Source organism: Bos javanicus, chromosome 2 (assembly GCF_032452875.1).
Source record: "Bos javanicus breed banteng chromosome 2, ARS-OSU_banteng_1.0, whole genome shotgun sequence".
NCBI classification, from domain to species: Eukaryota; Metazoa; Chordata; class Mammalia; order Artiodactyla; family Bovidae; genus Bos; species Bos javanicus.
The window spans coordinates 39729928-40306643 of NC_083869.1; the positions used below are offsets into that span (position 1 = coordinate 39729928).

The window sequence follows — 576716 nt, forward strand, 5'->3', positions numbered from 1 at the left end:
CTCACACAGGCCTTTGAGCACGCAAAACCAAGAGGCAGCGCTTCTAAACCACAAATGGAGACAATGCTCCATATACATGTGTAAATTAAAACCTATAAAATAACATAGGCATTATAAAATTTGTGTTAAAACTGATAACAGCTTTACTGATTTACTGACAATGAAAATATATAGCATTTTTTCTGTCAGAGCATTTATCAACACTTGGCAACCCTACACTAACTTGACATGTAAGATGATCAAAATGGATTATGTAATCTTTCCCATTCATTTCTATTGATTTTGGTTATGATAAAATTCATCAGTGTGCCTGGGAATGCTCAGGCTAAAAGGCTCTGGTTGACAAAAGGAAAAAAAAAGAAAGGAAAAAAAGAATTCAACAGACCTAACAGGATGCATGTAATTTTAGAATAGGATTGCACAAATACAGAAGTCGTGCCCTAAAGGTTCCAGCAACAAATTAATACAAATAAATCTGGCAGTCTCATAAAATTACATCAGTCTATGCAGGGATTTACTTTTGAGATAAAATTACAAAATTGCAAGCAAAAAGTATTAATGTGTGAATGCAATTAAAAATACAGTTTGTGAAAATATTTCCAAACTTTTTTTTAAACTACAAGTCATCAAAGTTATTTCTCTGACTTCAAGGTACATCAACATGCCAGTAAATGGACCATTTTAATCAGCTTTATTGATTCATGCTTTCAGTTCTTATTCAGTTAAAAACAAGGCACATTAAATACATCCTCTTATTGCTCTATAAATGCATGCAGCTCATTCTGTATATCAAAAGTAATAAATAATGGCGATAAAACACCAAGACAGTTATAAAAATGACAACCCAGCCTCAAACATAGCATTTAACAGTCCAATCTAGAACAATAACCCAACACAATACATAAAAAATGCCATATATGAAAACATGCAGTGTGTATATCGACTCCAGAACTGGGCTTATACTTGATATTCTTTCAAAGCACAGTAGGGCTTTTTTACCCCATATAAAGGGTAGACATAATGCAAAACAGTGCAAGGTATTAGTGTCACTGACTTCAATGTTATTACATTCATATGCCAAAAATCTTTACAAATACATAAAAAAGGGAAATAAGATCAATGATCATTCTTACAGTTCAGTAAAAGAATGAAATTTTGTTGTTGTATAAAAGAGCAAACTATATACTTTGAAAAAAGACAATACAAAGCTAGAAACTAAAGCAGAATAGGGAGCATGCATTTAGTAGTGGAAATCCTAAAGTTAAACTGATTGAAAGCAAGAATATTGCAAACAGCATGACGGCAATGAGGCAGACAACCTTGGCTTAACAAATAATCTGGCATTTCCACTCTTGTTATAACTGTGCGAAGGGCTACTGAAGGGAGCATTCAGCTCTCCACCACAGATGGGGGTACCTTCACCTGAATCCCATTAAAGGCTCTTTAAACAAATCACTTGATGACAAAAGACAGTCTTCCACACACCCCACACCCAGCCCAACAGAATCAGCTAATACCATATTTATACAAAAAAGAAAAAAAATTCTTTTGGCGCTTGGAATAGATTTTGAATCACACTTACACCCCACCCCCCATTTCTTCTCTCCTTTTCTGAAATCAGGTAAAGAAGCTGCACAGGTTTAATTAAGAACTTTATACAAAATGCGGGGGTGCTTTATTCACAGTAAAGACTTGGAACCAGCTCATTTCCAAGACGAGACTCTGGGATTGGTGAAGGAGCGTATGTTTTAGAATTAGCAGGTTTTAAGCAAAGGCAGATACGCTCAAAGGAAGAAAAGTGTGCTTTTCTTTGTCCTTAAAGGAACTTCACTCAAAGCAAAGCGTGCACAAACAAGGCCTCTTTTCAAATACAGTTCTGCCCAGGCCACTCAGGTCATAAGCCCGATCCCTACTGTAATGGATTCAGGGGGGATACAAGCCATCGTTATCTTGATTTAACTAGAAATGAAGAGAAAGAGAGAGAGCACAAATGTATAATACTGTGGTACATCATCTCTGATGTTTTAAAGGACAGCTCTTCTATTAAGGGTCGCTGGGCTCTAAACAGTGAAATTACTATCTTGATAGAAAAACAAAACTACAAAACCACATGCGTCTATTATTTAAAAAAAAAAAAAAAAAGGAAATGAAACCAGTGCAAAAAAAAAAAAAAAATCACACCTTAAAAAGAAAAAGTTCACAGTGATACTTGGGAGCCTCACTTGCTCTGTTTTAGGTTTTCCTTAAGGAAATGGCAAGTCTAAACTTCATTTTAAAAGCAAAATGAGTTACCGTGCTACCTTATCTGTTTCCGAGGTGAGGGTGGGGGCTTAGGTGAGCTAACCTCCAATGTGTATATTATGACAGACAGGCTCATGCCCAACTCGAATGAGACATAAAGATATTCTACAATGTTGACATATATAGAAATAACAGCACAAAAGTGTTTTATGTACCAGTTTGAAAAATTAAGTCTGCACAATGAAAACCTGACATTAAAAAAGGGTCACGTTTCCTATTTTATACACAACGTGCTCTTAAAAATCAAAAGAAGCAGGTAGTTAACTTCACAAGAGGAAGCATGAAGAAGACAAATTTAGACAACTGGCTAAAATGCCACCAAAGTATTACAAAAGCATGCCAAATGGGCCCTTTAAATTCAGTATATTATGTATTTACTAAATTCTGAGCAGATTGATCTTTTTGTTTCGTCTTTCTGTGACTGTGTATGTGTGTGATGGTGGACATGTGTGAGTGTGAGTCGAGTATGGTTTTCTTTTTTTCTTTTTCTTTTTGGTTGAGAACTTTTCCATTTAGTACAGAAGGAGAAAGGCTTTAAGCAATTAAAATGACCATGAACATTGTAATTGTGTGCCTTTTTACAAATAATTATAATTAAAGTTAACTAATAGGCTATTTCTATTCTCTTTTACTATCTGTTTATAAATATTCCCTCCAACTGATACAGTAACCTAAGCAAAATAGGCCATGTTCGATGGTATCACATGCTCCAACTCCTAGGATTTGAGAATTGAAAACTGTGCTATATATGTGGCTATATGAACACAGGTTTTTTAATCCTTCAATTTATTACAACTGTAAAAATTTGAGAAATCTAGTCCCATCCCACTGTATCCAACTTGCCACTTAAATCCTGGTTTTAAAATAAGAAAAGCAGGGATCTTCCTGGCAACTGTAATAGTCAAAAGAAAAACTAGCAGTGACTGGGGGGGAAATTGAACCGCTGAGATGAAACTATCACTGTAACTCCCAGCAAAGGTCAATGCTATCCTTATATCTCGTACCTGTGATTCTGGAAGCTTTCAGAGATTCTCTTTGAGACTTGCTCTTATAACCAGATCTAAACTTTTTTTCCCTCTCCAGTTTTACCAGTCATGCTTAGATATAAAGTCTGGATAAAGAAAGCAGACAAGCTGGAGGAAGAAGGGGGCTGAGAGGTCTCCAGAAATGCTATTGTTTTAATAGGTCCCACTCCATTTCTTTTAAGAACAAATACTATCAACAAGCTTAATGTCCAGAGGTTTGTGCATCTCACAAAATGCTTCCAGCTTCTCGTTTCAATTTTTGCCAAAATATTCTCTCAAATTGACTTAGAATAAATGAATAAACAAAAAGGGAGTATGTCCAGTCTAACAGATCACAAAATGAAAGCAAAACATTAAATCTGTGTGCACTGAAAATGAGAAAAGATGATAAAATACACTTTTAAGAAGCTAGACTGAATGGCAAATACCAATAAAGGGTCTACATCGACATCCTAAAGCTTTGGAATGTCTCCCAGTGTTACAACAAGGCAGCTATCCGTGTCTACTGTTTTGGAGTGGTGTCGGTCCTCTCTGGTTTGTTACATGATGATTTGTTGTTCCTATGTTTGTCGGCTGTGGATTCACTGCTCAGACTCACAATCCTCCACAACTTCGGTCCACAGGGATGGGAACTCTTCTATCGAGATTTTCTTCGGCAGTTTTCATGAGTATAGCGAGCCGGCTTCCAGACACCCTTCCTTTTTGAATAGCACTCATCAGCTTAAAGAGAAAATAGGTAACAGATTCAAAAGGCGGACCAGCTTACTCCTGGTCTTCACAGCATTTTAATAGTAACCCTTGCAGCAGGTGAGAATAATTAAGTGCCCCCATCAAAACCATGCAGGTACTACAGTTCACAGAAGAAACTATGATTTTCAAACATTTCAAAAAGGGGTAAAGGGGCAGGTATTTTGCCAAGGCTGCAAAAACTAACACCTATCTAGCAAATCAGTCTGCCTTTAAAATGCAGATTGAATACATTACATTTTGCCCCTTAATGAGCTCAGCACATATACATTTTTTTGAGCAACTCAAATATCGAATCTTTAATTCCATTTTAAAATCTTAAAAAGGAATCTCAGGGATTGAACAAAGACAAACCATGACATATTTAACTACTCTTTTTTAGTGTTATTGTACTTGACAACTTCAAGTCCCCCAAATCCAAATTCCTTAAAGACTTTTTAAAATCATTTACTTTTAAGTCCTTGAAAATGGACCCAGAGATCTACCTTAAGAAGTAAAAGCACTCCACAGCCCAGATTTTAGCTAATTCATTTTTATCCAGTGGATAAAATCAGAATTAGTCTTGAAATTACATGCAGTCGGCGGGCAAAGGCCTTTAATCTGGAAGGCACTGTGCAATTATGAGCGTGGGGATTGTTTTTTTTCCTTTTCAAGTTGATGTGGTTTTAACTATTTGCTTTTCTTGATCTCACTTCTTCAATATTTTTTATCTATTTTTTAAAGAACTGATTTAGTCATTCATCAGGAGTATGTGTGTGTGTGTGTGTGTGTGTGTGTGTGTGTGTGTGTGTATATATATGTAAATCCTCAAAATATTTTTAGGGTTATAGTTCCTAGTCTAAAGAGATACATTTCTTAAAAATGACTCTGAATAAGGGTCAGAGGCATCTGCCAAGGGGCTGGATCAGAATTTCATGACCTTATTAAAAGCTGTTTCACAAGCTACTGTTTATTAGAGATGGACTCCTACATGCAGAAGTCATTAGAGTCCAAACCTAAAAATAAAGTCATATAATGATGCAGAATCTACAGAGATCTTCCATGAGGATTATTTTAAAATATCTATATTCAAAACTGTCTAATGGGATACACACGGACTCTTAATCTTCAGAATGGGAAACTATTTTAATAAAAATGAAACAAAACCCTGAAAAGATACTCTCCATCTATGAATGGTATAACAAAGAATGTGGACATCTAAAGACAGCAATGTCTTGTTTGCTGTTTTGTCTGATTCAATGAATACCTTCAAAGTTTATCAGCACTAACAGAACTGAGAGAGCTGGAGTTTTGTTTTTTTTTTTTCCTTTATCCATATAGGTTGTGTGATGTATCAACTTTTAACAAATCAAAGTTTTCTTCAAACATTACATATATCTTAAAACCATATTACGAGAAAAAATAACATTTGGGTGTGAATATATTTCATAAGAAATATAATCAGCATTTTTAAGTTGAAAATGATACCATGTATGCACTTAGTAAAGCATCACTAGTCCCTTTTACTTAGAATTGGACAATAAATAATCATTAAAAAGACTATAAGAAAACTTGCAAGTGGTTTAAATTATTTTCTATGGGTTTAGCTCTACTGCACTCATTACTTAACACCCAAAATCCATATCCATAACATTAGACTCTTATTGTTTCTAAGACGTCAGGTCTTTGAACCCTAAATGCTGCTGTCTATTTACAACCTATATGAAATGAAGCATTAGCTATTTATTTGAAGAAAAGTTTTCTAAAGTCCTGAGACAGACAAATTTCTCAAGGAAAACAACCAGACAAAAAATGTATGAAATGGTTTCTAATTTCCAAGCATACATTTTAAACTCAATTTCAAATGTCCACCTAGTTAAACAGTAAGCTAAAGAAGTAACATTCTTTTTTGTAATGCTGGACACAACCCGTGAAAATTTTCTGCATTTAGATTCAACAATGCTCTTATCTGCTGCTCATCTCCAGAGAGACAATTACCATTTCCTTTGCCTTGATCTTGTTTGTTTAACTTGACACAGTGAAGAAAGGGCTGACATTGACCAAAATCCCCAGCATTAATTTATTTCATGTTCAGCATTCATCATTGCCATGGTGCAAGCAAGACCTGGCATTCATTTGAAATACCTGCCCAAGAAGCACTACAGAAAAAACCTGGCCTGTCTGGAAACCAATACATTCTTCGTAAGAGCAGAGTTCTATGGACAGTTACAAATAACGTATGAGGTGGTTGAGTTTCTTTCTTTTAATGAACTTTTAAGGATTCATGTGTAGCATCCATTTTGAAGTAACAACATTTACTTTCTTTCCAGTTATTATTAAACAACTGAACCTTGAATAAGTGGAAAATTAGAAATAAAGATGCTTGGATTACATGGTCTTGACCCTAGAATATAGCTTTCCTTTCTCTTGCTTTTCAGGTTTGTTGTAACGTAAGAATATAACCATTTCATTTTGGGTTCTCAAGTGAATATGATTCTCAAATGAACACAACTTTGATTTCTTTAAACTTCCTCTATTAAAAATAAACTTTGTACTTTAGAAGTAAAGAAGTGTCCAGCAGTGGTCTCCCACAGCATATTTCTTTATAAAGCACATTTCTGATTTATCCCTTTAAGCCATAATTAACCTAGATTTAATCTAAATTGCCCAATACAACATAATGTATCTTATAAAAAGCAAAAGAACACACACCATGCAAAGTCATATCCTTTAAGACATATCAACCTTCGCTGGCTTCAAGCTTTCTTCTTTTTCAGAATGAGGTGACAACTGTACTGACTTTGAAATCCATTCCTGAGTATCTATTGATGACGAATAGATAAAAAGCAAATACACTTGTTTCCTTTCACCACAACTCACCTGCAAAAATTCATTGAGTTCAACCTGTCCATTTTTATTCAAATCTACTTCATTCAAAATTTCATGTAGCGTATTTTCATCCATTTGGACGCCGATACTCTAAGTAAAAGGAAAGCACAAAATAATGAAGTTTCACTAAAAATTATGTATTTCCTTTTATTAACATTACTAGCCTTTCAAAAATTCAGAGAGAAATAGTATTTATAGATAGCACTAGATGAGAAAAAAATTATCTAGGAAAATCTTTACATTCCTCTGCTATCAAAGATACTGAACCATAAAAAATACCTCTAATACACGTTGAACATCAACAATGGTAATAAAGCCTTTCTGGTCTGCATCGAATTTATGAAATCTCTTCTTGTACCTGGAACACAATGTTAAATAATGGAAAAATATACTTAGGTAAGTGAAGACAAAAAGAGAGAGAGAGGGGGAGACAGAAACTTATTAGAAGTACCTGTCAATGTCTGAAGGCAGTAGGCTAATTTCAGAGCGATCTGTTAACTGTTCTGATCGAGATTTATAGCCCATTTCATAATATAGAAACTTCCTGGCTGTTTCAAGTTCTTCCTAAAACACAGACACACACAAAGTTCAAAGATTTATGGAAAGAATTATTGATTTTTTTTCTCCTTTTTTTCCACTTGGTTTTCTAAACAGAAAGTTCATCCTCATTTTTCTGGCCAGGACAATTTTTTATTTCCTCTAGTTTTACTGAAGTATAATTTTATTCAATAAAATTCACCAACTTTAGGTACACAGTCTGTTTATATGCTACCACGAACAAGATAAAGAGCATTTCTATCCCCTAAAAAGCTTCCTCATTCCTATTCCAATTGCTTCCTTCCCTTGACCTCTACCCCTAGGCAACCACTGATCTGATTTTGTCACCAGAGTTTTGTCTTTTCTAGAATTTCATATTAAAGGGTTCATATAGTATGTAGTCTTCGGTGTTTGACTACTTTCACATAGCATAACGATTCTGAGAGTCATTCATGTTGTTGCATGCTTTAATACTGTTTGTTTTTATTGCTGAATATTCCCCCACAGTATTGACTAGCAAAATCTACAGGACCAAATCTTTGTGGTTTGATGACCAAAGAGCAATTAAAAGTAAATAACTATTGTAATGTGGCATGCTGTATCAAGACAGACATCATGGGTTAACCAATTCTAACATTTTGTCACTTGGATGCTGCTGCTAAGCTGCTAAGTCACTTCAGTTGTGTCCGACTCTGTGCGACCCCATAGACAGCAGCCCACCAGGCTCCCCGTCCCTGGGATTCTCCAGGCAAGAACACTGGAGTGGGTTGCCATTTCCTTCTCCAATGCTTGGGTGCTGCTAGTTGGATGGAAATGACAGAGCTTTGGGGAAAAAAAAAAAAAAAAACACGCTAGTCTATTGAATAGTTACTTTTCTTGTTTTCAATGATCCCAGCCTCAACTGATACTACCTATTGCTGTGAACACTGCAATTCCACCAGTTTGTTTGGGATTAGTGAAACTTTCTGAGAGTAATTTTTTTTAAGTCAAAAGATTTTTTTCCTGTATCACAGCACAACAAATATTGAGTTGGCAAAAAAGTTCGTTCTGGTTTTTCCTAAGCTGTATCAGTAAAACCCAAACAAGCTTTTTGACCAAACCAATAGAGCTTTCCTTTTAAGAGTTTTTTTACTCTCCTGTATAACACATGATTTTAAATCCCTTCACCATGATGGATAATTTCTCCCAAACCACAGCTAGTCTGTCATGTAATAAAATGGTCAGAACACAACACAATACTCCAACAGAGATCTGGCAAGTACCTAGAAAGAAGTAACTATCAGCATCATTAGTCTAGATATATGATTTCTTTAGGAAGCTTAAGATTGTAATTGCACTTGGGGGCAGCCATGATCCACTGTTACCTGCTATGCATTTACAGTTAACAAAAAATATATTTCTTTTTTGCATATGCTACTGTTAAGTCTTGTCAAATCTATCATGAATGGATGGTGTTGTTTTTCTACCTAATACAAGGTCTGCCATTTGTCTCTATTAAATTATACCTAATGTAATTGCAATTTCACCCATTGCTTCAATCTATCACCAAGCATTCACCCTTCCTCCAGTTTCTTACGAGTACACCAAAGATGATCATTTGACTAGTTACAAATCCACCATTTTAAAAAGACATCACAGGGGGCTTCATAAAATGCTTTATGGAGGCCGGGGGGGTGGGAGCGGGGGGAGCGCAGAAAAAAAAATGCTTTATGGAATCCAAATATATTATGTCTATAACATATCCTCAATCTAACAATCATGTGCTTTTCCTGAAAAGCTATATCTGAAGTGATTTTTTCTAAGTGATTAATTATTACCTTCCAGAGATCACTACTTCTTGCTAAATACTGATAAAACAAACTTAAATGCCATAACCTACAAAACAGCCCAAGACCAATGCCAAGACCACCGGCTTATAGGTTATAAACTTTATTTCTCCACTTTTGTTAGTTACTCAGGACCCAAGCAGCCAACTTAAGAATGTGGTACTACATTTGCCCACCTTCTGTCTTCTGATTCTGTTCCTATTTGCCATAATATTTTAAACCTCGACAGTAGTTAAATAAACCCCATCTGCAAATTCTCTGAGTACCCTGAGGTATATAAAATTTCTGAGTTGGCATAAAAACGCATTTAGAGCAGTCTCCTATTTAAATGCCTATTTCCTCTTATCAATATTTATTTTGCTTTTCTCACAATGAAAATCATTCTCCTTGACAAATAGGAGAAAAAGAAAAAATAAATTGGAATTAAACTATGAGTTGAAAGGTTCCCTCCCTTCTCTGGCAATCAAAAATCTGGTGCTAGCTACCTCTGAGCAAGGATCTAGGTTAGACTTTCTTTGTACTCTTTTCTAGTTTTAAAAGCTACTTTTAATGTTTTTAGGATTTTTGCCAGTTGCTGACACTATTCATATACATTCTGATTGTCCTGGGTACTCTTCCGCTGCTGAGCACCCATCTTCCCTCTGTTTGATATTTGGTGCTTATCAGTTTGCTCTGTCCATGGTCACTCCATTTCTTCACTTGCTTCCTCTTTATTCTTCTTGTTGGAATCAATTTTGAAATAATTTCCCTTTGGGAGATGCCCTCAATCTACTTAAGTGGTCTTCTTTTTAAAGTCTCTCAATGAAATGCATGTTTTCTCTGCAGGTTATAAAGTCTACATTACCAAGTATTACTGCAGCATGTCCCAAAATACATCCTAAAGCAATACTAGTTTCCCTTTCCACCAGCCCTTCCAACATGTGAGAGTTGGATCTGTCCCCAAATAAGCTGCCTTTGGGAAACTGACAATGCACATAAGCACTTTAAAGGCACCAAATTATCTGCACTAGGGAAAATGGTTTCATTTGCTTAACTCAGATTTTCCCAAACTCTTTTGACCATATAGTCATCTTTTCACTGTTATTAATTTAGACACTGATTATTTATTTATAATTATGTATTGTTTTTACATAGAGCTTCCCAGGTGGCTCAAGTGGCAAAGAATCTGCTTGCCAAAGCAGGAGCCACAGGAGATGAGAGTTTGATCCCTGGGTCTGGAAGATCCTCTGGAGGAGGAAATGGCAACTCATTCCAGTGTTCTTGCCTGAAGAATCCCATAGAATCCCACAGAGGAGCCTAGCAGGCTATAGTCCAAGGGGTCGCAGAGTCAGACATGACTAAGCACGCACACACACATATTAACATATATATTTAATTGTGTAAAACACAATTTGGCAGTGTTGCATTCCTAAATATCTTTACCACCTCCTCTATCAATCCCCAACTCCCCTAGATAATGCCTTCCTCCTTAATCAGTTCTAAGTTGGCTGCCTTTGGTCTTAAATAACGGTTCTCCAAATCATCTTATAAATTTTGGAAAATACACACACATTCCTGAGGTGTATATATGTGTGTGTGTGTGTGTGTGTGTGTGTGTGTTGTAACCACTCGATTAAATCTGAAGATCCTTGAAACTATGAGCTATTTATTATTCCCCTAAATATTTAGTATAATGCTCAGGATACAAGTCACTCAGTTAAGTATTGACTGGTAAAAACAACCACAATTCATCTACAAAGAGTTATTTATCACCCTGCTCCTCTTTCACTTTTGCAGGTTACATAATCCCAGTGCTTTTAACCTTTTCTTAGCAGTCCGGTAATCTTTAATTCTTTCTCCCCTCTCCTTTGTTCTCTCTAGACTATCTACTGTTCTCATGAATACTCCTATATCTCAGATACTGAGCAATAACTTCAGGTCTCTTATTTCTGTTATTTTGTTTGTTTAGGGGGTTGGGAGAATATTTCTGAGTACATAAATCTGCTCATAAAACCTAAACCCATGTAAATCTAGTTTCCTCGGGAGAGCTGAACACAGCCAGTTCACAGAGTTTTCTTCCTTCTTCCTACCTCCTACAGCCTGCATTCCTGGCACAAAGCACCTTCCTGCATATTCAAATCACTCCAACCATAATTTTTACAGGAACACATTATCCCCAGTCCTTCTACATGGTAGAAATGATTGGCAGTAGCACAGGAGTAAGTTTCACTCTAGTGCTGCCTCACTATATAGCTTTAAAACTGGCCAAACCCAAACTCAAAACCAGAAGAGCTATATAAACCAGTCCCGCCAATGCAGAGGCAACAGGGCTGGGTGGGAAAAGGGCGTCCAGGATCTGGACACCTGGCTTCAATCCCAGTTCCACAATCTACTGGTTGTATGAACTCTCACCAAGACTTACTCCCTGAGTCTGTTTTCTCATCTATAAAATGAGGGTAAAGGTTATGCCTGACAGCACTGTGACCAGGATTAAGGAGTTCTTTTCAGTGATTTCTACCATCAGTACACTACATATGTGGCATGAAAATGACCAATGGAGAAGATTTTAAATGTAGGGCTATGGCTTCACCCCTGAAGACTGATTCTAACAGTCTAAGCGTTAGTCGCTCAGTCATGTCTGACTCTTTGCAACCTCATGGACTGTAGCCCACCCGGCTCCTCTGCCCATGGAATTCTCCAGGCAAGAATACTGGAGTGGGTTGCATTTCCTTCTCCAGGGGGTCTTTCCAACCCAGTGATAAAACCCGGGTCTCTTGCATCGCCTACGTCGGCAGGAGGATTCTTTGCCACTAGTGCCACCTGGGATACACTACATGGACTGAGCTGTATCCCCCAAATCCATATGCTGACAGCCTAACCTGCAATATGACAGGATTTGGAAATGGGACTCTGGGGAGGTAACTAATTTTAGATAAACCTTGTTGGGATTAGCACACTCAACGGAACAGACCAGACAGTGCCCCCTACCTGCATCTCCTCCTGAAAGTACCTGTCTGAAAGCCAGGAGGAAGGCTCTCACCAGAACCCAACCATCTCACCCTGGCACCCCGATCTCAGATTTCCAGCCTCCAGAACTGTGAGAAATACATTTATGTTGTGTAAGCCATTCAGTCTGTGGTATCCTGTCAGAGCAGCCTGAATAGACTAAGACAGGTGGTGTATAGGAAAGAGGGAGGAATCAACTATAGGAAGGCCACTAACTGGCTGACTAAAAGGATGACGAGAGCCAAGAACATGGAGCAACGTGGAGGAGACTGGAAAGTGTGACCAGAGCCACTAACAGCAAAGTGGCCGTGAAGGAGCCTAAATGGAATAGGTTCAAGAAAGACTAGGGGAAAGGAACTAAACCAATTAACACAGGGAATAGTTTCTGAATAAATACAAGAAAATGCCTCTGCCTGAAACTTTGGTTTAATTAAAAATCATGACGATCTGTTTATTACAAGAGGCCCTGGGCTGTATATGTGGACATCTGAGCATCAGTGGCTTTCTTTTTTTAAATTTGGATATAAAGTTTCAAATGACACAAATCAATAAGCATTTGTGGTCAGGCCATAAAACAACGATTTCCTACCAAAGGCAAACTTGCAGGAGTGTGAATTTCACTGAAGAATACATTCTAAGAATGTTTTCAATGAAAACCAGAAAAGGTTCTACCCACAATCGTTATTATCTTACTTTTTCAGGAATTATGACCACAAATTTTAGAACATTTTTCTATAAGGGATTTTCCAAAAACAACCAAGAAGAATATTTGGTTACAAGGATATTTGTTACCAGAATTTGTTATGATGACATATTTGTTACAAGAATATCTTTCCAGTTTCCTAAGGCCTAGTAGTATTAAATACACACAGAAATTGGCAGGAATTATAAAGTCACCATCAAAAACTATGCTAGCCTCTGAACCTATTTGCTGGGCAGGAAAAAAGACACAGATGTACAGAACAGATATATGGACATGAGAGGGCAGAGGGGTAACGGGGAGGGTAAATTGGAAGATTAGGTTTGACATATATACACTACCATGTGTAAAACAGATAGCCAGTGGGAACCTGCTGAACCGCACAGGGAGCTCAGCTCAGTGATCTGCGATGACCTAGAGGGGTGGGGTGGAGTAGGGGCTGGGGAGCAGATCCAAGAGGGAAGGGATACATGTATACACAGAGCCGATTCGCTTTGTTGTACAGCAGAAACTAACACAACATTGTAAAGCCACTGCCCCCCAATCAAAAAAAGAGAAAATAACTGTTAGCCTCTCCTAACAGATTAAGACATTCCATGTCTGTAATGGAAAATGTGGTTTTAGAGACTTCTATATAATACCTCTTTTTTAGAATCATCCCAATTCAATTCTCGGCCCATCAATTCAACAATCCTAGGTAGGGCCTCCTCTGCCGCCTGCACATTTAGGAAGGCCAGGCGAGTACGACGTGAAATCATATCCACAGCGGTACAAGCATACTCCTTAATCCCGTATTTCACCTAGGTTTGAAGTAAAATGATTAATTTAAGCCTTTTTTAAAAGGAGGGAAATAAAGCTTCACTTAAAATCCATGCTTAGGTACACGACATTTTTCTTTATATACTCTGGTTCCCTCTAGCAGGCATGAAGCAAATAGTGACATCACACAAGTTCCCCATTTTCTGCCTGCCAAAGGAGATTTGGAAATTGGAACAATTTGGATAAGAGTTAATGTCTTCTCCTTGAATAGAAACTGCCCCAAACATGTAAACTGAATCACTTCTCAGTTACCATCCACAGTAATCACTTCTTTTGTTTATGACAATACACATAGCTGAATAGGCAAAGAACAAGTTTAAAGTTAAAATTAAAAAGTTACAGTCTCATCTCTGAAGGCTGTCTACAGTTTTATGTCTGAGAGTAATCAGATGACAGAAGTCTTGCATTCAATCAACAACAAAATGCTTACTGGACACCCGTGTTTAAGATGTAGTGAATTATAAATGTCAAGTCAAGACATATCATCAGGGACTTTCCTGGCAGTCCACCGGTTAAGACTCTGCCTTCCAATGCAGAGGGTGTGGGTTTGATCCCTGGTCAGGGAGTTAAGATACCAAATGCCTCGTGGCCACAAAACCAAAACATAAAACAGAAGCAACACTGACAAATTCAATAAAGACTTGAAAAATGGTTCATGTCAAAAAAAAAAAAAATGTCATCAGGCAGAACGTAAGTGGTACAAACTTGAGGAGCTCCAAACTCTCAAAAGGGGCAAACTACTGAGTCAATAAGACTTGGGATAGCTCTGTGGAGCAGAAAGAAATCCATATTTTCTGTGATTATTGTTATCACTATCAATATAACTTCAGAGATGAAATTAAAATTATGTAAATGAAACAATTTACATATTTGTTTACAATTTACAAATGTGCTGGGCAGACATTTTGCTCCAGCTTATAGCTGATATTTCTGCATTAAAACTTAGCTATGTATAATTTCTTAAGAGGACGAAGAGTGAACAGATGAAAAGTATCCCAGGGCAGGTGGGAAACTTCCACAGGGCCGTTCACATACCTCTGCTTCAATGTATGGAAATTCCGACACAAGACGCACCCCAACAATGGGCCACCGCTTTCCCGTCACACTTGCCATCTTGGCCACCTCAAAAGCCTTATCACCATAGGTGGCGGCAAGATGCTGGGCCACCTAAAGAAATGAAACTGCATCAGGCAGGTCCTTTGAAGTATCAATAGCTTCTGGATACAAAGCAAAAAACTGTACCTGCTTATCTCGTCAGGTTTTCTTTTTTTTTTTTTAACAGCCTGTAACTAATAATCCTTGGAGAGCATTTGATTTTGATTTCGTGGGAGGAAACCACATAGGCTCCGAATGCTTAGGCCAGCACAAAGTCTACTACACATGTATCACTGTACCAGTGACTGATGAAGCTTCAGCTTCACTGTGCTCCTGATATCACTTCCGAAGAACAGCCTTCCTTATGCTCAAGAGAGAAAGAATTCGGGAGGTCCTGTCTGCTAGGAACAAGCCATACAAACCCTAGATTCTAAAACAGAAACCAAAACATGCATTGCTTTTTAGCAACTAGAGCAAAATATTTTTTCCCATTAGTTCACTCCCACAGTACACTGTCAGAAGCAAACTGAGCTATAGGAAACTCGGAGTCATGGAGGCCCCGTGGTTGCCGATCCTGTTACTGGCAACAGTGAGATTAAGTCAAGAGGAAGATGATGCGGCAACGCACACCCACCTCACTTTCAAGTCCATAGTCCTGGACGAGCCTGATGTAGAGTGTGGGGCTCCAGTCTTTGCCCCCCTGAAGGAAAAGCCCAACTGTTCTACTTGGTCCTGCTTTCAAATTGTGTGCCTTGACTGCGGCATTTATGGTATCTTCTGCCATAGATCGATAGGTTGTCCACTTTCCACCTAAAAATACATTGATAAGTCATTCATCAGGTTACTACCCATTTTTCTTACAGTTAACCATTTCTCAACTTATTAATAAGAAAATTCACCTGTTGTTTATATCAAATGTGGTGAAGCCATGGGTAAGATGTTACTCAGAATCATTAAAAAAAAAAAAAAAAACCTGTTCATTAGCATTAAATGAGATTTTGATGTGAGAATTTAACTCAAGTTGCTATCCAAAGCACATCCAACAACAAGGTAGCATCCTGTACCTGCTATAGTGATAAGGCCACTCTCGCTGATGTCCACGACATGGTTTCGGGAGATGGACTTCGTGTCTGCAGACTTGGGATCTGTCACAAGGGGGCGAATACCGCTCCACGCAGCCAGGACATCCCCTCTTCTCACTGGGAAGGATCAATGCCAAGAGTTAAAAAGGATGATTCAAAGACACCTCAACAAAACCATGAAATAATTAATAAGCAGAAAATAGTTCAGTAAAAGGAACACATAATATGTACTTTAAAAGGGAGGAAAAGCCCTTAAATATAAGAGCTAGATGAGTGGTAAGTTACAATGGGGATGGTGACATCCCCGGCAGTTCAGTAGTTAGGCCCTTGGTTAGGTCCAGGGGTTAGGTCCGTGATTCCATTGCAAGGGGCACGGGTTTGATCTCTGGTAGGGGAACTAAGATCCTGCATGCTGTGCAGAGCAGCCAGAAAAATGGTAAAGGAGGTGAAAAAAAAGCAAAAATCTGGAAAAATCACTGATATGGGTTCTCAAAAAGGAAACAAAATAAATGTTAGCAGCCCTCAGCTGGGACAATCTGCAGTAGTTACAAAGAACAACAACAGTAAAGCAGACACAAAAACCAACCAAGCAAACCAAAAGACTTATGAGTTGTCATATCTCCTCCAAGAATATATCCTGCTATCTCTTCCCAGAAAAGACAAAAATACTTATTAGGAGAAGAGGGCAATCTGGATTTCAGATCCCATTCACATCTGAATTGTGTGTTCTTATATAGTGAACCTTCTATATATTTAGACAAAGCAGACTTTGAAAAATATTTAAATATACATCTAGCAAATTCTTGTGTAAAGAATCACAAAGACTTTGAAATGACTAAATATTAGACCAGTCCAAAAAAAGAGCACATAACCAAGTACAGGGAAAAGACCCTAAAAAGTTATACTGGCTGACAGACAATCTCTCCATCTTGATCTCAAACGAAAGATAGATGTCTGGTAAAGATAACTTCATCTAAGGCTAAGGTAATCTGACATATTTTGGCATAGCTCGTTAAGGGCCACACTCATAATATGACTACAATCTGAAAGAAAGAGGTACCCATACATCTCTACAGGGGTGTTTAATCAAACCCATATTCCAACACTGAATCTAAACAAAGGGAGAATAAAACTCATACGCTAGTGAGGAAAACCTAAGGCTTCCAGTCTTGTTAACTGCTGACCATGAGGGCATCTTGATGCTGGGATACCATCCCTAGATTTGCTCCCTTAGGGGGGGATCTTCTTCAACAGATTTAATCCTGATGGTTTCCATGGAATGGGGGTTAATTCTCACTCCACACAATTCCACAAAAGTCTTGTAAAACCGCAACACAAATCATGCAATATTTTAATCTTTACAAAAAGCTTAACTAGGAAATTACCACTATTTTCCATTAGGGTTCAAACTGCCCTCTGAGTCAAAAATAAAACTTAGCCAACCACTTAGAACGTCATTGTGGTCACTGCAAAGTCTCAAAGTGTGTCTCTGAAATTCCTTAGGCAGCCACACTGATCAGGAATTTGGTTTCAATTCTCACAGCCTTCTGACTGATCTTAAAATTATTTGGTAGAAAACTAAACTTTCTAAAGTAAATTTAAAGCACATCCAAATAATCCTTGTGACAAATGCTTTACCTTTTCTGGTATAACAGGCAGAAAAACACATCTATGAATCTGTACTATCTGAAACAAAAAGACCAACCTAAAACATTTGAGTTTTTCATTCAGGGAGGAAAACTAAATGAAGCACAATATATACTGATATGATTTTTAATCCTTATTTTTGAAATTGATACTCAAAAAAAGGAAGAGAAAACATTATCAGGAAGACTTCATAACAGGTCAAGAACCTTAATTTATTTTGCTTGATATCTTAGCATTCAGTTTTTTAGTCTGAGAATTATATCAGATGAATACTGAGATAAAATTTACTTAAAAAGATACACTTAGGATAATCAAATTTTAGATCACATTTAAAGTAAGAATCAGGTTTTATGGCCTACAGCATTGTTATATTATTACATTAGAGCGTGGCTGGATCAGGGGATCTACTGTCTATCAGTTTTCTCCCAACCTTGAGATTTAATGACTTGTATGGATTATTCAAAATGCCGTTTTGCAGGGGGTGGGGGGATGTGACGAAGAATAAAGCACTTTTTACCTCTCTACCATCTAAATTAAATGGTGACCAGTCAGGGCTGTGGGTATAATCTAGGCCCACAGGGAGCAGCATAGCTAAACACATGAAACATGAAATCTAACTTCTTGTAGAAAAGACAGCAGCAAACTGAACTAACAGGTTTCTCTCTTTATTACCTACTCACCCACAATGGAAACCTTGCACACTGTTACACTCTAATTAAAGTTCTCTTTGGTAAAAGATTCACGAGCAGTGGACAGATAGCACAGAGGACCTTCCAATCCTGCTAGGAACTTCTGCAGCCATATTGTAACAAAATGGGAAACAACTGCGGGGCAAAGCAACCTGGAGGGTGGGGGAGTGAAAAGCAGTAAGGGTCCTGCACTGAAGGTTTTGCTCAATCACGAAATCAATCACCTCCTGAGACTTCTTATATCTGGAGATCTTCTTTTACAAGATACTGCATTCTTTATTTTATACCAACAAAAAATACAAATTCAACGATTCTAATAAATTGAGTATTTGCTTCTAAACGGTCTATGTAAGTACCTTTAGCTTACGTAGAGTTGTTTCATAGACTTTTCTGCAGTGATGGAACTGTTTTGTACCTACACTGTCTAATTCAACAGCCACTAGCTGCATGAGCTTATGAAGCACTTGAAATGTGGTCCATGCAACTGAGAAACTGAAATTCAAACTTTCTCTCATTTTAACTAATTTAAATTTAAATAAGCACATGATATTCACACATATAGGCTATAATTTTGCATAATGCAGTTCTAGAACAAAACTGTCAAGTGGTACATCTCAGACTTGTCCTGGTAAATTTTCAAACTGGGTAACTCCCCCATGGCCACCTTGCTCATGTCTCCAATGGAGAAACCATTCAGTGAAATCTGACAGTGAGAATATAATCTGCTGTAATAGAATGTGACTCTCTCCAAAATACTTTACTATCACAGCATGCTCCATACTTAACATTTCAAAGTATCCTTCTCTCCTACTAATCTCATCAATTCAAATAAATGAAAATATTTTTACTAAATTAAGTACTCCTACCCTCAAGTTCTTACCCAGAAATTGACCCTACCATTCCAGCTGTAGCCAAGAACATCATCTTGGCTGTAGTCAAGAACTCACCATGGTATAATACGTGAGGAAAAACCTCAACTCTAGCTTGTATGCTTCAGAACTCAAAGATTCTATTCACCTTGATTTTCCTGGTCCTCATACTGTCGAGATAGCTAAGCAAGATGGCATTACTGTTGCATCTTTCTCACCATGTTGAAAGTCTTTGGCAGTATCAATTCTAGTATTTCTCAGGACCTCAAATACTGTATCAAGTAGAAGTCATGAATACTGATCAATATATATGAAATAGCATATTAGAACATTCTCTGAAGTTTTTATATCAAACAAGAGCTGACATTACAAAATCAAAAGCAATAACATTTTGGCCTCTGAGCCAATATGCTACACTTTAGGTTTCTAATGATTACATATTTAAATAACTGGATATCCTCTTTTAGAATAACTGAAAACTTTAATAAATAAAGTAAATAAAAAGCACCAGGGCTTCCCTGATGGCTCAGACTGTAAAGAATACACCTGCAATGCAGGAGACCAAAGTTCTATCCCTGGGTCACGAAGATCCCCTGGAGAAGGGAATGGCAACCCACTCCAGTATTCTTGCCTGGAGAATTCCATGGACAGAGGAGCCTGGAGACCTACAGTCCATGGTATCGCAAAGAGTCAGACATGACTGAGTGATTAACACTTGCACTTAATAAAACAAGATGAGAGGAAACAACACTACTATTAAAAATGAAAAAAAATTCTTGGTAAACACCACTTATGAGAGTAGCTCACCCCAGATGGCACCTAGTTGATTTTTAAGTGCCAACTGCGAGTACTTCTGGAGTGTATAAAGGTTCTTGTCAATATTTTCAGAAGGATAGTGAGGAAATAACATAGTCCTCCTAACCACCATGGTTAAGAATTCTTTTTATTATATTATTTTTATTGTAAATAACTCATTCAAGTTTTAGTGTATAAATTATATAATGACTAAAATATAAATAGTAAAGTTGAATAGACATTTTTCACAGCTGGTTGAAAAGACTAAGTGCTGTATAATTGTTTCCAATTATAATTAGTATTTTTATTCTTAAAAACTTGGCAAGAGAAGCGTTGGTTTTAAAAGTTAATAGAAAAGGCAGCCCACAGGAAATGATAATTAAGAGCTAAATGTGCTGTTTTGCTTCACATCAGTTATTTAGCCATACATTTTGGGGTGCTCTTTCTCATGTTTGCCACTTTCAAAAAAATCAATAAAAAGCATGTGAAAATATCTAAACGAACACAGGGGAAACAGCATCAGAAATCAATACTTCTCTACCAGCATGTTTAACCTGCGGAAATGAAGTGTTAATCACAGAAATAAGATACCATATTACATTTATAAACTAATGAAACTAGAAAAAGCAAAGCGCGTGACACTATAATTAAACAGCTGGAAAACATCCAAGCCTGTGTAAGTTGATAACCCTGGTACAATCTCTGGCAGTGAAAAGGCAGGTCTGCAGTGAGTTGATACGGCCAGCTCCGTTGTTAATTGAATAACAGGCAATCTATAAACACTACTAATTGCATATGTGAAAACCTGTGTACAACTAGAGAAGCTGCTTAGAGAAGCACTCCAGAAAAACTCCACGGATAAAGCACTCTGCAGATCTTCTGTCCCCCTCCACCCCTTTAAGTCACAGCTTGGTTCACCACTGCATCCTCCTGATTAACCTCTACACAGCAGACTTAATGATACATTTTTCAAAAGATTATTTTTCCTCCTAATCCAATACACACCGCACAACTATCAATTACCCATTTCAGAAAAGAACAAACAAGTAATCTAGAAAATTCAGCCTGTGAATGGTGAGCTTTCTAAATTGTGAAAGAAGACATGGTCTCCTTCCCAACAGACAAAATGCTTTTCAGAATTGTTCTGACGCATTTTGCAGAAGTGTGGCAGCTGCTGTGAACAGCATGGAGTGTTAAGATTTGACACTTTTTTTTTTTTCTTAAGGATATAGCCATTTGGGGAGGCTCAGAAACTGTTGTCAGAATTTTACTTATCCATCTAATAAATCGTTTTTAAATGATTATTTCAATCCTGGTGAATACTAACCATTTCAAAAACATGGCTCTGGGATCTATACAAAGTTTCTAATTTTTTAAATCTGTAGAGAAGACTGCTTGGCCCAAGGGACTGGTTATGAGAAATGAAACCTCTACTTTAACAGTCACATCCAAATAAGGCCAGTCACTTGAGAGCAAACGTCACCATCATTCCGAAGGTGTCTACCAGCTTCCATGAAATGAACTGAGAGAAGTAATCCACTCCCTAGTGGATATGATATCACATCATGCAACAAACCCAGGACTAGCAACTGGAATATGCACAATATTTAGAAGCATAAATATTAGGGCTAGACTGACATACATAATACCAGGCTCCAACATGAATGACCTATGGGAAAGAAAGTCACTGGGCCTCAGTTTCTTCACCTATAAAATGGAAATTACAAAATAAAACTAATAAGGTTGTTATGAGGAATCAGATAATATAAGCAATAGACTTAGCAGAGTGTCTTGCATAAAAAGCAATCCATGATAGTAGAGTTTTTAAAAATAAAGCACTCATTACCTGCTGAGGAAAAATAAGATTAAAATATGTGCAGCAACAGCATGTAGTCAAAAAGACTGAATGGGGCCTGAAGCTGAGTTTCACTTTCACATTTATTTCACTATATTTCACAGTATAGAAGAGAATATCAGGTTTCACCAAAATTCCTTGGAAAAAATACAAATGAGAATGCCTTTACTTTGGAAATAGACATACTTTAGCTAACTAGGACTCTACCAAGACTGAGGGTACTTCCTCATATACTCTGAGGACTTCAGTTCAATAAATAAGAATAAAAGAAACCATGAAGAATCATTGTGGCTGAATTGCTTTTAAAAGGATAAGCTGATAAGGAGGAAAGGTGTGATAGATGGTGAGCATGGGGAAATAAATGAAGTACAAGCAAGAGCTGTCACTTCTGCTTTTATCCTGGATGTTTGCTACCTAGAGAATTCTTAATCTCAAGATTCCTGAGACCACCAGTGGAAAGGCAATTTGCAGTGTCCGCATGTTACAATTTACAGTATCCACATATTAATTTCAATCGATTTTTACAAAAAAATCAAAGTTGACAAAAATTCCTCATTAGTTTCACCAATTAACCTGATTACCAAAAGGTATGTTAACTGAAAAGCTCTCTACAGACCAAGGAGGTCCTAGCTGGTATTACCAAGTCCTCTATGTATTAATAAGCAGAATAAAAGTGAGCGGTATAGGCTTGGTGTCTGTTCTAGCCCAAGGCTCATTTCACTAGTGGAAATCCCTACCCATGATATGGGCACAGCAGCTTCTTGGAACCTATACCTGTTTCCAGCACATCCAGTCTCTGGGCACATATAAGCAGTTAGATTTCTCATTCGTGCATCTGAACTTTAAGAATTTGGAACCTGTCAACTATAGCTCTCTGCTCTTGAATTAATTTTGTTTCTTGCTCTAGCAATCTAAACTTCCTGCTCTTGGAATCCAATATAAACCCACTTTTAAAAAATATATCCAGGTAAATGTGAAATGAAGCAGGATTCAGTAACAATAATCAGTTCATTAAAGTACAGTCATACCCAGATAAAGCTCCTTCTATCTCACAAAATGAGGGGAAAAAGTATCAAGCTGAAATTGCAATGGATATTAAACTGGGCATAACTGTTTCTTAAATAACTGTGTGTGAGTATGTGTGTGTGTGAAAGAGTATAAATTTGGCCACATAGATTTCAATTACATGTACTTAATATATTTATACTATTATTACAGATATCCAAAGAAACTCTACTCAAAATGAAATTACAACCATTATTTGAAATTAGAAGAAACTAAAACTATATAATATGGATCAATCAATCAAACTAGGAGAATCCGCTAAACCACTTTGTAAAGCAGTTTGTTTTGTTTGATTGTAAATGTGTGATCACATAATGAAAAGAATTCCTTAGGGAAAAAGGATTCATAAATGCTAGTGAGTCACATTAAGACAAAAACTGTGTCCTTGCATGGCCTCCATTGAAGCCAACATTATAGGAGATTCCTGATATAAACAGATGATGACTATTTTTCAAAAATCTTAAATTTTGTACTTTCATATAAAAAGATTTTCATATTGCTACTAGCATCAAAAACCTTGAAAGCACCTAATTCGTTTTGATTTAAAATAATTATAAGTAGCATACCAGATATATATAACAAGCTTTGAAACTGAATAAAGAATACTTACCCTTAAGGAGCTCCAAGTGAGAATATATCTTACATTATTACCTGTTATACACTGCTGTGATATACTAGCTCAGTGATCTTAAGGGACTACAAAAGATAGGCGGCTTCTGAAGTATAAATAATATTTTGCCAAAATGAAAACTTGGGGGAAAGACTATCCAAGAGCAAGACTTCGACCTACATAAACAAGGCATGAAGATTTAAAAGTGCATGACCTGATTTGGAAATAATAAGTCATGCAATATAATTAAATGATTGAATGCACAGAGGTGGAATAGCTGAATGCAAACCTGCCAAGACAAGTCATGAAAAGCCTTAGATTCTGTATGAGATAGTTTAATAACTTTGCTAAAGTTAATGATGAGACATCAAAGGGATATTTTTGTGCAGGGATGTGATGATAGAATTGTGTTTTACAGAGTTCTGATGGAAGGACCAGACCAGGTGAGGACACAGACCTGATGCACGAAAGCTAGTTAGGGGGTCAGTGCAACTGTTTAAGTGAAATATGACCCAGGCTTGAACCAGGGCAATGGAAGCGAGAGGGGATTTACATGATACTTCGGAGTAAGCAGAGATGGGAACTGGACTGGATGTAGAAAGAGAAGGATCAACAAAGATAAGCATGCCATTCCAGCCTGGGTGACTAGATGGATGGTGAGGTTATTAAGTGAGATAGGAAATAATGTTGGAAAACTTTTGAAACTACTGTGAATTTTAAAAAATGCATTATACCGTATATATCCACTGGAGAAAATACTATGACATCCAAGTTAAAAGAAGGCATGTTCAATCAAGTTAGCACTGGAAAGAAGTGAAGTTTATCTTTTTCAATTAAAACAGCATACTTATTAGCTAAAACCATAGTTAATATTCCAGTTTCTACATAGTAACAGCTCACTAAATTTCTTAGAATACATTCCTCTATCCTCTCATTTTTCTAACTAATTCTTTCCTATGGGTATCCTAGATTTGTCAATCATACCTTCTCAAGCTCTAGAAATTAGTGATGCAAACATTTCATACTCTCCTAGAAAAGCATGGGTGTTTAGAGCCCTGCCGGACTGGCATTCCAATCTTGCTATTAGAAATGACCAGAAGAGGACGGTATGCATTTCATGTGGATATAGAAAGTGGAGGGGGAAAAAGGCAACTTCTTCCTATTGTGTTATGCCTCGGCCTTCATAAGGCTTCTAGAAGAAGTGGTCAGTACCTAAGAGTCAGAGCCAGCCAGCTGTGAAGATGAGTCAGTGGGGGCGCATGGGAGTTATCTAGTGAAAGCTGGGATGGTGTGGGAGATATAAAAAAGGGAGAGTAAACTTAAAGGAATGCATGTTACCTTCAACATCACAACTCAAGTAGTTACGCACTTCATTCAAAATGAAGTTGATATCTTCTTCGGAAGGAATGGGATGGTGTGTAACATCAGTTGGAGTGTCGGTAGTGCCAGCTATAGTCATCTTTTGCCAGGGCAAGAAGAAAATAACTCTCCCATCACTGGTCGCTGGGTCAAGAAGTCCCATGCTCTCTGGGCTGGGGTGAAAAGAAAGGGTCACATATTTCTGAAGTCAGCCAGAGTTTAATCTTAATCTGCATTCTAAAACATTTTATTCACTAATTCTTATATAAGCAAATTAGGAACACACGAACTATTACTTTGCCGCTAACCTAATCTAGAAATTCCTAAAAGAAAAAAAATGGTAATACAAAAGGAATCAAGCAAATGTTTTTATAATAATATTCTACAGCAAAACCAGCAATGCAAGGTGAGTTAAGTAGGTGGACTTCAATTCCGATTGTTTGGGTTTTTAGATCCCTTGCACCATTCACATCAGATAATGTCAGCAGGATAAATGCCTATAATTCCTTTCATGATGGTCACTTAAGTTCTTCAACCTTTTTTCAAGCCCATGGAAAGTATTTTCTTGGAACATTTGACATTTGATACATCTTTCAGTATAAGGTCTGAGAAGTCTGTGAGAAAAGTGAAGGGTCTAACTTTCTACAAACTAAAATATAATCAAAAAGTTCTTTACTCTCTTTTGCCTGAATAAGCTTATACCACTTCACCAAATATGAGATTTCTTACTTTATTTCAATTTTACTGAAATCTCAAGAAATGTATCCATGAGAAAAGGGCTCAGTTTTCTATTATTACCTAGATAACAGTGTACTGGGATAAGATCAAAAAGGAGAGAAATAGTTTAGCAATGAAAATCTTTAAATAGGCAGAAGATGCCAGTGTATTATACTACTAAATTAAGCTTTAAGGACGCCTCTTCTGCCAGACCAAAATCTTCAAAAATATTAAGAATTTTTCTAATACCTACTTAATATTCTAAAATCAAATTGTAAAACACACTTGCAAGAAGAGGCAACTGAAAATAAACACTGATAAAACCTGCCCGGTTGTGTTATTGAATCATTAGTAACTGTTGTTTTAATGGATTCATTAACCATTCTAAAATTTTGGAGACATTGTTAAAATGGCAGGAGGAATTTCAAAGTGTCATTTTCAAATAGTTGAACACTACAAACCTTCAGATAGCTGAATTTGACTGAATTCTCATAAGGAACCAATGTTAAAGGTATTTTCTGTAAATATATTTTCAGCTTCTATTAATAATATTTCTTAAATAGGAAACATAATTCTATTTGGTTTCAATAAATTCCAAAAATCCCTGTTATGCTCACACATTTTAAAAGACATACAGTCAACTATTCATAGTTGCTGCTGCTGCTGCTGCTAAGTTGCTTCAGTCGTGTCTGACTCTGTGCAACCCCATAGACGGCAGCCCACCAGGCTTCCCGTCCCTGGGATTCTCCAGGCAGGAACACTAGAGTGGGTTGCCATTTCCTTCTCCAATGCATGAAAGTGAAAAGTGAAAGTGAAGTCACTCAGTCGTGTCCTACTCTTAGCGACCCCATGGACCACAGGCTACCAGGCGCCTCCATCCATGGGATTTTCCAGGCAGAAGTACTGGAGTGGGTCTTTCTCTTAAAATTAAAAAAACAAGAAACTCAAGATTCAAATGTGTAAGGATGAGAGTCTGAATACATTTAAAAGCAAACCAAAAATGACTTTTTTATGAAAAGGAATCCATAGTCAGTTTAGTTAATGCATCTTCTTCATTGAAACTACAAGGAGTAATAATACTTCTTTGCAAAGACTCGTCAGCCCCATGAAATGCCTGCCATGTCCATACAGCCTTTGTAGAAAGAAATCACTATCTGTAGTCTACATGAGACACAGGAGAGAGTAGGCTTCAATTCTTCTATTTAGCACATGCAAAAATCACCCCAAAGTGTGTCAATCATTTAAACCTTCAGTGAGGATCTCATCTTCACTCAGGGTTACTTAAAGTAATTTTACTTTCAAAAAATATACTGAAAGCTATAAATATCGAGTATTTTCAGTCTCTGTGTGTCTACAGTTTTCCTTTGTACTTGCCATAAAACTTGCTAAAGATCTTAAAAGAAACTAGTTAAAATATGGTTTGTAAGCACCTAATTTGATCCTGGGTTGATATGCCCTTATATTAAACATGTCACTTTGTGATAGAAATTAGCTCATGAGTTCAACTTTCAATTTGGTAAATAGTCCTATATTGAAACAAAAGGATAAATTCTACATTCTAAAATTTAAGGAACAAATTACATGTTGGTATAATATATATATGACCATTTTATGGGCTAGATACTATGTGATGTATCTAAGCAACTCAATAAACTTGATCAACTTCAGCATAAAATTATAATATTCAGCAACTGAGACATGAAATGCTGTTGGAAAAGCACAACTACTGAATCTTTTAAAACCTCTCAGTGCAATAAAAGCAGTTTAAAGGGTGAATGTGATAGTTACCAACACACACATAACTGGAACCTGTAGAGAATCAACTGCTTAAGTGAAGACATATGTGTCAAACATAAAATTAACAAGCACAGAGGGAAGACAAAGCTATTAATGAATGGTATAAAAATTTAAGAATCCACTTGGAAATACTTCTCATCAGTTCTAAATTACCTAATTCATAACTCACCCTTAGGGAAAAGTTTGTTTTCTTACGAAGAATTAATTCTGCAAGGTCGCACAAAAGTTTGAAAATGGCTGTCAACTATAGGGATGGTATATACAACGCGGTGAGGCATAGGTCTTTTCTCAATATGCATAAGTCACTTGACATCAGCAGAAGAAGCTTGCTGCTAATTTATGTGTGTGTCTAGGATTAGATGTAATGAAAATTTTTCTCATGCAGACCATTGCCATCCTGAAGTACCCTTATTTAAACTGAAATCAATTTATTACTAACTACTCAGCAATCAGTGTTGGAGCCAGCAGTATGCACACATATTATGGGAAAAAAAAAACTGACCTCTCACCAGTAGTAAAAAGCATCTGTAGGCTAAAAGGAGGAGACAACTATTTTCATGTATTTCAGTTATTTGATGTATTGTAGTTTTTTGGTTTTTTTTAAATTTTTATTTTATTTTTAAACTTTACATAATTGTATTAGTTTTGCCAAATATCACAATGAATCCGCCACTGGTATACATGTGTTCCCCATCCTGAACCCTCCTCCCTCCTCCCTCCCCATACCATCCCTCTGGGTCATCCCAGTGCACTAGCCCCAAGCATCCAGTATCGTGCATCGAACCTGGATTGGCAACTCGTTTCTTACATGATATTTTACATGTTTCAATGCCATTCTCCCAAATCTTTCCACCCTCTCCCTCTCCCACAGAGTCCATAAGACTGTTCTATACATCAGTGTCTCTTTTGCTGTCTCGTACACTGGGTTATTGTTACCATCTTTCTAAATTCCATATATATGCATTAGTATACTATATTGGTGTTTTTCCTTCTGGCTTACTTCACTCTGTATAATAGGCTCCAGTTTCATCCACCTCATTAGAACTGATTCAAATGTATTCTTTTTAATGGCTGAGTAATACTCCATTGTGTATATGTACCACAGCTTTCAATCCATTTTGTAAGATCATCTACCCACAACTCTGATGAAAATTCCAGATTTTTTAATTGGAGGATAATTGCTTTATCGTGTTGTGTTGGTCTCTGCCATACAACAATGTGAATTAGTCATAAGTATACATATGTTCCCTCCTTCTTGAACCTCCTTCCCACCCCTCTAGGTTGTCATATAGCACCAGGTTGAGCTCCCTGGGTTATACAGCAACTTCTCAGTTCTTAATGTAAAGAGTGCCTTCAAAAGTAAATGATTTCTGTGTGTTGAGTTTTCTGAAAATTAAAATAATCTAGAGAAAGAGAGAAAGCTGCTACGATGGCACAAGATAATTCTACATGTGGAATGTTAGGGTCATAATAAGCTTAATAAATGCCATAAAGAAACTCTGAAAATAGCCCAACAGGGTAGACTGCATATGGAGTCCTTATTCCCCGTTTAGCTGCCTACACTCAATAAACCAGTGGCTCTTGAAGTCATTGTATTGTCAAACTGATCAGCTTCTAGTTGAAATGCTAGGCCTTAAGTTATTGCTGCTGCTGCTAAGTCGCTTCAGTCATGTCCGACTCTGTGCGACCCCATAGACGGCAGCCCACCAGGCTCCCCCGTCCCTGGGATTCTCCAGGCAAGAACACTGGAGTGGGTTGCCATTTCCTTCTCCAATGCATGAAAGTGAAAAGTGAAAGTGAAGCCTTAAATTATTATCAGCTGGTTATAAGGGCAGCACCATAAGGTCTTACTCATCTCTGAGGACCTAGTAGAACCCTTGAGTTACAGCTGTTGAGTGAAGACTGACTGAGAAATCCAGAGAGCTATTTCAGTCTGAGATCTCTGGACCTCACCCACCCAAGAGAACAATTTGATATGGAGAGAAAAACCGTCCCTTGGATACCAGCGATATAGCTGCTCAAAGTCAGTACTGAAAGAGGGACCAAACACTTAACCCAGACTGTAATCCCAAACCAAGGGACTCATCTGCAAACAGAAACTGAACAGGAACTGGGCTGTCAGGCCACTCCTCCAAGGTTCTCCACAGGATGTTTAGTGGCTGTGGTTCGAGGTGCTAAAAACGGAGATATTAATTTCTCCCAAAGTAGAACGAGATCACTTACTGCATCTTAAACAGACCCAGCTGTGACTAACACTTTTACAACTTACAGGCATGGGTCTGAAACTAATGCCTAATTTTTAGGATTAAGAGAGACTTTCTGTTTTGAAAGTATTACATGCAGGTGATATATATTTATATTTCTTAAAAACCACCTATCTGCTCTGTTGTTAGCATATTATAAAGCATAGTAGAGAACATATATATAGCATGAGTTCCTTCATGAAAAAAAGTTTAAAAGGATATACATTTGTGCAAGCATAAACATAAAATTTTATGGGAGAAATCAGAAAGAAGCATTATCGAAAACTGAAGCTGGGGACGTGAGGAAAAGAGGGAGACTTTCACTTTTCATTCTATATCTTTCTATTTTTCTATAGCAATTACTTTTGTTTATTTTTGTCTACAGGAGTTATCTGGGCAGTAAAAATAAAAATCATATTTTGTTTTATATTTTAATATCTATATATTTAAAATTCCCTTATAGGTATTAGATTAAAATTTTAATTAGAAAAAGGAACAATCTCAGTTTGAGCAAGTTAACACAAAAAGTTAGTAGAACTCATCAAAAATTTACCAGTCATTATTATGTACCAGATAATCTACCAGGAGCTGCAGATGTAGTAGTCATGAAAATAAAGAAAAAATAAACAAAGGAATATTGTCAAAATGTACACAAATTAGGAACTATCATGAGATAAGAAACCAGAAGCTGAAAATGAGCAGCTTCCCAAAGTTGCACAGTTAACAAGGGGTAAAGCGATGAACAAACCAGGAAGTTCTTTACCCAGGTATCACCTTATCTTACTCTTCATACTGTCTTTGTCTGTATACTTCAAAGAGTAGAATGTCTTCACATTTTAACGACAGACAAACTAAGGTTTACAGAATAAAATGGCTTGTCCGAAACAGTGTCATTATGAAGTGGCAGAAATAACGTAGGGAATAATACCGAATACTAACGTGTCCTCTGATATCATGGGACAATAGTAAAGACATGAAACACAACGCACAAGCAAGATCTAAGCAACTGTAAGGACTGGGGTGATGCGTGTGTGTCTACGCTTTAGGTACGACATCTGTACTCCAACAGATGTTAAAAAAAATGCTTCCAAAGACTTACAAACTAGCTGACCTTGCAAATTTTTATCCAACACAAAATAAATGCATATAATTGTGTCTGAAACTATTTTTGAAAACCTCTATATACAAGAAACATTTGCAACATGTACATATATTTACTTCTCGCCTTTTCATTTGAACTAAACTTCTGCTTAACAGTTTTTAAGACTCTATTAAGCACCACTGCATAAGTTTTTATTATTGAGATTGGAAGCACCATGGTCTCTACAGTTCTAAGTGAAAACACTGATGACTGTCTATTAATTATATGTAGAGATTTAGAAAAGGACAAAGAAACTTTGGAAGCTGGTGGACATGAAATTTCGTTAATATTCTTCTTGGTAGAAGTGTGATATCTTTCTCATTAGAAGTGTGCTTGGTACAATATCTTGGACTCTCTTCAAGAAGACTTAGTGGAAAACTAACTAACAAGGCAGCAGCATCCATTACATAGTGGGATGGCATTCTAGAAGAATGCAGATATTAAATGAAATGTCACGGATCTGTATATCTGTTTTATCAAATATTAAAAATACGTCTTTTATGGAAAATTATTAGAATATAGAAGTGATAACTCCCATTCTAACCATGTTACCTAGAAATGATAACCTTTTACTCATAATCACATCACCTAGAGGCAATCACCATTGGTATTTAAAATACTTCTTTTCATCTTTTTCTAGATACTTATATAATGTTTGCTCATGTTACACATACAGTCTTCTATCCTCCACTCTAAATTAACACTGTATCTCTAGGGTTTTCCTAGGACACTAAAATTATTCAGAATTTTTAATGGCCATATAATATTCCCTTGTGCAAATACACCATAATTTACTTATCCATCCTCCTAAGGTTAGAAACTGATGTGGTTTTTAATATTTCTCAACTACAAATGATGTCTTAATGAATACCTTGAGCATAAATCATGATTTCACAGAATTATGTACTAGTTTGCCTATTAGATTTCCACATATGGAAATAAAAATGTTCCATATTCATCATGGATGCATGAACTTTTCCCCAGATATTTTTGAAATGTACATTAGGGGTAATCATTATCAGTTTCTTGGGATCATACATGTTTGTTTTCAAATTTATTAAAAATAAAAAATACTAAAAATTCAAATGCACATTAAAAATTGCAGTTTCATGTGCATCACCCCACTTAAAGGATTTTCAATTAATAGCTGTTCTTATTTCATCTCTATCCCTGCCCATTTCTCTACCTCTGATTATCTTTGCCAAAATGATAAATCAGAAATTATAAATTATTTTTCAAAATATATTTCAAAAATTATAAGAATATTTGGTCCTCATTTTCAGATTCTTCATAAGCAAGTCTGGGTATTTTATAAAACAAACTTTTTAGTGTTTTCATGTAAATGTCTTTTATGGACATTTTTGCAAAATTAATTTTAGGGTTTCCATGAAAATTAAAATTCAGAAATACTAAGACTTAGCCTCTGATGATGAGTACACTGAAAAAAAGTACAAAAACAGATTCCAAATCACTAACTCATAGAAAGGAGTATTGCCATAAAAACTATGAAATTCTCAAGCCTGGTTTGCGATTTGTGTTTTGGAAGAGCTTTTTTTTTCAGTCATTTCTCCTCATTTTGAACAGTGAGCTAGACCATCTATTATGAAGAAAGGTATGCTATAAGAATACGTGTAGACAATTTCTTGCGGCCCTTCTTTGATGATGACGCATGAGTGGGAACACGGGTACCTGTAGTAACCAGGCATCACGATGTGGACGCCAGCACTCGGCTGGCAGATAGCTGTGGTGTCCTTATCATCCATTTTGCGCACGGTGTCTGTGAAAGGTCCCGTGGCATTGATAACACACTTGGCTCTCACATCAAATTCCTCCCCTGTGAAAGAAAGCAGTGTCAGTCACACACCCCATTTGTTTCTCTGCTCACTGATGCTTTAGATTATTAATTCATCTATTAACTTATGGTGGAGTATACATTATCACTTGAGTGATACAGGCAACCAGAGTCATTGAGAAGCCACACAACAGGCCTGCATGTGAGTACATTTAACCAAAAACAAGTCCAAACTGCAGGAAAAAAAGCACGCTGCTTTTTCATTTCAGCTCTCATTCTAGTTTGCAAAATGCCTGACATTAAAGTGTCAAATAAGAAGAAAGTGAGTAAATGAGCTGCTTTCTCCTTAAAACTCAAAAGTGTGAGCAGTGGTTTTGAAGGAAACGACGTAATTCTGAAACTTCGCCCACCTGGCCACAAAACTGGACAGGCAAGCAAATCTCACCAAAGTTAAAGTGATTGACTTGAATGGCACGTAAACACACTGCTTCTGTCCCCTAAAGGATACTTTTTGAAGCTAGCCACATTTATTGACTTTTCTTAATAACATGTTTTTGTAAAGAAAGCATAATGCATTCATTATGTGGGAATTTTGCAGACATTATTATCATGATCATCATTAATGTTTAACACAAAGAGGAAAAAAAATGGCCAGGTTCCACAAAGGAAAATTTTCATGTGAAACCAGTTGTTGTTGACAATAAGGAATATAGGTAATAGGACTCTGAAATCTGGCTTCAATAAAAGAGAAGTGACAGAGAAATTATCATTCAGTCATTGTACAGACAAAGCAAGATGCTAAGAAATCTGCCCTGCTGGAGCCTTTGCATACCTGTCAGCACATCCTTACACCGTGCTCCGCTCACACGCTCTTTCCCTGTCTGGGGGTCTGTCTTCTTGAGCAAACTCATGACCTCCATGTAATTGGCCGTGGCAGCCCCATACCTGGCAGCGGTGAGAGCAATGGCAAGGTTCATCCGTGCGTCGTTGTGTTGTCCTGCAGCGGGAGAAAGCATCAGAGGAGGGACAGGAGTCACCTCAAGCCACAGACTGGTAGTACAGAAGTGTGTCACAACAGATATGTCACATCTGTCCCTGTCACGTGGAATATACTTGATGGCTGGTCAGCTCTACAGGGCATGATTTGGAAATACATGGTCATTCTCTGTCAGGCATTTACCTGCCACTTCCGCAATTGCACTTTGTGTACTACAAAAGGATGCAAAGTCTCCCTTTCCTACAGAGCTCACATCAATTATCTGCAAGTTAAGATATAAGTAATTATTCTATCCGTTTGGGAACATATGCATATGTCAGGCTTTTCCTAATACAGACAACCCGTACACATGAAAGTGAAGTAATTCAAAACTTCAGAATATTTGACACCCCAACTGGTGTTGATTAACAATTTTAATGAATACGTGCTCTATCTAATATTCAAAATCAAGAGCTTAATCTTCCACAGAGAATCTCTCAGTATTCTATAAAGGAGTTTTCTGGGTTTGCATTTCGATCAGAGCTCCTTAAAATGTTAACTTTTTGTTTTTTGTCATACATAAAAGGTAAGAAATTAAGCAGGGCAAAATTTAATTACAGAACAATTCCTACCTGTATTGTTAAAGATTTATTGCTGAAAAATCTTAGTTAAAGAAAACTGAGGGGGAGGCGAAGCGGGGAAAGATGATTAATCACTTTAAAATACTGGCATCACTAGAGACTTTTTCTATTTATTATTGCCAGTGGAGTTAACGCTGACCAGGAAGAATTACTCTACATCGCAGGGGCCAGGTTCTCTGTGCCCTGAATAATTAATTACACAGGACTAGATGTATTGAAGCAGAGTTCAAATTCCCACACATTGGGATCAGTTCTATCAAGATAATACTGATAAAGGGATGAATTTATAATGGATATTGTTGTTGATTTATGTTGCCGGCATACCAAGCATTTAGTATAAATGGTTTATGTAAAGTTTCTTCCTTGTGATTCAGTCTGTGCCGGGTCAGAAGCACCACAGGTAATCGGCTGCTGCTAAAAGGGCACAGTTATAAAGAGAGAATCAATGACAGGACTCTGCCGCCCCTCCCCACAGACATCTTATTCTAGAACTGCTAAACTAATGCAATCAGCCAAGAACCTTCCCTCAAAATTAAAGTCTCTATCAAGTTAAGAACATACATTAAACCTCGACATGCAAAATAAGGAGTTATTTTATCCAAAGATGAATAGAATGAAAATAGAAGAAAGGAAACAACAGCAGCGGCAGCTGAACTTTAAGTCGAAACAGAAGAGGGGCAGCATTTCTATCAATTTCACCTAGCATGACCCTAATGGTGCAATTAAAATAGTAGATACATTTAAAATTAAGTTGAAGAAACTGACTTTTATTAATGTGGCCATTTAAAATTGGAAAATATGATCCATAAAGTTAAAAGCATGAAAACAGATTATACATCTAAATTTTTAAAAATACCCATCCCACCAAATCTTTCTATCTAGTACATAACAATGAAACCTTTAAGGGGTAGGTAGTCCAAGAAATCCAAGTCATGTTCCTATGGTAGGAAAACTCTCACCAATGCAAGTGTGCCTCGACTTAGACACAGGGTGAGAAAGCCACATGTAAATCAATTATTTTATATCCTATATGACATCACTCTTCTTAGGAACCAGGCAGAAATTCATTTATTAAATGACAGCTCCCTTTGTAAAGTGATATATTGTTGTTACTGTTTAGTCGCTAAGTAGTATCCTACTCTTTGCAACCCCATGGACTGTAGCCCAGCAGTCTCCTCTGTTCATGGGATTCTCCAGGCAAGAACACTGGAGTGGGGTGCCATTTCCTTCTCCAGAGGATGTTTCCACACCAGGGACTGAACCCACATCTTCTGCATTGAAGTGGATTCTTTAGCACTGAGCCTCCAGAGAAGCCCTTGTAAAGTGATATATTGTATATCTATTTAACAATCATCCAGTAATGAAACTAACTTTTGAAAATACACAAGCTTTCTTTTAATATATTTTCCAATTATAGAATCTCATTGGAACAGTATTTGTATAGTTCATCAGGCTCTACTGTTTCTATACTAAGATATACCTCCTATACTAAGATACACCTCCTGAATTAGCTTCCAAATGCCAATACTTTTGAGGGTAAATAAGATGAACCTCAGTTCAAAATGTGAGGTGGAAACAAGTCTCTTGGCTCTTTATTTTGCACTCTTACTCTGATACCCAGCAGCATGCCTTGACTCGAATCAGAAATGTCACTTATTTATGAAAGCTCTCCCTGCAATCTTCTACTCCCTTTATTCTTGAAAAAAATTATTTACAACTTCTTGAACGTCCATGTCATTTCATACCTCCTTGCCTTTGTCCACATGAATTCTTTTGGCTGGAAAACCATTCTGGAAGCTCTAGACAACTCCTATTTCTCTCCCATGAGCTGATTCAAATATCTCCCTGTAAAGACTTTCATTATCTGTATTGAACCCCTCCAAGGCCAAGTTGTTCATCCCATCTTCTGAATCCATATTGTACCTTGTACATGCCATTTCCACAGTCTTTATGAAACTAGTCATCCGTGTATCCATCAACTTGAGAAAATGATAAGCCTTAGTTACGAGTCAGGCACTGTGACAAATGCAAGGAACCTAATGGTGAGAAAGATACAGGGATACTTCTGTTCTCCTGGAAGTAACATTCCACTGTAATTACTGCGTGATTTCCACATTTCCTCGGCCTTGTCATGGGAAGGCAGAAGTCCTACTTTTCATCTTTTCTCTTTCTCATTAGTACCAAACACAGAACAGGTATTCAGGAAGTGTTAAATTTAGCCAAATTCCATTCAATGTGTTAAATAAACAGGTTTATTTATAGTCTTAGATTTTTACAGTCTTCCAGATTTATATAAATCTTATAGCCTTTATAGATTTATAGTATTATCTCTAACTATAAAACAGAATGCTTTGTCTAAAGTTTAAAAAAAAATCAGTTTATCAATAAGTTGGTGGCAATAAACTTAAGGGAAGCAGGGAAACCCCAGAAGTGTTAAATCTGAACTTAAACCCAAACTAGCCCAAGAATGAGAAATGGATATGAATGATTCCCTCTAGACTTAACCCACAAGTTGCCCCGTGCTTCACTGGGAAATGCAAACACAGTTATTATAAAAACTGAGGAATTAAGTAACCTGACTTTCTTCTGGGCCTAGGAGTTCACACCTCTACCCAGGAGTCCCCTTCTTTGCAGTCATTAAGCTTAATTCAAGTACCTGCTTTGATTCAAGGCTGACCTCCACTCCTCGACCCGCATTAAATTCCCCCTTTACCCTGAGATGCCCAGAGCTCACAGTGTATGCTTCCCGTGGTAAGTGGTATATGTTCATTATTCTTAACTAAATTCCCCCCAACTCCTTTTCCTGACATTCTGAAAGGTATATGTCTCCTGTAATTTTACTGCTGAAAAAAAAGTTTTTGATAACACTGCATGTTATTGGAATGCAAAACAATAATATCAACTCCCCCACCCAATTGATCTGCTTATTAAGTTTGGGTTTTCAAATCCTTTTCTTCAGAGCCAGGCAACATGAGACTATTCACTGATCACTGAATCGCTTTACGTTGGCACTTACGCAAGGACCAGACTGGGACTGCGAAAATCTGTTTCCTACTCTGTTCTCCTTTTGCACTTGAAATCTTACATATGTGCATGTACTGAACTCACAACTCAGATGCGAGGAAGCACATAAGAGGTGGGACTATAACTGCTTTTCCTTGTTTAGGAAACAAAATGTAAAATCTACACACGAAAGAGAATGAAGGTCAGTAGTAACAGAGAAGGATTTTGCCTTAGTCCACAATGGCCTTGCACCCAGGATCGTGAGAGCTATTTTAAAGTGAAAAACATTTTTAAGATGTAATTCTCTAGTATAAGACAGGCCTCAAATATAAATATTTTGGAGACAGAGCAATACAATATTGTTCTCCTTAGAGGGTTTCAAAGCTTGGCAACTGAGTTAACATGCAAAATAGCTGGTAAAAAAAAAAAAAAAAGGGCGGGGTGCAGAGAGAGAGAGAAACAAGCATTGAATGTGTAAAGAGTATGAAGAATGTATAAATATGAGAAAACCCCAAGAAATTATCTGGCATTTTCCTGATCCTTCAGATCTAAAATTCCATGATGCCCTGAAATTCTACATACAATCTTCTTTTACAGCCTACTGTTAAATGGTCATTTACATAGATAGTCACTATCCATGGACCCAGAAAGTCTAATTGTTAGCAAAAAAACCCTGATTACTTAAAATAATTAAATATTTATTAAAACAATGTGATCATAACTTTATCAATTAAAAAAAAATGTGCTGAGAGTATTTCTTTCCACCTCCCTGTGCCCTGACCTGGGTGTTATGCATTCACGTGACGTAGTGCAGCAGAGGGAAAAAGGATGCAGGAGGAAAAAGAATACCTCCCTGAGGCTTAATCTCATTTCTAACAAAATCCACAGGGCATATGCTTCATTGTCTCAAACTGACAGTGACACAATGACCTCTCTCAGGAAGCTTCTTAACAGTCCAGCAAAGGTAATTAAAGGCTAAGGTACCAAACTCATACTGATTTAATAGAATCATTATATTTAAAATATCCCTTTCTCATGGGAAGAGTGAAGTAGAGGCAGAGCAAAATAGGTGTGTGTGTGTATCTGTGTGAAAAGCGATTACTAAATTCTGGTTTAAGTACGTAGGATGAGTAAGCTTGCAAAGAAAAAGTCAAATGAGAACGTACTTTTCAGGTAAATTATAACAACAATGCAATTTCCCCCCAAAAGTAAATTATTTATAAAAATGGTTATTTGTGTGGGGAGTGGAGGGGGTCAGAGAGACACATGAAGCAGTTTAGGAAGAATATACCTTACAAGACACAGCAGAGAGCCTTCCCTGGTGGCTGAGAGGATAAGAATTCATCTGCCAATGCAGGGCACATGGGTTCGATCCCTGATCTGGGAAGATCCCACATGCTAGGGAGCAACTAAGTCCATTTGCCACCACTATTGAGCCTGTGCTCTAGAGCCTGGGAGCCACAACTACTGAACCCACACACCGCAGCTAGAGAGCAGCCCCTGCTCTCTGCGACTAGAGAAAAAGCCCAGGCAGCAATGAAGACCCAGCACAGCCAAAAATAAATAAACAAATAAAATTATTTTAAAAAAGAAAAGATACAGCAGAGAATGGCTCTGGATTGGGATACTGGGCTAACAAGTTTTGAGTGAATCACTAACCTGGCTGGGGGAATGCAGGTAGTGCACTGCATTCCTCTGGGTTTCAGCATCCTATAAACAAAGAGGAGCTAGGTGGGTACCTCTGAAATTACACAATGCATGCATTGCATTGGCCAGAAAGTTTGTTCAAGTTTTTCTGTGACATGCTATGGAAAAACCTGAATGAACTTTTGAGCCAACCAGGTAATAGCTACTCTTCAATTAAAAAAATAAATAAATAAATAAATAAAATTAAAAAAAAAAACACTTCAATTTTATCCTCATTTGTGATTTCTCTGACTTTGCTTTTTAAAAGCATAGGATTAAAAAAGACCAAAAGATAAGTATTTTATAAAGACACCAGAAAAATAAAGTGAAAAATCATATTCTTCTATTGGATATAGAATTAGAAGGAAATCTTGATTTGATTAGCTTTTATGAGCCACATACTATATTGCAAAAGTTCTCCCAATTCTTCACCCCTCCTGTATTCATGCCCGTTGTCAAAAAGTCTTCACAGTGTTGATTCCCACTCTGACTCTGGACCCAGACACGTGAAACTGTTTTGGTCAAGGCAATGTTAGCAGATGTGATTTTGGAGTGTTTATCTAGGTGGCTCTTGCCTGGGGTTGGGTAAGTGATTCTTCTGGTCTCTTCTCCTATCAGCTGGTGACTGCAAAAAGATGAAACCAGTCCATCCTAAAGGAAATCAGTCCTGAATATTCATTGGAAGGACTGATGCTGAAGCTGAAACTGCAATACTCTGGCCACCTGATGCAAACAACTGACTCTTCGGAAAAGACCCTGATGCTGGGAAAGATTGAAGGCATGAAGAGAAGGGGACGACAGAGGATGAGATGGTTGGATGGAATCACTGACTCGATGTACATGAGTCTGAGCAAGCTCCGGGAGTTGGTGATGGACAGGGAAGCCTGGTGTGCTGCAGTCCATGGGGTCGAAAAGAGCTGGACATGACTGAGCAACTGAACTCAACTGAACTATGCTCATTTGCTCAGTAGTGTCTGATTCTTTGCAGCCCCATGGACTGTAGCCTACCAAGCTCCTCTGTCCATGGAATTTTCTAGGCAAGTATACTGAGTGGGTAGCCATTCTTCCTGACCCAGGGATTGAACCTGCATATCCAATCTCTTGCATGGGTAGGCGGATTCTTCACCATTGAATCATCTGCGAAGCCCAAATAAAGTGGTCATCCTTGAATAAAACTTTGCTCTTTCACACCTCTGACTTTTCACTCATGGTATTCCTACTCCATGGAACATCTTGCCTTACCTTGTAAACTATTTAAACATCTGCCTGATGATAGGCATTAGGGATCCACTGAGTAAGGAAAATAATCTAACACTGGTCTCTGATCCATAGAACCACGTTCTAAGAGGGAGGACAGGTAAAATCAAGTGAAACAAATTACTAAGACAATTACAAACTGCAAAAATGGCCACAGAAGGGAACACAGTGGGCAGGGAGAGCAACTCCCTGGGGAGTTAGGGAAAGTGGGCAGTTAGGGAAAATGGTCAAGATAAGCAAGAAGTAGAGAAAATGCAGAGACCATCACCTGTAAACTTTAATCCCTGCTAATGTGCAATTATATCCGAAGCTATATGAAGCATAAGCTATCAGAAATGTGACTGTGGTATTAGGACCACCACATTTAATTAATCTCTGCAAAGTGATTTTTTTCATTATACTTTATTCATATTTCATATATACTTATCAGGAATTAGGTTTAAAAATCTTCCTAGGCTGATATACATTTTTGCAGGAAATATCTTCTAGTATAGACTGGTGAAATTCAAAACAAAAGCATTAAATTCAAAGTTTATGAATTGGAATAATTTGCTGTCACTTATCCATACTACAGTTCTCAGCAAATGACACCTGTTAGCCCTAAGCATGTAATCATTGTTATTATTAAATACAAAGGTACAATTAAATACAGGCACAGAATGTGACCTACATCATAATTCTACCCAGCCTTTCTCATTGCAATATCCTTTTCATTATCGTGGGCCTTTTGTTCCTTCATCTTTCTTTTGTCTCACCCTAGGTTCTCAAATAAGCTATTTACAATCTGAATAATTAGCAATCAGCATGGATCTGTGGTCTCTGGCCCCATGTAAACGAAACACTGTGAAGTGCCTTCACATGACATATTTAAGTACATAAAGTTTCTATACACTCAGGGCTTTCCTTTATTGAAAAAGTTTTACATGAATTTAATGAAGAGTAAGTTTTGTACTTTTCAGATACTTAGGAATCTAGCTGGATTTGAATGAAAATAAACCACTTTTAAACTGCAAACAACAGCTCTCATCTGTACAAAAGTCTATACATCTGTTTATGCTGGAGAAGCCCCTCACTTCCCATGCCTATCCAGACCAATTAATTCTCTCTCTAGCACAAGTCAAAAATAAGTTTTTATACTTGTAAGGAAGAAAAAGGAAAATGTGACAAAAATTAGTTGAAATGCAGTTGAAAAGTCAGGAAGCACGACACTCTGGAGACTCTTTGACAGACCACATAATCATGTGGTACAGTTAAATGTGGTCACAGGTCATCCTCCTTGGTTGTTTGTGACATGCACCAAAGCCACTGATAAGCACCAAAGTCACTGATAAGTAAAGAAAGATAAGGGTCTTTCTTTACTGAGAGTAGCAGTGTGGCATGCACGGCATCCTAACCCAAAGTAACTGACTTGAGGATGCTTGAGATTTATTTCTTTGGCAAATATTTATTAAACACCTTATTATGCACCAGGCAATGAGCTAAGTATCATTGTGAGGAGCAGATTGAAATGGATTGGCCCGAGACTGCCCCAAGACTCTGAGAACAAGAGCAAGTTTACAGTCTAACTTGGAAAGGCTGCAAGTTCCAAAAATTCTCTCCATTTCTTAGCATTTTCCCTTTCTCTTTCCTCTGCAGTTTTCCTACAATATCACCCAGCATAGTGCTCCAGACACACCTCCTTTCCTCTCTTTATGTTACAGGAAGATTCACAAAGCTTCCCTCATAGGAGTGGGCTTAAGTTCAAGCCTCATCTCTACCAACCGTGAAACCTCATGCTAGTTGCTTCATCCAAGGTTCAGGTCACTATATGTATGGGGCAGATAACAGTGGGATTGACAGAGGGTGAGCAGTGAGATACAATGTATGTTATGACATCATGTGCTCAGTCACTCAGTCATGTCTGGCTCTTGGTGACCCCACAGACCATAGCCTGCCAGGCTCATCTGTCAATGGAATTTTCCAGGGAAGAATATGGGAGTAGGTTGCCATTTCCTACTCCACATGACATCACAGTTCTCAATAAATATTAACTATTATTATTAAAAGGTTAAAATATGTACTGAAAAGTCAAGACCATTTTGTACCTTAATTGAAATGTATTGCTACTGGTCAAAATTCTTAAAAAATAAGAACAAACAAAAAGCTCAGTATATTTTCTAGTTCTAAATAGTTTCTGCTCATCAATCTGGCAAACTTTTCCTGAAACGTATCAACTAATCTCTAATCTCTGCACTTCCTGAACAATGCTTTTTGTTTCTCTTTCTCTCTCTCTCTCTACATTTTACCACTAATAAGCAAGTATTTTATGGGTGCCACAAAGGACAGGAATTTAGGAGAATGGTTTTCAATCCAAAAGAAAAACTGCAAAAAAAAAAAAAAGAAAGAAAAGAAAAGAAAAACTGCATTGACAGGATAAGAGTGTTTCAAAGTATTAGAATCACCAAGTCTTCATCCAAAGGACTTCATTTTCCTTTAAAAATGAGCCTCTGCCAGTTTTTGCAAAGGAAGTCAACACTTGCTATAAAGTGAGAAAAGTCAAAAGGCCCAAGTTCTAATGCCTCAGAGAGTCACTAACTGGATGTGTTTCTGTAACAGATATTGTGTTTTGCTTGTTTTTGCTTTCCTACATCCACCCATCACCCATTACATAGGCCTTGTAAGAGGCAGAGTCTATACCTCCACCCAGGGTCACAGACCTCTAACCCCGTTCCACCAATCAGATGCTCTCCACACAGATTTCAATCTAGAGCTAGTGACCCAGAGAACTGGACACGGAGCATCCAATCTGATGGTGGAGGCAAAATAACAGCAGCACCATCTTGTTCTAGGGGAAAAAGACAGAGATGTGAACAGTGATGGCAGACGCACTGCACGACAGGTAGTCATCAGCATGAACATCTTCAGTGCACCAGTTCTAGGGTAGGGTTTTTGCCTGTAGCTTTGATTGCTGCAATTATTTATGTCTTCAGCAGCTTTCCCAGGATTTCTGCCTCTTGTTTAAGGTCCTCTCAAAAAGTTCTTTTCTCCTTAAGTCAGCCCAATTTCTTTTTCTTTTGATGGGTTAGTTGCTAAGTTGTGTCCCAACTCTTGCGACCCCACAGACTATAGCCTGCCAGACTCCTCTGTCTGTGGGATTTCCCAGGCAAGAACACTGGAGCGGGTTGCCATTTCCTCCTCCTCCAGGGGAATCTTCCTAATCCAGGAATCAAACCCGGGTCTCCTGCATTGCAGGCAGATTCTTTACCGATTGAGTCTTTTGCTTGTAACTAAAAACCTGGGCCTAGTACCAAGCCCTGTGCCTCAGTTTCCTTACTGCTCGAACCACAGAGTTGGCACTTCAGGATCTCTCTGGTTCCTTCCAGCTCTACCAATTTTATAAGCTGCCACCACAAAATGTCAAACAAGCCAACTGAGAACCAAATTCTGTAAGGAAGGAAAGGAAAGGCTTCAAGGGGGAATAATCGACCTCTCATAAAAGGACTGGCCAAAGTGAGTAAACAAATCCTTTCACTTACCCAGAACCACCTCCCAGGCTCTGTTTCCTCATTCATGTGTGAGCACATGCACACAACTTTTCACAAACCCGCTGAAATGGCTCCACCTGCCCCAGGGGTGATTTCGAGTGTGAGCTACATAATAAATACATGAACCGTGTCCTAAGGACCAGCTGGGGAATTCTAACTGGAAGCAGTCTTTTGAGAAGCTTTATCTGTTGCAAGTGAGTAGTGTATCTTATCGGATTTCTCCCTCTAATCACAGGAAGATTCCACACCTTATCAAGTTGTTATCAAATCAGTCTGACCAGGGCACACAACGTCCTGATTGAAAAGAATGTGCACTCCCACATGAGCATGAAAAGCAGGCTAACTCTCAGCCCAGGCAGAACACGGCGTGGAGATCCAGAACGCCCAAGTCCAGCACATACCGCCTCACAGACCCCCGTGATCGCTGGGCACATCTCAGAGTTAACACCAACTTCTTTGCCACTTACCCTGAAATGATCAGGTTAGAGCATGGTTTAGTTGCTAAGTCATGTCTGATTCTTGTGACCCCATGTAGCCCTCCAGGCTCCTCTGTCCCTGGGATTTCCCAGCCAAGAGAACTGGAAAGTGAAAGAAAGTGAAGTCGCTCAGTTGTGCCCGACTCTTTACGATCCCATGGATAGTAGTAGCCTGCACCAAGCTCCTCCGTTCATGGGATTTTCAAGGCAAGAGTACTGCAGTGGGTTGCCATTTCCTTCTCCAGGGAATCTTCCCAACCCAGGGATCAAACCCAGGTCTCTCACATTGTAGACAGACGCTTTACTATCTGAGCCACCAGGGAAGTCCAAGAGTACCGAAGTGGGTTGCTATTCCCTTCTCCAGGGTATCTTCCCAACCCAGGGATTGAACGCTGGTCTCCTGTATTGCAGGCATGGTCCTGCTGCTGTTGCTGCTAAGTCGCTTCAGTTGTGTCCGACTCTGTGCGACCCCATAGACGGCAGCCCACCAGGCTCCCCTGTCCCTGGGATTCTCCAGGCAAGAACACTGGAGTGGGTTGCCATTTCCTTCTCCAATGCATGAAAGTGAAAAGTGAAAGAGAAGTCTCTCAGTCGTGTCCAACCCTCAGCGACCCCATGGACCGCAGCCTTTCATGGGATTTTCCAGACAAGAGTATTGGAGTGGGGTGCCATTGCCTTCCTAGTGCCAATCAATATAGCAGAGCCTTACCACTCTGAGAGAAGCGAAAAAACAGATACTGTGAATCTTTACAGCCAAGATCACGTGCTGAGGCAGAAGACTAAGGTACAAATACTGTGAGAAACAGCTTAACAGGGCTCTTCTTTTAATGTCATTACCTACTCCCTAACAGCTAGTAGAATATCTGACATCTCGCAGATTTTTTAAAAAACCCAAAAAACAGGAAGTTTATACACAATGTATTAATAGTCATCAATGAAATTATGTCAATTTTGCAACTGCATACATCAAATACTATGCCAGATGCTCAGCCATATTTTTAAAGCCAACAGATTTGCTCTTCTGGAAAGATGAACACAAGGAGATAAAAAAAAAAGACTAGACACTAAGAAAAAGAAGATCTACTTTCAGAAAGTAACTTGAGTTGTAACTGATGATTCAGGATGAGTGTTCATACTGTTCAGAAGACTATAAAATAAATTAGATAACTGCATTCTATTATCTAATTTGAAAATGTTCACTTTAAGCAAAAGACAACAATCCACTTCCCGACACATGCATAGAAAAGTTTTGTTTCATTGCTCTAACCTTCAACTTCTAGCTGGCCAACCTACATCTCATACAAAATGTGAATTTGGACAGTGGATTAGATGATATTAAAAAAAAACTGTCTTTAAATTAGTTGGATATATCAATAATAATGGGACAGCAGCTTTAAACTGTTTTTAAAAATAAAGAATAATTGTTGTCTGTTAAATATGCTTTAAATCTTCTAGGTATGGGGATGGCATACTTTTCCTATATAGGCCATTCATTCTCTATTGTCCTCCTCAACTCTGCTGTTGGCAACACATAAATGAATTAGCGAGGCTGTATCCCAATAAAGTTCTATTTTATGGATGCTTAAATTTAAATTTTTTATAATTCCATGCCACAAAATTTAACCATTTAAAAATGTGAAAACAATTCTCAGCATACAAAATGAGAGGCAGGTAGGAACTTAACCTCTGCTCTAGGAGGAAAAGCAAAAGGAGAGAGGGGAGGGAGAGAGAAAAAGAGGGAGAGAGGGAATAGATAAAGTAAGAATACCCTTGAGTTGATAACTGTTATAGCTAGAGATGTACATATCAGCTCAAAACCCTACTTTTCTTTGTGTACGGTTGCATGTTTTGATAATAAAGAGTTAAAATTTATAAATCAATGAAGGGACTCCTTTCACAATGTATATCAATCATCACATTGTATATTTTTAAATATCTTAACCATTTTATTTGTCAAGTATACCTACATAAGGGCTTCCCTAGTAGCTCAAAGGGTAAAGACTCCGCCTGCCAATGCAGAAGACCCATGTTTGATCCCTGGGTCAGAAAGATCCCCTGGAGAAGGAAATGGCAACCCACTCCAGTATTCTTGCCTGGGAAATCTCGTGGATGGAGGAGGCTGGCAGGCTACAGTCCATGGGGTTGCAAAGAATCGGACATAACTGACCGACTAAACAACAACAGATACTTAAATAAAGGTTGGGAATGAATTAAAGTTTTTAATGGAAAAGAGAAAGGAGGAAAAGAAGAAGGAAGAAGCAAGGAGGAATGAAGGAGGGAAGGAAAGGAAGATTTGATTTTTGCCGCCACCATCACGCTGACTGAGCTCCCAGTGACAAAGCTACAGTTAATTTGGTTCATGCGAAGTTTCCTTTACCCTGCCACATGTTATCAAACTTGCCACACCAATAAAACATTGTTTAGAACATTCGGTTGTTCTAAACATTGTTTGGTTGTTTAGAATGCCCTCTCTGGGGGAAAGAACAAACTGACTATAGATTTAATCAAGTACAAAAAGACATTTCCAATATTCTACACAGTTTGATTCATACCTGCACTCAATAAATATTTAAAAGCTTAAACAAGATTCAATAAATAGGCTATAGCCTCATTTCTGATAAACTCTTACATAAGTTAAAATTAAAGAGTACCATTAAAACAATTTTTTTCAAAAAGGTTTCAATGAATATCAAAAAATTTTCCCTTGCTTTCTGAAATTCTGGAGCATGGTAACATGAAGCAAGACTCATGTTAAAAAAAAAAAAAAAAAAACTAACTAAAAACAAATAACCACACCCTCACATCTCTAATCATTTCCTATAATATAAAAAAAATAAAGTTACATATTATACAATACCACACTGAATTGAAAATATATTTATTAGTTTTACTCTTAACTTTTAGATACAGGGCTGAGACATACCATAACTGTCACTAATATTTTCACTTTCATTTTAAAATGGAAATTAAAAAGAATACCATGCTCCAGTGAGTAGAGTTTCTTGCCCATATTCCTAGCAGTTCTCAAAGTCTTCCCGGAAAAGCTAGCCAGTGGTTACTGTCAAAGAAAGCTCATACTAGTTTCCATCTGAGATGGTCAAGTTACCCTCACTCAGCTATGATCACTACAACCTTGTAGATCAACTTGCAGGCTCAACCCTAAGCAGTCCCTGAGTTAATCCTGATAGTACTTGCCAATATATGCAGAGTTCCAGTCCTCCAAGAATTAGACTCTGCCCTCAAACTGTTATTTGCCTACCAGGAATCCCTAGACAATGGAATTATGGTGTTTTCCAGGCTGTAGTCTCTTACGCCACATACAGTAAACACAAGAGTTATGGCCCAGTATCTGACTTGGACCTTACATTCCTACTTGGACTAGACCTCTGCATTCATCTCAGCTTGCTTCCCTGGAGTTCTGACACTGTGCCTAGCCCTTCTTTCAAGAACTCACTTTTCTCCCTCTATTTTGAGAAGATGCCTAGTGTCCTCCATAGATACCCATTCTCCCAAAGAATCCCCAGAATGCACTTGACTTTATGGAGCATCACTTTCCTGAGAAAACTGCTTCCCTGCTCAGACTCACCATCAGTCTCCTGCACACTGATGAGGACCAGGATTTCTGGGGTTGCCAAATCCGCTGAGACAGATGGTTAGGACTATGAGCACTCCCCTCAGAAGAATGCTCACGGACAGGCTAGACTTTGAGCCTGCCTGTTCCTGGTTCACTTCTCTGCTCCTACCAACCTGGCCCTGCCCGCGAGTTACTGAAGGGTATCCATTGTTTGAGGGTAAAAAACAGTTTAGCAGATCTAGCCAAGGTTTAGTGCTGCCACATAAAACTATCTCTAAGAGTAGATTCTTCTTACTGCCCATAGAGAATAAGGAAAAGTCACTCATCCACCCTTTATCAATACCATAGTTCAGGATGCAAATTCAAAGTCAATCTTACTTTACGGGCTTTACGTTCACCTGGTCACAAATAAAAACTTTAAATGTTAAAAATATTCAATTCTAGTTAAAAACCTAAGCCTAAGAATCAAAGACCCAAACAGACTCTTTACCTTAAGGAGAGGTCAAATTATAATATATTACTCCATTAAAATACAACTTAACATGCAGCATATTAGGCTTCAACTTAACATACGTCTCAAAACTTCTGAGGAGCACTGCACAGAGACGCTTTTGTAAAACAACCTTTACAGCACTTTGACGTGACCGTATGTTCATTAAAAGAAGTATTACTACGTACATACATAAGGTACATAATGAATTCAGTATGTGTCTAGAGTTGGCTAATACCATTAAAGCACACGCCAAAAGCACAGACTATAAATCAAAATGCGATTTGTCAAAGTAAGATCTTAATATGATACAGGTTAGAAATAAATAAGTAAACCACCGATGTTCTGACATGGAATTAGTGAGGCAAACTAAGCCCAAACTGAGCCCAGGTTGCAGTTGACATCCCTTTGTTCTATCTATAGCGTTGGCTATTCCTCTCTCTTTTCCACCTGGGGAAGTACAAAATTAGCATGCAAGCACCAGGCATCCTTCACTCCCCCAAGGGTTTACATCTCTTACACTGATTTAAAGACTGATATTCTTTCCAAAATGTTGACATAAGCCAGTTGGACAATTACAGATTTTTTAAAGCCCACGTTACTTGAGTTTTTAAAACTCTAGATTTTTCTTAAAACAGAATTTGTAAAACACTTGACATTGGTTTATTAACTCACTTCCAAACTGGGGACAATTTAACAAAAGACCAGAAAGAGTTGGCACACAGTAAATAAAAAGGCCAAGCCACAAGACAACTATCAAAAATGTAAGAAAACCTAGTTGGTGAATACCGGAGTTATCCGGGAACTGTGAGCAAAGAGATGGATACTGCTACATGTATTATACCTTCTCTTTCCTATGCCTTCACCTCACTTTCAGCCTGGGTTCCTCCAAATTAGCCTAGCAGATTCTTTACCATCTGAGCCACGTGGAAGCCCCATTCAAGACTCTCCCACTAACCAAATACTGTCCCTAGAATCTGAGTTCCCTGCACCAAATGCTGTTTTCACTCACTAGATGCCCACTGCCCACACATTTCAAAGTTAACTCCTCAGCAGGGCATACCTGATCCCTCAGACCCTGGCGGTGTTTGTCACTCCACACCTCCACTCACCTGTGCTCACTCTCCCTTACAGTGGCTTCCTGTACTCCCGTGTGCGTTCTTGCCTTTCGCCACAATGTTCCTCTATATCCTTCCCCACTGGCCTCACCTAGCTATGCTGCTCTTTTAAAATTCAGAAAAGTATAGCTTCCTCATGGAAGTTTTTCTCAATCCCCATAACCATCTTAGGTATATGCCTCTTATAGAATTTCTCACGTATACTGCAAACCATTGACTTCACTGTCTGCATTCTCCACAGAGCTTTTGGAGGAAAAGAAACATTTTGTGTTATTCTGTATATCTCCAGGATCTATCAAATTGCCTGGTTTTTACATGGTGCTAATATATGGCTCTGGAGAAGGCGATGGCACCCCACTCCAGTACTCTTGCCTGGAAAATCCCATGGACGGAGGAGCCTGGTAGGCTGCAGTCCATGGGGTCGCTAAGAGTCAGACACGACTGAGCGACTTCACTTTCACTTTTCACTCTCATGCATTGGAGAAGGAAATGGCAACCCACTCCAGTGTTCTTGCCTGGAGAATCCCAGGGACGGGGGAGCCTGGTAGGCTGTCGTCTATGGGGTCGCACAGAGTCGGACACGACTGAAGTGACTTAGCAGCAGCAGCAGCAATATATGGCTCAGGGAAGCCCTGGTAGCTCAGTGATAAAGATTACACTTGCAAAGGACACCAGGTTCGATCCTTGGGTTGGGAAGATCCCCTGGAGAAGGAAATGGCTACCCACTCCAGTGTTCTTCCCTGGAAAATCCCATGGACAGAGGGGCAGGGCAGGCACGGGTTTGCAAAAGAGTCAGACATGACTTAGCAACTAAACAACAACAACAAAAAAATAGATATATAAATAAATAAAATTGCTAGTCGCAGAAAAAAAAATACTAAGAATACTATTCTAACTAGAAAGGTATGAATCAACACTTTATTTCAACTTGCTGTACAAATGCTTTTTTATCAGTCCTTCCAAATATCCGAAGACTAATAATACATTAAGGTCAATCCTGATGAAGAAAGTCAGAACTGAAGAAAAGAAAATCTTAGAAAGTGCGGATACACATTTTTACAGTCTACACAGACATGGCAATAACACAGCGTAGGCCTAGACCTATAACAGACACACTTCAATTCCAAAGTAACACATGTCAACATCCAGTCAACTTCTTTCCAAGAATCAGGAATTAGGAAGCTCACCAGTGTTTACATGGAAATTGTTTTCTGTTTTTTCACATCTTGGGACTTTTTACAAACTTCTGGGAAGAAGATTTATTAAAACCTACTAAGAGTGATAAAGTACAGACTGGAAGCCCTGCTGACGGAAGCAGATTCCTGGATGGACTCAAGGGTGTGAGGTGAAATGTAGGCTGGTCAATAAGCCCTGAAGTTTTGGGAGGCAAAGCTTCAGCAGAAGAAACATGAAGTGAAAATTCAACTACTGCTTTTTAAGCCATTTTCCAACATTTCTTCAGAAGCTCTCATAGCTCATGCATTGATGAGGGAAAACAAGGCTTTCCCCAGTTTCCTTTCATAGATTAATCAAATGTACATACAGAGACTACCCAGGTGGATCCAAGGGGTCCTCAGTGCTACAATGGTACAGAATTTTCTGGAGGACTCCTGTTTTATTTTGGACACAAGGATCCTGGACATAAGGAAACCTAAAAGCAATGGGAGTGGTCACAACCCACTGGGCAGGAGAGGCACTCAGTGCTTTAGTGGCCACTGCTTCCTCCTGCCCTTGCAAACGTCCCCTCCTATGGAGGCAGAGGATGGCTTTGAGGGTCTGGGGTAACTTAACCATCCCAAAGGCTGACTTCAGGCCTCACAGGCTGACAGAGATCTTCTCACACGGACTGAGTACCCTACACTAAGTGCTGTGTGTCTCCTGTGAATTAGGGAAACATTTATGACACCTTGCTTTAAAACATGCCTCTGCCCAATCCTAGCAAGGCACAATTTTTATATTAAATCAGATAGTAGAGGTGGAAAGTGGGGAATTTTTCTTCTCCCCAGCTCTCTGCTACTCAATAGCCTTCTATGCTCCTGTCACTTTGTTGGTTCTGCTTCAAATTCCTGTGACTTGGCTTCACCTTGTTTCCAGGCGGCCCTGCTCTCTGTTTTGTAACTGCTATTACAGCCAGAAGAATGATTCCAATAAGAGATGACGATACTGGACACTTGGGGCTAGTGCACTGGGACGACCCAGAGGGATGGTATGGGGAGGGAGGAGGGAGGAGGGTTCAGGATGGAGAACACATGTATACCTGTGGTGGATTCATTTTGATATTTGGCAAAACTAATACAATTATGTACAGTTTAAAATTAAATAAAATTAAAATAAATAAATAAATAAATAAAAAGACTGGGGGAAAAAAAAAAAGAGATGACAAGATCAAGCCGTTGTGGTGTCTCAGAAATTTCAAGTGCAGTATGTGTGAAATTCAAACAGAATTCAGAGGAGCAAATAGTTTGAGATTTGTAGCTCGGAAAGTATACATGGCGAGGTGTTGGGGGCCAGAGTGAGGTACTCCGCCCATGGCAAAGGTCATGAGGAAGGAGGCGGGATCGAGCCTCAGGAGTCCCCCTGGAAATCCTCAAGCATCTACCCCCATAACCAGAGCCTGCCTGCTTTACTACTTTGTGCTCACCTACACCTCTGACTGTCCCCCACCACCTCTTTCGGAGAAGGAGTTAACTTAGAGCTCCAGTTAATAATAATTCCTGGGCGTGATAAGAGTGTTTTAACCTACAAACTCCTCTGAAGGTTCTCTAGCCTGCCTGACAGGCTTGTCCGGCCACATGTGATTGCTCACAGCCTCCCAACTGTGAGAGGCACGAGATGCTTTAAACCTTCTAAAAACAGGTTCCTTAGAAAAGTTAGAAAACTATTAGTATAAGTATAATGGGCTGATTAGAAATTGTATTGGTGAAGGGTTTTTCATTTGTTGAGCCAATGTTTGTTGCTAAGACTCCACATCCCCTGCCCTTACACACATTAATGAATATATAGAAGAAATAAGTATTAACCTTTGATATTAATCACATTAGACCTTAGGGTAAGTAAATTCTTTCCTTAACTAAAACCCACTACACCCTCACCCTACAGGAATGTAACTTTATTTGGGTGGCGTCTGTTTTAAGAATAATCACCCCTGGAGAAATAAGTGTCCTGGTTGACTGACCATTGTCACAAGGAGAGGGTCGTAAATTGTCAGCAGGCCCCTCCTGGCCAGAAGATGATGTAACACCCCTAAGACCTCTGTATACATTCGTACGAAGCACCTGACTTTGATAAAAGTCAGGACTGCTGACCCCGCATGACTTTTGTATAACATCTCAATGTATAAAAACAGACTCTGGAAAATAAAGAATTGGGATCAGTTTCTCGAAATACTGGTCTCCCCATGTCGCTCTCTCTCTCACTCTGGTTGAGTCTCCATCTGGAGCGCGGAACCCGCCATGCTTACTAATTATGCCTGGGCTTCTAAGATCCGACCGGCGAGGCCTCAGTGTCTCCTCTCCTTCGGGAGAACGGAAGGACGCCTGCGGCCTACGTAAGTGGTGCAAACTTCTTGTCTTGAAGTTTTATTGGTCTCCCGCGTAAACCAAGCCACTCAGCCTCTTTTCTCCACTGAATTTTCCTACTGAGCTATCCTTATTCTATTACTCTTTATATCTTTAATTAATATCTAATTGAAGCTATTGTATCCTGACCCTCGCCGACGCCGTCCCCGCTTCGAATACCCTGGATCAGCCGGGGCTGGACCCCGGCAGCGAGGGAAGACCACGTCCTCAAAATCTGATAGTGGAGGAATCTGATAGTGGAGGACAACTGTAGGAGAGAGGGGTATGTGCCACCAAGCACACACAAGGCCTTCCCAGGAACGCCAAGGAACTCAGATGCAATCAAAGGCTTAAAGATACAAAAAGGGAGGAGGATAAGTTTCAGTGAGTGAGTGAAGTGAAAGTCGCTCGGTTGTGTCCAACTCTTTGTGACCCCGTGGACTGTAGCCTGCCAGGCTCCTCTGTCCATGGAATTCTCCAGGCAAGAATACTGGAGTGGGTTGCCATTCCCTTCTCCAGAGGATCTTCCCAACCCAGGGATCAAACCTGGTGTCTCTCACACTGCAGGCAGATTCTTTACCGTCTGAGCCACCAGGAAAGCCCTAAGTTTAAGACAAAAGTTTAAATCAAAATGTATGGATTGAATTAATTCTATTCACATTTGAGGAGGATGACAGAAGAAAAGAACCAAAGTTATATTAAACAGCAAAGGTAGCAAATTAAAATAATTAATCTTCAGCAAATGAAGTATTTAACTGCACCTAGGTACTTATATTGTGGGTTCGATCCCTGGGTCGGGAAGATCCCCTGGAGGAGGGCATGGCAACCCACTCATTTTTGCCCAGAGAATCCCATGGACAGAGGGGCCTGGAGGGCTACAGTCCATAGAGTTGCAAAGAGTTGAACATGACTGAAGCAACTTAGCACACACGCACGCATAGGTATTTATATACGTTAAACGTTACTCTAAACTGTATGCTTGTTTCATTGTGTTTGTATTAATCATGTTTACACTTGGCTCTTTTAAATACGATCTTTTGCTACTTAAAAAAATAGACATAATTGAATGGCTTTCCCTCTTTATTCATATTGAAGGATCATGAAGACATGAGTTTTACCCAAAAGAGATGAGAAAAGAAATATCCAAAGAGAAACTAGAGGGAAGAGATAAAAATATATATTAATCTTGCTCTACACAAAATATATTTCTTGTAACTCCCATGTACTCTTATTTTTTTTAATGTTTTTTGAAGAGGCAACTACTGAAAAAGATAATTTGGGTTTATATTATTTCCTCCAGTCCACCCTAAAGGAGACCAGTCCTGGGTGTTCATTGGAAGGACTGATGGTGAAACTTTCATACTTTGGCCACCTCATGTGAAGAGTTGACTCATTGGAAAAGACCCTGATGCTGCGAGCGTTTGGGGGGAGGAGGAGGCAGGGGACAACAGAGGATGAGATGGCTGGATGGCATCACCGACTCGATGGACATGAGTTTGGGTAAACTCTGGGAGTTGGTGATGGATAGGGAGGCCTGGCGTGCTGCGATTCATGGGGTCGAAAAGAGTTGGACAGGACTGAGTGACTGAAATGAACTGAACTGAAGGAAATGGGAGTAGTGAATTTGTCTGATTTGTAAATTCTGACTGTATTCAGATTACTTTTTAAAATAATAATGTATTTACACCCTTTCTTTTGCCAAAAATAGATCTGAATAAATACTGAGGTACAACACTTTGCACACAAAAGATTATTGAGAGAGAGGCAGACAGAACTCTCTGGAGCCTCTCCATGGCTATCTTTCAGTCAGTTTGTTCTCTGTAAAGAAAAGTAAAACGGCATGAATTCCTAAGCCCACTCATTATTTTATTTCTCAGGTTAAAAATGAGAAGAATTTAAAACACCTGGAAAATAGGAAGTTCCTGGTATACTAAGAGACTTCAGAGTTACCTGCTGCTACTGCTGCTGCTAAGTCGATTCAGTCGTGTCTGACTCTGTGTGACCCCATAGACGGCAGCCCATCAGGCTCCCCCGTCCCTGGGATTCTCCAGGCAAGAACACTGGAGTGGGTTACCATTTCCTTCTCCAATGCATGAGAGTAAAAAGTGAAAGTGAAGTCGCTCAGTCGTGTCCGACTCTTCACGACCCCATGGACTGCAGCCTACCAGGCTCCTCCATCCACGGGATTTTCCAGGCAAGAGTACTGGAGTGGGGTGCCATTGCCTTCTCCGTCAGAGTTACCTATCCCAAGTTAACTCAGCTATATATTAATTATCTTTGACATAAAGACATTACATACAAGTTATTTGATTTGTTCTTAACCTGAGAGTTGTTCATCTAACCCCTATGTTCTCTGACCATTTTCTCATCAAAGCCTTATTCTTCTGAATAGACAGTAAATTACCACACTGGTAATACTTTTTCAGTGAATGCAAGGCTATCTCTTAGGTTTTCAATAGTAGAGAAGCAGCAGTTATACAAACTGTGTGGGAAGTCAGTTGTGTGCGTGTGTGTGTGTGTGTGTGTGTGTGTGTGTGTATTTAATGTGCAAAGCTGAGTTGTTGTTTTTTTTTTTTAAGTAAATGGTTGTGTGGTTCATATTTTGGGTGGATGAATATAATGATCTAAGGAGCGTTTTACTAATATGAAGAATGACATGAGTAAGTATTAATAGTAATAATGAAACCAGTTTGAAATTCACATTCTAAAATAGTGGTCTATTTGGAGCCAGAGAATATAATCTACCAAGGTGTTAGTTTCATTTATAAGAATGACTTTTTTTCAGTTTTTCTATATTACATTAGCAAAGCTCGGTTGTAGAATTTGTAGTTGCAACTGCCACAGGGGCTTTTTAAGTGAAGCGACATTTTTATCAGTGCTACTTCTTGTGAGGGTAGACACCAGCCCGGCCTCCCACTACACTAAGAAAGCCACTGTGTGCTGTGTGAACAGCTAAATATTGATTTGACTCTTTTTTCTTTCTTCCTTCCTTTTCCTGAGCATTATCTGGGCAAAGACTCTTAATCTCCCCGAAAGAATTCTAGAAAACATGCTAGAGTGCATAGATCAGTGGACACCTGGGGACTCTGCCAATAGACAGTGCCAATAGACCTGTCATACAATAAAGTACTAAGAAAAAACAGTTCTAAAGATCAATTACTCCGGCTTTTTTTATTTCCTATTTATTTCTCCACATTCCAGTGGTAATTCTTTCTTTCCAAATATGATCTGCTGCTGCTGCTGCTAAGTCACTTCAGTCGTATCCGACTCTGTGCAACCCCATAGACGGCAGCCCACCAGGCTCCCCCATCCCTAAGAGACCGTATCCTTGAAGGAGAACTACTTTGAGACAAACGTACTGGGGGATAGTAACTTTAAGCTTCAGTATGTGGTACATTTAAACAGGGCTCCTATTTCTTGGGAGTGTGTTTTCCCAAGGTCTCTAAAACAGAAGCGGAAAATAAAAATTGAAAGTCTTAACCATAAACTACAATTAATTAGCTTCATGTCTAAAAATTTTAATTCTATTACTATAAAGAATATAAAATAAAATTTTACTAAGAAGTGTATAATTTCATGTATTAGGATAAAACAGATCCATCTATTTAAAAAGACTGTACTTAACATGAATATTTAGTCTGAAGATTGGCTTTAAACACAAGCAGATGATATGTACCAGGTTTTAGCAAATTTAAACAAATCAGAGGATGACAACAAAAGTATTTGAGACTCACAGCCTAATTTTCATCTCCCTATACAGATAAATATCAGAGAAGGCAATGGCACCCCACTCCAGTACTCTTTCCTGGAAAATCCCATGGATGGAGGAGCCTGGTAGGCTGCAGTCTATGGGATCGCTAAGAGTCGGATACGACTGAGCGACTTCCCTTTCACTTTTCCCTTTCATGCACTGGAGAAGGAAATGGCAACCCACTCCAGTGTTCTTGCCTGGAGAATCCCAGGGACGGGGGAGCCTGGTGGGCTGCCATCTATGGGGTCGCACAGAGTCGGACACGACTGAAATGACTTAGCAGCAGCATACAGATAAAAATAGTGGATGTGCCATTGTTTTGTGGTGTCCAAAGAAACAAAATTTCATTTTCATTTATAAAAATAAAAATAATTTGGGACTTCCCTGGTGGTCCAGTGGTTAAGGACGGGAACCTGCCTTTCATTGCAGGGGACTCTGGTTCTATCCCAGACTCTCTGGGATAGATCTGAGATAGATCTGGGATAGATCTCTGTACTCCACAATTAGAGAGAAGCCCATATGCAGCAGTTAAGCCACTGAAGCCAAATAAATAAATAAATTTTTTTTAAACAAAGAAAACTAACTTGAAAATATTGATGATGACTAAGGCTGTACGCACCAATGCATATATCTTGATCTAAGCAGTGAACATGACTATAATATTTAATTACATGAAATCTGGTTCCTAGATTCTTTTTAAATTCACCTTTTCAAAACTTTGGGGCTCCTTATACTACCATGGAATGAAATATTAATTATATTAGATGAAAAGAGAAAGGCATTACTATTATCTAAGGAATGGGAGGAGAAGCAAATGAAAGTGTACATAATATATACACATACGCATACACATGCACACAATGAGAGGATAAGCCAAAATCCTATTTTTTAAAATGTTATCTTTAAGGAAAATGAGGAAATGGTGAGAAGGGAGAGAGGCTAGCCTTATTTTGAATAGTTTTTGTGTCTACTTTGACTTTGAAGCCCTGTATCTTATATTTTTCTTTAAAAGCACACTTTTAAAAAGAGAAATCCTTAAAAATAGAAAGCAAAATTAAAATGATCTGTTGTATCAAGCTGATGGCTTAGCCACACTGATAGAAACTATGTAAAGTAACTTAAAAAGACAGTAATTCATATATTCCCATTGGCGTATACTCTAAGAACAACAAAAACAACAAAACTGCAACAACAAAAATCTTAAACTGGTTTCAATAATAAAATTTCTGGAGGTATGATTGATGAGATTAAATAAAGTCATGTACACATGAATTTAAGTATAATTAATTATGTCTAAGAGGGCTTCCCAGGTGGCACTAGTGGTAAAGAATCACCTGCCAATACAGGAGACATAAGAGAAGCGAGTTCGATCCTTGGGTTGGGAAGATCCCCTGAAGGAGGGCATGGCAACCCACTCCAGTATTCTTGCCTGGAGAATCCCATTGACAGAGAGGAGCCTGGTGGGCTACAGTCCATAGGTTTGCAAAGAGTCAGACACAACTGAAGCAACTTAGCATATATGTCTGAGAATTCATCATATTTTTCTTTTTTAAACAAAAATTTTTTCTTAACTCTGTCTATAGAAAAGCCTAGAAATGACCAAGTAGCAATGAATATCCCTAACAAATAGATTATGGTCCCTAATTATCATTTCCCACAGGAAGAAGTCAAAATTTATTGGAGAAACGAATGCTTTCAGATCTAGGTCAGAAAAGTTTATGAGATTAGCCTGGATTATTTTGTCATAGCAGATAACACAGTCATCATAGACCACTGACAGCTCATCAAAAGGGATCAGAAGCCAACTTTAAGAGGTGCCCATAAGTCAGAAAAAGGGTAGTTTGAACATCAGATCAGATCAGTCGCTCAGTCGTGTCTGACTCTTTGCGACCCCATGAATTGCAGCACGCCAGGCCTCCCTGTCCATCACCAACTCCCAGAGTTCACTCAGACTCACATCCATCGAGTCAGTGATGCCATCCAGCCATCTCATCCTCTGTCATCCCCTTCTCCTCCTGCCCCCAATCCCTTCCAGCATCAGGGTCTTTTCCAATGAGTCAACTCTTCGCATGAGGTGGCCAAAGTACTGGAGTTTCAGCTTTAGCATCATTCCTTCCAAAGAAATCCCAGGGCTGATCTCCTTCAGAATGGACTGGTTGGATCTCCTTGCAGTCCAAGGGACTCTCAAGAGTCTTCTCCAACACCACAGTTCAAAAGCATCAATTCTTCGGCACTCAGCCTTCTTCACAGTCCAACTCTCACATCCATACATGACCAGAGGAAAAACCATAGCCTTGACTAGACGGACCTTTGTTGGCAAAATAATGTCTCTGCTTTTCAATATACTATCTAGGTTGGACACAACTTTCCTTCCAAGGAGTAACCGTCTTAATTTCATGGCTGCAGTTACCATCTGCAGTGATTTTGGAGCCCAGAAAAATAAAGTCTGACACTGTTTCCACTGTTTCCCCATCTATTTCCCATGAAGTGATGGGACCAGATGCCATGATCTTCGTTTTCTGAATGTTGAGTTTTAAGCCAACTTTTTCACTCTCCACCTTCACTTTCATCAAGAGGCTTTTCAGTTCCTCTTCACTTTCTGCCATAAGGGTGGTGTCATCTGCATATCTGAAGTTATTGATATTTCTCCTGGCAATCTTGATTCCAGCTTGTGCTTCCTCCAGTCCAGTGTTTCTCATGATGTACTCTGCATATAAGTTAAATAAGCAGGGTGACAATATACAGCCTTGACGTACTCCTTTTCCTATTTGGAACCAGTCTGTTGTTCCATGGCCAGTTCTAACTGTTGCTTCCTGACCTGCATACAGATTTCTCAAGAGGCAGGTCAGGTGGTCTGGTAGACTGATACATTTCAAATATATTTAGAACCATGAGTTTAATTAATAATCTAAAAAAACTCATCACATTTGGAGTATACTAGAAAACTAACTCATTATTATTGAAAACTAGCATATAAATGAAAGAATCTAGCATTTATCCAGAAATTTTATACAAAAATGCATCACAAGGTAGCCAAAAAGTTAATACTGGGAAATTATAACTATTCTAATTAATGAATGAAGTTGGAATGGCAGAGTTAGAAAAGTGCCATTTTAACCCTCTAACCTCTAATGACATACTGAAATCAATCTAGAAAATAATCATGACAAAAAGGCAAGAAGACCAGTGATGGAAATTCGTACCACCACCTAAAAATTATTTATGACAAAACAATTTGATCCAGCCTCCTTGTAGCTAATCACTAAAGGTGTCTCACCTCCCCGCCTCCAATAAACCACACTTCCTATATTTTTTGCACTGTGGTGGCTCAGTAGTCAAGAATCCATCTGCCAAGCAGGAGACATGGGTTCGATCCCCGGGTTGGGAATATTCTCTGGAGAAGGAAATGGCAACCCACTCCAGTATTCTGACCTGGGAAATTCCATGGACAGAGGAGCCTGGTGGGCTACAGTCCATATGGCTGCAAAAGAGTTGGACACAACTTAGTGACTAAAAAACAACAACCAATCTCTTAAATCTGGGATGCCTCTGTGATTCACTTTAAGTAGAATATGGTAGAAGTGACACTGTGTGACTTCTAAGGCTAAGCAGTCTTGCATTTAAGACTCGGTCTCTTGGTTCTCACTGGGGTAAGCCAGCCACCACATAAGAAGTCTGACTATGCAGAAGTCCAACTCAGCCATGTGGAAAAGCCACGATGAGAGAAAGATGTGGGACCAGCCCCCAACTGGAGTAGTCTTCTCAGCCCAGGAGCCAGACATGTAGGTAAGAAAGCTTTCAGAAGACTCCAGCCTCAGCCAGCACCTCACTGCTTATAGGAGGGGTCCCAAATGAGAAACACCCAGGTGAGCCCATCCATCCTCAAAACTCAGAGAGAGTCCATTGATATTTTGAGTCACTAAGCTTGGGTGTTGTTTCTTTTGCAGCAACAGATTAATGGGACAGGCTTAAAACCACTGTACAGGAAACACAAGGGAACTGTTAAACAAAACCATGAGGAAGGAAACAAAGGGAGGGATGGGAAACTATTAGTTAAAAAGAATGAATTGGTACACAGAAACCTTAACTAGGATTTTGTTTATTTTATGGGTTTATTTTTTAATCGGGAGCCAATTAAAGTTATGATATTATAGGTGACGTAGGATCATGATCAGACATTTGATCTTAAGGAATTACTGTTAAACATTTTAAGTGTGGCTATATTTTAAAGAAAATTCTTAACTTTAAAGCTATAGACTGAAATATCCAAGGATGAATATTTGTTATCTGGGGGCAGCAAACAGGTGGATAGATGAAGCTGGGCCATGAGTTTATGTGTTGAAACTAGAAGTTCATTTTATTACTCTCATTATTTTGCATATGTCTGAAGTTTCCTTTAGTTAAAAATGCAACTATTTGGCTATGTTTTGTTAAAGCATATAACTGACTTAAAACCTAATATAGCTGAAAGAAGACATAATGTTATAACTTTTTGTAAAGTTCTTTATGTTTAACCAAGGAATAAAATTATTTTCACATCACTGCATGTCCAAAATATTGATCTAGCTATTTAACTCTGCTTCTGAACTTCTCCTGGAAAACAGGAATCATGATTTCCATTCCAGTATATGCTGAGTTTGATCAACTAAGACAATTTACGGGGAAAAAAATGTTTTGAAAACCATACTCTGCTACGCAAATGCAAAACATTATTGGTAGTGGAGACCACGTTTGGCCCGATATTTGGAATATATGCAGTGAGCCCTCTCAAAATCTGTAAGCTCAGAACTCTGTCCTTAATGCATTTGGATCTAATACTAGTCACAGTACTTAGAAAACAGAACCTTCAGAAAGATTTTTTGGATGAAAGAGTAAACTGGAGGAAAGAGGGCATGGAGATTTTTGATACACTTGCTTTATCTTTGATCCTGCATCTTTTTTAAAAGCTCAATTAAGCAACAGAGTGTGAGAGAGAAGTTATCATTCTGTGACCCCACCAGAAGTAGTTGTTCAAACAACATTTGCATACATATCCTTCTACTGGTGAATTTTAGCATTGTTTTTAAGCTTTTAGATGCAGAGTTATGAATTACTATCTCAAAATGAATTACTATCTCAGTATGCTATACCTGATCAAACCTACTTTTGTGTGCTTTTGATTTTCTTAAAAAAAAACTAATTATAAGAGAGTAAATTTAATATATGATGGTATTTAATACATGATGGTCAAGTGAGCAGTAAACAATTGCAAGCTTTCCTAGGGGCTATTTTGCTCTGTCTCACCATCAGGAAGCTAAAGCATATGTTGGATGTTAGCCTGGGTGGACACAAATGTGCCCTATTTACTCAAGGTTTCCTTTGAAGCCACAATTTATAAGTTTTGTTTCTTAGGGGTACATGTCAAACTTCATTTAGCATTAGTTGGTATCCAGATACACTGAATAGCAAAAAGGCAGCATTGCGGGGCAAAATATATGACTGCTATATGAGCAATAATGTCAGTTTCATTTATGTAACTCACAAAAAACAAGAAGAGAAATACAATGGAAAAGCTGACAGGACGAAATCAAGATAAAAATTATTCACTATATTTATTTAAGTGTAAAACTTCATATAGACAGGGAAAATATTAAAAGTAATAGGTTTTAAATCAACATCCAAGAAGTAGATAATTTTAGAGTAAGTTCTTTTAAAAAGTGTTCTTTAACCCTTAAATTTCTTTTTTTTTAACCCTTAAATTTCAAATAAATTTCAAACAATATATACTTATGTAAACATATGTGTGTGCACAATATTTTCCTTTTTCCTAAGAATGTTTTACAAATTTTCTGGAAGAATCTGCAAATTTTAAATATATATATATATAAATATAAATGGGGACATTTGTGGAATTGATGCTTTGCTTTAGAATATTTTTGTGAAAAGCTGAAATTTGATGGTTGATACAATATGCATAAAATTGACCCAAATAAAACAATTAAAATTAAAATAATTTTATACTTAAAAAATATTTTATATTTATATTTATTAATTTATTTGAGGCTCAAAACCCTTCATGAGCAACACATTATAAACTAAATTCATAGATGTGCAGCTCAAAACTCAATAAAGCTTGTAAACTTAAGCCATCTACTTTCATAGTATTGGCTGCTTCAGTTGCACTTCGTTGTTGTTTAGTCGCTCAGCTGTGTCTGACTCTCTGTGACCCAATGGACTTGTAGCCTGCCAAGCCCCTCTGTCCATAGGATTTCCCAGGCAAGGATACTGGAGTGGGTGGGTTGCCATTTCCTCCTCCAGGGGATCTTCTTGACTCAGGGATTGAACCCACGTCTCTTGCATTGGCAGGTGGGTTGCTTACCGCTGAGCCACCATGACAGTCTGGAAGGCATTTTTCAAGTATGATTGCTTACAAATGTAAGACAAGTTATCAAACCATCTTCAACATATATTTTCTAAGACTCATCCCTGTTGTTCAGCTCAGCTTAGTTCATTCACTTTCAATGCTCTATTTTACTCCATTATGTGAATACACGATAGGTTACTTATTCATTTGTCTCTTGCTAGATATTTGAATTATTTTGCTTTTTGAAGTTATTCCCAGTGCTGCAATAAACTTTTTGTCCATATCTCCTGGTTGCCACATGTAAGAGTTTCTCTGCAATTTATAAAGGATGACAAATTACTAACCCAGTGGTACAAAAAAGAAAAATCAAGTTGAGTATTCCAGAAGTAGAGTAAATGTCAACATATAACTCCAATATGGACATTTATTTATAAATTACATACTTGTACTATTGTACATATATATATATATAATAGCCATTTAAACCTTATGTAAAAAAAGACATTTCTAAGGAATTTGATAGAAACAGGTCTAAGTAAAAGTCCCAAAATACTCTTCCTTACCCCCAGTTGAGGTCCTGTGCAACCCAGGAGGTTCACACAACCACTTTAGGATCACCATAACAACCTCACAAGAACTGTATTAAGAAGCACAGAGACAAACTTGCATAGTGGCACAGCTATTTCATTTGTAAATCCATACTATTTGGTTGTTTATTGTATCTATTTCTGTTCTGAAGAAATCAATGTATCTGTCAGATTTAAAGTAGATAACACCCAATTATAGTTCAACAACTGTGTTTATAAAATGTAAATGAGGATTAAAGGCACCATCTTTAGGTTTGACTTATGCTCCAAAAACAAAATGAAACAAAAATGAAAACACAAGACCAAAAAAAAAAAAAAAAGATCACCTTTGTGTTACTGGGTAATTGATTTTTCTTTCCTTTTTTTAAAGCTTTCAAACTAGATAAAATCAACACCTTAAAAGACTTGTCTTTAACCCAGGCTTTCTTTTATTAAAGTATACAATTGTGGGTACATGCCTAGAGGAATAATAGTTTGTTCCTAACAAAAGAGTCTGGATTCCACGATATGCCTTTAGCCAGAGGCATCGTTCCCCAAAGCACACAGCTAACTGCATCTCCTGCTGTACCTGTAACAATTTAATTGTATAAGTCAGCCTAGTCAAGCATCTCCAGCTCATGACTGGGAGACATGAAATTCATTGTCATTATTGTCCCTGTCATTTTGGATCATTATATCCTGCTGCAGAATTTTCCTCACTTCAGTGCATTTTTACCTCCAGGAGCCAGGGATTATAGCTGAGGTTGGGGTGGGGGCAGGACCGTGAACTACATTTACCTCGGGGGAGCCAGAGATTAAATTGGCTTTGCTCTCTCACAAGCTGAATTCATCTATTTGTATGCTGTGAGTTTTAGGCTGGAATAAAAATGAATATTCTAGTGAAACTTGGGTTTCAATTCCCCCTTTGAAACATGGCTGTAACCAACTTTTATTTACATTAGGAAAGCCAATGTAATTTCTCGTAGGTTGCTATTTTCACATGTGCATAAGGAATACTTAAGGGCATCATTGAGTATGAAATAACAGATATCTCTCTCTGTCACTGACTGGACTCTCAGAAGGAAGGATTTAAAGCTGTAATTTTGTTCTCCAGTTGCATCTTCCAGAAGCTTAATGGGGGTATCTTATGGTTTTAAATATTTAATGATTTTTAATTATATCTCATTTTCTGTGTACTGGATTGGATGAGTGAAGTTCAACTAGAATGGCAGCAAAGATCTCTAGGATCAAGCAGAGTAAAGTTGACAGAGGAAGACAAGTAAGTTTCTGAGAAAACTGGCAAATCATCCATAGCTGGCTCAAGAACCTCACAGCCTGCCAAGTCACCTGAGCCTGTCGTGCCTTAAACACTTCTTGCTGATGTGGGAAGAGTTCCAACAGTCACCAACCTATACATGGAAACCCACGATCAGTGGTAATGGCCACAGACCGGTACAGCTGGTCACTCTCTGGTAGGACGGGAAGAGGGACAGAGTAAAAACACTGGACTAGTCTCAGGCAGAAAACCAGTAAGATGACTGTATCGTTTTCTCTAACATAATATAAAAAAGAAAATATAACCTGGTAACTCAGTTGCATCTGACACTTTGGATCCCATGGACTGTAGCCTACCAGGCTCCTCTGTCTATGGCAATTCTCCAGACAAGAACACTGGACTGGAGTGGGTTGCCATGCCCTCCTCCAGGGGATCTTCCCAACCTAGGGATCGACCCAGGTCTCCCGCATTGCAGGAAGATTCTTTACCATCTGAGCCATCAGGGAAGCCCAAGAACACAGGAGTGGGTAGCCTATCCCTTCTCCAGGGGATCTTCCCGATCCAGGAATTGAACTGGGGTCTCCTGCGTGGTTATGTTGTTGCTATTGTTAAGAAAGGTTTATCTTGTAAATTACAATGTTCAGAATTCAACTGCAATGGTATATGCTTAAGTATTTTTTCCTTTCTGAAGTACTTTGGTAGCAGGATAATAATGCTATTTTTCTGGTTAAAGAGTAAGTCATCCTTTCCTTTCTCTGGGCACACATTTATTACATTTAATTCCTTTCTATATACTCCTTTCTACCTTATTTCCATGTTGTTATTTAATTTGCTCATCACACCATTAGGTTTAACAAGAGTTGCCCTACCTGTGAATACAGCTGTGAAACTGTAGAACTACACTGTTTCACGTTGCTGTTTTGTCTTGCCTCAAGCATGACATAGTTGGACCTACATCATTTCAGAACAAGATTAAAAGAGAAACTATTTCCAGTGACTAGAATGATTTTTACTTTTTCAAGACTTGGGTTTCACAATCAATTTTCAAATATCAATTTGAAATTCTTTTAAAAAATAATTTTTAAACTTTTCAGTAATCTTTGCTAAACTCATAATTTTGCAATCTGTAACAAGCTATAAAAGCCAATTGTAGATTAAAGAAATTCTCCTTCCTTTGATTTTAATATGATAATGTTTCTCCTGCATTATGTGACATAGATTTCCCTTGGTTTCTCTATGTAATCAATAAGAATCTATAATTCATAACAATATCAAACCAACATAAGACAGGACACCACAAATTCAGATATGACATCCACTAATACTCCCCCTCAAGGAGATTCAGATATGCACAAGCTAAAAAATAAAAATAACAAATAAAAGTAGTTTGTGTTCAATAGATCATGTGGTAGAGAAAATGGCCAAGTACTTGAGAGAGTTTGCATGGGAGGGATTGAAATTAAGAGGCAAAGGGCACAAACATTTCCGTGGCAGGATGGACAGGGGTCCATTTGCAGAATGCCTTCTGATTCCTCCTGCACCAAAAACCTCTTTAATGTAATCACCCAACAAACTACAATGGATTAACGTTAAGGGTTTGAAGAAGGGAAAGAAAATTCACAGTTAAGATTGTCCTTTAACATGAGATTCAATCAGGGGCACCAAAAAAGTAGTTAAGTGCCCTCCTGTGGTGTTTAGATGCTGCAAGGCACTGTAAACTGCATTTTCTGGCTTTTAACGTTTGTCAAAGACCCTTAACATTTTTCTAACATTGTTGCTCCTAGCATACGTTCTTGAGTTTGTCCCCATTGCCCCATCTTCATGTATACATTTCACATTCATCCATGAAAGCCTGACAGATAGCTAAATTGATTCAGAAACCTAACGTTGAGGAGAAACAAAGGGGGTAGCCTAAAAGATATCCTGTATTATGAAGTATAAATATCAAAGTCTCCTGAAAAAAGAAAAAAAAGAAAATATTTCTTCATACTAAGAGTTTAGATATCTAACACTAAATACATAAGATCACATAGTGGGATTTTAAAAACTCACTGAGCTATGGGGCCTAAGCTATCCTTTGTGTCACAAAATTTCTAAGACTTTTTGAACGTGTACAGTTATCTGTGTCCAGCTATTTATTTATAAACAGAAATTCCTGGACTATTTTCCAATTCCATTCTCCCTTAAGAAACACAGTAAAATTTCACAAACAGCTTTTCCTGTGATGTTTTGTGTTGTATTGTGGTTCATCTGGAGCTATGTTAAGTGGTTAGTTCCTTCAAATAAAAGTGTACGAAACTGTACTTGTTAACACACACACAAACACAATGAATGAACACTGAACACCAGGCAAATGGGTACTAGATAATGTCACTGTTAGAAAATATCTGATAACAATAAAATAAGCATTCAAAACTGAGGGACTGAAGAAAAAAAAAAAAACAACAGACTAGTTTAACAGATGCAGTGTTCGTCTACCTTCATCACATAAATTATATGTTCAAGAATTGTGTCCTGTGCAAAATATGAATATGTCCATTTCAGCCCAGAGGCATTTTTCCCTAGGCTTATAACCCCTTGAAAATAGAGGTTTCATCTAGAAAACCTAACAGATCCTCAGCTGCTTTCAACATTATAATATATTCATAAGGCAAGCGTTCACTGGCAAACACATAACAAATTAAATGGCATGAAGGTGGGGCCCAAAATGCACAATGATGGAAAACGGACCAAACCAACCATGAGATTCAAAGTCGAAGGAATATTCAAGACCGAGTGATGTTAAAAGCAAAACATTGCTTGCAGAGTGCACATGTGTGTTTGTGTATTGTGTAAGATTAGCATTAATTAGTATGCAAAACTATCTCATTAAGAATACACTGTAAGGGTCATGAGTATCCTGAAAAAACAAAAATCACGTACCATCATAGTAGACAATTGCTCCCACCAGTTTGTCCTTCTGGAGCATTGGGAAATGCTCAAGGGCTCTTGATTTGCTGAGGACATAACTGCTTTTCAGGCAATTACTTCCAGCAACCAGATCATATAGCTTGATTCCTATCCAGTAGTATGGTAACTGCCACCACCTACAGCATAAAGAGGGGAAAGGTTTCTTTACAAACAGGGTATAGAATGTCACTTTATATGATACTTTTTATTAAGAAAAACAAAGTATATCTAGAAGTGTATTGCATAAGAAACAAGAGAAGTGCCTTCCTATTCTGAGACCAGCCCAGCTGAATTACATACATAAATGAATCATCTCAAAGGCAGTGGTTCTGGACCTGACTGCATATTAGACTTTCTAGGGAGCATCAAAAACAAACATAGCTGCCTGGATCTTGTGTTCCTAGAGATCAACTGAACTAGACGAGGGCAAAGACCAGAGTGACTCTAATGTACACCCAGGGTAGAGACTCATTGGCATGAGATATCTCAAACCATCTATGACAAAATATAGACAAAAATTATAAAATCTGTTTCTAGACCCCATAACACTCATGCAGCTAACAGAGCTACATAATCCTGTATTTCCTATTATCTGTCTTCCAGTTTAAGTCAACTTGATGGATAGCTCTAACAATCTTCAGAAAATTGGGTTTAATAATTTACGATTATCTGACACCTACAAACCAAATTTCAGGTTTGGTTAACTCAGAAATTTAAAATGACACAAAATGGCTTAGGGTTTGGAGTTGATATATGTCAGTTCAGATTTCGCAGCAGGATTCATTCTGGTTCTGCATTTTAGCCTGCAAATGACCCTCTTATGTTTCCCAGAGCAAATGCAGTTGTTCCTCTATATACTCTCAGAAACTGGAGTTTAAAACGACTAATTATAAAAGCAGAACACAAGCCACTTTGCCTTCAAGATCTAGCCCTCAGAGGTGAGTTGGCAGAGAGTAATTTAGAAAAAGTCACACTTTTTAAATACAACAAAGGAAAATATTTTAAAAGGATTAAAGATTAGGACCAATTACAACTTCTTTAAGAAATACACACTGAGGAACTTCTGCCATTAAAACTGGGTTGTTCTATTGGCCTCGGATAAGCAAAGAGTATATTGATGATACCAAAAGGCTTACTTGTAAATTGGAAGCATAATAGGCAATGGAGCTGATAAATGGGGAGCAATTTCCAGCAGGTTGGCACGCTCATGAAGGGCTTCTTTTACCATCCTGTACTGAAAAGCAAAACAGAGAAAATTAGTTTGGCAGTAACAGATCATAATATTTTCAGATGGCAAATAGACACCCTGCCAACTGATTGATACACAGAAACCTCTCTACCTCTGAGTGAGGATGGCTCCCTCCTAATCAAATTTCTAATAATACATCATGCTGTCAACCTGAAAGATTTTTTAGAAACCTTAACTGTATTTGCATAGGAGAAAAACATGCTGTCAGAGTTCCTAGGTGTAAGATATTTTCCTGACTTGAGTTACAAGATTATTGTAACAATTTATCTTGCATTGTCTGTATTGTCCCTTTTCTCAGCCCCCCATAATATTTTCTCATGTAAGAAATAACAGATTGTTCAAATTCATGTTAAACGTTTTCTTCTTGCCTCCACTAGCCCAAGCAGACATAGTACTTAGGAGTTGCATGGTATTTTAGAAATGATCATGAAAAAGCTTTTGTCTTTAGTTTTCATTATCCCTCTCTGAAGACCCAGCATTACTATCATAACACTAATGTTTACAAATGAGAAAACTGAGGCTCATAGAAATTGAATAAATAAGTTATAGCACATCACAAGTCATCTGATTCTAAACCCTACGCTCTTTTCTTTATGTCCATCAAGGTCCTAAACAGACATGTAAGAAAAGGGGACAGAGTCAAAATCGACAATGTCAAGTTAGTGCTGCTGTGTTTTTCATGGACGAAAAGCAGATAGGGAGTTCAGCTGTTTCTTTTTTTTTTTTACCCCCTCTGGGAAATGTCATCTTCCACACTGCCTTGGCAGTTTTCAAATGGTGGCAGACTGGACACAACCAAGTGTGACATAAAAAAAAAAAGCATGACTCAGATCATCTTTTCCTTCAGAATATGTCAGTGACAATATGCAGTGTGACTGCATTTGCAGCTAAGATCAATTTAATACTCCTTATGTATTACAACAGAGCTCCCCTGAACCTGCTTGGAAAGTAGCAATTTGGTGGCCATTGGTCAGAAAAACAAAACAAAAAACAATCACAACTGTTAAAACGTAACACATCCAAAAGTGATTTGGTAAATCTGCTACTTTGACATGTCTGTGTAGAAAAGGACCCTGGTTACTCATGAACCTGTTGCTACAGGAAAAAACAACAACAACTACAAAAAAAACCTGACACACGTCTCCTGAAAGACACTCCAGCAGAACACACTAAATAGGTATTTCCAGTAGGAAGAAATCTTAAAGGCCATTAAAAAAAAAAAAACACCCAAAAACTGATTTAATTGGGTAGAAAAAAAGCATAGTAACAATTTTTGTTTAACAACCAGCATACACAATTACCTGCTCAATATCCAACTTCATGATAGCCTTCTGAAGATATCTCACACCACCATGGATCAATTTAGTGCTTCTGCTGCTGGTCCCCGATGAGAAATCATCTCTTTCTACAAGGGCTGTTTTTAGTCCTGTGTAACCAGAAAACCAAATTAACTTCTTAAATTACACAATTTGTATGTAATTCATTAAAGGCACTTCTCCAGGGTAGAGACAATCACAAGAAAAATTACTCTGAACATGGATAAATTTGTATTCAAAGTGCAGTACACTGTCTATATTATAATGAAGAGATTTTAGTCTCTTCCTGGGGGAAAAGTCAAACCAGAACTAGAAGCATATTAAACTGTGAATGAATCACAACTAGAAAATATTACAGTGCAATTTCATGGCAGTAATATACTCTGGTGTGTTTAGAGGGTTGAAGGGAAGACTGGCACCCATCTTTACCCATGTAAAGTTAACTCAGTATTGTTACGATGCCTTCGGGAACTGACATTTAACTCCTCACTAAAAGGGTCCAGACATGTGCCAGCCTCTCAACTTCAGTCAACTCTAATGCACATGCATGTGTGGTCAGTCAGTCATGTCTGACCTTCTGTGACCCTGTGGACTGTAGCCCACCGGGTTCCTCTGTCCATGGGGTTCTCCAGGCAAGAACCCTGGAATGGATTGCCATTACCTTCCTCCAGGGGATCTTCCTGAGCCAGGGACCAAACCTGCGTCTCTGGCATTTCCTGCATTGCCAGGCAGATTCTTTACCACTAGCGCCACCTGGAAAGCCCCAACTCTAACGCATCACCATGAATCTAGACTAGCCGTCCACATGCATTTTCCTCTTGCCAGAGTGGTGTGAGAGTGGGTGTAAGACAGGAAAAGAGATCAAAGACATCAAAACAGAAGAAAAAAAGGAGAGGATACCCTCTGATGTTGAGTTTACAGTCTAATTGAAGACATGCAAGCACAACACTGTAGAATTACAAAGAAAAATACAGGCCAGAACAAATGAACCCAGTACAGAGTACCCATGAGCAAAGACAGTATTCTTGGGAAAGGTGAGGCTGAACAAGGACAAGTCATTCCAGCCTCCTTTCTCTTTGAGAGTTGCAATAACTCTCTTAGGAATGAAATAAGTTTTGTTTTCTTGCAGACACACCTCTGCCTCTTCAGGATTGGGAGGACCAACAGTACTATGAGTCCCATATGCTAGTTACAGATGAAATCCAAAACTTCAAAAGACCCAAAGTATACATCAACACGAAGCCAGGAGGAATGTTCATGGCTTGGCGTACTCTTGGGGGATGAGAGAATGTCATAGAGTCCAATTACAACGAGAATATGTAACTGGAGCAGTTTGGGCTCACAGAGCTCATATAAGAGAACCTGTGCATGCATTCAACTCAGAGCCATTTATTACATTTAATACCAAAGGGTCGTTTTTATAACTTTTTAACAGTTTAAATATCGTACCCAAATGTCATCATAAAATCAGGGCAATTCCCTTGACTCAAAAGGACAAAATATTTGGAAACTGTGGAGAGAAAAGTAGAGAACTTTGATTCAAGGGCAAAACTGCTAATGCTCTAATGAACTAGCAAAATAACACAGAAATTACAGGTATAGTAGATCCAGGTCACTCTTTTTAAGTATTTATGCCAGAAAAAGATCTGTAGAGTTCTAAACAATGAAAATGCTAGCAATATTTAGCTAATTTGGTACAGGATGTATTAAACACACTAAAATATTTCATGTTAGTACATATTTTTGAGAGCCTAAGTGCCGGCGAAAGTGCTAGTATTAGAAATGAAATAGACATGAACCAAGCTGTTTAGTAGTTCCCAACCAAGAGAGAGGCAAGTGAACAAAAGGAAGCAAAGTTTCATGGGTGTTTCATTTGAAAATGCAGTGGACTCTTATCTTAAAGGCGGTCAAAAATTAAACTCAGAATATAAATCCCAAATTGCTTAGTGGCGATTACATTTGCAATCTCTTTAGAATGCACTGTGTTGATGAGTTCTATCAACTTTACTTAGTAAATCCAACACAGACTTCTTCTTCCAGCACTAAAATATACCATTTTTTCTTCAGTTGAAGATCAGATGAGGGAGTTGACTTTCAAATGGCATTTAAGAGCCAGATTATTTAAAACACACCTCTCTTCCAGTCTTAGAAGCAGTCGTGGCATTAAGATGCCCACACCATGAGAGGCAGGGACCTTAGACTGAGAGAGGAGAAGCAGTCTTCCATGCAGCCCCTGGCTCCCACCTGCCCAAAGGTACCCACAGGCTGTGGGAGAAGATGCTTAGTCCCCAGTCAGCCTCATTTCCTAGTATGTAATCCCCCACCCTAGAGTGTGGACTGGACCTAGTGTCTTATTCTAATCAACAGAATACAGTCATGATGATGGCTGTCCACTTCCGAAGCAAGCTGTCTTGTTCTGAGTCAAGGAACCCATGGATCCCCCAGTCAATAGGTCACAAGGAATTGAGGCCTCAGTCCAATAACCTGTAAGGCTCTGAATCATGTCAACATTCATGTCAATTGCTACAAAGCACTGCAGCTTGTGAGAAACTGAGAGTCAGAGGGCCCAGGCAGATTCCTGACTCGCAGACACTGTGTAGGAAAAAAATATTCTTGTTTGAGGTCACAAAATTTGGGGGGTATTTTATGGATGGGGCTTCCTTGGTGGCTCAGATGGTAAAGACTCTGCCTGCAATGCAGGAGACCTAGGTTCGATCCCTGGGTTAGGAAGATGGTCTGGAGAAGGGAATGGCTGCCCAATCCAGTATTCTTGCCTGGAGAATTTCATGGAGACAGAGGAGCCTGGTGGGCTACAGTCCATGAGGCTCCAAAGAGTCAAACACAACTGAGTGACTAACACTTTCACTTTCTTTATGGATGACACAATTGTTGTGGTCCGGGCGCGGGTTGGAAAAGAATTTCCAGGCATGAGACAGAATGAGAGGGAAATAAAGTTTATTACAGTGGGAGACGCTGTTAGAACAGCGGGCCAGCTCAAGGGAGAATCAACATTGAACAAAGGTCCTTAGTCCACTTTTATACCCAGGGTACAAGGAGTGAGATAGGGGTCTTGTGGGTCATTTGCTGATTGGATAAGGCACGGATACTGGGTAGGGTAAGAGCAGGGCAAATAAATACCTTCTCCCTATGGGGTAGGAGGGGAGACAGGTTATACTGTCCCATTAATAGTTACAACACAGGGGAGGGAAGGACGATAAGGGTCTGGTTTTTCCATTCCTGCATTCCAAGACCCTCCTTGGTTCTATCTGCTCTTTTGTCCTTGGGTCACCACATTCCTCCCTCTCTTTATTTTTAGGGCCAATTCTTTGGCCCCTTTTGATACCCTGCTCATGTCTAACTATCTACTTATTTCCCTTCTCAGGCATTTGGGAACCCAGCCTCAAAGGGAAAGGGGCAATAAGTTCTCTGACTTCTTCAGGCTGTACAGGGGCGTCTGGGGCTCTGGGTTCCCTTGGCCTGGTCTCTGTCCAGGTGCATTTATGCAGACAGATGAGAGTCCATGGGATGATAAGGTGGACTTGTTTCAGCATTGTCTGGGTGTTGGTCAGGGAATATTCTTGTCGTACTACCACTTGGGGATTTGTTGTATTCTAGAAGAAACAAACTTAACAAGAAAGTTAAAGGTACGTGGCCCAAAGATGAATAGAAGTTGAAAGCTGCTCAGGGGCTAGCCAGGAGAACCAGGCCCAGACAGTGGGTCATGATGTTAGTGTTTCTCTGGGTACCTGAAGGTACAAGGATTTGGGCTCATAAAATCTTTACCTAAAACATCTGACTATCTGAAGGCCAGTTCTTCTGGTTTTATTCCAGAGCACAGAGTGCCTTATTTCTGATCTCCACCCTGAACTCCTTTCAGGGGGTGTTGAAGATCAGCAGCTTGCAGTGGTCACGATGTAATCTTTGTAGAGGCAGCTGGCAAGTGCCAACTTCCAGTCAGCAGGGTCCCTTCATAGCCACATATTTAACCATGTTTTGGGGGGATTTCATGGCCACTGTAATCTGCAGTGCTGGGCAGGCTTATTCCCAGGTCTAGGGAAGATTCCATTGATAGGGCACTCAGTGTGCTGTTATTGGAACAGGCCTTGCGAGTAGCAAAAGTCTCTGGACCATACCTGTCTTACTAGCCTCTTGGTCCAGGAAAATATTCCCTCTTGTTGCTTCTTCCCATATCTAGAGTTACATTATTACAATCATTGATCTCATATGGAACTGCATATCAACATTTTATCACAGGCTCAGTCAAACATTTAGTAATATAAGAAACAATCTTCTGAAACAAGTGACATAGAAAATAATATAGCTAGCAGTTATTAGTAACATCACAAGCAAGAATTTAAGTCAAGAACTTTCCTTAGGTGTAGGCCCAGTATACCCCAGGTCATCTGACTTAGTTAAATGATTATAGCCAGGTGTTAATCTCCTGGTTGTACGTCATGGAGCATCTGATCTTTATCTGATGATTGCTTATTGAGATAAGCTTTAGAAACAAACTTAGAGTGTCCTTTTTAATAACTTAAGTAAATCTTTTAGCAGTATACCATAACAACAAGGAACTATTTCAGAAGTGAGTGTTAGTAAACACTAGACATTAATTAACAAAACTAGAAACTTAGTTTAACAATTAACAAAACTTAGTATTTAGTGACATATAATTTTTTCATATTAACCTTGTAGCCAGGGAAGGCTTTAGCCCATCAAAAAATGACGTTTGTCAGGGACTGGGAAAAGTCAAGTAGTTGTCTTGGATCTCCCATAGCCCTGACTCTGATTTAACAGCTTCTGTTCACCCATTTTTAATTTTCCGATTTAGGAGTAGACTACTTTGACTGTGTGGATCACAATAAACTGTGGAAAATTCCGAAAGAGATGGGAATACCAGACCACCTGACCTGCCTCTTGAGAAACCTATATGCAGGTGAGGAAGCAACAGTTAGAATTGGACATGGAACAACAGACTGGTTCCAAATAGGAAAAGGAGTATGTCAAGGCTGTATATTGTCACCCTGCTTATTTAACTTATATGCAGAGTACATCATGAGAAATGCTAGATTGGATGAAGCACAAGCTGGAATCAAGATTGCCAGGAGAAATATCAATAACCTCAGATATGCAGATGACACCACCCTTATGACAGAAAGTGAAGAAGAACTAAAGAGCCTCTTGATGAAAGTGAAAGAGGAGAGTGAAAAGTTGACTTAAAGCTCAACATTCTGAAAACTAAGATCATGGCATCTGGTCCCATCACCTCATGGCAAATAGATGGGGCAACAGTAGGAACAGTGGCTGAATTTATTTTGGGGGCTCCAAAATCACTGCAGATGGTAACTGCAGCCATGAAATTAAAAGACGCTTGCTCCTTCTAAGAAAAGCTATGACCAACCTAGACAGCATATTAAAAAGCAGAGACATTACTTTGTCAACAAAGGTCCATCTAGTCGAGGCTATGGTTTTTCCAGTAGTCTTGTATGGATGTGAGAGTTGGACTATAAAGAAAGCTGAGCACCGAAGAATTGATGCTTTTGAACTGTGGTGTTGGAGAAGACTCTTGAGAGTCCCTAGGACTGCAAGGAGATCCAACCAGTCCATCCTAAAGGAGATCAGTCCTGGGTGTTCATTGGAAGGACTGATGTTGAAGCTGAAACTCCAATGCTTTGGCCACCTGATGCAAAGAACTGACTCATCTGAAAAGACCCTGATGCTGGGAAATATTGAAGGCGGGAGGAAAAGGGGACGACAGAGGATGAGATGGCTGGATGGCATCACCGACTCAATAGACGTGAGTTTGGGTAAACTCTGGGAGTTAGTGATGGACAGCGAGGCCTGGCGTGCTGCAGTTCATGGAGTCGCAAAGAGTCGAACACGACTGAGTGACTGAACTGAACTGATACTGACTGCCATGTTTTAAGGACATCAGGATAGCAAAAGTCTAACCACGAGAGCTTATTTTTTTGTAGAAGCAAAATGAGCTTTGTCTACGTGGACCATAATCTTAAATAATGTTTATTTACTTTACCAAAGTAACAAAAGATTTTAAAAACAAATATAAATCACTTAAAAGCAAAGAAATTCATTATGTGTTATCGAAAGCTGCATTCTAAGAAAACTTTGTTCTCTTAACACAGACAGTAGACTAAATTCCAGTCTGTTACCAGTTTACCAGATTAAAAAAATTGTTTATTGTTTAATCTTATAAGTCTTTTCCATAAATCTTGAAGTAGCAGTATTCTTGCAAAGGCATCAGAGTGAAACCATAGAAGGCATGTTTAAAATCTGATTAAATTGCAATTGGCAAGGTAGCCTGGTCATTGCTGTAATACTGAACACTTTAATATGATAACTAGAATTATAACTGACAACATTTTACCAGAACATATCAGATTTTCATGAATTTCAGATAATTTCTAGGATATCTGTATTAGTAACATCAACCATACAATATAATCTGAGAAGATACATCACTCCTCCAACAATACTTTCCATGTAATTTAACATGTCAAATGAACTCAGGTAGTTTAATATTTCTCTTTGGGATGTTTCAGGGGCCCTCTGAAGTATCCCAAAGTTAGTTAGAAGTCAAATGATTTAGGAAGTGTTTTCAATAAATATGAAAAAGGTTTGTAACACTCAGATAGGATTATATAGATCACTGTGAAACAATATATTCACTTAGCTAAAGTTAACAAAAGATTTCAAAGGTAAACACAGAACAGATCACCTCAGAGGTAAAGAAACTTGATATCCATTATCAAAGGCAGTTCAACATCTCAAGAAAACTTGTATTTATGCACAAAACTCTTCCTTTGGGGTCCATTATCTATAAAACCTTCTTATCACTCTCAGTACCCATTACTTTGTTCTTCCATCCTGAAACAGCCACCTGTCAGACCTACTTCCTTTTCCCCTCATAAAATGTAATTTAATTTCTCATACCTTCTTTACTGAAAACACACATCCCACTTTCCTTAAGCAACCAAGAACTGATCTTTACACTAGCATTCTATAGACTGGTGAACATAAACACCAGTGATAATTTCTAAAAAAAAATTTTTAGAGAACATCTCAGGATAGCATCAAACATTATTCATTAATAGTCCAAAATCTCTAGTTTCTCTGTAAGAGGAAGTTAGTGTTCAATAATTAATGTTTCAGAATCTTATTTTATTTGAAAATGACCTAGCTATTCAATAAACTTCCGTCACTTAGTTTAGCACAACCATAGAAATTCAGGTTACCAAAATCTAGAGACACTGTTTTAGACAGAAATTTCTAAAGTATAATTATTCTTAATAGAGTTTATCTAAACGCTCATCTCTCATTTATATATTTTTTGAAGTCTCTTCACTAGAGGTACTTTCCTTGCTGACAAACTTGTAACAGATATAATAATATAACAATATTTAACTTATAATAAACCAAGGTACAATGAAAATACTATGCTTAATGTTAATGACTCTTAGACATGTCTATATTAGATTAGCAAACAAACATTAATACTAGATATTTAATATTGACTATTTCCCAGTTCACGTGAATCTGAAATTCTTTTAGGTTAATTCTCTTGTATTTAGAATTGTCTGATTTCTAAGCACATACTTTTCTTTAGGCCAGTTAAATTAGAACTCCTTTACAACTTCAGCAATATTATTAAAAAAAAAAAAAAAAGACACACACTGAAACATACATAAATCCAGATAGACAGACAGACAGAGATCTCATAGTTTTCCGCTTGAGATTTAAAATGTCTCTGTGATCCCACTGTTTTTTTTTTTTCGAAGTTCTAATTTGCCCACAGAGGATGAGATGGTTGGATGGCATCACCGATGAGATGGACATGAGTTTGAGTGGGCTCCAGGAGTTGGTGATGGACAGGGAAACCTGGCGCCATGGGGTCGCAGAGTCGGACATGACTGAGCGACTTAACTGAACTGAACTGAATTTATCCAAGGCTGAGGTCTCAGGCAACAAGGACATGGAAAAGGTTAACTTCAAGCTTTTCCTTAGGCAGGCCTTTTAACAAGCTGCTGCTGCTGCTGCTAAGTCGCTTCAGTCATGTCCGACTCTGTGCAACCCCATAGATGGCAGCCCACCAGGCTCCCCCGTCCCTGGGATTCTCCAGGCAAGAACACTGGAGTGGGTTGCCATTTCCTTCTCCAATGCATGGAAGTGAAAAGTGAAAGTGAAGTCGCTCAGTCATGTCTGACGCCTAGCGACCCCATGGACTGCAGCCTACCAGGCTCCTCCGCCCATGTGATTTTCCATGCAAGAGTACTGGAGTGGGGTGAACAAGCTAGTTGTTTTTAATTGCATATGCAAAAAGAACTGGCTTTCCAGTTTCCAAGAAAAAAATTTTACTTTAACCAGTTTTCTGCAAAGTCTAAAGAGTATCATGGCCATCCTGTGTCAAAAAGTCATCTTTCCTTTCTGTATTCAGTTTTATAGCTAAAATACAGACCAAATAGTGCTCAAATTGACTCTGATATCAGGGGCAGATCAACTGATAAAAATCTTGGATTTTCCCTTTGGTGGAAAGTGAAATCTTTGTCCCATCAGAAGAATCTGAAGGGTTAAGGGAACTTGCAGGAGTGGGGGAAGCTTGGTCCTTCCCAACTCTGAGAAGTTAGAGTAGTTAGAAGGGAATTCTGTAGGATGTTCAGGAATCGGGGAAGCTTGGTTCCCTCCCCACCTGAGAGATAAACATAGTTAGAAGGGGATTGTTTAGAATGTTAGGAGAGTTTTTGATCCTTCAGGCTTTTGAATATAAGAGAAAGACCAGCACCAAAGAGAACCTCAGAATCCTTTCCTAGAGATCATGTGGCTATGAAAGGTCAAGTATGGGTTGTCTAGGAAATCTGATGGAGAGAGACAGAGGGGGACAGGAGGCAACAGAAAGACACATGTGGCATGAGTGGCCTGAGTTCCTCGTATCTGGATTCTGACTAAGGGCCACAAAGGACTGAATGTAAGGAAATTCTGAGTCCTTTCCCTGCTTTTGGCAAAAGCTAGTGTGCCTCTGCTCTTTCATCCTTGGGTCACCACAACAATTCCCAGTGTGAACAATAACTACAGCCAAGGTGGATTTTTTTTTTTTTTTTTTTAGTTGTGTCAGGGGAGGGATCTTGGAGAAAGACTGAGTCTAGAGGGGAGGACATGTTCAAATGGGTGGAGGGAGGTGGAAGGGAGTTATCATCAGCAGAGATCAGCTTAAGCAAAAGAGTGCAGATGACTGAAACAGCCCAGTTTATGTAGGGTCTGCTTCTCACTGAGGGGCTGGAGTGCAGGGGACCATCTAGAGGACCACACAGCAGGAGTAGGGCAATATAGAGTCCACCTCACAAGGCAGAAGATGGTAACTGGAGAGTAATGTGAAGAGAGAATTTTATGGGCTGTGTTATCAGGATGGATTTTTTTTTCTTTCCCAAACTGACACAGTGTGAGGCAGGGAACTACTCTAGAAATCAGCAAGCCATCTCAGGAGGATATTTCAGGATATTTTAAGTGACAGCTAACACTTAAAAGTCTCAAAACTGCTTTTGCAAGAATTGGACATTTAGAAAAGTTACTCACATGTACTTATGTGAGAAACCCTAGTGAATACCAACAAAAGTTAAAATGGGCTTCTCTGTCAAAATAGGCTGGTTTTATCTTATTCCATTATTTCCAGTGGCATATCATCAAACTACCTACCAGAATCTCTGAAGAGAAATGATAGTGCTCCTTCCAGAGCAAAAAAAAAAAAAAAAAAAACCAAAAATCTCCAAACATCAAAAAACAAAAAATTTAATATCTATGAAGTTACAGCCAAATTGATAAATATTAAAGCACCATGTAACCTGAAAGTATTACCAAAATTTTTCAGAACCTCAAAACCAAGGGGGAAAAAGAGACTCTAAGAAAACACTTCAACGTTTTCAACTGCTTTTATGCTAAATGTTCTGTATTTCTCGTTTTTGTTCCATGAGAACGATGGAATGAGGAAGGAGGAAAGTAATGCAAAATCAGGACATTATTAGTAGCTAGAACTGCTTCTTCCTTTGATTAGCTGATGGCAGCAAAGACAATGATCTTGCATGGTTCCACTACCTAAGGTGCTCCTTTTGTTTCACCTCTCAAAAATTCAAACTTTTTTTTCCCCACCAATCTGAAATAAAAAATTTAACTAGTTTTTTTCCCCCCAGTGTAAAGCAAGAAAGTGACGAGAGAATGCTGTTTTATCGTCTGAGAGAGAATGAACACTACTTATAAGCAACATTCAACGCTAACATTTTGGATCTTAGGTAAAGTAATTAAATTTGAAGAAGGTCAAAAATAATGCACCCAGGCTTCCGGTAACTGTGCCTGGCTGTGGATCTAAGGCACCAGGGAAGATCTTTTCTCCAAGTGGAAAGAATGAGCAGCAGTGAAGGGCTGGCCTCTGTACATTTACAATAATTTGCTAAACTTGTTCAAGATTTTATGAGGAATAGCTTTTTTTTGTCTCTTTCCAGAAGTTGCTTTTTATGGAAACCAATATATTCTATCACTGCTGAGATGAACCTGAACATTTGGGAGTGGTATAATTATTCAATTTTTTGTTTTTATAATTGATTGCTCTATGTAGGTATTCAAATGAATTTCATGGTAGTGGTAAAGTATTAATATTTGGAGTGAGATTATTCTGAAACTCTTATGCGGAATAACAAGCTTAGTTACAGCAGTAGAAAAAAGTGAACTTGAAATCTACCTTTCAGTCATCTTTACCCACCTCTGAAGTTAAAATTGTATCTTCAAGGTACAGCCAGGGATATGAATTAAACACAGCTCATTATAGATTTGCCTTTTCTACTCTGAGTGAGAATGTCTAGCTACTAGGCACCTCCAACTAAACCAACTCATGGATCAAGACAGTTGGATGAATTTAGAGGGATAATTACCATCTAAGGGGAAGAATGGTACGACATTTAACTTTCACAACATGAAACAGAACAGAAGTATATTTTAATACCTTTTACTGATTATCTTATTATACATGCAAACATGCTCAATATAATAAATGCAGAGAAGTAAAGAGAACAAAATAAAACTCTCCTGTAATCACACCATTCAGAGATAACCACAGTTGACATTTGGGTGTTTAAATGTTCACATTTTCTGTGCATGTATATAATCACATATGCACATTTTTATCAAAATAGGATTGTATAATACATTCCATTTTTTTCATTTAACATTGTTTATTGTAAACATCTCTCCATGTCAATATATATTTTTCTATAATTTCATTTCTAACATGTGAATAGTAATACATTAAATATTTACAATGATTTATTTGTTCAGTTCCCTATTTCTGAACATGTGGGTTATTTCCTACCTTCAATACCACAGTACTGCAAGATTATATTTTCATTTAAACTCTCTGAATCTTTATTTCATTATAGTAAGTTTTCAGATATGGCATTATTTAACTATTTTTATATAAAAAGGGCAGAGTAATAGCTATGAAATAAATATCAGAGGCACCCAGGTAATAACACACAAATCAAAAAGTACAGACACTCTGTACATTAGTACCATAAACATAGCTATTAAAGCCATATGCCCCATGAAGGAAAAAGGATGTCATTTAAGGAAAGGGAAGTTTATCTTTCTTTAGAAAAGCTTTGGGCACTTACTTTTGGATTTCAGAAAGCCACTGAAATTAGTAAGAAAAGTGACTAACCCAAAGGCTGCGTATTTTATACGAAGGATAAATTTCTCTATAAAATAACACTTCTGTAAAGCTGTAAAGCAATCCTGGCTTGTTAATCCTCATGATCAGGATTCTATGCTTTAAGCCTAGTGTTTTCTAACAGTAAATGCTAACATTATACAGAGCTATATAACATTGGATTCGTTATTATACCTATTTCTATTTTTATATTAGAAACAGATACACCATTAATGAAGATATTTGTTAAGTTAGAACATGTCATTAACATACTTTGTGCTCCTTACACACACACACACTTGATTATGGAGGCACAAGAATGTATTAAGCTATAACATTAATTATAGTTACACAGTTATACATAAATGGTTAGACAGCATCACTGACTCAATGGACATGAATTGGAGCAATCTCTGGGAGATAGTGGAGGACAGAGGAACCTGGCATGCTGCAGTCCACGGGGTCACAAAGAGACAAGACGTGACTTAGCAACTCAACAACAATAGCAATACAATTTCAGGGGAATAAGGAAGTTGCTGATGTTGCTTTCTCTTTTTACTATTTTATCATAAAACCAGCCAATGTTCAAAGAGAGAAGGACTATCCAAACAATATAAAATTATGAAAAGAGAGAATAACACACTGCTGGTTTCCTATTTACAAAATTCAGACATAACTAATTTTAACTATTAAAAACATACCATATATTCTACAAAAAACTTCCTATGCTTGTAAACCTGTGTACTTTTTTGCTTCAAAAACAAATACAATTAACAAACTCATTTTTCACAACTTGTTTTTCAATGTACAATACATTTTAGCCATTTTCCCTGTAAATACTTATAAACCTCTCTGGATAACTGAAGGGACCCAATTTATTAAACCAAACTACACTCATTTTGCTAATAAATACTCTATAAGTAAAATTTTGATCAATATGGCACTGTAAGTTGAGCTTTAAACTTTTCTCCAAACACAGAGAAAATTTTACATACATATATTTTTACATGTATGTGTATATATACATATATGTATGTACACACACAACACACACATATTTAAGTCATGGTTGCCTCAAAAATAAACTCCTCATGAGCCACAGATGTAGTGAAACTCAGAGAGGAGTAGTTAGATACAAGCCTCTGTCTTGGTGGAATTTGGGTCTAGAAACTGACACAAGTAACCCAGATTTCAGTTCCTGAAAGGCAAGAGGTAGGGAGAGGGGAAGAAGGCAGACCAGTGCTGGAAAGCCAGGACTGAAGAAGGGGCTGCTGACCACTGCCTGCTGCTGTGGACCATCTACTGTGACATGCGCAGGAGGCAGGAAGAGGGACCCAGCCTGGAGGGGAGACCTGGGCCAGGGCACCACCAGCTGTCTGGGAGTCGGTCTGCAGGATGTCCAAGATCATGACAGGGCAGAAGCCTTGATTTGGTTCTGAGAAAAATCTCTGGGGGGACTTGAAGGGGGCAGTAACTATATCTGCAGAGTTTAATGTATGGAAACAGAGTGATACAAAGCTGATTTAAAATGGAGAAGGAAAGAAGGAAATAAAAGGAAAACAAAACAAAAAAAAGCTGTAAGGTAAAAACACAAACTAAAAGCACATGGCATCCAAATCAACGGAGATGGACCAAACATGCCTACTGAAACACAGATTCTATCAAACACTAAAAAATAAAGAAAAGTCCTGCTATTTGTATTTTATCATAGACATACTAAAACAAAAGGATATAGAAAAGCTAAAAATAATATATAACAAATTCTGTTATGGTATTTTTCCAGTTTCTCAGGTGCTTATTATATTTATTATATATATAATATATTGCTGTGCTTAGTCACTCAGTCACGTCTGACTCTTTGCAACCCCATGGACTATAGCCTGCAGGGCTCCCCTGTCCATGGGATTCTCCAGGAAAGAATACTGGAATGGGTTGCCATGCCCTCCTCCAGGGGATCTTCCCAACCCAGAGTCTGAATCCAGATCTTCTGCATTGCAGGCAGATTCTTTACCATCTGAGCCACCAGGGAAGTATAAAAGTATTATATTACATTATTATTAAATATATTTACATTTAATATAATATATAAATTACATTTATATTAATATCATATATTACATTTAATATAACATATATATTATATTAAATTTATACAGATAAATTTTAACTTTTATGAAATCAAGTTTAAACAGGATTTTCCAAAAGAAAATGGTTTCACTGATGTCATGCTTAAAAACATTCTTTCTTACTCCATTTTTAAAAAATTTCTTCTAATAGGTTTGTGGTGTTTTACTATTAAATCTTTGGTTCACAGAGAGTATGATAAATAGAAGATAAATATACATAAATATATATGTAAATATAAGCATAAACTTGGGAAAGTGGACACTTCAACAACACATTAAATAACCAATAATTACAAATATGAAATGCTGCCTTTATCATATCCTAAATTTTATGTATTCAGATCTATTTCTAGCCTCTTACTTTTGTTCCACTGGTCTCTCTTGTCTCTTCTGCAAACTATTTTATTTAAAGTAGCTTTAAAATACACTTTCGGAGAAGGCAATGGCACCCCTCTCCAGTACTCTTGCCTGGAAAATCCCATGGACGGAGGAGCTTGGTAGACTGCAGTCCATGGGGTTGCAAACAGCTGGACACGACTGAGCGATTTCACTTTCACTTTTCACTTTCATGCATTGGAGAAGGAAATGGCAACCCACTCCAGTGTTCTTGCCTGGAGAATCCCAGGGACAGCAGGGCCTGGTGGGCTGCCATCTATGGGGTCACACAGGGTCGGACACGACTAAAGTGACTTAGCAGCAACAGCAGCAGAATACACTTTAATATTGACAGGCCTCTATCTCCTTTATCATTATTCTTCTTCAAAATTAATCTAGTAAGTCTCAAAGTCTAATTTTTCCAAATACCTCTGGCACAGTTTCTCTAATCCTCCCCACCCCACTCCTGACAAAGATAGTCACTCTAATGTAATCACTGAATTACATCAAATTTCCAGATTAGTAGCAATTGCAACCTAGTCTAATTAGCAATGTCCAGGAAATAGCAAACTTTGATCTGCTGCAATTCTACTATCCTAAAATAGGGCGGTGGTGGAAGAGGGTGGGGGGTGCAGGTTTGTAATTCCCAGAATGCATTATCTTCCATGGCTCTCCCTATTCTGCATCTTTTTTTAACTCAATGCTCATACCTCCTGCTTTTCACAAATCTTTATTTATGCAGAAGTGTTGTTATCCTCCATTATGTCTGAGAACCTTAAGGCTCTCCACAAGGTTAAGACACTTAACTGAAGTTCATGGAGCTGGTAAATGATGAAGCTGATTGATCCCACTCTGTTCTAATCTCATAGCCTTTGTCCTTACTCGCTATCCTATACTATCTTAGACTTGAAGGGGCTGCAGTGAGAATTCAGGAATTATTAGCCAGGTGCCATTCGTAAGCTAGAAGTATATATACATTTTTAAACAGGAGAACTACAATTAATGTTTTCTTCTAGCAAGAGGCAGTATTCTCTGGAATCTGAATTGAAGTCATAAAAGTTAAGTTTACAAACAAGATTAGAAACCAGAACGGGACTAGTTGATCCCTGATACATCCAGGTAGTCACATAAAAGAAAAGAGCTGAAAAAGAAACAGCGTGAAGCCCTCTGAGGGGGTGACTATATCAGATTCTCGTCATTCCAGCTCTCCTTTGGCAGCCTGTATCCCCAAGCTTCTAGGCTGTGCTCTTGTTCAGGGACTGGCCATGGAAGTGTTAAACAGAGAAGCAATTTTATCGATCCTAGAGACCTGCCCAAGAACGTGAGGAGAATTGTGCATATTATGTTTATCAAATAATATTACAAATGAAACAAATGAAAATTGATTCCCAAGAAAATGCAGATGGTAACAATGCAAATAAATGTTCATTATGAAAACCTCAAGACTTTTTCTCTTCCTTCTATGGTCTTTGTTTATTCATTAACAAAATCACATTTGGGCAGAATTTCATCAAAAAGCTTGTGCAAACATTTTTATACAAGCCCTTTCACATCTAGCAGTTCCCCCAAAAGTTTGATGTCCTGAAAAATCTAATTATTACTGGTAACTTTAAAAGATCACAGTAATTTATTTTTGTCAAATATGACTAAAGATTAATGGATACAATCAGGAATAATTTGGTAAAAACATATCAAATGCAGAGAAAGCAAAATTTGTTGTTAAGTGAAGCATCAAATATAATAAAAGAGCAAATTCCATGAATGAACAGCAACAATGCACAATTCATTAACCAAATGCCCACAATCATTTCACACTTCAGAGGGCTACTGATATGATCAGAAATTGTTGTAAAAGGATAAATATAGATTAACTTCAGCATCTCTATACATTTTAATTACAAATGCTACCCTCAGAGGGCTACCAGCATAATAAAGGAAATATAAACTATGGATTTGGGCTTCCCAGGTGGCAGTGTGGTAAAAAATATGCTTGCTGACGCAAGAGACGCAGGTTCGATTCCTGGGTCAGAAAGATCCCCTGGAGAAGGATATGGCAACCCACTCCAATATTATTGTTTGGAGAATCCCATGGACAGAGCAGCCTAGAGGGCTACAGTCCATGAGGTGGCAGAGTCAGACACGACTGACTGACTAAGCAACAGTTCAGTTCAGTTCAGTTCAGTTGCTCAGTCATGTCCAACTCTTTGCGACCCCATGAATCACAGCACACCAGGCCTCCCTGTCCATCACCAACTCCCAGAGTTTACACAAACTCATGTCCATCGAGTCGGTGATGCCATCCAGCCATCTCATCCTCTGTCGTTCCCTTCTCCTCCTGCCCCCAATCCCTCCCAGCATCAGGGTCTTTTCCAATGAGTCAACTCTTCACATGAGGTGGCCAAAGTACTGGAGTTTCAGCTTTAACATCAGTCCTTCCAATGAACACCCAGGACTGATTTCCTTTAGAATGGACAGGTTGGATCTCTTTGCAGTCCAAGGGATTCTCAAGAGTCTTCTCCAACACCACAGTTCAAAAGCATCAATTCTTCAGCGATCAGCTTTCTTCACAGTCCAACTCTCACATCCATACATGACCACTGGAAAAACCATAGCCTTGACTAGATGGACCTTTGTTGGCAAAGTAATGTCTATGCTTTTGAATATGCTGTCTAGATTGGTCATAACTTTCCTTCCAAGGAGTAAGCGCCTTTTAATTTCATGGCAGCAATCACCATCTGCAGTGACTTTGGAGCCCAAAAAAATAAAATCTGACACTGCTTCCACTGTTTCCCCATTTATTTCCCATGAAGTGATGGGACCAGATGCCATGATCTTCGTTTTCTGAATGTTGAGCTTTAAGCCAACCTTTTCACTCTCCTCTTTCACTTTCATCAAGAGGCTCTTTAGCTCTTCTTCACTTTCTGCCATAAGGCTGGTGTCATCTGCATATCTGAGGTTATTGATATTTCTCCCAGCAATCTTGATTCCAGCTTGTGCTTCTTTCAGTCCAGCGTTTCTCATGATATACTCTGCATATAAGTTAAATAAGCAGGGTGACAATATACAGCCTTGGCATACTCCTTTTCCTATTTGGAACCAGTCTGTTGTTCCATGGCCAGTTCTAACTGTTGCTTCCTGACCTGCATATAGGCTTCTCAAGAGGCAGGTCAGATGGTCTGGTATTCCCATCTTTTTCAGAATATTCCACAGTTTATTGTGATCCACACAGTCAAAGGCTTTGCCATAGTCAATAAAGCAGAAATAGATGTTTTTCTGGAACTCTCTTGCTTTTTCTATGATCCAGCGGATGTTGGCAATTTGATCTCTGGTTCCTCTGCCTTCTCTAAAAGCAGCTTGAACAACGGGAAGTTCACGGTTCATGTATTGCTGAAGCCTGGCTTGGAGAATTTTGAGCATTACTTTATTAGTGTGTGAGATGAGTGCAATTGTGCAGTAGTTTGAGCATTCTTTGGCATTGCCTTTCTATGGGATTGGAATGAAAACTGACCTTTTCCAGTCCTGTGGCCACTGCTGAGTTTTCCAAATTTGCTGGCATGTTGAGTGCAGCACTTTCACAGCATCATCTTTCAGGATTTGAAATAGCTCAACTGAAATTCCATCACCTCCTCTAGCTTTGTTCATAGTGATGCTTTCTAAGGCCCACTTGACTTCACATTTCAGGATGTCTGGCTCCCGATGAGTGATCACAGCATCATGATTATCTGGGTCGTGATCTTTTTTGTACAGTTCTTCTGTGTATTCTTGCCACCTCTTCTTAATATCTTCTGCTTCTGTTAGGTCCATACCATTTCTGTCCTTTATTGAGCCCATCTTTGCATGAAATGTCCCCTTGGTATCTCTAATTTTCTTGAAGAGATCTCTAGTCTTTCCCATTCTGTTGTTTTCCTCTATTTCTTTGCATTGATTGCTGAGGAAGGCTTTCTTATCTCTCCTTGCTATTCTTTGGAACTCTGCATTCAGATGCTTATATCTTCCTTTTTCTCCTTTGCTTTTCGCTTCTCTTCTTTTCACACACACACACAAACTATGATTTATCCATCACTTTTATAAATTGCAACTCCATACACATAAGACATTCAGTTGATTATTTAAAAAGACAGCAATTGATATGTTAGGAGGTATTAAATGACACCATTTTCTTAGCTGTTACTAACTATAAGTATTTTAAAAATCTTGTCAATATTCTGGCTCTAAAAATTCTTACCTTTTCAAAATCATCATCATCATCACTACCATCACCCACAATCAAATGCTAATGTACTAGTTAATATTCTTTACTGTCCAAAGGAAAAATGTTTGTTCAGCAAATATTAATAAACTCCTTGAGGGCAAAGCCACATGTTATTAGTTTTTATATTCCCAGAACTGGTTTAGTGGTTGACTCACTAGTAGTATTATTACCAATAGCAGAACAAAACACTGGAAATAACTTAAAGAATCAGTATAAAGAAATGAATACCATACACATACTTGAAAGTAACACACTGCAAAGTAATGACTATAGTATGATCATGTCTATGTTTTCTAAAAGATATAAATATAAAAATTTCACAAAAGCAAATATAGGTGAGACTTTTCAAAAGGAGGTATGGTACAAAATGGACTTAACTAGTAGCTGCCTTTTTACTACTGCACTCAAGATCCGCCAACCCCCCCTAATTCTTTGACAAGTTGACTTTACAACTTCCTTTCCTCCCTTTAGTTCCAGGTCTCCATTTAAACAAATTCTTGCCTTCGTAGTATCTTTTCTCATTTTCTTCTCATCATTGATACCCAGTCAGTTCTCAATTTGGGATTCTACCCTATCATGTACTTTCTCTGTCCCAACTCTGACACATAAGGGAGCACACACACACACACACACACACACATCCTTTTCTAACCAGAGCAGAGCAACCCCTATTCCTACCACGTTATCTTTCACTTTGTTTCTGTCTCTGAGAAATGCTTCTTACTGTCCTGCCAAAGCAAAGATACATCTTTCTTAGCCCATACCTTGTATTTTTCTAAGACCTTGTCCACATGCAGCCTTCTATTATTTGAATATCAAGGTTCCCTTCTGGATCTATAGAAATATTCAAATTGTGCCTGTCTTAAATGAGTGAAAGACAGAAAAAAACAATTCTTGCACATATTGCCTCCCTTATTCATATCCTATGACATCAGCAAGTTTCGCCCTTTGTCCTGTGTCTAGATCTCTTAAAAGTTTATACCCATGCATGCCTCTTCCTTATTGCCTATCCTCTCCTCAACACTAACGCTCTTCAGAGTCTCAGAGTGGCCTGTTGAGTAAAGTCCAAAGGCCTTTCCCTGGTAGGTCAGGCCCAGTCCTGCCTTTCCAGGATTCTCTCATGCCCTCCCCCACACAGCCTGGGTGGTCCCAATTGAAACGTCGGTTGTTCACACACACATTGTTCCTTTGCATGTTCCCTCAGATTGGCATACTTTGAGCAAGCAAGTTTGGCCTCTTAAAATTCTACCTGTGCTAAATAGCAGCTTGCTTTATCCAGATACAACAATGCCCCCCAAGCTTTTGCAAGGCACACAGGATAACTCAGTCTCCACCAAGAATTACAGAACTGGGAGCAACCTCAGTGTGCTGCCTGGATCAATCATCTTTGTATTCACATGTAGTACCTTGAATATTGCATGCATAATACTCAGCCAATATTTGTCTGAAATCAAAGAAAAAGAACTGCTATATATATCAGTACATAGCATGAATATAAGTGGTGACCTGAAGAAACATATTTTTCTGAATCCTACTGGGAAAATGACACCCCTGCACACAGAAAATTGTCATCTGGTAACTTCTAACCTCTGGGGTAGTCCCAGGACAATTGGGGCAGTCCCAAACAAGATCTCCCATGACAAGGGAATGCATCCTTTTTTCCACTCTTTCTCCCAGGCCTCCAGGGGAGAGAGTAGAATTCAGATCCTTTGAGAGATCTTCAACCATTCTTTCCCTCTGACATACTGTGCCCCAGGATAATCTAATTCAAATTATAAACCATGGATGGAGACAGAATTATACAAAAGTTAGGGTCTGCCAGGCAACAGAATAGGATCCAGGGCTTATATTGTGAATTTACCATTATCTGGAAGTGACAAAATGGACTTAGGCTATGATATCTACATGGATCAACTCTCAAGTGAGGGTCCTGAGCAATCCTAGTAGAATCTAGGGTATTTTTTTGCTTAGGTATGCCTAATCTCATGAAATTTATTTCATTTATGTAAGATTAAAATCTATCAGATATGCAAAGTAAGTCCAGAGTAGATGTGGTAGTAACTTCATCTAATAAAAATTATCCCATGTAACAAATTACCACCATTGAGTATGAAACTGCAATGAATATTGAACCTTACATAGTATCTAAAAAAAATAATCCAGAGTCAAAATTTCTTGCAGCAGTACCAGCCCAACATGCTGTATCTAAGAACACCACAGAGGATGATCTCTCCAGGATGACTGGTTCTAAAAGTCTTTTTGCCTTCATGTCATTACTGTCAGCTATCATACTGCCTACAATTTATTGTTTTTTGCTTTGTATGACAAGCCCTGTTTTAAATCTTCTTCATGATTATGCATTTAATCTTCAAAACAATCATCAACAGAAGGTATTTTTTTTCTTATCTGAAAGATGAAGAAACTTAGCGAAATTAAGTAACTCACTTAAGTGTGTGTGTGTGCATGTGTACACATACATGTATATTTCTGATAAAGCACCTGAGCCAGAATATGTACCCATATTTCTTTGATTCCAAACTCCACACTAATAACCATAGGCAACAGAACCAAATCATTAAATATATCATATGTAAGACCGCTGGTGTTCCCTACTAAAGTTTATTTCTTTATATATCCTGTTGCCATGTTGAAAGAGCTTCTCATAAAGTCTTTCCTAAAACTGACTAAAAGGGTGACAGAACTACAGGTTATAGGTCTTTTTCATTTTTTACACATAAACTAGAGTTTCGCAAACTGTGATCCATGTTTCACTGGAAGAGATGATTTTAATAGAGAAACAAAAAGAATTATTTTAATAGATTAATTCATTTTAACAAATCTTTTTATTAAAGATAAACCACTGACATAAATGTGATTTTAAATGATACACAGATATTTTTACTTCACATAAATGTACTTTATTATGTAAAAAAATACTAACCAAAACATCAAATCAATGAATTCACAGGAATATAGTTTTCTTTTTAGATAAACCCATATCAATGTGAAAGACAAGCTATATTTAATTTTAAAATTGTCTAAGTACCTATATTTTAAAAATGAGAAGGTGCTTCACAAAGAGTGGAAAATGAAGAAATGCAGTAGTAACGTGACTTTCCAGCACTGAGTGCACATTTGTGTCTACATCGGGAGGAAAGATGAAACCTCTACCTGCGTTACATGTGTCCACGCCAGGACTCACCTCTGGTGACTGCATCCAGGGCACAGCCACTTCCTGTCGCTCCTCCTCCGATGACAAGTACATCGAACTCAGATGTGTTTTTCAAAGTCAGTATCTGAGCTTCTCTGGAAGGAGGCTCCCTGTTAACAGGTTCTGAAATGCAGTCTGCTGCTTCAACAAAGGCCAGGTTCACCTAAGATAAAAGGAGACCATTTTCAGATGTTCATCTGGAACGCCAATTTAATAAATTTTACATTACACTAAAAAAAAAAAGAGAGAAACACTTGTAATGAAGATGATAACCAGAGCTAGACCAGAGTCCATAGTCCATATGGAATGATAGAATCAACTGCCTTGGAGGAAAAAAAAAGTTCTTAAAATTCTGTGGTTTTTTTCCCCATGAATCATAGCTATTTAACTATGGAACACCTGGTTTCAGATTTGCTATCTCAACTGATTGTTTTGATTCCATACCCAGCCAAGTTCAATTACTTTGCACAGGGTACAGCAGTTCCCAAATACCCTGTCTGAGACAATTTATAGGAGAACATAAGGAAATGTTTTACCTAGTAGCAGCCATTCATTCATATAACATTTAAAAGTGTAGAAAGGAGGAAGAAAAAACACTTTATGCCTTTCTGCAATTTCTTAAAGGTATATGTTCTTAACTTCCCTGACAAAAATACATTCTAGAGTTTGGGGATCTCTAAGTCAGTACAATTAAAACGAATCTGTTCAACAGAAGTTACTATCCAGCTTAATAATCAGCTATGGCCAATGGGAATAATATTATATAAAGATTTTAGTCAGTGGTTTCCCCATTAAATGCTTTAACATAAAATTATAGATTATATATTTAATACACACTATTTCAATTTGTGAAACCTTTAACAATAATATAATTAAAGCTGACCATAGTCCCCCTCCAGTACTCTTGCCTGGAAAATCCCATGGATGGAGGAGCCTGGTGGGCTGCAGTCCATGGGTCGCGAAGAGTCAGACACAACTGAGCGACTTCACTTTCACTTTTCCCTTTCATGCATTGGAGAAGGAAATGGCAACCCACTCCAGTGTTCTTGCCTGGAGAATCCCAGGGATGGGAGAGCCTGGTGGGCTGCCATCTATGGGGTCACACAGAGTCGGACACGACTGAAGCAACTTAGCAATAGCAGCAGCATAGTCCCCCTAAAGGATAATGACCTTCCTTATTTCTATTAATAGTTCTTTCATTAGACTATAACTTATCATCCTAAATCAAGAATGATGCTCAGTTCAGTTCAGTTGCTCAGTCATGTCCAACTCTTTGGAAACCTCATGGACTGCAGCACGCCAGGCGTCCCTGTCCATCCAGAGTTTACTCAAACTCATGTCTGTTGAGTCGGTGATGCCATCCAACCATCTCATCCCCCATCGTGCCCTTCTCCTCCTGCATTCCATCTTTCTCAGAATCAGTGTCTGTCTTTTCAAATCAGTCAGTTCTTCTCATCAGGTGGCCAAAGTATTAGAAGTTTCAGCCCCAGTTTTAGCATTAGTCCTTTCAATGAATATTCAGGGCTGATTTCCTTTAGGATGGACTGGTTGGATCTCCTTGCAGTCCAAGGGACTCTCAAGAGTCTTCTCCAACACCACAGTTCAAAAGCATCAATTCTTCAGTGCTCAGCTTTCTTCATAGTCCAACTCTCACATCCATACATGACCACTGGAAAAACCACAGCCTTGACTAGACGGACCTTTGTTGACATAGTAATGTCTCTGCTTTTGAATATGCTGTCTAGGTTGGTCGTAGCTTTTCTTCCAAGAAGCATCTTTTAATTTCATGGCTGCAGTCACCATCTGCAGTGATTTTGGAGCCCCCAAAAATAAAGTCTGTCACTGTTTCTACTGTTTCCCCATCTATTTGCCATGAAGTGATGGGACCAGATGCCATGATCTTCGTTTTCTGAATGTTAAGCCAACTTTTTTACTCTCCTCTTTCATTTTCATCAAGAGGCTCTTTAGTTCTTCTTCACTTTCTGCCAAAAGGGTGGTGTCATCTGCATATCTGAGGTTATTGATATTTCTCCTGGCAATCTTGATTCCAGCATGTGCTTCATCCAGCCCGGCATTTCTCATGATGTACTCTGCATATAAGTTAAATAAGCAGGGTGACAATATACAGCCTTGATGTACTCCTTTCCCAATCTGGAACCAGTCTGTTGTTCCATGTCCAATTCTAACGGTTGCCTCCTGACCTGCATACAGGTTTCTCAAAAGCAGGTCAGGTGGTCTGGTATTCCCATCTGTTTAAGAATTTTCCACAGTTTGCTCTCCACCATGACCTGTCTGTCTTGGGTGGCCCTACATGGCATGGCTCAAAGTTTCATTGAGTTAGACAAGGCTGTGGTCCATAAGAATGACGCTAGTCTTAAAAAAGTCGAAAGCTTAGAAAAACAGGTAAATATCGGTTTTTTCCTCCAAAATGCTGATACTAGGTTTATTCACTGTTTTGAACAGTGCTTGCCAGTATTGCTCTAACAGTTAGTTATCCACAGATACGTAACTCCTGTCCTCTTTTATTTAAATCATAGCAGCAGCACAATTCATTCTGCTGTAAGGGCTACATCTGAAGCTCTGAGCCACAAGCCAAGCTTCTTCCATAAAAGGTGATCTTAGCTCTGATCAAGAGATTGTTCTGATAAGTGACTTTTTAATTCATTTAAATAAAGCAGACCACATTGCTCCTTACAATTTTATTAAGTAATTATCAGGCCAATTGGATTTTTATAAAAATAAATCTAGAAGCCACAAAGTACATTGAAAGAAACCTGGATTAGAACTGGAGAGTCCTGCCTTTGGTCTTAGCACTTGTGTTTACTAGTAAAGGGACTTTTAACTAATTATCTCTCTGACCTTGGTTTTTCTCTTTGCAACATGGACTAAATCCCCTATGAAGTCTCTGTCTCTGTATCTCTGATTTACTCTCAGTCTGAATAATATTATGAAATGAAAGTAGTTGGTAAACTATTACACCAAAGAGGAGTTGGATTATTGCTAAATAGATTCCTTAGTAGCAGGAAACAAGAAACTTTCAAAACATATTTTACTAGGTATCATAAAAACAAAAGGTTATAATCAGGTTCCATAATTTTTCAGGTAACTAATTCAGATTCCAAGCCACAAAAATCTTCTGCTTCTTTACTTAACTCCTCCTAATTGTCTGCTAATACCCATTCCCCCATGTTCATGTTTCCTTGCATTTAAGGTAACAAGCTAAGGAAGTGTAACCAGCTAGGCTAGGTGCTGGGGAGAACACAACGCCCTTCAGTCATGGTCCCCATCTCCTTTCATCTAAGGAGAATAATATATACATACACATACACACAGTAAATACACAAGAACAAATGACAAAATAGAGAAGGCGGGGGGGTGGGGTGGGGAAGTACCATGCTATGACCATTCAGATTAGGGAGGGAGAGTCTTTCATTGGAGAGTTTCAACTGGGCCATGACAGATGGATAAGACTTGGACATGAGACTGACAAGTGACTAAACCGCCAGAGCATTTTCACACATCAAAAGAATTGTACTGACATTTGCTGCTTGGTAAGTTTCCTAGAACTAGCTGAAAAATAAATGTAAGGACCCTACTACAGTAGAGTTCATTAGAAAAGCCCCCACTCTACTCTGCTAACAGGTGAATATTAAAGTCAGCTGAACCTCTTTAGCAAGTATACTAGATCGGATGGACATTCCTTCTGCCCATCTCTCCACTGACTGTGCTGTTTCTCCTGGCCTCATCCCCTGTCTCATCCTTCTCAAGGGTACATTCTAACCTGTCTCATCTTAACAAACAGTAAAAAATGTCTTACATATGGTTCTATCACTTAGCCTAAAAATTCCTGAAATATCTGTATACCCTTGCTTTTTTTACCACCTCACCTTCTATTCAGGTTTCCCAGGTGGCATTAGTGATATAGAACCCTCCTGTCAATGTAGGAGACCTAAAAGGCATGGGTTTGATCCCTGGGTCTGGAAGATCCCCTGGAGGAGGGCATGACAACCCACTCTAATGTTTTTGCCTGAAGAATCCTGTAGACACACAAGCCTAGTGGGCTACAGCCCGTGGAAGCAACTTAGCACAGCACCTCCTATTCACTCCCCGTCTCCGTTTAACAGGGATTTTCAGGGGTACACCAGCACCACTGTCATGGCCTCCACCACCTACACTGACCAATATCTGTTATGCTGCAAAATCCAATGTGCATTTGTCACCCCTCACTTCAGCTGTCATCTCGGCACATTCACTCACCTCATCATCTGGAAGACAGTTACCTGAGATGAACCACCCTCTCCCACCCCCCCACCCCCAGCTCTTGAACCCACTCTCTCCTAGTTTCCTTTGAATGTCTGTCTTCGGTGCAACTTTAATCACTGAGGTTCCTCTTGGGTCTGCCTATTTCTTCTCGGTTCACTGATAACTCTATCTAGGGAATCTCATCTTTCTCCGTTATTGTCAGGTATGTTGTATACCACACTGACTCTCAACTGTGTTCCTCTATTCCAGAACCTGGATACCAAACTACGTAGATGGAACCTCTATTTCAGTGTCTCACATATATCTCAAAATTCTACTGATACAGTTTATCTCCCCAAACCTTTTTCCCTATCAGTTTTCCTCATCTTGGTAAAGGCATCATTATACATCCAGTTGCTTGTGCCACTTTCCTAAGTCTCATATCTGATCAATCACTGAGTTCTATAAATTCCAACTCCTAAAGAATTCTCACATCTAGTGATACCATCCTCACTGCCCTCTTGCAATCCAGGTACCTTCCCTTTCCTCTGTACTAAAATGATATTCTCCTACAGGTCTTCACACAGTTACCATTCTTCCCTCCAAATCATTCTCCATACTGCAGCTGGGGTAATCATTTAAAAACCCAAATCATGTCATTTCCATCATTTCCATGTGTAAAACCCTTCAAGAGCTTTCAACTCACTATGAGATTAAAGGTAAAGCATCTTCATGCTAGTTTCTAAGATCATTCATAGTTTTTCAGAGTAACTTAAAACAAACAAAGAAATGCACAATACTATGGGCTGGTGGTGATACAACACAACTGGAACTCTCGTATATTGCTGATGGAAATGCAAAATAATCTAGACATTTGGGAAACAATTTGAGAGTTTCTAAGGACTTTCCAGGTGGCACTAGTGGTAAAGAACCTGCCTGCCAATGTAGGAGACACAGGAGACACGGGTTCAATCCTTGGGTTGGGAAGATCCCCTGGAATAGGAAATGGCAACCTGCTCCAGTATTCTTTCCTGGAAAATTCCATGGACAGAGGAGCCTAGCAGGCTATAGCCCATGGGGTCGCAAAGAGTCAGATGAAACTGAGCACACACAATAAAGGTAAAAATACACTTACCATACAACCCCCCTGCCAAGGTGGTTTACTCAAGAGAAATCAAAATCTGTGCTGACACAAAATCCTGTAGGCAAATATTTACAGTGGCTTTATTTATAATTTCCAAAAATTAGTAAAAACATCCTTCAACTGGTGAACGACTAAACAAACTCTAGTGCATCTATGAATTGGAACTGGCAATAAAAAGAACACTTCTAATAGCTGCAACAACATGAATGGATCTTGAAAGCATTATGCTAAGTCACAGGCTGCCAAATTATGGTTTTCCACCCAAATGTGGCTACTACCTATTTTAATAAAGTTTTATTGGAACATGGCCACCCACAATCTTTCACGTGCAGTGCACGACTGCGATAGAATGGAATTTTTTGCAACAGAGACGGTAAGGCCTGCAAACCTAAAACATGGACTACCTGGCCCTTTACAGAAAAGTTTGCCAACCCCTGTGCCAAGTGAAAGAAGTGAGACTCAGAGGTTTATATAGGGCACGATCCATTTACATGACATTCTGTAAAAGCAGAATTATGGGGTCAGAAAACAGACCTGTGATTGTCAGGGTTTGGAAATGGTGGGGGGGGGTGGGGGGGATTGACAACAGAGTATGCTTTTGAGGATGATAGAAATGTTCTATATCTTCACAGTAGTGGTAGTTATATGACCATTTGCTCCTGTCAAAATTTACAGAACTGTGTATTATAAAGGGTGAATTTTACTGCATGTAAATTATGCCCTAAATGATACCTCAATGAACTTAAAAAATAAGTAACCATGTACACAGCAATTATGTGCCAGGCATTATTATAAAGGTTTTACTTTTTACTCATTTAACCCTCTCAATAACTCTTTGACTTAGGTACTACTAGGATCTCTATTGTACAGCAAAAGGACCCGAGACACAGTAGTTAAGTCCCTGGCCTGTGATTATACAGCTGGTACATGGTAGAGCTAGGAACTGAACTTACACAGCCTGGCGACAGAGACTAAGTTTTTACACTGCTGCAACATAGTGTGTGTGTGTGCGTGTGTGTGTGTGTGGGTGTGTGTGTGCACGTGCATTAGTCACTCAGTCATGTTCGACTCTTTGTGATCCCATGGACTGTAGCCACCAGGCTCCTCTGTCCATGGAATTCTCCAGGCAAGAATACTGGTGATTCTGCATATAATTTGAGAAAAAAATAAAGAAACAGACTAAATAGTTTTAATAGGATGAGATATTACCAGTTGCCAAAAACAGAAAGCTTGGGGGCTTTTTTTTTTTCAGTATGGTTCTGTTGTGGAGGTTCTGCTGCGTAGTCCTTCCAAAAATACTTAAAAAAAAAATATATGGCACTATTGAGGGTAATTTATTTAATTTCTGACACTACATTTAAAATAACATTTTATTTTTGTTTATTTTTCTTCATAAAAGCTGGAAAGTGTTGCAACTGAGAAGCTAAGCACCAAGTTTATTTTAGAGGCAGTAAACACAGCCTAAGGCCCTCCTTATAATTATGACAAGAGAAAGACTCATTTGGGCTTCATATGGCTTTGAGTCACAAAAACACATCTGCACTCTACCTTCCCTAGAAATATGTTGATTAAGGAGAAATAAGAGAAAATCAGCAGGAATAAAACAGTAGCGGTAAGTAACAACACGTTTTAAGAAAAGAGGCCTTTGGACTCCAAATTTTCCCAGACCTGCTAATAAAACTGCCTTGTTTAATCAAGACAGCTTGATTAAAAAGAAATCTGGGAGACAGACTCCATTAGAAGACTGATCCTGAGATTCTGGGAGAAGCCTTGTTAAAGCAATAAGCCCTAAGTCACCTGAGCAGACACCTTACTCACCACCATACTCCCTCATGCACTCAGAGTGTAGTGGATGCCCTCAAGGAGTCTAGAGATTAGAGGACAAAACAAAGAGAAAATTACACTACTGCTTAGTAGATTAAAGAGAGAGAAAACGCTATAAGAGCCATAGGAGGTATCGCCCCTGATACAGGCCTGAGAAGGCTTCATAGCTAAATCAGGTCAAGAAAGCTTCACAGGCATTAGCTATATGACAATACCAGATATGGAAGTAGACACAGCATGTGATAAAACCATAAGTCACTGTAGTGAATTGGTCAGCACACTACTTTCTTAAAAGCATGAGTTACAATCCAATATTTAAAAATTGTTCTCCATATCTATGAGCCTGTTTGTTTTGCTACATTTGTTCATGTTTTTTAGATTTCACATATAATTGAAAATATATATTATTTGTCCTTATCTAATTTCACTTAGGATAATACCCTCCAAGTCTTTAGGGCTTCCCTGGTAGCTCAGACAGTAAAGAATATGCCTGCATCGTGGGAGACCAGGGTTCAATCCCTGGGTCAGAAGATCCCCTGGAGAAGGGAACGGCTATCCACTCCAGTATTCTGGCCTAGAGAATTCCACAGACAGAGGAGCCTGGCGGGCTACAGTTCATGGAGTCACAAAGAGTTGGACACGACTGAGCGACTTCCACTTTCTTTCTCCAGGTCTACCCATGTTGTCACAAGTGGGAAGATTTCATTCTTTTTTTTATGGCTAATATTTCACTGTGTGTGTGTATGTATATATATATATACACCAGATCCTCTTTATTCATCTGTCAGTAGACCAGGTTGCTTCCATATCTTGGTTATTTTAAATAATGCATCAGTGAACACTGGAGTGCATATATCATTTTGAATTAGTGTTTTTGTTTCCTTCAGATAAATACCCAGGTCACCATAGTTCAGGTGGGAGTATAGTAGAAATAGGTGACGAGGATTAGGAGGTAAAAACTACGAGTTATAAAATAAATAAGTCACAGAGATGTAATGCACAACACAGGGAATATGGGCATACTATATATGACATACAATACTGTAACAATTTTGGCACATAACCTGTATGTTGGCATATATTGGTTATTTGGCACATAATCTACAATAAATCACTATGTTGTATACCTGAATCTAGTATAATATTGTGTCAGCTATACTTCAACTTAAAAATGATATAAATAACAAAATTTGTTATATTTCACGTAAACATTAAGATTTCTATCTGAGATCAACCTGCTGAAACTGAACAGTGGCTGCTGTCCTTAGGCAGGGCTCATGCACCCTTGTTAGCCCAGGATTCCCACTCACTGGCTTGACACTTGGATCCTACCAGTCTGATCCCTTTAGGCATATAGGCTTGCCAAGCCTGGCCTAAAGACAGGACAAGCCCAGCACCACTTCAGGATCTATTACCTAATTCAGCTCCTGATGTCTGAAGAAACGAGAGCCCAAGACACAAAGCAAACTGTCTTGTGCCTAGCCTAAGTCCAAGTGCAGCTCCCAAACAGAAAAAAAAAATCTTATCTTGGTACAATTAGGAGAATATCTAGTATTTAATATTACTTTGATGTTGTTATCTCTGATTATATTTAATTATAATGGGCTGTGGGGAAGTAGGTAGTTTGTTTTTTTTTTTAACTCGTAAGCAAAGATTCCTCTCCATGTTAAAAAGACAAAATTCCTCCAGCATTCTGATAGCAAACATATAGCTTTTGTCAAGAGACGGGCACATAAAACACTTATATAGAATTGAAAGCCAAGTTCATAATCTTTGAGAGTTTACATCTCAGAGAACAGAATGGGATTCAGAATGAGATCGATTTTACTATATCTGTACACAATTAGACTTTCAAATTAAAAAAAAATATATCCTAGACATTTGCAACTTCAGGTGAGACAGAAAACAAGATCTAATAATTAGTGTCTATTTCTGAAAGAAGTGCATATTTAAAGACCATAGGCAATTAACAGCCAGGTTGTCCTGTAATCATGTAGAGTAATAATTGGAGAATAAAGTAGGGTTTCATGCAAATCACTTCTTACGGCAACTCTCACTCTCACTCTCATATTTTGTGGTTCAGTTCTATCTTGATAATGGAACTGTTAGATTTAAGTGGAATTGCTTCATGTTTTATTGTCACTGAAAAATACTATATTTTTATATTCCTGAAAAGGAAATGCAATAAGCATCTCCTTAGAGTGACTCTCAAGATATCTTAATGACCTTTCACCTCCTGAATCACTTTGTGATTCTAAACAATGATGTTGCTCACATTTCTCAATGTAAACAAACTGGGTGAGGGATTCATGATTACTCCATAGGAAGAGTGGCTAATGGCTGGCCCCTCATCTCCACTGGGGACCACAAGAGAAAATAAGACAAGTCCATCTTTCAGGGGGTAGGGGAGCGGAGAAAAGAGCTCTGGCTCACCTTGAAGGTGCTATCTCGCCCTTAAGTGGCCGTGATTCCTTTGAGAAATCACAGAGAAGTTATTTTAATACCAGTCACAACCAGCCAAATCATTAAATTACAACACTTTTTTATAGCTGAAAAGCAAGGAAAATACCCTTTGGCTCTGTCTGAATCTACTTCAAATAAAATCACATCACTACATGATCTGAGGTCTGAGGGATATGTTTTACCAGTTAGGTACTTTAAAGACACAGAATATGTGTTCAGAGGTGTCCAAACTTGATATTGGGTTTCCCACGTGGCGCTAGTGATAAAGAACCTGCCTGTCAATGCAGGAGACTTAAGAGACATGGGTTTGATCCCTGAGTGGGGAAGATCCCCTGGAGGAAGGCATGACAACCCATTCCAGTATTCTTGCCTGAAGAATCTAATGGACAGAGAAGCCTGGTGGGCTATGGTCAACAGGGTACCAAAGAGTCAGACACAACTGAAGTGACTTAGCACGTGCGCACGCGCACACACACACACACATGCAAACTTGATATTGCTCTTCAGTTGCAATAGCGTACTGACGATAAAAGGATCTGGAGAGGGAGCCTGAGAGCAGGAAGGGAAGAAGAGCTGCTGCAAGCCCACATACTAGTAAGCCAGGTCCCTTTGGTCTCACCATGACACAGCAGGGCGCATCCTCTGACCAATGACGAAACTGATTTTTGTTATTCCTTGGGCAAGTAACTGACAGAATCAGAATCCAATCCCAGGTTGGACTCCAAATCATTTGTCTTCATCTCTGCTAAGTTATCTTTCCCTACATGTGTGAGGTACCAAGGGCCCTAGATCACCAGTCTCACTGGCACCAGCAACGCAGGGAGCTGTGGATGGCAGCCGGAGGAAACAGAAGTTCGAGGGAAGTTGCTTTACCCAGGGCCAGCCACACTGGGCAGTGACACCCAAGGATCCACCTAACAGCATTTTTCCTTAAGTGTTTCCCTGACACATACATTTGGAAATGGACACAGAATCAAAACGGACTCACTGTCCCCCATCCCTCTCAGGTGAATCAAACGCTGACCCAATGAGCCAAAGGACCGCCTCTAAGCTTCACAATCCAGATGGCCCTTGGCTGCATTTTAATTATATGTTCAAAATACTTTGGAGTATAATTTACGATGCACGCTTTCCATTTCTCTGTGAATTATTTCATCAGATATACACATATTTATAACTTTTCTAGTTTATACTCACAAGCATATAATTGGATCTCAGAACTCCTTTGTTGAAAAAAATCACACATTTTGAAATAAAGCAAGTAAAATTATTTTGCCTAACACTGCCTAATATCTTAAAGCATCTATGTTCTTAATTTGCAAACTCTACCAAAAGGAGGCCTACCTAGCATTAACACAATTTAACTGTTAAACTGGAAAATGGGAAGAGGGGAGCTAGTGGACTTTTCCCAAAGCATTTAAAGAAAGTTTCCTCAGTCCCACAATATTCCTAAAAAGTTTCTTAAAGAGGCCTTAAAATGGATAAATAGTTGAAAGTGAAATGCAAAGTCAAATCAAAATGAATGTCAGTGTCGCTCAGTGAGCAACAGCCTAGAAGCTCACCAGCTGTCAACGCTAATCATAGCTCAGTCGTTGACTCACTGTGTGACCTACCACAGTACAGTTCACCTCTCGGATTTTGTATGCCAGCAATAAAATAGCATCGCAAACTCCTCGAAGGCCTGATGTGAGTTGTAACTCAAAGATATCGCCATGGCCCCACTTTGGGAGCTGAGTGTTAAATAAAAACCAAAATTAAAAGGAAGATGATAGGATGCACTTCAGAGAACATTTCCAGCTCTGTCTGCATAATTTCAGTGCTTTAATGAAACATGCCTCTGAGAAACGGTTAACCATATAGAGTGAAGAATAGTTTCAACTGGCCTCCTGGAAAATGTAGTGTACTGAGAATCCTCATCAAACTTCAGATACATCAGACACAGCTCCAATATATTTGGTTGTGTTTTTAAGAGAAAAAGAGTCCGTCCAAGAATCTATGTACAGGATTCTAAACAAGAGAAGAAAACAGATGATACAGTCTTTGACATAAACTCTAAGGATAAAACTCTCACAAAAAGAAAAAGAAAAAAGAAAATCCCACAACTCATTTGTCAAACTAGATTAGAAATTAAAGTCAGGACACAGATTTAATGACTGGATGCTTACCAAAACTTTTCTCTTCTTCCTGAGAACACGACTGGACTACACTTCCCACCTTCCTTACAGTTGGCCAGAAATGATCTAGTGAGTCAAAAAGCTATACAACATGGCAAAACCACTAGAATAAAGGGATACAGGTCCCTGAATAACTGCAGGAAACAACTGTCCACCTATCCACTTTGAAGTGTAATGTGAGCAAGAAAGAAACTTTCACTGTGATAAGCCATTGAGCTTTGGGAGATGCTTAATATACCAGTTAGCTTAACACACAGATATAAGATACGTTTAGCACTGCAACTCAATATTTACAATTCCCATATATTGTCTGTTCAGAATCATCTTCTGACAGGTTAGGATCCACCATTTATAGAAAAATAACCCATAGAGATGTTGCTGTTGTTTAGTTGCTAAGTTGTGTCTGATTCTTTGCGACCCCATGCGCTGCAACATGCCAGGCTTCCCTGTACTTCAGCATCTCCTGGAGTTTGCTCAAATTCATGTCCACTGAGTGCATAGAGATAAATCTCTAAAAGAATTAGATAATCAAATGAAAGCCCAAGCAAACCGTGAAAGTGAAAGTTAGTCCCTCACTTGTGTCCAATTCTTTGCAACCCCATGGACTGCAGCCCGCCAGGTTCCTCTGTCCACGGAACTCTCCAAGCAAGAATACTGGAGTGGGTTGCCATTTCCTTCTCCAGGAGATCTTCCCAACCCAGGGATTGAACCCAGGTCTCCCACATTGCAGGCATACTCTTCACTGTCTGAGCCACCAGGGGAGCCACCAGGGGAGGACCAGGGAAGCCACCAGTGAACCCACCAGCAAACCCACCAGCAAACCAAGGTGCATGGTTGACATAATGCTGATGCTGATGGCTCTCTAAGCAGGTAGGTGAACCTTGAAGCCTATTCTTCAACTACTAGTCCTTTCTCCTCTTAAATATACAGTCTCCATATGGTGTCTAACACTACCTTCTCCATTCATAGAGAATTTCTCAGGCAAGAACACTGGATCCAGTTGCCATTTCCTACTCCAGGGGATCTTCCTGACCCCAGGGATCGAACTTGCATCCCTTGCGTCTCCTGCAGTGGCAGGGGGATTCTTTACCACTGCACCACCTGGGAAGTCCATCCAACACTACAGCTCCACCTAAACATTAAAATCAACAAAAATTAAGGCTGTTTAAGGACAGTTGCTGTTACAGCACTCTGTAAGATTTTTTAAAAAAAAGAAAGGCTGTTCATGAACCTATGAAGAATGCCTCTGGAGATGGAGGACTATTTACTCAGAACAAACAAGTCTGGTAGCCAGAATTGCCTCTGGTAAGCATAAAGCCAATGAATCATGTGATAATTGCAGCTGTATCAGTGCTCAGGAAGATTTAGACTGATTTCAAATCCACATACTCTTTAGCTTAGGAGACAGAAGTATGTTTACAACTGAGGTTAAATTCTTAAAGATATTAAGCACATGCAAAAAATAGTTATATTCAACCAAAGATACTATTGAAAAGTGACACTTAAGTAGAATCTTTGCAACTGACATTTTCTCAACTGACATCATGTCTTAGATGGTATGCTTATGATTTGAAGTATAATTTTTAAAAATTAGAGCACTTTCAGTTTTATAGAAAAATTGAGGGGACATTCCAGAGATTTCCTATATACGTCCTGCCCTCACATAGGCAGAGCCATGATCAACATCAATCACCAGAATGGCACAATTTTTACCAAAGATAAACCTGCACTGATACAGCATAATCACCCAAAGTTAACAGTTTACTTAAGGGTTCAGTCTTGGAGTTAAACATTCTATGGTTTTGGATAATATATTATGACATGTATTCATCATTGCCCTAAAAATCCTCTGTGATCAGCCTATTCACCTCCCTGCATACATCCATGGCAATCACTGATCTTTTTACTATCTCCACAGTTTCCCCTTTTCTGGAATGTCATATAGTTGGAGTCATACAGTATGCAGCCCTTTCAGATGGGCTTCTTTCACTGAATAATATGCATTAAGGTCCCTCCATGTCTCTTCATGGCTTAATAGCTCATTTCTTTTTTAGTGCTGAATAATGGAGAGTTGGACTGTGAAGAAGGCTGAGCGCCGAGGAATTCATGCTTTTGAACTGTGGTGTTGCAGAAGACTCTTGAGAGTCCCTTGGACTGCAAGGAGTTCCAACCAGTCCATTCTGAAGGAGATCAGCCCTGGGATTTCTTTGGAAGGAATAATGATAAAGCTGAAACTCCAATACTTTGGCCACCTCATGCGAAGAGTTGACTCATTGGAAGAGACTCTGATGCTGGGAGGGATTGGGGGCAGGAGGAGAAGGGGACGACAGAGGATGAGTTGGCTGCATGGCATCACTGACTCGATGGACGTGAGTCTGAGTGAATTCCGGGAGTTGGTATTGGACAGGGAGGCCTGGCGTGCTGTGATTCATGGGGTCGCAAAGAGTCAGACACGATTGAGCGACTGAACTGAACTGAACCGAATGTTTCACTGTCTGGATGGACCACGGCTCATTTATTCATTCACCTACTGTTGGCCATTTTAACTGTGTCTAAGTTTTGGCAATTAAGAATCTGTGCACATGTTTTTCTGTGGACATAAGCTTTCAGCTTCTTTAGGTAAATATCATGAGTGTGACTGCTGGATCATATGGTGAGAATATTGTTTACTTTTGTAAGAATTCATTGAACTGTGGTGTTACAAAGTGGCTGTGTCATTTTGCATTCCTACCAACAATAAATGAGAATTCTTTTTGCTCCACATTCTTACTAGTATTTGGTGTGCTTATGATTTTGACTGTGCTTATAATTTTGATTTCTTCTTGATTGATATTCATCTTAACTTCAACTTTCTCTAACCTCTACCAGTTTCTCCGGCCAGCAGTGAATATAAGCAGCATTATGCCAATCAAAAACTCAGCTATTTAAATAAACCTGGTGTTGTATCTTTCTTATTATTTCTAACAAGGCTAGGTCTGTCTATTTCAAAGCTTTTATGTCCTATATGGGAGAAAAGAAAGAAGTATAATGAACACTAAAGACCTGCTAACATGTTAGGTCCTGTGAAGACTGGCTTGTATATTTTTGAGTTGGTTAGTGCTTGGCATGGGAGTAAAGAGACATTATCCTTATCTTATAAAGAAACTAGAGTTTTGGAAACTTTCATATCCTGTACATAATAACACACTCATCAAAACTCAACCATACTTGTATAAAGACACATTCAGCGAATTAAGTATCTTTTCATTTGGGGAATCTATTAAGATAAAACCCAAAGTAGATCTTACTTCGGAGAAGGCAATGGCACCCCACTCCAGTACTCTTGCTTGTAAAATCCCATGGACGGAGGAGCCTGGTGGGCTGCAGTCCATGGGGTCGCTAAGGGTCGGACACGACTGAGTGACTTCACTTTCACTTTTCACTTTCATGCATTGGAGAAGGAAATGGCAACCCACTCTAGTGTTCTTACCTGGAGAATCCCAGGGACAGGGGGAGCCTGGTGGGCTGCCGTCCATGGGGTCACACAGAGTCAGACACGACTGAAGTGACTTAGCATAGCATAGCATAGATCTTACTTCGACTGGATATAATCTTTCCATTTTCTGCTGTTGCCCCAATCTTATCTTTTGAATTCTGAATCATTGGTATTAAAAGTCCAAGGATTGGTATATAGAATCTCTTACAAGTAATGTATTGAGAGGGCGAGACTGAGATTAAAAGTGTTCTCAAAGTTCCTATGGATTTTAACTATTGATACATTGCTTTGCCTATCATTAGCATAAGTATTTTTCCTTACAAAGGTAGTACAGGTTTACCTATAATTCAACTCACCTAATACTATCAGCTCACTAACATCACCACTATCATTTTTATCATGTCCCCTTAATTAACCACGCATAACAAAGTAAACTACAGCCTTTAGCAATTCACTTAACGTATAATGAATTGCTATTTCTTACAAAGTGAGAGGTTATTTTGCAAAGCATGAAGATCCTGTTATTAACCAATACTACTACATCACTGGGCTTCCCAGGTGGTGCTAGTAGTAAAGAATCCATCTGCCAGTGCAGGAGACAAGAGACTCAGGTTCCATCCCTGGGTCAGGAAGATCCCACTCCGGTGTTCTTGCCTGGAGAATCCTATGGACAGAGAAGCCTGGCGGGCTACAGTCCATGGGGTCACAAAGAGTCAGACGCAACTGAAGTGACTTAGCATACATACATGCACACACTACATCATTAGCTTTGGGAAAATATAAGTCCAATTGCATTCCCTTCTAGCTAAATTCTGATTTATTCCAAAAAATCTGATTCTCCCCCTACCAAAAAAAAACAGAGCTTTAAAAATTTTTCACTATAGAATAACAAATAGTGTTGTATTTTATATTCATCAATTTATCAAAAATATTATATTTGTGTAATTTTTTAGGAACACATCACCATATAAATCAAGTCTGCCGTAACTGACATAAGCTTACATACAAAAAAAAAAAAAAACAAACAAATGATGAGAACGTCACGGAATTTATTACTTATAACAGAAAGAGAGTTTAAGCCAATAATTGGGGTTGTCTACCTTGATATTGGCTCATATTCAGATCAGGAATCAAGGAAGAGAGAAAACAGAAGAGTGTTTGTGTGACTGTTTTCACCCATTCTACAAGCTCAGATCAAGGTCATGCCACTTGCTACTAAACCTCAAAGTCTTAACATGGTGTCCCTGAACCCAAGGGTCTCCAGTGATAAGAGCAACTTTCCTGCTAACTACAACCACACTTCAAATCACCTGGGAACAGCTAAAACTTTTGACAAGTTTACTGTATTCCAGGAACTCTCCCATGCTTTAATGGTCTTCCACAGTCCTATGAGGAAAGTACCACTGTTTTCCCCCATCTTGTAGATGTTGAGGGTTGGGGGGGATGGTGGTGGTTGGCCCAGAGAATTTAAGAAAATTGCCCATCGTCACTCAGTTCTTCAGGAGCAGAGCTGGCAGTCAGACTCAGACAGCCTGCAAAGACATTCCCAAGATTGTGTTCCTGTCCTTTCTGTTGCTGATGAACAGAACATCAATGAGAATCTCTCATTTCCTGGATTCTAATAATATCACTCCTTACACTGAAAAGAAACTCCCTGCCTATGCATAGTGCAAAAAAAAAAGTTCACATCCGGGCTTTGAGAAAGCTGTCTGTGGTTCTCAGGCTTCACCTCAGAGCTGGCTCAGGAAGCCCACACATCTCCAGAACGGGTAATGGAAGGAACACCCGAGCGTGGCCTACGTGAGAGGGCCACCCTCAGACCTAAATAGATCTTTGTTACATCAGCCACACTGCTGGGGCTAAAAAGAAGCCCACACTGTCACACCAGTTTCCAGCCAGGCCCTAGAAGGTATAAAAGAAATGTGGAGTTTAAATTTTTTTTAAGTTTCCAGAAAAAGACCCTCACTCTGTACTGCAAAGACAAAAGTCCAAGACAGCCCTCTGTGAAAACTCTGCATTCCTACCCTAGTTTTGCCCCCATTCTTCCCATTGCCCGAGGGAACCCTCCTGCAGCCCTGACTATAAGGCTCCCCATACTGCTCCTTAAGCTACCTCTTAGTTACCACCTCTTAATGCTCAAAATTCTCCAAGCCAGGCTTCAGCAATATGTGAACCATGAACTTCCTGATGTTCAAGCTGGTTTTAGAAAAGGCAGAGGAACCAGAAATCAAATTGCCAACATCCGCTGGATCATAGAAAAAGCAAGAGAGTTCCAGAAAAACATCTATTTCTGCTTTATTGACTATGCCAAAGCCTTTGACTGTGTGGATCACAATAAACTGTGGGAAATTCTGCAAGAGATGGGAATACCAGACCACCTGACCTGCCTCTTGAGAAATCTGTATGCAGGTCAGGAAGCAACAGTTAGAACTGGATATGGCACAACAGACTGGTTCCAAATAGGAAAAGGAGTATGTCAAGGCTGTATATTGTCACCCTGTTTATTTAACTTATATGCAGAGTACATCATGAGAAACACTGGACTGGAAGAAACACAAGCTGGAATCAAGATTGCCGGGAGAAATATCAATAACTTCAGATATGCAGATGACACCACCCTTATGGCAGAAAGTGAAGAGGAACTCAAAAGCTTCTTGATGAAAGTGAAGGTGGAGAGTGAAAAAGTTGGCTTAAAGCTCAACATTCAGAAAACGAAGATCATGGCATCCGGTCCCACCACTTCATGGGAAATAGATGGGGAAACAGTGGAAACAGTGGCTGACTTTTTCTGGGCTCCAAAATCACTGCAGATGGTGACTGCAGCCATGAAATTAAAAGACGCTTACTCCTTGGAAGGAAAGTTATGACCAACCAAGATAGCACATTCAAAAGCAGAGACATTACTTTGCCAACAAAGATCTGTCTAGTTAAGGCTATGGTTTTTCCAGTGGTCATGTATGGATGTGAGAGTTGGACTGCAAAGAAGGCTGAGTGCTGAAGAATTGATGCTTTTGAACTGTGGTGTTGGAGAAGACTCTTGAGAGTCCCTTGGACTGCAAGGAGATCCAACCAGTCCATTCTGAAGGAGATCAGCCCTGGGATTTCTTTGGAAGGAATGATGCTAAAGCTGAAACTCCAGTACTTTGGCCACCTCATGTGAAGAGTTGACTCATTGGAAAAGACTCTGATGCTGGGAGGGATTGGGGGCAGGAGGAGAAGGGGACGACAGAGGATGAGATGGCTAGATGGCATCACTGACTCGATGGACGTGAGTCTGAGTGAACTCCGGAGTTGGTGATGGACAGGGAGGCCTGGCATGCTGCGATTCATGGGGTCGCAAAGAGTCGGACACGACTGAGCGACTGATCTGATCTGAAGCTCATAACTTAAACTCCATTCTCCCTCCAGCTTGGAATTAGAAAAGGAAGCTGTCCCATGAAGTGACACTTAGCTTTCACTAGACAGCAAGGAAACCCTAGAAGAGCAAACTGTCCTGAGAAGAAGACTGGATGTCTTCCAGGTCCCTTCCAATTAAAGTTTATTATTAAACAGACCTATACTAAACTCCCTCAGTCATGTCCAACTCTTTGCAACACCATGAACTGAAGCCCCCCAGGCTCCTCTGTCCATGTAATTCTCCAGGTGAGAATACTGGAGTGGGTAGCCATTCCCTTCGCCAGGGGACCTTCCCTCCAGGGACTGAATCTGGGTCTCCTGGATTGCAGGCAGATTCTTTACCTTCTGAGCCACCAGGAAAGTCCCCTATACTAAACAACAAATGATAAATACCTTGCTCTGGAAAATCTGCACACCAGTGCAGGGGTGTTTGCTTGCTACATACTGGTGGGATTTAAGACAGTGCTGGGATGTTTATATCCCAATACTCAGCCTCCTGTTCCTTGGTATATGGCTAGTCTGGGGACAGAGAAACATCAAGAAGTTTTGTGGAAACTTGGTAACCTACATATGGGTGAGGAAATAAGAGGGGAAATGGAATGACTAAGCCTCTCTGCTACTGCTAAGTCGCTTCAGTCGTGTCCGACCCTGTGCGACCCCATAGACGGCAGCCCACCAGGTTCCCCTGTCCCTGGGATCCTCCAGGCAAGAACACTGGAGTGGGTTGCCATTTCCTTCTCCAATGCATGAAAGCGAAAAGTGAAAGTGAAGTTGCTCCGTCGTGTCCACTCTTAGCGACCCCATGGACTGCAGTCCACCAGGCTTATCCGTCCATGGGATTTTCCAGGCAAGAGTACTGGAGTGGGTTGCTATTTTCTTCTCCAAAACCTAAGACCACTCAAAAAAATCCTACAGACTTCCCTGGTGGTACAGTGAACAGGAATCTGCCTGCCAATGCAGAGGACATGGGTTCAATCGCTGGTCCGGGAAGATACCAAGTGCCAAGGAGCAACTGAGTCCACATGCCACAACCTCTGAAGCCCGTGTACCCTAGAGGCCATGCTCTGAAACAAAAGAAGCCCCTGCTCAGGGCAACTAGAGAAAAGCTCCTGTGCAGCAGCGATTACCCAGTGCAAACAAAAAATAAATAAATCACGGCTCTAACAGCCAATATTTAAAAAAAGAAGAAGAAGAAGAAAATCCTACATGCATCTCTGGAAGCAGCCTGGAGTATAGATGCCATTTGTGGCCACAAACCTCCTTCCCTGCAGGTGGACACAGTCAAAAGAGGCCAACATTCCATTCATCTTCTCTTCCCCCATCAGCTTTCTCACTGGAATTGAAGATTTAGTTTGCCAGCTCCAAAATATAATAACAACAACAACCACAGCTCTCTGCCTAGGCCATGATCTCCACCTTTTCCAAATGTGACCTTATTTATCTCAAAAGAAGAAAAAATTTCTCTTGACTTGAGTCAACAGTGGAGACTATTCACTCCTGAAAAACGTAAGTGTTAATAATATGCTTGCATGAAGAAAAGTCACACCACAAAGTAGGGTGGAACAAAAAAATCCTTACTATCACCTATAACCTCCAACCTGCCCCTGAAAATGCCAGTCTTCACAAATATCTGTATTTCCTCACCTACTGCAGCTTTTATTCAAGCAACTGAGTAAAAGGGAAGTGAATCACATTTTAGTGAATTTCACTGTGTTTTCCATTTAATTAATCAAAAAAAAAAGGTATATGTAATAGTTCTCCTTCTATTCTTTTCCTTGCAAATAGAAGCTAATTTCAAAGAATTTTGTGAGCTGACCTGGCACCAAAACACTTACAAAAGTATCCACCACCAAAGGTGCTGAAACAATTGACCACCTTTTAGAATCAGCCCGTTTGTATTTAGAATACAACCTCTGTCTGTATTTTAGGGAGGAAGTTTTGTACCAGGAATATCAAATAAGCACCAGCTTGGGGCCAGTGGAAGCAGTGCTTCAAGTGCAGGATTGCCAGCAAAATGTGCCTGAACTTAAAAGTCAACCGACTGCTTTCTCAAACATCAGTACCTTGGGCTTTCAACACTAACTTATCATTAAAGGAGGACGGTTTATTGGTTGGCATCATCTCATAAAAACTGGGGGGAAAAAACATAAGAAACACAAGCCAATACTTTTAAGCATTGCTCTCTAGAAAAATAAGAGCACACCTAGTCACATTTAAGGCCACAGCTTCTATAAAATGTAACCAAATAAGGGGCATCAAGGGACAGCTTTTTCTTGACTATTGAAGTCAGGAAAATTTCCTCCCCTAGAATGGCTCTGATTGGCAGATTCTCTCTGAAAGAGGACAGCTAAGGCCTGTGGTCATTTTATGTCAAAGGCTCAACTGAGCTGGTCCTCCCTCCACACATACCCCTTTCTCTTTTTCTGCCAATCCCTATGGCTAGATCCAAACCTGCTACCAAAAACATGCTCATGGCAGTGGCTTTAAGGGACAGGAATCAACACAGAAGACACATGCACTTGGGCGGGCGTCTCCTGCAACTCATTGACAGAATATGCCTATGGTGATTTTTCTCAAAAGAACTTGTCAGATTAAAATTATAAATGACTCAAAACTGCTGGTATCTGTTTCAACTGGCTATTAGGGTGGTCAGGATGTCTAACTTAGGAAGGAGAAAATGACAAAATATGCAGGAATCAACAGACCCTTGCTTGACTTGATGTTCTTGACTAAAATTAACTCCTAACTTGATGGACTGGAGGCAGTATCAACTGCTTATTCTATTGAGAAATAAAAGAGAAATCAAACAACAACAAAACATATTTCCGAAACAGTATTCCCTGGGTACAAAGTTAAGTTATAAATTCTGAAATAGAACATGCTTACTATGGTTAACAGACAGGAACCATGTACAAATTTAGCAACAACTCATCATATTAGATATCGGGACCTTTGGCACTGGCATTTTCCTGTATCGTTTCAGAGTGTACTGGTAAAGATGGCAGACGAAATCTAATCTGTTAAAGTCCATGCCCCAAACAGAACTGCACTTCTAAAATAGCCTCAGCAGAAACAACATCATCTTTTCACACTTATTTTTAAGGAACCAAGGAAACATTTTAAAAGAAATAGTATATCAAGTGTGTTCAGGAGTGAGAATGAGCTTCAATAGAAAGTCAGTAGTACCTGCAACATGTATACTTAGGGAAACCTTAAGAGCAATACACTCACAGGGAACTCTGTGCAGTGCTATGTGCCAGCCTGGATGGGAGCAGGCTTCAAGGGAGAATGGACACATGTATATGTATGGCTGAGTCCTTTCCCTGTTCACCTGAAACTATCACAACACTGTTAATCAGCTATGCCCCAATATAAAATAAAAAGTTCAAAGGAAAAAAACAAAAAACAAGAGTAATGTGCTCACAGTTAAGAATGGAAAGAAACACCACAACCTATATCCAATACTGTCCATCTTTTGGATCCAGCACTAAAACTTAGCTTCCTTTTTTTTGTTGTTTTAAATATACAAGCCAGCAAGTTGATTCTTCTTAATATGTGTTTTTTACATGGCAGTTCCCATTCAGGACATGAGACTCCAAGCAGTGTGACTGGCTCTACTACCCTGGAGCACACAGGAACAGAAACAAGAACAAGACAACCCAGGCAGGGCTGAAAGGTTCTCACAAAAATGTAGGATATGAGTAGTTCATAGCCCAACTGCAAATAGTTTCCCAAATTGCTTCACCTTCGTCTTTGAATCTGGGATGAACCAACCAGCTGGTATCACAAAAAGTCCTAATGACGTTGGGAAGAGGGGACAGGAGATTAATACTAATTACTGAGTTAGTATTTCAATCCTGAAAAGAACAAAACCAAAAGTTATTTCCTGGCATCAACTTGAACTATGGGAAAGCATAGTTGTAGTGCAAAGGGGAAAAAAAAGAAAAGAAACCAACACTCTGAATTATTTGGAAACTTCATGCCAATTCTATTTTCATAGCTTTCTCCCACTAAAAATTTTACCCAGTATAAATAATAATGCTACATAAGTAACTAAACCTTTCAGAAATAAACCCAAAATTTTGAGTTGGGTCTTTTGTGTAGGCTCTTTCTTTTCCCATTTCCTTTCTCAGCTGTCTGCCTGCTAATAAGACAAACTCTTGGCAGGAACATAGAAGGTATCCAGACATTTGGATGAATTAGACAAAGAAAGTCTAAGTGAATAAACCATGGCACTCGGAAATAAAGCAGTCTTTTAAAACCAAAGAGCCAAAACAGAGGCTAAGTAATATAATGCTTTCTGATAAAGAAATTTACTTTTTAAAAAATGAGATACACATAGTTCTCAATGATCATTAAGGCAATATTCTAAATTAGTGTTTTTCAGATCAAGCTGAGATAGTAATTTCTAAACAATACCATTACACTCATTTCATATACAGTACTTTAACAGACTTAAGTTTCATATTATAATCAATACATGGATAATTACTTACTTGCTTCCTTTTGTAATGAGCAAAATGAGAGAGGCCTAGAACAGTGGCAAGAGCACCTCCTCCAACAAGAATAGTCCCTTTCACTGCCTTTTGAAATGCCATTTCTTAGCCTAAAAGGCAAAAAAAAAAAAAAAAAGGAAACAAAAAAGTTGAGATTTTTATCACATAATAATCTAATAATAAAAATAAACTGTATAGATTATGAAATTATGTTAAACTAGAAACAAAAACAGACCATAAGGAATTTATTAACATACCAATTTGTACACCACAATTCAAAACCAACACACAAAAAACCCTAGGAAACTGACAACATAAAAGTTACTGTCCAACAGGAATTACAAAAAGGAAAATTCAGAGACAACTGAGGATATTTAAATAGTATAAAGTCAAGAGAGCTGTGAAAAGAAATGTCATTGTGTGTCTGACAAAATTGCAAGCTGTACTTGCGAATTTGTTCAACCACTAATCCCCTCCACAAAAAAGAACTAGTCGAAGTCTTCTGTCATTCAACATCACAATGAACCTGATGCCTGCTCCGCATTCTTTGGCAAGTGTTTAATTCCACCCTGGTACAACTCTCTTCCTGAGTTTTCCCCTTCCCAATAAACTTCTCACTAAAACTGAAAGCCAACACACTTACATTTCTAGCCCTGGAAGAGTCTACACTTTACCGATTAAAAAGTAAAGGAAAACCATGCTTTGACCCTTCTACAAAATGACAGATCCAACAGTGCTGTAATTTCTTTCATTAAGGGAACTTTTAAAAGAATGAAAAAGAAGGTTTCTTCTAGTCAGAGTTTGCATGGCACCACAATTTCAATGGGAAACCCTCTAGATCCAGCACTCCTTCATGCTCGCTGTATATTTCTAAATAAAGTCTTGCATTGAGTTAGCTATCGACTTTCTGTCTGCTCATTTGGATTGATGGAATTTCTTGATTTTTTTTTTTTTTTGTTTGTTTGTTTCAGGCCTTGTACAGTCTAACATTCTCCAGAAACCAAAAAAAAATTAAAATGAAAATTCCACTGAAAAACCTACTCCCTTTTATTATGCTAAACAAACAAAAAAGATAACACTGTGTGATCATTTAAAAACAATTCTAACTTAGAGTTAATATTGAGCAATTTGACCCCTCTAAGTCTTCCACTTACAACAGCGGCTGGCACATCAAAATCTTACAGTGGAGCCAGCACCCTACTGCTGGATGGGTGAAGTTCTGACCTATCTAGACTCACACCTTCTACTCTACAGATCTCATGACTCAAAGTATTTAATGTGAGGCCAGTTTTAACCTAGGATAGTAAAAAACATACACTGTCTCAATGTAAATTATGATACAATTAAAATGTTTGAGTTCATGTTGAATGAATAGAATATTAGCATTAACTATCTTAAATCAAAGAATTTCAGTACAGTTGGTAATGACTGTACAGTAAAATCCATTTTGGAATACTAGAATTATATATGGGAAAAAATTAGCATTTCTTAAAGTATTATTGTTTCTCTAATCTTCATTTTTTTTCCAGACAAACTCCTAAATTCTAAGACTTATCTTTATTTTTAAGATTATCACCAGAAAAATATTTTACATGCATATGTTCTCTGCAGTTGCAGGTCTTTTCTTTTCCACCGCTTCACTGCATCAACTGTCCCCTCTCTCCCAAGTTACGCAAAAGAGTTGCTATATACTGGCTGAGGCTTCCATTCAACATTCAGTCAACCCTAAGCAAAACCTAATGTCCACGATTTTCTGACAGTGAAAACCACAACTTGACCAATTTGGAAGGCACCTGTTTGTCACAGCTCAGCATCACCATTCCTAGTACGGCTATAAATGTTCAAATGGGTGTCAATCGATCGCACAATGAAACCCTAGCAGCCCAGAGATAGCATACGACCCCCTAATTGGACCAATTGGACTTCCCTAGCACTATGAACAAAGTTAGTGGAGGTGATGGAATTCCAGTTGAGCTATTTCAAATCCTGAAAGATGATGCTGTGAAAGTGCTGCACTCAATATGCCAGCAAATTTTGAAAACTCAGCAGTGGCCACAGGACTGAAAAAGGTCAGTTATCATTTCAATCCCAGAGAAAGGCAATGCCAAAGAATGCTCAAACTACCGCACAATTGCACTCATCTCACACGCTAGTAAAGTAATGTTCAAAATTCTCCAAGCCAGGCTTTAGCAATACATGAAACACATGTAATACATGAAATACATGAAACACATGAAATACATGAAATACATGAAATGTGAACTTCCAGATGTTCAAACTGGTTTTAGAAAAGGCAGAGGAACCAGAGATCAAATTGCCAACACCTGCTGGATCATGGAAAAAGCAAGAGAGTTCCAGAAAAATATCTATTTCTCCTTTATTGACTATGCAAAAGCCTGACTGTGTGGATCACAATAAACTGTGGAAAATTCTGCAAGAGACGGGAATACCAGACCACCTGACCTGCCTCTTGAGAAACTTGTATGCAGGTCAAGAAGCAACAGTTAGAACTGGCCATAGAACAGCAGACTGGTTCCAAATAGGAAAAGGAGTATGTCAAGGCTGTATATTGTCACCCTGCTTATTTGACTTCTATGCATAGTACATCATGAGAAACGCTAGACTGGAGGAAGGACAAGCTGGAATCAAGATTGCTGGGAGACATATCAATAACCTCAGATATGCAGATGACACCACCCTTATGGCAGAAAGTGAAGAAGAACTAAAAAGTCTTTTGAAGAAAGTGAAAGAGGAGAGTGAAAAGGTTGGCTTTAAGCTCAACATTCAGAAAACGAAGATCATGGCATCCGGTCCCATCACTTCATGGGAAATAGATGGGGAAACAGTGGAAACAGTGGCTGACTTTATTTTTGGGGGCTCCAAAATCACTGCAGATGGTGACTGCAGCCATGAAATTAAAAGACGCTTACTCCTTGGAAGGAAAGTTATGACCAACCTAGAGAGCATGTTCAAAAGCAGAGACATTACTTTATCAACAAAGGTTCATCTAGTCAAGGCTATGGTTTTTCCAGTGGTCATGTATGGATGTGAGAGTTGGACTATAAAGAAGGCTGAGTGCCAAAGAATTGATGCTTTTGAACTGTGGTGTTGGAGAAGACTCTTGAGAGTCCCTTGGACTGCAAGAAGATCTAACCAGTCCATCCTAAAGGAGATCAGTCCTGGGTGTTTTTTGGAAGGACTGATGTTGAAGCTGAAACTCCAATACTTTGGCCACCTGATGCGAAGAGTTGACTCACTAGAAAAGACCCTGATGCTGGGAAAGATTGAGGGCAGGAGGAGAAGGGGATGACAGAGGATGAGATGGTTGGATGGCATCACCGACTCAATAGACATGCGTTTGGGTGGAATCCGGGAGGTGATGATGGACAGGGAGGCCTGGCGTGCTGCAGTTCATGGAGTCGCAAAGAGTCAGACACGACTTAGCAACTGACTGAACTCAACTGAACAATTAGAAACACAGAATAGAGACCTAGTTCTATTTACCTGAAAAACGCCAGTGCCCATCCCATACAGATAACAGCCTGGCAGTTGCTTGGATATGAGTTTGATAGGTGGTTGACTTTAGCTCAGTATCACTGTTTCTGTCTTCTTGATAATGTCATTGATGACCTCACAAAGGACACCACACATCAAAACAGCCAACTAAGGGACGTTATACAACACAGTCATCAAGGGTCTCAGCAGAAGTCATTCAGTCAAGTCTGGGGTTAGCTTTTCCAATTGTGTAGGTCCTCACATTCCCTGCTCACCTTATTATATTGCTTCAATTTGATTTTCCTGAAACCAAAACTTGCTAAGGAGGATTATCTTCATGGATTTTCTCAGTGAGCCACAAATACTACAGGAAAACTGCTTTGACATTATTTTGCAGAATTAGTGATAATTGGCTATAATAAAAAGTTTCTTTTTTCAGTATTTTCATAAAATAACTATGCTGAAGTAACATTATTATTTCTATTGTGATCAAATGTATCCATAAGATAATCTAAGTAGTAGATTTAATTTGTAACAAATTAAGTCACTCTTAGAGATAATTCAAAAATAAAAACATAGAAGCAGTCAATTTTACCTGGCTCTCCTAAGATGATGATAATCATCACTGTCATTATCATCATTATTTATGTTATAATGACAATAGCTGCCATTTACCGACTTATTTGCTAGGTAATAGGTACCATGATTTTCATTCTTTACATAGATCAGCTTATATCACCCTCACAACATCCTACTTTAATAAAGAGGCACTTGCAGTTCAAAGGGAATAGGAGATTTGTACTAGGCTAGTCACAGTAAGTGACAAAACCACAACTTAATTTTTGTTCTTAATCATGAGGTGGTTCTGCCCTGGCTTTGCTCTGAAAAGGTAACTGCTCCCCAAGACTCACACCATATTTTGCTATTATTCCTCCAAGAAGATCCTATTCTCAAGCATTCACCCAAAGTGTACAGAGCCTCAACATTAGGGTTTCTCTAAGGCAATGAAGAAGACTCTGACAAAATACTACTAGTATTAGTACTACTAGTAACCTGCCAGATAAGGTAAAACTGTTTTAATGTTCAAAGAACAAAAAAAAAAAAAAAAAAGAAAAGTGAAAGTGAAGTCAAAAAAAAAAAATTAAAAAAAAAAAAAAACAAAGAAAGCAATGCAACACCAGATTAAAAACCATAAGCTGTGAACTACTTGTACCAATTTACATTCCATTATAAAAAAAAAGTTTTCACAGTGATTACAAAGAGGAAAAGATTACTGTCTTCTATATAAAAGCTGCAACCAGGAAGCTAGCAAAGACTGGGAACAAAAATGCCAATAACACCTATTGCAACTAAAAGTGTGAGGAAACCAGAGGTAAAAAAGAAAACCAGAGGTAGAAAAATCATCCAAAAATAAAATTATCTTAGTTATCAGAGCATGATGTCCAGGTTTAATAGCCTATGAATAAATCATATATATGTTGACTCAGGACTGGCTCCTGTATTTGCACAGATCAATGCCAGCCCTCTAATTCTTGCAAGGAGAACACTAGGCCAACTAAAAAAAAAAACCTAACTAAAGTTACTCAACTAAATATATCTGTGAGTTTATCAACTGCCCTCCAGGAACTTATAATGAATTTGAAAGCTTAAATAACAAAATCTGTCTTACTACTGTCTTATAACTAGTTGTGCTACACTAAATGTTATTCATACTCTGATAGACAAAAGACTCTGAATAGCCAAAGCAATCTTGAGAAAGAAGAACAAAGCTGAAAGCATCCCAATTTCTGATTTCAAGCTATATTACAAATCTATTATAATTAAAACAATATGGTACCGGCATAAAAAGAAATACATTGGTAAACAGAACAGAATACAGAGCCCAGAAATAAACCCATGCATACCTGGTGAATTAATTCAGAAGAGAAGATACTTGAACAGGCTCTTTAAGAAAAAAGGATTTGGAGGGGAGTGAGTATGGGCAGGTCTGGACTGAGAAAGATCTGGAAGAGAAAGAGGAACCTCATGGTAAAATTCAGGAGGCATGCAAGATGTTATCTGGTTTGCCTGGAGATGATGTTCATTTGGAAATGAGGTTTCCAAGAAAAGCTCACAGCAAGAGATAAGAAGACTCTGTACATGTGAATAAGGTATTTTTCTATGATATTCTGTTGATCATGAGCTGAGATTGCAGATGAGCGAAGCAAGCTGCTGCATTGCATGACTTATGAAGAATGTTCAAGTAGATTGTTGTGTTGAAGCATATGATGAAGACTGAGGGACCAAGTGGAAGGCAGTAATAGTTCCCACATGAGAAGATGAAAGTCTGGTTTAGGACAACATCAAAAAGTACACAGACAATGATACTTTGCACAAATCTGACAACATCAAAAAATACAAATGCAGACAATGATGCTTTGCAGAAATCTGACAAGGGATTGTGGAAGGAAACAGGAAGAGACTGAATGGCATAAGGGGCTTTAGCCTGGGTAACTGGGGACTTTTCCCAACATTACAACATTAAGAATCAGAAAGCGTAGCAAGTTTAAGGGAGAAGAGGAGCTCATTTGGAACCAAAGATATTTAAGATCTTGACAGAACACCTAACAGAGAGAAAACTGCAAACAGATAGGTGGGTCTCAAACTCAAATGAGTCTTCAGAGCTAAAGCTATGGTGTGGGGAATCTTCTGCCAAGAACCAACAGACAGACAAACCTGCTACAAAATAAAATGTACTTACTGCCAGCAAAACAAAAACTGGACTTGCTACTTCTCAAAGTTTGCTGACCCATGCTTTGAGCTAACCCTGCACCTTTTCTGGCACAGAATTCCTGGCTGTCCTTGTAGGACTCCCATTATAGACAGTTGAGTGACTTCAACAGTGAACTCAACCACTCGGATATTATCTTAGATAGCCTGAAAGCTCACCACTTCTGCCTCCTCCTATTCAAAGGTAAGGCTACTCTGCCAGTGAAATCATGCATTTAAATAACTTGACCACACACTTGAGATTTAAAAACAAGAAATAACCATCCAGTGAAAAAGGTTGAGGTTCCTCTCAGCAACTACTCACAAGAGAATTTATTCCAGAATGAAAGCACAGTTCCTGGCCCCTAAATTCTCAAAACAGAGTCTTCAAACTCCTTTCCCTGTTTTCCAGTCCTAGCTTCTCTCTTAATTTAGCATAAATAAAAATCTCTCCAAAGAGAGTCTTCCTCCTCTACGGAGGAAGTCCTGGGTCCCTTCACTTCTACAAAAACTCCTATCTTCCTTCCTAATCTCCAGGCTCTACATTAATTTAAGAAAAGCTGAGGCATCTTAGGGTTTTCACTTTTAGGCTAGCACAGATGCAAAAATACTTCTCTCCATCCCTTTTAAGAGTGATCAGTGTGGGCAGTGGGGAGTGGAGAGGATAGCTCAAAGATCATTTTCTTCAGAAGAGTCATTGCAACCACAAGCACTGTGATCCCTGGAACACGTGTTCTCTTGCAAGATATAAAGGTATTCCATGCACTTCTGATCACTGAACAGAGAACCTCAGGTGAACAAGGCATTTAAAACATAAAACAAAACTCCCAGCATGTAACCTAGATGTAGCATGTACTACTTCACCCACCCTTTACCTAAGCAGATGCAGGTCCAAAGGCAGCAAGAAGCTCCTGACACTTTAGTTGTGCAGCCACCACCCCACCTTGTAGCTGTGTGTGGAAAGCCTCCCCCTCATCTATTTTGAGCCATGACACTATGTCAAACCCACAGATGGCAAAAGTCAGAAAGCCAGGTCTCAAGGTCTACCTGCACACAAATTCAGTAACTTAAGGGAGAAAGGTGCATGATTCTTACTAAATAAGGCCTCATCAGAGGAACTCCTACACAGCAAGTCTAGAATCATAGCAGTTGACTGCAAGTCCACAGCAAAATGGAAGGAGAGGGAGTGAGCATAAAAGCACCTTCCCACCCAAGCAGTTTTAACTGTAAAAGTCAAGATTTGGAGGGTTGCTTTGAACTAGCCATGTTTCAACAAAGCAGATCCTTTACTCTTACAATTGATATGAGAGCAAATGTTGTGCATACTTTCCCATAAGAAAGAACATCATAGTTTAGGTACACCAAGCACAAGCTGATAAAGAACTTACACGCATACCAATCAAAGCACGTCATGTACTAGCACCTCTTTCCCCAAGGTTGACTTTCCAGAAAGGAGAATGATTAACACTCTGCCTACAAACAGATCCTCCCCAGCCAAGCAGAGAGGCACTTCTGTACACATACATCTCACAGAGCAGCCTGTGATCCCTCTAGAAACAGGCAGCCCTCAAGCGTCCTTGAAAGCTGTCAGACATAAATGAACAACACAGTCAACATCAGGGGCCCATCAACCTGTCCTCTGGAAACAAAGATGAGCCCAAGCCTATAAACTGAAAATGAACTGCTCTTTTTATGGTTGCTTTAAACGTTTTTGAAAAGGATTTAGGCCAAGTCTGGATAGAAAACGGACCCAAGGGTTATCCACAAAAGACTATCCCAAAGGAAATAAGTGAATGCATAAAATCCTGAAAAAATGGAATACTTAAGTGTCTTCACCTTCTTCTCTAGATTTGCCTTTATTTTGTGCATCAGTTCAGTTCAGTTCAGTTGCTCAGTCATGTCCGACTCTTTGCGACGCCATGAATCGCAGCACGCCAGGCCTCCCTGTCCATCACCAACTCCCAGAGTTTACTCAAACTCATGTCTATCGAGTCAGTGATGCCATCCAGCCATCTCATCCTCTGTCGTCCCCTTCTCCTCCTGCCCCCAATCCCTCCCAGCATCAGGGTCTTTTCCAATGAGTCAACTCTTCACATCAGGTGGCCAAAGTACTGGAGTTTCAGCTTCAACATCAGTCCTTCCAAAGAACACCCAGGACTGATCTCCTTTAGAATGGACTGGTTGGATCTCCTTGCAGTCCAAGGGATTCTCAAGAGTCTTCTCCAATACCACAGTTCAAAAGCATCAATTCTTCTGTGCTCAGCTTTCTTTATAGTCCAACTCTCACATCCATACATGACCACTGGAAAAACCATAGCCTTGACTAGACAGACCTTTGTTGGCAAAGTAATGTCTCTGCTTTTGAATATGCTCTCTAGCTTGGTCATAACTTTGCTTCCAAGTAGTAAGCGTCTTTTAATTTCATGGCTGAAATCACCATCTACAGTGATTTTGGAGCCCCCCAAAATAAAGTCAGCCACTGTTTTCACTGTTTCTCCATCTATTTCCTATGAAGTGATGGGACCAGATGCCATGATCTTCGTTTTCTGAATGTTGAGCTTTAAGCCAACTTTTTTACTCTCCTCTTTCACTTTCATCAAGAGGCTTTTTAGTTCCTCTTCACTTTCTGCCATAATAGTGGTGTCATCTGCATATCTGAGGTTATTGATATTTCTCCCGGCAATCTTGATTCCAGCTTGTCCTTCCTCCAGTCTAGCGTTTCTCATGATATACTCTGCATAGAAGTTAATTAAGCAGGGTGACAATATACAGCCTCGACGTATTCCTTTTCTCTGTTGTTCCATGGCCAGTTCTAACTGTTGCTTTCTGACCTGCATATAGCCTTCTCAAAAGGCAGGTCAGGTGGTCTGGTATTCCCATCTCTTTCAGAATTTTCCACAGTTTATTGTGATCCACACAGTCAAAGGCTTTGATATAGTCAATAAAGCAGAAATACATGTTTTTCTGGAACTCTCTTGCTTTTTCCATGATCTAGCGGATGTTGGCAATTTGATCTCTGGTTCCTCTGCCTTTCCTAAAACCAGCTTGAACATCTGGAAGTTCGCGGTTCATGTATTGCTGAAGCCTGGCTTGCAGAATTTGAGCATTACTTTACTAGCGTGTGAGATGAGTGCAGTTGTGCAGTAGTTTGAGCATTTCTTTGGGATTGGAATGATAACTGACCTTCTCCAGTCCTGTGGCCATTGCTGAGTTTTCCAAATTTGCTGGCATATTGAGTGCAGCACTTTCACAGCATCATCTTTTAGGATTTGGAATAGCTCAACTAGAATTCCATCACCTCCACTAGCTTTGTTTGTAGTGATGCTTTCTAAGGCCCACTTGCCTTCACATTCCAGGATGTCTGGCTCTAGGTGAGTGATCACACCATCGTGATTATCTGGGTCGTGAAGATCTTTTTTGTACAGTTCTTCTGTGTATTCTTGCCACCTCTTCTTAATATCTTCTGCTTCTGTTAGGCCCATACCATTTTGTCCTTTATTGAGCCCATCTTTGCATGAAATGTTAAGATATATTTTTTCCCATAAGCCAAAAAACAATAATAACAATGAAAAAACTATAGTTGTAAAAAATACACACACTGAATAGGATATCAAAGGACAAGCAAAAAGATTTTTCTGAAATCATTGAGAAAAGCATTCTCCTGGAAAATAAGATAAATGAAAGAACCATGTCAAAGTCAGCAGAAAACTTAGAAATAAAATGAATCCTCAGACTCTGGATGTCCAAAATTTTGGCTATGGTGGATGAGTAAGCTTAGGCAATGTTCACATGCCTAGCACAGCATCCAACCCTAGCTTGGCCCCTGTCTTTCACATCCTCTCTAAAAGTCAGAGTACTTTAGGGCAGGGCAGGTTCCATTTCCAATCAGTTTCCCCAGGAAATCCCTTGCCAGAGGGTCTAACCCAAAAAATGGGAAAAGAAAATGAAGGGAGAACATTTTAAGAAAGACCAAAGAGGGATTTCCCGGTGGTCCAGTGGTTAAGATTCTGCGCTTCCACTGCAAGGGGGTGCAGGTACCATCCCTGATCCCTGGTCAGGGAACTAAGCTCCCACATGCTGGGGAGATGGGAGGGATCAGGTAACAAAAGAGAAAATGAAAGAAGACAAACACTATAATATTTATATTGGTCCGCAGAGCTGCAAGAAGGTACTTTGGAAATGATTTCTACTAGTCTCTCTGGGGCACCTTTAGGTCAACTGTAACACTTTAGAACAAACACAACACACAGCTACAGATGACTCAGAAAGAGGTTAGCCTAGGACCACCCCTCCGGGTCAACGGAGGGCAGGCGCCTGGAAGCTTGACAGAAGGAATTGGCACAGAAAAGGGGTTGAGCTGGTTTCAGAGGTTCAAATCAGACTTTAAGAAATGTAAGCAAATGGCACCTCTCCCAAAAAGAGAGAGAAAATAAGGTCAACCATTTAAAATGAGCCAGTTAGAAACCTCTGTTTATAAAAATTAAACTCAAAACATTATCACATGAATTCTTTTGGTGTAATTTTTTTTAATTTAAAATGCAATGCCACAACCAATTAAAGCATTTACTTTACAAAGTCCTCTAAAACAAAAACATATCGAAAGGGAAGAGAACCCCAGAGGAACAGGACGATACATGCTCACACTCAAGCTGTCACTTATTATGTAAGACCTGACTTTAAAAAAAATAAATAGGGTTTCCAAGACAGCTTCCATATTGTGTATTTATGCCTTCTGCCATTTCTAAAATGCATACCAATATTACAGTCACAAATTTGACCCTTTTCTCTAATTTTCATAAGGTTCACTGTAGAATTACAAGAAATCAATGAAGCCCATCTCAGCTAACAATAGCATTACATTCATTAAATGCAAATGATCGTAGCTTAATTCATAATGGGATAATTTCTATTGTATCTGCTTCCCATAGAATTGCTATCAAAAATCATAAAAAACTACAGTTAGTTCATGTAGGTGAACTTGTTTTCCATTTTAAATTCAGTGTAAAACCAAGTAACATATATTTCTATCATCTTAGATATGTTAATGGATTTTTGTTTACTGCTGTAAAATCCTATCATTGATTTTCCATAAAAATATATGATTGCCTCTTTGTTTACCAAATATGTAATTTAAGGTAATCCTGAGAAAGTGAAGTTGCTCAGTCACGTCTGACTCTGTGCGACCCCGTGGACTGCCACCTACCAGGCTCCTCCGTCCATGGGATTTTCCAGGCAAGAGTACTGGAGTGGGGTGCCATTGCCTTCTCCGAAATCCTGAGAGGCCTTATATAAAATGTCCCTTATAAGAAAGTCTAAAGTGTTCCTTCCCCAAAATGCCCACCTCTTATAAAGACACAAGTCAGCTGAAGGAATTGGGCAGACAGGATGCCTACTATGAAATAACAATTTCGTTTTTATGTGTCAACTAAGAAATGCCTCACTTAAAAAAACTTTAATTCTATCTTGAGGAAGAACAAATGTTATCAGTCAATCACACACACACAAAAGTTCTTTAGGCAAACAGGCCACACTCATCCTGTGCTTCTTGCAAGCTTTCTGACCCTTTGTTGACTCTGTTGTTGGGTTAGGAAAACGATTCACATTTCTCTAGCAGTACAAACTGCCTTTTTTTTAGATTGTACATGTTGTTATAGAGTCTACTTAAGTAATTAAAACAAGAAAAAAATCCTTTACTTTGTTACAGAATAAACTGCAAATCAAACAACAGAGCTCAAAATGTCTTTACACTAAAATATATCATCAAGCCTCTCAACCAGATTTATTATAAACATGACCGTTTATGAAGTAATCACAATCATGGTTGTTGATTACACACCCTAAAACATTTCATAAGAAAACATCTATTTCACCATATAAATAAATGTACTTTATTAAAAATGTTTTAGATGTCCTAAAATAGTGCATAGGCACTGTGATTCAAATGAGGAGGTTTTTAACACACATAGGGCTTCCCTGATTGCTCAGTTGGTAAAGAATCCTCCTGCAATGCAGGAGACCTGGTTGGATTCCTGGGTCAGGAAGATCCGCTGGAGAAAGGATAGGCTACCCACTCCAGTATTCTAGGGCTTCCCTCGAGGCTCAGCTGTTAAAGAATATGCCTACAATGTGGGAGACTTGGGTTCAATCCCTGGGTTGGGAAGATCCCCTGGAGAAGGGAAACGTTACCCACTCCAGTATTCCGGCCCGGAGAATTCCATGGACTATATAGTCCATGGAGTCACAAAAAGTCAGACACAACTGAGCAACTTGCACTTTCACTTAACACATATAGGTGATAAAGAACTTTAATCAAAAGAAATATACCCTAAGAAAATTTCAGTTAATTTAGCATGTTCAGAAAAAGAGATGCTTACGACAATCAAGCTTGTATTTGCCTGGATCTTACTCAGAGATCTATTTCGTTGTTACCTAATATCAAATATTTTTAAGAAATATAGCATTATTAGTTAGAAAAAGCTATCTATTAAAAACAGGCATTTTTCTAAGACAAAAAAATCTTAAAGAAACTTAAGATCATTATTCCTAAGTCTCTCTTTTTTTTTAGTAGCACAGATGTAGAAGGTTTGAGCATCTGTCTTCAAATGTTATAAGCACAAACAAAACTTTGAAAAAATAGCTTTTTAACTTCAAAATGTTGATGCCAATTGAGTTAACTCAGCCTTATTCATTATTTTTGTCATCGAATACAAGGAAAATGTACCAATTCTTTCAAAAGCTATAGTAGCAATTGCATTGTATACGTCATTAAAAATGCATTTTAGGAAATACTTGTTGAAGATAATTTATGAAATCCTGAGCTCATAAAAAAATATGACATAAGTTTTATGATAATTAGTTATAGCACAATAATTTCAGCTAATTTAATTTACTTACATTGCAAAAAAAAAAGTTCTAAATTTAATTACAGCTCTATTACAGCTCTATCAATGCATAAGCCATGACTGAGAGTTAAAACAGAGACCAAAGAGTACACGGGGTGGGGAGACCAGTTATTCTGCTTTCTTGAACTGGAGAAGATCCCCAAAAAATAAAGCTAACCACTTTTTACATCCTGTAACCTTTTCTTCCACTACAGCCTGCTGAAACTTGCATTTAAAATTCACTCCCCTACATATCTAATAATCTATTACATGTATAAATCTAACTATCAACAAAGGGTCAAATTACACACAAAAAGAAGAGACGCAAAGAAAACCTAAGATGCACTACCTCGAAATAATCATATATTATATTATTTAGCTTACAATGACCCACTCCAGTGTTCTTGCCTGGAGAATCCCAGGGACGGGGAAGCCTGGTGGGCTGCCGTCTATGGGGTCGCACAGAGTCGGACACGACTGAAACGACTTAGCAGCAGCAGCAGCAGCAGCAGCAACAGCTTAGCAATGACACTCCTTAAAAATCTCACCCTTAAGGAAATAAGAATCAGACAACAGGAGAGATTGCACTAATTCATATTTCTAACCATTTCTTTCAAAAGTATGGAATGCAAATCATAGAACATTTTGTAAATGTTCTATCCCCTAACCCCTCAGAAAAGGAGAAGAAAAGATAGTAGAGCTTTCATCTATGCAGAAGTAATAAACAAAGCTTTATTTCCATCTCAGTCATCTTGGCCAAAACAGTCTTGGTCATAAGATTTTATTCTCCCCACTTGAATGAGGCATCCTCTGCAAGCCTCTCTTTTTTAGATTTTTCTTTTCTTCTTTAAAAGAACTGGCACATACCCGAAGTGGAAAGTTTTCAAGGACCAGATCATAAACAAGCCTAGTCATTAAGCATGAGATACTGTGTACCAACATTACACAGCTAATACCCTAGCATCTGACAGTCTAAATTTTAAACAGCATGCACAGAAGATCAAGGATTCTTACTCTTGCTAAAACTGTCACCCCCCCAAAAAAAAATGAACACACATTCCAAAAACCACTATATTCTTTTAATTCTTGAAATACCAAGCTAAAAAAGAAAATCACCAGTGGATATTCTAGAAGGAGAGATTAAGGAGACTTGCTGTGTAATTCTGTCTATACCATTAACTTGCTTTGTGATTTCAGGCAAATCATTTGAATTTGCTGATCTTAACTCCAGCTATAAATGAAGCATCTTCAGAAAATGTACAGATCTATTTTAACTTTAAATTTGTATTATTTTATGGTTTTTCTTCATTCAGTAGGCATGTGGGAAGGGGGTAGGGAGAGCGGGTAGAGACTTTCTGCATTCAAGTTGGTGCTATGTTAATGTTTTATTTTTTTTAGCATTGTGGGATGCTTAAGGCTTGCATTCATTCTTTCATCCAATTATTTGCTGATCATTTAACATGTACCAGGCACTGAACATACACCCGAGGACAAACATAACAAAATTCCGCCTTCCAAGAGCTCACATTTGAATGTGAGCTCACAGTTTTTTTTTTTTAATAAAATGTCTAAACTGTTTTGAATTTAAATATTTCAGAAATACAGATCACACTTTGTCTTCTTAGGAGTATTAATTAAGAATTCAATTACTGATGACTTGGAGCCATTCTTATGAACTATGTAGTCTATGCTCCTAAGGGCAATGTCCTCAGGAACAGTTGAATACTATTACTTTACTCAGTGGCTCCAAACCACAGACTGCTCCCATTTGAATTCTACTTGTATCTGCTTTATAAAGTTTTCCTATTTCTTCCAAACTTTCAAGCTGACGGTAATTCTCCCTTTTGATCTGTCAGCTCTCCAGCTTACTTCTAACTTGTTGCCACCATGGTCAGAAAAGCGACAGCCAAGTTAGCTAAACCCGTATTTAAAATACAAATGAGTAACTCTGAGCAAGGCAAAAGGAGCAACTTATTAGCATTCTAGTGCTTGGATTTTCAACATTCTGGCTCTATCTGTCTATTCAAGGGCTTTTTCCTGCTTCCTTCCTTTGGTCTAGCTCAGGGCATCTTACCAGATTAATGTCTGAAGTTTGGGGTACGCAGTGTGGATGATGAACCACACAAGTCTCTCATGAAGATTAAGAACCTCAAACCATATACAAATACATAGTCCAAGATAAGAAAAAGAAAACTCTTATTTCAATTCTGCCTCATCTGAACAAATTCACATTGCGTATATTGAAAAAAAAAATATGGCAAAACTGTGTGCTTCTGCTCTAGAAACAACTGGAATCTTTGTGCTCTCTTGGATTTAAAGAAAAGTTTACAGATAAATGGGCCAAAAAAGAAGCTATCTGCCACTCCTAAAAAACTTCAAAATTCGTTGATGGAAACTGGTTTATGAAAAACACACCTAACATTGGTATGGGAAAAATAAAAACTGTACACTCTAAGAAAATAACGAAAGCAAGAGTTCAACAAATCCTCAGGACAGTGTCACTGAAGGAATTGCCCAACTAAGGAAGGTGAAAAGAGAGGTGTTCATTCCCACAACATGGATTTGACTGGGACTGACTGAATGTCTGCTACATCCTCAGCACTGCTCTAAGGGCTGGAAATTGTTCTTCTCCCGTGGATTGGGAGAAACCTATAAACAAATCTAAAAACTGAGTATTTCGATAAGTGCTATGAAGAATATAATTAGGTCGGAGAGTGACTTGGGGATCTACATAATTTTTTTCAACTTCTTATTTTGTATTGGGGGATAGCCGATTAACAGTGCTGTGACAGTTTCAGGTGAACAGCAAAGGAAGAGACTCAGCCATATATATACATGTATCCATTCTCCCTTGAACTGCCCTCCTATCCAAGCTGCTATGTAACACTGAGAAGAGTTTCACATGCTATTCAATAGGTCCTTGTTGGTTATCCATTTAAAATATAGCAGTGTGTACACGTCCACTAACTTATCTTCAACAAGTATTTCCTAAAATGCATTTTTAATGACGTATATAATGCAATTGCTACTATAGCTTTTGAAAGAACTGGTACATTTTCCTTGTATTCGATGACAAAAATAATGAATAAGGCTGAGTTAACTCAATTGGCATCAACATTTTGAAGTTAAAAAGCTATTTTTTCCCTAACTATCCCTTTACCTCATCTTTCCCCCACAGCAACCATAAACGCATTCTCTAAGTCTGTGAGTAGGTGGGATCTACTTTAGACAGAATGTCCCTGCAGGTTATTTGACACAAATATAATCGAAGAGGAGGAGCTACTGCATAGAGCCCTAAGAGAAGGGCCTTCCACACAGAGGGGACAGACATGCAAAGACACACAGGGTGTGTAAGCTTGGCCTCTCTTGGACACTGAAGGCCACTGCGGGGGCAACGCAGTGAATGATCCGGGCAGTGGGTTCCAGATCAGGTCAGGGAGCCAGACAGAAGCCAAATCACATATGACTTCCTTCCAGCAAGGTGTTTCTTCTGACACGATAGAGACACAAAAATCAATGGAAGGTCCTAATTAATGCAATGATATGATGGAATTTATACAGACAGAGGAAGGAAAGAAGATGGATCCTAGCTACAGCATAGAGGATGCTCCCCAAGGAAATAAGAGTAACAGCAGTTGCTTTTTCTTGAGGACACCATTAGCCCTGTTCATAATAAGCAGGTTAAAGTACGAAAAAAGGATGTAATGGGGAGAGATGGGGGAAGAATTAATAAATCACATAAGAAAATAGTAAAAACTGTAAACCACAATCAAAAATAGGAAAACAAACACTTCAGTGATAATCTTGAATATAAATATCTGTTAAACTCAACACACTTGTAAGACTGTTCCAGCCCATTCAGTCTAACAAGGTGGTAACAAAGAACAGGGCATCAACTGAGAGAGCTCTCAAATGTCAATAGCAGAAGTCTTTTTTATACTTCTCTTCCCCCTAGGGCTAGGGTATGTTGCAGGTGACTTTCCCCCTCACAACTCATTATATCTTGAACTGATTTTGAACTCATATTGGAAAAGAAGCCCAGGTCACATCTCAACACGCCAAGGAACTTAGAATATTTCCCACCAACTGCACAGCAGGGCGTTAAGGAGCTGTGTGAAACTTACTGACACACTGAGTATAGACGTAATAGACAAGAGAGACTGCATATGATTAATTATGGTTATTTATATTTATGGGTATGAATCTTGATGCCTGGCCTCTCCCCATTTTATTTCATAATTTTCCCCCTGCTGGAAACTGAAGAGCAAAAGTCAATTGCCTGAGTGTCTGCATCATACTGGAAACTAAAGGGCCATGCATTTCAATTCCAGCTCAAGAAACACTCTGATTGAGCACATATAATTCACCAGACCCCAGTGGGCTAGGCTCGCACTGTTGTCAGTCAAAGCACACAACTGATGGAAATCAGCAGAGCACATTAGCAATTTATACTAAACAGCCTCTTCTCAACCGTAAGTTTTCAGATACTGTGAAGTGAAACCCCAAGTTAATCCAAAAAATTTAGCCCATAGTTTGAGCCTGTGATCTTAACCACGAGGCCGTCAGGACTTACAAAACTGACTTCCAAAATGGCATTTCGAATAGGTCTCCTGAAACTCCAGCCTCCCCAAACTCCAGCCTCCAACATCAACACAGCGACCTGCAGGCATGACCTCACCCACCGCACTTGCACCCATCTCCTTAGTCATTAGTTTGGCAGTGGCCAGAAGCATGGTTTGCTTCTCAGGCTGTCTCCTAAGGCTCTGCAGCATCACAGGACAGGCAGTCAGCAACCAGAGGCAGACCTCTACCCCGTGACAATATCAGCCTCAGCAAAGCCACCTGTCCTTTCAAAGTCCTCACATAAGAGATGGAGATCATCTGGACAGTTCCTTTTTCGAGTTATTGCTAGATCCCATAACCCTGGCCTTTTGCTCCCCAGAGCCTCCTGACATTTTTCCCATCTCAACTGGACCACAAGCATAGGACACTCACTGGGTCCAAATGACTGCAATCCTCTTAACCCATTCAGACTTGAAAAGCAACATTTTTATGCTGGTAATAATTATAAAGGTCTAGAAATTAGTGGACAGTCTTAAATAAGTTACACATTCTAAAATTTCTTGACTGCTTAGGAATTCATTCTTTTTGGGTTAATTATACTCTACATAGAGATGGGGTACCAGGCAACAGAAAATTAATCATGAAGAGAACAAAAGTAGATAAAATAGTATCTGTGTGTTTCTGTTTTAAAGCATATGTGTGTACACACACACACGCGTGCGAAGGCTAGAAAGACACACCCGAAAATGTTTAAAATCTCATCTTTGAATGAAGGGCTGAAAGTCATTTTTATTATCTTCTTTATGTGTATTATTTTTTAACTTTCTAAAATGAGCATGTGTTATTCTCGTAATAAGAAAAAAGAACCAATCTAGTGTGTGAATATGCAAGTGAGAGAAAAGTGGAAAAAAAAATAAGGACTCTGAAGAGCACAGTGCAGACAGATAGCTGACATTTGACTAAATCCCCTACAATCTGACCACTTACTTGAGTGATTTTACTGTTACACAACTTTTCTCACCTCTAATGAACTAGACAGAGTAAAAGACCCACACAAAGAAAGGAAAAGGATAGTTTGCCTGTAGAATTGATTACAAATCTTGGAATAAGAACTAGAAAATATCACAGAATTATCTACTTCATTCTGAAGTACAGTCTCTACCCTACCTAGGATGAATGTGCCTCAAGCATTGGACACAATTAACTATTTAAGCCTGAATTAAACTACCCCTGAACTAGTTATGTATATATGGTTAATTTCATATTATATTGTCTCGGGGATTTAAAGTTTAACACAAAATCCGAAATCCCAACAACTAATCAAACTAGTGACTGCAAAGCTGATCGAACTTACTGGAATTTAGAGTTCCCCAGGCTTCAACTCCATAAACACAGAAATGCTTCAGCCAACAATACACTCAGGGGGCCCCTCCACTGTGCCAGCCCTGAAGGAAGCCCACAGGTACATGGAGAAAGGACAGACCATCCGAGATGAAGGCCAACACTCTCTCCCTGTGCCTGTCGTGTGATAATTCAGTGCTTATACACAGGAACACAGCCCCTTCTCTAGGCACAGCTGGGACTGTTCTCATCACAAGGTGCTGTTCTTGGCAAATTCAGACACCACCACTGACCAGTCAACAGACCATTCCCTGTGGGAGGCAGGCAGTGTAGAGGTCATCAGAGACACCCCTGGACTGAATTCCAACTCAGTCACTTACTAGTGGTGTGACTGTGAGTTTCCATCCTCCATACATAAAATCTCATCTAGTTCACAACTTATATTGAGGATTTGAGATAATGTAAATAAGGTGTACCCCTAGAGAAGGAAATGGAAACCCACTCCAGTATTCCTGCTTGGGAAATCCCACGGATAAAGGAGCCTGGAGGGCTACAGTCCACAGGGTTGCAGAGAGCCGGACACAACTGAGTGACTGAGCAGGCACACAAATAAGATATAAAAATATATCTGCGGCAACAGCTCCCATTGCTCATACATAACTACAGTGGGCTCCCACAGAATGGATACTGTGATTTGTGGAGTGTTCTATCAAAAATAAAAATCCAGTAAAGCCCCTCCTCTAATACAGACCTCACTCTAGGCCACAGGTTACTTGTCCCAGAAGTCACAGGGAGACAGCAGACTCTTCACTTTAGGTCAGACTCTGATCACACAGGGTCAATTGTTCCTAGCCTGTCTCTAGTACCTCAATTAGTCAGCGGATTGGAAACAGTCCCCATGAGAGGCTTGATGTAAGGTTTGTGTCCTGAGTTAACCCAAGTCACTGTGACAACTTTGAGCCATAAGACTGTTGGGTTTTTTTTGTTTGTTTGTTTTTTGTCCTCTCTTCACAATATTTCCTGGTATTTATTTTTAGTTCAGATAGGGTGAGGAATGCATGCCAACCACTAGTCAGTAGTCTATTGTGTCCCCCAAACCACCTTTACCCATGTCCACACAATCCCCTCTGCTCCCCACAGATTCCTCCACCACCCCCAACCCATCCTCGCCCTCTCACTACCACTCCCAATCCACCGACAGCCAGGAGTGACTCACTCCTGCCACCTCATCTCACATTTGCTCTCCCCACCCTTCTCTGACCAGACTCTGATTGCTGATGTCATTCTTTATTAGGTATAATTAATCAGTTCATCCATGTAGGATCAAGGAAACCAAGGTCTGAAGAGACCTAAAAGGAAATGAGCATGTTAACACCAAGTCCACACACCAGTCCTGCAACTGTAAGTAGGACTTGCAAGCTGCCCACTCAAGCATACCTAACCAACACCAGTAACCCACATTTGTTTGATGTTTGTATTCCCTTGGGGGTATAACTGGAAAAGTTAATGATTACAACTCAACATAAAACAATGACAATGGTGAACAAAATAAACAAAAGTCACTTGTTAAAAAAAAAAGAACACAGGTCTAAGTCTGCCTCCCATACTAACTAACTACCTGGTTACCCATTTTCTTCTGCATCCTCTACCTCATCAAAAAATTTGCCTCCACTAGTAAAGAAAAAGAATGTGTACAAAATATAATTTATGTTTCATAACAGAAAGGCAATATGAAAACTTAAACATGTACTTGATTTTCATTTATTCAACATATTCATCCAGCACCTACGGTGTTAGACTGTGAGTAAACAAAGATGAATAGTTTCTGTTTAAGGAACTTATTACTTTGAGAAGAGGATTCTAAAACAAACGAGTGATCCAAGTAAAATTTGGAGTAGGGGCTAGGGGAGTAATTACATATGGGGTTAAGAGGAGGTAGGAAACATCATCAGGGCAGATTTGTAGAGAAAGCAATAATCAACTCGAATGTTGAAGGTTCAGCAGATCCAAGGGAATGTGAGGGAAGTCATGACTGTATGAATGAGTACTGCATTTTCAAGAACAAGGAGGCGTGAAACGTATGCCTAGAGAACAGGCTGGTATACAACGGTCATAAGTGAGGCAGTGAGGAGACTGAACAGGCAGGCAAGGAGATGTTACCTACAATTGCACAGGACTTTGCTCTTTGCCCAGTAAACAATATATCACCAGTGAAGGCTTTTAGGCATATTCTTGGCTGCATACTGTGTTGCAAGGACTGCGCTGGTTAGTTGATGCACATTATGTTAATCCTCACAATATTCCTAATAGGCAGGATAGAATCACATTTAAATTTAAAAGCCCATCCTCCCATTCCCAGAAGCAGTGCTAGGAGATAAACTAAAAGGACATGCATCTGGGAGATGGGAAATCAAGAGACTGATTGTAAACACCCTGACACAGACTTCTACAGGTCTGTACTAAGCCAGTGACAACGGAGCAGAGAGCAGAGTCTAAATACTCTGGACTATGACGGTGGTCCCCAGAAGCAGCACTCCTTAGCTTCTGCCAAATAGGAGAAAGTATCTTCCCCAGGGGTTGCACCATCATTCTGGCTGAGAACAGGCCCTCAGAGCACCTGATGCTTCTGGCCACTTAAGAGCAGTCCCCTAGGAGGGTTTTATACTCCAACTGGCCACCAAGCCAACAGGAGATGCCCTAGGGCTACAGACACTCCAAGGAGGCTTTTGTTCACCCTTAGCCACCACTTCAACAGGAGCTGCCAGAGGTCTGCACCAGGAGCTGCCAGAGGTCTGCATCAAGCTTCTTCTAGGACACCACTGGCACTGATCCCAGCATGTTCTTTAATCCCCTTTACCTCAGTCATCACCAGAAGCCCAGTCTGCCCCATCTCTCACCTCCTCAGCGCCCCCTCCTTCCCAGTTAAGCCCTCTAGAACTCAAAACTATCCTTTTCTTCTCCAGATGTTCCTTTTGCCAGGTAATATCCTGAAAACATGGAGAAAGCAAGATTTAATCTGAATTTTGAAGGCTGAAGCCTACTAACGCTGCTTTCACAGCATCCCTCAAGGGGAGGTTATTTATACTCACATATTTAAGTCTACTGTTCAGCCAGTATAAACAGGGATGGCTGTACTGCTGCTAAAATACCAAAACACCCCTGAACCAGGTGATAACTAGCCCCTTTCCTGGGAACTTCCTTTGATTAAGTGACTAAAAAGTTAATGTCCAGGTTCACAGAAGGCTCCCAGGACTCCTGCCCAGGCTAAAGATCTGTACCTGCAGTACCCATTCCATTTTAGTTGTAAATACTTTAAGTTAGACTCCTGCTTCCATTCTGCAAATCTCCCAGCCAGAAGATCTAGTGTCTCCCCATTTATCTTCCAATTTCTCCTCAATCCTCTCTCAAATCCTCTCTCGATTCTCTCTTACCTGTTTTGAAGTTCATGTCATTAGACTTACCACCCTTCATCCCTCCTTGCTGCCATCTACCCATCTACTGCTGTTTCTTTTCATTCGCTGATTACGTAAGCACCTGGCTCTTTCCCCTCCCAAGCTCCTGTCTTCATGTCTTCTGTCTCCCATATATACAAGGAGGTCCCAGTTCCTAAAGCTCTTCACCTCTGAGAGTGTTCTCTTTTACCTTGCCTCAGCCACCTGCTCTCATTGTCATAACCTTTCATTTTAGCATCATTATTACTTGCACCAGCTCTGAGACTTCAGCTTCCAGCATCTTACATGTGAACACCTCTTTTTCCAGCTTATCTACTCTGGTATTTCCATTCCAACATCTTCTTGGCATTACCTGGTTTTCCAATCCATTGGCAATTTCCACTACAAAGTTACATACTCTCTTCCTTTTCTGTCCAGCTTATGGTCAAGGTCCATCATTGTACACTTTCCCTTGAAAGTACCCTTAACTCCCTTGCTCCTCTCTTTCTGCTTCTAACTTACCAGGCAAATCCTCAAGTTGATTAAGCCCAACTATCTGCCTGCTCCACACCTCTACCCAAACAGCTAAAGAAACTGCCTGGAGAAAAAAACTTCATCTACAACTAGCTCAGTTACATTTGTGGCTACAGGTCTCTAATGGGCAATACATATTGACCAGCAATCCTATTATTTCATTTTCTAGGATGTTTCAAAATAGCCATTTCACATCAGCTCTTTTCCCACCACATCCTCATCACACATCATTGGGAAAGTGGAGCCCATGAGGTAAGAACTTCATCTTCCCACCACTCAAACAGACCTCTCGGCCTCTCTATGCATCCTCTCTGCAGAGCTTCCTTCCTTTCTTCATCCTTTCCTGAATGAAATGTCCCTGATCCTAGTGAAAACCAATCTCTTCACTTGTCCCTAAATCTCCCTTCCTGTCTCTTCAAGAATTATACTCCAGCAGGTATCCACTGCCTGCCTTCATTAGTATCACTCTCGCCTGCCTTCATTAGTTTTTCCTCTCTAGTTAATCATTCTATTAATATCATTGCCTCTCTACTTAAACTCATCCTATTACTCTCTGGTTCTAAGAAGCCCTGCCTTAGTCAGTAACTCCTTCCAGGAACTTTTCCATTGCTCTGCTTTTCTTCATGACACAATTACTTAAAAGAGTTGTCTCTATGCACTGTCTCTACTTTCACAACTCAATCCTATAAACTTTTGAAAAACATTTTAACCACTCCTTTTAAAAACACTTTGAACTTTTTTTTTGCTTTGGGACTTCCCTGTGGCACCAGACTCAGTAGTTGCGGGACATGGGCTTAGTCACCCTGCTGCATGTGGGATCTTAGTTCCCCGACCAGGGATGGAACCCACGTCCCCTGCATTGGGAGGTGGATTTTAACCTCTGTACCACCAGCAATGTCCTTAAGTTTAAGGATACCACACTCTCCTGGTTTCCCTCATATCCACTGGCAACTCCTTCTCTTTCACATAATACAGTATTCCAATGGCCCTCTTCTCTACCTGCACACTCTTCACAGGTAATTCCATCCAGCATCAAATACAGCCTATATGTAAATAACTTTTTGCTCCTCATCTTCAGCCAAAACCCCTCCTCCTACTACTACTACTAAGTCACTTCAGTCGTGTCCAACTCTGTGTGACCCCACAGATGGCAGCCCACCAGGCTCCGCCGTCCCTGGGATTCTCCAGGCAAACACACTGGAGTGGGTTGCCATTTCCTTCTCCAATGCATGAAAGTGAAAAGTGAAAGTGAAGTCGCTCAGTCGTGTCCGACTCTTCGAGACGCCAAGGGCTGCAGCCCACCAGGCTCCTCTGTCCATGGGATTTTCCAGGCAAGAGTACTGGAGTGGGGTGCCATTGCCTTCTCCAAACCCCTCCTAGAATCTCCAGATTCCATTTATCTGATTGTCTAACTGACATCTCCAGAGGAATGTCTAAGAAACATCTCAAATTTAACACAGCCAAAACAGAACATCTTACCGCTTCCTTCAAGTACACAAATTGCTTCTCTCCCAAATCTCCCCTTCTTGGTTTTATGGTCCAATAGCTCAGTTTAAAAATGTAAGCTTTTGTCTTGATTCCCGTTTCCTCTCTCCAGATAATTAATCTGTCAGAAAGTTCAGTCAACTAACTCAACTGCAAAGACAAGTCCTAAATCCATGCACTTCTTTCCATCTTTAACACATGCTTGTCTATACAACTGTAATCCCTTAGTTAGGCTACTAAAATAGTCTCTTAATTAGAGTACCGCTTCTAATCTTCCCTCTCCCACCTACCACAATCCAATCCACTTTGTGCACCCAGGTCAGTCTTGGATAGCACCCATGCTCAGTGGGAACAGTAACACCTACAAGAGACAAAGTTGGTTCTTGGGGGATTGGGGGAGGCAAAGAAAAGTCTTACATGAGTGTTGTCCTCCAAAGCTCAACTTTGACCAACAAAATCTTATTTTTTAATATTTAAGGAATATACTCTTGCTGGAGAAGGAATTGGCAACCCACTCCAGTACTCTTGACTCTTGCCTGGAGAATTCCGCAGACAGAGGAGCCTGGTGGGTTGCTGTCTATGGGGTTGCACAGAGTCGGACACTACTGAAGCGACTTTGCGGCAGCAGCAGCAGCAGAGAAAAATTAATTTAAAATTTTAATTAATTAACTTCAACTTAATTTTGCTTCTTGGAATGATATAATGGAAAAAAAAAAAGTTGAGAGACACTGTTTTATAGCAAAACCGTATTTCATTTACCAGCACATAATCCTCCAATGGGTTGTACAACCTTAGAACGAAATCTAAATATTTTATCTCGGCTTGTACAGCTCTATAAGATCTGACCCTTGCCTACTTTTTAAAGCTTCTCTTGGACACTATGGTAGGTTGAATTTGTTGTTGTTTAGTTGCTAAGTCATGTCCAACTCTCTTGTGACTCCATGGACCGTAGCCCACCAGGCTCCTCTGTCCATGGGATTTCCCAGGCAAGAATACTGGAGTGGGTTGCCATCTTCTTCTCCATGGGATCTTCCCAACCCAGGAATTGAACCTGCTTCTCCTGCATTGGCAGGGGAGCCACCAGAGAAGGCCCTATTGGCATGGAAAAGATGTCACATCCTAAATCCTGGTACCGATGAGTTATCTTACATAACAACAACAACAACAACAAAAAGACTATGCAAATGTGATTAAATAAAGGCTCTTAAGTGGGGAGATTATCCTGAATTATCAGAGTGGGCCCCAAATGCAATCCCATATATCCTTATAAGAGGGAAGCCGAGGGAGATTTGAAAGGCAGTATGACCACAGAGGTGAAGACAATGCTGGGAGCCACGAGCAGCTGAAAGAAGCAATGAACAGCTTCTCCCTTAGCACCTCAGAAGGGAGCATAGTAACTGGACTTCTGGCCTCTTGAACTATGACAGCACACATTTCTCTTGTTTTAAGCCACCAAGTTTGTGGTAATATGTTTAACAGCCACAGGAAACTAATACATATACTAATATGTATTAGTATATGTAACTAATAATAAACTAATACCTCTCCCTCTCACTAAGTTTTGGCTATATTTACCTTCTCCTGCCCATCAGATTCATCAAGAATACAATTAGGGTTTTGGCACCGGCTGTCTCCTCTGCCTGGAATGCTTAGCTCATCTCTATACAAGTCAGCTTCTGCTCACTCAGGGCCGGGCTCAAATGTCAGCTCCTCAGAGGCCTTCCCAAACCATCCAAATTCAAAATAATAATATAGCTTCCATCAGTTCATATGTCTCATCTTTATTTAATCATTATTATTTCTTTCCTCTACCCGCTAGAATGTTGTTGGGGCTCAGGACAGGCCATCCCCAGAACATATAAAATGGCATATCGATTATTTTGGATTCAAGTTACTTAAGAAATGGTGAATGCAAGAGGGACAGTCTAACTCTCCCTTTTGTCTCTCTAAAAAATAAATAAATAAATCTCATGAGGGATTTATTTCTTGCTTTCAGGAAAGGTACACTCCTTACATCTAGAGGGAGGACACCCTTTTGGACAGAGATAGGAATTCGGGCAGAAATTCCTATGTGAATAAACCTTGTTACTTCTTTAGTACTACCTCAGGCCCAAACGTTTAGGTTCCTGACTAATGGAGCATCAAAACCTAAATTTTTTGCCCTGCTGATTTCTCACAAATGTATTGTTTCTTTGTCTAAAAAGTATAAAAGCTGCCTGCTTTGGCCACTTCTTAGGTCCCATTTCATTGAGACCTCTGTATGCACAAATTAAAATTTATCTCCTGTTAATATCTTATGTCAATTTTATTATTAGTCCAGCCACAAGAACTCTAGAGATGCAAACTCTACCAGAGAAGAGACTGTATCTGTTTTGTATACCAGTATACTTTTAATTTGTAGAAAAATGCCTGGCACATGGTAGGTGACTGATAACGAATGAGTTAGTGATATAGATGGGAGAAAGGATAGTGGCGCTCTTCAATGAGAGGATAAATAGCATGAGAGAAGAGTGGTGAAGAGGAATTATCAATCTTGTCTGGACTGTGGGACATCCAAGTGAAATCTCTATAGTCTGAACCCAGGGAAGAGGTCTGGTTGGGGATGCTGACTTGAAATGATCGAAAGCAAATATACAGATGTACTCGATAGTACAGAGAAAATCTACAATAAGAAGACAGTGAACTAAGAACAGACCCTGGGAACTACAACATATCAAGCAGAAGGACCTGCAAAGAGACCCATAAGGACTAGTCCAAACAGAGAACCAAGTGTCATGGTAGCCTAGTGAAAGTTCTGTTTCACAAAAGAGGAAATCAGCAGAATCACAAATGTTTCAAACAATAAGATCCATGTATTTGCCAGTCAGGAAGACAACAGTAATTGTAAAAAGAACAGATTCCTCTGAGGTACAGCCAAATTTTCAATGGTTGTGGGGTGGATGGAAAATAAGGATATAGAAAAACAACATGAAACACTTTCAGGAAGCGTAGCTTGAAAGGAGAGAAAGAGCACAAGCAAGAGAGGAGGGCAGATCAGAGGAACGAATAAGTTGGGATTTTGGTCTTTTTACTACTGTGATGGGAGAATCCTGAACATTCTTGTAAATATTTAGAATGCAGGTAAGGGACTTCCCTGGAGGTCCAGTGGTCAAGACACTGTGCTGCCAGTGCAGAGACCATGGGTTCAATCCCTGGTCAGGGAACTAAGATCCTGCATGCTCCTCGGCATGGCCAAAATTAGAAAAAATAACAATAATAATAACAATACAAAATAAAATAAAAGGCAAGTGAACACAGAGAAATTTCACAGAGTAAGCTAGCTGAAGAAATGGGGGATCCAGAACATTGGGGAAAGCATAAACTCTGGAAAACTCTAAGTTGGTTGTTAATGATAGAATTAATGGATTCAGATACAGGGAGGATGTGGAAAGGAGGACAAAATTTTAAGAGTGGATGTGATATCTCTGCATTCTCAGTGTAACAGGAGGCAAGGACACTGTAATGGAGACAGCTAACTTTTTACCAAAAACCCACAGTCTCTTCCTCTCCTAGCCAGACTACACTTGCCAGTCTCTTTCGTTCGTAAGTGTGACTGTGCACCTAATTTCTGGCTGATGCTACGTGAGTGGAACTGTTATCTTCATTTCAAGACTAACTATTTAGAGAGTGAATAGGCTTCTTCTCTTTTAGAGAAGCTGAAGACAGTTGAAAACACAGCCCTAAGGGACAGCAGAATCACAAAATGAAAGGGTCCAGGGTGCCTGAGTCACCAATTAGAGGAAAGTCATCCACCAACCAAGAACATGACATGATTGAGAAATAAATGTCTGCTGTGTCTGTGCTTTTATCTATTTTCAGATCTGTCAGAACGGTTTAGTCTGTTCTAACCACTAACGATCATCTTCTGGTAAGGAAATGCACAGTGGGGTAACAGGCTTAAAGAAAATAGAAAATATGGGAAGTTTGGGAAAATTATGGGGGAAAACCATAAAAGGAGCTGTCTAGAAACAGGTAAAGATAAGAGAACTGCCCTGTGGCTAAAACTGGAGAACATTAATTTGTGGGTGCCTCCAGTTTGCACGACTGCGTTCATTTTCCTAAGAGCATTTTACAAGCCCAGGCGTACAAGCAGAAAAAGCAGACTGATATCAAGTTGCAGGTTGTTTCCACAGCCATTAAGACTAAAAAGTATTTTAATAATGTCCCTGATGCTGGGAAGGACTGAGCACAGGAGGAGAAGGGGACAACAGAGAATGCAATGCTTGGATGGCATCACCAATTCAATGGACACAAGTCTGAACAAACTCCAGGAGATAGTGAAGGATAGGGGAAGCCTGGTGTGCTGTGGTCCATGGGGTCGCAAAGAGTCAGACACAACTTAGGAACTGAACAACAACATCACGGTTCCCAGAAGACAAGTCAAAAGGAATATTGTCTCAGGAAGACATACTGTGCTATGCATTCAATGTCTGAACAAGTTTAGCATCGCTGGCGGAAACTGTTGAACCACAACATCAACTATTAGGAAGTACAAAAGGCAAAGTTCAATGAGTCGAGGAGGGGAATCCAAGGTAGCAAAAAAGCAGGAAATATATTACAGAAATGTAAGTGGGACTATCTCAAATCTATTATTTTCTTTACACAGTTTTCAAGGGAGTTTCTGTCCGATCAGAACTTTGCTGTGGCTTTGAGTGAGTCACTTAGGTTCTTTGGAACTCAGTTTCCTCATTGATGTAACAGAGTTCACTGCTGATGTATTAAATAATGTGTGCAAAGTGCTTAGCCTAGGGCCTAGAAAAGGGTGATTGCTCCAAATGATACTTAACATTACCATTACTACTTATTATCAGTAATAAAAAGACAGGGTTGGGTTAGATCTTTAACCCTCTTCCTATGTTAAAATTCTGTGAATCTATATTTTTTTAGATAAATATCACAGTTCCTTGGATAGAGGAAAGACTAAGACAATGAAAGAGAGAAGTGAAAAGATATCTATTTTAACAGATCCTATGCGCACAAGCCAGGAGGGAGATACAGGGAATGTAGTATCCTCCCACTATGAATGCTACATCTGAAAAGGCTGAAAGGACATTCCAAACTCCGGGAAGTAAGATGAACAGTTAAACCAGGTCCAGTGGAGAACAGAGCCCATGTGTTCTCCCCTTGGAAGACATGACAAGAGAAATAAAAATACCTCTCTCTTTTATGGTTTTAAATTCATATAGTTCTATCACCTTATTTTACAGAGGAAGATACTGACAGGAGCAGAGAACGACCAAAACCACAGGTAGGTGGCTATAATATGACTTCAGGGATGCAGAGAACTAAACACCACCACTCAAAACTCCTTCTACCTATCCTACATAAATGGTTTCAAAGTTTTGTTCCCTTAGAATCCAGAGACTTTGGAAATAGTGACAAGCAAATTTTTATCAATCGGCTTCCCTGGTAAAGTGGTAAAGAACCCGCCTGCCAATATAGAAGATGCAGGTTTGATCCCTGAGTTGGGAAGATCCCCTGGAGAAGGGAATGGCAACCCACTCCAGAATTCTCCCCTGGAGAACTCCCATGGACAGAGGAGCCTGGTAGGCTACAGTCCATGGGGTCACAAAGTCAGACATGACTTAGCAACTAGAAACATCAATTTTATCAATCTTCTTGTTATAAATTAAATTTCTGGACTCTTTCTTAAAAGAGACTGGATTAGTTGGGCAGGTGGAGAAGAAGGGAGAAGTTAGTGAAGAGAAAGGAGCCCTAAGGGCTCTGACAAAGGTGACTCTTCAGTGGTTAGTATATGACCTTCCCATTTGCAGATTCCTCCACTGATGTTCTTCACAGATTGCTTTTATAACTTTGGTTCAAATTCAGCAATTTCCCTTTCCTGCTCCTAAAACTAAAATCCTTTAGATACAAAAACTGTCAAAATGTGTAAAGAGGATGCCTGAGAAAAAGCTAAAGATTCCATTAAACTCATTAGCTGAAATGTATCTGCCTGTGTGTCACCTGCTGTCCAATCACACCCCACTCATATCTATCACTTACTCTTGGTAATTAAGGGATGAGTGAATTATGAGTCAATCACTAATTCAACAACTATTTACTAGGTGTCCCCCAGTAAAGGTGTCCCATTTCCAAATACACACAGGGACTTGGGTTGGGCACGTGAGGGCTATAAAATTGTGTAGGATCCAGCCCTTGCTCTGCAAGACCTTCTGCATGAAAGGAAGTGATGCATGTTTTCAAATAATCACCATACACAGGAGTAAAGGAGACATTTAAGAGTGGCATTAAAAGAGTAGTTGAAGGGGTTAGGACATGTACAAAGCACTTCTGGCTGGGGCAGGGAGGAAAAGCGTCACAAACTGGTAGCCTTTGGTTAGAACATTCAAGAACTGCTAGGATTTCAAACAGGTGAAGTGGAAGGAAGAGCAATAGCATTAGGGGCAGTACTAAGATTAAAACACATCTAGGGAATTCCGCATTGTTTCACAGAGAAGACAGGAGAACTTTAATAATGGGGCAAGACTGGAAAGGGCCATGAATTCAAAGACAAATATTTAGAATTGAATGCAGTAGAGCAAAGTGACCCACGGAAGTGTGGAGCAAGCAGTGACATGATCAAAGCAGTTTGGTTATTATCAGAGTGACACAAAACTTCCTTTCTTTCTTCAGTAGAAACAAAAGGAAAATAACTTTTGAGAACCTAGTACTCTGAGCCACACTGTTTTTATCACTTTCCAAATACATTTAGAAGTTTATTGTGTTTTATTGAAACTCATAAAATCCTAATGAAAAATTTCCTAAAATGTTTACCTTGAACATCAACTTCTGTTCCTATTGTGAATAACCAACCAGACTTAGCCATCACTGGTGCATATAAGGCAAAGTGATACTGCTTTCTAAGCATGTGTCACCCACACTCATACCCATAGGCCATGTCATTTGACAGTAGTAGCTTCCAGAAATCTCATTTTCAGAAACAGTTTATCTGTTATAATTCATGGGGTTTGAAGCATATAGGTGGATAATCAAATATGGAATTCCACAGAAGACATATCACTATTTAAAGAATATGAGGCTAGAAACATCTAAATGAAACAGTTGTTGCTCATCCATTAATAGTCTGACTGTTACAGAATAAAGTACATTAGTAATCACTTCATTTTGTCAGAAAAAAGTAAAAGATAGCCCCAAGTAATTAAGTTTTGTTAACATATTTTGCCATAATAAATTTTTACTTAGGAGAACAACAATTTAATTAATTTTTCCCAGTAATTTTAGCAAACTAACAGAACCAGAACTTGATCTAATTAAAATCAGAAACCATGTTTTGTCTGTTGCATGAATCAGAAATCTTATTTTGAAAGAATCAACATAAAATTTTCAACTGAAAAATGGAAAACAAGAATACAGAAATGATGTAGGAAGAAATATTTAACCCAAAGAACTAGTAAGAACTGCCAGCAAAAGAGGAAAATTTTGGAAAACAAGAAAAAAGAAACACATTCATGTCAGGACACAAAATTAGAGTTCTGGACAAACTCTGACCACAGTCATCTTTAGGTATTCAAACCATCTGCTCCTCATTCTTCCTTTTCCTAAAATGCTCCTGAGACCAATATCTGGTCAGGTAATACAGGAAGAGGTCTGAAGTTATTAGAGATTTCCTGGCTTTTAGCCATACTGGCCTTTGCCTCTCTCACTTGGAATTGAATCTGATCATCTCTCCCTCCTACATTTCTTTCTCCCATCATGTCAACAACTATAAAACAAGGAAATACACAACATGCCATTTATTACATTCTGCTTTCTCTATAAAACAACTTCCAAGTTTCCTTCTTAACTCTAGGTGATGAGCCCTGATGGAACTTCTGAGTATTTTAAAGAGTATCTAAACCCACTTTCATTACACCATCTTAGTTCCATTCCATCCCTCCTTATTTCCCAAAATAACAATCTAAAATCAGCCAGTGTGGGAGTCCCAAACTTAATGACTAATAATTTTCCCAAAAACTTCAGATGAAAATGATATCCTATTGTACACAACTGAATAGAGTAACAGAAAGGCCATTTGACACTTTTTTTTTTTTTTAAGCAAGCATGTTAGAAGTGGCAAGAATGAAGACTTCTAATTTTTAACTTGAATCCTGGGCTTTAAAACTTCAGAGACACGGTGAAAAGTATCATGTAGTTCACATACAGAATGTAGGTTTCCATATGCTTTTCCATAGAAAGTTTATTTTTGAAAGCATATATTGTGCTGGTTTTTTAATACACTGAAGTACAAAATAGCAAACATTCTTAAAACAAAGATGATCTGCTGTAACCTTCAAGAAACTCTAAGTCTCTTTGTTGCTGAAGTGACATTCTCTTCACCACAAAACTGTCTCCAACTACTTGAGCCCATGTCAGCCTCTCCCTCCATAACCGCAACAGTTACAGCCAACATTCTACCATGGGGTATGGACTAGGCAAGATCTTATGTTGGTCTCTAACTGTTCGGCGTTTGTATGTTTTACCTTGTTGAATGAGTTCTCACCTTCTCAAAATCAGGATGACCATACTTTTTCTTTACCTAGGACTTGTAATGCTACACAAAGCTACAGAAAATTTCATTTAAGAAGTCAAGCTTTACAGATATTCAATTTCTAATGCTCTTACTAAAATGCTATTTATGCACTTAGGACAACCTAGTGAGTCTGGCTGTTGACAAGAAGAAAGAATAAAGTTTTGGAAAACCTGAGCTGAAATTTTATCACATTAAAAATATAAAGAGGAGAAATTAGATAATAATCTGGAAACTGCTTCCCTTCTGTCATAACCATAGCTGCCATTAACCTCCCCTTCCCCCCACCTCTATCAGACACACCAAATTTATGCGGGAAAAGCCTAGATAATTCATTCACAACATTTAAGAGCTAAATTATCCAACTAACTGCATTTTTTACCCAAGTGATCCTCTTTTGAATATAAAAAAGTAAAATATGTAAGAAAGAAGAAAGCAGTATTTTGAAGTTTACTAACTAACAGGAATATCAGCAGTGATTTCACATATTCCTACATTTTGTCAGCGAGACAACTGAGGCTCAGTGAAGTTGAATAGTTTACCTAAGGCCAAAATGTCTGAGGTTTTTCTCCCCTACTATATCCAGCTAGAGTTTGTCCCACAGTTCAATCACTCAATGAGAAAATATTTATTGAGCCTTTATCATAAGCTAGTCATCACTCTAGGTATTAGAAATACAAAGGTGTGTGAGACAGACCAAGCCCTCTCATAGAACTTACATTCTAGTGATGAAAGCGGAAAACTTATACCCAAACAGGATAATCTGAGAATTATAATTGTTGATCTTTCTTATGTACAATAATAGTCAAATATTCTAAATACTTACAGGATTAAATAGTTACAAAAACAAAGGTGGGGGGGGGACACTGACCACTGGTAATACTGTGGCCCGCTCGTCAATTACTGAGCTAAACCACTGCATCTTTTAATAAATCAGGAGAGAGAAGGAAGCAGAGTATTTAAACTGCTCACAATGTCCTTTGAAAATAAAGTGACTCTGTGAGATATAAGAATGGGCAGCTCCAACAGTGCTGGTTCTCAAATCCCAAATTCCATCTTTATCCATTATTACTAAGGTACGGATGCATTATTTGAAGAGTTGATTTGGAAATATCAAGGGAGTGCTGTAATTTGACATAATCCCCCTATGAGAAACACAGGAGGGTTTCGACATCCTCATCATAAGACTCCCCATCACTATACATGATACCCCTTGAGCAATGACATCCAGCACTCAGTCCCAGTCCGTGGCCAGCAGAAACTGTGGCACTCATACACTATGGAATGGTCAGCAGTTCTCAGGAAGTGCCCAGCCCCAATGTGGTGGTTCCCCTTACCCTCCACCCTTCAAAACGAACTTCACTTCTATTAAATTTGGGAACATATGCAAAATTCTAAGTTTTGTTTTTAGCAATGAGAACTCAGTGGAACTCTCCCATCATCCACCTATTCATACAAGGATAAAAGTCGACCAAATTACTATTCCTATAGCTGCCCCTACCCCCTCCCATGATATTTATAGTGTTGTATAATGTGGATTGACCCCTGTCACTAAGATATAGTGAGAATTTGCGTTTGTAAATTACTTCGGAACTCCTGAGGACAGTTCCTGGAGCGAAGGCTCCTTTTCAGAAGGTGGAAGTCAGTCTAGAGACCAAGAGCTAAGATCAGCACTTCATTCACAGGGCTATACCTTCCTGCCAAAGCACCCTGCAAATCTGTTTTTACTCGCAAGTTACTACGTGGGGAGTGGGGGCTGTTTCAAGTTCATCAGTGTAAACCTGTTTCCTCCAAGAACTGTCACACACCAGCAGCTAAGATCTCAAAGTAGCCTCAGTTCCCTTCTAGAATCTCTACCTCTCTTGCTTGAGAGAGGAGCAACGGATCTTTTTATCAGACGAGCGGCATCCGCAAACTAAAAGTTTGCAGCAAACTTTCAATAAGATACCAACCCTCACCCAAAAGTCCTACCACTTGCCACCCTCCAAAATGTATATAGCTAAACCCCATAGGAACGAGCCCACGTTCTGTCGGTAGGGGAAAATTTTAAATCTTTCCCCAGATTCCGCCACCCACCCCAACACCGACTCCATCGGGTCAGAGAGGGACCACTCCCCGCTATAACCGGGGGCGGGGGTGGGAGTCGGGGGGGTCTCCCAGGAAGCACACACCTGAGATTGATCCTCTCGCACGAGGAAAGAGAGGGCAGGAGCAAGGGTTCCTCCGGCCGGGGCGGAGTCTCTGCCTCCCCCGAATCAGAGTCTCGGCCCAGGTACTCGCGGCGAGGCGCGCCGGGATGTCACCCCCGGGCAGGCAGGCCGAGTGTAACCCGACGCGCCCAGCGCCGCCGCGCCCCCGCCTCCCGAGCAACTTGCTCCTCCCGCTCCCCGCCCCGAGGGCCGCCCCGGCGCCTCGGCCGCCACATCCAACGGTAGACCTCACTGGGGCCCAGCAGGGAAATACGGAAGTGGAGGCGGGGGACCCTGCCGTGAAAGAGATGGGGTAGGGGGGGGAGGGGTACCGGGGGTGGGGAGCGGGGAAGCGTTGCGAACCAGCAGGCAGAGAACGATCAAGGTCTCCGCCTCCCAGTGAACGTGACTAGACCGGGACTCGGGGGACGCAGGGCCATCCAGATAGGGCCGCGGCGCGGCGGATCCCTGGCCCTGGCCCCAAGCTGCGGGTTCTACCCTACGTCCTCGCCTGGCCACACTCCAGACCTTCGGCCCAACCTCGGCTGGGCTAGGCCCGGAGAAGACGGTGGAGGTGTCCGATTTCCTCTGCCCTCCCCCTTGCGGGTCGCTCTCTCCACCTGCCTGGGAGACAGGAGACACTCGTCCGCCTGCACGCCGGCGGGGCTGGCATACCTGATTTCTTGTCTCCGGCCTGAAACTGGCTTCCCCTACTCGGCAGGCAGGCTTCCTTGGGCCTAGAGACGCATCTGGGAGGCTGTAGGACCCCTGGGAGCGGCCGACAGAGCCCAAAGCCTTGCCCCGGCTCCCCCCACCCCAACCCCCGACCCGGGTGCTCTGGAGGTGCGCCCGGCCTCCTGGCCCCTGCCTGAATGTCTGCGAGGAGACCTGCAGGGAAGACCAAGTCCAAGCATCGGGGGGTGGGATGCTGAGCACCCGCTCCTCTGGCCCAGCCTCCTACAGGTGGGGGGAGGGGAGAGCCCGGGCAGCAGAGCAGCAGGCTTCCCGGCTGCACCCCCAAACCCGACCTTGCCCACTGAGCATGCCCAGCTCACTTGCTGCAATTGCAAGGGCTAGACGAGGCCAAGGGGGCCCAAGGAAGGGGCAGATGGGATTCAAATTGACCCATTTCCTTAAGGTCTTTCCTCCGAAGATCTCTGGGAGCTTTACACATAACTTTTCTACCGTGGCATTGCAAAATACCCAGGGAACAGCTGGAAAGGCCTTTCCAAAAAAGGCAGCCAAATTAGTTTGAATCAAAATCGCAGGGGTGGGTTTTTTCAGTCAATTATTTATTAACTCCCTTACTAATTTCTTTAAATACCAAAGAATTATATTATAATTGACCCAGAGGAATATGTAGACTCACTGGGTCCCACACTTGTAGTAACAGGAAACCAGCCTACCCAATAGGTTGTCTTTCCAGTGGAACAGTGTTTCTCAGCCTTGGATACACATTGCAATGGGGGATGGGTGGTGGTGGTGGTGGTTTAGTCTTCTAAGTCGTGTCGGACTCTTGCGACCCCATGGACTGTAGCCCAACAGACTCCTCTGTCCACGGGATTTCCCAGGCAAGAATACTGGAGTGGGTTGCCATTTCCTTCCCCAGGGGATCTTCCCAATCCAGGGATGGAACTCTTTCTCTTGAGTTTCTTGGATTGCAGGTGGATTCTTTACTGCTGAGCCACCAGGGCAGCCCAGGGGCCGGTAGGGAGCTGTTAAATGATCAATGCCAGATTCCCATACCCACACCAGTTGAATCAGTCTGCTGATGGAACCTGGAAATTTCTATATTTTGAAACTGTTGGTCTCAGAGAGTAACTGGAGGAGCCATCATCTCCAGAGAATCTGCTTCTTAAACTCTGGGCCCAGGAACTGAGCTTTGAACAAAACCTTCAAGTGATCCAGATGCACACTACTGCTTGAGAACTATTGTTGAAAGCCACCCAACCTCCAGATGCTTCAGGTGTGCACCCACGCAGGGTTAAGAATCTCTATAATAGACCATTGTGCTCTCATTTTTTCAAATCCTAAACATTTGTCTAGAAGAGGAACATGATACACAGAAAAGGAAAAATCTGGTTGCATTGAGGTGCCATTCAGTTCAGTTTAGTCGCTCGGTTGTGTCTGACTCTTTTCGACCCCATGAATCGCAGCATGCCAGGCCTCCCTGTCCATCACCAATTCCAGGAGTTCACTCAGACTCACGTCCATTGAGTCAGTGATGCCATCCAGCCAACTCATCCTCTGTCATCCCCTTCTCCTCCTGCCCCCAATCCCTCCCAGCATCAGAGTCTTTTCCAATGAGTCAACTCTTCACATGAAGTGGCCAAAGTACTGGCCACTGGCCAAAGTTTCAGCTTTAGCATCATTCCTTCCAAAGAAATCCCAGGGCTGATTTCCTACTAATTCTCCCAGGATAGTTCACTGCTTGGAATATGAAGACTACCTACTATTATTCACTTTTGTACCTAGCACAGTGCCTATAATACAATAGATGTTTGATAACTGTTCACTGATATGAAATGAATGCTCAGGTGTTGTGAACCCTGTTACGTCTACTATTTATATTCCCCACAAGTCCTGGTCACCTTGCTAGCTAACAAGCCAGCAGGGATTCAGTTCTCATCAGTAACCCATGATTATCCATGATGGTCTGATCCAAGTCAGACCCTGATAGAATAGGATATGGGAGGAGGTAGACAATATTGGGGTTTCCCTGGTGGCTCAGTAGTAAAGCATCTTCCCGCAATGCAGGAGACCATCTGCAATGGTCTGGAAGATTCCCTTGGTGAAGGAAGTGGCAACCCACTCCAGTATTCTTGCCTGGGAAATCCCATGGACATAGGAGCCTGGTGGGCTACATCCACGGGGTGGCAAAGAGTTGGACATGACTTAGCAACTAAACCACCACCACCAGAGAATTTTGTGGTGAGAAAACTCAGAAGTCTCAGATATGTTTTCACTTGCCAAGGTTGGGGCCCAGAGCAATCAAAGGAAAGCAGGACCCTAGGCATCAGTGGAATTCAGGAAAGGCATCAGATGAAAAAGTGTGTATGGGAGCAGTTAGGAGAGGAGAGATAAAAAGGTAACATGATAAGCATTTGGCTTACTCTGGATCTTCTTTTTCTAAACAACCCACCTCAGCCCTCCTCTTCCCCATGCTCCATACACATCTAAACTCAGCAACAGCCTTGACAAAAAAATTAATTAGAAATTGTTGTGAAATAATTACTTCCAATTACTGCATCAAAACATAGCTGATTTGTAGTTTTTCAACATAAATTATGCATCCACTTTTATTCAGGGCGAAAGTGGTTTAAAAAAATTAATCCTTAAAGATAACACTGAAAGTGAAGTATTAGTCACTCAGAAATGTCCAACTCTTTGTGACCCAATGGACAGTAACCCACTAGGATCCTCTGTCCATGGGAACTCTCCAGGCAAGAATACTGGAGTGGGTTTGCCGTTCCCTTCTCCAGAAGACCTTCCTGACCTAGGGATTGAACCCTGGTCTCCTGCTTTGCAGGCAGATTCTTTACCTTCTGAGCCACATGCACTAGATAATTTCCAAATGCAGAGTTTTATGATCTTTCTGCTTTAAGACTGACAGACTTACAGAATCAAAAATTATTCCCTATTTACTCCATCAGTATCTTCTAGAAGGAATAAAGTATAAAAATAATTTTTTCCTTTTAGCCTTAAACATAATGCTTTAAAACTTAGGTTACTATTTATGAATACCTAAAGTAGCTTTCCACCTCTCTATCTCTGCCCTTGTGTCTTCTTTATTATGATAAGAATTCCACTGAAAGAATTTGGCTGCTGATGGTGGTATCTAATACAATGTAATTTCCCATATGCCTAAGCAATTTCTTTTCATTCTTAAGATAATTTTGTAGGGAGGAGGGCAATAATCATTCATTTACGAATTACTCTTCAGAATTAAGTATTAGGTTAGATACACAAACAATACTTAAAAACATCTTTCCTGCACACATACACTTGCTACAGCTTCTCAAGGAATTAAAACCAAACACACTGAGGGTTAAAAAGGGAGAAAACTGAGAATGTAAAGGGTGTGGCACTTAGAACTAAATTTAAAAACATGAAGTAATTATTTCAGCAGAAGGCAATCTACTGATCTGACCAGTACCTCGGGAGAATTAGAGTCTTAAGTGTTTCTCCTTGTCATCATAAACATGACTCAGCATTTGGAATGAAACCATGTTTACTGTCTTTCAGATTGAAGGTGTCAAGTAACTTTAGTGCCACCTCTTTCCTCCTGTGCCTGTGAAAACTTCAGGACTACCATAGGTTTTCAGGCTCACTTAGCTACCGAAATTTGAAAACCTTTTCCCTTTTCATTCCTTCCTATCCAAACAAAATCTAAATTTGCCTGCCATTAATTTATCTTGCTTTTATAGTGCTGTCAGTTAAATCTGGGTTATTCTCTATATTCTAGTATAACAATACAAGCAAGAAGTTCTTCCCTTCCTCTGTCGGCTGCTTAGACAACTTAAACCCAACTGTTAGGGATAACCTTTCTCTAGCATGGGGAACCTTCCATTGGTGATTCTGTTACACACTTTTTATGATCATTCATCACCTGCTCAGGGTCAACTCTTTTAGTCCTCGCCCATTTCTAGAGAGCAACACACTTTCTGCTAGTGTTCATTGATTATCAAAGCTCATAATAAAATTTATGGACTATAAGGATTGAATGGGGCCATTGTTGTTCAGTTGTTCAGTTGTTTCTGACTCTGTATGATCCCATGGACTGCAACATGCCAGGCTTCTCTGTCCTTTACTATCTCCCAGAGTTTGCTCAAACTCATGTCCATTGAGTCAATGATGCTATCTAATCACCTCATCCACTGTCACCCCTTCTCTTCCTTCCCTCAGTCTTTGCCAGCATCAGGGTCTTTTCCAGTGAGTTGGCTCTCCATATCAAGTGGCTGAAGGATTGGAGCTTCAGCTTCAGTACCTTGCCCATCTGATGCTTCCCAGGTGGCTCAGTGGTAAAGAATTCACCTGCCAATGCAGGAGACACCAGAGATGCAGATTTGATCCTTGGGTCAGGAAGATCCCCTGGAGTAGGAAATGGCTACCTACTCCAGTATTCTTGATGGGAAATCCCATGGACAGAGAAGCCTGGCAGGCTGCAGTCCACGAGGTCAAAAAGTCATACACCACTGAGCAACTGAGCACAGTACATAAGACAGCACATGAAAACAAACAGTTTCAGCACAGTATGTTAATAACTCTAAACAGGGACCTCAAAGCTCTGTGTTGGGATGGAGCATACAAGTATTCCGGACAGCATCTCTTGCAGAGGAAGTAGCAACTTACTTCTAAGACAAGAGGGAATATACGATTAAAGGCCTAGAAATATGAAAAGGCCTAGGGTTTTCTGGGAAATGCTGTCATATAAAATCTGAGGGAGAAGATATTGGCAGATGCAGTTAGATTGATAATCAGAACCTGGGTCATACAAAGTCATACAAAGGAAAGGGGCCATAAATACTATTAACTCTCAGATTTTTGTTTTAAAAATGATAAAACCAAGGCTCCGAGTTATTAAGTATTTTGCCTAAAGTTACAGAGTTGTTCAGTCATGTCCAACTCTTTGCGACCCCATGGACTTCCCTGTCCTTCACCATCTCCCGGAGCTTGCTCATGTCTGTTGAGTTGGTGATGCCGGAGTTAGCCTAACATTAATGCATGTAGTACATATGCCCTCCATCAAATCTGACTCTTTGTGACCCCATGGACTGTAGCCCACCAGGCTCCTCTGTCCATGTGATTTTCCAGGCAAGAATACTGGAGTGGGTTGCCATTTCCTTCTCCAGGGAATCTTCCCAATCCAGGGATTGAACCCACGTCTCTTGTGTTTCCTGCATCGGCAGACAGATTCTTTACCACTGTGCCACCTGGGAAGCCCCAGCCTAACATAGTGTTAAGACTAAAATGTGAAACTGTTTGGTGCAGAGAACAGTGTGGGAGCTTCAAATCTATCCTCCTCTAAGTTCTTTAACCTCTAACTTCCCAGAGCCTCTGTTTCCTCATCCAGGGAGGATGTTAATAGCGCACATTCAATACTAACTCTCTTTCAGGCACTAGTTTTAACCAAGTACTTGTGATCGCTAATCATCAGAATAACTATGAGTTTTTTGGTTTCTTGGCTTTGTTTTTACAAATGGGATAATTGAGGCATACAACTGCTAAGTAACATGCCCAACATACAGCTAGCAACAGCCACACTGGGATTGAATAGGATATTCAATGGGATATTCAATAGGCCATTCAATAGGATATTCAATGGGATAATATATGTAAAATGCCTGACTTATAGGCTGTCTATAAAACTATCACCAGTGTCGTTTCCCTTCCCTGAAGCCCACACATTCTGACTCGTGGTTCAATATTGGGCAAAGACACTTTTGTTCTGAGCTTTGAATGCTATGTATACTCACATCTTTTTTTTCCATTCTATTATTTTAGTAGTTTACATAATTTGGGAAGCACTATTAATATATTCACCTAATAATCTTAATCTAATCATCTTAATCGAATAATCTTAATCATTGTTAACAATAGTTACAAATTAAGAAGATAATCAAACATTGACCAAAGACTACAAGTTTACTACTTACAAAAGAAAAGAAAAAACTAATATAGAGTTTCTAGATTAGCAAACTCTGTCCAGAAAAATTAAACAAATTCTTCAAAATTAAAAAAATTAAAACAAATTCTTGATCTGGACTGGTCCAATACCTTTGAGGCTCAGAGATTAGACCAGGTCAATTATCATTTAGTTGGTCTCCACCTCCTTGTTACTTGAATTCTTAAAAGCAGAATTATAGACATCTAATACCCAACAGAAAATCTTCCCACATTAGTGATTTTCAAAGAGTTAGGATCAAGAATGAGGTAAAAATACAGGATATGATCTTCACCTTGAAAAGATGAAATGAAAATGCTAAGTATATTTTTAATGGGTACTTAAAGTTTTATCTCTGCTTTATAAGAATCTGGGGGCGGGGGGAGGGGGGCACTTCCTTGGCAGTCCAGTGGTTAAGACTTCACCTTTCATTGCAGAGGATAAGTGTTCAATCTCCGGTCAGGGAGCTAAGATCCAACATGCCTCACAACCAAAAAACATAAACAGAAGTAATATTGAAAGAAATTCAATAAAGACTTTAAAAATGGTCTATATAAAAAAAAAATTCTGGGAAAGAATCTTCTAAATAAAAATAAAATTTAGAAAAAATGACATCAATAAAAAGTGACACCAGGAAACTTATTTAGAATAAAGGTTTTGAGGGTAAAGGAAATTCGAACTCCTCCTTGGGCTGGCATCCATTCTGTTCCTAAGACAGCACTGAAAACAAGTGTTTGTGATGTAAACTGAGTAACATTGTCTCTGGAACAAAGCCTCCCATTTAATAGCAGGAGGAAGGTTGCCGGCAAGTGTTATGTCCTAAATAACTCATTCGGAGAACATGAATAAGTATTAGGTTCTGATGTGGGAGCTGAAACAAAATGGAGGATTGGACTCTTGAGAGCAACTCTGGTTATGATTCAGTTAAAGAGCTGACTGAGCCAAGAGTAAACAGCCCAGGAAACTGGAGATGTGTTCAGTTCCATGTCTAAGAACCTGTTACATAACCTGGAGATTATTTCAATCTCATCAGTAAACACTTAAAATAAACTTGACCACAGTTTGTAATATTTTGATGTGATTTTTTTTCTAAATGAATCTGAACAGCAAAAAATAGAGCAACAATAGCAAAGGACAGGGTTTATGCCTGTGCATGTTTAGCCTTTAAAATAAGAAGAATGCTGTGTCTTAATTCAGCAGCCTTGAAACACATGGGCATTGACCTAATTTCTGCCAAGCCAAGAGGGAGGCCCTCTACACACAAGGGTATAGGCCAGAGTGACAGGTGCTGTTCCCTCAATAAATAGCTTGGACTCAAAAGGGAATCTCCTGCATTCCTCCTCTATCAGTAAAAGCATCAAGCAAAGCCAAAAAATGAACCAGGGAAATGCAGAGATTCTTTGTTCTGTTATCTTTGAGTTACTTATTGAATAGCTCTTTTTTAAATAGCCTTTTAAAATACTTTTTTAAATAGCTGTTTTAGGGGTCATAAAACAAAAGAAGAGAATGGTATAATGTAAACTTTATCAAAGAGAATTTGAAATCTTAATGAAAAGTCTATTAACATTCTCTAGACCACACTGCAAATAGATAATCCTATTTCCTTTCCACCTAATTTTTAATCCTGGTCATTTCTGAGAACTGAGACAACTTGACCTGTGATTAAAAAAAAAAAGCTAGAAACTGGTGTCAGAGTATCTGAAAAAAAATATTTTTTTCCTAGTAAATTTAGAGTATATGTGTTCTAAAAATATCTTTCAATAGTCAAATGTAGAGGAAGGCACTTTTTCCTGAGCACATGCTCTTCAACCTGATCCTCTTGGGGGTTTGCAATAGAGAAGTCCAGTCCTCACAAAGAGGCCTTCCTACAGTGGGTCTCAAAGTGCAGTGGCGTGGAATTCTAGCTTTTCCGTATTTTCCTCACCCAGACACAATTTACATTCCTGCTTTGGGGCTATGTGAAAGCAAATCGTCCCTAGGCTTAATGAGGTAAGGTGAAGACCTATAAGCTGAATAGTGACCTCCCTGGAACCTCTGAATGTCACTTTACATGGCAGGTGTGGAGTATTAACAGGTATGATTTAACCAAGGATTCTGAGATGGAGAGTTTATCCTGAATTATCAGGGGGGACCCTAAATACAGTCACAGGTATCTGTCAATTTAAAAAATAGTTCACAATGTAGAAATTGAGAGCTATGTTTTATTTGGCGGGAATTTTTAGAACCACAAGCCCAGGAGACAGCATCTCAAATGACCCTGAGAGAACAGTTCTGAGGAGGCAGCGGGGAGGAACCAGGTTATATAGAAGTTTTCAGCAAGGGGCAGGTAGTCTCAACTAGGGGCAGGTAGTCAATAATAATTATTATTATTAACAATAATCAAAAAATTATTATTAAGGAAATCCAAATATCTCAACTTAAGGAATTTAGCACTTTGGCACCCCACTCCAGCACTTTTGCCTGGAAAATCCCATGGACGGAGGAGCCTGGTGGGCTGCAGTCCATGGGGTCGCGAAGAGTCGGACACGACTGAGCGACTTCCCTTTCACTTTTCACTTTCATGCATTGGAGAAGGAAATGGCAACCCACTCCAGTGTTCTTGCCTGGAGAATCCCAGGGACGGTGGAGCCTGGTGGGCTGCCATCTATGGGGTCGCACTGAGTCGGACACGACTGAAGTGACTTAGTAGCAGCAGCTACTATGTATAGGAAGATGCAAGAGTCTGGTCTAACTGAAATCATCCCTTTCATATGCATCTCAGCTAACTGGGGTCAGCATTCTGCTTCCTGATTTTTCACATCCTTAGTTCCTTGCTTATTGTAGGGAGCCCCAGCAGCTACTAGATTGCAAGCATTGTTCTCCCTCTTGGGCTCCCTCTGGGCTCAAAAATTAACTTCGAAGGCACAAAATCACCGTGACATCTTTGTTTATTGATGTGGCAGGAAACATTCCATTTCACATATCTATAGAAGAGAGCAGTAATAGGATTTATACAGACACTAGAGTAGAAGACAGTGCCATCATGGATGCAGGTTAGAGTAATATAGACACAAGCCAAGGAATGCCAGCAGCCACCAGAAGCTGGCAGAAGCAAGGAGTGAATTCTCCCAGATCTTCTGGACAGAGTTGGCTCTGCCAACCCCAATTTCAGTCCAGTGATAATAACGTTGGACTTCTGGCCTCCAGAAATGTTGTTGTTGTTCAGTCGTGTCTGACTCTTTGCAACCCCAAGGACTGCAGCACTCCAGGCTTCCCTGTCCTTCATTACCTCCTGGAGTTTGCTCAGACTCATGTCCTTTGAGTCGGTGATGCCATCCAGAACTATGGGAGACTGTATTTCTTGTTTTAAACTACGAACTTCTGGTAATTTGTTAAAGCAGCAATAGGAAACTGGTAACATTTCCTTCAGCACTTCCTTCATTTATTTTCCTTTGACACCAACACCAGTTGATCTTTGTAGAGCTAGCCCTTCAGTACATCACTGACATTTGTAACGTACTCTTAATTCACAATGACAAAGCAATTTACAGCAATGTAAATGGGCTCAATTTTCTGTCCTGTGGGACATTCAAGTGATACTAGAGACTTTAAAAATTTGAGAAATGCCTTGTTTGGTTTGTTTTAGCTTTCTAACAAGTGAAGAAATACCAAAACAAGGTTGAAAAAATTATTTCATAGTTTGAATGTTACAATTAGGCAACTAACGCTTAGCAGAAGGATGTCAGTAATTGCCCTTTTAGCTTCATTTAGAGGTAAGAGCAAAAATTTTAACATGAAGTCTGTACTAGATGGATTGCTGCACCACCCAGATCCTCCTTTAAGCAGATCTTCTTTCACCAGCTGCTGGAAGCATCTTCAGCTGGCAACTCCTCTATAATTTGCTTCTACTGCAAACAGCAGTCTCATTCAAAGCCATCCCTTTCCTGAACTGATCCTTACCATGAGATTGAGTGAAGCAGGAGTATAAAGGCCCAGCTAAATAATTGGGAGATAACACTAATGGACTGTGCAGACTCCAGAACTCCCTTAGGGGGTGAAGGAGGTTTTGTTGGCCTTGCATCACAATTCACATTTTCCTCTGCCCACTTCTGCTTCTGTGTTCTCCTTATCACAAGTGTCCCTAAAAATAACATCCATGTCAAGTTGAATCAGAGACCTTCATAAATAGGAAGCACAGGTAACCCAAACCCTTGAGTTCCACAGAATTTTTAATTCATTCCTTCTCCTTAATCAGATTTCTCCCCTGGGACTATACATTTCTACCCATCTCAAATAAAGAACCATTCCCCAGGAGCCTTTGTAATATGTTTCTACATATCTGCATATCCAAAGGCTATCCAAGGGTTTCCTTTCTGGCTCAGAGATAAAGAATCCTCCTGCAAAGCAGGAAATGTGGGTTCGATCCCAAGGTCAGAATGATCCCCTGAAGAAGGAGATGGCAACCCACTCCTATATTCTTGCCTGGGAAATCCCATGGACAGAGGAGCCTGGTGGACTGCACTCCAAGGGGTCGCAAAAAGAGTTGGACATGCCTCAGTGACTAGACGACATCTACACATTCAAGGGCACAAGGCTTCTCTGAACCACACAGAGTTTAGAAGTATGAGTTGCCCAACATCCCCCCAAACCATGCGTCCTTTCAAGTTTCTCTAATTTATTTGTTTCTAATTTTGTTGCAGGAAGGGGGACCCTTAACAGGCCCAAAAGAGGGCTCTTGTCTAACACTCAGAAATGAATTGTCCGAGGAGGCACACATGCTGACAAAGTATGAGAGTTCATTGGGAAGGGGGTGCCCAGGCAGAGAGCAGGAGGGTAAGGGAATCCAGGAGGACTGCTCTGCCATGTGCTCACAGTCTTGGGTTTAATGGTGATGGTTTTAGTTTCCAGGTTTTCACTGGCCAATCATTCTGCCTTCACCAGGGCCCTTCCTGGTGGCGCATGCATTGCTCAGCCAAGATGTATGCCAGCGAGGATTCTGGGGGGTGGTAGACATGTGACATCTCCTTTTGACCTTTCCCAAACTCTTCTGATTGGTGTGGCTTATTATTTTCATGATCCTTACTGGGACCTCCTGTGACAAAATTACTCACTAAATGGTTACTCTGGTATGTGGCCAAGATGCGCGGTTTCAGTCAGTGTGTTTCCCCAAGGAATTTTTGACAACCACTGGATATTTGTTGAGCGTCACCAGGCTATTGTTTAGGGATACAGGCAACACCCAGTTGTGTATGTGTCTGGTGGTGAAACTAAAGTCCAATGCTGTAAAGGATAATAATGCATAGAATCCTACAAATTAGGCCCATGAATCAAGGTAAATTGGAAGTGATCAAACAGGAGATTGCAAGAGTGAACATCGGCATCTTAGGAATCAGTGACCTAAAATGGACAGGAAAGAGCGATTTTAATTCAGATGACCATTATATCTACTACTATGGGCAAGAATTCTTAGAAGAAATGGAGTAGCCCTCATAGTCAACAAAAGAGTCTGAAATACAGTACTTGGGTGCAATCTCAAAAACAGAATGATCTTGGTTCGTTTCCAAGGCAAGCCATTCAATATGCCCCGACCAGTAATGCTGAAGAAGCTGAAGTTGAACAGTTCTGTAAAGACCTACAAGAGCTTCTAGAACTAACACCAAAAAAAGATGTCCTTTTCATCATAGGAGATTGGAATGAGAACACAGGAAGTCAAGAGGTACCTGGAATAATAGGAAAGTTTGGCTCCAGACTACAAAATGAGGGAGGGCAAAGGCTAACACAGTTTTGCCAAGCCACTGGTCATAGCAAACACCCTCTTCCAACAACACAAAAGATGACTCTGCACATGGACATCACCAGATGGTCAATACCAAAATCAGATTGATTATAGTCTTTGCAGCTGAAGATGGAGAAGCTCTATACAGTCAGCAAAAGCAAGACCGGGAGCTGACTATGGCTCAGATCATGAACTCTTTATTGCAAAATTCAGACTAAAATTGAAGCCTGTAGGGAAAACCACTAGGACATTCAGGTATGACCTAAATCAAATCCCTTATGATTACACAGTGGAGGTACAAATAGATTCAAGGGATTAGATCTGATAGAGTTTCTGAAGAACTATGGACATAGGTTTGTAACATTGTACAGGATACCATTTCTGAGGAAAACCATCTCCAAGGGAAAATGGTTGTCTGAGGTTGCCATTTTGCAGAAAGGCAAAATGGTTGAGAAGGCCTTACAAATAGCTGAGAAAAGAAGAGAAGCAAAAGGCAAAAGGAGAAAGCGAAACATATATACAGCTGAATGCAGAGTCCAGAGAATAGCAAGGAGAGATAAGAAAGCCTTCCTAAGTGATCAATGCAAAGAAACACAGGAAAACAATAGGATGGGAAAGACTGGAGATCTCTTCAGGAAAATTACAGATACCAAGGGAACATTTCATGCAAAGATGGGCACAACAAAGGACAGAAACAGTATAGACCTAATGGAAGCAGAAGATATAAAGAGGTGGCAAGAATACATAGAAGAACTATACAAAAAAAGGTCTTCATGACCCAGATAATCATGATGGTGTGATCACTCACCTAGAGCCAGACATCCTGGAGTGTGAAGTCAGGTGGGCCTTAGGAAACATCACTACCAGCAAAGTTAGTGGAGGTGATGGAGTTATAGCGGAGCTATTTCAAATCCTAAAAGATGATGCTGTGAAAGTGCTGCACTCAATATGCCAGCAAATTTGGAAAACTCAGCAATGGCCACAGGACTGGAAAAGGTCAATTTTCATTCCAATCCCAAAGAAAGGCAATGCCAAAGAATGTTCAAACTACTGCAAAAATGCACTCATTTCACATGCTAGCAAGTTAATGCTCAAAGTCCTTCAGGCTAGGCTTCAACAGCACGTGAACCGAGAACTTCCAGATGTTCAAGCTGGATTTAGAAAAAGCAGAGGAGCCAGAGATCAAATTGCCAACATCCACTGGATAATAGAAAAAGAGAATTCCTGAAAAACATTTACTTCTGTTTCATTGACTATGCTAAAGCCTTTGACTGTGTGGATCACAACAAACTGTGGAAAATTCTTAAAGAGATGGGAATACCAGACCACCTTACCTGCCTTCTGAGAAACCCATATGCAGATCAAGAAGCAACAATTAAAACCAAACATGAAACAACATACTGGTTCCAAATCAGGAAAGGAGTATGTCAAGGCTCTATATTGTCACTCTGCTTATTTAACTTATATGCAGAGTACATCATGTAGAATGCCTGGCTGGATGAAACACAAGCCAGAATCAAGATTGCAGGGAGAAATATCAATAACCTCAGATATGCAGATGACAACACCCTCATGGCAGAAATTGAAGAGGTACCAAAGAGGTACCTCTTGATGAAGGTGAAAGAGGAGAGTGAAAAAGCTAGCTTAAAGCTCAACATTCAGAAAACTAAGATTACGGCATCTGGTCCCATCACTTCATGGAAAATAGATGGGGAAACAATGGAAACAGTGACAGACTTTATTTTCTTGGGCTCCAGACTCACTGGAGATGGTGACTGCAGCCATGAAATTAAAAGACGCTTGTTCCTTCTAAGAAAAGCTGTGACCAACCTAGACAGCATATTAAAAAGCAGAGACATTATTTTGCCAACAAATATCTGTCTAGTCAAAGCTATGGTTTTTCCAGTAGTCATGTATGGATATGAGAGCGAGACAATAAAAAAGGCTGAGCCACAAAGAACTGATGCCTTTGAACTGTGGTGTTGGAGAAGACTCTTGAGAGTCCCTTGGACTGCAAGGAGATCCAACCAGTCCATCCTAAAGGAGATCAGTCCTGAATATTCATTGGAAGGACTGATATTGAAGCTGAAACTCCAATACTTTGTCCATCTGATGTGAAGAGCCAACTCATTGAAAAAGACCCTGATGCTGGGAAAGATTGAAGGCGAGAGGAGAAGGGGATGATAGAGGATGAGATGGTTGAATGGCATCATCAACTCAACGGACTGGATGTGAGTTTGAGCAGCCTCCGGGAGATGGTGAAGGACAGTCAAGCCTGGCGTGCTACAGTCCATGGAGTCTCAAAGAGCTGGACACGACTGAGTCACGGAACAATAACCAGTGTTGGTGCTCCTATCACACAGTTCAGATTATAGCACGTTATCGACTCTAAGTTGACCTTTCTTCCAGGCAAGGTAAAATGAATTAATTAGGCTAGATATAAAACAAGGAGTCATGGGTCTAGGGAAAATGGGAGAGAGCATAGCACATGCTAAAGAGATTACCTCTCTGCCTAGGCCTGGTGGTCAAACTTTGTGCTACCAGCTAGAACAACAGACATTATATCCTCCCTTCTGTGATACAATATGAAGTCTGTGTTATCATCTCAGAATTATTTTTGCCCCATGTCTTTAATCTAAATTAGTCAAGCCTTTAAATCTGGATCCTAGTCCATCAATAGATAACTGACCCTTTTAAGACAATGTCGTAGAAGAAAAGGGGGCTAGGGAGAGAGAGACTTATCTAGAATAAAGGTGACTTATGTGACATAACTAAGTGCAATAAGTATGCTTTAATTGGATTCTGGCTTGAAAAGAAAATGAATGTGAAAGAAACTTTGGGAATGATGGGGAAATTTGAATATGGCCTGAGTAAAGATGAAAAAGAGAAAGATGACCTTAGGGAGTTATGATTGATTTTTTCTTCAGCGTGATGATAATATTGCAGTTATGTGAAACTATCCTTGTTTTAGAAATACATGTTAATATATTTAAGGATGAAGTAATATAACCATGGGTTACCCTGGTAGCTTAGCTCATAAAGAATCCGCCTGCAATACAGGAGACCCCGGTTCTATCCTTGGGTTGGGAAGATGCCCTGGAGAAGGGATAGGCTACCCCCTCCAGTATTCATGTGCTTCCCTGGTGCTCAGATGGTAAAGAATCTGCCTACAATGCAGGAGATTTGGGTTCAATCCCTGTTGGGAAGAACCCTGGGAGGAGGGCATGGCAATTGACTCTAGTATTCTTGCCGGGAGAATCCCCATGGACAGAGGAGCCTGGCAGGCTATACAGTCCATGGGGTCACAAAGCGTCTGACACGACTGCACAATATAACCACTTTCAGGTGATTCAGCAAAAGTATAAATGTACAGATATAAGTATTTAATTTTATAACAAATATTGGAAAACATTAACAATTGTTGAATTTAGAAGTAGATGAACAGATATTTAATTGTATTTCTACTCTTCATCTAGCCTTAAGATTTTCATAGTCAAAATTTTGAGAAAAAATAAATGGGGCAGTTTTTACACAACTTTGGCCCACTGCTATCATGGAGGAATTAGGCCCAGCGTTACTAGATATTCTGAATTTTCAAAAGAAGCCTGAAATTTGGAATTTTTTGTGATGCTTCTCCCACTTAAGAAAATATCAGCAACCGATTTTAAAAACACATCAACAACAACAAAGCCTCTGTGCAGGCCTAATACAACATATTTGGATGCTGAAGCTCTAGGTTCTTATCACCGACTCTGATTCAGATCCTTTGCACCTTAATCCTTACAACTTGCCTCTGACCCTCTGCCTCCGATTTTCTTCTTTCTCAAAGTGGCATCCAGCTAACTCAGTCCTTTTCTCACCTTTGCTCTTTTTTTTTCCCCCAACTGGTCTCTACCACTTTGTAGTTTCATTGAGCAGTTAGTGGATAATGTGAGAATGAATCAACTTATGGATTTCTCTGGCATATCGGATGATTTAGCAAACTGGAGAATTGTTTAATAATTATCCTAGGGCATTAAACGTTATCCTAATGATCTAAAGTAGTTATTAAACCTTCCCACTTAAGGTTATTAAATTGTAACATCTGTCTTCAGGAAGCATTTCTAGTGCATGTAATATTCGTAAAACATTTACAACTGCTTTTAGTTATATCTCAGACCCTATGATAAGTTTACAGGTTCCCCCCGCCCCTTATTTAATGGCTAAAAATACTAGGCATGGAGTCCTAAAGGCAACTTGAGTCCTCTGTAGGAGAAGGTATTATATGCAGGCAAGCTTCCTGGATGACAGGCTGCTGTTTATCCAACTGCACCATGTTCTCTCCAGGCCTTGTTTGCTTTATTAGCTAATTACCAGGCTGCATATTCAACCCAGGTTCCAACTATATTAAGGGCTATTTACTAGCTAAAATCAATACTGTTTCGATTAGACACCTGGCGTGGCTTTTGGTAACTAAGCATTATTTGGGCTTCACTGCTTTTACTCCATCAGGGAGATGGGAAAGTGCTTTGTTTTGATTTTTTACACTTAGTGGCTACTGCTCTTAGCAGTAGGAGATAAAAGGGCAGTACAGAAGCTTTGTCACTGCCGAGACTAGGAAGAAATACGTAATATTTACAGCACCAGGAAAGGGGCAAAGAAAAATACAATGATGGACAGTGATTTTACTATTTTAAGGCTCTTTTTTCATTAGATAAATCTCTTTGGATATATGTCTGTATTACAGCACCAAGCACTGTATTACCCCTAAAATTAAAAAGATAAATAAAATACAGTCTCCAACCTTGTTAAGTTAGAAAGAAAATTGAAACAATAATAACTATTAAAGAGTGAAAACAGTAAATAGCAGATGTGGAACTGGGTTTGGATATAGCATAGGAAATGGAGTGATCTATTTTGTCTAGAAAGAAAAATTCCCCCAAAGGCTTTTTTGTTGGTGATATTGGTGCAGTGAACAAAAAAGTCCCTTTTTAATGTAGGTATTTTATTATGAAAGTACAGTAATTCCCTTTTATCAGCGAGGGAACATTCCAAGCTCCCCAGTGGATCCTGAAACTGCAGATATATTACCAAATCCTATATATACTATGTTTTTTCCTATGCATGCATACCTGCAATAAAGTTGAATTTGTAAATTAGGTACAGTAAGAGATTAACAAAAGTAACTAACAATAAAATAGAACAGTTATAAAAATATACTTAATAAAAGTTATGTGAATGTAGTCTCTTTCTCAAACTATCTTATGGTACAAATTTAATGCCTTTTTCATCTTAACTAAGTGCTTACCATACACTGTGGCTGTAACTTTTTCGGTGTGAGATGCAAAACCAACGTAAATTTCTTTTTCTCTCCTCATAAGCTCATATAGAAGATTCCTTCTTACTGCAGATCTTAGCAACCTCAGCTCATGATTTCTTTTTCTTTCTGTATTAGGTCCAGAACTTTCAACTTACTTTATGGCTTCTCTTTGATATGTCTAAATTGCAACCATCACTCTTGAGCTTTCAGACCAATATTAAGCAAAATAAGGGTTACTTGAGCACAAGCATGCAACAGCCTATCTAATCTGATAACCTATATAGCCACTAAATGACTACTAGGCAGACAGGATATACTGGGCAAAGGGATGATTCACACCTGGGGAAGGACTGAGAAGGATGGCTTGAGATTTCATCACATCACTCAGAACAGTGCACAACTTGAAACTTATGAATCGTTTATTTCTGGAATCTCCCATTTACTATTTAAGAACCTCAGAAAACAGCAAGTTACTAAACTGTGAGAAGCAAAACTAGATAAGAGGGACTACTACTGTAATCTATGGTCATTTTGTAAACATGAAAATATACACACAAAATAGAGAAAGAAATTCCTATGATCCCACTACTCAGATCACAACCTTTGGTAGTAGGCTGCTATAAACATATTATGAATTTTCTATTATATATATGTGCACAACTTTCTCAAACCCAAAAAACACGTGAAAATATAGGATTTGAGTCAGATGGTTCCAAACCAAGGTCTTGTAACTTATCACTGTTATAACTTTGGGCAATCTGCTTACTCTGTCTAAGAATTGGTTTTCTTATCTATAATAAACAGGTAACAATACCTACCTTGGTGGGTTGTTATAAAGATAAATGAGAAGGCAGAAAAAGTATAATTCTTAGAACTATAATCTCAGAGGCATATAAAGCACTCAACCTATTCATTCATCCAAAAAATATTTATTAAAACTCTCCATATACGCAGATGACACCACCCTTATGGCAGAAAGTGAAGAAGAACTAAAGGGCCTCTTGATGAAAGTGAAAGAGGAGAGTGAAAAAACTGGCTTAAAACTCAACATTCAAAAAACTAAGATCATGGTATCCGGTCTCATCACTTCATGGCAAATAGATGGGAAAAAAGTGGAAACAGTGGCTGACTTTATCTTTTTGGACTCCAAAATCACTGCAGATGGTGACTACAGCCATGAAATTAAAAGACACTTGCTCCTTGGAAGGAAAGCTATAACCAACCTACACAGCATATTAAAAAGGAGAGACATTACTTTGCCAACAAAGGTCCATCTAGTCAAAGATATGGTTTTTCCAGTAGTCATGTACAATGTGAGAGTTAGACTATAAAGAAAGCTGAGCACTGAAGAATTGATGCTTTTGAACTTTGGTGTTGGAGAAGACTCTTAAGAGTCCCTTGGACTGCAAGGAGATCAGTCCTGGGTATTCATTGGAAGGACTGATGCTGAAGCTGAAACTCCAACACTTTGGCCACCTGATACAAAGAGCTGACTCATTGGAAAAGACCCTGATGCTGGGAAAGATTGAAGACAGGAGGAGAAGGGGATGACAGAGGATGAGATAGTTGGATGGCATCACTGACTCAATGGAGGTGAGTTTGGGTAAACTCCAGGAGTTGGTGATGGACAGGGAGGCCTGGCGTGCTGCAGTCCATGGGGTCACAAAGAGCTGGACACAACTGAGCAACTGAACTGTACTGATATTAAGCACTTAGAACTAAGTTTAGTATTTAAGTATACTATTTTTTATAAATATTATAATTATATCCTGCAAATTCTCTTTCACTTAGCAACATATAGAGAACATCTTTTTATGAAAATAAATATATGCATGTAGATTCATATCATTCTTTTACTGGCTGTATAATATTCCAGTGGGATGAATCTATTCAGTCAATCACCTATTCAGGGACCTGCAGGGAATTCCCTGGGAGTCCAGTGGTTAGGACTTGGTTCTTTCTCTTCAGGGGCCGGGGTTTGATCCCTGGTCTGGGAACTAAGATCCTGCAAGCCACATGGTGTAGCCTGTAGAGGTGGCTTCCAATCTGTATTACAGAAAACATGCATATCTTTTTATTCATGCTTTGAATGTATTCATGTCCATATTTTTAAAATGGAATTATTGAGCCAAATTTGATGAACAAATAAAAATGTTTTAACACCTATGATTAGCTTGTACAAGGAAGGCTTTCAAGTAGAAGGGATATTAGAGCTGGTTGTTAAAGACTAGGTAGAAGAGATTAGGGAAGAAAAGTGAAAGAAAGATGTAGTAGCAATGAGCTCATTATCTTTCAGTTAATCTGAGGTCATACTCTAAACCAGGCATCTTTGGGTACTAAACAAATAATAAGGAATAGAAGTTTTAAAGAGTGACTAATGTAAGGTAAAATATATAAAGGACAAGTTTTTTTTTTTTTTTTTTCTTTCAACCCTCAAGAATATGCTGTTGTTGCTGCTGTAAGTTGCTTCAGTCGTGTCCCTGTGCGATCCCATAGACAGCAGCCCACCAGGCTCCCCCGTCCCTGGGATTCTCCAGGCAAGAACACTAGAGTGGGTTGCCATTTCCTTCTCCAATGCATGAAAGTGAAAAGTGAAAGTGAAGTCGCTCAGACAGTTGGATCACCTTCTGGAATGCTAATGTGAACATTTTCACGATCCACAACACCAGGCAGAATTTTCAAGGAAGGAAAACCATTGTTACCTCTTAGCCCACTCTTCCAATGCCCACTTAATCCTCTTTCTGCTCCCATCAAAAGTATAGAACTCCAGGGCTCCCTGATACAAAGTTGTTGGGTTTTTGTTTGCTCTTTTTTAAATTTAATGTATGCAAAATTAGGGCTTCTCTGGTGGCTCAGTGGTAAAGAACCTGCCTGCTAAGGCAGGAGACAAAGGTTTGATCCTTGGATTGAGAAGATCCCCTGGAGGAGGAAATGGCAAGCTACTCCAGTATTCTTGCCTGGGAAAACCCATGGACAAAAGGAGCCTGGCCAGCTACAGTCCATGGGGTCGAAAAAGAGTCGGACATGACTTAACGACTAAATGTAAAAATAAACTGGGCCACTTATTTGAAAATGCTTTTCTGTAGAAGTAAAAGATACCTACATAGATTTTTTTCTCTGTAAAAACAGGTTGAGGACTAAGGATTTGCATTCTAATGAGCACCCCAAGCTAATCTGGATTTAGGGAGTCCTCCAATTCCACCATGTTGAGCATCTCTGCTATAGTCCCTTGCCACTCAGAAGGCAGTTCCAGTATATACATATGCAAAAGCATTACCTGGGTGCTTGTTGTTGTTGTTGAGTCATTAAGTCATGTCTGGCTCTTTGCAATCCTATAGACTGCATCACACCAGACTTCTCTGTCCTTCACCATTTCCCGGAGTTTGCTCACTCATGTCCACTGAGTCAATGATGCAATTCAACCATCTCATCCTCTGTCAGCCCCTTCTCCTTTTGCCCTCAATCTTTCCCAAGATCAGGGTCTTTTCCAGTGAGCCAGCTCTTCACATCAGGTGGCCAAAGTATTGGAGCTTCAGTTTCATCATCAGTCCTTGCAATGAGTATTCAGGGTTGATTTCCTTTAGGATTGACTGGTTTGATCTCCTTGCTGTCCAAGAGACTCTCAAGAGTCTTCCCCAGCACCACAGTTGGAAAGCATCAATACTTTGGCCTTCAACCTCCTTTATGATCCAACTCTCACATCCATACATGTCTACTGGAAAAACCACAGCTTGGACTGTATGGACCTTTGTTGGCATAGAAATGCAGAATCTCAAGCCTCACTTGAGACCTACCAGACAGAATCTGCACTTCATATATTTTCCCGGATGATTTACGTGCACATTCAATTTTAATAAATCCTATTCTCTAGGTTAAGTGTCAATAAATAAACTGAGTAGATCCAACAAAGAAAAACTTTCCCATGAAAAGTTAGAAGACCCATCCATTTGGTTTTGTGGAAGACCTAAAATTCATATACTACTGAATACTGAGAATATGCATCAAGAAACCTTGTGTCTCACATTTTTTCCAGTGACTAATCTGGTGAAAAAAATCCCAGAAGGATAAATCAGTGAAACCAGTGGCATGTAAGAATCCAACACTAACATTTCAGGAAAAGTGATGAGGAAAAATGAGATCTAAATGATTTATTCATAGTTATCACCCTCTATGTGTGTATCAATTCTTAACTCTTTTCTAGGTATGAATGGCTTTATGAGGGAGTTGCAGCAAGAAAGATTTAAACAGCTCAAATTATCATCAATAGATGCAAAATGAAATAAAATTGATTTTGGTTTTATTTCTCTTGTCAGTTTCTACTGAAGAACTTTCCAAATTACAAAATTATGCAGCTGAAATCAGAAGCAAATAAAACAAATGTTGGAATTTTTATTTAGCATTGCTAATTGATATTTTAAGAGGTTCAAAATTGGTAGAAATGCATCTTGTTGAGTCACAAATGTCATTGTACAAATCTCTTATAGGGCTTCCCTGGTGGCTAAATAGATGGTAAAGAAACTGCCTGTAATGTGGGAGACTTGGGTTTGATCCCTGGGTCGGGAAGATCCCCTGGAGAAGAAAAAGGTTACCCACTCCAGTATTTTTACCTGGAAAACCCCAGAGACAGAGGAATCTGAAGGGCTACAATCCATGGGGTTGCATAGAGTTGGACACAACTGAGTGGCTAACACTATATAGGAATCTGGCTGGAGATAACCATCTTGTAACCAAATCTGAATATTTATTAGGATGTTGAAAGTTTCACTGAATAGTTAAGTAATTATTTCAGATAGATATTTCAGATAGGTAGGATTTGGAACAAATCCAAAAAGAAAAATATATGTTGGATCAAGTAACAATTTTGTATCCCCAAATTTCTTGTTTTTCAAATATACTTAGAAAAAAGCTTCAAAGTTTGCTAAACCTTAAAGATGCAAAGAAGTTTGGCTGTCCTTATCCTATAAGTTTATTTTAAATAAGGAAATGTTTGGTTTTAACCAAAAAAGAGAGGCAGACAGACACAATTAACCATAGAGCCATAGACCACTTATTTACAAGTTTTTGATTAGTACTCAAAAGCATATGTCTCAAGGCATGTTTCACTATAAAACTACTCAGCTAAAATTTCTCTTATGCAAATTCAACCACATTTTGTCTCTTCATACTTGTTCTTGTTGATGATAATGAGAAGGGTGATTTAAAAAAATAAAAGAGGTCAAGAAAAATAGAAAAGCAGAATGGAAGTGGGAGAAATACAGATGAAATCAGTCAGTAAGAAGGTTTTATATCACTCAGATATATAAATTTAAAGCCAACAGTAAGAAAAAGAAAAAAAGCTAAAAAAAAAGTGCTAGCTCTTTTCTCATTCAAGAAATGCTATTTTTCCTGAAACTAAGCTTTATTATCAGCTATAATACTTCACGGTCCATTTGACTAGTCTCTAGAAATTTCTTTGTTGTCACTTAATGGCTCACTGTATTATATTTCTCAAAGTTTTAGTATTTGTACATGTCCCTCACTATTTTACTTCCCTTGTTACATTTTTCTTCAATTTACTTTTTAAAAAGTTTAACTTCTTCCTAAGAAATAAATTTCATGAATTATATATTAATATAAACAAATTAAAAAATTTAAATATCCATATGCACCTAAAAGCATTTCATGAACCAAGAGCATCAGCAAATCCTGATGTAATAGGTACTCAATAAATATTTGGTAAGTTAAGGAACAATCTTATTATTAGTAGTTTGTTTATGAACTTGAATACATAAACAAATACAGATTCAAATAGAAACTCATTGCCCATTCATCAAGGTTTTGCTCCAAATCATCAAGTCAATCATAATTTTCATCTTTTGGCATTTGTTTAATTTTATACAAGCATTCACAGAGCTTACCTAATTACTGGTATTAATCAAATACTATTTTCTAACTTTTCAGTGTTCCTTTCTATTGATCATTCACCTTGAAAAGAATGAGATCTAAAGGGAAAAAAAGAAAAAGAAAGTGATCCTAAACCAAATTCTGAGTAAAATTGGTTGATTCATCCTTAAGTGAACACCTACAATGCGTGAGGCATTGTTCTAGTTTCTGAAAATGGAAAGATAAATAAGACTTAATCCTGAATTCAGATTGCTTAACATTTCATGAGAAAACAAGTCAGTTAAACAGATAAATGTCATTCAGTGCAATAAATGTTACAAGAGAGATATGCAGAGGAGTGAGTGACCAACAGTGCCTGAGGACAGCCAAGGTGAGGTTTCAGTGGAGTCAGGTATTAGATAAGCTCCAGTATCTGGCACCATACAAGACACTCACGAATCATTCAGAAAACTCATGAACAGTGAAGGAACAGAGTCAAATGTTGACCACTTGGATAAACAGGGGGAAAAAAAAATCAGTCCAGATCTAAGCTGTCCAGTATGCCAGGCAAATCAGTTTCACCTTTAGAATAAAGTGATATAAAATACGTGGAGACTTTGAAATATTCTCATTTAATTTTAAACAATGAATCCTAATACACGTAATCCCAATTACATTTAAGTAAGATTTTTCATTTTCCAATTTGATTTCAAAGGATGAGTTATTTAACTCTTATACAAGTGAGATTATTGGGAAAGTATAAAATGGAGTAGAAGAAGACCTGTGATCCAATGTCAGCTCTACAGGTTGACTAGTTCCTGTCTTAGTCAAACTACAGCTTCTCTGGGCCTGAATGCTTTTCAGCTTTGAAAGCATCTAACATTGAGTTGTAGTTGTAAAATACATTCAGTCTAACTACTGCTAACCATTGTCACTGCTATCATCTGTCCCAGCCTCCCTCATGTTTTGCATGGATTATTGAAATAATCTCTTACCTTGACTCCTTGCTATCTTTCTTGCCCCCATTTACCCTACTGTCAACTCAGCAGCCAGACTACTTCTGCTAAGTACTATTAAGTAAAACCATTCCTCTGCCGAAAACCTTCCATTGGCATTCCATATCATTCAGAGCAAAATCCAAATTCCTTGCCTAGCCACCACCTGCCCACCTGTCTCCCTAATCTCATTTTCCATCACTTTCATCCACCTTCATTTCATTCCAACCACAGGAACTCCTTGCTGCTTCCTTAAAAAATCACCTTCCACCTCAGGGTCTTGGAATTTACACTTTCTATTCTCTCTCAAAGAATACCCTTCCCCCTTGACACATCTTCCCTGGAATGTCACTTCCTCAGTGGGACCTTCCCTCATTACCTTATTTACAATTTTAGTCTCTTATCAACATTATGTTTTACCTTCCAGATGGCTCAGCAGGTAAAGAATCTGCCTGCAATGCAGTAGACACAGGAGATGAGTGTTTGATGCCTGAGTCAGGAAGATCCCCTAGAGGAGGAAATGACAACCCACACCAGTATTTTTGCCTGGAAAATCCCATGGATAGAGGAGCCTGACAGGCTATAATCTAAAGGGTCACAAAGAATCAGACACCACAGAGCACATACACACAAACATTATATAACCCCTTTCCCTGGTCTGTTTTTCCCACAGCTCTTAAAACTATTTATAGAACTATACACTGTCTTCTTATATTGCATCTTTTTTTCCCTAATCTTCCCATTTAGAATGTTAGTGCCAGGAGGGTAGGGATTTTTGTCTCTTTTATTCAAGAATGTATCCTCAGTGACTTGAAGAGTATCTGGCACATGATTTAAAAGCCTCAAAAAATATTTCATGAATGACTAATTAATGAAAAGTAAAGACTTTGAATTAGACTTTCTTCTTGTTCTATTCTTCCACAGTTAAATAATAGAATGTGTGTTCATTATACTGTCTAAGGAGCACATTAACTCATCATCATTATATCTAGATAGATATTATGTAATATCTTCATGTTCTTATTTAACAACATATATTAAATACCTACTGATCCTTTCTGGGACTGTCACTGTTATTTAGAATATATATGAAAAGACTGATGGCATCCCCTGTTTTAAAAAATGCAAATGTCATTGGAATTATAATCATTTGAAGAGTAAGTACTCATTAAAGTAATGCTGGTACTAAATAACCTAAGAAAAAGTTTTGAATATGTCATCCACTTTTGTTTTTTCTTTTGGCCATGCTGTGTAGTGTGCAGGGTCTTAGATGTTTGACCAAGAATCAAATTTGTGCTCCCGGCATTGGGAGTGCAGAGTCTTAACTGTTGGACAGCCTGGGGAGTCACAGATCTCATCCACTTTGAATGTAAAAGTTAATTTTTTAAAATTAAGTTTACCAATAATATGATGCCAATAAAGCCACAGAAATGTGACAGAGCTACAGAGCTAGAAACTAACTTGAGATCATTTGCTTCATACCCTTTCCATCAAGCATATGAATATCTACACCATTTGTGTGTGTGCTAAGTTGCTTCTGCTTTACTTCTGCTTTATTGACTATGCCAAAGCCTTTGACTGTGTGGATCACAACAAACTGTGGAAAATTCTGAAAGAGATGGGAATACCAGACCATCTGACCTGCCTCCTGAGAAACCTGTATGCAGTTCAAGAAGCAACAATTAGAACTGAACATGAGACAACAGGCTGGTTCCAAATTGGGAAAGGAGTATGTTAAGGCTGTATATTGTCATCCTGCTTATTTAACTTATATACAGGGTGCATCATGAGAAACCCTGGGCTGGATGAAGCACAAGCTGGAATCAAGATTGCTGGGAGAAATATCAATAACCTCAGATATGCAGATAACACCACCCTCATGGCAGAAATCGAAGAAGAACTAAATAGCCTCTTGATGAAAGTGAAAGAGGAGAGTGAAAAAGTTGGCTTAAAACTCAACATTCAGAAACCTAAGATCATGGCATCTGGTCCCATCACTTTGTGGAAAATAGATGGGGAAACAATGGAAACAGCAACAGACTTTATTTTCTTGGGCTCCAGACTCACTGGAGATGTTGACTGCAGCCATGAAATTAAAAGACACTTGTTCCTTCTAAGAAAAGCTATGACCAGCCTAGACAGCTTATTAAAAAGGAGAGACATTATTTTGCCAATAAAGGTCCGTCTAGTCAAAGCTATGGTTTTTCCAGTAGTCATGTATGATGTGAGAGTTGGACTATAAAGAAAGCTGAGCACCAAAGTATTGATGCTTTTGAACTGTGGTGTTGGAGAAGACTCTTGAGAGTCCCTTGGACTGCAAGGAGATCCAACCAGTCCATCCTAAAGGAGATCAGTCCTGAATATTCATTGGAAGGACTGATGTTGAAGCTGAAACTCTAATACTTTGGCCACCTAATGCGAAGAGCTGACTCACTGGAAAAGACCCTGATGCTGGGAAAGATTGAAGATGGGAGGAGAAGGGGACGACAGAGGATGAGATGGTTGGATGGCATCACTGACTCAATGGACATGAGTTTGAGTAAACTCCAGGAGTTGGTGATGGACAGGGAGGCCTGGCGTGCTGCAGTCTATGGGGTCACAAAGAGTCAGACACAACTGAGGGACTGAACTGAACTGAACTAAGTTGCTTCAGTCGTGTCTTACTCCTTGCGACCCTATGGACTGTAGCCCACAAGGCTGCTCTGTCCATGCGTATTCCCAAGCAAGAATACTGGAGTAGGTTGCCATTTCTTACTCCAGAGAATCTTCCGGACCTAGGGATCAAATAAATCCATGTCTCCTGAATCCGCAGGCGAGTTCTTTACCACTAGCGCCACCTGGGAAGCCCATTTAGACTATTTAGGATCCAAGTATTCCTTAGGATGGGGCTTCCCAGGTGGTACAGTAATAAAGAATCTGCCTGCCAATGCAGGAGAAGCAGGAAACACAGGTTTGATCCCTAGATTGGGAAGATCCTCTGGAGTAAGACATGGCAACCTACTAAGGTATTCTTGCCTGGAAAATTCCATGGACAGAGGAGCTTCATGGGCTACAGTCCATGGGGTTGCAAACAGTCGGACATGTCTGAGCACACACGCATTTCTTAGGATAGAAACACACTTATATATATCTATAAGAAGCATTATAAATACTTTCATATAATAGATCTATTCCATACGTTTTAAGGTGAATGTTTGACCTCACATGTTGACTGTCTGTACTTGTGCTTTAGCATCAATTATTACAGAACTGTTGAACTTAACTCAATTTATACACAATTTGAAGAATTAAAAACACAGGTAAGTAGTACGTTGTATGTTATTTATGTTTTAGTCTGCTTTAAAATGTCAGTTTTGAAAGCAATTTCACTTAAAATGTTAAAATGAAAGTAGATTAATGACAATGTTCTCTATATTTTTTATTACCATTTTAAAATTTGTGACAGCAAGACTGACATCAGGGGCTTCCCAGGAGGTAAAGAACCTGCCTGCCAAGGTAGGAAGCACTCACAAGAGACGAGTGCTTAATCCCTGGGTCGGGAAGATTCCCTGAAAGAGGAAATGGCAACCTGCTCTAGTATGCTTGCCTGGAAAATTCCATGGACAGAGCAGCCCCTGGTTCATGGGGCCATAAAGAGTTGAACACAATTGAAGGAATAAGCACACACAAGAATGACATCAAGACCCTATCCTTCAATTATAAGGAAAATCAATATTTGTCTCCAAGTAATTTGTGCATTTGCACCAAAACTTTTAAATTTAACACTGCAAATTATTTAAGTTGAAGTGACTGAATTTTTGAGGCAAACTAAATCCAACTGAATACTTCCTGCTGATTCACTAATTGTGTTAAATAGTTAAATCACTTAATCTACATTCTCCACACTCCCATGGAAGAAAATTCAGGAATTTAGAATGAAAAAACCTTCTGCCTCTTTAAAATGGTAGCTTTAATTTTTAAACCTTCAGTTTCTACACTACTAAAACAAGGAAATATTAGCTATCACGGAATTGTTGCAAAGCAAAATCACTGTGAAAGTGCTTCATGTCATAATTATACTATAAATATAAAAGGTCATGAAGATTAGTAGTTTTGACATTATCTCTACCAAAATAGCCACAAAAAGTATAAGCAAAGATTATGAAATTTTGACGAAATAAAGAACTGCTTTTTTTTGCTAACACAGCAAAAATATGTAGTTTTTGTAGTTTCTTCTCTACTACTATATAGTAGAGTAGTATGTAGTTTTTTCTCTTAGTTTTATATTTAATGGTCCCTATAACTATGTTGCTCATCTTTATACTGATTATAAGGATATTTTATAATTGTTTTTGTTGTTTGGTCGCTCAGCAGTGTCCAACTCTTTGTGACCCCACAAACTGCAGCATGCCAGACTTCCCTGTCCTTCACCATCTCCTGGAGCTTGCTCAAACTCATGTCCATTGAGTCAGTGATGCCATTCAACCATCTCTTCCTCTGTCATCTCCTTCTCCTCCTGTGTTCAATCTTTCCCAGCATCAGGGTCTTTTCTAATGGGTTGGCTCTTTGCATCAGGTGGCCAAAGTATTGGAGCCTCAGCTTCAGCATCAGTCCTTCCAATGAATATTCAGGGTTGATTTCCTTCAGGATTGGCTGGTTTGATCTCCCTGCTATCCAAGGGACTCTCTAGAGTCTTCTCCAGTACCATAGTTTGAAAGCATCAATTCTTTGGAGCTCAGCCTTCTTTATGGTCCAACTCTCACATCTATACATAACTACTGGAAAAACCATAGCTTTGACTAGACAGACATTTGTTGGCAAAATAATGTCTCTGCTTTTTAATATGCTGTCTAGTTTGGTCATAGCTTTCTTAGAAGGAACAAGCGTCTTTTAATTTCATGGCTGCAGTCACCATCTGCAGTGAGTCTGGAGCCCAAGAAAACAAAGTCTCCCACTGTTTCCATTGTTTCCCCATCTATTTGCCAGGAAGTGATGGGACCAATACTATATCTTCATTTTTTGAATGTTGAGTATTAAGCCAACTTTTTCACTCTCATCTTTCACTTTCATCAAGAGGCTCATTAGTTCCTCTTCACTTTCTGCCATAAGGGTGGTGTCATCTGAATATCTGAGGTTATAGATATTCCTCCCCACAATCTTGATTCCAGCCTGTGCTTCATCCAGCCTGGTATTTTGCATGATGTACACTGCATATAAGTTAAATAAGCAAGATGACAATATAGAGCCTTGATGTACTCCTTTTCCAATTTTAAACAACTTCATTGTTCCAGGTCTGGTTCTAACTGTTGCTTCGTGACCTGCATACAGGTTTCGCAGGAGGCAGGTAAGGTGGTCTGGTATTCTCATCTCTTTAAGAATTTTGTACAGTTTGTTGTGATCTTGACTTTCATTTCTTAGTATTAATAACTAACATTTATTAATCTAAGTCTATTATTTGCTAGATATTGTGGGAGAATTTTTGGAGAAGGCAATGGCAACCCACTCCAGTACTCTTGCCTGGAAAATCCCATGGATGGAGGAGCCTGGTAGGCTGCAGTCCATGGGGTCGCTAAGAGTCGGACACAACTGAGCGACTTCACTTTCACTTTTCACTTTCATGTACTGGAGGAGGAAATGGCAACCCACTCCAGTGTTCTTGCCTGGAGAATCCCAGGGACAGAGGGGCCTGGTGGGCTGCCGTCTATGGGGTCGCATAGAGTCGGACATGACTGAAGCGACTTACAGCAGCAGCAGCAGTGGGAGAATTTTATGTGTGTTGGCCCATTTACTTCTCACAAAAACCCTAAGAGGTAAGTACAACTGTGTGTGCATTTTACAAAGAAAAAAAAAAAATAAATGAGACAGAGAGGTTAATGCTTTGCCCAAGCTCAGAGAGCTAGAGATGCAAATGGGATTCAAATCTTGATAACCTGACCTGATTGTGAACTTTTAACTAATATATTATGTGACAAGTGTTCCAAACAACTGTCTAAAGGCTGATGGATAAAGCTTACCTCTTTGTTACTCAACACTGCTAGGAGAAGCTTTGGGTGTTCTGTTTTACCAGTGCTCTCAACTGACTTGGGCAAGCAGTTTCACTCAGGGGGGCAAACTGAGCCAAAGGAACTACCTAGTATCTGAGCAGACTTAGTTTTTCTGGTCAGGTATGCTGCTGCTGCTGCAGCTGCTAGGTCATGTCAGTCGTGTCCGACTCTGTACGACACCATAGACGGCAGCCCACCAGGCTCCCCCGTCCCTGGGATTCTCCAGGCAAGAACACTGGAGTGGGTTGTCATTTCCTTCTCCAATGCATGAAAGTGAAAAGTGAAAGTGAAGTCACTCAGTCATGTCCGACTCTTAGTGACCCCATGAACTGCAGCCTACTAGGCTCCTCCGTCCATGGGATTTTCCAGGCAAGAGTACTGGAGTGGGTCGCCAGTGCCTTCTCCACTGACTAGGTATAATATTCCTCAAAACCATGAAGGATTCTGTAGGAAGAATTCCTATCAGTGATCCAAACATTTGAATGTTAGTTTAAGAGTAGGTACTAGTTCTATAACAGGGGATCATTAACTCAGAATGTTATATTTTATAATATATACATTATATCAGAGTATTCCAGTTATATCTGGAATTCTTTACCCTTCTGAGGGACTTCAGGTTTAATGACCCTTAAGATCATAGTGGAAGCTACTTGGTGCTAAAGGAAAAACTGCTAGTAATATCCATTGATGCAATTATTTAATATATAGAACTTAACTGAAATTTATACAAATGAAATAGAAAGTAAATCTCTTGTGGGTCTGTTATAGACCAGTTGTCAAGCGTGTAAGTTCTAGGGTCTTCCCTGGTGGCTCAGTGGTAAAGAATTCTGCTGCCAATGCTGGAGACACTGTTCGATCCCTGATCTGGGAGGATCCCACGTACAACTAAGCCCATGTGCCACACTACTGAGTCTGTGCCCTAGAGTTCAGGAGCCACAACTACTGTGCCCACATGTCACAACTTCTGAAGACCATGCATCCTAGCTCCTGTGCTGCACAGTAAGAGAAGCCACCTCAGTGAGAAGCCTATATACCACAACTAGAGAAAGTCTGTGCACAGCAACGAAGATCTAGCATAGCCAAAAATAAATTAATTAAATTTAAAAAAAAAGATATTCTGGAAGGGAATCTCTTAGTTATTTATTTTTTTAAAGAGTGTAAGTTCTAGAGTCATATTTCCAATTCTCCACTTATTTTTTAAAGGATTTTAAGCAGTTACTTAAACCTTAATTTCTTCCATCTGTTAACTAAAAGTGTTCTAGTTTATGTAATTACTTTGCTGTTAGTTCAAGCTGAACAAAGACTAATTTCCGAAAAATACTGCATGCAGTTGTAGTTATTTTCACCTACCCTGTTATTTTTCTTCCACTGCATAAGGTTAGTGTTAAAAGTGTAAAAAAAAAAAAAATCACATTAAAATGGAAATAATTTGTCTGTTAGACATTCAGTTAATTGACCAAATCGAATACTCCTCTCACCAGTACAATACCCTTTTGGGGTAAACATTGTGTATACATAACAGAGGAAAGGGGAAGAGTGAAGAGGTCTCCAAGTAACTAATAGCAGTATTAACATTTTAAGCATAAACTCAAGATAAGATGGTTCATGAATGTTAAGGAACAAAACAAAGTCAAATGGTATATGACTTTGCAATACAGCCTCTTACAGTAAATGAAGGTAAAGAATAATAAGGAAAAATGTGTTAATGGTTCTCAGTGTTCAAAGTTAAATCTGTAAGTTTCTATTAAGATACCTTACTCACTTTCACAACTTCTGTGCTGAGATGATTCAATCTTTGATAGAAAAAGTTCAAGGTATTTACAAACAATTCAAAAAATGGATTTGTCTATTATATTAGGACACACAGGAAATTAAATTTGTACAAAATGCCGAGGAGACACAAAATTAAGGTATTGCTTTGGCCCTATTCTATAAGCCAATGACATCCAATTTGGGGCCTTAGGGACTTAGATTAACTGAGCCTTCTGAGTACTGACTTAAAGGAGGTAAATGCCCCAGAGAAATACCAGGAGGCAAGGAAGCTGGGAATCATTTCCAAGACCATGTCTGTGGGCCACAAGGACAAGGACACAATAGAATACACATCATCAAAAAACAAAGCCAGAGGGCTTTCTTGGTGGCTCAATGTAAGAATCTGCCTGCCATTGCAGGAGACACAAGAGACTCAGGTTCAATCCTTGGATTGGGAAGATCCCCTGGAGAAGGAAATGGCAATCCACTCCAATATTCTTGCCTGGGAAATCCCAAGGACAAAGGAGTCTGGCGGTCTACGGTCCATGGGGTGGTCACAGAAGAGGCCGACACAACTTAGTGACTAAACAACAACAATATATTATATATGTGTGTTTGTTGGATTGTGATGTTTAAAAAAAAACAGCTAGAATTTGAGAGCAGAGGCTCTGTGGTGTGTCAGCATTTGCAGGGTTTGGCATAGGATGTGCTAGTTCAAAAAAAGGAAAGTCGGATCTTTTTGTGAACCTACTGTACCTACTGTAATTTGTCATGAGTGTGCTCTAGTTTTGAACAAAGATGTTTGAAAGATAATTCACTCCCAGTCAGAGAGGCTTTCTTGCCCCTTAATGTTATTTTGCATATGTCGTATATTTTAAATGTAACCTAGAAGTGACAGTCTTAGCCCTTCTTATCCTTAGATGAGTTGCATAAAGCTAAAGTGTTCCTCCCTATTGCAAACTGAGTATCCCCAAGCAGAGACACACTTTTTTTTCTTTTATATATTAACAGCCTTGATAAAGTGACAGCTGGTTCTAGCGCTTCAGCTGCTTGCTTAGGAGATCATTTCTGCTGCATATAACATATTTTCCTTATGATTTAAATCCATTATATAGCCAGATATCTTTGTTCAAAACTAGAGAGAAGGTTACTTTCCACATGCAATTTTCAGTATCAGTCAGAATATCTGAACACTGATTTTACATACAACATTGCTTTAGGGACTACTGAAACGCAATCTGCAGCAGTGGCCACAGGACTGGAAAAGGTCAGTTGTCATGCAAACAGAACAACAGTATAAAACTTTCTCTGACCAAAAGTATAATGTTAGAGGAAATATTTTTTATTTTTAGTAAAAAATAAAATATTTTTGGTAAATATTTAAGAGGTAAATTTTGACAGGGACCAGAAGGAGCTCAGAAAAGGAGCTCCTTCAATACAAGGAGCTCAGAAAAGTAAAATACAATTGAGATTTGTTTATATACAAATAAGCTGAAAAATCAATCTAAAAATGAGAAACATTCTAGTAAACAGGGTCCATCAATAGAGGACTGATTACACTATGTTCTCTCTCCCTGTCTCTCTCTCTCCCAACCTCCACCACTCCCATGACTGTACTAGAATGGAGGAAAATTTTTACTTCCTACTTTGTATCTTTTTGTGTTTTTTGCATTTTTATAACATATATGCTTTGCTTTTTACTTTTTATGATTTTTTGAGCTGGGGAGAGCTCAGTAGTCTGGAGATGAGCTGCTCATACTTTCTGTTCACGATACGTTATTCTTATCGGACCACACCTCTTCATTGTTTTGTTCATGTACTTATTGACTTTTATCCCCATATCCTATTTAATTCCCTTTGCCTCCCCATAAACCATCACCATATTGTGCTTAATATACATCTTTTGTTTATATGTGACCTTACAAAGGATGTATTGTTTTGCTTACATTATTTTAAACTCATATAACATTGTCATCTTTGTAGCTTATATTTGTAGCCTGCCAGGCTCCTCTGTCCATGGAATTCTCCAGGCAAGAATACTGGAGTGAGTTGCAATTCCCTTCTCCAGGGGATCTTCCTAACCCAGGGATCGAACCTGGGTTGAAATCAAACCCAGGTTGGAATCAAAGGTGGGTCTCCCGCATTGCGGGCAGATTCTCTACCGACTGAGCCATCAGGGAAGCCCCTACATTCTTTACTATGTACTATGTTTTTGAGAGCATCCATGTTACTCTGTAATACATCTGACCCAATGCCTTCTACATGCTGCATACAAGCCATGGTATGTCCCATCACCATCCAAGTGAGAGGCTCTGGGCGACTACACAGGACACACTTCTATGAAGCTGGCCCTGAATCTAGCAAGGTTTAGAAAATGTGGTCACACCTGGGATCCACTGAGGTTGGTGAACAAAAGAGTAATGTAATGAAATTAGTGTTTTAAAAAATATAGACCTTTCTTGGGAGTAATTCTGCAATACGTATGGAAATTTTAAATGCACTTACCCTTTGGCTTAGCAGTTGCACCTCTAGGAATTTATCCTGCAACATGTCCTACACATGAGCAAAATGGCATTTGTTCAAGGATATTCACTGCAGTTTATTTCCACTAACAAAAGATCAGAGATAGTCTGTCCTCTGTTAATGACCTGGCTAAGGTAATGATGGCTCCTTTGTGTAGTGGACATTCTCATCATCTTCATGCATCTTAGCATTACAGCTTCAGTCTTCATTTCCCTGCCTTGACTTAATCCTTAGGAAACTTGGCCTTGGGGCACTATTTGTGATTGGGAGATGGAATAAATAAAATTTTAATTTCTAACCAGTAAAAGGCAGTTAAAAATGATAGAACTGTTAAAAAGAAAGAAGTATCTTCCCATGTACTTGGAAAGAAATTTTCCCGAGATCAATTTTTCTGAAAAAAAGAAAGAGAGAGAAAAGACAATGAGCACAATAGTGTGTATGGTAAGTACCATTTGTGCATAAACACATAAAATGCTATATGTGTATCTACATAGAATATCTGTGGAGGGAAACACAAGAAACGAATGACTGCAGGTTGCCTGTAGGAATGAGATCTGGAAACTGATTGCAGTGGGGTGAAGACTTACGTTTTTTTAAGACTTACTTTTTAATGCATATTCTTATACCTTTTGAATTTTCTTACCACATTCATGGGTTACTTCTAAAATATATATATATATATATTAAGAAACCAATTGACTTGAGAGGAGGAAGAGAACCCTTGAGAAAGGAAGAGAAAGCCATTTTTGCCATTAGATAGTAGGTGGCCAAGTGGCCCAGGTCAAGAATATATGAATAAATGCTGCTCCCAGAGATGGCTGTCAAAAGAAAAGGATAAAGAATTCCCACCCATAAACCTGAGGACTTTGTATGGATTTGAAATTAATTCAATTATTGAACCAGCAATAAAGGAACAATTTGATTTTCAAATATTAAGGAAATAAGAAACAGAGGGAGGAGGGGAAGGAGGGAGGGAGTAGGAGAAGGAGGGAGAAAATTCAACTGGTAACAGCATGAAGGATGGCCAAGGAAACCAGGGGTTTCCCAGGTAACCCAAGAAGTGTGCTGATAAGGGTCTGCATGAGGTAGGAGAGAGGGATGGGAGCAAGAATGAGTGCCATTTTAAAAGGGGGGAATCAGATGCGGTGACTGATTGGACATGCTGGAGGACTAGGCATGAGCATATCCCGAGCAGGAGGAGTTGGCAGTGACAGCTTTTTAGGAAAAATTGCTGCATTCTCAACATCTGCATGCATCTGAGAATTACACCTGGATTCTTCATTTCCATGCCTTGATTTTAATCCTTAGGAAAGTAGGCCTTGGGGTACTACTTGTGATTCTAAAATGGAGTAAGTAATGATTTAATTTCCAGCCAGTAAAGGGCAATCTAAATGACTGGCTCCACCATTTCCCCAGGGCTAGTTTGTAACCTGGGACAGAAATAAGCTGTGTGTATTAAATCAATACAATCACTCACAAGTTAAAAAAAAAAAAGTCATTGCTTTGGTGGCTATGCATCCTATGAACTATTTCTGTTTCTTAATGGTTTGCTTTCTTCAGCTTTAAGCTTGGCCAGATTTCCACAGTGAGCCAGCATCAACCAGGGACTAGGTGCCTTGAGCAAGTGTCCCAAGGTGCCATGATGCAAATTACAAGCTCCTGCCTGCCCCATGGGGCTGTCACAAAGATCAGGTTTCCTAAGAGACCTGATTGTGTAACCTTTCACGGCACTCCCTGCTTTCTTCCTCTCGGCCACCCTCACTGGGGCTTGCTCATCAGAGCTTGGGAGCATGGTAGACTAGGCAAAGTGTCAGGGTGTGCCATCTGGTGATTTTTCCATGCTTAACCATACCAAAAGGGAAATCACGGCCTGCCACAGCATCTCTGATGTGAAACAGGGTCAATATAGCGCGTATCTCTGAAACAAAGTAACTGTATTTGTCATGATGTGTCACTCACAACTGGCAAAGGAGGATTCTGCCTGCCTGATAAGCCATGTCTCCACAGATTCCAGACACTCCACTTCCTTGTCTCTCTTTGACCCCTCAATTCCTGCTGCTCCCTAACATAGACCTTCCCAAGGCTCTGCTCTCAACTCTGTGGGATTGCCTCCGTATCTACATTCTTACCTTCCACTCCTAAGCAGCTGAAGCCCAACTCACCTTGGAGCCTTGATTTCTTCAGATCTAGATGACAGCTACCTAGTAAGGTTCTCCCCTGAGTTATCTCAGTCAGTATTTCCAGAAGTGAACACTTGACTCCTCTCTTTAGTTCCCATCCTTTCTCCTTCTGACTTCCCTACACTACACCACTCCTCCCAGTCACTTAAATTACTTGTTCTTCCATAGGTTACTAAGATTGTAGTCTAGATTTCTTTATTCCTTAATCTCTCAGATTCATTTTCCTTCTTCTTCCTGCCTTGCCTCATGCTAGAGACCTCATCCTAATTCAAGACCTCATTGCTTTACTGCTCCCATTGTATTCACTTCCTGGGTGAATTCCCCTACTTACAGTTTCTCTTACTTCCACTTCTCTGACACATCGTTGCCAGATCATCTCTTCAGATGCTCTTGATCTTTTATCTACTCAAAAAAATCTTTGGTGGCTTCCCTTGCTACTGAATTAATACTAGTCCAACAAACTAAGGATGGGTCCTTCAAATTTTTCATATGGCTGTTATTGGTGATTCAACCACTGATGATGAATTTCTCTAAATTTTCCTTAAACTTTCATATTTGCATCTTATAGCACATTCTAGAGTAAAAAGTCCTCTAAATTTACTGTTTGGGGCTAAAATAGCTTCTCAATGTGTGTTTTTCATTTGCAAGCAAAATAACTACTACTTGAACTGATTTAAAAAATAAAAGGCAACTTATTACATAAGGACAACTTACTGACTCATATAAGTGCAAAATCCAGAATTTGTTCTAGTTAGGCATGACTGTCATACCAGAGTCGGCCTCTCTTTCTCTTTTGTACAATCAAGATAGCTATAACCAACAATACCAGCTATACATTCAACTTGCTTAACCCCCGCCCCCACCACCCCAAATAAAAGTCTCGGCTTATAACTCTGGAAAGAAAGTTCTGGTAAGGATTTGATTTCCCTTGCTATGGTTACATATTGTCTTTAATTCAGCACAATGGTGAGGGAAAACATTTGGGTAGACTTATCACTGTGAGAAAAGGAGATGAAGGGCCAAGTTGTCTTACTCAAATCTCAAGGTATTGGTTCTCTACAGTATAGAAGACTTGTACCAGAAAGGGTACAAACTGTTGGGAGACACACACACACACACACATCCTACATGCCCTTGGCTGCGTGTAACAAAATACCTAATTCAAAGGGGCTTAAACAGTAAAGGGCCTCATTTATTTTACCTAACCAAAAATCTGGGTGGAGAAAATTTCAGGATGGCACAGTGTCTCTTTTTCTTTCTGCTGGGTCATCCTCTGTCTCCCAGCAAGTCACTAGATGACTGGGGCAGCTCTAAGCATTATACCTCACAAGACGGTGTTACAAGCAGGAAAGAAAGGGCCAAAGAGACACCAGCTTTCCCAGAAGCCCCTGGCTGACCATTCTTTCTGTCACTGGCAGGAACTGTCACAAACCCATCCCAGCTCAATCCTTGGAAAGGGGAATGGAATAACTGGCTTAATGCACACAATTTGTCCCTGGAGCTAGGTAGACTTTCAGAAAGAAAAAAAGTAAACTAGTCATTGGTGGGTCACTAATAATGTTTGCCATTAGATCATACTTCTTATTTGATTCCTGCCACCTGTTTAAATTTTTAAATTTGTAGTGTTTCTCATGAAGTTTTAGATTGCCTTTTTATTTTGAATCATAACATTTCAGAGTTCAGATGAACTTACGTCATCCAGTTGAGGGCTTTTCAACGTTTTTTATTCCAGACTTGTAAGCCATCAAACAAATGCAAATAAACGGGAGAGGTTATAAATGAGCTGGTGAAGTGTGGAAGCCAGGTAAAGAAGGTGAGCTCCCCCCACTCCCCCAACATGCCCCATCCCCACCCCACCCCTCCTGTGCTGGCTAGTGGCCCTGAGACACTTCTGGAATGCAATTTTAAAACCTCATTTCTCCTCTAGTTCTCTTATTTTAAGGAACTGAGATCCTAAAAAGTAAAATGATTTTCACTTGCTCCCCCATATGTTACTAAGACTGTAGTCTAGATTTCTTTATTCCTTAATCTCTTTGTTATCTCTTACATCTTTATAATTCTGTATTGTATTTGTCTTCAAATTTTGCTTTGTATGCACCCACTTAAAAAAAATGCTTAAAAATAAATCTTGATGTAGAAGTCTCACCTTATTTCAGCAGTTTGTTATGTTCTTTCTTTAACCCCAGTCTTGATACACAATATTCCTGAGTTACACAGGAAATAATTCTGGTGTAACTACACAGTGTTTTATTCTGTTGTAGGCAGGAGAGTGGCTAAGCAACGAAATACTAAGCATGATACCACTTGTGTTCCCACCTTGACTCTGACAGCCTCACTTTTTCTCCTTTGCTAAGTTGAAGTAATGAGAACACCCACTTCACTGGGTTGAAGTTCACGTGTAATGTACTTACACGGCCCAGCACACAGCGACCGCTATGTGCTTACTGTTATTTCTCAGTCATCCCCTTCCCCCCAAATTCTTTTTGGCCTTCAAAGATCCTATAAATTGCTGGGAACTTCCCTCTCAGAGATAAAGGGGCAATAATGCCTAAGTCCAGAGTCTTCTATCTTATGTTTAGATTCATTTCCATGAATGCATTTCCTTCACTTTACTTTCTCCTCCTCATATAACTTCACTGTATGGTTTGCAATTTTACTTTCCGCGGAAACAAAGGGTAACTCATACTGTGGAGTATAAAAGAGTCCTGGAATCAAGTTTCTCACTATCAAAGAAAGGACATCTTACAGATTCTAGGTCACTTGTCAAGAATCACCAACGTTCCAAAGATGCCTGCTCACATCGCATAGTTCCAATATACTTGGATCTAAGCGCCAGTTCGCCTTCACTGCTCCGTCAATCCTACTCCCAACCCCTGACAAATACCCCATGTATTTGCCTGAATTAGCTAAGATAAGAAAAGTAAAACAGGAGTGGTTGTTTTAAAACATCTAAACATCTGAACACACAACTAAGTAATTATGTAATTTTGTGTCTACATATTAATAAAATTTTTATTTGCCTCATTCACCGAGGACAACTTCAGAAGACAGAACCTCCTCTCAAGGTTCAACAGAACTAGGTATAATGAGTTTTTTGGGTAAATGTTAATTCAATGTTTATAGTTATTTAATTAAAAAACTCCATTGCTTTTTCTGAAGTTGAATTAAGGACTTCACTCTGTAACAGAAAACTCACTGCACATTGATAAATCTACTCTAGTAAGGTGTGGGAAACAACTTATAGGAAGAGCATTGGTGGTTCAGTGGTAGAATTCTCGCCTGCCACGCGGGAGGCCCGGGTTCGATTCCCGGCCAATGCAATATGATGTTTTCCCTTTTGCCACACGTCTCAGCTCCTCAAAACGAGTTCATTAGTAAGTTAGGAATGGTCATTTTATGCAAATAAAGATGACGAGCATTATTTCCGGTTTGGGTTTCTCTTGGAGCAATTAAAACGGCTGATTTCCTGAGGCGCGCCATATTTTTCGAGACTTTCTTTTATATATTTTTGGGGCGTCTAGAGTACACATGTGAAATGTAATAGGACATACATTTACTATTATATGGATAAAAAAAAAAAAAAAAGCACCCTGGGCTGGTTGGAGATGCCGGGGATTGAACCCGGGACCTCACACATGCGAAGCGCGCGCTCTACCACTGAGCTACATCCCCCAGCCGAGGAATCCCTTTCTGTTATAGGCATTCATTCAGGCTAGCGCTAGACCGACGACTCTGGTTAAGTTTCAAGACTTTATTTTGGTGAGAGCTTCCGCGGCATCTTCTTTTCTACTTTTGCCACTTCCTTTAGAAACTGTTTCTGGGATGTATCAGAACTCCATGCAGTCAGCGTTGTGGGACGCTAACCTGACTGGCTCTCGAGCACTCCTGCCGGGCGCCTGGAGCCCGAACTGACACCCTGCACCCTGCCGAGCGGCGGGGCGGGACGTCCCAGCACAGAGCGCCAGCCCGAGCCCGAAGCCTCCGTCGGCTTACTGCGCAGGCGCTGCAGAACGCGGAGGTGGGGGTGCATCCGGCGCTTTGTTGCGGAGAAGAGCCCCTAGTACTGGGTACGAGGGAGCAGGCGGGAATCGCCGCAAGCGCTGTCCTGGCGCCAAAGGAGACCTGCTCCTGAAGCAGAGCGGTGGGGACCTTCTGTGCACAGCCGAAAATCTTTCGGATTTACCTGTACAGCCGCCCCTCCCCCACCAAAACAAACCCACATCTCAGGAAAACATGTTCACGCCAAATCCCCATAAACTGGCTTTGTAGGGGTTACAGCCAACTCTTGGAGGAGAAAATGACTTCACAGCATGCTTTTATGTGGGGTCCAAACTGAAAGAAAACGACACCAACATCCTCTTTGTAGCTTAATTTTACATAAATGATAAGGTCGATGGGAGATACCTCCTCATGATGCACTTTTCTCGCCGGTATTTACACCTTGGACCCATCTGACTGATACGCTGTGATAGAAACGTAAGTCTCTTAAGACTACTTCATTGTGTCCTCTGAACTCTTCCTAACCTCTTAGCCTACTCCCAGCCCCAAAGGAAGAAATGTACTCCAGTCGTGTTTCCTTGAAATAACCTCTCTCTCTCTGAAATATGAGTGCTGGGTAATACCTTGGACTAACTTACCTTATAATGAAATTATGTGTTTGATCCTTTCTAGTGCAGTTTAAACTGATACCACCCCAAAGAAGTGAAGGCTGAGTGGGAAAAGCCTCGGGTGCCCTGATGGGAAAGAACAGGGGAGCGATTTTGTGTCGGGGGAGCTGGGCTTTAGATGACCTGTAAGGCTGACCCAAAGGGCACACGGTGAGGGCCTAGAATTTCCAGTTTTCCGTTGCAGTAGAGCGCCCCTCGTAAACTGAAAAGTCAGCAGGCCAACAGCCAGAGCAGAAAAGCAGAAGTTTCAAAATAACTCTGGGTAAACCACAAGTTTCATAATCAAGTCCTAGATTAAAAATAAGTTACTGTGTTTGCTTACAGTAATTTCAACAAATAATGGCTCAAATTCATAATCAGATTTTGTTTTTAATGAGAACAAGTCAGAACAAGCCACATACTGATTTAATACAACTTCAATGCAGAATGTCTTTAAAAAAAGATAAAAGCCACATCACTGAACCGTCATTAAGGAGCTCTGCTCCAAACTGAAACATTTCCAAACCAACCCCTGCTTTCCATCCAGAGTCACTAGAACATGAACCTCTTCAGCTAACTGAGTCAAGAAACAGAGAACCATTTTTTACCAACCAGGGTTTTCACCAATGCAAATGGCAAGTGTAGTATTCAGTTAGTTGTAAAGGAAGCACGTTTGCCTTTGGTGACCGCACCTTGACATCCTTTTTAGGATCCCTTCCTCATATTAAGACTTACTTCTCCATCATCTGAGGCACTTCCTTTCTGGGACTTCATTCTTAGGCAAGAACCTTTGTTCTTAAGGTTCAGAGCTAAGCCTCAAGAAGGCTCTTTCTAAATTGTTCACTCCTATTTATTCTACCAGTCCAGGACATAACTTGGTGAATTGGGTAAAGAAAATGAAGTCAAGCTCTAAAGCCAAGAGAGGATGTGAAATCGATTTACTGGCCTGGCATAACCCAAGAGAAAGATGGCTTTTTCAGCCACTGTAGTGGATGGGAAAGATGAGAGATATGGCACACTTTAAATTAGGGACTACTTCTCGGATCCCATTTATTCTGTATGCAAATAAGACTGCCCCTGCTCTGCTTACAGATGAAGATAGGCTGAGCAAGTGTCCAAAATCATGCAGTATTAAAAAGACACTTCTATCTTCCACCTTCCCATTTCTCTTGGTTGGGGACAAATTTTCCTCATTTTCAGTCTCTCTGTCACACATCGTGCACACCCCCCTCCCATTCATAACAATCAACCTTACACCCCCACTTTGAGGCAGGTGACTTTTATCTCTGGTACGATTTCCATATTTCCTTTCACATTCTTGCTTCAGCTCCTGGCAATCTTTGTCCAGCAGGTATACAGCATCTTTCCCTCCAAGTTGACAACAAGTTAAGATGCTTGTTCCCAGTCCAAGCAGCAGTTCTTACTCCTATCCACACATTAGAATTACTTACAAGAGTCTTGGAAAAAATGCTGATACTTGCTCGAGCCCACTCCCAACCAATGAAGTCAGAATTGCTAGGAATGGATGTAAGCATCAGTACCTTTTTAAACTTTCAGGTTATTCCAAGGTGCAGCTAAGCCCTGGAGAAGGCGATGTCACCCCACTCCAGTACTCTTGCCTAGAAAATCCCATGGACGGAGGAGCCTGGTAGGCTGCAGTCCATGGGGTCGCTAAGAGTCGGACACGACTGAGCGACTTCCCTTTCCCTTTTCACTTTCATGCATTGGAGAAGGAAATGGCAACCCACTCCAGTGTTCTTGCCTGGAGAATCCCAGGGACGGGGGAGCTGGTGGGCTGCCATCTATGGGGTCGCACAGAGTCGGGCACGACTGAAGTGACTTAGCAGCAGCAGCAGCTAAGCCCAAGAGCTAGTACTTAAGGTCTATTTTTTCATGACAACAACAGATGTCTAGTGATGGTTTTAACTAACCTTACTGTGTTAGTCATCTCACAAGATATACATATATCAAATCATGTCATGCACTTGAATCTAGTACAATATTATATGTTAATTATATCTCAATAAAACCGGGGAAAAACCCAAGAGATGTCTGTGGCCAGTCCAGTGGTTCTCAAACTTGGCAGTAGATTGAAAGTACCTGGCAGGCTTTAAAAAAACTCTGACGCTTGAATTCCATTCCTAAATATACTTATTTAATTGGTTCGAGAGTGGTCTGGGCATAGGAATTTTAAAAGGTGATTCTAATATGCAGCCAAGGTAGAGAACCGTAGTGTTCAAGTACATGCTTTCTCAAGATCTTCACCCAATTATGTGAGCAGCCAAGCTTTCTAAAATTCTGACAGTAGAGGACTACTCACTGCCCAGGGACTCCCACATTGGGAAGCTGGCATTGCTAGAGGATGAAAGAAACTATCTCAGTCCAACTTCTCCTCCGTATTTTCCTTCATATAAAATAAAGCTGGTAGAGGCAGGTGTTCAAGTGCTAAAAACAAACATGCCTTACCCTTGCATATCCTGTCTCCTCTAACCACCCCCATATCACATGAATGAGTTCTTCCAACCAGCTGTCCCTGCTGATTTGCTGGCCATTAGAAGGGCTCAAGATGAGACTAAGAAAGAATAGGAGTGGAGAATCTACACCTGGCACCTGGGAATGCCCTGTGCTTGTGGCTTCCTGGATGAAAAAGGAGTGCTTTACTCAACACCTAAAGGAACAGGCAGCTCTTTGAAATACATTCTTTTGCTTCTCAGGGTCATAACTATTAGTTATTCTTCATCACCACAGTTAATTATCATTAATAACAACCCAAGGGCCAAAAAAAACTACTGGTTACATTTAATTCAGAGACAGCTAATAAACATTACTCTTTTCAATAAGTACCCCTAATGTGAAAAATTACAATGATCATAATTTGCATTTAGAATTAGAAGTATTTATTGAACAGTGTTAGATTCTACTTGGAAAGATGCACATTCTATAATTTAGATTCTGGTTACAAATAGATGGAAACAGAAGGAGGTACATATTTAAGATGACATTTAAGGGAGAAAAGATGTTACAGAAAGCCCATACTTCTGGAAACTCAATGGTCAGTTTCAGAAAGGGTGTTATAGGCCTACAGGGAGAAAAAAAAATTTTATCTGTATGGGATATGAAAGATTTTTCCAAACTTAAATTATCTGCTCAACCACAGGAATCCCTATAGTCTTATACTGGCCTATTCACAAAAGCTGGAAATAGGGTATATATTCTCTTGTGGAGTCCTCTGACTGAGGTCTTATTTTACCAACTACTTAGTCCCCTGGAGATTAGGTATCATATTTTATTCTATATGAACTCCCCATAGCATCAAGCACTCACTGAGTTCTACTGAGGCACATAATACATCCTGGCTTTGCAATGTCAAGTGGGAAATTGGTAAAAAGGCTGTTTAAGGGTAAATGGACATAAAGGATTCTATTGCACTGATGAAGATATTCTAAAGGATATTCTAAAACTGGATTATGGTGACTGTTGCACAACTCGATAAAATTAACCAAAATTATAATACTTAGTCTGGCAGTTAAAACGGTTGTTTTATGATATGTAAATTAGACCTCAATAAAGCTTTAAAAGAGGGGGTGTAAAGAAATAGAATGGGCTAACAATGGAATAGGATTAATGTTACAATAAGAAGTTATACATACAGATTGCATAACTGATTGGAAAAATAAAACAGATGATGCACAAAAGAGGAAAAGTGGAGAATGAAAGGCAGTGATTTCCTGTGATGTAGAAAGGAACAAACAGTTGTTACACAGATAGGGAAATGAGTGTTTCTAATAACTGTTACAAGGATAAGGGAATGAACAGCATTTACATAAATGTCACGTGGAGCTTCAGAAAGAATTCCATAGTGTTGCAAATATAGATGTATATATTGCATGAATACAATAATAATATAAAATATATAATATATGTGTTAAGGACTCTGTACATATTTGTTAATGCAAAATATCTCTGATATTAATTCACTATTGATTTACTTACAGATATATTGAAAATTGGGATTATGAGAAAAGGAGGTGTCAAAGATAATTCCCAGTATTCTGGCTTGAAAAATTACATGCATCATGGTGTCATTCAATGAAACAGAAAACATGGGAGGGAGAGTGAACTTTATAGATAGTCATTAATTCCATTTTTATTCTGTTCAAATTGGGATAATTCATCTCTCTCAAATGGAATTTTAAATGGATACTTAGATGATGAATTGGAGACAAAAGAGAGGTTTTGTGTTGAGATATATATTTGAGAAACACTAGTGTAGACAAAACAAAATCATGGATTGGATGAAACTATTTAGGGAGAGAGCAGAGAATGAGACAAGAAAGAACTGAGGGTCTGGCTTTGAGAAACCCTAATATGTAAAGACTGAGAAAGGAGAATGAAAAGGAACAGCCAGCGATACAGAGGAAAACCATAATAAGATTTCAGGGATCCCAATGAGAAAAGAATGTTTCAATACAGAGTTAAGTTTAAAAATACTGGCACCTGAGAAATCAGGTAAAATTTCAAAGATATAAAATGTCCCTCAGATTTAGTGACATGGAAGTCATTGGTTAACTTTAATAGCAGTTATTTCACAGAAATCAAATTTTAATTCTTCTAATATATGCCATGCGATTCACAGTTACTCTCTCTGGGAAGTTTTCTTGTTTTCTAGTGAAAGAGGTCTGTCAAGCTCTTTACTTTTAATACCTAAACTTAAAGAAACTATTTCTTTTGAAGCAAATTCATCTGGAAATTTATGAGATCCTAGGAATCAAGAAAGGACAAGAGACACAACTACCTTTAATCACAAAAAAGTTTGCAAATAGGAAAGATTATTCTTTTATTCTTTTCTGGTCTTAAAAAAAGATCACATTTACTCATTTACGTATTCATTGACTCAGTGGGCATCTATTGATCACATACCATATGTCAGGCACTATGCCTGGAACTGAAGCTAAAAAAGTGACAAAGTTAGCAATGCCCCCAAGCTAACTATACTTAGAGGTAATAATTGAGGAAGCAGCAAACATAAAGAAAGCATTGATTATACAATAAAGGCTATGGTAGAAGGAACTAATGTGAGCACAAAAGAGGAACACACAATCCAGACCAGGGGATCAGGGAAGATTTCATACTTAAAGCTACTCAGACTTTAAGTATGAGTAGCGGTTAGCCTAGTGAGGATGGGGGGTGGGGGGATAAGGAAGATGAAGAACAAACTAAGTAGGAGGAACAGAGTACAAAATGACCTCGAAGCCAAGAGGATCATAAACCTTTCAGGAATGGAATATATTTAGCGGGGTGTGTGTGCTATGTTGTGGAACATGACAAGAAGGAAGCTGGAAAGTAGACAAGGTCTACTTTACACAGAGTCTTGTAAATATCCTAGGACCATGGAGAGCTGTGAGAAAACATGCAGAGTTCTACAGAGAGAAAACACACGAGTTTTATTTTTAGAAAAAGCATTCTGGCCTTAGATTATAGAGCATATGGAGTGGGTCCCAGCAGGAAACCACTGGAAGCTTCCTTCTGCTCTCAAGCAATGGAATAATAGACTCAGGCAAGAAATGATGATCTAGAGTTGCATTCTACAATATAGTAGCTACTAGCAACATATGTCTGTTGAAATATGGCTAATGCAAATTGAGAAGGTAAAATATCTCATTAGAAGTTTTTTTCTTTTTTTTTTAGAAGTTTTTTTCATGATGACTACATGTTGAAAATATTTTTATATACTGGATTAAGTAAAATAGATCATTAAAATTAATTTTACTTTCTTTTTACTTTTTGTCATTAGTAGTTCTATTGGACAACACTGATTCTGAGACTTTGTATTGGAAATAGAGAAGGAGAAAACTGAATTAATGAAGAGATATTGAGGAAGTGGGTTTGGCAGAACTTTCATAATCAATTGGACAAGAGGGATAAGGAAAAGAAAGAAATAAATGATTCCAAAGTTTCTGACTTGAGCAACTAAATGAAAGAATGATAGACTAAAGAGAATCGAGGATAAGAAAGTTTGTTTTATTTTTTATTTTAAGGTAGAAGAGGTTTCAGTATGTTTGAGTGAAAATATGGAGTCAGAAGAGAGGGAGACAACAAAGATATGAAAGAGTGAAGAGTGGTTAATAAAGATGAGATGTTTAAGAAACTGAAAAACTTGAAATATTTGGGCTTCCACAGGGACATTAATTCACCTCAAGAAGAAGGTTGAGGCCTGGGTGGAGTAGGCAGTGAGCCCAATGCATATCTTTAAGAAATGGAGGGATTTCCTGGTGGTCCAGCGGCTAAGATCTGAGTTCTCAATGCAGGGGGCCCAGGTTTAATCCCTGTTAGGGAACTAGATCCCCCATGCCACAACTAAGAGTTCAAAGGCCACAATGAAGATCAAAGATCCAGTATGCCACAGTCTGGTCAAATAAATAACTATTAAATAAAATAAATGAACAAGGGGTTGGGGGATGGGGGTTGGTGATGGGAAGGAAGTAGATTTATAGCATAGTAGTTATCCAATAAATATTAGTTTCTCTAAACAGTTCACATACAAAGTAATAATTCTATTTTGTATTTGTAAAATAATTCTAATTTTATTCTAATTCACATTAGAATATTTCATGTTTCTTTCCACAAACATATGAAAACACAATAAATATCTACCCCTTTTCTCTCTCTCTTTCAACACACACACACACATAAACACACATACACATTTACATATGCTCCCCACTACAGATATACATTAATCCAGTTTTTTAGATAAAAATGTTACAGAAATTGGGAATATCCCCTGAAGGAGGGCATGGCAACGTACTCTAGCAGTCTTGCTTGGAGAATCCCCATGGACAGAGGAGCCTGTGGGCGGCAATCCATGGGGTCACAAAGAGCCAGATACAACTAAGCATAGCACAGTTACAGAAATTGGAGGTAAATGTGTTAAATTGTGCAATTTCTTTTAGTGATACAAATAGAAAAAAATGATATACTGTTTCTTAAAATCATTAACAATAGAAACTTCATAAATGTGCTCAAAAAATAGCTTCTAAAGGTTAGATGCAGGCCATGCTGGTAGATGCTGAAGAAGCATCTTTAGACAGATTTTTATACTGAAAAGAGTGCTGAACAGGAGTCAGAAGACCTGGTATCCCCAAAGTGGGCAAGGGAGGGTGGGATGAATTGGGAGATTGGGATTGACTTTATACACCACTATGTATAAAATAGATAACTAACAAGAACCTACTGTATAGCACAGGCAACTCTACTCAATGCTCTGTGGAGACCTAAATAGGAAGGAAATCCAAAAAAGAGGGGATATATGTATACATATAGCTGATTCACTTTGCTGTACAGCAGAAACTAACACAACATTGTAAAGCAACTATACTCCAATAAAAATTAATTAAAAAAAAGAAGACCTGGTATCCAAGCAGATTGGTCAGTTATCAGTTAGGTGTCTGGGGCAAAACATTTAACTTTGTTGAATCTCCACCTTCTCATCTGTAGAAGACAGATGGCTTTTATAGCTCCTACAACTCAATAGGGTCTTTGTGAGGATTCAGTAAGAAAATGTACTGAAAATTCTTCTGTGACTTGACAAATGCTCATATAAGTTATCTTGACCTAGTTCCAATAAAAATTTATCACAGTCACTACAGTACTGATAATATTCATATTCATAATGGGGAGTTATGAACTGAGTCAAATTTACAATTGCTTAAGGATGGTTATACTACTTGTTTACTGATTATTGATCATTCTGAACTTTTGTGGGATTTCTTTTCTTGTTTAGAGGAAATACCAAAATACATCACTTCTTTTAGATTTCCGTCAAAGTGTGGCCCTTGAGTCATCTCATCCAAGTCACCTGAAATATATGTTTAAAGCAGAGTTGCCTGAACTCAACATCCAGAGATTCGGCCCTTTGGGCTAAGATTCAAGAACCTGTATTCAAGTGTGACTCTACACACTATAAAACATTTTAGAACAACTTTGTTGAGACACAGTTTATCCATTTATGGTGTACAATTCACTGTTTTTTTTGTATATTCACAAAGTTGCACAATCATCACCATAAAATCTAAAGTCTATTGGGTTAGTTAAAAGTTTCATGGAGGTGGCTGTTCTGTGGGCCCAAATATAAAGAGCCCTCCCCTAACCCCAGTATAATGACAAATAAAAGAATTTTTGCATGCCATCAGACCTCTCTGCTGGTCTGCTTTCTGAGCACTAGTGCCCCTTGCTAAACAAATTTCCATTTTACAAAAGGGTTAGGAGATAGTGTACAGACAACATGCAACTGTTGCACGGCCAAGTTGCTGAGCGTGATCAGAAGGCGTTTGTAAGGGGAAAAAAACACGATTAGGCTAAGGTTCTTCTCAGCCCCTCTTCAGATTATGAGACTGACGTGGTGCCTACTGTGCTAAGAGGGCAGATCTCTCAGGCCCTCTTAAGGCCTGCATTCTGATCTAAAGGTCTTTTTCTCTTAAGAATTCAGGATCGATGCAACTTCCTAGTATCCTTAGACAGAGCATGTTGTTAATAGCTTATTGATATTTTCAGTTTGTCAGCTTCTAGAACTCCATTGTTGATTCAGTTTCATCTCTGTTTAATTTGAGGGGAAAGACTTTTAAACAAAAACACTTCATTGTTCTGGTAAATGGTAACCTAAACAGTGACGTGTGAGCCATAAATACTCAAGACTTTAGAAGAAGCCACAACTCTAGTTAGGCTGATGTTTTAGGAAGTCTGCAAAGTGCTTTTCTTACTCTATGGGGAGAATAATGTTCTAGAGAAGCATCTTTGGAAAGCTAGGTAAGTTTCTTTTCTGGTTTTTACAGAGAGGTCTTCTTATTTAGTTTACAGGGCTGTAAATTTCTTGAGCATCATATTCACTTAAGAGCATTATAGAGACTTCCCCAATGGTCCAGTGGCTAAGACTCTGCACTCCCAATGCAGGGGGCCAGGGTTCTGTCCCTGGTTGGGGAATCCCATGTGCCACAACTAAGAGCTCACATGCCACAGCTAAAGATCCCACATGCCGAATCTATTACACACTGCAGCCACCTAAATAAATATTTTTTAAAAGAATAATAAAATACTGCTTTACCAAAAAAAAGTATTATATGGGTAGGTGTGTCTGATACACACACATAATCTTTTCTTATCCCCCTAGGCTTCTCTTCTCTTTTGTTGAAACTGATAGTCACTCTAGGGAGGTCATATCAACAACATCTGAATTTGATTATGAAGATTAAAAACCAAAAAACCCCACAAACTTACAGGGGGTTTAGACCAAACATTCCTTTTTATAGATGAGACAACCAAGGGTCAGATCAGACGATAACTTTGAACTCAAATTCACTTTTCTGCTTTCCTTGGAGTGGGTGGTCATACCTCTAGAGGGAATTATCTTGAATTAAAGTTAAGAGCTCAATGAAATATGATTTTCAGAGTAAATTCTAAAAGCTGTCATGAAGTTAAGTCCTACTCTCTGTTAAGAGCCAAGTATTATATTTTCAAGATTATGACATTAAAATGAAAGCAGAGTGGAAGTTATGTTTTAAAATTGGTTATCTTCCATTATGTCAAAATAAAAGCAGAGAGTAAGTTATATCTTAAAGTTGGGTATTTTCCTCTGCTATATGCAGACTGTCAATTCAGTATAAAGCTCAGCTCAAACTATCTATGAATGGTTTCTAAATTCCAGAAACCTCTCTGGGAACATTGTTCAAACAGCTGGTGATATTGCCACATATAGATCCTGTCTTGATTTAAAGCATGGGCCCCCACAACATTACCCTTGTTTATATGCCTTGAAGCAGCCCCTAGTTCCAGGAAACACTTTGTCATCATGCATTTGACAATTTTTGGTTGCCATCAGCCACATCACAAACACTCAGCTTTCCCAGTCAGTCTTTCCAGGGACCTAACTCACCTCTGTCTGTTTGGGTTTCCATGCTGACATTTAGGAAAACAACAGCCACTCGACTCAGAAAGCCCTTTCTCTATATTCGTACTAATTTTAATATTGACTCTCCTAAAAGCTTCAAAATATTTTAAGGATTTTTCCCCCCTCTTTTTTTTTTCACAGGATCGAGCTTCCAACTTGTATTTTTTAAGTGCTTCCAAATTTTTTCTTAACATATGTTGCACAAAGTCTGTCCTATTAACAGAACCCACTCCTCTTCCAAATAGTATAAAAATCCAAAGATTTAGCCTTTCAGCGAGCGTTTCTAGGTTGTACCATTAATTTGAGCTTTGTGTTTAGCTCAAATCCATTTGTTTAAATTCAGTTCAGTTCAGTTCAGTCACTCAGTTGCGTCCCACTCTTTGCGACCCCATGAACCGCAGCATGCCAGGCCTCCCTGTCCATCATCAACTCCCGGAGTTTACACAAACTCATGTCCATTGAGTCGGTGATGCCACCCAACCATCTCATCCTCTGTCGTCCCCTTCTCCTCCTGCTCTCAATCTTTCCCAGTATCAGGGTCTTTTCCAATGAGTCAGCTCTTTGCATTAGGTGGCCAAAATATTGGAGTTTCAGCTTCAACCTCAGTCCTTCCAATGAACACCCAGGACTGATCTCCTTTAGGATGGACTGGTAGGATCTCCTTGCAGTCCAAGGGATTCCCAAGAGCCTTCTCCAACACCACAGTTCAAAAGCATCAATTCTTAGGCGCTCAGCTTTCTTTATAATCCAACTCTCACATCCATACATAACTACTGGAAAAACCATAACCTTGTCAACCTTTGTTGACAAAGTAATGTCTCTGCTTTTGCATATGCTGTCTAGGTTGGTCATAGCTTCTCTTAGAAGGAACAAGGGTCTTTTAATTTCATGGCTGCAATCACCATCTGCAGTGATTCTGGAGCCCCCAAAAATAAAGTCAGCCACTGTTTCCACTGTTTCCCCATCTGCTGCTGAATTGCTTCAGTCGTGTCCGACTCTGCGTGACCCCATAGATGGAAGCCCACCAGGCTCCCCCGTCCCTGGGATTCTCCAGGCAAGAACACTGAGTGAGTAGCCATTTCCTTCTCCAGTGCATGAAAGTGAAAAGTGAAAGTGAAGTTGCTCAGTCGTGTCCGATTCAGCGACCCCATGGACTGCAGCCTACCAGGCTCCTCCATCCATGGGATTCTCCAGGTGAGAGTACTGGATTGGGTCACCATTGCCTTCCCCAGTTTCCCCATCTATTTGCCATGAAATGATGGGACCAGATGCCATGATCTTAGTTTTCTGAATGTTGAGCTTTAAGCCAACTTTTTCACTCTCCTCTTTCATTTTCATCAAGAGGCTCTTTAGTTCTTCACTTTCTGCCATAAGGGTGGTGTCATCTGCATATCTGAGGTTATTGATATTTCTCCCGGCAATCTTGATTCCAGCTTGTGCTTCCTCCAGCCCAGCGTTTCTCATGATGTACTCTGCATATAAGTTAAATAAGCAGGGTGACAATATACAGCCTTGATGTACTCCTTTTCCTATTTGGAACCAGTCTGTTGTTCCATGGCCAGTTCTAACTATTGCTTCTTGACCAGCATACAGGTTTCTCAAGAAGCACATCAGGTGATCTGGTATTCCCATCTCTTTCAGAATTTTCCACAGTTTATTGTGATCCATGCAGTCAAAGGCTTTGGCATAGTCAATAAAGCAGAAATAGATGTTTTTCTGAAACTCTCTTGCTTCTTCGATGATCCAGCAGATGTTGGCAATTTGATCTCTGGTTCTTCTGCCTTTTCTAAAATCAGCTTGAACATCTGGAAGTTCACGGTTCACGTATTGCTGAAGCCTGGCTTGGAGAATTTTGAGCATTACTTTACTAGTGTGTGAGATGAATGCAATTGTGCGGTAGTTTGAGCATTCTTTGGCATTGTCTGTCTTTGGGATTGGAATGAAAACGGACCTTTTACAGTTAGGCTCTCCCAAGTCTTTTTTCTATGATCAATCGAAGATTCTGAGTTGAAATCCATTTCTGGAACACCCAGTTTGGTGTTACATTTGAATGGGGACACATTTCTTTGTACTTGTGAAGGCAGTGAAAAATTTTTTTTAGTGAACACAACAGGATATTTGCTTCTAACATTTTTGAGCAGCTCTCCTTTGCTTCCTCTTTCCACTCAGAAAAGTCTATTTGAAATGAAGATTTGATAAATATGTGTAACAAAGTAAGAATTTTAGAGAGGTGGTATTGTGTGTGATTAAGCACTCTGATGCTGGAATCAGATTGCCTGGGACTGAAACTTGGTTCTCTTACTTGCTATATGAAAAACCTTGAGACAGTTGCTAACCTTCCTGTGCCTCAGTTTCTAAAAGGAATAACAAAAGCTAAGTGGTAACTGAGTAGTAAATACATGCAGATCTCTTAGAAGTCCACTTGCCACAGAGAAGTAATAAATATTAGCCATTTTTATATAACTGAATTAAATAGGATAAAATTCAGAGATCATTTACCAGGAATACAGGAACCATAGAATTTGGAGGACACACAAGATCCCTGGGATACATAAATAGGAAAATTCTGGGAGGAATTTGTGAGAAGTTCCTTATTTTTTACTAAATGGTTTGAATTTTTACTTTATTGTTTTATTTATTTATCGCCTTGAGGAATATTACTTATTTCCTTGGATTTAAACTTGCCTCATAAAGAAATAATGAGAGGCTGTATTTAAGGACTCAGTCCTTTATGGCTATTACTGTGATCATATTCCATTTTGATATCCATTTCATGATAGGGTTAGGATCTGAATGCAACCCTTTCCAAATGATTGTGACTAATCTGAGCCATTATGATTTTGGAATTCTTCTATAACAAAGGTACCAGAAAAGACTGGAAAGTCTGCAGGGGACAGAGGGCAGGAAGGCTGCTTGCTCTCACCCATCAGGAAGGTCATCCATAAACACTAACCAGATCTCCATAGACGTGTGGGAAGGCTGGAAGCTGAAACAAATATTTAGAGTATAACCTAGGATGATTAATTCTTGATTTACCTTGTTTTGGTTAGATAAAGGCAATGATCCAGCCATTGCATAGAAACTTGTGCTTATAAAGCTTACTTGACCATTGTTGAACTACTCAAGCTATTCACAAGTCTTCACTTGCTCATTAAAGAAATGGTCAGAGACCATGATTTAAGAATTCATTAGAGAACGGAGATTAAATAGATTTAACTCTTTGGTGCGGGTAAAATATTTACTATACAGATGTATTTGCCTGTGAATATGAAGAGAATAGTGATGTCCCTAAAAATTCAGTGCCTAAGTAATGATGAAGACTCATTTGGGATATATGAATTCAAATTCTTTACGGTCTGTGCCCAGGAATTCAGCTATTCTTCATTTGCTGTCTTCTGTTCTCCAGCTCTGCCATCCAGGTAAACCTTACCTTCCTGAGCAGGTTTCAGGACTTGCATTTCTTTCTCATCTCCTTCAACACTTGCCCTATATGAGGCTGTTCATTTAACTGTAGTACAGCTTTACAACAGGTATCCTAGCCTCCATTCAACCTCTCAGATGTCGTCAGAAAGGCTGTTGGCAGTACCATGGGTGGCATGGGCAACAGACCTCCCAAAGGCAAACATCCTGTGTATGTTCAACTACAATCTATGCCTCCAGAGAGGAGGTTCACAACTAAGGCCAGAGGGCAGACTATCTGCTCTGGGAGGCCCAGAGCACTATGCAGTGATAAGAGGAAGGCCATTGTGACTCCCCGCTTAAACATACACTCTAGTGCAAATGCACAACCTGCACTTCACCAGCACTCTGCATCCTTCAAGCTAATTGTTGGGCTTGGCCCTGCAAACATAGAAACAGATGTATCTGACACTACCTTTTAGGATGGAGTAGCCCAAAAAACTATTCTGAGACATTCTGAGACAACAGGGTTAGAAAGAAACAAAACAGCACTTGTCATTTCAGGATGACAATTGTCATCTAGAGGATGTCTATTGTCGAAGTGAAAAAAAAGAAAAAAAGGGGGGCCAAGGTGAAAGGACAATTAAATCAGCTGAAAGTTTTTTGCCTATAAAATGACCAAGTCCATTATGTAGTAAAAACTAAATGAAATGAAGTGAAAGTCACTCAGTCATGTCTGACTTTTTGTGATCCCACGGACTATACAGTCCATGGAATTCTCTAGGCCAGAACACCGGAGTGGGTAGCCTTTCTCCTCTCCAGGGGATCTTCCCAACCCAGGGATCTAACCTAGGCCTTCAGCATTGCAGGCAGATTCCCCACCAGATTAGCCACAATTAAATGCCAATTAAATCGGCTGAAATAGTTTTTTGCCTATAAAATGACCAAGTCCACTATGTAATAAAAACTAAAGCTCTACATATATGTCAGCTCCTACAGAAAGGGTAAACACTAGCCTTTATTGCTTTGACATTCTGAAATAAGGAGGGTAAAAGTAGTTATATAGATTTACACAGATCTTAAAGTAAGAAATTTCCAGATAATTAAGTGACTCAGATTTTTACTGGCCTTTAATTTATAATCCCACTCATGGATCCATGCAAAATCTGATTTAAAAATTAATACAGCATTTAATTAGGACAGATCATTAAGTAAGACCATCTGTATTCCATTCAAAGAACCCTTGTTCCATATTTTACCTTAATCTCAGAAATGTGTCAATACGCTTAAGTACCTTTCACTGTTTATTTAGACAGTCAGTGGCATATAATCCAAATTTGTATACATTTATCATTTTAAAAACTAAAAAGTAGACTCTCAGAAGCATCTAGGCAGGCTATAGAAAGGAACAAAAAACACATCTTCATGTGCCTTACACCACCACCCTCCCAAGACAATGGAGAAACATCTGAAGAGATTTAAAGAAAAAAATAACTAAAAATATTTACACTTGGAAAGTTGTCTTTCAGGCATGAGGGAAAATGGAGAGATTCTTAGGAACACACTGTCTCACAAAATATCATGTCCTGCAGTTATATTCTGGAGAACTGAGAGATGATTCAAGATTAAGATATTCAAAATGCAGTAGTGATATGAAAGAACTTGCATAGTTCTTCTTACTTAGTGTGGCTTTCTTTCATTAATCCCGTTGAAAATGTGATATCAGATGAATTCTGAAGTTTTGAAACAACCTTAATCTTCAGTGATGCTTTAACCTGGTCTTTCCTGTTTTTCCTTTCTCTTTTCCAACTACATGAACAGAAATGTTTATTTGCAAATCTGTACCTCTCAATTTATAATGAACCTCTTTCCATGTTTAGTGATAATCTAAAATATGTTGTTCTCTAGTTTTATAACTTGTTTAAAAATGATAAACAACTTGTGATTAATGATTATATTTGTTTATCTCTGATCCTTCTAAAAATCTCAGTAAAATAAACATAAAGGAACAACAACAACAAAAAAAACTCACAGGAGGAAAAATAATGTGAGAAGAAATTAGCGAAAAGAGGATGTCGACAAATTTGAAAGAAAGAATGCAGATGGATGAATGCTGAGAAGGCTTAAGATTACACCAGATACCTAAACTGATGAGAGTAGTGGCTGGAATTGAAAATAGAAAAAAGAGCCATTAGCCTCTCACATCTTCATGCCACACTACCCAGCAACATAGCTACCACACACATGACCACCCCATTCAAGGAACTATTACCTTCTCAGGCAGGTTCCTGGCTTATGGATGGATTTCTTTCTATATTTGGCATGAGTCAGTGAATCATTTTCCAGACAAATTAAATTATAGGGAACCCACACTAAGACATCAGAGAATGGGGAATGAACTCCTGCAGAAAACAGAAAGCACAGGGAATATATGAAATTCCTATAAAATATCAAGAAATCTCAGTTCTATTCCCTGTTCTGTAACTAGGAGAGATCATTAGATAGGAAACTGGAACGTGGGGTAGGCAGAATAGTGACCACCGCCCAAAGATGGCCATCTCCTAATCCTCTAATTTTGTGAATATGTTATGTTACATGGCTAGGGGGAATTAAGGTTGCAGATGAAATGAAGGTCGCTAATCAGCTGACCTTAAAGTAAGAAGAATATCCTGGATTATTTGAGTGGCCCAAAATAGAGTGTCTTTTAAATGCGGAAGAGGGAGGTAGAAAAGTTGAAGTCAGAGTCAGAGTTATAAGATGTGAGAAAGACTTCAGCTGCCGTTGGTGGTTTTGAACATTGAAGGGGGCCATGAGGAAAGAAATGTGGTCAGCCACTAGAAAGTGTAAAAGGCAAGAAAACCAACTTCCTGTAGACCCTCTACAAAAAAACACAGCCCTGATTTTAGCCTAGTGAGACCTGTTTAATAAGAGTTCTGAACTATAGAACTATAAGATAAATTTATGTTGGTTTAAGTCATTGTTTGTGGTAATTTGCTACAGCAGTCATAGAAAGCTAATAAGAGGGTCTGGCCCAAATAAAAGGTGAACAACACTGACATTTGGACAGCTTGGTCCCTTTCCTTTCACCCTGCAGCAGTGAAGCCTCAAAGCAGCTGCAACCTTCTCACTGCACACTGTCCTCTGCCCCTGCATATACATGCACAGAGCCTCGAATTAGCATATAGAGCTTCCATCTAGAACCTGAGAGACAGCCCACTATCCCCAGGAATGTGAATGCAACCTCCAAAATGCAAAATAAGAATAAATATTTTTAAAAAATAAAATCGAATGCTGAGGAAACAGAAATGTGGAGGACAGAAAAAATGTGTTTAAAGTGTATAATTTATATAATCAGAAAGACACGTAGCACTGTATCTATAAATCAACAAGAGTGTTATCGAAGAAAAAGTAGTGGAGAGGAAGAATGAAAAAATTTAAAGTACATAGAAATTATAAAACAAGTCAGCAGAATTTTTGAAAATTAGTAGAGTGTTTAAGCACTTCCCTGGTGGTCCAGTGGCTAGGACTCCAAACTCCTAATGCAGGGGACTCTGGTTTGATCTTTGGTTGGGGAGCCAGATCCCACATGCTGCAACTAAGGGTTCAAAAGCCGCCAACTAAGTATCCTGAGCGCCACAACTAAAACTCCACACAGTCAAATAAATAAAGAAATAACAAAATATAGTTTTTAATTAGTAGAGTGCTTAGAACATACCAAGAAAATAATTTAAAAGGCAAAAAGATGAGCTATAGGAGAGGAAAAGTAAGAAAATCAAGCATGCCAACACAGGAAATACAAAATCAGAACAGTAAGAATTTGAGAAGGGAAGGGGAGAAGGGCATATTGATAAAAGGAAATGGTCGATGAAACAGTATAAGAAAATATCCTGTTACTGAAGAACATGTTTCTGTAGAGTTATTGGTACAATGAATGAAAAGAGACAGACATCAAAGCTCATGATACGATTTCAGAACACCTGAGACAGAGGTAAGAGCTTCCAGAGAGAAGGCGGAGACCACATTCAAGTAAAGGGAACTGCAAACCCAGGAAGACAGAAGAGTGGAGCAATGCCTCTATTATTCCGAGAGAAAATGTTTAGCTTTGAGTTATCTACCCACCCAAACTATCAAATGAATGTGAGTGAATTAATGTTTGTCAGACAAGCAAGTTCTCAAAAAATGGCCTTCCAATGCCTGATTTGCTCTACCAAATGAGTAAGTACAGTGAAAGAGGGAAAATTTTTCAGAAAATGGTCAACACAGAGTGGTGAGGAGAATCCCAGAACGACAGCTATGCAGAGGCCCTGAAGAGCAGTCAGTCTGTGTCCCTGGAACAGAAGCAAGCAAGCAATCCAGCAAGCAGCTTGATGTGTTTGCCTCTGTTGATGTGTTTTTCACGTCAGTAAGCGTTTGATTTTTAAAAATTAATATTAAAAATTTGGGGCTGTTAAATAATGTTAGGTGTATAGAAAATAAAGAAAACTTGTAATAACAACAAACAAATCAGACAGTAATTAACTCTGGAAGGCAAAGTTATAGAAGAAAGGAAGTGTAATCCAAATAAATTACATATTCATCTACAAACAATATTTATATGGACACACAAATACAAACAATTTATGCTGATTTAACAAAAAATTGTGATATAGTAATATTTGGAGGATGAGAAGGAGAGTGGCAGATTGCTAAATACTCATATTTCAGAGTTGAGAGGTAATAATTCATGTTTAATACCATAACTACAAATGGCATTAAAAGCACTGAGACACATAACAGGAGAGTCCGGAAGGCACAGCAAAAAGAAATGAGAGTGGTCATCTCTAGGGAGATGCACTAGGAGTGGATCTACTAGGAAATCAGAGCAGAAAACTTCTGTGCTTGTATTTATCTTTTACAATTATATGCATATACTACTTTGATTTTAAAAATTGAAATAAAAAATGGCTAAACTATTTACTAAATTGTGAGCCACACATTGAGAGAATTATACGTAAGCCCCTTCCATAAAATAGAGCTACATAGAGCAAGAGTGATCATTTTTATTGCTAGGAAACTTGAGTTATGAGTTTCCACATCTTTAAAACTCATATTGATTACCTGAGCCACTTTTTTTTTAATTGGGAAAGACTAATAATCCATCCAGTGGTAAATATTATCCATCATCTAAGACAAATGAGCATTTCTTTGTTAATTATGCTTAAAACACAAGAATAAATAGCTTTACCTCAACTATATAAAACAAATATTTGATGCATACTAAAACTTAGAGAATGTATTTAATGAGATTTCTATTTTTTTCTTCCTTCCTTCCATCCATCCTTCTTTTTTATTTTACATTTCTGTATTTTCCCATTTTAAAAACATAACTAGATACTTCTCTTGTAATCAAGAAAGGCATATATTAGTTTAAAATTCAATTTAAAATAATATACAAAATTCTGTATATAACATAATATACACACACATAAGAGAAAGAGAATGTTGATAACACTAAATTTTAGGGACAATTATCTTTGCTGGAGAAATGAGTCTTTTCTCTCTTCTAATTTTCTATATTTTTAAACCTTCAGTAACAACATTTTATACTACTTCCAGTATTAAGTAAATAACACAAATAACATTCAATGCTGGAAGATTTTTTCATTTTAACCCAAACTACTTTAATCCAAGCGGTAAGGGTAAGTCTAGGCAACTGCTGTATGCAAGTGGCCAATAGTAAGTATATTTAGGAATAACCCTATGGAGGGACTTAGGTTAATTCCTCCAACTTCAATTCTCCTCCAGCACATTGCCTGGCAGCCTGTTGGTTTTAATGGTATTTGCAGCATCTCCAGCTTCAGGGACTGATCTTTGTGTGTTAAATTGATTAGGATAATCCCATTTCCCTTAGCAATGGCATTGGTTCAGGAACAGACGAATCACGGCTGAGCCAGTCAATGCATGGCATTCCCTGGTGATAGTCACTAGCTCAGGGGTGGTCCAATCTCCTTAGGACTGGAATTTGGTAGATTATCCAAGGTCAACATCCAGCAATAGTTTTGCTCATTTTAATTTTGCTAAGTACATTGTTTTAAAGTGCCATGTTTTATTATAATTTCATAAAAGGAAGAACATCCCAGTAAAAATTAAGATAGCCAATGGTCTGAAAACAAATGACAGTCTTTCTCAAGAAAGGGCTGTTGTCATCATGACATGAATATTTTCACTGCAGCAGGTTAAATCTTCAGCATGGGTGGGTTCTGGACCAGTTGCATAAAATGTCATAGGTCTGGAAATGGGATTTTTCAACTGTACATGCATGCATGCTTCGTCGCTCAATCATGTCCAACTCTTTGTGACCCTGCCAGGCAGGAACACTGCAGTGGGTTGCCATTCCCTTCTCCAGGGGATCTTCCTGACCCAGGTATCAAACCAGGTCCCCTACATTGCAGGCAGATTCTTTACCATCTGAGCCCTTCCCTGATGGCTCAGAGTACCAGAGTACCCCTGGTAATTCTGTGACTAGTCTTGGTGGAGAGTTTCTATTCTGGGAGACATTGGTATTCTTCAACTAGAGTGTGCATGCCAAGTCACTTCAGTCATGTCCTATTTCTTGCTACTCTATGGACTGTAGCCCACCATACTCCTCTGTCCATGGGACTCTCCAGACAAGAAAACCCAGTGGAATGGGTTGCCATGCTCTCCTCCAGGGGATCTTCCCAACCCAGGGATCGAATCCACATCTCTTACGTCTCCTGAATTGGCAGACAGGTTCTTTACCACTAGTGCCACCTGGGAAGGCTATTTTTTAACGAGAATTTGCCTGCTTTCCCCACAGGTATTTTTCCTGTTCTCCAATCTGCTTCTATTTGCACTTCAAGCTATATTCCTCAGCCTGGCAGATCCATGAATCAGGTCTCCTCTGGCCCTTAGTTTCTAATAACTAACATCATTTCTCTTTTTCTTGTTGCCTCAGAGATTACCTGGTTCCATTTTGATGATTGTTTTCTTATTCAGAACTACTCAGGAAAGAAAGGATGTAAGAACCATTGATGAACCTCTATAAACCATTAATCACAAACTCACAGAAAGGAAATAGTGGCATGGCTATTTTCTGAGACTTCACACGTTAGATACTTACCCTGAAAGGTGAATATCAGTTCAACCTGGTCCAAAATAACTTATGATTACAACCTTAATCAATAATTTTATCTGGATATATCATATTCTTTGGAAGGATGGGATTACATTGCATTTTGAAAACAGATTCAGTGATTCTCATGATAAGTATATTTAGGAATATACTTATCTGGTGATAACACAATTCAGCTCCCTAAATAACTGTTCAATAGTTGACACTTTCATGTTCCTTTTCTGCCAGTTTCCAAGATGAAGACTTATGTTCATTTCTAGAGTTCAGCTATTATTCCCTTTCCCTTATTCTCTCTCTAGCCCTTTTTCTCTCTCCTCCCTTCTCTGCACCCTGCCTCTGCTACTGATATTTCTGGCATTCGTCCCTCATGCTGTTAATCTTCCCAAAGTGAGGAGATGTGATTATGTTACCTCTCATTACCTAATAATGTACATTCCTGTTGGGGAACTTTTGGGTCAGCTTTTGACTGATCCCTTGGTTTATTCAATAATGATCACGCTAGCAAGGACTGGTTTCATTCTAAGCACTCAGCTTCTTTTCTCCAAAGGTTTTAGCACAGGAACTATAGCTGGCAAATCCTCTGAGGCTCCATAATTCACTGAGTAGTCTGGCTTAACAAACATCTGAAAAATCCCCAAGCAAGATTTGGCTAAGGACAGAAAGAGAGAGAGCAAGTAATCTTGTGCAATGACTGCTCTATCTTTCTTCTTTGCAACAGGGAAATGACAGTACCATCTAGATCTTCTCAACCACATGCGAGTTGGGGGAAGCTCAGACAGGTATTTATTTGCAAATTTAACAACCTCAGAATGGATAAGGGCTTCCCTGATAGCTCAGTTAGTAAAGAATCTGCCTGTAATGCAGGAGACCCTGGTTCGATTCCTGGGTTGGGAATATCCCCTGGAGAAGGGATAGGCTACCCACTCCAGTATTCTTGGATTTCCCTCCAGGCTCAGCTGTTAAGGAATCTGCCTGCAATGCGGAGGACCTGGGTTCAATTCCTGTGTTGGGAAGACCCCCTGGAGAAGGGAAACACTACCCACTCCAGTATTCTGGCCTGGAGAATTCCGTGAACTGTATAGTCCATGGGGTCGCAGAGTCAAGACATGACTGTCTTTCACTTTCACTTTCAGAATGGATGCCTGAAGGTGTCCCTGCTTTCAAGCTGCCTTCATGACATGACTCCTGCCAACCTCTGCAGCCTCTTCTCTCACTCTTCCTCATATATAGAATGTGCAGCTCTAATTATTTGCAGTTACCTGATTGTTCCATACGCTTGCAGATGCAATTTTTTCTGCCTTTTTAACCTTTCCAACTTAATTCACTTGGCCAACTTCTACTAGAATTCCATATTCAACACAAACATGATCTCCACGAAGCCTCATGAGTATTCTTGGGTAGCTTCTGCAGGAGACACTATTCCTTGCCAAGAAAAAGGTGATTCTTCTTTTTATTCTTTCAAATGGAGCCCCAAATTTGTTCAGAAATCAGGTCACAATCTCTAGTTCTTAGGAAATGAGGCTTCAGCAGCAGGTCAAGGACTATTGTGGGACCAATTTGGAGCAAGCTGATGTAAAGAAAAATCTGTTGAAGGGTTTCTTCTCCTTTATCAGAAGACAATATCCAAGGAGAAAGTCACTTGCCCATACACCTCCTGCCTCCTGCATTTGAAACATGCTTTGCTGGGACAAGGATGCCAGAACACTTTTATGCTGCTGCCATCATTTGACATTGAAAGGAAGGTCAGTAACATTGCAGAGATAGCAGCCTTAATGTCATAGAACTACTGAGCCAAAATTTGTTGAAGCCACTGCTAGTTGGTTCTTCTGTTGCCTGCATCTGAGAGCATCCTTAACTGCTACCTTCTCTGTGTGTATACATGTGATCCATGAAGTGACCCCATCATCTCCTTAGAATCAGTTCTACCTGAGAGTGAAAACAGTCACTATAGTAGTACTCTATCAGTGATGACAGGAAAGCATCTGTCACTGAGTATGTTTGGACACATTTTTTTGTTGTGTAGTCGCTAAGTCATGTCTGACTCTTTTGCGACCCCATGGACTGTAGCCCGCCAGGTTCCTGTGTTCATGGGATTTCCCAAGCAAGAATACTGGAGTAAGTTGCCATTTCCTTCACCTGGGGATCTTCCTGACCCAGGGATCAAACCCATGTCTCCTGCATTGCAGGTGGATTCTTTAGCACTGAGCCATCAGAGAAGCCCAGACACATACTTACAATGCCAATAAAAATACAGCAGCTACACTGGCAAAAAAGATTCATGCTTTCATTAAGTGGTAGAATTTAATATAAACCCAAAGTGACCAGGCAAATTATCTCTGCAGTATGCCTGCATACAGAAATACAAGGAAGAAAATTTTTAGCTGAGTAGAAATTAAAAAAAAAAATTCTCGTCTAATGATTTTCAAAGTCTCACAATAAGAAGACCAAACCTCACATTACGGGAGCCAAAAATCATCCATCATCAGCTATATATGTTTCTTGGTCTATATTATTTCTGTCCCAGACACTGGAAGTCTGGACTTCTCCCAGAGAAGAGAACTGTCATCCTGTCACATGATTGCAATTGGCAAGTCTTACCAAGAAAGTTTGGCAGATTCTTAGAACAGGACTAACATATGTTTTATATATGTGTGGGTAGGTGTATATATAGCCATTCATCTACATACATATATGTACACTTATTTATTTATAAGTCTTAGTTAAAGTTAGAAAAATTAATTTAGATGCATATGGGTAAGCCACACAAATTAGCACTAGTTTTAAAGGAATTAGTATAAACCTAAAAGAAATCATTCTGATTTTTTTAAGTAAAAATGCCAATGCAAATTTTAAAAGTAGAACATTATGTTAATAACTTTTATCTTTAGGTTATTGCTCATTTATATCAATGATTCACTCACTCATTCAACAAGTGTTTATGAAATAAATTACAAAGACATATATAAAGACAAAGTCCTTGCCCCTGAGAATCTTATGGTCTAGCAACAGACAAAAAAAAAAGAAATAGTTCATTCATTTCAATTATTTGAGAAATCATTGTTGAGGAGCTTCTCTGTCTGTCCTATGTACTGATAATATGAAGGTGAAAGGACAGAGAAAATGCCTGCTTTCACAGAGCTTATGTAATACTGGGGGGAGGAAAACAGTAAACACACACCATCAACGTATTATGAATGTAAGCATGCAGCAATGAAGATCCACCACAGCCAAAATAAATAAATAAATAAATCTTTAGGGGCGGGTAGGGGGGAAGCAAAGAGATGGAAGCTGAGGGTGCAGACAAGCCTGCTGATATAAACTGTTAGCTCCAAGTGGCAGAATAGATATGACGGCAGCAGAAGTTGAAAGAGCAGGATGAGTGGATGTACAGTCAGATGAGGATGGTCTAGGCTAGGGGTCAGAAGATTTTTCTTAAGGAGCCTTCTAGTAAATATTTTAAGCTTTGCAGGCCGGAAGCCTTCTCTCACAACTACTCAGCTCTGCCTTTTTCATGTGAAAGCAGCCATAAACAATCTGTAAAGAAATGGACACTGTTGTAGTCCAATAAAACCATTCACAAAAATAGGCAGCAGGCTGGATTTGGCCCATGGATAATAAAAGGAATAAGTAATAAAGTGAGCTTGAGCTCCTGATGATGTTTGAGGTAAGAGGTAAAAATATGGGTCAGAATAGGTGTTGGACACCTTCCTACAGAAGGAGGATACTTTAAGATGGGAGCTGTGAAGCTACGCAGCTCCCAGGTGTGTCAGCCAGGGATAAGAGAAGTTGTCATGGAACTGCTGAGATAGGAAAGAAGCATTAGTTTTGGTAGGGAAACTGCTTTTGAGTGACCTCAGTATAATCCAGGATGGTGAATGGATCTCATTTGGAGCTAGAAGCTGGAGACTACCTCTTCTCCAGTATGCTCTGTGCTGTGGACTCCAATGAGCTGACTCCAATTCAAAGAGAAAGCGCAAGGCAAGGCTTCATATGGGTAGAAACACACTGAGTTTTTAAAGAAAGAAGATACAATCATTGGTAAATATGGGGATGGGCAAGGTTTTCTTACTCCATTCATGTCTGTATCCCCAACACAGTCACTAAGTAGGTTAACTTGGGTTCTTCACTGCTTAAAGATAATCCAGCAGCTTCCAAACAGGCAGGCTTTTAGATTTTGTTAGACATCAAATTGTATTTTTGAGGGCCTGGTATTTTGCATCAGACTCATTTAGAGTTACTAATCAGTCACTCACTATGACAGCATTTTGAACTCAATCTATAGAAACAATTTTAAAAGATACCTGGCCTGATGAAAAAAGAAATGTCATTTGAAGGAATATGGATGGACCTAGAGATCATCATGAGCTTCCCTTCTGATTCAGCTGGTAAAGAATCTGCCTGCAATGTGGGAGACCTGTGTTTGATTCCCAGGTTGGGAAAATCCCCTAGAGAAGGAAATGGCAACCCACTTCTGTACTCTTGCCTGGAGAATTCCATGGACAGAGGAGCGGGACAGGCTGCAGTCCACGGAATTGCAAAGTCAGACACGACTGTGTGACTAACTTCATTTCACTTTCAGAGATTATCATACTAAGTGAAGTAAGCAAGACAGGACAAGACTAATACTATATAATGTCATTTACATGAGGAATCTAAAATATAGTACAAATGAATTTATTTACAAGACAGAAACAGACTCACAGAATAGAAAACAAAATTAGTTACTACAAGGGAAAGGGGGAGGGATAAGTTAGGAGTACAGGATTAACAAATAGAACTACTATATATAAAAAATATACAATCAACAAGGATTTACTGTATAGCACAGGGAACTACTGGGCTTCCCTAGTGGTTCAGCTGGTAAAGAATCCGCCTGCAGTGCAGGACACCTGGTTCAATCCTGGGTTGTGAATATCTCCTAGAGAAGGGAACAGTTGCCCACTCCAGTATTCTGGCCTGGAAAAGTCCAGGATCACAAAGAGTTGGACACGACTGACATTCACTTTCACTTTTCACAGGGAACTGTATAAATATAACAACTGTAATGGAAAAGAATCTGAAAAGAATATTATATGTATAGATACTGACTTACTTTATTATACCCCTGAAACTAGTACAGTATTATAACTCAGCTATACTTTTAAAAAATTCCCAGGACTGAAGTTCACTGCAAATAACAAGTATACTTTACCTAGAAATGGTTGCTTGGATGATCATTTCTAATGATTCTTGAACAACAGGTCTTCACCCTCATTTCTAAAAGATTTTCTAAAACTCCCAGCTCACTAACTGTACCCTATAGAACCGGACCAAACATTATTGATGCTGTTGTTATTTTATTGGTTATTAAAATAGATTCTCCAAATGTTTAAATTCAGTTCAGTCACTCAGTCGTGTCTGACTCTTTGCGACCCCATGGACTGCAGCACATCAGGCCTCCCTGTCCATCACCAACTCTTGGAGCTTACTCAAACTCACGTCCATGGAGTTGAAGATGCCATCCAATCATCTCATCCTCTGTCATCCCCTTCTCCTCCTGCCTTCAATCTTTCCCAGCATTAGGGTCTTTTCAAATGAGTCAGTTCTTCGCATCAGGTGGCCAAAGTATTGGAGTTTCAGCTTCAGCATCAATCCTTCTAATGAATATTCAGGACTGATTTCCTTTAGGATTCACTGGTTGAATCTCCTTGCAGTCCAAGGGACTCTCAAGAGTCTTCTCCAATACCACAGTTCAAAAGCATCAATTCTTCGGTGCTCAGCTTTCTTTATAGTCCAACTCTCACATCCATACATGACTACTGGAAAAATCATAGCTTTGACTAGATGAATCTTTGTAGACAAAGTAATGTCTCTGCTCTTTAATATATTGTCTAGGTTGGTCATAGCTTTTCTTCCAAGGAGCAAGCATGTTTTAATTTCATGGCTGCTGTCACCATCTGCAGTGATTTTAGAGCCCAAGAAAATAAAGTCTCTTGCTGTTTCCATTGTTTCCCCATCTATTTGCAATGATTTTAGTTTCCTTAATGTTGAGTTTTAAGCCAACTTTTTCACTCTCCTCTCGCACTTCCATCAAGAGGCTCTTTAGCTCCTCTTCACTTTCTGCCATAAGGGTGGTGTCATCTGCATATCTGAGGTTATTGATATTTCTCCCAGCAATCTTGATTTCAACTTGTGCTTCATCCAGCCTGGCATTTCACATGAGGTACTCTGCATATAAGTTAAACAAGCAGGGTGACAATATATAGCCTTGACATACTCTTTTTCCTATTTGGAACCAGTCTGTTGTTCCATATCCAGTTCTAACTGTTGCTTCTTGACCTGCATACAGATTTCTCAGGAGGCAGGTCAGGTGGTCTGGTATTCCCATTTCTAAGAAATTTCCACAGTTTGTTGTGATCCACACAGTCAAAGGCTCTGTCGTAGTCAATAAAGCAGAAGTTGATGTTTTCCCGAAATTTTCTTGCTCTTTTGATGATCCAGTGGATGTTGGCAATTTGATCTCTGGTTCCTCTGCCTTTTCTAAATCCTGCTTGAACATCTGGAATTTCACAGTTCATGTACTGCTGAAGCCTGGCTTGGAGAATATTGAGCATTACTTTGCTAGCATGTGAGATGAGTGCAATTGTGCAGTAGTTTGAGCATTCTTTGGCATTGCCTTTCTTTGGGATTGGAATGAAAACTGACCTTTTCCAGTCCTGTGGCCATTGCTGAGTTTTCCAAATTTTCTGGCATATTGAGTGCAGCACTTTCACAGCATCATCTTTCAGGATTTGAAATAGCTCAACTGGAATTCTATCAACTCCACTAGATTTGTTCCTAGTGATGACTCTGCATTCCAGGATGTCTGGCTCAAAGTGAGTGATAAAACTATCGTGATTATCTGGGTCATGAAGATCTTTTTTGTATAGTTCTTCTGTGTATTTTTGCCACCTCTTCTTAATATCTTCTGCTTTTGTTAGGTCCATACCATTTCTGTCCTTTATTGTGCTCATCTTTGCATGAAATGCTCCCTTGTTATCTCTGATTTTCTTGAAGAAATCTCTAATCTTTCCCATTCTATTATTTTCCACTATTTCTTTCAATTGATCACTGAGGAAGGCTTTCTTATCTCTCCTTGCTATTCTTTGGAACTCTGAATTCAAATGGGTATCTGGTCCCATCACTTCATGGCAAATAGATGGGGAAAAAGTGGAAACAGTGGCAGACTTTATTTTTTTGAGCTTCAAAATCACTGCAGATGATGACTGCAGCCATGAAATTAAAAGATGTTTACTCCTTGGAAGAAAAGACAGCATATTAAAAAACAGAGACATTACTTTGCCAACAAAGGTCCTAGTCTAATTAAGGCTATGTTTTTTCCAGTAGTTATGAATGGATGTGAGAGTTGAACTATAAAGAAAGCTGAGCACTGAAGAATTGATGCTTTTGAACTGTGGTGTTGGAGAAGACTCTTGAGAGTCCCTTGGACTGCAAGGAGATCCAACCAGTCTATCCTAAAGGAAATCAATCCTGAATATTCATTGGAAGGACTGATGCTGAAGCTGAAACTCCAGTCCTTTCACCACCTGATGCAAAGAACTGACTCAATGGAAAAGACCCTGATGCTGGGAAAGATTGAAGGCAGGAGGAGAAGGGGATGACAGAGGATGAGATGGTTGGATGGCATCTTCGACTCAACAGATATGAGTTTCAGTAAACTCCAGGAGTTGGTGATGGACAGGGAGGCCTGACGTGCTGCAGTCATGGGGTCGCAAAGAGTCGGAGACGACTGAGAAACTGAACTGAACTTCCTTTTGTCCTTTGTCTTTCGCTTCTCTTCTCAGCTGTTTTTAAGGCCTCCTGAGACAACCATTTTGCCTTTTGCATTTCTTTTTTTTGGGGATGGTCTTGATCGCTGCCTCTTGTACATTGTCATAAAACTCCGTCCATAGTTCTTCAGGCACTCTATCAGATCTAATCCCTTGAATCTATTTGTCACTTCCACTGTATAATCATAAGGGATTTGATTTAGGTCATACCTGAATGGTCTAGTGGTTTTCCCTACTTTCTTCAATTTCAGTCTGAATTTGGCAATAAGGAGTTCATGATCTGAGCCACAGTCAGCTCCCAGTCTTGTTTTTGCTGACTGTATAGAGCTTCTCCATCTTCAGCTGCAAAGAATATAATCAATCTGATTTCAGTATTGACCATCTGGTGATGTCCATGTATAGAGTCTTCTGTTGTGTTGTTGGAAGAGGGTGTTTGCTATGACCAGTGCGTTCTCTTGGCAAAACTCTGTTAGCCTTTGCCCTGCTTCATTCTGTACTCCAAGGCCAAATTTACCTGTTATTCCAGGTGTTTCTTGACTTCCTACTTTTGCATTCCAGTCCCCCATAATGAAAAGGACATCTTTTTTGGATATTAGTTCTAGAAGGTCTTATAGGAGTTCATAGAACCGTTCAGCTTCTTCAGCATTACTGGTCAGGGCATAGACTTGGATTACTGTGATATTGAATGATTTGCCTTGGAAATGAACAGAGATTATTCTTTTATTTTTGAGATTTCATCAAGTACTGCATTTTGGACTCTTTTGTTGACTATGAAAGCTGCTCCATTTCTTCTAAGGGATTCTTGAATTCTTCTAAGGGATTATATCTAGTAGATATAATGGTTACCTGATTTAAATTCACTGATTCCAGTCCATTTTAGTTCACTGATTCCTAAAATGTCAATGTTCACTCTTGCCATCTCCTGTTTGACCCACTTCCAATTTGCCTTGATTCATGGACCTAAAATTCCATATTCCTATGCAATATTGCTCTTTACAGCATCAGACTTTACTTTCATCACCGGACACATCCACAACTGGGTGTTGTTTTTGCTTTGGCTCTATCTCTTCAGTCTTTCTGGAGTTATTTCTCCACTGATATCCCATAGCATATTGGGCACCTACCGACCTGGGGAGTTCATCTTTCAGTGTCCTATCTTTTTGCCTTTTCATGCAATTCATGGGGTTCTCAAGTCAAGAATACTGAAGGGGTTTGCCATTCCCTTTTCCAGTGGACCACATTTTGTCAGACCTCTCCACCATGACCCACCCGTCCTGGATGGCCCCACAGGGCATGGCTCAGTTTCATTGAGTTAGACAAGGCTATGGTCCATGTGATCAGTTTGGTTAGTTTTCTGTGATTGTAGTTTTCATTCTGTCTGCCCTCTGATGGATAAGGATAAGAGGCTTATGGAAGCTTCTGGATAGGAGAGACTGACTGAGAGGGAAACTGGGTCTTGTTCTGATGGGTGGGGCCATGCTCGGTAACTCTTCAATCCAATTTTATGTTGATGGGTGGGGCTGTGTTCCCTCCCTGTTATTTGACCTGAGGCCAAACTATGGTGGAGGTAATGAAGATAATGGCGACCTCCTTCAAAAGGTCCCAGGCATTCACTGCTGCACTCAGTGCCCCCGACCCTGCAGCAGGCCACCATTGACCCACATCTCCGCTGGAGACTCCTGGACACTCACGACTCCTGGACACTCATGGGCAAGTCTAGGTAAGTCTCTTGTGGAGTCACTGCTCATTTCTCCTGGGTCCCGGTGTGCACCAGGTTCTGTCTGTGCCCTCCCAGAGTCTGTTTCCCAGTCCTGTGTAAGTTTTGGCGGCTCTATGGTAGAGTTAATGGTGACCTCCTCCAAGAGGGCTTATGCCATACCCAGGTCTGCTGCACCCAGAGCCCCTGCCCCTGCACCAGGCCACTGCTGACCCATACCTTTGCAGGAGATACTCAAATACAATTCTGGCCCAGTCTCTGTGGGGTCACTGGGTCCTGGTATGTTTAAATTATTTCCTGATAATAAGCCAGGTTGCACTTCATAAGGATAAATTAACTCTTTAGGACCCCAGAGTGTAATATGTTGTACCTTGCTAGTAATCTGCTGCTGCTGCTGCTGCTAAGTCGCTTCAGTCGTATCTGACTCTGTGCAACCCCATAGACGGCAGCCCACCAGGCTCCACCGTCCCTGGGATTCTCCAGGCAAGAACACTGGAGTGGGTTGCCATTTCCTTCTCCAAGCATGAAAGTGAAAAGTGGAAGTGAAGTCGATCAGTCGTGTCTGACTCTTCTCGACCCCCCCCGTACTATAGCCGTCACTGGGATTCTCCAGGCAAGAATATCTAGGAGGCAATGGCAACCCACTCCAGTACTCTTGCCCGGAGAATCCCATGGACAGAGGAGCCTGGTAGGGTGCAGTCCATGCGGTCGCTGAGAGTCAGGCATGACTAAGCGACTTCACTTTCACTTTTCACTTTCATGCATTGGAGAAGGAAATGGCAACCCACTCCAGTATTCTTGCCTGGAGAATCCCAGGGACAGAGGAGCCTAGTGGGCCACCGTCTATGGGGTCGAACAGAGTTGGACACAACTGAAGCGACTTAGCAGCAGCAGCAGCAGCAGCAGCAGCAGTAGTAAATTGGGCCCTAGGATACTGGTTTATTGCTTATAACTTGTAAGGTTTCTGTTTTACTGATAACAAAAGAGATGGTGCATATTTCACTTGATCTTAGTGAAGAAAACCATAAAAAATGGTTTGGTTCAATTAAAGTACATTGGTGTGAAAACCTATCTTTTTCTTTATTTAAACCATTTCTTTTATATTTTATTTTGAACTTTTTATTTTATATTGGGATATAGCCAATTAGGAGAAGGCAATGGCACCCCACTCCAGTACTCTTGCCTGGAAAATCCCATGGACGGAGGAGCCTGGTAGGCTTCGGTCCATGAGGTCGCTGAGAGTCGGACACGACTGAGCGACTTTACTTTGATTTTTCACTTTCATGCATTGGAGAAGGAAATGGCAACCCACTCCAGTATTCTTGCCTGGAGAATCCCAGGGACGGGGAGCCTGGTGGGCTGCCGTCTGTGGGGTCACACAGAGTCGGACACGACTGAAGTGACTTAGCATAGCATAGCATAGCATAGTGATTATTATATGCAAAGTCTTAAAGAAACAAAGCCTTACATATTCTTGGTTTATTTAGTTATATTTATATATAACCAGTATTTGAGATTAAGAAAAATCAACAATTTAGAAGAATATGTTATATATTAATAAATGAATTATGCAAATAATAGCAGTTCCCAATTACTGAACTTCCACTATTTCTCAACATTATAGTAATAATTTTATATGCATTCATTTACTTACTTCTCATTTACATTTACATTCATTTACATCTCACTTACATTCATTTACTTACATCTCACTACAACCCTAAGGGGTAGCTATTGGTATCCCATCTTAAAGACAAGTAAATTATGACCAACAGCTAATAAGTGTCAGAGCTTAGTTTCAAAATTAGATCCATTTGACTGCAAAGCCCTTGCTCTTAATCTGTATCTCATTATGCTTCAAAAACACACATTTTAGGCTGGGTAGAATCAATAAGTAAAAGCCGGTTATTGTAGGATATGGATTTTTGCCACTCTTGACAGACAGAAAAATGTGACATTTCTACTGCTGGCAATAGGTCTTCAAGAGTTCCTCTTAAAAATGCAAATCTGTACTCCTAGAAGGATAACATGGTAAGAAAATAAATATTTTTAAGCTCTTAACATGTGTGTCCTTGCAAAATCTTAAAGAATGGGACAAAGGGCAGAGAAGTTTTGATAAGGTTGAGGAGTGACAGGTATGGAATAAGGGAGGAGCAAGCCTGAGCAGGGGTTTGGGAGCAGTACCACCAGGAAACAGGGAAGCATAAAAGAACAGGAGGGTGGGGGTGGATGGTGGTGTGTGTGTTGTGGGGCTCCTAACTAGGGACAAGAGAAGAGAACATCTAAGACAAGATTTCATAGCTCCATAATTTGTACTACGCCAATATTGCTGCTTCTATTAAAAAATTCCACAGCATTACATTAGCAAGTATGATAAAATTGAGTTGCATGAATTCAAAAAGTATAGTAGTTGCTTGAAGCAATGACTGAGTTATAATTGCTATTGTCAAAGAGCTTACAATCAAAGAACATTTTTTCCCTCTTTCACACCTATTTGCTCCACCATTCTTTACATAATATAAGATGTTACCCATAATCTCTTGCAACATGATTCTGAATTAGTCTTATACACAGAATAGGGATGCTAAGAGAATTGATTGCTGATTAGTTCTGTTGCTTCTTTTCATTGCAGTCATATTCTTAAGTTAGTATACTCGTCAATATATGACTCACAAAACTTAACTGCAGTTTTAGTTAAATACTTAGTTACCATCATTGTAATGCTAATATTTGTAAGGATGAGAGTGATGATAATAACAATGAACTGGAGTGGTTTTAGGGTTAGAAATGTAAGTCTAAAAATGCTATCCTCATGATCTGCGTTTATCCTACATCAATAATTTTGCATCAGATTTGCTCAATTTACAAATCAAAAATAGATTTTTCTGTCAGCAAAGACTAGGCTTATATCTGAAAATCAAGCACAGCTTGTACATCATCATTAACCATAAAGGCTCTGAAATCAGAACCTAGCTGCCAATTTTGTTGATGATGCATAAGATGAAATCGAGTACAGCTGGCTCTTCTGTCCCATGCTAGCTCTGCAGTACTGACATTAGTGAAAAATCTGTTTGTTTTTTGTTTCAGGAAATTAAATAGCTATGACTAAAATGAAGCAGAGGGAACAGATATATCTGAGTAATAAACAGGTGCTATTTTTATTTTTAAGTTTATTTCACTTCCATTAGGTGCAACACTACTTTGACAAACTGCAATGACCTCAAAGAAAATATGTGAATCTTAAAAAAAAAAAAAACTAGAGGACCCCCTTTATTGATAAATGGGAACCAAATTACACAAATAATTTATAATTTAAAATCCACCATAAGTAAATATAATTCTCTTAATGATTATTCCTCCTAATAGAGTGTCTATGGACTGATTACACCTTCAAAAAGGAGATTTTATTTCCTGACATGTCAACTGCCTTAGTAGAATAGGCACTTCATGATTTAGGTCCAAGGTGAGTAACTTAGTGGTGGAGAAATAAACCAATTTCTAAATATTTCCTTAAAATGAGGAAGTGAGAGAATTTTCAATGAGGCAATATTAAGTTAATGGCATAAAACTTATTTCCAAATCCCTGAATTTATTGAAAGCTTGTTGAATCAAGGAGATCCTTATCCTCTTTTTCCAGGCAAGCATTAAATATGCTGTGCCAGTGTGGGGTAGAAGGAAGGACTGAACACACACATTAACTGCCAACACTTCAGGAAATCCGGTGAAAGAAATCTTTTTAAAGACACACACACAAGGATAGGGGGAAGGGATAGTTAGGGAGTTTGGGATTGGCATGTACACTCTGCTGTATTTAAAATGGATAACCAACAAGGACCTACCGTACAGCACAGGGAACTCTGCTCAACGTTAAGTGGCAACCTGGATGGGAGGGGGTGTAGGGTGAGAATGGATACATATATGTGTAGGGCTGAGTCCCTTCTCCTGAAACTATTACAACATTGTCAATTGGCTATATACCGAAATGCAAAATAAAAAGCTTAGAAAAAAAAAACAAGGAGGAAGAGAGGTGACAGCAACATACTTTTGAAAACTGGAAAATAGGTGAATGAAATCTGACAGACTTAGCAGATCTCAAAGAGAGGAAACTAAGTTAGTTAGGGAGAAAGCTGAGAAACACTCCCATTAACACAACAGAATCTTCCAAGAAATGACAGCCCTAGGGAATTCTGAAACTGAAAATGAAGGAGGGACGGTCTCCTGGAGGACTGGGTGAAAGCTGACCAAGGAGCAGTTCTCTCTGTGAATTCCTTTTCAAACTGATGCCGAAGGAAGATTGACTCTCCCCACTTTGGAATAAGTCCCTCGTGTTATTTTGGACTTATAGAGGCCAGGCACAGTTGAAGACCTAATATTCCATTGAAAACATCCCTTCAAGCCCCTTTTCCGCTCAGCTCCCAGGACACTGGCAGCCAAATCTTGACCCTCCACAAACCAGAAAGGTGGACTAATACCTGGCCATTCCACCTGGAAAGATCTAAAACTATAGCTAACCAGGATATCCAACAAATAGTCTTTCCAGATCACCTTGCAATAAAGCTCATGATCAGTGAGTTCCATATGGGTGTATGCATTCAGAGCTCCCAATCAGCTTTTAGTCTTTCATTCTTAACTGGAAGCAGAAAATCTAGGATTATAAGACATCTGAGAAAATCTCTAATGCAGAGGAATGGGGAAGGAAGGAATAGGAGTTGTAATTTAATGGGTACAGAGTTTTAGTTTAGGAAGATGAGAAAGTTCTGGAGGTGAATGGTAGTGATGGTTGCACAACAATGTGAACTTACTTAATGCCACTGCACCATACACCTAATATTGGTTAAAATGGTAAATATGTTATATATATTTTGCAACCATAAAAATAAATTAAAAATTAAGTTTATGAGACTGTCAATTGGAAAATACAGGTGTGGAATTTCTTTAAAAATATAACAGAAACAAAATTAAATAAAAACAAGTATAAAAGTGATAAGAAATTAAAGCACTAGACCAGAAGATCTAATGTATAATATATAATTAAGATATTTCCAGAAATGGAGAAAAAAGAAAACATACAAGAGGAAATCATTAGTGAAATAATCCAAGAAAATTCCCCATAACTGTAAGACATTAATTTCCAAATTGAAAGCCCTATTCAGTGTTCAATATGATGGATGAAAACAGAATCACATCAAAGCGTTAACACTGGAAAATTTTAGAATAATGAAGACAAAGGAAAGATCACCAAAGTTTCTAGAGAGGAAAATATCAGGTCAAGAATCACAATAGTGTTGCGTTTCTTAACAGTAAGACTGGGACTGGAGCAACGAGTTTAAATTTCTGAAAAAAAAGTATTTCCCACCTAAAACTGTATTATCAGCCAAACTGTTAATTAGGTTATAAGAAAGAATAAAGAGATTGTCAGAAATGTAGGATCTTTAAAAATCTACCTCCTGGACACTCTTGCTCTGAGTCTACTGGAAGATATACTCTGAGAGAAAGAAAATGTATGTTGGCAGGGAGGAGAATTTGGGGGAGAACACTAAGAAAAAGAGAAGTACATGGGCAGAGAGAACAGAGAATCTAACACAGAAAAAGGGGCAGAGAAGCCCTAGATACGAGTACAGGATTACAGGGTAACTATGGCTCACCATTCGCACAAGTCAAACTCCATACCAGATCTCCTTAGACAGTTTTTGGCTGAGGACAGTGCAAGGCTCTTTATTCCATATGCTTCCTTCCCTCCACACAGAACAGCTGTGCACAGATAAAAGTGGTAGAATTACTCTAAATGCTGATGGTGCATGAGGCAATAAAAGAATATGTCCCTGACTTAAATGGTTACACTGAATGCTGTCAGCCATATTAGCAAGAGTCTTATGATCTCTGCAGACTACAATTTTGAAGAAAATACGTATTTTCCTAAATACATTAAATTCTCTCAGGTGGACATTCTCCTGCATAGGAGTCTTACATGTGTGTGCTAGGTGTGTGAGTAAGTCTCTGAAGGGATATACAAGAAGCTGATGACATATTTGTTTCTGGGGAAAGGAAGTGTGGGGTTGGGCAAAGGGGGCATGAGGAAGACTTACTTTTCAAGATTTATCCTTTTGTTCCTTTTGAATTTTTATCACAATTCAAAAAAATGAATAAATTACATTCTTTAAAAATTTATAGTTTTAAGCAAGAAATTCAATGTCTAGGAGTTTATACTAAAGAAATCTCTATCCTTAAAGCAAATGATGTAGGTGCAGGGATTTCTTTGTGTTAGCAAAACTTTAGAAACAGCTTACATATTCATTTACTAGGTACTGATAAAATAAATTATGTATATTCCTGCAAGGGAATAGTATGCAACCAGGAAAAAGTAAAAGCCCTTTATGTACTGATACAATACTATCTCCCAAATAAGCTATTAAGGGAAAACAGATAAGAAACATACTTAAACAAATGTGCAAACTCACATTTGGTTGTGTACATGTAGACTATCTCTGGGAGAAAACACAAACATTTTAAAACATTGGTTTAGCCTGAACTTCATGGCAGGGGAACAGGGATATGATGGAAATTATTCTCTGGATGTAATTTTACCTTTTGAATTTTGAGCCATTTGAATATGTTACCTTTGAAAACCAAATGGAATTACGGTTTTGAAAATGTGGGGCATTTTTAAATAGCCTAGATTCTTTTCATCTCGATTCTTTCTTTTTTCCCTATTGCAAAGCCAGTATGAGATCTTTCATCTAATAATAACACTCTGGTTGTAGTTCTGCAATGTTTAAGAAATGAAATCTGTTACTCCTGCTGGGATCAGAAGAGTTGTCAGCATACGTGGGCAGCAGTGGGCGAAGAAGAGCTTTTGGATTTAAGGCACATAAACTAAATATCAAAGCTGAATGTATTATAACAACATTGTTAATATAGGAGAAATTTTTACCAATGTCACGTATGAAGACATCAGTGATGTACTTCTCTAAGATATAGATAGATCATTCAAGATAGACCAAAGGGACTTTGCTGGTGGTCCAGTGGTTAGGAATCCACCTTCCAAGGCAGGGACACAGGTTCGATCCCTTGTCAGGGAGCTAAGATCTCACATGCCATGGGGCAACTATCTAGCCTGAGCTCTCCAGTGCCTATGCAAAGTTAGAGTATTTCAACAAAGACCCAGCATATTAAAAAAAAAAAAAAAAAAGACCAAAGATAGGAAAAGAGAGGGATAATGGGAGCTCCAGACTGGATTTCAAAGCTATGTCTGGGTCCCTTTTCAATAGTATGACTTATTGGGATAGAGGAGCATATTTTCTGTTTCCTTCTTCCTCTTCCATGTTTTTATAAACCATCACACATATTAGAAATGTGGGTATGAATTTAACTTCATAGAAGACTTTTGAAAATGCTATAAATAACTAACTTCCAGGAAATTAAGTGAGCTTTGTGTATAATAAAGCCCCAGATGTAATGTGATAAAGACAAGATGTAGTGATAAGGATCCTTGAGCCCCCAAATTGGTCTATTTGTATTCAAAATCTGTGTTCAAAGACCCCACCATGGTCTCTAGCACGCCCACATTACCATCTATAGATTTATCTAGGACCAAAAATATTTGGTGAGATTATGGAATTATCTAAAAAACCTTTGACTATATGAACATTTACTTTCCCAAACAAAACTGACAGATTTTCCAAGACATCACATCAAGCTTCTACTGTGTTGCCATCTGTCTCAATACTGAAAACTTGAGTGATCTTTAAGTGGGTAAATCTTTAAATGAAATCCTCTTAGCATGACAAATGACTCTAATGGCATCTCTTAATGAACAAATGGCTACCAGCTTGAAAAACCTATGTCTCTGAAAGAAAAGTGCAACTTTCAATAGAAATCCCAAGGACAGTAAACAAGCAGAAAGAAGGTTTTTATTGGAGGTATTGGCCAAGCACTGGGGAAGGTCAAGGGCCAACACTCTTTAGAAAGACAACCATGGCAGTCCCATGGCAGTCTTGTGGAGCAGAACCTGACTAGGGCAAGGAAGCACTAGTGGTAGGAAACAATATAGGCAGCTGTTGTCAGAATTCAAGTAAAAAATGATAAAAAGTGAAGGAAGAGGGAGGAGATAGTCAGATTTTGAGGGGAAGGAAATATGGGTGAGGGGATACAATGTTTGGAGTTAGAATGGACAAGAAGCTCTGACAGCTTTGGCAAAGAAAGTTTCTGCCCCCCTCTCCTGAGTTATCTGTGCATCTACAGCTCTTTCAGGGCCTTGTTCTTCTCTTCTGCCTTCAGAGGCCACCATTCACTTGCTTGCTACTTGCCAGACGTTGGGATAACAATCCTGGCCTCAGGGAAGTGTGATGTGCAGAAGGTTATAATTTGCGGTGCTCTTCTTTGCTTTGATTGTCCCATACTCCCCCCTACGCCCACCACCACTCAAGTCTGTGCAGATGTTAATACTGACTGAAGGTGAGAAACAAATGAAAGAAATTACAACACAAAGGATAGATTATAAACTGTCCATGAAATAAAACTTTCCAACAGTTTAAAGGAAAAGAGCAATAAAAACCTTACCACTTACAGAGATCCCTTTAAGAGCACACCCTGATTCCTAGCCTCAAGTCCCATGGTAATTGACTCAGCTCTTAGAAAATGTGCTGGTGCTTAGTTGTGTCCGACTCTTTGTGACCCTTTGGACTATAGCCCGCCAGGCTCCTCTGTCCAGGGGATTCACCAAGCAAGAATAGGAGTGGGTTTCCATCTTCCTGACTTAGGGGTCAAACCCACACCTCCTGTGTCTCCTGCCTTGCAGGCGGATTCTTTACCACCAAACCGCTGGGGAGTGCCTGTCTTCAGGTCTCTATACTACACATCTTTACCATGGTTTGCCTTACTCATGGTAGTTTAATTTCATGAAAGATCCAGCCCTCTTTCCAATCAATGCAACCCACAGGATATTATTATATTTGCATATTTGCAGCAACACCTTTCCCAAGCCTGAGTTAAGCATTATGAAATAACACTATAGAGGGTCTCTAACAGCACAGTTCCTTGTAGAGTTTGCATTTCAACTTGTGCCCACTGGTAGCAGTGAAGATTTGCCACCTTATTCTTCTTGGTTATCCACTCAATTCTACACAAGCATATCTCCCAAAGGCAAAAAATAATTATCAAAGACAATTCATATTAAGGAAGAGAAAAATTTCCCTAAATATAACATAATCTGCACCGAGTCTACCTTAAATGGAGATAACTGGCTACATTTTTATTCAGTTATGTTGATTCTCACTTTGTTCATCCTCCTGCTTCTAACTATGCCCAGATTCCTATAGGTCTGTAAGAAACAGGATGCATCACAGTAACCTTTTCAAGTGACAGCAACTCCCTTCCTACACAAAGATGTTGAAATCATGGAATTATTAAAGAGTATAGATATAAATGTCATGTGTTTGTGTGTGTGCATGTGTGTGTGTGTGTGTGTGTGTGTGCAAAGTGAGGGAGGGTCTTTTTCCAGGTATAATTAACTTGGCTCTTTTAAGTATCTGATTTCATTTGCTATTTGAACTAATGTTTTGGTTCTTGGCTATACTAAAATATTCTATAATCACAAATATTGCATAGTTCTAGGGAGCAATTTTATACCCTGGAGTATAAAATACTTACAGGTATAAAATACTTAAAGGAAAAGAACGTCTTAAATTTTAAAAAGAGAAGCAACTTAGCCAAAGTTTAAAAAGTGAGAATTCTTAAACTTTGTAATATATGGTTACCATTTGCTCAAGAATAAAGAATGCTATCATGTGATGGGTTCCAATAAAATTAAACCTTTCAGTCTCTTAGAATTTATTTCTTTGCTATTCTTGTTACTATGGTAAATGTTTTCATTCACAAGGATAAGGTGGACTCTAAGATCTCAGCTGTAAAAATGTATGACTATTTCTGCTTCCATATTCGTTTATTTAATGTAGTCTATGATTTCCACTATTTACAAATAACTGTAGATAGCCTAATGGGCAGGTCCTAAAAATTTCAAGATAATTTAGAGAGAATTTTTGCCCTTATAGAGGTAAGTTTAAGAGGGGAGATAGAGAAATAAACAAAAAATTGAATACGGGTCACAACAGAAAGATGTACAGAGTATGACAAGTAACTGATCAATTTTAGAGTGTATAGGTGGGAGGTGTAGGGAGCATGGCAGTGTTGGTGTCAGGCAAAATTTCACAGAAGCTAAAGCCCCTGATCTGAGTACTGAAGGGTAGACAGTATGGGAAGTTCATTCCAGCCTGAGGAAAGAGCTTGTGCAAAGGTACTAATACATGAAGCAACACAGGCAACTTGGGGAACCAGTCTTCATTGACTAGGAAAGGGAGCTGAGGCTGGGTGCATCAACAAGTAAAAAGATGGGAGATACACAGGGAACAAAAAGGTTGCTGTGTTTCCTGTCTCCAGGTTTTACCACTATACTCTCTGTTGTGATGGTAGAAGGGTTTAATGTCTCTGTGACAAGAAGAGTCTCATCCTCCCTGGAGTTAGTCGCTCAGTCATGTATGACTCTTTGTGACCCCATGGACTCTAGCCCGCCAGGCTCCTCTGTCTATGGAATTTTCCAGGCAAGAATAGTGGAGTGGGTAGCCATTCCCTTCTCCAGGGGATCTTCCTCACCCAGGGATTGAACCCAATGTCTCCTGCATTGCAGGCAGATTCTTTACCTTCTGCTCCCCAGGGAAAGAGGTTTAACCCAAAATGGGCATTCCTATTTGATTTTGACATGCCACTCCCTATGTGACAATATGAAATGCTCCCTCCCCCCTGCCCTGTAACAGTAACATAATAAATTCTATCCTATGTGTATTCATCAATATTAGTCATCGGGTAAGTTCTGTATGTGCACTTCTGTCCCAGCACTAAGGCCTTGAACAGGTAGGTATTAGAGACAAGTATCTCTCTTCCAATTCAAATGGCAGAAAATTCAGTCCCAATTGACTGTAGCTAAAAGAGAACTGATTTACTCACATGAGAATCTGATAGGTCTCATGAGCTTCAGGAACAGCTTGATCCAGGCTCAAGTCTTGAACTCCCAATTCCCCTCCATCTCTTGGATCCATTTTCTCTGTGTCAGCTGCATTGCTAGCAGTTTTGTGGCATTGTAGCATTGCTGCATTTGTGGCAGTTTTCATCTTTTCATGCTGAAGTGCTAAGAACAAAAAAAAGGAAGAGATCATTCCTGGTGGCTCCCACACATATCCTGACTGTCCTTGTGGCTACTTGGGGTGCCGATTGGTCAACATAGGGAATAACTAAGGTAAGCACTGGTACAGATGAATGAGGTCCAGGTGGTATTTGTGTGATGATTCATCTGCCACGACACATCTGGATACTAGAACCATGACCTCAGGGGACTCGTTTGCCACCTACCCTGGATTCCATACTTCCACAACTCCTCCAGTATCAGCTCCCAGCTCCTTGTCTCTTCCTCAGGAGACATCCATCACGCTGTTTCTCTCTCCCCTTCTATGTGCCTGTGGGTATCCTCTTCCTACTTTCAGGGAAACACTAGCCCCCCTCTGAAGCTCCTTCAGGATATTTAGTTCTGTCCGGAAACCCTTTTCCCTGAGAATTTAGGATTCTATAAAACAAAGCTGGAAGCATGAATAGATTATTTTGTTTTGCCTTTCTTTTTTCCATGTCTTGGGACAGTGAACGTTTAGCAGGAGACCTGCTTACAGACGTGGGAAGGGAGGAGAGAAGCAATAGCAGAAAATACAAGGAGGAAAAAAAGTGTAAACATAATTTAGATTTCAAAATATTATCCCAAGGACTCACTCACATGGCATTTCCAATTGGTAGTACAGAAAGTTCTGGGTTTTTTCCTTTCCTTCTCTCCCCTTCCTTTCTCTCTGATGACAGACCACTGGCAAATAAGCTGGTAAATGAGTAGCCCTTATATAGAATGTGTGATGTAATTGTCCTGACAGGTATCACATGCTACTTTTCTTTTTAGGATGGGATTTATATATCAGTCTCAGCTAAGTATAGCTCCGATCTGACTTATATAAGCTTATAATATTTTGTGTTTATAGTTTTGAATATTGTGACCACGGAAAATTGATTTTTTTTAATGTGTGGGGTTTCTGCTTTTTTGAGGACTGAATCCTTCATTACTACTTTTAAATAGCACATTTAAAATAAAGAATTTCCAGCAAAAGAAAATCAAGGAGTAACAGAGTTTTTCATGTGTATCATTGATGCCTTTCAACAGGATGTAGAGTCAGGCTCCAAACAGAAACTGCTCTAAGAAGTCAACACAGGGAGAATTTAACTTAAGGAATTTGTAAAAATAGGTGATGAAAGGGAGAAGAGAGCCCCCAAAGAAGGCAGTGACTCTAGGATAAAACAACTATCCTAAAAAATAGGATAAAACAACTATAATCCTTAAGTGGGAGGAATAAAGGGAAAAGGCGATGTTACTGGAGCCCAGGGTCAAGGGTCACAAGGCATTTGGGCTTCCCTGGTGGCCCAGAGAGTAAAGAATCTGCCTGATACCTGGGTGAGGAAGATCCCCTGGAGAAGGGAATGGCTACCCATTCCAGTATTCTTGCCTGGAGAATTCCATGGGACAGAGGAGCCTGGTGGGCTACAGTCCATGGGGTCACAGATTCAGACAGGACTGAGCAACTAACACTTTCACTTTTCAGAGCAGGGGGCAGATGAGGAATATTATGCTTGCCCCATCCTTCAGCTGTCTCCTTTCCTGCTTCCCACTGGTCACACCCAGCTGGCACTAGTTCCTCAGGGAAGGCAAGGCAGTGCTGCTTGCTGCTTGCAGGATCAGCTCCTCTGTGATTACAGACCAGAGACGGGGAAAGAAGAACCAGGAATGAATCAGAGAGCACACAGGCCAGGGACCCTGAAGCCTCCACTAAGAATTTTTAAAAATTCACTGTTAACAAATCCAGGTTTGATATAATTTATATTCTATCAAATTTATCCAGGAAAAACAAAGTTGTCTATAATGGGTCCCATCAAGGAGTTACCAAAGGCTCTACAACTTGGGGATAAATCATTGAAATCAGAAGAAAAAAAAAAAGAACCAGTTATATATGTATGTTCATATTTTGAACTGACGTTGGAAGCCCTGTTAATTTTGCTGAATTTAGTCAACCTTCTTTTAAGAACACCACCTACCTTTATTTTTTGGCTTTTTAAACGCAGAAAGCTCCTAGATCTATAACCTTGCTTGCCCCTTTCATTTGGAATACTGAGAATCCAGTAGCTTTTTATTGTTAGGCTTCTGTTTATCCATTTAAAGGTTACTGCATTTGCTTATACTAGGACTTCAATGATAGTGTCCAAAATGAATTTTCTATCACCCAAACTATTTTCTATCTCTACTGCACTACCGCACGGGAAACAGCAAATGTTGTGCTCATTTCTTTGAAGCCTCAACCTGGCTGGCACGCCTCTCTAAACATAGATCAGGATTAACTGAGTAATAAGGCAAGACTGCACAATAGTTTCTCTAATAAATTCTTTAATATTGTTACCTTAGAGAAGTCTTTTCAAAGGATTTAATTTCAGGTACACAGAAATTTTGGAAATATTGAGAAATGTCCACATGCTAAAACATTCAGTTTTAAAAAACTGTAACAAGCTTTATGGTGTCAAATTTTCAGTCTCCTACTTTTATTTTTACAAATTTCAGCATGATGGTTCTGGGTTTTTTTTTGCTTTTACTTTGAGAAAACTGATTGTTTCACTTGTACTTCTACCGGTCCTAGAACTAAGCTTTTTTTCACCTCTCTAAAATTGGGCATGTTTCTGTTTTAGTCTGGATACTCTAATTCTCAGTCTGTTAAACTTTTTTTAAAGTTATAATTTATTTATTTTTAATTGGAGGATAACTGCTTTACAATATTGTGTTGGTTTCTGCCATATATCAACATGAATCAGCCATAGATATAGGCATGACCCCTCCCTCTTGAAGCTCCCTCCCACCTCCCACCCCATCCAACCTCCCACCCCATCCCACCCCTTAAGGTTGTCACAGAGCACGAGGTTTGAGCTCCCTGCATCACACTGCAAATTTCCACTGGCTATCTAATTTTACAGGAGGTAATGTAAGATCATGGCATCTGGTCCCATCACTTCATGGGAAATAGATGGGGAAACAGTGGAAACAGTGTCAGACTTTATTTTGGGGGGCTCCAAAATCACTGCAGATGGTGACTGCAGCCATGAAATTAAAAGACGCTTACTCCTTGGAAGGAAAGTTATGACCAACCTAGATAGCATATTCAAAAGCAGAGACATTACTTTGCTAACAAAGGTCTGTCTAGTCAAGGCTATGGTTTTTCCAATGGTCATGTATGGATGTGAGAGTTGGACTATAAAGAAAGCTGAGCACCGAAGAATTGATGCTTTTGAACTGTGGTGTTGGAGAAGACTCTAGAGTCCCTTGGACTGCAAGGAGATCCAACCAGTCCATCCTAAAGGAGATCAGTCCCGGGTGTTCATTGGAAGGACTGATGCTGAAGCTGAAACTCCTCATTGGAAAAGACCCTGATGCTGGGAGGGACTGGGGGCAGGAGGAGAAGGGGATGACAGAGGAGGAGAAGGGGACAGAGGATAAGATGGCTGGATTGCATTACCGACTCGATAGACATGAGTTTGGGTAAATTCCGGGAGTTGATGATGGACAGGGAGGCCTGGCGTGCTGCAATTCATGGGGTCGCAAAGAGTCAGACACGACTGAGCGACTGAACTGAACTGAATGTAAGATGTATGTTTCAACGCTACTCTCTTAATTTGTCCCATCTTCCCACCCCCCCTAATCTATTCTCTTACTCTAAAAGTTTAAGTTCCATTCCATGGCTGCATGAAAAAAGGATAAGAAATAAGCAAGAGAGTTTAAAACTATGTGAGAAATTGGAAGTTTCAGAAAAGTAGCAGTGAAAGAAAAATACCTCTTTATAAGCTCCAGAAGAAAGAACTTTAAGATGGAATTAAATCAGAGATACAGAACATTTTATGGAAATGGGAGACAGATGTGCTTTTGGAACCGGGAAAATACTGGTTAACTTTTAGTTGTGATCACACTTTGGTGGTGTCTATGTGAAGCAAATGCTTTGGCTCTAAACTTGTTTCTTCTGCTTTTATGTTTTCTGCCTTCACCAACCTGGAGACAGGAGAATGAGGTAAATTTTGACTCTCGGGTAGTCAATGAGATAACTTTTGCTTATCTCATAAACACTGCTGATAGATAAACAATTTAGTGTCTTTCAACTGAAAACTTCCTCCTAAAGACCATACAACCCAGGTTTGAGGGCAAAATTGGAGAAAGCGGTCCTTGAATATTTGCTACTCATAATTTATTCGCTCACGTGGTGTTGGGCCTAAGACATCATCAGACCTTAACTGTGTTTGCTGTCATTTGAACAAAGCAAATAGTGACAACTATTTTTTCCTCTTAATATAGTTTTAGTGGTAGAGATGAATTCATTCTTTTTATTTAGTAGTCCTAATATATTTTCTGAAAAATGTACAAAATAATAAACTACAGAAGACTGAATAATTCTATATTTGGTTACCTTGTTTCCATAAGACACATTAGTAACTTTACACCTGAACCCAGTTATAGCCTTTAGAATCCTACAATGCTAGTGTTGAAAGGGGCTTAGAAACCACTTGTCCTTCATTTTGGAGATGAGGAATCTGAAGCAGAGACAGACTAATTTCTGCAAGAAGGCATAGAGAGAAACAATGAAAATATAATTAAAACCTGAAAACCGGCCCAGGCAATTCTTCACTATAATATTTGGTCCTGATTGTGAGCCAAGAACCACTTTCTCAGCCCCTTTAATTCACTCTATCCATGCCTGGTCACTTAAAAACTTTGCTGACTTCTGCAAATTACATATCAGCATCCCAGAAAATGTGGAGTTCATACACCTGAGATCTTTTGCTCAAGAAGAACTACTGTTCTTACTAGTCTATTAAATGGTGGTTCCTGGAACAAACAGACTGCCTCCAGTTGTATCTGGGCACCATAATAGAAAGGAGTGTCCGGATGTGGGACAGAATGGCCTAAATATGGTAGCTAGAACAGAAAGTCCCGAGGGCAAAAAAAAAAAATTACTTATAGAGAAAGCCCCCTTTAAATGGCAGCACTGATGAAAGCTAGGACATTGAAAGATTATAGACTTTGGAAAATTCAAATGTTCTATGTTCAAGGCCTATGGTATATTCAGGCCAAAAAAACACGTACAAAGGCTCTAGGACTAAATGCGTGAGTCATGGAATTCACGCCCACGCTGATTCTACTGCACACTTTATACAACTACCCAAATCAAAACAGTAACACAGGCCTGGCCCCATAAAAACATATTTAAGTAATCCCTGTGGAATTTACGGAAAAAAGCATACTGTCCAGATAGGATGTAGGCAGAACTCAATAAGATGCAAACATACGCGTATACTTTAAAATATGCTAGATGAGGACGTTTAACGGGTAAGTTTTTGTTTTGAATAAAGGATTTATTGCCCTAAACACACCGGACCTGAACTAGAAAGGGGTGTGAGAAAGCGGAGCAAGCATCAAGTTGTGTAAATCAATGTGGGAGTAACTCAGCGACCTGTTAACTCGTTGCCAAGTTCTCGGCGCCAGCCCCTTCCTAGGTGGAAGGAGGCCCCCTCTTGCCCCGGAGGAGAGGCATGGGTCTCGACCCCGGGTCTTCCCGCCGGCTCTGCTAGGTCCTTCCCACTCCCGTGCGCCGCTCCGAACAGGGCAGGCCGGGGCGGGGACAAGAGAGTACTGAGGGAAGGGCCGAGGGCGGTCAGGGAGGGCGGCGGGCGGTTTTATTGTTTCCTTTCGCCCTCCTCCTCCCGCGCCTCGCCCCGGCGTCACTGGAAAGCAGCCCGGGCCGCCCGGCGGCGGGTTATTTATAGCGCGGGCTGCGCGCGCGTCACGGAGCCCGGCCCGACTGACGGGGCCGCTGACGCGCTTGGCCGCGGGGCCGAGTCCGCGGGGCTGCGCGCCGGGCGCCGGCGACAATGGGGTTCTGTGTGTGCAGCTGCCGTCGCCGCTGGGGGCCGGGGGAGGGGGGCGGGCAGCCGCTCCCCGACCCCCCTTCCTCTCGCCCGCGACCCCCCGAAAGGTAACCGGCCTCTTCTGCCCCTGGCCGGGCCCCGCCAGCTGCTTTTTTCTTTTCTTTTTAAAAAATTTAATCAGTTAAGTTTCCCTCGCCCCAACCGCTTCCATCTCCCCCGCTTTCCCTTCTGGCCCCCCAACATGACGAGACAGGGGGCTTTAGCCGGCCGGGGGCGACCGCTTTGTGCGTCGCGGGGAGCGGGACCCGCCCAAGGCGCGCCCAGCGGGGGACGCGGTGACCGAGGGGCCGGGAGCGCCGGGCAGGTAACGTATCCTGGACCAGGAGCTGGGGCTTTGTTTGGGTCGGGGGAAGGGAGGGGACCTGGGGTGGGTGTGGACGCCGGGCAGCCCTTCTGGGACTCCTGTCTCCCCTCCACTCCCCGCTCTCCGCCCCGCGGGCCGGCGCGCAGGAAGCCAACCTGAGTGTGTGGCGCGAGAAGCGAAAGAGAAACTTCTGCGTGACTAGCTGAGGCTCCTTCGAGAGGCCAGGACGCTAGAGGCCCCCACCCCCTCCCCGCCGCCGCCGCCGCCGCCGCCCCTCCCCCTCCCGCTCACTCTCCTCGCCGGGGACTTTGGAGCCCTCCCTTCGCCCGCCCCCGCCCCGCGGAAGGAGGGACTGGCGAGGATTTTAGGGACTTCCTGGGACACGGAGACCGGCTCTGAACCATCCCCTTTCAGCTGTCGGAAGCTGGGCAAGCTAGCTCTGGAGCCTCTCGCACGTGGCAGGCAGGCAGAGAACTTGCTGTGCCTTCTAGGAAATTGCAATCGATTTGTAATGCAGTTTCGCTAATTGGGAGTTCAAAATTAAACTTTAATAAAGCATTTGTGTCGTCTCGTCTAATTGTGAAAGCTTCCATCCGTCCTGGTAGATAGACTCTGAGTCTCAAGTTAATGGCGCTAAGCTAGATTTCCCCCCAAGTACAATTCCGTCAGCCGGCGTCGGCGCAGCTGGATTTCCGTTAGGTACAGATGTTGCTAATGGCATCTTAAGCACGGATGGGCAGATAGCATACGGAATGCAACATGTTGCCATATGGTTCCGTTAGCCTTTCACCTCCAGGGATATCAATCACATATATTCTGGGAGGAACTTAATGACTCTCTGAACGGCAAAATGAATTACCTGGTACAATTTATATCCCTTGACCTGATACGTTATAACAACAGGAAGATAGCATCCCACAGTTTCTGTGGTATGAACTGAACTTCAGAGCTACATTTCAAATTTTATAACATCTATTTGTAGTGTGAGGGGCCCTGTCAAACCACTCTGGCTGAAAAATCCCTTTCTGTATTGTCCTTCTTCCCCTCCCCACCCCCCACCCCCAACCTCTGGCTTATAGTTATAAAAGTTTAGCGAAACTGTTGTCTTGGTAATTGCCAATCAGCTGACCAAATACTAATTGAAGAGAGTATGGAGAAATAGAAAATACGATTTCCAGAGCTAGTGACTTAAGACCGATCATCAGGAACACCATACTTTAAGAACTCCCCAAATTAAAGGACTCCCAAGAAAAATCTATTTTGTGAATCGTTTCACTATAACTCCTAAAATCCATTTATTAACTCTTTGAAATTTTGTTTTTTTAATACTTCATTCTTAGGAAAGTAACTTACAAAAATGTACTCAGAAATATGAAATATAAGGACCTCCTTAGCAAAATAGTTTCTCTTCCCTCGGCAACTCACCTGAACTTGAATTCTGTATGTGGTGGTACTGGTGGTTTGTTTTTTTTTTTCTTTGGAACATGTCAGTGACAGCATACTGAAGTCACTGTTAGATCCTAGTAGAATGATCCTGTAATATTTCCCAGGTCTTTTTAAAAATATCCTGGTGATTAATAAAATGTTTGACTGGCTCTAATTTCAGATTATAAACATGGTTGTCTTTTGCTGTATCCCTCCTTTTTCCTTCACTAATACAGAGATGCAACATTGCAAGACAAGAAACTTAAGTGTAAAAACAGTAAAATACTACAACTTTTTAAAAACTTTTTCCTATTAAGGGATATATGAAAGCTGTGGGCGTACTATCTTTTAAAAGATTTTGCTTCCAACAATACATAAACCACATTAATTCATGTGAACTGATAAACTAGGGTAATACACAAAATAGACCTGAAAACATTTTCAGTCATAAAAGTTTCATAATTCATTTTTAAATTACAAGATAACGTCTCCTTTTTTTCTTTTTGTAATAGATGATTTTTTACCTAGTGCTTGAGTCCGGGCAATGATTTTGATAATTATGAAATAATACAAGATCTTTTGTGTATGTAAATAGAAAATTTTATACAGAACAAAATAAGATATATCTGAGTTATGACAACCCTTACTGGAGACTGTTTTTGGGTAATCTTTTAATGGCTGAAATTGTATTTCTCTGTAGCATCAGCATTCAATGAGTTTTAACCTTGATCTGTAGTGAGGCTGTTAATCATGACTACATCTCCATGACTTCTGAATAGGTTGTGAGTGTGTCCTTTAATCAGTCACACAGAACTCGCCTTATAAAGCTGTTATTGTCATGAGCAGATACTGCAGGCTTTTGTCAAGCCCGGTGATTATTAACGTTTTCGTTCTTCAAAAGCCAGGCTGAAAGTCCTGCTGTGCTTTATTTCACAATTCAAGTCCATTAGTACGTAAAATCCTAAGCAGCAATATTTGCCTTTTCTCAAGTTAAAGTATTACGTACATCGTTCATAATTTCAGGCCCATTCATGGACAAAAACTATGTGTGTATTTGGTATACATATATAATAACAAAAACAAGATATGCGTCTTGCATCATGACTTATTTGAAGTGAAGATTTGATGGATGTCCATTGTTACTCTAGATGAGGTGGCTGGCTGCCAAGGCAATCCCTCTAGCTTTGAAAGTACTGGCATTGTTATTGTCTATCAGGGAATCACTTTCTAATTTTTAAGCTCCCAACTTCACCTCCCTCTTTCAATATGGCCCTTCCATACTGCTAATCTGAGAATTTGTTTGAATGTGAAAACTTTTGAAAATGTGTTTGTTTTGGCCAAGATTTTCATCAGTATTTCTGGTTGCCTGCTGGTTTATCTTGAGCTGGCAAGTATGTTTTTAATTGAAAGTGAAGAAATACTATCAGGACAAGGTATATTCCCCATGCTCTGAGTAATTTTAATTGTGATGTAATCCTTGGTGCTTTCTTATCTTTTTTACTTATGAATGTATTTTAAATTATTTAAGATAGGACAGATTTACGCCTTTCTCAAGGTAATATGGGACAAGTTATGGATAGGCATTAGGCCTCTATTAGAACACGTCATTCGAGTGGGTGGGGGTGGGGAGGAGAGCCCTCAGGAAAGAGTATACAGGCCCACTGCACTGGCCCTGTTTGCTTTTCAAATTTAAAACCCATATTGCTGTGTTGGAAACTTGTTTCTCTTTTATAACCTTTCATTTAATTTTTTTTTTTAAACTGTCAATCTGTAAATATTTAACCAGCCAAGCAGGAAACAGTCTTTTATTCTCAACTATATGCAGCTTTGTTTTTATCTGGGTTAGTGTGAGGGGCATGCAAATACATAAAAATTTGATTTGGTTTTCCTTACTTTGAAGATTGACAGAGGCTTCTTTAGTTAATCTTGTTCTATTCCATGTTCTGTATTCAGATATTGAAATACAGTATTTTTATACATTTATAAGATTGTGTTTGCATTTATTTATTTATTTATTTTTTTAAAGCATGTAGCCTTGAATGTTTGTTCTACTTTTTTTTTTTTTTCTTCACATCATTACTCTGGTACTGCTTGATGTAACTTGATTAGCTCCCTCCCCAGTCATGATTGGTAATTAAAATAGGCATTAAAATTAGTCACTTAGCAATTTTGCTGTTCAATTGGCAATTAAATTACTTAATTGCAATTAAAGTCCTAATTTTAATTGGCAAAATGATAGATGTAGATTTAAGATAATATGTATAAATACTTTAATAAGTGTCTATATAAGGATTACTTAATTACTCAACTTCAAGTTTATGCTGTTAACTTTAGAACTTTTAAGTGAGCAATGAAATTTATATTACATCTATTCAAAGAATATGGTAATTAGATTTATTACTTATCACTATAAGGGTCCTTGCTATAAGTTAACTTTTGTAATGTTAAAATTGTAGACTTGTTAATTGCAGAATTATGTTGAAAAAGAGGGCATATATGTCTTTGTCGTAATATATCAATAACATGTCTTCAGTTTTTATTAAATTGAAAAGTTGGTGAAAAAAAGTGGTTATTTTATCATTAAAGGTAAAATTAAAAACTAGCTAGCTGTTATATATAATGAAGACTCTTGCAAAGTGTATGTATTTTATCTACTAAAAGAAAATCCTACATAGTACTATGATGGTTACTGATGTTATTAGCTACTTTTACAATTTCAAATGCCCTTGGTGTTTTCTTAGCATATAGCACCTTATTCTCAGAACCTTTAAAGCATTTTTCAGGACTTTGTACTTTTTAATGACTCCCATGTTTAGTGAAATTAGCAATAAAATCTAAAACCAAAGTAACCCTTCCTTGCTTAATCAAAAAGAAGTCTTACATAAGAAAATATTGAAGATTGCTAGGTGTGGGAGGAGGGGAGAATGGAGAATTATTAAATGGTTACAGAGTTAGAGTTTTATAAGATTAAGAGTTACGGGGGTAAGTAGTGGTGATGGGTGCACAACAGGATGACTGTATTTAACACGATTAAACTGTACATTTAAAATTGTAAGATGGTAATTTTTATGTGTGTTTTACCACAGTAACAAAAAAAAGTATTAAGTGGTTAATTTAAAAGTATTTAGGAGATAGTTACTGAGAGTCAAGAACTAGAGAAAAGATGAAGGATTTTTATTATGCAAAATACTTTTTGAGTGGCATGAGGTTTTACCATATGTTCAGTTTTATAATTTTAATTTACAAGTAGATGCTTCTAGAAAAAATGAGAGCTGTTTTCTTCTGCACATCTTTACACATTTCTAGAACTGAGTTCTGTATCAAAGAAACAATTTTTAAAATCTTTGGATTAAGTGATTTGGGATGAAAAACGGGCTGGGTAAAACTGAGTAAAAGCCACAACTACCCAAAATGTAAATTACCAGCTAAGCATTTTACTTATTCTCTAGGCATCTCATAGAAAAGGAAAAAATGATTGGTTGATTAATATCTTTTTAATGCAAGTGAAATGGCAAAGTAAATAACTGGAAACCATCCATATTAAAAAATGATTATGTATTTTCAGAAACTGAGATTTTTTTCAAAGTGAAAATTTCTATCACTAATATAAAACTGAATGACAATAAATTACATGAAATTTGTCCAAATATAACCTAAAATAAATTTCATTTTTATGCTTAACATAGATTCCATTAACTAATGTTATGAAATTTCTTCAAGTTACCTTGATTCTTATAGAATAACAGTTGTGTTTGTTTACTATATTTTAACTGTGAGAGCTAAGGGCTACTCTGAGTACATTTGGGGGGAATAGTGAAATAAATCCCTGAAGATCCCTTTCCCATGCATTATGATAGAAAATCCTTATGGAATTAAGGATTCCATAGAATTAAGAATTAAATCCATATTTGCTTTCTAAATCATACCAAAAATCTCAATTTTATTAAGTATAATCTGCTTAGCCTTGCATAAAATAAAATGCTTAGATTTAGATTTGAGTATGTATTATTTACATTGTTTTTTATGAAAATGTTATATATATATATATACACACACACACACCAATATGTTCTGCTTCATACTGGCTAATATCATAAAAGATAATATTATTTTCCTATGTGCTTTTTCTGAGGTCATCTAATACTGTATATTGACAGAAATAATAATATTGTAATTTTAGTTGGTTTCAAAAAAAGGAGCTCTTACAGGTAGGATCAGTTTTTATTCCCATTTATTTTAAATTGTTAAAAATACTGACCTTCATTTGGGGTAACTTTATGTATTTATACATAGCAGTAATTTAAAGTTATATCAGATTCTGGGCCCTGAAAGAAACATTATTGTCATTTTAATTGAGTTATAAAGTAGTTTATATTCAAGAATCTATTTACGTTCAAGAATCTTACAGGATTGCAGTCATATAAATGCAGAATTTCAGTTTCTTTTAGCCTAGAGCATCATTTGAACATTTTCTAAAAGGTTGTTCAATTCTACATTTTGATTCCATTATATGTGTAATTAAACCTCTGTGCACAAAAGCATTCTCTTATGTACTAGCAAATACACCCACAGGAATCCTCTTATAAACTATAATTTATTTAAACATGTAATCATAGGATTTTAAAACATGCTTTCATTTTTCCAAACTATATGCCAATTTGAACTGCTTGGTGATAAAATGAAAGATTTTATTACCATTTTGATTTTTTTTTCCTCTGTGACCTGACAGTTAAATATGGGTGGGCGGAAATAAAGAAAACCTATTGTGAACCTAATTTCAGTGTTAAACTGTTTCCCTTTTTGAGAAAAATAGAAGAGAATCAAAGATTTGTAGTTATTTATGAATTCCAGCAGAATATGAATGTCTGGGCCTGCTGCAAGATCTCCTGGAGCTTTACCCAAGTAGTAAATAGCTAGGGGTGTGTGTGTGTGTGTGTGTGTGTGTGTGTGTGTGTGTGCGCGCGCGCGCGCTTGTGCGTGTATTTGTATGACGGTGTGTGCTTGTGTGTGTTTGTGTGATGGTGTGTGTGTGCTTGTGCATGTATTTGTGTGATGGATCATCCTGAATGTTGTGGAGTCAGGCCCCCTACTGACAGCATCAGTCAATTACAGACATTGGCCCTTCTACTGAGACCTGCCTTTCATGAGAATCTGTTGGGGACACAAGAGTCTGGTGTTTTGAGCGTGGTGGTTCTTTTTTACACTTTCTAATGTCTACCGGATCCTTTCCACCCGGAGCACATGTGAGCCCTACCAAAAACGCCAACCCAAAAAACAGCTTACCCAATAATTGGTTTAAGAGTCTATCGGTCTTTGATTCTGATGTGTCTTAATAAGAAGACACACTTCCTAGCAGCTATTGTAGAATAGAGATTTGAGGAAGAGAGAACTCGTATGGATTGTAGAAAAGAAGGCCAAAAAGCCACTTCTTTCCCCTCGCATGTTGATGTTATATCCGATTCATTCCCAGTTGCTAATAATTGTTAACAATAAGCTCCTGTGAAAACTGCGTTTCGATGTTGGGTGCATAAAAGACTTGAACGAAGGCTCTGTTACCAAGAAGCCAGACTCGACAGGTTGCTGTGACAGAATAATGCTTCATATTACAGTGTTTGTCTTCTTGGAGTTCACTTTAAGAACTCCAGCACACCTTTTCCATTCACTGGGAGAGAATTTTCAAACTGTCCCCAGACTCACCCCGGGCTAAAGCCAAATGTTTTTTAAAATGGTTTAAGGGAGGAGGGGCGTGTTGAGGGAATGCACCTCCTTAAGATCTGCATATTTGTGTTTGGAGAGTGGTGGTTACAACCTTAAAGTTCTCCTGGCCCCCGCCTTCCTAGAAATATATTAAAAAATAATAACTGCCACCCCAGCATGGCTGCGCTTGAGTTTCCGACTGCCTGAAAATAGCTGCTGGGAGCCTGGCCCACCGCTGGGATCAAGGAAAGCACCCTCAGGCCGCGCCCTGCTCCCTTGCGGAAGGGGAAGGGAACCCGGGAGGGCGCCACAGAGCTAGCGCTGCTGCTATTTTGGGCCCAGCTGGGCGGGTGCGTCAATGCCTGCGCCCCTGCGTCACCGCCACCCCCACCCCTTTCCTTCTCCCCGGCTCTCCAAACTCTCACTTTTTCCCTTTCGTTCGCGTGGAATCGCTTCTGCCCACAGGGCGCTGACGCTACCCAGCTCATGCTAATAAGCTATTCTTCCCCCTCCTCCCCTCATCCCCCTACTTGCACACCCTCACCCGCCACCACAACACGCCCCCTCCAACAGACACACACACACATTCGCACACACTTCCTGGTTTTATTTTTTCTCTTGCCCGCTAGGGCACCGCCGAGCCGCTACGGCGGCAGCAGCGGCAGTCGCAACATCTGGGGGAAACTTAAGGTGGTCACGTAGGTTTTCCCGAGGCTGCAGCGTGGAAGAGCCTGTGGCTTCTCGGGGCAGCCTCGGGGCACTGATGGCAATGCCTCTCCGGCCGCCGAGGAGCAGGAGGCGGCGGGAGCGGGCAAAGGCGGGGGCTGGGGGTGCAGATTAGGACTGAGCGGCTCCTGGACTTGGAGAGCTCCCAGGCACTCTCGGCCCGCCTGTACTGGGAACCTCAGGATGAGGGGTCCAAAGGGGTCCCGCAGCCTGGAAGTCAGCCACACCAAGAGGGAGGGGCGGCTGCAAATCTTCGCAGGCGGAGGAAGGGGACGCCCCCTCCCTCCCCGGGTGACTCCCCCCGCTCCACTGGAGAAGTCCCAAAGCCCGGCCAGCTCTGGTCCAGGAACCAGGAAGCGAGCTCACTCCCGGGAGAAGCTTGTTTCTTTGCTGGAGAGCGCCTTGTGCCCTCAGTCTGGAGGGTGGATTGCCTTGCGAATTGCAGTCGGCCGAAGCTAGGGCGACCGCGGGGGTGCGGCGAGCTCCGGCCGCCCTCCGGGCCCTCTCCTGGGAGAGCTGAACCCACACACAGTGCGCTTCGGAGAGATCCAGCCAGCTCCGTCCTCTGTGTCCCTGGGTTTAGTCTTGCCCCCTTGGCTCTCAGATTGTGGCTTCCAGAGCCCTGGTGCTTCAGGGGAGGGTCGATTTATTTTCCTAAAACTCGTGAAAAGGAACGAGTTGATGGGCATCCAGGAGTGTCGAAGTATGAGAGTTGGTAAAAGGTGAGACTAAAGCACCTTTTTGCAGAACACACCTGTTGCCCGTTGCTCGGCTGCATTGTCTGCGAAAGGAAAGAGGGCGACGCCTCACTCTGACTTTTGGGGTCCCTGAAGGGCTGGGTCACGGCTACCCTTTCCTTTTCCCTCCCCTCCCCACGCACCACGTCCTCCCTCGCACGTGAGCCCTGCGAGGAAAGAAGGAAACACAGAAAATAGGCCCTCCTTACTCTCTTCCACTTTGGAGAGTGTGTGTGTTGGGGCGCGGGGGTGGGATATGCCAGAGGAGAAGGCCAGGGACAGGAAAAGAGAGAAAAGGGGGATGCACTGGACTAGGGAAATCCCATGCCAATTGTAGGAGCCCTCTGAGCGTCTCGTGTCATGGGACATCTGCACTCGCTTCCGCTAACGGGGGTGGCAGTCGTGGGTGGATGAGGTTAGGGCGCTGCCAGGCACGCCCCATCTCGTGCAATTCCAGGTGCTGGTACCTGGCCTACGCTTGGGTTCCCTTCCGCCGGGCTTTTGTTGCACCTTCTCCCACGTGTGAGCTGCTGGGCGGCAGCGGTGGCGCGGGGGTTTGGTGGGGGGAAGGTGAGGTGAGATGTCGAGGCGCTGCGGGTTGCGCGGACCTGAGTGGAGAGGTCACACCTCTTTCGGAAAAAGAAAAAAACCTAGCTGGCTACCAAGGTGAACCCTGAACAGTTCCCACCTTAAAATCGGCCCTGCTCGTGACGTCAGGTCGGAAATATACCAAAGCGAGCGCTGGCCAGGAGTCTGGGGAGAGCGGCCGCGCGGCGATTGGGCGGCGGGCCGCTGACGCGCGCTGACGCGCGGAGACTTTAGGTGAATGTTGGCAGCGGCAGCGCGAGCCACATAAACAAAGGCACATTGGCGGCCAGGGCCAGTCCGCCCGGTGGCTCGCGCTAGGCTCCGCGGTCCCGCTCGCCTGCCCAGCCGGCCGCCTTCCCCTGCTCCCTACCCGCTCTCGGTGCCGCGATTCCCTTCGCCCCTCTCGCCCACCCCTCCCCGGCCCTGCCACCCAGACTCCCGGAGGGAACTACACTTCGGCCGAGTTGAATGAATGAAGAGAGACGCAGAGAACTCCTAAGTGAGTAGGTGCGGCTGACACAGCTCGCATTCTTTTATCCTTCTTTCTTCTTTTGCACGTCTCTTCTTTCCGTTTGTCTGGTGCAGGTTCTCTGGAATTGGGCGCCGGAGGCGCGGAGCGCGAGTGGGGCCGAAGGATGGGGAGTAGGTGTGCGCAGCTCCAGAGGGCATTTTGTCGAAACTCCTGCTTTGCCACCCCGCAGAGGCTTCCTGGCTCCTCATTGGTGGACGTGGAAGGGAGCTTGCACAGTTTGGGGAGCTGCGGACTTGCCCGCGGAAATGTGCGCAAAGTTTGCTCTTAGTGCGGAATTGATTTAGGTCTTTGGACACGTAGACTCCAAGTCCTGTGTATAAGAGGGGCCTGGACGCGGCCCAGAAAGTGACAGGAAGAGAGAAAGTTCTTCAGTTTATGTGTTGCTTGGGAACTGTGTCACCGCGGCTGGACAGCGTGCCCGAGTTTCCTGGGTATTGTTGAGTGAGGAGAGGTGGTTGGTAGAGTGACCTGTTACTAAGTTGCTTGAAAATTTCTGGTTTTCACGTGTGCCGCGCTTGTTTGTGAGTTTGACAGAGAGAGAGAGACAGAATATTTAGAGTAGTTGTGAAGCTGCAGAGTTACCAGAGGGTTAATATCCAGTACAGGCATATCTGTCAAGGGCTGGGAGTTGGGGGTGGTCAAGAGTCCCTTCTTTCTACTTTTTTTGGTTACCCTCCCTCCATGAAGCAAGACTGTGACTGGGGTGGGGGGTGGGGGAGGAAAAGAGACTTGGATGTTTGGCTTTCTGTTTCATTAGTAATAAAATTGTCTATGCTCTAGAATGCCTTCCAAGTGGGAACATCTGAAAATTACTAGGACAGAAGAATGCCTTGTTCCAGCAAGTAGGCAGATTGTGCAAGGCTGGATAGGGAAGGTGCTCAGCTTGTTATGCTGAGAGGTACTTCTACCACTGGTGCCAATATTGGATAAGCAGTATTTCCCTCTCTCTGCAACTCACCTAAGATGCTCTTGACAAAATATGGTCCCCTCTTTCCGCTCCTTGGCCATTAAAGATGAAAGACATTTCCTGGAAAAGTGAATGTCAATTCACCTGTATCCCCAAACCCAGTGCTCAGTCAGAAGCTCTTAGGAAATCCAGATGCTTCCATTCAGATTGCCTTCAGGGCTCCCCAGGCCTTACTAACATTTTGTACCTTCCTAGGTGTGGAGGGAGAGACTGTTTTTACATTTTATATTCTTGACTTCTATTTTCCTTACCCTGTACTAGATGAAAAGCCAATTTCACCACAGGGGGAAAAAAATCAGGAGAAGGTTCCAATGCTGTATTTTATTAAATCCTAGTTTCTTCTTATTTAGTTCTGAATTAAACTAAAATGGAAATGACACTCCCTCCCACTGTCCCACACATACGCAGCAAAGGGGCTAGTTTATTTCATCATAAGTATTAACTAAGTACATGGAATAACTTTCCTCCTTTAGAATCTTCTCTCTGCCAAGACTGATACAGTCCATGGGTGAAATTTCTGTTTCCAGCCATCTCTTCTACACATCCATTTTAACTGCTAAGTTTGATAAAGGCTACACACTAATTTCTAATTAAACAATCAAGAAGGGCACAGAGGGGCCTGCCTAGTGATACAGATGTCCAGCCAAATCAGTCCAGAAATTCACCCTAAGGCTTCCTGTGTCTTCATTTCAGGGAGGCGATCTGACAGGCTGGGCTCTCCACTGCTCTTCTAAAAATCTTGGAAACTTTGTCCTTCATTGAATTACGACACTGTCCACCTTTAATTTTCTCCAAAACGCCTGTAACTCGGCTGAAGGTTAGTGCCACTTCATTTCCCCCCCTCCCTTGAGTTCCTTAAACGTCAAGAAACAGGGCAATGCGAGCGATCTTTCCCCGCAAACCCTGTAACTTAAGTTTTTCCCCAACCCATCGCCTTCGGGAACAAGTTTCTCATTGTGCAATTCAACTTCATTTCTGGATTGAGCTTGCTGAACCCGAGCTTCAGAGGAAAGGCTCATGGGAACGGGAATGCTCCTGAAAAGGGTGAAGGGGGAGGCGTTGGAAATATCCGGGAATGGAGACCCTAATAACTTTCCAGTTCAGGGTCTTTATTGGGTCAGCCTTTCCTTGCTCCGCACTGTTCCGATCCGCAGTAATCGCGCTCTCCGCCGTTCCTCTCGCGCCCCTTCTTGCTCTCTGACCGCTGCGGGCTGCCGGTGTAGCTCCAGGTGTACCCGAGCCCGGGAGAAAGTGTTCACTTGACCAGGCTGAGTGTATATTACCCTGTTTCATTTCCAGCCATGCCTTGTGTTCAGGCGCAGTATGGGTCCTCGCCTCAAGGAGCCAGCCCCGCTTCTCAGAGCTACAGTTACCACTCTTCGGGAGAATACAGCTCCGATTTCTTAACTCCAGAGTTTGTCAAGTTTAGCATGGACCTCACCAACACTGAAATCACTGCCACCACTTCTCTCCCCAGCTTCAGTACCTTTATGGACAACTACAGCACAGGCTACGACGTCAAGCCACCTTGCTTGTACCAAATGCCCCTGTCCGGACAGCAGTCCTCCATTAAGGTAGAAGACATTCAGATGCACAACTACCAGCAACACAGCCACCTGCCCCCACAGTCCGAGGAGATGATGCCGCACTCCGGGTCCGTTTACTACAAGCCCTCCTCGCCCCCGACGCCCACCACCCCGGGCTTCCAGGTGCAGCACAGCCCCATGTGGGACGACCCAGGCTCCCTCCACAACTTCCACCAGAACTACGTGGCCACTACCCACATGATCGAACAGAGGAAAACGCCGGTCTCCCGCCTTTCCCTCTTCTCCTTTAAGCAGTCGCCCCCCGGAACCCCCGTGTCTAGCTGCCAGATGCGCTTCGATGGGCCCCTGCACGTCCCCATGAACCCGGAGCCAGCGGGCAGCCACCACGTGGTGGACGGGCAGACCTTCGCCGTGCCCAACCCCATCCGAAAGCCCGCGTCCATGGGCTTCCCTGGCCTGCAGATCGGCCACGCGTCGCAGCTGCTCGATACGCAGGTGCCCTCCCCGCCGTCGCGGGGCTCCCCCTCCAATGAAGGGCTGTGCGCTGTGTGCGGCGACAACGCGGCCTGCCAGCACTACGGCGTGCGCACCTGTGAGGGCTGCAAAGGGTTCTTTAAGGTGAGCCAGGTCGGGGGCGGAGGAGGCAGCTAGGGGCCCCCTACTGCCCAGAGCCTCAGAGTGCTTGCTCCGCTGGGGCGCAGGCTTCGGACTCTAACTGGTCTCCAGCGACTCCCCGGGTCCCTGGAAGCTGCCTTGCCGCCGCCCCTGGGCTGTGGCGGGGGTTTCTGGGTGCCTGAGAAAGGCAAGTAGGAAGGCGGGGAGACCCGGGGTCGCATCTCCTCACAGGCCGACGCTGGCCACCCCCCGCCTGAAGTTGCTGGAGCTGAGGTGGAAGAGGGTCATTTACATGTGCTAGGAGCTGTCTTCTTGGTTCAGATTGAAATTGGTTAGGACAGAGAACCGTGTCTGAGCTAACCAAGTGGAACAGAATTCCCTGTGGTCAAATTAAGTGATCTCTTTATTTCGCCATCCTGATTGAATAATCTTATCATTTTAAATAGAGAAGGTCTCTAAGGAATGTAAATAATATGAATGCCCACGAATTTGTATTTACTGAGCGTCTCCTTCTCCTTCTCTTGGCATATAAAACACAGCAAGGAGCGGAAGGTTAGCTCAAATGTTAACGCTATCAATTTTCTTCTGTTAAATGCCCTGGGGGAGGGGAAAGAAAAGAGAGAGAAAGGAAAAAGGAAAAAATAAAAAGGAGTTGTGTATGTGTTTGTTTATGGTGAGGGAGTGTGGACCCTGTCCTCTCAGAAATTGTCCCTGGATTCCCTGAATTGTTGGATTTTCAAGAGAAAAAAAAATTTTTTCCCGGCCTATATTGTCTCCTTTTGCAGCGCACGGTGCAAAAAAACGCGAAATACGTGTGTTTAGCAAATAAAAACTGCCCAGTGGACAAGCGGCGCAGGAATCGCTGTCAGTACTGCCGGTTTCAGAAGTGCCTGGCTGTTGGGATGGTCAAAGAAGGTAGGTTGGGACAACAGCCCACTCCCCAGTCTTCGCCTTTGGGAAACTGCTGCCCCTATCCTAACCCCGCTTTCTACTTCCCAGAGCCGGGCGAGGGGAAGTGGAGGGTGTCTCCGGCTTTCTCCCACCCGCCTCTGGCCTCTATGACCAGGCAGCTGCATGCCAGCCCATTCTGCCCAAGAGAAAGCCGCCAGGCCCTCCTCGCCTTTAACTATACGACCCATTTGGAAGAAGACATAAAACAACCCCGCATTTTTTATGCTTCTCGTCAGTAAAGGCTTTACAAGCAGTGGGGCCCGGGCGCTGCCCGATGCAGGGGCGCCCCCGGCGGCTGTGGCCTTCCCTGGGGAGGGGTCTAGGCGGCAGCTGGGTCCCGCTTGGGAGAGCCGCGCTCAACCGACTGTTTCTTTGCAGTGGTTCGAACCGACAGTTTAAAAGGCCGGAGAGGTCGTTTACCTTCCAAACCGAAGAGCCCGCAGGAGCCCTCTCCCCCTTCGCCCCCGGTGAGTCTGATCAGTGCCCTCGTCAGGGCCCATGTCGACTCCAACCCGGCTATGACCAGCCTGGACTATTCCAGGGTAAGAAGCTGGAGGGGGTTTCATTTGGACAAAGCGACAGATGGGCAGGACCCCTTCCCCACACCTGTCAGTAACCCCTCAGGCCCAAGGGACAGAGGAGGCATGCAAGGGTCTGGCTTCACTGCTCTGGGCAGGGCCACAGAAGACGGATGGTGTTGCTGGGGGTGTGGACATGAGGACAGGGCAGGGGAAGGAAAAGAAGATGAGCCACAGTGGTCAGATCTCTTTAAGGCCCCTTCCCAGTACCTGGGTGCACACCAATACTCAGCACACCAATGCCTCTGATGCCCAAACCAGAGGCATGCAAAAGCCCCCACTTGGGTTCTACCCCAGTCCTCCAAGGAGAAGCTTTAACCCCCACCTTCTCTGGTGCTGTCAGGGAGAGGGACAGCTGCTTGGGGTTGGGGAAGGGGAAGCGAGGAGGTGTCAGGAATGGCAGTGGGTGGGGGAATCAAGTGGTCAGATTCCTCTTTTACCCCAGCTATGAGGAATGTGTGGACTTTAATTGGAGGAAGTATGTCAGGCAACCTAGACGGCACTGCAATTTTATGAAGATTTGCAAAGGGTGACTCTGCTCAAGACCCACTCCGGCACTGGCATGAATACTAACGTGTCAATTGTTTTGTGGAGATAAGAGTGAACATTTCCCAGGGCTGGTTGGCACTGTATTTAGTCTGTATGAAAATGGTAATTTACATATTTAAAGCAGCGACCTCATAGCACCATCCCTAATTGAATTAATTGCCCCGGAACATCTAATTTCCTTACTGGTCAGAGAGAGGTTTAATTGTTATAAAAACCTGGCTCCCCTACTAGAAATGAGGTTAGCAATTTCACGGGTTATATATTTTAGAGAACCTCATTAAGTGCTTTTTAAAATGAAATTCCAGTTCCAGGCGAACCCTGACTATCAGATGAGTGGAGATGACACCCAGCATATCCAGCAATTCTATGATCTCCTGACTGGCTCCATGGAGATCATCAGGGGCTGGGCAGAGAAGATCCCGGGCTTCGCTGACCTGCCCAAAGCCGACCAAGACCTGCTTTTCGAATCGGCTTTCTTAGAACTATTTGTGCTGCGATTAGCCTACAGGTAATGGAAGGCTGGGAATGAAGGAAGAGAGGAATCAAGGAAAAGAAAGAGGAAAAGGGGGAAAAGGGTGGAGGGAGAAAGAGAGGAGAACAGATGTGAAATAAAAGAGAAGATAGGAAGGAAAGGGGAATAGATAAAAGGAAGAGAAGGGAAGCAGTGAGCATAGAAGCCTTGTATGAATAGAATGGAGGTGGGATAGGGGGCGTTCTTGATTGTTATGAAATTAGACCCTTTCAAGGTCCACTGGTCTACGTTTTATTAACTCTTGGGTAATTAGGTGCCTCTTAAATCCCTCATTTATTGCTCTTCAAGTAATTAGTTGTTTAGCCTTTTTTTTTTTTCTCTCTCTCTCTCTCTTTTTCTCCCCTCTCTCTCTTTGGTATTAATTGCAGGTCCAACCCAGTGGAGGGTAAACTCATCTTTTGCAATGGGGTGGTCTTGCACAGGTTGCAATGTGTTCGTGGCTTTGGGGAATGGATTGATTCCATTGTTGAATTCTCCTCCAACTTGCAGAATATGAACATCGACATTTCTGCCTTCTCCTGCATCGCTGCCCTGGCTATGGTCACAGGTCAGTACCACAGGCACAGGGCATTTCTCCTCCTGAACTTTCCTTTCCCACCGATACTCCCTGGTCCTGTCAGCTAGCTAACTGCTTAGTGCATTCCTCTTTTGTTTCTGATTGTGTTTTCTGCAGAGAGACACGGTCTCAAGGAACCCAAGAGAGTGGAGGAGCTGCAAAACAAGATTGTAAATTGTCTCAAAGACCATGTGACTTTCAATAATGGGGGTTTGAACCGCCCCAACTATTTGTCCAAACTGTTGGGGAAGCTCCCAGAACTCCGTACACTTTGCACACAGGGGCTACAGCGCATTTTCTACCTGAAACTGGAAGATTTGGTACCACCACCAGCAATAATTGACAAACTTTTCCTGGACACTTTACCTTTCTAAGACCTCCTTCCATGCACTTCAGAGAAACTGGAAAGAAACCTAAAACTGTCCAGAGGGGGCAAGTGACAAGGGCAGAGAGATCCCCCTGAGCTGTCTCAGCTCTAGTCAGCCCCCTCCCCTTCCATACACCCTGACCATTGATCCCTAAAGAAAAAAACAGAAACAAAAAAACAAAAAACTGTTGCTATTTCCTAACCTGCAGGCAGAACCTGAAAGGGCATTTTGGCTCCGGGGCATCTTGGATTTAGAACACGGACTACACACAGTACTGTGGTATAAACTTTTTATTATCAGTTTAAAAATCATTTTATTGTTCAGAAGGAAGATTGCTAATGTATGATGGAAAACATTTGGCCACATTTGGTTGTTGCAGTTAAAATAAATGTAATACACATACACACACACACACATACACATTGTAAGAGGACCCACAAGTATTGCCCTTTAAAAGATTTCAAAGTTTTCTGCTGTAAAGAAAGCTGTAATATATAGTAAAACTAAATGTTACGTGGGTGGCATGAGTTGAAGAAGGCAAAGGCTTGTAAATTTATCCAATGCAGTTTGGCTTTTTAAATTATTTTGTGCCTATTTATGAATAAATATTACAAATTCTAAAAGATAAGTGTGTTTGCAAAAAAAAAAAAAAAAGAAATAACTACTCAAAAAAGGGACAAGCATGTTGATTCTAGGTTGAAAATGTTATAGGCACTTGCTACTTCAGTAATGTCTATATTATATAAATAGTATTTCAGACACTATGTAGTCTGTTAGATTTTATAAAGATTGGTAGTTACCTGAGCTTAAACATTTTCTCAATTGTAAAATAGGTGGGCACAAGTATTACACATCAGAAAATCCTGACAAAAGGGACACATAGTGTTTGTAACACCGTCCAACATTCCTTGTTTGTAAGTGTTGTATGTACCGTTGATGTTGATAAAAGAAAGTTTATATCTGGATTATTTTGTTGTCTAAAGCTAAACAAAACTTGCATGCAGCAGCTTTTGACCATTTCCAGAGTGCTTATAATATACATAACTCCCTGGAAATTACTGAGCACTTTGAATTTTTTTTTAACGTCTAAGATTGTCAGTTAATATATTATTTTATGTTTGAGTAAGAATTTTAATATTGCCATATTCTGTAGTATTTTTCTTTGTATATTTCCAGTATGGCACATGATAGGAATCACTGCCTTTTTTTCTATGGTGTATGACAGTTAGAGATGCTGATTTTTTTTTCCTGATAAATTCTTTCTTTGAGAAAGACAATTTTAATGTTTACAACAATAAACTATGTAAATGAACAGAATTTTGTCTTCTTTCTGGGTTAGGTAAAAATGATTACTAAACAGCAATATACAATAGACAGAGTTGGAGATTGATTTGGGATAAGTCATTTATTCAACATTTGAGTTTCAAACTGACAGCCTAGACTTATTCTGGCAAAAGGAACTGGAAAATTGAACTAATTATCCAGAGAATTCAGAACAACATTTTTCCTTAACCAGAACTTTCCAGTGTGGCAGCATGCATTTATCAGAATCAGGTGAGAATATCTCAACTCTTCTATTGACTTTGCTCTGAAAGCTAAGTGCAACTTTCATAGGAGAAGTTCAGAAGACCCAATAGCATTTGAACTTTTCCAGTTTTGAAGTCCTGTTGGGTTTTTTGTCTTGCATGATGTTTAGAAAGTATCTTTTTAAGACTCTGTCTACACAGATTTGAGGTGTATTGTATATAATCTCTGATTTTTTCCAATTCCTTGTAAAGGGTCTTGGAGGAAGAGTCAAGCATTTTGGTCCCTTTGGGTCAGTGGTCTTTGGCATAGAACAGAACTCAGTTAAAGACATTTCTTACAAATGTTTTCCTCCTTCAGTGAATAGTGATGAGGTTCAATTTGCTGTCTTAGAATAATATAGCTGTCTTAAAAGTTTCTCGGATAAAGAATAAAATATCAATTTGTCAGGCTCTGGTTCTTTTTAGGTACAAACAAACTATATCACAGTATCTAGGCTTCCACTCAGTACTAACTTTTGGCAAAAAAAGTAGTAAAGTCACTTTTGGTCTCAGCTTCCTCTCAGTGACCTGGTCCAGCTAGTCGTAAATTCTGGGACGTGTAGGATGGGGATGATTTTCTTCCTTGATCCTAGTGAGTTACAGATGGACTCCTGGTCACTGAAATTGACAAAAAGAGTAATTATTTTTTTAAATGCAGAGTTAGTAAATTGCCAGGAGAGTTCTCAGGTTTTATTTTTAGTTTACCTTTGCTTACTTTTTTTTTTTAAGACATGTTTTGTGGGTCGAGCAACAGAGAGAAGGCAGGTCTCGGTGGTAATTTGAGGTTATTTTCATGTGATGCGCTTCTCTACAGGTAACTCTGAGAGGCAAAAGTTGGTGGCCACATAAAGAGATTAAAAAATAAGCGGAATGTTTGACGCCCTTGCTTTCTTGAAAAGATGAGGCTTGCCATTTCCTTTTATTTTTCACAACTTCTGCCCACTAATAAGCTGAGAGAAAGAGAAAGCTCTTTAGAAATGTTGGAGTCTGCAGAGCCGTCAGCAGTCTTCTCCCAGGTGTCTGCAGCCCGGAGACAATTACATCCCGACTCGGAATCCTCTAGAGTTGAACCCAGAAACGAACTCTGTTGCAGGTTCTCCCTTAAGGCAGCGGTTGCGCATCACCCGAGGCCAATGGGGTATCAGGTAGTGCGCCTCCCGAGAATTTGGGGTGAAAGGAGGGAGGGGTGACTCTCTCCCGTGTCCGCTTGCAGACTGAACCGGCTCCGCGTATATTTAGTTGTAATTCCTAAACTGAAAAGTGGCTAGCGCTTTTTCTGCTTCACAGTTACCGAGTCCGTTTCCAACTCCCCGCAGCGCACCGGGGTGTGCGGGCGAGCCTCGGAGATATCTCGCCTGCTGCTTCCGGGATCTGTGAGGTTGAGGACTTTGCTTGTCTTGGTCTTTCTAGGAGTAAAGGCCAGGAAAATCAACAGACACGCTGTTTTGCCAGAGACAGACTTTGTGTGGAACTTCTCTAGAAAGAGATGAAAACTTTATACTGGGGGCTTCGTATTCCCCTCCCCTTCCCAAGTCCCCTTAAGAATTTCAGTTGTTTGTGTCGTTTCAGCAATGAAACATGTTTTATCATTGTTAGAAGACATGACCAGACCCTTCTCAGTTCTGAAAGAAGGTCTAATTTCTTAGTCTTCACAGTTTCTAGACCCACGGTGAGGGGTTGCTTAGAACGCCCTGAATTGAAAATCCCATGGACGGAGGAGCCTGGTAGGCTGCAGTCCGTGGGGCCGCTAGAGTCGGACAGGACTGAGCGACTTCCCTTTCACTTTCATGCATTGGAGAAGGAAATGGCAACCCACTCCAGTGTTCTTGCCTGGAGAATCCCAGGAACGGGAAGCCTGGTGGGCTGCCGTCTATGGGGTCGCACAGAGTCGGACACGACTGAAGCGACTTAGCAGCAGCAGCAGCAGCAGCAGCAGCCCTTAATACCAAACACGGATGAGCAGTGCAACAGCCTGTTACTTGGTGGGCTCCGCTTCTTTACCGTCCAGGCGACTGCCGAAGTCTCTCTATCCGACCTTGCGCTTTCGGAAAGGGATCAAGAGAGGGAAAGAGTGTTTGAATTTCTGGTCCTGATTCTAACAAGAGAGATAGCCTGGTCCCGGAAGCTCATAGCACCCTGCAGTGACAGCGGCACCCAACGACCTTATCCTGTGTATTTCTTTTTGCTGCTCCACTCCGTCCCTCGAGAGTCGATGTGCCCCCTCCCCCCAAAAAAACTTACCATAAGTCTTATTGGACACTGGTTCTCAGAGTGCAAGGAGCCGGCCAAGGAGAAGCAGATATTCCTGCCAACTTAAGAATGTCGCTTGAAGGTTCAATTTCACTTTGCTATGAGACTTTTGGCTTTATTTGCGCTTCAACGCTAATAGTCAATTATCTAATTGTATTTTAAACCTAGGCATCGGCAATGAATACTTTCAAGATACAAAGTCTGTGAAGGAAAACTTTCATTTCATTGTAATATTTTGGTCAGAGTTTTCCAGTTAAAGGTATACATCCATCCCCCTAGGCCCTATCCCGGATAGCGATACCAGGACACTTCCAAGCTTCTCCAGAGTTGCGCATCTGTGCGCCACCATCTCCACGCTTAACTCCGTATTGCGTGGGTTTCCTTTTTTATCCGCGGCGCGGTAGCGCGCGGAGAGTGAGGGCTCGGGTCTCCCCGGCCGGCCTTGCTTCTCGGTGTGAGAGAGGTGCTTGTTGCTGTCTCCAAGCCGTGTTGCCCGCCGTCACCTCAAAAATGGAGACAGGTTCTGTTAAGGTTGGGGGGGAGGGGAGAGAAGGTATCTAGTCCTGAGGATCTAAAAACTTTTTTTCCCCCCAGTATTATTTTGTCTGCTGAACAAGAGGTCTGGGAGTAAGTATCGCAAACATTCTCCTCCGAAAGGGGTTTTAAAGCTTCCTCCAGCCACACCTGTGCCCGCTATTCATTCGGGAATAGGAACTGTCACTGAGTGGGCGCGCCTGGAAATTTCTCAGCCGTCTAAGTCTCCTGTACACACCACGAGTGGGACTTGACTCGGTTTTAGAGTCCCACGGGGGAGGGATGGAGTTTGGGGTCCCAGCCAATGCCCATTCAACCGACCCATCCCCCCACCCCGAAATGGGTCTCAGCCAGGACTAAAAGGAGCGCATCCGGTTGCAACAGTCTTCGAGGAAAAGTTCTGCCTAGCTCTGTGCATCGGGCAGAACTCAACCAGGGGATCTCATTTTGCGAAGCTGCGTTTTTTTGGGTTCAGTCAGTTCAGTCGGTACTGGCTGACTTTATAGTGAGGCTAGATAAGAATTTGAAACAGGGCCGTCATTTTCTGGTAATTCGTTTTTAATAATAAAACAAGCACATGCAAACCCGCTTTTCATTTTTACTTTTAAATTTTACCAGAAATCCCAAATTGGATATTACGCAGAACCATTTAGAATGGTGAGGCTGTCATTTAAATCCATTTTCACTCGGTCTTTCCGTTTCCTGAGCACGGCTGGAGACGACAGCTGGGGCTCGAAGGATCTTTGCTCCGACTTTAATTTGGCTCTTCTTTAGGGAAATTCCCGCTTCCGTCCGAGGGCGCTTCGCGGAGCATGACAGCGGGGCCCCACCCCACGCCAGAGGCGTAAGGAAGTGGCTGCACCCCTATCTCCTAGCCGCGATGTGCGTTCCCTGCCTAACAGACAAGAGGCGGGAGAACTCCGAAGAACGAGATTCCAGCCGCTTACTCCCCACCCCACGCCTTCTCACTAGGCCCCCCTGCCAGCGTGGTCTGATTTTGAGGTCCCAGGATTACTGGAGAGATGCGTGTCTGTCTGTGGTTCGGGGATGCGAATGTGGGTAGGCACGCGCTCCAGCTCTGCCCGCTGCATTTTGGAGACAGGATTTGACTCCGCCGGTTGCATCAGGAGACTTTGTCCGGGGAGCCCTGGACCAATTAGAACGAACTCGCCCGGGTTAACTCTGCTTCCTCCGTTTCCTGGCCTGCCCTCCCCAGCTGCTCCCAGCTTCTTTCCCAGCTGTTCCGTGTTCCCCCAGGGCCGGAGACCGCAACAGGTTCCAGTCGCCGCGTGGCCAGGTCCAGTGCGATCGGGCGAGAGCACGTGCGGCCGAGCGTGCCCCCCCGGCTTTCTCTACTCCCACAGATCAGTGGTCAGCCTTGGGTCTCCCTAGTTGTGAGCGGGGCTGGAGCGTTCATTCACCCTCACACTGGGGAAAACCTTTTCACCTAGTTGTGGAGCGCACAAATAGGCGTGGCAGAGGATCCAGTCAGAGGCGCATCCGCGCTGCGAGCCACAGGATCGGGGAACGTCCCCCTCCCCCGCCCCGCACCCGCAGCACACGTGTGCCCCGCACGTGTGCTCTCAATTCCGAAGCTCGGAAGAGTGATCGTGCGCATCCGGCTCTGCTTACAGGTCTCCTGGCACCACAGGTTATGAGCCTTTGGCCCGCGCGCTGGGGGATGCGAGTCGTCAGGTGGCCAGAGGATTGCGGCGCCTGAAGGGGCCTCAGGGTAGCCGGTCCGCCTGTCTGCCTGCGGCAGGAGCCCTTCTTCCTCCCCTGAAGACGGCGACTGCCGGGTGCGAGCTGCCCTCTGCTCGGTTTAGCCGAGCTCTGTCGTGCTCAGCTGGACCTGACATAGAGCCGAGCAGGGACCCGGATATTTGGAGAGATTGGCCTCCACGCTCTCCGCCGCGTTTCTTCTTCCCCGGGTTGATCTCTTACTCTTGTTTCTCTATATTCCTATCTAAACTTGTTTTTAGAGCAACTAGAATTTCCAGGGTACGTCCCACCTGTCCTAACAAACAGTGTCAGAGTTTCTGATACAGATTCCCCGTCGAGGGGCAGCTGCGCGTGTGGGAACTCCATCTGACGCTAGAAGAGCTTCTATAGGGACTACTCCTGCTAAAAAGGTAGTGTTAAAGAGCTCAGATTTTCAGACCTTTGAAAAGGCTAAGAGGTAGAGGTAGAGAGGATCTCAGTAAGCTACAAGTAGGTCAGTGTTTTGCAAACTGAGGGTCCTGACCCATTAGTGGTTTGTAAAATCAATACAATCAATGGGTTGCGATCAGAATTTTCTTTCAAAGGAATATAATAACAGACAAGCAACCACGAGTGCTTTGCACAGAATGTAGCCGAAGGGTAAAATGTCTAAGCACTGTTGGCTGAAACTTTGGATAGGCCACAAGTATAGACTGTATTTATGAATGTGGGTCTCAGGCAAAAAGTCTGAGAGCCGCTGCTGAGGGACCCGTCTATGCCGGAAGTGAAGGAGGGGTGTTGCCTTTACTGAGAGATGCTGATAAGGAAATTTCAGCACTGTGGTTTTGTGGTTAGTCTTCACTTCTCTGTATATTTTATTTTTTGTACCCCATCTCCTCCCCAACTGCACCAAGATTCCACATTTCTTTATCCCCTGGCTTGATAAGTGCTTGGAGCCCCGTTTGGGCATTGTAAGGACCAGGAGACAGGCCCACAAAGCCACTCCCTTTTCCTTTCCCTCTGTCATTTAGCACCTGGGAAGAGAGTGAACAATGAAGAAGTTTCCTGGGGGAAGCCAGAGAGAGGGTAGGGGAGTGACCCTCACATTGTCCATTCACCATGTGCCTGGGCTTTTCATTTATTGCCCAACACTAGGAAAGAAGCAAAGCTTTTGAGGGAAATAGGTAGAGACAGGGATGGGTAAAGATAGTGAAAATACTGAGAAAGATCAGATAAGCGGGGACTGAGGGGATGGAAGAAGAAGGAAAGTTTGAGGATTTATTTAATCAGAGTGCTAGAACTGAAGGCCAGTAGAGATGGGAAGGAGAGGACTAGAATGCCCTAGAAATGCGGGATGCCAGGGAGCCAACAATAATTGTGAATGGGCTTGGAGAAAAAAGAAATGATAAATAAGAGCAAACAGAAAGGGCACATAAAGGAGGCTGGGGTGGGGTGGGGTGGGCAGATCTAAGGAAAGTTGAATGTTGAAGCCATAATAAAAGGATTATGTAAGGGGAGGGTGGCTTTAGGTGTGGGAAACCTTGGGTTAATGGGGACCACACAGCAGTTTCAAGTTATGTCAGAAAGAAATTAAAAGAGGGGAAAAAAAAAACAACAAAACATTGGCATAGAAAAGTACTTGCCCTGTTATTTCATTCTAAGGAGCTTCGAAGGCAGGGTTGTTTCCAAAGGGGTGCTGCCATCTCCAGGCTGAGGGGATATGGATTCCTTTGAAGATTCAGGCCAACGTGAAAGGCAGAGAACCAAATGGCAGACGAGTAACTTCCACGGTTACTGAGTTTCCTCAATCACAATGCATAACTGCTTGTCTTGCTGCAAGGCTAGGTCTCAGCTCATGTAATCCTCTCAACTCCAACCTGTGAGGTTCAAATTGTTGCTTCCATTTTACAAATGAGATAAGGCTCAAAGATATTGTTAAGTATCTTGACTTCTAAGTACTTGGAATAGCTGGAATTTGAACTCAGAACCAAGACTGTATTCCCAACTGCCTTGCTCTTGTGCTACCTGGGGAGAAGGACTGTACCGTTTCCCTCAGCAACTTTAAACAAAACTATGAATTTCTGCTGAGAGTTGAAGATATTGTATTTAGACTTCTACAGGGGAGAACTGACTAAATCATAGTGGGGTAGTGATAATAGTGCATTGCTCTTCTTTCTTATTTACGAGAATAATTCCGATTATTCTGACTAGGTTTTCATAGTTAATGTGTGAAGGAGTTTTGAGTTGCTTGCTTTGCTGCCCATGAAAAGAATGGGAATGATTGCTGTATTTGTTTATGTCACTGAGAAAGTCATATTAAAGGTAGTAAAGAGGAAAAATGCTTTTGCTCCTCAAGTTGTTTGAATTTCCTTTTATTAGTCATTTGATTTTTAGCCGGCTTCTACGTTTCCTCTCAGAAAAACCAAATTGCACATCAGTAAGCTCACCACAGCCACAGCCCGGAGCAGACCACTCTGTAAAAATGGGCTATACACGAGCCATTCACTTTTTCTCCTACTTCTCCTGTATTGTGGTCTGCAGTGTTTAATCGTTATGAACATTTTCTTAAAAGCTTCTCTCACAGTCCACCAAATGGCAAGAATAGATTTTGCTTAGAGTGTCCAGTGTAGCATGATATTTCTCCAGAAGACTATCTGTATCCAACTTGGCATGGCCAAAGGGCTGCCAAAACAGTCTTATTCTATTACACGATTTATTAGACTATAGCACTTGACAAACAAAATATGGTGGATTTAGATCAGCTATTTGCTTATACAATAGATTTTGTTTGTCTTTGACATTTAATTTAAACTTCGCTTATCTGAGGGCTGGGAATAGGATAAGTATGTTCTGCATGTGTTCTGCTTCTTGTTTTATAAAACTTGCCTGTCTGAAGCTATCCGGAAATAATTCACAATCAGTGACTTAGGACAAGGAAGCCTTGTGACATGTTCTGAAAGTGCCTTTCTGAAATGAAGTTGTGAAAAGTTGAATTATGGAGACCCTAACAGAGGGTTTTATATTTGAGGAATGAAGATAGCTACATTTGCTTTCCTGGTCTTTTGCTGAATTATCCACCCTGTACAGTGAATTGATAGAGCTCAAAACAAGCTTCCAGAAGTCCATAATGAATCTATTTGATGCCACAGATCTGTGTTCTGTGTAACTGTCCCACTCTCAGTAGCGCTGGGCAGAATGTGCCTGGGCCACATGTGTGGAAACATCAAAAATGTTTGACAGATCAGTGACTTATTTTTAATATATCGGAGAAAAATAAAGTCTGTTGCTGTAAAATCTGCACTTGCAGATGTGTTAGCCCTAAATAACCTTTAAAATTGGTCGTGGCGTGGTGGGAGATCTTGGTATTCATGAGTGTTTTGACATGTTTGACATTTTATGTATGGTGTATTGCTCTGTCTGTCTTGCATTTTTTTCCCCCAATAATGCATGTTTTCCTACTAAAATGCAGCTCTTGGTGTTTATATTTGGCATCTATAAGTTTTCTTATTGGATGGTTTGTTATTATTTATGCAAATCATGTTTTAATGAATTAGGTTAAAACTACTTTCTTTATTATGGCCATAAAAAGAGAGCCATATAAAGAAGAGATAATTTGATTTTTAGTTTTTAAAGAAAAAATATATTTGATATATGTCAAACATACCAAATTTGCTACAGTCCTGGATTATAACATAAGGAAAAGCTATTCTATGGGATGATTATGCTTTCAGAAGCTGAGGAATTTGTATGCCAGAATCTGGTGTAATGAATAGAGGTTTTGAAGTCTGTCTGAGAAGCATTTAAAATTGTCCTCTATTTGTTTATTTTTGGAAGGAATGTAAAGGATTCTTAGTAGGGAATTACCAACTGAACTGAGCAATTTAGGTGGCCTTTAGGTAAGTATACTTTAAAAAAAAAATCTACATACTTAAATATAGAGAGAATCAAAGATTTGGACAACATTCTCTGAATAAGATATAGGTTTGATACTCATGGTCATCTTTCTCTTGTATCTTCTATGTTAGTTCTGCAGGTAGAGCTGAGTAAATGAGTTCAAAAGACTTAGCTAATCTTTGGCGAGGCATTTTTCAAATTTATGAATACCATGTTAAGAAAAGATTTGAATTTTTTTTTTTTTTGAGTGTTGGAAAAGGCAACAACTTTGAAAAGCTTTTGCTACCACTTTTCACCTTGTGTGATAAACATGGGCGCTACGCAAACTCTGTTCTAATGTCTGTTCAGACTTGTTGAAGAGGATGGCTGGATTTGGCTCAAAGTATTGTAATTTTGAACTAACAAATCTCGAATTACCTTTTCCCCCCTCTAAAGCTGGTGTTGCTAATAATGTGACTTCCCTTTGAATGTTATTCTCTTTAAGACTGTTACTGACTCTAAGGCTTTGACATTTTTTTGTCCCAGATATTTCTCCTGTTCTTAATCTTCACCTGTTGTCATCTGCTAGGACCGCACTGTACCTCCAGGAGGAGGACAAAGGGGCAACTTCCTCTGTCCAGGATGTCATTGCTGCTTTTCTTTTGGAGTGGAAGTTTTATGTGCACTTTCCTATGTTCCCTCTCCCTGGGGACTAGCACATCACTTCCATGACACGCACAACAATTGTGGCCTGGGGTTTGACAAGAATACCATAAGTTTACCTTCAGTTAGCACAAGTATTTAATGTTGCATCTTGCAACTCAAGTAGTATCAAGAGACCAACTTGCACACTATGTTATCTATCGGGATCTTCCAGTTTCTCCTCAGGACTCTCAAAGCCTTAGGTCTTTCACATCCTTTTGAGGATTTTTCTGAGGAAAATTTCTCTCATAAAACACAAGACAACAGAAAACTTTAACATGAAAGGTGAAATGCTGTTCTTTTAAAAATAGTATTTTGACTTGTAGAGCAAAGTGAATGATAGAGACTAACACTAACAAGATTGTGAATCTCATTTCCAATGTTATGAGTTAGGAAAAAAATGCAAGGCTCATCTTCAATGTGCAGTGTTTTGTATGCTTAACATTGCTTTCATCAAAATATGTATTGTTGATTCATTCGTTACATATCTTGTATGTACTTAACAAAAAAAGCAAGAAAAAGAAACTCAAGTGCTTGTCTTTCTTTGAGGTAATTTCCCTTAACATGTATTCAAATTAAGCATTCCAATGTAGTATAATATAAAATAGTTATGGAATTTGATGACGATAGGAAAGTTGGTGTGAGTGAGAAATGCACCACTCATTAGATTGCAAGTAGCAATGTATGACACAGAAAAAGCAAGGTACTTTAAACAGGAAGCTGTAAATAAGCGTTTTTTCCTTTCTGTAACTAGAATACAAATACTTGCATTATGTAGACATATTCATAAATTTTGATGATAACTTAGTGAAACAGGACCATAAATATGGAAACTAGGCATATTATTAAACGTATATGATTTAGCAATGAATGCTTATTATTTTTAAAAGTCTATGTTCCTATAGCTTTTACTTAGAGAAATCAATCTCCCACTGTTATGAATAACCTAATCATTTTTTTCCTTTAGCTAATAACGGTAACTTCCAAAATTGAAGACTGAACAGCAGTCGTCAAACTTAACAACCCTATGATCAAATTACAAAACTGATGACTAAAAAGAGCATGAAACCTGTGATACAATTTCACAAAATCTTTTTTGAAAGCTTATTCAGATTAACATGAACACTGTCACATGTGCTGAACATTGACTGAAAGAACATAAATAAAATGAACTGTTGTCTGGCAGTAAGCTGACTTGTGTGGTGTGATTCAGTGGAGGTGCTGTTATAAGGTTTTTATTTAACCTTATTATTAATAATCCTTATAATGGGCAAAGATCACATTAATTACAGTCACAAATGTACTGAATGGAGAACTTGGTGAGACCAGAGAAATACGGAGGCACAAGGAGAGGTCAGACATACACGGAGAAAATGAAGCACTTCTCAGCTGAGAAAGATAAAAGCAAATATATCCACTACATGTCTCAGCATAACGGGTTTGAAATACAGATTATGAGTGCAAGGGAAATATTTGTAAAACGCTAATGCTTGGAGCGAAGTCTAGATAAAAAATTTGGAAAAAATAGTCCACATAAAATTAGAGCAAAAAAAAAGAAATCATATATGCTTTTAAAGCTGCATGTGCAGGGACTTCTCACCATCAGAACAAGAGAGGTGCTAATCTTTTCCTGAAGAAAGCTTTAAGGAGGCAAGGCCAAAATCCTGCATGCAGTCCTGAACCTCCCAGCACCAGAGGGATGTTGACAAATTGGACAGGTTTCAAAGAACCACAACAAAAATGATTAAGGGCTGGAACAATTGACTTTAGAGAAAAAATTAAAAGAACCAATTATGTATTGCTTATCCAAACAAGACAAGCAGTAGACTGGGGAGGAGACACAATAAAACCATGTATGATTATTTGAAGAGTATAAATATCAAGGTAGAAGATGAACTGTTTAGGTTGGTCCAAGGTGGTGATAACTTTGAGATAAGGGGAAGAAAATAAGTAAAGAGGGATTTAGAAAAATTATTTGCTTAGCGTTATTTGTAAAATGATGAGACCAATTTTGAGGAATTAGTAAACTGTATTGCATTATTATTATTTTAATGCAAAAAGACCATTTATTCACTACTAGGAAAACTTTGAGATGAGAAGAAAAAAACAATAGTTTACTTCAATTTAGAATGGGAAGAATTTTAAATGTAGTTTAAATGAAATATGACACATTTGAATAAAGGTCAGAGTGAATCTTAAATGAAGCTATCCTAAAAATAGACTCTTTCCTACTTTCAGAGGTCTTCTGAGCAGTAGCTGATTTACTCTTCTTATAATATTCTAGACTAGGGTAATCTTACCTTGGTCGATGGAATAAGAGGATTTTAATAAAATATTCCTTTCATGGAATTGTTTCGCCTTATAATGGAAGCAATGTTGATGGAACACAGCGCACTAAACCCACAGATACATAAAAGAAGCAAGAAGTGCTCTCTTTGTCTTTTATTAGTATTTTTTCTGGCGTGTCCCTCTGAAATTTGGTGCAGCTTGGAAGGGAAGAGCATGAATGGAATAAAGTAGCCACTTTAAATTATAAGCAAGGAAGTGAGGGAGAGAATACTACAAAACATCCTGCTCTAGAAGCCAAGAAAGGAAAATATTTCTTCCAGCATCAGTAAGAAGTAGAAATAGATCTAAAAACATTAATAGTTAAAAAAAAAAGAAGTAAGGTAACTCAAGACTCAAAAGGATTGCCTGCTTTCCCTGCCATAGGAAGGGAGTGATTTTTCTGTGCTGAAAGATGCAGTCTGTGAAGTAGAGAGAGATGCAGAAAGAGAATCTCATTAACATGAGCTCTCCACTCCCCATGCACTTTGAAACTGCCTGCTGTCAGGCTGCTGAGAAGCCAACATATGCAGGCTTCCAGGGCGTGCCTGCTGCAGAAGGCTGCGTGTAATTATTTCTGGATAGGATCCTATATATGATTCCATGATAATACTGACTTATAGTCTGTCTTTATTTGAACTGATAGTTCTTCTATGCCTAAGCTTCTGACACTAAGGTATCATGTTGGGAGCACACAGGTATTTTCTCTTAAGCTGCCTAGTAAATGTTGATGTCTGAAATCTGGTACATTTAGTGTGCTGATTGGAGGGGGGAAAAAAAGCCAACATTTATTTTTACATTTTTGGAGATGTTGTTTATATCCAGTACGTGATCCACTGTCAATTATAGTGGGTTGGTTTTATCTGGAGTACCTTTACATTTCTAAAGTGTATCTTTTATACCAAAACTCACCACATAATTTTAGTTTCAAGATAGTATATAAAGTGTCTATGTGGTACCTTCTCAGTCTGCCGCAGAGGATCCCAACTACTTTTCTTTATTATTATTTGTTTTAAAATGTTAAAAAAAAAACACATTCCCCTAATAAAAGTCAATGAACTATATTTACTGGACAGTTTTATTAAGTGAAGAGGATGCTATAAGATTTCAGTATATTTTTAAATTCATTTTGTAAGTGGTCATAATTTCTGTTTTTATTTTAGCAAACTCCTTAGCCCAGAGACTTAAGTTAATCATTTTTGCCTTAAAAAGTGATAGAAAAGAGATTACACAGGTAGAGTATGCTGTAAGCAAACATTTATAATTGCTAAACTGCTTTACTTTTGTTACTGTGCTAATGATTTAATGGAAAAAATGACCTTACTTTTGCACAAAAAATTAATTAAAGTAAATAAAGCTGCTATTATTGACTTTTCTTGTAAAACTAATGATAAACTTTTCTAACAAGGAACATTTCTGCTATAACTGTGCATTTAAAAATACCACTGTGGATAAAGGAGGGGTTGATTTTTATTTTCAGTGTTGTGATAAGCTTATTTCAAATACTCTTAATTCTTCTGATCATTTATAGGAATGTTGAATTTTAGATTATTCTATTTAACCTAGGTTCTACAACTAATGTCAAAGTCTGTTTATTATTCTAATTTATTTAATAGCCAAGAATTTGTTCTAAGTGCTATTAATGTTCTTTTTAAATGAATTAATCATTTATTTTTCCTTTTTAATCTTGTAATGGCTCCAAAGTGGAATCTCAGTCCTAACCCTTCCATTTGCATGCTAAACCTTTCATTTAGTTTACTTTTTACATGATTTTGAGCTCAGGTTTTTGACCATAAATCTTCATGAATTTTTCTTTTTCTTCATACATTTTTCTTTTTTTTTAAAGAGTTTCTGGATGTGGACCATTTTTAAAGTCTTTATTGAATTTTTTACAATATTGCTTCTGTTTTATGTTTTGTTTTTTTGGCCATGAGGCATGTGGGGTCTTAGCTCCCCAACCAGGGATCGAACCCTCACCTCCTGCATTGGAAAGCAAAGTCTTAACCACTGGGTGACCAGAAAAATCTCTGCATTTTTTTTCTTCCTGTGCTGTTTGTGGTTCCTTTCTATCTGTCGTTTAAAAGCAAAGGATAAGTCCAACCAGGGCAGAGGGGTCATGTTAAGGAAGCTGAGGGGCAATGACACTATATAAATGAGTTGTCTAGATCCTTGCAAATTCACTAGATCATTGCACAGCATATACATTTTCTTTGGGTACAAGAACATTATTATTAACCATGACATGGCATGCAATATTTATAATGTCTATTTTGTGAATTAGATTGATTTTTGAGATGATTAACATTTGTTGTCTTCTTAGGAAGATAAGCACTTGTCTTTTTATAGAATTATCAAATGAACTTAAAGTGATCCCACAAGGTTATTTAAGGTCACCTTTCTCTGGGCCAATCTTGTCCTGTTTCCCTTGCATGTCAAAGACAATATTCTAGTTTATATCTAAGTACACATAGGGATTTGTCTTGGAATGGGGATTTGAAAAAGAATTTTATGAGCACTTTAATATTAGATGCTAACTACTTTGAATATGCCATTAAAAGCAATGAAAGATTTATCTTTTGATAAATTTCTGGGACCCAGTGAAAATCCTTAGGCACTCAAGTATTTTACCCCATAGTGCATTAACACATTTATATTCCAGATAAACGTCTCAGAAATGACTGTTTTTAGGCCCACTTTAGGAAGGGCATATTTTGCATATAAAATATTATGATACAGTGACAGAATATTATAGCATTTAGTGAATGATTTTGTGAATACTCTCCCAAGTGTTTTTAGGATGCCAAGTGTATCTAAATTACATTATGTACATTTGGCTTACTTATACAAAATGTATTTATTTATAGAAAAAGTAGTTTTTTGAGATGATTCTTTAACATATGTGAATAACTTCCAGTGATTTTTTTTCCAAGGAATAAGATTTGAGTTGGTATGAACATGAGAGTTCCTGACAATGGTAAGCTTTGTTGCTTAACACTTTCTTTGTGGATTTATAAATAAAGACTTATGTTCTAAAGATGTGCACAGTGCAGAGGAAACGCTTGAGGCAGTAGACATATACTATTACATATACAGATACCCAATTGCTTTGACACTAATTAAGGCGTAAATAATGGCATACCTAACCAAAGGCAAGCAAAACATTTGTGTAGTCATTAAAGTAAAATTTACTTCTTCACAGGTTCAAAGTTCATGTTTAAAGCAGTCTAGGTCAGTTAGACAAAACATAAAACTAGTAGACGTATGCACAGTGCCCAGCTGTTCGTGTACTGAGTGCACTGAACTCCCATTGAGAGTCTAGGATCTGGAGCCTTGTGGAACTAGAAAGTGTTGACGTATTTAACAGGACAATCCTTGTCTTAGAGCTTTTTATTTTCCGTCAGTGTATATAAGATTATCCGTACCTATCTTGCTCCCCTTATTCATTTCTATTTAGAGTTTTTAAGGGAAGAATGAACCCATATTATGCTGATATCAGGAGCCCTTCAGGAATTAGATTAGTTGCTTAGTTTAAAGCTCTCTATTTTAGAAAAATAAAGGGAAGAAGCACGCTCCCATGAAATGATAGCTTTAGGATCCTTTAGGAGTACCCTGGGGAATAGTTGTGAACAGTTGGATATAAATGTGAGAGTTGACTAAATACCAGATGATTGTTATCCCATCACTCAATAATTTAATGCATTGTTTCATGTACAAGATAGAGTGAGATTCCTGGCACTTCCTGTGAGCATTGAAATAAAAGTAGCAATCGTTGTAACTAACCAAACACTTAAGTTTGCTGAGAAGTTGCAGACTACTAGCTGTTTTAATTTTGAGCAAAGTTACCTAACCTATCTATGCCTCAGTTTCCTTTTCTGTAATTGTGACAAAAAAGTAGTCTGGCATATGATGAATTCCCAGTAAGGTATGGTTACTTCTATTGCCACCATCTCATTAGGCCCTGAGAATATAAGCAATTTTAATTTCAATTTCATCTTTCACTCATTCTTTTTATAGTTGTACTTGGTAGTTTGTAATATTGTTCAATCTGAAGGGCCGTTTTTGTGTTTCTTTAATTAACAAATCTTGACAGCAAATTCTCTATGTTGCTACTCTAGGAACACAGAGAATACAAAGAAGAAACTCCATAGTCACTTCTGTTAAGTCTCTTACAGTTTAATAAGAAGGACATGCAGGAAAACAGGGCTTCCCAGGTGGCTCAGCAGTAAAGAATCTCCCTGCCTACATAGATGTGGGTTTGACCCCTGGGTTGGGAAGATCCCCTAGAGGAGGGCATGGCAACGCACTTCAATATTCTTGCCTGGAGAATCCCATGGACAAAAGAGCCTGGTGAGCTACAGTCCATAGGGTGGCAAAGAGTGGCACGACTGAGCACAGCACACAGCACAAGAATACAAACACTTTCAGCACGGTGTTAATGGCTCTGAATAGGGACCTCTAAGCCGTGTGTTGGGATGGAGTACTCAAGTATTCCTGGGAGCACCTCTTGCAGAGAAAGTAAGAGTTTACTTCTAAGGCAAAAGAAATGTAAGATTAAAGACCTAGAAATACGAAAAGTCCTAGGGTTTTCTGGAAATGCTGGCATATAAAATCTGAAGGAGAATATATTGGCAGACACGGTTAGATTTGATAATCAGAACCTGGGTTCTGCAAAGCCATACAAAAGAATTTATATTTTATACTTTCACTAATTGTCAATCCATGAAACTTCAACTGGGAAGTGAAATCGTTGGATTAACTTTTCATAAAGATCATTCTGCCTAGACATGGAGGATGGACTAAGGGTGAGAAGTTGCTTTAAGAAATAGAGAATGTTGCATATATCTAGAGAAAAGATGGGTCTCTGAATTAAGGCAATACAGCAAAGGAGACTGGCAGGCAGTCTGTCTTGGTCCTCTGAGGTGCAGGGGTGATTCAGGCTCCCCTCCTCTATTCTAGAATTCTTTCAGTGGTGTCTTGTTCCTGAACAAATGTTAGCCATTCTTGTGAGGGGGAGCAAAATCAGGAAGAATCTGTGTCACCATCTTGGTGGTGTCACTCTCCTTACTCTTTTGAAAGTGGTTACTTATGGGGAGATGAATAGTGTTGAGAGAGGGTGAAAATTTTTTTTCCATTTTATTATACATATTTCTGCACTGGTAATTCCCACCCCCGCCCCTGCCCCCGCCACCCAGGTGCCATGTACTCATTGGTGAGTTTTATAAATTAAAAAAATTGATAAAGTTTTCTCACTATCAAATAAAATTAACCAAAAGGCACCTACTCCTCATTGTTTTCTTGTGGGTTTGGAATGTTTTTGTCACTGAAATGTATACCTTGAAAGTTGTGACTATCTTAACTTGAGAAATAATTTTATAATCATCTAGCAAGCTGTATTTTATTTCTGATTGTTTTATACATTATCAAAGACATATTTGTCACTTGCTACTTAATAACATTTTTTGCTTTTCTTAAAGAATCTATAGAGTACCAAAAAATTCATCTATCAAGATTATCACAACAGCCTTTGGCTGTGAGAATATCAAGAAATGACTAATAATTAGTTTTCATTAGAGAGAAGAGAGAAGCAAAGAAGAATAAATCTGCTACCATATATGTGAGTCAATCTAGAATTGAGGGTTCTATTTTTTCTTCCATGTGAATGACCTCATTTTTTTTAATTATAATTCTACTATAGAAAGATAAATAGCACATGAATACTTCAGATTTGTAACATCCTTGAAAACTTTATTAAGGATAAAATTTGTTCATTTAAAGAGGAGCAGTATTTAAATTAAAAATGTATACTGCTGCAAAGAGTATAAATTTGTTTTAATGGGTTATGGAAAAAATACTTGTTCTTCGTGACTTACATGTATCAAGAAGACAAGAATTTTAATGGATCTTGGTGTTCTTTGTTGTTGTCTTAAACATTATGTTAGTTTCAGGTGTACAACATAATTATTTGATGTGTGAATATTTTGCAAAATAAATATATACCCATATTCTTTCTTCTCATTGCAAATTATTTGTGAATAACACTAGGTTCTTTGAAAGTATACAATGTTTCCTGGTTCCCTTAAGAAAAGACCTATTTGGGGTTCCGTGTATCACCTCTCAGCTTTAGACTCTAAGTTCAGAGTCAGGTTTGTCTTATATCTTGTTGCTGACAAATCTTATGCAAAGAGTAACCCCAGCATCACAAGTGATGATGTGTTCTGTTTTTAAAGGCAGTTTCTGGGTGTCTAGGTCACATTTCAAAGCATCAGTTGCATGGTCCACTCCAAGGCTATGAATTTGTCTATGGACAGATGTTTGTGGAATATGACTTCTTTTTAAAAATTTTTGCTGTGATTATTTCTTTGAAGTTCCTACAAAGGTAAGCAAAAAATCAGGGTTGTGGACTATTTGGGGAGAAGAGTCATTGTTATTCCAACGATATTTTATTTATAAGTCAAGAAATGTCTTTTTTATACCATTCTTGTTTGAGTTGTTGTTTAGTTGCTAAATTGTGTCCAACTCTTTTTGCAACCCTGTGGACTGTAGCCCGGCAGGCTCCTCTGTCCATAGGATTTCCCAGACAAGAATACTGGAGTTGGTTGTCATTTCCTTCTGAGAGGATCTTCCCCATCTACAGATTGAACCCATTTCTCCTGCTTGGCAGGCGATTCTTTACCAATGAGCCACCAGCAAAGCTCCCTTTAAAAGTAGAGTGATGTAAATGCTCAATCTTTTTGAAACAAAAGAAAAATACACGTGCTCTAAGACAAAAATTATACATTTAAGTTATGAGCTTTTATGCTACGGGAAAGGTATACAAATATTGATGCATATGAAAATACAACTCATTAAAATGAGCATTTGTTTTTACAAATAATTAATACAATAGATTTGGCAAAAATAAGGATTTCATCCTTTAAAACAATAGGTCTGTATAAATCATAATTTCATGGAGAGGTGTAAAGCACCCATGTATTGCTAGAAAGATGCAGCTATGTCTGTGAAAAACATACTTTCATATTTTATTTACATTTTGTGTATATTTTACTGAAAACTTAGGGGTAAAAATCAAAGATATTACCTATTGTTAAAAAATCATGCTTGTACTCCCAAATATCTATTTCAAGGTTATAAATATTTACTAAAAAAAGACTCAATCTGTAATCAAAATAAATTATAACTCAAGGACAAGATACTATCATGTTTAGAACTTAACAATCAAAAATCAGACAAAAGTACCATCGCTGCAGATGCCCTTGAAGAGTGAACTGTGTGCTTTTTTTTTACTGATCCCAACCAAGCAAAGAATTTTTACCTAAAATAAGTTTTTTTTTCAATTGTAGGTTAACTAGGCATGGCAACCCACTCCAGTGTTCTTGCCTGGTGACTTCCATTGACAGAGCAGGCTGGTGGGCTGCAGTCCGTGGGGTCACAAACAGCTGGACACAGGTAAGCGGCTTCACTTTGGGCTTCCCAGGTGGTGCTAAGTGGTAAAGAGCCCACCTGCCAAAACGGGAGACTTATGAGAAGTGGGTTCCATTCCTGGGTCAGGAAGATCCCTGGAGGAGGGCATGGCAACCCACTCCAGTGTTCTTGCCTGGAGAATCCTGTGGACAGAGGAGCCTGGTGGGCTACACTCCATAGGGTTGCAAAGAATTGCAGAGTCAGACACAACTGAAGTGACTGAGCACACAGTCTTGAAGTTTTTGTTTTTAATCCTTGTGACGATTTCCTGGTTAGCCAGTTCATAAAATGCAGCTCACTTGGGACATTGTGAGGTAGAGAATGACAGGATATGGGTCTGGAGACAAAAGCAAGAGCTGGATCATCCAGGATCTTTAAGTGGCATTATCCTTATCCTGCGGGCAGTGGGTCTCCAGCAACATAAATTACCAGTAGATATTATCATTCTTATTGGAAGATGATGGCTTCTTTATTAAAAAAATTTTTTTTCAATTAATTTTTTAAAATTTAAATTTATTTATTTTAATTGGAGGCTAATTACAATATTATATTGGTTTTGCCATATATCAACATGAATCCGCCACGGGTGTACACATGCTCCCCTTCCTGAACCCCACTCCCACCTCCCTCCCCATACCATCCCTCTGGGTCATCCCAGTGCACCAGCCCCAAGCATCCTGTATCCTGCATTGAACCTGGACTGGCGATTCGTTTCTTATATGATATTATACATGTTTCAATGCCATTCTCCCAAATCATCCCCCCCTCCCTCTCCCACAGAGTCCAAAAGACTGTTCTATACATTTGTGTCTCTTTTGCTGTCTTGCATACAGGGTTATCTTTACCATCTTTCTAAATTCCATATATATGCGTTAGTATACTGTATTGGTGTTTTTCTTTCTGGCTTACCTCACTCTGTATAATAGGCTCCAGTTTCATCCACCTCATTAGAACTGATTCAAATGTCTTCTTTTTAATGGCTGAGTAATAACTCCATTGTGTATATGTACCACAGCTTTCTTATCCATTCATCTGCTGATGGACATCTAGGTTGCTTCCATGTCCTGGCTATTATAAACAGTGCTTCGATGAACACTGGGGTACACGTGTCTCTTTCCCTTCTGGTTTCCTCAGTGTGTATGCCCAGCAGGGAGATTGCTGGATCATAAGGCAGTTCTATTTCCAGTTTTTTAAGGAATCTCCACACTGTTCTCCATAGTGGCTGTACTAGTTTGCATTCCCACCAACAGTGTAAGAGGGTTCCCTTTTCTCCACACCCTCTCCAGCATTTATTGCTTGTAGACTTTTGGATCTCAGCCATTCTGTCTGGCGTGAAATGGTACCTCATTGTGGTTTTGATTTGCATCTCTCTGATAATGAGTGATGTTGAGCATGTTTTCATGTGTTTGTTAGCCGATGATGGCTTCTTTAAAGAAGACTTTTTTCTGGGGTCAAAAGTGCCTAAAGAAGAAATTCACATTGAAGATAAGGTATTAATTAATTAAGCAAATACTTCTTAGATTTCTATTAGTACCAGATAACATGAGGGATGTAAAAATGAAAAACACAGATGCTTAGTCTAATGGAGCAGTAACAAAAAGCAACAAATATGCTATATAGTAAGCAGTGCTGGAATAGATGTATGCATGTTGTGTCACAGGAATGCAAGGACACATGTTTATTTCATGTCGTTAGGAAATGAAAAAAATCTATGAATGTATATAGTTTTTCTATACACATAAAGCTTATAGAAATTATTTAAAAATACTTTTAGTGTTTGTGTGTGTGTATGAAATTCTCAAAGGTGTGCAAGGCTTTTCTTACAAAAAATATTATACGAGTGAACTTGATCTGAGCTTGACACATTCATTGTTCTGAGTTGGCCTAAAACATTTTAGGCCTCGATATAATTTGATGTATAGAATGACTGTATTACAAATCCCTCCACAGAAGAAATTGCTGAGACAAATATACATTTATCTGCTCTGTTACTCAAGAGTCTTAGTGTTAATTCATTAAAAAATGTATTGAGTACCTAGTTTGTATCAGGCAATATGCTAGGGCTGGGGATTAAAATGGAAAAGAAAGACATAGTCTTGGCTCCTCCAGAAAATACAATCTAGTGGGAAATATAGATAACTAGATAGTCAACCTCACATTGTTGTGTTTTTCTAGTTGTCGAACATTTCCTTCTTCACTGGTAGTTGTTACTTCTCAGTATTGAGTTGTTTCAAAATCTAATTTGAGGTGATACTAATCAGTAGTTGTGAATGAGTAATACTGTCTTTTCTCATTCAGGAGCAACCTGCTTCGTTTATTATTCCTAAAACAATAACATCGTAAATATGGAATTGGTTTACATATATAATGTCTTATTTATTCAGTTGGCTTGTTTAAACCTTTTGGGAACAAGCCAGTTACAAATGAATGAATAATTATTTACAACTGTCATTGACGAAGTGTTTTCTATGTATCCTTTACATTCAGTAATTCATTTAATCATCAGAACAACCCTGTGAAGAGGATCTTATATTCTCCATTTTATTGGAAAGGGATCAGAAGCAATGAGAGGTTGAATAACTTGCCCAAACTCATGCTGCTCCTGCTGCTGCTAAGTCGCTTCAGTTGTGTCCGACTCTGTGCGACCCCATAGATACGGCAGCCGACCAGGCTCCCCAATCCCTGGGATTCTCCAGGCAAGAACACTGGAGTGGGTTGCCATTTCTTTCTCCAATGCATTAAGGTGAAAAGTGAAAGTGAAGTTGCTCAGTTGTGTCCGACTCTTAGCGACCCCATGGATTGCGGCCCACCAGGCTCCTCCATCCATGGGATTTTCCAGGCAAGAGTGCTGGAGTGGGGTGCCATTGCCTTCTCCGGCCCAAACTCATACAGCCAACAAATTGGAACCAGAATTTAAGCCCTGGTATCCAGGCCCCAGAGCGTTTGCTCTGAATCAATATACTATACCAACTCCAGCATGAATTAATGTATAAACATTCCATCGTATATAAGGGAAAAATTTAAATATCAAGAGTTCTAAACTATAAATATTTGATTGTCATTGACCATGATATAATCTGATTGTCACAAAAAGATTAGGGGACCTTTAAAATTATTTCATTTGACTGTAAGTATAAAATGGAAAAAAGGTAAAGTCAGTGATAATGACATATTGTAAGAGTTTAATAAATATTTGTTGAGTGACAATTATGAGACATGTATCAGATTTACCTGGTAAGGTCTAAGCCAGTGAAAACTTAGGGCAGTTCAAGAATACTATGATTTCCCAACTTTAACGCTTATATTTAGAGTCAAAAGTAGGCAAAACTGATATAGGAGATACACTTCTTTGTATCTTCACAAGCTTTCTTCTCTTCCAGGAATTATAAACATATTTCAGGGCTATTCTGGTACTATCCTAAAAGGATTTTCTTTCTAAACTGGACATCAGGTGTTTGGAAATCAGCCTAAAACCAACAAATAACCCCGTGCTTCAAAAAAAGGAAAATTTCTTACTTTGAGTTTATTTCTAGATTCATATGCAGTTATAAAAATTAACAGTAAGATATCTCATGTATCCTTTACTCAATTTGCCCCTTTGATAACATCTTTCATAACTATGGTGTAATATCACACCTAGGAAATGGACATGAATATATAATCCATTGACCTTATTCAGATTTCACCGGTTTTACATAAACCCCTTTGTGTATGTGTGTGTGTGTGTATTTTATTCTATGCTGTGTTACCACATGTACAGATTTTTAGAACCACAGTCAAGACAGAGAACAGTTGCTTCAACACAAGAATCTGTTGTGCTATCTTTTAATAGAACCTTCGCTCTCCCCAACCTGTGTTCCTAACTCTTGGCAACCACTAATTTGTTCTTCATTTCTATAATGTTATCTTTTCAAAAATGTTATAAAATGGAATCCTGTATTATGTAACCCTTTGAGGTTAGCTTTTTTCACTCAGTAAACTTCCGAGACACTAACTTTAAAACTTCATAAAAATGACCCTGTAATAATGATATGAAGAAATGGATATTTTTGAATAAGAATTCCTACATGTTGCCTGTTTCTCCGACCACACCCCCTTTGCTGAATTACCTCCTTCCTCACCTATCTACATCAATTCATATCGTGTCAGCAATCTTTTAACTTCAGTAAAAAGATTTTACCTGAGAAGGTGGAAATCACGCAAAGGGAATTGAGTCTGATCTATCATCTACCAAATGTGTAGTTTCTGACAATGAGCTCAAATGAAGGAGTTACATTTAAAAACCACATTTTCACCTTGGAAATTTTATTATTAGACTTATAAAGATCACATAAAAATGAACGTTTGTAACCATTTTCAGAGAAGGCAATGGCACCCCACTCCAGTACTCTTACCTGGAAAATCCCATGGACGGAGGAGCCTGGTGGGCTGCCATCTCTGGGGTCGCACAGAGTTGGACACAACTGAAGTAACTTAGCAGCAGCAGTCTGAGTGGACTGTATGTTGACTGAAGTGCAGTGACCATTCTAGCCAGTTTGTAGGATTTGAGAATACAGATTTATATTTTGGGCTTCCCTGGTGGGTCAGCTGGTTAAGAATCCACCTGCAGTGCAGGAGTCCTGGGTTCAGTCCCTGGCTTGGGAAGATCCCCTGGAGAAGGGAATGGCTACCCACTCCAGTGTTCTGGCCTGGAGAATTCCTTGGACTCACAAAAAGCTGGACACGACTGAGTGACTTTCACTTTCATATTTCAGAGATAGCAAGATCAATGTGTTTACGTAGGGAAGTGATTCTCAAAGTGGGATCCCCAGACCAGCTTCATTAACATCACTTAAGAACTTGTTAAAATATGCCTTTTCTGGCTCTGGACCTACTGACTTAGAAACTTTGGGGATGGAATCCAGAAACCTGTTTTAACAAACTCTATACATACTTCAGATGGGCAGTACGGTCTGAGAACCATTAGTAAAAAAGCTTACTTATGGAGAGCTTATATTGAGTAGTATATGAAAGTGAAGATTTGAAAACTTTCAGTGGCCAAAAATGGTGATCCTATGTTTGACGGAATTTCTTAGGAACTGTTCTTATTCCTTTGTTCCTTGATTCTGATCCACTTACAGTGATGTCCACTGACTTAAACTCTAAATTTTAGTATATTTGACCTTGATTCCTGCCCCTTCGAATCTACTATTTACTGAATTTGAGTATATTCTATTTTACTCTGACTTACCTCTGGTAGAGGTAGCTCATACAAGTCCTGGGATTTTTGGGAGAATAAGAGAAACTTATGTGGTTTGAATTTTGGTGAAATGGAAGATTTTCCAAACTGGCAAGTTTAAACTATTGTTTTTACTATTGACTATCCATAAAAGACTTTCAACAGAGGGGTGACATGATAGAATTATATTTTTGGAAAATTAGTTTGGAAGCAATTTGTAGAATATATGGGCTGGAAGTTATTTATGGAGCTCATGTCATAAACTAGGCATGAAATAGCCAGAGCTATTTGGCTATTTGGAAGGGAATGATGTTGGAAGAGAATGATAGAGAAGGGAATAGAATATGAGAAATGTTTAGAGAGAAACTCCAGTGTAACTTGGGAACTAATTGGTGATGAATAACAGGGAGGAAATAGCAACCAACAAATTAAGAGACTTGATAAATGGGAAAATGATGCTGTTGACAGAAATCTGACACAATTTCAATTCAAGTATCTTGTTTTGGAGAGTTAAGCTTCTAATTTGAATGTATTCAGTGTGAGATAATGGTGAAATACTAAAGTGTTACTGCTCACTAAATAAATGAATAAAGATATGTTTTTCTCAAGGATCAAACGAGAGAGTTGGATTGTCTTAGGGAAAATTGTGATTTTCTGCCTTAAATTTTATTTATCCCAACATGATTAAATATATCTGTGTGATTTTGAAGGCAAGTTATTCCAGACAGCTCATCATAACTGCAGTAAATGAACAAGACAAAGCTAACTGAAAAAAGCATGGCTCTGCGCAGTAGTCTTCTGTGACAGAGAGTGTAATGGTCCTGGTCATGATAGGGCTTTGATGGTACAAGGGAGTGGATGTGGATATTGGAAAGGATGGTGGTGGTTTAGTAAATGAGGAATGGATCTATCTGGTATATTTTCTTTATTTCAGTAGTTCGCTGCTCAATCAATCTTGCTGACCTTGGATACCTAGAATAATGCACAGTAGAAACAAATACGAAAATCAGTGGCATATGATTGTGGTCTTGTAGAACAATCTGTTAGAGATCCCTTGCTTATTTAGAAGTTGATGACAACTAAAAGATATCACCTACTCTGAGATGGGGAAAGTTTCCCAGGTTCCATTTGCTTATCTTGCCAAATCATGATAGAATTTAGAGTTTGGAAAATAACATTATGGACATTATTTAATTACATGGAAACTATATGAAGGGGAACATATTTTTTCTTCAGCAGATATTATATATGCTACTACACTCTTTACCTGACAAGTCATATTTTCTTTTTTAATTCCTTGCAGTTTATAATAAGCTTGAGAATAATATATGAAATAGAGCCTGGGGACCCCAAAACACTGAAGACAAGGTTCATAAAGAATTTACAAGAAAAGGCTGATACAGCTCTTAAGGCCATTTCTGTTAATCCCCTGTTACTATAGATGTCTGAGGAGCATATTAATATGCCTATTGGCAGTGTAAGTCTATTGCATTTTTGGGTCAAACAGCCAAAAGACTATTTCTTTTCTTTTCTTCTTCTGATTGCTCTACCTGGGCTGTAACTAGCTGAACATTTACAACTCTGAATGATATAATGCAATTAAGACTCTCTATAACACTCTAATTTGCATATCTCATTATATAGAGTGACACCATTAGAAGACATGTGTTGAAGCTTTCAAAATGATTATGATATGTGAATGCATTATGGGATGAATATGTTTTGCTGAACCAAGATTGTACAGCATTCACAGGCATACTTAGGCTAGCAAGTGCTTCTTGAGGAAGTGATTTCTCTGAGCAAATGTCAAACACATTCTTTATTTTGCTTGCCTTCCTTAGGAACACAAGCACAAAAGGGCAAAATAAGATATAAATACTGTAAAATAGAAGTTTTGGAAGACAGGAATTATTCAAACACAATTAGCTAGGCTTCTTATACTGTTTGTCCCTCCAGGTCTGCCCTTCCACTTGGCTTTGGCCCATTGGAGGCACCAGCGGTAGAGAGAGGTTGAGGTATTAGTTTTCCTGGGCTTCTTCCATGGTGGACCAAGATTTAGCAGTGACTGCATTTGGAGGAAGATTTCCATGAAATGAATGAAGCTTAAGCTTCAGAACCACTCACAAATTCAGGCTCTTTCCAAGGCCTAGGGAGTGGCTTCAACAATATTTGCATGGTTGTATGTTTTTGTTAAAAGGAAAAAAAAAATGTTCTGACATTAAAAAGGATATTCGAAATTTTAGAATATTTCCATAATACATCATAAATTTTTAAAATCCAAGCAAGAAATAGATTCCTGATTAGAAGATAAATGAAGGATACTTTCTTTTATCATCTCTAAATATATTATTTAAAAAACTGAGAGATAAGCAATGAAATATGAAACAAAAATGATAAATTGAATGATTAAATTAGCAGAAGCTATTCTGATAATGAAAAATAAAATAAAATTTACTTTTAGATTTTACTAAAAGCTATAATTCATTAAAAGGAAGAGATAAATTATGAATGGAAAGAATGAAACTGCCTTGAATTGTTTGATAATATAATTAACAAAGAGAAATGAATCATACAGACATATTGGAAAAAGATATAAAGTTGCTGATGCTTCGACATGAAGACATCAACAAAGATAATAGAAAACTCACAATAAAATCCTATAATGAGGACAGTTAGGACAAACTAGTTAATGACTATTGTTAACTCAAATAGTATTTAATATTAGTTGCTACACAAGAAAACTTGAAATCTTATAGCTTAGATATGTCAGACAGTTAATAGATGGTTTCCAAAATTTGAATACAAAACAAAAAATTTACATGACAGTAATAATAGGAACTGTGAAGCTACATATTGTACTAGCTGATTCTAAATTCACAATGATGAAAAATTTCAATCCATAATGTTAGAGAAAATACTGACTTATTTTCTCCTTCTAAAAATCGATCTTAAAATTATATGAAGAAGCAATCAGAATGTGCAAAAAAAGAAGTCAGATAAAAGATGTTTCAGAACTGTTTCTGGTAGTTAAATAAAATAAGTATTGTCTAGATTTTGCTATGTTTGTGATATTTATTTGATTTTTAAAATTTGAGCTTTTTTTAAATTTTAAAATATTTACATTCATTCCTAATCTTATACTTGTAATTTTACTTAAGTTTTCAAAAAAAGGAGTACTTTAAATTATGTAAACTGGAGCCCTGTAAAACCTGAAGCATGGCCCCTTTCTGCACCACAGCTCTAACTGAGATCTGGTAATAGCTCTCTCACCTTGACCCTTTGGGTAATAAGTGTTAGACACTCAGTCCTATTGACTCTTTGTGACCCCACGGATTGTAGTCTGCCAGGCTCCTCTGGGATTCTCTAGGCAAGAATACTGGAGTGTGTTGCCATGCCCTTCTCCAGGGGATCTTCCCAGGGATCGAACCCTGGTCTCCTGCCTTGCATGCAATTTCTTTACTGTCTGAGCCACCAGGAAAGTCCAAGGGTAGGAATGATAGTAACCCCTTCTCGATTTTATGATTCCCTGAGGAATTCATCATCTTTTTTGGTTTCTCAACCTTGGCACATTGACATTTTGGCTGGATAATTCTTTGTCATGGGGACTGTCCTGTGTGGTGTAAAATGCTTACTACCACCCTTTGCCTTTACACATTAAATTTCAGTAGCACTTCTCATGTTCTGAAAACCAAAAGTGTCTCCAGACATTACCAAATATCTCCTGAGGGAAAAAAAATCATCATCCTCAGTTGAGGACCCCTGTCTTAAAAGCTTATCAGTGGTCCCTTTATTAAAATCCCTTTGAATACCCCTTTTGGCTTGCCATATTTTTTTCTAAAACAATTATCAAAATGATAGGAACATATTTAAAATTCTGAGAGGTTAAAAATATGTACTGTACCATTTCTTCCATTAAAAAACTATGCATTACATTTCTGTAAATATAATGCATAGATTTTTAAAAAATATAATGCATAGTTTTTAAATGAAAGAAATGATATAGTACACATTTTTAACTTCTCAAAATTTTAAATCTGTTCTTATCATTTTGAGAATTGTTTTAGAAAAAAGTGGCAAGCTGAAAGGGATAATGAAAGGGATTTTAATAAAGGGGCTTCCCAGGTGGCAGAGTGGGAAAGAATCAGCCTGCCAGTGCAAGAGATACAGGAGAGGCAAGAGACAAGGGTTTGATCCCTGGGTCAGGAGGATCCCCTAGAGTAAGAAATGGCTACCCATTCCAGTATACTTGCCTGGAAAATCCCATGGACAAAGGAGCCTGGTGGGCTGCAGTCCACGGGGTCAGAAAGAGTTGGACAAAACTGAACGACTGAGTACGTGTGAAGTAATAGTCTGAAGCAAATTATTTCTAAATGCTAAGTAGTTTTTAAAAAGAAAAATATGCAAACATATATAACAAATATAAAAATGAGAAAAGGAAAATACATTCTAGAGAGAAAAAAAGCATAATGCCATTAGCTAAATATGGTGAAGAAAAAACAAAACCCTGAAAATAGTTGAAACTGCTCAGAAGATTTAAGCAAAAAAAACAAAAAACAAAAAAAAACCCACCAACAAACAGGGAGTATCATAGAAGAAACAAAAGAGAGGTAGGTTTAGATGGCACTTTTGGTAATGGCAAAGTGAAGGGTGTTGGCAAATCCTCTTTTTTCAAATCCAACTGAATTCTTTATGCTATTGAGTTGAAGGAGTTCCTTATATAAAGTTGACCTTTGAACAGTGTGGATGCTGGGGACTCCAACCCTCTGCACAGTAAAAAATCAGCGCATAACCTATTGATGGCCCTCCTTATCTTCATTTCCCCATCAGTGCAATCAACAAACTGTGGGTTGTGTGGTACTGTAGTATTTACTATCGAAAAAAAATCCGTGTATAACTGGACCCTCACAATGTAAACCTGTGTTGCTCAAGAGTCACTGTAATTCAGAAATTATGATCAGATATGTAATTAGCAAATTTTTTTTACCATTCTGTAGGTTGCCTTTTCACTCTTGACAGTTTGCTACACTGAAGTTTTTTTGGATTAATGTAGTTCTACTTGTTGCATGTATTTGTTTATTTGCTTTTACTATCTGTGCTTTTGATGTTGTATGCATAAAATCATCACTAAGACCAATGCCATTAAGCTTTCCCTATGTTTTCTTCTAGGAGTTTTATAGTTTCAGGTCTTACTTTTAAGTCTTCCGTCTATCTTGAGTTGATTTTTGTGTATGGTGTAGGATAAAGGCCCAGTTTCATTCTTTTGCATTTGGATGTCCAGTTTTCCCAGCACCACTTAAAGAGACTATCCATTTCCTATTGTGAATTCTTAATGTCCTTGTTGAAGATCAGCTGAGCTTATATGTGTATATTTATTTCTGGACTCCTCAGTTCCATTGTTCTATATGTCTGTTTTTATGCCAGTATCATACTGTTATAATTACTGTAGCTTTGTAATAATATATTTTGAAATCATGAAATGTAATGCTTTCAGCTTTTTCTTCTTCTCAAGACTGTTTTGATTATTTCAGATTTGTTATGATTTTATATGAATTTTGGAGATTTTTGCTATTTTTATTAAAAATACCATTGGAATCTTGATAGAGATTGCATTGAGTATGTTGACCACTTTAATTTTTTAAATTAATTAATTTATTTTTAAATGAAGCAAAGATAAATATTTGTAATGATAAAAGGTGCAATTCACAAAGAAAATAGATGCTGTAAACCAACAGACACCTAACACCAAAGAAACAAGGATACATAAAGCAAAAATCAGAAGAAATATAAGAGAAAAGAGAAATATATAATCATAGTGAGACATATTAACATTTCTCTGAGAATAGTTTACCAAGTGCAGAAAAAATAAGAATAGAAGCATTCTGAATGTCATTAATAATTTAAATATATTTATATTTATATTAACTTGTATTACTCTTATATCCTACACAAATATATTTAAAATTTTGTATCTCATATGTTGTTATTAGATGTCCATAGGACATTTAGAAAAACTGGCAAAAAGATAAACATGACTAAATTTTAAAAAGAAGAACTCTTTGGTAATTCATTTATACATATATACATTTATTGTTTTTGAAAATTTCCACTATAGGTTATTAGATGATATTGACTATAGTCCCCTGTGCTGTATAGTAAAACTTTGTTGCATATCTGTTTTTTAAAATTAGAAATCTAGAATTCTATTCAAGTTAAGTCAAATGAGTGGAATCAAAATGTCATACATTTTTTAGTCAAGCAAAAATTCATGTTTTCTAAAATATATATTATCCATATTATTTGTATATATGTATATGAGAGCTTTTCTACTATGCTTGATAAAGACTTGAGAAATAACATAAAAAAAAGAAGAGATGGAAACAGTGGAAAACATAGGCCATATGGACATTTTATCATTAACATTTTATCCATTAACATGGATTTTTCTCCACTTATTGTGTCTGTTTTAATTTCTATCATCAATGTTTTGTAGTTTTCAGTATGCAAGCCTTTTAGTTCCTTGATTAAATTTACTCCTCAGTATTTTATTCTTTTTGATGCAATTGTTAATGGGGTTGATTTACTAATTTCCTTTTCAGATAGTTCATGTTGGTGTATAGAAATGTAACTGATTTTTGTATATTGATCACATATGCTACAACTTGATTAAATTTGTTTACTAGTTCCAACAGGTCTTTCTATGGAGTCTTTGGGGTTTTCTATACATATGATCAAAACCACAATGAGATATCACCTTACACATGGATCAGGATGGCTACTATTAAAAAAAAAAAAACAAAGACAGCAAGTGTCAATAAGGATGTTGTGAAGTTGGAACCCTTGTACACTTTTGATGGAAATGCAAAATGATGTAGTCTCTGGATAAAGGTGTGCAAGTTCATCAGAAAATTAAAAATAGAACTACCACATGATTTAGCTATTTCACTTCTGGGTATTTACCCAAAAGGATTGAAATCAGGATATTGAAGAGATATTAGCACTTCCCATGATGTGGAAACAATCTAAATGTTCATCAGTGGATAAATAAACATAGCAAATGTGATTTATTCCTATAGTGAAATATTATTCAGCTCAAAAATAAGGAAATTATGCCACATGTGACAACATGCATAAACTTTGAGAACATTATCCCAAGTGAAAATACCAGTTACAGAAAGGCAAATACTGCTTGATTCCACTTATACATCTAAAAATAGTAAATTTTATAGACATAGAGAATAGAAATAAGGTTGCCAGGGACTGGTAGGGTAGGGGAGGAGGGGATGAAGAACTGCTAATCAATGGTATAAAAGTTTCAGTTAGGCAAGAGAATAAGTTCTAGAGATCTGATATACAACACTGTGCCTATGGTTAACAATACTGTATTGTATGCTTATAAATCATGTTGTGTTCTTCCCACAATTAAACAAATTCTTTAAAGCTGGATAAAATTCTCAAAACAGTCTCCTGAAATTAATGAAAGGCAAGTGGTGAGAAATATTTGTTTATAAAAACCTGCTGAATGTTAGGTAAACCATGGGAGTTTAATGTTCTTGCCTGGGGCTGTTCTCTTCTCTGCCATCCTTCCACACTATTCCTCTGCCTGCCTGGTTAATACAGTAATAAAACCAATGCAGGGCTAGCTATGAAAAACATCAGTTTCACTGCCAGAGAGGACTGGCTTAACTTAGAGGGGAGAGTAGAGAGGGAAAAAAAAAAAAAGCTCATTTTTGAAGCTTGTCAAAAAAAATAGCAAACTTGGAAGAAAATGAATGGAGAAAACTTAAAGTTCTCCTAGGCTAAGATGATAGCCCTGTTTAGGGCAAGAAACAGCCCAGCTGACAGGTACAATATTTAATAGGGATATCCCAGAAATGAGAGAGTAACTCTTGGACTAGATAAGCTCTATACCTTGCTGGCTCAGTGAAAGGCTGTGCACATAAGCAGGAAACACCAAAGAGAGACTTGTATAAAGTAAAAGTTTAGGAAGACTTGAAAGAAGCTCTTGATCCACACACAGCTCCGTCAGCAGAGGGGGAAGCCATATCAGCTCTGGATGTTTGGATATATTCTCTGATCAGGCACTGTACAGCTGCCATGCAACCAGGATGACTCCTGGGAAACTAGGCTAAACAGTAAAAAAAAAAAAAAATACTGAGCAGAGACACGGGTTCCCACACTGCAAGGCAAAGAAAGTTTCCACAGATTAACTCCAGGCAAGTCATTAAAAAGAAAAACAAACAAAACGAACACACAAAAAACAGCAACAGTAACCCCCAGGAGTGGAACAGAATCCAGAGTTGCTAAACTTTGATAGCCAGTTTTCAACAAAAATTGATGGAAAATTCAGAGTAACAGAGAAGTAGTTTCCTGAGTATTTTTCCTTTACTCAGGAAAAAATAAACAGCCAGTACAAATTGGCACAAATGTTGGATTTAGCAAAAAAGATTCAAAGCAACTATTATGAATAGAATTAAAACAACTGTGTAATTATGTTTAAAGGATTCAAAGAAAATATGATGATGATGACTCAATAAATATAAAATATCAAGAATAGAAGAATATAAAAGAATATAAAAGAATAGAAGCTATAAAATAGAACTAAGTGGAGATTCTGTATTTGGAAAGTATGATGATCAAAATGAAAAATTCACTGGTTAGGCTAAGCAACAGATTTGAGATGGCAGAAAAATTAGTGATTTTGAAGATATGGTAAAAGAAATGAACTAGTCTGAAGAACAGAAAGAAAAAAAATTAAGAAAAATGAACAAAACATCAGAGACTCATGGGACAATATTTAAATGCACTAACACACATGTAATGAAATTTTAGGAAAGGTGAATAGAGGGGAAAATTTAGAAAATAGACTTGAAGGAATAATAGTTGAACAATGTTCAAATTTAGTAGAAAACAATCTACAGACTCAAGGATCTCAATGAAACTCAAGTAGGATACACAAATATATACACATCTGGATACATTGTTGTCAACCCGATGAAAGTGGCAGGAGAAAAATGCTCATTGTATATAGAGGAACTACAGCATGTTTAATAAGTGACTTCTTTTCAGAAATAATGGAGGCCAGAGGACAAGGAATGACATATTCCAAGTGAGAAAGACGTAAAAGACCTTGTCAACCAAGAAAGTTATATTCAACAAAACTATTCCTCGTACATGAATAAGAAATAAAGATTATCCTAAGTGAAGAGTAAGAGAATGTGTTCCTAGACCTGCCTTAGTATTTAGAAGTGTTTAGTATTTAGAAGAAATACTAAAGGAAGTACTTCTTTAGAATGAAAGGAAATGATACTAAAGGGTAACTTGAACTTATAGAAAGAAATGAAAAGAACCACGAATAGTAAATACATTGGCAAATATAAAAGTCTGTATATTTTTCTTTTCTTAATTTCTTTGAAAGATAAGATTTTTAAAACAATAATTATAACACTATTGTTTATTTGATAATATACATAGGTAGACTATATACATTTAATAACACAAAGGAAGAGAGAATAAATGGGGTAATATTGCAGCAAAATTTCTCTATTTTACTGGAATTTGGTGATTTAACACAAATCAGATTATGAACAGTTCAGATGCCTATTGTGATCTGCAGAGCAACCAGTAAGAAAATAATTAAAATATGTAGTTAAAAATAAACAGAAAAATTAAAACAATACACTAAATATATTGATTAGTTACAAAAGAAAGCAGTATATAAAAAAAAAAACCAGCGAAACGAAAATGGCATATATAGAAAACTAATAGCAAATGGCAGCTATAAATTTAACCATATCAATAATAACCTTAAATACAGATTGGCTTGGGCTTTCCTGGTGGCTCAGTGGTAAAGAATCTGCCTGCCAATGCAGGAGATGTGGGTGGGTTCGACCCATGGATTGGGAAGATCCCCTGGAATAGGAAATGACTGATAACACACTCCAGTATTCTTGTCCGGGGAATCCTGTGGACAAAGGAGCCTGGCGGGCTACAGTTCCTGGGGTCACAAAAGACTTAGCAACTAAGGAAAAACAAGTTGGATTAAGATAAAAAGGAGTAAACCACTGACATATACTAGTGTGAATGTACCTCAAACACATGGTCAGTGAAAGAAGTCTGACACAAAAGACTATGATTTGTTTGGTTCTATTTAAGTATACTTTTCAGAAAAGGCAAAACTATCAAGACAGAAAATAGATTAGTGGTTGCCTGGGTCTGAGTGCGGGAGTAGGTTTGACAATAAGCAGGCATGAGGGATCTTTTTAGGGTCATAGAAATGACCTAAACTGAAGTGTGATGATAATTGCACAATTGTATATGTTCACTAAAAATAATTCAACTTTGCCATTATAATAGTCTATAAATAAAATTTCTGTGAAAGTGAAAGTCTCTCAGTTGTGTCTGATTCTTTGTGACCCCATAGACTATACAGTCCATGGAATTCTCCAGGCCAGAATACTGGAGTGGGTAGCCTTTCTCTTCTCCAGGGGATCTTCACAAGCCAGGGATTGAACCTAGGTCTCTTGCATTGCAGGTGGATTCTTTACTAGCTGAGCTACCAGGGAAGCCCAAAATTTCAGTAAAGCTCTTTAAAGCAAAGGTAAGTCGTCATGTTGGTAGACAATTGATGCTTTCTTATACAAACAAAATGGAAATGATGTTTGAATTTAGCCACAGAACTCCAACTATCTTATGAAACCATCAATATATTTTAATTCATTGTTTTGTTTGAATTTTTCTGTTCATATTATCAAAATGCCTTGTAGGCAAAAGAGTTTGTGGTAAGCAGTTATCCTTCAAAGTTCTGAGTAAGTGTGACCCTGCAAATGTTAGAGACAATCTCTGTTTAGATTGGAAAGGGGTACAGACATTCTCCTTGTCATTTCACCATTTTGTGCTTTACGGTTAGGTTTTCCTAATTTTATTATGTCCTTTTCATTTTTGATTTTGTAAGTTCAATGACCCAGTTCAACTTTCCTTTGGTTCAATCCTTCCATACAATTTGATCTGGTGATGATTGTTAAACTAATTTCTTTATGTGTGTGTGTGTGTATATAGAGAGAGTTAACAGTGTATACATTTATATATACATATCACACTGGTCTACATTTATCACACTGGGTTCTGTGTATCTGTTCTAGTGAACATTACTGTGACTTAGACATTAGCTTGACTTAGTTTGGTTTGGTTTGGATTTGCCCAAGCATGTTCTGTGTTCATACATCAGGTGCCTAACATTCACTTGCAGTTGTCATCCATGCCCCTTCCAATCAGGTTAGATAATGTGACTTGGGAAGCAGATTTCTTATTAGCATACCACCTGATCAATCGAATAAACTTTAATTCAGTTCAGTTTAGCTTATTCCCCCCACCCCCACCCACCAGGGTGCAGTATGAGTTTCACCAACTTGTTGAGGTAAGGTTCTGATTCCACAGCATTTAATGCATCCCAGAGGGACTTACTCAACAGTTCTCATACTGTTAAGCTACACCAGGGGCTGCCAATACGTAGCCCTGTTAGTCTCCTACCTTAACTAATTACTCATTTACTGAATAATCAGGTGCACTTTTCCCGAAAAGTTAACCACGGGGTTAACGCAGAAGCTATTGAAATTAATTATAACCACCGAGATGAATACTCGAAGTCATCTGAAAATTCTAATAGGGAAAACATACCAGAGTTGCCTAGTGAAGGTTTTCGGGTTGGTGTGATCACTAATGTGTGTGAACTCAATGAGCTTGTAAATATATTGTAACTAGAATGATATAATTGTATTTTAACAAAAAAATTTTTTAGAAAGTTAAAAACAATGAAATTTGGACGTGAATTTTCATTTCTGTATTTCTGAAACACTTTTCTAGACTCATGTCAACTTTATTATTTTTATTATGTCAACTTTTAAAACAGAAGTATTTATGTTCATTTTTGACAAAATTGTTTTCTATTGCCCTTATTTTCCCATCCCACTTCTGCATTTGGGCTTGTCAAAATTTTTTTCTCCTATTTTTCAAATCTGAAGAGACATAAGATGTAAAAAGAATGTGGATTTTCACATCAAACCATCCCAGGTTCGCTGGTGGTTTAGTTGCTCAGTTATTTTGACTCTTTTTCGACCCCATGGACTGTAGCCCACCAGACTCCTCTGTCCATGGGATTTCCCAGACACAAATATTGAAGTGGGTTGCCATTTCCTTCTCCAGGGGATCATCCCCACCCAGGGATCAAGCCCGGGGGTCCTGCTTGGTAGGAGGATTCTTTACCATTGAGCCACCTGGGAAGCCCCCTGTCTCAAGATGGAAGTTGTAAAATCTATCTCAGAGGACTCTGTGAGAAGTGAAAGTAACGTCCATAAAATCTCTGGCATGAGTAGTACACAACAAATATTAGCAGACGCCCTTTATTTTCCTTTCCTTTTCTCTTCACTATTGCAACCTTTGTACATCTACTTTAGACAAGCTTGTTAGTAGACATATGCCATTTTCCTTCCTTAAAAAGTCTCTCTCTGTTTGGTAGAGAAATATGGTGATAGTCATTCATTTATTTATTCAGTGATCTTTGTGGCCCCCATTATGTGTTGGGGGCTTCTCAGATGATTCAGTGGTAAAGAATCCTCCGGCCAAGCAGGAGACTCATGTTTATCTCTGGGTGGGGAAGGTCCCCTGGAGAAGGAAATGGCTACCCACTCCAGTATCTTTGCCTGGGAAATCCCATGGACAGAGGAGTTTGGCAGGTTATGGTCCATGGGGTCTCAAGAGTGTTGGACATGGCTTAGCAACTAAATAGCAATGACAATAATGGGTTGGACAGTGTTCCACACATTGGGTATAGACACGAACAAAATTGAAATCCCTGCCCTCATGGAGCATACATATTAATAGTTATGAGTAATCACATAGGTTTAGCTCTTTAAAAAAAAAAGCCTGAATTAATATAAAATCAAGTAGAATTTCCAGTTTTGAAAGTGCTACTGTAAACTGCCAATGATCTGGTGGTCGAATGACCTGACTTTAGAAACAATGGCTGTCCTCACGTGAAGTCTGGTATCAGATGTTTTAGACAGATTGAAGATACTTAAAAAAATAAATAAATAAAAGGATAGATTAATCCTTGTTACAAATATTACCTCTTTTTCTCTTTAAAAAAACCATTAAAGGCAGGTCTTATTTTTCTTCTATTTAGAATGAGGAACGAAAGATGAAAAGATAAAAAATCATGCCTACATTATATAGCCAGAAGTAGTGGTTCTGTTTGTCTTCAAAATCCGTCTTCTTGATACTCTGTCAAGATAATGTAGCAGCATTTGCTAAGTAGATCAGCACCAGGTCCTAACAATGGTGATCAAGATGGCCTTTGTCTTTGATCCCCATGGCCTTCTCTGTCTGTCTCCTGTTCTTTCTTCCTTCCTGCCATTTAAAAATGGCTTAACCAGGGTTATCATCAGACATGGATTCTATGGAGCAGAGGTGGGAATACACGATGTCAAGAGTTGCTTCAGTCTTGTGATTTATGATTTTTATGGGTTGGTAGCTTAACATTTTATTCCATTTATTTGCATTTTTAAAATCAGAGAATAATGTTTAAACCAAATGAATGAATCTATAAAGGGAGAATTTCAAGCTTGATGGCACATGGGGACAAGGGAAATATTTTATGGATGGGGCAGATGACTTTCTGGGCCTTGGTTTACTACTAGAGTAGACAAATCAGATGCTAAAGAATCTACCTGCAGTGTGGCAGACCTGGATTTGATCCCTGGGTTGGGAAGATCCCTGGAGGAGGGCCTGGCAACCCACTCCAGTATTCTTGTCTGGAGAATCCCCATGGACAGAGAAGCCTGGCTGGCTACAGTCCATGGGTTGTAAGAGTGGAACATGACTGAGTGACTAAGCATAGCACGGCACAGACAATCACCTATTCCATGGACTGGTCCCGGATGTGCATTTCCTTGGACTTCAGAGAGCAATGATTTAGAGACACTGTGAAGTTCTTGTTTATAGGAAAGATAAAAGATGTGTTGTCTGCCTTACATACTACTCCACAGTAGTATGTGACAGTACTGACAGTCTGAAAACACCCCTTAAGTGACAAGAATCAGCAATTCATAGAGTATGCTCACTGAAAATATTTTCCTGGACTGGGTGAGTTTTACCATTAATAAATTAAATGAAACTTCTAAAATCATCTCCCAAATGAAGTATTTTTCCTATATAGATTCAATTATTTGAGAGAGTATATCAAAGGACAAAGTCACCAGTACCATATCTCTATTTTGTTACAATTACATAGACTTTTGAATGAAAACAATGATGATTTCAATGGTAAAAACAGATTTTAAAAGGGTACATAGAATACAATCACAGATATATTCTAATACCTGTTAGCCTAGAAATACTAATTACAAAAATACACAGAAAATGTCATTTATATCTTAAATTATCCAAATAAAAAAACTTTGCACCAAAAATTGTCTCTTTCTTATTATTTGGGCCGCACAGAAGAGAAATCGACTTCCATAAAGAGCCAATATCTTCAGCTTTCCCTCTTTCCTAATTATATGGAAAGTTACTCTGAAGTCAGACTAATTTTATGCATTAATTAACCTGATTCCCCCATGCAAATATTTAACAAACATCCAAGAAACAAATATTCAGACATTGATTGGATTAAACAAATATTCAGCCATTGATTACATTAAACTGAACCCATAATCCAGATTCCATATGCTGTTTGTTTTTTCCTCACCTGAAGTGGATGGATGAGTGTAGGTTTGACTTTTCTTACACTCCCGGGGTTTTGAGCATCATTTGATATAATTGATTTCCCTACAAACTGACAGGCCGATAGACAAGGAGCATATTTATTTCTTTGTCAGAGAAATGGGCTATAATCTGGAACACCAGGGCCAATCTTTCTCAAGTAAAATCTATTTCTTTCATTTAAATTATGTTTAATTTAATTTAGAAATTATAATGAGATGAGTTATAGAGAAAACTCAGTATGTATGTAATATCTAAACAATTTTGCCTGTGTTAATTAAAATATTTGAATATCAACACTGTCATATCTCAACCAATAAATAATAATCACTGTTGCTTTGCGAAAACATGTGGATGGTTTGCCTTAACTTGACAATAAATATTAAAGGAAAAAGAGCAAAGGGCAATAACTTTTAAAAAATTCTGTGATAAACCTTAAAAAATAAACCTCCAAAGATTTTTTTTTTCACTATTACCCTTCCTTTTGTCTCCCTTAGCTATCTCCTATCCATTATTCAGAACTTATTGAGACTGTACTATATTGCAGGCTATGTACTAGATACTAGATAATCTAGTCTTTACATTTTAAAACTAGTTATATTAAAGAGATACCTGAAGTAACAGGCAAGTTTGGCCTTGGAGTACAAAATGCAGCAGAGCAAGGGCTAACAGTTTTGCCAAGAGAATACACTGGTCACAGCAAATGCCCTCTTCCAAAAACACAAGAGATGACTCTACACATGGACATCAACAGATGGTCAATACCGAAATTATATTCTTTGCAGTCGAAGATGGAGAAGCTCTATACAGCCAGCAAAAACAAGACCGGGAACTGACTGGCTCAGATCATGAACTCCTTATTGCAAAATTCAGACTTAAATTGAAGAAAGTAGGGAAAACCACTAGGTCATTAAGGTATCAGTTCATTTCAGTTGCTCAGTTGTGTCCAGCTCTTTGCGACCTCATGGACTTCAGCACACCAGGCTTCCCTGTCTACCACCAACTCCCTGAGCTTGCTCAAACTCATGTCAATTGAGTCGCTGATGCCATCCAACTATCTCATCCTCTGTCATCCCCTTTTCCTCTTGCCTTCAATCTTTCCCAGCATTAGAGTCAGTTATTCTCATCAGGTGGCCAAAGTATTAGAGTTTCAGCTTCATCATCATTCCTTCCAATGAATATTCAGGACTGACTTTCTTTAGGACTGATTGGTTTGATCCCCTGGCAGTCCAAGGGACTCTATCAAATCCCTTACGATTATACAGTGGAAGTAACAAATAGATTCAATGGGTTAGATCTGATAGAGAGAGTGCCTGAAGAACTATGGACAGAGGTTTGTGACACTGTACAGGAGGTGGTGATCAAAACCATTCCCCAGAAAAAGAAATGCAAAAAGGCAAAGTAGCTGTCTGAGGAGGCCTTACAAATAGCTGAGAAAAGAAGATACACTAAAGGAGAAAAGGAAAGATATTCGCATCTGAATGCAGAGTTCCAAATAGCAAGGAGAGATAAGAAAGACTTCCTAGGTGAACAACGCAAAGAAATAGAATAAAACAATAGAATTGGAAAGACTAGAGATCTCTTCAAGAAAATTAGAGATACCAAGGGAACATCTCATGCAAAGATGGGCACAATAAAGGACAGAGTAGTGTGGACCTAACAAAAGCAGAAGATGTTAAGAAGAGATGGCAAAAATACACAGAAGAGCTATACAAAAAGCAAAAAACATCTTAATGACCTAGATAACAACGATGGTGTGATCACTCACCTAGAACTGGATATCTTGGAGTGCAAAGTCAAGTGAGCCTTAGGAAGCATCACTAAGTTAGCAAAGAGGTGATGGAATTCCAGTTGAACTATTTAAAATCCTAAAAGATGATTCTGTGAAAGTGCTGCACTCAAAAAGTCAGTAAATATGGAAAACTCAGCAGTGGCCACAGAACTGGAAAAAATCAGTTTTCATTCAAACCCCAAAGAAGGTCAATACCAAAAAATGTTCAAACTACTGTACAATTGCACTCATTTCACATGCTAGCAAAGTATTGCTCAAAATTCTCCAAGCCAGGCTTCAACAGTATGTAAACTGAGAACTTCCTCATGTTCAAGCTGGATTTAGAAAAGGTAGAGAAACCAGAGACCAAATTGCCAACATCCATTGAATCATAGAAAAAGCAAGAGAATTCCAGAAAAACATCTACTTCAGCTTTATTGACCAGGCTAAAGCCTTACTGTGTGGATCACAACAAACTGTGGAAAATTCTTAAAGAGATAGGAATACCAGACCCTTTACCTGCCTCCTGAGAAACCTGTATGCAGGTCAAGAAGCATCAGTTAGAACGAAACATGGAACAATGGACCGATTCCAAACTGGGAAAGGAGTATGTCAAGGCTTTATATTGTCACCTTGCTTATTTAACTTATATGCAGAATACATCATGCGAAATGCCAGGCTGGATGAAGCACAAGCTGGAATCAAGATTGCTGAGAGAAATATCAATAACCAATAACCTCAGATATGCAGATGATACCACATTCATGGCAGAAAGCAAAGAGGAACTAAAGAGCCTCTTGATGAAGATAAAAGAGGAGAGTGAAAAAGCTGGCTTAAAACTCAGCATTCAAAAGATGAAGATCATGGCATCTGGTCCCATTGCTTCATGGCAAATAGATGGGGAGACAATGGAAACAATGACAGGCTTTATTTTCTTGGGCTCCAAAATCACTGCAGATGGTGACTGCAGCCATGAAATTAAAAGATGCTTGCTCCTTGGAAGAAAAGCTATGACCAACTTAGACAGCATATTACAAAGCAGAGACATTACTTTGCTGACAATGGTTCATCTAGTCAAAGCTATGGTTTTTTGAGTAATCATGTATGGGTGTGAGAGTTGTACCATAAAGAAGGCTGGACACTGATGAATTGATGCTTTTGAACTGTGGTGTTGGAGAAGACTCTTGAGATTCTCTTGGACTGCAATGTCAATTGGTCTCTTGGACAAAGAGGTGAATCCTAAAGGAAATCAGTCCTGAATATTCATTGGAAGGACTGATGCTGAAGCTGAAGCTCCAATACTTTGGTCACCTGATTCTAAGAGCCAACTCATTAGAAAAGACCCTGATTCTGGGAAAGATTGAAGGCAGGAAGAGAAGGGGATGATAGAGGAAGAGATGATTGGATGGCATCACTGACTCAATGGACATGAGTTTGAGCAAATTCTGGGAGATGGCAAAGAACAGGGAAGCCTGGCATGCTGCAGTCCATGGGGTTGGAAAGAGTCAGACACAACTGAGTGACTGAACAATAACATAGTAGATAGCATTTTGAGAGGTAGAAGAAGGGAGGAGGTGCAAAAGAAGGGTAAGAGCAATGAGTAAGATGGAAAGAAAGGATGTCGATGAAGGCAAAGACAAAGGTAAATTGTTAATGTTGAGTCACATTATATTCACCTTTATTTCCCCTTGAGTTTGTTGTTTTACTGACTTACCAAGTGTTTATTGAGTGAATACTATTTCAGGCACTGGTCTAAGCCCTGAGGACACAAAATCAAGAAAGACTTGCCTATTCCCATCCTGCTAGAAGGTACAACCTAGTGGGGAAGATCATGGTCCACAAAGCACACTGGCCTTGGAGAACATGTGATGCAGAGCCAGGCACAGAGAACTGTGCCCACCTAGGGAGAAAGCCTCCAAGTCAGAGGAGAAAATGGTACTGAATTTACAATGAGGAGACCCCAAATATAATGAAACAGAGAACATTTATTTGTCAAGTTGGCCTAGATCAAAAGGGAAGGATTTAATAAGCAAAAGTGAAAGACATGACTATACTTCTTAAGGCTTATCAGCCTGAAAATCCCACGGTTAACTTAAAATATAAATAAGTAGATTTACTACTTGCTATGTTATGGTTTAATGCTTACAGATTGCCAACTCACTTCATAGATACACATCCCACAAGATGACATTGTGTGGTAAGTTTAATAGGCTTATAAATATTGTTCAATTTCTTTGATAAGTCCCAAGTTATTTTAGCATAATAGCACATGATCAATAGTTCAATGACTATTTTAACCATATTGAACAAACTGCCCAATATTTTAAGTCTATTTGCTAGAGTTATTATTTTACTCTAGTGAAATGGTTTCCTGTTTAACTGGCAGTTCCTAAAAAATAGTCAGCTCTGCCAGTCATGACACGATGTGGTGGTAACTGCTGCAAAGTTGAAGTTGGAATGCCTTTCTTCACTTCGTACAGAGGAGAAAGGGCAAATAGTGAGTGCACTTTACGTACTTCTCTTTTGTGGGCTGAGGCACCAAGCAAAGAGCTGCGTCTTACTGTGTTAGCTGTGCACAGACAGGAGTATATTTAATGGTTGTCAAAATAGAATCCTTCAGTTTCAATGATGTTGTTGACAAACCATCAAAGTAGCACTGACATGAAATTACTTTGAAGTCATTTTTAACCAAGAAAGCCAATATTAGAAAAATAGAATTTTTATACATTATGATGTAGAAAAGATGCATATAAAATTATCAAAATGATGTTAATAGTAAAACAAATTAAGATAAATTAGATACTAGACCTAGTTGATGATGGTACATAATAAGATGTAAAATAGTATAGATTGTTTTTATAATTGTGATTTTGCAAATTCATATTTACTTAACATAGCTTTCAATTTAAGGCAGCATTCATCCTGCTAGGAGAGAGTCATCTTAAGTAAGATATTAATTCTTGAGCAGACCTCCATGCCAAAGATTGTGGACTAGATAACCTAATGAAAATCCTGGAACTACTTCTAGCTTTGCCATTTTAGCTTCATGATTATAAAAGAAGTGGTACTGATTCTTTCTAGCAAATTTAGTAGTAATTAGGTAATGGAATTTCCAACTTAGAGCAGTTCTTCCTTCTTTGGTATCAGATATTTAAAGCTTCTCTGAAGCCTCAGTATGAGGAATTTCCTAGGAATGAGTTTCATCACAATTCAGCCCTTTAGAGTAAACCCGTTTTCATTAGCTAGTGAGAACTATCAGAATATTGGCTTTACCACTCTCTACATGCTCATTCTTTAATATGAGACATATCTATTCTTATTTAATAATGAATTCAAATTTAGTCTAGACTATTTCTTTTATTACAAAATTTTATTATAGATTTTTATTTTCTAGCATATTTATTTTTTGTCATCTAATTATAGCCATCTAATCACTCTGCAGTTTTTGACTTGTGTCCACTTTGTAACACACCACAAATCCTTTTTCTTCAAGACTCACAGGTAATTTTGTCATAAATCTATGTGTACTTTCCTAATTTCGGGGCTACTGAAGATAGTAACATTTGGTGTTAATTCATTCAAAGTGACATGATAAGAAAAACTTCAGGTAATAAATTCCCAATTTATAGAAATAGCATATATGGCATCTTAATCAACAATACAGTTGTCATACCAGATCTGTAAAAAAATAACACTTAATGGAGGAATGGGAAACTCAGAAAAGTTGATATGTAAATGTTTTAAAAATATGAATTATTGGTAAGTGATAATTACTGTGGCACTTTTGTTGATTTCTGGATAAGCTGTCATCAAATAGATTCAGCAATGTCTGTTATTCTCCTTTAAATCAATATACTACATTCAAATAACATGGTAAAGAAAGATCTATGGCAATTACTTAGAGCCTGTAAGAAGCTCATTTTATTTTGAGCTTTTTCACTTACATTTAAATGTAATCAAGCTTGAGTCTGATCACTGTTTTAGTTTGTGAAGTGTTATTATGTTAGAAGCCATTGTACTCTACTTTTGGCAAGATGAAGGTTCACCTGGTTTTTGACTGAATTGGTGAGCTGGTTCTTGTTTACACGTTTTCGTCTCTGGGAAGACTGTTCTTTCTCACCTTTTCCTACTGGCCAACTCGAGCTTCGTTGTTAGAAAACGTAATTATTAGTCTCAGGGAAGGTTTCCCTCCTCCTCTCAATTTCTGCTTCCCCATAGGGTTTGTCGTTGTTGTTTTTCTAGTTTCATTGAAATATAATTGATATATAACACTGTGTCTGTTTAAAGTATGCAACATGATGATTTGGCAGATGTATATATTGTTAAGTGATTACCAGAGTAACTTCAGTGTAATTTCATCACTTCATGTAGTTATTGGACTTCCCTGTTGGCTCAGAGGGTAAAAGCATCTGTCTACAATGCGGGAGACCCAGGTTTGATCCCTGGGTTGGGAAGATCCCCTGGAGAAGGCAATGACAACCCACTCCAGTACTCTTGCCTGGAAAATCCCATGGACTGAGAAGCCTGGTAGGCTTCTGGGGTCGCAAAGAGTTGGACACGACTGAGCAACTTCACTTCACAAGTAGTTATAATTTTCTTGTGAAGAGAATTTTCAAGACCTGGCTTCCCAGGTGGCACAGTGATAAAGAATCTGCCTGCCAATGCAGGAGCAGCAGGAGACTTGGGTTCCACCCCTGCGTCGGAAAGTTCTCCTGGAGGAGGAAACGGTAGCCCACTCCAGTCTTCTTGCTTGGGAAACCCCACGGACAGAGGAGCTTGGCAGGCTACAGTCCATGGGGTTGCAAAGAATCGGACATGACTGAGCAACTGAGCACACAGATGCACAAGATTGATCAGTCCTTGTGTAAGACTTGTGAATAGTTCCATCTGCCTCCCAGTATTTTGGTCTGGGCATCTTCCTTACTAGAGAGTCTCTCCTTCTAGACTGAACACTTTGAAGACAAGAACTCTATCTTAGATATCTGTTTTTTCGCCAGTGCCTAGAACAATTTTTGGCATTGTACAAGGTAGATGCTGATACATATTTACTGCATCAAAAGCATGTAAATTGCTATCTTTATTTTTAAAAGATTGTTATAATACCTAGAAGTGATAAGGAAATGTGGATCAACACACATGATATGATTAAACATCTTGAAGGATTCATGACAACAAATGCATTAGACAGATGTGGCTTTACAACCCTCTGTTTAAATCTTTAAGATAAAAAAGGATTACTTTATTTTTAATAAATTCTCATTGGTTTAGAACACGTGCGACTTTTCTTCAAGTCTTTCCATTTTTTGTTTTTTTGTTATTTATGAATAAGAAGGAAATGTCCTACCTACATGCATAGATAAGTGATGAAATCAATACAGCAAAAAGTTAACAACTGTAGATTTGTAGTAGATAGTTCGGTGTTCTGTGAACAATCTGACTTTTTGGTATATTTGAAACCTTTCATAATAAAATATTGGGAATATCAAAGAAAGAAAACAGGTATCAATCCATAAGGGGTGTGGGATACATGTCTCATGTATCCTTTAATACAATCAAGTTTACTTAATAAAAAAAAAAGGACACATTCTGTAGGAATGCTCTGAAAACTTCAGCAAGCTTCCCAACTTCAAGAGTATTGCCAAGTTGTGCATATCTTAAGATTTTTCTCTTATAAAGCCAAGAAATGTGAAACTTATTAGCAGTTCTCATGTGTGGTTTTATGAGGAAAAGGAAAATGCAGCAGTTAGTGTTCCTATGGCAATGAGGCTTCAGTTCTGACTTCTTTCCCAGCTTTGCAACCAGCGAGCCACGACTGTGGATTCCTCACTCAATCAGACAGCTGGCGGAGCCTCCCAGGACCGAACAGTTGCTTTGACAAAAATCTTTGTTGGATCTGCGTTACTTTTTCCTTCTCTGCTAATTCTCACTTGTGTTCAAGAAAAACCCATGCTTATGTACTGGTAACTGGGTTGATTTTTCATAGAGCTTGCTTTCCTTTCATATCCATTTAACCCGTCTCTTTTTCATTTTCTTGTGCTTGACTTATGAATCAGCCTGCGTTTTGCAGACTCTTATATTCAGAAAAAAGTCTAAAAACCAGTGCATTACCTCTGGAGCAGAAGCTCAAACTCTCTGATTGATGGCATTGCCACAGGGACACAAACCAGGCACACAAGGCACCAAAAGCTGTATCTATGGTGTCAGTGGATTAACAGTATTGTACCTTAGAATTTGGTTTTGAGTCATTAGAGGCTGTGTTCATTAGAGACTGAATTTAGGCCTCAGCAAAAATTCTGACACAAGAATGCTTCCCACTCACAAGATGTATTGCTGCTGCTGCTGCTCAGTCGCTTCAGTCGTGTCTGACTCTGTGCGACCCCATAGATGGCAGCCCACTAGGTTCCCCCATCCCTGGGATTCTCCAGGCAAGAACACTGGAGTGGGTTGCCATTTCCTTCTCCAATGCATGAAAGTGAAAAGTGAAAGTGAAGTCGCTCAGTCATGTCCGACTCTTCTCTACCCCATGGACTGTAGCCCACCAGGCTCCTCCATCCATGGGATTTTCCAGGCAAGAGTACTGGAGTGGGGTGCCATTGCCTTCTCCATAAGATGTATTACTTAGGATTAAATTAGGATCTGATTCCAGGATTTGTAGAGAGAGGTTCACCAGAGTCCATATATCCAATTTTTTTTTTTTTTTGAGAAAGAGTTGTAAAAATCAGGGTTAAGAAACAGCAGGTTTAATTCTAGTTAAATGGACATGGGTTTGAGTGGACTCCGGGAGTTGGTGATGGACAGGGAGGCCTGGTGTGCTGCGATTCATGGGGTTGCAGAGTTGGACATGACTGAGCGACTGAACTGAACTGAACTGAATAAGATTTAATTCAGGGTAATAGTCCTCTCTCTCTCATTCTCTCTCAGAGTTGTTAGGAGTTCAGGATACGGTTTGTTTCTTTCCTTTGAAAACAACTTATAAAGTTGTTTTATAATGTAGTAAAATAGGCTTTTTTTTTTTTTGGTGTACAGCTCATGAGGTCTAACACATGTACCTTTACCTGCTACCATCACCATATTTAAGATGCAGAATAATTCTGTTCCTCCAAACATTCTCTCTTACTATCCCTTTATAGATCCTGGTTTCCCAGATGGCACTAGTGGTAAAGAACCCCCCTGCCAATGCAGGAGACATAAGAGACATGGCTTCAATCCTTCGGTGAGGAAGATCCCCTGGAGAAGGAAATGGCAACCCATTCCAGTACTCTTGCCTGAAAAGTCCCTTGGACAGAGGAGCCTGGCGGGCTACAGTCCATGGGGTTGCAAAGAGTTGGACACGACTGAAGCAACTTAGCACACCTGTCCCCACCTCTAACCTTTGGCAAGCACTGACCTGTGTTGTCAGAGAAGGCAGTGGCACCCCACTCCAGTACTTCTGCCTGGAAAATCCCATGGATGGAGGCACCTGGTAGCCTGCAGTCCATGGGGTTGCTAAGAGTCGGACACGACTGAGCGACTTCACTTTCACTTTTCACTTTCATGCATTGGAGAAGGAAATGGCAACCCACTCCAGTGTTCTTGCCTGGAGAATCCCAGGGACGGGAAGCCTGGTTGGCTGCCATCTATGGGGTCGCACAGAGTCGGACATGACTGAAGTGACTTAGCAGCAGCAGCAGACCTGTGTTGTTGGCACTACAGCTTCATGTTTTTGAGAATACACTAGTCCACTAGCAATTTATAATATGATGTAAGTCTTGTGCATGCGTCCTGAGTTGTTTGAGTCATGTCTGACTTTTTGCGACCCTGTGAACTGTAGCCTGCCAGGCTCCTCTGTCCAAAGGATTCTCCAGGCAAGAATACTGGAGTGGGTTGTTATGCCCTCCTCCAGGGGATCTTCCAGACATAGGGATGGAGCATGGACCAGTCTGACTACTACATTTTAGGAATGGGGAGCTAACAAGGGAGGTGGTTCAAGGGAGAGGAATTGGAATAATTACTTTCTCATCAGTTGATATGCCTTTCTGGGTGCCTCTCTTCAACCTCATTTTCTCTCCATATTAACACAGAATAGTTGTGTTAATAAAGAACACGTCTTTATTATGTAGTGAACATCTCCTGTCCTTTGTTCTCCAACAAAGATTCTGGTAAGGAAGTTTAAGTTTATGTAATGTATTAAGTTTATGTAATGGAGGGGAGAATAGAATTCTTTTTTCTTAAATTTTTGGTAGACACAGTCCATTGATAAATGTAACCTGGTATTTTGATAATCTTAGATGGTATTAAGTCAGGTACCATGAAATCTCTTGCAGCTCTCAAGTACGGTAAGGGTATCTTCTTACCTATAGAGAGAAATCTTTGTGACTTGACTTCTCAAGACTTTCCTTGTTCTGGACATGCATCATGCCAAGAACTGAAGAGCTATGCTGACTGGGCTATGATATATATCCATCATGTGTAGTCTAATTTATGTAGCACAATCTAATGGCCTCAGTAACTGCAACCAGAAACTGCCCAAGTCACCAAAATAACTGTAGTTCTTAGCTTTTATTCGTATAAGTACAGCATTCAGAAAAGGTAGAGGGAAACAAACTTGCTCCATTTGTGCAGCAGAATATCTAGAGCATTGTGCCTGGTTTAGGGGCTGTATTTTGTGTGTGTGTGCTTAGTCTCTCAGTCATGTCTGACTCTTTGTGATCCCATGGACTGTAGCCTGTCAGGCTCCTTTGTCCGTGGGGATTCTCCAGGCAAGAGTACTAGAATCGGTTGCTATGCCCTCCTCCAGGGGATCTTCCCAATCCAAGGATCGAACCCAGGTCTTCCGCATTGCAGGCAGATTCTTTGCTGTCTAAGCCACCAGGGAAGCTGTGTTTTACAGGTGATATTTAACATATTGAAGAAATGAGTGAGCTGAATAAGCTACTGAAATGTGAAACAGGTTAAGGAATTACATATGGTTGCTGTGAAAGTGGAAGACTCACAGCTGTATGATTTTTGTCTTCAAATATCATATATGCAGAATGGGGTTTAGATTTATTCTGTGTTACCCACAGAACAGTGATTCTTAAATTTTATGAGTCATAGACACTTTTGTAAATCTGATGAATGCTTTGGGCATTTGATATATATATGTATGAATTTATATATTATATGTGTGTATATTTTAGGAAATTTGGGGAATGGTATGCATACATATTTAGGAAACCCTAGGTATGCCTTCTTCCTAGAGGTGTAGGGGGACCAGAGTAGCAGCTCTTAATTTAGTAGGAGTAGAACTTTCCAGTGATTTGAGCTCTCTGGAGCCAAAATTGATTGTTTCATAAGGGCATAAGCTCTCTATCACTGGGCAAGTTTAAACATAAGCCCTTTCATGGTTGTGTTGAAGAAGGATCTTATAAATATGGTGGAGTTTTGGCTAGATGAACTCTAATTCCTTTAAAACCTTGGGAATCAATTAGATTCTATGAGTCTTATACTAAAAGGCTCATATAGTGTGAATGGTCTATAAGGCATATGGTAATCTTGTTCACAGACACTGGCATTCATGTATGGTTTTATAGAGTATTTGATTTATTTTAGGACTTCTGCTTGATTACCTCTTCGTCTGCCCCATAATTTTCATTAGCTCCACTTGGGGTTCCTTTTGGGTTTGGCTCTATGGACCAGTACCTATATTCATTGCAGTAATAAAGCTTTAAAACTGAGATATAAAATCATGTGTTAGTTATCAAATTTCCTTAGCTCATTAGCTCCTAGAGAATAGAAACTGAAATGTTTTTAGGTCTATCTTGTAGAGAGACCTGCTCCATAGGGTTACCAAGGTCACTCTGTGACTCACTGCCATACTTTGCAGTCATAGCTCAAGGAACCTTTAAGGCAATAGCTCTAATGGCCTTACGTGTTTTGCCGAAGGAAGGGCAGGAGAGAAGGAGGAAAGAAGAGAGAGAGACAGAAGGAGAGAGAGAAATAGAGAAAGAGTGAAATGGAGAGAAATTGTGCTCACTTAGAGAGAAACTCTTAATACAAATCTACTATTTTGTTGAACTAAAAGAACAGATTCAGTTTCTATTTTTCTATCCTTGGGATTTTTTTCTGACCCCAGAAGCAAAAGTGTTGCTTAATAATAATTATGTTGCTTGGGACTTCCAGATCAATTTGGGATAGAACCGTATCTTTCTTGTCCAGACAAAGCACAGAAAAACAATGAATAAGATCATCTCCCCAAAGGTAGAAACCTCATGAAAAACAGAAAACAAGAGGTATATTACTGTAGAAGCATTTGTTGTTACATCATTAACAAGGCCTCAGATGTATGAGAAGTAGGTTTAATTTATATTTTAAAAATACTAAAAAGGAGATTTACAGCAACAACAAAAGATACTGATAAAATATATTGCTAATCTTTTCATTCCCAAGAACTGGGGATTACTTGAGAGATTTCAAAGAGTAGATGCTCCCACAGGAAAATGACATGTTTTTTCAAAATGCTGGCTATTTCTGGGAATTAGCATAAAGGATATTAGAATCAGATGATCAATGTGTGGAATTTCGGATGTTGCAACCAGTGGAATAGCTAGAGAATGTCCAGAAAAAGGCACCTGAACTGAATCAAGAGAGTGTGAGCACTGCCATCTGAGGACAATCTAAAAATATTTGCTCTCATCTGTCTGGCAATATGCAGGCTAAAATGAAAGATGATTGATGTCTGTCAAATTATGAGAGTTATGTATAATTGGAACCAGACTTAAATGCAAATGAACGAACATATGTGAATGGGATTTAAATAGTTCCTGGCACATAGTAGGTGTTCAATAAATGTTAATGCCCTCCTTGTGAAAGCTCAGTTGGAAATTTAAAAGAGGAAAATTTTAACACAAATAAAAAGAAATATAATTTGAAATAGGTAGTAAACATATGAAATTTTGTATTGAAAGGGATGGTTTTGGTGTAAATGTAGAATTAGCTTCAAAACAGACTTGGATAAATCAAGAGATGATAGATATATACTGTTTAGTTAAGGGAAATGAGTCTTTGTAGGCTGAAGGGACAATTTCTAACTTCATAAAATAAGTTTTTTGTTTATCTCATTATAAAAGACAATATTTATTAAATAATTTTCAGAAAATAGATGGGGAGAACTCCTAAACCACTTATGATCTCACCATTTAGTAATATCACCACTTAGTAATAGATATTGCCAAATGCTCTCTAGAAATAATGTAATAACAATATGTCATCTCATCTTGGTTTATAAAATACTCATTTCCTCAAACCTTCTCCAAATCTGGATATATTAAAAATAATTTACCAAATTTATTTTAAAAATATATTATACTTTTAATATAATTTGCTCACTAGTGAGGTTAAATACTAAATATTGTCAAATGTTTATTTTTGGGAGGGACATTTTAAATACTTTCTCCAATGTTGTATCAATGTGTTTGTCTTTTTCATATTAGTTTGAAAGACTTTTCAGTGTTGCAGTGTAGTTGGTCTGTTTTCTTTGCTTTGTTTGAGAATTCTCCTTCGTTTGTGTTCTGGCTGGCTTTCTACCACAGAAGCCTACAGACTAGGATACTCTTTCCCAAGGTCCTCTGCAATTATGGTGGTCATGTGCTCTACTGCAGCAAGGCAGCTGTATCCATCTGGGACTTTAAATTGGGAGCTGGTAATGTAAAAAAGCAGGGAAAGATGAGGATTTATTCTGGTAATGTGGCAGCTCAAGTAGTGTCTCTAGCAGCACATAATGTCCTACGCTGAGCTTCCTCAGCGGCGGTGTCTTCAGCAGCTGGAATCTGTGAAATGAGTTTGCCTGAGATTTTTGGCTGCCTAGCTCCCATTTATTCATTTTAAAATATCATTATTATAAATTTCAGGTTTATTATACTGTTTACATGTAGTAAAAATCAAATATATTGTTTGATGACTTTTGACAAGTGTATATAGCGCTATAACTACCACCATAATCAAATGAGAACATGCCTGCTAAGTCACTTCAGTCAGTATCTGATTCTTTGTGACCCTATGTGTCGTAGTCGCCAGGCTTCTCTGTCCTTGGGGATTCTCCAGGCAAGAATACTGGAGTCAGTTGGCATGCCTTCCTTGAGAGGATCTTCCTGACCTAGAGATCGAACTCCCCTTGTCACATCTCCTGCACTGGTGAGTGGGTTCTTAAGCACTAGTGTTACCTGGAAGCCCATAATCAAGACACAGACTATTTATTGGCTGCTTAACAAGTGCCAAGTGTGACATGTTTTATTTATGTTCTTTGATTTAAGTCACATTAAAGCTTTATGTTGCCAGTTTTATTATCATTCCCATTTCACCAGTGAGAAAAGAGCCATTAACTAACTTGCCCAAAACAACAGATCTCATTGGTGGTTGAGTCAGGATGTAAGCCTAGGCAGTCATTCCTCCTGCTCTGCACTGTTGCCACACATCAAGGGATTGTTCACTTGTAGTCATTACCTAGATTTCCATTTGGAGATGTGATTTCTGTATATTATTCCTATTTCAATCCCTAATATTCAGAAACATAACCTACAATCAAAACAAAATCTAACTATACATAACCTTATTTACTGAGTTCTCTAGAAATAATAATTTGGCATCCAACATAACTGTATGTTTTGTAATTATGTTCATATCAGAAGTCAATAAATAAGTCAACAAATACGTCAATAAATTTATCGAATTCATCTATGCTTCCCTGGTGGCTCAGATGGTAAAGTGTCTGCCTGCAATGCGGGAGACCTGGGTTTGATCCCTGGGTCGAGAAGATCCCCTGGAGAAGGAAATGGCAACCACTCCAGTTCTCTTGCCTGGAAAATTCCATGGACGGAGAAGCCTAGTAAGCTACAGTCCATGGGGTGGCAAAGAGTTGGACGTGACTGAGTGACTTCACTTTCACTTTTGGTAGATTACTGAGTGAAGAAGAAGGTATAAGAGGAGGAAAATGTATGGCCTTAGTCCTCAACTTTGTTGATGAGAAAAAAATGATAGAAATCAATGAGTTGGTGGGCAATAAAAGATTCTTTATGACTAAGGATTAACTATGTGAGAGAACAAAAGATGATAAATGGGAGAGTTATCAAGAAAAGTTCTGTGAGGAAAGAATGGGTTTGAACAGGTGAACTGAACACAGTGTAGATTTGGGATAGTAGAGAGGAGGAGGAAGTAATTTCTATGAAAACGTCAGGGAAGTGAGAATGAAGTAGACACACGTAGAAAAGGTGGTTTGGAAGGTATTATGAAATAAGATTGCATAAACATACATTATAAAAGAATTAGTATATCAGTAAGAGAAGTCTGGGCTTGATTCAGTAGGCAGTGAGACATCAGTGTACACTATTGGCTCAGAATGATAATTTAGGAATCATGATCTTTGTTCTCATAAAACTAAATAAGATGTTGAACTTGGGAGGCTCCCTAAACACCAGTTTCCCTGTGAATTTATCCAAGAACTTCTTTTCCCTTTTGAAAGCCTCTTTGTAGCCTTTGTCACCTCCCTGTGTAATCCTTCCTTTTTAAGAAGAAAGAAAAACTTGTAATAACTTTTAATGGAGTATAATCTGTAAAAATGCTAAATCACTATGCTGTGCATATTGTAAATCAATTATACTTCCATATAAAAGAACACAAATAATGTAATATAATTTTCTTTATTGAAAAATTTGGCCAATATATTAAAATTTTTATTGTCATCATTATGGAGTGAAGGAAATATGGTCCTATAGTCATCTCCCTGGTCTGAAAAAATGAGAACACTGCCTGCTTACATAACCTATCATGTTGTTTTCAAGTTGAAATGAAGTACTGAATATAAAGTTGAGTGCATTCACCATGGAGGAACTCAGTAAATGTTGAGTCACTTTCGCACTTCTTATGTCTACCAGTGATTGATAGTAGAAAACAAAATCAGTGAGGAAACAGCAAGTAAAGATCAATGAGAAACATTAGAAACAGTTGATAATTTATGTATTGTGTGTATCACATGTATTCTGAATATGTTTGTATATGTGCTTGCCTCATTTTATTTTTTAAATGCCATTTAATGGATTTCTTGAAGTTCTTAAAATGCACATTTCTTGTAAGTTGAAGAAGGAAAGATGAGCTGGTATCAGAATGGGTATGTGGACTTTCTTACACTTTCCTACAGGTGGGAGGTAACTTCTTCTCACCTTGAGAAGGAAGAAATGTACGTTTTTTTACTGAATACTCTGTTGGAGTGTATTAATGAAAAATAACACTGTATTGGGTGATGAAACTTGGTCATAATAATATTTCAATTGCTAAGTGTTTACTAAGCTTTTTTAGAAGCTGAAGTAGTCAGGTCAGTAGGGATTAGTTTCTGGTCAGTAGGGATTAGTTTCTCTACTTTTCTGAGTGAGTGTTAAGGAGAAGCAAGCTAATGAGATCATAGGCTCTACTTCTAATGCTACAGCTTTGGGGTAGATATGTGAGGGAAGACTGGATCCTACTTGGCTGGATGAGTGGGTTTTCAGGATGGAGGCATTATATGAGGATAAAGCCCTTTTGAAGAGTAGGGGCATATATTTGCCTGTTAAATTGATGCTCACAGATGGCAATCTAACCAAATCTTGACCTCCATCAGCAGTCACATATCCCCAGAGGCAAAGTACCTGACTCTGCAGTGCCATGCCCTGGCACCTGTTGGTAGAATAAGTTGCCACATGATGCCTTGTCCACTACCTCTAATTCCTTTTATTTTTAAAGAATATTGTGCTGAGTACTTAGTTTTGGTACTTTTGGGGGATATAAGAAGGAAATTTAATAAGCCCTCTTCCTTGCCCAAATTCCTCTTTCTAATTTGAAGCCTTCCACACACTACGATATAGTAAATTTAATTTCTTGTAGTAAATTGTTCTTCATTTGAATAAACATACTGGTATCATGCGCTCACAGATCTCATCATATACTCCACTACATGAACAGGTTTAGTAGCTGTCTTAACTGAAGGAGAATGTGGTATGGGAGATGCGGATACCGAGTAGAGGGTTGTATCAAAAACCACTTTTTAAAATTGCACATGTCCCAGCTTAAAAACTAAGAAGCACAGAACACCCTTTCTAGTAAAAGAACAACTTCAACCCTCAAGGAACATGTAAATGATTACAAATATTAATTAAGCAATATTTTAAAGTGTTTGTTTTGAATACCATGTTAATGTAGTGATTCAGAAACAAAAATATGGGAGTTTCCAAAATGAAGAAATAAAAAATGGATTGAGAATAGCATGGAGATGAAGTCTTGAGAGCCAATGCCTGGAACACTGTGTCAGCTATTTACTAGCTAGCACAGCTGTGGGATCTCTGATATAGTTATCAGCTTTCCTTTGTTTTGGCTTCATCACCTATAAAATGGGGATACTAATAATTGTAACATGACTAATAGGATTGTTGTATGGATTAAATGTTACCAAAAATGTTAGTTGTATCTATTATCTTTCATAGTTATTATTTCATTTGCTGGGGAATATTATTGATATAATTCATCTTTTCTTCTCTGGAATAATACCTCTCAGAAACTTTTAAAACAAACATTCACTAAATCATATTTTTGAAACAATGGTTAAATTTACCCTAAGGGGGGTAGTTCTAGCTTCTTATTTAAATGAAAGCAGGTTAAAATGCATAGGCTGATAAAAGGCATTTACAGCTCTGGGATTTTTCCCCCAAAAAATAATTACCTGGAGATGGGGATGGGACACTGTGCAAGTATATCTTTACTTAAGTTTGCTTTTCTCAAGAATTATGCACCACGAGGGTATAAGGCTGAGAGGCATCTAGCTATGTACCAGTTTTAAATGTTGATTAATCATAAAATGCATATTTTATAAGGGGGAAAATGCATTCAACATTTTTCCTTGAGTAAAGTATGCAGAAAACTTGCTTAAATGGGGCATATAATTTTTAATGACTCAGGCCTTTAGTCCTTGGAAATGAACCAAGTATGATAAATAAGATGAAAGCTGGTGAATATTGAGTGTCTCATCATCACATCATCAAATTTGAAATCACCTGAGGATGTGTGTGAAGGGTAATATCTTGAAAGGGTTAGTCTTTATCTGATTTTGAAGAGTGTAGAATAAATTGAAGAAAGAGTAATCAATTAATTCAAAAAACTCTTCCTGAAACTTGAGAGATACTGACATGATAATCAAAAATAGAGTAAAAGTTTCATATCAATAAATAAGTATCAGGGTTCAGTTTCTCATGTTAATTATTTTGGGGTCATTTTCCTTTGATTCATACAGTATTTACAAGAAAATTTGTTTCCACTTTGAATCTTTCTTTTGCTAACTTTTGACCTTTCTTTTCTAAGCACCTTATAGTTCACCTTATAGACTGCTCTTACTTCTGATCTTATTTCATGGGCTATCCTTAGGAAGAAATGTTCACTAGTTAGCCCAAAAGAAAAGCAAGATTTATGCATCATTAAAAAATAAATGAATGCATTCATTCTTTTAAGTAATCAGATATAATAATTTAAAACTGTTTTAAACCTGTCCCTGAAGGTCACAAAGGTGGAGAATGTAGAAAATTAAAGAATTAGGTAAATTAGAAAGGCTTAAGATGAACAGATAATTAGAAAACAAAAAACTTAAACATACTGTATACCCAATTGATTTTAATATAACACCAATGGATCATCAATTCAGAAAAGCCTGTATTCATGCAGTTCAGTCTATTTCTGCTTTGAAGGGCACTGGCACCCAACTCCAGTACTCTTGCCTGGAAAATCCCATGGACGGAGGAACCTGGTAGGCGCCAGTCCATGGGGTCGCACAGAGTCGGACACGACTGAGTGACTTCACTTTCACTTTTCACTTTCATACATTGGAGAAGGAAATGGCAACCCTCTCCAGTGTTCTTGCCTGGAGAATCCCAGGGATGGGGAAGCCTGATGGGCTGCTGTCTATGGGGTCGCACAGAGTTGGGCACGACTGAAGTGACTTAGCAGCAGCAGTATGTTAGAACTCTCTCAAATTAAGTAACATAGGTAGATCAACAAGCAAAAGAAATTTAAATGTACATAAAAAAAAGGGAAATGGTGATTGACCAAGCTGATCTTATGAACTATTTCTGATTGATAATAATTAGAACAGCAATTTTCAATTTTGGTGTTGAGACAGCATCATAAGCGAATTAAAGATTCACGGACCAATACAACATTGTAAAGCAATTATCCTCCAATTAAAAAAAAATTCACTTATACTCTCAACATACTATAAAGTTATTAAAATTATGAAAAATTAGACATAATATTAATAACAAAACAAAAAATAAGGGATTAAAACTACTAAAAGAATCACAGACCTAGGGACTAAAGATATTATAGTAACTATCAAATATAGAACCATAAAGGTCAAGAAAATGGACATTTGACAAATCTAAATTAGATCTGTGGAGATGAGAGATGAGAATTGAGAGTTATATATCAAAAACTAAAGAAAATTTTCATATTTATGAAAAAGCTTAGAATTCATAATGTAGAAGAAACATCAGTTCGTCTTGATAAACATAAAGTTGAAGTATGGGAATGTATGTTGATTAAATGAATTTCACAAAAATTCTTTCATCCTAAAAACATCCTCAAGAATAGTATTTTTAATAAAGGAAAGCAAGGAAAGGGGAATCTTTATTGTAATCGCAAACCAATTATGTGCTAAAATTCTGGGAGAAACATTGACCACATTTATAAAATATAAAATTAGTCCATATAGATTTTAAAATTTACATAAGAACACAGTCATAATCACACACATAAAAAATGCAGATATACTTACATATGTATATTCATGTATATATGTGTATGCATGCTAATATTATTTTTTCTAGCAATAAAACCAACATTCTGGGCCTTCAAATAATAAATTAAAAACATAAGAAAATGTATCAACTCAGTATAATATTGCCTCTCATTGAAAGCTTATTGTTCTACTTTAAGAATTTACTTCATAGATGCAATTTCATTATCCATGAAATGGTATAAAAGCCTTTACCTTATACTGTTTTGTATGGACTAAGCAGGGAACTATATGGAAAGCATTTAGCACAATACCAGGCATATAGTAAATCTTTCATAAATATAAATATTATTAAGAGAAATTATTAAGAGAATTGGGGAGTTGAACGCTTATAGTTCTACCAGAGGTCTTAACAACTCAGTGTTAAAGAATCTGCCTGCCAATGCAGGAGACAAGAGTTCGATTCCTGGGTTGGGAATATCCCTTGGAGAAGAAGATGGCATCTCACTCCAGTATTTTTGCCTGGGAAATCCCATGAACAGAGGAGCCTGGTAGGCTACAGTCCATGGGACTGCAGTCAGATACAACTTAGTGACTAAACAACAAATAAATACTACTAGGAGTAATTTTATTAGTGGTTCAGTTCAGTTCAGTTGCTTAGTCGTGTCCGACTCTTCACTACCCCGTAAATTGCAGCAAGCCAACCCTCCCTGTCCATCACCATCTCCTGGAGTTCACTCAAACTTACGTCCATCGACTCGGAGATGCCATCCAGCCATCTCATCCTCTGTCGTCCCCTTCTCCTCCTGCCCCCAATCCCTCCCAGCATCAGAGTCTTTTCCAATGAGTCAACTCTTTGCATGAGGTGGCCAATGTACTGGAGTTTCAGCTTTAGCATCATTCCTTCCAAAGAACACCCAGGGCTGATCTCCTTTAGAATGGACTGGATGGATCTCCTTGCACTTCAAGGGACTCTCAAGAGTCTTCTCCAACACCACAGTTCAAAAGCATCAATTCTTCGGCTCTCAGCCTTCTTCACAGTCCAACTCTCACATCCATACATGACCACAGGAAAAACCATAGCCTTGACTAGACGGACCTTGGTTGTCAAAGTAATGTCTCTGCTTTTCAATATGCTATCTAGGTTAGTGGTACTGAATGATAAATATTCTAGAGTCCCTACAAAGATAGACCTAAATATGAAAAAATTTTGCTTTTAATTTGATAAATTGGCCTTATCCAAATAAATGTAACTGTTAGTTAACATTTTCATTTTTTTATGGCTAATTTCTTGGGTTAGTTGACAGATACTTGTTTTGGTCATTCTACATAGTACTTACTACTCTACTGAAAGGAATTAGGAAGTCTATTGTATACTTTTCAATTGCACAATGTGCAACATATCCTTTTCTTAAAGTATATGAACTGATTTCAAAGGTCAGTTATTAAATGTTCTAATATTTGTGGCAGATTAAGTGTGGATTCAGGATTATGGGAATTTCTATGTACATCCAGGGTAGATAAAGATATGATGAAGTTAAAACTTTTGTTTTCTAGAAATCCACATTCTTTAGATCTGTCTAGGAAATCAGCTGAATATGCATGAAACTGTGTTATCATCTGGTGTACATTTTCCCATCTGGTCCAAAGAACAGTGTCTGTCCAATCTCTTGCTACAGCAAATACCCTTATCATTTGTTATTCTCCATATCTAAGGGCTTAGTAATTCTATTAAAATGGAAATTTGGCTTGTTGGATATTTTTTCATTCGACTGTAATTTCTAAACATAGACAATAATGTATTATTAGTGAATCCATGTTGATATTTAATGGCCATCATTTTCTAAGTGCTTGCAAGGTATCATTTCTGTAAGCATCCCATAATTTTGCTAGTCTACAGTTTTGAGACTTCAACGTTCAGCACTGAAATTCTAATAATGTTTTCTTTATGTTGTTTTAATTGTATGAACAGAATATTCTTTCCCATGAGTAAGCAACTGTGAAGACTAAGCATAAAAATGTGGCCTGAATCTGGTATAAATTTTAAGATATTCAACAAAAAAGAATTAATTTTTTTAAAATTAATAAAATCCCAGTGTTTGGCATTTTCTCTTCTAAATTCACCAGAATCTAGGGTATATTTTTAGATTTGGGTTTGAATCCCAATTTCAAAATAACTTCTCTGAATTTCACTTACTTCCTCAGTGAAGATGGATATTGTATTATTTGTTGTTGTGAGCAGAAGATTGTTGTGAACAGAATATTCACAACAAAATAAAGTAGTAATGAAGCATCTAATATAAGATCTGGAACACTGTAGAGATTCAATAAACGAGAGAAGGAATTGTTATTCTATTAGTCTAATTTCAAGTACTTACAAGAGTGTCCTTCAGCTGCCTGTTCAGCTTCTCTACATGCTTTGCCTCTAGTGCTGGTGCAGACTCAGGGCCAGGAGAGATTCTGGGCCAAGAGACTGTAATTGTCCAGGGAAAGAGGGGGACATGGTGAGGACTTGGAGTAGGATACCAACTGATGGATTTGTCACCATTGGGCTGGCCAGGGATATGGGGTAGAGACTCTTGCCAAGAGTGTAGAAGATGAGGGAGGCAGAGTAAGATCTGAGAATCTTGGGGCCCACATATAAGAGAAGAGGTGATATTATTGAGGGGCTTCCCACTGTATTCTTAGTGGAGGGGCAAAGAACCCACCTGCCAATGCAGGAGACACACGAGATGCAGGTTCAATCCCTTGTCTGGAAGATTCCCAGGAGGAGGAAATGGCAATCCACTCCAGTATTCTTGTGTGGGAAATCCCATGGACACAGGAGCCCAGCGGGCTACAGTCCATGGGGTTGAAAGAGTTGGATATAACTGAGAGCACAGTTATTACTGAAACAGGAAAGGGTAGGTTGGTGTCTTTGCTCAAAGTCCAGATATATTATTTGCAACTGAATGAGGACAGTGATGTCAGCAGAGCACTTGTAACATCCAACAGTTTACAGTTCATTGGTCTTGAGCAGATCCAGGCTTAATTTATCTCCCATGACAAGAGGAGGTTAGACTTCAGGGAAGGAGAGACTAACTGCACAACTTCCTTAACTTACAATGGCATTATGTCCTTATAAACCCATTGGAAGCTGAGAATACCATTAAATAAAATATGTATTTACTACATCTAATCTACCGAACATCATAGCTTAGCCTAGCCTGGCTTAGCCTGGTCAGAACACTTACATTAGCATACAGCTGAGTAACATCATCTAACATAAAACCTATTTTATAATAAAGTTGAATACCTCATGTAACTTATTAAATACTGTACTGAAAGTGAAAAGGAATAGCTGTATGGGTGCAGAATGCTTGTAAATATATCCATTGCTTACCCTTGTGATCGTGTGGCTGTCTGGGAGCCAGCCAGCATCATAAGAGTGTCATATTATGTATCATTAGCCCAAGGAAAGATCGAAATTCACAATTCAAAGCACAGTTTCCATGTGTATTGGTTTGGCACCATTGTAAAGTCAACATCTCAAGTCAAACCATCATAAATTGGGACTGTCTTGATATAAAGATTAGAAAAGATGTATTTTCTAATTCTAAACTGAAACCCTTTGCCCCAAGAAGCTCCCACTCAGGGACACTGATATTTCTCAGACACTGGCTTAGGGAGGCTTGAACGTCTCTACATTGGAAGCAAACTGTTAGTGATAAACGCTTTAAATGCAAATAATTGAAATAAATAACAAATTTGTTTCTATTATAATGGATAGGATGTGTACATAAAGAAGGATGAGTGTTGAAGAACTGATGCTTTCGAACCATGGTTTTGGAGAAGATTGTTGAGAGTCTCTTGGACTTCAAGGAGATCAAACCAGTCAATCCTAAGGGAAATCAACACTGAATATTCATTGGAAGGACTGATGCTGAAGCTGAAGCACCAGTACTTTGGCTACTTGATGCAAAGAGCTGACTCATTGGCAAAGACCCTGATTCTGGGAAAGACTGAAGGTAGGGTGAAAAGAATGAGGATGAGATGGTTGGATGGCATCACTGACTTAATGGACATGAGTTGAGCAAACTCTGAGAGATGGTGAAGGACAGAGAAGACTGGCATGCTGCAGTCCATGGGGTCACAAAGACTCAGACATGACTGAGCGACTGAACAACAGCAAAGTATGTTGTCATGGATAAGAGCACCAAAAAGGTACTCTTGGTACCTGTTCCAATTGTGATTTCTTTTTCCACTATGGACACATTTCCTATAAATGCCAGATTTAATGAGGTAAAATTTGCATATAATGCAATTCTCCATAGGTTTAATTTCGATGAGACACAAGGCAGCGCTTCTTCAGTCACCTTAGTGGACACTGATGCAAACGCCATTCAGGTCGCACCACAAATTCTGCTTCACGAGCCACAGTGATCTATGTTGGAATGGAAACAGCATCTTGTCAATGATCCAGGTGGCTTCCTGAGACCAGCTAATTCCATTATATTCCTGTCGTTTTTGACACTGTCAGAAAATGTAGACTCTCCTACTTCCCAATCCTGGTACTATTTGCTTTGAGTCTCCTAACCCCTCTTTCCCCAAAACTTGCTTCCAACTGCAGCTTGCATTCCACTTTAAATGACTCCCTTGTCTTTAATGCTGGTGTTAGTCATTAATTGAGCTGTAATGTGTGCATTTTGCCTACTGATGGGTTTGGAGAGTCACTTACACACATATCCAGTATTATAAGCACACATTCATCCTTCCACACACTCTGGAATATTCTTCCCTGATAGCGTGTAAGCTCCCTGAGGGCACAGATTTTTTGTTTTACTCACTAATGTGGACCAAGTAACCAGAACAGTGCCTCTTTTAGAATAACTACAGTTGAATGAATGAGGTCTTTGGGTATTCTTCAACAATTATATTGTTATACGGTAACATAACAATTAATGATTAAAAACTTCTTTTCCTCATGGAATTTACATTTTAGTGTGTATGTGAGTACTGGAAAAGGCAAAACAATAGACACTGGGAATGTGAGCAAATATAATTTCAGACTGCCACTGTTCTATGGGAAAAATAAATCAAGCTAAGGAAATAGAAGGTGACTGATAGGAGGTGTTTTGGTTGTTTTTGAGAGAGTGGGCTGGACAGTCCTCTTTAGGGATATATTTTTGGGTAGAATACTGAGTGAGTGAAATTTTGGACATGAAGAGATTTGGGAGTAGGCAAGAATAACAGGTTTCCCAGGGGTTGCAGTGCAGAATCTACCTGCTAATGAAGACTCCACCTGCTAATGCAGGAGACTGAAGAGACATGGATTGGTTTGATCCTTGGGTTGGGAAAATCCCCTGGAGGAGGAAATGGCCATCCACTGAAGTATTCTTGCCTGGGAAATCTCACAAACAGAGGAGCCTGGTGGTCTTCAGTCCTTGGGGTTACAAAGAGTCAGACATGACTGAATGACTGAGTACACAGCACAAGAGTAACAGAAAGTATAAATAGTCCAAGATGGAGCATGGTTTATGCATTTGAAGGAGAAAGAGGGTGGGAGATGCTATCAGGGAGATGAGCAAGGGCTGTATCGTGCAGGTCTTATTGATTATGCTAAGGGTTTTGAATTTTACCTAGATGTGATGGAAACCAAGGGAAGTTTGGAACAGGAAAATCATATAATTTCATTTATAGGATTAAAAGGTCACCGAACAAAATCTTGGTGAAGAGACCAGCCAAGGAGGCTACTGCAGCAAGTGAGGGATGATGGTGGCTTGAGTTGGGATGGTAGCAGTGGAGGGGAACTCTGGTTCTGGATATATTCTGAATGTATAGTTGTGTTTTTTTTGCCATACCCTGCAGCATGTGGGATCTTAGTTCCCTAATCAAGGAGTAAACCCACACCCCCTGCAAGGAAGCTTCAGGTCTTAACCACTGGACTGCCAGGGAAGTCCCATGAAAGTAGAGGTTTGAAGGTGGGTGGATTTCATGTGGGTTAGGGAAAGACAGGAATTAAGGATGGGCCCTAGGTATTTCAGTTGAGCTGGGAAATCCCTTTTACTGTAAGTATGTCCTCAGGAAAGAGATTGAGTTGATGCATTTGGGAAAATATTTTCCTCTGATGCATTTGAAAGTATGTTGCAGCCATCATGATACTGAATCCCTAATATTTCAACATGTATTTACTGAGAACAAGGAAATTTTCCTACAGGAGCACAAAACCAGAAACATTTAACATTGATACAATGCTATTAATCTAATATGCAGCCCATATTGAAAATTTCTAGTTGTCCAAGTAATGTTTTATCTTTTATCCTTGAATCATTCAAGGATCATTCATCGCCTGAAGTTATTCCCTTTAATCTGGAGAAGTGGCTGGCAAATTTTTTCTGTGCAAGCTCAGATAGCCATTATTTTAGGCTTTCTAGGCCACATGTAGTCTCTGTTGTGACTACTTGGTTCTGCTATTACAGTGCAAAAGCAGCCATAGACAACCTGATGACTGTGGCTGTGTGCCAATAAAACTTTATTTATGGACTATGAAATTTGAATTTCTTATACATTTCATGGTTCATGAAATGTTATTCTTATTTTGATTTTCTCCCCCACAATTAAAAAGTATAACCACATGGTCTGCTTGTGGGATGTACAAAAACAAATTGCATTTATCCAGTGGCCTATAGTTTGCCAACCACTGGTCTAGAACAACCTTCTCACCTTTTTATTGTCTTTAATGGCATTGACATTTTTGAAGAGTCCAGGCCTGTTGTGTTGAATGTCAAACTCAGATTAGTCTGATTGCTTCTTAATTATTAAATACATGTTAGTCATTTTTCCAGGCACGTATACAGGTGGTGGTGTGTCTTTTTCAGTGCATCACACATCAAGAGGTATACATGATACCAGTTTATCCTGTTATTTGTGATGCTCCTTTCTTTTCTCCAATCCTGTTTGTGAGTATAAAATGTGATATTCTTACTGATCTGACCATGCCCATATACAGAGTGCCTATAAACACTGGAATTAATGATGAAAAACCAAACGGTACCCAACAGAAAAACAATTATATGGAGAGATGAGCAACCACTACAAACCTTGCACATTGTTGATGACATAATGTTAGTAAGAAATAAACACTTTCAAATGAATGAAGAGTCTTTTTAATGATATTCTTGTTTTTACTTTATTTTATTAAAAAGTTCTTAAAATAATGTACAGAAAATTGGGCCAGTCATATTCCTTTGTTCACAGTGTGCCATTATCTTCTGTCCCTGAGAGATCCTTCTTATTCTACTTCTTCTTTTTATTTTCATTCTTCCTCCCCCACCCCCGCCCCCAAATAGAAGCCCACTCTATTGCATTTGGATATGTTTGTATTTGAAAAACTACAGAATGTTGCCCTAATTTGTAAGTTTTAAACTTACATGTGACAGTGTATTACAATCTCTTTCTGATTTTTCTTTTCTGCACTATGCTTTTAAGATTGATGCATATAGTTCTATGTTAAACAACAAAGCTCTGAGCATAGTATTCTGTAGGACACATCCACCATGCTTTATTGGTTTATTTCCCTAGCCAAGTGCAGCCAGGTTGCTTCCGACTTCCTTTTACCACACACAGTGCTGTGATAAACACAATCACACATCACACCTACTTCATCTCTGTCCCTATTTCTCTGGGACATGTACTTAGGAAGACTGTAGGCCGCAGGGTATATACATTCTGCAGTATCCTGAGCATGGCCAGGCAGAAGGGCCCCACCACTCCTCATGTCTGTCAATGATCCATAATGTTCCTTTTTCTCCATATTCTCACTAACATTTCTCAATTTTTTGCCAGATAGGTTGGTATAAAGGGATGCTTCATGTTTTAATTTACATCTACATGAAAACTAGTGTAGTTGTTCTTCTCTTCATATAATCAGCTTTCTGTTGGGTACTCTTGGGTTTCTCATCCTGTCCTTATTGATGTAAGAATCCCTTCTATCTTCTAAATATAAATTTATGGTCTTTTTTATTTGCTTATCTTATAAGATAAAGTGGGAATTAAAGAGAGAGAAGGATCATGGGAGAAAACAAATATGACAGAATGTTAACAGTTAATTAATCCACTGGAAGTTTATATGGATTTCATGCTATTCTTTCTGCTATTTGTTTGAAAAATACTATACTAAAAATTAGGGGCTTTTTTTTTTTTGCATCAGTAGAGCTCTCAGGTGCTATGTTGATTACCTGTGAAGCTGAAATATAGAAAGTGTTTATACATTAATTCAGCTATTGAAGAAATAAATATTGACAGACCACCATGAGACAGATACTCTTCTGAGTAGCTGTGATACAGTGGTGAATGAGACAAACTCCCTAATTATGAGAGAGTGACTCTTAAGTGAAGGAAGATGGACCATAAATAAGAAAACCAGTAAAGGGAAAAGATAACTTCATGTAGAAACACATATTCTGAAAAAAGTAAAACAGGTTGTTTGATAGTGACTGGAGAGGTCTGATGTACTTTGAATGTGACATCAGTAGATGGGGTGAAAAAATAGTTTTTAGACTAAAGATAGAGTGGGGTGATGTGAAATGGTGGTCTTTGGAATCAGACAAATCTGGGACTCTGATCTCTTCTCTAGATAAGGACTCAGAAACACATGGATTTAGATCCTATTTCATTCTGTGGCAAATAATAGATTCTTAATAAGTACTCTCTTGCTCATGCTTTGTCAATCACTGAATAAAACAGAGGACCACAAGTAGGTGGGTGTACGATCAAGAAAGGGGAGAAAGAAAAGTGGGTAGTGAACAATAAAAAAAAGGGAGGAAGAGAGGAATCAGGGTGAAACAGAAAGACGGAGGAACAGGGAGGGAGGAAAGAAATGCAGCGGCTGAAGTTTAGTGAGGTGATCAGTGGAGTGTATTACATAAAACAGAAAGAAAGTGAAAGTGCAGTCGCTTAGTCGTGTCCGACTTTTGGAGACCCCATGAACCGTACCTGCCAGGCTCCTCCATCCATGGGATTTTCCAAGCAAGATCACTGGAGTGGGTTGCCATTTCCTTCTCCAGGGGATTGTCCCAACCCAGGGATCGAACCCAGGTCTTCTGCATTACCGTCTGAGCCACAAGGGGGCTTCACACAAAATGCTGCTGCTGCTGCTAAGTCGCTTCAGTTGAGTCTGACTCTGCAACCCTATGGACAGCAGCCAACCAGGCTCCTCTGTCCACGGAATTCTCCAGGCAAGAATACTGGAGTAGGTTGCCATTTCCTTCTCCATCACATAAAATAGAGTTCTCTTAAAGGAAGGTTGATTTAGAATTGGTGCCATAGTTAAAAACAGACTGAGCAGACAGATCCTTTCTTTTGAGGCTGTTTGAGTTCATGAGACAATATTAACATTAGCTCTTTTCCCTATCTGGCTTTTGAAGGAATGCAACTGACTTTACATGATGCCAGATTAACGTTAAGGTAAAACCTCAGAGGTGTGCAGGGGTATATCTGAACGACATTGGGCCAATCAGGGGAGAATAGAACATGGTTATTAGAGAGTTTGAGAAAAGGGCCAGAGTTATTATTCAGAGAAGTGTCTGGCAACCTTTCCATTCTATACCTTGATTTTAAGAGGTTTTCAAATTTAGTTCTTATAATTCACAACAGGTTGGAAATTGGCAGCTGTTTCTTAGACCAGATGCAGTTTTCATTAAAAGACATTTTGATTGAAAATGGTTCTCCTCAAGAATAGCAAAAAATAAAAAAAGGGGGAAGGAGGAAAAGAATTATCTTGGCATTATGCTGTAGATTTTTTTTAATTAAGAAAATATTCTAATTCATAATGATATGAATTAGAAAACTAATATCCTATAGCTCCACAGCTATATTATAAGAACTCAGGCATGGCAAGAAAGTCAAGAGGGGCTTAGGAGCATACAGAATTAGGTCATATTGATATAGGTGTATACAGATATAGAAAATCAGAAACCAAGAGGGTAAATCAAAATTAGGTAATGAATATCAAAGCTAAGGGATTTCTAATATACTTTTAAACTCTTGTTATAGTTGGTTAAATTTTAATGAGGAGTTAGAGAAACCAGATGTTCCTCAGAGTTCATTCAACGCAACAGGGCGCTTGGCACATAGTGGTATGTGTCGAATGAATTCATGAACAGATCAGAGGCACCAGAATTAACAGAGTTGAATTGCAAATGTTATTTTGGTCCATTTAGAATCCATTTCTGCTTGTCCTGGAGACAGAATCCCAGTTTTCTCTGGTGAACCACTCCCCACATTCCTTACTCATGTGTTTTTTGCTGACCTACTTCCTGCTACCATGCAACACCTGGCTCAGACTAGAGCGGATGAGTGCAATTTACAATCATGACTTCAGTGGTTGGTTCAGAGGAAGGCACATGGCCCAAAGCTTCCAATCAGGTCTAACCTAGGGATTTTTGCTGAAGTGACTAGGAAAGAGTTACATCCTATCCTCTGGGGTTGGTGGGAGAACAGCATGTAAGCTTGAAGCTGCCAGCTGCCCTCTGGATACCTGAAAGGAAGAAACTGCCTGAGCACTGAACCAACACAGATAGAGCAGAGGAAACAAACTTGAACCCATTCTAATATCACCTTGTATTCTATTGTTGTTCAGTCACTAAGTCGTGTCCAATTCTTTGTGACTCTATGGACTGCAGCACGCCAGGCTCCTCTGTCCTCCACTATTTCCCATTCAATTCAGTTCAGTCAGTCAGTTGTGTCTGACTCTTTGTGACCCCATGGAGTGCAGCACGCCAGGCTTCCCTGTCCATCAACAACTTTGGCTCCTATCTTCTGAAGTTTGCTCAAATTCATGTCCATTGAGTTGGTGATGATATATAACTATCTCATCTTCTGCCACCTCCTTTTCCTTTTGCCTTCAATCTTTCCTAGCATCAGGATCTTTTCCAATGAGTTGGCTCTTAGCATCAGGTGACCAAAGTTGTGGAACTTCAGCTTCAGCAACAGTCCTTCCAATGAATATTCAGGGTTGATTTCCTTTAGGATTGACTGGTTTGATCTCTTTGCAGTTCAAGGGACTCAAGAATCTTCTCCAGCACCATAATTTGAAAGCATCAGTTCTTTGGTGGTCAGCCTTCTTTTATGCCTATTTTATAGAGCCAATCAATTCCTGGCTTATTTAAATGGATGTGAATTTTCTAACATTTTAAACAAAATCAGTTAAGTAATTGCCATACAATTACTATTGGAGAAAACTATATCTTTTAGCTTTGAGTGATCAGAAGCAGAAGGAATTTCAACAAATATCCAGAATGTTGTTTCATTCTATGCTTGACAGTAGTTAGAACATAGTAAGATAATTCATATTTTAGAAAATGGATAATCTGAGCTTATGTGCATGTGCGCTAAGTCAACTTCAGTCATGTCTGACTCCTTGTGACCCTATGGACTGTAGCCTTTCAGGCCCTTCTGTCCATGGGATTTCCCAGGCAAGAATACTGGAGTGGGTTGCCATGCCTTCCTTCAGGAGATCTTCCTGATCCAGGAATTGAACCCACGTCTCTTACATCTCCTGCATTGGCAGGTGGGTTCTTTACCACTAACGACACCTGGGAAGCCCCATTCTGAGCTTATGCATGACTTAAATCTGTAAGGGTTTATTATTTTATGTTTCTAATGTGCTACAATACTGTGTGAAATATAGAGATGTGAAAGTCTTATGACCTTTTCTTGTATAGGCAAAATAAAAATTTCAGCTGATGAATGGTATATTCATGGAGTATATGCTATATTAATTAATGATTCCAATTAGTTTTGGGAATACATGGTAGAATAAGTATGAATCTTAAATAGTGGTATGTATCTACATATAATAATTATGTGGTTTATACTCTACAATGTCTATACAATTTTAAGTACCCATATATTTAAAGCTAATTTGTTAAGATGCTTGAAGGTAAGAAAGTGCTTTATCAAGTACCAACTTGTTGATCAGCCATTTAATAATATGGTCCAATAATTTAAAAACTTTGTAATATCTTCCCTCTCTCCATGGGATTTCCCTGGTGGCTCAGATGATAAATCGTCTGCCTACGATGTGGGAGACCCAAGTTCAATCCCTGGGTCGGGAAGATCCTCTGGAGAAGGAAATGGCATCCCACTCCAGTACTCTTGCCTAGAAAATCCTACGAATGGAGGAGCCTGGTGGGCTACAGTCCATGGGGTCGCAAAGAGTCGGACATGACTGAGCGTCTTCACTTCACTTCACCTCTCTCCATGTTCTTAGTTTCATTCTCCAGAGGCATATCTCTCAAATCCTCTGACTCCTTTCCCCTACATTTACCATGTCTTTAAATAATAGGTTTATATGAATATCATAATCATTTGCTCATTATAGATATTGGTTCATGTCAGACTGCCTGCATAACAGGATAAGCACATTAGATTTACTAAAGAAGTAGATTACATCAAAGTATGTTTTAATGGCAATGGAAATGAGGAGGTAATAGAATCTGGAAAAATCTTAGAAGTCATTGAGTCCAGTGATTCTCAAACCTGGCCATAAGCAATTTTGGGGAGCGTTTTAAAAATAAAGATTCCTTGTTTTCATCTCTAGTTTATTAAAATCAGGTTTTTAATGGTGTTCTCAGTATTCTATATTTTAAAAAGAGCTTCTCAGGTGAATGACATGTATTTTGGTTTCACTGATTAAGTCTAACCTTCTACTCAAAGCATTAATTCATCTCACAATATTATATCAAATAATTCAGCAAACATTTGTGGATATGAAGGTAAATAAGTTAGAATTTATTATCCTGCCAATTTACAAGCCTAGTGATTTTGGAGTATAGAAAGAATTCAGAGTCCAGTGAAGGAGACAGATTGCAATGCAGTACAAAGTGTTAACTTAGAAGTAAGTAAGGTGTTATAGCTGGGAGAAATAGCATATAATGCTGCCTAATACATAGACTAATAGAGAGAATTAATAAGTTCTCTTTTTAAATGCTTCTAATCACAAGAGACATATCCCTCTTATGGCATCCATTCTGTTCTTGGACAACTACAAATTTGAAAATATTTCTTTTACATTAGCCTAAAATATCTCCATATAACTCTTAATCAGATTTTCATCCTGTTCATTATAGCCATATGAAGTGAGATGAATAAATGAAATGCCATAAGCGGCCCAGTGCCAGGCTCAGATGTAATATCTGGGAAGTCTCAGGGCCATCCAGCCCTAGATTGGGCATGTCTCCTATATGCTCTCACAGCATTAAATCAATCTTACTGCAGTCACTTCCTGTGTTTCTTCTGAAGGACTGTAAATAACTTAAGGGTGGAGACCGTATCTGTTCTTTCAGAATCCTTGAAAAGTTTTAGTTGTTTAGTTGTGTCCGACTCTTTGTGACCCCATGGACTACAGCCCGTCAGGCTTCTCTGTCCATGGGATTTTCCAGGCAAGAATACTGGAGTGGGTTGCCATGCCCTCCTCCAGAAGATCTTCCTGACCCAGGGATCCTTAGTGACTAGTATAAGAACTGGCACATAGTGGGACCTCAATAAGTATTTTCTAAATGAATGGACCAGTTGGTGTGTTTTACCAAATCTTAGATTGCATCCTCTTTCTTTCCCTCTCAGTGCTTCTCTTCCTTTTCACATCTAGCCAGTATTTAAAACAGTTAAATATTTTTCTCTCACCTAGAATTAACAGCTTTGGTTCATTTGGATGTTTCTCACGCTTAATATTTTTCAGATTCTTCTCCACCCTTGCCTCTTCTCTGAATATCTTTTGATGGTTGATTTCTCTATGAGAGTGTGACACCAAGAACTGATTGTGAGGCTTTAGTTGGAGTACAAGCAGCAAAGAGTATACCAGGGCTCATCACCCACCTGGTTTTAATGGCTGCACATTTGTCAGTGCAGCCTAAAGAAGTGTTGATTACTTACCCACCTTATCACCAAGTTGCCTCAAATGGAACAGGCAGCCAACAAAAACAAGTAAGCTTTCTTAATATTAACTTTTCAAAAGCTGTTTTCTTCCCCAGACCATTTTGTGCCATTTTTTTCTAAAGCTGTAACTTCATAGAATATAAATCTGGAATTTAAAAGACTTTAACTTAAATTTCTCTTTGATTTAGTCTGTGGATATGCGTTTGTAAATATCTTCATCAAGCCTTCCAGTTCCAGCACATTTCCACATTGGTTGAATATACCAACTTATCTATATGAAGTTTAATAATAAAATGTTGGGTAGAACAGAGACAAGATTAGAAATGCTGTCAAATGCTACTATAAACTGTCATTTAGAGGTACTGGAATCTGTTAATGTTTAAGTAACTGATGAAGTAATTAATGAGTCAGTTTTCATTCTTCAGTGTATTAGCTAAAAAGGATATAAATCTACTTAACTACATCATTTTCCGTTTTGCTTGTCTACTTTATTCATGAGAATATAATGGGAGACTTTGTAAAACAGCTTTCTACAACTCTGTCTATTTGTTGAAACAGGTTAGAAAACCTAGAATTAAACCCATGAACCTATGGTCAATAATCTATGACAAAGGAGGCAAGACTACACAATGTTGGAAAGACAGTCTCTTCAACAAACAGTGCTGGGAAAACTGGATAGCTGCATGTAAAAAAAAAAAAAAAGAAAATAGATCATTCTTTAACCCCATGCACAAAAATAAACTCAAAATAAATTGAAGACCTAAATGTGAGACCAGACACTATAAAACTCCTAGAGGAAAACATAGGCAGAACTTAATGCATCTCCCAGAATAATGGAAATAAAAACAAAAATAAACAAGTGGGACCTACTCAAACTCAAAAGCTTTTGCATAGCAAAAGAAACAAGAAACAAAATGAAAAGACAATCCACAAATTGGGAGAAAATATTTGCAAATTATGTGACCCCTAAAGGGATTATGGGTCACAAACAGCTCATGATACTTAACAGACTCAAAACAAACAATCCACTCAAAAAATGGGCAGAAGACCTAAACAGACATTTCTCCAAAGAAGACATACAGATATCCAGTATGCACATGGAAAGATGTTCAACATTGCTAGTTATTTGAGAAATGCAAATTAAAACTACAATGAGATAGCACCCCACACCAGCCAGAAAGACTATCATCAAAAAATCCACAAACAATAAATGCTGGAGAGGATGTGGAGAGAAGGGAACCCTCCTACCCTGTTGGTGGGAAAGTAAATTGGTACAATCACCATGTAGAACAATGTGGATGTTCCTTCAGTTCAGTTCAGTTCAGTTGCTCAGTCGTGTCCGACTCTTTGCAACCCCATGAATTGCAGCACGCCAGGCCTCCCTGTCCATCACCAACTCCCAGAGTTCACTCAGACTCACATCCATTGAGTCAGTGATGCCATCCAGCCATCTCATCCTCTGTCATCCCCTTCTCCTCCTGCCCCCAATCCCTCCCAGCATCAGAGTCTTTTCCAATGAGTCAACTCTTCGCATGAGGTGGCCAAAGTACTGGAGTTTCAGCTTTAGCATCATTCCTTCCAAAGAAATCCCAGGGCTGATCTCCTTCAGAATGGACTGGTTGGATCTCCTTGCAGTCCAAGGGACTCTCAAGAGTCTTCTCCAACACCACAGTTCAAAAGCATCAATTCTTCGGCACTCAGCCTTCTTCACAGTCCAACTCTCACATCCATACATGACCACAGGAAAAACCATAGCTTTGACTAGACGAACCTTTGTTGGCAAAGTAATGTCTCTGCTTTTGAATGTGCTATCTAGGTTGGTCATAACTTTCCTTCCAAGGAGTAAGCGTCTTTTAATTTCATGGCTGCAGTCACCATCTGCAGTGATTTTGGAGCCCCCCAAAATAAAGTCTGACACTGTTTCCATTGTTTCCCTATCTATTTCCCATGAAGTGATGGGACCAGATGCCATGATCTTCGTTTTCTGAATGTTGAGCTTTAAGCCAACTTTTTCACTCTCCACTTTCACTTTCATCAAGAGGCTTTTTAGTTCCTCTTCACTTTCTGCCATAAGGGTGGTGTCATCTGCACATCTGAGGTTATTGATATTTCTCCCAGCAATCTTGATTCTAGCTTGTGCTTCTTCCAGCCCAGCATTTCTCATGAGCTACCATATAATTCTGCAATCCCACTCCTGGGCATATATATGGAGAAAAACATAATCTGAAAGGATACATGCAGCCCAATGGTCATTGAAACACTGTTTACAGTAGTCAAGACATGGAAGCAACCTAAATGTCCCTCTACAGAGGAATGAATTAAAGATGATTTGGTATGTATTTATAATAGAATATTACTCAACCATTAAAAAGAATGAAATAATGCCATTTGCAGCAAGATGGATGGACCTAGAGGTTGTCATACTGATTGAAGTCAGTCAGATAGAGAAGGAGAAATATCGTATGACATCCCTTATTTGTGGAATCTAAAAAGAAATGACACAAATTAACTTACTTACAAAACAGAAAGAGACTCACAGACTTAGAAAATGAATTTATGGTTGCCAGTGGGGGTGGGGTGGGAAGGGATAGTTAGGGAGTTTGGGATGGTCATGTACACACTGCTATATTTAAAATAGATAACCAATAGGGACTCATTGTATAGCACATGAAACTCTCCTTAATGTTATGTGCCAGTCTGGATGGGAGGGGAGTTTGGGGAGAATGGATACATGTATATGTATAGCTAAGTTGCCTCATTGTTCACCTGAAACTATCACAACATTGTAAATGAGCTGTACTCCAATGCAAAATAAAAAGTTCAAGAAAAAAAAAACACCCCACACCTTTGGCTATTTGTGACATTCCTCTAAGATATTAATAAAATATTAGAGCAGGAATGTGGTCTGAATCAAAAAAGTTGCTGAAGAGTGGAGGCATTTAACAGAAGCATGGAGGCTATTGGAAGATAATGGTGGGAGTTGAGTTGCATAATTTTAACTAGGACCTTGGAGGTAATATAATCCAGTCCCAATAAGAGATAAGCAAACAGTTTGGAGCAGTTGGGTGACTTTGTAAAGCCTTGTACTTAGAGGCAGATGGGATTTCCAACACGTTTTTCCAAACATCTTGTCCAGTGCTCTTTCTGTCATATCACACCATCACTCCACTGCTCTGTATTTCTTAGCTAACTGGCTAATTTTCTCTTTCTTTCTCATTTATTAATATTTCACTGTCCTAAAGCTAAAACTGTGAGAACCAGGTAAAATTCTTCCTTGCTAGGTCATCACTTTGCCTTTAAGCTATGTTTAATCATGGCAAAAACTAAATGGTTGAAAAGTATATTTTCTTTTTCCAGTTTATACTGAGTTCTCTAGAGATGAAGAAATAAGATTAGATGTCTCATTTTCTAGAATTACTCTTATAAATTGCATACCTGTTTGAATACAGGAAAACATGGTTATGAAATTAACAACTTTCATGTCCCAGCTTTTGTTTGGCATGTAATAATTAGTTGGATTTAAGTCTGTTAAAAGTTAAGAGTAGATTTTGAATTCCAGGAGGTTACTAGTCAGGGCTATTTCTTGCCTTTAAGTTTTCCATGTAATCTAAGTGGCTAAAGACTGTTCGATCATCACATTATCAAGTGATTGAACACTGTAATAGAATAAAAATAATAAAATAATAATAATGATGGGGACTTCCCTGGTAGCTCAGATGGTTAAGAATTCGTTTGTAATACGGGAGACCTGGATTTGATCCCTAGGTTGGGAAGACCCCCTAGAGAAGGGAACAGCTACCCACTCCAGTATTCTTGCCCAGAGAATGCCTTGGACAGAGGAGCCTGGTGGGCTACAGTTCACAGGGTTAAAAGAGTCGGAGTCAACTGAGCAACTTTCATTTTCACTATTATCTCTATTTTATAATAAGGAAAGATCATATAACTAGTAAGTACATCTGATTCTACAGTCTGTGTGTTATCAAAATATCCTGATGCTCCTGGTTTAAAGAACTGAGCAGTCTTGCTAATGGACATCTGTCTACTTATAGTGGGACATAGGAGAGATGCTGGAGGCGGGGGTCTAGACATGAATGCTTATTTAGTCATTGATGCCTATCCCAGGGATAGGCATTTTATATTTTATTTGACATCCTCCACCTGTATGTCCGTTTGGGAAACGTATCTTTTAAGTGCATCACAGCTTTCAAGTTCCTAACATGGGTTTCTTTTCTAAATCTTCAGATTTCCTACTTTTCTCTTACCATCTTCTTGTTTCTACTATAGAATTATACTTTTTAAATTTAGTTGCATAACAATGGAAGCTGGTCAATCATTTCACTAACTTTGAAAATATGTTATCAGAATTGTATGATAACAAGAGAATTTCAGTTACATTGTTCCGGCCCAAATCTTTCCTTGGTTTTCGTTTCCAGATTTGGTTGATATTTCCTCTTGTTACCCACCAATTCTTTCATCATAGAATTTATATGCTAAGTAGATAAACATTTGCTTACTAATTCAGAGGAGAGTTAATGAACTGTCATTAATACCTACTGAAAACCCCTCTTCTGAGAAGTTATTTTAATCACTGTAAACTAGTAACATTTTATTCATTTTCTCTTTAAGTTTTTATTATAAAAATATTAAACATACACAAAATTAGAGGCTACTTTAATGAATCCCATATATCCATCATTCAATTAAAATAATTTTCAACATTTTACTAATCTGTTTCTCAAAAACTACTGAATATTTGGAATCAAGGAAAAAATAATGATTAATTATGTAGCACGCAAATTATTTTCCTACCATTCTTACAATGTTGTCACTCTTATTTTGCACATGCTCACTTTTTCACAGGTATTTAGCTGGACTCTGAACTTAAAAAAATATACTGTCATTTATATAACATTTGCAGTGTATTGTGATTTCCATAAAATTGGATGAAACTGTTTAATGAGCTTTCTGAGACCATAGAAAAATTTCTTATAACTTCAGAAATTGAAAATTCCAACTTTTTGTACAAAGCAAAGAATGCTCACCTTTGTTTACTCTTTCTGGCAATGTGATCTTCATTTAGGCTTAAGTCCAAGGGAGATGGCTTTGTAGAAAAATCTGTCATGAATTACCAAGTACTTGTTGTAAAAGAAGAATTTAACCAATTAATGAATTATGGAGAATATTATTTAAACTTTCACTCAAAAGATACACTAAAGAAAAGAAATGGAATCCATTTACATAACAATAAGTGGAGGGCTCTAGTGTAAAGCAAGAAACCTAGCAATTCAGAATTAACTCATTTGCTGTTGGTTAATAAGAGGATTTAAGTGTCCTAGCTAATGTGTTGTACAACATTATATTTTTCTAAGGATCCTTACAATAAGAACAAATGGAATGCTTTTGGTATGCTTCTAAGGTCTCTATTCAATGGTTATGCAAGAATGGGACTACAATTTTGTAATTACAGCTGGCCTTGAGTATGCAGCTCATTGTATGATGATGTGACGAAGTCCTGCTTGTCTCCACTACTGGTCTGACCCAATATCTGAAAAATTCACAATTAATAACATATTGGGGTCATGACATTGAATGCTTACATAGTATCATAGTATAATTTAATTCTATGTGAATTTATTCTATGTAAATTCTATGTGAATTCATAGTATAATTTAAATTCTATGTGAAAGCTCATCTAGTAAACCATAACCACTATTATTACACTGGCACTACTTAAGTTATCAGATCAGCTAGCCACCTGGCTTAAAGACAGGCAGAAACAGGAGAGCTATAATGGAGGAAAGGGAGAGAAACAGGTACAGAGGAGAAGATAAGGAAGCTTTGAAAAACACAAAGGGCTCATTGCTTGAGGGCAGGGAACTTTGAGATTGGGAGAGCATGCTTTTTTGTTTGTTTTAATTTACTCATTTGGCTGCTCTGGGCCTTAATTGTGGCATGTGGACTCTTAGTTCCCTGACCAGGGCTCAAACATGAACCCCTGGCATTAGAAGCATTGGCTTAGCCACTAGACCACCAGGGGAGTCAAGGAGAGAACATTCTTAAGGGAAGTAATAAATTGCCAAGTAGTAGCTCTTGAGAGTCCCTTGGACTGCAAGGAGATCCAATCCGTCCATTCTAAAGGAGATCAGTCCTGGGTATTCTTTGGAAGGAATGATGCTGAAGCTGAAACTCCAGTACTTTGGCCACCTCATGCGAAGAGTTGACTCATTGGAAAAGACTCTGATGCTGGGAGGGATTGTGGGCAGGAGGAGAAGGGGATGACAGAGGATGAGATGGCTGGATGGCATCACTGACTTGATGGACGTGAGTTTGAGTGAACTCCGGGAGTTGGTATGGACAGGGAGGCCTGGTGTGCTGCAATTCATGGGGTCGCAAAGAGTTGGACACGACTGAGTGACTGAAATGAATTGAACTGAACTGAGCTCTGTTTTTATGCAGACCTTGTCCAGATTACTGTAGTTACAGATAAGAGATGGTGAAAATATTCCACCATAGTAAAGATTTACTTTATCTATTTTTAGTTTTCTTTAGAAAACTTAGTTTTTCTTCTATGGGCTTCCCTCATAGCTCAGTTGGTAAAGAATCCGCCTGCAATATAGGAGACCCTGTTTCAATTCCTGGGCTGGGAAGATCTGCTGGAGACAGGATAGTCTACCCACTCCAGTATTCTTGGGCTTCCCTTGTGGCTCAGCTGGTAAAGAATCCGCCTGCAATGTGGGAGGCCTGGACTTGATCCCTAGGTTGGGAAGATCCCCTGGAGAAGGAAAAAGACTATCCACTCCAGTATTCTGGCCTGAGGAATTCCATGGACTGTATAGTCCATGGGGTGGCAAAAAGTTGGACATGACTAAGTGACTTTCACTAGTTTTCCTTCTATACTATGCTAAGATATCAACAAGCATGGTTTTATGGTTTAGCCTGTTCTGAGGAAATTCATGAATTACAGAACATATTGAGATTTATTCTCAAAAATCTAAATCATGAGGGCAGAAGTACAAAATTTATCCTACATACTAATCAGAATTGTGACTTCATTATTTCTTGGATTATAGAGCTCAGGTTCATGATTGAATGAGGGAGGCATAAAAAAATTTGGTTAAGAAAATATCCTTGAATTGCAAGCTCTTGTAGTCCACATAAACCAAGTACCACACTGTATTCCTCAAACAGCCTGAGATTATAATATGGGAGGACTAAAGATGTAATATGATAAGAATTAGGTAATTAAAGACTCAAGTGTATTACATTTTAAAATTTTGTGTTTATTATTGGTAGATTTTAAGATCCCTTTTGGGGAGTCCCTGGTGGCTCAGAGGGTCAAGAGTCTGCCTGCAATGTGGGAGACCCAGGTTTGATCCCTGGGTCAGGAAGACCTCCTGGAGAAGGAAATGGCAACCCACTCCAGTATTCTTTCCTGGAGAATTCCCCTGGACAGAGGAGTCTGGTGGTCTACAGTCTATGGGGTTACAAAGAGTTGGACACGACTGACTTCACTTCATTTTAAGATCCCTTTTGGCCTGAATTAGATTGGAATAGAAATTAAAAATCATGAAGTTCACAGTCAAGATTTTGTGAACTTTCACCTGTGTTTTGCATTAGAGGTTTTGTAAGACCTGGTATCTTATTTTAAAAATACTTAATATTTGAATGCTTATATTTATTTATACTTAAAATATTTACATGTATTTAAATATTTATCCTTATATTAAATATTTACATAAATTTGCTAATAATTCTTTTCTATACATTCCTCTATACATGAGACATGCCGTGAAATTTATGCAAATATTTGGGCCTAAAAAAAATTGTAAAGATTTTAAGCTCTTTCAAACAAGGAGATAAAGAAATATTAAACTTAATTTTATTTAAAAAATATTTCATTAACTTAATAAACTTTTTTTGAGTGCCTAATCTATGCAAATCTCTGTATATTAGCTATTAAGAGGGTATACAGTTGAGAAAGACTTGGTGTTTATAAGAAAGATGTAGTATTTCCTATAGTGTAGTTATTTTGAGAATAGTTATTTTTGGTCAAAGGTAGTGATAAAACAAGTTGAGTTACAGAAGACCAAAACTGGATAGACCAGCTCATAGAGGCGTTGGGCAAAACTCAGGTATTAGGATGGAGATGGAGATTGTAGGAAAGTACAAGTGTCCTGGGACACTGAATCATCAAGAGAGAATGGCCAACAACAGGATTAATTTTTTGTCTGATCTAGAGAATTGTTGAAGGTATTTTTATACTGTATCTGGCTAGAACCAAATTTAGAGTTTCAAGTGGTCCTTTGTATAAAGATAAGTTTAAATGCTGTGAAGTTCTGTGGCTAGACAAGTGTGAGGAGAAAGAGAGAGGAAACTCTAGCCAGGTTAAAGCCAGGGAATAATAAATGCTGAGAAACTGTTGCAGGTTGAATATTCCCAAAGATGTCTAAGTCGTAATCCCTCCAATCTGGAAATGTGTTACTTGACATGGCAAAGGGGAATGAAAGTTGCTGATAGGGTGTTAATCAGATGATTTTGAGATGGGGAGATTGTCCTGCTTTGTCTGGTTGGACCCAATCTATCACAAGTGTCCTTAGAACTGAAAGAGGAAATAAGGTGAGATAGAGGAATGGCACATTTGAAGGACTTCAACTGTTGTTGCTGGCTTTGAAGATGAAAGCAGGGGGTTGTAATTCTGGTGTAATGGGTACTTATAGAAGCTGAAAAAGGCTTATCAAGGAACAAGGCTCTTAGAAGAGGCCCCAGTAAGAAGGTAATTTTGTCAGCACCTTAATTTTAGCTTGGTGTGATCCATTTCAGATTTCTGACCTATAACACTCTAAGATAATAAATTTGGGTTATTTTTAAGTGAATAAGAGTTGGACCATAAAGGAGGTTGAGTGCTGAAGAATTGATGCTTTTGCATTATGGTGCTGGAGAAGACTCTTGGGAATCCCTTGGACAGCAAGGAGATCAAACCAGTCAATCCTAAAGGAAAGCAACCCTGAATATTTACTGGAAGAACTGATGCTGAAGCTTTAATACTTTGGCCACTTGATGCAAAGAAACAACTCATTGGAATACCATGATGCTGGGAAAGATTGAGGGCAGAAGGAAAAGGGGATGACAGAGGATGAGATGGTCGGATGGCATCATCGACTCAGTGGACACGAGTTTGAGTAAACTCCAGGAGGTAGTGAAGGACAGGGAAGCCTGGTGTGCTGCAGTCCATGGGGTTGCAAAGAGTCAGACACAACTTAGCGACTGAACGACAAAGTGAATAAGTTGGTGGAAATTTGATACAGCAGTAATGGGATACCCAAATCATAAAAGTCAAAATCTCTGAGTTTTATTTTCCTTCAGTCTAAAAAGAGGTTTGTAATACCTGCCTCCAAAACAATAACTTCAATATCCTATTTCAAAACTTAGATGATACGATCTCTTTGAAGTATATAGCACATGTGAAATGCTTAATTAGCACAGTTATTTTAAGGTACCTTTTTATATAGTTTGGAAAGAGGCTCGGTATCACTTTTTTAAATGTCTGTCTGTGATTCTTGGAGATAATTTTTTACCTATGCACTGCTGATGTGTCCTACTGGACTGGACAATCAAGCCACAGTTTACAAATCATTTCAGGTAGCATTTAACAGAGTTCCGCATCACAAGCAAATGTCTAAGGTGCAGAGTCGTGAAACAGAACAGAAGTTGACAGCTTAGACTGAAAACTGGCTAAGGGCAGAAGTTAAGGGTAGAAGTAAATGGAAAAATTTCAAGCAGGACAAGGAATACCTTGGGGAAGAAGACTGAAAAAAAAAATCACTGAGACACATAGTGTTTATTTCATGTCTAGCACTGTTTTTAAAAATTTTATATCCATTAACTCATTTGATGCTCAAGATAACTTTTTGAGGTAGGTATTTAACTATTTTCATTTTATACATGAGGTCATGGAGACAGTTACCTTGCCTATGTCACACACCTAGTAATAGGTCAAGCTGAAATTTGAGCCCAAATAGTCTGTTGCTCAGAGAAGGCAATGGCAACCCACTCCAGTACTCTTGCCTGGAAAATCCTATGGATGGAGGAGCCTGGTAGGCTGCGGTCCATGGGGTCGCGAAGATTCAGACACTGAGCGACTTCCCTTTCACTTTTCACTTTCATGCATTGGAGAAGGAAATGGCAACCCACTTCAGTGTTCTTGCCTAGAGAATCCCAGGGATGGGGAGCCTGGTGGGCTGCCGTCTATGGGTTGCGCAGAGTTGGACACGACTGAAGCGACTTAGCAGCAGCAGCAGTAGCAGTCTGTTGGCTAGAGTCCATGCTTTTTATTTTTGGACTCAGACAAATTGTAATATTTGAATCATATTTCCCTGCTTTATACCCTATAGGGCTCTTAACCTAGATACATTTTTAATAATTAAAAAATAAGGATGACAATTTGGAAGAAATATTGGATTGTTTTGCTAAAATTAACTTGTAGCCATTTGTTCCATATGCGATTTCCCTCCCTTTGCATATCTGGGGGAAACTTTTCACTTATGAGCCCTGTCCCCTGATGAGAAAATCAGAACTCAAACTCTCAGGTGCTCTCATAGCTGGAGACATAGCCTCGTGCAGGCACACAAGACTTGGGTTGGAGGAAACAGACATTGCATGGAGCTTCTGTTTTTCTGGTGTCTGGTGCTGGTTTCGAGATAAATTTCCTGATGCAGAAGTGGCATCAGTGCTAGAAGCATAATGATGGCTGTAAATTCTAGGCTGGTGCCTGGTGGCTTGGTGGCAGAAGTGGATTGGGGACAGATTTTCACCAGTTCTCTGGCACGATTACATCCCTTATTATCCCTCGAAATTTAGGCTCAAAGCTCAGCAATTCTGTGAACTATCTCATTCAATAAATTCTTTTTCTGTTTTAGTTAGCCTAAGAGGATTCTGTTTCTTGTCGCTAAAGAATCCTAACCAACAGAAGAGTCAAATAAGAAAATAATACAAAATTTTCTTGTAAAAGAGGAATAAAATAAATTTTAGGAGAACTAAAGGATTAATATAAAAGATTAAACAATAAAAAGGTTTGAAAGTTTGTTAATGTAACTATCAGATCACCAATTGTGAGATGATTATCCTGATTAAAAAGGGATAGTTATGCTACATATAAATATATTATCTATGAAAATAAGGTAAAAAATAAACAGCCAATGGAGAGAATTTTCATAGCAATTGAAATAGCTTATATGCGATTTCATAGAAATACGATATAGTTTCTACTGCCTCACCTAGTTTCTCAGAACAGTAAGAGTGAAAGGAATTAGTTGATATTATTTGGGTACATATTATTTGCCTACCAAATATAGAAGTCATTTATCTTCATGTCAACTGCATCAAAATGAATGTTTGGTACAAAGTGCACATAAACACAATATAAAACTTTTTTTTTTTTGGAGTTTTTGGTACTTTTTAAAGAAAGTGAAGAGGAACTAAAAAGCCTCTTGATGAAAGTGAAAGTGGAGAGTGAAAAAGTTGGCTTAAAGCTCAACATTCAGAAAATGAAGATCATGGCATCTGGTCCCATCACTTCATGGGAAATAGGTTGGGAAACAGTGGAAACAGTGAAACGTGTCAGACTTTATTTTTTTGGGCTCCAAAATCACTGCAGATGGTGACTGCAGCCATGAAATTAAAAGACGCTTACTCCTTGGAAGGAAAGCTATGTCCAACCTAGATAGCATATTGAAAAGCAGAGACATTACTTTGCCAACAAAGGTCCGTCTAGTCAAGGCTATGGTTTTTCCTGTGGTCATGTATGGATGTGAGAGTTGGACTGTGAAGAAGGCTGAGTGCCGAAGAATTGATGCTTTTGAACTGTGGTGTTGGAGAAGACTCTTGAGAGTCCCTTGGACTGCAAGGAGATCCAACCAGTCCATTCTGAAGAAGATCAGCCCTGGGATTTCTTTGGAAGGACTGATGCTAAAGCTGAAACTCCAATACTTTGGCCACCTCATGCGAAGCGTTGACTCATTGGAAAAGACTCTGATGCTAGGAGGGATTGGGGGCAGGAGGAGAAGGGGACGACAGAGGATGAGATGGCTGGATGGCACCACCGAGTCGATGGATGTGAGTTTGAGTGAACTCCGGGAGTTGGTGATGGACAGGGAGGCCTGGTGTGCTGCGATCCATGGGGTCGCAAAGAGTTGGACACGACTGAGCAACTGAACTGAACTGAAAGGCATAAAACACTTGGGATACTCTTATAACCGTAAAGTTTGAGATTATTTTAAAATAATTAATGGGAGTATTTTTCTTGAATCTTCAAAAGAGGAGCATCAGACTTAATTTGTGAGCAGTAAAAGCCTAAGGGAAGTTGAACCCTTCTATAGTTGACTTCTAAAGTCAACTCTTTGGGGCTTCCCTGGTGGCTCAGTGGTAAAGAATCTGCCTGCCAATGCAGGAGATGTGAGTTTGATCCCTGATCAGGGAAGATCTCACATGCTCTGGAGCACCTAAGCCTGTGTATCACAACTATAGAGCCTGTGCTTTAGAGCCCAGGAGCTACAACTACTGAGTCCATGTGCTGTAACTGCTGAAGCCCATGCGCTTTAGAGTCCATGCTCTGCAATAAGAGAGGCTACCACAATGAGAAGCCCGTGAACTGCAACTGGAGAATAGCCCCTGCTTGCCACAACTAGAGAAACCCACACAGCAGTGAAGACCCAGTGCAGCTCAAAATAAATATATAAATAAAATAATTAAAATTACAACTCCCTGTAATCACAAATGGGACTTCCCTGGTGGCTCAGTTGGTAAAGAATCCACCTGAAATGTGGGAGACCTGGGTTCAATCTCTGGGTTGTGAAGATCCCCTGGAGAAGGGAATGGCTACCCACTCCAGTATTGTGGCCTGGAGAATTCCATGGACTCTATAATCCATAGAGGGTAGCAAGGAGTTGGATACATTGAATATACATTAAAAAAAGTATACCATTAAACAAGAGGTGTTAACTTGTAAATTAGGCTTAGTCCGTGTAGGCAAAGTAAAGCAGAATTAAATAATTGGAAATACTATTGAATAGTGAATTTTGATGACTAATTTGAATCATTTGGAGCAATAACTCCTTTACATTTGAATTAGTATATTTCAAGCTACTCAATTATCTGGTTAAGTATTATCATCCTTGGTTTCACTTCACATTCTAAAATAAAAAATAAAAAGGTGTTATTTCTATATCCAACAATTATTATTTGTATATTTGAGGTGGAATGTCTTACATGGGACAATTAAAAAGTGTTGGAGTTAGTTTTAACTTCCTGGCTTGGCCAGTTAATAGCTGTGCTATTAACTGTGATTAATAGCACTTAATAGAAAGATGTTCACTTAACTCTTTTGAACTTGAATTTCTAGTCTGTAAAATGGCTATAATAGTACCTCATAGTATTAGTATGAGGACTAAATAAGATGCAATTTGTAAATATTTGATATTTTGGATGCAATTAATGGATGTTTTCTTGTTAGAAGAAATAATACAAGTATTAGGAATGATATAATACTTATTAAATTAATAAGTCAAGCATACCAAAATGTATCTAGTATCTAAATTGATATTTTAGAATGTTTAAAACACACTATGAAACATATATTTGTGGTTCTTTTGGAGGATGATATTATTGTACCTTGATGCTCAGTTCTGCTCACAAGTGGAAAGATCAATAGTATGGTAAATTCTGAGCAGCAGGCAAACCAGTTTTCACATATACTGAGATTTAGAATTATTTTTACTCACCACAGCTTTGTCTTTCTCATTATGTCTGATCTGAACTAATATTAAAATGAGTCTTTTTAGTCATACGTATGACTAGACAGCAAGACACAAACCCTAGAATGAATATCTCAGACAGGCACACTGAAAACAAAACTGTGAATAATCCATATAATGAAAATTGATTATGTAGGCAAACACAATCGAAATACTTTCTCCTAGCTCTACATCCATAAAGTTTTATTGGTCAAAGTTTACTCATGGGCAGACATCCCTCAAAGAACATTAATGAACAATTTCCATAAATAGAGAAAATGTTATAAAATAGTTTGGCATACGAGAAAAAATGAGTGTTATGCTCTATAAATGTCTATTTAGGTCCTGTTGGTTTGCAGTGTTGTCCAAGTCTTCTATTTCCTTGTTCACTTTCTGCCTATTTGTTCTGACAATTATTGTAGATGGGGCATTAAATTCTCCAGTTCTTATTGTTGAATTGTCTATTTCAATTGGAATTCTTCAGTTGTTTCAGATTTTATATTGAAGAGTGTCACAACTCGTGAAGTTGACATTTTGAGAAGAGTTATCATGGATTTGAAAAAGGAACTGTTCCAAGTCCCATTTAGTTCCTCACCTCTCATATGAAATTTCGTATAACACAGGTCTTATCACTTCATGACATTCTTACTGATTTCAGCCTTTCCTTTCGTCATTGTTATTATACTCATTTTCTGAATACACTACCTTTATCACTTTCAACTTTGCTTCCCAATACCTCTGTTTTGTAACATCTGAATTCCACAATAAGGCATGAAAATCCTTGGATATTGTGGTTCTATACTATCTGTACTGGCTTAGTTATTTCAGGCTGCCACAAGAGAACACCATAGACCAGGTATCTTTTACAATAGAGTTTTATATGCTCACAGTTCTGAGGCCTGGGAAGTCCAAGATTACAGTGCTTCCAGAGTTGGTTTCTAGTGATCCCTCTCTTCCTGGCTTGCAGACAGCTGCCTTCACACTATGTCGGCACATGACCTGACTCCCAAGAGAGAGAAAGAGCGAGAGAGGTATCTCTAGTGACTCTTTGTCTTCTTTTAAGGACATCAGTCCTGTTGGACTGGGATTCTACCCTTATGACTCCATTTAACCTTATTTTTCTCCAGTAGGTCCTAATTCCAAATACTATCATTTTGGGAATTAGGGTTTCACCATATGATTTTTTGAGGGACAAAATGCAGTCCATCACATGTACTATTTAGGATCAGCCTCAGTTGAAAGTGACAGAAGACCCTAAATAACAATGGCTTAAAAAGAGATTTATTTCTCTTTCATGTAATCGTAGGCAGTTCTGAGATGATGTGGCTTTCCACAGTGTCAAGGAACCAGGCTCCTTGTCTTTTGTTGCTCCTCTGTTCTGTAGAAGTCTGCTTACTCCCTTTAAGGACACTTCTGGAAGCTGTTCACATTACTTCCAGCAACGAATCATTGGCCAGAATTTAGAAACATGGCCACACCTAAATGTAAGGAAGTCTGAGATATTCACTCTTGACTTGAGGTGGACATTCTGTTTCTGAGGAAAATGTGAACAGTTCATGTTGTAGGAAAATGATAAGCCTTTGCTACAGATTTTTCTAGTTTTTGTTCCCCTGTTAATTTATACAAGTTCCCCACGCTTTTGCCAACCTGGTTATCTTTTGTGTCCTACTTCTTTATACTTTACTATCTCAATTTTTTATTATGGTACTCTTTATTTCTGGAATGCATTCCTGGTTTAAGCTGGATTGACAGAACTTGGCCACAACCCCTTCAAGACAGAGGGAAAACATTTTGTCTGTCTGCAGAAACTGGACCAAATTCACCGAAAGAACTTTTTCTCTGAATAATTATGGTCTACTCTGAGCTATAGTCACTGACAAAGTTATTTCCTAGAAGTAAAAATGCCTGATTTATTATTGTCCTGGTGAGTGATTTGTATGCAGTAGAGCACTGTTGATCATGGTAATTTTAATGTAAATTAAAAAGAACTTGTTTTCAGAAGAATGTGTTATGTTTCATTTATAATTCTCCAAAGCAATTTATATCAATTCTATAGTTTGTTTTGGTGTGTGTATTGCCTAGATTGCACTAGAGAAAGATTCTTAACACTGTTTTTAGTAAATGATTGTTTTTCATTGTCAGGATCATTATTTGCTATAGCGATTGGCAATACTTAATTTTAACTTGCAAAGTAAATATTAGTTGCTTTGTTTATTATTATCATCTCATCATCACTCTGTGGTGTGGTGTGGTTTAGTCACTAAGTCGTGTCTGACTGTTTCAACCTCATGGACTGCATCATCACTCTAAAGAAAGCTATTTCTAAAGTTTCAAAAAACTTCGTCAACTTTGTTAAAAACACTTTCTGGATAAAGTGATGATCACAGATATCTTCTAAAATTTTCACTTCATGTATAATTTTCCTTTAAAAATATTCCCTCCACTGATTTGTAGAATATTTCTTGTTAAGAAGGTGGTCATTATTAAGGAGACTGAGAGCTACAGCACCTTTATCAGTGATGGTTGAGATCAGTTTCTTTCTGTTCCTTACTGAACTCTAGACTCTCTTGTATTTGATTATCTCCTTTACAAACCCTGATATTTTACAGAGCATAGTTTTATGTCAGGCCAGGTGTTTCTTTTTGCCTTGTGAATTCTATCAGTCAGGATGGGAGAGGTTATGCTGTGGAAACAAGCAATTTATAATATTCGTAGGTTACAACAACAGAGTTTACTTCCTAGTCATGCTCCACATTCAGCTCAATAGTCACCCAGGGACCCAGACTGATGGAAGCACCAACCTGACACACGCTTCTACCACCTCAGGGGTGAGGGAAAGAGGATGTGCTCTTACAGTTTCATCCCAGAAGCGATACATGACACTTCACATTTTATTTGCCCGAGCAAGTTGCACGCTCCCATCTGAGTTCAATGGGGCAGGGAGTATAATCCTCCTACAGGAAGAGAAACTAAGTAAATGTGAATAGTAACATAGCTTTCCACAGCCTTGGCATAGACATGTCTTGCCCTTGAGAATTGTTTGGTGGTATGGAAATGACACAAATTCACTGATAAAAATTTGCAAAATAGTATTTTAAGAGGAAGACAAATTGCTGAATAGGACAACTACCTGTTACCAAACGTGGTAAGAGTTTGTGGAGAAGTGGGATGCGTGCTGGTCCTGAGGCTTGCGAGAGATGGAGTTGGTTAATATCCACAGAAACTCCCTGGTGACTCAATGGAGAAGAATCTGCCTGAAAGGCAGGAGATGTGGGTTGATCCTGGGTCAGGGAGATCCTCTGGAGAAAAAAATGGCAACGCAATCCAGTATTCTTGTCTGGGAAATCCCATGGACAGAGGAGTCTGGCAGACACTGTCTGAGGGGTTGCAAGAGTCAGACAGGACTTAGTGACTAAACCACTACCATTAGAAAGTAGCCTCTGAAATCTAAGTAATTAAGTTCAAGCTTAGTTTAAAGGACAGTAGTCAAGGAAGGTAGATTTAATTAATCTAATTAAATGATTGTTCTTTGGAGTGATCAGAATGAATATTCTCTAGTTGTACCAAAATTTTCTGGTTAAATCAACCGTTTCTACCTCTACAACAAGTGGTCCTCAGTTCAAAAATGGTAAAATGTTGAGTAACTAGTTAAAATGTTATAAACTTACCCTATAGGGAAATGTTCCCCAATAATAAAATAGCTAATCCATTTTATTGATCATTTAAATAGTTTTTTTATATGATCACAATCATAGTCCGTCAAAAGGCTGTATCTTTCCTTTGGAAAATGTTGTATGACTTTGTTACCATTATTGGGTCTCCAGTATGTGTCAGGAACTATCAGCTAATTATTTTGAATTCTCATACAATGATAAGATATTAATCCCATTTAGGATAAGAAAAATGAGGTTAAGGAAGTTAAATAATTTTTCCTAGATTTTCTAGCTAGTAAGTGATTTTTTGAGATTTAAACTCAAGTCTGCCTGAAGTCAAAGTCATCCTTCTCTCCCCTGTTAAATACCACATCGTTCTACTAAACTGCACATAAACTGTGTCGCCATATTTTCTTTGCATATTTTGCTTTTGAAATTGATGTTGCTGACAGTGTGGTTAATCAAATATTCACCAGACATGATTTGTTCCTGAAAGAATGTGAAGGTTGGTTGACTTTCTCAGATTATTCACTGAATTCTTTCTCTTTTGTCTATATACTGCCATCATATGTTGAGGATAATTGTTTCTCCAGTGCATTTTAACACAGTTTCTACTACTGTAGCACTTTACAAAGATTAGTTCTATAGAAAGACATGTCAAGGTGAATCTGCTTAAAAGACCAACTCTAGTGTATTTTGACAAGTAAAACTACTTTACTTCACAAATTAACACTTATTACTCTCCCCCATTCCCTTTTTCCTTTTTTAAAAATTAATTTATTTTAATTGGAGGCTAATAAATTTATAATATTGTAGTGGTTTTTGGCATATATTCACATGAATCAGCCATGGGTATACATGTGACCCCCATCCTGAACTCACCTCCCACCTCCGTCCCCATCCCATCCCTCAGCGTTGTCCCAGTGCCCTGGCCCAGAGTGCCCTGACTCATGCATTGAACCTGGACTGGCGATCCATTTCACATATAGTAATACACATGTTTCAATGCTATTCTCTCAAATCATCCCACCCTTGCCTTCTCCCACAGAGTCCAAAAGTCTGTTCTTTACATCTGTGTCTATTTTGCTGTCTCACATATAGGGTCATCATTACCATCTTTCTAAATTCCATATATATGTGTTAGTAAACTGTATTGGTGTTTTTCTTTCTGACTTACTTCATTCTGTATAATAGGCTCCAGTTTCCACCTCATTAGAACTGATTCAAATGCATTCTTTTTAATAGCTGAGTAATATTCCATTATGTATATGTACCACAGCTTTCTTATCCATTCATGTGCTGATGGACATCTAGGTTGCTTCCATGTCGTAGCTATTGTAAACAGTGCTGTGATGAACACTGGGGTACACATGTCTCTTTCAGTTCTGGTTTCCTCAGTGTGTATGCCCAGCAGTGGGATTGCTAAGTCATATGGCAGTTCTATTTCCAGTTTTTTAAGGAATCTTCACACTGTTCTCCATAGTAGCTGTACTAGTTTGCATTCTCACCAACAGTGTAAGAGGGTTCCCTTTTCTCTGCACTCTCTCCAGCATTTATTGTTTGTAGACTTTTGGATAGCAGCCATTCTGACTGGCGTGAGATGTGGTTTTGATTTGCATTTCTCTGATAATGAGTGATGTTGAGCATCTTTTCATGTATTTGTTAGCCATCTGTATGTCTTCTTTGGAGAAATGGCTGTTCTTTGGCTCATTTTTTGCTTGGGTCATTTATTTTTCTGGAATTGAGCTGTATGAACTGTTTATATATTTTCGAGATTAATTCTTTGTCAGTTGCTTCATTTGCTATTATTTTCCCCCATTCTGAAGGCTGTCTTTTCATCTTGCTTATAGTTTCCTTCATTGTGAAAAAGCTTTTAAGTTTAATTAGGTCCCATTTATTTATTTTTGCTTTTATTTACATTACTCTGGGAGGTGGGGGTCATAGAGGATCCTGCTGTGATATATGTCAGAGAGTGTTTTGCCTATGTTTTCCTCTAGGAGTTTTATAGTTTCTGGTCTTACATTTAGATCTTTAATCTATTTTGAGTTTATTTTTGTGTATGTTGTTAGAAACTGTTCTAGTTTCATTCTTTTACTTGTGGTTGACCAGTTTTCCCAGCACCACTTGTTAAAGAGATTGTCTTTTCTCCATTGTATATTCTTGCCTGCTTTGTTAAAGATAAGGTGTCCATAGGTGCGTGGATTTGTCTCTGGGGTTTCTATTTTGTTCCATTGATCTGTATTTCTGTCTTTGTGCCAGTATCATACTGTCTTGATGACTGTAGCTTTGTAGTATAGTCTAAAATCAGGCAGGTTGATTCCTCCAGTTCCATTTTTCTTTCTCAGGATTGGTTCGGTTATTCAAGATTTTTTGTATTTCCATATAAACTGTGAAATTATTTGTTCTAGTTCTCTGAAGAATAACGTTGGTAGCTTGATAGGGATTGCATTGAATCTACAGATTGCATTGAATCTATAGTATACTCATTTTCACTATTTTGATCCTTCTGATCCATGAGCACGGTATATTCTCCATCTATTTGTGTCATCTTTGATTTCTTTAATCAGTGTTTTCTAGTTCTCTATATATAGGTCTTTTGTGTCTTTCAGTTCAGTTCAGTCACTCAGTTGTGTCCGACTCTTTGCAACCCCATGAACTGCAGCACGCCAGGCCTCCCTGTCCATCACCAACTCCTGGAGTCCACCCAAACCCATGTCCATTGAGTCAGTGATACCATCCAACCATCTCATTCTCTGTCGTCCCCTTTTCCTCCACCTTCAATCTTTCCCAGCATCAGGGTCTTTTCCAATGAGTCAGCTCTTCGCATCAGGTGGCCAAAGTATTGGAGTTTTGGCTTCAACATCAATCCTTCCAATGAACACCCAGGACTGAGCTCCTTTAGGATGGACTGGTTGGATCTCCTTGCAGTCCAAGGGACTCTCAAGAGTCTTCTCCAACACCATTGTTCAACAGCATCAATTCTTCCGTGCTCAGCTTTCTTTATAGTCCAACTCTCACATCCATAGATGACCACTGGAAATACCAATACTATAGCCTTGACTAGATGGACCTTTGTTGGCAAAGTAATGTCTCTGCTTTTCAATATGCTGTCTAGGTTGGTCATAATTTTCCTTCCAAGGAGTAAGCGTCTTTTAATTTCATGGCTGCAATCAACATCTGCAGTGATTTTGGAGCCCCAGAAAATAAAGTCAGGCACTGTTCCCACTGTTTCCCCATCTGTTTGCCATGAAGTGATGGGACTGGATGCCATGATCTTAGTTTTCTGAATGTTGAGCTTTAAGCCAACTTTTTCACTCTCCACTTTCACTTTCATCAAGAGGCTCTTTAGTTCTTCACTTTCTGCCATAAGGGTGGTGTCATCTGCATATCTGAGGTTATTGATATTTCTCCCAGTAATCTTGATTCCAGCTTGTGCTTCTTCCAGCCCAGCATTTCTCATGATGTACTCTGCATATAAGTTAAATAAGCAGGGTGACAATATACAGCCTTGACGTACTCCTTTTCCTATTTGGAACCAGTCTATTGTTCCATGTCCAGTTCTGTTGCTTCCTGACCTGCATACTCAAGAGGCAGGTCAGGTGGTCTGGTATTCCCATCTTTTTCAGAATTTTCCACAGTTTATTGTAATCCACACAGTCAAAGGCTTTTGCATAGTCAATAAAGCAGAAATAGATGTTTTTCTGGAACTCTCTTGCTTTTTCGATGATCCAGCGAATGTTGGTAATTTGATCTCTGGTTCCTCTGCCTTTTCTAAAACCAGCTTGAACCTCACGAAGTTCACGGTTCACATATTGCTGAAGCCTGGCTTGGAGAATTTTGAGCATTACTTTACTAGCGTGTGAGGTGAGTGCAATTGTGTGGCAGTTTGAGCATTCTTTGGCATTCCCTTTCTTTGGGATTGGAATGAAAGCTGACCTTTACCAGTCTTGTGGCCACTGCTGAGTTATCCAAATTTGCTGGCATATTGAGGGCAGCACTTTCACAGCATCATCTTTTAGGATTTGAAATAGCTCAACTGGAATTCCATCACCTCCACTAGCTTTGTTTGTAGTGATGCTTCCTAAGGTCCACTTGACTTTGCATTCCAGGATGTCTGGCTCTAGGTCAGTGATCACACCATTGTGATTACCTTGTTCATGAAGATCTTTTTTTTACAGTTCTTCTGTGTATTCTTGCCACCTTATCATAATATCTTCTGCTTTTGTTAGGTCCATACATTTCTGTCCTTTATTGAGCCCGTCTTTGCATGAAATGTTCCCTTGTTATCTCTAATTTTCTTGAAGCAATCTCTAGTCTTTCCCATTCTATTGTTTTCCTCTATTTCTTTGCATTGATCACTGAGGAAGGCTTTCTTATCTCTTCTTGCTATTCTTTGGAACTTCGCATTCAGATGCTTATAGCCTTCCTTTTCTCCTTTGCTTTTCGCTTCTCTTCTTTCCACAGCTATTTGTACGGTCTCCTCAGACAGCCGTTTTGCTTTTTTGCATTTCTTTTTCTTGTAATAGTATTGATCCCTGTCTCCTGTACAATGTCACGAACCTCCATCCATAGTTCATCAGGCACTCTATCAGATCTAGTCCCTTAAGTCTATTTCTCACTTCTACTGTATAATCATAAGGGATTTGATTTAGGTCATACCTGAATGGTCTAGTGGTTTTCTGCATTAAGGTAGATTTATTCCTAATTATTGTGTTCTTTTCGTTGCAATGGTGAATGGAATTTTATCCTTAATTTCTCTTTCTATTTTCTCATTATTAGTGTATAGGAATGCAAGGGATTTCTGTGTGTTAATTTTATATCCTACAACTTTACTATATTCTTTGATTAGCTCTAGTAATTTTCTGGTGGTGTCTTTAGGGTTTTCTATGTAGAGGCTCATGTCATCTGCAAACAGTGAGAGTTTTACTTCTTCTTTTTCAATATGGATTCCTTTTATTCCTTTATCTTTTGCTATCCAAAGCAGCTTAACATATGGAAGATTTTATGTAAAACAAATACTTATTCCCATAGCATGAGAAAACTGAGAAACAGTTAAATTAATTGGTATATTATAGTTTCTAACAAATCTACTAAGCTATGTATTTTAGTCTTCTCAATGGGGAAGGGCCATATTTCCCATTCATCGTCTACCTCTATTTGCTTGGAAAAATAAATTCTTGGTTATCCATGTAGCATTAAAATAGCAATTAAAATATAAGATTTTGAGGATAGAGAGAAGATGCCATAAACTGAAAGTAGATATTTGCAATGAATGCATTCAACAAAGGACCTAAAGAAAATACATACTGAGCATCTGTACCTCAACAAGTATGAGATGAGTACAATAGAATAGTGGATGAAAGACTTGAATAAGTACTTCAAAAATGATGATGTCCAAAACACCAGCCTTACTCATTAACTTTCAGAAAAATGAAGAATAAAAGCACAATGACACATCACTTTACACCCAGCACAATGACTCAATTAAAAACCAAACCAATCAACCAACAAAGAAAAAAATCCATCCCTGACTATAAATATTAACAAGGATATGGTGTATTCAGAATTGCCATATGCTGGCAGTGAAAATGTAAAGTGGCCTGACCCTTTTGGAAAATTCTGTGTTAATATTTTCTAAAGCTGAATATATGATCGAAATAATTCTAGTCCTAGGCACATGCCCAAAGATCAGAAAAGTTGCTCAGTCGTGTCTGACTCTTTGCGACCCCATGAATCACAGCACGCCAGGCCTCCCTGTCCAACACCAACTCCTGGAGTTCACTCAGACTCACGTCCATCGAGTCAGTGATGCCATCCAGCCATCTCATCCTCTGTCGTCCCCTTCTCCTCTTGCTCCCAATCCCTCCAAGCATCAGAGTCTTTTCCAATGAGTCAACTCTTCACACGAGGTGGCCAAAGTACTGGAGTTTCAGCTTTAGCATCATTCCTTCCAAAGAAATCCCAGGGCTGATCTCCTTCAGAATGGACTGGTTGGATCTCCTTGCAGACCAAGGGACTCTCAAGAGTCTTCTCCAACACCACAGTTCAAAAGCATCAATTCTTCGGCACTCAGCCTTCTTCACAGTCCAACTCTCACATCCATACATGACCACAGGAAAAACCATAGCCTTGACTAGACGAACCTTTGTTGGCAAAGTAATGTCCCTACTTTTCAATATGCTGTCTAGGTTGGTCATAACTTTCCTTCCAAGGAGTAAGTGTCTTTTAATTTCATGGCTGCAATCACCATCTGCAGTGATTTTGGAGCCCCAAAAAATAAAGTCTGACACTGTTTCCACTGTTTCCCCATCTATTTCCCATGAAGTGATGGGACCGGATGCCATGATCTTCGTTTTCTGAATGTTGAGCTTTAAGCCAACTTTTTCACTCTCCACTTTCACTTTCATCAAGAGGCTTTTTAGTTCCTCTTCACTTTCTGCCATAAGGGTGGTGTCATCTGCATATCTGAGGTTATTGATATTTCTCCCGGCAATCTTAATTCCAGCTTGTGTTTCTTCCAGTCCAGTGTTTCTCATGATGTACTCTGCATATAAGTTAAATAAACAGGATGACAATATACAGCCTTGATGTACTCCTTTTCCTATTTGGAACCAGTCTATTATTCCATGTCCAGTTCTAACTGTTGCTTCCTGACCTGCATATAGGTTTCTCAAGAGGCAGGTCAGGTGGTCTGGTATTTCCATCTTTTTCAGAATTTTCCACAGTTTATTGTGATCCACACAGTCAAAGGCTTTGGCATAGTCAATAAAGCAGAAATAGATGTTTTTCTGGAACTCTCTTGCTTTTTCCATGACCAGCAGATGTTGGCAATTTGGTCTCTGGTTCCTCTGCCTTTTCTAAAACCAGCTTGAACATCAGGAAGTTCACAGTTCACATATTGCTGAAACCTGGCTTGGAGAATTTTGAGCATTACTTTACTAGCATGTGAGATGAGTGCGGTAGTTTGAGCATTTTTTGGCATTGCCTTTCTTTGGGATTGGAATGAAAACTGCCCTTTTCCAGTCCTGTGGCCACTGATGAGTTTTCCAAATTTGCTGGCATATTGAGGGCAGCACTTTCACAGCATCATCTTTCAGGATTTGAAATAGCTCAACTGGAATTCCATCACCTCCACTAGCTTTGTTCATAGTGATGCTTTCTAAGGCCCACTTGACTTCACATTCCAGGATGTCTGGCTCTAGGTGAGTGATCACACCATCGTGATTATCTGGGTCATGAAGATCTTTTTTGTACAGTTCTTCTGTGTATTCTTGCCACTTCTTCTTAATATCTTCTGCTTCTCTTAGGTCCATACCATTTCTGTCCTTTATCGAGCCCATCTTTGCATGAAATATTCCTTTGGTATCTCTGATTTTCTTGAAGAGATCTCTAGTCTTTCCCATTCTGTTGTTTTCCTCTATTTCTTTGCATTGATCGCTGAAGAAGGCTTTCTTATCTCTTCTTGCTATTCTTTGGAACTCTGCATTCAGATTTTTATATCTTTCCTTTTCTCCTTTGCTTTTCACTTCTCTTCTTTTCACAGCTATTTGTAAGACCTCCCCAGAGAGCCATTTTGCTTTTTTGCATTTCTTTTCCGTGGGAATGGTCTTGATCCCTGTCTCCTGTACAATGTCACGAACTTCATTCCATAGTTCATCAGGCACTCTATCAGATCTAGGCCCTTAAATCTATTTCTACTTCCACTGTATAATCATAAGGGATTTGATTTAGGTCATACCTGAATGGTCTAGTGGTTTTCCCTACTGTCTTCAATTTAAGTCTGAATTTGGCAATAAGGAGTTCATGGTCTGAGCCACAGTCAGCTCCTGGTTTTTGCTGACTGTATAGAGCGTCTCCATCTTTGGCTGCAAAGAATATAATCAATCTGATTTTGGTGTTGACCATCTGGTGATATCTGTTGGGAAGCGTAGTGCAAAATAGCCGTAAAAGGAGAAAGTCCTTGGGAAAATGGCGAAGGGCCAGAAATACCCGGCTTTGCACTGTGGACAGAAAAACATCTCCTTCCTTTGGTTATGCTCAGCGCCAAGAGTTAATAGGGATGTTACTTGTGAAAGCGGGTTGTGAGATAAGCCCATGAGTCATTTAGAGCATGCTGTCCTTGAAATGTTTTTACTGATTATGTGTTAACTCTGTATGCGCTCTGCTGACCGTATACTTTAAGCTCTTTGTTCCTGCTTCTATAAAAAAGCTTGACTGCAGAAATAAACTTGTCAGTCCTTGCAAGAGACTGTCCAAGTGTCCTTCTTCCAGGTTCATCGCTTCCAAGTCCCGGGGAGAAAATCCCCAACAATATCCATGTGTAGAGTTTTCTCTTGTGTTGTTGGAAGAGGGTGTTTGTTATGACCAGTGCATTTTCTTGGCAAAACTCTATTAGTCTTTGCCCTGCTTCATTCCATATTCCAAGGCCAAATTTGCCTGTTACTCTAGGTGTTTCTCGACTTCCTACTTTTGCATTCCAGTCCCCTATAATGAAAAGGGCATCTTTTTTGGGTGTTAGTTCTCAAAGGTCTTGTAGGTCTTCATACAACTGTTCAACTTCAGCTTCTTTAGCATTACTGGTTGGGGCATAGACTTGGATTACTGTGATATTGAATGGTTTGACTTGGAAACGAACAGAGATCATTATGTCATTTTTGAGATTGCATCCAAGTACTGCATTTCAGACTCTTTTGTTGACCATGATGGCTACTCCATTTCTTTTGAGGGATTCCGGTCCGCAGTAGTAGATATAATGGTCATCTGAGTTAAATTCACCCATTGCAGTCCATTTCAGTTCACTTATTCCTAGAATGTCGACATTCACTCTTGCCATCTCTTGTTCGACCACTTCCAATTTGCCTTGATTCATGGACCTGATATTCCAGGTTCCTATGCAATATTGCTCTTTACAGCATCGGACCTTGGTTCTATCACCAGTCACATCCACAGCTGGGTATTGTTTTTGCTTTGGCTCCATCCCTTCATTCTTTCTGGAGTTATTTCTCCACTGATCTCCAGTAGCATACTGGGCACCTACTGACCTGGGGAGTTTCTCTTTCAGTATCCTATCGTTTTGCCTTTTCATACTGTTCATGGGATTCTCAAGGCAAGAATACTGAAGTGGTTTGCCATTCCCTTCTCCAGTGGACCACATTCTGTCAGATCTCTCCACCATGACCCGTCCATCTTGGGTTACCCCATGGGCATGGCTTAGTTTCATTGAGTTAGACAAGGCTGTGGTCCTAGTGTGATTAGATTGACTAGTTTTCTGTGAGTATGGTTTCAGTGTGTTTGCCCTCTGATGCCCTCTTGCAACACCTACTGTCTTACCTGGGTTTCTCTGACCTTGGGCATGGGGTATCTCTTCACAGCTGCTCCAGCAAAGCACAGCCATTGCTCCTTACCTTGGACGACGGGTATCTCCTCACCCCCGCCCCTCCTGACCTTCAAAGTGGGATAGCTCCTCTAGGCCCTCCTGCACCTGCGCAGCCTCGGCTCCTTGGATGTGGGGTTGGTCCTCTGGGCCACTGCTCCTGGCTTCGGGCTTAGGGCCGTGGGATAACTCCTCTCGTCGCCGCCCCTGACTTCCGACGCTGGGCATCTCCTCTCGGCCTCCCTCCCTGACCTCGGATGTGGGGCAGCTCCTCTCGGCGGTTCCTGCGCCGTCGCAGTCTGGTACTCTCCGCCACTACCCCTGACCTCGGACGTGGTGTAACTCCTCCCGGCCACCGCCGTTCAGGCATGGGGTCCTCCCGGCTTCTGCCCCTGACCTCGGACGTGGGGTAGCTCCTCTCGGCCGCGCTTAGCGCTGTGGTCACATGCCCAAAAGACATATGTAAATCAGTTTCACAAAAGACATGAACTAGATTGTTTACAATGTTATAATGTGGCACAATGACAAAACTACCCAAATGCCCATAAATCTTGGAAAAGATGAATAAATGGTGATATAGTAACACTGTACAACAATTCAACTGAGGGTGCTATAACTACTAATACAAGCAATAGTATAGGTGAGTCTCACAAACAATACTGAATGAAAGGAACCAGACACTGTGAGGTTCCATTTACATGAAGTTCAAAAACAAGGTGAAAAATGTTGTGTGGTGTTTGGAGTTAGAATGATGGTTACCTTAAGGAATAGGGAAAGGGACAAACCAAGAGATAAGATAAGCTTCCCTGGTGGCTCAGTGGTAAAGAATCCTTCTGCCAATGTTGGATGGCAGAATCTCCAGATGCAGGTTTGATCCCTGGGTTGGGAAGATCCCATGGAGAAGGAAATGGCAGCCCACTCCAATATTCTTGCCTGTGAAATTCCATGGACAGATGAGTCTGGCAGTCTGCAGTCCTTGGTGTTGCATAAGAGTTGGATACAACTTAGTTATTAAACAACAACAATAATAAGATAACAGTAAGGTACAAGGAATATGCTGTATGTTGATCTGGGTTAACATTAAGAATTGTATTGCTTGGCACCCCACTCCAGTACTCTTGCCTGGAAAATCCCATGGACGGAGGAGCCTGGTAGGCTGCAGTCCATGAGGTCTCGAAGAGTCGGACACGACTGAGCGACTTCACTTTCACTTTTCACTTTCATGCATTGGAGAAGGAAATGGCAACCCACTCCAGTGTTCTTGCCTGGAGGATCCCAGGGACAGGGGAGCCTGGTGGGCTTCCGTCTATGGGGTCGCACAGAGTCAGACACGACTGAGGTGACTTAGCAGTAGCAGTAGCAGCAGTGAACATTCATGAGTGCCGGGGACCAGCCCCGGCTGATCCAGGGTATTCGAAGGAGAGATGGCGTAGGCGAAGATCAGGAAACAACTGCTTAATTAAACGTTAATTAAGGATATAAAGAGTAATAGAATGAGGATAGCTCAGTGAGGAAATTCAGTGTAGAAAAGAGGCTGAATAATTTAGCCAGAAGGTAAGAGAAAGAACGACATGGGGAGACCAAGTTTCGGTGAACAAGGCCCGCACTTTATTTTCCAAAGTAGCTTTTATACCTTAAGTTATGCATAGAGGATAATGGGGGAAGGGGTAGAGTCATGCAGCAAGCCAGGCTTTCTTTCTGCAAACTTATCATATGCAAAAGCTTAGGTGATTTGCATCATCTTCTGGCCTGGAGGCCTGTTAACATTTTAAGACCCTTTCTTCAGAAAACTTATTTTTCTCTAAAGGTGATTGGTCAGGAGCTACCCTCCAAAAGCATTAGATAAAGTTGCATTCCTACAGAGCAAAGGTGTGGTGGGCTATAACAAGAAAAAGAATTAACTCAAGGGTCCCAGGTTACAAACATTAAAGCTACTATTTACACCAATTATATTAATCAATACACTGCCAGGGACACAGTAGGTAAGGGATATGGAAACTTAGCAGCAAACATTGGCCCAACAAGTGAAAATCCCTTCACCAATACAATTTCTAATCAACCTTTTAACTACTCAAAAGAATCTGTGTTTAGACAGTGTAGAACATCTCCTGCCTCTCACAGTTGGGAGGCTCTGAACAATCACATGTGGCTGGAAAAACCTATTCAGGCAGGCTAGAGGATTTCCAAAGGAGTTTGTAGGTTGAAACACTGTCACACCCAGGAATTATTAACTGGAGCTGTAATCTAACTCTTTTTTCAGAGAGCTAGTGGGGGACAGCCCCCCGTAAAGTCAGAGGTGTAGGTGAAAGCACAAAGCAGAAAGTAGGCAGACTCTGGTTTTGGGTGTAAATGCTCGTGAATTTCCAGGGGGACTCCTGAGGCTCGATCCCGCCTTTGCGTGTGCCGAGCCTCCTTCCTCATGACCTTTGTCATGGGCGGAGCTCCTCACACTGGCTACCGGCAGTGATAGAATTCCAGTTGAGCTATTCCAGATCCTGAAAGATGATGCTGTGGAAAGTGCTGCACTCAATATGCAATATGCACTCAATATGAAATATGCCGGCTCCCGGCACATGAGGCTGTACATTTATGATTGGGGAACTTTTAAATATTGTTGTTGTTCAGTTGCTAAGTTGTGTCTGACTCTTTGCGACCCCATGGACTGCAACACACCAGGCTTCCCTGTTCTTCACTATCTCCCAGAGTTTGTTCAAACTCATGTCTGTTAAGTTGATGATGCCATCAAACCATCTCATCCTCTGTTACCCCCTTCTCCTCTTTATACTTCAATTAAAATGTACTTAAAGTCAGATGTGCTTTTCCTTTCTAATAGAACCTTCTCAGCCTTTTACAGGTTCTTTAATCTGCCACCCATACAAAATACACCAAACAATCGTTAATCCTTCGGTTCAGTCGTTCAGTCGTGTCCGACTCTTTGCGATCCCCCTGTCCATCACCAACTTCTGGAGTTTACTCAAACTCACATCCATTGAGTCGGTGATGCCATCCAGCCATCTCATCCTTTGTCGTCCCCTTCTCCTCCTGCCCCCTATCCCTCCCAGCATCAGAGTCTTTTCCAATGAGTCAGCTCTTCGCATCAGGTGGCCAAAGTACTGTTCAGCTTTAGCATCATTCCTTCCAAAGAACACCCAGGACTGATCTCCTTTAGAATGGACTGATTGGATCTCCTTGCAGTCCAAGGGACTCTCAAGAGTCTTCTCCAACACCACAGTTCAAAAGCACCAATTCTTCGGGGCTCATCTTTCTTCACAGTCCAACTCTCACATCCATACATGACCACTGGATGAGGTATAGTCAAGGAATATACCTTGAATATACCTTGAAGTAGGTTTAGATTGGCCAAGCAAAGTTTTAATTGGAAATTAATATGAGTCAGATATAAACAATCTCAACATTTTCACACCTTTGAGCCACTATGTGAATATGAGTAATTGAGAGTTATCTATAACTTATTGCTGGAGAGATTTCTCAATTAATATTTCTATTAAGTAGGCATAAAAATTAATTTTGCTTGTAATAAAATACTGAGCCCAAGAATTTCTAGCCTATATGTTTAGATTATTCTTTATCCTCATTGTTCTATATTTCCCTCTTTTCTCTCTTTTTATCCACTGCAAGAAAACATTCCTGTTCACTTAATGAATTTCAGACCTTTAAAAAAAATTCAGACCCATCTGATATTTATCTTGATTTGGATGTCATTCAGAGTGTTTGCAATGAAAGAGATTTTCTATATGCCTTTCTAATATCTGTCACTGCTGCTAGATTGGTATGTCTTTGGTTTTATCTTTCCTTTTGATGAAACATTTCATGAGAATAACATCAGATACCTAAATGTGCATTTAAAAAATAATTTCAAATATTAGGTTAAGCTGTTAGATTTAGAGACCAGGTTTATTTACCTAGATAGAAGTAATAGCCTGGTATAATTTTAAATATGATGATTTTTGTGTAACCATTTGAAAAGTGATACAGGTGGTAATTAAAGAAACCCATTTGTAATCTACATATTCATGCAAAACAAAATTCCAGAATCAAGCTACTACCCAGATGGGGTCTTCAAAGACTTTGATTTTGCTTTAATGGATCTAGACAATTCAAATATACATGAAAACTTAATATTTGTTTTTGCTGATGATCAAAGAGATGGAGAATGGAAGAGGTAATTTTATGGGAGTAGATTACTATAGTGAAATATTGCTGGTAATTATAGTGTATGTTTTGAAAGTAAAAGTGTTAGTTGCTCCATTGTGTCTGATTCTTTGCGACCCTATGGACTGTAGCCCATCAGGCTCATCTGTTCATAAACTTTTCCAGGTAAGAATACTGGAGTGGGTTACCATTTCCTTCTCCAGGGGATCTTCCCAACCTGGGGTTTGAACCCAGGTCTCTTGTATTGGAGGCAGATTTTTTACCACTAAACCACCAGGGAAGCCCCAGTGTATATTTTACTCAAATGTTCATTTCTTCCATTCTCCCCATGTCTGCCTCCAAACTCACCAACGTTTAACATTCTCTAGCCTAAATAATGGGCTTCCCAGATGGCTCAGTGGGTTAAAAATCTGCCTGAAATGCAGGAGATGCAGGAGACACAGATTCAATCCTTGGGTCTGGAAGATCCCCTGGAGGAGGAAATGGCAATCCACTCCAGTATTCTTACCTGGAAAATCCCACGGACAGAGGAGCCTGGCAGGCTACAGTGCATGGGGTCCCAAAGAGTCAGACATGACTGAGCAACTAGGCAACAACCAAAAATTTGGCTGTAGAGAACATCCTGTGTGTTACCTGGTACACAGGCCTCACTCTTTCTCTGGCCTTCAAGTTAGTAGTTCTGATTTTCCAAATATTTCTGTTAAGGCTCTCTTCCACTTCTGGATGCTCCAAATCACTCCTTTCACTCCTTTCATTGTCTAATATAGGACAAGAAAGATTGATCTTAGTTTCATTGTCCTTTTCCAAACCAAGCCCTGGGGACCTCAGCATTGAAACCCTAGTGGCCTGTCAAGGTGTTTTGCTAAACAAAAGGCTATCTACTCCAGAGAGGGATTATGCTTATGCTTTGGAGGTGAAGAGATTTCAGTTAGTTCTATTGATTCCCTCATGTGTTACAAATATATGAACATGAAATGTCACAGAGGAATCTGTCATTCCCATCTTGAGATACTGATATCACTAGTCAGACACTCTGCCATTGCTTAACTGGGCTGATTCTTTTCTTCTGTTTACAAATTTGCCTACTGACAGCTATCTCAAAGTGGGTTGTAGCCGACAGTCATTAGAAGGCGATGCCTTCCACCACCTCTTGGTGCCAGGAAGCAGATCAGAAAAATGAAATGATCATAAATATCTTGTGGAATAAAATATAATCAATTTCGTGCCAATTTTTGAGAAAAATCACTGAATAAGATTTTTATTTTATATAACTGAACCATGGGACTATTTAATTAGTATCTGTGTTCAGTTTCTGAATGCTATTTATATTTGGCTCATACTTCTAAGTCAGTGATTCACACTGGCTGAGTGGGATGAGCTTAAGCTTCTCATGCGTACATGAGTGTGTGTGTATACGTCATTTGTGTATGTGTTCATCTTCTTGTGTGTGCGTATTTGAAAGGAGCCTTCCACCAAACTGCCCCAACCAACCACATTTTAATATATTCCATTTCCCAGTCATCCTAAGAATAACTGCTAGATGCAAACATTACAAAGTGGTCAGCTATGTGATCAACTTCTTTTACAATTATGTTCAGTGAATCAATTTGTCAATTTTGGTGCAAAATATTAAAATTACTGTTGATGCTGGTTTTAATGCCTTGAATTATTATTTGAAAGCATGCCCTTAATTCACTACTCCTTTTTTTAAATTTATTTGGCTGTGCAGTGTCTTAGTTGCAGCACATGGGCTCTTTGATCTTTGTCACAGCATGTGGGATCTCCTAAGTTGTGGCATGTGAGATATATTTCCCAAACAGGGATTAAACCTGGGCCACCTCCACTGGGACCATGGAGTCTTAGCCACCGGACCACCAGGGAAGTCCCACCACTCCTGTATTTTAAATCTGTCAGAAAGTCTAAAAAACAACCAAGAGTAAACAAAGAGGGAAAAAAACCCCAAACTAAACAACCCTAAATTCTTTATCAGCTTCTCCTAAATTAATGTTTTTAAAATTTATTTTTGAACGCATGAATAACGCACACAGAACAAAGTAAAAAATATAAGACGGTATCGGGAAGAAGTAAGTTTGCCTTCCATTTCTGTCTCCAGCTAAGTCCCTTTCCTCACAGGAGCAGCTATTTTAGTTTCTTTTCTTCCATGATTTTTCTGTACACATATAAGCATAAACATCTGTCTAGCAATTGATCTATCATCTGTCTCTCAATCTAATTTATCACCTATCTACATCTCTATCATCTATATGTCTTGTAAAACATTCCAAAGCAATGCATTAAAAAATTGCTCAAAAATGCCATATTATTTTATTATTAAACTTAACCAGTCCACTACTGATGGACCTTTGATTTGTTTTCAGTCTTTAGCTCTGACCTTTAGCAATGAGGTGAATATCTATTTATATACGTGGAAGTGTAGGATAAATTCCTAGAAGTGGAGTTGCTGGTTTGCTGAATTGTTTTCCATAGTGGTTATACCAATAACAGTGTTATCCACAATGTAAACCTCATAAAAAATGTGTACTCTAAGTTGTAATTATTATTGTAATTTAATCATCACAGCTCTTTTATATGTATATATGTATGTTGTTGTTGTTCAGTAGCTAAATTGTGTCCAACTCTTTGTGACCCCATGGACTACAGCATGCCAGGCTTCCCTGTCCTTCACGATCTCCTGTAGTTTGCTCAAATTCATGTCCATTCAGTCAGTGATGCCATCTCATCCTCTGTTGCCCCCTCTCCTTTTGCCTTAAATCTTTCCCAGCATCAGGTCTTTTCCAGTAAGTTGGCTCTTCATATAATTTGGTGGCCAAAGTATTAGAGCTTTAGCTTCAGCATCAGTGCTTCTAATGACTATCGGAAAAGCCACAGCTTTGACTATACAGACCTTTGTTGGCAAAGTGACATCTCTGCTTTGTCATATGCTGTCTAGATTTGTCATAGCTTTCCTTCCAAGGAGTAAGTGTCCTTTAATTTCATGGCTGCAGTCACATCTGCTGTGATTTTTGAGCTCAGAAAAATAAAGTCTGTCACTGTTTACACTTTTTCCCCATCTATTTGCCATGAAGTGATGGGACTGGATGCCACAATCTTAGTTTTTTGAAGGTTGAGTTTTAAACCAGCTTTTTCACTCTCCTCTTTCATATATGTATTTATTTGCCTCCAGGTGTTTCAGAATCTGCCTGTCAATGCAGGAGATATGGATTTGATCACTGGGTCAGGAAGATCCTCTGGAAGAGGAATTGCAACTCTTTTCAGTATTCTTGCCTGGGAAGTCCCATGGATGAGCCTGGTAGGGTGCAGTCCGTGGGGTGGCAGAGTTGGACATGACCTAATGAGTGAGCACACACACACACGTGCATGCACACACACATACAAATTTATTTTTTTAAAGATAGGATGAAGAAACTGTGACTTGGGCTTGTTAACGTCTTGCCTCAAACCCAACAAGCTCCTGAGTCAGAAGCACTTCCAACTTTTTTCTTTCTTTTTTGATGACTATCTATCCTCACATGGCAGAAGGGAGTAGGGAGCTCTCTGGGTCTCTCTCTTTTTTTTTTTTTTAAAACCTTTTTATTTAGTATTGGGGTGTAAATGATTAAAAAACAATGTTTTGACAGGTTCAGGTGAATGAATGGTTTCTCTGTCTTTTGAAGATGTGAAAGAAACCATCAGATCAGCAGACTTGACAGAAGCCAGAAGGCAGCCCAAGGACTAGCCCTGAGATATATACTGTAGCATTACTATATCAGAGAAAACTGTCCCTTCTTCTCTATTCCTTCCATGTGCAGAGAAAGCACGCATGAATATATACTTTATGGATACTAAAACACAAAAAAGAAACTTCTAGAGACTAACTGTGGAAGATCTGTAAAATGAAAGATTGGATTAAATTATCTCTTAGAATTGTATTTTAAATATAAATTGTTCAATTAACATGAAGGCACTGAATGAAAAATTTTATTTCATTGAAAAACCCATATTTTGAGGGCTTAAGACAGGAAGGGATAATGAATAGATACCTTCTAGATTTGGTAAGATTTGACATTGCTCTATTTTTGGCAATTCAGTATAATTATTTTCTATTAAGGTCATATTATTTTCTTTTTCTTGGCATGTTAAGTGGGGTCACACCTGAGAGGGTAATTTAGAGAGAAGAGGATATTTGATTGTCTAAGTTATCTGGGGATCATGGCATGCTTCCCATGATGTTGCTCTAAATGATATGCATTTATAGTGAATATATTTAATTGCCATGGCACATGAGCTTTAAAAAACCATGCTGATAATTTTGTGATTGGTTCTTTTGCATGTTCCAGAAAAGGTTATAAATTGAATTTTATCAAGTACAGCCATGTTTCCACAGATTTTGTAAATATTGCTTCTCCTTTGTCCTCTACCGAACTTTATTTTTTTTGCAAATAAGGGTTGAAAAAGAAAAAGCACTGGTTTTGAAGGAGAACTGAAAATAGAGGTTAGAAATGATTCTGTTTTGCTTGGTCTTCTTAATCTTGAAACTGTTTATGAGAAGCACTTGCAGAAAAGGCTTTGAAAGCTAATCATTTCACTTTTCCTCCCTTCCGATAATGTGAAGTGAAGTAACTGTGTAGGTTTTACAGATTGAAGTTAGTAATGTAGTTTTTTGACAGTAAACACTTTTTATTTATCCATTACTTGTTTGTTTATTTATTTTCACAAATAAATAATTTTGTATTATTTTAGAAAAAAACATGAATTAAAAAAAAGTGTCTTGGCCACTTGTTTAGATACATGAGACACTTTGCATATCTGCTGTGAAAACAAGTTTATTTTTTCTGTTGACTTAATTTCCTTAATCTCTGGACTCTGAATGAATTCAGGTCATTGGAGAAATTATAGGTGGAGAGAATAAAGCCTAGGAGTCAAATAAATCAAAGCCCAACACACTCAGAAACCCAAATTCTAGATAAGAAGAACAAGAATAATAATTTGAAAATATTTCCTTTTTTCTCTTTTCTTTCTCATTTTCATTATCATTTTTGTCCTTTCTGTTGCCTTATTTAATCTGAACACACACACATGTATTTCCCTGTAAATCTCTCCTAAATGGGAACCTGTTTTCAGAAAGAAAAAAAAAATTAGCAGATTTACTTCCCTAATATGCTCTATAGATACTTTATGAAAAGTTGCTTATCTTAAAAAATATTTCATATGCACAAAGAAAAACCAATGACAAACTGATCACCACCTTTCCCCCTTCTGATTTTACTATTCTTTGTGGTAAATCCTGAACCCTAAGGGAAATCTGTGAGTTCAGAGGCAAAGAAGAGAAAAAATCTGAGAAGAAGAAAAGCATAGCTGATCACATCTCAGTATTGGGGCAGACAGAGGTGGTATCAGAGAAGCCTGAGCAGGATCTCAGGCTTGTAGCTACTAAGCCATAAGGATCACCCTTGTCCCTCTCTGCCCAATGGAAAGCCAGGAGCTTCACCAGGATCCAGTTATGAGAAGGGTACTCTTTACACCAAGAACCAGAAATACCTCAATTTGAATGAGAAAAGGTAATCAACAGATGTCAACACTGAGATGAAACAAATATTGGAATTATTTTATGAAAAACTGTAAATGGCCATCCTAAAACTGCTTCAAAGAGTAATTATAAACAGGCTTTATGTTAATACAAATAAAAAAATAGAAAGTCACAGTAGAGAAATAAAAGCTACAGAGACAAATTGAAATTTTAAAATTAAAAAGTATAGTAACACAAAGCACCCAAAGAAAACAAAAATCTTATGGGATGGGCTTAACTTAGGTTGAAGAGGACAAAAGAATCAGTGAATATGAAGATCAAAAAAAAAAAAAAAAAAGGAAGCTATTTGACCTGAATATCAGAGAGAAAATCAATGGGGAAAAAAAAAAAATAGATCAAGTACATCTGACACTGTAACAAAAGATCTAATGTCTGTGTCATCAGAGTCTCAGGAGAGAGGAGGAAAAATGTAAGACTAGAAAAATGTTAGAAGACATAGAGGCCAAATGTTACCCAAATTTGGCATAAGATATAAACCTAGATGGGCTTCCCTGGTGGCTCAGATGGTAAAGAACCTGCCTGCAATGCTGGAGACCTGGGTTCGATCTCTGGGTCGGGAAGATACCCTGGAGAAGGAAATGGCTACCCACTCCAGTATTCTTGCCTGGAGAATCCCATGGACAGAGAAGCCTGGTGGGCCACAGTCCATGGGGTCACAAAGAGTCAGACATTACTGACTAACACACTTTTATAAACTTAGATATTCAAGTTGAACAAACCCTAAACAGTGTAACCCAAAGAAATCTTGATCAAACTTTTGAAAACTAAAGATTAAGGAAAAACTTTAAAGGCAGTAAGAGAGCAATAACACTTTTCCTACAGGGGAAAGGAATTCAAATGACAGAGAAGTTCTCAGGAACCATGGAGATCAGAAGAAAGTGTGACATTTTTCAAGTGCTGAGAGAAAATGACTATCAACTAAGAATTCTATATCTATTGAAAACATCCTCCAGGAAGAAAGAAAAATAAAGGCATTCTCAGATCAGGGAAAACCAAGAGAATTTGTTGCAAGAAGAACTACCATAAAATAATGGCTGAAAGCAGTTTTATAAACAGAGGGGAAATGATCAGGAACATCAGAAGGAAGAAAGGACAAGGGAAAGATTGAAAATATGGATATGTGGATCTGTGCAATTGATATTCCTTTTTCTCTTAGTTTTATAAATTATTTTTGATGTGGCTCTTAATGTATATATAAGAAATATTTAAGACGATTATGAATGAGGGAGAGTTTATGGATTTAAAGAAAGACAAGCTTTTGATACGCCACTTGCACTGATAAAATATCAACGCTGAAAAGGCTGTGAAAATTATACATGTGAAAGAATGTAATACCTGAAACAACTACTGAAAAATTGCCTAGAGATACATCTCAGTGTAGTATTTCATCTGTGGATAAATCAAGATAGAATTCTTGAAAAAGTTCAAACACAAAGCAGATGAAAGAGAGCCTCTGAAAATTATTCAAGGAACACTTGAGAAGATAAATATAGTTCACAAGTTAATGAAAATGGCCAGTTATTTGTTTTCTTTCTAAAATCCAGTTGAGGAGCATTGCATAGAGTGAATGAGTATTTTATGTAAAGTGGAAAAGGTAGTAGTCAGTTCAGGGCTTAGCCTTCTTGAAGACCGAGGACTTGCTTACAGGGACCTGTTGGTAAGGTGCTTAGCGATGGTTGAGCATGATCCTAAGCACTGGAAAGACTGAGCCAGAGAAATTAGGAGATTGAAAAGGAGCACCAAAAGGAGGTTTACGCAAGAAGAATTTTACTTATCTCATTTTTTTTTTTTTTTTTTTTGCCTAGCATGAACTCTTCATCCAAGTTGGAAGGAAGCTTCGTTTCCATTCCCTCTTGTACCTCCTGTATTGTCACCCACATCTTCTACTTTCTGGACTTAATAATTCCAGGGTATTATACATTACATTATAAAATGGCTAAGTAGGTTATTATGGAGAGAGTGTGAGCCTAGCTGTCATGAAAACATTACTTTTTTTTTTTTTTGGCTAAATCAGTTTTGAGTTCTAAATAACAGATTTAGTGCTTGTCTTTTGGATCAGCTCCTCTATGGTTGGGGATACTTGGGTTATGCTGAATCTCAGTGCTAATGATCAGAGAACAAATTTCTCATGAAATTTGTCATAAAATTTTTTAGCAAGATTTGAGGAGCTAATTTTTTCAGCAGATTATAATGGAAAATTTAGCTACAGATACTTTTCAAATACAGAGTCAGCAGCTTCAGGGTTCTATAATATGTTAAAAGGAAAGCAAAATCTTGACCTTGGGATTCAGAGTTGGAGTAGAAGCCCCTTTGCATTCAGTGAAGGATACCCTTCTGTAGGCTAAATGTAAAGAGGGAATAGAAACACACACACACATACACTTCTCATGGGGCCAATTATTCTTTAAAAATGATATTATCCACAAAGCATTTTTAGTTTGAGTAAAGTATACAATGACAAACACAAGAATCATTTCTTTCTTTCTCTCTTTCTCTTCCTCCCTTCCTTCCTTCTAAAAGAAAAAAAGATAATATCATTCTTCCAATCTGTTGTTTTAGATCTTGGGAGCAGATTGTTTTTGAGTTAGTTAAAAAATGACTGTGGACATATAGTATAGTGTGTCCATTTGTGTTGAAATCCACTTATTTCCCTGCAGTCATTAATGATTGGGTCTGTGTACTAAGTTGCTTCAGTTGTGTCGGACTCTTTGTGACCCCATGGACTGTAGCCCACCAGGCTTCTCTGTCCAAGGGATTCTCCAAGCCAGAATAGTGGAGTGGGTTACCATGTCCTTCTCCAGTGGATCTTCCCAACCCAGGGATCGAACCTGCGTCTCATATCCCCTACACTGGCAGGTGGGTTCTTTACCACTAGAGCCACCTGGGAAGTCCATGATTATGTCCTACAAACTATAATTGTTTTAAACCTGAATAAGTTTTCAGATGACAGAAAACCTATGTAGCAAGATGATTATTCCTTCTCTATTTCAAACTGGGTTCTCTGCTTGAATTCCGTAGTTCTAGAATGAAAAGTCAAGTAAGAATAAAGTGCTTCCCAGGTGGGGCAGTGGTAAAGAATCTGCCTGCCAATGCAGGAGACTCAAGAGGTGAGGATTTGATCCCTAGGTCTGGAGGATCTCTTGGAGCAGGAAATGACAAATTGCTCCAGTTTTCTTGCCTGGAGAATCCCATGAACAGAGGAGCTGGTGGGCTACCAGCTCTTCCGGAGCATGAGGTCTCAAAGAGTTGGACATGACTGAGCACACACACACACACACACGAAAAAGTAGAATATAAAATATTGTTCCTCATGGTTCTAGAGTTATTTAACAAAACACAAGTTTCAGATACATGATTACTATGAAACTCACTAAATGAATTTCTTTAGAAGATAAACAATTCCTTTGTCTTGCGCATCTGAGAAGCCCAAATATGTAATTAGTCAGTCCTGTGTAGTTTCAAAATAGGAACCTTTCAACTTGAATAGAAGAGAGGCATTTTCTTGAATAATGGGTGTGTGCAATTTTGGTTTCTTTCAGCAGAGAAGAAGTCCCAGGGTGTATCACTGTATTTACAGTAATTAACTCCTTAGGCACTAGTACCCCGTTGGCTTTAGATCAAAATGAGATTTGTTGGGCCAGACATCTTTATGAGGAAGGCTTGGTCTTGTTTTGTAATGAATTAGCTAGAAATGAATTGTCCATCATATTCTTCAGTATATAGTCTGAATGCTCTTGGGCACTCAGGCCACAATGGTGATGGAGGGATGGGCAAGACATTCAAGTATTTAAAATTGATATTTTGTACATGCATTCAGGATGGATAATAATTTTTATATATTCTGAATGAGTATATTCAATTCACAATGACTAATCACTAAAGATGCTGCACCACTGAACATGGTTGACCTTTTGAGAAGTTCAGTGGTATTAATACAGGAGAAAATGATGGTGAGTAGGAGAGCTAGGCTATGGAAATACTAGCAGAACGGTTAAAGAAAACGATAAATTATCACAATGCAGATTCGTGATTTTACTTAAAAGACATTTATGCATTTCAAATTGCATCTTCAAAATATAAACCTTTAAAAGGAGAAGTATGTTGATGGCATTCTAATGGCTTCCATCAAAATAGAAGAAATGGGTCAAAAAAAAAAATCTGTGTCCATTGCATAAGGTTCTATACCTACTACATTATGCATATGGAAGTTGTATATTTGATTTTGCTTGTTGATGTGGAATAAAGTCTTGTAAAAACTGCTAGGAGGGGTTTTTCTTTCCTCATGACAGTCATTGCAATCTACCGACAGCAATTTTTTCTTATTCAAACCCTATCTAATAAGATGTCATGTTGTGAATATGATATATGAATATGATTTGAGTACTTCCCAAATCAGATGGAGTGGAAAACAAGTGAGTTCATGAGTCATGAAGAAGAATTCATTTGTCTATGATACTGTTTTCTATCTAAAGTCTTATATTTAACACGTTGAGATAACTTCAGCAGGACTCCGACCTTTGGCTGTAGCTGTTATTATAGATGTGGCAGAATGGCTCTGACACACAGTGGCTGCTGAGTTAGCAGTCGCATAGCTGCATCTCTGCTCACCTCATACCTCCTGAGCAGAGCGGAATGCTCTGTTTCTCATTCTTCACCTTCTCCTGTTGTAGGAAGTTTTACTTATATCTTCCGCAGTTAAGACATGACTCTTTTCCTGGGGGCCACTTCTTTGAGTGAGAAGTGTATTTAGAAGTGTGGCTATAGCTTCTTGGTTGGAAGGTGGTAGAAACAACCAGACATTCCTTTTCTCTTCCTCACATAAGACTAAGTGTTCATTTAGTCTTTTAAAATAAAACCACAAGTGGTATTTAATTTTTTGACTGTTACAGCATGCAGTAAATGAAATGGTAAAAATGTAAATATTCTTGAAGCAGCAGTAACCTTTTAATTTGGCAATAATGGAATTTGTTTTACAGTCACTCCTTATGCAAAGAAATGGTTTGGATGAAGATATTTTACTCAAGATTCAGTTAATGTTCTGGTCATCAGTGCAAAATTAAATAAGGTCTTGGTGCCTGTCTCATTTGGAATATGTAAAAGACCTGGAAAAAATCTAATGCAATTAAGCCAATTAAAATGTGTCATCTTCCTTTAAGTTAAAACCATTTGTTCAAAGAAAAGAAATATTACCCTGTGAAGAGAATGGGTTTTAATAAATATTTATTGAATTGTAATGTCTCATTTGATAAGAGTATGTCTCCACCATGCTCAGCATTTTAAAGACTCTACTGGCAGCAGAATCACTTTGCTTCAGAAATGTAGCAGATGAATTGTAATTGTCCAGCCAAAGTTGGAATCAATTCAATTGGACTATCCTCCATGTTTATCCAATTGCAAGTAATGTCAAGAGGTGAGATGTTTGATGAAGGGGATATGATTTCTCATCTATGAAATGTTATTCTCATTTGTTCCTTTGGGGACTGTAGCTGTCAAAAGGAAAAAAACAGACAAGCTGAAAAACTAAAATCTTTATTTGAAGAGAACTATGGAAATGTCTATTTAATCCAGGTTTTAAAGAAAATTTTATAAATCTTGCTTAAAAAATATAAGCACTTCATCCTTTTTTAGTCAACCACATATAGTAAAATAGACTGTTGGAGTGGTCACCGGGCATTCTGTGATTAACAAGTCTGGATTGATCCCTCCTTATGAGTGCAGTGGACTGAGAGCTTTTGGGGAGTCACGTTTTATAGAAAACCATTGACTCCTACTTTTTTCCTATCTCCTATCTACAGAGTTAGTCTCTCTGGTAGCCCTAGAGAATCTTCTAGCTCTCTTAGCTTTCCAATTCTCACAAAATATTTTGGCTGTGTTCTCCCACAAGTAAAATATTTTATTTTACACAGTTTTATGCTTTGAAAATGACACTTTACTGACAAAGTAAAAAAAAAAGTGAAAATTTTATGTAGACCATTAATTTATTTAGTTTTACAATTAGCCAGAATCAAACGTACTTTGCATATGAGGTATAATTAATATTCAATGACACTGCAAGAGCACAGTTTTAATATCTAATGTAAAAAATGAATTTAGTATTCATTTGGAAACCAGAGGCCTACCTAATTGTTTGTAGATAGGTTTTTAGAAAAAATTTTGTTAATGATATAAAAAACCACCCAGGCTAATGTCTATTTATCTGGAAAACTTCTTGGCAATTGATTATAAATACACATTTAATGAACTAACAATCACATAGACAGATTAGAATTAAACTACAAAGGTTTTCAAATTTAATCATTTCCAACTAATAATACAATTAACAGTTTTGTTTCAATTCTTTGCTGAAATTTTGAAGGTAAACTATGCCAGCAATGATGGTTAAGCATTTTAATGTTCAAAGAGTAAGACTATTAATTTTATCTTGAAATTTTGTGTGTGTGTATATATGTGTGTATGTGTGTGAGAGAGAGAATATGAAGCTATTCCTATCAGTTGCTTTTTGAATAGCACTTTATTCTAGCAATCACTGATAAAGGGGAAAAAAAAATCAATCTGTAGAATGCCAAAGGAGGAAGAAATATGTTCCCTATTTTTAAGATTAAGTGTTCCAATAACATAGAACTACTACGCAGTTAACAGTGGTACTTTCTTATTTGTGTTTCCAAGACTACCTAGGTGCTTTAGTATTACATACTACAGCCATAGTATGGAGTGTCCTCAGTCTCTACCACTCTTCCCTCATATTTCTATAGCCAAATTAAGCCACAAGGTCTAAACATACTTTAAAATAGCAAAATTAAAGACTGCCATTGAATTGTTTCTCCTGTATGCCCCCCTCAATAAATTTATAGATTCAATTGGGGTGCTCAATGAGCTTGATCCTTCTAACGGATGATCCACTCCAGAGGGAAACATGGGACTTCTGTTAAGTTGTAATTTTTTTTTTTTTTTTAGTTTATGAACAAGCCTTATTTAGGATAATGAAGCAGTGTTTTAATGAAACTTTCAAAACACCTTCTTGTAGGAACTCTCTATAGGTAATGCTTTAGGTAAATGATCAAACACACTAAATATATTTCATCTCTTCCCATGAGGAAAGAATCCTAGGAAACATATAACAGGGATGTATCTCCTTATTCTCATTCTATAGTCAGTTTTCAAGAACTGACTTTTTTAAAGTAATGCTTAGCATAGCCTTGAATTCTATGTGAGCCTTATAATTGGGAAAGGCTTTCAAGAAGAGGTGAGAAGTGAAGTGTGGGACTTATACCTTACTGATGGGAGAAGCCTGGGTATCAGGACAATGAGGATAAAACAATTCTGCAGGGTATGGGGTTGGGAAGAGTTGAGAACTAATAGATGAACAAGTAACTCTCTGATAGTGTTAAAGGATTATATAAAAAGTATGGAACCCAGCTGTTCTATACTTTACGAAGGTCAGACAAGAAGGAATGAACTGAACTTGAAGTAAGAATTGACAAAGGAGGTTCTTCAGTACTGGAAACATATGAAAGGAAGTTCTGTCCTTGTCGCTTGACACACACACATATAGTCAGCTGTTATTCTCAGTTGACAGAGACCAGGCTGCAAGACCTTTTGAGGCCCTTCACAGTTTTATAGAAATTTGAAAACCAACTGAATTGAATTATGTGACTCCAAGAACAAAAAATTCTGGTAAACTGTTCTGCCTTTCCAAACCCAGGGTCTTAAAGTCCTCTCAAAACAGTCAGGATATGCAAAGATCTCTGGAAAGACAGTCTTCAGAGGCTTGTTACTTTCCTCTGCTGTGAGCCAAATAGAGAGTCTACAGTTCATAGGCAGACATCTGGTCATTTGCAATTAAGAGCAACAATTCTTTCATCCATTCTTTTATTCCTTTTCTTTTTAACATTTTTTTTTTGAGTTGCTATTGAAGTGGTAGAATCTGACTAATTTCAGTAAAAAAATGAATAACTAAAATTTTCCAAGCACATGCAATTAAGCATATGCACATACAATAAATTAAGATTATTGCCCTCATTTGTCCAGAGCTGAACTTTCCATCTCAGTTAATGTAGATAAGCCTGGAACAAAGCAGATGAGCATTTAGGATTCTATTATATAGAAACCTCTGTATTCTAATCTGTTAACATATTTTTTTAAAGCATTGTCTATTTCATCCAGCTGACATTGAAAACAAGAATTTCAGTTGGTGGATACTAATTAGTGCTTTGTTCCATATTAGAAATTAAGTTGCTTTCATTTTTTCCCTGCAATGAATAGAAACTTGGATGATTACTAAGCCAAAAGGTGAGAACAATTTTAGTGCTTGTAATGCTGCCAGATTGCTATCCAGGAATTCCATCAAGAGTGTGTGAGTATCTTTTCCATTGCACCTTAACTGATATTGGCTGTGAACAGCACTCAAGGTTTGGAATATCATTAAATGCTTTCTGATTTGAACAGGACTGATGAAATTATTCTTATGGAGACATGTTATCACTGACATGTGGGACTACTTCCCAACCTTTTAAATTAAATACATTCTTCAGTAATGCTTTTGACTTCATGTACTTACTTTCATTCACTACTTTGACAGATATTACCTATGTATTCAATAAGCTCCTACTGTGTGCCAGGTTGTGATATCTATTACAAGAATGGATGGCAAAATTTCCATGTTCAAATCACTATAATATCTTGCCTAGTTTACTACATCAGATTTTCTCATATTTTCCTGGATCCTGTGTTCCTTTTCTGCTGACCATTGTGATGGTTAATACTGTGTGTCAATTTAATTCAGCCATGGGGTGCCCAGAGATGTGGTCAAACATTACACTGGTGTCTCTGAGAGAGTATTTTTGGAAGAGGTTAATATTTAAATCAGTAGGCTGAGTAGTTTGCTCTCAGTGTAGGTTGCTCTTCCTAGGTGGGTCAGGTTCATGCAATCAGTTGAAGGCCAGAAAAGAATAAGCAGGCTGAGGCTCCTCTCCTCCTCCCTCCAGGTAAGAAAGAATTCCACCTGCTTTAGAACTAGAACCACACCATTGGCTCTCCCCGTCTCAGGGTTTTAGTCTCGGACTAAAACTACACCACCAGCTTTCCTGGGTCGCCAGCGTGCAGACAACAGACTGTGGGACTTCTTGGTCTTCATAGTCCGGTGAGCCCATTCCTTATAATCAGGCTGTCTCTCTCTTTCTCTCTCTCTAGGAGATATGTGTGTCTTTCCTATTGGTTCTGTTTGTCTGGAGAACCATGACTAATACAATGACTACGGCTAGAGTAATCTCTGTAAAGATCTAGTAATTCTGCTTTCCTTCTTGGAATTATTTAGTGAGTTACCAATGCCTTGCAAATAAACCTAAAACTCTTTCACATGGCTTTATGATTTAGTTCCTGCTTTCTACATCATTAATATCTCCCTCATTTCCTGTATTATTTCCATAATTATCATATTTATGTTTCTTTAAACACTCTGTGCTCTGTCACTGCTCTGAGCCAGCTCTCACACTGTTCCAGCTTCTAGTCATATTCTCATTGTCTCTCGTCTGCCTTATTTCTATCCATCCTTTAGTTCTTAGCTTAAACAGAATGTCTTCTAGGAATTTCTTTCAAGCGCTTCAGTTCAGTTCAGTTCAGTTCAGTCGCTCAGTCGTGTCCGACTCTTTGCGACCCCATGGACTGTAGCTTGCCAGACTCCTCTGTCCATGGGACTCTCCAGGCAAAAATACTGGAGTGGGTTACCATTTCTTTCTCCAGGGGATCTTCCCCACCCAGAGATAAATTTGAGTCTCCTGCTTGGCAGGAGGATTCTTTACCACTGAGCCACCTGGGAAACCCTGATCATTATATTAGACAAATGTAATTTCAGAAGATTAGCCCTGCATCCAGTAGGTAGATTGTTTAGGTACTGTGATCTAGTATAGGGGTCCCCAGACTCCAGGATCTAGCCTGATGACCTGAAGTGGGGTGGATGTAATAATAATAGAAATAAAGTGCACAATAAATGTAGTGTGGTTGAATCATCCTGAAACCATCCCTCCTCTCTTAGTCCAGGAAAAAATTGTCTCCATGAAAATGATCCCTGGTGCCAAAAAAATTGGGACTGCTGATCTAGTGCATTCTGCCTTACTGATGATTACTTTCCTGTAACTGTGCTCCATAGCAGTGAGTCTCAGCTGGGGGCAATTTTATCCCCCAGAGGACATTTGTAATAACTGGAGACATATTGATTGTTGTGCTTTGGGGTTGGACATGGAGATGCTGCTGGTCTCTAGTAAGCAGAGCTCAGGGTTGCTGCTTAACAGTCAACATTGCACAGTGCAGCCCCCACAACAGAAACTCATCAGGCCCCAAATATCTATGGAGCTGAGGTTGAGAAACCCTAGTGTATATAAATCCAGAGAAAATTTGTGAACAGCAAACTGTCTCCTGTGATGGTCACGCTTGATACCTCTGTTTAACATAGACTGTTGCATGTTATCTGACCAGTTAAGGGAAAACACAAGAAGAGAACCAACCAGGCAGCCAAATGATACACAGTATTGTTGCATGGGAGCTGTTTTGGTGCTGTATTTTAACTCATTAACATTTAAAAATTGTTATGCAGCAGAAAAATAATTATGTCCTTTTAACGTTGAAACAGAATCCATTTTTCCAAGCATACTTTTTTTAAGGGCATATTGCTAAAACACCAACTGTTTTACAAGCACAGTAATCACATTGCTGTTGAGTTTATTGTGCTTTGTTAGGACACACTTTATAGTGTGGAAAATGCATTTTAGAGTAATTCTTCTGAGTGTAGTTATGGAAAAGAACAAAGGTATGCTTTTTTGGGGGAGGGGTTAGCTGCATAATGACCCCCTCTAGCAGGTGCAATGGTTTCTCCGGGTGGCTTCTGGAAAGTTCAGTGTCTGAATCTTTGACCCTCTTTGTAGGAATAAGGAAACTAAAGAAACAAAATGGGAAATGGAGAAAATTTAAGGGGCTCTGAAGATGTCAGGCCTGTTTTGGAGAATCATTTATACTGTTCATGATCAGTAATTCTGTTGTGGCCCTTTATTTCCCACTTCTATCATCCTTTAAGGCAGCTGTTCCCAAACTTCTTGGCACCGGGGACTGGTTTCATGGAAGCAATTTTTCCACAGACCAGGGGAGGGGAACGGTTTGGGGATGATTCAAGTGCATTACGTTTATTATGCCTCTGCTGATCTGACTGATGGGAGGCAGAGCTCAGGTGATCATACAAGCCATGGGGAGTGACTATAAATATAGATGAAGCTTTGTTCGCTTGCTGCTGCACTCCTGCTGCATGGCCCAGTTTTTAACAAGTTATGGACTGGTACCAGTCCATGGGAGTAGGGGTCCCCTGTTTTAAAGCTTTAGTTCTTGATCTAGTTTCATGGACCTACATGTGGAATTTCAGGGAGTTTCTGAATCCAGAGAAATGTGTTCAGTTCAGTTCAGTCACTCAGTTGTGTCCGACTCTTTGCGACCCCATGAATCACAGCACGCCAGGCCTCCCTGTCCATCACCAACTCCTGGAGTTTACTCAAACTCATGTCCATTAAGTCGGTGATGCCTTCCAGCCATCTCATCCTCTGTCGTCCCCTTCTCCTCCTGCCCCCAATCCCTCCCAGCATCAGAGTCTTTTCCAACGAGTCAACTCTTCTCATGAGGTGGCCAAAGTATTGGAGTTTCAGTGTACAAGAGTGATATATATGCAAGTTTAAGAGCTTTTCAATGAGAGGTGTTCATAGCTTTATCAGAATCTTGGAAGGATCATGACTGAAAAAGTTTGAGACAGTTCTTTAGGAAATTCGTGCATCCTACTCTAGCAATTTGGACATTTGTGTGGCTTTAGGAGAAGGTGTAACATCTTTAAAAGGGAGCTGCTTAATCACTAGTGGGGTATATAGCAACTGCCCTGTTTGTAGACCTGGTGTGGGATATTGGGGCATAAGATTTATTTTGTCCTTTTATTCTATTGCTACACAAAAATGGGCTCCTAGGGTCATTTTCTCTATGCTGAGAGATGATTTTCAGATTTTTCACTTCTCTTGTTTGCCAAAGATGAGTTGCAACTCTCTTGACATCTAGCTCTGCCTTTGTTTGAATTTTCCACCTTAAAAAAACTTCTTTTAAATTGCACATCTTTTTTTATATGGCATTTAATGTAGTTTGGGATTAAATATAAAGGAAATTTGTACATAATGAAAAAAAGAGCAGTGAGGCTTTTTTTTTTTTTAAATGAGGGAATTCTGATCTGATCTTTATTACTCTGAAGGCTCGTTTATATGCTTCTTGGGCTTCGCTGGTGGCTCAGGTGGTAAAGAATCCACCTGCAATGGGGGAGACCTGGGTTTGATTCCTGGGTTGGGAAGAGCCCCTGAAGGAGGGCATGGCGACCCACTCCAGTCTTCTTGCCTGGAGAATTGTCATGGGCAGAAGAGCCTGGTGGTCTACAGTCCATGGTTTTGCAAAGAGTCAGAGACTGAGCAACGAAGTACAGCACAGCAATAAAGATTTAAAACTGGTCTCTTTTCAGGTGCACTGACATCTCTCTGCATTCTCAACCTAAGTGTGGAACAGAAGGGCAGGGCAACAGTAGCTCCTGCAGTTTACTCTGGAAACATGCAAATTTGCTTTCTCCCATGACAAAATTACACAAGAACCGGACATAAACTAATCCTCAATTTCCCTTTCTTCAGAAGTTGCCAGTCATGTCTGACTCTCTATTCTTGTGCAGTTTGAACAGTCACGTTCTCTAGAAGGCTTGCCATGGGGGTTGGGCAAGGCAGAAGGGACTGCTGTGTTATTAATAATATTTTCTTACCCTCGACATTTCTGTGTTCTTGAGAGAGGATTATGTGATTTAAGTTTGTATAGTCACAATTCATTGAGGGCTCCTAGACTCATAAATAGGTAAACTTTGATCATCAGAATAATAAAAGGTAGTAAACTTATTTTAAAACAAACTGACTATGGACAAAGGCTGTAAGTAAATATATTTTGAAATGGATGCATTCTACTATGAGATATATTCATTGTGGATTGGAAGTACTTATTTGGTGCTACACTCAGGGAATTTTTTCTCTATATTAGTTTCTGATTGTAAATCATGGATTTACAATGCTTGATCTGTGCAGAAATTGATGAGTATAAATATTAAATGATGGTGCTTTAGTATAGCACTGTATTTTCCTCAATATCTTATTAAGGAAGTTTCTTCTAAGGATATTGGAAGATCAAATACCACATCATGCAGTGGTCTAATGTGAAACAGAGTTCAATGTGGGTCATCAGCATGAGAACCCAGATGCAATCTTTCTTTTTTAATTTAAGTACCTTCAAAAACTCCTTTTAAAATTTTGGTTTATGAGGGCCATGGTTCAGAATGCTTTATGGCTCATGTTAGGTATGAGAGGGCTTCCCTGGTGGTTCTGTGGTAATGAATCCTCCTGCTGATGGAGGAGACATGGGTTCGATCCCTGGGTTGGGAAGATCCTCTGGAGGAGGAAATGGCAATCTACTCCAGTATTCTTTTTTTTTTTTTTTTTAACTCCAGTATTCTTGCCTGGAGAATCCAATGGACAGAGGAGCCTGTCAGCCTACAGTCCATGGGGTTGCAGAGTCAGACATGATTTAGCTACTAAACAACAACAACAAAGATACGAGAAGACCTTTGTTTTTAAAAATGACTTTATCTTGGACAATGTTGGAGCTCTGGAGAGAACTCAACCCAACATTCAAAGGTGAGGAAGCACTTGGGAGCAAAGGTTAATTTAGGTTTTAGCTCCATCAGCATTAGGTGACAGGTACTAAGGCTCCAACATCGTCCTGGTTGTTCTGCTGGGCATTGCACCAAGTTGGTTAAACAAACACAATGGGAGCCACACCCATTAAAATATCTATTTAAGGTCAGATCATGCCCTTTTGACATGATTTACAGCCATGAAAGTAGAATACCAATGAATATTAATGTAATGTGTGCATGCTAAGTAGCTTTAGTCGTGTCCAACTCTTTCCAACCCTGTGGACTATGTAGCCTGCCAGGCTCCTCTATCTATGGAATTCTCCTGGCAAGAGTACTGAAGTGGGTTGCCATGCCCTCCTCCAGGGGATCTTCCTGACCCAGGGATCAAACCCTCAGCTCCTGCATTGCAGGTGGATTCTTTACTGCTGAGGTACCAGGGAATCCCTTTAATAACATTAATAACTACTAATAGAATAAGTTGTAGCAATAATATTCAAAATCCTTAGTTGGGGTTCAAATTGGGGTTCTTTTAAGTTGTATTATTCTTAAAGGACATCAGTGTGAGGAATTGTGTCTTCTTTAATGTTTTAATTTCAATAAGTTCTTTAAGAATTTATTGAGTGCTCACCCTATGTATATGTTACATAGACTATGTAGCACATAAAACTTGCTCACAACTTAAAAAGTAGCTGGGGAGAAAAAATATATACCATGAAAAACTAAAGAGTAACATTGAAACATATATGAATATATTATCATACGTAAAATTAAATAGCCAGTGGAAATTTGCTGTATGATGCAGGGAGCTCAAATCCAGTGCTCTGTGACAACCTAGAGGGGCGGGATGGGGTGGGAAGTGGGAGGGAGATTCAAGAGGGAGGGGACATACATATACCTATGGCTGATTCATGTTGATATATGGCAGAAACCAACACAGTATTGGAAAGCAATTATGCTCCAATGAAAAATAAATTTAAAAAAGAACATTAAAAATTTTTAATGTATTATTTAATATCATCGTTAAGGTGACAAAGCAAGAAATGTGACAAAGTAAGACAAGCTTAATAATGATAGGGTTTCAGGAGACAGAGAGAGAAAGTACTTCAGGCTATGGTGGAGATTTTATTGATGTGAGGTGATAGGATTTAAGTTTACTTTTGAAGAATGTGTGGATTCTCAATAGGTGAAGTAGAGAAGAGTGGCCTTTCTATTTCAGAACAGCTTGAGCAAATGACATTGTGCTGTCTGGTTGGAGGACAGTGAAAAAAGGAATTCAAGAGTGGTGAAAAATTTGTGAAGCTAATTCAGGCAAAGTAGGTTGGATTCTGACTGTAGAAGACCTTGAATGACAAATGAAGGAGTTTGCATTTAGCTTCTATTCAATTCTGAGCTGCTGAAGATTATTCAGATTTTTCTATGCGTACACTTGTGTTCTTTTGGTAACCTATGCATGTCAATGTCTCCTTTTCCTATTGGAATGCAGGCTCAGAGAAAGTACAAAAATCACTCAGTTAAATTAAGCTAGGATTCTATGTCAGCAAGAAACAACAATGAAATTACTTTTTCCTAATCTAAAACCCTGATAGCGTATCCTTCCCAGAATGAGCCAACCGTGGGTACCCTGTTCTCAAGCAATCATTGTCTAAACACACCACTCCATTCACCAAGGTGTCTTGTGTACACAGTGCTGGCTGTGGTGTTTGTTTTATTCCACAGCTAACTGCACATTATGCCAGCCATCAATCACCAGTCAGAGGTGTGTCTCTTAATTGCCATTTAAAGGTCCTGTGAAAGTGACACATATATTATTGTCCTCTTTTTTCTACAGGTGAGTCCTGGTCCAGCGCTACAAATGGATGCTGAGTATGGACTATTACACTCTCTTTAAAGTTGTCTCCTCATTCAAGAGTCAAGAATTGTTGGTGTTGCTCAGGATAATGCTTTCATTTATAAGACCTGTAATATACTGCCTCAAAATAAGAGAATCAGTGCTTTTCTAACAGCAGGGATCAGATGATTTCATTACCTAATGTCTAACTTTTCTAAAACAAGAAGGCAAATCCTATAGATTATAATATGTTGACTATGAGGTTATTTCTAAGCAAAATTCTAGTGTGATTTATTCAACAATAATTTTGTGTTTAGAAGATGAATGCTTGATCACTTTAAGCTAATTTACTGGAAATATCTCAAACTGAACTTGAAGCCTGTTTTCCTTTATTTAAGTCTTCTTTCTACAATCCATGTATTTATTTAACACATATTTATTAAGTTCAGTTCCACAACAGGCATAATACTAAGATATAAATAAATAAAAATAGATAAATAAATAAATATATATATCTTGTTGCACAAGAAGCATGATTCCTGGCTTGATGGGGTTTATGTTCATGAGGAACAATGCACCCAAACAAAACTGAAAACAATGAGTGCACTCTGCAGAAGTAAACACATGACATGAAAAAAGAGTTTTAAAATGTCAATATATCCATGAAAAAGCAAAAAAAGGGATAAAGATTGATAGAGACCTATAGGTGTTGGTGGTCAAGATCATTTATATACTGAAAATTGTTTATGTTATTTAGACTCCTTATTAGGGCAGACTGATTTTTGGTAACAAATGGACTTAAAATGTCTTAGGTTCAACACGGTAGGAATTGGTATCTGCTCCACTGATGGTCCTGGGCACCATTCAGGTAGGCAGGGTAGCACCGTGCTATGTAGCTGCTCAAAGACCCTGGGCTTACTTAACACTGTAGCTCCATCATACCATAGAATGGGTCTTCTCAGTCTTCACATTGTTTGTCTGAGGGGCTGTCTTGGGCTCATAGGATGTTCAGTAGTATCTCTGGTCTCTAATCACTAGAAACCAGTAGCACTTTCCCGGTTACCCCTTGCAACAATCAGAAATGTCTCTAGTCAATGTTAGATGTTCTTGAGTAGACAAAATATTCACTGCTCAAGAGCCTTGTTGCCATGTGTCTTCAGCAAGTAGAGTTGAAAGTCACAGCACAGAAGAGACAAATTCCTTCTCTTTCAATTTAGGTTCAGAAATGAGAGGCATCTCTTCTACTTTTCTTTCAGAGAGACAAAAGTTATGTAGCCGCATCTAAGTTCAAGGAGGGGCTGGAAAATAGGACCTAATCGTATGCCTGGGACAGGTGTATGGTCAACCCTTTCTGGATATTGTGATAGGAAAGAGAGTGGCCTGCAAAAATGAGTCTCTGCTGGTCAAGGGGATGCCTTCTTTATCCTGTACCTTGGCCTTCACATTCTTGATGATGTCACTGCACTCCACCTCTAGGGTGATGATCTTGCTGGCCAGTTTTCACAAAGATTTGCATTTTGATCTGTGAGCAAATGTGAAGATACTATGAGAATCCAATCACGCATAGTCATCTCCCAGGCAATGCATCACCACTTGACCATGCCAGTCATCTCTCTTGTTCTTATGAAAGGAAAACCTACCAGATTTTGATGGATTACTAGTGGTCCCTACCACACATTTCAATGAATTAAAAATTATACTTCTTTTATAGTTTGAGAATCGATGAACTCTGTCAGCTTGTTATACCTGTGGAAAAAACTGTCTTGTCCTTGGAGCAGCTTCTGCTTCTGTTTCTTCTCAGAATTCAGTGCAGAGTCACCTGTAGGCTACAGGCTTAGAGAAAGTCACTGCAACCCTGAGGCAGCTCTCAAAAGTGAATAATTGTGACACTTTCACATTGATTACAATTTTACTTTGGTTTTCAGCTTCCCAGGTGGTGCTAGTGGTAAAGAACCCACCTGCCAATGCAGGAGATGTAAGAGATGTGGGTTTGATCCCTGGGTCAGGAAGATTCCCTGGAGGAGGGCATGACAACCTACTTCAGTATTCTTGCCTGGAGAATCCCTTGGGCAGAGGAGCCTGGGGCGTTATAGTCCATAGGGTTGCACAGAGTTGGAAATGACTGAAATGACTTGCACAGCACAGCATGTCTGGTTTTAACTACTGCCTTCTAAAGGTATGTTGAGAAGACACTGTAGTGTAGAGGAAAATAGCAAAAACCATTTCAGAAAAAAGAAATAGGCTCCCCAAAGCAGATGAAAAGATCTCTGGGTATTTAGCTAGTAAATATCTTTTTCTATATAAAGTAGTTTTAGTTTTTTAAAGTTGAGGATGTAAAATTATTTCCTATGTATAACTAAACTGTAGCACTTATGTAACTATTAGAGTGGACATTCATTTATTTATTTTGGCTGTGCTGGTCTTTGCTGCTGCACGCTCGCTTTCTCAAGTTTCGGGAAGCAGGGGCTACTCTCTAGTTGCAGTTCTTGGTCTTCTCACTGTGGTGGCTTCTCTTGTGGAGCACAGGCTCTAGGGCAGGCAGGCTTCAGTTGTTGCAGTTTTTGGGCTCTAGAGCACAGGCTCAATGGTTGGAGAGCACAGGCTTAGCTTCTCTGTGGCATCTGGGATCTTTAGGACCACGGATTGAACCTGTGTCTCCTGCAATGGCAGGCAGAGTCTTTACCACTGAGCCATGAGGGAGGCCCTCTAGAGTGGATACTTTTAAAAATTAAGTTTGAATGAAAAATTTGCATATTGTGGCAATAAAAACTAGAGTGGATTCAGATCAGATCAGATCAGATCAGTCGCTCAGTCGTGTCCGACTCTTTGCCACCCCATGAATCGTAGCACGCCAGGCCTCCCTGTCCATCACCAACTCCCGGAGTTCACTGAGACTCACGTCCATCGAGTCAGCGATGCCATCCAGCCATCTCATCCTCTGTCGTCCCCTTCTCCTCCTGCCCCCAATCCCTCCCAGCATCAGAGTCTTTTCCAATGAGTCAACTCTTCACATGAGGTGGCCAAAGTACTGGAGTACCAGTACTGGAGTACCATTTCCTTCAGAATGGACTGGTTGGATCTCCTTGCAATCCAAGGGACTCTCAAGAGTCTTCTCCAACACCACAGTTCAAAAGCATCAATTCTTCAGCTCTCAGCCTTCTTCACAGTCCAACTCTCACATCCATACATGACCACAGGAAAAGCCATAGCCTTGACTAGACGAATCTTTCTTGGCAAAGTAATGTCTCTGCTTTTGAATATGCTATCTAGGTTGGTCATAACTTTCCTTCCAAGGAGTAAGTGTCTTTTAATTTCATGGCTGCAGTCACCATCTGCAGTGATTTTGGAGCCCCCCAAAATAAAGTCTGACACTGTTTCCACTGTTTCCCCATCTATTTCCCATGAAGTGATGGGACCAGATGCCATGATGTTCGTTTTCTGAATGTTGAGCTTTAAGGCAACTTTTTCACTCTCCACTTTCACTTTCATCAAGAGGCTTTTGAGTTCCTCTTCACTTTCTGCCATAAGGGTGGTGTCATCTGCATATCTGAAGTTATTGATATTTCTCCCGGTAATCTTGATTCCAGCTTGTGTTTCTTCCAGTCCAGCGTTTCTCATGATGTACTCTGCATATAAGTTGAATAAACAGGTTGACAATATACAGCCTTGACGTACTCCTTTTCCTATTTGGAACCAGTCTATTGTTCCATGTCCAGTTCTAACTGTTGCTTCTTGACCTGCATACAAATCTCTCAAGAGGCAGATCAGGTGATCTGGTATTCCCATCTCTTTCAGAATTTTCCACAGTTTATTGTGATCCACACAGTCAAAGGCTTTGGCATAGTCAATAAAGCAGAAATAGATGTTTTTCTGGAACTCTCTTGCTTTTTCCATGATCCAGCGGATGTTGGCAATTTGATCTCTGGTTCCTCTGCCTTTTCTAAAACCAGCTTGAACATCAGGAAGTTCACGGTTCACATATTGCTGAAACCTGGCTTGGAGAATTTTGAGCATTACTTTACTAGCGTGTGAGATGAGTGCAATTGTGTGGTAGTTTGAGCATTTTTTGGCATTGCCTTTCTTTGGGATTGGAATGAAAACTGACCTTTTCCAGTCCTGTGGCCATTGCTGAGTTTTCTAAATTTGCTGGCATATTGAGTGCAGCACTTTCACAGCATCATCTTTCAGGATTTGGAATAGCTCAACTGGAATTCTATCACCTCCACTAGCTTTGTTCATAGTGATGCTTTCTAAGGCCCACTTGACTTCACATTCCAGGATGTCTGACTCTAGGTCAGTGATCACACCATCATGATTATATGGGTCATGAAGATCTTTTTTGTACGGTTCTTCTGTGTATTCTTGCCACCTCTTCTTAATATCTTCTGCTTCTGTTAGGTCCCTACCATTTCTGTCCTTTATTGAGCCCATCTTTGCATGAAATGTTCCTTTGGTATCTCTGATTTTCTTGAAGAGATCTCTAGTCTTTCCCATTCTGTTGTTTTCCTCTATTTCTTTGCATTGATCGCTGATTATTGCTAAGAAAAAATGGTAAAAGCAGAAGAATAAGAAAAAGAAGAGATGGGTAGGGGGCACAGAGAAGAGAGAGAAATATAGCACACATACGAAGAGTTGACTCATTGGAAAAGACTCTGATGCTGGGAGGGATTGGGGGCAGGAGGAGAAGGGGACGACAGAGGATGAGATGGCTGGATGGCATCACTGACTGGATGGACGTGAGTCTGAGTGAACTCCGGGAGTTGGTGATGGACAGGGAGGCCTGGCGTGCTGTGATTCATGGGGTTGCAAAGAGTCGGACATGACTGAGCGACTGAACTGAACTGAACTGATTGTGACTTGTATTTGAGTTAAACTAATATCTCCATTCTGGCCCTTGTAATCACTCCAGGAAATTAGTGCCTTTGATAAAAGAGGTGCTGGCTAGCCCTAACTATCCTGAGGGATTTAGTATAGTTCCTATGCTTTCCAATTAGGTTACTTGAAATGAGATTTCTCCTTATTCCTGTCCAGAAATATGTATACAGTTTTTTCTTTTGGCATCAATGGAATCTTCTCATTCTGGGTATTTTTATCAGGTAGGTATTAGAATGCACTTTTAACTAAACAGTTGGTGTCTTTTTACTATTAAAGACAAATTCTGGCTAAAGTGATTTCATTGTACATTTCCAAGATAGATATCAAATCATACATGCTCATATAGTCGTATGCCAGAACTTCAAAATCCACCTCTATTCCATTTTTAACTTAAAATGTTCTCTTTGGCAATTTGTGTGCTCTAGAAGCTTACTTCCTAGATCTGCTCTTTCATCTGGAACTAAGATTCTTATTAAGAAACTGTGCCACAGACCCACCATTGGAAAACATCCCTCTTTAGGGCGTAACTTGGCACTTAGGTACTCCTGCAGAGCAACAGGATGTGACAATTTAGGGCAAGAAAACAATGGTATATATTGTACTACAATAGAGTCTGACATGCTAGAAGCAATTTGAAGGGGCCAAATGTAATTTGCTAAGGCACTTGGTCTCTGAGAAGTCAGCACTGATTTTCCTGATACACTGGTAGTGTGTTTATTAATAAATAAAGCAAGAAATGAAGATGCTGAATTTTCCCTTTACTTTAAAATGTAGCAACTGGTTAGAGCTTTCAATTTTTTAACTTGTAGAAGAAGAATGGACCCAAGTTAATCTGTGCTTACAGAATATACATTTCAGTGGGTTAGCTCATGACCCAGAATGTTAATTATCCAATGATTCTGAAAGCAAACCAGGATCTTCATTGAATGAAGGAAACACATGGGGAAAATGTCTTCCTAATGGTGAGAATATATGAAAAAAAGCACAGAGTTACAGTGATTGCTTAGTCTCTCCATTTCCCATAATGCATATTCCAAACCTTTTTACTTATTTCAAGGTCTCAGCCTGTGTTCTCTGCTTTGCCCAACTCTATTTCCTCTACAAATTACCTTAGACATTTCATCTCTAGCTCCCTCAATTTTACACTCTTGAAATTTGTGTGAACTTTCCTCCTGCTCTTTCTTGACTCTGAAAACAAATGATCTCCACTCTGCCCCCTTAATTGTATCTTCAGTGCCATATTGAGTGCATCTGCCCGGGCATGGCACTTTTGTTTTCTGTTTTCAGTCATCTTCTCTCAAACTTCTTCAAGCTGAAAGTGAAAGTCTGACTCTTTCAGACCCCATGGACTACACAGTCCATGAAATTTCTCCAGGCCAGAATACTGGAGTGGGTAGCCTTTCCTCTCTCCAGGGGATCTTCCCAACCCAGGGATTGAACCCAGGTCTCCCGCATTGCAGGTGGATTCTTTACCAGCTGAGCCACAAGGGAAGCCCAGGAATACTGGAGTGGGTAGCCTATCCCTTCTCTAGTGGATCTTCCTGACCCAGGAATGGAACCGGAGTCTCCTGCATTGCAGGCGGATTCTTTACCAACTGAGCTATCAGGGAACCCACTTTGTCTTTTTTCTCACTCGTTACTTGAAGCTTTCAGCCTCCAGCACCTCATCATTCATTCTTTGCTGCTGCTGCTGCTGCTGCTAAGTCGCTTCAGTCGTGTCCAACTCTGTGCGACCCCATAGACGGCAGCCCACCAAACTCCACCATCCCTGGGATTCTCCAAGTAAGAACACTGGAGTGGGTTGCCATTTCCTTCTCCAATGCGTGAAAGTAAAAAGTGAAAGTGAAGTCGCTCAGTCGTGTCCGACTCTTAGCGACCCCATGGACTGCAGCCTACCAGGCTCCTCTGTCCATGGGATTTTGTCAATAATCTGGTACCTCAACTCTTACTGCAAGGTGCATCAATAGTAATAGTGTTATTGCCAACTTTATATCTTATTGAAGATTCTGCCCTATGCTGTCAGCTGCCTGCTGCAAATCTCTAAATAGAGCATGTTTCAAACAAAAATGCAATTTCTTCTCTATCTTCCCAAACTTTCTCATATTTTTGACACCCTCAGTTTCTATATGCAACCATTTGCTAAGTTCTCAGTAGTTTCACTGCCTCTCTCCCATCATCTTCTTCAACTCTTGGTGCATTTTTAATTAAAATTGGAACTATTCTACTAGTTTGCTAAATAATCTTTCTACCTTCTACCTATTCTTTTCCTTCTAATTTAATTTTTTACTCTAATCAAATTAGATCCCTAAACTATTGTTTCACATTAAAAGTTCTGATGGACCTTTGTTATACAATGAGTGTAATTGAAAACCCTTTAGCTTGGCATCAAAGTTGTCCTTTCTTGCTGGAGTGGGAGAGAATAATACTTCCTAAGTGTCCTTAGGAGATTAACTGACCCACCATGAAATCAGGAAAACAAAATGAGTTGACTGAAAGTATTTGCTGTCTTCATTTATGTGCCATATTTGTCATAATTCTACTTTGAAATACTTAATGAAACCTCTGGTTATAGTTTCATTGCAATTGATGTCAGTTTGGTAGAAATCTTCACTGTTTATCAGTGTAGTTGGCAAGTTTTCTTATTATTTGCCCTCAACCACAGCTGTATTTTATTGCTATAGTAACTGTTTGAATTCCTTTTTAAGTATAAAAGCAGAATATCCTTTGCTCTAGTGGGATGGTTGTCTTCATGCAAAATGAAAACTATAGCTGAGATGATTATTTTTTTTCCAGGAGAATTAACAATGAGAAAGTCATAGATTACAATTAGCTAATTTTTCTGTTGCTGCTGCTGCTGCTAAGTCTCTTCAGTCGTGTCCGACTCTGTGCAACCCCATAGACAGCAGCCTACCAGGCTCCCCCGTCCCTGGGATTCTCCAGGCAAGAACACTGGAGTGGGTTGCCATTTCCTTCTCCATTTTTTCTGCTAGTTAGAATAAATTATGGTTTTGATAACTGCCATATTGGCATTTAATAATCTGCTAATTCAAAAGCTAGAAACTGTTTATAGACACATACAGCCTTTACTCCTTGTTTATTTAGAAAACAAATGCCTGGAGGTTGCTTAGAAAAGACAACAATCACTGTTACTTCAGCAGGTTTTGTACTCCCTTATCCACTAAATTTCCTAACCAGACAAACTAGAGATATAACAGGAAAGGAAGCCTTTTCTAAACCAATTTCCATGAAGTAGGTAATTCACTCTGCTTTTTGGTCAATGGGTTGGAATATTTGCCTCGAGCCGTCACTCTTTGAAAATGTACTTGTCCCAGACAAGGTTACTGATGTCACAGCCAGGAGTTCACATGCTGGGAGAGGTTTACTGTTGAAGCAGAGGTGTATCTGATTCAGCCCCGAGGCAGAAAAACTGGACAAAGCAGTTTTTCCCCCTTCCCCTTTATAGAGTGTGTGATTTATGCAACAGCCCTGGCTTGGCAAATAGGGAAGTGTCAGCGCTAAATCAGCTTTACTCTAAGGGACAGAGTGCCTGTGTTTCTCAACTCAGTGATACCCAAACCCAGGACCATTTTGCTTCAAATGGAATATACACACAGAGCAAACACTCTCAAGGTCAGTGTACATGCTCTTTATTTTTCCACCGCAAGAACCATTTCTCTTGTTCTGACAGAGGCGTAGAACTCATTCATGCTTCAGAACAGTAAACTCCATGGAAAAAAAATAGTCAAAGAACCACTTCTTTTAAAAGAGAGGGTATTACACAATCAGTATTTGTGGAACAATCAACTATAGGGGGTGGCAGACTAGGCTTACCTTCCTGAGCACACGGCTGGCAGTCTATTTGTGGGATGGCCAGATTCCTGTGGCACAAGGAAGTGAAGAACTGAAGCAAGTAACTATATACTTCAAGCAATATTCCATGACTTCCTTCAGTTACAGTATTTCAAGCAGTAGTAGGGTTGAGGACTTAGTCATTTAGATTAAATTTTCCTTTGGTGGATTAAGTAACAGCTAGATGATGTGCTTTTTTTAGGGTGTGTATGTGTGTCTATCATTGTTATTGTTATTATTATTTTGCAGTTCAACAGAGCTTGTTTTTGTGTAAATAGGTTCAGCGACTTGATCAAGGAGACCTGAATTGTCCAGATGCCTGTTGCTGAATGGAGCAGTGTGGATTTTTTGTTTCATAATTGTGACTGTTAGAGACAGTCATAATTACAAATCGATAGGTCTTTCATAGCACAGGTTTGGGAAAAACCCCTGGGTTCCCCTCCACTTCTCAGCAATGAATGCTGCTCTATTTTCCTTTCAGGTTGTGATGCTTCACATCTCTTACCTTTTCCCCCTTTGTTTTATGTAAATTTTGTGTGGATAATGGAATGAAATGGTTTCCATGGAGCTGAACAAATAAAGGTCATAGTGTAAGGAACTCTTCCTCTCTTGAAGTACACAGGTGAATTTGCATATAATTTTAATTATTTGGTTTTATAAGTAAGACTGAAACCATAAACAAGTTGAGCTTCTAGTGAGGTAGATCTTCACTTCTGCTCATAAAATATGTATATACAGGTGTAATAAAAAAGGGCTTCCTAGGTGGTGCAATGTTAAAGAATCCACCCGTTAATGCAGAAGACACAGGGGATGTGGGTTTGATCCTTCAGTTGAGAAGATCCCCTGGAGAAGGAAATGACAACCCACTCCAGTATTCTTGCCTGGGAAATACCATGGACAGAGGAGCCTGGTGGGCTATAGTCCATGGTCGCAGAGAGTTGGACACCACTGAGCACATACTTACACACAGGTATAATAAAAACTCAAATTACACAAAAACAATAGAACCTAGTAGAGGGAAAATTCAGATGGGAAATTTATATTTTCAAATCTTTTTTTTTTTTTTTAACTTTATTTTTTGCTCATTTGCATTGGGTCTTAATTGTGGCTGGTGGGATTTTCATTGTGGTGCATGGGCTCTCTAGTTGTGGCAGGCTGACTTAGCTGCTCCATGGCATGTGGGCTTTTAGTTCCCTGACCAGGGATAGAACCTATGTCCTCTGCATTGCAAGGCAGATTCTTAACCCCTGGACCATCAGAGAAGTCCCTCAAATCTGTTTTTTAGTACCTACTAGCTGAGTGACTTTTTACTCAGGTTTACCTTTTAGTGCATCAGTTTGAAATCTTTGAGCCTCTCATACATCTAAACTACTCTCCATTTATTTACACATTAATTCATTCATTTAGTAAATACATAAGTTTTGGATCCACATAGACCTGAAGTTGAATTCTAGTTCCACTCCATACTAACTTTCATTTAGGAAAAAAGTTAGTGAACCTCGCTGAATATTAATTTCTTCATGGGTGAAGATGGGATGATTATACAACCTTACAAGTTTGCTGTGATGCAGAAAGATATGTGCATAAACTACTTGATCTGAGGCCTGGTGCATGATGGGTGCTATATTGGTTCTGGGCAGGTGACTTTCCAGACCTCCAGCTTCAGGGAGCATGATCGACCAAGGACATCAATTTCTGCGATCTGAAATCTACCAAAGCACTGGCAACCAAGGCTTGTGTAGGCTGCTCCTAGCAGGTGACTGGGAAAAGTCATGAAGGTTCATTCCTGGAAGACAGGGGTCTCCTCAGCACGGTCACTTTGGCTCAAGGTCTCCCTTGTTTCCTTTTCTTTCACTTGTACTGTGGTCTGAAGGCTCTCCCAGCCTTTCCTGGCTCCCTCTTCATATTCTCCATAGATGTTTCACCTAATGAAATCCTTGCATCTTGGTGTCTGCTTCTTGGAGAACTCACTGAATACAGATGTTCATTAATAATAGTTGTTTCAAAGATTATATTTATTACCTATTTGTGAAAAGCACTTTCTGGATTTAGTGCATGAAAGTTAATAATAATAATAATTAGCATATTATTTCAAAGAACTGGGAGCATGATACTGATGTGTGGTTTCATAAGACCAAAAGATACAATATTGAAGACTTTTACCCCTTAGATTAAAAAGTGCTGTAAGAATTAATGATTGACAAAACAAAATAAAAGGGCACCTTTTAAAATAATATCATTTACAAGTGTGATGCCAATGGATCTCTAGAATCCTAATATAACTTTTCTCTAGCATAATTCTTAAGGCAAATGTTTGTGAAGGAAATTTGCAATGAAGGAATTACAACAGGGGTTTAATTTATTCTAACATATCCTATGCATTTTGATCAATTCAGTCACTCAGTTGCGTCTGACTCTTTGCGACCCCCATGGACTGCAGCATGCCAGACTTCCCTGTCCATCACCAACTCCCAGAGCTTGCTCAAATTCATGTCCATCAAGTCGGTGATGCCATCCAACCGTCTCATCCTCTGTCATCCCCTTCTCCTCCTGCCTTCAATCTTTCCCAGCATCAGGGTCTTTTCCAAGCAGTCTGTTCTTTGCATCAGGTGGCCAAAGAATTGGAGTTTCAGCTTCAGCCATCAGTCCTTCCAATGAATATTTAGGACTGATTTCCTTTAGGATTGACTGGTTTGATTACCTTGCAGTCCAAGAGACTCTCAAGAGTCTTCTCCAACACCACAGTTCAAAAGCATCAATTCTTCAGTGCTCAGCTTTCTTTATGGTCCTACTCTCACATCCATACATGACTACTGGAAAAACCATAGCTCTGACTAGATGGACCTTTGTTGGCAAAGTAATGTCTCTGCTTTTTAATATGCTGTCTAGGTTGGTCATAGCTTTTCTTCCAAGGAGTAAGCATCTTTTTATTTCATGGCTGCAGTCACCATTTGCAGTGATTTTGGAGCCCCCAAAAATAAAGTCTGTCACTGTTTCCATTGTTTCCCCATCTGTTTGCCATGAAGTAATGGGACCAGATGCCATGATCTTAGTTTTCTGAATGTTGGGTTTTAAGCCAGCTTTTTCACTTTCCTCTTTCACTTTCATCAAGAGGCTCTTTAGTTCTTCTTCACTTTCTGCCATAAGGGTGGTGTCATCTGTGTTTTGATAATCATTTTTCATTTGGATTATTATAGTGATATCAGAGCTATGAGGTTATTTGTGGAAAGAGAAAGAGGATTGGATTAAATTGATTTCTCCCATTTACTGTGACCTTGGGTCATCTGTAGGATCCTTATACTTTTTATTTGTCAAGTTAGGTTTGAACTAGAAGAGCAAAAAGACCTGTAGCCTCTGAACTTCTGAGTTTGAGAGTTCTATATCCTTTCAGATTGATAGGGTGGTGATTATAATATCAAGATATCTCATTTTTATTAAAACTTCCATAACTGAACTAACCATCCCCATTGCTCAACTTTGGAGAGGAGTTTCTGGAAGGAAAGCTATCTTTCCTCTTCCTCTTCTTGCTATCTTACCAAAGGAAAAGTTATGGATATATGTTTATGTATATTGCCATGGGTTTGTATATATTTTGTGGAAATTTGTTTTTAGTTTAAGAGAAAAGAATCATTGCATATTGCTCTTAAGCTTTGGTAATGCTTTAATTTTTTTAATTAAACTATAGTTGATTTACAATATTGTTTTAATTTCAGGCACACAGTGAAGTCAGCAAAGTGATTCAGTTATATATATATACACACACACATACGTATAAGTATATTTTCAGATTATTTTCCATTGTAGCTTATTACAACATATTGACTATAGTTCCTTGTGTTATATGGTAAATTCTTGTTGTTTATCTTTTTATATATAGTGGTGTGTGTATCTGTTAACCTCAAACTTCTAATTTATCCCTCCCTTCTTATTTCCCCTTTCATAACTGTAAGTTTCTATGTCTGTGAAACTGTTTCTGTTTTGTAAGTTCATTTTTATTGTTTTAAACATTTCATATGTAAGTGATATCATATAATACTTCTCTTTGTCTGACTTGCTTTACTTAGTATGATAATCTCTACGTCTATCTGTAATGTTTTAAATGTTAATAATTATTTTAAGAAAGCTTATAGAGTACTGTAGACTTAATCCATTAATTTTCACTCCTCCAGGCAATGTAAGAAGAAAGCTTATGCTATTATTACAATTTTATAGGTTAGGACCTTAAGAAATCCAAATTTTAGTGGCTTTTTCAGCTTTAGAATAGACCTGATACATGCTGATTTCCAATTTCTATTTGACTCTACAGATATTTCCTGTAATTGAGGAAAATTGTATTAACAAGTCCAAATATCTTGAATTTTTGCCTTTCATCACAATTCTGTATACCAGAAAAGGGTAATAGTAGCTTTACTGTGTAATACACATACTAATGGGGCAGATTAATGAGAATTATCATCCTTGATGTAAAATAATTCAGTTATTTCAATCAACAATGATTATTCTCTTTAGCACCAAAGTTTATAAATAAACTTTTAGTAAATTCATATTTGCAGTGGAAACTTTCCAATTTTCATAAGTTTTCTACCTTTCCTTATAACTCCAAGGTAATACTGTACATCAAACCTGAGATTGCTCTTGGTACTTTGGTTACTGAAGACAGTGAGGACTGCTGAGTCTGAGACTTGAGTATATTTCAGCCTATCTTCCCTATTCCCCCTCTGACCACAACTTAAGGCCCTAGACTGACTGCCTGCTTATGCCTTCCCCCATCATCTTTACAGACTATATTTAGTATCCAAAAAATTATCCAATCTTTTTTACACTAAATATTAACCTTCTGTACCCACCAAGTTCTCCTCCTACTTTTGCTGACCATGCAGTTATACAAAGTATCTACAGGTTGACCTTAACCCCACAGCACTTACCTTGAGGAGAATCTTCCTCTCAACAAATCTTTTGTGTAAACCTGAGTTCTTCTTAAATATGTCATTAAAAGTTTTTTCTCCCAATGAATATATAAAACCAGAACTACCTCTCAAACACTATCAGCCTAATTCTGGAATGAAATTATGTCCCTTATTCTTTAAGCCTGTAATATGATTTCAGAACTTTTGTACATATCTTCCCTAAAGTTTTTAGCTCTTATATTTACCTTGAACTTTCTAGCGTTTTTGTTTTCACACTCAACAAAACCCTAGACTTTTGTCCCATAAATATGGAGGCAGAAAAGTGATGTCTATACTTTCTCAACTTTATGTTTCCTTCTATAAATTTTTCTTAAGCCTGTGTCAACTGCTCTTACTTGAATCTGTGTGAGATGAGTTCTGATTTTGTGCAAAATTGCACTAGTTATTCTAAGTTTAATGTTTAAACAGTTATTGGTGTTACACATGACTTTGGGGGCTCTGCTGTCGAAAGAGGGAAGGCTTCTTAAGTGAAGAAGTAAAGATGTCTGGACATTTATTCACGTTACAGACTTGACACCTTTCTCTGAATATACACAGATCAGCTTTGGGATCTCCTGGGAGAAAAGATCTTCCATGGCCAGATCATTTTAGGAAGTGCTGCATGTTTGAACTCTTCATGTCTTTGTTCTTCAGGTGGACCTTCTCCCAAATCATGATCAGAAAAAATTGTCCATAGCCTTTTTTGTACAATTTGGAGAAAGAAGTTCCCATGGGCTCTTTTTGTAAAGATGTCTTTATATCTTTTCTAAGATGTTTTCTAAGGCTCTTTTCAAAGGCGTTTCAGCATCTTAGAAAATTTGTTGGCCAGAAATTCTAACATCTAACCTAAACATCTCTTGTTTTGAAACCTATTGCTGACTCCAATTTGCCACTGATTAAATGCATCTTTATGTAACTGTGTGATACATTGACATATATTAAGTGAAGTGAAGTGAAAGTCGCTCAGTCTTGTCCGACTCTTTGTGATCCCATGGACTATATGGTCCATGGAATTCTCCAGGCCAGAATACTGGAGTGGGTAGCCTTTCCCCTCTCCAGGGGATCTTCCCAATCCAGGGATTGAACCCAGGTCTCCCGCATTGCGGGTGGATTCTTTACCAGCTGAGCCACAAGGGAAGCCCAAGAATACTGGAGTGGGTAGCCTATCCCTTCTCCAGTGGATCTTCCTGACCCAGGAATCGAACTGGGGTCTCCTGCATTGCAGGTGGATTCTTTACCAAATGAGCTATGAGGGAAGCCCTGTGAGAGTAGTATTTCTTTTAAATATGTTGGTGTGAACCGAATAAGAAGTAAAATATTTTTGTTGTATAGAGAGTTGCCTGGGTAATAGGAAGGGAGAAGGCAATGGCACCCCACTCCAGTACTGTTGCCTGGAAAATCCCATGGATGGAGGAGCCTGGTAGGCTGCAGTCCATGGGGTCGAGAAGAGTCAGGACGACTGAGCGACTTCACTTTCACTTTCCACTTTCATGCATTGGAGAAGGAAATGGCAACCCACTCCAGTGTTCTTGCCTGGAGAATCCCATGGATGGAGAAGCCTGGTAGGCTGCAGTCCCTGGGGTCCCTCAGAGTCAGACACGACTGAAGCGACTTAGCAGTAGCAGCAGCAGGGTAATAGGAAAGACTAGCATCACTTTGTAAAGACCCTATCAGTTCTTAACTGCCACCCTATCAGTGGCAGTTCTTAATCTTGGCTGTATTTATATAATAGAATCACTTAGAGTGCTTTAGAAGAATTCTGATGCCTTGGTGTCAACCCAAACTAATTAAATCAATCTCTGAGTAGTTGGGGGGATAAGGGAACCCAGGCATCAGCATTAAAACTCCTCAGGAATTCTAACGTGCAGCCAGAGCCGAGAACCACTAGTTAGAAAAATATGAACTTAGCTCTAACAATTTTCTTTATGAGTGTAAGTTGGTGCCAAATTTTTCTGCTAGCAGGGCATCTCCTGAGGAATAGCTATGGGATCCTGGTACTTCAGTTCCACAAAGCACACCCTGGGATATGAAACAACCTCTGTGTGTGCTGCCAAAGAACTGACCTGACCAGTTAGTTAAGGCAATTCATAGGCAAACAGAAATCTGTGATTACCCCAAAGGAACTGTTTTCTAGCTTCAGATTCCCAGGATTGGAGTGAAATCAGTTTGGACTCCCACAAGTTTTAGTGTCAGAACAGAGTCAAGAGAAAAGAATCCGCATGTCAGTCCCCTCCCCCCTCCTTCATATACAATCCTGCAGATACCTCTTTCTATAACCCCAGGGTCCAGGACATCTTGTATTTCTCAAGGATCCCCCCTGGCAGTTAAGTCTGACCAACATCAGTTGGTCAGGTGTGGCCAATATAAATTATCAACAATGTAATGAGTTTACATGCAAAAAAAAAAAAAAAGGAAAAAGCCAAACCAAACCAAAACCTTTGCAATTCATTAACACCCGAGTAGTATACATTTGGATGAATAAGCAGGAGGCTAGTTCACATCAGAATCACTGCTGCTGCTGCTGCTGCTAAGTCGCTTCAGTCGTGTCGGACTGTGTGTGACCCCATAGACAGCAGCCCACCAGGCTCCTCTGTCCCTGGGATTCTTCAGGCAAGAACACTAGAGTGGGTTGCCATTTCCTTCTCCAATGCATGAAAGTGAAAAGTGAAAGTGAAGTCGCTCAGTTGAGTCCGACTCTTCGCGACCCCAAGGACTGCAGCCTACCAGGCTCCTCTGTCCATGGGATTTTCCAGGCAAAAGTACTGGAGTGGGTTGCCATTTCCTTCTCCATATCAGAATCACTCCTTGTAAAATTACTGCTTTTGCCTTTTCCTATGCTGTTGATTCCTTTCTCAGGGCCAGAGCTTGGTTTTGAACCATTGGTCCTGCCTATTTTAGTCTGGTCACTGGGGTCTGTCAGTGTCCTGTACTCCCCGTGCTCCCAAAGGCAAACATCTAGGTCACAAGGCAGAGGGGGCTGACTGGTGTGCTAAGAGTTTAATCTCAGTCTCCAGGAAGGCTGGTTGTCCTTGCAGTGGCAGATGCCAGAGGGCAGCCTCCTCTGGTACCTCAGAAAAAAGTGAAAGTGAAAGTTGCTCAGTCATGTCCAACTCTTTGCAACCTCATGGACTATACAGTCCATAGAATTCTCCAGGCCAGAATACTGAAGTGGGTAGCCTTTCCTTTCTCCAGGGAATCTTCCCAACCTAGGGATTGAACCAAGGTCTCCTGCATTGCAGGTGGATCCTTTGCCAGCTGAGCCACAAGGGTACCTTGGTGTGTACTGCAAATATGATCTCTTTTCTATGTGTCCCATGACATGAAACAGTTTGGAAGAAATATGTTTTCATGTCCAAAACTGTATTATTTTTCCACATAGTCAATTTTATTCATTAGAAAACAAACCTCTATATTTTATTTTATCGTTTAAACCTTGACATGCATGGGCCCATAATGAGACCTGATTTCCATGAAGGAATTCCTTTCCAACAGATCTCGGGAAATTTATGTTTCTCAAAATCGTGAATCTGTTACTGACCCTTTCCAGTTGGACCCCCAACAAAGGTCCTGCTGCCCAGTGTCACTCATGCCAACAGAAGGAGACAGAGTTCAGTTGAGAAGCAAAGGAAGGAGACAGAGTTCGATTCTTTCACCAAAGAATGGAGAGGTGGGGGCTCCTGCTCTAGATAGGTGCCCTCCCTGGGCTCTGTTTTAGGGTTCTGGCCAGCGGGAACGGGGGTGGGGCGCTCACTGGTTTGGCTGGGCACCATATCACGGTGCTGGTGGCCCACTGCCATCATCTGGAACTAAAGTGTTACGAGCATCGCTTCTGCACGTGGTCCAGTGAGCTGAGGTGATGGGAGAGCCACTTGGCTTTAAGAACTCTGTTGTGAAGGACCAGGTGTGAGACCTCTTCACGTGGCCTCCCTAGGAGGAAATGTGGCTAGACTAAGCACAGAGGGGGAAAAAAAGGTTAGACTTCATTTAATTACCCAGATTCCATTTTTATTTCCCGGGAATTGTTTATGGACCTTGCCAGAACAAATCCTCAGAAAAAAATCAGTTTGGAATACAGGAAAATGAGAAAAAGCATTATAACTTTTCCGTGAGAATGACAGATCAAGAAGCCATTTAATCAGTCTTACTTGCAGTTGTTGCCCAGTTATGAGTGTGTATTTGTTGCTCTATTGCTGACATAACATTTTTTTGCAAATAAAACAAATATTAATAAGTTTGTGCACAGAGTATATTTTATACAATTTCTATGTGTGCTTGCTGGGATAACAAGTTTTGGAAGAAAATAACTTTTTAAACTGGAAATTTTGAAGTATGAGTCTACATAGTGCTAATTTTGCTACATGATTCAAATGTTACCGTATTGGAATACTACCCAGTAATGTGCCTGAAGTTTTCCAGTGTTTGACTATTTGATGAAGACTACAGTCTTTTGAAAGTACTTTGACAGAAAAAATCCAAAGAAGAAGTGAATTCAACACTCAGGACAATTTAAAAACCAATCTAAAATTATATTAGCAAAAGTAATATTAATTTCAAGAGCAAAGCCAAACTCAGAGCAAGCAGACATTTCAGACAAAATATTTTCAATTGTTCATATGAAGCAATTTGTGCCCAAACACCTAGCTTGAATCTGTTTTTGAATGCATTCTGAACAAAGCAAAATGAAAGAAATTTTTCAACATCTGGAATATTTGTCATAGAACAAAGGTTAAGACTATTTGATAGGGTCATTAATGCTTTACGTGCTTAAAATTTCATTTTAAGTATAACAGCTTTTAAATATTACATCTTTATGGTATTATCTTTTAATTTTTAGAATGGTTTTTAATTTTCTTTTTTGTATTGATTCCTTCTAATGTTTTCAATGATCAAATGTTTCTATCATGTAGAGATCATTTTTATGTTAGTGAATTATGCCTATATATTGCTTCCTAATATTAACGAATCATGAGTTTATAATTTATTCTTTGCTGTTTTACCAAAGAACCTATGAAAGTTTAATAGAGAAATCTCTATCAGAAAAATGATTTGCTGTATATTATTATAATCATTTTTATTTACAAATATAAATTATGAGCAATGCAGAATGTTTTGATTTTGGGAATTCCAGAGAGTTTCTGTGTCCTAATTATGAAGATTAATATTAGGAATCCACAAGGCTAAAATATAAACCAGAGATATGCTGGGGGGCAGTATCAGGGAAAGAGAACATCAACATGAAGCCTGAAGGCAGGAGAGGCGTTTGAGGGTTAAGCCAAGTTCAATTACAGGGTGTCAGGACAAAAGACACTAGGAGCAGAATGGCGTGGATACCAGAATTGGAATCCTGAAGACAGATCAAAGTCAGGAAACATCAGAGGCAAATGAGGGGGCAGAAGAAGGAGAGTTAAAAAGGAAACTAATTCCAGGGGTCAACATCTTCTGGAGTCAAGATTGCTTTAAAATGGTTGAGCATGGATCTCTGTGGTCCTTGAGGCAAGAGGTTTTAAAGGAACAGCTTATTGTCAAGTGTTGCCTCCTTCAGAGTTTTAGGATTTAAGAATATATGCTTGATAAATTCTCCTTTTGGTAATAGAACAGTGGGAAATGATGATAGGGAAGAAATTTATTTCTGTAATCAGAACTTTTCTTATACTTCTATGGGTTATGTATACATAGCTCATGTCCCCTTTTCCTAATTTATAAGCTGAAGACTTGGGGGGTGGGGCACAGGAAGATAGAGAGAAAGGGCTGTGGGGACAGAGGAGATATGTGGAAGTGGAGTCATTTGTTAATCTAGGGAGGGGAGAGAGTTGAGGATTTTATTATCCTTTTCTTACTGTAGGAGAGGGAACGGAAGTATTCTTTATCCAAGTTAAATGAGGGACCTTCAAAATAATTATTTGTAGAAATTGATGGTCCCTGCAAGAAACAAAGATTGACATCCTGGTCCTAATTTAGACCTCTGCTAATCTGATCTCTGTGACTACTTGGGCAGGAGAAGAGAGCTAGAGAGAAATGTCAGACAGAGAGAAGAGAAGCCCACAGACTGCAGCTTGGTGTGGCACTGATGTGGTTTGTTCCTATGGATTCCTGCAGTCTGTACAAAGTGGCCAGACCTGATCCAGTTGGCTGAAAACCCACCTAAGAGGACTGGATGAATGATCCTGTTGCAAGAAGCAAGGAGGGAGGTCTATTACCAAAAGGAGTTAGAAAGGACTGAGTCAGGACAAGTCTTCCACATTAGGTATTGTTGAACTAGGGATGGGCTGCACCCCAGCTATCCAGGGAGCATGAGGTTTGTGCACAGGCCAATCAAAAGGCTTCATGTAGCAAAATCACCAGCATTGAGTCCAGTTGCCCATCTAGGTTCTTTCCTCTTTAAAAAATATTTACCCTAGGTAGTCATATCTGTGGATAGTTCATTGTCACTTCAGCTGTATCAGTTGCTCTGATCTTTTGTAATTCTTTTACCACGCCACATTCCCTTTTGTATCTGGGCTCTTACATATACTGTTCCATCTACTCAAAACACTTTTCCTCATGCTCAATGACTTGTTAACTCCTACGAATTCCTTCAAAGGTTCAGCTTAATGTTGCTCCTTTAGGGAAGTCTTCCTTGAGTCCCCAGTGGTTTTGTTCTCTCTAATGTGCTTTCTCATTCTGAAATTCTCCCTTCTAACAAATATTTCAGGAATCAAATCTATCTTATTCAAAATTGTACTCCAGGACCAACCACTGAGCTTAGTGGCATATGGATAAATAATGTATATTCCTTGTCTGAACAGATGAAGGGAAGTAACTATAGCCACCAATGGAAGAATGAGGAAAGTAGATTTGTATTGTGCATAACATCAGTTGTGGACTATAGGACTATAGATTTATACTTTGGAAGCGTTACTATGGTCAAATAAAAAGTTAGTCTTGTCTCTAGCCATTTATCCACAGGCAGTCACGATTCATATATTTCACTGACAATATTGATTTTGAATGCCTTATTATTTTTGGCATGGCTCAGGGTTAGGTAAGCAGCTGTGGTTGTACCCAGGTAAGCCTTTCACAAAGATGGAGCTAGGTGTGATTTGCATGAGGTGGTTTGAAGAATCTTTTTTTTTTTTTTTTTAATATTTATTCCTCTGCTCTTGGTCTTAGCTGTGGCATGTGGGATCTTTAGTTGTGACATGCGAGATTCAGTTCCCTGACCAGGGATTGAACGTGGGCCCCCTGCTTTGAGAGCATGGAGTCTTAGCCACTGGACCACCAGGGAAACCCCTGAAGGATCTTGAGGTATCACTTACCTTAAAGATTGCTACCCTACTCGCCTATACTGTGCCAGAATTCCCATGAAGGTACACTAAGGAGAGATGCATTCTGGGAGTGTGAAGATGAATATGGATGATGAAACAGCTCTCCTTTGGTCATCTTGGGTTCACATGGCTGTTATCTTCTACTGAAGGTCTATATCTCCTCCTCCAGTCAGGTATGTCTTGCTTGGTGACTACAAAAGGGGACCCGAGAAGCACTTGGGGAGTCTTTAGCCTCATTGCTGGGAAAGGAGGAGCATTGCACAGCTCATTTCCAAGTTTCCTATTAGCTTTGGCAATCCATGGTTTCATCTAAAATAAGGCTTTTTTTTTTTTTTTTTGATAGTGAAATAGCACTGGACTAGGAGTTAAAGGATCAAGTGCTTTGTGTTAACAATCTCAGATGTCAGTTAAGTTCTCTGAGTTTCAGCTTCTTCCTCTGGAAATTAAATCTTATAATTTATGATCTGTTAGGCTTTTCCCAACCTTAACATTTAATAAATATTGATAATTATTCCCAATAATGGAGAGTATGGAAGAATAAACTTTGAAAATTCTCTTTTGTCATAATGTAATAAATCTGTTATTCACTAAAATGATGGGAAATAGGTAATAGATATATTAAAAAGAGAGAGCAGTTTATCTAGAACTCACCCAAATTTATTAAGAAAAAATATCCTGCACGTGAATTTTTATTGAAATGTTCATCTTTCCTCCTAGGAAATTGAAGGAAGCACCAAACACTTGAGAAAGATGATCCAAATAGCAAAGTCTCTGGCAGGTTAAGGAAAGGGGGTGCGAGAACAAGATTACCTTTATGAAACACATTTAAGGGAGAAATTCTAGATGACCTTGGCTTTGGCAAAAATCTTCCCAGGTATTAAAGGTCATACGAATTTCTCCAATGTAGCTGTGAATGGATTGATGTGTCACTCTATTTCTATTACTCCCTGAGTGAACCTCACAAACTTCAGGTTCTTTGCTTCCATATTATGAGTTGAAAGGGATAAGAAGGATTAAGAAAAAGTAAGATTCCCATTTACTCTTTTGTAAGAATTTCAAACCAAGTTTGCTTCCACCATGTACAAAGAGGTATTAGGTGAGGGGCTTATTCTTTGTGTGAGAAGTTGCTGCATGCTGCAGAAATCTGTGGCTGGGCTCTCAAGATGGCCTATTTAAGGCCAGAGGTCCCCTTTCTCCTGAAATTCAAAGGTCTGCCTGTAGGAGAGAAGCATGAAGGGAAGACTCCTCCACAAAAGGTCGGAGTTGGCCCCTCCTCTGAGACAGATACCATCGTGGGGCAACAGGGGGTCTCAAGATCAGTGGGCTGAATTTCCTGCCTCTTTTTAGAGGCCTTCAAACTTACAAAAATTAATCCTTTTGATTGACTCTGTCGCCTAATCTTGAAGATAAGCTCAGAACATTTACCAGTTTTCAGCACTGCTCACCAGGCCAAGTCTCAGCACCAAATTATGAATTTTGTCATCACTGACCTTTCCAATCTTCCCTTTTTACCTGCCCACTTGGTAGCTCAAGTCCTCCTCCTTCCTCCTCTGTCAAAGTGTTTGGGATTGTTAAGGATTTAAAGAGATCAAATCATTCAGTCTTTTCATTTTCAGAAGAGGAAAACCAAGATCTGAAGAGGTTAGATGACTTCCCTAAAAATATACTTTTTAATCTTCTTGATGATTTCACTATAAGGCATCTGAGTTAGTTATCGATGTTGGGGAATCATTATTAAATGGTTTCACAGATAGGCCACAAAATCTTGATTTGGTACCGCCTATCATTTCCAGATATTAAAGTGTCAATAAAGTTGTGTTTCATGATAATTTAAATATCATTAAATATATAAATCATCTCCTATCTTTCATTTTTAAACTTATTAACAAAAAGATTTTGGGATGTGAGTTATTTGCTACAATTTTGACAATTTTAAACTATGAAAATAAAAATGTCTTCTGCATGAGTATAGATCTAATAAGAAGTAAATACAAAACAAGTTTGTGAGCTAACACTGAGACCTTAGTGGTTTACTTACTGTAGACTCTGAACACAAGCATCAGGTGGACTTTTGAAAAATCAAGTTTACTTGCTTCTTGGGCTAAGGGTGTAGAAGTCTTCTCCAGGTCAGCATGCAAGGCTGAATAGACAGGAAGGCAGAGGCATCTGGCCTTGAATCCTAAAGTGCTATCAGTCTTACTCAAGACAGCTATTACCATCTTCAACACATTTTTGTAACCCTGTTTGATGCAAAACAGTTCCCACGAGGCTTCTACCTGCCAAATGAACTTTAGCTTTTCTGTAGAACCACTGACATGGGAAATCTTACAAACAGACAACCTCAGTGGAATCTTTTATCATTAACACACTGACATCACCTCGTCCTTGTTCCCGCTGTAAAGGTTTCACTACCTGCCGAATTGGTCTCCTCAAATTAATTTTGTCAACTTTGCCAGGGAGAGTTATGATAGGTTTTCAGTGTGGAAAAGAAATTGTTAGTCTTTTAGATAAATGATGAATTAAAATTTCCCAGTAAAATAATTTAGTGCTAAAATAAATGGTCTAATTTTTGTGATGTTATTACATTTCCTCCTAGATGTCAAAAGTTACCAATTTTATTAAAACAACATGAAAACATTTTCTATAAGTAGTTTAAAACATATTCTTAACATAATGAGAAATAGTAACACTGAAGAAAATATTAAAACATTAGCAGAGCATGTGATTTTTAAAAATAATTTAATAAATATTTTATACCTATTTTTAATATTTCTTTTTTAAAGACCAGTATATAAATTGCTGACTAGTGTTACAATCCTTAGTAAGAGAACCAGACCACTCAGTCCTCTTGCTTTTGCCGTATTTTCTCTGAGTGTACGTTTCTCTTCCTGAGTACAGTGATTTAGAAAACATAACTTCACAGAAGAACCCCTTCTACTTGCTATGCTCCTATCTGCCATTTATATCATTTAAATAATCAGGAACTCATTTTCAGAAGTCTTCTTTAATATTCCTTTTTTATGGAAAGGATAACGTGAAAAAACAAATGCATATAATGAGAATAAAAATGTTAAAACCTATCAAATAAGGCCATGGACTTTCTGCTTTAGAGCCATATCTGTGAAGAAGGACTCTCACTTCTTCCCATTCTTGCCAGCAGTGATATGTTCTTGTGTTAGTGGTATTTGTATTCCTTTCCTTAAAGTCATCTTTTCATTAGGTATCTTATAAAATGTATGGAACCATGCTAGGTCTACTGCTGCAGATTAGCTGTGACACAAAGACCCTCCTGTGCACTACTGAAAGCATGAAGACAGCATCCTGTGTGCATCCATTACTGAGAATAACAGAAAGTTAGTCTTCTCTTCCACAGTGAATTGAAATGCCAATCCATGGAGAGGAGGTTTCCAAACTTGGAAGATGAAATTCTACCATCTAAGATTGGAAAAACTGAACATGTTTTCATTTCTAATTGACTTTGATGATGCTAAGTCTCCATTGAAAGGCTAATGCTGAGACTTTCAAAATTCTTGGTTCATTTTGGAGAACAAGATGCCAGTGCAGATGAAATCAATAACTTAGGCTTGTTCCTTTTTATGCAGAAACATATGCAGCGGTACATTTAGATAAGATCTTATGCCACAGTCCACATCCAGAACTCTAAATATGAAGACCAGGATAGGCTCAGGGACAAGGCTTCAAAATCCTGCTGTATTGCTGGCTGTCATGCTCATCAACCCCTCTTGTCTACTGGTGTGTGCTGGTGTGTGTGTATTTCTGTTTCTTTCTCTGAAATTATTCTCTGTAGCAGTATTTTTTGTGTAGTGCTTGAAGACATCACAAAGAGAGAAAGCTAAAACCTTTAAATAATTAGAAGCTGGGTATCTGGAGGTGGGAGGAGGAGGTCAGTTCAGTCACTTAGTCGTGTCCGACTCTTTGCAACCCCATGAATCGCAGCACGCCAGGCCTCCCTGTCCATCACCAACTCCCGGAGTTCACTCAGACTCATGTCCATCAAGCCAGTGATGCCATCCAGCCATCTCATCCTCTGTTGTCCCCTTCTCCTCCTGCCCCCAATCCCTCCCAGCATCACAGTCTTTTCCAATGAGTCAACTCTTCGCATGAGGTGGCCAAAGTACTGGAGTTTCAGCTTTAGCATCAGTCCTTCCAAAGAAATCCCAGGGCTGATCTCCTTCAGAATGGACTGGTTGGATATCCCTGTAGTCGAAGGGATTCTCAAGAGTCTTCTCCAACACCACAGTTCAAAAGCATCAATTCTTCGGCACTCAGCCTTCTTCACAGTCCAATTCTTACATCCAACATGACCACTGGAAAAACCATAGCCTTGAGTAGACAGACCTTTGTTGGCAAATAATGTCTCTGCTTTTGAATATGCTATCTAGGTTGGTCAAAACTTTCCTTCCAAGGAGTAAGTGTCTTTTAATTTCATGGCTGCAATCACCATCTGCAGTGATTTTGGAGCCCAAAAAATAAAGTCTGACACTGTTTCCACTGTTTCCCCATCTATTTCCCATGAAGTGATGGGACCAGATGCGCAATACAGAAACACTCACTATATGCAAAATGCTAAGCTAAGCCATAGGTGGGGTTCAAAATAGAATAGGATACCCCAGTTCATGGGGTCATGAAGAGTTGGACACGACTGAGCGACTTCACTTTCACTTTTCACTTTCACGCATTGGAGAAGGAAATGGCAACCCACTCCAGTGTTCTTGCCTGGAGAATCCCGGGGACAGAGGAGCCTGGTGGGCTGCTGTCTATGGGGTCGCACAGAGTTGGACATGACTGAAGTGACTTAGCAGCAGCAGCGACCCCAGCCTTTGTGGGATATTATAAGCTGGGATGGTGAAATAAGTAAATCTAAAAGCATATCTTATGCAGGGTAGATCAGGCTGAACAGTTCAGTAGAAGTAAGGGTCAGTGTTGAGAGCATGGGTTCTAGTTTTGGATTGTCATGCAAACTCAGTTTTTGTAGCTTAATATGTATGTGATCTTGGGAAAGTTATTTAATCTCTGGAAGCCTCAGTTTCCTCATCTGAGAAATTGTAGTTAAAACGAGTAAAATCTACTCATGGAGTTGTTGAACAGATTAAACATGATAATTTATGTTAAAATTCCTTTTTGTTTACTATTTTATTTTATTTTTTATTGAAATATGGTTGACATAGAGTATTATGTTAGTTTCAAGTCTACTAGATCATGGCATCCGGTCCCACCACTTCATGGGAAATAGATGGGGAAACAGTGGAAACAGTGTCAGACTTTATTTTTCTGGGCTCCAAAATCACTACAGATGGGGACTGCAGCCATGAAATTAAAAGACGCTTATTCCATGGAAGGAAAGTTATGACCAACCTAGATAGCATATTCAAAAGCAGAGACATTACTTTGCCAACAAAGGTTCGTTTAGTCAAGGCTATGGTTTTTCCAGTGGTCATGTATGGATGTGAGAATTGGACTGTGAAGAAGGCAGATTGCCAAAGAATTGATGCTTTTGAACTGTGGTGTTGGAGAAGACTCTTGAGAGTCCCTTGGACTGCAAGGAGATCCAACCAGTCCATTCTGAAGGAGACCAGCCCTGGGATTTCTTTGGAAGGACTGATGCTAAAGCTTAAACTCCTGTACTTTGGCCACCTCATGCGAAGAGTTGACTCATTGGAAAAGACTGTGATGCTGGGAGGGATTGGGGGCAGGAGGAGAAGGGGACGACAGAGGATGAGATGGCTGGATGGCATCACTGAGTCGATGGACGTGAGTTTGAGTGAACTCCGGGAGTTGGTGATGGACAGGGAGGCCTGGCATGCTGCGATTCATGGGGTCGCAAAGAGTCGGACACGACTGAGCGACTGATCTGATCTGATCTGATACCCAATTTGACATATACACATATTATGAAATGGTCACTGCAGGAAGTTTAGTAACCCTCTCTCCCCATACAAAGTTATTACCATGTATCTAGCATATTCTTCATGCTATGTTCCATCCCCATGGCTTATTCATTTTACACCTGTACCTTTGTACCGCCTCATCCACTTTACCTATTCACCCAAACTCCTACTCTCATCCCCCCTGGAAGCCACCCTTTTGTCCCGCCCATGAGTCTGCATTCATTTCATTTTGTTTGGTTCATTTTGGTTTTTAGATCCCTCATATAAGTGAGATCATTTGATATTTGTCTTTCTCTGTCTGAATTATTTTACTTAGTATGACACCCTCTAGACACATCCATGTTGTTGCAAATGACAAGATTTAATTTTTTATGGCTGGGTAATATTCCATTGTATTTTATGCCACATCTTTATCTGTGCAACTTAGGTTGCTTCCATATCTTGGCTATTATAAATAATCACAATAATTTATGTTAAAGTTTCTTTTTTTAAACATAGGGCCAGCCACATAACACACCTTATAGTTTGATAAATATTAGCTATTATTATAAACAAAGCCCATGGGGTGATAAGATACATGTACCATTAAAAAAACAGAGTGAAATAATGTAAGAGCAAAATAAATCTGCCTCCATAAAGGACTATAGTTTAAGGCTACCTGCTGCTGCTGCTGCTAAGTCGCTTCAGTCGTGTGCAACTCTGTACAACCCCATAGATGGCAGCCCACCAGGCTGTTCTGTCCCTGGGATTCTCCAGGCAAGAACACTGGAGTGGGTTGCCATTTCCTTCTCCATTAAGGCTACCTAGAGGTGGCTTTAACTTACACATACAGGTTAGTTATGCAGTTTTCACACATTGCTAAGTATGTTATTCAGTGACAAAATATGTACTTACAATGGCATTAAAGGAATTTAATGTATCACTGTAATACATCACAGAATACCTTTGTAAGGAAACATAGTTGCTATAGATAATTTTAGATGGTTATGATTTTATGAATATTTTAAGAAATAAAAAAAAGCAGTATAGTGTGGTGCCATTATTTTTAAGCACAGATCTCAGAAACCTAAAATTATGTCATGGAAGAACTCTAAAAAGCTCTTTTAATAAAAGAAGATGCTTCTCATTGCATGAAAACATTTACCTTTGCCTATGCTGATTACTGAATGAAAGAAATTTTGTAACATTTAAAAAAAATATGTATTAAGCATTGGTTTCTGTATTGTTTAGAAACAAATTTGCAGATGTTGGTTTTTTTGTACATAAATATTATAGTCAGGTCAAAAGCACAGAAAAATAGGTAATTTTGAGGTGATATTAATAAATATCTGTTTTCTTAAAGTTTGTCCAGGGAGAAGTCAAAAAGGAGCTCTGAGAGTTCTGTGGACTCTATCACAACAAAAATTACTAGTCATAGAAGACATGATGAGAAGTAGGTTTGCTTTCAGTTGTGGTTGAAACAGAGGAACTCACCTTCCTCAGAAATTAATGGAGGCTTTCAATCTTGCTGGCATTGCTACTTTATCATTCATATGACTAAACAGACAATCAATTTAGTGGCAATGTATGGGAATGAAGGGAAGGAACAAATAAGCTATGAATGATGAGAACAGAAACATCAAAACCCCCTCCCTTATTCTTTTTTAATGGCTGATACCAACAGGGACAAGACCAGTAAAAAGAGGTTAATGAATTGCAAAGATCCTTTAGGAAGTGATTGACTAGTATTGAAGCACAGGCAAATCAGTCATAAATATTTACTTTTATTAGCAACAGTGGGTTGCCTGTTATTTTCAATTGATTTTTAAGGCTGGCAAAAATCTACCACTGTGAGTATTATCAAATGTTCCCAATTTTGTCAATATTTCTCTGCTCTAAACAATTCCAGGACTCACATAGCCTCCTAAACCCTATTTCAAATGTACTTTTTCAGCACAATTTCCAAATGATTACAAATGACAAGTTAAAGTGAGGTTCCCTATATCATTAAGAATAATTATAATCTTTTCATTTTGACATTTGTTCATATGGATAGAATGGCAGCAATTGTGGGATTAATGTTCTCTGATAATCTATATTCCACTGCCATTGACTTGCTAACCTGAAGTTGTGTTATTTGTTTTACTAAGTGAGAATGAACCATAATAGATACCTCTTTTTTTTTTTTTTAATCCAGTGGTGTAGCAGTGCCTAGAAGAACTACAGGAGTTAACAGGACAGCATCGTTCCAGTTTCTGAACAGTGTGTAATATTACTGTTTACATCATTGGCTAAAATGCTGCTTTATTTTGTAAAATTCAATCCAACATAAGGACATTTTCCTGAAACTTGCTGTCTAGACCATCAAAATGATGGAAATTGCTTTTAACACAGCGTTTGTAACATTAAGGTCCAATAATTCAATTCAAAGGAACATAACAAAAGGAATTTCCTACAGATAACAACAAAGAGTTAATATTTCCCAGGGCAGACAAGTTTCCAATTCAATTAGTTTTAATGAACCTTCTGCTCACTGGTTACTGAACTAGAAAGAACAGCAATAAATGCCCAGAGGAAAGAGAGAGAGGATATTAAAGGAGGGTTAGTGTATAGTATATAAATTTCCAAGTTGACTAAAAGAGTAGCCTTGATGTAGTTTTGGGAGCTAAAGACACAGAAGACAGATACAGATCTGTCTTCTGAATTTAGTGTATAGGAACAGCAAATCTCAGCCAGTAGATCTGTGTGATGCAACTAAGACGTTTAGTTCTGTCCCTGCTGTCTGATAGGGAAATACATAATAGGATAGAGAATACAGTCATATAGATTCTTAAAAGATCTGTGCATATTCCATAAGGAAAACATAAAACAAATTTTCTACTAATAGTCAGCAAACCTGATTTGTTGGTTTATACATATGTATAGATGTTTATATGTATATATATATATGATAAATGTGTATTTATCTTTCAATAATTTTTCCAAAAAATTATGATAGATTTTTTTTCAGTTCACATATAACAAATTTCACTCACACAGAGAGCAGCATAGACATAAAATTAGGAAAGTAAAAGGCTGTTGTATATAATTTGAGATCCAGAGAATGAGTTTTGACCTAAGAATGTAATGGATTTCGTATTTTATTTCATTCCAATGGTCACCTTAAACCTGTAGTACCGTGGACTCTATCATAACAAAAATTACAGTAAGCACAGAACACTCATATTTTCAGGATCAAGAAACAAGTCATACTGTGGTTAAATATGACTACTCTCACAGATATGATTATATAAGCATTCAAATCCACTCCAGTTAAATATTCAAAATGAATAATAGAGTCCAGCAAGAGCCTCCATGTCTATTATTTTTTCAAGTAAGCATTGTCAGGAATTTTTCAATTTCTTGAATTTCTAAAAAATTTCTCCTAGTTACACTTTCATTATGCTGAACTATCCCTTCTATTCTTAGTTATAACCTAGTTCCCACCAATGTTTTAGAAATCTTTTTTTGGATGCTGAAAAGGAAAAGTTCTGAATTCATGGTATTAGAAGGAATTGATATTTTCTACACTGCATAAGGATTCTCCTAACCCCAGAGATACCTATTTTTTCCCTACAAAAGTGTTAAAAGAATACAAATACATTTTTAAAATAACCTGCAGCTTGCATCATTCTGTTTAATAAGGATCATACTTGAGAATATGGCTGCAAGTTTGATCAGCAGCTATAGCATTTCAATGATGCATATTTTTCTTGCAGATGCTTTTCTTTGAGTTTAAAGTTAAGCTTGTGCTTGTGGATGGCTGCTTTGTCAGTGAACATTTGGGTTTTGAAAAGGCAGCATCTGGGTTGATTTTAAGAGAAAAACGCTTTCAGCTTCATAATCACACATTTGACCACAGCCATAGCAAAACGAGGATGAAACTGAACCAAATCAAATGCACAGTTTTAGTTTAATGGTTCAATGTCTCTTAAATAATCTCTAAAGAAGACCACCAAATAATTGATAACAACAGGGGTCAAGTTCAACGTAAAATGCTATGGAATCTATACGTTCTACTGTCCACTTGAAGCAAAGGCTACTGTAATACCTTAAAAGTAATTAAAATTTTGATGTTATCAATGGCCTTTTTTTCTTTTTAGTACTATATTTTTATTATGAAGAGAAAATATCCACTCATTGTATAGTTTCTGAGACATGATTGCTTTAAGTAGAATGGAATGAAAAAGAATAGGAAATAAAACGAAATATAGAGCAGTAATTTCTAGCACAAATCCTTTGTCTTGCAATTATCTCTGTTCTGACCACATAGAAAATGACTATAAATAATCTGCAATACAGAAGAGATTTCGCTCTAGTTTAAAAATAGAATATGATGGGGCTAAATATATTTATATTAGTCAAAAGGTTATTTCCAGGGATGGAGTTTAACAATTCTTTTTCAATTTAGTCACATGTTTTACTTTGTCTTAAATTCATCTGAGGTTCTTGTGTATAAGTGATTGGGTAGATTTTTAGGGTTTCCAAAGGAAAAGGGTTAGGGAATGTAAAATTCACATTTGTACTCTTGGTAGTGGTATAGGAAATGAAACTTTAGGAAAAGGGTACTTTTTTTTTTTTTTTATCAAATTGCAACTTAGAATGTGACATGTGATTATGAACACATCTGTGGGAAAATGACCTTTCTTACCAGTAGGTGTGCCTCAAGGTGATAGAATTCAGGCTCATATTGGATGTAGAATGCAAGCAGAGGGACTACTCCCATAGAACAATAGAGACACAGGAATAAGCAGAAGTAGGCGGAAAAGGAAATGTCTTAGTCTAAGGCGTTTAATAGCAAAATGAGAACACAAGTGTGCAAAGTACTAAAGACCCCTGATGCTTAGTTTTCTTAAATAGCAAGAGAAACTCTAGAACTTTGCCTCCAAGGTATTACAAGAACTTTGTCAAGTTGCACATGAGAAAATAGAGCCCATAGCCATATAGTAAGCAAAAAAAATTCTGTTTGAGTATTGACATGACAGTTTTTGAAAGTTCAAGCAGAAAACCAATTATAATGAGCACTGGAAAGCCCGGAGCCCTGCTGTTCAATAAATAAAAAGTACAACAAACTATTTTCCAAAAAGGTTCTAGAGAGTTTCTTCTTGTCCCACTACTTACAATCTGATTACATAAATAGTCTCTATTTGCTGTTGAATTGCCAGGCAGCTGTATTAAAGTACAAATCAAATCAAGTCAGGATTAGAAAGTAAAAGAGCATGGTTTAAAGTAATCTATCCCCCAGGAACTGTGCTCAGATTCATCAAACAGAGCTTAAAGTACAGTATATCTTATACCCTCGTGTTTCCATGCTGCATTGCTGCAAAACCAGTTATTATTTTTGATATTCAGAGAATGTTGCTTATTGCTGGGGAAGGCTCACTTGCTTATTTAAAGGTACTATTCATACGTGCCACTTATTTATTACTTCTTTTGGTTAAGATTCACGGGAAGGACATAAGTACTAAAGACTAGTAGGCTTTTTATAGATCATATCCTATGTGCCCCAGCTGTGGGCACATTCATTGTCATGAATATTTCTTAGAGAAGAGTGACTAATTTATTCCAGATTTTGGGTGATACACCATTGTGATGATATTAAAGAAGAGCTAGGAGTCCTTAGATGCTATTGGCTAATAGAGAATTATGCACACCTGCCCTTGCAAATCCTGCTCCATCCAGTTATTAGCAAAGAAGGAGGCGAGTTAGTCATTTCAACCTGTAATTGTTTTTGATGGAAAGCTCTATATGTCGTTGTCAATATGCTCATCCTAGGCATCAGCTTTTTGGTACTTACAAAATTGCTGTCCCCTTAAAGTAGAATGAACAGGATTTTAATAATTATGTGTAGTTTTACCAAAGACCATTTTCTTTTTCTATTATAGAAAAACTTACTTAAATCTACAAATACAGGCTTATATTTCATCAAATTCTTTGCATTTCCTATAACAGCTAAATATCTATTCAGAGATGTTATAGTGGCTTCAGTTATCACATTCTATATTTATCTCCAAAGGGCATAAATGTAGCCTGTGAAGATAGCTAGATATTGATTTATCATGATAAATATATATTTTATGTGTAACATGGAGGGGAAAACAGGCAAAAGTATTATTTCTGTGAGCTGAATAGCTTCCAGAAAGTGGGTAATGTGTGTTTTAACCAGGCAGCCCAATGATCATTTTTCTTCCTACATCCCTGAGCTAGGGAAGGAAAAGTCGACGGTTGCCATTAGTTAGCATTTCTCATGTAAGTAGCTCTACTTGAAAACGATGCCACATTAAAATAAGCAATCAGTGTCATCATTGTGCACCAGGATGTTTGAAACGCTGGCACCTCTCCATTGCAGTCTGAGGTTTTTCGGCCCGATTTAGAGTTTAGTTCTCTGCACTTTGCGAACTTAATCATTACCACTGCCGCAGATCACCTGTAGTGCAGTGTAGCCAGGTGGCTTGGCAGCAGTGAAGAGAGACCTGCATGAATGCAGGTCCCTTGGAGCTTTCCCTGTGTGGGGATCAAGATTCCTGTCTGAATTGTTGAAAAAAGTGGGGAGGCTAAATAACCTTCCCTTCATCATCCTCTTCTAGATTTATGATGGAAAGGTCAAAATTGGAGTTGTTATTTATAGCCTCTCTGCACCACATGTTATGAGGAAGGACCTTGCCAATTTACCAGGGAGGTAACTGCAGACCAAGATCCTTCACACAAGGTATTGGGAGTGAGTGGTGCTCATGGAGACATTTACTTGCAGATTCAGGCAAGATGTTTGCTTATAAGGAATGGCCACCAAATTGGTCTTGCTCTGTGTTTGAAACAAACAATTTTTGAAAATCTTTTAATGAAATATTGATTTTTATCAAGCACATCAAACTAAAGGCAAACACACCATAGTGTCATGATTAAAAAATAACAATATATTACAGGTAAACTAAGATAAATGAGTTAAGTGCTCAGTTTGCAGTGCAAATTGAAACCATATATCACAACCTTTCATTATATTACATTACTGCTAGAGTCAGAATACGGAAGCTGATTGAATAGTAATATCAAATTAGTAGGAGATTTACCCTGCTTTTGTTGATGGTGGAATATGGAGCTAAAAGAGGAGCATTTCCGTAATAACATAAGTTTAAAAACAATTTTTTTAAAGTGAATGCAACTGATAATCAGGGAGATGATGGCACCCTGCAATTGCCTTCCCAGATCTCGCATGAAGAAATGAAGGGATCTGTATTAATTTTAAACCTCCCTTTGATTGGGTGAACTGGTCTCCCTTTTGTATGACATTGTTGCCACAGGTCATTGCCTGGTGCGGTGTACCATGAAACAAACAAATAGAAAAAGGCACCTTCTGGCACTTTAAGTCTCACTGCCATCTGACTACTACCCTAGTGGTTCAAAATGATGAAAAGCAGAGGCTGGGAGAAATCTTCCTATGGTTAGATTGGGAAAAATGAGCATGATGATCACATGTGCTGGGAAGGGCAGGAGAGACAGCCAAAGTCATCTCAGAACTCAAGAGAAAAGAAGACAAGAGGTCACAATTATATTCTAGTATCACACTCCCTTTCACAGAAATCAGTTTGTTCTTGTATGGTGCTTAGGGAAGTTCTAATTAAGGGAAGAAAGAATTTTGACACATGTGAAGCGGAGATCAATATTTAGCACTATAATCAGCAATTCCTGATGGTTTGACAATGTCACTATACACATTGTAACTATCCATTATTTTCTCAGAGAGGAGAGCCAGGCAGAGGCTAACAGGCTTATGGCAAGCTATCATGAATCACATAAAGCAGTGTCTCATTCGCTTCTATTTGTCTTGCTTTTCATCTTCATTCATCCTTATAAAGAAGGCTGTACTGCCACCAGCACTGAAACGCCACCCTGCCTCTGCACTGCAACAACAAAAAGTAAAGACAGTTTCTGAAAATGTCTACCATATAAAGTAAAATAGCTACTTTCCAGAGCGGTGGAAAAAAAGGTAATCGTGGCTGTTTACCCTCTGAAAGCATACATGGTAGATTCCCTTTACATTTAACCTAAAGGGACTCTATCAGCCACTAGAAAAATATTAATTTAAAACACTTTGGGGGGAGGTTATGTTTATAATAAGTTACAGGTTTAGAATATATTGATCTCATTTTTCACCCAGACTAAACAGTGGTGGCTGCATAACAAAGAAAATCCCACTGTCACAAAGCTGAGCAAAAACCTGTACAGAATTTTGGTTTTGGCTAGAGATGAAATTGTAGTAAAATATCAGAATAGTTAGTCGCTTTAACTTTAGGGGTGCAAGTAGGTGATAGAGCTCCATGTTCAGGTTTTCATCCCGCAAAAGATGTGTTAAGATGTAATCACTTTAGCACATTTAATACCAATGTAAAATAAAACACAAAATAAAATAAGAAAGGCTGTTGTTCTCTTGATTTTAAGTTAATTGCATTCTATTGCTCCTTTTAAGCATAAAACTATTCTTTGTTTTTTAATATTGAAAATTATGTTAGGTCTAGTTAAATTTTGAAAATTAATTTTCAGAAAATTGTTTTCAAGACATCAGATTTTGATTGGAGAATATGTACCTGGATGACTTAAAGAAATAAACACCCTGTAAAAAGTGATGGAATAATTTGAGTCCAATTTACATACAGAACATTATTTCTAACATTTTTCATAACATTCCCAGACATGCAGCATGCAATGTATGACTGTAGGTGGAAGTGGAAGACCTGGTGTCTTGCATTTCAAACTGTCAGCTGATTCTCACTGCTCTATTCCTGTTTAAGTGAGATGCTGACACAAGCTCACACACTGACTATCCCAAGTAGCACTAATTAAGGGCTGTCCAACTGTGCTTTCTGTTGAGCAGTTTGCTCCAGTGGGTGACAGGAAACAGCCTGAGCTCTGTCTGCAGAATGACATAACAAAGAAGGTTTAAAAAAAAAGAACACAGATCTGGTGGGCTGGATAAAAACACCTAAGAGAGATCTAAGTTGCCTATTTGTTGCTATGAATATATAATTTTAGATTAAGAAAACTTGCTAAGTCACTGTTTATCATAAGTTTATTAGGGAACCTTTGGTTAAAATTAGTCCTAATTATATGAGAAGAATGTGAATTAATAGGGAACTTGGGGACCAAGCATTATTTCTAGTCACAAGGTTATAAACAAATATCTTAAAAAAAAAAAGGTAGTCAAGTGTTGTCATTATGGTGTAATGGCATTATTTGTAACTTGGAGAATTTAGCTTAAAAAGCAGACTTAAAGGGAATGATTCCTTTGGGTATGACTCTAAAAGTTAATTTATTAGCAACCAGGTTGATGAAGAAAATGTTATTAAAAAAAAAAAAGGAAAAACAAAACCAAAACAAAAATTCCCACAAATAAGGAAGGAATTAGAGTAATGTTAACCTTATGTTCCTTTCCCGCACTTATTTTCCTTAAATTCCAGTGAATTCTGAATATGAGATTTAGAGTTTTTCTCCACTCCCTCTAAAAATAACCCCATGTAGCATCTTAGGAAAAAATATATATAAATGAGCCAACTTCTCCCCAGGGTATAATATCATTACTTGGAAGTATAATAGATCAGCATGAATAGCTGGTCAAACTGAAAAGGAGGAAAAACACCAAACTGTGTTCTCAAGGTGTTACTGTGTATTCTAATGAGGATATCGTCACCATCCTCTTCATCTACTAGAAGACACGGGGCTAGAACTGAATGCAGAGTGGATTTCTTGACAGCACTAAGCCATAACGCCTCCTGGCTGCTGTGGCGCGCTTGAGAAATTGGCTGGCCCACTACTGTCCTTTTACAATGGTTTCATTTAATTGTAATCCAAAGATCAAAGGTCTGTAACTCTTTAACCAAATTCCAATGTCTGCCAAATTCAATAGCTGTCATTCTTATAGAAAAAGGCAGTGTAATATGTGTGTCCTGATCTAATTTTATAGAAAAAGACACAATTTACATACTGTTTATTTAGTTAAGTCCCTAAAATCAATACCTTTGTCTGTACCTCTTTTGTTTAAGATACATCATGACATGGCAAACGGCTATATAAATGAATTTTTCTAAACCACACGCATTGTTAATGTTTCTCTATTGCACACTCAAAAAAGAATAGTTGAAATCATAGCATTTTATAGATCAACCTAAATGTATTTTAATATTGGATTACTAAAGAATGTTAAGTTTTACATTTCTAAAATTATAAATTTTGTTTGAAAAGGTCAGTCATTTTCCTGAGCCACATTTACCAACAGGAGAACATATTTCAACCATTGAAATGAAAGGAAAAGTGATTATGTTCACTATTAAGAGAAAATAATTCTTAAAAATGTGTCTCTGTAGCAAACACATGAAAACCCAAACAACAGTGAGCTCTGGGAAAAGTTTCAGGATGAAATAGCAGTATTCTCAAGAAAAAAATAATCCACTTAGGGTGAATAAGATATAAATCCATTCAAATAGTTATCTTATAGATTAACCTGTAATTCATTTCGTCTAAGGAAGAAAAGCATGCTTTGGCTCTTACAGTCACAGACATTTCTTTACTGACATGCCTATGGTCACAGCAGTGTTTCTTTGAAATATGAAGCAAATGACTATATCTAGAACAGCTTTTTTTCCGACTCTGAGAATAGCTCTTTATGCGTTAATTTTGCATTTTTAATGACATGTGGCTTTTATATTTTGATTAGCTCTTTAGAATAATTTCCTTCCTCCATTGTCTCTGGTATGTAACTATAATTAGTTAGCAAGATTAAGCAGGATGGATCTTAGTGACACATACACCATGGTTAGAGATGACAGTGACATGCTTAGACCACGTGACAGTGAATGTAAAAATGTATGTGTGTGTAAAAACCCAGACAGCCACTGTTGTAGTAAAATTTCACAGTTTTATACTTTGTAAAGGCTAAAGTTTAATGTTCCCATTTCAATTCATCAGACTTAAGCAGCTAGTGTATGTATATATGTTCTCCTTTCACATAAGATATTGAACATTTAGTTTCCTGTTAATTTTCTAGGAAGAATTTTTCCAAGCTGAAATGAGAATAAATCTTTAAAGAAATAAAATCTAAACCATTATCCTCCACATAAAGACAATTATTGAACCTAAATACCGCATTTATCTCATGAGAGGGAGAAGAACTTGGTGACTCTTAGAGGCAAGGGCATTAGGGCCCCAAATCAGAGGTCTTAATGCTTTTATTTACACTTAAAATTTTTAACTGCATTGCATGCATGCTCAGCCACTTCAGTCGTGTGCGACACCCTCAACCCTATGGACTGTAGCCCGCCAGGTTCCTCTGTCCATGGGATTCTCCAGGCAAGAATACTGGAGTGGATTGCCATGCCCTCCTCCCAGGGATCTTCTGACCCAGGGATTGAACCTGCATCTCCTACATCTAATGCTTTGAAGACAAATTCTTTACCCACTGAGCCACAGGAGAAGTTCATTAACGGTATTACTTTGCACTTAATGTTGACAAAACTGCCCTGCTACTTTTTAGCTCATTTTCATACACTGTACACTCTCACCATATTCTATTTTTTTTCCTTTTAGGTGCTTTAGGTTCTGGTATTTAAGTTTGTAATCTGGCCCTAACGTATTTTTGTAGGTGAGTCTGGACATCAGAACACTCTCCATTTTCCAATAAGGAAAATCTTTTAGAAATTTTCATGCTTCAAGAAAGAAAGTGCATGGGAAATTAAGAATGTAAGTCATTTCTCTTAATTATAGAATATTTCTAAGTACCTGCCATTGCCACACCTCCTCTATGAAAATCTGCTTATCCATTCATCTTCCTACCCATCCATTCATCTAACACATATTGCATATCTTCTATATGCCAGGCAGCATACCCAGAGTTAAAAACCAAATATTACTATATCAAAGTGCAGCTCTGACGGGCTTCCCAGGTGGCGCTAGTGGTAAAGAACCTGCCTTTACCACTATAAGATATAAGAGACGTGGGTTCTATCCCTGGTTTGGAAAGATCCCCTGGAGGAGGGCATGGCAATCCACTCCAGTATTGTTGTGTGTAGAATTCCATGGACAGAGGAGCCCGGTGGATTACAGTCCATAGGGTCACAAAGAATTGGCCTGAAGGACTTAGAACTGAATGGCAACTGAATGACAAAGAATGAAGCGACTTAGCACGCTCTCACGCACGCATCTCTGAAGGGATTTTTGCTATAACAAAGGAGACAGTCACATTAAAAAAAAAATCACCCCCCTCAACCTAAAGCTATATTCTTATGTACTTAAAAAAATTCTTTGTATTTTTTGGTAGACCGAAGTATCAAAGCTGTCTGAAAATCTGGTGCATATACTTCCTTTCCTAAATCTGAAGGATTGAGTGATACTCATGTGGAGAAAAGGGTGCTGATTGTTCATCCTGGCTTTTTAGCTGATTTGGGGAAATGAATCTCTCATGGTAACTTGAATAGAAACAATTGCTTCTGAAAAATCCAACTGGTAGCTATTTTCTCCAGCTTCAGAGAAAAATTACCCTAACACTGAATAGCCCTGGTGTTTATAATTTGCCTTCATTCTATCGTTTGCCATTTGTGGTTTCCATGTCACTCTTCAGAGAAACAATGCCCAGTGCCCTCAGTCTTTGTCCTCTTCTGGCTGCCCCCTCAGGGCACGGTGCACTCCCCTGCTGCCCTGCTGCCCAGCACACCATGTCCAAGGGCAGGAAGGGACAGTCTTCTGAAGTCCAACTTTTCTGCGACTGTTGGGTAATAGGCAGTACCCTCTAATTTTCAACCAACTATTTTCTATTCCTGTCCTGCTACAGGGTCTGGAGTCTGGGACCTACTTTGTTTCTTTGTTGTTTAAGACTTTGTTTAAAGAAAATTAGTATTTCCCAAATGTTAAAAATTTCCCTGGACAAACACATTGTCCAACTACATGAACAGCTGACAAAACTTTGTTACTCAGTGATGTACTAGGCATCATGCATTGTCTCTGGCTTTTGATTCCGTTACATTTGACAAGCATATACTTTGTTTAAAACATTTGCTAGGAAATCTGTCAGATCACCAAATTGCAAAAGGGTTAGTTCTTGCCTATTGGGTTCTCATCACCTAGAGAGTAGTAAAGAAAAGTACTTCCAAAACAAGGCAGATAATGAAAATGCAGATAATTTGACAGCAGTTTTTAAAATTCCCAGTAGTCAATAACAATAACTAATATAATTTAAAATATTATTTCTATGGAAATTAATTCACATTTTAATTTTGTATTATATAGACTATTTTGTCCTTTACTTTGATATAATGCTATCATTATTTGGAGCTTGGCTTAATACTTGACATGGGCAATAGAAAATTGGGATTTACTGGTATGTGCTAAGTCACTTCAGTCATGTCTGAGTCTTTGCAACCCTATGGACTGAGCCTGCCAAGATCCTCTGTCCGTGGGATTCTCCAGGCAAGAATACTGAAGTAGGTTGCCATGCCCTCCTCTGGGGGATCTTTCCGAACCAGGGATAGAACCTGCATCTCCTGTAGCTCCTACCTTGTGGATTCTTTACCGCTGAGTCACCAGAGAAGCCCTTACCGGGAAGAATTTCTTTTTTGTCACCATTAATTCAAAAAAGAGGGCCATGTTAAATGAGAAGACACCTCTCTGAGGGTAGAAGAACGAAAGTTTGGGCTCTAGTGTTCCCACCTGGAAACTCTTTCAAATATAAAGTCTGGAGACCTTGCAGATTATAGCTCATATTCAAGATAGAAAAAATGTTTTAATCTATATCAAAGATGCCAACACATAGCTATTATAATATGATTATATACTGCACTATTTTAAAAGAAAGAAAGGAATAAAGGAAAGTAGGAAGGACAGAGGTAAGGGAGAAAGAAAGAACAGGTCTGCTATTGGGCTGGACATTTCACAGACATTATTTCTATGCAAAGTAGATATTATTATAGTCACTTCACAGATGAAGAAAGAAAAACTAGATAATTTAAGTCTTTATCCCAGATTACACATACAATAAGAGGTGAACTTAGCTTTAAACTCAGGTTTGTGTGACTGTAGTCTGCATACTCTTTCTTTTATACAGGATTCTTGAGTAAATTCTTTGAGAGGCCTGGTAAATGAAGCAGGGGTGTGAAGGACTCAGTCCAAATGTAAGACTCTGGTGAATTGCAGAATTCTGAATAAAGACCTTCAGTTTCAGAAAATTTTAAAATCCCATGCAGACCAATAATAAAATTCAAATAACAACAACAGCAGCAAGACAAAAAACATTTGTGGGACTTGTAATCTACATCTAGAGTGTCCCGTGATTTATGCTAATCTCTCTCTTTAAATGATTACCCTGTTTCCTAGATCTTTATCTCAGAAAGTCATAGCTGGAGGCATACTATTGTATTTCAATAATATTCTATCTTTCTTGCTGTATAATTTTCTATGTGTAAGTGTAGTTGGAAAGGAGAGAGAGATGACTTGAGACATGTGGGAATTCATTGATGTAGGGTGAGGAACAAATGGCAGACAAGGCAGGTTGAAGAAAGAAGGATGATTTCTTCTTCCATCTTCATAATGCCTTGTTAACACTTATGCTTTTGATTTTGGCTGAGATGTAACTTCCCTGAAGAACCATTCTTTGATCCTGTTATGTTTGTATATTTCTGTAGCACCTTGTACTTCCCTTTCATAGAATGTTGTTCTGTATTCAGTTGACTATATGTGTGGGTTAGTTGCTCAATTGTGTCCGACTCTTTGCGACCCCATGAACTGTAGCCCATCGGGCTCCTCTATCCATGGGATTCTCAAGGCAAGAATACTGGAGTGGATTGCCATTCCCTTCTCTAGAGGATCTTCCTGACCCAGAGGTTGAACCCAGGTCTCCTGCATTGCAGGCAGATTCTTTACCATCTGAGCTACAGGGAAGATCTCATATATTTCCCTTTATTTTCCTCTATCAACTCTTTGTTGGAAGGAATCACATCTAACCTGATTATCATTGAATTGCTAACATTGTGTATTGCATTTATGACTGAGTTGGTATTCAATAAATATTTGTTGACTTAATAAGGGAATAAGTAAATATTAAGTGTTTTATGCACATTTATCTATATTGCTTTGGAAAATGCATAAGTTTCCTCATGACTCCTAATTGTAAAAATAAGAACCTTATGATGTTTTTGGAAATAAAATATTTTATGTTCATTTTAAGTAAATTGTACGGAGAAGGTAATGGCACCCCACTCCAGTACTTTTGCCTGGAAAATCTCATGGATGGAGGAGCCTAGTGGGCTGCAGTCCATGGGGTTGCTAAGAGTCGGACACGACTGAGCGACTTCGATTTCACTTTTCACTTTCATGCATTGGAGAAGGAAATGGCAACCTACTCCAGTGTTCTTGCCTGGAGAATCCCAGGGACGGGGGAGCCTGGTGGGCTGCTGTCTATGGGGTCACACAGAGTTGGACACAACTGAAGTGATTTAGCATAGCATAGCATAGCATAAATAAATTGTAAGATATTCAGAACTAATAAGTCAAGGTTTGGTCAAGAAAACAGAAAGCACTCTAAGTGTTTCAAACAGAAGGGGTTTATTTATTTAAAAGTTATTTTAAAGGAAAGGTTTAAATTTAAAAATCAATTGGAAGAACTGAGGATGTGGTGGAACTCATGGAAGGCAGTTGCTTGGTTTCAGAAAGTCAGATTTGTAGGAATTGTAGATACCCACTGGCAATGGATTCAGCTGCCTTCAGTATTACAGGGGATGAAATATATGAGAAATCCTGGGAACTTCCTCCAGATTCCCTGAGCCTGTACATTTCTGCTGGAAGAATAATAATGGTTTGGGTTTTCTTCCATCTTCCAAATTTCATGTTCATGTTCCTAACAAAGAGAGGTTGTCAATTTACTGTGGCTGCTATGACAAATTATCAAGTGTGCGATGGATTAAAGTAATATACACTATTCTCTCATAATTCTGGAGGCAGGTAGTCTAAAATGGGCTTCCCTGGGCTGAAATCAATGTGTTGGCAGGGCCACACTTCTTCCAGGGATTCTAGGGATAAATGACTTTTCCAGCTTCTGAAGAATATTCCTATTCCTTGGTTCACTACATCATATTATCTTTTTTCTCTTCCTGCTTCCTTTGCTCAAACTGCCTTTTTCTCCTTGTGTTTCAAATGTTCCTAGGCCTCCCTCTTATAAGGATATATATGATAACATTTAGGGTCAACCTGGATAATCCAGGATTATATCCCCATCTTAATATTCTTAACTTAATAACATCTGTGAAGTCTCTTTTATAAAGTAGCACTCACAGGTCCCAAGGATTAGAAGCTGGGTATCTGGAGGTGGGAGGAGGGGGTCAGTTCAGTCGCTCTGTCGTGTTGACTCTTTTTGACCCCATGAATCGCAGCACGCCAGGCCTCCCTGTCCATCACCAACTCCCGGAGTTCACTCAGACTCACGTCCATCGAGTCAGTAATGCAATCCAGCCATCTCATCCTCTGCCGTCCCCTTCTCCTCCTGTCCCCAATCCCTCTCAGCATCAGAGTCTTTTCCAATGAGTCAGCTCTTTGCATGAGGTGGCCAAAGTACTGGAGTTTCAGCTTTAGCATCAGTCCTTCCAAAGAAATCCCAGGACTGATCTTCAGAATGGACTGGTTGGATCTCCTTGCAGTCCAAGGGACTCTCAAGAGTCTTCTCCAACACCACAGTTCAAAAGTATCAATTCTTCGGCGCTCAGCTTTCTTCACCGTCCAACTCTCACATCCAGGGGTACTATTTAGCAATATAAGGAAGAACATATGAAGAATAGAAACTAAATAAGGGCTATGAAGTAATTTGGACTTCCCTGGTGGCTCAGATGGTAAAGTGTCTGTCTACAATGTGGGACACCCGGGTTCAATCCCTGGGTCAGGAAGATCCACTGGAGAAGGAAATGGCAATCCACTCCAGTACTATTGCCTGGAAAATCCCATGGACAGAGGAGTCTGGTAGGCTACAATCCAAGGGGTCCCAAAGAGTCGGACATGACTGAACGATTTCACTTACTTACTTATGAAGTAATTTGTGTCCAGCACAGATTCAGTAACACTAAGTTGTCAATAAAGTCAATGGATTTTGACTTTGAGGCATTAACAGAAGATATGTGTCCTAAAAAAGGAAACCATATTTATGTTGTAGTTTGTATTCGTCGGAGCACTTAGAGATCAGTGGTTTTAATTCCAAGTATAACACTTCAAAATTTATTTTATTTCTGAGTCATTCTAAGGCAGGATAGAAGTAACCAGTACTTTTAGTTGAAATGCAAGAAGAACTTTCTAACCTTGAGTCATTTTGTAATAGATCCATTAGAGAAGGAAATGGCAACCTACTCCATTGTTCTTGCCTGGAGGATCCCAGGGACGGGAGAGCCTGGTGGGCTGCCGTCTATGGGGTCGCATAGAATCGGACATGACTGAAGTGACTTAGCAGCAGCAGCAGCATGCTGCCTTGTGAATAATACAGACACAGATGGGCATGAAATTAAGAGGACATATGATTACTACTGTCTATGATGTCTTTATATTTCCATTCATACCAGTTTCATTTAAAGGTTCTGTAATTCATAATTAAGGAAAATACTTTCTGATTCATTTAGATTTTCAGATTTACCACTTCTTGAGCTTCTAATTGGAGAAGGGAATGGCAACCCACTCCAGTATTCTTGCCTGGAGAATTCCATGGAGAGAGGAGCCTGGTGGGCTAAGCTCTTTATATTTAGTAGTTACTGGGGGTAAGTACAATTTCTTTTTATTTTACTCTAAATTTAATGGGCTGGAATTTCAATGGATATCCCTTGCCCTATTATTTCTGAATTATACAGAAGTCCTGACTACCAACTAACCTCTTATACTTGTTCATAACTCTCCTTTCTTATGTTGTGCACACTATTTTCAACAAACCCTACAGTTTCCACTTAATAAGCCTAAATTTATTTTTATCTTTATATATTTTATGAGTTATCAGATTTTATTAGGGCATTCCTTTAGTCACCACTAATCTAAACAAAAATATATAACTTTTTAAGTTTGATTTTGCTATAGACTTATCGTTTGTACACCCTACCTTCCACCTCAAATTCAAATGTTGAAACCTAATCCCCACTCTGATGGTGATGGAGGTGAGGCCTTTGACAAATGAATAAGTCATAAAAGTGAGGCTCTTATTAATGGAATTAGTGCCCTATTAAAAAGACCTGAGAGACCTCTCTTGTCCCTTCTGTCATGTGAGGACATGGTGAGAAGATAGCCATCTATGAACCATGTGGATCTCTCCACATGCTTAATCTCCTGACACCTGATCTTGGGCTTCCCAGACTCTAGAATTGTGAAAAGTAAATTTCTGTTGTATATAACCTATCTACTATACGGTATTCTGTCATAACCATCTGAATAGACTAAAACACATTTCTTTCCCCTGCTTCAATTTGTGCTTTAATTGGTCTCTGAAAATATTCTGGTTCTACAACATCATTCTTGAAGTGAAAAGATAGTGTTCTAGAAGAATATTCAGTACAACTGAATTATTTTAAATGTTTGTGTTTTATTTTAGTATCTCTTGATGCCTACTGGTCAGTTGATCAAAGTGTAGCACAGTAGATACTCCACTATGTTTTAGATTGTTGCAGAGGAAGGTTTCATCATTGGGAATTTTTTTTTTTTTTTGGTTAAATATTTACAGGTCTTGTACAAAAAATAGCCTGAAACTCTTTTTTAAAATAAACTTGTGAAATGGTGTGGGTTGTATGCATTATTATTTCAGAACTTTTCAGATAAAGGACATTTCCCCAAGCCTTTTTTTTCTTTCAATGCTTCCTATTTCTGTATAAATTTTAAATATAGATCTGGTCACAGTGATTGCTCTAGATATGTGCATGACACCTAATCAGAGGCAGGGAGACAATGAAACATTTCTTGAAAATGCTAGAAAAGAGTCTCTTGTTTTTTTCCTTTCAAAATTAAACACTTTGTGATACCAAAAGCACAGACAACAGATAGCAACAGAAAAAAATTGACAAATATGATTTCACAAAAATTTAAAAATTTTGTACATTAAAAGACACTATCAACAGAATGAAAAGGCAACCCACAGAATGGGCAAAAAATGTTTGCAAATCATATACTGATCAGGGATTAACATCCAGAATATAGGACTCTTAAAACTCAACAAAAACAAAAACAACAACCTGATTTAAAAATGGGCAAAGATTAAAAAGAATACATTTGAATCAGTTCTAATGAGGTGGATGAAACTGGAGCCTATTATACAGAGTGAAGTAAGCCAGAAGGAAAAACACCAATACAGTATACTAACGCATATATATGGAATTTAGAAAGATGGTAACAATAACCCTGTATACAAGACAGCAAAAGAGACACTGATGTATAGAACAGTCTTATGGACTCTGTGGGAGAGGGAGAGGGTGGGAAGATTTGGGAGAATGGCATTGAAACATGTGAAACGTCATGTATGAAACGAGGTGCCAGTCAAGGTTCAATGCACGATGCTGGATGCTTGGGGCTGGTGCACTGGGACGACCCAGAGGGATGGTGTGGGGAGGGAGGAGGGAGGAGGGTTCAAGATGGGGAACACATGTATACTAATTAAATAATTAAAAAAAAATAAAAATAAAAAAAGTAAAAAAGAAAAAAAAAGAAAAAAAAAATGGGCAAAGGATTTCAGTAGAAATTTGTCCAAAGAAGATATATAGATGACCGACAAGCACTTGAAAAAGTGTGCAACATCACTAATCATTAGAGGAACGAAAATCAAAACAATGACATACCTACAACACCCTTTAGTATGGCTACTATCAAAAACAAACAGAAAACAAGTGTTGGTGAGAACACGGAGGAATTGGAACTCTTGTGAACTGTTGGTGGAAATGCAAAACTGTAAAATAGTACAACTGCTATGTAAAACAGTCTATTTTTCTTCTTCAAAAAAAATAGATATATAATTATCATACGACCCAGCAATTCCACTTTGCGGTATAGACCCAAAAGAATTGAAAGTGATATCTTGAAGTGATATTTGTGTACTTGTGTTCATAGCAGCATTTTCACAATAAGTAAAACGTGAAAACAACCCAAGTCATCCATGGATAAATAGATAAGCAAAATGTGGTTTATATGTACATATAAATATAATGGAATATTATTTAGCCTTGAAAAGGAAAAATCCTGATATATACTATAGCATGAATGAACATTGAGAACATTACGCTAAATGTGGACCAGTCACACAAAGCTATACTGCATTATTCCACTTATGTAGGTACTAAGAATATTTCTGGGCTTCCCTCGTAGCTCAGTCAGTAAAGAATCTGCCTGCAGTGCAGGAGACTGGGGTTTGATTCTTGGGTCAGGAAGATCCCCTGGATAAGGAAATGGCACCCCACTCCAGTATTCTTGCCTGGAGAATCTCAGGGAGAGAAGAGCCTGGTAGGCTGGAGTCCATGGGGTCGCAAGTCCATGGGGTCACTAAGTCAGACATGACTTAGTGACTAAACCACCACCAAGAGTATTTAAATCCATAGAGACAGAAAATACAGTGGTGGTTACCAGGGGCTGGGGAAAAGGGAGAAAGGGAGATTATAGTTTATTGGGTGTAGAATTTAAGTTTTACAAGATTTTGGATTTTGGAGATGGATGGTGGTGATCATAGTACAGCATCATATATTTAACAGCTCTGAGTTTGTACACATGGTGAAGATGGTAAATTTTATATGTATTTTACCATAACTAAAAAACATTGGAAAAGATGAAGTCAAATGAGAATGTAAAATCAAGTACTGTTATAAAAGCAAAAAACTGAAAAACAAATTAAATATCTTACTATCACAAGATAGCAATTTGAAACTGTCAATAGTCACATGTCATGCCTAGTTATTAAGTTGAGCAAGCTAGAAGGCAAAGAAAAGAGAAAAAACTGGTTTCAATGACATCATTTGAACTTCTACTGTGCCTAAAGCCCAGTATACTTATTGGAACTTTTGGTTACACGAATCAGTAAATAATTTTTGGTAATAAAGTTTGAATTGAGTTTTATAAATAAAAAGACTCAATGGATATATCCTGGTAAATATCTAAATCACTGTGTATAGAGCGAGTAAATGCCACAACTCCATCTTAACTTATTCTTTCTTTCTTCATTTCTTGCCTCTCTGGGCTGTCTTCCCCAGGACCAGTGAGTCCTTCACTCCCCTCCTCACCAGAACATTTCTGCAGTTGGCATTCTAGTCCTCTGCATTGTTCTCTATCCAACCATGCTCTCATAGCATCTTTTCCTTTATGACATCTCCCCACTGGAAATAAGCAAAGAATGAGTACCCTTTTCAAAATTTATGTCTGACATTTTTTTCTTCGGATATTAAATGTTCTTGCCTAAATGCCAAGAAGGAGGTTCATAGAATATTTGAAGACAAAAATTTCATAACATTGTTTAACCAGTCACAGAAGTTATGGGAATTTTTACTGGGGAGATTTGAGTTCTCCAGATTTTCAGTAAAAAATGGATGCTGGTTTACTAAGGTTGAGTGTCTTTGAGGTAGTGGTGATTACCCCAAAGGCCTTTCCTTTTTGATGTAAATTCTGGTCCATTTCCTTTGAAGATGCTTTGGGGTTTTTTTTGTGCAAGGTTTCAGCGAAAAAGTGAGTATTAAAAAAAAAAAAAGAAAGAAAAAGTGAGTATTTCTTATTACACGTTATACATGAGAAACTGGTGCTCAGTTTCAGGACTGAAGAATCTTCGGTTTCGTACTGTCTCAACTCTAAAATGTGTTGTTGCCTAGAGTGATGGTATAAAAAGAACTTCTCCATTTCTCATAGCTACTTATCTTAAAGATCTTTGTGCTGTTATTTGCTCCAAAAGTTCAGCAAATGCCATGTTGTCTGAAGCTATTACTTTTGTGTATGGCTTATGCTCTGATTCCCTCTTTCTTATAGTTTGCTTATTTCTGTTTGTCCTTTACTTGTTGAAAGCATTATACTGTTTGTAGTTACTGGTTCTTTAAATATGATCATTCATACACACCTAGGTAAATTGTACTTAGCCTTCTGCTATAAGGCACTTCTGTAAGGAACATCTCTGGCCCATTCTTCCATCCCCCACTTTCCAGTGTGGGTTGTGTTTTCCTTCTGTACTATTCCACATCATCCTGTGCCCTCCCATAGTAAAGCATTCAGTTCAGTTCAGTTCAGTTCAGTTCAGTTCAGTTGCTCAGTCATGTCCGACTCTGCAACTCCATGGACTGCAGCACACCAGGCTTCCCTGTTCATCACCAACTCCCGGAGCTTGCTCAAACTCATGTCCATCGAGTCAGTGATGCCATCCAACCACCTCATCCTCTGTCATCCCCTCCACCTACCTTCAATCTTTCCCGGCATCAAAGTCTTTTCCAAGGAGTCCATTCTTTGCATTAGTTGGCCAAAGTATTGGAGCTTCAGCTTTAGCATCAGTCCTTCCAATGAATATTCAGGACTGATTTCCTTTAGGATTCACTGGTTGGATCTCCTTGCAGTCCAAGAGACTGTCAAGAGTTTTCTCCAACACTACAGTTCAAAAGCATCAATTCTTCAGTGCTCAACTTTCTGTATAGTCCAACTATCACATCCATACCTGACTACTGGAAAAACCACAGCTTTGACTAGACAGACCTTTGTTGGCAAAGTAATGTGTCTGCTTTTTCATATGCTGTCTAGGTTGGTCATAGCTTATCTTCCAAGGAGCAAGTGTCTTTTAATTTCATGGCTGCTGTCACCATCTGCAGTGATTTTGGAGCCCCCCAAAATAAAGTCTTTCACTGTTTCCATTGTTTTCCCATCTATTTGCCATGAAGTGATGTGACTGGATGCCATGATCTTAATTTTCTGAATGTTGAGTTTTAAGCCAACTTTTTCACTCTCCACTTTCACTTTCATTAAGAGGCTTTTTAGTTCCTCTTCACTTTCTGCCATAAGGATGGTGTCATTTGCATATCTGAGGTTATTCATATTTCTCTCAGCAATCTTGATTCCAGGTTGTGCTTCACCCAGCCCAGCATTTTGCATTATGTACTCTGCATATAAGTTAAATAAGCACTCAACACACTACCCAACACGCTACTATAGTGATCTACTGACTTTCTTCCCCATTCACTGACTTCAGGTCTCATGAGAACAAAAATTTTATCTTGAATCCTCTTTGTGCCAATGCCAAACACAATGGTTGACCCACTGAATTTGTTGAATAAAGGAATGAATAAATTAATGATTATTTTAGTGTACTAAAATCATTTAATCTCTATTCCAAGAGGTTGAATACAGTGGGCATTTGTGAAAATGTCAAAATTTTTCATAGAATTCAATTGTAGAAAAGACATATTTTTTCACTTGAAGGAAACTATTAACTTTTGAGGATTTCTTAGAGTAATTTAGAATTAGAAAGGGACTTTATGTATTATGTTGTTGCTTAATTAGATTTCTTCTTTTATATTATGAAATCATCATTTTATACCTCACCATTCAAGCCAGACAGCCTTATAATGGTAAAGAGTTTAAAGCATAACAAGGTCTGGAAGTTAATATAAGTGTATTTAAAAAAAAATTCAGCCAGTATCAAACATTGAAAGATTTCACATCACAATTCAGATTTCCAGCTTATCTTAGAAAATTAGAAATTTATCAACTCTGAACCTTCATTCCTTTATAACAAAGATGAAGAGTGGATTCCCATTTTGGATAGAGTCTTTGGTTAGTCATAACCCCTAACATTCACTGGACATATATCGCCCATATGAAAATGTGACAGATGTCAGTTAGGGTTCTATGACAACCCATATAAACCCATAATATACATAGACAATTCAGAATAGGTTTTCCAAAGAAAATTTATTCTTATTTCTAAAAATTCAGCAGTGGCCTCAGGACTGGAAAATGTCAGTTTTTATTCCTATCCCAAAGAAGGGCAATGCCAGAGAATGTTCAAACTATCATAGAATTGTGCTCATTTCACATGCTAGGTAATGCTCAAAGTCTTTCAAGCTAGGCTTCAGCAGTATGTGAGCAAAGACTTTCCAGATGTACAAGCTGTATTTAGAAAAGGCAGAAGAATCAGAGATCAAATTGCCAGTATTCACTGAATCATAGAGAAAACCAGGGAATTTCAGAAAAACATCCACTCCTACTTCATTGACTATGCTAAAGCTTTTGACTGTGTGGATAACAACAAACTGTGGAAAATTCTTAGAGAAATGGGACTACCAGACCACCTTACCTGTCTCCTAAGAAACCTTTATGTAGGTCAAGAAGCAAGTTAAAACCAGACATGGACCAACGGAATGGTTCAAAATTAGGAAAGGAGTACGTCAAGGTTGTATATTGTCACTTTGCTTATTTAACTTCTATGCAGAATACACAATGTGAAATGCCAGACTGGATGAAGCACAAGCTGGAATCAAGATTGCCAGGAGAAATATCAACAACCTCAGATATGCAGATGACACCACTCTAATGGCAGAAAACAAAGATGAACTAAAGAGCCTCTTGATAAGGGTGAAGGAGGAGAGTGAAAAAGCTGGCTTGAAACACAGCATTCAAAAAACTAAGATCATGGCATCTGGTCCCATCACTTCATGGCAAATAGATGGGGAAAAAGTGGAAACAGTGACAGATTTTATTTTCTTAGGCTTCAATATCACTGTGGCAGTGACTGCAGCCATGAAATTAAAAATATGCTTGCTCCTTGGAAGAAGAGCTATGATCAACCTAGACAGCATATTAAAAAGGAGAGATATCACTTGGCAACAAAGCTCTGTTTAGTCAAAGTTATGTTTTTTTCCGGTAGTCATGTATGGATGTGAGAGCTGCATCATAAAGAAGGCTGAGTGCTATAAAATTGATGCCTTCGAACTGGGGGTGCTGGAGAAGACCCTTGAGAGTCCTTGGATAGCAAGGAGATCAAACCAGTTAATCCTAAAGGAAATCAACCCTGAATATTCACTGGAAGGACTGATGCTGTAGCTGAATCTCCAAGTTTGACTACCTGATGTGAAGAGCCAACTCATTGTAAAAGACCCTGATGCTGGGAAAGCTGGAGGGCAGGAGGAGAATGGGACGACAGAGGATGAGATAGATGGCATCACCAACTCAGTGGCATGAGTTTGAGCAAACTCCGGGAGATAGTGAAGGACAGGGAAGCCTCATGTGCTGCAGTCTATGGCATTGCAAAAAGTCAGACAGGACTTAGTGATTCAAGATCAACAACAACAATTGTCTAGAAACCAATTCAAGTCAGTGTCCAAAGTTGCCAACACCAAAACCAAGACTTTTATAGTATTTTGTACCCTGGTATTGTTTGCACTGTTCTCTATCCTTCTGCTCTTGTCCTACTCAGAATTCTCTCTCGTGTGATTGTTTAACATCATAAATTGAAAATGTTATTCCTCTAATTAAAACAAGTGATCTTAAGGACCTCCACCCAATGACTTCTTCTTTTCCATTTTCTCCTGGAATTGTTCTCTCCATTTCTCACCAAACTTCAACTATTGATCTTTTAGTTCCATAAATAAATCAAATAATCTCTCAGCAAGACCTTCACACAAGCTATTTGCTAAAAAGCTCATCTTTCTGGTCTCATTTTCAAGCACTCTTCCTCCTAGAGACTTTCCCTGATCACATAATCTGAAGAGGTCCTCTTTTTTCATAGATCATTAGTATTTATATGTATCCATCACAATTTGTAGTTAGATATTTATTAGTGTATTTACTTTTCACCCTATCAGAGGTTAAAGCATCTGCCTGCAATGCAGAAGAGCTGGGTTTGATCCCTGGGTTGGGAAGATCCCCTGGATGAAGGAAATGGCAACCCACTCCAGTATTCTTGCCTGGAAAATCCCATGGACAGAGAAGCCTGGTGGGCTATATACTCCACGGGGTAGCAAAGAGTCGGACACGACTGAGCGACTTCATTATAATACTTTAAGCTACATGAGAGTAAGACCACATGTGTTTTATACACTGCCATAGGTAGTCTCATGTCTACCACATGATATATTCAATAATATTTTTAATAAATAAATATGTATTATATTGACATGCAAATGTGAAGTTAAAAGTAGTGAACTTTGCATGATTTTGGGTTTCAGGTGCTAATATTTCTCATGTAAGAACCAATAATTCCTAAAAAACATTGAGTGTAGAAGATGAAAACACTTGCTTTGAAATATGTGGAATACAGAAATTGATGTTGAACTAACTTTCATTTGAGGTAGTAGAATGTACTGAATCATAGTATACTGTTTTCCAGATGAATGCAGTTTTGTGTTTATTTCTTTTTTAAATAGGAAATGTGATCCCACTTGGGAAAATATTGCAAGAGTCTATAAGCATATGAGTAATCTCTGTCTGGCTGTGCTCATAGAGAATTTTCAATTTAGGAGATAGGTAGATATCCCTTTTTGCATTGCTTGGAATTTTCTCTCTCATGGAACTGAAATTTTCTTTCCAAGTAATGCAAAGTTGATTAGGGGTAGCTATGCACTGACATTTTGTATTCCTCATTTTTCTATCGTGATGGAATTATGTAACAACTTGGCCCGGTTAGAGTTTTGCTAGTGGTTTTGCATTGTTCCTTGAATTGTGTGAAATTACTTCACTGGCATGTAGAATCAGTTTTTCAAGGATAGTTGCCATGGACAGAGTACAATATGTTTACATTTCCTGAGGGAAAAATCCTGTAAATGTATAGTATACTTTTGTGCTTAGGCTTAATGTTTTAGCGTCAATTACAAAATATTGACTGTGATTAAAATGTTCCACTGATACCTGGTTGTATTTAAGTGTTTTTGTTTCTCAAGATGTTTCTTATGAGTGGAAATAGAGAATTAGAGGATTTCAGTTTAAATTCTGAATGCAAGAAAAATTAAATGAAACCTCTTTGACATTGTTGCCTGCAGGTACAATTTCATTTAACATGTGCTGTGGACGTATGTTTTATCATACATACATACACAAATACACACAGTCATATATATAATAGTCTTCTCTTCATTTTGTAACCTGAACATAGTCAATTGAAATTAAAGTGATTTCAGGCACTTTTTTGGGGGAAGCTCTGTCAGAAGACTGTAGCACTTCTTTCTTTTGCTTTGCATCACAACATAATTGAAAATTGAGAATAGTTTAGGAAAAAATCAACTTACTTGATGATTTCACTTTAGACTGCTAAATTGTGGAGGTTTGAATATAAGCTTGGCTTACATTCCCCTGCTGCTGCTAAGTCACTTCAGTCGTGTCGGACTCTGTGCGACCCCATAGACGGCAGCCCACCAGGCTCTCCTGTCCCTGGGATTCTCCAGGCAAGAACACTGGAGTGGGTTGCCATTTCCTTCTCCAATGCATGAAAGTGAAAAATGAAAGTGAAGTCGCTCAGTCGTGTCCGACCCTCAGCGACCCCCATGGACTGCAGCCCACCAGGCTCCTCCGTGGGATTTTCCAGGCAAGAGTACTGGAGTACCCTAGGGCAGTAGCTTTGTTTTATTCACCCAGAGAAGTGGCTTTTTTTTTTTTTTTCCACTACTGTATTCTCATTTATGAATACAATTCTTAGTAGCTAGAAAGCACTCAACAAATGTACTGAATGAATGCATTTTGTTCTATTACCTGGACTGTCTATGTTTGTTAGCGATACTGTGCAATAGTGACATCAACAAAATTGAGAAAATGAATTTCTTTAGCTAACTGACCAGACTTCCTTTGATAACTCGATATGGTCAAACTGGACTAAATAAACAACCCGGGAATCTTTGGGAATATCTGGAAGAAGAATGCTAATCTTTCTGGGGCTTTACTTATATAAACATATGTCATCCTAGCAACACACAAAACTAGAGGTAAGATATAGTCTTCACCTTACAGAAGAGAAGCCAAAACACAGAGAAACTAAGCAACTTGCCATGTCCCCTATCTACTAAGGGGCAGTAGTGGGCTCTAAAACCTGCATTCTTAATTCACTGTGCTACAGTGAGTTTGAAGAATAGGGGTTTGGAAATATGTTAACTTAAATATTAAAAGAGAAGTGGACATATTTTGAGCCCCAGGATAAAGAGGGGCATGCCAATTACAGGCATTTTTAAATAAGAGAAAAGATATCTTTGCGATGATGCTGTTTCATTACTTTCATGCATGTTAACCCAGACAGGTTGAATATACACACATGCATGTTTACCCACATATACAAAATTACAATTTTGTATCAATTAAATATTTGACTATCTATATGATCTTTTTGATTCTTATTTATTCTTTGTGCATCTGTGTATGTCTATGTATGTGCATATTATTTATCAGTTTTTAATAAGCTTTTAGACACAAATTTTAAGAAGAAAGGAAAAGAGAAGCTATAATTACCTTTTCTAAATAATCAGTTGTTTTATGAAAAATTCTGAAAGTAATAATTGAATCTGCTTAGAGAAATAATTCATTGATTAAAAAAAGTAAAATGAAAACTTCCTTTCCCTTCACCACAAATCCCAAATATATGCTCCTTAAAAAAGACTTGTTAACTCACTTTAATCAAGTGTTGCCAATTTTTTGTAAACAAAAGAGATTTTCTTAAAATTTATCAGGAAAGAATCACTAAATAGATGCAAATTTGCATGTATATATGGTACATTTAAAAATTTTACTCTTAAGAAAACAAAGAATGTTTCATTGTATGGATGTATCACATATTAGTTGTCCAGTCGTTTATTGATTGTTATGTCAGTTTTAGTAGTTTGATCTTACAAAATTAACTCTGATGTGTGTGCCCTTGTATGCACATTTTTATATAAATATCCTGTAAATTTCTGTAGGTTTTCTTAGTCTGGTTGCATACACATTTTTAATTTTGAAAGATATTGCCAAATTACTCTTAAAAGGTGACACTAATTTGTTCAGTGGAATATGGGATTCTCCCTTTCTCTCTCCTAGTTATCAACAAACCTAAATTACATTGCCTATTTGATGGGCAAAAATTAGTATTCTGTTTTAATTGTTTAATTGTGAGTGAGTTTGAACATCTTGTATGTTTATTGTTTTTCTCTTATTATAAAATTATTTTGCCATTTTCATTGTGTTGTATTAGCTTACTGATTTATGTGAGCAGTCTATCATTTTTTTCCTAATACAAAACTATGCTTGGTTATAATTTTGGTCTTACAATAAGGAATTTTGTTAAGTAGGTCTGTAAAATGGAACAGTTGAGGTTATTCTTAACTCTATAGAAAATTTTGCTCAAAAGTTTACTAGAGAGGTGGGAAGGAGGTCCAAGAGGGAGGGGATATATGTGCCCTTATAGCTGATTCACACTGTTGTACAGCAGAAGTTAACACAACATTGTAAAACAATTATACTCTAATCTAAAAAAATCTTATAAAAAATGTTTATCAAAGAGTACTTTATAAGCAGACTGATATTTAAAATGTTCCTAAGAAACTATAGTCAGTAGGAAGGACATAAGCTAAACTGAAGAAAGGAGACCTTTATTACATGGTAATTCTTTTTGGTTGTCTTCTATGTTTTAAATTTGAGTATCACTTTTAATTATATTTTGGCACTAGATTTATATGGTAATACATACTTTGTCATGTTCTCTCTACAACTGTTATTGTATTTTCAGCTCAGAGCTTACTAGCTAAAATTTTCATGTTCTTTGATTTTCTTTTTAACTTTAAAATTTTGGTAAACCAGAATCAATGAGAGAATTTCCTAAAGATTCTATAAGACATGAACAAAAATATTCCACACTGTGTTTTAATTAGAATTAAAATAAATGTTCTTCCTGTTACTTATAATTTTAGTTCTGTATGAGCAAATGAAGCAACTAAATCATTTTCTTTTTCTTCATTTCTATGCACTATAAAAATTTCCATATTATTCTTGGTAAAACAACAAACATATCCACTGAAACCTTAATTTATATATAGTTGTCACTTTATCAATTCTTTTTAATCCTAACATGCTTCAACATTTTAATTTTAAAGTACTTAAAAAAAACCCTTTGAAAATCTGAATTTAATTTTTTTATGTATGGTTGGTATTAATTACTTAATAATCAGTAAATTTGGAAGTAATGTACCCTGTAAGAATCCTTAGTAAAAATATTTATATAGCAAATATATATCTCAATTTATTTAATACACTTATTTAATAAACTCCCTTTTATGTTAATGAAGAAATTCCCAATAATTTATCATTTAATATCATGAGAATTTTTACTGTTTCAGCATTCAACTTCTTGAATTTCATTGAAATTCTTTAATTGATTTTATGTATTATGAAACCTATCATAATATTAATTTCATCCTTCCTAATTTTATTCTAGAAAGAATTTTTCTCTCAGTGTTCATATTTTCATTGCCAATCTCTTAAGTCTAAAACATCAAATTTATTTTAAAAATTGGATCATTTGGTCTGTTATTAATCCCTTCAAATGCTTAAATTATATAGAGGCAACTAATTGGTTCCAAATAACAAAATCATTCCAGCTCTAAAACTCTGTAATATATGTTTGTTTCATAAGCATTTCCAATTTCATATAATTTGAGATTTAACATAAATTTAATTTCTGTATGTACTTCCTCTTACATTTTTTGGTTAGAATTTGAAATTTTGACTAATATTTTATACAATTTTAAGAAATAGATAATTTGAAAATTAAACCAAACTATTTCTAAAAATGTATAATGTTCAGTCAATATCTACATTTAAGCAATTAATTAATTGTTGATAAGATTTTTTTTTATATCCTAGCCTGAAAATAATTTCTCTTTTAGAATTAAGAAGATCCTAGAAATACATTTGAAACATAATCATCATAATCTTTATTTCTTACCATAGTAAAATACTAATAGCATGCTTATTTTTCAAATATTGAAGTTATGCGGCAACATTTTGTGCACTTAAAGTTAAAATGTTGTTTATATAAGAGCTAAAAGTTTAAAACATCTTTGTATTACATTGTCCAAGTTATTTACTAAGTCCATACCAGATGCTAAGTACCTTTTGATTTAAGGAAAAAAGTGGTATTAATGAATTTAAATTTACAGTATTATTAAGATAAGAAAGTGGATTCTTTGTACAATCCACATCATTGTATTAATGACTGCTTTCATTGTAAAATGTTTTTTAAACGCACCACCAGTTATTCATTCAACTATTCATTACCCAAAGGTTTGCTTATGTATCCAACTGTTACTCAACATATACTATATACAAGACAGTGGGAATATTGACAAGAAAAACAGATTTTTTTCACTTGTGGAAAAGAAATACAAATGCTTAAAATAACACTCGAGTATGATGACAAAAGCATCTATGGGACCCATAGGAACCAAGGATATAATGCAATCCAGCCTTACCAAGAATATTACTATTCTTATTTGTGAGAAGGAAAAGAAACACAAAGAAATAGCAAAATTATCAAGTGCAAATTAAAACACCATTGAAACATGCCTCCCATAACTTTGAGAGCACTAACCTTATATCCTGTTATTGCTTAAACTTTTTGCTCACAAAATTAGAGGAAGGTTTTCCCCTAATTTTTTATTTAGATTGCTTAAAAATAGGTATTAGTAAGGAATGTCAGTGGTTATTTAAACTTTGGAATTTCAGGGCTCAGAAATTTTTACCTTAGAGAAATAAAATGTCAGAAGGTACAATGAAAGTTAACGAAGTCAAAATGAGAGCATTAGATCCAGTGAACCTGGACATTAAAAGTCAAAGTTCTCAAGCTTTGAGTACACAAAGTCCTGCTGTTCAGTTCTTTGTAATGTTAATTTGTTCTCAAACAAAATAAATTTTATAATGCTTAAAGCTCACTACTAATTCTTTTGACACTCAAGAAAACGAAAGTATTGTAAAGATACATTTCACCTGCTGATTTTTCTTCAGTAATACCCTACTATTCAGTCTAGGCCTTTTTTTTTTTTTTTTTTTTAATTGTGCTCTTTCAGTCAAAAGCTGACACGACTGTCGAAATATAGTCACTCATACACTAGTCAGTCACACTCCGATAATGTGTCTGTCATCATGTTAAAACAGTCATTTGCTGACATATTTTATGGCCATGAACATGTTTCAGAAACCAGCAAAAAGGATTGGCCTTTAAAAAATAAGCAAGAGTAGCGTTTCCTTCTAGTGAAACGACATATAATTTGAAATAATAGTGTGTCAATAGTGACTATAGGAAATTGCTAGAAAGTGTACATTTCCAAGTCTACTTTTATCTGGGAAAATGTAGTTCTTCTTAAACCAGAGAAACACCTTACTGAATTAAAAGCATCTTTGTCATATTCTGCAAATGTTTATTGCAAAAGATTTGAAGTTCTGAACATCTCTAAATATGTGAAATAGCAATTTTGTAAAGAATAAATGTTAATGCTGTTAGAGGTAGCATTCTATTCTTAGTATCTTTTTATTTATATTAGACCTTGTCCAAACTGACTTTGGCATTTAACAACCTATATCAAAAAGTGTAAGAATAGCCAGGGAAAATTTATAGATAGAAACATAAACATCCATGTAGATCAGCTGTGTCCATTGATTTATTTCAAAAGCTTCTAAAAAATGTCCTGGATAAGTTCTAATTATTTAATAGGTAGGGAACATTTTTGAAATAATAAAGCATAGACAAATTCAATAAGATTATATACAAATGAACACTAATTTTTACATGTCATCGAAATTGGCAAAATGAATACTTTAGTGGATCCCTAAGTAGCTATAAGAGTAGTATCTCTTCAGAGTGAAGAATTTACCTAATAAAAATACCCGCTAGTTCCCATTCTGAATTATAATTTATACAAAGAAAACCTCATATCCTGTTCATAATATAGTCAAATTTTGATTCATTAGAATATTCACTTGTATTTCCAAGATCTTATTGTTGAAATATGAAAAATCATTAAATATTAAACTATCAAAATGGCTTACTTATTTTCTAAAATGCTTGCTAAATTAGCAAAGAGATCACAGTCCTGAAAACTATTTCATCAGTATTGGCACCCTGTTGGAGTCATGGGTAAGAAGTTCATATACTACATACTAAATATTGTTGAAATTATAGTGACTTTCATATCCAAAAAGATTTGTTAGTTCTTTTTAAGCAATAATTTAAAAGTATTTCAATGCTCTTTATTAGTATACGCATTTAAATCTAGCATCAGGTCCCTAGCAAGCATGGAAAGCCAAACTATTTTGCAGATTCTTATGTCACAGAAGCAACTTTTATAGAAAAGAACATTATTTCACTTTATTTCACTTACTTGGTTTCTTTGTTCATTAAGCTAATTACTCTAGTCTACATTCATGCCTTTCATCTACCTTGTTTCTTGAGCTTGATCCTTTCCCAACCCTGAATCGACTGTTACTGAACAGTTGAAGCTGAACAGGAAGGAATTGCAGGTGTCAACTCACAGTTTACAAATATGACATCTCCTCTGGCATAGCTGGAAATATGAAATATTGATTTATGTGCAGTAAAAGGTCTTATAAAAATGATCACATACACATGAGAGATTAATGCGCAGGAGATCAATAGAAATTTCATTCTTGACGCTAGACTGTCACCTATGGTGAAATGCTAAAATACAGAAATCAATATTATCTATGAAATGTCAAATTTATTATAATTATGAGGATGAAAGCTGGCCAAGTGGCTCCCAGGAGAGAAGGAAGGATAGGTTACTGTGCTGAAGCATCCTTCATGTCCCTTGTTCACTTGCTGCCAATTTGAGAGCAATATTGGTGCAGGGGGTTTTCAGGCATTATGTACAATTGTGTAGTAACAAAATCCTGCTGGAATATTTAACTCTTGAAACTGACCATAATACATGTGTCTACATAATCAAAAGGTGCAGAATTTTTAGCTCCAAAATATGAAGAACATTTTAAGCATAGATTTAAATGTGGTATGTGTAACACAGCCCATTGTGGAGGAAAATTGAGCTTTTACAGACAGAAGATTAATAAGATCTTGGTACAATTTTATTCAAGCTCATGTTCTGTTCTTGCCAGTGGTGGGGAGGAGGGGGAGAAATCCTAAATTATCTATTAGTAGGCTTCACATTTTCTATAGTTTAAGCCATTAGCTTGATTCTTAGAAATTGCTATTCAATTTCCACTGCTAGGCAGCAATTCTTTGAAAAGATTTTTATGAGTTTGTGGCAGTCTACCAGTCTCATGTATCAAGTTTAATAGAGTCTTTGAAAAACTAACACAAAGCTAAAATTTTATGAGCCTATAAGAAAACAATAAAAGGAGGGTATTTTCTCTTTCCTTTTAAGTGGGGAGGGGGATTTTTAGAAGTTAAGAATATAAAAGAAAAAATTCTTAACAACCCAATCAATAAGTGAGCTGAAGACCTAAATGGACATTTCTCCAAAGAAGGCATATAGAATGCCAAGAAACATATGAAAAGATGCTCTGCATCAATAATTATTAGAGAAATACAAATCAAAACTGCAGTGGTGTATTACCTCACACTAGTCAGAATGGCCATCATTAAAAAAGTGTGCAAACAATAAATGCTGGAGAGGATGTGGAGAAAAGGGAACCCTCCTACACTGTTGGTGTGAATGCAAATTGGTACAGCCTCTATGGAAAATAGTATGGAGGTTCCTTAAAAGCTAAAAATAGAGCTGCCCTATGACCCAGCAATCCCACTCCTGGGCCTTTATCAGGAGAAATACATATTTCACCAAGATACATGCACCCCAATGTTCACTGCAGCTCTATGTCCCGCATAAAGCAACTTAAATGTCCAGGAACAAAGGAATGGATAAAGAAGATGTTGTACATATATACAATGAAATTTTAGTCAGCCATAAAATGGAATGAAATAGTGCCATTTGCAGAGACTTGAGTAGACCTCTTAGAGATTGTCATACAGAATGAAATGAGTCAGAAAGAGAAAAACAAATATTGTGTATTAATGCACAGATGTGGAATCTAGAAGAGTGGTATAGATGATCTTATTTGCAAAGCAAAAATAGAGACACAGACATAGCGAACAAACATGAATACCAATAGGGAAAGGAGGGTGGAATGCATTGGCAGGTTGGGATTGACATATATATGCTATGTGCACGTATGCTCAGTCATGTCCAATGGCAGCCCACTAGGCTCCTCTCTCCATGGGATCTTCTCAGCGAAGATTATTGGAGTGGGTTGCCATGCCCTCCTCCAGGGGATCTTCCCGACATAGGGATGGAAACTGCATCTCCTGCATCTCTGCATTGCAGGTGGATTCTTTACCACTGAGCCACCGGGGAAGCCTTATATATGCTATAAAATAGTATAAAATAGATAATTAATTAAAATCGACTGTATAGCACAGGGAACTCTATTCAGTGCTTTGTGGTGACCTAATGAGAATGAAATCCCCCAAACTGGGGATGTATGTATACATACATACATACATACATTTTCCAGTGGTCATGTATGGATGTGAGAGTTGGACTGTGAAGAAAGTTGAGTGCTGAAGAATTGATGCTTTTGAACTGTGGTGTTGGAGAAGACTCTTGAGAGTCCCTTGGACTGCAAGGAGGTCCAACCAGTCCATCCTGAAGGATATCAGTCCTGGGTGTTCATTGGAAGGACTGATGCTGAGGCTGAAACTCCAGTACTTTGGCCACCTCATGTGAAGAGTTGACTCATTGGAAAAGACCCTGATGCTGGGAGGGATTGGGGGCAAGAGGAGAAGGGTACGACAGAGGATGAGATGGCTGGATGGCATCACCAACTCGATGCACACAAGTTTGGGTGAACTCCGGGAGTTGGTGGTGGACAGGGAGGCCTGGCGTGCTGTGATTCATGGGATTGCAAAGAGTCGGACACGACTAAGCAACTGAACTGAACTGAACTGATGTATACATATAACTGATTCATTTGCTGAACAATAGACTCTAACACAACATTGTAAAGAAACTATACCAACTCAGTGGACATGAGTTTGAGCAAAATCCAGGCGAAGCCTGGCTTCCTGTCGCACATGACTTAGCAACTGAACAATTACAACAAAAACTCCAATCAAAACTAATAAAAAATTCTTTTTGTATATTTCCCATGATTACAGAAAAGTAAAGTATTAAACGCTTATCAATATTACTATTTCTCCTCATAACAAGTATAGGTTTTACTAGTGAACATTGTGATATTACACTGTAATTCTTGCAGAGATTGGGACTTGGCCTGGCTTCAAGGAGGATGAATGCACCTGACCAACAAGTGAAGTAGAGTTCTTGCAGGAAAATCTCGATTCCATTGTAGGTGGTAGAGGTGATGTATAGACTGTGATATTTGCTGTCAACAAATGCTGTTTATAAAGCCTTTTTGATGCACATTTTAATAATTCACATTTGTAAATATAAAGCTGTGTGCTCTGCTGATCATGCCTAGGGGACAGTAAAAAAACTTTGTTTTGCTACTCTGGTGTCTCCATTTAGAAACGCCTCCAAAATTTGCGAAATGAGTGAAGGAATGATTGACACATTAGCTTATCTGATGGTGCTCTGGTACCACATGAGTTGTAGGGGGTAGAATTTCTTCCCATTTGGATGTAATATTCTGTTTGCCTTTAGAATTATGATTCTGTTTTCTTTCTCATTCTCTTCTCAGATCTAGATAACTCTTTGGTAACCAAACTTTGACTTGGAACATGGACTTGAGTCCCATTTTGCTACATATCAAAATCTCAGACATAACGTCTGCTAGTAAACATGCCTTGCAATTTATGGTTCATTGCTGAACTTTTAATTGAAATTACATACAAAAGGGAAACTTTATTTTCATTTTTCATTATTTTCATTATTAGTAACATTAATTTGTTTTACAATAACTACTATGAGTTTGTTAGTAGTCTTATTTGTTAGTCTATATTGTATTGAATCTTCCTAGATTTGAATTTATTTTAGAGCTTTATCTTTCACCTGATTCTTATGGAGAGATTTCTTGTCTGTACTTGGATTTAGTTGGAGATATTTTGACTGAAGGGATATCTAAACACTAGCATGTAGCATTTATTCTGAGTTTTTAGATGTTGGTATAAAACCTGAGCAGTGCCATTTCAACTAGTGACAATCAGGACCCTCTCCCGTTAGTAAATTGCCATTTTTCTAGAATTTTGGTTTTTCAGTGCTCTTATCTAAAGCTATTGTTTTCTTTATGGCATACATTTCCAAATATTGCTTCTATATTATTCTTGGAGGAACATCTGTCATAAGTGCTACTGTCCTGGCAGAATTAGACTCTTACAGAGGAAAACAAAGAGGAGTCATGGGAGGTTTTGTAAATGCTGAGTAAGAGCTCATGTGAATGTCACTTACGTTAATGAGTGTTAGTTGAATGTTTACTATGTGCAGGAAACTGGAATGAAAAAGGCACAGACGGAGCTCTTAAGGAATTCACAAAATAGTAAATATTGTGTAATATTTAGAAATGGGAAATATTTAGAAAAAGAAATTCCAAGCCATGGAACCTATACAAGCGATCCTGAATCCTTTGATTGGTACACTGTAGGCACAAATAAAAACCTATTTCCATATTCTTTAGAGTCAATCCACTGACCTTCCAGAGACACGAAGTACAAAGTCATTCCTTATTTATTATTACTGAATTATTTACTTTTCCTAAATATTATCTCTTTTGTCCAGAATTGTAGGATTATTATTACTGCCAAATATGATGGGAGATTCATAAACTTGCCTCCAGTGGGTAATATAAACACTTTTTTTTTTTTCTAAATCTGGAAAAGAGATAAAGATTTATTTACTTTAAAAAAAAAGCTGTAGCATTTACACAATTTATAAATAGAGATTTGGGAAGATTTTCTACTCTACACAGCTTCTTAAGGCTTTTTTTTTTTTTTCCTCTTCTGTACCTCAAGTACCCAAAGCAGTTAAAGTTAATACTTAATGCAACCCAGTTGAAGAGATAGGCATTTCTTGCAGTCAGGTCTCAATTAAGAGATAAAAGACAAAAAGTGCAAAGTGCTTGATAAAGCTAAGAATACAAGGCCAGCCATGGATGTGCTTGAAGCTGTCCATAGCGATAACTGGATAGTCAGCTGGAATCTTCTTGAATTGAAGTGGGTGCTCTAACTTATCAAATTCCACATATGGGGAAATTATTGGTGCCCACAGTGGTGATTAACACTAACCCACTGGGTCAGAAACAAGCTGGGATAAAGGTGAAAACTGTATCTAACTATCAACACCAAATACATCCATTTAGAGAAAGATAGCAGAGGGTTTTTTTCTTTTTTTATATCTTCAGTTGTGCAGGTTGTCAGGCTGGTCACACAGTTAACGCTGCATATAGAGTGCTCTCTATAATGTGCAAATTGCAATGCACATTAAAATGTAATCTACTTTAATAAGTCACATGAAGATTACATTTTAAGATAATTATTTGCGTGTTTATGCTACACACCAAAAATATTTTCCTGCTTTGTTTACAGTATTTTCCGTTTGCCTTTAAACATAATGATTACAACTATTAGCACTAAATGACTCCCTCTCTTAAATGGTTGGGGACAAAGTTATGGAAATTCAAATTTTGGATTCCTGGACCCATGGCTCATAATATGATGTTCAAACTACTTGATCTTATTGAATTTCCCAAAGTTAAACTTGTTATGATGTTATTATCATCAAATCTTCACAGGGCACCAATAATTAAAACACTTGACTTGAATTATGCAGACAGTTTTATAAAGTTGTCCATTTTCCAATCCTGTGTAGACAAAAATATTTGAGAGATGACAATTTTTGAATTATTTATAATGAACATTATAACCTGGGCTTTCTGACAAATCTATTCACTTGGAATATGGTCAATTATCAATGATTTATTAGAATAGGTGAAAGGAAATTAGAAGAAAATGGAAATGACAAATAATCTCCAAATTTCACATTGTTCACTCATTTATAAAACTGCATTTCGACTCAGCCACCAGTAAAATCATTTACAAGTGATGACATTTAACTGAAAAGATTTTCATCTCTTTTTTTCCCCTTCTTATCCATCTTGTAAAGGAAGTACCAATGAATACTAAAATAACCGGTTAGGGTCAAGAGGCAAAATAAGTCCTTATTAGTCTATGTACATATTGTACACCCAGCAAGAAGCAAAATGACTGGCCTAGAGTTGATTCTCAACAAATATTTCTAAGAATGAATAAACAAAGAATTGAAAATATAACTGAATTATGAACTGACTCAACTATGCATTTTTAAAATCTGGAAGTTATTATAATTCTCAAAACTTGCTGCAGTACATTGGTTTGCTTTATAGAGAGACTATCTTTGAAGAACAAGCATCTGGTTTAATCATATATGACCATTTATTTAATTGTATTAATGTCACTAATATACATCATTTTACCCAGAAACATTGTAGGTAATAGTCTTCCTCTGGAGCCATGAGATACTTGAAGTACTTGTTTTCTCAACAATCTTTTTAGATTAACAGGTAAAATTTCTGATCTAACTTTCTGTTAAAATAATTTAGTAATCTTTGTTTTTATCTGCTTGACTATTATGACAAGAGATTCTGACATCCTGGAAAAGTAACAGGAAATATATTGAGAGAAGTATTCCAGTTCCATGTGATATAAAACTCAACTGGAATAGACTGCAGAAAAACATAATAGTTTATATACACTAATATAACTGAAAATTTGGTAGGAGATCTTCAGACATAGCTAGATACAGGAGCTCAAAATAACTGCATCAGAATTCAGATTTGATCTTTGGCTATGATTTCCTCTGTGTTGGTTTCCTACTCAAGTAGCTCTTCCCACAGGAAGATTAAATGGCCCTCAGCAACTCAAAGCTTCCTTATTACTAAACTCAATCTAATGGAAAGAGAATCTTCATTCCAGTACTCACCCAAAGTTCTGGAGTTGAAGTTTCCTTGACTTGCTTGGGTCTTGTGCCTATTCTTGACCCAAACACTTTGACCAGAAAAATGGAATATATATTTGTAATGTCCAGATCACATGCCTTTTCTTAATTCATGTTGCCAGTGGGATGTGAAGTCTTGGGTCCTATGTCTAATGCTTGGAGTCAGGAGTGGGATTAATATAAACTGAATCACAAGAATTGAGTGGAAAAAAAGATGGCTCTCTAGGAAACTAAATTATATTGCTAGAAGAAAAAAATGGCTCTTGGGGTGACAGGAATAATAGATGACATTGTAAGAAGTGCAGACAAAAACAGAAGAATAAAAAGAATTACAAAGAATGAAAACCTAGGAAAGCTCTGAAATCATATCTATTAAATAACTGAAGTTTTTCTCAAAGGCTATATCCAGTTATTGTACCATAAACTGTAGAGTGTTACTAAAGATCTAGGTGTACCAAAATATTTTAGAATATATTTCATCCTGTAGTTGAGAAATGTGGTTAATACTTTATTTTTGATGCTGGTCAGACTAGGAGAGGAACCAGCATATACAGGCTTTCATATTTTTAATTACATCTGGACTTTGGTTTTGAAGGAACAGAGAGTCAAAGCTGGGGATGAGCGGGAGCAGCACATTTTCTCTACAGAAGAGATGTTTTAGCTGGGGGCATATGCTTATTGCTCACACCACATTGAGTCCCTCTACCCCCAGAGGACATTATTTTTAACATGAGGAATAAGATTACATTATTGAGTGAAAATGGAAAATGGAGAAAACTGATTACATAGACGAGGTTCAGTAGGCTAGCTAAAATAATAGTCAAGTATAAGATCTCATCAGTAACATCAAGCAGTATTTATTTTAGACTCTTAACATGACTTAATGGATATAAAAGATAACTTCTGAAAAATTTGACATCTAGAATAAATTCATTTACATTTAACATAATTTGTGAATAAAATCTTTTGTTTTATACTTTTGTTTAGAAATTTTGCTTAAATTTTGTTTAAATTTGCTTTGTCTTTTGGAACCTACTACTGAAAGAAGAAATTATTCTTTATATTTATATTCTGGGCTTCCCTTGTGGCTCAGCTGGTAAAAAATTTATATTCCATTGTTTCTAACAAAAATAAGATAGTCTTCCATTACAATTTTAAGCACTATTTTACCAGAATTTCAAAATTCTAGATTTTGGGACAACAGTTAAGTCCCTGTGATCTTGGTATGATTGAATATACTCAGAATTATAAATCTGGCTTTTAAATGATTCTCCTTAATTCCTTCTTGATCTACTATTACAAATATATAGCATTTCTCTTTAGCAAGTCATTGGGTTTTTCTAAATTGTGCCAAATCTGGTACTGTACTGCACTTTTAAATTTTCTAAATTATCTCAGGTCAAAATTTATTTGCATTTGGAATATCTTATACATGGAATTAAGATGATATTATAAGATTAGTGTTGAGTTTTAGATAAGGTATTATATTTCAGCTTATTGTGAATTGTTTTCACATTTCCCAGGCAGTTTAATCTGGACTGACTTTATGAGCAGGTGTCTGTGCGCCGTAGTTGAGGGGCAGCCAAAAGGCCCTCTGGACCTACTAAAACTTCCTTTATCACAGAGTCTCCTGAAACAAGTACCATAATTCCCATCAAGTGAGCCACCTTATCATTAACTCATTATTCCTAGAAGGCCCTGTGAGGATAACATATATGGTCATTAACAGAGGCATTAACATTTGAAGTCAGCAAAGGTATGGGGGCTGGGGAGAAAATTGGTGAAGGACAGGGTCTTAAGCCCTGTGGTATGCAGAGGAAGAACCTGTTTAATTGCTGAAAAAAGAAATAACTTCACAGTTTTGCCTTCTTAATCATTTTGTGGAGATTAGACACAAGGTGAGATATTATTAATAAGTTGGCTTGAGATTTAAAGATTTTACACAATACTTAATACATAGAATTTTGCAAGATATGGTTCTTTGCTTCAAAGAATTTGTTTGCTCATATGTTTACTCTTTCATTTAACAAAAGCTGTTTTTTACGTTTATTGTATGCCAGATATTGTCCTAATTATGTTACATGTATTAATATTATCTCACTTAAGTCTTCTAAACTACCCTCGGAGACAAGTACTATTTTTATTCACATTTTACAGAATAAAGAGACTAGCATAGACATTAAATCAGCAAGGTCATATAGCTAGTAAATGATGTGGGTAGAAGTTGAGGAGGGTTGAAGCACAGTTAAGAAGTACATGAAAAACTGGTACATGTTTAAAAAATCAACATAGGTGATGTGACTGAGCGGTGGGTTTTGGCTACAGGAGGGTAGAGATTATAATGTGTCAATCAGGTTGTTAGGGAAGGATTTGGGAGGAGGTGACATTTAAGAGAAGACCTGTAGGATGAGTATCAATGAGCTATGCAAACACTAGTGCAAACTTCCTAAAGCAGAAATAAGCTTAGTATGTTTGATGAAAATAAAAGGGAACTCCTGTTAGCCACGTCTCAAGAGCTGTCCTTCAGCTGCAAAAGTCTAGTCTAGTTAGAGATCTAGCAAGATCAGAGGAAGAACAAATAGTTGGTTTTTAAGTTCTATTCTTGTTGTTCATTCTCTCTGGAATCAGCATGTCTTGGGTACCAGAGTGTTTTTTCTTTCTTGGATTTCACATGGAATTTCTCTTTCTTGCTCAAGGTTCTTATGCAAATGCACACTGGTATACACACACACATTTGACTGAGAAGCAACTTCTTTCTATATTCAGTCTTTATTAAGATTGGAATCTGAACTTGATTAAGAAAAGACATGGTTCTTTAATTCACTCAAACACTAATTGAGGGCTTACTATATATAATTAGGATAATACCAAAATTAACTTGTCATGGACAGTATCCTTAAGAAGTTTAAAGTCCAATATAAAAATATTTTTAAAATATACATTATTTTTTTAAATATACCTTATTTATTTTATTATATCCCATCAATCATTTTGGACTGTGATTCCACCATTCCCAGAGCCCATGGACCACTCAGAAAAAATAAAGAAGCTATTCAGGCTTAAGTTTCAAAAGTGACTTTAAGTTAAAGAGACAAGAATATTAAAAACCAAGCTTTTTGAGAAAGAAAATGACATCCAAAGATCCAAAAGTTTGCCTTAATAGAGAGCTTGATTTTTCATTTATTATGGTTATACTAGTAATATTAAAAGTTGATATTATAAAAAATAGCTTTGTAATACACTCTGTCCTCATTTTTTTAGGAAGAAAGCACATAACCACACCATTTCTGAGGTCCTGGGCCATGTACAACTAGGTTAGAGTTATTTTACTTATTTGTTCTGTATTTCATTTGGGGAGGAAGATGAAAGAGAAAGATATTTTCACAGCATACTAAGAGGAGTTAGGCAATGAGGAAAATCAGCAGGAAAGGAATTTATTTGTTTCATAAATTATTTTCATGGAGGCTGAACTGGGGAGGACAATATTCCTTTATCTTCCACAGAATCTGGACATCAGCTCCTTTCACCTCAACTTGCTAGAGGAAAGATTACATGGGCCAAAAGCACAGTGTAGGAAGATTCAGAAACTTGTCAGACCTCAGAGGGAATAAAGTGCAGGGAAATTTTGGAGTATTGGAGAGGAGAGCTCAGAGAGAAATTGTCTCTTAATGTTCATAGGAAACAGACTCAAGATGACTGATAGGCAACTGCTGGCACAATTAAATATTTTCCATCAGTTCTTGGACACTTTGCTTGCTTCTCCAATAGTAATGCTTTTGTATACTGGACTGCGTTTTTATTCTTTCTAATATTAAGGGTGTAACTTAATATTTTGTGGGCATTTCATTTTCCTAAGGTGAAAAGTTTGAGAACTTGTTATAATTTTATTTTCCTACCAGCACCTAATGTAGTATCTGATACATTCTCAGTAAATGAACAAATTAGAGTAGGTAAAATTCCAAAATTACGTATTTGTCTTTTATGATTCTGAACATCAGATTTTCATTTGGTTATTGGCCAGTTGATTCCTCTAGGGGATTTTAAGATTCAGGGTGTTCAAGATGATCAAAATGTAATTGTAATTTGATGTATATCTTTTTTAATAGCAATCTCCAAATACTGCATGAGGTTTTCAAATTATAAAGGAAAAGAAACTTTAAAAAACTACAAGTGACTTAGTTCATTATAGAACAAAAATCAAGTGAACTATTGTGTTTACAGTAGGTTTTTGAAGGGCTGGTAAAATTTTTTGAACTTTTGCTCATCAGAGATAACCTTTTAAATAGTAATATATAGGGCTTCCAGGTGTTGCTAGTGGTAAAGAACCTGCCTGCCAATGCAGGAAACATGAGACACGGTTTTGATCCCTGGATCAGGAAGATCCCCTGAGGGAGGTTATGGCAACCCACTCCAGTTCTCTTGCCTGGAAAATCCCCTGGACAGGAGAGGGGCCTGGCGGGCTAAGTCCACAGGTTCGCAAAGAGTTGGACATGACTGAAGCAACTTAGCACACATGCACATATTGATGTAAGATCATTTTAGCTTCCTTTCCTTTGGAATACTTTTGGCCAATTAATTTATTAATTTCACAAATAATGTACCTCTACTATGTGAAAGTCACTATTAGCTATGCTAGATGTTGAGTAGTGAACAAAACGCTTTCCCACCCTGGTGACTCTTACATTCTAGTGGGAAGCACGGACAATAAACAGAATAAATAAGTAAATTACAAAATAGAGTATGTTATATCTACCCCAAACTATGTACAAGCATTAACTCAAAATGGATCAAAGAACTAAAATGTGAGAGTTGAAATTGTAAAACTTAGAAGAAATCACAACATTAAGTTTCAGAATCTTGGTGTAGGCAAGCTGCTGCTGCAAAGTCGCTTCAGTCGTGTCCGACTCTGTGCGACCCCATAGACGGAAGCCCACCAGGCTCCCCCATCCCTGGGATTCTCCAGGCAAGAACACTGGAGTGGGTTGCCATTGCCTTCTCCAATGCACGAAAGTGAAAAGTGAAAGTGAAGTCGCTCAGTCATGTCCAACTCTTCACGACCCCATGGACTGTAGCCCACCAGGCTCCTCCGTCCATGGGATTTTCCAGGCAAAAGTACTGGAGTGGGGTGCCATTGCCTTCTCCATATATGACACCAAAAGCACAAGTGATAAAAGAAAATTAGATACATTGGATTTCATAAAAATTAAAACTTTTCACACATCAAAGGACACTGTCAGGAAAGTGAAAAGACAGTCAAAAGAATGGGAGAAATATTTGTAAATCATGTATCTGATAAAGGTCGAGTATGCAAAGTATAATAAAAAATTGTAATTTAACAACAAAAACACCAACATCTCAGTCAAAAAATGGCAAAGCACTTCAGTAAACATTTTTTCAGAGAAGATACACAGATGACCAAGAAGCATATGAAAAGATGCTAAACATAATTAGTCATTCAGTTCAGTTCAGTTCAGTTGCTCAGTCGTGTCCTACTCTTTGTGACCCCATGAATCGCAGGACACCCAGCCTCCCTGTCCATCACTAACTCCCGGAGTTCACTCACACTCATGTGCATCGAGTCGGTGATGCCATCCAGCCATCTCATCCTCTGTCGTCCCTTTCTCCTCCTGCCAGTGAGTCAACTCTTCACATGAGGTGGCCAAAGTATTGGAGTTTCAGCTTTAGCATCAGTCCTTCCAATGAACACCCAGGATTGGTCTCCTTTAGGATGGATGGTTTGATCTCCTTGCAGTCCAAGGGACTCTCAAGAGTCTTCTCCAGCACCACAGTTCAAAAGCATCAATTCTTCAGCGCTCAGCTTTCTTCACAGTCAAATTCTCACATCCATGCAAATAAAACCCATAGTGAGATATCACTTCATACCCACTCAGTTCAGTTCAGTCGCTCAGTCATGTCTGACTCTTTGTGACCCCATGAAGTGCAGCACCCCAGGCCTCCCTGTCCATCACCAACTCCTAGACTTCACTCAAACTCACGTCCATCAAGTCGGTGATGCCATCCAGCCATCTCATCCTCTACTAGGGATGGTTAAAAGATAAAACAAAACCCCTCAAATAACAAACTTTGGCCAGGACGTGAATAAACTGATACTCTTGTGTGTATTGCTGATGTGCTAAGTCACTTCAGTCATGTCCAACTCTTTGTAATCCCACAGGCTATAGCCCATTAGGCTCCTCTGTCCATGGGATTCTCCAGGCAAGAATACTGGAGTGGTTTGCCATTCCCTTCTCCAGGGTATCTTGCCGACCCAGGGACTGACCCTGTGTCTCCAATGTCTCCTGCATTGCAGGTGGGTTCTCTACCACTAGTGCCACCCATGAATGTAAAATTGTGAAGCCACTGTGGAGAACTGGCAGTTCCTTAAAACATTAAATATAGAATTACTGTATGATCCAGCAACTCTCTTCCTAGGTATATATGCAAAAGAATTGAAAACAGGTGTTCAAACTATGCTTGTCCATGGATGTTCATTGCATGACTACTTACAATAGCCAAAAGGTTGAAGTAAAACAAATGTCCCTTAATGGGTAAATGGATAAAGAAAACGTGGTGTATCTAAATGGAATGAAATATCAATACATGCTAATATGGAAAAACTATGAAAACTATTATACTAAGTAAAAGAAACAGCACAAAAGACCATATATTGTATATTTCAATTTATAGCAACATCCAGAATAGGCTATAGCATAGGCGATAGGCGATAGACCTGATGATGGGTTATGTATTCTATCTTAAGAAAGAAGAGTGAGGAATGATTCAAAATTTTGGTCTGAAAAACTGGAAAAATGAAGCTGGTATTTGCTGAGATAAGGCTTGTAAGAGGAGGAGTTAGTTTTGTCACTTGAGAAGCTATGTCTTCTAGTGACAACAGCTTGAATTTCTCTTGGGGGAGCATTTATCCCATATTCTTCTCCAGATGATCTGGGTGGTATTGAGGGCATTCATCTTGTTAACAGAGATGGTTACAGATTCCAGGCCTCCGAAACAGCCCCTTAAATGCTTCAGGGATGAACAGGCAACACAAACTTGGCAGGTGAATCACTTTGTATCACTTGCCTCACTTTACTTTTCATTACAGCCGTTAGCATAATAATTTTACATGTTTATATCTGTATGTCTAATGTATATTTTCCCCTGCTCGAATATGAGCTGCATGAGGACAGAAGCTTCGTCTATTTTGTTCATTAGTCAAGCCCTTAAACCTGAAATACTGCCTAATATTTAGTATGCACTTAAATGACTGAATAAATCAGTGACACTGGCCTATAAAAACTTACAGGGAAAATTGCCTAGCTCTCGGTTTGATAATCTGGTAGAATACAAACTGAAACTATTAGTGGTTATTTTACTAACACATCAGAGAGCCTGCCTGAGTCAATCCTGAATCAAGGGGAGCTAAGAATTAGCCAGAGACAGATTTCTATCAGCATGGTTTGAATATCTGGATCCAGCTGGGTCTGGACTCACTAATGTTTGCAAAATTTGCAGTTTGTGAAGCAATATAGTCTTCCTTTCCCAAAGCCATTTGCCCCTCTTAGGCCAGTTTTTATCATTTGCAATGGTGAGTATCAATGTTGAGTATGTATTGTATCGTTTACAATACATGGCTTTTATCGTATTTTAATCTGTACAGTACATCATAGATTTGGAAAATTTTAATCTGTTGTACTGTATGCTAACTGAGGATAGCGACTGTACATTATACTCATGTTTACATTTCACATGGTATTAATCCACTGATTTCCTGTAGTCCATTAGTAAAACATTTGATAAACAGTTGCTGAATTAAAATGAAACTGCATGTTCTATTTGAAAGTCAGAAATAGAATTTCTTACATGATATTTTGAAGAAAGATATGATATACCTGAACAAAATGTTTTCAGTTAAGTCCACTTTTTAGTGTTCTTTAAAAGGACAAAGTTCAACTATTTCAAAACATATTTTGACTAACATTTTATACTATAATCTATTAATAATATATTAATTACACTAGAATTTTGAATAAGAGTCTGTTAAAGAGTATGGTAAAATTTGACTCCTTTGCATAAGGCTGGGAAAGATTATTGAAATATCTCTACTTGAATTTATAACTTTGAGTTTTTCTTTGGTGTATATTAATGAAAAAATAGAGGGTGGTTCTATTACTTGAACTGAAATGCTGTATTTTTAGATTTGTAGATTAATGTAATTCTAATGATTTTCTATCAGTATCCTTATATTTTGGCTTGTATTTCTGCCTAGGAAATTCAGCCTAAATGAAAGATTTTGCCTGTGCCTAAGCTCATTCCTTCTCTCTCACTCAATCTTGCTGGTATCAGGAATACCTACAGGTCTGCTGGCCAGAGTTAGAAAACAAGTGACCTTGCTGGGCAAGAAATCATCAGTTTTGATCACCAAAGCTCAGGGTTTTAAATTAATTGAAATGAGCAGCCAAAAATATAAGGTAGTCTATTCCGATTCATTGGTATTTCAGGGGGAAGAAAACAAACCCACCAATTTCCCTCTGTATTTTTTGACAGAAACATAAATTGTAACATGCCGACAGGCCAGAGCCTTGCAGGTAATTCTCGGCATACTTTTCATTTGACCATCAAGGCACAAATTCCTGAAATTATATTCCAGCCAAGATGTCAGAAAAATGTTTGACCCAGAAGTAGTTTAGAAATCACTGGATGCAGAGCACAGAGCTGGGTGCAGGAGACATCCTAGCTCTAGGAAGAAGCCTGAGGAATGGGACAGCGCCTTCCTTATATGCTCACACAAACAGTGTCTGACACGTAGCAGAGGCTCAACAATTGCTATTTTGATTGATAAATGAAGAAACAGAGTCCAGCCACCATCCTTGGGGCAGAATTACAAGCTATGAAACTCAGAAAATTGATTTTCGGTTTTGTTCTTTGAGACATCCTAAGCAGATTTAGTACCATTCACTGATTAACAACCCTTAGAGTCAAGATTTTTGGAATTACATTTCAGCTGATACATCTAATGTTACCTGTCAAGATTATTTTTTCTTTAGGCCAGTGCTCTACAGAGTCAGAGAACAGCTGCTCAACACCTTCTTCATAATTTCATTAATGTAAAAACCTTTCAGACTTTTTTTCCCCTCTAGGTTAAGTAGCCTTAACTTCTCAGAAAACTCCCAGCATTAATTTTTTTTTCTCTCTAATTACCTTTCTCTGGATAATCTCCAGTTCCTCCAAGGGCCTCTTTTAAGGGTGTAAAAATTCATTACTGCAGGCTTTCATGGACAATAACAATTCTGTTCCCAACTCTTTGGTTGATGGTAACATAAACAATGTTATGGAAATATGAGGACTGAGGAAATTGAGAGTTGTTTTTTTTCACCCTTATTCAGTTTGAATAATATCCACATTTCCAAGTTTACTACGTTGTGGTCTCACATCAACTAAGAAAATTCTTACATGGAAGCAAAAGTTTTTTAACATTGTCGTTGTAATATGAGACGCAATTTCCCAATTTTGCAAACACATCTGTAGGCTGGTGCTTCAACATCAAGTGCCACAGGTCAAATTCATTTAAACCTATGAAGCTGGTCAAGTCCCAAGGACCTGTTCTAAGCATTCCATATGGTTTTCCTCTTAGAAGGAATGGTCAATCTGAAGTAGCTATCAGTCAGTCAGTCAGTTCAGTAGCTCAGTTGTGTTCGACTCTTTGTGACCCCATGAATCACAGCATGCCAGGCCTCCCTGTCCATCACCAGCATCCAGAGTTCACTCAAACTCACGACCATCGCGTCAGTGATGCCATGCAGCCATCTCATCCTTTCGTCTCCTTCTCCACCTGCCTCCAATCCCTCCCAGCATCAGAGTCTTTTCCAATGAGTCAATGCTTCACATGAGGTGGCCAAAGGACTGGAGTTTCAGCTTCAGCATCATTCCTTCCAAAGAACACCCAGGACTGATCTCCTTCAGGATGGACTGGTTGGATCTCCTTGCAGTCCAAGGGACTCTCAAGAGCCTTCTCCAACACCACAGTTCAAAAGCATCAATTCTTTGGTGCTCAGCTTTCTTCACAATCCAACTCTCACATTCATACATGACCATTGGAAAAACCATAGCCTTGACTAGATGGAAATTTATTGGCAAAGTAATGTCTCTGCTTTTCAGTATGCTATCTAGTTTGGTCATAACTTTCCTTCCAAGGAGTAAGCGTCTTTTAATTTCATGGCTGCAGTCACCATCTGCAGTGATTTTGGAGCCCAAAAAAATAAAGTCTGACACTGTTTCCACTGTTTCCCCATCTATTTCCCATGAAGTGATGGGACCATATGCCATGATCTTCGTTTTATGAATGTTGAGCTTTAAGCCAACTTTTTCACTCTCCTCTTTCACTTTCATCAAGAGGCTTTTGAGTTCCTCTTCACTTTCTGCCATAAGGGTGGTGTCATCTGCATATCTGAAGTTATTGATATTTCTCCCGGCAATCTTGATTCCAGCTTGTGCTTCTTCCATCCCAGCGTTTCTCATGATGTACTCTGCGTATAAGTTAAATAAGCAGGGTGACAGTATACAGCCTTGACGTACTCCTTTTCCTATTTGGAACCAGTCTGTTGTTCTATGTCCAGTTCTAACTATTGCTTCCAGACCTGCATATAGGTTTCTCAAGAGGCAGGTCAGATGGTCTGGTATTCCCATCTCTTTCAGAATTTTCCACAGTTTATTGTGATCCACACAGTCAAAGGCTTTGGCATAGTCAATAAAGCAGAAATAGATGTTTTTCTGGAACTCTCTTGCATTTTCGATGATCCAGCGGATGTTGGCAATTTGATCTCTGGTTCCTCTGCCTTTTCTAAAACCAGCTTGAACATTATTAGAGAAATGCAAATAGAAATTAATATAATGAGATATCACCTCACACCCATCAAAAAATCCACAAAAAATATACACTGGAGAGGGTGTAGAGAGAAGGGGACACTCCTACATTGTTGGTGGGAATGTAAACTGGTACAGCCACTGTGAAGAACAGTATGGAGGTTCCTTAAAGACTAAAAATAGTGCTACCATATGATTCAGCAATCCCACTCCTGGGCGTATATCCTGAGAAAAACATGGTCTGAAAGTGTCCAAGTACTTCAGTGTTAATTGTAGTACTACTTATAGTAGCTAAGATGTGGAAGCAGCCTAAATGTCCATTGACAGAATGGATAAAGAATATGTGGTACATATATACAATAGAATATTACTCAGCCATTAAGAAGAATGAACTAATGTCATTTGCAGCAACATCATGGACCTAGAGATTGTTATTCTGAGTGAAATAAGTGAGACACAGAAGGAGAAATATCATATGATATTCCTTATATGCAGATTATAAAAAGAAATGATACAAATCAACTTATCTACAAAAGAGAAACAGACTCACCCACTTCAAGAACAAGTTTATGGTTGTCAAGGGAGAAGAATGTGGAGAAAGGATAGTTAGGGAGTTTGGAATCAACATGTACACACTGCTATATTTAAAACAGATAACCAACGAGGTTGTAATGTATAGCACAGGAACTGTTCAATGTTATGTGGCAGCCCAGATGGGAGAAGGGTTTAGGGGAGAATGGATTCGTGTATATGTATGACTGAGTCCCTTTGTTGTCAGTCTGAAACTATTACAACATTGTTAATTGACTATACTGCAATATAAAATATAAAATATAAAAATATTGTAATAATAGAATAGAAATATAATAATATGTAATAATAGATGTATATTATAATAAATATAATAATAGAAAATATAAAAAATTGTAATAATCACTGCTGCTGCTGCTAAGTTGCCTCAGTCATGTCTGACTCTGTGCAACCCCATAGCCCTTCCAGGCTCCCCCGTCCATGTGATTTTCCAGGCAAGAGTACTAGAAACAGTGTGTGGTAGATAATTGAAAACTCTTCTTATTCCTATATGCATATTCATCTGAAATGTGACTTTGCTGGTCATCTTAAGCAGTGAACTTTATTTCTTCACCCATTGTATCTGGGCTTGCCCATGTAACTTGTTTTGGTCAATGCTGCTGCTGCGCTGCTAAGTTGCTTCAGCCCTGTCCGACTCTGTGCGACCCCACAGACGGCAGCCCACCAAGCTCCGCCATCCCTGGGATTCTCCAGGCAAGAACACTGGAGTGGGTTGCCATTTCCTTCTCCAATGCATGAAAGTGAAAAGTGGAAGTGAAGTCGCTCAGTTGTGTCTGACTCTTCGTGACCCATGGACTGTAGCCTACCAGGCTCCTCCATCCAAGGGATTTTCCAGGCAAGAGTACTGGAGTGGGTTGCCATTGCCTTCTCCATTGGTCAATGGAACATTAGCAAACAATTCAAGCAGAGGCTTGAAAAGTCTTTGTACACTGGTGCCAGTGATGGTTAATTTTATGTGTAATTTGAGAAGACCCTGATGCTGGGAAAGATTGAGGGCAGGAGGAGAAGGGGACGACAGAGGAGGAGATGGTTGGATGGCATCACTAACACAATGGACATTGGTTTTGGTGGACTCCAGGAGTTGGTGATGCACCGGAAGGCCTATCGTGCTGCGGTTCATGGGGTTGCAAAGAGTCAGACACGACAGCAACGGAACTGAACTGACTGGGCTAAGGGATGCCCAGTGTGCAATGTGCTCAGTTGTGTCTGACTCTGTGACCCCATGAACTGTAGCCTGCCAGGCCTCTCTGTCCATGGAATTTTCCAGACAAGAATACTGGAGTGGGTTGATCAGGTAGCTAGAAAAACATTATTTCTGGGTGTGTCCACAAGGGATTAGCATTTGAATTGGTGAGAGGAAACTGAAGCCACCCCAATGTGGGTTGGCATCACCAATACCTTAAAGGACCAAATAGAAGAAAAAGGGGGAATAAGGGCAAATTTCCCGTCTTTTTCTCTGCTTGGGTTGAGACACCCATCTTCTACTTCTGGCTTTCAGGCGAATTGGAAATTACATCAACTCTTTCTCCATCTCCCTTCTTGGGCCTTTTCACGCCAACTGACTTACACTATTAGCTGTCCTAATTTTACATCTTGCCGAGGGCAGGTTGTGGGACTTCTCAGCCTCCATAACCTCATGTCAATTTCTATAATAAATTTTCTTTATGTAAATCTATGTATATATGTATCCTATTGGTTCTTTTTCTCTGGAGAATCCTGACTTAATATTGAGGCTTATTCTCTCTTTTTGCTAAGAACCCTTAGAGCATCAAGTGAAAAGCATAGGCTAGCTTCTAGGAGAGAAACCAGAGAGAGAGGCTCAAATGTTCTATTCTCCCTACCAAAACAGTGTTTAGAGAGAAGCACAAACATTCCAGCCATCCATGCTCCAGTTCCAGCCACTGGGGTAAAGCCAAACTAGATCACCCAGTCCTCAGTTTAACCACCCCAGACCAGAAGTGCTAACCCCGCACAGAAAAGTGAGAAACAATAAATTGTTTTTGTTTTAAGTCACTAGCAAAGGCTGATTGATATGCAATGAACTAATGTTTGCATAATTAAAATTCAACTATAAAATGTGATATGTGACATAATGACTAGAGAAATTATACAAGGATGAGACCAGGATGGAAAAGCCTCAAAAGTCAATGAGGTTTGGTGATTTTTGAAGATTATTTTGCAAGGGTCTTTTTCTGTTTCATTTTAATCACAAAACTATCTGCAAATCCTGGTTACTTTAGATTCCTGCAAACATCATTTTCCATTATCTTCCATTTCATCTGTTATCCAAATAAGTAGGCTTAGAGTCAGTTGAATTATATATAAATACTTTGAGAAATGAAACTATACTCAGTATCAAGACTTTTTGATTGTTCAAATAAAGTATTTCACCTTGAAAGCTGAATATATAAGATGGTGGTTTTAGAATATGTTTATAAAATCTCTGACTCCCCTGCTTCCTTTAAAAGGTAGAAGCCATGTTCTAACTAACTAGTTCTAAATAATTAGTCTGTTTATTAGACCACTATATGAAGTACTATATGCTTTCTGTTCAACTGAAAAATTCCAGACTTAATGATTTGTTTCTATGATTAGATGGTAGTGGAAGGGATGCCAAGTGACTTCTGAAGCTAGACCATTGAAAGTATAGAATTTCTACTTGGTTCTCTCTCTCTTGGATCATTCATTCTGAAGATCAACAAACATGAGGACAATTAAGCAGTCCTATGGATAACAACAGTTAGAACTGGACATGGAACAACAGACTGGTTCCAAATAGGAAAAGGAGTACGTCAAGGCTGCATATTGTCACCCTGCTTATTTAACTTATACGCAGAGTACATCATGAGAAACGCTGGGCTGAAAGAAGCACAAACTGGAATCAAGATTGCTGGGAGAAATATCAATAACCTCAGATATGCAGATGACACCGCCCTTATGGCAGAAAGTGAAGAGGAATTAGAAAGTGCAAGTGGAGAGTGAAAAAGTTGGCTTAAAGCTCAACATTCAGAAAACGAAGATCATGGCATCCGGTCCCATCACTTCATGGGAAAAAGATGGGGAAACAGTGGAAACAGTGTCAGACTTTATTTTTCTGGGCTCCAAAATCACTGCAGATGGTGAGTGCAGCCATGAAATTACAAGACGCTTACTCCTTGGAAGAAAAGTTATGACCGACTTAGATAGCATATTGAAAAGCAGAGACATTACTTTGCGAACAAAGGTCCCTTTAGTCAAGGCTATGGTTTTTCCAGTGGTCATGTACGGATGTGAGAGTTGGACTGTGAAGAAAGCTGAGCGCCAAAGAATTGATGCTTTTGAACTGTAGTGTTGGAGAAGGCTCTTGAGAGTCCCTTGGACTGCAAGGAGATCCAACCAGTCCATTCTGAAGGAGATCAGCCCTGGGATTTCTTTGGAAGGAATGATGCTAAAGCTGAAACTCTAGTACTTTGGCCACCTCATGCGAAGAGTTGACTCATTGGAAAAGACTGATACTGGGAGGGATTGGGGGCAGGAGGAGAAGGGGATGACAGAGGATGAGATGGCTGGATGGCATCACAGACTCGATGGACGTGAGTCTGAGTGAACTCCGGGAGTTGGTGATGGACAGGGAGGCCTGGCGTGCTGCGATTCATGGAGTTGCAAAGAGTTGGACACGACTGAGCGACTGAACTGAACTGACTAATGGATAGGCCCACCTGCCCAGTAACTGTTTCACACCATCAACCAGCACCAAATTATCAGCCACATGAGTGAGTTACTTCGGAAGAGGATTCTCCAGCCCAAGTCCAAGGCCACATCCGAAGTCAACATCTTGACTGCAATAATGAGGTTCCCAGCTCAGCTGCTTTTGAATTTTTAACCTTGAGAAAATTCAAGATTTAAAAATAAATGACCCAATCAAAAAATGGGCCAAAGAACTAAACAGACATTTCTCCAAAGAAGACATACAGATGACTAACAAACACATGAAAAGATGCTCAACATCACTCATTATCAGAGAAATGCAAATCAGAACCACAATGAGGTACCATTTCATGCCAGTCAGAATGGCTGCAATCCGTAAGTCTACAAGCAATAAATGCTGGAGAGGGTGTTGGTGGGAATGCAAAATAGTGCAGCCACTATGGAGAACAGTGTGGAGATTCCTTAAAAAACTGGAAATAGAACTGCCTTATGACCCAGCAATCCCACTACTGGGCATACACACTGAGGAAACCAAAACTGAAAGAGACACGTGTACCCCAATGTTCATCGCGGCACTGTTTATAATAGCCAGGACATGGAAGCAATCTAGATGTGCATCAGCAGATGAATGGATAAGAAAGCTGTGGTACATATGCACAATGGAGTATTACTCAGCCATTAAAAAGAATACATTTGAATCAGTTCTAATGCGGTGGATGAAACTGGAGCCTATTAAACATTGTGAAGTAAGCCAGAAAGAAAAACACCAATACAGTATACTAATGCATATATATGGAATTTAGAAAGATGGTAACGATAACCCTGTGTACGAGACAGCAAAAGAGACACAGATGTATAGAACAGTCTTTTGGACTCTGTGGGAGAGGGAGAGGGTGGGATGATTTGGGAAAATGGCATTGAAACATGTATAATATCATATATGAAACGAATCACCAGTCCAGGTTCAATGCAGGATACAGGATGCTTGGGGCTGGTGCACTGGGATGACCCAGAGGGATCGTACGGGGAGGGAGGTAGAGGAGGTTCAGGATGGGGATCACGTGTATACCCGTGGTGGATTCATGTTGATCTACGGCAAAACCAATATAATATTGTAAAGTAATTAGCCTACAATTAAAATAAATAAATTTATATTAAAAAATAAAATAAGAATTAAGCCTTAAAAAATAAAATATTTCTTGTCTTAAGCTACTTATTTTGGAATAATTTTTTTTTCACAGCTGTAGATAACTATTACACATAATTTTAAAAAAGGTAAAATTTACATTTGTTGTTGTTGTTTACTCACTTAGTCATGTCCAACTCTTTTGTGACACTATGGACTACAGCCCACCAGGCTCCTCTGTTCGTGGGATTTCCCAGGCACAAATAATGGAGGGGGTTGCCATTTGCTTCTCCAGGAGATCTTCCTGACCCAGGGATCAAACCCTTGTCTCCTGGATTGACAGGTGGGTGCTTTACCACTGAAGCACCAGAGAAGCCCAAAATTTACATAATATTTCTTAAAATAAAACTTATAAATAAATCCATCAAATTTTGGTACAGCAGATGCTCAAAGGAAGTTAGTTCCAACTTCTTACTTAGGAGTACAAATGTAGACCCACACATTTAAAATATTTCACATGACATAATACTATCATCTAATCAGTAGACCTTATTAAAATTATGGCAAATGTTGTGATATCTCCTTTAAAGGACATTGATTCCACACTAGCTAAGTATCATATCTCTTTAATAACCTTTAATTTTCAACATTTATGAAAACTTTCTACAAAATCTTTTCAAGATTTACAAAATCTATTTGAAATTAAAAAATACTTTAATGTTCAACTATTTAAAACATTCTTAATATGCAAAAATTATACCTCTTTCAGTTCAGTTCAGTTCAGTTGCTCAGTCGTGTCCGACTCTTTGCGACCCCATGAATTGCAGCACGCCAGGCCTCCCTGTCCATCACCAACTCCTGGAGTTCACTCAAACTCACGTCCATCGAGTCGGTGATGCCATCCAGCCATCTCATCCTCTGTCGTCCCCTTCTCCTCCTGCCCACAATCCCTCCCAGCATCAGAGTCTTTTCCAGTGAGTCAACTCTTCGCATGAGGTGGCCAAAGTACTGGAGTTTCAGCTTCAGCATCATTCCTTCTGAAGAACACTCAGGGCTTGGACTGGTTGGATCTTCTTGTAGTCCAAGGGACTCTCAAGAGTCTTCTCCAACACCACAGTTCAAAAGCATCAATTCTTTGGCGCTCAGCTTTCTTCACAATCCAACTCTCACATCCGTACATGACCACTGGAAAAACCATAGCCTTGACCAGATGGAACTTTATTGGCAAAGTAATGTCTCTGCTTTTCAGTATGCTATCTAAGTCGGTCATAACTTTCCTTCCAAGGAGTAAGTGTCTTTTAATTTCATGGCTGCAGTCACCATCTGCAGTGATTTTGGAGCCCAAAAAAATAAAGTCTGACACTGTTTCCACTGTTTCCCCATCCATCTTCCATGAAGTGATGGGACCAGATGCCACGATCTTCGTTTTCTGAATGTTGAGCTTAAAAGCCAACTTTTTCACTCTCCACCTTCACTTTCATCAAGAGGCTTTTGAGTTCCTCTTCACTTTCTGCCATAAGGGTGGTGTCATCTGCATATCTGAGGTTATTGATATTTCTCCCGGCAATCTTGATTCCAGCTTGTGCTTTTTCCAGCCCAGCATTTCTCATGACGTACTCTGCATATAAGTTAAATAAGCAGGGTGACAATATACAGCCTTGATGTACTCCTTTTCCTATTTGGAAACAGTTTGTTGTTCCATGTCCAGTTCTAACTATTGCTTCCTGACCTGCATATAGGTTTCTCAAGAGGCAGGTCAGGTGGTCTGGTATTCCCATCTCTTTCAGAATTTTTCACAGTTTATTGTCTCTTTAATATATATATATATATTAATATATTTATTTTGAGTTTGGACCTAAGCATACACCAATACCATCATCACAAATAAAATAATAAAAACATCTTGAACCTCCAAAATATATCTTGGGTCTTCTTGCTTTTTAAAATTTTTAGTGGTAAGAACACTTATTGTGAGATCTACCTGCTTAAACAGATTTTAAAGTGTATTGTATTGCTGTTAACTATAGGCACTATGTTGTACAGAGTTTCTTTTTGAGATGATGAAAATGTTCTACCGTTGATTGTGCTTATGGCTATGTATCTGTGTGAATATACCCAAAACCCTTAAATCATATAGTTTAAATGGATGAATTGTATATGTCTTAGAATACAGATATTGATGTTGTTACATAAAATGTGTTAATGCCAACATGTCAGTCCTACCTAGTACCAAACCACCTCAACCCCAGAATACTTTTCTGGATAGTTTCTCCACATTTTATTGTTTATGTTTTCTTTTTGTTTACCTTCTTCAATTCAATCCTTAGATAAATACCTAGATTTATCACTTAGGATAACTAGTTTTTAAAAATGTATTAAAGGATGTATTTTTTTCAGTTCATAAACATGTGGAATACTTTCCTGCTGAGAGACAGCTTCTCTTGGGGCATTGCTGCCAAAGTCCAATAGGCTTATCATCCAGGACATAGCACTATACCTGTTATTACTTAGCTCAGCCATAAAAAGGAATGAAATTGGGTCATCCTTAGAGATATGGATGGACTTAGAGTCTATCACACAGAGTGAAATAAGTCAGAAAGAGAAAAACATATATTGTATATTAATACATAGGGCTTCTCTGGTGGCTCAAACGGTAAAGAATCTGCTTGCAATGCAGGAGACCCAGGTTTGATTCCTGGGTGGGGAAGGACCCCTGGAGAAGGAAATGGAAATCCAGTATTCTTTCCTGGAGAAGTCTATGGACAGAGAAGTCTGGTGGGCTATAGTCCACGGGGTCATAAAGAGTCAGACACAACTGAGCAACTAACACTTTCACTTTCATATTAATACATATATGCAGAATCTTGAAAAATGATATGAACCTATTTGCAGGACAGGAGTAGAGATGCAGATATAGAGAATGGACATCAGACTCCTCAGGAATGCTCTTAAGGACCACAGTGACCAAGTACCTGAAAAGAGACAGCCTGGAAGCAATTCTCTATTCAAATCATATCTCTACAACTTACCGGTTATATGAAGTGAAAGTGAAAGTTGCTCAGTCATGTCTAACTCTTTATCCCATGGACTGTACAGTCCACAGGATTCTCCAGGCCGGAATACTGGAGTGGGTAGCTGTTCCTTTCTCCAAGGGATCTTCACTACCCAGGGATTGAACCCAGGTCTGGGCAGATTCTTTTATCAACTGACCCATCAGGGAAGCCCAAGAATACTGGAGTGGGTAGCCTATCCCTTCTCTAGTGGATCTTCCTGACCAAGAAATTGACCCAGGAATCTCCTGCATTGCAGCAGATTCTTTACCAGCTGAGCTACCAGGGTAGCCCATACCAGCTGTATGAGATTGGGCATTTCAGTCTGCTCCTCTGAAACCAATTTGCTTTAATTGTAATAGGTGATAATAGTAATATCTACCTTATATGGTTATTGTGAGAATAACAATAATTCTCACAATTAATAATATTAAATATTAAATGAGAATAGTGTCTGATACATAATTAGCAGTATATGATATGATAGCTATTTTCGTTATTGTGTTCAGACATCACACATCTGGGGCACTGAGACCCCAAAACTCATTTTCCATATTCAGCCACACAACAGATGTTAAAAACTTTTGGTCATCTTAACGTCAGGAGTATACAGCCATCTGGAATATTTGGTGGAAATGTTTTGAAAGACTTGATAAAAGCTAACCATAGTATTTTTTCAAATGAAATGATAGCTGTGAATGAATAAGAAACCATTTTCTACTACTTTTTGGGCAGTTCCAAGGTATTTAACATTTTCAGAAGAACAAATGCTTGAGATCACTTTACTTAGTTTCTTTATTTACTGAGCAAGGCCACACAATTTGACTAGGAATTAATTCTCAGCATTTTACTTTTCAGAGAAGGAAGAAAAATTTTTAAACTTTTCTCCTATATACCCACAGGCATTTGGTATTTCTTAGCACTGATTAAAAGTGAACCTAAAAGAGTGAATAATCTTATTGACATAGCATTTCAGGTGTACCAAATTAGGTGACATGGTGGTTCAGTTCAGTTCAGTTCAGTCACTTAGTCACGTCCGACTCTTTGCGACCCCATGAATCGCAGCACGCCAGGCCTCCCTGTTCATCACCAACTCCTGGAGTTTACTCAAACTCATGTGCATCGAGTCGGTGATGCCATCCAGCCATCTCATCCTCTGTCGTCCCCTTCTCCTCCTGCCCCCCCAACCCCTTCCAGCATCAGAGTCTTTCCCAATGAGTCAACTCTTCTCACGAGTTGGCCAAAGTATTGGAGTTTCAGCTTTAGCATCAGTCCTTCCAATGAACACCCAGCGCTGATCTCCTTTAGAATGGACTGGTTGGATCTCCTTGCAGTCCAAGGGACTCTCAAGAGTCTTCTCCAACACCACAGTTCAAAAGCATCAATTCTTCATCGCTCAACTTTCTTCACAGTCCAACTCTCACATCCATACATGACCACTGGAAAAACCATAGCCTTGACTAGATGGACCTTTGTTGGCAAGGTAATATCTCTGCTTTTCAATATGCTATCTAGGTTTGTCATAACTTTCCTTCCAAGGAGTAAGCGTCTTTTAATTTCATGGCTTCAATCATCATCTGCAGTGATTTTGGAGCCCAGAAAAATAAAGTCTGATACTGTTTCCCCTGTTTCCCCACCTATCTGCCGGGCCCAGATGCTATGATCTTTGTTTTCTGAATGTTGAGCTTTAAGCCAACATCTTCACTCTCCTCTTTCACTTTCATCAAGAGGCGTTTTAGTTCCTCTTCACTTTCTGCCATAAGGGTGGTGTCATCTGCATATCTGAGGTCATGGATATTTCTCCTGGCAATCTTGATTCCAGCTTGTGCTTCTTCCATCCCAGCGTTTCTCATGATGTACTCTGCATATAAGTTAAATAAGCAGGGTGACAATATACAGCCTTGACGTACTCCTTTTGCTATTTGGAAACAGTTTGTTGTTCCATGTCCAGTTCTAACTTTTGCTTCCTGACTTGCATATAGGTTTCTCAAGAGGCAGGTCAGGTGGTCTGGTATTCCCATCTCTTTCAGAATTTTCCACAGTTTATTCTGATCCATACAGTCAAATTCTTTATGATTATATAGTGGAAGTGAGAAATAGATTTAAGGGACTAGATCTGATAGATAGAGTGGCTGATGAACTATGGTCGGAGGTTCGTGACATTGTACAGGAGACAGGAATCAAGACCATCCCCATGGAAAAGAAATGCAAAAAAGCAAAATGGCTGTCTGGAGAGGCATTTAGTTACAAATAGCTGTGAAAAGAAGAGAGGCAAAAAAGAGGGAAAGGAGAAAAGGAAAGATATAATCATCTGAATGCAGAGTCCAAAGTACACCCGTGGCAGATTCATGTTGATGTATGGCAAAACCAGTACAATATTGTAAAGTAATTAACCTCCAATTAAAATAAATAAATAAAAGAAAATACAAAGAATAGCAGGGAGAGATAAGAAAGCTTTCCTCAGCGATCAATGCAAAGAAATAGAGGAAAACAATAGAATGGGAAAGACTAGAGATCTCTTCAAGAAAATTAGAGGTACCAAGGGAACATTTCATGCAAAGATGGGCTCAATAAAGGACAGAAATGGTATGGACCTAACAGAAGCAGAAGATATGAAGAAGAGGTGGCAAGAATAAACAGAAGAACTGTACAAAAAAGATTTCACGACCCAGATAATCACGATGGTGTGATCACTCACCTAGAGCCAGATATCCTGGAATGTGAAGTCAAGTGGGCCTTAGGATGTATCACTAAGAATAAAACTAGTGGAGGTGATGGAATTCCAGTTGAGCTATTTCAAATCCTGGAAGATGATGCTCTTAAAGTTCTGCACTCGATATGCCAGCAAATTTGGAAAACTCAGCAGTGGCCACAGGACTGGTAAAGGTCAGTTTTCATTCCAATCCCAAAGAAAGGCAATGCCAAAGAATGCTCAAACTCCCGCACAATTGCACTCATCTCACACGCTAGTAAAGTAATGCTCAAAATTCTCCAAGCCAGGCTTCAGCAATACGTGAACTGTGAACTTCCAGATGTTCAAGCTGGTTCTAGAAAAGGCAGAGGAACCAGAGATCAAATTGCCAACATCCGCTGGATCATGGAAAAAGCAAGAGAGTTCCAGAAAAACATCTATTTCTGCTTTATTGACTATGCCAAAGTCTTTGACTGTGTGGACATGGTGGTTAATAGTCACTAATTAGCAACTGGTCATAAATAATTCTATTCTTTTCACTGAGGAACTTATTTTGTGATATGCATTATTTGAATTTGTATTTTGTATACTGACAAATGTTACTGGTTTTAACTTATGTCAATGATTTAAAGCTAAAAAGAAAACCCTTATTTTTTTAAGTGACTTAATAAAAGAAGGAAATATAGGAATGTTGTATGATGCTAGGGCTTTCCTGGTGACTCAGAGGTAAAGAATCCAGCTTCAATGCAGGAGACACAGGATATGCGGGTTCGATCTCTGGGTTGGGAAGATCCCATGGGGAGGGCGTGGCAACCCACTCTAGTATTCTTGCTTGGAGAATTGCATGGACAGAGGAAACTGTGGGGCTGTAGTCTCTAGGGTTGCAAAGAATCGGACACAACGGAAGCAACTGAGCACACACAGTATGTTGCTATGGCATGACAGAAGCCAGCTATATATTTGTATCCTCAGCATATATTATGTGCTTAATAAGTGTTCTGTGAGTGAATATGAGTAGAATTCTGCCTTACTTTCCAGCGCATCCCTGCCATGTTCCCCAGTTTCAAAAAATGCACTTTCATGGAATCTGCCAGTTTGTGTGCACATGTGGGTCAGCTGGTAAAGAATCTGCCTGCAATGCGGGAGACCTGGGTTTGATCCCTGGGTTGGGAAGATCTCCTGGAGAACGGAAAGGCTAACCACTCCAGTATTCTAGCCTGGAGAATTCCATGGACAGTCCATGGGGTTCCAAAGAGTTGGACACGACTGAGCAACTTTCACTTTCACTTACATATGTCTTGTAGTCACACTTGCCTTTGAGTATTTATTTCTTTTTATTTTAACCATTTTTGAGTAATTTGAGGTATAGGACAGTTCTGTATTGTTTTTTTCTTTGCTCTTTACCCTTTTCTTTCTCCACCCCCTGAAAGGTTCAATTTCCAATTTCAGGGAATTTTTCTGCTATATATTTTTTGTATTGTCCAGGACATAGCACAATACCTGACATTTTGGTACTAGATACAGGTTTAAAGCTGATCATAGAATTATCTTAGTGGTTCTGTGCCTTTGCAATCTGGTAAAACTATATGCATCGCTTGCATATTTTTAGCTTGGTCACTTAGTCCTCATTTTTCTCCATCTTCTTATCACTTGTTATTCCTTTTTTGTAAGAGTTGTACCTTAAACAACCCAGGGGTTAGGACTGCCAACCACCACAGAGTGGAAAATCTGCGTATAATTTTTGATTCCCCCCAACTTAATTGCTAAAAGTCTATTGTTGACTGGAAGCTTTATCAATAACATAAGCAGTCGACTAGCACATATTCTGTACAAGTATTATATACTATATTCTTCCAATAAAGTAAGCTGGAGAAAAGGAAATGTTATTAAGACAATCATAATGAAGGAAATACATTTATAGTACTGTATTTATTGATATCAAAAAATTACATTGTTTATAAGATGAATTGTCTTTGTCAATATTTACATAGATATTATTGATACTGTTTTCTATGGTACAAAACTAGATATTATACATAGACGTGAAAGGTGAAAAAAATTCATACTTATTTACAGATATAATAGTTCATGCATTGATAATAAAGAATCCATATTATGATTGCTTTAAGGGAGCCTAGTGCAATCAATCAGAGAAGGCAATGGCACCTCACTTTAGTACTCTTGCCTGGAAAATCCCATGGACAGAGGAGCCTGGTAGGCTGCAGTCCATGGGGTCGCTAAGAGTCGGACACGACTGAGCAACTTCACTTTCACTTTTCACTTTCATGCATTGGAAGGAAATGGCAACCCACTCTAGTGTTCTTGCCTGGAGAATCCCAGGGACGGGGGAGCCTGGTGGGCTGCTGTCTATGGGGTTGCACAGTGTCGGACATGACTGAAGCAACTTAGCAGCAGCAGCAGCAGTGCAATCAATACTCTTATTCCATGGTAGCCTAGACTATACACTAATAAATGAATCATTATAAATTTTTTAGCATACAATATATCAGTCATATTTATAATACAGTATTGGAAAAATTGTTACTTAAAAAAACCACTTAGCTGTAATAATAGGCTGGTGCAATAATGTAATTTTTCGAAAGTAAAATGATAAAACAGTAAATAAACTAACAGTATTAATTTCATCTTAAATATCACTCATTTTTTGCCTATGTAAAGATATATTAGTATCTGCATATAGTTTATTTATTCATGACATATTTAAGTTTTTCTTAATTTTTTCGATATTTCTAGGCTATGCAGTTCAACAATCATATGAATATGCCATGGCTTATTTTTCCATTTGTCTGCTAATAAATATTTGAGTTCTTTTCCATTTTTGGTACTGATAAATAAAGCTGCTCTGAATATTCATGTGCAAGTCTTTTCATGGATATAGTCTTCCATTTTCCAAAATGTTTGCACCACTTTACTTACCCACCAGCAGCATATGAGTGCTCCAGTTCCTTCACACTCTTAGTAACACCTGGAATGGCCAGTCATTTTAGTCATTCTAACATGTCTGTGGTGGTATATCAGTGTGATTTTAATTTACATCTTTTCATATGCTTATTTGTCACCTCTATATCTTCTTTGATGAATTATCTTTAAAATCTTTCCCATTTTCTTATTGGGTTATTCTATTATTGTCGAGTTGTGAGAATTTTTTAAAAAACATATTTTAGATACAATATTTTTATCAGATATATTATTTGCAAATATTTTCTCCTGATTTGTGGCTTGTATTTTCATGGTACCTTTTGGAAAACGGTATTAAATTTTGATGAAATCCAATCTACCACTTTCTTTCAGATTTTATTTTTGGTGTTGTATCTAAGAAATCTTTGCTTAAATAAAATCATAAATATTTTCCCTGTATTTTTCTTTCAGATATCTTATAGTTCTAGGGCTTACACTTGGGTCTATGATCCTTTTTGAGTTAACTTTTATGTATGACAAGAGATATGAATTGATGTTGATTTTTTTGAATAATTGAATAATATGAATATTCAATTATTCCAGCTCCATTTATTGAGAATGCTATTATTTTTTCCACCAAACTGCTTTCTCCTCTCTGTCAAAAATCAGTTGCCTCTCTATGTATGGATCTATCTTTCGAATTCCTATTCTCTTCCACTGATCTGTTTGTCTGTCTTGACACTATATCCAAGCTCTCTTGTTTATGCATCATATTCAAATAGAAGATATTATGCAATTTCCCCATTCATTTTGTTTTTGTTTCTTTCCCTTAACCCCTAAAACACAAGCTCCATAAAGGATGACATTTTTGTCATTTTTGTTCTCTGCAGTTTCCTAGAATACACTGCTGTGTCCCAGAATGCTGCTTATTACACTATGGTCACTTGATACATGTTGTTAAATAAATGAATGAATGGACAGAAATGTGAGGGAAAAGGTAATTGGCTTCTGCCAAATTGAAGTGACAAGACCGCCTCCAAGGAGAATTGCTTTTTGAAAATATGAGACTGTAGCGAAGTCAGATAAGATATTGAGATTTGGGGGACTTACCTGGAAGTCCAGTGATTAAGACTCCATGCTTCCACTGCTGGTGGTGAGGATTCAATTCTTGGTCAGGGAACTGTCCTGTATGCTGCATGGTGTGACCAAAAAAGAAAGAAAAAGATATAGAAACTTGGGAACTATTTGTATAGACAGAATTATTGGGATCTTTTCATTGTTTCAGATGACTTAACAACAGTGAGGATATCCAGATTCTGTGTGTTGAAGCTCTGGGAAAGCTGGTCCCTGGTTTCAGCCTGGCATGAAGGTAGAGCAGGTAGGATTTTCCTCTTTAAGGTGCTTGGTATATGAAACTATGTGTGTTTCTGGACCCTGCCACCTGTCCCAGTTTGAAACCCACTCTGCTAGCTTGACATCTGGCTGAGGCATGATGCCTTTCTTTTCATTTCACTCAGCCTTGATCTTCCAATTGGCCTTTGACAGCTGATTTCTGTTTCTACTTGGTTCCAGACTGTCTGCTTGGCTGACCCTGTGCTTAATGCTTGACCTCTCTGTGACTCTTAGGAACTAAAGCCTGAATCCTAGACTGACTGCTGTCCACAGTTCAGTCAGAAGATGGAAGCCTTTAGAATAAATGAATTATCGAAGAGAGGAGAATATACTAATATAAGTATAGGTCTCTGAGTCAAACCTTGTGAAATGCTCAAAGTAGAGGAAAGGAAGAGAATAAAACAAGGAATACGAGACACAAGAAAGGTGGAAGAATATAAAGGGGAATAAATATTTTCATGAAGAAGAGATTAGTCAACTGAATGAAATCTACATAAACACCATAGAGAACAGCAGTGAGTCAAGTTCTTTGGATTGTGCAAACAGAAAGCCATTGACAGCCTTTGAGTCCTGGAATTTACTCGCTGGATAATTTTGGTACTGATTTGAATGTCCTTCTTCGCCATTAAAAAATGAATGTATGTTTCCGTATGTGTAAATGTAAACTTTTCTAACAGATGATTTAATTCTTATTGAAGATAAGAAGTGGTTTGTATGTATGTGTGTGTGTGCACTTGTGGTATAGTGTATGTGTATTATTGATGGGTAGGGAGGAGAAGCTTTCAAGATTTTTAACTTTTTTCTTTGTTTTTATTTCCCCGTTTCCATCTCTTATAACAAATCCAAATGGTATAGCAGTAGGAGGCAGATAAAGAATTCGCCTACAGTGTAGGAGACCCAGGAGACATGGGTTCCATCCTTGGGTTGGGAAAATCCCCTAGAGGAGGAAATGGCAACCTACTCCAGTAGTCTTGCCTGGAGAATCCTATGGACAGAAGAGCCTGGTGGGTTATAGTCTGCTGCTGCTGCTGCTAAGTCACTTCAGTCATATCTGACTCTGTGCGACCCCATAGGCGGCAGCCTACCAGGCTCCTCCGTCCATGGGATTTTCCAGGCAAGAGTACTGGAGTGGGGTGCCATTGCTTTCTCCAGGGTTATAGTCTATGAGGTCTCAAAGAGTTGGGTACGACTGAGCGACACAGCACACAGAGGAGCACAGCACATGGTCTTGTTTGAGGGGTATGTGTTGGGTTAGGAAAGAATATCCTTGCTCTTAAAGAAAACAAACAAACAACCCCCTTGTTTTTTGTTTACCCATCTCTGACTCTGATTTATTGCTCTTAAAGGCTAGCAGCATTTGGAGATCTCTGTTCTACTTCATTCAATGATCTCAGTCTGTTCAGATGGTTTATATGACAGAATGGTCTCACCCAGTTTTTTAAAAGTTCAAATATGGACTTAAGAAACCGAAACTGGAAGCAAGATGTGACTAAACATATCAGAAGGACAAAGATAGTCTAGTGCTTCCACAGCAGCCAGCATTCCTTAAACATCTAAGGAAGCTTATTTCAGAAATACATAAATATATATATTAGTATACATTATACATTTAAATAGCTCTCATTTTGATGAAAATGTTACTGCTTAATAATGTAAGAAGATGACTTATTTAAAGTCAAAACTATTTGAAAAATTGCATCTTAGCTTTTGTAATTGAAAATGTTTTTAACCAAAAATTTAATGACCCAGTTTATAGGTTGCTTTGTAGTATGCACAAGCTCACACACATTTGAGATATAGGGTAGGAGAAGAGTACTAGTTTTGGAGACCCTGCTTGATTGCATGTCACAATTCAAGGTAAGCAGGTGGCCTAGTGAAACATAAAAGGATTGCTAAACAAAGAATTTTATTTCCTGGTTGGTGCCTGCAGGGGAGGAATTATGAAGGGAAAGCAGAAATCTGACAGCTAAAGAGGGTCCAGAGTTTTGAAATGAAGTGTTTTTATTGATTTTAAAAGGTATGCAAATTAATTACAATTTACAAACAAACCTAAGCTTTTGAAAATGATAGATTATTTTAAAATAATAATAACAGGTGAAAAAATAGTTCATTATACTTTATAAGAAATCATAGCTCTAGCTCAATAGAAGCGTGTAACTCTATTTTATCATAGATGATAGATTTCATAAAAGCTAACTGACTATACAATTTGAAAGAAAGAGTGGTATATTGCTTAGTTACATATTTTTTTTGCATAAGCTTTTAATGGATAGATCAAACAGAAAAAAAATCCTTAATTTATACTATGCCATATTCTGAAACATTTTATGTTACAATTCTAGTCTCAAATTATTTCTAAACTGGAAACACCATCTACCTCAAGCTAAATAAAATCTTAATTTTAGTGGACATTCTAAATAAATATTACCTGTTCCTTGCATTTCTGAAATTAATAGTTACTTGGAGCCATAAATGCCCACATTTGTTTTCTTATTTTCATAGATGATTTCACTAAGCAGAAGCCCTTGTTAATCCTACATTCACATAGATAGAAGGTCAAAGTTGGTCAGTGAGCCAAGAAATACCATATCAGAGTTTCTTTCCTCTTCAATTGAAAAAGGTATAAATTGTGGAATTAGTGTATTGATTGAAGGCTACAACTTCAAGCAATCAGTTTTTCTGGCTTGACAAGATTATTTTATCCTACTTTTCTTTTATTATTATGTGTAGTATTTGAGTCATCCTTCAGGCAGATGAAGTGACAGCTTGATTTAACTCAATAAAATCCACCAGTTAGGTAACCTACTGAGCCGAACAAAAGATGAAAACGACTGCAAGGGGCAGGTGCGCCGTTAGTTTAAGCGAGCAGAGGAGTCTGAAGAAGAAGAAAATATTAACAGAAATTATGCTCTAATCAATGCATTTCTATGGAAACTTGAGAGAAAATTTATAAAACCTTCTTGCTGGGCAATTGAGCAAGATAATGCCTTTGCTTTAAAAACAAAACAAAATAAACAAATCTTTAAAAATAGTCTATGTGCATGAAAAGCAATGCCTCCATAATGGCTGTGCTTTTGTTTAATTGCTGTGAGTCAAATAATCTTTAATTTCTTGGTATATTTGAGATGAAAATGCTGCACGATGAATTTGTGGTGGTTTGGAAATTAAAACTATAATTTGTGTATCTTTCGTTGAACCTTTGCTTTTTCACATCACATCCAATGGATATCTTTCATATTTTCTTGAAATCAGAGTATTTTGTAAATTAACAAATAATATCAATCTGAATTTTCCTGAGAAACCTAAATACATAAACCATAGTGGACATTTTGTTTGTAGAACTGGAAGAGTCATATTATTTTAAATGTTGACTTAATGGATCCATTTGAGTCTTGATTTAATGTCTTTAGACCTAAGGATGCTCATTGCTGTTTGATTATATGTAAAGCTTCCATTACTGACAGTGGGAATGGCTCCATTGGCAATTGGGAGCAACTTCTTCCCTGGTGACTCAGATGATAAAGAATCTGTCCGCAATGTGGGAGACCCAGGTTCTATCCCTGGGTTGGGAAGGTTCCCTAGAGAGGAAATGGCTACCTACTCCCGTATTCTTTCCTGGAGAATTTCACAAATAGAGGCGCCTGTGCTATAGTCCATAGAGGCTCAAAAGAGTCAGACAAGACTTAGTGACTAACATTTTCTAGCAGCTGAAGTTTGCTTTTAAATGAACTGTTTCATTAATACTCACTTTTTGGAACTTTGGAGACCACATTGTATTCCACATTATTTTAGTGTGTTGACTTGAAGAATACTGGGTTAGAGACCCTGGGGTGAGGTTTGTGGTTTGATTGTGGGGTGAAAGGTGGAGAGTGGTTTCATTATTATTAATATAACAAAATCTGATAAATCCTTTCATGACACTCAGGTTTCAAATTTAAAATTGATGTCATTTGGGTTTTTGCAGAAAGTGTATTTTTTTTTTTAACCCAGATACTTGAGGACCAATTTTTTAAATGCTCTCTATAGTTTTTCCCCCAAATAGATTTCATATTTATTTGTTATATTAATTTTTCCTATAACTTATCTTTGCTCTTCTTTGAATTTTCTCTTCTACATGATTGTCTTACCAGAAATTTACATAGTTCAGGGAGATTTCTGATGGGCAAGAGGAGTGATATTGAGGAAGCCTGATTACTAGGGGTTCCAGGTCTGCATTGACTTCACTGGCACAGCAATGGTGTTGGCAAGTTAAAACCACTGGGGGCAAACAGGGTACTGGTACTATGGAGCAGGTGTCCATTCACTGAAAGCACTGACATTACAAAGATTTATTATTTCCAAATAATTTTCATTTCCTTTGTGAACCAAGGAATTAAAAGTACCTGGAGAAACTGTGGTAACATAAAGGAAATTAAAATCTCATGCCTAAGGATGTAAACTTTTTATACCCTTAAATTTAGGAGGGGAAAAAAGGAAATATTTTGTTTAGAATCCAGACAAAATTGCCCTTTTAAAGCCAATAAAGTGAGAGATGTTTATCTTTATCAGAGACATAATTTAGAAGGTACTATCAGATGTCCAAAATACAATTCAGCTCTTATTAGTGCAAGATGTTGAAACTAATCAAGGGTAATTTTATTTTAGTAAGCTACATTTGAGAATGAATGACTTTGCAGGGAATTCATGTCTAAGGCTGACCTTTTGATCCCCCTTCCCCCACAGGTGCTGCATTTTATGTTTGTGGCCATTGTGGGAATGAAGCAATTATGGTACCCCAGTTTAATTTCAAAATTTATGTGTTATTTTATTTTATACTGAATTATACTTCACATGTTCAGTTTGATGGATTTTCAGTATTATATACACCCATATCACCATAACCCAAGCAAGATATAGAACATATCTATCAATGCTGAAAGTTTCCTCAATCTTCTTTTAATTAATTAACTCCAGACTCCTCCCTAATGTCCATAGGCAATCAATGTTTTGATTTCCAATATCAATATGTGTATATATGTAATAGAGTATGGTTGAAAAAGAAAAAAATATATATATACATACATATGTGTGTGTATTTGTCTTTGGACTTCTTATAAATGGAATAATATAGCATGTAAATGTTCTACTTTGTATTTAGCTCCTCTTACTGAAAATAATATTTTTAAGATTCATTTACTTCAGAGTAGTACTTCATTATGTAAAAGCACCACAACTTGTTTATTCATTCTATTATAGTGTATTTGGGCTGTTTCCAATTTCTGGTTACTATGAATAAGGCAATTAAATGCAAGCCTTTTGTGGACACATGTTTTCATTTATCTTGGTAAATACTTATGAGTGAAATTGTTGGGTCATAGGTTAGACGTATAATTTGTTTTCAAAATTATTTGAAAGTTTATATACATATATTAACTTTTTGCTTTTCTGTGTACAGTTCTATGAATGTCCACACGTATATAGATTTGTGTGATCACCACAGCATTCAGGATAAAGAATAGTTCCTTTGCTCCAAAAACTTCTTTGCGATGCCTACATTTTGTCAAGCACTTCCCTCTTTTCTAACCTCTGGCAACCACTGATATTCTCCATTCTTGTGGTTTTACCTTTTACAGATGTCATACAAATGTAATTATTTAGTTTATAACCTTTTGAGACTTCCCTGGTAGCTCAGATGGTAAAGCATCTGCCTACCTATATGCAGGTCAGGAAGCAACAGTTAGAACGGGACATGGAACAACAGACTGGTTCCAAATAGGAAAAGGAGTACGTCAAGGCTGTATACTGTCATCCTGCTTATTTAACTTATATGCAGAGTACATCATGAGAAACGCTGGGCTGGAAGAAGCACAAGCTGGAATCAAGATTGCCGGGAGAAATATCCATAACCTCAGATATGCAGAAAGTGAAGAGAAACTAAAAAGCCTCTTGATGAAAGTGAAAGAGGAGAGTGAAAAAGTTGGCTTAAAGCTCAACATTCAGAAAACGAAGATCATGGCATCCGGTCCCATCACTTCATGGCAAATAGATGGGGAAATAGTGTCTGATTTTATTTTTTGGGGACTCCAAAATCACTGCAGATGTTGATTGCAGCCATGAAATTAAAAGATGCTTACTCATTGGAAGGAAAGTAATGACCAACCTAGATAGCATATTCAAAAGCAGAGACATTACTTTGCCAACAAAGGTCCGTCTAGTCAAGGCTATAGTTTTTCCAGTGGTCATGTATGGATGTGAGAGTTGGACTGTGAAGAAAGCTGAGCGCCGAAGAATTGATGCTTTTGAACTGTGGTGTTGGAGAAGACTCTTGAGAGTCCCATGGACTGCAAAGAGGTCCAATCAGTCCATTCTAAAGGAGATCAGTCCTGGGTATTCATTGCAAGGACTGATGCTAAAGCTGAAACTCCAATACTTTGGCCACCTCATGTGAAGAGTTGACTCATTGGAAAAGACTGATGCTGGGAGGGATTGGGGGCAGGAGGAGAAGGGGATGCCAGAGGATGAGATGACTCGATGGACATGAGTTTGAGTGAACTCCAGGAGTTGGTGATGGACAGGGAGGCCTGGTATGCTGCAAATCATGTGGTCGCAGAGTCGGACACGACTGAGCGACTGAACTGAACTGAACAGAACAATGCAGGAGACCTGAGTTCAATCACTGGGTTGGGAAGATCTGGAGAAGGAAATGGCAACCTGCTGCAGTATTCTTGCCTGGAAAATCCCATAGATGGAGGAGCCTAGTAGGTTACAGTCCACGGGGTCTCAAAGAGTTGGACACGACTTCACTTTCACTTTCATAACCTTTTGAGACTGGCTTCTTTCACTCAGCATACTGCTTTTGAGATTCATCCATGTTGTGTGCAACTATAAATATTCCTCTTTATTGCTTAATAGTACTTCAGTCTACAGCTGTAACATCATTGTATGGCTGTACCAGTTAGTTTTTCACTCATACTTTGAAAGACATTTTAACTGTCTTAGGATAATATTAACAGAGTTGCTATAAATATTCAGGTACAGGTTTTTGTGTGAGCGCAAGTTTTCATTTTTTTAATGTTAGTCTTTTATCCTCCTATGAACTTGCTAAACTTACTTAGTAGTTATAGGAATTTATTTTTCATTTCTTGGAGTTTTTGCATAGATAATCATGTTATCAACCAATAGGAGTAGTTTTATTTCTTTTTTTTTCTGAACTATATTCATTTTATCTTACTGCACCGGCTAGAATTTCTAATAAAAAGTTGGACAGGAGTGATGAGAATGGTATTCTTACCCTATGCCTGATTTTAAGGTTAAAGCAATTATTCTTAACCATTACAAATAATTTTTGTGATGTCTTGTTTTATTTTTGTTTTAAAATTTCTTTCATAAGGCTAAAGAAATATAGTTCTATTCCTCATTTGTTGAGAGTTTTTTAGAAATCATGAATAGATGTTAAATTTTGTCAGATTTTTCTCTGCACTGGTTTATATAATTGCATAGTTTATTTTCTTTAATCTGTTAATATAATGGCTTATAAAAATTGATATTCAGTATTGAACTAACCTTGCATTCTTGTGATAAAAGCCACTTGGTCATGATGAAGTATTTTTTAAATTTATTGCTGGATTTGATATGTTTATATTTTGTTGGTAACTTTTATAGATAAATATCCATAAGGATTATTGGCTAGTATTTAAGTTTCCTTTTCTATTCTGGTCTATTTTGTTGGTAATGTTGGCTACATATAATGAGTTGGGATGCAATCTATCCTCTTCTATTTTGCTGGCAAAATTGTTTAGAATTTTTTCTTTAGATGTTTGGTAGAAATCAACAGTGAAAACCATTTGCTTTGGAAACAATTCTTTTGCAAGTTTGTTCTTACAGCATGGTTTTCATAGCTGATCTAAAATTTTGCTTTGTTAATTCCAAAATTGATGTCATCTTAAGTTTGGCATGTATTGATTATCTTAAATGTGAGAAGTTAAAAATTTTCAGTTTTATCTTTCAGGTTATTTTGGATTGTATCTTTGTATCTTTATATTTTAATATTATGTTATATGACTCTGTTTTTGTTCAGTCATCCAGTCATGTCCGACTCTTTTGCGATCCCATGGGATGCAGCATACCAGGCCTCCCTGCCTATAGGACTCTAGGTCTTACTTACTCCTATGGAGAATGTCACTTGTTTTTGTTTGTTTTAGCCCAGTCAGATCTATGCTTGCTCAGCTTGGTGGTGAACCAGGAGTTCATACACAACTTTATGGAATCACTTTCTTGAACTTCCAACTCTGTGATTTCTCTAACATGTTTCTCTTCTTCAGCTGGAAATCTTAGGTTTTAGTTTCCCTGTTTTCACACGCATCTGGTGTGATTATGTCTGTTTCTGGGGCTAAGCAGTAAGGAGACAGAGAAGAGAAAATGGTACAGGAGTGGAGAAGTTGGAGGGAGAGAAAGAAGCATAACAGGATTCCCCCCATACCCTTGAAAGAACACTTTCTCTGGTCAGTGAGAAAGATTCTCCCCCTTAGACTTTAGACACCTGCCCAACTATTGCTGTCATCAACACCACTACAGCTACAGGATTTCCTGGCGACTAGAGGAAGGGAGAATTGCAAAAACAAATGAAAAACCCCATGATATTCCCCACGCTGTCTCTGACCCATTGAAGCCTCCTTTCCTACAGTGTGTGCCAGAATATGTATTGTCTCTTGGCACATTTTCTGTTTATATTTAGCACACAGGTTCAGATTTGATGATGTTTCTAAGTCCAGAATATGGGATACTGGTGGAAAAATCTATGTTAAATTCACTACCAGTTCAATGGCATTCAGGTTCTATTAATAGTTTCCTTCCCTTATTCCCTCAACTGTTTACTGTTTAGAGTCCTCAGGTGACTGCTCCATGTATTCTATCTGCTGTTTTTAGTTATAGTCAGTGGGCGAGAAACAGTGGAGGTGTTTACTCCTCCTTGACTGGAACTGGAACTTGCTAACAAGTTCACAGAAGTAGTTTCAGTAAAATACTGTAAAAACTGGAAATTGCTCTAAAACTCTTCAGTTTGTAAAACAAAGTGAGGGAGGGGCTGAGGCAGAGCAGGGTCACTTTTCCTAGTGGTTATCCATGAGTGGGCAGGGTACCTGGGAAGGTATACCAGGGGATAGTTTCACTGAAATATTGTGAGATTGGCCTAGGTTTAACATGACTAAAAACCCACCAAACACTTCTGCAATGTAACTGAAAACATCTTATACATGGACCAGTTTTATATGGGTGGTCTAGTTTATATGAGTTGTCCAACATTTGATATTGTCATCTGTTTTGATTTTAGCCTTCCTGGTGGAAGTGTCTCCTCAACAAAATTTTAATTTCATTGATACTGGCGAGCAGAGGCTGCGTGGCACTGGCATGGAGAGTGGCTGAGACGAGACACACCACATCCAAGGTCAGGAGCAGCGGCCGAAAGGAGATACCCCACATCAAAAGTAAGGATCAGTGGCTGTGCTTTGCTGGAGCAACCATGAAGAGATACCCCACGTCCAAGGTAAGAGAAACCCCAGTAAGACAGTAGGCGCTGAGAGAGGGCATCAAGGGCAGATGGACTGAAACCACAATCACAGAAAACTAGCCAATCTGATCGCAGGGACCACAGCCTTGTCTAACAGGATGAAACTAAGCATGCTGTGTAGGGCCGTACAAGATGGATGGGTCATGGTGGAGAGGTCTGACACGATGTGGTCCACTGGAGAAGGGAATGGCAAACCACTCCAGTATTCTTGCCTTGAGAACCCCATGAACAATATAAAAAGGCAAAAACATAGGACACTGAAAGAGGAACTCCCCAGGTCAGTAGGGGCCCAATATGCTACTGGAGATCAGTGGAGAAATAACTCCAGAAAGAATGAAGGGATGGAGCCAAAGCAAAAACAACATTCAGCTGTGGATGTGACTGGTGATAGAAGCAAGGTCCAATGTTGTAAAGAGCAATATTGCGTAGGAACCTGGAATGCTAGGTCCAGGAATCAAGGCCAATTGGAAGTGGTCAAACAGGAGATGGCAAAGGTGAATGTCGACATTCTAGGAATCAGCGAAGTAAAATGGACTGGAATGAGTGAATTTAACTCAGATGACTATTATATCTACTACTGTGGGCAGGAATCCCTTAGAAGAAATAGCGTAGCCATCATAGTCAACAAAAGAGTCCAAAATGCAGAACTTGGATGCAATCTCAAAAACTACAGAATGATCTCTGTTCATTTCCAAGGCAAACTATTCAATGTCATGGTAATCCAAGTCTATGCCCCAACCAGTAACACTGAAGAAGCTGAAGTTGAACGGGTCTATGAAAACCTACAAGACCTTTTAGAACTAACACCCAAAAAAGATATCCTTTTCATTATAGGGGACTGGAATGCAAAAGTAGGAAGTCAAGAAACACCTGGAGTAACAGGCAAATTTGGCCGAGGAGTACAGAATGAAGCAGGGCAAAGACTAATAGAGTTTTGCCAAGAAAATGCACTGGTCATAGCAAACATCCTCTTCCAACAACACAAGAGAAGACTCTACACATGGACATCACCAGATGGTCAACACTGAAATCAGACTGATTATATTCTTTGCAGCCAAAGATGGAGAAGCTCCATACAGTCAGCAAAAACAAGACCAGGAGCTGACTGTGGCCCAGATCATGAACTCCTTATTGCCAAATTCAGACTTAAATTGAAGAAAGTTGGGAAAACCACTAGATCATTCAGGTATGACCTAAATCACATCCCTTATGATTATACAATGGAAGTGAGAAACAGATTTAAGGGACTAGATCTGATAGACAGAGTGCCTGATGAATTATGAATGGAGGTTGGTGACATTGTACAAGAGATAGGGATCAAGACCATCCCCAAGAAAAAGAAATGCAAAAAAGCAAAATGACTGTGTGAGGAGGCCTTACAAATAGCTGTGAAAATAAGAGAAGCAAAAAGCGAAGTAGAAAAAGAAAGATATACCCATTTGAATGCAGAGTTCTAAAGAATAGAAAGGAGAAGTAAGAAAGCCTTCCTCAGTGATCAGTGCAAAGAAATGGAGGAAAATAATAGAATGGGAAAGACTAGAGATCTCTTCAAGAAAATTAGAGATACCAAGGGAACATTTCATGCAAAGATGGGCTCAATAAAGGACAGAAATGGTATGGACCTAACAGAAGCAGAAGGTACTAAGAAGAGGTGGCAAAAATACATAGAAGAATTGTACAAAAAAGATCTTCATGACCCAGATAATCATGATGGTGTGATCACTGACCTAGAGCCAGACATCCTGGAATGTGAAGTCAAGTGTGCCTTAGGAAGCATCACTATGAACAAAGCTAGTGGAGGTGGTGGAATTCCAGTGGAGCTATTTCCAGCTAAATCCTGGAAGATGATGCTGGAAAGTGTTGCACTCAATATGCCAGCAAATTTGGAAAACTCAGCAGTGGCCACAGGAACCGAAAATGTCAGTATTCATTCCAATCCCAAAGAAAGGCAATGCCAAAGAATGCTCAAACTACCACACAATTGCACTTGTCTCACACGCTAGTAAATTAATGCTTAAAATTCTCCAAGCCAGGCTTCAGTAATATATGAACTGTGAACTTCCAGATGTTCAAGCTGGTTTTAGAAAAGACAGAGGAACCAGAGATCAAGTTGCCAACATCTGCTGGATCATAGAAGAAACAAAAGAGTTCCAGGAAAAAAACATCTATTTCTGCTTTATTGACTATGCCAAAGCCTTTGACTGTGTTGATCACAATAAACTGGAAAATTCTGAAAGAGGTGGGAATACCAGACCACCTGACCTGCTCTTGAGAAATCTGTATGCAGGTCAGAAAGCAACAGTTAGAACTGAACATGGAACAACAAACTGTTTCCAAATAGGAAAAGGAGTACATCAAGGCTGTATATTGTCACCCTGCTTATTTAACTTATATGCAGAGTACATCATGAGAAATGCTGGGCTGGATGAAGCACAAGCTGGAATCAAGATTGCCAGGAGAAATATCAATAACCTCAGATATGCAGATGACACCACCCTTATGGCAGAAAGTGAAAAAGAACTAAAAAGCCTCTTGATGAAAGTGAAAGAAGAGAGTGAAAAAGTTGGCTTAAACTCAACATTCAGAAAACTAAGATCATGGCATCTGGTCCCATCACTTCATGAGAAATAGATGGGGAAACAGTGGAAACAGTGGCGGATTTTATCTTTTGGGGCTCCAAAATCACTGCAGATGGTGATTGCAGCCATGAAATTAAAAGACGCTTACTCCTTCAAAGGAAAGTTTTGACCAACCTAGACAGCATATTAAAAAGCAGAGATATTACTTTGTCAACAAAGGTCTGTCTAGTCAAAGGTGTGGTTTTTCCAATAGTCATGTATGGATGTGAGAGTTGGACTATAAAGAAAGCTGAGCACCAAAGAATTGATGCTTTTGAACTGTGGTGTTGGAGAAGACTCTTGAGAGTCCCTTGGACTGCAAGGAGATCCAACCAGTCCATTCTAAAGGAGATCAGTCCTGGGTATTCCCTGGAAGGACTGATGTTGAAGCTGAAACTCCAGTACTTTGGCCATCTCTTTCAAAAAGCTAACTCATTTGACCCTGATGAAAAGACCCTGGTGCTGGGAAAGATTGAGGGCAGGAGGAGAAGGGGACTACAGATGATAAGATGGTTGGATGGCATCACCGACTCAAGGGCATTAGTTTGGGTAAACTCCGGGAGTTGGTGATGCACAGGGAGGACTGGCGTGCTGCAGTCCATGGACTGCAGAGTCGGACATGACTGAGCAACTGAACCGAACTGAACTGAATGATTTTGAACACTTTTTCAAGTGCTTATTGGCTATCCATATGTCTACTTTTGTGATGTTTTTATTTGGGAGGTGTTGATAAAGTTTATAAATTTTATTAAATTTGCTGCAGATGATGTAATCATGGAAGATCTTGATAAAACCAGAATGTGTGTTGCGTGTGTTGTGTCCAACTCTTTGTGACCCCATGGACTATAGCCTGTCAGTCTCCTCTACCTATGGGATTCTCCAGACAAGAATACTGCAGTGGGTTGCCACGCCTTTCTCAAGGGGACCTTTCTGACTCAGGGATTGAATCTGTGTCTCTTATCTCCTGCATTGGCAAGCGGGTTCTTTACCACTAGCATCACCGGGGAAACCCTAAAGACAGATTCAGATCAGATCAGTCGCTCAGTCATGTCCAACTCTTTGTGACCCCATGAATCACAACACGCCAGGCTTCCCTGTCCATCACCAACTTCTGGAGTTCACTCAGACTCATGTCCATCGAGTCAGTGATGCCATCCAGCCATCTCATCCTCTGTCGTCCCCTTCTCCTCCTGCCCACAATCCCTCCCAGCATCAGGGTCTTTTCCAATGAGTCAACTCTTCACATGAGGTGGCCAAAGTACTAGAGTTTCAGCTTTAGCATCATTCCTTCCGAAGAAATCCCAGGGCTGATCTCCTTTAGAATGGATGGTTGGATCTCCTTGCAGTCCAAGGGACTCTCAAGAGTCTTCTCCAACACCACAGCTCAAAAGCATCAATTCTTCGGCACTCAGTCTTCTTCACAGTCCAACTCTCACATCCATACATGACCACAGGAAAAACCATAGCCTTGACTAGACGGACCTTTGTTGGCAAAGTAATGTCTCTGCTTTTGAATATGCTATTTAGATTGGTCATAACTTTCCTTCCAAGGAGTAAGCGTCTTTTAATTTCATGGCTGCAGTCACCATCTGCAGAGATTTTGGAGCCCAGAAAAATAAAGTCTGACACTGTTTCCACTGTTTCCCCATCTATTTGCCATGAAGTGATGGGACCGGATGCCATGATCTTCGTTTTCTGAATGTTGAACTTTAAGCCAACTTTTTCACTCTCCACTTTCACCTTCATCAAGAGGCTTTTTAGTTCCTCTTCACTTTCTGCCATAAGGGTGGTGTCATCTTCATATCTGAGGTTATTGATATTTCTCCCAGCAATCTTGATTCCAGCTTGTTTTTCTTCCAGCCCAGCGTTTCTCATGATGTACTCTGCATATAAGTTAAATAACCAGGGTGACAATATACAGCTTTGACGTACTCCTTTTCCTATTTGGAACCAGTCTGTTGTTCCATGTCCTGTTCGAACTGTTGCTTCCTGACTTGCATACCAATTTCTCAAGAGGCAGGTCAGATGGTCTGGTATTCCCATCTCTTTCAGAATTTTCCACAGCTTATTGTAATCCACACAGTCAAAGGCTTTGGCATAGTCAATAAAGCAGAAATAGATGTTTTTCTGGAATTCTCTTGCTTTTTCCATGATCCAGCGGATGTTGGCAATTTGATCTCTAATTCCTCTGCCTTTTCTAAAACCAGCTTGAACATCAGGAAGTTCACGGTTCACATATTGCTGAAGCCTGGCTTGGAGAATTTTGAGCATTACTTTACTAGTGTGTGAGATGAGTGCAATTGTGCGGGAGTTTGAGCATTCTTTGGCATTGCATTTTCTTTGGGATTGGAATGATAACTGACCTTTTCCAGTCCTGTGGCCACTGCTGAGCTTTCCAAATTTGCTGGCATATTGCGTGCAGCACTTTCACAGCATCATCTTTCAGGATTTGGAATAGCTCCACTGGAATTCTATCACCTCCACTAGCTTTGTTCATAGTGATGCTTTCTAAGGCCCACTTGACTTCACATTCCAGGATTCTGGCTCTAGGTCAGTGATCACACCATCATGATTATCTTGGTCATGAAGATCTTTTTTGTACAGTTCTTATGTGTATTCTTGCCACCTCTTCTTAATATCTTCTGCTTCTGTTAGGTCCATACCATTTCTGTCCTTTATCGAGCCCATCTTTGCATGAAATGTTCCTTTGGTATCTCTGATTTTCTTGGAGAGATCTCTAGTCTTTCCCATTCTGTTATTTTCCTCTATTTCTTTGCATTGATCGCTGAAGAAGGCTTTATTATTTCTTCTTGCTATTCTTTGGAATTCTGTATTTAGATGCTTATATCTTTCCTTTTCTCCTTTGCTTTTCGCTTCTCTTCTTTTCACAGCTATTTGTAAGGCCAGATGGTCAAAACGAAATCAGATTGATTATATTCTTTGCAGCCAAAGATGGAGAAGCTCTATACAGTCAGCAAAAACAAGACCACGAGCTGACTGTGGCTTAAACCATGAACTCCTTATTGCCAAATTCAGACTTAAATTGAAGAAAGTAGGGAAAACCACTAGACCATTCAGGTATGACCTAAATCAAATCCCTTATGATTATACAGTGGAAGTGAGAAATAGATTTAAGGGCCTAGATCTGATAGATAGAGTGCCTGATGAGCTACGGAATGAGGTTCATGACATTATACAGGAGACAGGGATCAAGACCATCCCCATGGAAAAGAAATGCAAAGACAGAATAGATGTGCTTTAGTAAAAGAGCAAGAATAGACATTAGAAAGAGGCTATGAGAGAGCCTTTATGACAGTGGTTAAGCCATGTGGTCTTTGGAAAGTTACTTAAACATTTTGTGCCTTAGTTCCCTCTTTGTAAAATGAGAACAACAATAGTACCAATTTCATGGAGCTGTTTTATAAGAATTTAAAAATACAGTATTATGAAAGTGTTTGGTCCATTTTGAATGTGTTGTAAGTATTGCAAAGTAAATAATATATAGAGAGAAGTAGGATTAATTTTTTATTTTCTCCTTCCAATGATTATGAACTATTCTTTGTGTTCATTCATAACTTGTATGACTACTGAGTGATTGCAGAAATAGAGTTTTTCTCATATTCTCTCTCTCTATATATATATATGAGAATTAGCAGCAGATTCTCCATTAACACATAGTTTCCTGCTAGAAGATATTCCTTTTCTTTTCTTTTTTTTTAAATGAAGATACTCTTTTAAGAGTCATCATAAAGTGCATCTTATTGCTCTGTTGAATCTGTTTTTTTCAGTGAGACTCTGTCTTTCATCCTCCAGATATACTAAGCATACTTGAAAGCCAGCAAATGGTTAACTAAATTTACATCCACTTTTTACTGATGATAGAGATTTGTCCAAGAAATACTTTGATAGATTTTGAACCAAGTTGCTTAAACACTACTTTTTAAAAAGAAAAATCTGTATATCTTAAGGTATTTACTTTGAAAATTGTGTTAACGTTTCACTTTATTTCCAGTTAACAAAATCGAGCAGACTTATGGTAAAGAACCCACCTGCCAATGCAGGAGATTTAGATTCATTCTCTGGGTCAGGAAGATCCCCTGGAGAAGGCTATGGCAACCCACTACAGTATTCCTGCCTATAGAACCCCATGACAGAGGAGCCTGGTAGTCTGCAGTCCATAAGTCACATAGAATTGGACATTACTGAAGTGACTTAGCACACAAGTAAGCATAAAATAAGGAAGGGCAGCCCTTTCATAGACCGTCATAGTTAGGCATTAGTTTAACAGAAAAAAAAAGAATGAAATTAAGCAAAGTACTATAAAGGAAGACATTGGTGTGGATAAGAGAGCATGGTAATAGAAAAAGAAAGATGTGAATGTGTTCCTTTAGTTTTTAATATGTGAAATCAGTGTTTTTAATATGAAACATCAAAATAAGTGAAGCAGGCCAATACACATCTGAGATTTAACATAGGCATTAAATGGCCTGCAGAAGTTAACAAGATAGAAAACACATTCTGGTATGTGTCTGGGGGGTTGGAACATACAGAGAGTAGATATCAGAGTGCATGTGGAAGAGATGATAAGTGCCAAACTAAAACATTCCCATGTTTGTAGTCATGAACAAGATATCACATGTGTGAAACACAAAGAAAAAAGAATTGGACAATTTAAAGAAAGAAGGAATTATTATTTAATTTTGTCATATTGCCCTCTGTTATTTTATCTCTAGCCAACATTGTTTGCAAAGTAGTGTAAGTGACGAAAAAAATCCAAGGAATAGAAATTACATGTTCATCACATACCAAAGCATGATATTCACAATAATCAGAAATTGCAAAATTTATGAAGCAGTAATGAACAGAAGATTAAAGCCCTAGGAACTTTATTTAAAACATTTCTACTTACATAATTACAGGTGATAAAGCTTGTCATCTGCTTATATTTTTCTTCCCAATTTATAAATTATAAAAAACTATAAATTCGATGAAAAATTCATAAAATGTTTGCAAACATTCACATCTTGTATTTTGGTTAGATCCGTTCTTTTCATAAAAGAGAACTTCCACTAAAAAAATATTATATAAAAAAAATGAAGAGGTTCAAACAGGATTGTACTTTTCCCTTTCATCTGGTTTTCTTTTGTTATTGTTGTTCAGTTGCTCAGTCATGTCCATGGACTACAGCATGCCAGGCTTCCCTGTCCTTCACCATCTCTTGGAGTTTGCTCAAGAGTTGTCCATTGAATTGGTGATGCCATCCAACCATCTCATCCTCCGTTGTCCCCTTCCCCTCCTACTTTCAGCATTTCCCAGCATCAGGATCTTTTCCAATGAGTTGGCTCTTTGCATCAGGTGGCCAAAGTATTACAGCTTCAGCATCAGTCGTTCCAGTGAATATTCAGGGTTGATTTCCTTTAGGATTGACTGGTTTGATCTTCTTGCAGTACAAGTTGTAATGGGGTAATCTGAGTAAGTACTATAGCAAAATGTTAATTGTTAAATTTTAATTGTTCTTCCTTAATTCCTTTATACATTTTCCTCTATTGAGTACCAATCTTGTGACATGTACTATTTGCATCTGATAGAAAACCATTCGCGAGTTGAAGTCATATGACTTGCGAGAGGAGTCACATGATCTACTGTTTTAAAAAGATCACTTTAGCTGCTGTATTGGTCATAGACTGTGTGTTTGCATATGTGTGTGGAGAGGGAGTGGTAAGGGTGAAAAGACGGAGCCACGATACAAGTCTACTGTAATTCATTTGTTGACAAAATATCCGTTCAGTTCAGTTGCTCGGTCATGTCCAATTCTTTTTGACACCATGGACTGTAGCATGCAAGGCCTCCATGTCCATCACCAACTCCTGGAGTTTACTCAAACTCATGTCCATTGAGTCAGTGATACCATCCAACCATCTCATCCTCTGTCGTCCTCTTCTGCTCACACCTTCAATCTTTCCCAGCATCAGGGTCTTTTCAAATGAGTTATATGAAAAATATGGGACATATGATATACGACAAAATATGGGACCAGGTTATTAACGAAGGAGGTGGTAAGAAGTAATTGGATTCTAGATATATATCATATGCTGATTATATGGAATTTACTGATGGATTGTATATGAATTTGAGAGAGAGAGAAAGGACTTAAACTTGTTTTCTATGGGTTTGAGGAATTTGGAAAAAGGGAATTCCATTAAGATAAGGAAGACTACAGGGAGATTGGGTCTTAGGCATAATATGTTTGAGATGCTTCTTGGACAACTAAACGGTGATGTCAACTAGATAGTTTGATTTATAAGTTTGAATTTCAAGGGAAAAAAATCTAGCTTAAAGTTATCTATTTTGGAAATAACATATACTGGATAAGATTATTTTGGGAGTGTGTGTAGCTAGCAAGGAGAATATTTAGTGGTTAAGGATGAGGAAAAGAGGTAGGGAAGACTGAAAAGTAAGCCCAGAAAGATAAGAGAAAAACCGAGTCTATGCTATTTCTAAAGCCAACTGAAGAAGTATTGGAAGAAGGAATATGTGCTTTAATAGAAGCTGTTGCTGCCCCATTCACATCATTTGGACCTTCCTATTCTAAATGTTCCTGCCAACTTGTAGCTATTGGTAACAACATCTCCATATCTAAGAATTATTTCCAAAACAAAGGAAAATTAACTCTGTGCAAGCAGGAGCCAGAAATGATGGGTAATTAATACAATCCTCTTACTCAGATGCCCTTAATCAATGACTAGAGGGAGCCAGTGTATAAATATTCCAGCTCTAAATTGATAAGTGGAAATAATGTTTATGTGAATGTTTGTAATGTTTCTATGAGTTTCCTCAATGAAATAAATTTCATTGGTAGCTGTTTAAATAATTACCCTTCATTGACTGGATTTCCTTTCCTGTACCACTTTCCACTAACCTATTAGTGTTCCTTGAAATTTCTAAATAAATACTTTCATTTGAACCCTTGTCTCAGGGTCTGCATCAGGAAAAATCCAAACTATTGTTGCTGAAAAGTTAAGGAAGATAACAGTATTTGATCCTTGGAGTTAGAATTATTGGCCTTGAGAATAGGTCCAAAGTTTTAGGTTCAAAGTTTTAGTAGATTACCTTCAACAAAGAAAGGAAGGAAATGAAGTGGGAATATCAATTATATTCTACTATTTAAGGGAGTTTAATAGTGAAGGGAAACGGAAAGGTAGTTGGAAAGGAATATAGAATCAAGAGAGTTTCTTGTTTTATTTTAACCTGATAAGAATTATAGCATGTTTGTGTTGATGGGACTGATCCAGTAGGCAGTGTAAAATAATGATGTATGAAAAAGAAGAGGTAATTTCTGGAATAATACACTTAACTAATCTAGAAGGGCAGAGAATGAGGAGACAAGTTGGCAGGAACATGGACAGTTATCTATGGAAACCAAAGTAAAAATAGCACAAGGACTTGTTTGGATAAGTGAGTAGATGTGGTAGGAGTTTGTGAAATTCCTTTTCTGATTACTGTTTTGCTGAAAGTTTTACATTTGTTTTAGGGTCAAAGGATTCATTAACAAAAGAAACCCCTTGCTACACACAAATAAATAATTTCAATTTTTATATAAGATTATTTGACTTCATTTCAGTATACAGTCATTAAAGTAAAAGTGAAAAAAGTGAAGTCACTCAGTCGTGTCTGACTCTTTGTGACTCCGTAGACTGTAGCCTACCAGGATAATCTGCTCATAGGATTTTCCAGGCAAGAGTACTGGTGTGGTTTGCCATTAACAACAGACAGAAGTAACAGTGTATACATCACTGCATTGAATTGACAACCTACATCCAGATTTGAATAGCTGTGGAAAGTCCCATGTTAACTGCAATCTTGAATCCTAGCTGGGAAAGGGTCCCAGGTGATGCTTCTACCCCACGGGAGAGATTTGAACTGTAGTTTTGTGAGCTCCTGTCCGTCTAGTCAAGGCTATGGTTTTTCCAGTAGTCATGTATAGATGTGAGAGTTGGACTGTGAAGAAGGCTGAGTGCCGAAGAATTGATGCTTTTGAACTGTGGTGTTGGAGAAGACTCTTGAGAGTCCCTTGGACTGCAAGGAGATCCAACCAGTCCATTCTAAAGGAGATCAGTCCTGGGTGTTCTTTGGAAGGAATGATGCTAAAGCTGAAACTCCAGTACTTTGGCCACCTCATGAGAAGCATTGACTCATTGGAAAAGACTCTGATGCTGGGAGGGATTGGGGTCAGGAGGAGAAGGGGATGACAGAGGATGAGATGTCTGGATGGCATCATTGATTTGATGGACATGACTTTGAGTGAACTCTGGGAGTTGGTGATGAACAGGGAGGCCTGGCATGCTGCAATTCATGGGGTCACAAAGAGTCGGATATGACTGAGCGACTGAACTGAAGTTAACTGAATTGAGCTCCTGTTTATAATCCTGGGCCATAAACTGATATTATCATTGGTTTGCACACAAAAATGCAGGTCTGGTTTTGCTTTAACTTTTGCAATGCTGTTTGTTTCACCTTGTGAGTCACAAGACTTCTTAAACCCTAAGGGGCTGGCCAGGCCCTCAAGGGCTTATGAGATTCCAAGACCCACTCCCTTTCTTATCTAAAGTGCCACTTGACTTGCTGATAACAATTGATGTGCTTTCAGGTAGGCATATAGTCCAGGCAGGGTCCAGGCAAGGTCAGAATTTGATCAGAGGCTTTCTCCCCTACCTCTGAAGCCTGAGCAGGACTATCTCCATTTTGATTTCCCTAACAGTTACTTCTGTTTTCATTTACTAATTGTGAGATAGGAGAGGAGGTGTAATAGTTAGAGGAAGATGGAGAAAGTAGAAAATAGATAGCAAGAAAAATGAATTGATTAAGGTAATAAAATAGCTCTTTTATTTTTAAACTTGAAGTCTGTTTAAGTTTTGTGCTTATGAAGTGAAAGAGAAACCAATGTATATGGTTCTGTGTGCTTTTTTTTTTTTTCACTTTCTGTCACTTATATTCAACTGCAAAGTAATAGGCACAAAGCAGATGGAGAATTACATTTATCTAGGCTTGACATGCCAAAGCCTTTGACTGTGTGGACCACAATAAACTGCGGAAAATTCTGAAAGAGATGGGAATACCAGACCACCTGACCTGCCTCTTGAGAAATCTGTATTCAGGTCAGGAAGCAACAGTTCGAACTGGACATGGAACAACAGACTGGTTCCAAATAGGAAAAGGAGTACGTCAAAGCTGTATACTGTCACCCTGCTTATTTAACTTATATGCAGAGTACATCATGAGAAACGTTGCACTGGAAGAAGCACAAGCTGGAATCAAGATTTCAGGGAGAAATATCAATAACTTCAGATATGCAGCTGACACCACCTTTATGGCAGAAAGTGAAGAGGAACTCAAAAGCCTCTTGATGAAAGTGAAAGAGGAGAGTGAAAAAGTTGGCTTAAAGCACAACATTCAGAAAACAAAGATCATGGCATCTGGTCCCATCACTTCATGGGAAATAGATGGGGAAACAGTGGAAACAGTGTCAGACTTTATTTTTTTGGGCTCCAAAATCACTGCAGATGGTGACTGCAGCCATGAAATTAAAAGACGCTTACTCCTTGGAAGGAAGGTTATGACCAATCTAGATAGCATACTGAAAAGCAGAGACATTACTTTGCCAACAAAGGTCCGTCTAGTCAAGGCTATGGTTTTTCCAGTGGTCATGTACGGATGTGAGAGTTGGACTGTGAAGGAAGCTGAGCACCGAAGAATTGATGCTTTTGAACTGTGGTGTTGGAGAAGACTCTTGAGGGTCCCTTGGACTGTTAGGAGATCCAACCAGTCCATCCTAAAGGAGTTCAGTCCTGGGTATTCATTGGAAGGACTGAAATTCCAATACTTTGGCCACCTCATACGAAGAGTGGACTCACTGGAAAAGACACTGATGCTGGGAGGGATTGGGGTCAGGAGGAGAAGGGGATGACAGAGGATGAGATGGCTGGATGGCGTCACCAACTAGATGGACATGAGTTTGAGTGAACTCTGGGAGTTGGTGATGGACAGGGAGGGCTGGCATGCTGCAATTCATGGGGTCGCAAAAAGTCAGACATGACTGAGCAACTGAACTGAACTAAACTGAGGCTTGATAGTTTGATATTGTTTTCAATAAATATGTTCAAAAGAAAGAGAAGTATGAAAAAGGATCATTAAAATGCTGGAACATAGAATATAAGATAGGTAAGGAAAGAAAGAAAAAAAATGTTATATCAATAGATTGAAAGTTCCCAAAAGTCATGTAATTGTTGGAGTCAGAAGTCTAGAGGAAGTAAACTGAAAATACAGGAGACAGAGGTCAAGACAGTGAGATGCCTACATTGAGATTATGCTCAAAGAGTACAATTATTGTTAGCAATATAAATATTTCAGGCTTCAGGCCATAAACTCTGTGTCACATTTACTCATCTCTGCTGTTGTGGCTGAAGAACAGTCACAGACAATATATAAATTAGTGGGCATGGTTGTGTTCCAGTAAAACTTATTTATTAAAAAAGTAGAATATATAGGATTGCAAAATTCAAGATTAATATGCAATAGTCAATTGCTTTCCTATATACCAGCAAAGAACAAGTAGAATGCTAACAAGTATGAAAGCAGAAATTAACAATAACACAATAATAGTGGGAGACTTTAATACCCCACTCACACATATAGATAGATCAACTAAAAAGAAAATTAACAAGAAAACACAAACTTTAAATGATACCAATATACCAGTTAGATCTAATTGACATCTATAGGACATTTCACCCCAAAACAATGAATTTCACCTTTTTCTCAAGTGCACATTGGATCTTCTCCATGATAGATCACATCCTGGGCCATAAATCTAGCCTTGGTAAATTCAAAAAAATTGAAATCATTCCAAGCATCTTCTCTGATCACAATGAAGTAAGATTAGATGTTGATTACAGGAGAAAAACTATTAAAAATTCCAACATATGGAGGCTGAACAACGCACTGCTGAACAAACCAACAAATCACAGAAGAAATAAAAATATGCATAGAAATGAACAAAAATGAAAACACAACAACCCAAAACCTATGAGACACTGTAAAAGCCATGCTAAGGGGAAGGTTCATAGCAATACAGGCTTACCTCAAGAAACAAGAAAAAAGTCAAATAAATAACCTAACTCTACACCTAAAGCAATTAGAAAAGGAGGAAATGAAGAACCTCAGGGTTAGTAGATGGAAAGAAATCTTAAAAATTAGGGCAGAAATAAACGCAAAAGAAACAAAAGCAACCATAGCAAAAATCAAAAAAGCTAAAAGCTAGTTCTTTAAAAAGATAAATAAAATTGACAAATCGTTAGCCAGACTCATCAAGAAACAAAGGGAGAAGAATCAAATCAACAAAATTAGAAATGAAAATGGAGAAATCACAACAGACAACACAGAAATACAAAGGATCATAAGAGACTACTATCAGCAACTATATGCCAATAAAATGGACGACTTGGAAGAAATGGACAAATTCTTAGAAAAGTAGAACTTTCTAAAACTGAACGAGGAAGAAACAGAAAATCTTAACAGACCCATCACAAGCACGGAAATTGAAACTGTAATCAGAAATCTTCCAGCAAACAAAAGCCCATGACCAGATGGCTTCACAGCTGAATTCTACCAAAAATTTAAAGAGTTAACACCTATCCTACTCAAACTCTTCCAGAAAATTGAAGAGGAAGGTAAACTTCCAAACTCATTTTATGAGGCCACCATCACCCTAATACCAAAACCAGACAAAGATGCCACAAAAAAAGAAAACTACAGGCCAATATCACTGATGAACATAGATTCGAAAATCCTTAACAAAATTCTAGCACGAGAATCCAACAACGTATTAAAAAGATCATACATCATGACCAAGTGGGCTTTATCCCAGGGATGCAAGGATTCTTCAGTACCTGCAAATCAATGTAATACACCACGTTAACAAATTGAAAGATAAAAATCATATGATTATTTCAATAGATGCAGAGAAAGCCTTTGACAAAATTCAATATCCATTTATGACAAAAACCCTCCAGAAAGCAGGAATAGAAGGAACATACCTCAATATAATAAAAGCTATATATGACAAACCCACAGCAAACATTATCCTCAATGGTGAAAAATTGAAAGCATTTCCCCTAAAGTCAGGAACAAGACAAGGGTGCCCACTCTCACCACTACTATTCAACATAGTTTTTGAAGTTTTGGCCACAGCAATCAGAGCAGAAAAAGAAATAAAAGGAATCCAGATTGGAAAAGAAGAAGTAAAACTCTTACTGTTTGTAGATGACACGATCCTCTACATAGAAAGCCCTAAAGACTCCACCAGAAAATTACTAGAGCTAATCAGTGAATATAGTAAAGTTGCAGGATATAAAATTCACACATTTTAAAATGTGTGAAAAATCCCTTGCATTCCTATACACTAACAATGACAAAACAGAAAGAGAAATTAAGGAAACAATTCCATTCACCATTGCAATGAAAAGAATAAAATACTTAGGAATATATCTACCTAAAAAAACAAAAAGCCTATATGTAGAAAACTATAAAACACTGATGAAAGAAATCGAAGAGGACACAAATAGATGGAGAAATATACCATGTTCATGGATTGGAAGAATCATTATAGTGAAAATGAGTATACTACCCAAAGCAATCTATAAATTCAATGCAATTCCTATCAAGCTACCAACGGTATTTTTCAGAGAACCAGAACAAATAATTTCACAATTTGTATGGAAATAAAAAAAACCTCAATAGCCAAAGCTATCTTGAGAAAGAAGAATGGAACTGGAGGAATCAACCTGCCTGACTTTAGACTATACTACAAAGCTACAGTCATCAAGACAGTATGGTACTGGCATAAAGACAGAAATATAGATCAATGGAACAAAATAGAAAGCCCAGAAATAAATCCACGCACCTACGGACACCTTATCTTTGACAAAGCAGGCAAGAATATACAATGGAGAAAAGACAATCTCTTTAACAAGTGGTGCTGGGAAAACTGGTCAACCACTTGTAAAAGAATGAAACTAGAACACTTTCTAACACCATACACAAAAATAAACTCAAAATGGATTAAAGATCTAAACGTAAGACCAGAAACTATAAAACTCCTAGAGGAAAACATAGGCAAAACATTCTCTGATGTAAATCATAGCAGGATCCTCTATGACCCACCTTCAAGAGTAATGGAAATAAAAGCAAAAATAAATAAATGGGACCTAATTAAACTTAAAAGCTTTTGCACAATGAAGGAAACTATAAGCAAGGTGAAAAGACAGCCTTCAGAATGGGAGAAAATAATAGCAAATGAAGCAATTGACAAAGAATGAATCTCAAAAATATACAAGCAACTCCTGCACCTCAATTCCAGAAAATTAAATGACCCAATCAAAAAATGGGCCAAAGAACTAAACAGACATTTCTCCAAAGAAGACATACAGATGGTTAACAAACACATGAAAAGATGCTCAACATCACTCATTATCAGAGAAATGCAAATCAAAACTACAATGAGGTACCATTTCATGCCAGTCAGAATGGCTGCTATCCAAAAGTCTACAAACAAGAAATGCTGGAGAGGATGTGGAAAAAAGGGAATCCTCTTATACTGTTAGTGGGAATGTAAACTAGTACAGCCACTATGGAGAACAGTGTGGAGATTCCTTAAGAAACTGGAAATAAAACTGCCATATGACCCAGTAATCCCACTGCTGGGCATACGCACTGAGGAAACCAGAACTAAAAGAGACACGTGTACCCCAGTGTTAATCGCAGCACTGCTTATAATAGCCAGGACATGGAAGCAACCTAGATGTCCATCAGCAGATGAATGGATAAGAAAGCTGTGGTACATATACACAATGGAGTATTGCTGCTAAGTCACTTCAGTCATGTCTGACTCTGTGTGACCCCATAGACGGCAGCCCACCAGGCTCCCTTGTCCCTGGGATTCTCCAGGCAAAAACACTGGAGTGGGTTGCCATTTCCTTCTCCAATGCATGAAAGTGAAAAGTGAAAGTGAAGTCGCTCAGTCGTGTCAGACTCTTAGCGACCCCATGGACTGCAGCCTACCAGGCTCCTCTGTCCATGGGATTTTCCAGGCAAGAGTACTGGAGTGGGGTGCCATTGCCTTCTCCAATGGAGTATTACTTAGCCATTAAAAAGAATACATTTGAATCAGTTCTAATGAGGTGGATGAAACTGGAGCCTATTATACAGAGTGAAGTAAGCCAAAAAGAAAACCACCCATACAGTATACTAATGCATATATATTTAGAAATTTAGAATTTAGAAAGATGGTAACAATAACCCTGTATGCAAGACAGCAAAAGAGACACAGATGTATAGAACAGTCTTTTGGACTCTGTGGGAGAGGGTGAGGGTGGAATGATTTGGGAGAATTGTATTGAAACATGTACATTATCATATGTGAAACAGATTGCCAGTCCCCATTCGATGCATGAGACAGGATGCTCAGGGCTGGTGCACTGGGATGTCCCAGAGGGATGGGATGGGGAGGGAGGTGGGAGGTGGGTTCAGGATAGGGAACACATGTACACCATGGCTGATTCATGTCAATGTATGGCAAAACCACTACAATATTGTAAAGTAATTAGCCTCCAATTAAAATGAATAAATTTATTAACAAAATTAAAATTTATCAGTAAAAAAAGAAAAAAGAAATAAAAAACAAATACAATTTACATTGGCAACCCCCAAAATGTAATACTAAGTATAAGTCTAATGAAGTATGTACAAGATATGTATGAGGAACAATTAAAAACTCCAATGAAAGAAGGGCAGAATTAAATAAAAGAGATATTTCATGTTCATGGATAAGAAGATAATATCATCAAGATTTAAGTTCTTTTCTACCTTACCTACAGATTCAATGCAACCCCAATGAAAATCTCAGCAACTTATTTTGTGGATATCAACAAAGTGACTCTAAAGTTTATATAAGGATGCAAAAGACCCAGAATTGCCAACACGATATTGAAGATGAAGAACAAAGTTGGAGGACTGACAATACCCAATCTCAAGACTTACTATAAAGCTGTAGTAGTTAAGATAATGTAATATTGGCAAAGGAAAGGAAAAATAGATCCATGGAAGAGAATAAAGGACCAAGTCAATATAAACCTAGTCAACTATCTTTGACAAAGGAACAAAGGCAAATAAAATGGAACAAAGATGGTCTTTCAACAAATGGTACTAGAGCAACTGGACATTCACATGTAACAAGATGAATCTAGACACACGCCTTACACCCTTTATAAGAATTAGCTCAAAATAGTTCATAGATCTAAATATAAAACACTAGAGGTTAACATAGAAGAAAACCTAGATGACCTTAAATTTGGCAGAGACTAACTTCTACTCCAAAGCATGATCCATGAAATAAATAATAGATTATCTCAAATTCATTAAAAAGAAAAACTTCTCTGTGAAAGATTATGTCAAGGGTATAAGAAGACAAGCCACATACAGGGAGAAAATATTTGCAAAATACATGTGTAATGAAAGACTGTTATCCAAGATATACAAAGAATGCTTAAAACTCAATAATAAGAAAGCAAGCATCTCAATTACAAAACAGACCAAAAACCTGAACAGATACCTCACCACAGAAGATACACAGGGCAAATAAGCATATGTAAAGATGTTCAGCATCATATGTCATCAGGGAATTGCAGGTTTAAACAACGAGATATCAATGTGTATCTTTTGGAATGACCAAAATTCAGAAGACTGACAACACCAAATTCTGGCAAGAATGTGAAGCAACCAGAACTCCCATTTATGTCTGGTACAATACAAAATGGTACCACTTTAGAAGGCAGTTTGGCAATTTTTTACAAAATTAATCATACTCTTACCATATGATTTGATTCAATAATTACACTCATTGATATTTATTCAAATGAGTTGATACTATGTCTACAGGAAAAAAAAAAAGCTGCACATAGATGGTTAGAGCAGTTTTATTCATAATTGCCAAAATTTAGAAGCAGCACAGATATCCTTCAATTTTGTTGTTGTTGTTTAGTCATTAAGTTGTGTCCAATTCTGTGTGACCCCACGGACTGTAGCCTGCCAGGCTCCTCTGTCCATGGGAGGTAAGCATACTGGAGTGAGTTGCTAATTTCCTTCTCTAGGGGATTTTCCCACCTGGGGGTTGAACCCACATCTGCTGCACTGCAGATGGATTCTTTATCACTGAGACCCCTGGGAGGCCCTTATCCTTCAATAGATGAATGAATAAATAAACTGTGGTACATCCAAACAATGCAATGGTATTCAGTATTAAAAAATGAGTTATCCAGTAATGAAAAGACAGAGGGAATTTAAATGTGTATTACTAAGTGAAAGAAACAAATCTGTATGGGCTATGCATTGTAATCAATATATATGATATAGTAATCAATAGTAAACTATATGATTCTAACTATATGACATTTTGGAAAAGGCAAAATTATGAAGAGTGTAAAAAGAATGGTGGTTTCCAGGGATTAGCAGGGAGGGAGGGATGAATAGGCAAAGCACACAAGTCTTCCAGCAGTGAAGGAATTCTGCACAATACTACAATGGTGGATGCATGTCACTAGGCATTTGTCAAAACTCATAATGCAAAACACCTAAACTCTAATGTCAATGTAGGTTCATTGACTGTAAAAAATGTACCACTCTGATGTGTAAAGTTGCTAGTAGGAGTTTCTGTATATGTGGAGACAGGATGTGTACATATGGAAAATTTCTATATTTTTATTCTTCTGTGAACCTGAAATTACTTTTTTAAAATAAAACCTATTAAAAAAAAAACAAGTGACTGGCCTGGCCCAAGTCCATAATTTGCCATCTTCTGGTCTGTAGTATGCCCATGAGCCTGAGTCACTGAAGTAGGATGGAATACAAGACTATTGAAGGAGAGGAAATCAAGGAATGGAGAGCCTGAGTGTTGAAAGAGCCATCAGTGGGGATACTAACTTAACTCAGACCCATAAAAGTAATGTTGGGGAAAGTGACAATGGACCTTGTGTTCTAGAGCTTAAAGAGTGAAGGAAGTGAATCTGGTCTTAGTAAATGGCTTCATAAATGTGTGATAGAACAATCTTTTTTTCTTTACAACAACAGGAGAGTTCCAAGTATCCTAAATACCTGAATCTTGAGTATTATTAAGATGACATTCAAAGGCAAAGAATCTTTCCTCAAGTTTTAAAGAAATGAAGAACTATAACCAAGCAATCAATCTTAAAGCAAAATGCTGAAAAGTTATGAATTATATGTCCTGTACCAGATCAGACTTCTTCTATCTATGACATCAGTATCTATGACCACTGTTTAATCTTGGTAAACTCTGATGTCAGAGTTGTTTGGGAACAAACTGGTTTGGGTGCATTTAGTTTTAATTCTTAATAACTTACTTAACATTGTGATTTTTCCTTTTCATATTTCACATTCATTTTACTTTTATTTATTTTGATTTAAAGATATGCTCCCCTGCTGGCTCAATTGTAAAACATCCACCTGTTGATGCAGGAGATGTAGATTCGACCCCTGGGTTGGGAAGATCCCCTGGAGAAGGAAGTGGCAACCCACTCCAGTATGCTTGCCTGGGAAATTCCAGGGATAGAGGAGCCTGGTGGGTTACAATCCATGGGGTCACAAAAGAGTCAGACACAACTTAGTGACTAACCAACAAAGATCTGCCAAATTCAATTATTTGAAACCATAATTAAACTAACTTTAGTCTCTGTTAGGTAATAATGCTGTCTTCTTAATACTCCATCAAAATCTAGTTGATTGGCTGATAACGTATATCTCTTTTTACAGCCTCAGATTTGTAGAAATGTGACTTAATCCTACACTGATGTCAGCCATAGCTGGTTAGCTGTCATGAAGGCAGAAAAACAGATAAGAGACACTTAGAGGAGGTTTTGTTTCCAAATGATTACTCATAACCATAGATTGTAACATTAAGATGTATGGGCTTGTGGATTAATCTTTTTATCAATTTATATTCTTTTATCCACCCTCACCTTTTTACCACTTAAAATTCTTGATTTTTTTTGGTCAGAATTGCATTATAATTTCTCAAATTATAGCTTAGTAAAAGTACTTGTGTAGAATTTAAGTGAATGTATTTATAAATAAATACAGTTTTCTTGTATTCCTCACTAGATGTCATTTACTTTGACTAAATTTACTTAAATCATTTTAACTTACAGAAAAAGTCCAGGCATTTATATTTCTTTGCTCAGCTGACATTCTGATGTACTAAAAGGACATCGACATTTTTCCAAAGTGCATCTGTTTAAAATCAGGAGAAAAGAAAGGCTTTCATTTTCTTTCTTTTTTTTTTTTTTTAAAGTATTTTTCACCTTAAGGAGTTTGGGAAATTGTTATAGGTGACTCATAATGTTCTTAAATTCCATAAGCTGTAGCCATAAGGTACAAAATACTGTCAACTGTAGTAATATATAGGGTCATTAAGTATCAGAAGTCACTGCTTTTTCTTAGTGCACATTCAAGCCTATGTGATTGGGTGTCTCCCACTGATGATGTAATGCACTGTCCTGTGTATTAGAGGAAGATGCTCTTGCCACAGTGGAGAAGGGGCATTCTTTCGGAGGAGGGTTTTCTAAGACCTTTCCTGTGAGAGTCACATGTACTTTTTTAAGTCCTCATGTGACCAGTATATTGGCCACCTGGCTGGCTAAGGTTTCAAAAAGTTTCAAGAACTCTTTTTCTTCTTAGAAGGCAAGATTTTGGGTAGATGTTTTTAATTTAAAAATTATTTTACCTGTTCAAAGAATCTGTTTCTAGTTACATAGTAAAAGATATTTTTACTATTCATTTTAGAATGAACATGACATAATAGGTGGAAGGATGATGGCTCTTATCATGTACAATGGGAAACTTTCGCTGTTGTTTTATACAAAGAAAAAGATTTCCTATATGTTTGTTGCAATCTTCATACCAGAGAAAGGATATTCAGGAAGAAAACCCTACTTTTGTAGCATGTATGTGTACAAGGGCTTAACACCCCTTACAGATATATATATATATATATAAATTCATTAGTTGCAATGACAAGCACCTATGTGTGTTCTTGAAGAACAGAATTACTGGCATGCAGAAGCCTCCAAATGATTGGTTCTAAGATTTTTAATGATATCTATAGTTATTCAGTTATTTGAAACAAAACTACTTAATGGACTAAAAATGTATGGTAATAGGAATTTCAGGTCACTTGTTGTAAGTGTGTTGTAAAAATAGTTTAGTACCTAGCCTGTTTCGTATTCTGTCTTTAGTCTATATTTTTAAAAAGTAGATAAAACATTGGCTTTGACTTAGCATATGCTGGGTTAAATTCTTACTCATTTTACCTTGCAGAGTGGATGACAGAGAACAAGTATTTTAATTGCTTCAATTACCTATTATTCAGAAGAGGGACATGTTAGAGCAATCACAATATATTAATATATGGTAGACCTTGACGTTAAGAGCACATTTCTAAAAGGTACATCATAATGCTAAGAATGTTTGTGTGTATGTATACATGTATACATATATATATGCATACATTAGTATTTAGTATTCATGGACTAACTACTGAAAATGATTTCATATATTACACAATCTAGAGTCTATAAAGAAAAAGAAAGTGGAATGACTAGAGCACACTTTATGTCTAAAGATAGAGGATGCTATCTTTTCCTGATATTAAGGTAAAGCCATGCATCTTTTAGCCTTCATGAAATGTAACTTATCTGAGGAATTAGGCAGATGAATTTACTTACTTTTTAAATTTTCTACTCAAAGCATTGTGCTAGGTGTTAGGATGACAAAAGATACAAGGAAGAATGAAAAAATTTTTTAGTGTGGATTGGGTCTCAAAATCGCATTGGGAAACTAAGCATATTGTATTACATTCTTGCAGATTTATGATGAAAGTTAGCATATTAAAGGTTGTGACAAGCTCTGATGGGAATGTATTTGTTTAACTTGAAGATAGCAATTCCCAAGGACTCTTCTTTGGTAAAAACAAAACCAAAAAAAAACCAACTGTTAATTTCTCCAGCAACCTCTATTTGACGAACAGACTTTGGGAAATCCTGGGCTACAATAACATTAGTTCAAACCACCTCTCCCCATCCCCTGCACCTCCCATCTCCTATGTCCAGGCCTAGTTAAACAGATACCTCAAGACAGGATCTCCTTGACTTGAATGTCAACAGCCAAAGCTAACAATTGGAGTTTTGTTTACTTACCTCCTTATAACCAAAGTGGATGCATTGCTTTTCCTCATATTTCTCATTTAGAAGATTCTGACTATACAGTTTGAAATACTATCAAGTAAGCAGATGGAATTTACATTATTAGCAAGTTTCTATCTTCCCTCCCAGGTACTGAGCATATTCATAGTGATTTTGTAGGGTCACCAAGTGACCATAACAAACCATTAGAGACCTGGAGGAAGAAGAGGCATTTCAGAACTACAATACCAAGATTCATGAGTAGTTTACAACATAGCCTAAATCATCAACTTACCCTGCTTTGAGGACCATGACTGCAGAACTTTTAATTAGCAGTATTTTATCACATAGACATAAAATAGGACAAACATTTTTCTTTCAGCAAAATTACTTAAATTGCTTTCAAGTTGGATGGTAAGAGTATCTATTATCTGTCATTAAAATGACTACAAACTTCTCATAACTGTTTTCCATGTATCCACCCATATTCCCATCTCTGAAGGGCTTTCACAGCTAAAGGGACCCTTGTAAAATAGGTTACTTGCTCTAGTCACAACCCTTATGCTGCTGCTGCTGCTAAGTCGCTTCAGTCATATCTGACTTTGTGCGACCCCATAGACAGCAGCCCACTAGGCTCTTGTGTCCCTGGGATTCTCCAGGCAAGAACACTGGAGTGGGTTGCCAGTTCCTTCTCCAATGCATGCATGCATGCTAAGTTGCTTCAGCCGTGTCCAACTCAGTGCGACCCCATGGACAGCAGCCCACCAGGCTCCCCTGTCCACGGGATTCTCTAGGCAAGAATACTGGAGTGGGTTGCCATTTCCTTCTCCCACAACCCTTATATGCTTCCCCATTTCAGAGAAAAAGACCAAAATTCTCACATGTTTAAGCAGACCCTACACAGCCTGGTACCTTTGTTACTGATTCCAAGCTTATTCTGCTCACCACACAACAGGCCAGTAAATCCAAAGACAGAGTGTTAGGGCAAGGAATAATGGCTTTATTGGGAGAGCCAGGAGTCTGAGATGGTGGTGGACTACCAGCATCTGTCCTAGAGAATCATTTTACTGGGGTGTGGATGCTAGTTTCTTTTATAGAACAAAGTTGGGGGTGGGGGTTGGGGAGTGATGGGAGGTGAGGAGGTAAAGTAAAAAGGACATCAGATCAGATCAGTTGCTCAGTCGTGTCCGACTCTTTGCAACCCCATGAATCGCAGCACGCCAGGCCTCCCTGTCCATCACCAACTCCCGGAGGTTGTTGCAAATATTTCCCGGTTTTGGCCAGGCTCCTGAAGGTGATGTCTTAATTTCTTCTTTGCTGCACTCATTACAGGTGGGCTGGGTCAGGATGCTTACTGTGAGCTAAACAGAGGTAGATTAGTCTTACATTCAGGCATGGGAGGGGGTGATGCAGGGTTCTCTGAGATAGGCCATTGTGTATACTTTAAGCCATAGGCAACGTCATTTAGCAAAAACAATAAAATACAAAGGTTAAAGTAAAAGAAGCAGGTCTATATAGAAATCAGATTTGTTATTCCTTATTACATCTTCACCAGAATTATCCCTGGTGGCTTAGATGGTAAAGAATCCACCTGCAATGTGGGAGACCTGGGTTCAGTCCCTGGGTTGGGAAGATCCCCTGGAAAAGGGCATGGCAATTCACTCCACTATTCTTTCCTGGAGAATCCCCATGGACAGAGGAGCCTGGCGAGCTACACTCCACGGGGTCACAGAGTCAGACACGACTGAGTGACACCACACAGCACATTACATCTTCATTCCATCTCAGTTCGTACCACTCTCCCCTTTACTCTCCTTATCCAGTCACACTAACCTTGTTGTTTGAGTCTCTCGAAATGACACAGTCTTCCTCCAAAATAATGCATGGCTAACTTCCTCACTTCTTTAAAGTCATTGCTCAAGTATTAGTTTCACAGCATTACCTACCCTGACCAGCTATTTAAAGTTGCAGCTCCCCTGAGAACTTCCAGTCCTCCTTATCCTGCTTTATTTTTGTCCAGAGCATATATCATTTTCTAAAATACTACATAATTTACATATTTATTATGTTTCTTGTTTATAATCTGTCTCCTCTGCTAGAATTTAAATTCAGTGAGGTCCAGGATTTTTATACGTCTGTTTAGGGTTTGGCATTATTTGTTCATTGCTGTATTCTGAACACCTAGAACATTGCTGACACATAGCAGATGGTCAAGAAATATTTGTTGGCCAAATGAGTACATGAATGGATAAGACAGTCAAAGAAAAAGATTTCCCACTTGTTTGAAGACAAAATTCATGAACCTAGATCATTTTTTTAAATAAACAAATAGAGTGATTTACAAGATAGAAAAATGTAGCTTTAACCCAGCTATTTATTTCATTAGTTTTTCTTTAAAGAGGCAAGTTATGAAATTCCTCACAGTTCAAGTCCTTGTGTAGTTAAACAATACTTGGGTATTTGTTGCTGGTTTTGAGTGGGACTCTTTAAGCTCATCTAGATAAATGCCGTAGGCTCTTGAAACCAATATTGTTCCTTCTCAATGGGCTGCAGATATTTTCTCCAATATTGCATTAGCCTATAAAAGTCATGATAGAGGCCAGGGTTTCAAAAGGCAGCAGGAGACATGGGTTTCATACAAAAGGAAACTAAATAAGTTTTGGTACTATTTATTTTCTCCATTTTCCCCCAAATGTTGTTTGAAAACAGCAAAGAGAAAATGCTCTTAACTGAATGTAATGGCAGGTTCCCCATGGGGGCCAGGGTGGGAGAGGCAGGGTTCAGGCTTAAAGCATGTGTTCTCAGAGGAGGATTAGAGGACTCTGAGCAACAACTGTGGGGTGAGGGAGGTTAGAGAGCTGGCAAATCTGGGGAAACACACACACACACACCCACACACTGTATGCCAGATGTACACAGCTGTGTCCACCACTGATAATCCTTCTGCATGAAGAAGCCAATTGTTTCCTAGAGCACCCTGGAAGGGAGCTTAGTACATAGGAAAAATTAAAAAGTCATAGTCTTATTTAGAAGTTCTCTGCACATTGCTTTACTTTTGTCCCTTTAATGATGCCTCTGCTTCTTTGGTTAATTGGGTGATGGCAGCTTTTGGTCTTCCACATATAAAGTAGTCAGCCAAATTCTAAGTGAAAAACAATTTTTGCATATTGACTCATTTCTTTGGCTTTTACATTAAAAAAAAAGCTCATAGTTTTTTAATAACCAAAAAGAAAGCTCAAGGGATGCCCCAGTCACCTCTTCCCTGGCAATCTGAAAATATAATTCTCTATGCATGCATACTAAGTTGCTTAAGGTGTGTCCAACACTTTGCGACCCTATGGGCTGTAGCCCTCTGTTCATGGGATTTGGGGCAAAAGCACTGAAGTGGGTTGCCATGCCCTCTTTCATGGGATCTTCATGATGCAGGGATCAAACTTGTATCTTTTATTTCTACTGCATTGGCAGGCAGGTTCTATACCACTGGCACCACTTGGGAAGTTCTGAAATTCTCTCTCAGCTCAGGTCAGTCATTCAATTGTGTCGGACTTTTTGCAACTCCATGGACTAGAGCACGCCACGGTTCCCTGTCCATCACCAACTCCTGGAGCTTGCTCAAACTCATGTCCATTGAGTCCGTGATGTCATCCAATGATCTCATCCTCTGTCATCCTCTTCTCCTCCTGCCTTCCATCTTTCCCAGCATCAGGGTCTTTTCCACTGAGTCAGTTCTTCACATCAGGTGGTCAAAGTATTGGAGTTACAGCTTCAGTATCAGTCCTTCCAATGAATATTCAGGACTGATTTCCTTTATGATGCACTGGTTTGATCTCCTTGCAGTCAAAGGGACTCTCAAGAGTCTTCTCCAACACCACAGTTCAAAAGCATCAATTATTCAGTGCTCAGCTTTCTTTACGGTCCAACTCTCACATCCATACACAACTACTGGAAAAACTATAGCCTTGACTAGATGGACCTTTGTCAGCAAAGTAATGTCTCTGCTTTATAATTTGCTGTCTAGGTTGGTCATAGCTTTTCTTCCAAGGAATAAGCGTCTTTTAATTTCATGGCTGCAGTCACCATCTTCAGTGATTTTGAAGCCCAAGAAAATAAAGTCTATCACTGTTTCCATTGTTTCCCCATCATTTGCCATGAAGTGGTGGGACTGGATGCCATGATCTTAGTTTTCTGAATGTTTTTTTCTCCTCTTTCACTTTCATCAAGAGGCTGTTTACTTCCTGTTTGCTTTCTGCCATAAGGGTGTTGTGATTTGAGTATCTGAGATTATTGATATTTTCCCCAGTAATCTTGATTCCAGCTTGTGTTCCATCCAGCCTGGCATTTTGCATGATATACTCTGCATATAAGTTAAATAAGTAGTGACAATATACAGCCTTGACGTGTTCCTTTCCCAGTTTGGAACCAGCCTGTTGTTCCACGTCTGGTTTCTACTGTTGCTTCTTGACCTGCTTACAGATTTCTCAGGAGAAAGGTAAGGTGGTCTGGTATTCCAATCTCTTGAAGAATTTTCCATAATTTGTTGTGATCCACACAGTCAAAGGCTTTGGCATAGTCAATAAAGGAGAGGTAGATGTTTTTCTGGAATTCTCTTACTTTTTCTATGCTGCAACAGATGTTGGCTATTTGATCTCTGGTTCCTCAAAACGAGCTTGAACATCTGGAAGTTCATGGTTCATGTACTGTTGAAGCCTAGCTTGGAAAATTTTGAGCTTACTTTGTTAGTATGTGAGATGAGTGCAATTGTGCGGTAGTTTGAAGATTCTTTGACATTGCCTTTCCTTGGGATTGGCATGAAAACTGACTTTTTCCAGTCCTGTGGCCACTGCTGAGTTTTCCAAATTTGCTGGCATATTGAGTGCAGCACTTTCACAGCATCATCTTTTAGGATTTGACACAGCTCAACTTGAATTCCATCACCTCCACTAGCTTTGTTCATAGTGATGCTTCCTAAGGCTCACTTGATGTCGCATTCCAGGATGTCTGGCTCTAGTACAGTGATCACACCAGCATGGTTATCTGTGTCATGAAGATTTTTTTTTGTATAGTTCTTTGTGTATTCTTGCCACCTCTTCTTATTATCTTCTGCTTCTGTTAGGTCCATACCATTTCTTTCCTTTATTGTGTCCATCTTTGCATGAAATGTTCCTTGATATCTTTAATTTTCTTAAAGAGATCTCTAGTCTTTCCCATTCTATTGTTTTCCTTTATTTCTTTGCGTTAATCCCTGAGGAAGGCTTTCTTACCTCTCCTTGCTCTTCTTTGGAACTCTGCATTCAAATGGGGTATAACTTTCCTTTTTTCCTTTGCCTTTTGCTTCTCTTCTTTTCAGAGCTATTTGTAAGGCCTCCTCATTTTGCTTTTTTGCATTTCTTTTTCTTGGGGATGGTCTTGATCACTGCCTCCTATACAATGTCTCAAACCTCTGTCCATAGTTCTTCAGGGACTCTTGCCTATCAGATCTAATACCTTGAATCTGTCACTTCCACTGTAAAATTGTAATGGATTTGATTTAGGTCATACCTGAGTAGTCTAGTAGTTTTCCCTACTTTCTTCAATTAAGCCTGAATTTGGCAATAAGGAGTTCATGATCTGAGCCACAGTCAGCTCCCAGTCTTGTTTTTGCTGACGGTATAGAGCTTCTTCATCTTTGGCTGCAAAGAATATAATCAATCTGATTTCCGTGTTGACCATCTGGTGATGTCCATGTGTAGAGTTGTCTCTTGTGTTGTTGGAATTCTCTCTACTTTAGTACAATCAACTGTATTATTAGTATCTTTATTTTTCAACGTGTTCTTTTTAATCTTGACAAAAGGAACATTTATTCAACAATAAAAGTCTGAAATCTACAGTTAAATATTTTAATCTGATAGCTTAATTTTAAAATATTAATTAGAAGTTTACTCTTAAAAAATAAAACAGATCTTATTAAAGGTTTTAATTTTAATTTTCTTTTTGAGAAATATATAATTTGCAATATCTGCAGTGAGAGTTATTACATAATGAAAAATATACTTCATAAATTTTAATGATGATTTATGTATGATGATGATTATTATTTTTTTCTTATCTTAGGTTCTTCTCTAAAGTTGTGGACCACAAATTAATTTTGTATTGCTTCTTTTAGCTCCTCATAATATTTTCATCTCTTATACTGCTTTGTATTTTGAAATAGCAATATTATATCTCCTCATACTCTATAATATGAATTTTATAAAGGTAAAAATTTATAAATGTAGAAAAGCACAAATGAAAAATGTAACTATAATACAGAAAATGAATATAACCTATAATTATCCAAACATGATCTTGTTATAGATACTAGGATTTTCTCTAAATATTTACACTATAATTATGTATATACACATATCCTATACACACACTGTTTTGGAATACAAACAGGCATACTTTGTGCACTATTATTCAATTTATTCTTCTATTTAAGTTTATAGTATGCACATTTATTGAATGGATGTACCATAATTTACTTAATCTGTTATTAACAAGCATTTAGATTGTCTTCATTTTTCATTGCACTTTTTTTATTGGATATTTTTTATTTATACTTTTAATATTTGTATAAAAATTCTTAGTATTTGAAACTTTTAACAAAAATACAGTAAAAGAAATCTAGTAAACTTATAAACCTTCTTTAAATATTCTCCCATAAAAGTGAAATGTTTCAGGGTTTTCTTTTCAAGTTTATAATTTACTGTTTTTGTTTATTTGAATAGTGCTCCTGATGGGGGGAATTCAGGATTATTATTGAAACATCTGAATCAGTGTTAAGCACTAGGAAAAGTACTGCATTTTTCTAGTTTGTAATGATCTGAAACTGAAAACTAATTCAGGTATAGTTAAATTCCATTACTGAGTGCCTTTCCGTTCTTTGATGAATCACTATTGGTTAATAGACTTTGTTCCTAGAACATATGTTGTTTTGTGCATCTTTCAGAAAGCTTATAATGTGGCTATTGTCCTCTCTGGAAATGGAAACTAGTTTCTGTCATTTTGCAGTAAAATGCAATTAAGAATGCAACACAGTACTATGAGGAAAACCAAAAGAAACTCATAGAATGTATTCCAACACTATCTATAACATACCCTCATGGAAAAATATATGAAGTAAGGGCTATTTAAATTTGACATCTGAAACAAATTAGCCATAAAGGAAGGTCTGGTTCACTTTGTCTAAAACTCAGTTTCCTTACACACTAAGTTGTTGTTTTTCTTTTTTTGCAGGTATCCTTCTGAAAATAAAAGGTTTTTTTTTTTTTTAATTGAAGGATAAAAGCTTTACAGAATTGTGCTGATTTCTGCCAAACAGAACATGAATCTGCCATAGGTATACATATGATCCTTCCCTCTTGAACCTCCCTCCCCATCCCACCCCTTTAGAATGTTACAGAGGCCCGCTTTGAGTTCCTTGAGTCAGACAGCAAATTCCCATTGAGTATCTATTCTACATATAGTATCGTAAGTTTCCATGATACTCTCTTCATGCATCCTACCCTCTCCTTCCTCCCCGCCCTCTGTGTCCATAAGTCTGTTATCAATATCTGTGTCTCCATTGCTATCCTGAAAATAATTTCATCAGTACCATCTTCTAGATTCCATATGTATGCAATAGTATACAATATTTGTTTTTCTCTTTCCGACTTACTTCACTCTGTATAATAGAGTCTAGGTTCAACCACTTCATTAGAGGTTTTTTTTTTTTTTTTTAACCGCATCAACTTTCAGGGTAGTTATGTGGATAATGAGACAACATACACTGATAAGTTTTAGATAATGTCAAGCACAATTTTATACAGGATGTATCAGTCAGGTTTCTAACATGAAAGAGAATTTCCACTTAGATGGTTTCAACTGAAGAGAATTTAACCAAATCAGTCTGTACAGAAGTATTACTAAGGTCAAAGAAGCAATAAAAGGTGACAAAAGCTACAAGAGACTAACAATAACATAAAAACATTACACTTGTATCACTCAGTTGGACTAGCTCAGTGATTCTTAATGTTTGGTTTCTCGACTAGCAGCATCAGTATCATCTGTTAAAAATGCAAATTCTCAAGTTTTACCCCAGATCTATGAATGAGAAAGGCTTCCCTGGTGGCTCAGATGGTAAAGAATCTGCCTGCAATGCAGAAGACCTGGGTTCAATTCCTGGGTTGGGAAGATCCTCTGGAGAAGGGAATGGCAACCCACTCCAGTACTCTTGCCTGGGAAATCCCATGGACAGAGGAGCCTGGTGGGTTACAGTCCATGGGGCCACAAAGAGTCAGACACGACTGAGCAACTAACATTTTATGAATGAGAAACTCTGGGTGTGGGACTAGGTGATTCTGGTAGATGCTAAAAATTGATAACCACTGGGCTAGGTTATTCCATGGTAATAAATGACTTCAAATAAAAGAATCCCAAAATATTTATTTCCGGCTCATGCCGCATGTCCATTTTGGACATGCTTACTGTGGATGAGTTGCAGTTCTCTTTTTTATAGGACTCAGGCTGATGATGCGATGCCTGTTGCCTGTTGATGACATTGCTTGTCACCATGGCAGAGGGGAATGAGAACATAATAGAGGCTGGCTGAGAAGTAACACAGGTCATTGTGTTTTGTATAGTCCTCATTCGGTTGTATTGTCATGCTCAACTTTATAAAGTTTTTTGTATTCCTTTATAAAAACATGATGTCCTTCTGAGTTAAAATAATTCTAATTATCTTGAATTATGCTGCTACTGCTGCTAAGTCGCTTCAGTCGTGTCTGACTCTGTGTGACCCCATAGATGGAAGCCCACCAGGCTCCCCCGCCCCTGGGATTCTCCAGGCAAGAACACTGGAGTGGGTTGCCATTTCCTTCTCCAATGCATAAAAGTGAAAAGTGAAAAGGAAGTCGCTCAGTCGTGTCAGACTCTTAGCAACCCCATGGACTACAGCCTACCAGGCTCCTCCATCCATGGGATTTTCCAGGCAAGAGGACTGGAGTGGGGAGCCATTGCCTTCTCCGATCTTGAATTATATGAGTGCTTATTTCTCAGTCACTTTAGTATCACTGAATACCATTGTCATCACTGTCAGTCAACTTTGCCTCAATATATTTGGATGAAAACTATCAGAAAATAGAGCCCAATTTCTAAAGCAAAGATAGCATCTACAATTGATGACTGAAAGAATGGCAAAGTGCAAATGTATTCACTTAGGAGTCAGGGACCTTAATTCTAACCCTAGGTCTAGTATAGGCTATTCAATTGTGGGGAGAACTCAGTTTACACTTCAATAAGAAGTTTGGTTGAGATACTCTTTAGGATTCTTTTTAGTAATATAACACAAAGCTTTTATGTCACATTTGCTTAATTATTAGATGAACATTTGTAGAAGTGGAAATGAGATAGACTTGTCTGCTGTTAATCACCATTTTTCTCTTTTTTTTAAAACCAACAAAGCCTATGTGTTATACTGTGACCAATGTGAATTTATCCTTAAATATTTCAATCCCAAGAAAACATAGTTGACATGTTGGTTTCAAGCAAATATTTGTTAACTTATAGACTGGCAATAGAATTCCCTTGGAAAATGCAAGAGAGTAAACTACAATAACCCTATGAGGGTTGTTTATACAAAGAAAAGCAAGCATCAGAAACATTAGGTGTCTTGAAAAAGTGTGCATAGCTTCAGCAACACCAGAATTTGTGTGTGGTTTTATCCAAATTATTTAATCTTTTTTAGTGTCAGTTTACTCATCTTTAAAACCAGAATTAGAATATAGTTAGAGTGATTTTAAAAATAAGCATCTTCCCAGGTGGCACAGTGATAAAGAATCTGCCTGCCAACAGAGGAAATGCAAAGAGACACAGGTTCAATTCCTGGGTTTGGAAGATGCTCCGGAGTAATAAATGGCAAATCACTATTGTATTCTTGCCTGGAAAATTCCATGGACATGGGAGCCTGGGGAGCTACAGCCCATGAAACTGCAAAGAGTCGGACATGACTGAATGACTGTGCATACACATAAAGCAATTAGAAGATACAGCACTTGAATGCTCCTCAGTGAAACATCTAGCATGTGGTAGATTCCTTATAATTGTTAGTTCCTCTTGCCTCCTTCTGTTCATCCAGAGCACATATTCTAATGCTTTCTCTATAACAGGTGCTTAAACAAAACAGATGCTTACTTGATGGGACCTAGAAATTCTTTTTTGGCTATAGTTGTGTGCTAGTTGCTGTAGAAGGGTATTTGTGACATTCTTGTTGCTTTCATATCTGTTGGTCGTAGTGATTAAGAACTTGACTGCTTGGAGTCCAGGTTTGAATGTTGACTTTGGTGGTTATTAGCTATGTGGTCTCAGCTGAAGTCATTGAGTCTCAGTTTCCTTACCTGTAAAATGAATATAACAGTGATGATGATGATGAAAATGATAATTTTCTCATAGATTTGTGCATGTATATTGAAAAGTTCATACCTGTAAACAGAATAATGCTTGGCACAGATTCAATGCCCCCAAATTGTTTGTATTTTCTGTCTTACACAAATTACTCATATTGTTTGATAAATGCCTCTCTCCCAACAGACACACAGATATAAACACATTCTCTAAATAACTCAAATGATCTCTTTCTGAGTGACGGCAAAATGCACAGTATCAGTATGTGTAGGTTTGCAAGTAACATTTTATAAATGGGCACCAAAAATTCTCTCAAGCTAAAGAGAGAACCAAATGCCAAAAACCAATTAAATAATATGAAGGGTAAAACACTGTGTGACACCATCAGGCAATGGAGAATGAAGGCCAAGATAGCATTTCCAGCTGTCCACTCTGGTGCCCTTTCCCCCCTCATAACAGGGTGAGTTAAGGTAGAGTGTCATCCTTAACTTTGAATTTTGCTGCTTTTGTCAGTTTGTGTCACAACCTTAACATCATTTAAATGTACTTTTTTGTATTTAATATTCATATTCAGGTGTTCAAGCCATAATTTCTGTTAGTAAAAATGACATTTCTTAAAGTTCATTATTTTTTCCACATAGAAATCTCAGACATTAAAAAAAAAAAACAGACTTTAAATAATAGAACAGGAGTGTCTTCAGGCTAACACCCACCCCTATGATTTGTCATTTTAGTACTTGAGTATTTGGAAGAAATAAGTTTGATAACACCAGAGTCATTTAGCTCTGTGGTTAAAACCTGGCAGTCAGAGCTACGTGTCTTAGGCAGCCCTTCATAGTCAGTGGAGAGCTTATATAGACTATGTTGCTTTGCCTTTTTTTCTTGACATTTTCCAGTCAAGAAACACTATATAAAATGTCCATTAAATTTGTCAAGGATTTCAAGTTATTGGTGCAATGTATCTTATAGATAATCAAGAATGTGGCAACAATTATATGGCATACATCTGTGGGGTTTAGGTAAAGTACTCAGCTGAAATCTTCAAATAAATTCTCTTGCATAAATAAAAATGAGTAACTTTTATTGCTGAGAGAGAGAGAGAAGGGTAAGGAAAGCTGTTGAAATGTACCATGAGAAGAAATGCAAGAAAATACCAACCTATTATGAGGGCAACAAGAAGCTTTCTAGTCAGATTTTACTGCATATATGTGACAATGACTTTGTCTCTTTCTTTGAATATGGAAGACTTTTTGAAAGTTTTACCAAAAAGCATTTCACATGTATTCAATGGCATTAAATGTAGGAGACTGTTTAAAAAAATGATATTTTTCAGTTATTAGAATTTGATAAATGCCATTTATCATCAATGCTATTTGGTTTACAATAGCAGAGAGAAAAAATAAATTATCCAGGCTTTGCTGTTACATGATATTGAAAACATACTACAATCCATACCTTCACATCCTTATGCTCTATTTTAATAGCCTTTAATGCTTATTCACACCTCGTTTTCACTGAGGCGTCTGTGTTCATGTTTGGTTAAAGAGAATGCTGTGTCATATTTAACTTTAATAAAACTTGCCATCGTCTAAGACTCCAAACCAAAAAATTAAACTACTCATTGAGCATATGAGTCATAAAAAGAAAAAAATTATAAACAATAGAGTTACTTTGTGTGCCTTGTCAGGAACATATAAAACATCTGTATCAAATTCCAACAAGTTATTGCCTTCATAATTCTTATCTAAATTGTGTAAAAATAATAAAAAGGAAATGTAGAATGAAGTAGAAGATCTATTTAAAAAATAACTTTTAATGATCTTTAATCTTTGCTGGCATTTAAAAATGTTATTTTGTATTTCTGTTTTCACAGTTGGCTAACACGTATTATGATACCTGTTGCTTGGATTTTTAACCTTTTCTTAGAAGTAAATTATTGTTCTATATGTGTTTTAAACAGATGCAATATGCTTTCCATCCATGCTTGATTATGCCTTTGATATAGACATGTCTTTTTACTTTTATTTATACATATATATATTTATACATATATGGGCTTCCTTGATAGTTTAGTTGGTAAAGAATCTGCCTGCAATGCAGGAGACTCCAGTTCAATTCCTGGGTTGGAAAGATCCACTGTTGAAGGGAAAAAGCTACCCACTCGAGTATTCAGGCCTGGAGAACTCCTCACAAAGAGTCAGAAAGGACTGAATGGCTTTCACTTTTGGGGGGCTTCTCTGGTAGCTCAGTTAGTAAAGAATCTGCCTGCAATGCAGGAGACGGGGTTTGATTCCTGGGTTGGAAAGATCGCCTGGAGAAGGAAATCGCAACCCACTTCAGTATTCTTGCCTAGAGAATCCCATGGACAGAGGAGCCTGGCAGGCTACAGACCATGGGATAGCAAGAGTCAGACACGACTTAGAGACTGCACTGGGACGACCCAGAGGGATGGTATGGGGAGGGAGGAGGGAGGAGGGTTCAGGATGGGGAACACATGTATACCTGTGGCAGATTCATTTTGATATATGGCAAAACCAATACAATATTGTAAAGTTAAATAAAATAAAATTAAAAAAAAAGATTATTACTTTATTTTTATTTTTGGGAGCGGGGGCACATGGCATGCAAGATCTTAGTTCCCTAACCACGAATCAAACCCACATCCCCAGCACTGGAAGTACAGAGTCTTAACTACTGGATGACCAAGGGAGTCCCTTTATATTTTTATTTTTAATGAAACTTATCTAGTCTTCCTTTCTTGCTAAGCAAAGTATTTAGATACAATTCCTTTCTGGAAGAAAAAGTTCCCTAATATGGAGAATATAATTTCCTTACCCATTTCTGGAATTTTAGGGCTTCTTGGTGAGGCTCTTTTTTCTAGACAGTAAATAGGAATTGCAAAGACCAATTCATTTTAATGAGCGTGATCCTCATAATTTCCTTTATCTATTCAAATGTTAACCAATCTTTGAAGCCCAGGTAAAATTTTACTTAAATTCTTCTTTGGCTTCCCCAGTTAACTTTCATCTCCATACTCAGGATTCCATACCATTTGTAGCTTTTTCCACACACTTTTGCACCTAATCATGTATTAAAAAAAAAAAAAAATCTAATGAAGGAGTGACATCACAAAGATGTTAACACAAGTTGCTCCTGAGTTCTCTTCCCCTCACAAGAAAAAGAATTAACAACTATTCAAGAATAAGATACAACCTAGAGAATTTTAGAACTTCAGGGTGAGAGATCAAGATCTCTCAGAGACCAAGATCAATATTGAAAGAAAGTAACTGTTAACCAAAATTTCTAATACTTGGCAAGACTGTCCCTCAGAAATAAAGTGATAAATACTTTTTCAAACAAACAGTACCTGAGGGAGTTCATTACCATCAAACCTGTCTTAGAAGAAATGCTAAATGGAATTATTTGAGTGGAAGTAAAAGAATATTAATTAATTTCATAAAAACAGAAAAAGGTAGTGTAAATCTCAGTGGTAATGGTAAACATATAGTCAGAGCTATATTCTGCAATATGATAATAGTAATGCTTCCCTTACTTACAACTCTTAGTTTAAAACTTAAAAAATGAAAGTAATAAAAATAACCATAGCTACAAAAACCTGTTATTAGTTACAAAAGATGACAGCAGGATAAGAAACATGTAAGAACAGATCTACAAAGCAACCAGAAAACACTTAACAAAATGGCAAAAGGAAGTCTTTACTTATCAATAATTACTTTAAACATAAATTAAGTTGTTTCATTAGAAAACATAGAATTGTTGAATAGACTGAAAAAAAAAAAGAGAGATCCAACTATACAATCCCTACAAGACTAAGTGTGACACACATAGAATAAGTGTGAAGAGATGGGAAAAGATATTTCCAGGAAATGATAATCAAAAATAAAGAAAGAAAGAAAGAAAAAGAAAAAAACAAAAAGCAGGGGTAACTATATTTGTATCAGACAAAATAGACTTTAAAATAAAAATTGCAAACAAAATCATTATATAATAATAAAGGGATAAATACATCAAGGAGATATAACAATTGTATATATTTATGCTCCCAACATCAGAACACCTAAATACAAATAGAGCTAAAAGGAAAAGTAAACAGTAATACCCTAATAGTTGGAGACTTTAATACCCCACTCTCAACAATGAATAGATCATCTAGACAGAGAATCAATAAGGAAATAGTTGATATAAAGAACACTATAACACAAATGAAGTGAACAGATATATATAGAACATTCTGTCTAACAACAGTAGAATACACATTCTCCTCGAGTGTTCATGGAACATTTTCTATGGTACACCATATGTTAGGCCACAAGACAAATCTTAGTAAATTCAAGAAGACTGAAATCATAGTAAGTATCTCCTCTTACCAAATGGCATGAAATTAGAAATCAATAGCAAGGGGAAAACTGGAAAATTCATGGACACAAAAAAATTAGACAATACTCTTCTGAACAACCAAAGGATTAAGGAAGAAATTAAAGGGGAAATTAAAAAGTTGCTTGAAATAATAAAGATGGAAATACAACAGAGCAGAACTTGTGGGAAGCAGTAAAAGCAGTTTTAAGAGAGAAATTTATAGCAAAAAATATCTACATTAAGAAGCAAGAAAGATACCAAATAAACAACCTATCTCTACACATTAAAAAACTAGAGAAAGAACAAATTGAGCCCAAAGTTAGAAAAGAAAAAAAAAAAGAAACAATAAAGATCAAATTAGAAATGAAATAGAGAACAAAAAAAAGAAAAAAAAAAGTTTAGTGTTAGTTCCTTGAAAAGATGAACAAAACTGACAAATCCTTAGCTAGATTAGCTGAGAGAAAAAACCAAAAGAACCCAAATCAACAAAATTATAAATGAAAAGGGGACATTGCAACTAATACAACAGAAACTCAATGATTGTAAGAGGCTACTATGGACAACTAAACATCGACAACCTAGACAACCTAGAGGAAATGGAAAAGTTCTAAGAAACAAACAATTCACCAATGCTAAATCAGGAAGAAATAAAAATCTGAAAGACCAATTTTGTTTCAATGGAGAAAAGTCCAGTACCAGATGGCTTCACTGGTGAATTTACCACTTAACTTTGATGAATATAGAGGCAAAATTTCTTAGTAAAATAGTAACAAACTAAATTCAGCAGGCACAATAAAGGCTCAGATGCTATAATCAAGTGAGCTTAATCCCTGAAACACAAGGATGGTTCAACAAATGGATTTCAATAAATGTGATACATTACAGTAATGAAAGAAAAGAATCATAATTCCAGTAGAAGCAGAAAAATAATTTGACAAAATTCAACTTTCACTCATGGTAAAAACTCAACAAATTAGGCAAATAAGGAATATATCTCAAACTGATAAAACCCATATATGACAAGCTCAGTGCTAACATCATACAATGAAAGTCTGAAAGTTTGTTCTTTAAGATCAGGAACAAGACAAGTGTGCCACTCTCCCTATTCCTATTTAACATAGTACAAGAAGCAATCAGGCCAGAAGATGAAATAAAAGGTATCAGAATTAAAAAGGAAGTTATAAAATTTGTATCTATTTTCAGATGATATGATTTTATATATAGAAAGTCCTAAAGACTCAAGCAATAAATGGTTAGACCTAATCAATACAGAGTTAAATATTAAGAGTAGGATACAAAATTAACACACAAAAATTAGCATTTCTGTACACTAATCATATATTTTCTAAAAAAGAAATAAATCAATCTCATAGTAGCATCAAAAACAATAAAATAGTAAGAATAAATTTATCTGAGGAAGTGAAAGAGCTGTCCTCTGAAAATTCAACACACTGAGGAACAAATTGAAGAAAACAGAAATAAATGGAAAGGTAGTCCATGTTCATGAATTGGAAGAAAGTGAAGAGGAACTAAAAAGCCTCTTGATGAAAGTGAAAGTGGAGAGTGAAAAAGTTGGCTTAAAGCTCAACATTCAGAAAACGAAGATCATGGCATCGGGTCCCACCACTTCATGGGAAATAGATGGGGAAACAGTGGAAAGTGTCAGACTTTATTTTTCTGGGCTCCAAAATCACTGCAGATGGTGACTGCAGTCATGAAATGAAAAGACGCGTACTCCTTGGAAGGAAAGTTATGACCAACCTAGATAGCATATTCAAAGGCAGAGACATTACTTTGCCAACAAAGGTTCGTCTAGTCAAGGCTATGGTTTTTCCTGTGGTCATGTATGGATGTGAGAGTTGGACTGTGAAGAAGGCTGAGTGCTGAAGAATTGATGCTTTTGAACTGTGGTGTTGGAGAAGACTCTTGAGAGTCCCTTGGACTGCAAGGAGATCCAACCAGTCCATTCTGAAGGAGATCAGCCCTGGGATTTCTTTGGAAGGACTGATGCTAAAGCTGAAACTCTAGTACTTTGGCCACCTCATGCGAAGAGTTGACTCACTGGAAAAGACTCTGATGCTGGGAGGGATTGGGGGCAGGAGGAGAAGGGGACGACAGAGGATGAGATGGCTGGATGGCATCACTGACTTGATGGACATAAGTCTGGGTGAACTCCGGGAGTTGGTGATAGACAGGGAGGCCTGGCGTGCTGCGATTCATGGGGTCACAAAGAGTCGGACACGACTGAGCGACTGATCTGATCTGATCTATCACTACTATGAAAAGCCATCTATAGATTCAGTGCAATCCCAGTCAAGATTCCAATGGCATTATTTTACAGATGTAGGAAAAAACGCTCCCCCAAACAACCTAGAATAGCCAAATTAAGAAAGAACAAAGTAGGTGGCTACAAACTTCTGACTTCAAGCTATACTATAAAGCTGTAGCTTTCAAAACAGTACCAGTCAGTCAGTTTAGTTGCTCAGTCGTGTCCAACTCTTTTCGACCCCATGAATCGCAGCACTCCAGGCCTCCTTGTCCATCACTAACTCCCGGAGTTCACTCAAACTCATGTCCATTGAGTCGGTGATACTATCCAGCCATCTCATCCTCTGTCGTCCCCTTCTCCTCCTGCCCCCAATCTCTCCCAGCATCAGAGTCTTTTCCAATAAGTCAACTCTTCGCATGAGGTGGCCAAAGTACTGGAGTTTCAGCTTTAGCATCATTCCTTCCAAAGAACACCCAGGACTGATCTCCTTTAGGATGGACTGGTTGGATCTCCTTGCAGTCCAAGGGACTCTCAATAGTCTTCTCCAACACCACAGTTCAAAAGCATCAGTTCCTCAGTGCTCAGCCTTCTTCACAGTCCAACTCTCACATCCATACATGACTACTGGAAAAACCATAGTCTTGACTAGACAGACCTTTGTTGGCAAAGTAATGTCTCTGCTTTTCAATATGTTATCTAGGTTGGTCATCACTTTCCTTCCAAGGAGTAAGCTTCTTTTAATTTCATGGCTGCAATCACCATCTGCAGTGATTTTGGAGCCTCCAAAAATAAAGTCTGACACTGTTTCCACTGTTTCCCCATCTATTTCCCATGAAGTGATGGGACCAAATGCCATGATACTAGTTTTCTGAATATTGAGCAAAACTGTATGGTATTGCATAAAAAAAGACAAATAGATTAATGGAGCATAAATGAGAACGTAGAAATGAACTCAAGCATATATAGTCATATAATATTTGATAATATTCAAAAATATTCAGTGTGAAGAGTCTTTTCAATAAATGGAGCTGAGATAGTTAGATTTTCATATGTAAAAGAATAAAACTTGACCCATAGTTCACACTCCTCACAGAAATTAACTCATAATGGATTACATTTTAAAATTTAAGACCTGAAGCCATGAAGCTCCTGGAAAGAAACATAAGAATAAAACTCTTTAACATGAATCTTGGTAATGGTTTTTGAATATGACTCCAAAAACCTTACCAACAAAACGAAAAAAAAAATTAAGTAGGATGAAAGTGAAAGTGAAATTCACTCAGTCATGTCTGATTCTTTGCAACCCCATGGACTATACAGTCCATGGAATCCTCCAAGTCAGAATACTGGAGTGGGTAGCTTTTCCCTTCTCCAGGGGATCTTCCCAAAACCAGGAATTGATCTCCCACACTGCAGGCAGATTCTTTACCAGCTGAGGATGACATCAAACTAAAAAGTTTCTACACAGCAAAAGAAATCAGCAAAGTGAAAAGACAACCTATGGGGTGGGGAGAATATTAAACAATATATCTGATGAGAGTTTAATCCTCCAAATGTATAAAGTAATTATAAAGTTCAACAGTAAAAAAAAAAAAAACCCAATTCAATTGATAAATAGGCAAAGGACCTGAATAGACATTTCTCCACAGAAGATATTTGAAAGACCAACAGGTACTTAAAAAGATGCTCAACATCACTAGTGACTAGGAAAACATACGCCTAACTCACAGTGAGAAACCACTTCGAATCTTTTACAATGGCCGTCATGAAAGAGACAAGAGAAAACAAATGCTGGCATCAGTGTGGAGGGAAGGGATCCCTTTAGCACTATTTGCGGGACTGTAAATTGGTACAGCCACTGTGCACAACAGTTTTGAAGCTCCTCAGGAAATTAAAAATAGAATTACCATGTGAATCAGAAATTTCACTCCTGAGAGTATATCCAAAGGAAATGAAAACCAAAACTCCAAAAGATATTTGGGGAATAACCTGACAGTTCAGTGGTTAGGACTCCATACTTTCACTGCTGGGGTCTTAGGTTCAATCCCTGGTCAGGAAACTAAGATCCCACAAGCTGTGCAGTGTGGTCCAAAAAAAAAAAAAAAAATGCACTCTCAAGTTCATAGCAGAATTATATACAATAGCAAAGACAAGGAAACAACTTCAGTGTCCATGATGGATAAATGGATAAGGACGTTATGGCATACACATATACTCTCTGTGTGTGTGTGTGTGTAGATATACACACTGTACTGTACTGTGTGTTCAGGACAGTACTCAGTCGTGTCCTCTTTGGGACCCTATGGAATGCAGCACACCAGGCTGTCCTGTCCTTCATCAACTACTGAACTTGCTCAAACTCATGTCCACTGAGTCAGTGATGCCATCCAACCATCTCATCCTAAGTCATCCCCTTGTCATCCTGCCTTCAATATTTCCCAGAATCAGGGTCTTTTCCATTGAGTCAGTTCTTTGCATCAGGTAGCCAAAGTATTGGAGTTTCAGTTTCAGCATCAGGCTTTCCAATGAATATTCAGGACTGGTTTCCTTTAGGATGGACTGGTTGCATCTCCTTGCAGTCCAAGGGACTCTCGAGTTTTCTCCAACACCACAGTTCAAAAGCATCAATTCTTCAGCGCTCAACTTTCTTTATAGTTCAAGTCTTCACATCCATACATGACTACTGGAAAAACCATAGCTTTGACTAGATGGACCTTTGTTGGCAAAGTAATGTCTCTGCTTTTTAATATGCTGTCTAGGTTGCTCAAAACTTTCCTTCCAAGGAGTAAGAGTTTTTATTTCATGGCTGCAGTCACCATCTGCAGTGATTCTGGAGACCCCAAAAAATAAAGTCTGCACTGCTTCTACTGTTTTCCCATCTATTTGCCATGAAATGATGGGACCAGATGCCATAATCTTAGTTTTCTGAATGTTGAGCTTTAAGCCAACTTTTTCACTCTCCTCTTTCACTTTCCTCAAGAGGCTCTTTAGTTCTTCTTCACTTTCTGCCATAAAGGTGGTGTCATCTGCATATCTGAAGTTATTGATATTTCTCCCAGCAATCTTGATTCCAGCTTGTGCTTCATCCAGCCCAGCATTTCTCATGATGTACTCTGCATATAAGTTAAATAAGCAGGGTGATAATATACAGCCTTGACGTATTCCTTTCCCTATTTGGAACCATTCTGTTGTTGCGTGTCCAGTTCTAACTGTTGCTTCCTGATCTGCATACAAGATTCTCAATTGCTGGTCAGGTGGTCTGGTATTCCCATCCCTTTCAGAATTTTCCACAGTTTATTGTGATCCACACAGTCAAAGGCTTTGGCATAGTCAATAAAGCAGAAATAGATGTTTTTCTGGAACTCCCTTGCTTTTTCAATGATCCAGCGGATGTTGGCAATTTGATCTCTGGTTCCTCTGCTTTTTCTAAAATATGCTTGAACATCTGGAAGTTCATGATTCACATATTGTTGAAGCCTGGCTTGGAGAATTTTGTACTTTACTTTGCTAGAGTGTGAGATGAGTGCAATTGTGCATAGTTTGAGCATTCTTTGGCATTGCCTTTCTTTGGGATTGGAATGAAAACTGACCTTTTCCAGTCCTGTGGCCACTGCTGAGTTTTCCAAATTTGCTGACATATTGAGTGGAGCACTTTCACAGCATCATCTTTCAGGATTTGAAATAGCTCAACTGGAATTGCATCACCTCCACTAGCTTTGTTTGTAGTGATGCTTCCTAAGGTCCACTTGACTTCATATTCCAGGATATCTGGCTCCAGGTGAGAGATCACACCCTTGTGATTATCTGGGTCTTGAAGATCTTTTTTGTACAGTTCTTCTGTGTATTCTTGCCACTTCTTTTTAATGTCTTCTGCTTCTGTTAGGTCCATACCATTTCTGTCCTTTATTGAGCCCATCTTTACATGAAATGTTCCCTTGGTAGCTCTAATTTTCTTGAAGAGTTCTCTAGTCTTTCCCATTCTATTGTTTTCCTCTATTTCTATTCATTAATCTCTGAGGAAGGCTCTTATCTCTCTTTGCTATTCTTTGGAACTCTGCATTCATATGGGTATATCTTTGCTTTTCTCCTTTGCTTTTGGCTTCTCTATTTTCACAGCTATTTGTAAGGCCTCCTCAGACAGCCATTTTGCTTTTTTGCATTTCTTTTTCTTGGGGAAGGCCTTGCTTCCTGTCTCCTGTAAAATGTCATGAACTTCCATCCATAGTTCTTCAGGGACTCTGTTGATCAGATCTAATCCCTTGAAACTATTTCTCACTTCCACTGTATAATCGTTAGGGATTTGATTTAGGTCATACCTGAATGGTCTAGTGGTTTTCCCTACTTTCTTCAATTAAGTCTGAACTTGGCAATAAGGAGTTCATGATCTGAGCCACAGTTAGCTCCCCATCTTGTTTTGCTGACTGTATAGAGCTTCTCCATTTTTGGCTGCAAAGAATATAATCAATCTGATTTCAGTATTGTCCATCTGGTGATGTCCATGTGTAGAGTCTTCTCTTGTGTTGCTGGAAGACGGCGTATGCTATGTCAGCTTTTGCCCTGCTTCATTTTGTACTCCAAGGCCAAATTTGCCTGTTACTCCAGGTATATGTTGATGTCCTAGTTTTGCATTCCAATCCACTATAGTGAAAATGACATCTTTTTAAACTGTTAGTTCTAGAAGATCTTGTGTCTTCATAGAGCCATTAAACTTCAGCTTCATCAGCATTATTGGTCGGGACATAGACTTGGATTACTTTGATATTCAATGGTTTGTCTTGGAAACAAACAGAGATCATTCTGTCATTTTTGAGATTGCATCCAAGTACTGCACTTCCTACTCTTTTGTTGACTATGAGGGCTACTCCATTTCTTCTAAGGGATTCTTGCCACAGAAGTAGATATAATGTTCATCTGACTTAAATTTGCCCATTCCAGTCCATTTTAGTTAACTGATTCCTAAAATGTTGATGTTCACTCTTGCCATCTCCTGTTTGACCACTTCCAATTTACCTTGATTCATGAACCTAACATTCCAGGTTCCTATGCAATATTGTTCTTCACAGCATCAAACTTTATGTCCATCACCAGTCACATCCACAACTTGGTGTTGTTTTTCTTTGGCTCTATCTCTTCATTCTTTCTGAAGCTATTTCTCCACTCTTCTCTAGTAGCATACTGGGCACCTACTGATCTGGGGAGTTCATCTTTCAACGTCCTGTCTTTTTGCCTTTTCATACTGTTCATGGGGTTCTCAAGGCATGAATGTTGAAGTGGTTTTCCATTTCATTCTCTGAGCCACCAGGGAAGCCCATTCCCTTCTCTAGTGGACCACATTTTGTCAAAACTCTGCACCATGACTCATCTGTCTTGGATCGCCCTACACAGCATGGCTCATAGTTTCATTGAGTTAGACAAGGCTGTGGTCCATGTGATCAGTTTGATTAGTTTTCTGTGATTGTGGTTTTCATTCTATCTACCCTCTGATGGATAAGGATAAGAGGCTTATGGAAGCTTCCTGATGGGAGAGACCAAATGTGGGGGAAACTGGGTCTTATTTTGATGGGCAGGGCCATGTTTGGTAAATCTTTAACCCAATTTTTTGTTGATGGGCAGGGCTCTGTTCCCTCCCTGTTGTTTGACCTGAGATCAAACTATGGTGGAGGTAATGAAGAAAATGGGGACCTTCTTCAAAAAGTCCTGTGTACACACTGCCACACTCAGTGCTCCCGACCCTTTAGCAGGCCACAGCGGATATATACAAGATATATACACAGTGGGATAAAATTTTGCCTCAAACATTAAGCAATCCTATCACCTGCAATAACATGGATGGACCTGAGAGCGTAATGTTAAGTAAAATAAACTTAAATGAGAAAGATAAATGCTGTATGATCTCATATAAATGTGGAATCTAAAAAACAAAATGGTAAAATTGATGGATAGAGAGATCATATTTGTGGTTATCAGAGGCAAAGAGTGAGTGGATAGGAAGTTGGAGGAAGGTGGTCAAAAGTATAAGCTTCTAGTTATAAGATAAATAAATACTAGTAATGTAATATAAAACATGATTATAGCTAACAGTGCTATGGACTTCAAAAAGTATCACTAGGCTGATCATGTCTCCCAACAATGCAGTATTATTTTCACATAAAAGTATTATTTCTATACGAAGTCTTAGAAAATTGCAAGCATTCTTTTAAGGATGCACAGTCTTTAGAAGTTGTATGTCTTATATCTTATTAAAAACTCCTTTAGAACACTTAATAAATACAGTAAGATACTAGATTTTTTTAAGTATATGGTTAATTGTGAATAATATTCAAAAAGGGATATAGTTGTTATTTGTAAGAGTTTCAGGCAACAAATAAAATAAACAATGTGGTTTTAATCATTATAACTGGCTAATAATATTGGATCACAGATTAATTCTTCTGGTAGAATATAGGCAACAAAAAAGATTTTTACTTAATATTCTAAGCCATTTAACTCCTCGCATGATTTTGGTCATATTATTTGATGCAAGCCTAGCTGTAGATGCTGGTGGCTTCTTTGATGGCTCAGATGGTAAAGCGTCTGTCTACAATGTGGGAGACCTGGGTTCGAGCCCTGGGTTGGGAAGATCCCCTGGAGAAGGAAATGGCAATCCACTCCAGTACTATTGCCTGGAAAATCCCACAGACAGAGGAGCCTGGTAGGCTACAGTCTATGGGGTCGCAAACAGTCGGGCATGATTGAGTGACTTCACTTTCACGTTAGCTGTAGATAATGCAGTTTCTAATCCTCTAGGAATCTGCAAATAGAGTGAACCTCCAATGTATGAAACTCAGACAACTGAACTCTTTGAAACAGATTTTTATGTTATCCTTCTCAGTGACAATGATTGGCGGTTAACCAGATTAACTATGAAATGAGCCAGGTAAATATTCCCATTACCCATAGGAATCAGAGTGGAGCTGGTTTTAACATATTCCACTGTGGCAAAGAAATTAACTCTCTTCTTTAGGCTTTAGCTTCCTGCAGTACATGATCAAGTAGTCCATGAGAGGAATGTCTTTGTTAGCTTGAGCCCATGCTCTACCATGAGCTTGTTTTTGACCCACTTTAATCTTAGCATGACCAACTTTTTTCCCATGTTTGGTTAGAATTTTCTCATTGTGATTCCTAGATGTGCTGTGGGTAAAATATACTGCTCTCCAACAGAGAGAATAGGTGATCAAGGTTATGAGAAGTTATTTTCCCTCTAAAATTTAATTGTCTGAACAAAACATGGCTTTTGGGAATACACGTGACAATTTCTTTGTATATTGGGTTTCTAACAAAGCCTCAAAAATGAACATTTTTGTGATCCAGTGAACTCATGTGGCAGGAAATGATGTACTTTTCTAATGAAGTAGAGTATGAAATTAAATTATCACTCAGTTTCTGGTAAAACTTAGAAAAGGATTATGGGTTATTAATTGTTTCATGAGTGACTCAGTGTTCTTTATTTATTGGGCCTTGACTATAAAAAAAACTACTTCATGCAAATTCAAATATTCTCAACACTTAGGAAAACAATAGCAATAAAGGTCTTTTCTTAGAATGAACCATCCCATTTTTCTCTTTTTTCCTCTTAATAATTAAGATTTTGTAAACAAGATAGGGGAAACTTTGGAGGGGAAGAGAAGACACAGATCTGCCAGAACTGAGTCCTACAAAGATGGTGATAAAAATGAAGATAAGATACATGTTTCAATTGTTCCTGCTCTTCTCCACAATCCATGAGCTCTCTTTTCACTGCTTTTGTGACAACTAATATCTATCTTTTCCATATCTGTGGTTTCTACATATTTTTCCTATAAGACATTTTTATAAAATGTATCTGGCTTTCTGGGTAATTAAAAACTCAAGTAGATTTTAATAGACATACACAAGGTGTGTCATTTCTATTAAATAAGTAGGATTAGAATGACTGTTGGCTGGTAGAAGCAGATAGTAATTGTGTTTTTTTTTTAATTTTTTTCTTCTTTTATTTTTTCTTATCAGAGATAACGATATTCCAGATTAGTATTCTACTGTCCTTGGAGCAGAAGAACTAGATTTCATATGGGAAGATTTAATTGTGTTGAGAATTCTGGAGTAGTGGACCATATTAAGAAATATACTAAAGGGTATGTATGCAGAGGGTAGATTAAGACTTAAGTTGCATCAAAGGATTTAATTACTGGGTTAGATAGGAGTTACCTGTGTGAATGACCAAAACTTTACGTAGAGTGTGATTATTCAATAATCAATTTATTCTCAAAGTTTTCAAAGTGCACCATAACTATTCTCAGTTCACTTCAGTTCAGTTCAGTCGCTTAGTCGAGTCTGACTCTTTGGACCGCATGAATCACAGCACACCATCACCAACTCCCAGAGTTTACCCAAACTCATGTCTATCAAGTCGGTGATGCCATCCAGCCATCTCATCCTCTGTCGTCCCCTTCTCCTCCTGCCCGCAATCCCTCCCAGAATCAGAGTCTTTTCCAATGAGTCAACTCTTTGCATGAGGTGGCCAAAGTATTGGAGTTTCAGCCTCAGCATCAGTCCTTCCAATCTCACTTCCTATTAAAATAGTAATTAGTTTCATTAGTGTTAATCTCACCTCGAAAGATGATTTTGTTTAATGATAAACTGAAAGACACATTTAATTTTATTATTAGCAAAGACATTTGGCAGCATGGAGAGCACATCAGAACTTCTCTAGAAGGAAAAAAAACCTTGTAATTATAAAATAGGATTCCATTTCCATGGTAATTACTTGTATAGTAATTACTTTAACCACTTGGTATTTAGCCATTATGGGATAGTGCTTGTTACTTTTAGTTACCATGAGTTGGCTTCACTAGCATTTTTGGGTGTCTATGATACAAACAAAAATTGTAATAAAAATCAATTAAATGTTGTATAATTACAAAAAAGATAAACACCTATAATTTGCATGACTAATAACACTCTATAAAAAGTGAATTCATCCCTTAAACATTTTTGTTCAGAACATAATACGTATAAAAGGCTATGCTTCTTAATGGGAGAAGTAAGAAGGATCATCAAAAGAGCAGAAAAATGATTCAAAGCAGTAGTAGGTTCAAGATAGCATGTGAAGTGGGTATACACATCAGAACACATATACTCAGGTGTGCAAGAATGACTTTTCTTCTTTTTCAAAATCATCTCTGTTTTGATCATAAAATCCTATCCAGCCTGAATGGCAATTTCATCTGAATGGCAGATGAAATTTCATGTCAGTAATTATTAGGGCTCCTGTTTTCCATCAAAACCTTAAGCCCTGGAGGGCACTGTGCAGTGCCCAGAACCAACAGACTGTTATAGGATGGATGGTGTACCCAGGTCCAGTTGGTGGTGGTCCCTTGAAATCCGAAAGTTCCTTGCTTTGATCCCAGACAAGGATTAGGAGGATTTTTGCCAGGTTTGGGAATATTGCTTTCATTGTTTAGGTTTCCTTTCTGAAAACTGCTAACTCATCTATCTGATATAGTGGGAGTGGGGTTCAGGTCCTTAGCAATCTTGGGACCAGCTGATTCTCCCATTCTTCCCCAACCAGAAATCTATCAGAGTGCCCCCGTCTCTTTCCTCCTTGATCTCTCCTCCCCTCTCTTCCTTCTCTATCTATGCGTTCTTTCCTACCTATCTCCCTTCCAAGCATCAGACATTTTATTCCCTGAACTTCAGGTTCACAGGAAATAAGAAGAGATTCCGATTCAGATGCTTTTCCTCTTTCTGCCTCTTAAACTCAGGAGAAAAATCACAGAGAACATACACAGAACAGTATCTCAGTAAAGTATAGTGACAGTAGGTATACAGCCAGTCCTCCACATTCACTGATAAGGAAGGTTGATTATGGGAACTGGGCATCTGCGGATTTTTGTCTCTGTGGCCAGTCCTGGACGCAATCACCCAAGGGTACAGAGGGACAATTGTTCAGTCATACAACATGAAAGTCGATTTTTTATGTTCTCTGAGGCAGAAAGTTTCAAACTTCAGTGAGTGAATTTAGGGTGTGGAATGAAAATGTTAGCACTTCTGTTTTGTATTTGGATGATATTATCCTTTACACTTTTTAATTTTGGTCATATTTTATAAGTACATATTTAAAAAAAATTAATTTTTATTGGTGTATAGTTGCTTTACAATGTTGTGTTAGTTCCTACTATACAACAAAATGAATCAACTATACATATATAACCTGCTTTTTGAATTTCCTTCTGATTTACGTCACCACAGAGCACTGAGTAGAATTCCCTGAGCTATACAAGAAGTTCTCATTAGTTATCTATTTTACACATAGTATCAATAGTGTATATGTGTCAATTTCAATGTCTCAATTCATATGCATATCAATGCAATATTAAGTATATATATAAATAAATGTTATTAAAATGGATGCTTAAAACTATATGAATACCTGATATATACAAAACAACGTGCTGAATATTTCAGGGTCACAGAATATTTGTGGTCATGTAGTTTACTACTGTGGCTTCCCTGGTGGCTCAGTGGTCAAGAATCCATCTACCAATTCAAGAAATACAGATTTGATCCCTAGATCAGGAAGATATCTTGGAGAAGGAAATGGCAACCCATTCCAGTATTCTTGCCTGGGAAATCCCATGGACAGAGGAGCCCGTTGGGCTACAGTCTATGAGGTCACAAAAGAGTCAGACACTACTTAGTGACTAAATGACAATAGAAACAAGTTTACTACTTAACAGGGGAATTTAGAAAATGAAACTTATATCTACACCACAGGCATGTTCTATTAAAACAAATCTTTCAAATAAATCCTATTATAATGTTTCAAAAGAGGAAAAGTTTATATCTAGCTATGTGTTTTTGTGATAGGGTCATTGGATAGGACATAGTTGAGGAAAACTTCATCAAAGTGATACTTCTGGACTTAAGTCTTGAAAGCAGAATACATATTACCTTTTTTAAATAAATTAAGGAAGAAGGGTAATCCATCTCAAATAAGAAGGCCTTTGAGCACCCCTGAAGGTGCACAAATAATTTTCAAGAGGTATTCAGGTATGGATATTTATAAAGAAACAAAATTTCTGATTTTCAATGTGCATTTTTTCTTAAAATCTATCTGCCTGCTTTTAAAAATCCCAGGAACACAAAAAGTGGTGATTCTGGAATTCATGTTTTGTTTTTGTTTTTACCCCTAAACAACATCTGCACGTGGGGAAGGGTTATTAAATATATATTGTAGCAGCTGCTGCTGCTGCTAAGTCGCTTCAGCCGTGTCTGACTCTGTGTGACCCCATAGACAGCAGCCCACCAGGCTCCCCAATCCCTGGGATTCTCCAGGCAAGAATACTGGAGTGGGTTGCCATTTCCTTCTCCAATGCATGAGAGTGAAAAGTGAAAGGGAAGTCACTCAGTTGTGTCCGACTCTTAGCAATGTTGTAACTCCGAACTCATAATTTTTTAAAATTGAAATTTGAAAGATAGTTAGAAGACTCAGAATGGTGACTAGAAGTACAAAATACATCACAACACTATGTAAAACACAGAATAATAATTAACACTGATTGCTGATGTTGACCAAGAACTCAGTGATGTAACAATAATAACTTCAACAACTAAAAGGTTACTGCTTTAAAGTATATAGAGGTTTCATATACATTGTCCAACATCATTTCATATTCATTTTTCCAACATTCTTATGAAATAGCTGACATACTTCCAAATTACAGAAGACACTGTGACTCAGAGAGGTGATACAACTAAGCAAAGACTACACAACTCTGTATGTTGTTGTTTAGCCACTAGGTCATCTCTGACTCTTTTGTGACCCCATGCACTGTAGTTCACCAGGCTCCTCTGTCCATGGGGTTTCCCAGGCAAAAATACCAGAGTGGGTTGCCATTTTGTCTTCAGGGGATCTTCCTGATCCAAGGATCAAACCTGCATCTCCTGCATTGGCATGTGAATTCTTGACCACTGAGCTACCTGGGAATGCTGTACAATTCTGTACAGAGGAACCGTAACCCAAATACAGACCTTTGGAATATAGCTTATGTATATGCATACTAATATGCTATCTTTATGCTCCATCCTTGCAAGTTTGCAAAAAAACTACTGAGTAAATTGGGTAAAAGTAAACTTCAAAAAAGATAACTGACCTGTCAGCAAGTGTTAGATTCAGACTAAATCCCCAAATTTCAATCCTCATCTGTATCCTTGCTTCCAATGTACAATTCTCAGAAATATATATCACTTGTGAGATCTTTGGAAATGTAGATTCTCTGGCCACAAAACCAGACTTACTAAATCAGAGTTTGCATCTTTAACAACATCACAGATGTTTCATTAAAATTTGAGAAGCACCAGTATAGATGACAAAGCAAATCTCTGCACAGGTAAAATAGCTTGTTTGGCATTTACAAAACTCTTTCTGCCGGTGAATGATTCAAACACCTGCTTCAATATTAGAAATTCTCCTTATTATCCATAAAAATCCAAAGACAGAAAAAGGAAAAAGGCAACCACAGTGAGGTATCCCCAAAGTTTATTTCCCTGAATTCTGATGTAGTGCCCTATGCGTCCAATACTTGTAAGAATGTAGGTTTTTTTGTTTTTTGGTTTTTGTTTTGTCTGTTTGTTTCTTCTTTTTAGCATAAAGTCAAAAAAAGAAATATTTATAAAGATGGTGGTGGTTTGTTTAAACTCACTGCACTTTTGTAAATTTTAAATGACAAGTATGTTCTGCCATTAATAGAGTTTTTGGAGCCATTCATACAAATGTGCCAGCACATGCAAAAGCCACACATTCTTTGTTAAACTAAACAGTCCTAAGCATTGTGTGGACTCCTGGCATAGTATGGCTAAATATTCAGACACATGCCTATATAGTACTGTGTGTTCTGCCAAATAGAGGGAAAACAAAAGAAAGAAAATCATATAAATATACTGGTAAACATTGACTTTGTAAGGAACAGCATAAGCTGTGTTGGAAAAAAATGTAGAGCATGATTCAAAGAATACATTTAAATTTTTTTCCTTAGGAAAATGTATCTAATTTGTTTTTCATGAAAACATGTATTTAGCAGTGGGGAGTTTTTCATTGGCTAAGATATTTTGGCATATTTATGGTGTAAAGGTGATTGGAATTATATTTGCATTCATTTTGCACTGAAATTTGAAATTAGTATAAGATATACACTTTGTAACATAAAATCTTTGCCAGTCAGGATATACTCCCTTTAAGGAAGCATAATTCAGTACATGAAAATTCAAAGTGACTAACCTATAAATATGGGGGAATTATTCATGTTACCAAAGGATCCTTCCTTTACCAAACATCTATCACAGGATATCTTTAAATAACTAGCTTCCTTTTAGGACATTTAAGAGTACTAGATTTAACATTTATGATGTTCAAGAAATATCTAAAAAGCATACCTGTTATATAAGGCATAGGTCTAGGTACATGATTTTAGAAGTCCTTAATGATTTTGATTTATGCTACAATTATTAATCATTACCAATTGAGGAAGAATTTGAAAGGCTAGTCATCAAGCCAATATGATGCTTCTTCAAAAATTTTCTCTAAAAGTATTTCTCTTCAAATACTTTCTCACCCAAACTCCCTTTATTTTTCTTCTGGTATGATAATTTTCTAAATTGTATTCTATTACATCTGTTTTTTAAAGGGCTATTTGAAATACATCTCTCCTTCCATAAAAATCAATGCTTTGCTCTCCTTTCTTTCCAAACATTCCTACAGAATTACACAATTAAATCTCCCTCTAACCAAACTCAGCTTCTTCTAGGACCTCTCACAAACTCCATCATATCCTGGCAGATGCTGTGAAGGAGTGATTCAAACTCATAGAGTAGTTTGTATTGGCTGTTGTTAGTTTATCATCCACTTTCATTGGCTTTGGTCAAGCTTGAGGCAGAACCGGTTGTTACTTTCTCACGATTTTGTTTCTTGTATAAACTACTATCTAAATCATGCCAATTTTCATTCATCCTCATGTTCATAGAGTCTAGTGATTCTCTCCAGTGTACATCCTTTTTTAAAATTGTCACCAGTGTTTATCTTCTAAGAAATAAATCTGGTCTTACTACTCCAATGTTTAAAAGCTTCCCATGATGTCTCATGTAGGGTGGGAATTTCTTAACTGAGTGAATAATCAAATCTTAGAATAAAATCCTGGAGTCTATCAAAGATCTTATATAGTTTTATATCAGCCCTCTTAAATGATGGGAAAAACAGCCAATAGCCTTTGTATTTAAGTCCAAGATACAGAAGAAAATTATCATTTATATTCTTATCCCTCCCTTTTTAATATTAATACCTGCTATTGTGTCCATCTTCTTAATTCAACATAGTTTAATCAAATTTAACTCAATCTAATTCATCCAATGCTAATTCCAGGTAATATTTCTTCTTCTATATATCTTTTCTCTATAATGCTTTCTTTTCATGGCTATAAGATTTGTTTTATTTTATTCCATTTTAAGAATTTTCTTCTTACTCCTTTCTAACTAAGATACAGTGCCTCTCCTCAAGAATGTGTATTCTATCAATTTTCTTTGTCAATTCAGCTAGCAGTCTCTGTCACCATATGTTTTGTGCCATTCTGAGAAATATTATAAGGCAGAGTAAGATGAAGGTAGGCATAAGCAGGATCACCTTAAAAATGGAGATTTCCATAATGCTGTCATTTGGAAAATTAAAGTACAATAAATTCGTACTGGCTTGTAATTATGCTCACACTATCCACTATTTGTCCTCGTGTATGCTATTCCATCGGCTTGTCATTTCCTCACTGCGTTAGACTCTTGTAGGACCAAATGGCATTTCTCAAACTTGAGATTCTTTTCCTTTCTTTTTTTTTTTCCACCTGGAAAATTCCTAGGCATGCTTTAGAACTCAAATGTCATCTCTTTAGTGAAGTCTTCTAAATCTCTCTGGGAAGAATTATGCTTTATCATCTGTGTTGTGGTATTTTAAAATTCACATTAATATCTATTTGAAAATTTTCAGTTTGGAATTTAATAAGTTATATGAGTACACATAACAATGGGTTACCGAAAAGCCTAGGGCTCAGGTCATATTATAGTCAGAATAAAAGCAAAGAATCAGAAGGGAATTTGCTTATTTTGTACCTTCCTTGCAAACTCACCTTCGAAGAAAAACCAAGAAGCATACAATGACACCAGTGTATAATTTAGAGAACTTTACATGCTGAAATTATTTTAGTTGTCCAGCTATCAACAGAAATCTAGAAAAAGATGTAAGCTATTGCAGCAAGTGAACTAGCTCATATTCTTACTTGCATTGACAGACTACAAACTTCAAACATCACCTCTAACATTTCAACCAATATATTAGATGTTCCTAAGCCAGTTTCCCTGCATAGGTAACTCTTTCACTGGGTAACACACAGGCTGGGAACTTGTCTCACTAATATTTCCCACAGGTATACTATATGACGTTCAGTTCTTAAGCTTTGTGGTATTTAGTGTTTGCAGACATATAAAAGTGCACCTTTTCAAGGAATGAGACACCTGCTTTTCCTGATTCTGCTTCCAGGCATTACCTTCGAACTTATTTCGGCAAGAATTTTATTATATTTGGAAGAAACATTGAGAAATTTTCAAAAGGAACTAATGGCTTTTAAAATAAAAATGATTAGCCATTGCAATTGTATATTGGGATTTATATCTAAAAAATGAATTAGAATACTTTTGAATTAGAACTTAACAGAGTCTTTCTCTGTTTGGGAGTCTTTTTTAACTCTTAGGAACTGATTTGACTATTTCAACCAGAAATCTTCCATAATGGTCTGAACTCCTTTGTATACGTGATTTGCTTAGGTTATAGTAACTCAATCAGATTCTGTATTATGGAGGCATGCAAACCAGTTACAATTTGTTCTTACAGGTCTGACTACTATTTCTTAGTTTGTTAAACATATTTCTCAAAGTATCATGTTTGAACAGGTAGTCTGCAATCTGTATTTTCAGGACATGCCTGTAAGGAATATATTATTTGATTTATTTTTTATAACATAATTTTTTTTTCAGGTGGTGTATGCAATTCTTTTACTCATGTGTCAGGTGCCAAAATATTTCAAGAAGGAAGCTTACTCCTGCCATGTGTGATTTCTGATGTGTGATTTCTTTGGATGTCATTTTGCATTGCATGTGAGACAGTTATTTTTTATTTCTTGATGTCTGTTTCACCCAAAGAAAATCTGTATTTTGCTTTCTGTAAGAAAAGAGCAACTGGGTGGCATCGGAAAAACTTCCACCCACTAACATAGAAAAATATTCAATCTGTCCCATTACGTTGAAGTGGGAGACTTTAAAGGGCAGCATACCCAGTTAAGGAAGATATATTTCCATCTGTGATCAATAGCATGTGAAAAACAGCTCCTCTCTGAGCTCTATCCAGAGCACAATTACCTTGGTAATTCCTGGACCGTAGACACTTCACGAATTTCTAAGGTTGAGCAGCCATGGGAGCCATACCTGATTCCAAGGGGGAGACTGATGTCTCTGTGAGGTCCATGGAATACAACATTTTGCTATTTCCCAGAGCTGCTGGACAGCTTTTAGACACTGTATTTTCTATACCGATTATATAATAAGCAAGAGAGAAATAGGTCCCAGAAAGCATTAAAATAGGGCTCGTATGACAAATGTTTTCTCATTCTCTTCTGTCCTTCCATTCCTCTTAACAAGAGAAATAATTTGGTTTCTTGATTGGTTTGGGAGAACTAAATATCTTTTCCATAAAAGAACCAGAGCATCTAGTTCTCTTTAGTCAAATAGAACCTGTTTTATCTTGAAGCTTGTGCTCACATCTCATCTTGCTATCTGAATATTTTTATTCTCTCAGACATATAAAAAATTAAAATGCAATAAAAGTCTAATAATAAGGTTTCTTTGTAAAGCTATATATAATATTCCACTTTTTAATAGTAAAGTCCGTATAAATTCTGAGATATCTATTTGGTATCATCTATCACTTTATCTTCTTCCCTCCCTTCTTTCCTTTCTTCCTATCCCCTCCTTCCCTCCTCCTTCTCTTTCTTTTTCTCTTGATAAAGAAAACAGAGTTAATCAAGAAGATTTTTACTCATTTGAAATAAGAATTTCTTTTTAACATATGTGGACAAATCAATACAGTTTTTAGTGGGTATGCATAATTTACTCTGAATTTCTCCACTTGACACAGGAAAATGCAAACCAACAAAAGGCACAAAAAAGAAGTTACATCTCTGTATTATACCAATTTTTTAAAGTTAATTTTGAGTTTTTCTTCAGGAAAGATTTTTCTTGGGGTTTCTGGCCTTTGGTACTGATGACAATATTGTTTCTCCTAAAGAGCTGGGCCTATTGATGATAAAGGAAATTACATTTGTTTCCCCAAGAAATGAGAAATTAAGATTGGTTACCAGTATTCTTTTCGGTATAACCTTAACCACTTCTCTTGAAGGTCACTGGTGAGAAGACGTTATCAGGCTGCATCCTGGATAATAACAAACAGGGAGGATGTGAAGAACCAGAGTAGAAGGCAAAAAACAAAAGAATGGGGACAGGGAGTACTCAGAGCTCAGGGTTCAAAGCAAAACAGTGTTGAACACAATATAGTGCAATTGAGAAAACACTGGATAAGGAACCAAAGGCAACTAGCCTGACCACTAATTAGCTGTGGCCTCAGACAAGGAGGAACATTTAAGTGACAAAAAGTATTTTCTTTTAGGAAAGCATGGAAAGCACAAGTATTTGAAGGAGACTGAAATTTTTTATCCAAGATGGTAAATTATCTTATTAGAAAATACCACAAGTTCATCAGCCCACAAAATTTCTAGTTAGCCTTTTCTTTTCTTTATTGGAGTATAGATAGAACAAATAATTTACATTAACTTATTTGGTAAATCATTGAAAAACCTTAATTTCTAAAAATATAAAGTAATTATTAAATCCTAGAATGACATTTACAAAAAATTATACAATCTTTTTAAACAAGATGTACAAGAGTTTATTTATTGGAAAGAATGTGGGACCTGCTTGTATTTACCAAACAAAGTTGATTTTTCTGTCTTTTGATAGACTTGCCAATTGTCAGGCTGGAAATGCAATTGTTATTCTATCCAGAGACAGACCCATGAACTAAATGACCCTTTATTCACCCTTTCCAGATTTATTGCTATTTGTGTTTTGTGTGTGTACTAAGTCACTTCAGTCACGTCTGACTCTCTGTGACCCATGGACTGTAGCCTGCCAGACTTCTCTGTCTATGGGATTCTCCAGGCAAGAATACTGGAATGGGTTGCCATGCCCTCCTCCAGGGGATCTTCCTGACCCAGATTTGAACCTGCATATCTAGAGTCTCTTGCATTGGCAGGCAGGTTCTTTAACACCAGTGCCACCTGTGAAGCCCCCTATTTATGTTATGACTAGATAACTCCCTGAAGAAATTCAAACTGTTTTTATTCTTTATGTCTTAAATATAGTCTCTGCACATTTCCTCTTCAATAATTTCAGCACAGGTGTTTTTTTCTATCTTTCCCTTGAGAGACTATCAGTAGTCCATCTAGTCAGAATGATGTTAATATTTGGGGACATTTTCCATGTTCCTTTATGAATCAAGGATTAGTCAGAGGAGATTAATTAGTGTGTTGATTATTCAGGCCTCATAACCTCTCCTCTTTTTCCTTCTTCTCCTCACCTTTTAGTTATTTTGTTACTCATTAACAAGCTTATCAAAGAGTGGGCAGGCAGAAGAGGTGAAAATTGGCATTTTCTACCATTTTCCAGGACTGGTTAAAAGTTTTAAGTGTGGGAGGGATGGTAGTTAAGACGAGAGAAAGGAAAACTATAAATGGAAATGAGGCTTTCTTTTTTATTACTCAGAAATTTCATCTCAAGTGCAAACGAAAGATGAATGTACTGCTACCTTTACTTTTTAAAAACATGTCTTTACAAGAACAGCATACATTAGTTTATTTATCAAAGCTGAGTCAAATAATATTATTCAGAACACAAAATACAAAGCAGAGAGTCTTCTAAGTACACATAGCTTGAAATATCCGCTGTTCACTTAGTTCCTACCTTACAAGTAGTAATAGGCCTTTTATCCCCCAACTCCCATCTTCCTTAGATATTCTTTTCCTTCTGGACATTAGATAAATTAGCCCCTCTGATAATTTCCAATAAAGCTCTTTCTATACCTGATTTTACTCTGGTATTTGCCTGGTAAGACCTCCTGTTTGCTTCGCTGTTCATCATTTCTTATAGTTCTGGAAAAACTGACCGGCCTTCAGTTCAGTTCAGTTGCTCAGTCGTGTCTGACTCTTTGCGACCCCATGAATCACAGCACGCCAGGCCTCCCTGTCCATCACCAACTCCCAGAGTTCACTCAAGCTCATGTCCATAGAGTTGGTGATGCCATCAAGCCATCTCATCCTCTGTCGTCCCCTTCTCCTCCTGCCCCCAATCCCTCCCAGCATCAGAGTCTTTTCCAATGAGTCAACTCTTCACATGAGGTGGCCAAAGTACTGGAGTTTCAGCTTCAGCATCATTCCTTCCAAAGAAATCCCAGGGCTGATCTCCTTGAGGATGGACTGGTTGGATCTCCTTGCAGTCCAAGGGTCTCTCAAGAGTCTTCTCCAACACCACAGTTCAAAAGCATCAATTCTTCAGCGCTCAGCTTTCTTCACATTCCAACTCTCACATCCATACATGACCACAGGAAAAACCATAGCCTTGACTAGACGGACCTTTGTTGGCAAAGTAATATCTCTGCTTTTCAATATGCTATCTAGGTTGACCATCCCTTGGGAAGATGCTATTGTCAATGTTCAGCCTTTAGGAGGAAGGGTAAAGATGCTTTCCTCTTTACTGCTTGTGTGCATGCTCAGTCACTCAGTCATGTTCAACTCTTTGTGACCCCATGGACTGTAGCCTGCAAGGCTTCTCTGTCTGAGCTTTTCCAGGTAAGAATACTGGAATGGGTTGCCATTCCCTCTTTACTATTTTGTCCCAAACATGGACATAGGTTCTGCTCCTAATTCTCTAAAACACGTATTAGACCAGACTATAGCATTTAACAAATTGTTTTTAATACTTAGGGATAGCAGAAGACTACCCAATTCAGGGACACCACAAACTGGATTAAATATTAGGCTGGGCTTCCCAAGTCACTCAGTGTTAAGGAATCTGCCTGCCAGTGCAGGAGATGTAAGAAATGCAGGTTCGATTCCAGGGTCAGGAAGATCTCCTGGAGAAGTAAAGTGCAACCACTCCAGTATTCTTGCCTGGGAAATCTCATGGACAGAGGAGTCTGGCGAGTTAAAGTCCATGGGGTCACAAAGAGTTGAACACGACTTAGTGACTAGACAATGATAACAACAAAACAAATGACTCCTTAAGGTCTTGTGTGCATCTTAAAGAGAAATATTTCTTTCACCACCACTTTAGGAAGTCTTGAGTATATAACCATGCACTGAGTAGTGCTACCCCTCTGCACACATCTAAAGCCTCCAAAGTGGGAGAATGCTTTTTCAACTCCAGTCTAAGATCAAGTTCTCAGTTTCTGAACTCGAAATGATCTTCATTTAAGGATATTCACTAACTACCCATCCCCGATCCATAGAAACTGTGCTAATCCTTAATATCCAATGGCTCACTCATATCAAGGGCCAACTCTTTGGAAAAGACTCTAATTTGGGGAAAGATTGTCAGCAAAAGGAGAAGGGGCAGAGGATGAGATGGTTAGTTAGGTAGCATCACTGTCTCAGTGCACATGCATCTGAGCAAACTCTGGGACACGGTGCAGGACAGAGGAGACTGGCATGCTACAGTCCATGAGGCCATGAGAAGTCAGGCACAATTTAGCAACTGAACAACAACAAAAACAACAGCAATGCACTCAGAATGCATAATCTGACATTAGTGTACTGCCCAAGATCTGAGCTATTTCGCTTGGTGGTAAGCCTCATTTGACCACAAACCATTCTTGTTAAACTGAGCCTCATCAAATGAAGACCTATTTGTTCTTATAGGTTGTCCTCTAACTTAAAGATTGCATGAGATTTTGTAGTCATCAAGGTCTTAATTCTTAATCTCTTGATGTCAATTTCTCAAAAAAATAGGGTGTGCATGCACACAAAAGCACACATACTAACAAGCAAAATTTTCTAGAACTGCACTATAGATCATCCTTGTTGCTGTTGTTCAGTCACTAAGCCATATCTGACTCTTTGTGACCCCATGGACTTCAGGATGCCAGGATTCCCTAAGTCATTCACTATCTCCCAGAGTTTGCTCAAACTCATGTCCATTGAGTCAGTGATGCTATCCAACCATCTCAGCCTCTGCATTATTTGAGTATTTTTCAGAAGGATACTGGACCTAGAGATGCATTATTTCCCACACAAAAAAATCCCACTATTTCACATAATCATACAGAGCAGATTATTTTCATAAAGCACAGAAAGTTCCCTCATTTCACAAGAGTAACTGTTTTGCATTTTCTGGACTAGAAATACTTACTTCAGTAGTTTTTAAAAATCAAAGAAAGCATGGCTCTTAAGGTGATTTCAAGTCTCCCCTTCTTTCTTAGCCTTTGAATATGATTATCTTTTAACTTCCAATATCTCCATTCAAAATTCAAAGATTTGGGGGGCAAATTTGGTTAGAGTTCAAGAAATTTGTGCTTCTTCTCTCCAAGAAGTCTTTTCCATAAAATTGTTTCTCTCAAGCACCTATATCATAAATAAGAGCTTAGTCATGACAGGATGGTAGAAGGCAACCTGCCTTACCCTTCCCAAATATAAAGCCAGCGCTTTCTTTGCTGCAAGCAAAATGCAAGCAAAAATTAAAAATACTTCTTTAGCAACTTTGCTTTTAAGGTTTTCATATCAGATCATTCCCTCTTGACTGTAAGCTTTATTTCTGCATTAATAACATTTTATTTCTTTCTACTTACTAGGCTGTCTTAAGCAATATTTGGTTTTGCTGCTTTATTGGATTGTAGGGCATCAGTTTCAGTTTATTTCTATCCTGTCTTCTTGTCCTGGTATGGTATCTTCTCTTTCTGTAACAGCTTGTAGCAAATCTCTTCTTTCTCTGATTCTACTGTGCCTTTTATAGTGATGACATGTAATGCCAATCTGTCTTACTTGATTCTAATTAATACGCTTCCAGACCCTCTCTGGGTGACCTGACTTTTAAGGAACACAACTAATTGGAAGACCCATCATAAATTCTATACAGTTACGTCATTCAATACTGTAATGTAAGTGAAACATAAACTGATATCTTCACAAATCACATGGTACCTAAAATTATGAACATAGGAAAGAATTGATTACATTTGAATTATCTCCCTTTCCTGTTGAAATGATCTGTAAGAAAGGAAGATGCTTGCAGATTTTCTGTTTTTATAGAGTGAAGATTATGTTCAAAAAGGTGATTAGATTTTGCAGCAACCTTTAAAAGATTATGTTCTCCCAATCTGCACTTAGCCTATGTTTATGAGTTGGATTGTGTCTACCTCGAAAAATGATTATATTGAAGTCATTACCCTCAGTCCCTAAGAATGTGACCTTATTTAGAAACATGGTCATTGCAGATGCAGCTAGTTAAGTTAACCTGAAGCCATACTGGAGGAGTGCGGTCCAGTAATCTAACCACTGGTGTCCTGATAAAAAGGGGTAAGTTTTATACTGAAGACATGAAGAAAGAGAGAACATAAAGTGAAGATAAAGGCAGACATTGGGGTGATGCTTCTACAAGCTAAGAAATGTCAAAGATTGCCACCAAGCCACCAGGATCTGTGGAAGGAATGGACAGATTCTTCCTCACAACCCTCATAAGAGGAAACTGGGACATGGAGGGAGAGCCTGTCCAGGGGAGCTGCTGCTGCTTGAAACGCTATGTGAGGAAGAGAGAGAGCAGGTGAGCTATACGCTAGCTTCTCCTTTCCTTTTGCCCTCTATGTCTGGTCAATGTCTCTATGGGCTGAGTTTAGCTGTGAGCTAGCAGGCAATGGCACCTGGGAAATGAAGTTTGCAGTGGAAATATAGGAAATACATTTTTTTGTCCCAAAAGCAAAATAACTGGCAAGGCCAGTATGAAATGACTTTCAGATGTGGTGACAGGAGTTGACAATTTTTCACAAATGGTACACACATTTTGTTGAAAGATGAACTAACATTTACTCAATGTTTACTCTGTCCCAGGCACTGGTTGGATATTTTAATATTTCTTACATTATTTCATTGATTCTATATAAGCCTATGTAGCAGTTTTATTGTATACATTTAATATTGAAGGAGATTTAAACATAGACTATTTAGATGTTTTATACATCTGTAATAGCTGAAGCTCCAATACTTTGGCCACCTGATGTGAAGAGCCAACTTGCTGGGAAAAATTGAGGGCAAGAGGAGAAGGGGGTGGCAGAGGATGAGATGGTTGGATGCCATCGCTGACTAAATAGACATGAATTTGAGCAAACTCTTGAAAGGTAGTGAAGGGCAGGGAAGCTGGCATGCTGCAGTCCATGGGGTTAGAGAGTCGGACATGACTTGGCAACTGAACAACAACAACCATACATCTGGTAGCTGGTGACACCAGAATTTGAACCATTTGTTTTGTCTGAGTCCAATCCAATGCCCATGCAATTTGCCTGTTCTGTCTCACTGGGCTGTGGGCTGAGGAGATAAGGTGAGAGATTGGTAATGGATGAAGAGGCAAGAACCTGCAACATAAAAATCGATCAGACAGTTAAAGTTATTACCCTCAGTCCCTAAGAATGTGATCTTATTTAGAAATATGGTCATTGCAGATACAGCTAGTTAAGTTAACCTGAAGTCATACTGGAGGAGTGTGGTCAAGTAATCTAACCACAGCCCTTGTGTAACAAGGATAGATGCCAGATAGTAGAGTAGCTGAGTTGGAGACTCAGTATGAACAGGCAATGGAATTTAAAACATAGCTTATGTTATTTTAATGGGTGTGTTGGAATAAGAATATTTTATTATACATTTTAAATACATAGGTAATGTGGAGAAATAATCATAACTGTTTTACTTCGACTAGAAATTTCAACATATTTGAAAAAAGAGTGGTGTGTGTGTAAACTTACATAGGTAGAAACTTGCAAAATATGTTTATGGGTAATGTGATAGATCAGGAATTTAAGTGTAGCAGTGAACAACACTGACCTTCTTAGCTTCCAACCACAGGCAACAACTAGGCATCATCTTCATCTGTCTCTTCCCATGACCGTTGCTAAGGTAAGAAAGCCATAGAGTAGCCCAAGGAAACCATTTACTTTAGGATTATAATCTACTGAAAGACTTGGAAGTGCATAGTCTAGAATTATAATCTGGCAAATAAAATTTCTTTGACATGTGATAAAATCTGCAAATACACAGCCTTACCATATTTCTTTAAACTATACCTGCACCATGAATAACAATGGTATACATGCCGATGACCTACACACTGTCTCAGTCACTATGAAGATGTGTAAATTTTGGTGGGGATTTGTGCTCTCCCCTCTATTGGGGTTGGGGCAGTTGCAGAGAGAATCTTCTCCTCCTGCTTGTGTCTCCCTAAATGAGAAGGAATACCTAATATGTTGGTAAAATTGAGAAGACCTTGATATTTACTGACAAAGTTTTACTTTTCTGCTGGGTGTTCTTATCGATACCCAAAATGGGTAGTGGAGCTCACCCCTTTCTCTCTCCCATCCCTCTCATGTTATGTTCTATTCTCCCTCCCGTCATTCTTCTCCCTTCCCTCCCTTCTGTCTCCATCCACTTCCCTCCCTCTCTTATTTTTATCTGCTTCAAGAATTGTTACAGAAGGAATTGGTCTCTTCTCTACGTTCTTTTTCTACCCGGTAAGGAAAGTCAGGTCATGTCACAACTCTCTCTTCCTCCTTCCATTCTGCTTGTGACTTGGGGTCACATAACCTTAGTGAAGAGGAACTAAAAAGCTTCTTGATGAAAGTGAAAGTGGAGAGTGAAAAAGTTGGCTTAAAGCTCAACATTCAGAAAACGAAGATCATTGCATCCGGTCCCATCACTTCATGGGAAATAGATGGGGAAACAGTGGAAACAGTGTCAGACTTTATTTTTCTGGGCTCCAAAATCACTGCAGATGGTGACTGCAGCCATGAAATTAAAAGACGCTTACTCCTTGCAAGGAAAGTTATGACCAACCTAGATAGCATATTCAAAAGCAGAGACATTACTTTGCCAACAAAGGTCCGTATAGTCAAGGCTATGGTTTTTCCTGTGGTCATATATGGATGTGAGAGTTGGACTGTGAAGAAGGCTGAGCGCCGAAGAATTGATGCTTTTGAACTGTGGTGTTGGAGAAGACTCTTGAGAGTCCCTTGGACTGCAAGAAGATCCAACCAGTCCATCCTCAAGGAGATCAGCCCTGGGATTTCTTTGGAAGAAATGATGCTAAAGCTGAAACTCTAGTACTTTGGCCACCTCATGCGAAGAGTTGACTCACTGGAAAAGACTCTGATGCTGGGAGGGATTGGGGGCAGGAGGAGAAGGGGACGACAGAGGATGAGATGGCTGGATGGCATCACTGACTCGATGGACGTGAGTCTGAGTGAACTCCGGGAGTTGGTGATGGACAGGGAGGCCTGGCGTGCTGCGATTCATGGGGTCACAAAGAGTCGGACACGACTGAGCGACTGATCTGATCTGATCTGATCTGAACCTTTCAGATATCTCACTGTTTTCCCCACTACATTTGTTTTGAAATCATCGTGATGCCCAGAGCTTTTGTGCCCATCTTATCGCTTCTTATCTCTTAGCATCACACAGATAGTTTCACTCTCCAGCTTCTTAGCTGAATTCCTTTCTTTTCAATACCCTCAATTTCCACTCTTCCATGTATGTCCTTCTGTATGTAAATGTTCCTTGTTGGATCAGTATAGTCATGCACCTATCTGCTCTGAGAGCTGTTAGCATCAATCAGTACCTTGTATCAATTTGTGTTCCTAAATTTTGCCTTGCTTGTGTCTGTGCTAAGTTGCTTCAGTTGTGTCCAACTCTTTGCAGCCCTATAGACTGTAGCCTGCCAGGCTACTCTGTCCATGTGATTCTCCCAGCAAGAATACTTGAATGGGTTGCCATGCCCTTCTCCAGGGGATCTTCCTGGCCCAGGGATCAAAACTGCATCTCCTGCAACTTCTGCATTGCAGATAGCTTCTTTACCACTGAGCCACTGGGGAAGTCCAAATTTTGCCTTGCTGCTGCTGCTGCTAAGTCGCTTCAGTCGTGTCCGACTCTGTGCGACCCTATTTGCCTTACTCAACTTTTATTCTAAATATTCAAAGTTTGACTATACCATGCAGATACTAGATATTTAGGTTCTAAACCTCTGAAAGGTAAAATCTGTGTTTTCATATTCTTAGTGTGGGACATTATTTCTCACCTAAAGTTTAGATAGAAACAAACTTTGTTTCCCCTTAGTAGGTAGACAGATTTTCTTCCCCTCTAAGATCTTTTTACTGAAGCCAGAGTCTTTTGAAGGTTTCAGTAATTAAGGTATGCCCTTTCTAATTTCACACCTCTTATAGCCCCAATCCTTTCTCAAAATTATAGTTAATCTGAACTCTTGTTTATAAGCAATTTTGATAATCTCATTTCCCCAGTGAGGAGATATGGTATACTATGCTAAGTGAAAAAAGACAGACAAATACTGTATGGTATCACTTATATGTGAAATTAAAAAAAAATACAACAAAGTAGTGAATATATCAAAAAGAAACTGACTCATAGAAATAGAGAACAAACTAGTGCTTACCAGTGGGGAGTGGAGGAAGGGCAATATAGGGGTGAGGAAGTGGGAGATACAAATTATTGGCTATAAGATAAGCTCAAGGATGTAATGTACAGCACAGGGAATATAGCCAATGTTTTATAATAACTGTAATGGAAAGTAACCTTTAAAAATTAAATAAAGACAAAAAATTAAATAAAAAGAGCCATGGCAGAACCAGACATAGCATTATTGCTATGGCTTCATTTTCCCTTTTGTTTCTGTCTTTTGAGATTTTTCCCTTTTTTCTCCTGGGAGATCCATTTTAAAATATGTTTGTTATATTTTATCCAGTATCAGTTTAATTTCTGCCTAGTCCACCTTGTTTCCAGTTTTCAGGTTATTCTATTACAGTCCCACGTTGTAGGATTTGCTCATGCTGTCCTAGAGATGAGGAAATCAGGCCCCAAAGTGACACCCACACTACCACGTGGGTATGAAGCAGCAGAGTCAGGAGTTTAGCTCAGAGAGTCCATGCAGTTAAGACACTCACCCTAGAATGAGATTTTAGTTCCCCAGTTTCACCTTTGCTGCTACTGCTAAGTCGCTTCAGTCGTGTCCGACTCTGTGCAATCCCACAGACGGCAGCTCACCAGGCTCCCCCGTCCCTGGGATTCTCCAGGCAAGAACACTGGAGTGGGTTGCCATTTCCTTCTCCAATGCATGAAAGTGAAAAGTGAAAGTGACCCCATGGACTGCAGCCTACCAGGCTCCTCTGTCCATGGGATTTTCCAGGCAAGAGTACTGGAGTGGGGAGCCATTGCCTTCTCCAATTTCACCTTTAGAACTCTTTAAATTATCATCCTCTTTTAGTAAAACTAAAAAGAGCTAAAATATAGGAGAAACATTTAGCTCTCTGAATAATCTTGAGATGATTTCTAGGGAATCATATCAAAGACATTAAAAAGTCCAGGTGAATATTCATTTTGTATTATGTATGGGCACATGAGCTGGCCTTAAAGTACATATTTGGCAAAGTTTTCAGTTTTAATATTTCAAGGCTGAGAAGTTAAAAAATAAAACAAACATTGTCCTCAATTTTTTTATAACTCAGATAGCAAGTCTTCAATATTTACTGTATAGAGAATGAACTTAAAAAGAAGAAAGTCATGGTTAGAAAAAGTCTCTCAAAATGCCAGGCTGCACTTAGGAAAACATCTTGCATTTGAGGAAATCTTTTCCTGCTGTGTGATTAGCCTTTGGTTCTGCCAGATATCCCAGCAGTGTCACTGGCCTGCGACCAGAGTGTACGGGTTTGACTCTGTGTCCTGTAGTTTTGAATACCTGAGAAAGAAAAACATGTAAGAAAAACAGAAGTTAAAATCATAAATATTCATTAGTAGATTTAATGGTTAATGATATTAGACTCCACTTTTCCTTTCATAAATCAGAGTTATGACCACTACTTTTTCCTAACTAACTGGTACTGCTATAGTCCGTATATAGTATATTAACTGAAACTGACTATGTTGGGCCAATATTGCTCATGTCTGTTTCTGTAATTAGCTTTTGTGTGAGACTCAAACAATAAAATGACAAATATGAAAGGAACTGAAACGTTCTTTGGGTGGGATGTCAATAACTTACACAACACTCCATATATGTGCTTTTAAGATTTGAAAGGTGCTAAAGAACTTGAAAATATGGGTGATATACATAGATGATCTCTGAATAATTCAATTAAGCAAAATTAATAAGAGACATAGAAAACATGAATAGGTAAAAAATTATAGATAAAATGAGTATAAAATAATTGACAAAATTGCAAAGTGCCTAGCCTGATGGAGCACGGTCATCAGAAGGAAAAAGAAGGTAAAAACAGTTATCTGACTCTGAAATTTAATTTGTATTTTAAAAATGACAAGTCTTTGGGAACGTTAGAAAAAAACAGTATAATGAACACCAGTGTATCCCACACCTAGATTTACCAACTGTTAGCAGCTTGCCAAGTCTGATCCCCTTCTCTCTATAAATAGACATACAATTCCCTTTTGCCAAATCATTCGGAAGTAGATTCCAGCCATCATGATACCTCATGCCTAAAACTTCATCATGTATCTGCCAAGAACAGGGACATCTTCTGGCAAACACACATGCTCATCACACCCAAGAACATCACCATTACTTATAGAACACCCTACAGACCACACTAAATACTAAATTTTCCCATTTCTTCAAAATATTTCATATAGCTGATTTTTCCTTTTGATTGAGGATCCGATTAGGGTTTCACATTGTGATTGATACTTATGTCTCTCAAATGTCCCTTGGAACAGCCACACTACCTCTGTCCTTCCCCTACCCTCCCACTCTGTTCCTCTTGATATCTGATCCTTTAGAGTTCAGTTGTCTAGCAGGATACCTACATTCTGAATTCTTTTGTTTCTTCAGGATTTAGTGCAAAGTGATCCAGGAAGGATACGTTAGGATCATTTGTTTCTGTTTGTATTCAATGTTTTTATTCTTTTTGTTTTAATTCTGTGTTTTAGATATGTAAGACATTTATGTGCTTCAAAAAATCAAAACAATAGAAAGTGATATGTTCAGGAAATCTTGCTGCCTTGCATATCCATCCACTCCAGTGCTACCCATTTCTATAAGAAGCTATTGTTATCAAATTCTAGTTATTTTTACTTCTTTGTAAATAAGAAAAAATATATTCATGTTTTTATTTCCTCACAAAGCTATCATATTACACACACTTATCTGCTTCAATTTTTTTTTAAAACTAATTTTCATTTTGACAAAATATAGATTTATAGAAGATCTGCAAAAATAGTACAGGGTTTCCATATACCCACCATTCAGTTTCCCCTAAGGTTAAAATCTCTTATTACCGTGGTACATTTGTCAAAACCAAGAAACCAACGTTAGTGCCTTACTGTTAACTAAACTTTAGACTTTACTAGCTGTCTTTGGGGTTGCACAGAGTCGGACACGACTGAAGCGACTTAGCAGCAGCAGAATTTTACTAGTTTTCCCACTAATGTCCATTTTTGGTTCTAGGATCCCATGAAAAAAACACAACATTGCTTTTAGTTATCATGTCTCTTTAGTCTCATCTGCTCTCTGACAATTTCTTAGTTTTTACTTTTTTTCCTGACCTTGGCACTTTTGAGATGTGTTGGTTAGGTATTTTATGGGATATCCATCATGTTGGGTTTATCTAATGATTAGACTGAGGTTATGGGTTTGGGGGAAGAATACCACAAAGATGAGGTTCCCCTCTCATTGCATCATAACGAGGGACTTGTTATCAACCCGACTTATCACTAGTTAATTTGATTACTTGATTAAGGCAGTGCTTAACAGTCACCTTTTTCCTTCCTTTATTCTATCCTTTGGAAGTTAGTTTTTATATCCAGCTAATGTTCAAAAGGGAGTGGTTGCTTTTTTGAATATACCATGTTTATTCAATCAAACCCCATGGATGAGCATTTAGGTTGTTTCTAATATTATTAGGTTATAGTATCAATTATAAATATTGTCATAATAGTTGCCTTTTATCATGCTGAAGAAGGTTTTTTTCTATTCTTTTTATTCTGAGAATGCTTAATAAAATGAGTATTGACTTTATTAAATGCATTTTCTGATTTTTTGAGATGTCATTTTTTTTCCTGTTAGTATGGTGAATTACATTGGTTTTCCAGTATGAAATACACCTTGCATCCCTGTGGTAAACTATACTTTGCCATAATATGTAAATCTTTTTATTGATTATTGAATTAAATTCATTAAAAACTTGCTAAGAATGTTTGTATCAATGTTGGTAAAAGCTGTTAGTCTGTAATTTTCTGTTCTTAGGAATCAATAATTCCTCACTAAGTTCTTATATTTTGTTAGGTCCAACTAGAGAATATTGTGTGTTGTCTCTTAATTATATTGGGCCGTGTCTTGAGAAATCTGTATGCAGGTCAGGAAGCAACAGTTAGAACTGGACGTGGAACAACAGACAAGTTTCAAATAGGAAAAGGAGTATGTTAAGGCTGTATATTGTCACCCTACTTATTTAACTTATAAACAGAGTACATCATGAGAAATGCTGGGCTGGAGGAGGCACAAGCTGGAATCAAGATTGCCAGGAGAAATATCAATAACCTCAGATATGTAGATGACACAACCTTATGGCAGAAAGTGAAGAACTAAAGAGCCTCTTGATGAAAGTGAAAGCTTAAAGCTCAACATTCAGAAAACTAAGATCTTGAATCCGGTCCCATCACTTCATGGGAAATAGATGGGGAAACAGTGGAAACAGTGATAGACTTTATTTTTGGGAGCTCCAAAATCATTGCAGATGGTGATTGCAGCCATGAAATTAAAAGAGGCTTGTTCCTTCTAAGAAAAGCTATGACCAACTTAGACAGCATATTAAAAAGCAGAGACATTACTTTGTCAACAAAGGTCTGTCTAGTCAAGACTATGGGTTTTCCAGTGGTCATGTATGGATGTGAGAGTTGGACTGTGAAGAAAGCTGAGTGCTGAAGAATTGATGTTTTTGAACTGTGGTGTTGGAGAAGACTCTTGAGAGTCCCTTGGACTGCAAGGAGATCCAACCAGTCCATCCTAAAGGAGACCAGTCCTGGGTGTTCATTGGAAGAACTGATGTTGAAGCTGATACTCCAATACTTTGGCCACCTGATGCGAAAAGCTGACTCATTTGAAAAGATACTGATGCTGGGAAAGATTGAGGGCAGGAAGAGAAGGGGACAACAGAGGATGAGATGGTTGGATCACTGACTCAATGGACATGGATTTGGGTGGACTCTGTGAGCTGGTGATGGACAGGGAGGCCTGACATGCTGCGGTTCATGGGGTCACAGAGTCAGACACGACGGAGCGACTGAACTGAACTGACCTGGGGACAGCACGTTCACCTCTTTCTCTTGGTTAGTGATTGATTTGTTTTTGTGTCTCTTCATTCTTGTGTCTTGTAATGCCATTATTCCAGTGACTCCCCAACCAAAGATAAAAGATTTTTCTTAAGCCAACCAGTTTGATTGCATGCGTTATGGAAAGTTCACAATGTGATCCAAATTATTTATTAATTTATTATAACAAAATAATTAATTCTTCTGTTGTATTTGACTCTTTTCTTATCAAGAAAATATCCTTATTCTTTGTAATCAAAATCCTGAGCATTTATTAGGGGGCCTACTCTCCTTCCACTTATTGCCTTGTCTGGTAGCAGAAAGGACTGCTGAGAAAAGTGGATTGATAGCTGGGCATCTTAGACATGTAATCCATAGATCAGATTTGTGAATATCTATATATAGGTTCTGAATGATAGAAAAGATAAGAATTCAAACCTTTTTCAACTGATATCCTGAGGGTTGTATGTATGTATGTGTGTATGTATATATGTATGTGTTTATTTTGTGTTTCTAGTTTTATTGAGATATACTAGGGGTTTGAATTACCTTCTTAGTTGAGGTGATGGAGCACTGATCTTTAGTTCTATTCAGTTAACAAGAGACAGGAGGAATCTGTGCTTTCCTTGAAGTTTACTTTAGAGTAAGGGTGGAAAATCTAAAATTAGATGATAGAAGATAATTAGGCTAAAAAAGCATTTAACCACTCTTGCTATTGTGCGTATGAGTATTCCCTACCATTATCCTTGTTAAGTCTAATTCACTCTTGTTTCATTGTGAATTAAATGATGATAAGATACATAAAGTAAAAAAGTGTATAAGAGAAATAAAATTAAGATAACTTTCTAAAAGGAAAAGGGATAAGAATGATAATAGTCTATAAGGACATTGGAGAGTCAAGTATGACCTTTTTCCAGTTGAAGTGCGTTGGTATTTAATTTAGAGATCTAAACTGGGCTAATCAGGCAGCAGATGTATTTATTTTTACTTTTATAGCATTTTAAATATGTTTAAATTGATGCCAAAATTTTAAAATCATGAGTTTTTTTTTTCTCCCATAAAAACCTAGAATTCTGGTTTCTCTTGAAACATCAAAAAGATTTGGCTGGCCTGGGCTCAGTGCTCTTCTGAAAACAATAAGCTATCACTAAGTGGTATCTTCTTCTTTTAGATGGATGTCATGTTTGTCCAGTTTATGATGGTCTATCTCTGAGTAACTTTACTCATTTTAATTAACTTTCTGGCCTGAGTAGGCATTTAAGTTTGAAATCCCAGATATAACTACTGACAGCTTTCTTTGTTAGGATTCTTATGAGCATAATAAAGTAATTTAGTTTCAGATCAACATGGTATTTGATGACTTGTGAGAAGATAAAGTATTTTTCTGTAGTGAAATTTAGAACTTATAGGAGGTTTTGCTAGGGTGGACAAGATGAAAGTATGTGATCAAAGTTATTCAGCAGACTTAATCTGTTTTATTTTATACATTTCTAATTGCTTATGCCTAAAATATTGTTAGTTAATTTCCATGAAGGATCAGAATTGGTAGTTAGATGGCAAGTAAAACAAGGAGGTAGGAAGGAAACACTAAAAGAAATTGCACACCAGCACAAATATTGATTAATCCAGTTTCTAGACTTAGACTAGATTACTAAAGTCTGGTCCTGAACGTTTTGCTTCCTGAGTATGATGATTACAGATAACCAAGTTGACAATTAGATGGGTTATCCCACTTTACCATTTCATAATAATTGATTGACAATTAACTCTCTCATGATAATCAAGTTCATAAGGAGCAAGGATACAGGCAATTATTTTGGTGGTCCACTTTTGAGGTCTAATAATGTCAACTAGATTTCCTATTTATTATTATATTATTGATACCTGCCTAATAGATATTTCACCAGTGAACTGACACCACAGGGAATCCATCATAATGTATCTGCTTATAATGTTGTCTAAACTTTAATATATTTCATGTGAGTGCTGAAAAATCACATATACCAATTATCAAAATAATATGAATGCTTCATCTGAGATTTCACTGAAATGACAGGGGAGAGTTTTCTTCACTTAGATAAACAATGAAACTAATTAGAGTTATAATAGAAGGTTGGTGTGCAATCAGAGAGTAAGAGCAAATAGCCAGTTTATAGAGATCAGAAGCAAGCTGTTTCTGAAAAAACAGATAGTTCGTGCAATAGATTTGAATCCTAGGAAGCAAGCCTTCTCTGTTGGACATTTGTGGCCTTTAAGGCCATTTTGTTTAATCTTCCTACACTTACAAACCCCAACCAAAAAAAAAAAAAAAGATCCCTATGTGATGAAATTTACTTTTTATTATTTGCTTTTGAGAACCAGGACTTGATTCCCAAAGCAGGCAGTTAATGTTGGTTAATAAGAACTATGTTCAACAGCTTTTGTAGGTTTTCACCTCCTTCTGTTCCACTTAAGTAAGGAAAAAAAAAAAAAAAGAAGAACAGAGTTTGTCAACTACTTTGGACCTTTTTATAAGACAAGCTGAATAATCATTAGAGCTCCATGTTTAGCTATTGTACTCAACTAGACTTCCTTCTAGGGAGTGGATTTTTATCATGTTACCAAACCCTCAGAGTTTACCTAGGAAATTCACTATGAGTTGAGTATAAAGTCTGTTCAATTATTCTTTTCTCACAGCTAAAGCTTAAGACTGAGAGAATCTCTGGTGATGGGATCTTTTTTATTTGCTTATGCTTTATTATGAGGAGTCATACCATGTGCTTTAGTGAATGACAAGATATATTGGGAGTGAAATGGAGGGGAAATTTAGGACACTGAGACTTGATCATTTTGTCTCTCTATAGAATTCATAAATTTAAGCTTTCATATTTACCGTGCTAATTAATGTACAGCTCAGTTCAGTTCAGTCGCTCAGTCGTGTCTGACTTTTTATGACCCCATGAATCGCACCATGTCAGGCCTCCCTGTCCATCACCAACTCCCGGACTTCACTCAGACTCACGGCCATTGAGTCAGTGATGCCATCCAGCCATCTCATCCTCTGTCGTCCCCTTCTCCTCCTGACCCCAATCCCTCCCAGCATCAGAGTCTTTTCCAATGAGTCAACTCTTCGCATGAGGTGGCCAAAGGATTGGAGTTTCAGCTTTAGCATCATTTCTTCCAAAGAAATCCCAGGGCTGATCTCCTTCAGAATGGACTGGTTGGATCTCCTTGCAGTCCAAGGGACTCTCAAGAGTCTTCTCCAACACCACAGTTCAAAAGCATCAATTCTTTGGTGCTCAGTCTTCTTCACAGTCCAACTCTCACATCCATACATGACCACAGGAAAAACCATAGCCTTGACTAGACAAACTTTTGTTGGCAAAGTAATATCTCTGCTTTTCAATATGCTATCTAGGTTGGTCATAACTTTCCTTGCAAGGAGTAAGCGTCTTTTAATTTAATGGCTGCAGTCACCATCTGCAGTGATTTTGGAGCGCCCCAAAATAAAGTCTGACACTGTTTCCACTGTTTCCCCATCTATTTCCCATGAAATGATGGGACCAGATGCCATGATCTTCATTTTCTGAATGTTGAGCTTTAAGCCAACTTTTTCACTCTCCTCTTTCACTTTCATCAAGAGGCTTTTGAGTTCCTCTTCACTTTCTGCCATAAGGGTGGTGTCATCTGCATATCTGAGGTTATTTGTATTTCTCCCGACAATCTTGATTCCAGCTTGTGTTTCTTCCAGTCCAGCGTTTCTCATGATGTACTCTGCATATAAGTTAAATAAGCAGGGTGACAGTATACAGCCTTGACGTACTCCTTTTGCTATTTGGAACCAGTCTGTTGTTCCATGTCCAGTTCTAACTGTTGCTTCCTGACCTGCGTACAGATTTCTCAAGAGGTAGGTCAGGTGGTCTGGTATTCCCATCTCTTTCAGAATTTTCCACAGTTTATTGTGACCCAAACAGTCAAAGGCTTTGGCATAGTCAATAAAGCAGAAATAGACGTTTTTATGGAACTCTCTTGCTTTTTCCATGATCCAGCAGATGTTGGCAATTTGATCTCTGATTCCTCTGCCTTTTCTAAAACCAGCTTGAACATCAGGAAGTTCACGGTTCATGTATTACTGAAGCCTGGCTTGGAGAATTTTGAGCATTACTTTACTAGCATGTGAGATGAGTGCAATTGTGCAGTAGTTTGAGCATTCTTTGGCATTGCCTTTTCTTTGGGATTGAAATGATATCTGACCTTTTGCAGTCCTGTGGCCACTGCTGAGTTTTCCAAATTTGCTGGCATATTGAGTGCAGCACTTTCACAGCATCATCTTTCAGGATTTGAAATAGCTCAACTGGAATTGTATCACTTCCACTAGCTTTGTTCGTAGTGATGCTTTCTAAGGCCCACCTGACTTCACATTCCAGGATTCTGGCTCTAGGTCAGTGATCACACCATCATGATCATCTGGGTCGTGAAGAACTTTTTTGTACAGTTCTTCTCTGTATTCTTGCCACCTCTTCTTAATATCTTCTGCTTCTGTTAGATCCATACCATTTCTCTCCTTTATTGAGCCCATCTTTGCATGAAATGTTCCCTTGGTATCTCTAATTTTCTTGAAGAGATCTCTAGTCTTTCCCATTCTGTTGTTTTCCTCTATTTCTTTGCATTGATCGCTGAAGAAGACTTTCTTATTTCTTCTTGCTATTCTTTGGAACTCTGCATTCAGATGCTTATATCTTTCCTTTTCTCCTTTGCTTTTCGCTTCTCTTCTTTTCACAGCTATTTGTAAGGCCTCCCCAGACAGCCATTTTGTTTTTTTGCATTTCTTTTCCATGGGGATGGTCTTGATCCCTGTCTCCTGTACAATGTCACAAACCTCATTCCATAGATCATCAGGCACTCTATCTATCAGATCTAGGCCTTTAAATCTATTTCTCACTTCCGCTGTATAATCATAAGGGATTTGATTTAGGTCATACCTGAATGGTCTAGTGGTTTTCCCTACTTTCTTCAATTTCAATCTGAATTTGGCAATAAGGAGTTCATGGTCTGAACCACAGTCAGCTCCTGGTCTTGTTTGTGCTGACTGTATAGAGCTTCTCCATCTTTGGCTGCAAAGAATATAATCAATCTGATTTCTGTGTTGATCATCTGGTGATGTCCATGTGTAGAGTCTTCTCTTGTGTTGTTGGAAGAGGGTGTTTGCTATGACCAGTGCACTTTCTTGGCAAAACTCTATTAGTCTTTGCCCTGCTTCATTCCGTATTCCAAGGCCAAATTTGCCTGTTACTCCAGGTGTTTCTTGACTTTCTACTTTTGCATTCCAGTCCCTTATAATGAAAAGGATATCTTTTTTGGGTGTTAGTTCTAAAAGGTCTTGTAGGTCTTCATAGAACCGTTCAACTTCAGCTTCTTCAGCGTTACTGGTTGGGGCATAGACTTGGATTACTGTGATATTGAATGGTTTGCCTTGGAAACGAACAGAGATCATTTTGTCGTTTTTGAGATTGCATCCAAGTACTGCATTTCAGACTCTTTTGTTGACCATGATGGCTACTCCATTTCTTCTGAGGGATTCTTGCCTGCAGTAGTAGATATAATGGTCATCTGAGTTAAATTCACCCATTCCAGTCCATTTGAGTTCGCTGATTCCTAGAATGTCGACCTTCAGTCTTGCCATCTCCTGTTTGACCACTTCCAATTGGCCTTGATTCCTGGACCTAGCATTCCAGGTTCCTACGCAATATTGCTCTTTACAACATTGGACCTTGCTTCTATCACCAGTCACATCCACAGCTGGGTATTCTTTTTGCTTTGGCTCCATCCCTTCATTCTTTCTGGAGTTATTTCTCCACTGATCTCCGGTAGCATATTGGGCACCTACTGACCTGGAGAGTTCCTCTTTCAGTATCCTGTCATTTTGCCTTTTCATACTGTTCACTGCTACTCAAGGGATAACAAACCTGTTCTCTTACCTACCTTACAGAGCCTCCTTGACTGCACAAGCCTTCTTCCTTAAATCTCCCTCTCTTGAACTCTTACTCTTATCTTCTCCTGTCTTTGACTCCATCTATTAAGGTCAAAATTCCTAAGGCAAGAACACACAAAACCGACAGCCTATCTGTGGTATGGGTGAAGAAGAGATGAATCTTCAAGGAGAAAGATGCATATTAACCTTTCAGGAGCCCCACTGTTTTTGTTCCTAGACATTTATCATAAGTTTGATCACAGAGACACAGAAAGCAAGGCTTTTATGCCGTAGAAAGCAAGCTCTGCTCTGAAGAACATGGAACAGGGAGGTATGGAGAAGAGTACTTGAAACAGCCAGCTGGTTTGATAGAAGTTGCTGCCACATCTTCAAACCCAGGGCCAAAAGGTCCATGGTGTCTCATCCTCCTGCAGTGAGACCCAGACATGGCACACACCTCTGGACCACAAACAGAGACCCCTCTTCTAAGTTTATATTTTTTCTTAAATGTAAACACAATGGAGAAAAATAATGTTTCAACTCTGCCCATTTTCAATAGATGACAATAGGGTCACTAAAGGCTCATGGATAAGTGACAGTATAAACAGACTTTTGGAACATACTTTATTAGTATTTCTAGAATTTCTGTTCTAAAGTTGGACATAAGCACAAAATAAAAGCCAATTTTATTTATTTATTTTTTTAAATTTTCCTCTTCTTTTAATTCTTTTCTTGTCTTCTTTTCCCTATTCCAAATTACTCAGTGGTAGTTTTGTAGTGTTCATGATGGGAACGGAGCTTATTGTCTTCCAACTCATCCATCTCTCAAAAGTCTCTTTATGACTATTTCACTTTCCAAATACTGGGCTGTCTTTCAATCAAGACACTGAATGTTTAGAATAAGGAAATACTTTTCTGAACAAATTTAAGCAAACATTTACTTCTTTATTACTGTGAAAATGATGCTCAGCAAACTACTGGTATTCTTCCATCTCTCTTTATCAAATGGTAAATTTCTGGGATATAGATTTCAGCTACAGAGATATTGTGAGTTCTTAATTACACACACTTGACATTATTTTGCAATGGAAATGATGATAAAAATGTGTAACCTCCCTCAACTTTTATTTATATTAAAACACCTTTTTCATAAGAATATATGTGTGTGTGTGTGTGTGTGTGTGTTAAGTTGCTTCAGTCGTGTCCAACTCTTTGCAACCCGATGGACTGTAGCCTGTCAGGTTCCTCTATCCATGGCATTGTCCAGGCAAGAATACTGGAGTAGGGTTGCTATTACCTCCTCCAGGGGATCTTCTTGACTCAGGGATCAAACCTGCATCTCCTGCGGCTCCCTCATTCCAGGTGGATTCTTTACTGCTGAATCATCAGGGAAGCCTATACGAATATGTAGGAAATAAAACCTTAAAGTTAAGTTAGGAAGAAAAATTCTGGCCTAATAGCTTAAAGAACAATATTGTCCTTCATGGATGTTTACATTTATAAGAAAACTTTTTAAATGCTCAGTAGACTTTATATATTTGTAAAAACACTGAAAGGATGAAAATGAACTCTGAAGTCTAAATGTTTATCTGAAATCAGGGAATGAAAAGTCTAAAAGAAAATTTTTAGTAATATTTTTTTCTCAGATAATCTAGAGATTTTAATTAGTAAGTTATGAGTTGCCATGAAAAAAAAAAACAAACAGTTTTCTGAATGTTTAGGCTTCTTGCAGAATCAAACTAGAGTTTTCAGTTATTGTATTATGTATGTATCAGTTATGGGAATTTTAGGCTCAAAGCTTTTGAATTGTTCTTCAAAGTTGCTTGGTTGCTCCTAATTTCTAATCTGAAATTGAGGAAGATTTTCCCAATTCATCTCTGTCTAGAAGAAATGTATTTATGAGATTGCCATAGGCTCTGAATTCCAATCTATTTCAATGGAAATTTGCCATTAGGCACCAGATAGTCTTTATTCTTCCTTCATATGATCAAAATTCCTAAATCTACTCTCTGGATGTAGATATTCAAATTGTTTGGTTTTTCTGGAATCTAGCACACAAAGCAAGTGGTGCAAATGTTTTCAACTTCCACCTGTGTTAAAGTGAAAACAAATAATGTCAACAAAGGTTCGTATAGTCAAAGCTATGGTTTTTCCAGTAGTCATGAATAGATGTGAAAGTTGAACCATAAAGAAAGCTGAGTGCCAAAGAATTGATGCTTTTGAATGGTGGTACTGGAGAAGACTCTTGAGAGTCTCTTGGATTGCAAGGAGAACAGACAGTCAATCCTACAGGGAATCAACCCTGAATATTAATTGAAAGCACGGATGCTGAAGCTGAAGCTCCAATACTTTGGCCACCTGATGAGACGAGGTGACTCATTGGAAAAGACCCTGATGCTGGGAAAGATTGAGGGCAAAAGTAGAAGTGGGCAGCAGAAGATGAGATAGACAGCATCACCAACTCAATGGGTATGAATTTGAGCAAACTCCAGGAGATAGTGGAGGACAGAGGAGCCTGGCACGCTACAGTCCGTGGGATCAGAGTCATACATGACTTAGCAACTGAACAACAGTAACAAATAGTAATTTCTGTGTAGACAGAAAAATATGCCTCCCTCATAGAATCTTAAAAAGTAAACAACTCTTTCTCATAATTCTTGTGGTGAATCTGATGGTGTCTTAATGCAGTGGGCAGGACTAGGGCATAGAAACATTTTTTTGACATGATTCTCTTTAACTAGTGTAATTTTATCCCTGGCACAAGTACTAAATGGTAAAAGAGCTAGTTCCTTTGCCTCTTGAAGATGTGGTGGAGTTTTCATAACTCTACAACCTCATCTCTGTTTGAAATTTAAGATTTTGTACATGTGATTGGACAGCTAGTTATAAAATGAAAAATGTTGTTTTAAGTCAAACTTGTTGATAATAGTATTGTGAAATTTGCATGATCTGTCTTCCGAGTTATAATACCATATTGGCAATAGATACATTTTTTTTTCTGCCTTTACATTTTGTGATGTCACCGGTAGTCATCTGCTTGATAGAATTCTAAAACGATTTATTATTCTGGTTTCTAGCTCTGTCCAGATGTTTAGCTACAGGGCAGTGTTACTGCCCAGATTAGCACAGCTGGTTAGAAGCACTGTGCTAAATATGTAGAGCATCTGTGGTTTGTCTTGGGAGGTTGAATTTCAATTAATTGAATGTGCAGCTAACTTACAAAGATCTTGCTTTTCAGTTACACTGATGATGGTGCAGAGCTAATTTTAAAAGACAAGAATAAGTAGTACAACAGAAAACTTAAAAAAATAAATGCCCCGGACTACATAAATAGACTGAAAATAAATATTTAAATAAAACTTTACTGTTTTATATGGAAAGTATGAGTCTATTTTCAGTATTTTTTTTTCATTCAGTCTTTTTTTTAAATTTTATTTTATTTTAAAACTTTACATAATTGTATTAGTTTTGCCAAATATCAAAATGAATCCGCCACAGGTATACATGTGTTCCCCATCCTGAACCCTCCTCCCGCCTCCCTCCCCATACCATCCCTCTGGGTCGTCCCAGTGCACTAGCCCCAAGCATCCAGTATCGTGCATCGAACCTGGACTGGCAACTCGTTTCTTACATGATATTTTACGTGTTTCAGTGCCATTCTCCCAAATCTTCCCACCCTCTCCCTCTCCCACAGAGTCCATAAGACTGTTCCATACATCAGTGTCTCTTTTGCTGTCTCGTAGAAGAAAACAGGATATATTTGCAAGATTACCTGAAAACTAAAGTTTGATTTCATTAAGAATTTAGTTTAAGAGGCCACCATTTCTTCCTGTGTTTTCTCTGCTTTGGTGTTTACTTTCATACAAGAATAAAAAAAAAGTTAAGTCAAAAGTAATCATTCCAACAACATTATACTGAGCCAAAATTAATCAGACAGCAACTACAGCTTATACCACTTATGATTACAGTTGTGATTTTTAGATGAATTTCCTGGCTTAATATTCTGCTAGGAGGTCTTTTGTCATTATTCAGACATTTGGAAAATGGATTTTATGAAAAAACATTCTAACAGTGAATGCTTACAAAACCTTCCTGTGAACATCTGCAACAAATTAAATAAGCTTGTAAATATAATAAATAACCTAACTTGAAAAGTACTAGGGAGTAAACAAAACTTGATTCTATTTTCTTTGGCTAGCTACAAATAATTTTATTTGTAAAGGTTTTCGCAGTCTCTGTAGCATACATACCAGATACCTGCCTGATATAAGGGACCACCAGGCTGATTAGCTTAAAAAAAGAATGAAAAAAAGCTAGAACTAAACTGCAAGCCCAGATTCCACACATAACATGAGTTTGGAATTACGCAATTTTCAAGCATCTAAATGTGTGAGGCTTCATTGGCTCTTTCTTTGGGCTGTGCTATGGATTGAATGTGTCCCCTCCGAATTTATATGTTGAAGCATGTGTCTGTGTTAAAGACAGGACTTTATGTAGATAACCAAGTCTTAATGCAGTCATAAGGATGGAGTTCTGATCTGCAAGAACTGGCATCTTTACAAAAGAGGAAGAGACACGAGAGATTGCTCTCTCTCTCCGCCATGTGAGGACACAGTTAGAAGGCAGCTATCTGCGAGCCAGAAAATAATTCTCACAAAAACCAGACATGCTGGCATCCTGATCTCAGAATTCCAGCCTCCAGACTGTGAGAAAATACATTGCTGTTGTTTGAGTCACCTAACCTATGGCGTTTTGTTACGACAACTCAAGCAGCCTGCAGCAGGCTAACTCATCCAGTGATGACATCTGTTTTAAGGAACACATGTATACCTGTGGTGGATTCATTTTGATATATGGCAAAACCAATACAATATTATAAAGTTAAAAAATAAAATAAAAATTAAAAATAAATAAATAAATAAAAGAAGTACTTCATACTGAACCAGGTTTTAAAGCTTTTTCATAGTTCAAATACTGCGAAGTGGTTTGCACAGTTGAGTTCAGCTTGCTTTGTAGGTATCCATACAGATATTTAGAAATTGTAATTAACAGGTGAGTAAACTAATTGTCATAAGCTTTATTTTTCAAGAAAGTGAACCTTACACCTTGGTTATCACAAAGTCATTCCCTGGGATGACACATACCATAAGGGCAGGAGATAGTCCCTCAAGGGAATTTTAAAGATCATCACCTGTTTAAAAGACCCGTGGGACCTTTCCAGTTTCCCTGATATTGGTAACAATATCTGGCTTTTAAAAACAGGAGAAATTAAACTTGGTAGCATTTTGCTATTTGAATGACCTACTCCGTGGAATTACAGCAGCAAACTAATCCTTTAGGAGCGATGGCTCTATCAATCTTTGGATTTTTCTAATGTGGAAGCTACTCAATTGCATCTCAGAAATCAGGGAGGTAATTACTCATGCAGACAGCACAAAATGAAAGAAAAAAAATGCAAGTTCTGCTGAGTATCCCTTTTAGAACAAGCCGTGGAACAAGGAAAACAGCCTCTATAATCAGTCAAATTCTTCCACTAATTTTTCAGGTGTTGAAGGCTGTAGTGAGAATACATGCTATGAAAGTTAACAAAGCAAAGTGGCTTTAAGAGTGGATTTTATAACAGAAAAAAAAGGAAGAGGCATTTCTTATTTTTAAGCAAGAATTCTACTGGGAGTGAAGTTCAGATTCTTCCAACTTTATTGCTTTAAGTAAACGTTCTAGGACTTAAATTTGATGGTATCTTATGGGTCATTTACCGAAAGTCTCATCACTCTATAAATTATAAATATTATACAAAAATGTTAATCAGTGAAGTGAGTTAATTCAAATGTTTGCCTGGGACAAGTTGGGTTTTCAAAAAAACTATGAAAATGAATAAACTGTAGGAAAGAATTTGAGAACTTCTGTATTGGTACATCCTAGATTACTTCATATTTTTTCATATTCCAAAATTCTAAACAATTTTAGATTTTTCTACCTGAAAATCCACTTTGCCATAAAATGTTTGCCTATAAGCACTTAAGTAACAAAGGAGGCTTCAGTTTCTTTACAAAAAAGTGAAGGGAGATAGCACTGTTATAGCTTGCAGACGTTGGGTTTGGCATTGCTCGACTTTCTGTTTTTTATATGGTGCACACGAAGATTTGTTTATGAGTGCCCTCTGCCTTTTACTCAGCCTTCCCTGTTTCCCAATCAAACCTGCATATTCTTATGTAGGGTGTTTAATTTGAACATTTATTTTTAATTAGCATGCTTCCTTCTTCTTAGGAAAACAAAGGAGTGAAAGATAAGGGTAAGCAAGCTGTTTATTATTGTGATTATGGACTCCAAATTTGCTGATTTCCAGTTGAAATTCCTTTTATAGATAACCCATCTTTCAGATTGCCAGCCATATGAGAGCAATTTTGTGCCATGAAAATACTAAAAAATGATATAATTTTCTTAGACTGCTAGCTTTTCTGCGATGCTACATTTATAGGGATGAGAAATAGCTTTGAAGAATATTGATATTTCTAATCTATATAAATGAGCTGGCTATACACTTGATCTTAGCAGCACTTTTTTCTCCCTTAGAGTTGTGTAATTGTGACTTTAGCAATAATTTTAAAAGCCATCGGTGACAGTAGGCTAAGAAACCGAGAGAGTGGAGGTTTAGTGTTCATCATTAGAGCTGGGCTTTGGTGTGGCCTTTAGGAATCACAGGCCGTTGAGGTTTCCTTTTGGACAGATTCCAGATAATGCAAAAGTGAGCTGCTTTTCTTCAGAAATTCAATTCAAAGTTCACAAAACTGTAATAGGGTATAAAGATTGAGTTTTGTATCTCCTTTCACTCTTTCTACTTTAACAACTGTTTTGTACGAAATTGGCATTTTCCGTATTAGTGAAAATCTTACGGGATGACAATCTTTGAATAATTAATGGAATTCAGTCTTGATGACTAATATTAAAAAAAAAGAATCAGAATTCAAAGTATGTTGAAAAATAGAAGTATCAAATTCATACTATGTTGTTGAAAGTTTATATAAATAAAGCATGCCAGCACTAATCACTGGAGACCTAGATTCATTTCTGTTATATTGATTATTTGAAAAATTTTAATTTCTCTTTTCTCACGTGCTTTTTCTCATAAATAGCTATAGGCATAAGACAACTGAGATAAAGATACACATACACAAAATGTTATGAGGTATGAAAGGAGGGAGATAGTGTGTATATCAAGAAAAATGCCATGAAGGAAGTGACATTTAAAATGGACCTTAAAGTAGAGGTTAGGATTTCTTTTGGCAGAGAGGACCTCAGAGATACTTTGGGTAGAATAATCTGACCACAGTGTATGGGTTCGATAAATATGACTGGAGAAAGACGGGACACAAGTTCTGATGGTCAAAGCAGGGAATATACAATGTGTGAACCAGGGTGGTGGTGATAAGAATGGGAACAAGGATTCATAATGCAAAAGGTATTGAAATTTGGAAACTAGTTATAAGGTTGAAAGCAGAAAAGGAGAAAAATACGAAGCTACTATTTTTGAGTTAAGATACTGAAAATGTGGTTGAGATGTAAGATATGTAGAAATGTTTTCTGCTACTGCAAGTAAGGAACTAGAATCAGGAGTTAAGTGTTTTATCTGGGAGTCATTGCCATAAGTGTGATAATTGAGGCAATGGGAATGATTGCATTTCCAGAACAAAGAAGTGTAGAAGAGAAGGGAAAGGTCTTAAGGACAGAAATCTAGGAAATTCATTTCCCAGATGACAGGATTAAAAAAAAAAATCATTCCAAGGTAACCTTATGTCAGACATTGTAACAGAGGGAATTTTCAAGGAAGTTTAGTTAAATTTATCTGTAATTTAGACATAAGAAAGAAGATGAGGCAGAAAACTCATCAAGGTTAAATTTTCTTTTCTAACTCCATTGATTTATATATAGATGAATATTCATATGTAGATCATATATAAATTTTCTTTGTGACACTGTATCTGAATAGAATAGCTTGAAGGAAAAAAAACTTGTTCACATTGTTTATAATTTTGTTACACTTCCCTTGTGATTTCCATAAGGTAGAAATAAAAGATGGCTATTGAGAACTGATGACCACAGACATTTTCCTCTTGTTGTCACTCATTTCCCCTTAGGCTAGTGTTTCATCTTCTCCCTTAGCCAATCCCTTCCTGTCACAGCCTCTCTCTCAAATTCAGACCATAAGTTGAATAGAGCCTCTGAAAATAATAAATCCATTTTCAGTTAGAAGATAAACAACCCGGTAAGCATTAGAATGCTCTGAGGCCATGTCTTTCTCCACTCAGAAAACATTCACTTCTTGTTTATTCAGAAATAAAATGGCATCCTTGGAAGGAAGAAAAACATATGTGTGCCCTCAAGAGTGAACTCTCTGTCTAGTAGGAGAAAACAGCAAAAAGCTGGTCCTATCTTTTTTCATTTTTACTTTAGAAAACACAAATGCCTTTTGACATCAAAATAAGAGAGCTGAAATTTGAATAGAATACATTTCTTCAGTTATACAAACAAGAAACTTTTTTCCCCCATGCTCTTAGCCTTTCTTAAGAGGGTGAAAAAGGGGACCAAATTCTCAAAGGGAAGGGGATAGGTGGAGAAATTGTGCTGAACACTGGTGAGTGTGTGTTGGTCACTCAGTTGTGTCTGACTCTTTACGTCCCCACGAACTGTAGCCCGCCAGACTTCACTGTCCACGGAATTCTCCAGGCAAGAATACTGGAGTGGATTGCCATTCCTTTCTCCAGAGGATCTTTCTAACCTAGGGAATGAACCCTGGTCTCCTGCATCACAGGCAGATTCTTTACCATTTGAGCTACACTGGTAGAATCCTCATATCCTGTTTTCTTTCATTGTTGTCCTAAAACAAACAAACCACAACAGTATTGCAACGGCACACTCAGGACTTCTCTGAAAAAGGTATGGTATTGCCCTTACCTATGGCATCTTTCGGAGAAGGCAATGGCAACCCACTCCTGTACTCTTGCCTGGCAAATCCAGCAGATGGAGGAGCCTGGTAGGCTGCAGTCCATGGGATCGCTGAGGGTCGGACACGACTGAGCGACTTCACTTTCACTTTTCACTTTCACTTTTCACTTTCATGCATTGGAGAAGGAAATGGCAACCCACTCCAGTGTTCTTGCCTGGAGAATCCCAGGGACGGGGGAGCCTGGTGGGCTGCTGTCTTTGGGGTCGCACAGATTGGGATATGACTGAAGCGACTTAGCAGTAGCAGTTAGCATGGCATCTTTATTTCCTAAGTGTGAGTCACAAAAGAACTAAATACTTCCTAATGGTCAGCAAATCATTCTCTATTGAAAAACAATAGAGAGACAATATTGTTGAGTTTTTAGCTGTACTAGACTGTTTATTGGGTTTTTACCAGAATTTCTTTGAAGACCTATATGACTGGTGATGAGTCAATGTCTTCTTTTTGAGCAGTATGGCAGATTGGTTCTTAGAATTTTCCTTCATGGACCTTACACTTTTGTTGCTAGAATTATCCTTAGTCAATATTTTTGTTGCTGTTGTGAGTGGGGTATTTCATTTCATCATTTACAATTGTTTTTTTAATATCATAAAATAAAAAAAATCAGTTGATAAGTACACTTATGCACTTATCACTATTCATCATTATACTTAAAAACTCAAGTGTTTCCATTAACTGAAAAATAAGCTCAACTGGAAAAATAGTAAAAATAACATTAATAAAATATTAATTTGGGCCTTACTCTAGGGCGTTTTGGTAAAGTTTTCTAGTGGTGATCTCATTTAGTCTCACAATAACCTGTGAAGTTGGTGCTTCTGTAGTCTGTGTTTCTAGATGAGGAACTTGAAGCTTAAGGATGTTCTTTTGTAGACATAAAGCTGGTAAGCAGGGAATTTTGGATTCAGGCCAAAGCAGCTTGATATGTTTTTAACCTCTAAGGTTATTTTGATGAAAGAAAAAAATGTAAAGCCAAGAAGTAAAACAAACAGCAAACACATCCCCAGTCCACTCATAGCTACATAAAATATTTTTTTGTATTTCATATTTTAATACATTTTAAAACAATAAAAATTTTTATAACTTTAAAGTAAACTCTTTTCATTATTTTCTTTCTGTTACTGGTGTACTTTCAACAACATGTCTATTTGATTAGAATCAGGAATTGGATGTGTTGAATAAATTATGTATTGTAAATTCACAGATTTTTGACTTTTTAATTTTATTTTGCATTCTTTGCTTTTTTACTATCATTGCTTTTTTCCTACCTTCTAGAGCTGCATTTTATATATTTTTAATCTTATTTTTGGAAATAAAAACATTAGATAACAGCAAATTTACTGTTGAACATCATTTTGACTGAATTCCATAGGTTGAAGTTGGGTGAATTTTTATTTTTCTTAGTTTTTAGGTCGATTAACTGTAATTTTCACATCCTCTTTGATTCCATAATTTTTAGGGAGTATTATAATTTTATTACCTAGCTTTGGAGAACATTATTGTTGCTATTATTTTAAATTTTATTATTTGTTTCTAGTTTATGGCACTGTGGGTAAGGGAACAGTCTGAATTCTCTGTATGTTTTGAATTATATTGACTTTCTTTTGTGTATCTTATTAGAAAGTTTATTTTTGATTCTTCTAAACAAGGCAAGCTCTATAGAGGACAATTTACTTAAAACTAGAATTCACCTTTTTAATTTGCATTATTTAAACACTCTAGGTTTTAATTTAGGTAGTTCATAATAAACTGATCAAAGATTACTGCTTTAATTTTGTTTCTGCCCATTCCTATTTTTGTTTCTAAGACTTTTGCTTTATATATTTTGGTAGTAGTGTTGTAGTAATATAGTCTGATATTCAGACTAGGACACTTTAAAATTAAAGGAGGCGCTATTAATGGGGATGGGACCACAGGCTTATATTGGGATCATCCTATGAAAATTTGTATTTTTGGTTACCCTATGCCTGTTTCCTTTTTTGCCATCTGCCTAACAGAGAAATTGCCATCTTTGAGAACTACTATAGTTAGTACTTTTGGGTATTATTGAATTTGGGGAAGAACATATTAACTTCTTTTTAGCAAAGTGTTCCAAAGCTTGCTAATAGTCCTGATAAAGACCTGACATTGATAAAAAGCCTGAGTTATGCATACAGCCATACCCTTTTCTTCCCTGAGCTGCATATTCTTGGCTTCACACTATCCACTCTCTCCACCCTCTTCTGTGTCTTAGGTGATTGATCTGAGATTCAAAACACCTTGCCTTTTGGCTTCCAGCAGGATTTTGCTGGGGCTTCCCAGGTGGCTCAGTGGTAAAGAATCTACCTACTAAACAAAAGACATGTGTTCGACCCCTGGGTTAGGAAGATCCCCTGGAGAAGAAAATGGGAACCCACTCCAGTATTCTTGCCTGGGAAATTCTTTGGATAAAGGAGCCTAGCGGTCTTACAGTCCATGGGATCACAAAGAGTCAGAGATAACTTAACGATTAAGCAGCAGCAGCAGCAGGATTCCACTGAATGACGCTCAGTAGGAGATTGGAGAAAAAGGGGAGTGATGGTGATGAGCTTGATTGTAACCAGTCAAAACTGCATCAGGGTTGCCCTACACCTACTCACACCTTGGTAAAGATCCCTTTATTGAACTCTTCTCTAGGATGTTCCATCTGTTTCCTTCCCACTCCATGACTAATAACCTATCCATGAGTGTATGACTATGGTTTTATTCCTATATAAAAATGTTTCATAATAATTAACATTTTCATCAGAAGCATCTAAGCAATTGTAGAGAGAAGATGAGATTTTTTTTAAAAGATAAAAATCAAAATATTTGCCTAGGCATTCTGTAATTATTAAATTGTTTTTAAACAAAGCAAAACACCTGGTAACTCGAAATAAATGCCTCTCATCAATTTTTTAAAATGCATTCACTGATTTATTTCATTAAATTCTGAATTCTTAACATATACATTGAAGGCAAGAGTGGCCCCAGCTCTTTTGGATTTTATAGTATATGTTGGAAAGCAGCAAACTGGAGACGTGATGATGACCATGAAAAGGATGAGCAATGATTCTGGTGAAGAATAACAAGAAGACCTAATCTAGGGGCATGTGTGCATGTGAGGGGCAGTGTTAAGGAAAGGATGTAACATTTTAAGTTGAGAGCTGAATGATGAATTAAGTAAAGGAAGGGTGAGGATGTGAGGTTAGGATGATTCAGGCTGGCATGTTTAATAAAGATTCTGAAGAAATTGGTCTTTATGAGCATTTACTTTATGGAAAGTTACTGAAATGATTTAATCAGAAAAGTAACAAGAGCTATTTATTTTTTTTAAAAAGATCCCCCTTAGTGATTAGTGAAGTCTGGATAGAAGGAAATTAGAACTGGAAGTGATTAGATAGCTATTGGTGGTGGTTTAGTCACTAAGACACGTCTGACTCTTTGCAGCCACGTGGGCTCTCGCCCACCAGGCTCCTCTGTCCATGGGATTCTTCAGATAAGAAAACTGGAGCGGGTACACTGGAGCCATTTCCTTCTCCAGGGGATTTTCCCAAACCAGGGATAGAAGCCTGGTTTCTGGCATTGCAGTCAGATTCTTTACTGACTGAGTCACCAGGGAAAACCAGTAGTCTAAAAATATTGGGTGGTGTCCTGGAATAAAGGCAGTGAGAATGGAAAGGGATGGAGTTTTCCGATACAGCAAGGATGAAATTATATCCCACGATATGATTATACTGACTGAATCTTGCAATTGATTAGATGAGTATAAGATTGTGATGAATATGAGTAAATGATTAATTTTAAGTATATGTGCAGAAAAGAGCAATGTGGTCAAGGAGGAGTTACTCTACTTCATTAGGTCAGTGACTTTTAATCCTATTAAAATCAATTGCAGCGACCTCCCTGGTGACCCAGTGGCTAGGACTCTAGGCTTCTAATGCAGGGGGCCTGGGTTCAATCCCTGATCAAAGAATATTTAAAAAAAAATCAATTGCATATGTTTTTAAAATTATAGTTTTATTTTGTCTGTATCCTGGAGATCCTGATTAAGTAGGTCCCTTGGAAGTTCTCTCCGTATAGAGAGAACTTAATTTGGCTTTAACACTCTCCTACAGTTTTAACTCTCTCCTACAGGTCTCTCCATACAGAGAGAATTTAACTTGGCTTCATCATAGCAGGGTGTCTTCAGAACTGGCAGACAGTTATACCAAGGATCAAAGCCCTAAGAATGGGTGTTTTGGGTAAGATGTATTGTTGTTTATGATGCAGCCTTGGAATTTGCATAGCATTTCTCTGCCATACTCTATTGATTAAGCAGTCATAAGGCTGCCCAAATTCTAGGGGCAGGTACATCTGATTTCTCACTGGGGTTAATGGCAAAGACTTTTAAACAAAATATTTAAACTCAGTGTTTTAAAACTACCACAGATGTTTGTCTGTTTCCTATTGATTTTCCCTCTTTGCTTATTATGGCTATGAATCATTTGTAGTTTAGGATTATTGAAAATTGTTTTGACCATGTTGCCATCTATCCTCATGTTTTTTCAAGTTAAAAATATCATATTTAAATAAAAATGAATAAAAATGAACTAAATAAATGAATTTTCAGAGATTGTCTAAGACCAGATCTGTTGATAATTCACTCATAGATGACAACTCAATTTTAAGATTAAGCAGGCAAAACATATGGTAAGATTTCAGTGAAGCAGATATTTAAAAATTGAGGAAAAAAAGAGTTGAAAATTACTTGATATGATCACATTTATGTCTATGTCAACATTCTATTTTGCCTCTGCTAATCTTTTTAAAAATAATTCTAAAAGTTTGCTGTATCTCTGAGTTTCTGTAACCACTGCTTGAATCAAATCTAATTTTGAGATATTTCTTGGTAATGGAAACTACACCTTAATACCACCAAAGTATCAAAATTAACACATTTTTTCTCTTTTTTTGTAGGTTTCAATAAAATTTGTTGTATTTAATTCTAGATAATTTATTTTTATGACTTGGCAGAGAAGATTTTATTTTAAAGTACTTATTAGGAGTGGATTTACTTTAAAAATATGGATTGAATTATAAATTATATTCAAGTTTATATTTTTAGGGATTGGAGTTTCACTTGTATTTTTTGAATAAATATATATGTTAATAGATACGTTATTTTAAAATGATAAAATAGAAACAATTTTTAATCATACTGCAGAAAAGCTTTGAAAGAGGCATTAATTAATAAATATGGATCAATGTTCAAAACCTAATGTTCTTTTAAGAAAGATCACCTATTTAGCCCTTGTGTATTTAACACATATATGCTTCAATATATTTGATTGGGACATTAATAAAACCTTATTGCTTATATTAGCATCCACTTGTATAAAACAATTAACAGGCAAGAAGAACAGGCACAATACATTAATCACTGATACAAAAGCAGAACAATTTAAAGAGTTTGTTAAAGATAATCACTTTTGATAAAAATAGGA

General features: G+C 38.6%; 2 protein-coding genes and 2 non-coding genes across 18 annotated transcripts; 2 read left to right on the plus strand and 2 right to left on the minus strand.

Moving 5' to 3' along the window:
* Nucleotides 1-375: 375 nt before the first annotated feature.
* Nucleotides 376-240550, minus strand: GPD2 (glycerol-3-phosphate dehydrogenase 2). 7 transcript variants are annotated; one of them, XM_061437601.1, is made up of 19 exons: nucleotides 239680-240550; nucleotides 233530-233740; nucleotides 233128-233308; nucleotides 115199-115308; nucleotides 91976-92147; nucleotides 70302-70426; nucleotides 68888-68985; nucleotides 67725-67888; nucleotides 33397-33561; nucleotides 32462-32606; nucleotides 24854-25047; nucleotides 15968-16102; nucleotides 15538-15713; nucleotides 14844-14975; nucleotides 13631-13789; nucleotides 7393-7505; nucleotides 7221-7299; nucleotides 6933-7031; nucleotides 376-4046 (listed from the first exon to the last, which is right to left on the minus strand). In XM_061437601.1, the coding sequence occupies exons 4-19, from the start codon at nucleotides 115298-115300 to the stop codon at nucleotides 3921-3923; spliced, it is 2184 nt and encodes a 727-aa protein (XP_061293585.1). In that variant the 5' UTR covers nucleotides 115301-115308; nucleotides 233128-233308; nucleotides 233530-233740; nucleotides 239680-240550; the 3' UTR covers nucleotides 376-3920. The 7 variants fall into 7 exon arrangements, with proteins under 7 accessions (XP_061293585.1, XP_061293567.1, XP_061293593.1 ...); XM_061437583.1 differs by lacking the exon at nucleotides 239680-240550 and adding an exon at nucleotides 238746-238829; XM_061437609.1 differs by lacking the exon at nucleotides 233530-233740.
* TRNAG-GCC (transfer RNA glycine (anticodon GCC)) lies at nucleotides 190734-190804 on the plus strand. The gene has a single exon. It is a non-coding gene; the product is annotated as a tRNA-Gly (tRNA).
* Nucleotides 191085-191156, minus strand: TRNAA-CGC (transfer RNA alanine (anticodon CGC)). The gene has a single exon. It is a non-coding gene; the product is annotated as a tRNA-Ala (tRNA).
* NR4A2 (nuclear receptor subfamily 4 group A member 2) lies at nucleotides 239195-257869 on the plus strand. Of its 9 annotated transcripts, none has more exons than XM_061437658.1 (8): nucleotides 239195-239267; nucleotides 250890-251013; nucleotides 251496-252361; nucleotides 253144-253273; nucleotides 253688-253851; nucleotides 254742-254944; nucleotides 255337-255515; nucleotides 255642-257869. In XM_061437658.1, the coding sequence occupies exons 3-8, from the start codon at nucleotides 251498-251500 to the stop codon at nucleotides 255896-255898; spliced, it is 1797 nt and encodes a 598-aa protein (XP_061293642.1). In that variant the 5' UTR covers nucleotides 239195-239267; nucleotides 250890-251013; nucleotides 251496-251497; the 3' UTR covers nucleotides 255899-257869. The 9 variants fall into 9 exon arrangements, 8 of the variants coding, with proteins under 8 accessions (XP_061293642.1, XP_061293628.1, XP_061293618.1 ...); XM_061437644.1 differs by lacking the exon at nucleotides 239195-239267 and adding an exon at nucleotides 239338-239524; XM_061437634.1 differs by lacking the exon at nucleotides 239195-239267 and adding an exon at nucleotides 246932-248094.
* Nucleotides 257870-576716: the final 318847 nt, after the last annotated feature.

Coding starts and splice junctions, on each gene's coding strand:
- GPD2 (XM_061437609.1), bottom strand. CDS start 115,300: ATGGCATTTCAAAAGGCAGTGAAAGGGACTATTCTTGTTGGAGGAGGT. Junction 7,506..13,630: donor GGGATGATTCTAAAAAAGAG/GTATTATATAGA, acceptor TCTGTGTTTTAG/GAAGAACTTGAAACAGCCAG. Junction 4,047..6,932: donor AACTCAATGAATTTTTGCAG/GTGAGTTGTGGT, acceptor TTTCTCTTTAAG/CTGATGAGTGCTATTCAAAA.
- NR4A2 (XM_061437618.1), top strand. CDS start 249,166: ATGAATGAAGAGAGACGCAGAGAACTCCTAA. Junction 249,197..251,495: donor GAGACGCAGAGAACTCCTAA/GTGAGTAGGTGC, acceptor TTTCATTTCCAG/CCATGCCTTGTGTTCAGGCG. Junction 252,362..253,143: donor GCTGCAAAGGGTTCTTTAAG/GTGAGCCAGGTC, acceptor CTCCTTTTGCAG/CGCACGGTGCAAAAAAACGC.